This window comes from Ochotona curzoniae, unplaced genomic scaffold (assembly GCF_017591425.1).
Source record: "Ochotona curzoniae isolate NIBS_2020 unplaced genomic scaffold, NIBS_Ocur_1.0 scaffold_1852, whole genome shotgun sequence".
NCBI lineage: Eukaryota > Metazoa > Chordata > Mammalia > Lagomorpha > Ochotonidae > Ochotona > Ochotona curzoniae.
The window spans coordinates 58,306,097-58,882,812 of record NW_024467087.1 but is presented as its reverse complement, the minus strand read 5'-3'; the positions used below and the strand labels follow the sequence as shown (position 1 = coordinate 58,882,812).

The 576,716-nt window shown below is 41.0% G+C and overlaps 4 protein-coding genes and 2 pseudogenes across 10 annotated transcripts in view; 5 read left to right on the top strand and 1 right to left on the bottom strand.

Annotated features, from left to right (window-relative positions):
• Positions 1–141,171: 141,171 nt before the first annotated feature.
• Positions 141,172–245,794, top strand: PHKA1 (phosphorylase kinase regulatory subunit alpha 1). Of its 5 annotated transcripts, XM_040999646.1 has the most exons (33): positions 141,172–141,498; positions 143,063–143,221; positions 152,162–152,209; positions 155,405–155,573; positions 166,736–166,818; positions 169,300–169,380; positions 174,024–174,122; positions 175,894–176,040; positions 176,681–176,734; positions 178,180–178,302; positions 179,249–179,344; positions 180,046–180,153; positions 182,850–182,928; positions 186,522–186,656; positions 193,822–193,931; positions 194,858–195,002; positions 199,123–199,201; positions 202,152–202,318; positions 204,188–204,364; positions 206,283–206,374; positions 207,068–207,207; positions 220,856–221,012; positions 221,469–221,548; positions 223,555–223,633; positions 223,766–223,895; positions 229,189–229,290; positions 230,114–230,229; positions 230,357–230,395; positions 232,458–232,508; positions 239,349–239,519; positions 242,067–242,120; positions 243,899–244,099; positions 245,282–245,794. In XM_040999646.1, the coding sequence occupies exons 1-33, from the start codon at positions 141,421–141,423 to the stop codon at positions 245,453–245,455; spliced, it is 3,723 nt and encodes a 1,240-aa protein (XP_040855580.1). In that variant the 5' UTR covers positions 141,172–141,420; the 3' UTR covers positions 245,456–245,794. The 5 variants fall into 5 exon arrangements, with proteins under 5 accessions (XP_040855580.1, XP_040855583.1, XP_040855581.1 ...); XM_040999649.1 differs by lacking the exon at positions 204,188–204,364; XM_040999647.1 differs by lacking the exon at positions 232,458–232,508.
• Positions 245,795–254,970: 9,176 nt separating this feature from the next.
• Positions 254,971–514,359, top strand: HDAC8 (histone deacetylase 8). Of its 3 annotated transcripts, XM_040999993.1 has the most exons (11): positions 254,971–255,490; positions 256,033–256,085; positions 262,704–262,834; positions 263,529–263,670; positions 343,052–343,164; positions 347,622–347,699; positions 348,238–348,346; positions 371,880–372,052; positions 374,592–374,686; positions 485,881–485,986; positions 513,827–514,359. In XM_040999993.1, exons 1-11 carry the CDS (start codon positions 255,380–255,382, stop codon positions 513,847–513,849), a joined length of 1,134 nt encoding a protein of 377 aa, XP_040855927.1. In that variant the 5' UTR covers positions 254,971–255,379; the 3' UTR covers positions 513,850–514,359. The 3 variants fall into 3 exon arrangements, with proteins under 3 accessions (XP_040855927.1, XP_040855929.1, XP_040855928.1); XM_040999994.1 differs by lacking the exon at positions 254,971–255,490 and having other exon boundaries at positions 256,033–256,089; positions 262,706–262,834; XM_040999995.1 differs by lacking the exons at positions 262,704–262,834; positions 263,529–263,670.
• Positions 317,212–317,387, top strand: LOC121169618 (annotated as a pseudogene).
• On the bottom strand, positions 392,671–393,492 carry LOC121169436 (annotated as a pseudogene).
• A 32,837-nt stretch (positions 514,360–547,196) lies between the features above and the next one.
• CITED1 (Cbp/p300 interacting transactivator with Glu/Asp rich carboxy-terminal domain 1) lies at positions 547,197–550,660 on the top strand. The gene is made up of 3 exons (XM_041000105.1): positions 547,197–547,209; positions 549,383–549,507; positions 550,053–550,660. Exons 1-3 carry the CDS (start codon positions 547,197–547,199, stop codon positions 550,581–550,583), a joined length of 669 nt encoding a protein of 222 aa, XP_040856039.1. The 3' UTR covers positions 550,584–550,660.
• A 24,579-nt stretch (positions 550,661–575,239) lies between these two features.
• Positions 575,240–576,716, top strand: part of RPS4X (ribosomal protein S4 X-linked) — a 4,647-nt gene continuing 3,170 nt past the window's right edge. Inside the window, exons 1-3 of the mRNA XM_040999745.1 lie at positions 575,240–575,324; positions 576,224–576,301; positions 576,639–576,716. The exon at positions 576,639–576,716 is cut by the window's right edge and continues 103 nt beyond it. Of these exons, the coding sequence (XP_040855679.1) occupies positions 575,322–575,324; positions 576,224–576,301; positions 576,639–576,716 (159 nt within the window). The 5' untranslated portion in view covers positions 575,240–575,321. The remainder of the gene's footprint in view (positions 575,325–576,223; positions 576,302–576,638) is intronic.

The window sequence follows — 576,716 nt, the reverse complement described above, 5'->3', positions numbered from 1 at the left end:
TTAAAGGAATACAAATTGGAAATGAGGAATGGAAATTATCTCTACTTGCAGATGGCATGATTCTTTACATAGGAGAACCGAAAGACTCAGTCAAGAGACTATTGGAACTCATAAGAGACTGGCAGAGTAACAGCATACAAAATCAAACCAAAATCGATGCCACCAGTATACACAAATAATTCCGTGGCTGAGAAAGAAATTGTAAGTTCAGTCCCCTTTAAAATAGAGGAAAAGAATCTTAAATACCTAGGAATTAAGCTAACCAAATATGTGAAAGACCTCTTTGATGAAAACTGTAAAACATTTTAAAAGGAAATAGAAAAAGACCTTGAAAAATGGAGAGCCTTACCATGTTCCTGGATTGACAGGATCAACTTAATCAAAATGACCATATTATTATCAAAAGCAATATACAGATTTATCGCAATCCCAATCAAAATCCCAACAACATTCTTCTCAGAAATAGAAAAGATGATACAAAAGTTTATCTGGAATCACAAAAGACCACGAATCATCAAAGCTATCCTGAATAGAAATCAAGCTGGAGGAATCACAATTCCAGACTCAAGACATACTACAGAGCATGCAGACTGTTACCAAAACAGTCTGGTACTGGTACAGAAACAGAGAACATCAGTGGAACAGAATAGAAGCATCAGAAGGGAGCCCACACTAGTCTTTGACAAGAAACCTGAAAACAATCCAGGCAATAATCCCAGATTATTCAACCAATGCTGTTGGGACAACTAGATAGCAACTTGCAGAATTAAAAAGCAAGACCCACACCCGTCACATTATAAGAAAATTAGTTCTAAATGGATCGAGGACCTAAATCTAAACCCAGAAACCATCAAACTACTAAAGGAAAACATAGAAAACACACTCCAAGATATAGGAACAGAGAAAGATTTCTTAGAGAAGACACCAAAAGCAAAGGCAACAAAAGCCAAAATGAACAAATGAGACTACATCAAACTAAAAAGCTTCTGTACAGCAGAGGAAACAATTAACAAAGTGAAGAAGCAACCAACAGAGTGGGAGAAAAGTTTTGCACACTACACAAGTGATAGGGGACTAATATCCAGGATTTATAAAGAGCTTCAGAAATCCTGGGACAGAAAAAAAAAAAAAAAAACAATAACCCTGTAACAAAATGTGCAAAGCAAATGAACAGACACTTTACAAAAGAACAGATTCAAATGGCTAACAGACATATGAAAGGATGCTCAGGCTCCCTAGCCATCAGAGAGATACAAATGAAAACCACCTTGAGGTACCACCTAACTCCGGTGAGACTGGCCTACATTCAGAACTCAGCTAACAACACCTGCTAGCATGGATGTGGGGAGAAAGGCACCCTCCTTCACTGCTGGTGGGAGTGCAGGCTAGTACAACCACTGTAAAAATCAGTATGGAGAGGGCTTGGAGAATTGCAAATAAACCTGCCATATGACCCAGCTATCTTGCTCCTAGGAATATACCCAATAGAAGTGAAATCTGCATATGAGAAGGGGATCTGCAATCCTATATTGACAGCAGCACAATCTACAATAGCAAAGGAATGGAAAAAAATCCAGATGTGCATCCAAACAAGAGTGGTTAAAGAAACAGTGGTACATCTACTCCATGGACTATTATTCAGCTATTAAAAAGAATGAAATTATACCATTTACAAGCAGGTGGTCCCAACTAGAGACCATTATGCTCATTGAAATGAGTCAATCACAAAAGAACAAATACCGTATGTTCTCTCGTATATAAGGAAACCGGCATAGAAAGTGTACCTTCAATAATCCAATTCATTCTGTTTTTTGGTTGATGGGGGGGGGGGGTTGATGTTTTTTTATTTCAGTTTTGTTTATTCCAAATAATTCTTTTTCTCTTGTCGAATTCATCACTGGCTCATGGATTACACGGTGGCATCATTTTTCCCAAGAGACTTTTGTGTTTCCTTTTTGTCACTCATGTGCTGGTTATTCAGTGGCACGTTTTTTCACGGTGCTGTAATTTGTTGTTGATGTTGTTGTTGTTGTTGTTGTTGTGGCTGTTCTAACTCATACCAGTTGTTGACCTGGTTTCATGGCTTCTCACTTATGGTAATGTATAGTGATGGAGTATTGGAGTCTATCATATACAGATGTGGGGGAATAATAGAACGTGCAACCCTGCTTTCAGACAAAAGATAGATTCCAATGAAACCGTTGGACATGTGTAGACAATGGGATGCTGGGCTGTCTTACATTGTACCAACAATGTCGGGGTACACTTAAATAAGAGACTAATAGAATTATGATTCCTTATGAAGGACTACACCATTGTAGTAAAATGGGGGAAATCTGTCGGAGGGTTGGAGTTTGGGGTGGGACTCCTAGCCTATATGAAATTGTATCACATAATTCAGAATTCAAAATAAAAATATATTTTTAAAATGTATAATGAAAAATAAAAAGTAAAAAAAAAAGTGCTGTTCTAAGCTTCTTGGTGATGTCTTATGAAAATCTGGTACAAATACTTTTGGGGTCAGGTCAACTCAGAATATACACATACTAACAAGATAAGAGGAACTTGAAAAGGACATGCCCTGCACAAAACAAAAACGCTGTTTTTTGAGCTATGTATCTTTTCTGAAAGAGAAAGTGGCATCCAACCCCCTTATGCTTTCTGGAGCAAGGAAAATGAACTGGTCTGTTGGAGATTATAGAATCACAAGACGGCTTCATCTTAATTTTCTACAGTAGTTTTCAGGGGTTCAAAACTGAGAGCCAGGACATGTTCCTGTCCTTGATTTTGTTTTCAAGGTAACTGACTTAATAACAGGTATGAGGTAAGCAAACAGTGTTTACTTGCTTAAACGTGCAGTTGCGATGTTGATGCTTCAGGCTGCATTGCTGACTTCTCACTCACCGGTGTCCTAAGATACATTTTGCCTTGTTCCTTATCTCAACCTCTTTTGCAGAGCAGGATGACCTGGTCAGGCTAGATGCAATCTGACTCCCTGGGGAATTCAAGAACCACCAGGAGAAACAAAGAACAGAGAAACCTTAGTGCCACATGTCAAAGATCTGCCGCTTTTCAATGATTTCCTCATCTGATGGGATAAGCACGGAAATCTGGTTTAGTCAGCCATTAGAATGCCCAATTCAATATCCTCTCCTTGGACCTTTTGCACTGCACTGAAATAGATCAGCTTAGCCCTGCAGCACTTCCTTTTAGCTACCCAGTGGCAAGACTTAGCAAGGTTTAATATGCCCAGGAAAATGTATTCTGTTCCTTGCCCACTTCCTCATTTCTTAAAACTCCCCTGCCCCTCAGAATATCCCAAGATAGCAAAATTGTAAAACTCCCAGCCTACTGAAGACCTGGGCTTCTATCTCATGCTTCTTCTGTCTACACAATGGTAGCTGGACACCTCTTTGAATTTATTACAAATAAATTCAATCTGGTTGTAAGTTCACTCCCCATCTCTTTTGTTTCTGTTCCTCTTTCCAAACATTTGGTGCCTTATGTGAGGTGGGGTTCCAGAGATAGGTTGGCCTATTGCCTCAGCAAACCACCTCTACCTCCTGCTGTGTCTCCTTCTTTTAGTCCATTTCTCTTCCTTTTGTGGCAAACAGGGAATGAGTACCAAGGGGTGATCCTTGAATGTCTGATCTTAGTTGACTCTTCTAGCTCAGGGATCCCCCAGCCAAGCTGTCCCACTTTGCTTGACCCTGCCTACATGTTGCATTTTTCTTTCCTATAATCTTTGCTTTTTTTTTTTTTCCCTTTCTAGAAGGAGACTGTAAATGTATGTTACTGGGGCTAACCTGGTGAGGACTATAAACTCCTGGCCAAGGCGACACCAGTGGAATTCAAAACTTCCCAGTTGAATACTGGATACTGACTGCTCAAATGGGATTCCAGTGTCATCTTCCTCTTCTGTCCTTTCTTACCTACAGTCTTTTCTCCTTGTGGAAAGAGATTGTGAATGTGTGTGACTGCATCTCCTCTGGTGAGGACTGAGTTCCTAGGTGAGTCAATGCTTGGGTGAAATTCAAAACTCCCCAGGTGAACCACAGGCACTAACTGCCTGACCAGATGTTCTAGCATCATCATTCTTGTTTCTTGTCTACCATTTCTGACCAAGTGCCTCTCCTTGATGGAGGGAGTGTGACACTCCTAGGCAATCCCTGACAGTAGGCCTCTCCAAAACTCCCCAGATGCATTGAGAACTGCCTTAGTCTGTCACCTTTTAACCCCTCTGTACTTTCTCATTCCCCTATAAATTCACAGAGTCCTTAGCAGATTTCATTGCTGCATACAACACCAGACTAGATTCTCAGACCATCAGATCAGTATGGCTTGTTCCCCGTTAGCACAAGGGCGATGCTCATGACAGGTTTACCTCCCTTTCTGTGGCTTGCGTTGCCTGGTCGGACAGGTTAACCTCCCTTTGTAGGCCCTGGGTGTGGAGTCAGTCTGGCTCACCTCAGAGGTATTGTGCCGGTTCATTCGCCTGGGGCATTTGATTGGTTTTTCCTGTTAGATGGAAATGCTCATCTGTGTGACTTAGAACTGGGATGCCGGTCTAATGCAGGGACTCTTGCTCACTCAGTTGCTTGCTCTCCTCTTAGAGGACTCATGACTTCAGTTCTGTTAGGGTACGTGTTTTCTCAAAGGATTCTTTGTGAAGGAGACCATTTCCCTTAGGTCTTGCTTAATCAATGGGTTCCAGAATTTCATTTTGGTAGGATCCCCTACCCCCACCCCCGTCCCCCACATACAACCTGCTTTAAAAAAAAACTACTTTTAAACTAGGTTTAAAGAAAGAGAGAGAGAGAGAAAAGGCCAGGGTGATTAGTTTATTTTGTGCTGACATTTGGCTGCAATATGAATTGGGAAATGACTCAGAGTGGCCAGAATTTGGCACCTTTGATTTAAAAATTCTCTGTGGTCTTAATAGCTATATACAGAGAAACTATAAATGGTCAGGGGTTTCCTATGCCCAAGCCTTTTTTCTTCTTCTTCCGAGTCAGCTGTTCTCATTCCAACCTTTACCTGGTTGGACTCAGACACCTGTCTTACTTAACAGCCCACCTGGAAAATTCTCCCCCAAGTTTTCTGCCCTTGACCCCACTTCCTTGGACAGGCCCTCCAGACATATTTAGCCTCTATTAACCTCTCACTCAGTTCCCTTCTTCAGTATATAGATGCTTTTCTGCTCTGTAGTCCCTCCTGAGAAACCTGTGTCCAATATACTACCAGTCTTAAATTTTCTAGCTGAGAAAGGCTATAGGAGGATCTCAGGCAAGGTACCAGCTAATTTCTACTTCTGTCACCTTCTTAGGACTCACATGACACAAAACACTCAGGCAATTCCTCTAGCTCAGAAACAATCAATACACTCTCTTTCCTTCCTATGTACTAAGCATGGCCTCCTTTCATTCTTGGGATTCATGTGGTACTTTAGTATTTGGATACCCAACTTCTCTCTTTATTGCTAAAGCTCTCTGTGAAGCTACAAATTGTGATCTGGATAAGTCCCTACAAGTAACTTCCTCTCTAAAGATTCCATTCCAGACCATTAAGAAGGTCCTTTTATAAGTACTGTCCCTGAGCCTTCCTAATCCACATAAGTCATTCTTTTGCTGTATCCACAGCTCTAACAGACAGGTATTTGGCCTTCTAGCTCAAAGGGCAAGGGACTCTACCACTCCTGTGGCTTATTCCTCCAAATAATTAGATAAAGTATATCAGAGCTGGCCCCAGTGTCTGAGGATTCTAGCCACAACTTCCTTTCTCATTCCTGAGGCCCAGAAGCTCACCTGTCTTCTTTTTAATGATACATGTTCTTTTTATTTGAAAGGTCTTCCACATGCTGGTTTATTCTCCAAGTGGCCACATGGCTGGAGCTGAGCCAGTCTGAATCCAGGGGCTAAAAGCTTCTTCTGGGTCTTCATGTGGGTGCAGGATCCCAAGGCTTTGGGCCTTACTCTGCTGCTTTCCCAGGCCATAAGCAGGGAGCTGGATGGGAAGTGGAGCAGCTGGGACACAAACCAGCACCCATATGGGATGCTGGTGCTTGGGGGTGGAGGATTAGCTTGTTGAGCCATGGTGTTCAACACCAAAAGCTCAACTTTTATCAATCTTTACAAATCTTATCCTCTCATGGGTCCTCCTCTGCAAGACCTCCTTGGTCAATAGTCTATTTAGTATGTATCACCCTCTTACATCCACATTCTTTCCACCTTCCTGCCACTGTCATCTTCCATCGCTGTTCTTCTCTCAATCCAACTACTCTTCTCCCTGCTACCCTATCTGACTCAACCAAACCTCATTTCTGTCCCGACCTTCCTTGATTTCTCTCTGACTGAATTTCAGTGCCTCACAGAAACTCATATTCCAGAAGCCTCCAATTGATTCATTGATGGGAGTGCCTCAACACCTCCTTCCCCCTGCCCTTTTGGGCTGGATATGTGATAGTTGAGGGATGCTGTGATGAGGCCTCCTTTTTCCCCACCCCCTTCCCACCCAGATGACCATTGAGGTTAAGCCCTTTCCTTAAGGAACTGCCTCTCAACAGGATGAATTGTTAGCCTTGATCAGAGTTGTAACCCTAGCAAAGAAGAAAAACAGGTAAATATATACATGGATTCCAAATATGCTTACAACGTCATCCACTCCAATGCCCAGATATGGCAAGAAAGGTGCTTTTTGACAGCTTGAGAAACCTCTCTAAATGGCAAGCTGATTATCACCCTTCTTTATGCTGCTTAGCTGCCAACTAAAAGCTGCCATTATTCACTGTAAGGACCACAGGATGGACAAACAGTATTTATCAGAAACTAACAACCAGGCTGACTTGACAGCTAAAGCAGTGATCCATGAGGAAATAGTGCCATTGTCTCTCATCAGTCTAGTTCCAGTATACTCAGATTCAGAAGTTTCTCAACTCCAACAACAAGGCGCCTCTAAGGAGGACTCTTAGTGATTTCTAGATAACAAACTAATACTTCCCTCCAAACTACTTGTCTAAAAATCTCCGCGCTATATTAGTCAAATCCAAATTCTCTTGATTTCCTAAAATCACACTTGTACCTAATTCCAAGTATAGGAGAAACTCTGTGTAGCATATCTTCAATATGTAGCATCTGTTAGAATTAATTCTAACATCAATCTAACCCCAATTCTAATATCAGACCACTCCCATTCCCTATTCACCAGGCCCGTAGATCCCTTCTGGGGAGCGGGCTCGGGCAGATTGACCTCATTCAAATACCTCCACTGTAGCGAATATGTTATGTTCTGGTCATGGCAGATACCTTTTCAGGATGAGAAGAAGCATTCTCTACTAATAAAAGGACTTCCACCATCTCTACTATATTATCAAAATATATTATTCCAAAATTTGGATTACCTGCTACTATTCAGTCACATAATGGGCATAAATTTACCTCTCAAAGTATCCAAATAGTGTCTATATATTTGCACATTTTGTGGCACTTTGACATTCCCTATTGCCACTCTTCTTCAGGAAAAGTAGAATGGGTAAATAGAATTTCAAAACAGACTTTAGGGCTCTGCATGACAGTGTAGTGGCTAAAAGTCCTTGCATTGAACACGCTGATATCTCATATGGGCACTGGTTCTAATCCTGGTAGCACTGCTTCCTGTCCAAATCCCTGCTTGTGGCCTGGGAAAGCAGCGGAGTAAGGCCCAAAGCCTTGGGACCCTGCACTGCGTGAGAGACTTGGAAGAGGCTCCTGGCTCCTGGCTTCAGATTGGCTCAGCTCCACCTGTTGCAGTCGTTTGGGGAGTGAATCATTGGATGGAAAATCTTCCTCTCCGTATATCTGCCTTTCCAATAAAAATAAATGAATCTTTTAAAAAAAAAAAAAAGAAAAAACTTAACCTCTCTGCTCAAGTCCATTTAGACTAGGTAGAGCTCCTCCCCTTTGCCTTGCCAAGGATTAGCCCTCTTCCCCAATGGCTATTAATGCTTAGTCCTATTTGAATTACTATATGAAATTGCTCTCTTTTTATGTAATCATCCTCACTTCCATGATTTTGAGACTATTCTTTCTCTTCTCACATTCCCTCTTCTCAGTGAAATGCATTCTCATTTATAGACTTAAGCAGATACACAGCTCTCAAACCATATTCTTTATCTTCCGCTTTTTCTCCTACTTTCCAACCTAGTGACTGGGTCTATTTTAAACTTAAAATGAGACATATTTAAAACCCATGGAAAGAACCCTGTAAAGTGATATTAACTATTTCTGCTTCTGCTCAACTCATGGAGCATTCCACTGGGCATACTTTACTACATTAAAACTAATTATGCCCTCCTTATATAAGTCTACTCCCACAGGATCACCACTCTCAAGTTGACATGGCTCCCTGGCTCCCTGGTTCCCTGTAATACCAGAAGAAATACCTTTTCATGTGCCTGGCAATTTCTGAGTTCCACTGATTTCTCATAATCATTCTACAAGAGAGCCATTAGTATTTGGCTCCACTAGTCTACTTTCCTGACCTTATCTGAGACTGCTGGCTCCAGGGTGATCTCTGACTTCACTCCTACACAATTATCCTTTTTTTTTTTAATTAACCTTCTGTTTATATTTTCTCCTATAAAACACTGTCACTCTGCTGCTGTTTGCTGCCACAGTCATTGTAGCCCTAATCCTGAGGGTAGGTTTAATAGCAATCAGCACAACTAACTGGAAAATTTCTCTTAGCATTCTCTGTCCTATCTTTACTGTCTGTCTGTTATTTTACTACTGTCTGTTATTTCTAACTTGGTCCCCTTTTGCAGCCTCAATCTCCCTCATGCCTCTCATCCACATGCCTTCCTCAAACCCATACATACCTATCATCAATGTCTCTTCTAGCATATTTTATCAATATAATATTGATGACTCTGCATGGTGGTTCAACTCATTCCTTCCAAAAGTGCTAATAGACAACCCCCCACCCTTCCTCTACTCTGGGGGAGAGGCCCATGGACTTGTTTTTATTATATGGGCCAGAACCTTACTGAGATATCCCAAGGAGACATATCTTTTCTGGGATACAAAGGAAATAGCACCCATAGTAATTGAAATTTCTGTCTCTTATGCCTATTCAAAGCATTTTAGTTAAGGCTATGCTCACCAGCCAAGCTCCTCTGTGCACTAAGCATGCCTCCTCCAATTCTCATAAGGTGGATTCAGTGCACCATAAACTTTGTGACAAGATTATCATTCTTCCAGAGTCTCCTTCTATTTAAGATCTCTACATCTTGTATTATTAAAAGTGGCCACTATGCCCGTTAGTAATTATGTTCCCCCACCAACAGAAGAACTAAATCTGTCACTTTCTGTATGAACAGATGTTTAAGACCATAAACAGGAGCATTATTTCTCTGTGGCAACCATGCATACATGTCTTCCCATTAACTAGACAGGGACTTGTACTCTTGCCCTCCTTTTTCCTCCTTTGTCCTATATCCTAGCCCAATCTCTATTTACCATCCCTCTAATCCACATTCTCAAGAGAGATTATTTTTATTCACTCCCTTGTTAATCTGAATGACTTTTCTAGCAGGAATCAGAACAGAAACTTCCAGAAATCACAGCAGATAAGGCACATCAAATTGAGACCCACTGTCAAGGGAAACCCGAATTAGCTAGCACAGCAACTGTCTCATCTCCAGAGGCAGGTGGATTCATTAGCAGCACTGGTCCTTCAAAACACCGAGGATTAGACCTTCTTACAGCTAAGAGAGGAGGACTCTGTCTTTTTGGGGGTTAAAAAGTGCTATTTTGGCAGTGGTAAAAGAAGGAATTGGATGTATGAAAAACCAAGTGTGAAATGTATTCCCAAAAAACTCCACCTCATTTTGATCATCTTTTACACTATGGGCAATATCTTTATTATCTCCTTTATCCTCATAATCACAGTGCTTGCAAAGTGGAGAAATCCACCATGGGGAGAGGGTTCTGGGAGGGGTGGGGGGAATCCCAGTGCCCATAACACTGTGTAACATAATGCAATGTAATTAATAAAAATAATAATAATAAATTAAATCACAGTGCTTATATTCCAACCATATGTAAATTAATCAGACTTAAAAGTTCTTACAGTAACAAATGACTGATGACTACAATATTTCAAGTCAATACATGGCAACAAGGCCAGACTGCTCTCTGACTCTAGTTAACAAAATCTGGAGTACAGAGATCTCACCCCACATCAATGCCCACTTTCAGCAAGAAGCAGCCAGAAAGAACTCAGCACCCTGACTCATTTGTATGTATACCCAAGAGTCAAGATGGATAGGACAAGGAAAAGAGTTTGTTGCAGGCAGCCATTATAAGTCCTCTTAAAGTAGTCTTCTACCCTGGGACATGTTGCACAGCATTGCAATAAACCAGCCTCACTTTTTACATTTGGCTCTCCAGACGTTAGACTTCTCAAAAAAAGTAAACAAATAATCTCACATTGTTTTGAACTGCATTTTAGTAGATCAGCTTTGCCTTACAGCACTTCCTCCCAACTACTCAGGGGGCAAGACCTACCATGAAAAGCTATTCTAGATCCTGTTAATTCCACATTTCTCTAAACTCTCCTACTCCTCAAAAATCCCAATGTGATAAATTATAAAAGGCCCAATCTAATAAAGGAAATAAAGGAAAGAGCAACCACAATGTGCTTCATTTGGCTGCAGTTTGACAGTAGGCCATCTCTTAGAATATATTGCAAATAAATTCTTTGGCTGTGAGTTCTCACCCATCTCTTCTGTTTCTACACCTCTTTCTTAATAGCAACTTGAACTGGTAGCCGATTATTAAAGGTCCGCAAACACTCTCATTAGGCAGTAGTATTCAAAATGGCATAAAATTCTGCTATCCTCTTATCTATGGACAGATTAAATGTTCTCTTCCACCCACTCACAACAAAACCCTGTCCTCAATCTCTTGTTTTGGTATAAGGACAAGGGACCAAACTGTGTGTCACAAATATACAAAATAATTATAAGTAATCTCTTCCATTATCTTTCTTTAAAAATGTATACAATTGTTATTAACAAGAGGTAGTTATTTTTTCTATTTGAATTTGTTTGTGTCTAGAGAATTCTGCTTTTGGGAATTTGCTTTTTCAAGGTGACTTATTTATTTATGTAATAAAATGAGAGACAAAGGTAGAGAGACACAGAGATTGTCAATTCACTGGTTCAATCCCTAAATACCCGTAGCACCCAGGGCTGGGCCATGCCCAACAGGATCCTGGTGCTCAGTGTGGGTCTCCCACAAGGATAACAGACACCCAAGTTTTATTGTGATCATTTTTCTGCCTCCCCAAGTGCACAATTAGCAAGGAGCTGGATTGATCACCATTGCTGATCTTTTCTCTTTTGAGTTCATTTGAGATAGAGGTGTTGAAATCTAAAATCATAATGCTGATTTATTTATTTCTGTTTGAATATCAACAGCATTTTCTTTGTGTACTTTACACATTTGCTTTGTGTTGTGCATGAAATTAGGATTGCTATGGCTTCTTGCAACATTGGGGTATATAACATTGTGTATGTAATATTTTTGGGGGGTCTGGAAATAATGTCTCCTTAATATAGCTTTACATTTCTGCCTCAGTCATTCTTATTGAGTGATTTTTCATTTCCTGATTTGCAATGAACTTAGAATTTACTTGCTTATTGATAGCTATGGATCACTCTTATAAGTATTTAAAAAGTTCATGAAAAGTGCATGCTATTAAAAATATGAATGACGTTCAATCTTTTCATAGGAAAATTAAATTCATAATTCTACCTTTTAACTAGCCTTTTGGAGAACTATCTGTATTTTGAGTTTTCCTGCATTGCTAATTACTTGTGTTGTAATTACCTTCTCCAAGTCCAAAGTCTGTTTTCCTATAGTAAATGTACACTTCTTTGCTGTATATCTTTAAATGACTTATTCTTTTGAAAAATCAGAACTGCACATATGAGAGGAAGAGAGAGAAGAAAAGAGGGGAAAATGAAAGAGAGAGAGAACTTTGATTCATTGGATCACTTTCCAGATGGCCACAACTGCTGTGGCTGAGCCAGACTGAAGCCAGGAGACAAGAACCTCATCTGTGTCTCTAACAGGATGGCAAGGGCCCATCTTCTGCTGCTTTTCCCAAGTCATTAGCAGGCAGCTAGATTGGTAGTGGAAGAGTTAGAATATATAATGCCAGTGTCCTAGGCAGTGACTTTATTTGCTATGAAATAACACCAACCCACTTCTGTATTTTCACCTTGCACTTAATATTCTATAATCATATTTTAGTCTTTAATTACCCTAAAACTCATTCTGAGAAGTGTAGCTTACTGTTCCCATTTTTCTTTCAATTCACAAACCACTTTTCCCCTTTTTTGAGAGGTCTGCTGACTCTAGTTGTAGTGCCGTGTATATCAAAGCTATCATGTTGGTAGGTGATAGATTCATAAATAGACGAAGAAGCATATTTTAAAACACTATTCCCCAGCTATAGGCAACAGGCTTGATTGCCTTGTAAATAAGGAAGTACTACATGGTTGGACAAAAGCAGCCAGTAACTGCAAGGCATTCTGGGCCTGGATAGTGCCAACTCTGTGTTAATTATACTTGTGTGCCAGTGTAGTTACTGATTTCATTTTTAAAAAAGATTTTGTGGGAAGATGACAGGGCACCTGACATGCCATGATGGGCTATTGCCAACCAGGGCTACCTCACCCGCATTGCTGCCACCACGAGTGTGTTGAGGACCATGTATTACTAGAGGCTGAGGGACTGGGGACAGGTTGGGAAAGGGACCACTGAGGGCTTGTTTGTTTGACATATATCAAACCATTCCCGGGGCTTTTAATGGAGCAGACCACATTCCTGCAGTTAATCAGGGAATCAGAAGGGGAATCTGGAATATATCCATGGGTCAGACCAAAGCACAAGAACTGCATGCAAAGAAACCAAGACTAGAGGCAGTCAGGCCAGTCAACCATGGGCAAATGTTTGGGCTATAGCAACCATTGGCATAAGCAAGAACTAGGGCTTTGGGCGGGCCTGGAAGGGGATACTTGGGACATCCCTACTAAGACTCTAGTTAACAAAACTCAGTGGTACACACGAGAGTCAGGACTGAAAGTAGCCCACACAGGGCTAGGTCACATTCACTGGTACACATGAAAGCTGGGCCTGGTTTCAAGCCAGGGTGACTGGGGTAAAGCAACCACCTTCAAACACAAAAGTTGGAGATAGGGGCATGCTGGGCTGCACTGGGATATGTCACAGCTCTCAACATCAAGAGCTGTGCCTAGGGGTAGGATGAGCTGGGCTAGGCCTTGGTACCTTTTGGTGAGAGTCAGGGTTGGACGTGATCTGGCTGTGTAGACCATGGACCTTGCTGCCAAGAGCTGGGGCTGGAGGAAGGCTGCAGCAACAACCTGCTCTTTTGTGAACTGGGGATAAGAGTGAGATTGATAGTGGTTCCTTGTGGTCATCCATGGTAGGATACAACACAGGCAAGGCACACAATGGCCAAGACTGGGAGTGGGCCAGAACGTGCTAGACCATAGCACCTGCCAGCAAGTGTCATTACTGGGAGTGAGTCCTGTGGTGGGTTACAGCAGCTCCTGGCTTACAAGAGAATTGGTGATGGGCATAGGTCTGGTAGGGGATCTTTGGGGATGCTCCTGCTTGGTTATATACCTGCTGGAACAGAAGAGCCAGGGATGGGAGTAGGATGAGCTTTACTAGGCCATTGTGCCCACCAGTATGTGTGAGAAACAAGACTAGGGGCAGGCTGGGCCAGTATAGGCTGTAGTACCCATCCATGCATATGAATGCTGGATGTTAGGGTAGGCCAGATTGAGCAAGACCTCTGCACCCACAAGCAAGAGCCAGGCATAGGGTTGGGCTACACTAGATGGACCACAGCACACTCCTTAATGCATGAGAACCATAGCAAGAGGCAGGCCTATAAGGGGAGATTGGTAACACCCCTGCTAGGCTGTGGAAAATGCTAGTGCATGTGAGAGCCATGTCTTGGGGTGAGTCAGGCTGAGCAACACCACAGCACATGCTGGCATGTGCGAGAACAGGGGCTTGGGCAGTTGTAGTAAAATTCAGAGGGGTCTCCCGAGGTAGGCCACAGCAACCACCCGTGCACATGACAGCTGGGGCTGGGAGTAGCAAGGGCAGTCTAGGAGCAGCACCCAACAGAATGCATGGAAATTGGGGTTGGGAGCAAGCCAGGTAGGGTTTCTTTGGAATCATTCTGACTAGGCCATAGTGCCCACCAGGGCACATGAGAACTGGGCCTGGGGACAGACTGGGCTGCACTAGGTTACAGCACCCACTTTTTCATATGAGAGCCAATTCTGGGGCAGGACTGACCAGGCAGCTGCACTCCCACTGGTATATGCATTGATTAATGCATGGGAGCGGCCTGAGATCAAGATCTGAAGACCTTCCCAATGAGATTCTTGGTTGAGGCTCCCTAACTAGACTGCTGACCTCAGGGAAAATCACATGCACATGTGGTCTGATCCTGGAGCACATGATACAGACTGGACCAAGAATGTGGTGGGCAGGATGAGGCTGGGCTGCAACCCCCTTTGGTTTGTGTAGAAGACAGGGCTAGAGGCAGAACTGACCAGCAATTACATCCTCCAGCTGATTGGGGCTACGGACTCTGCCAGACCTAAGAGTCAGGTCTGGGATCACCTCAGATGAAATTTCTTTGGAGATCTCCAGAGCTGAATTGCTGAGCTCAAAACTCTAACCATGGAGAGAATTGTGGGTTCCATGGTCTTATGGTACAGTGCATGTGTCTGAGCTGGGCCTCCTTGGTGGCTTAGCAGGAACAGTGGACGGTATGTCTGGATGCACAAGGAGGATGTGGCAGTGCATCAGAGTCTGCAGATGACACCTGGTGCCACAGCAGAAGACTGAGGACAGAACAAATTGATCCACTATCCCAGCCAAGTGTTGGCAGTGAATATCTGGGCAAATGGAGACTCTAAGGTGGATTACACCAACCAGTGGATTCCGGAGAGGTTTCATTGTGCTTGGAGTGGTGAGATTGGCAGTCATTCAGAACTGTTGAACTATCAAAACCTCTTGAGCAGCACCCTCAGAGCATGCCCCACATTGGGGACCCTGAGATGGTTGGGAGGCTGGATGTGGCTTCTCTCCTTATCTGCCTCCTTCCCCCAGATACAAGAAGGAAGGAAGAAAGACTATGTGGAAATGGTCTCACCCACCTTTCATTGGCCTTTGAGCCTTATCACCCTAACCAACTATGCAAAAAAACCATGAAAACTAAAAATAAATATTTTAAAAAAATGGAAGACTGGGCCACCTCAGCTGATGACTCTCATACAAGAGTGGAGGGCATACCCAGATGAACCCAAAGATAAGACAGCCAACTCATTTCAAACAACAAAAGATTTTGAGTACCTCATCAAAAGAAGGAAAGAAGGACAGTGTGAACAACACTTCAGGCCAGGATCTATAACAAACACCTAGATCTGTTGGCACACTGAGTTAGACAAGGACAGGCAACAAGCCTTAGAAAGAATTCCTCACATCTGGTATAACAAAGCCAACAACCTTTCTGAATAATCAAGGCTACTCAAATAAGATTGGAACAATCTTGCCCGTATCAAGGCCTCAAATAACTGTCACCTACCCAGGCCCTGATGTAGTATGATAGCAGGGAGTGGCAAGTTTTCTTCTCTCTTCCCACCCACTAGAGATACTAGAGGGAAAACGGAATCATTTATTCATCCACCTCCTCCTTTCTGGCATTCTCTCCATCCTAAATAGAAGCCCACATGGGTCTGCAACCCCCACACCTTTATAATAAATGTGAAAATAAAAACCAATTCAATAAAAATATAGTAATATTTTAATTAAATATAAAAACACTATTGCTGGTGTATGGGACGTATGATTTTATATCTTGGTGTAATCAATCAGTTCTGCTCTGTGATATTTACTAAAAGACTCCTGGGTTTTCCCCAGACACTTAAGAATTGTGACGGTTTTGCACTTATTTTGTGAAGGTTTTATTCCTTTCCACTATAATTCATCAACTGGTTGCCCTGCAATAATTAATCTTATGATGAGTTGTTGTTACAGTGGGAACAAATCTGAGTTTTCATATTGTGTTTTAGGATATGCAAATTAACTGGGATTGCCAGTACCCTTTATGAATTTGGCATTTGTATTCACATACTCAATTGAACCGAACTATGTTGTTATTATTGCCCTGATGATTTGTTTTCAAGTTATTCTAGCGTAGGACACTGGAGTGACTACTCTCTTTGTGGTATGCATATGCATGAATAATGCATATAAAATTGACACACAGAAATAGATGAAAAGAAATTCAAGGAAGTTTTGACAATAATCTTATAAAATCTCCTGAACCGAGAAATTAGTTACTCAGTAGATTATTACCATGGAATTAACCATTCCTAAGTTAAGGTTATCATTAAACTCTTTCAAAGGGCAGAGGTAGAGACAGAATGAGACACAGAGACACAGATTTCCCAGTCAGTGATTCATTCCCCAAAAGCTGTCCACAGTTATGGCTGGAGCGCACCGAAAGTAGGAGCCACGAGTTCCATCTGGATCATCTGCCTAAGTGGCAGGAGCTCAAGGACTTGAGCCATCCCTTGCTGCTACCCAGAAGTGTATTAATGGGAAGCTGTAATCAAAGAGAAGCAGAGACTGCAACCCAGGCTCTTTTATAAGGAATATGTGCACTGACCAAACTACTAACCCCGATTTTCAGTTTTAATCATACATTTTGCTGGATGAATCAAATGCATTTGAGTCTTCAAATATCACGATGTGACGTTTCTCATTGGGTGTTCATGCTGGGTAGCCTCTTCTAAACCTGTCAACATCTCTCCTTCTCTACTCATGACACTCCTTGTATCTCACAAGATTGTTTCTTTAAGGTCAAACCAAAAGTTTGTGTTTATTTTTTCAAGGCAAAAACATTCAACTTTATCAATCCTATCTGCTCTGTTTATTTTGTTTGCAGTGGCTCCTTTAGTTATCATTCCCTTCAATCTATATTTATTTGGATTTACTTTTCTTTTACATGTCGAATTCTTGAGAGGGATCCTAAGCTTATTAACATTCAGCATTTCTTTGTATCTAATGACTACTTCAAAAAGTTCATGGAAGTGGAATCAAAGGACAAGTTATTTTGCATAAAAATTGTACAAATCAATGCCTTGTATTAATTTTTTTAAAGATTTATTTCATTATTTTTATTGGAAAGGCGGATATACAGACAGGAGAGACAGAGAGGAAGATCTTCCATCTGAAGATTCACTCCCCAAGTGAGCCGCAACGGCCGATGCTATGCCAATCCGAAGCCAGGAGCCTCTTCCGGGTCCCCCATGTGGGTGCAGGGTCCCAAAACTTTGGGCCATCTTGGACTGCTTTCCTGGGCCATAGGCAGGGAGCTGGATGGGAAGCAGGGCTGCCGGGATTAGAACCGGCGCCCATATGGGATTTGGGCATGCAAGGCGAGGACCTTAACCACTGCGCCATTGTGCCAGGCCCAGCCTTGTATTAATTTTTTGAAGGTTCCTCCATATTTGTAGATATCAAAAAATGTACCAGGGCTCAACGCCGTGGCCTAGCAGCTAAAGTCCTTGACTTGCACTCCCAGGATCCCACATGGGCTCTGGTTCTAATCCTAGCTGCCCCGTTTCCCATCCATATCTCTGCTTTTGGCCTGGGAATCACTCAAGGGTGTCCTAAAGTCTTGGGACCTGCACCTGCACAGGAGACCCAGAAGAACTCCTGGCCTGTGACTTCAGATCTGCTCAGCTCCTTCTGTTGAGGCCACTTAGGGAGTGAATCATTGGATGGAAGATCTTCCCCTCTGTCTCTCCTCCTCTGTATATTTCTGCCTTTCCAATTAAAAAACTAGATGTTTTTAAAAATACACCAAAACAACTTACTATATTTCTAGCTACCCATCATTTTTGAAGCACCAAATGTTTTCTAAATAATCACACTACAGTGGAAGCATTCCATGTGGTTTGATATGCGTTCTTTCCATTAGTGTTCAGCTTTAAAATTTTGCAGCTTCAGGGGATTGACTTCATTGCTTCATTGCTTCACTGTGGTGCAGCAAATCAAGCTTCTGCTTGCAAAGCCATCATACCACATCAAAATGCCAATTTGTAACCCAGCTTCTCTGTTTCTGATCTAGCTCCCTGCTGATGTACCTGTGGCAGCAACAAAAATGTTCCAACAAAGGTGTTCCAGGTTTGGGATAGTTGGGCCCCTGTTGTTCATGCAGGCAATCCTCATCCAGGCCTGGTCTTTAGTTTAAGTAATCCTAGGTCTTGAGAATGTTTGGGGGAGTGAACCAGCAAATGAAGATCTCGCTCTCTCTCTCTTTCTCTCTCTTCCTCTTTCTCTTCCCATCCCTCCCTCTCTTCCAGTAAAATAAATATCATTCTTTTAAATTCAGATATGATTTTTTATACCATTTGTCAATCATGTTTTAAACTTTTCAGGTGTGTGTTCAATACCTGATGATCCATTCATGAATTTTGATCCATAAATTGTATTGTGGTCAGAGAATGTACTCTATATCATTTAGCTTTTATGAAATTTCAAGAGTTTTAATCCAATATCCATTATCTGATAAGTGTGCTTTATATTATGTGGTGTGTTTTAAAATGGATGTGTATACTATATTTTTTACATGAGTTTTTAATGATTATTTCATGTTTTTAATCATGGTGCTCTAATCCCCTACCCCTGATCTATCTTATCTGCTTCTTTTGAATAATCACAATGATATACATTTTTAATTTCTCAATCAAGTTCCATCCATTTGTACAGTACATATTTTGACAATCACATCAGTTGTATACAAAGTTCAGTGTTCTAACTGAAGTAAATTAGCCTATCCTGAGTTACCTCTTTTCTCTATTGTGATGCATGATGCCTTAAATTCTCTTTGCTTGAAATCAATAGACCTAAACTAGCATAATACAGGTATGTGTTTTGTCTTATGTCTGTTTTACTTGAATATTTGCAGGGGTCACATTATATTGAAGGTGTGGCATATGTGAAGAGCATACCACTTGATTTCCCTTTTCCTGTCCTGTTATCTTTTTAGAAAGTGCATTAAAGGGCCGGGGCGATGGCACAGTGGCTAACGTCCTAGCCTTTCATGCCCGGGATCCCATATGGGCGCCGGTTCTAGTCCCAGCAGCCCTGCTTCCCATCCAGCTCCCTGTCTATGGCCCGGGAAAGCAGTCCAGAATGGCCCAAGGCTTTGGGACCCTGCACCCATGTGGGAGACCCACAAGAGGCTCCTGGCTTCGGATTGGCTCAGCTTTAGTCATTGCGGCCCCCTGGGGAGTGAATCATCAGACGGAAGATCTTCCTCTCTGTCTCTCCTGTTTGTATATCTGCCTTTCCAATGAAAATATAATAAATCTTTAAAAAAAGAAAAAGAAAGTGCATTACATTCAATGGAATTGTTATCTCATTGCTTTAGATGGGATGTGCAAATGATATTGGGCATTAGCTGTGTTTACTAATGCTGAACTGGTAAATGTTTCAGGTGGGTCCCTCTCTATCTTGCATTGGCTCTTTGTCTCCACATCCTTACTGCTTAGTGGAAGACATACTCCTGTTGTTAGCCCCAGTGTCATGGAGTCCTGACTAGTTGTCTCACCTTAATTATACTTCACAATAAATACCCCTGTTTTTCTCTCTTTGATAGCTTGGGTAAGCCTAACACTTTGAAAACCAAGAAGTGGCAATCCCAGAGCTCTAAACGCTGTTCTTCCGTGCGGCTGCAGTCAAAGTAAGTTGAGGTCATGAATGCAAAAGATATTAAAGTCGGTCAGAAGCATGGAGAACTTATGAAAGAAGAGTCTTGTCAAAGGCAGGGGTGATTCTGGGGTCAACATACCATCAGCTCTGGAGGGGTGGGGACCTTTGGGACAAAGAGTCACTCCGTTGAGTGCTCCTTGGTATCACCTAAAGGCTTTGGAGATCTGGACACTTTGGAAGGGGCTTCTCAGTCTTTGGCTTCCTAACCTCTTCTGACTCTGCCCTCCTCCATGTAGAGACCTCCCATCAGCCCCGAGAGAGGTGACTTCTGCAGGTGTATCTGGCAAGAGAGACAACTCTTAGTCCTTCTCCTGTGGAGACAACTCTGGTGGTTTTACACAACAGGAAAACAGAGCCCTTGGCTTCCAAGTACTGACCATTGCCAGATTTAGCTAACAGAATTCCAGTTCCAGAAGCAGCACCCTATACACTTGACTTCATCAGGACAGGTGTCAGCAGAAATGCAATGAACTGATTGGGGGCTTTTTCAATCGCGGGCTTTAAATCTTCATGACCTCTACAAACATTGGGTCTCTAATTTTCCTGGTTTTGTGATCATTTTGAGATTCAGACACTGCATCATTATGAACAGTTACATTCTGAGTGTCTGTGCTGGTTAATCTTTGGTTATTTTGTCCTAATCAGAAACCTATGATCTATTATTTCAGATGTTGAAGGCTAATTCTAATACTCAATAATTTTCACAAATCGTGACCCTTCAAAGGAATGATAAAGCAAGCTAATTGCTCACCACTTCATGTGTACTTCATCATCTTTCCCCTCTCCACAGACTAAAATGTTGGCTGCAGTCAGAAGCATGGAGTATAAAAGCTACATAGAAATACAAAACGGCAATCATGAGGCATGGCAAATAGAAAAGGCAAAGGCAGCAATCTACTAATAATGGGGAAACACGTTTTGGGGGAAAAAAAAAACAAGGAAAATACATTCATGAAAACACACAGAGTTTTACAGTGATTATACTGTGTTATATTTTTTCTCTCCTCTATTTGCCAGAGTTCCTATAATGTAGCTTCACAATCATTTAATAAGAAACAGAAATAGGGCCTGGCAACATGTCCTAGCGCCTAAAGTCTTTGCCTTGAATGTGTCGGTATCCCATATGGGCGCCGGTTCTATTCCCGGCAGCTCCACTTCCCATCCAGCTCCCTGCCTGTGGCCTGGGAAAGCAGTCCAGGATGGCCCAAAGCCTTGGGACCCTGCACCCATGTGGGATACCCGGAAGAAGTTCCTGGATCCTGGCTTCGACTTTGCCTAGCATGTGCTGTTGCACTCACTTGGGGAGTGAATCATCGGATGGAAGATCTTCTTTCTTGTCTCTCCTCCTCTCTGTATATCTGACTTTCCAATAAATAAATAAATCTTTAAAATGAAAGAAAGAAACAGAAATATAGAAAGAACAGTGTTTCAGAGTACGGGTCATAGATTTTGATTTTAATTATTATCTCTGCCTAGTCTGTTCCACTCCAGTTTCCATTAGTATCTCCATCTGCGTACTGCTAGGGGAAGTTTCTGACAATGCTAAGTGCTTCCCTTGATATTCTCTGTTAATATCTCCTCTACCAATGTGAGGGCTGAAAGAGTCTTTGAGTGATCTCTGCATGTACTTTGATGCGTTGAGCTTCCACAAGCATGATTTTCATAACCTTATGTACATATAGGTGATCTGATACTACACATCCTAATCTAGAAGCAGAAGTTGCTCATCACCAAAGCGCTGATATCCAGTACAACATGAAAAAGTAAAATCTGTTTCCTGATTCCTTCCTTCATGCTGAAGATAAGATGCTGTGAATAGTTGAGGACCAAACCATGGCATTAGAATCCAAGTAGTGCTCCAATAATCGTATCAACATCCTAAGCCCTTATGAAGTGGTGCAGAGTCCATAAAAGACTAGGATCCAAACATAGATTCGATGGAAGTTTCTGTGATCACTTTCAGCCAGATCTCCACACAGTGCAGTGGCATCAGAGAGTAAGAGGTCTCTGAGTTTCTGACTGCCTCCAGGCCCCTTGTGCTGTGTGATGATGGTGGTGGTAAATACATATTACTCGTGGAATATAATCTGGGGATAGATTGGAATAGGAGCCACCAAAGCATTTATTCGACATGTATGAAATGATTTCTGATGGTTTCCACACACCAGGCTTCTGCACCTGCAGGTAATCAGTGGAGTTGAGATGGGGTAGATTAGAAAGTGGTATCTGGAGGGCCTACATGAATCAAGCCAATGCCCCACCTATAGAGAGCACATGAGAGTCAGAGTAGGGAGTAGACTGGATCAGACTAATTTGCAGCACCCAGTGGCACTGAAAGCCCTGTTTGGAGGTGGGTCTGGAAGGATTTCTTTGGAGTCACCCTGAATAGACTACATCATCTGCTTAGGAGTGTTGGAGCTGGGGGCAAGTTGATATAAGCTAGGCCATAGAACCTACAGGCACATATTTTAAAAAAAATTTGGTCTGGGGGGCAGGTCAGGCTAGACCAGGTTGCAACACCTGCCTGAACACAAAAAGGTCATGTCTGGGGACACGCCGGACTAGTCTAGATCAGAGTACCTACTAGTGAAAACCTAGACTGGGGGCAAGTTGGGCAGGCCTAGGTTGCAGCATCCACAGGCATACATAGGATCAAGTTTAGGGACAGGCCTGGTAGGGGATCTCTGAGGATGACTCTGCTACACTAAAGCATCCACATGCAAGATCTAGGACTTAGAGTGACTCAGGCCTGGGGGTAGATGTGGTAGGGGTTATTTGGGGTTCCCCCGAACAGGACATAGCACCTTCCAGTGCACACAAGAACTGGGACTGGAGACAGGCAAGGCCAATTTAAGCCATGCCACCCACTGGCATGCATGAAAGCTGGAGCTGGGAGTGGGCCAGGTAAGGATTCTTTAATATCACCTCAACTAGGCCATAGCACACCCCAGTGTGCATGGGAGCCAGGCCTGCAGGTGGGCTGAGCTGAACTAGCCTGTAGTACCCACTGGTTCATATGAGAGCTGAGGCTAAGGATGGAACTGACCAGACAGCTGTACACACCAGTACACACACTGACTGTTGCAGGGGATGAGCTGAATCTGACCCTGCACTGAGTGGTGCACACTGGAGTCAGGTCTGAAAACCTCCAAGGAAGATTTTGTAGGGGGCTCTACAACTAAACTGCTGTGTTCAAACACCAACTGCAGGGAAAACAACAAGGACATGTCATCTGAACCCAGAGCACATGTTCCAGGACTGGGCCACCTCTGTTGATGACTCCCACTCAAGATTCGAGAACATACCCAAAGGCACACACACACACAAAGCAAGGTAACTAGCTCTTCTAAGTCAACAGAGAATTTCACGTACCTCGTCAAAGATGGAAAGACGGACAAGTTGAACAACATTCCTGGCCAGGCTTTGAAGCACGCACTTAGGTCTGTGGAAACATTGAGGTAGACGCAATCAGCCAACAGGCTTTAGAAAGAATTTTTCACCTCTGGCATAATGACGATGACAGGTTCTCAAAACAATTAAGGTGACTCACATTAGGGACTCTAAGGCGACATTAAACGACCATCTCCATCCCTGAGCAGTGATGTAGTTTGACAGCAAGTAGCATGTGCCCTAGACACAGGAGAAAAGACTGAAACATTTCTCTCACCAACCTTTTCCACCATCATCCTGATCATCTCCAACCTAATCAGAGGCCCACAGGGTCTACAAACCCCTCACCCATGTAATTAGTATAAAAATAAAGTTTTTTAAATTATGGGTTTTTAAAAATATATATATTATATTTATTTTTATTGGAAAGGCAGATATAGAGAGAGGAAGAGAGACAGAGAGGAAGATCTTCCATCCGATGGTTCACTCCCCAAGCAGCCGCAACTGCTGGTGCTGAGACAATCCGGAGCCAGCAACCTCTTCTGGATCTCCCTCACAGGTGCAGGGAGGGTCCCAAAGCCTAGGCCACAAGCAGGGAGCTGGATGGGAAGTGGAGCTGACGGGATTAGAACCGGCGCCCATATGGGATTGCAGCACTTTCAAGGTGAGGACTTTAACCACTACGCTATCATGCTGGGCCCTAAAGAGTGAGGTTTTTTAAACTTTGTGTACAGCTCAACATGATGAGCACTCACTTTCGGAAATCATATATACTCAACACTAGAGATCCTGAGGAGCAGTGGCAATGGCCCCACAGCCATCTGAGGAGTATCACTTCATGTGGTAGCTCCAAGCAAAAGTCCTGCAATTTGTGAGCAAAATTACATGGCTGACTCATTTCATATGAGGAAATCAAGCAGGATGAGGGAGTCAGACTCAGAAGCAATTAACCACACAGTTCTGATGACTTCTGTGGCGTTGAAGAAAGTCTGAGGCCGATCTTCTTGCCTTAGAATAGGGCAGTTAAAATGACAGTTCCAACTATAAAAGGGTGTCATTAAATCACCCAAAATGGTTCCAACCTGCTACCTAATTACGTAGCTCAAGCTTTCTCCGTTGAGAATGTTATATTCTTTTTCAATATGTTCACGTGAGCTTCAGAACGTGGATCTATGCACAGTTCTAGTTTATCATCACTTGTGTTCTGCCACCTATGTTTTCTGTAATAAGCATTTAATTAACTTTTTAAGACAGAGACATTACCCTCTGTTCTAATGCATTAAACAGTCCCCGTGATATCCTATATAACTGATCCTTTTAAAGGAAACAAAGTTGTTAGTTGATTCCCATTGTGTGTATATGTATGCCTGTGTCAAGATGACTCTATATATGACTTTTTATGTCACTCTCACATCACATTCATACATATGGAGAATAAGCACATAAGCACTGTATAAAAATAAGCATATAGGGACAAATATTGTATTTTAACAAATTGAACACATTGCTCTTGATATCATCATCCCATATGGTAGCTGTTCTCCTGATCGAGTCCATGCTAATATATCTGAGAAAGTGTCATAAGATGATCCAAGCACATGGACCCCTGAAACCTGCCTGGTGTCAGAATTCCTAGATGAATTCCTAGATCCTGGGTTTGACCTGGCCCATCCCTGGCCATTACAGCCATGTAGGGAATGAAGCAACAAATGGAATATAGCTTTTTCTGCTTCACCCTCTCTCTCTATCATTGTCCTTTCCAAATAAGTAAAATAAATCACTTGTAAAATACAATTAAAATGTAGATATGAATGAAAAGCAAACTGGTTGACAAAATAAACTAACACAATGTATTTTAAAGATACCACACAAGGGCCTGGCACAATAGCATACTGGTTAAAGTCCTCATCTTGAACGTGCTGGGATACCATATGGGCACCAGTTCTAATCCCAGCGGCTCCTCTTCCCTTCCAGCTCCCTGCTTGTGGCCTAGGAAAGCAGTCGAGGACAGCCTAAAGCTTTGGGACCCTGTACCTGCATGGGAGACCCCCAGAAGAAGCTCCTGGTTCCTGGCTTCAGATTGGCTCAGCTCCAGCTGTTGTGGCCACTTGGGGAGTGAACCATCGGATGGAAGATCTTCCTCTCTGTCTCTCCTCCTCTCTCTATATCTGCCTTTCCAATAAAAATAAATCAATCTTAAAAAAAAATGAGAGAAAGACCACACAAGGAAATTTTAGTATGAGAGTTTCCAGTACTGTAAAAGTACTAGACAACAGAACTGGTTGATCACTTTAAAACAATCGTGACTCTTACAAAATCTGTGACAAACACAAAACTAGGAACAATCCAAACATGGAGTCCAAACATTCCAAATCCACATAGGCAGCTTTTCAAGGCTGGGTTCATATTTTTTTTTACACAAACAACGCAGCAAAGTGCTGTTTCTTCAATCTTGCTTTAAAAAATAAAATGAAGAACCTTCATTAAAAGGATAATTTACTACCAGGATTTATATTCTCATTGTTATCACATATGCTCAGCTAATGTTTCTTGAAGGGAGTTCTTCCAGTATGTGGATCCAATGTAAAACATCAAAAAGGGAAACCAGCAATGTTTATGAGTGGGAATTTATGGAAAAACCAAGGGTCAGTGAGGAAATGAGAATGTGCTCAAAATCTATGAATGACTTCAACAAAATGAAAAACAGAGAGAAATATTGATAACATCCTAAATTGGCATATTGCAGTAACAAGAAAAGTAAGGTGAGGTTATAGTTCATGGACAAGGCCTTGTCCTGTGTGGCAGTGTATGAAGTAGAGCAATCATCAGGGAAAACTACTCTACAGTGTCATTGAAGGCAAAGCACATATACCACACAATGCTGATGATCTAATCCACTCATGTGTCCCACAGTAGCAGGCAGCAGGAAAGAAACAATAGGCCCAAGGATTATGATTCCATCAGTATATAGAGTACACAAATAATTTCAAAAAACCTCAGTATCCATCCATAGTGGGGCAGCTTAAAGGATGATCATTTACAGAATCTGGACAATATTGAACAGCTGTTAGAAACATGAGGTACTTACAAAGAAGGAAACAGAAATTCTTGCAGATTGGGTGCCCTACAATAGCAACACAACACCATGCCCTAACTTGAACGCTGGGAAATATAAACCAGTAACAGAAAAGCTGAAAAAAATGTGAATAAAGGCCACAGTTATTCAGTGGTAACATATGAATATTATTTTTCCAATTTGAGCAAAGGCATCATAGAAGTATGAAATATGAATATGAGAGATGCCGTCTGACCTTGCACTGCATATATCGGAACTGGGCCCCCTCAGTTGCTGATACCTGTGCGGTGGACAGTATACCCAGATCCACACAGGGGACATGACACTCAGCTTATCTAGGCTAGCACAGGACATCAAGTGCCACATCAAAGGGTGGAAAGCAGAACAAGTTGGACAACTCTGGCCCAGACATGCAGCAAGTGTCCAAGTCTGTTGGATGCACTAATGTAAACGTGGCCAACCAGTAGACCTTGGAAAAATTTTCTCACCCCTGATGCAGTGAAGTCCATAAAATCTCAGAACTATCAAAATCACTCAAGTAACACCCTCAGAACATTTTCCCCCACGTTGGGGGTCGCTAAGGTGCCATCAAGTCACGGGTGCTGATGTAGTTTAACAGCAAAGACCTTGCCTTCACCCCTTCCCCCACTGTGGACACAGGAGAAAAAAAACAAAAAAAGATCTGAAGTATTTGTTCCACCCACCTTTCTCCGTACCTTGAAACCCCTTCCCTAATCAGAGGCCCACTCTCGACTATGTAAACAATATAATCAGAGACCAACAACTATGTAAACAACATTTTAAAAAGAAAGAAAATGGAGAAGAGCCCAAATCCTTGGGCCCTGGACCTATGTAGGAGACCAGGAAGAAGCTTTTGGCTCCCGGTTTTGAACCAGCCTATCTATAGCCATTGAGACTATTTGGGGAGTGAACCAATGGATGGAAGATCTTTCCCTCTGCATCTCATTTCTCTCATTCTCTCTCTCTCTTTCTCTCTCCAATAAAAATAAATTAATCTTTTTAAAAAATGTGGATATGAGGCATACTAGGTGAGAATCATATAGAAATTCTCTGTACTAGCCTTCACATCTTTCTATGACTCTGAAAATCTTTAAAATCTGAAAATGTTAAATAGAATAAGATAAATATCTCTGTAATATTAATGATGGCAACTTTTATTCCTTTTTCATATTTTAACATACACACAAACCATGCTGATATTATAAATCACCTGTGGTTAGTGTGGTTGACAATACTGTTTGCATAAGAGTTTTAAAAGCCTACTGAAAGGAGATGACTTGAAATGCCAGACCTCACAACCAACTAAGGAGAAAGTATGCAGCCATGAACTGCAAACAGCTGAGCTCCTTATCCATAAGCTTCTATTTCTACCTGGCTGGTATCCCGGCTTTCCTAGATGGGCTATCATCAAAACACAGCCTAAAAACCTACTTAATCATCAATCTGCTGGACTCATTTTTTTCTAACCTCCACCCCTTCCCTTTCAAAATTTTATTTTTGATGATGTTTAGATAGTTGATCAGGGTGGGAAGAGTCAAGTATCAGGGGAAAGTGGGTAAGACCATTGTTTACATATTTTCTTTTTCTTCTTCCTGTAACTGGGGGAGAAGGGAGATACAATGGGAGAGACCACGCCCAGCTTCCCCAGTACCCAATGTCATCCCAGGGTTGCTGTTGTGGAGCACATTCTGGGGGTTCTGCTCAGGTGGCTTCAATAGTTCTGAGATGCTATTTATATTGCTGCTCTGGGGATGAAGAAATCCTCCCAAGGTCAATTGGCTGACACAGTCTACCTCAGAGTTTCCACTCGCCCAGAAATTTGCTGTCAAGTTCCACTGGGGTAGTTAATCAATTTGTTCTGTCCTCCTTCCTCAGCAAACCAATAAGTTCTGTGGCCCAGCCCAACACTGCCCATTATATGTTTGGCACTCAAGTACACTAGGGGGAGATGAAACCCAGTCAGCACAATTCCCAATAACTCTCACTGAACCAGCCCCAAGCTCTGGTTCCTGTACCTGCCAGCTTGTACACCAGACTGGTCTGGTCTGTCCATATCCCATTTAGTTCTTATATACATCATTGGTTATTGAAGCTTAACTCAGTCCAACTGACTCCACTCTCCAGCTCACACTTGTGCCAGTGGATGCCACCACCAGTCCAGCCAGGCCTGCCCACAGTCCTGGTTCTCATGCTCACCAGTGGAAGTTGCAGCCCATCAGAGAGGCGTCCAAACCTCCACACTGGATCCACTGCATGCCCCAGATCTTGCACTCTCCAGGTGATTCTGCAGTCTAGCTGGACAGGACTTGCTCCTAATCCCAGCACTTGCCACCTGATGTTGCAGCAAAGCCCAACCCACCTGCCCTTACTCCGGCTCATGCCTGTAGTTGTGTTTGTTTGTTTTTTTTTTTTTCAACCTGCACCCCTTCCCTTTACATGCTCGTTTTGCTGGCTTCAAGGGCAAAAAAAAGAGTATATTTTGTATCCAGAAATCACTCTTTCCCCTAAGACTTCCTGTTTCTAGACGTCCTATCAACTTTGTCATATACCAACTTTTAACTCTGGTGAATCAACTGACTGGCACTGGGCACCAAGTGCCTGATTATTTTCCTCAGTAACATATCAACAGTACAATGACACAGTTCTCACAAATATGTTTAAACTCAAAAGGCAAATTGCCCCCATGAAGTATGAGGAAAGGTCCCACTTAATGGACCTGTAAAAAAAAAAACACTGTCAATTTTTTTTTTTGTAATTTGTACTACTTCTTTAAAAATATTTTTATTTGAAATGTAAAACAGCAGGGAAATAAGGGAAGGGGTCTTCCATCCGTGGTTTACTCCCTTAATGAACACTAACAGGCCCAAGCAAGATTCAAGAACTCTACCTGGGTTTCCCAGAAGGACTTAATTGCTTCAGTCATCATCTGCTGCTTCCCACCCACATTAGCAGTAAACTGTCGTAGAAGCTGATCAGCAGTGTTACAAGTGGCAGCTTAACCAGCCGTACAGTAATGCCAGCCTTATACCTGCTGTTTTTGTTACTGAGTTTTGGAAACCACACATAATTTGTTTTTAAGAAGGTCACTACAATCACATTTAATGTGACTTTTCCTCATTTTATCCAGTAACTTCCAACTTTATTTTGTGCAAAGCTTATTTTCCCTTGAATCTAAAGAATAGATGCAAGCTCTGAAATTCTCTCAAATGTGACACTTAGTGTTTCTCCACATATAAATAGATGTGTAAAACCTCAAAAAAAAAAAGTTTTACAAGAAACAAACAAACAAAAGAAACATTATTATGTTGATCCCTGACCACAAAGTTGTTGGTAGATCAAGTGGTCAATGGAAAGTTAGTTAGACCTATCTGTCGTAACTGTTTTCAATGAGAATACACATAGAGAATATCTGTGTCATGAGAAGCTCAGAAAGCAGATGAGAAAAGAAATAATTACATTATTGTTGTTCAGAATATGAGAACAGATCTCACCATTTCCTCCTTGAGCAAGATTCTAAGAATTTGGCAAAAACAGCCCATCCTGACAATCCAGGACACCAGTGGATTTCACTCACACAGGCACATGCAGCTTGCACAAAGGCATTGGCCTGGAATTAGGAGGGCCGGATTATGCCCTCTAATTGCTGCACCCCTATGCTTGCATGCATACTTCTGGTGCAGTTGAGTCATCGCCCCCATGGAACTTAGAAATGTATGGACCCACAGGAAGGGATGGTTAATCTGATAAACAACCTCTTGTCTGTTGAAAGAATTTCTGTGCACATAGTTGGAGTTTTTTCCTTTTCAAGTAATGGACTCTGTTCTTAGACCTATAATTTAAAAATATGACTGCTACTCACTCCTCCCACCACTTCACAGTTCACTGCAATTCTCTCCTTCTCACCCAGGTCAAAGGGAGAAAATGTAGCTCAGCAATTAACTGTGTCCTGTCATAGGGTGCTTAAGAATGTGTCCATCCTTCATACATGTTTTCTGTAGCAATGAGGCATTTTACTGCAAAGGGTCTCTACCTCTGCCCCTAACTATTCCTCCAGCACACTAGATTATTACTGCTCCTTGATCGGAACCCAGGGCCCCAGTTCACTCCCATCACATTTCTAGTACGGTGTGAGTTGTTCATTTCTTCACCCTCATGTACAAGAACTATTCATGATTATTGAATGAGGATAACAATCTTAGCATGGATTTCCACAGGTATTCCCCACCCTACCTTTTTGTGTAACCATAGATATCCAGGTGAACAACAGATAAACACAGCATACACATGAGCCTAGCTGTATATCTTTTGCTGTTTTCTCCTCGGCCCCATTCCCATGCTTTGGCCAGGAATCTTTCAAACAGCCCGTTTCTATGCATCAGAATTTTATCAATCATGCTTGAGTGTATAGTTCCTGAATAACTTTTCTAGAAAGCTACTAATCATGTCTAAGTGCATAATTCCACATTATCTTTCAAAAACAACCAACCTCCTAATCTTTAATGGTAACAGAGGCAGCCACTGAGATTCATGGGACTGTTCTCTCTCATTAACCTACACTGAAAACTCAATACAACAGTATTGGATATTACAGAACAGTGTGATAACATATAAAGTAATATATTCAAAGCAGTCACATTGGGACACCCTATCAAATAGCACAATTAGAACTAGACAAAGACCCGATACGCAGCATGTTCCCCATCTCCTTCCCTGCTCATAAATCAATATCCCAGTGTCCATTTGTTTATTTTCTCAGCCCTTACACATGTATGCTAACACACATTGCTGTTAGCATTACATTGACTGACATGGCACTGTTGTCCATGCTTTCTCTGCCTTACGCATGCATTTGTACTGGGCATTTCTCCAGCAGCAACAGTGGCTCCATAGATGTGAATAGCCCAAATGTTCCATTTTCTTCCATTTTATGAGTGCACATAGGACAACCCTTGCTTGCAGGTTAACTGGCCTTAGGGAAACTCTGAATAGGGTATCAATGACATAATGTCTTCTTGGTATTTCAACTACACAACTTCATCAGTGAAGGCCTGTTGTTCCCTGGAGGATAAGTGCCACATTCTGACTGGAATGACCTGAAACAAAACTAACCAAGATGTTTGTGAAGATAAATATTTTTTTTGTTCAGCTTGTGTGGTATCTTATTCCTTGTCTAAACACATATACATGTGTGCATGTACGTGTGTGTGTATCTGGGGGCTCTCTGGGAAGATTCCATCTTGTTCAGCATAGTATTTTCCCAACATCTAGCACAGACGAAAGCACTGTGAAGTGTGTGCTCAGAGAGGACTTGCTGAAGAGTCTGTAAACTGCTCCTCCCTAAGAACCAGAGCACAGGGTTTTGAGAGAGGATCCCTGCTCCCCAGCAGCCTTAGTCAGAGCCTCAAACACTCCACTAGAGAAGAGAAATGCTGCAAATAGATGTTCCTCACTACAAATGTGGGGGAACCTGGTGATTTTGGCTGACCTTCACATTTGTGAAATTACAGTGGAGCTTTGTAGAAGGATGAATGCTGGGCCTAAGCCAAAGGAGTGAGCACAATGGTGGGTTTTCAGACCCAGAGGGGGGATCATGGATCTTCGTGGAGAACACTAACAAATCACAAATCACAGGACAGCCACATACTTGCAGAAGTGAAGACAGGAGACAGAAGCAGGGGACATATCCCTGGAACCCATGTGGGAACACCAACTCTGCAGGATATGGAGATAAAGGACTCACTCATGCCAATGGCTTGTTGAGCCTCCATGCCTGACTTATGTGTAGACTGACCTTGCCTGTGACTCCAGTGTGAGGACCAACCTCTAGGACTGACTCCTTTCTCTCAGACCAAGGCTGCTGGGGAGCACGGATCCCCCCTGGCTTTTAGGGAGGAGTAGTTTACAGACTCTTCAGCAAGTCCTCCCTGAGCACACACTTCACTGTTGTCATTCACCCGAGGTGTTGGGAATATACCATGCTGAGAATCTATTCATGCTGAGAATCTATACCCTGAAACCCCTAGATATACATTTGGATATGATGTCTCACAACCAAAAATGAATGACCCTCTTTTTCCACTTTACGGAAGGCAGTACCCTCCTTTCTGCTCAGAGGTAAAAGGGGGAAATCATTGGCTTTACCGTCTTATATTCCAGGCCTGGATTCTAAGAGACTGGGTCTCATGGGCAAATGGGTGTTGTTTGTTTGTTTGTTTGTTTAGATCAGGTTCAATTTAGTTTCTCTCTCTACTCCATGACTTACCTAGTAACCATCCCTTTGCACCTGCCATGGCCAGCAATTCCAATAATTAGCACTGTTTCCTTTCTTGTTTGTGTGTGTGTGTGTGCTCTGCAGCTGTTGTGGTTGGCATTAACATAGTCATTACATAGATACATTTTTGTGGATTTTTCTTTGAAACCAGTATTAAACACTTTTGTACCATAGCAGCTTCAGTCCCGTATAACTTACTGATGTCACAGTTTATGTCCTTGCATAGAGTTTCCATTGATGTAGATTTGTAGTTTACAGTTCAAGATTTTGTCATTCAACTTCCATGTACAAAATTAAAATTTTCTGGTGACTACACCTGCCCCTGTATGATTTTTTACTGGATATTTTCAAAAACTTCTGAAGCTTTTTCTGTTCAACATTTGTGCCAGATATTTACCTTTGTTAAGTACAAAATTATACATTCTCACACACTACAGGTTAGTCTTGGATAGAAACCAGCAATAGCAGCTCTTTATGGCCCTGAACTGTTAATGTGAGATACAGTGAAAGAGGAGTCATTTTGGATGATTGTAAGCAGTGGAGCACTGGAACTGGCACTCCTGGAACACTAGAGCTGTTAAGCTCTTAAGGGGAGTCATAAGAGCCAGGAGGTTGAATAGAGATATTATTAAAAATCAAATTATGTCAGGCTAAAGTCTTTGCCTTGCATATGCCAGAATCCCTTATGGGCATCAGGTCCTCACTGGCAGCCCTGCTTCCCACCCAGCTCCCTGCTTGTGGCTTGGGAAAGCAGTCGATGACAGTCCAAGGCCTTGGGACCCTGCACCTGTGTGGGAAACCTGGAGGAGGCTCGTGGCTCCTGGCTTCAGATTGGCTCAGCTCCAGACATTGTGGACACTTTGGGAGTGAATCATCAGATGGAAGATCTTCCTCTCTGTCTCTCCTCCTCTCTGTATATCTGACTTTCCAATAAAAATAAATAAATCTTAAAAAAAACTGAATTATGTCAGCTAACAGTCACATCCACTATGTGGAAAACACATTTGATAAATGCTTGAAATGTCTCAATCTCTAATTATTTTCCTATATTTTACTGTTATATGTAGTCTATGATTTACATTTATTGTACTTGAATGATGGAAATCTGCCATTTCCCAATTTGTGCCCCTATTTTATTTTCAATGCTTATTTTGATTTATTTATTTGAGAGAGTATCAGAGAAAATGAGAGGCAGAGATGGAGATCGAGACAGAGATATTCACTCCTTTGGTTCACTTTCCAAATCTCCAAAATGGCCAGTGTTGGACCAAGCCCAGCTGCGAACATCATCTGACTCTCCTATGTGGGTAGCATGGTCCAAGTACTTGGGCCATCTTCTACTGCCTACTGAAGGACATTTGCTGGGAGGTTCATAAAATTTCCAACAGGTAGGACTCAAAGTGGTTTTCAGATCCAGAATTCTTTGCTTTGAGCAGTGTATTCTCCTATGGAAACAGAACACTGGCCCCTAAGCTCTGCTTCCATTGACATTTCTTTGTTGTCTCAAACTGCAAATGCAGCAGCTTCAGCGTTTCCCCCTGTTCCTTTCCTCCTAATACTCTGTTGTTAAAATCTGGGGGCCTTCCCCATACCCAGGAAATGAAGGAAGTTGTGAGATAAATTTCAACCTTGCTGCATGTCCTGAGTGATTTGTGTGTTTACACCTTAGCCATCAGAGACAGGGTATAAGAATACTGACTCCTAAATGGCTCAAGAAACAAAGGACAAGGTACATTTGGATGTCAGAACCAACAATCACCTTAGATAAAAAAGAGAGAGGGAAAAAAGGAGATTCACAATGTGGAAATGGGTGCATCTCCAGATGTGACCAATTAACTTCTCTGGTTCTCCAGTGGGAGTCTCTGTTGCTCCTCATGTTTGGAACTCCCCCAGAGGACTGAGAAGCAAGGACAGGCTTACAAGCTCTGATTATGAAATATTAGTATGATGAAGACAAAATAAAGGATGTACATGTCTTGGGAAAAATCTCCTGACTTCTGCCATAAAATCTGGGTATTTCGTTTGATGATTTTTATAAGTAATCAATATCTGATTTAGGGTCTGGTGAAGACATGGGAGTTTTACACTATCTTTAGCCAAAAGTGACTTTCACTGTTTCAGTGTGCATCCCCACAGGTACTATGGCAAGGATATGACTTAGTTTGCAAAGGTGCTGTGGAAATCTATGTATTTAACATAGAGTAGGCACAAACTATATCACAGGAAGTAACATTTCCTCATACCACATGAATGCTTAAAAGTAGGAGCTAGCTAGGTGGAACTTGTTGTCTTCTTTGATTCTTGTGGTCCTCATTGATCCCAAGTTCCAATTAAAGTTGGACCTGAAGTAAAATGGCACACCTTTAATCAGGAATGCCTTATAATGATGTTTGGCTTCATTCATATAGAGTGCTGAAAGGAACCACAACCAACACTGACAAACTTAATCATTTTACATAGAAATCTAGAATTCCATCTTGTTTTTAAAATGTGGTAGCAAATTGCTTAAACCAAGAGCAGGTGGTCTGTTACGGAAGAGCATACACTGTCAGCTGTCCATGGCCAACAGGTCCTGCTTCAACATGATCTGTTTGAACCTGTGGTCATTGCCATTCCCAGCCCTTTCAACAACTTAGAAACAAGCAATGCCAGCTAGGTACTCACTCAATCACATGGTAAATAAATGTCCCAACTTTTTTTCTCTACCCTATTACTATCTAGACTTTGAATGAAATCCCACTTGTTGGGGAAAGTGTTATTCATTTAGAATCACGGATTGAACAAGTATGTTACAATCAGGATTGTCTCCACTCTACTGTGGCTATCGAGGACTCACACATCTTGATGGGTTATAAGTAGAAGTGGAACTCATTATCCTCAGAGATCATAATCAGAGGTTACAATTATAGTCATATTATAATTCTAAGTTGTAACTCAGAGGTTATAAACTGCTCAAACAAGCCTAAACACAAAGTAAAGCCAGCATCATGATTCTATGTGGATGAATACAGACGTGAGTATACAGAGTATGTCCATAGTCACAAGAAAAATCAACATATAAACTCATGATAAAATCCAATGACAGGCCTGGCGCGATGGCGCAGTGGTTAAAGGTCCTCGCCTTGCACGTCCGGGAAACCATATGGGCGCCGGTTCTAATCCCGGCAGCCCCACTTCCCATCCAGCTCCCTGCCTGTGGCCCGGGAAAGCAGTCGAGGATGTCCCAAAGCTTTGGGACCCTGCACCCACATGGGAGACCCAGAAGAGGCTCCTGGCTTCGGATTGGCATAGCATCGACCATTGCGCTCACTTGGGGAGTGAATCATCAGACGGAAGATCTTCCTCTCTGTCTCTTCCCTCTGTATATCCACCTTTCCAATAAAAATAAAATAAACCTTTAAAAAAATCCAATGACAGATTCATCTGGTTAGGGCACATAATTTTTAATAAGAGATACACAAAAGATGCAATTATCCAAAAAAGCAAGGGCTGGATATACAAGAATATTCCAACTCAACCACAGACTACCCCACATATTAAAGATTTGCAAGCTTATAAAACACCTGAAGGCTCCATCAGATATAACAAATGATGCTCAGCATTTAGCACTACACAATGTGCTTCTCAAAACAAGATATCAAACAGTCCGTACAGTAGCTATCCTAACTCATAGAGGGATGAAGCCCAGCTGCATCCTCTGGTACACTGCCAACAGGAAACTAGTTGGAGTTGGATGGCTTGGGGAACACATCAGGAACAGGAGGCTGGAGTATTCCATCTCCAGCAGGAGCTGTGGACAGAAAGGGTGGATACAGAGCCAGTTCACATGCATATAACCTCCCAGGCATCCCCTCTTTGTTTTTCAGCCCCATCGTAGATTCATCCCTGTGACAACTGCACAGGCTTTGGAACTCTTCTATTTTACTGTCTCAGTCTCACATGCCTTATCCCATCCACAACAAACACCACAAGCCTTTCTGTCAAACCTGAGGTTTTGAAATACACCTGCTCTAGCTCAGAAATAACCCCTAGCTTCTCCCCAGTTGAAGTCTCTGGTTGGGCATCCCTCTCAGTGATTGATGCCCTGTGCTGCTTGAACTTTTCAATTTCTTCAGATCTATTATTTCACCTAAACCAAGTCCCATTCACAAGGATCATCTGAAGGTACCCAACCCTGATCCCCAGTTTCTCCCTCTCAGAGTTTCTATAGCTCATTTTCTCCAAAACATCATTGTAATTTGATTGCACAACATCATGTGGAAAAGCAGATAAGACTAGAAAGAAAAACCTTAATGTCAGGGACCAAAGCACATTCCAGCCCAAGCCCTCGTCACCTCTCTTTATCCTGCCAAGCCCACAGCAGATCACAGTGGTCTGAGGGAGAACTGCACTGACATCAAGAGCCTGTTTCTCCCACTTGCTAGGCTATATGGCACAGAACAAGTTTCTGCCACTCTCAAAGGCTCAGTTTTCTTGATGTTGGACATGAGTACATGGGACATTCACTATTTAACACAAAATTTAATAGTTGCAGAGTTAATGGGGCAACTCTCAAGTACCATGTCAGGAGTCATTCTGTAGACCCACAGTACCCAGCACTGAGGGAGGTCAACCCACTGATCCTAATTTTCCAGTTAGAACTTGCTAATTGGTGTTAATTCCAGCCCATCCATAGCCCTCTCTCAACTATCCCCACCTCTTTGTGTTTCCTTTCAGGGAGATGGTTACCTGACTGGTTGCAAGGCTGGGCCAGAGGCATGGGTTCAGTTGGAGCTGGGGATGAGTTGCTCAGAGCCAGCAGAGCCTCAGCAGCCTCCAACTTCCGCTGCTGCTCAGAGGCATCAGCCACAGCTTGCTCAGACTCTTTGGGAGCCTAAAAGGAAAGGCCATCAGAAAACAATGCTGGGAAGTCACACTTCCTCCCAATGGGACAAATTTTCCTTCAGCCACATTTTTCTCCGGCCAGCCTCAGTGTGCCTACCCCCCCCCCAAAAAAAAGATTGTCGTTTCTTTTCATCCCTTAAACTCAGCAACTGCCAAGTTTCCCGACCCCACGCCTTCCCCAGGACCTGTGGTTGTTGTGTCATAGGTTGAACGGTGACACAGGGCTGAAGGATCACACTTGTGCATCTGGAAACAAAAAGAGGAGAGACCTGCTGATTAAAATTTCTGGCAGACACTCAGAACCAGTAGACAATGGGGCAGGGGTTTCTCATTGTCTGCATGTGTCAATCCCAAAGGCCCAAGGGAACAACATTGTCATGGCTGTGGCAAGTCTCACTACCTGTTCTGTCTAATTTTGGTCCCACACCAATTTTGCTCCCTCTGGACCTCATAAAAGATCATCATCTTTCATGTGTGATCATGTTTCATTTTGAAAATCCCTGAAGAGAAGTCATTACCCTCTCTGTTCAAGGACAGGTTCTCATATCCATGGTATCTGATGTCCATGAGCCTTGAAGGAGGAGCTTGACTCCACCACAGAAATCGTGATAAAACGGGCCTCTGGGCATTCTCAAGGGCCTAAACGACTCTCACTGTAAGGTTCCTGCTTTGCACCATAAGCCTTCAAGCCTGTTCATCTGATTCACGGCAAATGACTTTTCTGTTGGAGGTCAGCGTTGTGGCAAACCGCTTCTTATTCCTCTTTTTAATGCTCTGCCTGCTACATGGGGCTTGGCACACATAAAGTCCCTGGACCAAGATATCACAAATAGGTAATGGCAAAACTGGGGAATGGGACATCCTTGCACCTTAGTCTGAGATTCTGTCTTTTCCTTGGCCTTGATCTCTTCCTTTTCCTCCTCCATTGTTCTTCCTTCCCTGCTTCCTACTAACTCCTGGCATCAAACACAAGGTTGGGCATAGAACAACAAGCTCATGGCTGGGACTCTACTCACATGCCAGGAAGGAGAAGGAACCCTTGAGGTTGTCCAGAATTAGAAAACACCAATGGTGGTTCTGTAGTCACTGGAGTGCAGACCAGAAATGTAGATCCTAGGGGCTGGGTGAGCAGAAGTACCCCAGAGGGTACCACCTGCAGGACCAGAGCACAAGCTGCAGTTAAATATCAGGGTGTCCAGGACAGAGTGTGTATGCATGTTAGATGGTGAAGACAGGACCCATGATTTGGGAGCTCTGAATACATGCAAGATTTCTTTTGTAATGGAAAATTGGATCCTGGGGAAAAGAAATTTAGCCCAAGTTTACATGGGCAGAATGGGATGGTAGTATTGCAGGTGAAACCCATGCTTTTGGAACACAGTGGAGAGGATGATGCAGGCAGTGGTTGGGTGGGTGCTTCACCTACTGACAAAATATTGTTCTTACCAGATCAGAGATGTGACAAGCATAGACTTGCGTCTGGGGCATGATGATCACATTTCCAGCTGTGAAAGACAGGGACCACTTTGCAGAGCCTCCATATCCCACCAACCACCCCATCAACCTCACATCTCCCTATCCTTTGATAGGGAGAATACAACCCCAAGTTGTGTTCTCATCTCACCGAGAACCTTTTTCTACCACCCCCTCACTCACCAGATCTTTTCTCTCTACAAACATGTGGTTGGCAACTTTGATAACTATTTATATTTAAACAAACTAAAAACCAATAAATTGCCCAAAGACATGCCACAGTGTAGAGACTAGACTAGTGAGCAAACTACTCACATTTCCTCCACTCTTAACTCAGGCCTACTTCCTAGCCAGACACTCACTGTGTCCTCCTACTGCCATGGTCATATTCTGGATGTAGACGGGGGTCCCAAGAATAGCCATGTTCTTGATCAAGATCTAGGTGATTATTCAGCTGTGCCTCCTGCTCTCTCTTCAGTGTAGTTGTTAACAGGCAAGGCCTTGAAGAGTTCCCTAAAGTAAGAGATGAATTCTAAGGTTAGTCACATTTAGAGGAGACCTGAACCCCTACCCTTGTCAGACTCATACTCACAAAAAGATACAATTATAACACTGACCGGCCTGGAAGCAGCAAATTTACTCCTAGCCCATGATATTGATTGTGATGTCATGGTTGTAACAGTGGACACGCAACCTATGTCTCCTCTGGGAACAAGTTCAATACCCCAAGGTGCTCCAGTCTTATGCACTGGGACGTATTTGAACTTGGAGGGGATGCTGGGCACAACAAGTATTTCCTGGGTTTCCATATTTCTAGGATCAGGAGCAAAGGTCAGAAAGGCTGCGTGATTTCCTACTCCCACCATGCTTCCTCTTCCCTTGGAAAACCCATCCAAAGTCGCTGGTCTCTTTTCAGTCCTGCTCACCAACTTTATCAGACCACCCACACACACACATAATTCTTCTCCCATGGCTCTGACCAATCTCTGATCTAACCTCCTTGATCCTGCAATCTGCTTTGGAGGGAGCTACTCTTATTCACACCCCCCTTTCTGAAACATCTAGTTATGAACCCCATTCTATCTGATCTTTGTCTTCCTTGGTCTCACAAAGCTCACCATAAATGAATCCCTTTTAAGACACACACATGCACCCATTGATTGTCCCATTGAACTGCCCAACTTTTGATGGACCACCCTGTACTCTGCCAAATTCAGTGACCCTTCCTGACATCCATGTCAGCAGTTGTCTTCCTAAGCTCCTGCAGTCATGCACTCCTCACACTTGCGTTTATGCTCCTTATACTGGATTATATCAGTCTGAAGTATACCTTATATTCAGCTTCCCACTCATACACCATTCTGATTTTTTTCTTGTACTCCATTTTAATACTGAATACTCTCTTGCTCATCCCCCTTTAAACTTCTTACTTTTTTACATCTCAGAATGTCTTACTGTATTACTGTATTCCCTGACCCTATTTCCATTATGATTTTTGTTTCATCTGCTCCTTCACTGTTTGGATTCTTCAATAAACAAGTATTACTTGCACCACCTAATGAGCCCAGCTCAGCCCTGGCCGCCAGGTGACTATCACCTCAATGCACCAGTTTTCCTCTTGGACCCACACCTCGTTCCAGATATAATCAGTAAAGTTTGCAGAGAGCAGCTCCCACTGCATGCTCCATTCCATTTCCTAAATAATCACACTCTTTCCCTTTTCTACTCATTAAAACTATCAACAGTGACATGAGACTCCTGACAGGGAACAGGAGAGAAGAGTCCTTCCATAAAGCATTCCATATGAGGGTCCTGTGTCGGTTGAGACCTCAGAACAGAGAAGGGGATCCCAATTAAGTGAAGACAGACCAGATGTTAGAGGTCCAGAGAAACACTGGGGGAGGAAGGAGGAATAGGCGTGAAGATGTAGGTTCAAATTCCTGAAGCCAGTCTGTGGTTACTCAGCCTCTGCCAGTTCAGAGTCCATCCGCTCAAAAAGGGGCCAAAGGAGATCCCAAATTCCTGCTGCTCCTTCCTTTGGCTTCCTCTGGATCCCTGTAGTGCCCCTTCATGTTCTTCCCCACACAAGCCAATAAGCTTTAAGGAAATTCTCTTACCCCACTCGGTCGCTGGCGGACAATTCCTTTCCACGTCCACCGCCGCTCGAGCACGGCTGGGCTGTGCCCTCAATCCCTATATGGCGTCCAGCGGTCCCGCCAGTAAATCACGTCAAGTCCCTTCTCTAATTTCTATGTAAATAATCAGCATCAGCACGTGTTCTTGTGGACCGCCCTTATCCCTGTGACGGAGCTTCTCAGGGCAGATTCCATCTCTGATAGGACATTTGTCTACGTCACAAACTTCGGAGTACACATTCTGTGTCTCACGTTCTGAGCTCCCTACTCTATTGTGTACCAGATTTGCCTGTTTCTATGCCAATACCTCACTTTCCTAATTCGTATCATCTAAGCAGGCATCTGGATGATGCAAACAGTGAAGGAGCAGATGAGTGTGTATGTCTCCCTAATCATTGCCAAACTCTTCATTAGAATCATTTGCCTTTGCATTCTGACAACAACAACATACACACACTCGGTCAGCATGTCAAGTTCCCTGATGACCCAGTTGTCACAAATCTCCAAATTGTTTCCCTGACCCTGTGTATCTATCAGTTTACTGAAAACTGGCTCTCTGTAGGTAAGCAGCAATTTGGAATATCTCTACTTTCATGTGAGTCTTCACAGTCAGAATCTCTGCATTTGTATTTATTTCTATCCTTTATGAATTCACATCTTACACACTGGTTTTTGATTTTTCCCACAATACTCTTGTATTTGTTATCTTCTTACAATGAGAATTTATGTAAATCTGATTAATAGTATTGCATTTGCAGTTGCCAGTTGCATGATATCTTCAACTCACCCACCATGATACTCTCTATTAAATCTTCTAAAGTTTGTCTATTCTGGAATGTTCTCTGTAACTTTGAGAAATAGAATATGAAAATATAATTCAACTGAAAATGTTATGGTGCAGACTGTTGTGCCCAAAGCAAGGCCCAGTAAAGACTACAAAAGATGGTTTTTCCAGGTTATTCCTGATTTTAAACAGCATGCTGCCAACATGCAGAGATGAAAATTAAATCTCTGTGGTCTTTTTCTCATCTTTTTTCTTTCCTCTGTCCTTTGTTCCTTCCTTCTTTCTTTCTTTCTTTCTGCCTTTCCTTTCCTTTCCTTTTTTCTTTCTTTTCCTTTCCCTTCCTCTCTCTCCTTGTTGCAACCTAGCAACCATTCCTTACATTCTTGGTTTCAAAAATTTTTCTAACAAATCATGAGTAGCTAGGGCCAGTGCCGCAGCACAACTGGTTAAGCCATTATCGACAGCACTGACATCCCATAGGGACTTTGAGTCCCAGATTTTACACTTCCAATCCAGCTGTCTGCTAATATGCCTGAGAAAGCAGAAGACAGTGCAAGTGCTTGTGTCCCCACACTCATGTGGAAGACCAGGATGAAGCTCCTAATTCTTGGCTTCAGCCTGGCCATCTCTGGCTGTTGTGGCCATTTAGTGAGTGAACCAGCAGATAGAAGACCTCTCTGTATCTCCCTGTTCTCTTTCTATCTCTGTAATTCTGCCTTTCAAATAAATTAATAAGTCTTTATTTTAAAATGCTGGAAAGATGGCTCAGTGGCTAAATCCTTACCTTTCACGTGTCGGGATCCCATATGGGCACTAGCTCCTGTCCCAACAGCTCTGCTTCACATCCAGCTCTCTACTTGTGGTCTGGGAAAGTAAAAGAGGATGGCCCAAAGCCTTGAGACCCTGCACCCGTGTGGAAGACCCAGAGGAAATCCCTGGCTTCAGATCGGCTCAGATTCAGCCATCATCTTTCTCTTTTGTATCTCCTTCTCTCTGTAAAAACTACCTTTGCAATAAAAACAGGTAAATCTTTAAAAATACAAAAAAAAGTGTGGAATTATGTGTTTTTTTTCCCCCTTTGTGAAAATAACCAGCCTTCCTTGCATCATTGCTGCAGCATATGCTAGAGGGCAGGGGTGGGGGCTAAAGACTTGTGCTGGAGGATAGCAGGGTAGAGCAGGCCCGAGAATTCCCACTCATGCTTGAGTTCTAGGCAGGTGGAGGTGGGGCTGTAAGGGGAAGGCCGTTATAGCCTCAGAGTAGCATGCTGAAAGAGTGTACTGGTGGACGGGGTTTGGGGACTTCTTAACATGTTTGAGCCCATGGTGGGCCAAGGAGTAGGGTTATGTGCTGGAGGACTAGATTGTCAGTACCAGTTGAGTGGGCAGAGCTTCAGGCCAGCAAGCTACCCTACCAGAAGACCAGGTTGGGAAACCCATGTGCTCATGGGCACGGGGCTATGGATTGATTAGGGAAGAGGGTATGGGATGTGTGGGAGGAGGGGCTACAAAGAAAGTACATTGCAGGTGAGAAATGACTTCTGTGCTGACAAGACCACTGTATTTGCAGGAAAGAAGGAGGCTGAGACCCAAATGTAACAAGGAGGGAAACTGAAATTCTTTCTTGATCAGACCAATGCACCCACCAATGTGAGAGATCTCAGCTGGGATAGCTAGTATTGAACACTGCCGCACATCAACTACTGATGCACATGAAAGCTAAGGCTGGTTTAGGGCACTACCCAGCAGGAGTAGACCACAGTACCTACCAATGAGTGTTGAAACAGGTGATGAGTCACATTAGGCTGGGTCATGACACTAACCAGCACATAAGAGAACCAGGTCTGGGGACATAAGCTAAAGGAAATATGTAAACTCAGCCTTATGGGACTGCAGTATCTACTGATTTGCTCAGGTCTTTAGGCAGGCTGGGCTGGGCCAATTCATAACATCCACTGGCAGGTGTGAGAATCAGGATGAGGTGCTGAACAGGTCAGGCTGGGACACAGCACCAGCCAGTTCACATTAGCTCTGGGTCTGGGGGCTGTCCAGTCTGTGTTAGATGGCAGCACCTGCCATTGTGAGCTGATACTGGAGACAGACTGGGCTGAGCCAGGTTGCAGTACCTGCCAACAAATGCCAAAGTGAAGCAGGCTATGCCAGGCTGGGCTGTAGCTCCCACCAGCATATGAAAGACACAGAGTGTGGGGGCAAGCCCAGTAGAGAAGCTGTGAGGGCTCACTTGCTAGGCCACTGCTCCTGCTGGTAAATGTGACAGGTACGACTTGAGGAATAGGCTGGGCAGGGGTACAACCTCTCCTTTTGGCCTGCATGTGAACTGGGTTGGGGGAGAGCCAGGCTGAGCTAAGTGACCATAGCCACTGACTGGTACATGCATGAGCCAAGGAAGAGCCAGCTGGCCGGGCTTTGCTGCAGCATCAGCTGGCAAGTGCTGGAATGGTGGGCAAATCCTGAGAGGCTACACCAAAGTACCACCTGGAAACTGCAAGATCTGGGGCTGGGAACAGGCCTAGTAGGGAATTTGTGGGTGCCTGCCTGATAGGTTGCAGCTCACACCAGTGAGCATTTGAACCAGGGTTGGGAGTGGTCCTGGCTGAACAGGCAGTAGCACTTGTCAGCATTAGTGTGGGCTGGATAGTAGGGCCAGTCAGGCTGTGCTAGGTTGCAGCACTCATTGCTGTGTATCAGAACCAAATGGGATGCAAGACAGAATGAGCCAGTTTGTTGCACATACAGGCATGTGCACAAACTTAGGCTGGGGGCAGGCCTGGTAGGTGTTACTGGGCATCTCTCTGACTAGTCTGCAGTTCCTGGTGGTGTGCATGAGGGCTGAGTGTGTGGTGGGCTGGGTTAGGCATCCATTGGACTGCACATGAGACGGGGTGGGACGGAACTGACCAGGCAGCTGCAACCATTGGCAAGTGCATAGGCTGATGTGGATGACAGACTGAGCCAGACCACGCACTGGCTGGTACACACAGGAGTCATGTCTGTGGTCACCTCTGGCAAGGTTTCTTTGGCCAACCCTGCAACTGGACCACTTGACTCAGAACTCCAATCACAGGGAAAATCACAGTATCTGTGGTCTGAACATGGAGTGCATGTGCCAGAACTGGGCCTCTTCAGTTGCTGAAGCTTGTGCACTGGATGGCATGCACATGGGGGATATGGCAGTTCATTGAGGACCACAGAGGACATCTAATGTCATGGAGGGCAGAACAAATTGGACAACTCCCCTTGCCAAGATTTTACATTTGTCATTTTGTTGGTTGGGTAATGATTCTACCTGTTTTGTTGTTGAATTTTATGGTGATGTGTGTTTCATGTCTACTTCTAGTGCAGGACACCCTTCAGAATTTCTTGAAAGACTGGTCTGGTGATGAATTCTCCCAGATTCTGCTTATGGAGAAAATACTTTAGTTATCCTTCATTTATAAAGGATAGCCTAAGTGGGTTTTAACTGAGTGTCTTTCTTTACTGTATCTTCTTGACTGGAAGTTTATTTTTTTTTTTCTTTTAAGAAAAATTCTACTCTCTTTTGCCAAGTAGGTTTCCAATGGAAAGTCTGGTGTTGATTCAACTAATTTTCAACTAATTTTCAACTAATTTTCTTTATATGTAATTTCACACTTTTACTGTCTCAAGGATTTTCTCTTTGTCTTTAACTTTTCATGATTCGACAACAATATGACTTGAAGAGATCTTTTTAAATTGGTTCAATTTGTGATTTATTTGAGTTTCTTGTATCTGGATATCCATGTCTCTTTTAATTCTTGGGAAATTATCAACTATTATTTTATTTAGCAGGTTCTCAGTGCCCTTTTCCTTTTCTTTTACTTCTGGAATACCTATAATGTGAATATTTGATCATTTAATACAACAAGGGACTGACCATCAGTGAAGGTAAAAGGAAACATAAGACCATGAGCGATAAAATAACACTACAGTCATAAAACCTGCAATATGGATCCTTATGTTCAACATAAATACACTGAACACTCTGATATAAGACACATAATGCATAAAATCACATTATTTATATTATTAATGTTTGTATTGTATCTAAGTATATTAAATGCTTAAGCATTACATATATCTTATTTTAGACTATATTATATGGGGAATTTTATAATGCTACATTTGCAGAAAAAAATACGAAGTGGTGATTTTCAAGGGCTGAGATGAGGTGAAACAGAGATATTGGTCCAAGGAAAATTTTGACATGTAAGATGAATGATCTACAGGGACTTTACACACACCATGTTCACCAACATCCTCTGTTTCCCCCCACATTCTGTCCCTTATGATCCCAGTCTGTTTTCTGCTTCTATGTTGTTCTTTAAATCTCCACCTAAAGGCAACATATGCATTCGTTTTCTCTCCGCATTTGACTTACTTCACTTAGTGTAACATTATGCAAATTCCTCTATGTTGTTGCAAATGCAAAATATAAATCTCTTTAAGGCTCTAATCATTTTAAATACCATGCCCAATTTTAGCATCCTTTAGCCTGCTGACAGACACCATATAACTTATTATGCATAATATGTTGTATTTAATGTGCAGTAAATAGCAAGCAAGTATATTTAATTCTATGTTATATACAACATATTAATAAAAGAGCAACATAGAAGCAGAAAACAAACTGGGATCATAAGGGACAGGAATGTGGGAGGAAACAGAAGATGCTGGTAAAAGGGCACATTAGATGCACATATATAGGATGAACAAGTATAAAGTTTTGATGTACATCATGTGTGCTTAAACATATATAATTTTTATTTAAAAAAATAAGACTCTGGATACAAACATGGAAACTTGCAGAGAAAGGAAAGAGAAAGAGGGAAGTGATGGGGGAGGGATTGGAGAGTTTCAGCCATGTCCACGATTTCTGAGCATTTTTTCACCTTTGTTGAGCATGTCTTATGCCCTTCTTCTAGGTACTAGTGATGCATGAACTTGATGAAATGAAACAATAAGCTAGATCTCTTTACTTGTACAGCTTACACTATAGGGCACATTGCCCTAGATTTCGTGATAATGGTAATGGCTATGCTTTGACATCTCTATTACATACTGATCTCACAAGAATGAGAGACTGTGATTTCTTTATACAAACATGGTTGAGTTCCTACTGCATTCCTGGAATCAGGATGGGGCACTGGAGAAGCAAAAGTAGCATGGTGGCCACCTGGAAATGTTACTCAAGGAAAAAAATTGCTGGTGAAACTGAAATGCTAAGACTAAAAAAAAGTCTCTCATATGCTAAAATGCAGTTGTAATTTAATCTGGACAGTAATCTCCATTTTAATCTTAGCAATAACTCTATAGCAAAAATTATCATCACTTCAATTCTACAGATAGAAACATAGATGTTTAAGCACTTAAAGATGAGATTTAAACCCGGGAAAGCTAGTTTTGAATCCCTGAGTTAATTTTGTTTACTATCCTGTGTCTTCCCTTCCTATTGGGTGTTATGGAGCATTGTGATAGCATTTAAGGTAAGATATTCCAAGAATTCACATGGAAAGCTGCTCCACTAGGTAACAGATTCAGATTGGATTAAAGTACATCAAGCAGCATGCATCCCATCCTGTCTACTTCTTATAAATCAGCACTCTACTGCCCAATTGTTTGGGTTCCTTTTCACATCCCCTACGTACATATACTGACACAGCTTGATACATTTTGGGGACAAGCCCAAGCACTGCTGTTGCTTTCACAAGTTGCCTGACACATGCACACACTGTGCATTTCTCTAGCACTGAAATCACAGATATAGACCACCCAAACATCCCATTTTTCTCTCATTCGTGGACACACAGGACAACCCTTGCACTCAGGTTTACAGACTTAAAGATAATTCTAGGTACTTCTACTGCACAAAACTGTTAACAAGTGCCAGCAGCTTAACAGAGGATAAGTACTGCTTCTTGTGAGGGACTTGTAGCATGTGCAAGACCTTGTAAGTGGTTTCCATAGGAGCTTGCGCACTCTTCCTGAAGGTCACACTTGGGATAGCCACTGAGAGCCAGACCTTCATCATCCTATTCTCATTTCCCGTCAGGATAGAATGAGGACATGAATGATAATGTCCTACACTGGCAGTGAAAGTGTTCTCTGTGGCTTTAATGTGAACACGTGGGTAGGTTGTGTAGAAGAGGTGCTCAAGTCTTCTGATGAATGTTCTATTTTCCTCTGATAGTTCAGATACTCAGTCTATGGTATAGGACTCCAGAGCTGAAAGAAGTGTCCAAACTTGGGGCAATTATACTCTCATGCCAAAGCCAAACTGCAGGGACAGGCCATGTGGTAAATAGTCACTGTACCACATTGTCCATCAGGGCTTATCTACAGGAAGTCCATACCCCCAACACAGCTGAGGATAACTCAGAGACATGCAATCCAGGATAACATTACTGCTCCAGCTGAGACTGTCTCTCTGCCCATGCCGTAGTTCCTCTCTCTCTCTCTCATTTACACACACACACACACACACACACACACACACACACACACCACAGCCTGGTAAGAGGGATATGTCTTGTGTTGATCGGAGTGCTAGCAGTCATTACTCACCTCAATGCCTGCTTGCATTGAACGTTAGTTTGTGTTTGCCATCCCCTAAAGACGTCTGTCCTCACCCAATGTGTCCCCACAAACATCTCTCCAGCCTCAGCTGAGCTTAGAGGATTCTCCCAGTTCATGAAGTTCAAAGAGGTTGGCAGAAAACTGATCATACATTCTCTCACTTTACACAATAGACTGGAAGAACCCAATCCTGTCTGTGGTGCACAAGCCATGAAACTCAGCTAAGCAGCCAAGAAGTACCAGGGACAAGAATGATCCTACAGTGGAGTGATCTGAAGTAACCAGAACAAATTTGTCAACAGGACCAAACATGTCAGAGACGATAAAATGCTCTCTGGTTCATCTATGTGGCACAGCTGCTTTTTGTTAGGACCAATGCACAGAAGACAAACATGCTGTTTGAGAAGAGAAATGCCACAGTTTTTTCTCACTGAGAATGCAGAGGCACCTGGCAATTTTGGCTGACATTCACATTTGTGAAATTACAGTGGAACTGTGTAGGAGAAGGATGCATGCTGGGCCTAAGCCAAAGGAGTGAGCACAATGGTGGGTGAGAACACTAACTTCGTGGAGAACACTAACAAATCACAAATCACAGGACAGCCACATACTTGCAGAAGTGAAGACAGGAGACAGAAGCAGGGGGCATATCCCTGGAACCCATGTGGGAACACCAACTCTGCAGGATATGGAGATAAAGGACTCACTCATGCCAATGGCTTGTTGAGCCTCCATGCCTGACTTATGTGTAGACTGACCTTGCCTGTGACTCCAGTGTGAGGACCAACCTCTAGGACTGACTCCTTTCTCTCAGACCAAGGCTGCTGGGGAACACGGATCCCCCCTGGCTTTTAGGGAGGAGTAGTTTACAGACTCTTCAGCAAGTCCTCCCTGAGCACACACTTCACTGTGTTGTCATTCACCCAAGGTGTTGGGGATATACCATGCTGAGCAAGATAAACTGCCTAAAGATACTCCTAGGTGTTCTCAAATGCCAGCATGCTCCTCTTTCTACTTCATTCTCTCTCTTGCTCAGAGGTAAAAGGGGGAAATCACTGTTTTTGTGATCCTACAGTCAGGGCGAGAATTCTACATCAGAATATTGGGGCAACTCACACTACTGAGCTTGGATTGCCCTAACCATATGTGTGCTTGGTTAGAATGATCAATCTCACAGGAAAATTGAAACAGCAACACAGACTGACAAGACCAAGTATCATAAGACATATGGAACAAGGGGAACTCTTCTGCACATCAGGTGTTATGGTTACAGCTTGTCTTTTCTCCTGAACACTCATGCAGATCTTTAAACTGGTTCTTCATGTTAGTGGTTGACACAACAATAGAGACCTATTCAAACTCAGAGTAGGATCTGATGTACTGTCTGCAATTAAGAGCTCTGGTCCCATACAATTTATTGATGTCACAACTACTGTCCTTTCATATTGTACACTCATTAACTGAGATTTGTAGTTTTCAGTTCCAGTTTTTGTCAAATTATATGCACAAAATTACATCTTTCTAGTGACTATGCCTGCCCCCATATTTTTCTTTTTTAAAGATTGTGAAACACTTTTAACTTTTAATCTGCTCAATATTTGTGCCACAGCATTTCATTTGTTAGCAATAATATACATTATAGGCTATTTTTTGACAGAAACTAGCATTAGTAGTTCTTGATGATTCTGAACTGTTAACAGGAACTACAGTGAAGGAGGGATCTTTCTGAGTAGATTTAACATTGTGGAGAGTTGAAGTTATATGAACGATAGACCTCACTGTGTGATGCAAATGGATCACTTCACAAAATCTGCACCTGATTTGCTTTAAAAATATTTCCAGATATTTTAATAATTTTTGATTTGACAAGCAAGATAAGAGCAAGACTAAGAAGAGGGGACAGAAAGATAGAGATGGGGATTCATAGACATACAGAGATCTTCAGTCCTCTGGTTTACTCCTCAAATGACCACAGTGTCTGGCACTGTACCAAGTTGAAGTTATGAGATGAGATCATCACCTGCTTCTCCTACACTGATAGCAGGGACCCTACTAACTCAGGCACATTCCCTGGGAGCTGCATCAGATTTTAGCACCCAACATACAAACTGGGTCTCACATAAGAAATGCTTGGCATTGCATGGGCATTTTCACCCACTGGGCCACAAAGCTGGTTACCCATTTGTGCATTTATGAACATCACTTTGGTTTCTTAAGAGTACGAATTGGCCAACTTACAGCTTTTCATCATACACCCTTTATTCTAATAGGATGTTGTTAAAGCCTTTTCATTCACACTGCTGGCTAAAATTGATTCACTTTGCTTATGGTCAGAGTAGATGGTTTTGCACTGTTTGAATTGATGTGATTCTGTGATGCAATTAAGTCAAAACATTATCCACAGTACTTTGGAGAGACTTTAAATTTGTGAAATGGAGTAGTGCTCTCAAAGCTGAAGTAAGCAAAGAATATTTACAAAGATGCCCTCAAGATAGCCATTCAGAGACTGTTTTGCAAAATAACATAAACAGAGGTATGTATGTATGCAGGTGTGTGTGTGCTTGCATGCACATGTGCTCATGGTACTCTTGGCAGGTCTGTAAAGTCGTGAGGGAAATAGTTCAGGTCTCCAATATGTGAAAAGACACTGGAAAAATGGCCTCTTCCCCCAACCTGCATAAATTTCTTTTGTACTCCCACTTGTCCTGCCACATCCTTTCACCAAAATGTACTTCTTCTGTTATCCAGTCAGTTGGACTATGAGACAATTGTATGTCAGGATCTTAGTTCTTTTCCACGTTCACCTGTCTCCTTCCCATCAGATCACGTGGACTTGCTCATCTGTCAATGGTAGTGGGGCCATCTGGGGGCCTTCCCCATACCCAGGAAATGAAGGGAGTTGTGAGATAAATTTCAACCTTGGTGCATGTCCTAAGCAATTTGTGTGTATACACCTCACCCATCAGAGACAGGGTATAAGAATACTGACTCCTGACTAGGTCTCAGCCCTTACTGAACCATGTGTGAGCTATATGGGGGTATGGAAGAGCTGTGGCTGGATTGAAACTTCCAGCAGTAAGAACCAGTTTGGGTTGAAGGCCAGTCAGAAAAAGCCACTATTCCTGCTAGGACAGGAGTTAAACTGAGTAGGGCTGGCTCATGGACCCACTGTTACGTGCGAAATCTGGCACTGGGAGAGGTTCCGATGGAGGAGCCTGGACAACTTCTGTGGTAGGACACAGTCCCTGCAGGTAAGCGCAAGAAGCACAATAGGGAACAACCCAGAACAGGCAATGGAAATTATCCCACTGGCATACATTTGGCATGGGTTGGAGGCAGACCAGGCTGAACCTGTTCACATCACCCACTGGCGATTCAGAGCACCAGAACTGAGTGTGGGTCGGGCCAGGTTCAGTTGCAACACAAACCAGACCACATTAAGGAATGCCAAGGTGAGATGAGCCATACCAGATGTGGCTGCAGCACCCAAACAGCACATATGAAAATCAGGGGGAGGAGGCAAAGCTGGCAGGGGAATGAGGGCTCCCCTGCTGTACAACTACTTCCATTGGAAAGCATGATTTGGAATGGGGGCAGTTCAGACTAGGCAGGGCTATAACACCTGTGGGCCTCGCGTGAGCTGGATAAGGGAAGGGCCACAGTGGGCTGACTGTTCCTACTGGTGCAAGCAAAAATTAGAGTGGGTGAGGGTTGGCTGGGCTTAGCCACAGCATTAACTGGCAGAGGCTGGCACTGGGAGCTAATTCTGTCAGAACCACCTGGAGAGTCCATAATCTGGGAATGGGTGTGGCCTAGAAGGGAAATAGTGGGCCCCTCCCTCAGGGCTACTACTCTCACTGGACAGCACGAAAACCAGGACAGGGGCTGGGGTGGCTAGACAGAAAGGCACCTGCCAGTAGGTGTATGGGCTGGATAATAGCTTAGTTGGGTTGAACTAGGCCTCAATGCCCATTGACATGTGCGAGAGCTAAATGGGATGTGGGACAGACTGGATAAGCCTGCAGTACATACTGGCAAGCATGGGAACCAGGATAGTGGGCAGAACTGGTGGGGATTATGGGGAGTCGCCCCAACTAGGCTGCAGCTCCAACTGGTTTGCGTGAGGACCAAGTATGAAGTGGGTAGGATCAAGCTGGACTACAACACCTGTTGGTTCACGAGGAAGACAGGGCTGGAAACAGAATGGACCCAGCAATCGCAACGACCAGCATGTGCATAAGCTGATTGGTGTGACGGACGGTGTTGGACCCTGTACTAGTAAACTCACTGAAGAATCAGGTCTGGGATCATCTCAGATGAAGTTTCTTTGGCGATCCCTCCAACTGAACTGCTGATCTTAGAACCCCAACCATGAAGAGACTATGTCAGCCAGCGGACTCTGAATAGATTTCATTGCGATTGGAATGGTGAGACTGGCAGCAATCCAGAACTGATGAACTATCATAACTGCTTGAGCAGGACCCTCGGAGCACACCTCACATAGGGGATCGGGGATGGGTGGGAGGTTGGGTGGGGCTTTTCCCTTTGTTAGTCCCCTAACTCCAGATACAGGGAAAAATTATATTAGTGTGGAAACAATGGTATTACCCACTTTCACCCTATAGCCCTTGACTGTTTGTACCCTAATCAACTAAGATTATTAAAATAAATAATTTTTTTCAGAAAAGAATACTGACTCCTAAATGGCTCAAGAAACAAAGGACAAGGTACATTTGGATGTCAGAACCAACAATCACCTTAGATTTAAAAATAGAGAGAGAAAAAGGAGATTCACAATGTGGAAATGGGTGCATCTCCAGATGTGACTAATTAACTTTTCTGGTTCTCCAGTGGGAGTCTCTGTTGCTCCTCATGTTTGGAACTCCCCCAGAGGACTGAGAAGCAAGGACAGGCTTACAAGCTCTGATTATGAAATATTAGTATGATGAAGACAAAATAAAGGATGTACATGTCTTGGGAAAAATCTCCTGACTTATGTCTGCTGCCCTGAGTTTTGGTTCCTTTATTATTTATTTTGGAAAAATAATAACTATTTAGGGCCTGGCAAAAACAAAGGAATTTTGCCTGAACTTTAACCAACTACTTTCCTGAAACCATGGGTGAAAAGCAATTTTCATTGAGTGTGCATCCTTATAGGTATGATGGCGAGAAAACTTAGTTTACAGATGTGCTAAGAGGCTATATATGCTTAGCATAGAATGAGTAAATACTGTATCAAAGACAGAAGCATTTCCTCATTCTGCATGAATGCTTCAAAATAGAAACTTAAGTTGGATTCATTTACCCATCTTTTACTCTTATGTGTCATAATTGGCCCCAAGGAACCCTACCTTGCACTTCACTTTGGAGGCAACAAAAACCAGCATGCAACTGGCTAGATATGTCTTACACTGGTGTTTAGTTTCTCTCATATACCGTGCTGAAAGAAGAAACCTCTGTCAGTACTGATAAATTGAGTAAATTTACATAAAATCTAATAATTTATCTTCTCATAAAATCTATGCAGTACTAACAACGTATCCGCATTATTATATGAGAGCAATTGGCTTGAAACAAGTAACAGCTGCCCTTTTAAGGAGAGCATACATTTTCAGTGTCTATATGAAGCAGGACCTGCTTCAACATGATCTGCTTGACCCTGTGGTCATCTCCACTCCCAGCTATCTGGACAACTGGAAACAGGCTAGGCCAGTAAAGGATGGCTGTTAATTGCACAGTGAAAAAATGTCTCAACATTGTTCTCTATCCTCTTTTTTATCTAGCCTTGTTTAAAAGATCTTACTTAATGGGAAGATGATATTCATTTTGAATCATGGGTTGAACAAACATGTTACTGTCAGAATGATATCTTTTTCTGGTATGATAAAAAAAAAGACTCATACATCTCTGTGCCTTTATTATCTGCTTTATTATCTGCTCACATGTATAAAACTGGACAAAAAGCCAAAATAATGTTTATAAATCAATGAATATGCAAGGTGTCTCAAAAGGAGGATCCAAATAAGGGAAACAAAGATATATATAGATAGTCTTCAACCTCAACCAGGGAATTGGCCCATTTAATAAAAAGGGTCTGCAATCTTATAAAATATCTGACTTCTCTAAAAAATTATGATCAGTATTTAGCACTAAACATTTTGCAATTTAGAAACAAGATATCAGATAGCCAGTGGTCTACATATGTGCCATCTGCTAGTCTCCTAGCTCAAGAGAGAGATGCAGCCTATATGTCCAATAGACAATGAAATGGATGTGGCTGGCCTGGGGCGCCGAGAAGGCCCCAGAGGCTGGAATGTTCTATCCAAACCATCTGTAAAAATTAAAAAAAAAAAGAAAGAAAGAAAGATGGATTCAGAGACAGGTTGCATCCATAACCCTCCCAAGCTTCCCCGTCTTTGTTTTCCAGCTCCATCAGAAACATGTTAGTGCAAAGACTGCACAAGCCTTAAAACTCCCTTATCTCTGTTTTCCCCATCCCAGTCTTCCCTGCTTGAACCTGTCCACTGCTATCACATTTTTTGGGTCAAGCCCAGTGTGTTGGTCTATGGCACTACCTAGCTCAGAAAAATCCCTGACTCCTCACCGCCTGCAGTCACTGGTCAGGTATTCAACTCCATGATTGTTAACCTGAGCAGACTGCCTCCTTCCTTTCCAGCAGTTCCTTCACACCTGTTACTTCATTCTTACCAGATCCCACCCACCATATTCATCTGAGTGTTCCCATCCCTGCTCCTCAGCTTCCCAAGCTGTTTCTCCTGCTAAGAGCTCCAGGAACCATTTTTTTCTGGAAACATTAAGATTCGATTGCACAACACAGTGTCAGAAGGCAGCCAAGCGCCACATGGAGACTGAAAAGAAAAACCTAAAAGCCAGGGGCCAAAATCACTTCCAGATAAAGTCTTTTGCAATTCTCTATATCCTGCCCAGGCCACAGCAGACCCATTGATCAGGAGAGAGGCCTGCACTGCGATCAAGAGCATGGTTGTCCCACTTGCTGTGCTGCATGGCACAGAACAAGTCTTTGCTACTCTCGGAAGCTCAGTTTTCTTGTTTCTGGATGTGAGGTCATGTGGCCCTTGCCATAGAACATGAAGCTTCATCGTCTCAGAGTTTACTGAGCAATTCTCAAGTATCATATGAGAAATCACATTGAGGAGCCTTGAGGATGCCCAGCATCCTGATTTACCATCTAGAACAAGCCAGTTGACCAATGCTCACTCCAACCCACCCACAGCTCTCTCAACTATCCCCACCTTTGGAGTTCTCTTTCAGGGAGCCTGATTGGTTGCAGGGCTGAGCCTGAGGAATGGGGTCAGGTGGTGCTGATTGGTTGCAGGGCTGAGCCGGAGGAACAGGGTCAGGTGGTGCTGATTGGTTGCAGGGCTGAGCCGGAGGAATGGGGTCAGGTGGTGCTGGGCATGAATATCTCAGAGCCAATAGTGCCTCAGCAGCCTCCAGCTTCCGCTGCCACTCATCAGCATCACAGTCTTTGGGTGCCTGCAAAGGAAAGGCCATCAGAAAACAGTGCTAGAAAGTCATGCTTCCTTCAAACTCATCGTCCCTCCATTCATCGTCCCCAGCAACTCCCCACTCCCACTAAGGCTGTTTTCTATTGCCATCCCTTAAGCTCAGCTTCTGTCAAGTTCTTGGACCCAAGGCTTCCCCCAGAACCTGTGGCTGCAGTGGATGAGGGTCTGGGTTGGCACATGGCTGAAGGATCAGACTCGTACATCTAGAAACAAAGAGATAAGAGGCCAGGGCATTAAACTTCCCACAAACCCATAGGACCAATAAACAGAAAATGGGGCAAGGTTTCTCATTGTCCGCATGTTGCAATCCAAAGGCCTATGGGACAATGTATATGGTCATGGCTTGAATAATCTCTCCTGTTCCATCTTTTGTTTGTTTGTTTGTTCCACACTGTTTTATATATCTATCACAAGATACTAACTACTACTGGTCTCCCTATGAACCTCAACGAAGATGATGGGGGTGGGGGGGAACTGGCCATGCCCAAGGGGAGATATTATTTTAGTCCCTGTTCAAGAATTAGGTTATATCTCCATGTTGTCTGTTACCTATAGTTATTGAAGGAGGAGCTTAGCTCATCCACAGGAATATTGCTAAAATTGGTCCCAGATTTTTCAAAAAGCTTCAGTAGTCCTCGCATCATGGCCCTGTTTTGAAACATTGGACTTCAAGCCTGGCCATTTAATTTGTGGGAAGCAACTACCACTTGTTAAAGGTCGATGATGTTGCAGATTCTTGCTATTCCTCTTTTCAAGACTTTGCATGTGCATTTTTTTTGTCCCAAGAATGCAAGTAGAGAAACAGAGGCTGGAACACATAAAGTCCTTGGCCCAAGGCCTCAAAAACAGGTAATGGTAAAATTGAGGAAAGCCTGTCATTGCAAAATCAGTCTAAGATTATACCTTCTCATTGACCTTCACCTCTTCCTTTGTATCATCTTTTGGCTCCTGCTCCCATGTTTTCTTCTAATAGTAGAACCAAGCACAAAGTTAAGAACGTGATAATGTAAGACATGATTACTTCATGGCATTCCCTCTACTCACGTGGCAGGCAGAAGAGTTGACCCTTGGGGCTGCCCAGAAATAGCAAGAACCAGTGGTGGCTCTGTGGTCACTGGAGCGCAGGTCAGAATTGTAGGTTCTGATGACTGGGACAACAGAAGCACCCCTGTGGGTCTTCCCTGCAGAACCAGAGAGCATAAGCTGCAAGCAGTGTAAGACTGGCCTGGAAAGGATGTGTGTGTATGCTTGTGGATAAACACAGGAGACTCTTAGCTTCAGATCTCTGAAGACCCTTAAACAGCCAGTGTGTCTTGCCTTTACAACAGGGGAAATTTTACCCAAGGTCATATTGTCAGCAGATGTTAGGGTTAAAGGTGGAATCCATGGCTTTGAAACACACAGAAAAAGAATGTGTGGAGTGTATTTATGAAAGCCTTCCCATTGACAACAGACTCTCCTTACCGGATTGGAGATGTAGCAAGGATAGGCCTGCGTCTGGGGCATGATGTTCACATTCCCAGCTGTGAAAGACAAGGGATCATTTAGATGACCCTCTGCTTCCCACCCCTAATACTCTCAACCCCACATCTTCTCTACTACAACCCCAAACTAAGATCCCATTTCACTCAGACTTTTTTTCACCTCCACACCCACCCCCCAGAACTGTTCTTCCTACAAACACTTGGATGGCAACACTGATATATTTTTACACTTGGGCATATTGAAAGCCAACCTATAAATGATTAAATGCTAGATCATTTTTTTATGTGCGTGAGTTGACCAGTGACTGAATTTCCTCTGCCCTCAGACCCACTCCCCACCACTTACTGTTAACTCCTGCTCCCACAGCCAAATTCTTTACTTGGTGGGGAGGCTTGGGAGCAGCAGTCATGCTCTTGATCAATCCGAGAGCCACTTGCTCCTTTATTTCTTTCCCCTGCTCCCTCTTCAGAGTCATAGAAGGTGAAGCCTTGCGGGGTCCCCTAAAGTACAAGATTGCAAGTCTAAGGTTAGTCACATTTAAAGAAGACCTGGCCCTCCCCTTGATAGACACCATACTCACGAGAAGAAGTCACAATTGGGACACTGGCAGGCCTTGAAGAGGCAGTTATGCTCCTGTCCCTTGATTTTGGTAGTGATGCCATGGTTGTGACAGCGGTCACAGTAAACTACAGCTCTTCTGGGGCCAAGTTGAAGCCCCCATGGGGCTCCAGCCACACGCACTGTGGAGCCTTTGATGTTGGAGGGATAGCTGTGCCCGGCAGATATTTCTTGGGGTTCCATGGTTCTAGAGTCAGGAGCAGAGGTCAGAATGGCGACATAATCTCTTTCCCCACCATCCTTGCTCTGCACTTGGAAAACCCTCTTTTCCGGATTTGGTTCCATGATGCTCAGCAATCCTATCACACACACACACACACACACACACACACACACACACACACACCCTTCACTTTTATCAACATGGCTTTATCTAACCTGCCCCCACCCCACAAGCCTCCTTGATCTTGGAGCATCCTCCCCAGGATGCATGCCCTCTTCTACTGGGACTCTTGGCATGAATGCCACACACATACTTGATCTGTTATTCACCCTTCTTCCCTTTAAACCTACCATAAGTGAATCCCCTTTTAGGCACTCAGCTACACTCCTAGACTCCTTCAACAATCACTACTTATTGGATCCACATTCTGATGGATGCCCTGTGCTCGGCTGCCAGACACAATGACCTTTACTGGCATCCACATCGGCAATTGTCTTCCTAAGCTCCTGCACTCATGCACTCCTTACACATGAGTTTATGCACTGGATTTCATTATTCTTAAATATGTCCTGCAATCAGCTTCCCCCCAAAAATCATTCTGATTTTTTTTGCACTTGAATTTAATCATAATTGCAAACTTCCTTTCCACTTTGAAACTACTTACATCCTCACACACCAGATTTTTTTTTTAATTGTGCTCTGGGATCCCTGATCCTACTTCTGTTATTTTCTTTCGCCCTTCAGTAACTCCGTGTATTCCTCACTCAACAAGTGTCTCTAGCAGCAATTAAGAAGTAGGGCTTTGCCCTGGCCACTAGGTGTCTATCTCTTCAGTCTACCGATCCTTTTGTGTGACCCACAATCTACTCTGCTCTCAAACAAGCACCTGTACTGCCCTCACAACCTTACTACTCTAGTGTTTCCCCCTCCACACATAAGTAATGGAGTTTATACTGTCAGCTGTCATTCCCGCTCTCCCTGCCCCCTCCACCACATCTCTTCAGGAAACATAATCTTTTGTTTCTCCCCACCTCAGAACCATTGTCACAGACAGGGCGCTGTTGACAAGGGACTGGGAAGAAGGGTCCTCTCACGGGGGACTACCCACGAGGGCTACTGAAGGGATATGACCTCAGGACAGGGAAATTGATCCCACCGAGTGAATACACGGCAAGAGGTTCAAGATCCAGAGCCAACAAGAAGGGAGCGAACAGACTTGGTGAATGAGGGTGAAATTCCTGACACCACCTTGTTACCCCGCGTCAGGCAGCTTAGTCACTCAGCCCGAACAAAAGGTCCTGAGAGAATCTTCTGTTCCAACTGCCACTCTGGCTTCCTCAGGCCCCCATTCCCACTCTTCCCAAAAGCCAATAAGTGTTGAGCGATGTCTCACCCCACCCTGTGGTTGGCTTCCAATGCATTTCCGGATCCAATGCTCTTCAAACGCTGCCGAGCCACGCCCTTCGCCCCCTTGTGGCCTCTTCCGGTCCCGTGAGCAATTCTTGTGGTACCTCTCTTGCACAGCCTACGCTGCCGTTTTCGGCTCTGAACCATCTTGAGTGAATTTATGTGGAAATCAGCTTAAATTCCTTCGGCGAATTCCGTTGAAACAGTCAGCACATGTTCTTGCGGCCTTCCCACGTTGATATGACAAAGTTTCTTACTCAGGATCAGATTCAGCCCCTGACAGGAAATTTGTTGACATCATAGACATCCAGATCCACAGTTGTATGTCTCACATTCTGAGCCCCCTGGTCTGTTATATACACAGATGTGTCTGTTCTTATGCCAATACTTCACTCTCTTAGTTTGTATCACCTAAGCACACATCTCGACAATCACCTCATTATCACCCAAACGCATCAGCAACGTTATTTGCCTTTTGTGCAGACACACACACACACACACACACACACACACACACACACGATTCTGTATGGAAAGTTCCTTGAAATCCCAGTTGCCATGAATTTCAAATGTGTTTTCTTTGAATCTATGTATCAGCTCGCTGACAACTGGCTCTCTGTAAAATAGCTAGCCATCCAGGTTACCAACTAGTAATGTCTCTCTTTCTTTAGGTTCTCACAGACTCAATCTTTGCATTTTAAGTAACTTTTTGTTTTTTTTTTATTTTAGCTAGAATAATTTTCATGTATTTCATAAGTATAAGATAAGAGCACAAACAAGGACCCAAACCAACAACCAAGTCACAAGATGTCCATTTTATCCCTATATATTTTTTATTGTGTATTAACTATCACATATCAGAGAAAGCAAATGTTATATATCTTTTTTTGGACGGGCTTGCTTAACCATAGTTGTTACTTGTTACATTCATTTTGTTGTAAAACACACACACACACACACACACACTATACAAAGCATTTTTTTATCCAGTCATCAGTTAGTGGACATCTGGATTGATCCCGTATCTTAACTATTGTGACATGAGCTGCAATAAATATAGGAATACAAACAGCTCTTTCATATACTGATTTCATTTCTTTTGTGTATATTCCCAGGAGTGGGATGTCTGGGTCATATGGAAGATAAGCATTTTTTTTTCATGTGTCTGTTGGACATTTGTATTTAATCCTTTATAAAAATGACTGTTTGTGTCCTTTGCCCATTGTTTACATGGAAGCTATGGTCAACATACCCTGATACTGGCACAAAAATAGAAATGCAATCTGACAGAAATAGAATGGAACAGAAACTCCAGAAATTAATCCATTCAGCTACTATCAACTAACATTTGACAAATAGGCTGAAATAAATTCCTGAAGAAAGGACAATCTCTCCCACAAATGGTGCTGGCAAAACTGTATCAACAGCCACAGAAGCATGAAATAAGACCCCTACCTTACACCTTTTACAAACATAAACTCACAAAGGATCAAGGATCTAAATCTATAGCCTGATGCCATCACATTAATAGAGAAAAAAATCACAAAGAAAATTGGCAAGATGTTACTATAGACCAAGTTTTCCTAGAAAAGACCACAGAAGCACAGGAGGTAAAAGCAAAAATGGGACCCAGTGCGATAGCATAGCAGTTAAGGTCCTTGCCTTGAATGCGCCAGGATCCCATGTGGCCCGGGATCCCATATGGGCACCGGTTCTAATCCCCGTGGCCCCTCTTCCCATCCAGCTTCCTGCATGTGGCCCGGGAATGCAGTCGAGGATGGCCCAAGATTTGGGACCCTGCACCCTAGTGGGAGACCCACAGGAGGCTCCTGGCTTTGGATTAGCTCTGCTCCAGCCATTGCGGCCACTTGGGGAGAGAACATCAAATGAAATATCTTCCTCTCTGTCTCTCCTCTCTGTATATCCACCTTTCCAATAAAAAATAAATAAATCTTTAAAAACAAAAAGCAAAAATGAAGAAATGAAATTACGTCAAGCTAAGACACTTATGCATAACAAAGGAAATGCTCAAAAAAGTGAACAGGCAAAAGACAAAATGATAAAGAATACTTCCAAACTGTGCAACTGGCAAAGGTGTAATATCTAGAATCCATAAAGAGGGATTAATGTGAGGAACCTCCAACTGTTATTATCATAACTGCATCCACTAGAATCTCAGGGCCCATGCGTTTCATATAAATCCTCTCCACTCACCTCCAACACATTATTTTCAAATAAATATAAGCAGCCACCTCATTTTATTGGCAAATATTTCAATGCCTAATATATGAGGACAGTTTTCCTCAACTTTTTCACATATGTTATTAAGTGATGATGCAGTGAATATTCTTTTGTTCAGATCTACGTGATTCCATTGTTCCATCTCTCAAATATGTTTTTTAAATAACTGCTTAACCATTTTGGGGTTCCAAATATATCACCTCTATATTTCAGCATATTATTTTCTAAATACTAATATGTACATCCTATGCAACCACAACACTGTTATCACCTTGGAGAACTTTAATAGCAACATGGTAGGTAATACCACCATGTGCAAATACTGCTCATGATTAAACCTCCTCAGTTGTTCCAGCAACATCCTTTTGAAATTGCAGATAGAGCAATAATCCAATCCATTCTAACCCTTTGAATTCAACTTTCATGCGTCTTTTGTGCCCTTTAATCTTAATTCCTCAAAGCACTTGAAAATTTTGACCTTGCAAATGCCAGGATCCCAAATGGGTGTTGGTTCATGTAGAGGCCCAAAGCCTTGGGATCCTGCACCCACGTGGGAGACCTAGAATAAGTTCCTGGTTCCTGGCTGAAGATTGGCTCAGCTCCAACTGTTGCAGCCATTTAGGGAGTGAACCAGCAGATGGAAGATCTGTCTGTCCTTGTCTGTGTAAATCTAATCACCATTTCCAATAAAAATAAATCTTTTAAAAATGTGCTCATCTTTAGTTGATACATGATATTTGTCCTTATTTATGGCATCAGAATCATAAGTCAGCAAAATATACAACATGTGATGATCAAATCATGGTAGTTAGCACTCCCATGTGCTTAAATGCTACCAAATTCATATATTGGGGATCTTCAGTCACTTCTTCTCTAGTGATTTTACACTTAATTGTCAACTAGATGTTCTCTGTACCATACAACACCACAATTACTTCACCGCCTCAAAGTAGGTTTTGGATCTCATTTTCTACCCTCTCACTCACCCCACTCAAAATTCTTATTCCCAGCCTCTAGTGGCCCCTTCTTCCATGTGAATAACATTTTTGGCTTCCACATGCAAAAGATAAAACAGGGTATTTGTCTATGAACACTTGATTACTTCACATAGTGCAATGCACTCCAGTTCTAAATTGCCTTGGAAGAGTATTTTTTATCTGTTTCTATACCATAATGATATTCCATTGAGTGTAGGCACTATGCGTTATATTCCTTCAACCATGGACATTCCAGTTGATTTTTGTCATTGTTACCGTAAATAGTGATGCAACAAACACAGGCATGAGAGTATCTCTCTGATATAATGATTTTATGTCCTTTGGTTAAGTCCTGAGTAGTGGCATTATGGGGTCATTAAGCAATTCTGCTTTTGAATGAGCCTCCATACATATATGATGCCACATATTTACATTCCCAAGAATATGAATAAGAGTTTCCCCTTCTCAGCATCCTCATCCTCATTTACTTTTCTTTTTTTTAAAATTTTTGATAATGATTCTGATTGGGGTGAGAACACAGCTCATTGTGGTTTTGATTTGCATTTCTCTTATAATGACTCATGTTACGCATTTGTTTGGTCATTTACTTCTTTGCCATTTGTATGTCTTATTTGGGGAAATGGCTACTCAGATAACTGAGCATTTATTATTCTTCTTAAGTATTTATTTTATTGAGTTGAACAGAGTCATAACAACAGAGAGAGAAACAGAAACAGAGAGAGATTGAGAGAAGGGAGAGAACATGAATGAACATGCCACTCATCACAGGAACAAATCCAGAGATGCAACATAATTGCTTTTCCTTTTTACTCTGAATACAATCACATAGATAGGGGTATGCTACTGCATTTAGCTAGAGTATCATGTAACAAGCTATGTACATGAACATACATACAAACACATTGAATATGCTGGGATCCCATATAGGCGCCGGTTCTAATCCTGGCAGCTCCACTTCCCATACAGCTCCCTGCTTGTGGCCTGGGAAAGCAGTCGAGGACGGCCCAAAGCTTTGGGACCCTGCACCCGTGTGAGATACCCGGAAGAAGTTCCTGGCTCCTGACTTTCTTTCAGCGCAGCACTGGCCATTGTGGTCACTTGTGGAGTGATTCCTTGGACGGAGAGTCTTGCTCTCTGTCTCTCATCCTCTCTGTGTATCTGACTTTGCAATAAAAATAAATAAATCTTTTTAAAAAAAAACTTTGCTGAGAGAATTTAAAGGAGTATAGAAATGTGAACATGCTATGTAGACAGATCTGTGATGGGCTAAGAAATTTATTCTCCTGTAAGTGGTCCCTAGATTCATCATAATCCTGATTGAAGCAAAAAGGCATTTATCGTATTTACATAGAAATCAAAGATACAGATCAGCCAAAGCTACCTGGAAAAGAACAAAGATGGAGAACTAACATCAACAAACTCCTTGACTTTACACAGTGGCATGGTAACCATGACAGTGTGGCATGGAAATAAGAAGAGACTATGGACCAAAGCTAAAACAGAGAGCTCAGAAACACACATACACATTTTGGTGAAATGATTTTGCAGTAAAGGCTATGAATTCATTTAATTAATGGATAATGAGCTACTGGTGCAAAGAAAGAAGACCCCTGTAAGGGAAAAATGTCATCAAACTCGCATCACACACAAACAGACAGTAAGAAATTTAAAGGCTTTACAAAAAATGAAAGCCTTCAAAGCACACAAGAGAAAATATTTTTTTTGCCTTGAGGTTAGGTAAGGCAGGACAAAAGAAGCATGGACACAATATGAAGGTAATTGATTTTCTGTCATCAAAAATTTTACAAGCATCAGCCTTTCCTCAGAAAAATTGGGGTCCACAGTGCTGGGAGGCACGTTCCTAATGCTATACCAGAAATCCATGACTGACCTACACTGTTCATAACAGCTAGAATGGAGAACAAGGTCCCATCATTCCCAGGTGCAGAAGCTCAAACCATCTTCTTGGGTTCCACATGAGGTGGTCTCCATTTTTTAAACACTCACCTCAGACATATCTCCTCAGTCAAGTCCTCCCTATTTCAACTCCCAAGCCTGGGTTGCTGCCCCTCAGGAACCATTCCATAGCCTGTAAGTTTCCTTCCATCACTTGCAACTGTATTCTGCTTGTCTGCCACACCCTGCCCGCTGAACACCAGCCCTACTGGCAAAAATGGGTGACGTAGCAATGAATTCTCATGGGGGTACAGTCAATGATGGGCTCAAAAGGATCAACCTCATGTCCTCAAGGACCTGTAGAGAGTACTTTCTCCAAAGTATTCCTAACACGAAACCCAAAAGACTCGGGGCAAGGGGAGGGGGAAAACACACCTATTTCTCTTCCCCTCTGGGAATTCTGCTGCCTGCAGGGAGTTTCCTTGACGTCAGTGCTGCAGACACCACAACTGGGCTGATGCACAGGGGACACAAACCAGCAGTATCATTTCAAAACCACGTTTGCACGATGAAGTTTGATAAAGTGTGGCTGGAAGACACAGACCTTTAACGCGTGTTATTCTACTCTCAGCCCAGGCCAGAACCCCTTCCCTAGCTCCCACAGTTTGCATACCCTCTGGGTCCCAAACTGCCCATCCAGCATCCAGCACATGCAACCCCTTTCACAGTCCTGACATTGCACACCACCTTCTGAGACGCAAACCTCTACTGTCAGTCTGGACTCTGGATGCCATCACCTCCCTCACCCTGCCTGCTTTGATGAATCTTTAGGACCCCAACACCTCCCCACATCTTTGAGGGACAAAGTCCTGTGACACAAATTGAAGAGGGGACACACTTAGTCATTCTGATCTGTGGCATCCCCCACCAAATAGCAACTCACCGTCAGTCCAAATACCTCAGCTGTGTGGAGCAGGAAGAAACCTGTCTTGAGTCTGCTGGGAGAGTGAATAGAATGAAGAAAAGAAAAACAGGTTGGATAGTGGGAGTAAGAGACTCCGGAACAGCGGGAAGGTCATATGCCAGAAAAGTATCCATTTGATGAGCTCAAGGTACTGGGCTGCAGAGGGGAGGAAAACTGGGGCTTGGACAGAGAAGGAGGAGCTGTGGAAAGGGTCAGGGCCTGGGGCAGGCCTGTTTACACCCAGCACAGTGAGAAGTTCTCAGCTCTTTTCAAGGAGATTCCAGTGTTTACTCACACCATAGTACATACACTGGAAACTCAATCTTCACTCTGCTCCTTCCACTTGTTGTTGATCTGGTTTCCATCATGGTCCCAAAGTATTTTACAGGGCATTGAGTCAGGTCTGTGGGGCACTGTTGAATTCCCCGTCCCTGGAGCAGTGTCAATATGCAAAACACAGCTATGGCATGAGGTGGTAGATGCTGGGGCAGGGCAGGGTACATTTGTGTGTGGGTCTTGGCTCTAACTTACAGGGTGCAACAGGTTTGAAAAAGGCCCTGAGAATGTGTCAGCTTCCTTTGACACCACACAGCACCTGCCCCGTGGTACAGGCTGACCCAGGGAGCCTTCTTTTCTGGAAGGGTCTTGGAGGAGCTGGCTCCAAAATGTCCTGGCCATTTTAAACAAATGCTGCAGGTGAGAACTCATGGCCAGCCCCTCCCTTTCTCACTGCTGACAGCTAAGCCACCCACCTCAATTGCTGCCATACCAAGAGAATGCCAGGCCAACCCTGAGTGCTACAGGGCTGCCAAGGGCCCACATCCTCCAGTTTCCTTCACAGGGGAGGATCCCGAACATTCAAGAACTTACACAGGAGAACTGCATACTCAGCCACGAAGACAACCACAACCCAATGCTACCCAGGGCCCCCGGGCTGCCCACTGCCTCTTTCACCGGGCCTGAATTAAGTGTGGGCTTTTGCTTTGTGATAAATAAGGTGTCCCTTGACACCTGAGCCCTGTCTCAAGTGAACTGAGTTTGGAGGCTTTGCATTTAAGGGGCTGCAGAGGGAGGGAGCTGGCCTCTTCCTCTGCCCTGTAAATCTATCAAAATGTGCTTGAGGCCTACCTGCTCATCCCTAAGCTGAGGTGGCCATGGAGTATAGTCAAGCAACAGTGGAGTATCCACAGTAGACAGCTCCATCCCCATGTGGCCCTTACAGGCAGAAAGCAGACAGTAATCTCGGCCCATGCAAAGTCTACCTATCTGAAAAACACTAGGCATTGCTTCTACAGAGGCAGAGTTCCAGGTGGAGGAAGAACCAGTGGATTCTAAAGTCTTCAACTCCTGCACTCCAGAAGAGAACTGCTCTTGCAGTCTAGCAAAGCCCCTCTAATAGATGGCCTCAGGGCCAACTACAGCTCCTGTGTTTTCAGAAACATAGAGATCCCTGCCTTCCTAAGGTGGCCTTGGTGCACTCTAACAGAATATCTGCAGATGTCCAGAATGAGATGAGGAGCATGACTGCTCCTTTAGCTCAGAAACCTGGAGGGGCTCTCTCAAATGCTGTAACAGTGAGTTGACAGAACAATGCAAAGATAGTGGATCTGCTTTTCATCAAGGATACCTAAGTAGGACACAGAAAGACACAAACACTCCTTCCCACTATCTCAGGAAGTCCTCAGAAAGAAGAAAGAATTGTTTAAACAAGGCCTGCTGTGGGAATTTACTGTCCTTTACTTGCGCATATGTCCAAGGTCTTTCATCACAAGGTAGAAAAGTTGGGACTGGGCTCAAGTATGCAATGCCTTCTTCCCCATAGCTTCCTTCTTATATCCTGGGAGGACAGCCAAGGTGGGAACCACAGCTGCAGGACAAGTGAGGTGTGACTCATATTGGGAGGAGCTTATTTTCGATTTGGTATTTCCATGGGTTCTTGATGGCCCAGTTACCCTTGAGCTGAGCCTTAAATCTGTGAGGAAGCTCGGAGACTCCTCCCATGAAGCTGGGAACTTATACCTTGAGGTTCAGACAGGTGCAAAAAGGAAAGAAGACCCCACAGTCATAGGGACTCAGGGAGCCTCTTGGGTGTTTGCTGCATCACAGCTGCTGTCAAATCCCTTGAGCTCAATCACTGTACTCAGCTAGAGTGTCAGTCAGAGGTCATATGTGCATATATGTGTGTAGGGGTGTGGGTGTGAGCTATGCCCATGCACATATGCTTGTATATAGCACGCATGTGCTGAAATCAAGTATGCTATGTTAATATCCGGTAGATAAACAAGGAACAGGTGGGTAGCCATGCTGAGAGCCAGTGACAGAGGTGAGAAATCATGGAGTAGGATGCAGCCACAAGGAGCCCTCATCTCTTCCCTATTCCCCTGGCACAGTCCCACCACATCCTGTGTTCCCCAGTGTGACCCTAATATTGCCTAAACCAGATCCAAGCAGATGCTGACTTCCTTCCTACCAGATGCCAATTGATACCACGTGTCAGTGCACAGCATTTTGGTAGCAATACCTCTGCTGCCAATGCAATCACTGGTTGCGATTGATCACCTCAGGCACTCCTGGCCATGATGGACCATGCAAACTTCCAAGCCTCCCTCTTAGCACAGCTCCATGGACTCTGTGGCCTCCTGGCAGGACATGTTTCCTGTATCAGTCCCCTACCCATTCCACCCATACACATGGAGAAGCCACTTACTGTGTCCTTGCCATTAGCATCCTTGCTCTCTCTGTCTGCTGTACCCTAAGCTCTCTGCTTGACCTGCAGCAAGTGCTTCCCCCTCCTAGGTCTCAGTTCACACACCCTGCATGTTTCCTGGGTTTCCAATCAGGCACTTTCTCCCAGCTGTAGAGTTTATCTTGATCTTCTTTCCTCCCAGATTTCCTGGAATCTGGTTGATAAATAAAAATCTTTTATGTTAGAGGTGTACAATATGATGATTTATATATACATTGTGAAATGGTTATCACAATCAAGCCTATTGACACATCTATCACCCCATACTGCAAACCTTTTTTAATAACACTTAAGATTTATTCTTTAGCAAATTCCAAGTATGTTATACAATACTATTAACTATTTATCAGCATGGTATAAATTGTGTATCTGTATTATATGTATCCATTGTTCCATATGCATATTTTAAAATTTAGCCTACAAAATGGGTCATATATTTTATGTTGCATATTGAGGTATAAATGTATACATTACAAGTTGAATGTCTAATCCAAAAATAAAAAAGCAGAAACTTGCCCAACATTCAGGTGATCCTAAAAGTGGAAGACTCTGAGCCTGAGCTCATGTGACTGATCATAAGCAAAATAAGGCAATATCAAAATATCATGTAAGATTCTCTTCATGCTTGTGGCCAGCACCAAGGCATAGTAGGTTAAACTTCCACCTGCAACACCATCATCCCATATGAGCACCACTTGGAGTTTCAACAGCTCTACTTCCCATCCAACTTCCTTCTTGTGGCCTGGGAAAGCAGTGGAGGATGGCCCAAGACCTTGAGCCACTGCACCCATGTGGGAGACCCAGAAAGAAGTCCCAGGCTCCTAGCTTTGGATCAACACAGATCCAGCAATTATAACCACTTGGGGAATAAAATAGCAGGTAAAAGATATCTCTGCCTCTATTTCTTCTCTCTTTAACTCTTGCCTCAAATAAAAATCTTTTTTTTTTTTAAATTTGGGAGCCGTATCAGCACCCCCAGTGGGGGAGAATACCTGGCAGGACTATGCTACCTCAGCCACAGAAACCCACGGACCATACCATGGGTGGGTTGGGGTTGTGATTGCTCCCACAAAGAGAATCTGAGGACATATCAGAATAGGAATCATTGAGGGCTTATTTTGAAAGGTGTGGCATGAGCCAAATCTGGGAGCTGGCTGGGCTGGGCTAGGTTAAAGCCAGGTAAAACTCACAAGAACTGGGTTCCAAGGTGGGTCAGCCTGGGTTAGGCCACAACACCCACTGAGGAGTGCTGGGACAGGGAGCAGACCATGTCGGGCTGGGTTGCAACAACCACCAATGCAAGCAAGATCCACTACTGGAAGTGGGCCTGATAGGAGAACTGGTAGGTGACAACCCTGACCCCCTGCTAAGCTGCAGCTCCTGCTGGTGAGTGCTAGAGCCAGGGCAGGGGGCTGGCCAGGCCAGACAAGCCTGCAGTACTTGTAAGCATGCATGTGGGCGAGGTGTTGGGGCTGCCCAGTTTGGGTTAGGTCATAGCACAATCTAGCATGCATATAGACCATGTTTGGGGGGACAGATTGTGCTAGGTTACTCAATAGCATTCATTGAAGTGTGTGAAAAACAAGACAGGTTGCAGGCCTGGCAAGGCCACAACACCTGCCAATTCACATGAAAGCCAGGATGGGGTCAAGGTAGGCTGGGCTTGACTGCAGCCCCTAACAGCATGTGCAAAAACCTGGGCTGGGGACAGGCATGGTGCCAATTATTTGCGGTCACTCTGACTAGGCCACATCACTCACCAGTGCATGTGAGTGCTCCTCCTAGGGCAGGCTGGGCTGGGCTAGGGTGCAGCACCTGCTGGTCCATGTGAGAGATGGGGCTGGAAACAGGACTGAGCAGACAACTGTATCTATCAGCACGTGTGTTAGCCGGTTCACCAAGCAGATAAAACCTGATCTTGCACTAGCTGGTGCACACAAGAGTCAAATCTGAGGACTTCCCACATGGAGTTTCTTGGGGGCCTCCCAGATAAACCTCTGGACTCAAAATCCAGCCTCAGGGAAAATTACAAGGATATGTGGTCCAACCTTGGAGTACATGTTTCAGGACTGAGCCTGCTAAGGTACTGATACCTGTGAAATAGAAATCATACCCAGGTTCACACTAAAGACAAGACAGCCAGCTCATCTAAGCAAACAAATGACATCAAATACCTCTTTAAAAGATGGAAAGCAGAACAGATTAAGCAACTCTCCTGGCCAGGCTTTGCAGCAAGTCCCTAGATCTGTGGATACACTGAGATAGTCCTGATCAGCCAAAAGACCTTAGATAGATTTTCTCAATTCTTACAATGAAGCTGACAAAGTCTCAGAACTATCAAGACCACTCATGTAACACCCTTGGAATATTCTTCCCCACATCAGGGTCTCTAAGGTGACTTAAAATATCCATCTCCACCTTTAGGTTCTGATGTAGTTTGACAACATGGAGAAGGCTCCTCTTACTTGCATTCTCCCTATGGACACAGGAGGAAAAAACATAACTAAAACATACATCTCAGGTCAGGCATGATAGCCTAGTTGCTAAAGTCCTAGACTTGAAAGTGCCAGTATCCCATATGGGCACCAGTTCATATCCCAGCTGCTCCACTTCCCTTCTAGCTCCCTGCTTGTGGCCTGGCGAAGCAGTAGAAGATACCCCAAAGCCTTGGGACTGTGCAGCCACTTGGCAGAGCCAAAAGAAGCTCCTGGCTCCCAGCTTTGGATTGGCTCAGTTCTGGTTTTTGTGGGTATTTGGGGAGTGAACCAGTGGATGCAAGATCTTCCTGTCTATCCTTCTCTCTGTAAATCTACCTTTCCAATAAAAATAAATAAATCTTTAAAAAATTCATTTCACCCACCTTCCTCCACATCTTAACCCTCCCCACCCTAATCAGAGGCACACATGGGTATGCATCTCTCTCAACTATGTATTCAATATTAAAAAATAAAGCTTAAAAAGGAAAAAACTTTATCTTCTAACTACAAAGGTATACACTCAACACAAATGAATTTCATATTTAGACGTGAAATCTCTGCTCAAGACAGCTCACTATTTACTATTCTGTACAAATATGACCAAATCTGAGAAGTTCTAAAATCTGAAGCCCATTTTGTTTTCACACGAGATATTCAACCTGAATAGCTATATATCAAATGTGTTATTCTAATATAAACATAAATTAATATAATTTAGTACATAAATTAATGTTTTAATATATTGCATATCTATAGAAATGCAAATATGTTACTCAAGCATAACTAATATAAGACACATTTGCAGAAACATAAATCGATGTACATATATATATTGTACCATAGTCACTGTATGGTACGTTAGTTTCTAAGAACATATTTATTTCATAAATGAGAGTTGGATCTTTCAACCAACATTTCCCCATTTCTCCCACCCTGGGGCCCTGAGAACTACTGTTGTATTTGAAATATTTGAGGCTGATTAATTAGTTTTAATATTAATACATCATTATCTATGTGGCCTACAAATTTTCTCTTATTCCATTGGTGGCCCTTTCATTTTGTTGATTGTTCCGCTTTCTTTGAAGGAGCTTTTTAGTTGGAGGTGGCATTGTGTACTTATTTATATTTAATCATCTGTTCTCTTGGCGCCACATTCAAAAATTTACTGTCAATGCTCTATTTCTCCAATCCCTCTCTGATTATGGAAGAAGTCTCAGATTAAGCCAAAAGACATCAAACATGCCTCCTCTAATTGTGATGCCTGATTGTAAAGATATAAAGTCATGCAGCTCAAGAACAGGCTCCTTTCCACGTTGTATAATGGGCTCCCTGAGCATGCAGAACAATTGTGTGCAGGAAGAGGAGACAGGCTGGTTAGTGGTAGGGAAAGGTGCAGGTTATCAGTTTCCCTCCTTGGTTTCATAAAGATGATTGAACCCAAGTTCTGGGCTTTGCTCTTTGGCTAACACACCCATCTCCACTCCTATGCACATCATTCAAACAGTATCTGTGCTTCAGGGATGGCTGATGAGAGTAGAGTGTGCAGAGTCTCAGGAGAGTATTTGAGGTCATAATATTTGCCCTCCAGGGATCTTTAAACACTTGTGATGAACAAAACAGTGTTGAGCAAGGATGCAAGAAGTTAAGTTTGCTTTTCTGCCCCAGCACCCTAAGCTCTCAGGTGCTACATTCCAGTGAATCTTGGGCAATGTGATGACATTTGTCCTCAACTCCACACATTATATAACCATCTGTGTTTCAGAAATGTGTTTGCTTGATTCTCCCATCATCTTACATGGGGTGAATAATGTCATCTTCTTACTGAAGGTACATCAGCAGTCCAGCACAGAGCCAACATCCAGTTCCTGACTGAGCCAAGCAGAGGATCTTTCCATAATAGTCATAGTACTATTGCAATCCAACAGCTGATCTCCCACCTGTGATTCAATGAATCCTAGTCTGCTGTGTGCATCAGGCCATCCTCATAGAGCCTGTATCTCTGTACTCACAGTCCCACACAAAACAATGCTAAGGCCTTAAGGAGGGGTGTCAAGGTTTCCAAGTTAATAGGGATGTTTGGAGACAGTTACCACTATCTCTGAAGTCTTACACAATGCCCATAAGGGAATTATTTTCAACTATTAGACTGATGCTGTAATCCATTGAATAAGATGTTACACCAGCAATACCCCACACCCATTGCTCCTCATGGTCCCTTGAACTATACTGACCTTCAGAGTACTCCTGAGCACAGAAAACTACTGAAGTCCTGCAGAAGATCAAATATAGTGGTAGAATTTTCCTACAAAAATAATGAGGGAGTGGATCATATATGGTTCTTATCAAATCACATCAACCTATCTTCTTACTGTAAGGAGAAAGCTACATCTCATTACCACCATGACTATGCAGTCCATTTATTTGATGAGTGGCCTCCTTCAGACACTTCTAGTCTCAGGCTCAAAGAATAGACAGGCCCACAGTACACCACTTACTCAACCAAAGGTTGAAATTTGAGGGAAAAGTGAGGGGGTGGGGAATGCTAGAATCTAAGAGAAGTTTAACCTAGGATAGTAAAGACAGCACTGCCTTTGGATAGCAGGCTCAAGGAAGAATCTATGAAGAGACAGAAATAACACCTAGGTTTATGGCATGAATGGCCTTTGATCTGGAAGTGCCATTCACTGACACAGAGATCACAGATGGAGAAGGAGAAATCAATGCAATCTTGGAGAATTCAGGAAGGAACTTAACTTCAATACTGTAAAATCCATATGAAACAGTGTTGAAAATTACACAGGAAATATAATTCCACAGCATTTAAGAAACTGATACACATTCCAGCCATTTTGTTTGTGTTTGTGTTACATTCATGATAATTCATTTATGCATTTGTGTATGATGTGGGGCTAGGCTCAAACTTGGTATTCTTTGTCCTGTTAAAACACTGGAATGAAGTATTGGTGTGAAGACAGGAGGTTTCCCCAAACACTGATTGGCTGCTCAAAGCATACAGACATGCTTTGCAAGTACATTCAAGGAACCCTGGTTGTATACACTGTTGAGAATGGTTTTGGAGATTTGGTTTGGTTTGGTTTGTTTAAATTTCTCTGATGATAAGGTGAATGCATACCATGTCTTCCTATTGGCAGGATCCAGAATATTTAGGCACATTGAGGGCAGAATAAAATAAAATATGTGAGCAAATATTGGGGAAATCTGATGTCAAGGAAGATGATGTCCCATATTTCATGTGAAAAGAGAAGCCTGGACTATTTGGGTGGCATTTATAAGACCACTGGGCGCATTATCACTTAGTAAGCATAAGATGATGAGTAGTATCAACAGTGACCATTGCTTTCATAACTCCGTGCTTTCTGCCACTGACTAGATGAGTGAGTAAAATATCAAAATTACATCAATGATCTCACTTTCTCCCAGGACTTAATAGGTGGAATGATTACATTACCATTAACAGCTTTCTTTGGCAGTTGAGAAGCATCTTTATAAATGTTGTCTTTTGGGGGCCTGCTACAGTGACTCAATAGCTAAATCCTTACATTGCAAGCACCAGGATCTCATATGGGTGCTGGCCCATGTTCTAGCTGCTCCACTTACCAATCTAGCTCCCTGCTTGGGGCTTAGGAAAGCAGTAGAACATGGCCCAAAGCCTTGGAACCCTGCACCCATGTGGGAAACCTGGAAGGAGCTCCTGGCTCCTGGCTTTGAATCAGCTCAGCTTTGGCCATTGCAGCTAACTGGAGAATGAATCAGCAGATTGAAGATCTTTCTGTCTCTCCTTCTCTCTGTAAATTTGATCTGCCTTTCCAATAAAAATAAGTAAATCTTTAAGAAAAATGCTATCCCTTGGGGGGGGCGGGCAGAAATCCAGTGTCTGAAAGGATTATATCCTCTGTATCCCAGGAGGGCTGTGAGGATTCAGTGGTATACCCATCAACAGAGCAGATGGTGTTTTGAGAATCCAGAGCCCACATTCAGTAGCTACGTAGAAGTAAAACCTTTAGGGTTAAATTTGGATCATTGTTTGTTCCCAGGCTATGAACCAGCATCCAATTGCTTGCAAATTATGATAACTTTGGCAATTGCTGTCAAGAACTAACACTTAGGAGAACTGTGAGAAATTAAAAGGGTCACAAGATGTCTATCACATCCCCTTCCACTTTATCCCACCTAGGTTTAAAGAATCCAACCCCAAAGTATTTGAAGCATAAGCTAAGAACTGCTCATTTTTTTTTCTAAAGGAGAGTCATCTATTTAGCCAAAGTCACAACTACTGTTCTATCACTGGACACCAGATGCAATGATGCTCTTTAGAGTTCATGCCACGTTATCTTCATCTACTTACGCTATATCGTGTTTCAGAAATTGAGGCCAAACTTGAGCTCATTGTAACTTGCACTTTATTCCCCACTATGAGTAGAAGTAGGGAAAAGTGAAGGGACCTTACATTTCATCCATAAAATTTTATGGGTCCAACCTTGCCATAACTTTGGAGTCTTGCTCACATAGGTTAGGATTTCAGGTTATTTCACAATATGACCTACATATCCTGGGGGCTCTGGCTTCCACATTTGAAAACCGTGATAAAAATCATTAACATTCTGGGGCAGTACAATGGCATGACAGGCTAATTCTATGCCTGCCTGCTCTGGAATCCCAAATGTGTGCTGGTTCGTATCCCAGCTGCTCCACTTATAGATTCAACTCCCTAGTTATGGCCTGGAAAAGAAATGGAATATGGCTCAAGTCCTTCAATTGTTGTGCTCACATGAGAGATCTGGAAGAAACTCCTGGCTCCTAGCTTCAAACCACCCCAGCTCTGGCCATTGCAGCCATTTGGGGAGTAAACCAGGAGATAGAAGCGCTCTCTCTCTCTCTCTCTCTCTCTCTCTCTCTCTCTCTCTTTTTCTCTCCCATCATCTTTTCCTATCTCTCCATAACTCTGACATTCTGAATAAAATAAATAAATCTTCTACCAACAAAAATAAACAAAAGCAAAGCTAAAAACGACAAAAGAAACTTGCAAAGAGGATTGAACAATACAGCCAATACGTACACTCCCAAATGGAATTATCCATAAAGGTAAAAATAACAAACTGAAAACAAACATGAGAGGCTGGAAACAGACACATTTTTCAATTATTACAGACAGAAGAACTTTATTTTAGATATATGAAGAACTCAATTGTGAAAGCTAAAAATGCTCATAGGAAGAAGAAACAATAGAAAAACTGGTAAGTCCATCCTTCTGCCTCAGATCAAAGATGAAAATAGGTGGAAGAGAAAAGGAACCTTAACTCCAGAGGCTCAAATCCCATTGCATATAATGTTAAGGTCCATAGGGAAGGTGTCATTAAGTAGTAGGCTAGGCTTCTACCTGCAGCACTGGCATCCCATATGGGTGTCAGTTCGAATTTTTCCTACCCCACTTCCCATCCAGCTGCCCTCTTATAGCAGGGGAGAACAGCAGAGGCTAGCCCAAGTCCTCGGGACCCTACATCCACATGAGAGATTTGGAAGTTGCTCCTAGTTCCTAGCTTTGAGCTAGCTCAGCTCCAGCCAATGCATCCACTTGGGGAGTGAACTAAATCAGTGGATGGAAGATCTCATTCTCTCTCTCTCACTCTCTCTCTCTCTCTCTCTCTCTCTCTCTCTCTCTCACACACACACACACACACACACACACACGCACACACTAGGAGTCTGAGTTTACGAAAAAAAAGTCACAGGGTTAAAGATCCTTTCTGAGGCAAAGGAAACACCTTTAGGTAGCTTTACGGTCAGGACCCTGGAGAGTTCCACAGGGCTGCGCCTGAGGTTAATTGAGTAAAATGATTCTCAAAATTTACAGCTAAGGGTATATGTGTCACAGTGGATATGTGACCACTTGGGACACCCCCATTCTCTACTGGAGTACCTGAGATGAGCTGCTGCCTCTGCTTATGATCCACCTTCCAACTATCACAAGCCTAGAAGGGCAGCAGAAAATAATCCAAGGACATGGGTCCCTGCCATTAATGTGGTAAACCTAGATCATGTTTCTGACTTCTGGCTTTGATCTGATAGAGCCAGGATTTTGAGGGCATCTTTAGAACAAACCCACTGATACAAGATTTGTGTGTCTGTCTGTGTGTGTGTGTGTGTATCCCTGACTCTCTGTGATTCCCTTTCAAATAGATAAGTAAATCATTAACAGAAGTTACAACTAAAGGTTGTTTAAAACACAGAGATTATTTTTGAAATATTTATTTTATTTATCTGAAAGGCAGAGTTATATCACACAGGAGGGAGAGGCAGAGGGGTCGTCCACCCATTGGTTCCCTTCTGAAATAGCTGCAACAGCCATGGCAAGGCCAGGCCAGAGCCAGGAGCCAGAAACGTCTTCTTGGTCTCCTATATGGATGCAGGATCTCATGCAACAGCTATCATTCACTGTGTTCCCTGGTGATTAGAAGGGAGCCAGGAATGAAGTAGAGCAGCGAAGAGTCTAACAGGCACATATATGGAATGCTAATGACATAGGCAATGCCTTAACCTTCTATGCCACAACACCAGTCCCAAGATGAAGCTGACTGCATCTGTGCTCCCTTATACTGCATGACCCTAGGTTCAATTAATGCATATCAGGGAAACCTGCAGTTTCATTATGACATTCCAGCAAACCTGACTCTGCTCACTGGATAAAAAGTCGCTGCTCCCTGATGTGAGGATGGCACGAATTGTTTAAAGATAAGTAACAAAAACTTAAGTTTGAGCTTTAGCAAAAACTCAACATAAACTTGTACAAATGGTTGTTTCTTTGGGATTTTAGGCTTACAGGGTAATGAATTGGGCCTTCTAAAAATTAAGAATTTGCAGAACATAAAGAACAAGCACTGGAGAAGGTATCCCTGACTACATCAACCTCCACATCACCCTTAAGACAAGTTCCCAGCACATTTACTAGTTCTTCATCTCAGGCTATAAGCTTCCTCTTAGGATTCCAAGTCTCTTGGGAAGGTGTTGTTTATAGAAATAGCAACAAAAGGGCCTAGGGAAGAACAAGTCTAGGGAGAGATCTGAAACTGGGAGAAGCCCAGATTTCTCTGCAACTCACCTGGTTCTCCTAAGACTCTGCCAGCAGAGCCCAGCACAGGAAGTCCCTAACTCATGACCTCATGTATCCCATGGAATCCTGGGAGACCCCAGCCTGCATAAGGTCTTTCAACTTGATGCATACCACCTGGGAATGTGGGGGCAGTGGCCCTGGAGGTTCTTCTTCTCTGTTTCTAAATTTCAGAGGGGTTTTCTACTGCACTATTTTAAGGAATCAGAAAACATAACGCTTTGCTTGAAGCACTTCAGAACTCTGTGCTTCTCAGTGAACTGCTGTGGAGCCACATGAAGCACTTCCAGTTGGACTCTCTCCTTTGCTCCCTAGAGCAGCACTTCCACCCTGGGTGCCTAACCAGTGCTGCATTCTCCATGCAGTGTCAGAGCAGCTCCCTCTCTGGCACGAGCTCTCCCGTGTTTCCTTAGAAATGCAGCCTCAATGCCTCCCATTAGACCCTTGGAACTGCCACACAGAATTCAAAAGCAGAGGACAATAGCAGAATCCTAGAGTTTTCACAGATGATCTGTGACCCAGATCTCACCTGTCTATAAACTGCCTTCTCTGGCTGTCCACTGTGTTCCATAGGAACACTGTGTTTTTCAACTCCAATTCACCAGGACAGTGTAGTAGCTTCATCCTGGGTCATAGCCCTTCTAAAGTTCCACAAGAAGCCCCCTTACATGTAGGTCTGGTCTCATATCCATGGACTCAGGGACACATATTGCTGACAGAAATGGGGAAGGCAGGACCCAGTAAACTTGAATCCTTGACAGACCCATGCTATAAGACTATTGGAAGAGTAGAATAGTCAAAGCTTGTCCGTAGACACTTTTTTTAAAAAATGATTTACTTATTTTCATTGGAAAGATAGATTTACAGAAATATGTTCCATCTGCTGGTTCACTCCCCAAGTGACTGAAACGACCAGAGCTGAGCTGATCCAAAGCCAGGAGCCAGGAGCTTCTTCTGGGTCTCCCACAAAGACACAGGGTCCCAAGGTTCTAGACCATCCCAACTGCTTTCTCAGGCCACAAGAAGGGAGCTGGAGTAGAAGTGGAGTAGCCAGGGCACGAATGAGCTCCCATATGGGATATTAGTACACGCAAGGTGAGGAATTTAGCAAATAGGAAATCATGCTGGACCTGTCCATCAGTACTTTTGCTCTCCCACACCCAAAGAGACTGATGTACTGAGGTTGGTACAGGAATGGATACTCTAGGTAGCTTCCTAAAACAGCTCCAAAGTTCCATACCTTCCACTCAACAGGGTTCCCGTGAAATTCCCATTTTTTAGGATGGGCTAGACCTACATACTCATTTCTTTTTAAAGATATGTCTCTTTATTTGCAGATCATAGTTACAGACAGAGCAAGGTTAACAAATCACGTTCTATGCACTTGTTCACTCCCCAATAGCTGCAAGAGCTGGATAAGATGGGAACCATAGGCCTGAAAGTCCATGCAGGTCTTCCATGTCAGTAGTAGGGACTCAGATACTTTGCCTATCTTCTGCTGCTTCCCCAGGCACACTGGTAGGGCACCAGAGCTCATATGTGATACAGCTATTGCATGCAATGACTTTACCTGTGCGTCACAGTACTTGAAACGGGGCCTGATGCTAACCTACTGCAGGAGGCAAAAGTCATGACTTATTGTTTTTGAGTTTAGGCTGCAGCAATACTCTCACTCCCATCTTACTCATGGTCATGCTCTCACTCTCTGGCTCATATAGCCTGTTTTCCTCATGGAACAGACAAGAGATGGCCATCTTTGTCAACAATCCAAAGGAAACAGAAGCCCTCACGTCAACAACTATTGATGGCCTGAGTCCTGCCAGAGCCACAGGAAAGAGTTTAGAAGTGGAGTCACACCCATACAAGTTTATAGAGGAGTTTAAAGAGTTTAGAAGTGGAGTCACACCCATACAAGTTTATACAGTCCCTATGCTGATATTTTGATTACAGACTTTTGAGGGACTGAGAATTAGAGGACTCACTTAGCCTCCATCCAGGACCCTGACCCACAGATCTCTGTGAAAGTCACTGCTCATAATTAGATGTCACTAGTTTTGAGTGATGTCTTATATAGCAATGGACAATACTCAATACAACAGAAATAATCCATGGAGACTGGGGCTGGGAGCAAGGGAATAAAGATCCACATCTGGGTGGAAGGGCTTCTAAGAAGACAGGTGGTAAAGAGTGTGTCTGTATTTGACTCAGACCCAGAGGAAAGTACTTATTTAGTCACTAATCAATTGTGTGACCTTTGGAAAATCACATCAGTCTCTTAACTCACCAGTCCTTTCTGTAAGATTTCACTAAACCTCAGCTTACAAAACTGCTAAGATGTGTCCACTTATATAACTCTAGTCGCAGAGCATGTGACATTCAGCAGACCATCAGTAAATGCAGCTGTCACTATGGAAATACTTGATCTGAGGCCCTGCAACCTCATTTCTTGAGGGTTCCTGTGACTCAGCATACCACTGCTCAAAAACATCATTACATTACAAGTGAAATATCCCTGCAAAGAGGATACAAACTTTTGCTCCCTTGGAAGGGTAGCCCATCTGAATGGATACTTTTCAAAACTCCTCCAATGCGATGGAGGCATTCCCAGTGTGGTGCAGCTGAGAAGGCATATCCCTCCTGCAAAGGACCACACATCGAGGTTCTTCCCTTCCTCCCTTCCTCTCATGCGTCTTCCTTCCCTCCCTGTCGCCTCCTGCTTTGGTCCCTCCATTGCCTCTCTCATCTCTTGTGACCCAGGTGATTGATTCCAAAATCCTAACACATCCTCTTGCCTCTCTTCACTTGATTCATCCCTCCCAGAAACGCAGCCCTTCCTTACCTGTTTTTCCTACCTTTGTTCTGGACAATCCGTCACCTTGTCTTCACAATGCACTGACATTCAGATCTCCCGGACACAGAGGGCAGGTTCTGGCCACTGTCTTCTAAAGAAAGATGCAGGTCAGCCTCACTCTGAACCCTCCATTGCGCTCTAGAGGAGGAGCACTTGAAAGAGCCAGGATGTACTATAGAACCCGTATAAGGACAGAATCCCAGGACACAAGCACAATAGCCATGTGGACATCCCACAGAACCCCCCAGATCCAAGTGTCATGGTTCTGAAAGAACACCTTTCTCTCTGGAACTTTGCCTTTCAACCCCCAGACATCTCAGCTGAACATCTCAACTCTAATCTGCTCTTATAACATCGTCTTACTGCACAGCATGACTTCATGATTTCCATGCATTCCCAGGCTCAAAGAAAGACTGAATTCTACACTGGCACACATAAATGTCCTCTGAAACCACCATTTTCAGTCAGCTACTCACTTGTCTTTTTTGTTACCTAAATTTTCCACTCCCAGAGATAACCTTCATTCCTCCTGGGTCACCCCGACCCTTGGCCACTGATTTCGTATGCTGTGCACATGAACATACTATCCTTCCTTCACCGTCACTGCACTGGACACACTAAATTATCATCTACATGGATCCCTTGCACTACCGTCCACCCACACTCTCAAATCTAGTTTATGCTGGAACAACAAGTGCCAGACCCAGAGTTTCCCATACAGCATAATTCCAGTAAATGGTTACTTTAAAAATGATTCAGTGCCACAAACACTAAGCTCTATTGTGCCTGCCTCTGATGGGGCAAGGACATGCAGTATCTCTTTTTGTTTCCTCCAACTTGGAGCCCTGACCCTTCCCCTGCCCCAACAGTGGGATCTGCTAGTTCCCAGATTCTGTAGTCATCCTGAGAAGTGCCAAGCCTTCTCTGCATTCCAGAATTGAGCCTTGGCTGTGATAATGTAGGGCACAAAAATATGAAGAACTTTGACTGCTTCTCACTAGGGCAAAGCCTGTGGTATTAGGCTCTGAGAGCCACTTCGGCCTCCTTCATTTATCATAGTCATTGGAGGAAGAAAAGGTCCTTGCCTGAGGTACACCAGCATCCATCCAACCTAGGGGTAATCAGCACAGATAACCTGGCACTAAGCAGGAGAAAACCAAATTATCAAGCTGGGGTACAATGAAGCTGTAGCTCTCGCAAACATTTGTGTGCCAGCTCTCCCACCTCCTCCCCCCCCCACACACACACACACCATTCACACAGGTTAGAAAACAGTTCTAGTCATTCCATCAGCACTGATTATTCACTGCTTCGAACTCCCATGGGCTGCCTCTAGGAAACACCTGTGCTGTTGATGTGGACCTGGCTGTCTGGACCCTCCTCCCTTTGACAGCCTAAGTGCCTGGATGCATGGTCCCTGGGCAATGCTGTGCCACATGCCAAGTCTCCATCTGCCAAGACACTTCCCTGATCCCATCCTCTACTATGTGCCATTGACAGTCATGCCCTCATATTCTACAAAGTTGCCTCCTGCAAAATGAGTGTGCTGGTTGGAGTTCCCCTGACCAGGTGATGGAAAGACACATATGTCTGTCTAACATCTGAGGGCAGACCTCAGAACCTCTATTAGGGTCTGGATACACGCTACAAGTGTTTCAGGGACTGTGGCACTCTGGCCCCAACAGCATCCTCAGACTCAAGGCCTGCAGCAAAGGAAATCATGGTCTCTACAGGACACAACTCTACACCCTGATGTGACCACCTGAAGGTCAACCTTGACTACTACACAGGTGCTGAAAACTCCCTGGGCCTGCTTGTTTGCAGTTCCACAGGGTGAACTCTGCTGCCTGCTGCTCCTCTCCCCCTTCTCCATCTACCTTATATTCACAGACCATTCAGGCATCTGTTCTGGAAGATTCATTGATTCCACTACAACTTCCAGGGCTACTGGGGACCCTGTTGCAGCCAACACGTGCACCCCTATGCTTCCCTCTCTCACTTTTGCTGTGCTTGTATCTCTCCTGTCCTCTCCTCCACAGCCCCTGGAGGCCATGTCTGTGGGAAAGAAAGGCCGACAGAGGGCCAGCCCTGGGCTTTCATATTTAGTGTATCAGAAGCTATGCTTGCCCACTGCTTGACTAATGATTTTACTTCCTTCTGAGCCTGTTAAACCTCAGATGATAACAAAATCCAGAGCAAAATGGCCATGCGAATAGGCTGATTAAAGTCCAGTGGGCAGCAGAAAGACTGGAGGACATTGTCCACCTGAATGCCTTTTACATGACTGTGCTCACAAAGCCAAATCTGTGCTTCTCGGTTTACATTTTGGTCTCTTTCCTCTACTTGGGAGCTTGAATGTTAAGGCATTAGCCCATCACTCCCGAAGTTGCTAGAAGGCTGAGTAAAATTTCTCCCATTATTTCCACCAAATGCTTGTCTTCTAAATTAATAAGATCGCGGGTGATGACTATCAGATCCAAGTCCAATAACATTAGGAAGACATTTTCTTAGTATTTCTTATATATGAGCTTTCAAACTAGCAAACACTTAAGAGACGAACAGCATCAGGAGTGACTGGGGGCAGGGGTGGGCTTGTGGTGCAGCAAGTAAAGCCAGTGTTTAAGGTGCTGGCATCTCATGTCAGAATGCAATTCAATCCCAGCTATTCCACTTCCGATCTAGCTTGCTGCTAATGTATCCAGGAAGGAAGCAAGTGTCCCAAATACATAGGCTGCTGCCATCACATAGAAACTCCAGATGGAGTGCTTGGCTCCTGACTTCAGCCTGGCCCAGCTCCAGCTATTTCAGGAACACTGGGACTAAACCAATGAAAGGAAGGTCTCTGTTTCTGTCCATGCTTCTCTCTTGCTCTGTCCCTCTCTTTCTTTCCCATCCCACAGAATAAATCAATAAAAAGAATCTTAAGAAAAGAGAGCAACTGGGACAACAGTGCATACCATCAGCCTGACAATATCACTTGGTGCTGCCTAATTGGAGTTCATTCGTCTATGGCTACGTAGTGTTCAAACGCATGAGAGGTTACCGGAAACGTTATGGAATCAGTGTATTTCCAAAAAGCTAGGAATTTTGCATCAAGATAAACATAATTCCCAATTCTGTTTTGTTTGTGTATATGTTTAGGAAATGTAGAAATTTTACTCCAAACTCCATATCTGTGTATTGTTACTGGAGAAACACATCCTCTATGAACAAGGGTATCAAAGAAATATTCAACAACTTTAAGCACTGGACAACAACAAAAATGAGGGTCACAATTTTTGAAAACAGTTACAGAATTAGGGCACAATGCACATAACACTATACAGAAGGTAGAAATCATGAGACATGAGATGGATCTCCATTGAGAGATGATAAAATTTCATCCTGACTTAATATACAATGCTACAATTGCCACACTACAGGTGTGGCTGACTTGTATGTTGCCCAAGGGTCTCAATGATCAGAAGTAGGTGTTTCCATATGAGGACATAGATGTGAATGTAAACGTTGTGACTGAGAAATTCTGGAGAAAACAGGAGTTGCTCAAGAACGGCCTGGTGATAGAAGGGGTGAAAATAAAGACCATTATTCCACTGTGTTTTTTGTGTGGTGTGTGGTAAGATTGTGCTCAAGGATTATATGCACAAATAAGACACTAAAATTGCAGAGCACATACTAGTAGATTTTAATAATCCCCGTAGGCTTTAATAAGAAAGAACTGTTATTAGCTGAAGTCACAAAAGTCACTTCTCTCATGGAAGCTCTGAGATACAAAATTGTATTTCACTCCTCCAATTGACCAAATGCTTTCAGCTGCAATGTACCCAGTTGAGTCTCAGATGTGACAGGATCCAGGTGACAATCCTGCAACATTCATTCCAATTGCAAACTCCATATGTTCCCGAATCCCTACATTCCTGTGATGCTGTGGGCTGATAAGGAGAGAGCTTCTTGGTGTGAATCCCATTTTCTGTGCAAGGGTTTTAGTTGCGTTCACTTACAGCACCTCCCTCACTTTCTGTAGAATTGAGTCCAGTCACACCAGTTTCCCAGAGGCCACTCCTTTACTCAAAGAAGACTCAGAAGTAAAAGTCAATGACAGCAGGCTGTTGGCCTCACCCTGAATGAGGCTTTGAGGCAGGAGTACCCCGGACATGTCTGCCAGCCTGGGACTCATTCCACAGAAGAAAGATCTCAGCATTGGTGACTTCATGGGTTTAGGCTTCCATGAAACATATCACAGACAGGGTGACATCAGCAACAGGAATGTAATTCTTGGTTCTATAAACGAGCCAATAGTTTCCGGCAAAGGCTGTCTTTGTGGCTTGCTGTTTTCTCCTTAGATCCTTCCCTGGTTTGTGGGCAGAGAGAAGCAGGCCAACCACCCCTCCAGTGTATCCCTTCACAGAGACACAAATGCCATCCGGTCAGAGCTCCACCCTCATCTATACTGTATTGCCTCCCAAAAGCCCTAGCTCCAAAGACACAGGGTTTTCAAAACTTCCATGGAAAATGTCCACTATGAAAAAAAATATCTCACCATGGATTTCAGTGTCTTCCATACTAAAATGAATTCATCTTTTAGTTTCATTTTTCCAGCAGTCTGAAATATCTCATAGTGTAACTCTGGGAGTTGAAGCCTCACCTTGTCAATCGGTGGGGGTGGAGTGGGGTGAACACAGGAAGATTTCAGTCCATAGTAACTAGCAAAGCTGTTTCTTGCTGACCTTGACTTTCCAGTGCCCTGCTTCCCTGATATCCAAATGTCCTTTCACTATTCCAAATGTTTCTGCCTTGAGAAACCGGCTGATAACCTTGGCCCCTCCTGCAGCCTAAAGCACCCCACTGCCACATCACCATGGAGAGATGCATTCAGTCCCCCGCCTGTGGGCCCTGCCCATAGATGGTACTGCCTTGCAGTACATTGCAGACATCAGGATCTCTGGCCCAGGAATACACGGGAGCATTTTAAAGGGCAAGCCCTTGACTCTATAATGCATTTCTGCCCCTGAGAAAATTCACCCATAACTTCAGCAAAGGGGCTCCGGGCATCTCAGGTGGTAGGGCCAGAAACAATTTATCCGTGCCATTCTGCCATCTGGTGGTAAATCATTACATCTACAAGTGCAAGAAAGGAAAACTTGGAATGGCATCAGGGATACACCACAGAATTGGGGTCTTTGCACCCTGAGAATTCAGGGTTTCTCCACTAGTTGAAATAAGCTTTCTACTTACTAGTGGAATATTCTTGTATGAGGATGGAATTTCTGCATAGAGACGGCAGTAGTTACTGCGGGATGGCGAGAGGATCTTCATTTCTGTATATTTCAAGTGAGCATTTTAAACCTAGCTGTAATCAAGCATTTAGGTAAAGTTGACTAACAAGGTGATGCTAGTTATCTAGCTAGTCTTATATAAAAGCAAGAGATATAACTTCAACTTGTTCACAGGCTCCTGTTCAACTAACTCCCAAGCTTCAGTGGGCTGCATTGAACAAACCCAATTGGGGTGAATTCATGGAAAGAAAAGGGAGACTTTCGGGTCATGAGATCCGTTCACTTCCTGGAAGGATGCCTGGGCATTCAGTCAAATGTGCTGGCAAATCTGCAGCATTGTGACAAGGATTCTCTTACAAGTAAGAGCTCGTGTGAGTGAGCACTAGTTCTTTACCTGTGACTTACACAAGAATTTTCTGAAACTCAGGGCTGTTCAGCAAAAACGCCACCCTCCTCCCATTGCTCCAAGGACTACCCAGGCTTGCTTCCAACACATTTATTGTTGTCAGTCTCACCAAATAGAGCCAGTGGTGGCTTCACTTCCAGGAAAGGGATATTCATGTGAATGCCATCTGTGCTATTAGGGCTCTTGATGCCCTGTTCTTGCACCCTCCCCTGGCCTTACCTCTGTCACTCTGGGTCCAGCTACAACTATGCTGCAGTACCGAGAGCAGAGGTAGTGGCTGTGGTCAAGTTATAGATTCCAGTTAACATATGGTCAGGGCTCAGACACATGATGTTGCATTTTTCCATGGCATAAAGATATGCAGAGCCTTTGACAACCACCCATGGCTCAGAAAAGAATACATCACCCTTGCAACTTCATCCATGAAGTTCGAGTTTTAAATGGGGGACAACCAACAAAGAATAAAATAACAGTAATATCCGCTTGGAATTGGTTGTTAACTGTCACAGTTGGCCTGAAACACAGAGGCATTTTTCACACAAGTCCTTCAGTTTTAAATGTAGAATGTCTGCAGGCAAACTGGGCCTGTGAGTGACCCTAGCATGCACTGAACCACTCACTATCTAGGGAAAGGAGCTAACCCTAGAAGAGATTTCACAATGAGGTTCTCCAGAGCTGTTCTTCTCAATAGGAAGGAGCCAAAGCTTAAGCTTGCTGGGTGGATCAGTGGAAGGGAAAATGATGGACAAAGATGGAGTGGAGACTGGAGTAACGGACTCAGGAAGAGAGGGGCATTCATATGCCAGAGAAGGACCCTCTTGAAGAGCTCAGGGCACTGAACTGCAGTGGGGGGAGGAAAGCTGGAACAGGGACAGAAAAGCAGGGGGCTATGGGTGGGGCCAGGACTGGGGTGGCCCTATTTGCACCCAGCACAGAGAGACCAACATGTCTTGTTCCTCCAGTCACATCAAACAGGCTCGAAGAAGCTTGATCTTAACTCCTGCCATCCAAGTGAGTCCTGTTTCGTTTGTTAGCACGAATGTGTCTGCCCTGGGCTGCTCACTGGGTGTGGGCTGTGCAGGGCACTGGTGGAACCCCTGTGCCTGGAGCGTGTTGAAGATGCACAGCACAGCTGTAGCACGAGCTGGTGGGTGCTGGGAGAGGACAGGGTCCATTAGCATGAGGCAATTGACTCTAATTTCCTGGCTATTAAAGAACCTGAGTGTGTAGCTGTCTCCTCTGGCACCTCAGGACAGTCATCCACTGACACAGGCTGGTCCAGGGAGCCTACTTTCCAAGGACCGTCTTGGAGAAGCTAGTTCCAGAGAGCTCTGGCAGGTTTCACCAAATGCTCTAAATGAGAGTGCACAAGATGCTGCCTCTCGCTGACAGCCCAGTGCACCTGCCTTGCTTCTGTCCTACCAAGGGAGAACCTCCCGCTTGATTCATTCTGCAGGGCTGCCAAGGGCCCATCAGTCACTCTGCTTGGGTTTTCCTCCCCCAAACCCTTCTTTGAGAGAGGACAACAGACTCTCAGAAAGTGTGACTCAGAAGCAACAAACACATACATGAACAATTACCAAGACCCCTCTGCTACCCAGGGCCTCTGCTTACCCTACTTTCTCTATCACTGTGCCTTAAATAAAAATGCAACACTAGACTACTATTGCCGTGTGAAATATGACATGACTGTTCCTACTGACCTGTGCTGAATTGAGAGCTGTTGGCTTTGGAGAAGGGGAAAAGTTGGCCTCACCCAGTGCCCTGTAAGGCTGTCCACCAGCTTCTTGAGGCAGAGCAACAAACACAGCCATGAACAATGATCAAGATCCCTCTGTTACCCAGGACCTCTGCTTACCTACTTTCTGTATCTCTGCACCTTAAATAAAGCTGAAACACTAGAGAGGTGTTTGTTCCTTGGTTGTGGTGGAAATGGACTGTGGCAAATCAGCAGTGTGCTGTTCTGGTCCCTGTGGCTCTTATGTGCAGGAAGAAGGATAAAATCCAATCACTTTTCCTCCAGTCATACATGCAATCTTCCTACTTCAGAAACACCGGGCACATCTTCAAATAAATAGATCTTTAAGCACTTTCGCTGCAATCCTATCAGTGCTTTCACAGCATCTCACAATCTGAAGCCCCTCCCCAAGGCCACCACCACAGGCTAGGGGGACAGCTGTGACTCCAGCAGCCAGAGCTGGTTGAGTGAATCCTTAAGGGTTGCCCAGCACAGCATTCCTCATTGGTGATGAAGGTGCACCACCTGGTGTACACTGCAGGAACTACACAGGATCAAGTACTTCCAGAATCACCAGATTGACTCCTGCATACTTAGTCATCCAAGAGCACCTGCTTTCCAAGAGTTGTTTTTCACACCCAAAATTTCTCTCTCAGCCCTCAAGTGTAACAACTGATGAGCCTGGATCCGACACATGCCCTCAGCCCCAGTGCTCCCAAAAGTCTGCCTCATCCATTCTGCAGAACAAGAAAATGCTCCCAGTGTGCACAATACCCCGCCCCTTGGCGCTGTCACTATCTACACCCAAGTGCTTCTCATCTCATATAACATCTCATTACAACAGGTCCTTGTGGCTCCCGACACCCAACACATACCACTAGACCTTTCTCTTCCAGTTTCCACTAACACTTGGTCCTTATTCTAATTCTAGCAACTAATGCATTAAGGGAAAAAAAGCCATGTGTGGCTGGTTTATTTACATGACACCTTCATTGAGACACCCACTGTGGGGAACTGGTGAGTTCCTGTGTCTGCAGTACCTGGTATATACTACCTGCAGTAAATGTATAGTACCTGAATAGTACCCAACCTCATATACAGCACCTGGCAGTAAATACATGGTGGTTATATAGTACCTAGACTCTCATATAGTACCTGGCAGTAATTGTACAGTACCTTTATATTACCCAGCATCGCATATAGTACCTGGCTAAATGCACAGTATGTGTGCAGTACACAGTTTTGCATTTAGTACCTGACAGTAGATGTACACTACTTGTGTAGTACCCAGCCTTGCATATGGTACCTGGGGGGAGGGGGTAGTGTATAGTGCTTGTGTCTCCAGTACCTGGCATATAGTATCTGGAGGTAAATGTATATAGTTCCTATACAGTACCCAGTCTCACATATTGTGCCAGTAAGTGTATAGCATCCAGCCTCACATATACTACTTGTCAGTAAATTAATGTCTGAATATTAAGTCAGTGAGCAAATATCTAATACTTCAATTTTTCATTTCCCCCTGTATTTTGGAGAGTTAGATGAATGCAGTTAGATATCAGCCATGCTCTAAGTGCAGGAATACCATAAAAAGGAAATGAATGCTGCCACCTACAACTCTATGTGCCAGACTCACCAGTGTTTGATTTCATATGTTTATACTTGGAGGGAATCGCTGTAGTGATCGATTCATTCCACCTTTCAAAGAACAGCCCTTTCCAAAGCTCTAATGCATTTCAGACTCAGTGTTCCTGGCTCACTGTCCGAGCAGCAACTTTTTCCTTTGCAAATGGAAGGACAGTGAAATATGTGACCAAAGTCACCCATAGGGCTAGATATCCAGCTTCAATTCTGAACCAAGTGTCTGTAGGATTTGGGAAGAAAGTTTAGGTATGGCTTTTGTTTCTACTCTGATATCATACAGTTGTCATTTAGTTTCAAATCAGCTGATGCTTATGAAGAATTTGTATTAGAAGAAATGGTATTGAGAGCACACAAAGCCATGCGACATGCTGTTTGAAAGCCAAACCACAGAGAAACAAGTTGAAGTAGAGCACACACTCTGGGCAGGGCGCTCTCCCTAAGCCTACTGCACCACTTCCGCTGCTCCCAAGTCAGAGTCCCTTTGACAACTCGGGAGGCAAGCAAGGAGAAGCTCAGCCTCAGCCCCCCTGGCCCTGGCAATAGCCTTAGACTTGTATGGCCCGTGCTGGTACTGCCGTGGGCACTGGTCACGGCTCTGGCCATGGCTCTAGCCCTGGCACAGGCACTTGCCTTGGTAGTGGTGCTGTGCTTGCTCCAGCCATGGCATAGTCACATCACCAACAGCTGCTACAGCTGAGGCCTCAGGTACTTCTGCCGCTTCTTTCAACACCTCATTTACTGCCATAGGAAGGATCAGCAGTAGGATTCTCTTGGGACACAAACCCGGGGACTTGCAGCTGTCTTGCTTCCTCTGAGGTCCCCACAAGAACACCTAGAACAACTGCGTGTGCACCAGCTCCTTGTGTTGCACACCAGCTTGGTGGATGGCCAGTCTCATCCGCTCCCCACAAAGGAAACAATTTTTAGCCTGATACACACCCAGTGCCCTCAAACCTCCAGGCAAGATTGCCTCCTCTGGGACACAGCTGGCCTGCCTGAAGATAAACTGGGAGTCATCTTCAGGAGTCTAGCCTTTGATGCTCTCTGGCCACCTGCCAGGCCACATACCAGGCAGGTAGGATTCTTCTGGTCAGGTTATGGGAGTGCTCTGTCATATCAGGCGCCTTCACCAAAATTCAAACACTAATGGGGGAAGCCAGAGGCACTCTTGCAAAAGTTAGAGACTTCCGTACCTTGGAGTGACACAACCACAGCATGCCTGCGCTTTGGGTTGGCACAGTCTTCTGACTCTTAACCAGTAAAAACTGCACCAGCTCAGCCACTTTCTAGCTCAAGGGATCTCTGGGTGTGTGCATTATGCATGTTGAGCCCCCAGCACAGAACTCGCGAACCCGAGCCCTCAACAGAACTTTCAGGAGCACAGGAACAAGAGCTCCATGTCTCTGAAACTGTGTTCCCAGGCTCCAGGGAACTCTTGGTGTTCCCCATGCAGGCTTGCCTGCGTGGGATTCCTGAGCAAGGAGGAGAGCAGGAAGCAACAGGGACTCAGAGACCAGCAGACCTCCGGTCACCTCTACCGCGGAAGGTCTCACCTGTGGCTTTAGCCGGTTCAGAAAGCAGGAACTCTGGGTGGAGGTGCGCGACTAGCAGCTTTCCGCAGTCGGAGGAGCGCGCTGTGCGAGGCTGCAAGGACCGTGACGTCGCCAGCGATGCTTCAGCTGCTGCTGGCGAGACCCCGAGCCACGAGCTCCAGAGTCAGGGGCCACCGTCCCGGGGCCCGCGAGGAGAGGGGTGAGCCGGCAGAGGAGGGCGCCGCTGCTGCTTCCCAGGTCTTTCCCGAGCTTTGGGAGAGGGCGGGCGCCGCCTCGCAGTGCCTCTTGTAGTAGGAGTGGTGGCGCAGGCGGGGCTTGGCGGCTGCTGGGACGCTGCTGCCACAGGTGGGACCGCCCCGCAGTCAGCACCCTGAAGCAGGGACAGCAGAGAGGAATTTCCGAAGCTGCTTCGTTTCCCTGGTTCCGGAGGAGAAGGGTCTCCTTGAGACACCCCTCTCATCCCACTGAGGCTTCCCGCAGCTGCAGCTGCTGTGCGTCCCCCGCAGGGAGTATGCCTGAAGGTGCTTTTCTCTGTGCCTGATCCCGGCTCTGCACTTTCGGGAATCTCTTTGGATCCTTTCCTTAGGACGGTACGCGGATCACCTATGGTGGCTGACTTCGAGCCCGTGGTCCTCCCGACACGGAGGAAACACCTGGGGAGTGAGCGAGCTCCCTGGAGAGCTAGGACGAAGTTGCCTCCCTTGGAGATCAGCTGGCATGGGGAGGAAACTGTAGGCGTTCCGGTGTGGTGTTTCTCTACTAGATGGCCCAAAGCCTGTTGTGAACCTGAAACTAGCTTGACCCTTGCAGTGGCACGTTCTTATTACTTCTCCAATCCCCAAGTCACCGGCCCCCTCAGCCCCTACAGAGTACTGCCCCGTTTCACCTCTCATCTGAAATGTTGCGACCTGGCAGCATTCCTGCTCCCAGATCAGCCCCCAGGAAGCCTGTAAAGGACAAGACTTCACCCACCGCAGCCAGTGCTCTCCTCTGTCAGGTGCCGCTCCTCTCACTCCTCCCTTGTGTCTGCTTTTCAGCCTAACCTATCCAGACAGTAGCCAGCGAAACCTCCTTGCACAGAACACAAATATATATCTGTCTGTAGTAATTTTGACTTCTTGCCACTACATTTGCTAAATTACCATATAATATTGATGCTTCTGCTCCAGGACTTTCAAGTTCTTTGCATTGCTCTAAGTAAGTCCCATTGCTTGTGGTCCTATATACAATTCAAAATTGTTTCCATTACCTGTGCAGACCAAATCCCCTCTCATGATCTTTAGTTTTCCTCCAAAATGCTTCAAATACTTTGGAAAATATTGTCATGTACAAGAACTTCAGGATAAAATTGTTCCAAAAGTTTCACCGCTTGAATTATGTAGACCCTGCCTTTAGTGACTTTGGGGTGTTTTGTTTTTCCTAAGTTACTTACTTGAAAGGCTGAGAGTGGACTTACTTGAAAGACCGAGAGTGGAGAGAGGCAGAGATAGAGACAGAGATAAAGATGGAATGAGCGAGCCAGAGAGAGTGAGTGAGAAGGAATCTCCCAACCACTACTTTACTCCCTAAATGCCACAATAGCTGGGGCTAGGGTAAGAACTCCGTCTATTTCTCCCATGTGGTTACTTGAGACTCTAGCAGGTAGCCCATCGCTTGCTGCCTCCCAGACCATATTATGAGGAAACTGGATCGGAACTGAGCAGCCAAGACTTGAACCATGCACTACCCTATGAGATGCAGGCCTCCCAATCCAAAGATTAACTCACTGAGCCACCATGTCCATCTCTGACTACTGTTTTAAGTAAAGTGCTTCAGTAATTTTTGTGGTTTGCTTTATATGGCTATTGTATTGTTACGTTTGTCTAATGAAGTGTTTCTTGTTTTACTTCTGCTCTTATATTGTCTAAAGATTTTATTCCTGGCATGTGGGAATTCTCATGGTTATGTCACATTTTCAATGGATTCTGTTATACTTTTCAGCCAAACACTGATGTTGCCTTTTAAACTATTTTCCTTAAAAGTAAATCTTGAAAAAAAAAACTGTTTTCCTTTCTCTGATTACATTAACTAGGACCATGGTACCATGTTGGCCTTTAACAATGCTGAGAAATTTCTTTCCTTGCTGCTTTTAGAAGAACTCTACTGTTTTTTTGCCTAAGCTTGCTGTTGGTTCTGATTCTAATTGTGGCAGTTACTGATTTGCCTGCACTGGTTTGACATAGCACAGCCAATCTCTGTTAGTTTTCAGTAGAGAACACTGGAGTAACCCCACAAACTCCTGCAAGAAAGTACTTGTCTTCTAGTTGCAGTCTGCAATTGCATATTTTTCACTTTAGGTCACAGGCCAACACACACAAGCTCCAGGCACAGGTCGGGCTGTGCTGGCTGCCTCTCAGAGGCTTGACACATCTGTGTCCCACCACCTTCACCCCTGCAATGGTGGCTCTTGTATTGAGCAGTGAAGGCCTGCCCTTTCTAGCAAGTGTCTATGCCTCTCATAGACAGCATACTCTTTTGGGAGCTATACTCTCTCAGAACTCCTGTTAGCATTGAAGGGAAGGTCGGCTCCACTGTCCCTTTACTGCTTGTTTTTCCTCAGCTTAGAAATAATAACTACTCTTTTGCACTGGCTACTTTGGGAAACCTTAATTTTAATTGCTGCTCCTTTAACAGTAAGCCGCCTTTCACTGCTTAGCTCCTTTTTGCATTTCGTGTTCTCTGCCCAAATAACCAGTTTGGCTTCAACTTCCTTTCAGGACCCTGACTCACAGACTGAGATGTTTTTAATAAACCAAGCATTCTAAGTCTTTTTTTTTTATTCAAATTGGAAATGCATTTTCAATTTTATCAAAGGCTTTTTATCATCCATCAAAATACTTACATAGATTTTCTCCGTAATAGCTTTCTAATTACAATCTAAGGAAAACTACAGAAAGCATGTACAGGAGAAATGCATTAGAATTCCTTGCAAGTTCAGGGAATAATAAAATTTTCTCTAAAACTCTCTTTGATAAATCTTTGGTTGCTGACTCTCCTTTAACTTTGGCAAATACTAGAAAAACCTCTTTATGCTGCTCTCCAAACCCCAACCATTGGCTATGGAGAGGCATTAGCCTGGGAACTGAACTCTGGTAGAATACTCTCCTCCTACTACTACCGTAGAATTTTTTGTTCACAGTATTTTCTGCTCTCCGTATGACAAAATAATTCCAACTCAGAAAAACACAAGCCAAGTCCAACTCTAACCACAGGCAAATCAGAGAGTACTCCTACATGCCAAAGCAAGGGAAAAATCTAAGGATGAAATCTTCCCCTCTTCAGAATAGAGACACCCAGACAATGACTGAGGCTGAAAACAGCTGGCATGGTAGGCACACTTGGAATAAGTGATGCCATCAATGTTTTCTTGTGTTGTCTGCTCACCACATCCAGAAGTAGGCCCATACCCCCTTAGTTTATCCACATCTATTCATACTCACCAGCTCAAAGAAAGCAAGTGGAACTCAGAAAACATGGAAAACACATTCTCTTTAAAACAAATACATTGTTTTTATCCAACAATTTTTTTTAAAAAGACCAACATCAAATTTGGTAAAAAGATTGGCAGTATCTATCAAAATTAAATGTGTGCAGCTGACAGCAAAAAATCACTTACACATGGTCATCCTAGTCTTAGGTACCAGATGAAACACAGGATTCCCAATTAAACTTGAATTGCAAATCAACAGAAAATACTTTCTGAATAATAAGTGTCTCATGAAGTTACTGGAAACATATTAACACAATTAGTAACTGCTGAACAATTATTGATTGTTCAGGTGGAATTTCAATTTCACTGGTATCCTGTATATTTATTGCTAACCCTGGCATTCCTAGTCCTAGATAATCACTCAATTCTGTGCAAGGGGAAATATGCTCATAAATTCTCATTGATGTCTTGCTCATATCAACAAACTGAAATAAGCCAATCCCAAAAGGACAAATATCATATGTTCTTTCTGATAAAAAGTAACCTTGATGCAAAATACCAGATCAATACATACACAGGTAAATATGCATGTACATATAATCATCTAGAGAAACTGTATAATAGAGACTATCATATCCAGATGTGAAGAGACAATGCAGTACACAGCTCTACTTTCAAATCTAAGATGGACTCCCAATTAAACTGTTAAATATATTTTGACAACTGGATGCTGGACTCTGTGCTATTCCCCATACCTACAATATCTGGATACACTTAAATAGCAGAATGATGGACTTAGGATTGTTCAGGAAGGCCTATACCACTGTAATAATATAGGAGAGATCAATGGGGAGGGGAAAATTAGGTAGAGGCAGAGGGAAATCCCAGAGCCTAGGGAACTATATCATAGAATTAATTAATTTTTAAAAATCTAATGTTGGTAGCATTCTTTATACAGTCAACCCATAAAAATATATGCAAAGATTTTTTTAAAAAATCACACAAGCAAAGTGAGATAGACTAGAAACATTCATTAACAGAATGGTTTTTAAAACTACACTATGACTCAGTATTCTGCGTTAAGTTAAAAAGAACAGGACTCATTTATATGTGATGACACTAAGACATCTTTTTTTCAGTCTAAGAATCTGAAACAGTATTTGGAATTTGACATTACTAAGTGAGACAAAGAAAAAGATACTTTGTCTTATTTATAAGAATACATTAGGATAGAGGCATAAAACTAGGTCTAGAATCATAGTCACCAACTTTTTAATAATAGTCCTCTTTGCAGTGGGGTTTCTAATTTTGAGGGATTGGAATATGAGCTTTTTGTTGATTGTTCATCATTTCAAGATTGAACATCCTCTGAACAATTTTAAAGTTACATGAGTCTCCTGAATTCTGGGTTCCTTTTTTGTGGATCTGTTTATCTAGTTCAAAGTTCACATGTGCTCTTTTAATTTTTTCCCATGGATATAATCTATGTGCTGGCGAGTTTCCCTCTGAGTTTCTATTTTTCTAAATTGCCTTAAAAGTAACAGTGGCAGGGGGGCAGATACTGTTGCCTAGTGGCTAAAGTCCTTGCCTTGCACACACCAGTATACCATATGGGCGCCAGTTCTAATCCCAGCAGCCCCATTTCCCATCCAGCTCCTTGTTTGTGGCCTGGGAAAGCAGTCGAGGACGGCTCAAAGCCTTGGGACCCTGCACCTGTGTGGGAAACCCAGAAAAAGCTCCTGGCTCCTGGTTTTGAATCAGCTCAGCTCCGGCCATTGCAGCCACTTGCGGAGTATATCAGTGAATGGAAAATCGTACTCTCTGTCTCTCCTCCTCTCTATATATCTGACTTTCCAATAAAACAAAGTAAATCTGTTTGTTTGTTTGTTTGTTTTTAAGTAAAGTAGAGTCAGTCCATTAGCGTACTAGTTAGGAAACCAGTTGGGAGACACCTGTTTAACACTGCAGTGAATTGTTTACTTACTATATCAACATCTGATTTCAGCTTTCTGCGAAGGGAAATCCTATGAGGCACCTATGATGCCTCAAGGAATAGGGTCCCTAGATCCTGTGTAGGACACTTGATTTGAGTTCCCAGCTTCCAGTTTTGGCCTGACTGTAGATCATTGCAGTATTCGGGAAATTAAAGAATGAAATAGAACTCTATCCTTTTCTCCTTTTTTGTTTTTTACCCCCTTAAAAGAGGCAGTAGTATTCTGTATACTTGTCTTTCAAAAGTAGCAATAAGTACACTGTGTTCAATGCATAGGAAAATTCTCCATTGGCAACTTCTTGTCACCTTGGTCAGGGGAGGAGGTCCCCCATGTACTTACACCCTCATGTGTGCACATCCATCACGCTTTATTCAGTGAGACTTCCATGTGTGTTGGGTTGTCAGTCAATGAGTTGGCCACAGATGATGAAATACTTGACATGAATAAGTCATAATGTAAAAAGATTATAGAAGAAGTAATTATAAATCTGCTAGACTCGCCAATTAGGAGACTCTTAGTTTGGATTTAAACAAGAACCAAGAGTTAAGTTGACATAAAAAAAAAAAAAACCCACAGAAAATTGAGAATCAAAGGGTAGAAAACAAAAAGAATGCTGTATTTCTTTTCTTTTGCTTTTTTAATACTGATAGCATTTTGAATTGAGGTATAAATTATATATACTAAAATGTACCAATCTAAATTGCTCACTTATGCCAAGTGAATTCATGTTTATAGCTCTCGCCCAGATTAGAATAAAGACAACATCAACAACTTCAGACAGAAAGTTCTCTTAGTGTTCCTTTCCAGTCATTTTCCACCCCTCTCCAGAGGTAAACACTTTTCTGATTTTTGTCATCATACTGGTGCTGTGGTTCATCCTCAGAACGTCTGCAACAGCCAGGAGCAGGTAGAAGCCAGGAACCCAGAATTTCATGCGGGTTTCCCACATGAACCGCAAAGGCCCAAGCACTCAGAACAGCTTTCACTGACACACTACCAGGCAGCTGGATCATAGGTGAAGTAGCTGGATTCAAACCAGTGCCAATATGCTGGCCCCAAATCCAAACTTCTAGTACCAAAGAGTCAGCTTATGATGTTCTATGATTTTGCTTTGGAGGACATTATTATCACATTTATGGGCATTTTTATTTAAAGGCTTAATTTGAATTCAAATTTGGTAGACAATGGTATCCAGAATGGACTTAAAGCAGGACAAAATTTCTAATCCATGCAATTTTTTCATTTGTCTTTGTTCCAGTAAGAGCAATGGAGACACCATGAACTTTTGAGAATGGCCTGAAGAACAGCTGCCAAGTATTTGCATTTTAAATGGCATGCTTGGAAGCAGGAATGACATTCTCCCCTTCCAGATGCTTACTAAAGTGGTGGACCCATTTGCACTAAAACACACAGCTAACAATCTTCTTCTTCTTCAAAAAAGTCCCAGCTACTTAAATCTCTAACAGTAAGTAGCACAGTGTTACAGTAGTGCACTTAGTTAGGCCATAAAACTTCAACAGAGGGAATAAAATACAAAGTCTTCAAAATATGCTATATTCCGTGGAAGCGCTTTTTAAGAATTTAATGAAAGGCCCAGCGAGATAGTCTAGTGGCTAAATCCTCGCCTTGCATCTGCTGGGATCCCATATGGCACCGGTTCATGTCCTGGATGTTCCACTTCCCTTCCAGCTTCTTGTTTATGGCCTGGGAAGGTAGTAGAGGATGGCACAAAGCTCTGGGACCCTGCACCTACATGGGAGACCTGGAAAAAGCTCCTAGCATCAGCCACTGTTTCCACCTGGGGAGTAAACCATTAGATAGATCTTTACTTCTGTCTCTACTTCTCTCCATAAAAAAATAAATAAATAAATAAAAAGAAAATAAAAGACTTTCCAATAAAAACAAACAAACCTTTTTTTTTAAAGTTTAGTGAAACACTTACTAGGTTGTTGATTAAGGGGTAGCATTAAATACAATTTAGTAGGCCTTGGGATGGGACAAGTTCCGACCATGGTTGTTGTTACAGAGGCATACGTCAGGCATTCTTTTTATCCTCCGACCACACACAATTCTTTTTTTTTTTTTTTTTTTAAAGATTTATTTTTATTATTTTTTCATTGGAAAGGCGGATATACAGAGAGGAGAGACAGAGAGGAAGATCTTCCGTCCGATGATTCACTCCCCAAGTGAGCGCAACGGGCCGATACTATGCCGATCCGAAGGCAGGAGCCTCTTCAGGGTCTCCCACGCGGGTGCAGGTTCCCAAAGCTTTGGGCCGTCCTCGACTGCTTTCCCAGGCCACAGGCAGGGAGCTGGAAGGGAAGCGGGGCTGCCGGGATTAGAACCGGCGCCCATATGGGATCCCGGGCGTGCTAGGCGAGGACCTTTAACCACTTGCGCCACCGCGCCGGGCCCCACACACAATTCTTAACCAAAAATTGAATCTGCAGTTTTGTGAAATCTTGGGTTTCAATTTTAACTCCCATTTATTGCCCTTCAGTCATAGTTTTGTGAACAATTATTATGTATGTAATAATATATTGCATTAACAGACTAAAGAAGGAAAACTGATTGCCTTAATTGATTGAATAAAACATTTGATAAAACATCCATAAATGAATAAAAGTTAGTAACCTAAAACATAATGGAACTTTCTCAGTACAATAAAGTTGATCTACAAAAAAAGCCACAAGTGCCATATACTTCATGATGAAAAATTTGAATGTTTTCTCTCTAAAACTGGAACAAACTCAAAGATGTCCTCTCTTGGCACTCCAGTTCAACATCATACTGAATATCACAGTGCACTAAGTCAAAAAAATAAATAAATAAATAAAGCTTCACAGCCTGGAAAGCAAGAAACAAAACTGTTGCTTTTCCTTACCCACATAATTATTTTTGTGCAGATTCACAGAAAATTCTCCCTAACATTTTAAAAAGTAATAAAACAGCTTATCAAAGTCACAATGTGTAAAGTCAGCTTCAAAAAAATTATAGTGCTATGTACTAGCAATGTGACAACTAGTACATAGAGCACAAACAAATATAATCTCTGTAGATGAGATTAACATCCTGGGATTGAATTGCTGTTTATAGTCTGTGTCTAAACTCCTGAGTAGCATAGCCTTCTTATTTTATTTTATTTTTGTTTTTCTTTTCTTGTTTCCCTCTACTTGCTTTGCCATGATATCTTTATCAATTAAAATGTTAAACCTCTGACTGTGAAGGGAATGAATATGCCATTATAACAATTTTGAGGGAAAAAATTAAGGGGGGTGATATAAGAAAGGAGGAGGAAAAGAAGTGGACCTCCATGTTGCTAAATATGTGTTATGAAAAACATGAAATATACTCATTTTATATGAATTTTTTAAATAACTTAATTAGAAATAAGATGAGTAACAACACAATAGTATAAAAAGTACATGGTTTTGTATACTCTTAACAAAATATGCACAGAATTGCTGTGCTTAATAACAAAATAAATGTAGTGGCAAGATATGTTTGCATATTTGAAGTTGTAGAATAAGTCAGAAGTAAATTTTCTTCAAATCTACATACAGATGTCATGCCAGAGTTTTTGCAGAAAAGAAAAGCTGATTCAATAAGCCACAAAAACATACAAAAAAACCCCACAGGAAACTACAATGATTTTGTGAAAGAATAATAAGCAGATGATGACACTGCCTGATTTAATGAATTATTATAAAGCCATATTAAACAAGATAATGTGGTTTTAGTAAAGCTACAAACACACAGGTTGGTGGAAAAGAACTAAGAGTCTAGAAATAAACCCATACAAATAAAGCAGATGAGTTTTTGACCAAGATACTAAAGCAATTCAATGAATGAAGAATAGTGTTTTGGCAATGGTGTTGAAACAACTGCATATACATCTGCAAAAAACAATGACCCATGCTTTAATCAAAACAATTCAAAATGCTTCATGGGGGCAAGCTGCTTTGCTTTGAAGCAGCTGCATGCACAAGAGGATAAAGCAAAATATGCCCTCAGTACTTAGACTTCTGCACCTGCAGAGACACACAGATTGAATTCAGCCTGATCAGGCCAGGGTCATTTTAGTCATTTGAGGAGTAAACCAATGGATGGAGGATCTCTCGCTCTCATTTTCTCTCTCATTCATTCTCTCTCTCTTTCTCTATCTATCTATCTCTCTGGGTCTTGTTCCCCACCTGTTTATAATTCTGCCTTTCAAATAAAGCAACCTCTAAAATATTTAATAAAATGCATCATGGAATCTAATACAAGCTCTAAAACTAAAATTCATAGAAGAAAATATTGGGATTGGGACAAAATTTCTGATAATGCATTAAAAATCATTTAAAAATCGAACTTGGTAAATTCGATATTCTCAAAATTAGAAGTATTTGATCTTTTAAATACTCTGTTTTAAAAATAGTGAGGCAAGGGCCCAGCGCAGTGGCCTAGTGGCTAAAGTCCTCGCCTTGAACGCGCCGGGATCCCATATGGGCGCCGGTTCTGATTCCGGCAGCTCCACCTCCCATCCAGCTCCCTGCTTGTGGCCTGGGAAAGCAGTCCAGGACGGCCCAGGCCCTTGGGACCCTGCACCCATGTGGGAGACCCGGAAGAAGTTCCTGGATCCTTGCTTCGGATCAGCATAGCACCGGCCATTGCGCTCACTTGGGGAGTGAATCATCCGACGGAAGATCTTCCTCTCTGTCTCTCCTCTTCTCTGTATATCTGACTTTCCAATAAATAAATAAATCTTTTAAAAAAATAGTGAGGCAAGCTATAAATTAGTGGAAGTATCTGAAAAACATATTTGATGGAGGGTTTTTAGCCAGAATGTACAGATTTCACAACCCTCCTCTCAGAGAAGAAAGCAGAGCAAGATTCCATCCACTGTAGATAAAGCAGGAGAAGAATCTTAGGATTCTGATTTGGAGATCAGAGCCTGGATGGCCAGCATGAGATAAAGTACCTTGATAAAGCACAACTTGTTCCACCAGCCAGTGCTCTCAGCCTGAGCTGCTGGACCTGCCTGGAATCAGGCTAAGGCCTGAGCTGTGGTAGAATGAATTGATCCCAATTGTTGTCACTACCAGCCTCAGGAAAGTCTGGCATGTACCCCCTAGGAACTGGTGGAACCCTATGACTGTGGAACACAGATGTGACCAATCTGGTGACAAAATCAGAGAACTGTGTTTATCAACTTCCTCCAGATTAGATAAATAGAAGGAACCACAGAAATGTATCTCAGGACTTAGTACCAGGCTGGTAAAGCTCAACACTGAAATGACTGACAATCTCCTACATTATTGGGAGACACCTCAGTGACAGCAGGATGGACTTGGGAAAATTCACGAAAGACACCCATTGTAAGACTGGAGGGGAGAACAGAGGGAAAGGGAGGGAATTTTGGGAAGGGGGAAGGGAGACTCCAATGCCAACTAAACTGTATCAAAAAAAAAAAATTGAAAAGAAAAGAAAATCCTCAGTGTTCCCATTCCTAAGCAAGCACTCTGGACTCACCTAAAGCAAGTTCAGATCTCATGGATAAGACTTTTTGGGGCATGTATCACTGCCAGCTTCACTTGAGCCTAACATGTACCTCCAAGATTACACAGGGCCCAACAACTGTGAGAATAGGTGTGAATCGCCTACTTTATGCTTGGATAACTGCATGGGCTGCCTCTAACACCCCTACTATAATCTTGACAAAACAACAAGGATTATTTTAGAACTCAGTACCACGTCAGTACAATTCAACAATGAAAATATACTGATGGTGCTTATCACAAGGACAGTGCCTGTAGAAGCTCTGGATGTGTTTCAGTGCCAAGTGTTGTGCTATGGCCACATTTGATCAGCTCTATATACAAAGCAGCACCCCCAGGAGCTGCCTAGTAAGTGTGGCATTAGGCAGCAAGTCTACCTCAGCAGAAGACAGAAAGGATAGCCACATATTAAACCAGAACACTATAAATATTTCTTCAACACATAGATGATGTCTCTACATAAGTAAAGGTCAAGAAAAAATGTAAGTTGCCTTCAACTGACCATCTAGGAACTGAAGTTTCCAAATGCTCACAATAAGATTTCAAAATAGCTATTCTAAGGAAACTTAATGAACTACCAGAGGACATAAAGAAACAATACAGTTCTCTAACAGAGAGAATTGATAGATAGAATGATAAATCAGAACCAAACAGATCATTCAACTCAAAAGTAAATTAAGTGACTTAAAAGTGCAATAGATATTTCTAGAATGCAGCATGAAGCAAACATAAGGAAGAACCAGAGAGATAAAAACAGGTTTTTTGAAAACAGAGATGAACGGCCTGCACAAAGATAAAAGAATTAGGAAGAATGAAGAAAGTTCTAAGGAAGTTTACTTCAACATTAAAATGGCAAACATTCAAAGCATGGAAATTCAAAAGGGACTTGACAATTCCAAAGTGCTAAAAATCATATTCTAAGAAATAACAGCAAAAAATACCCCCCCAAACCTAAAGAAAGATATAACAACTCAAAAACAGAAAAATCAAAAGTCACCAGTCAGAGTCAATCCAATTGACTCTACCCCAAAACACAGTCCTCTGGGATGGAATATATAGAAGACTCTCAGAACTGCAGTCACATATCAAGGGATCCCAATTTGACAAACAGCAAACTTCACAAAAGAAATCTTTCAAACCAGTAAGTAGTGAGATGAGACTGAGGGAAAAAAGAATGCTGTATCCATAAAAGCTGTTAGACATTAGGAAAAGATGCGGATGTTTCCAGACAAACAAAAACTGAAAAAACCAGTTCTGTCTTACAAGAAATGTTAAAAGGAATTCTTTTGGCTGAAAGAGACAGCGATGAGTAAAAAATATCAGGAGACAGAAAACTCACTGACCAAAGTAACTACAAAAATTCTGAATGCTCAAATATTGTCAACATGACACATCAGCCATTCGTATCTTTATTGTAAGGATTACAAAATGTTAATAACCACATTAAAATGTTTAGCAAGTATATACAAAGACGTAAATTAGAACATCCAAAATTCAGAATGTGGGGAGCAATGGAGTAAGTGCAGAGTACTCGGCTAATTTCTTATCTCTGATTTTTTTTTGTTTCTCTCCCTACCTTAATCAACAAATTTAAAGTTACAATTAAACCAAAAGAAGGTTTTTTGCACTGGGCCCGGAGGCATGGCCTAGCTGCTAAAGTCCTCGCCTTCAAAGCTCCAGGATCCCATGTGGGCGCCAGTTCTAATCTCGGCATCTCCACCTCCCATCCAGCTCCCTGCTTGTGGCCTGGGAAAGCAGTCCAGGACGGCCCAGGCCCTTGGGACCCTGCACCTGCATGGGATACCTGGAAGAGGTTCCTGGTTCCCGGCTTCAGATCATCTCAGCACCGGCCGTTGCACTCACTTGGGGAGTGAATCATCGGACGGAAGATCTTCCTCGCTGTCTCTCCTCCTCTCTGTATATCTGACCTTGTAATAAAAATAAATAAATAAATCTTTTTAAGAAAAGAAGGTTTTTTTTTCAAAGCCATATGGAAGCCACAGAATAAAATAATTAAGCAAATAAAGTTAGGCTACCAGAAAACTCACTTGACTACAACCCAAGATTGCTTGAGAGGGAGAAAAACCTTGTAAGTAAGTATCAAATGGCAGTACCAAGACCTTACCTATCAATAATTAGAATAAATGTAAATAGATTAAATTATTTAAATAAAGAAAATGATTAAATGGATTAAAAAAACCCATAATCTAAATATATGGTACTTATGAGAAAACCACTTTTTTCTAAGGCAACAGAGAAATAGTTAAATTTCACTCTTGAGGGGCCACTGTTGTGACATAGTGAGTTAAACCACCACCTGCAATGCCAGCATCCCATATGGGTAGTAATTGGAATCCCAGATGCCCCACTGGCCGTTGAGAGCATTTGAGAAGTAAACCAGCAAATTAAAGATTCCTCTCTCTCTCTCTCTTCCTCTCTCTCTCTCTCTCTCTCTATATATATATATGTATATATATATATGTAACTCAGCCTTTCAAACTAAAAAAAAAATCTGTTAAAAGTGTACCCCTGATCAGATTTACGTTGAGCCTTCTACACAACATTCCATCCAACACCTGCAGAATATAATTCTTAACACGTATACTTGTCTCCAGGACAGGCCATCTGGTAGTTCACCCAAACTTAACATATTGAGGAGAATTTGAATTATATCAAGTATCTTTTATGATCACAGAGCAATAAAGCTAGAGACAAAAAGACAATCTTAGAAATTACATAAGTATCTGAAAATTAAACAACTTACTCCTGAACAACCAATGAATTAAGGCATAAATTAAAGAGGGAATTTTAAAGTTTCTAAAATCAAACATAAATTGAAATGTACCAAAACTCACATGATGCAGCAAAAGCAGTGTTAATTGGGGTGCCTGTACTAATCATTGCCTAGGTTGAGTGCACTGCCTTAGCTGGAGAGCTATGGCTATTGTGATTTTTTTAATTCTTCATTTTTTATACTAAAACAGAAGAAGTGCAATTTTTCTTTCTAGTAACAGGCACCTGTTCCACTGGCAGTATTATGAAAAAACAACTTAGCACCTTTTACTTAAAACTCCACTATACTTATTATCCACAGACTTCTGCAAAATAGTAACAACTTGTGGAAAATCTAAACCACGTTAATCAAAGCTCCCAGAAATTCTTAAACTTGCAAAAACAAATTATTATCACTGGTTTTGATTATAATACCATCCATCCCCTTCAGGGTCCACATGTTTTGTCCTCCAAAGTTGATATGAGGCTGCCTCACACATTTGAAAATCATTTCCTAGATTCTACCACACCGCAAACTCATGTGTCTGAATCCAAGAGACTATATGAAGCTCTCAGATTGATCACGAACAAAAACACACTTCATTTTCCAAAATCCTACTCAGGCAGCTTCTACATGATATGTAACCTGCAGATTTAGTCTTTTGGAAATGATGTAAGAGAAAAACTTCTCTTGAACCACCAGGAAGAGGACGGCAACAAGGTACTGCTACTTACCAATTAGAAAACTATTCATCATTTTGTCTGGCTTGTTGAAATTCCATTCCAGATGAAGGCTTAAAATGAGCATTCCTAACAGAGCTCTAGAAGTGGCTGATTTCAAAAATGAACAGATTTTGAAACTGTGTCACATAATGCAACATAATTAATAAAAAAAAAGATTTTGCCCGATACCATAGAACATTCCACCTGCTTCATAAGTAGGTAACTTGTGCCCTAAACTGAGAAACAAGATTACTTTTCATTTTCCAGCACTCTTTTATGCCCCATATGATTTAATTCTTTCTACTATGTTTTGACATCTAGACCACTAAAATGATCTTAATATTTTTTATGATTTCCTTCTGCCACTAAAAAAAAAAATTCTGAAAATCTAATACTGTAGCTGTTGTTCTTAACTTTAATTGCTGAATCTACAAGGCACTTCAAAAAATTCATAGAAATGGGATTAATAAATGAGTTCACTTGAGGACACAGAGAAATTTGAAATTAATATGTACTATGTGTCTTCAAAAAGGTAATGCAAAAATAAATATTATGAAAGCATGTGCATGTATTTGAAAACTGCACTAACATAAATGCACCTTTTATTTCATTTTTCATGAACTTTTTCAAGTACTCTATATAATTTCTCATTTCTGCTTATCAGCCAACATTTAATAGCTGTTCCTTTAAGCACTTCAGAATTTGATTTCCTTTTATGGGTCCCTTCCTGCATTTCCTCCCCAACCTTCAGTTTTTAGAAAAATGGACCTTGAATTCACATCAACAAAATGTTTGCACTGAGGTCATTACAACCTTATCTGCAAATCCTACATGCTCAGGAATGGGAATAAATATCTGTTCTACTCAGACACTGCAGCTGCTTTGCAGGAACTATTTGGCTCTAGGAAATGATTTTGCCCACTCCAAGAAATCAAAGACTGGCTTGTCCTTGCTGTGTCAAGTTGTACTCATACTCCTAACACAGCTGTACCCACTGGGATTCCATTTTACGTGGACATCTTGTTTACTCTCCTCTGCCACTTGTGAAATCCAGATAATAGAGATTTTAAAATATTTAAAACTATTACCTCTCCATTTTCCCCTCTGGGAGAAAATAAGTCAGAAACATCCAAAATGAGGTGACCACAGTTACTTGGGATAATTCACAAAAAATAACTGATTTCCTTTTGTTGCATCCTGTGCCTCCTATAATTCCCACATAAAATGATGCAATTGAAGAAGACAGTCCAAAACTTTGCTCTGACCTTGGCAGAGCTATAAAATGACACAACTTCTATTCTGGATGCCTAAAAAAATTATTCTAAGATCATCTGCTGGGTTAACAGGGACAACAACATAGAGCTGCATTTCTCCCTGAGCCACAAAAAAGGAGAATTTGTGTTACGTAAGTACTTTACAGTGCACCACATGTCACAGAATAAGTGGAGCAGCCTATGACATATTAAAAGAAAAAACCACCTGGATCCTAGATCATGTTTGCATTGCCAAGGTATATGATCTATGGCCGCCAGGTTTGAGACCTATTATAAGAATTAATAAGAATATTTCTTCTGATATCTGCAATTGCCCAATAAGTTTGTAGAGATTCTAAAAAATGCTCCTGTGGGGTCAGCATCATAGCTCTACAGGCTAATCTTCCACCCTATGGTATCAAAATCCTGTGTGGGTGCCAATTCATGTCCTGGATGTTTCACTTCTGATCCAACTCTATGCTTTTAGCCAGGAAGGTAGCAGAAGATGGTGCAAGTCCTTGGACCCCTGTATCCATATGGAAACCCAGAAGAGGCTCCCGACTCCTGGCTTTGGATCAGCTCAGCTCTGGCCATTGCAGCCAGTTGGGCAGTGAACCAGCAGACTTTCTCTCTATATCTCTCCTTCTCTCTGTAGATAAAAATAAACCTTTAAAAATGATAAAGTGCTCCAGGACAGCCATTGTCACATCAAAAGTTTCAACACCTCAACTTACAACAGAAAGGACAGGAGAAATTACTTCTAATCTAGTTAGACTGTACTTCTGAACACCCTTCCCAGGCAGTGCTGAAAATCTGAATATCATGTGTTACGGCTTTATTTATCTTTCATCACCTAATAGAGGACCAGAGAGAGGAGAGAGAGAAAGAGAGAGAAGCAGCCCACACACACACACACACACACACATACATCCAGGAACTGGCTTGACATTCACAACCAGGTGTTGCTATCAGGTTTTGATATTCTGAGAAGCTGGCCTGACATGTGCAGCATGGCTGTGATGATTCCTGAAAAAGGTCAACAATTTGCTGTGAACTTTACCATTAGACAAGACCAACATCTGAGTGTCATGAAGTGATGTAAAAGAGGCTCAACCACTGCCTAAAGTCACTTTGCAAAAGTGTCCTCAGGACACTGTGCAAAGCCATCAGAACACACAACACTTGTCTCCTACAGCCAATATTAGTAATTACTGACTCATTACCACTTATACTCTAGGCTTGGATCATTTTTCCCTCATTATGAATAAGATTTATGAAGATGAGCCATAAATCACATCATGGTCCCTGTTCCCTACCAGCATCTAAATTGCAGTAAGGTCTTACTTTTCCCAAATCCTATAATTTTTAATCCCCTGGTATTAGTTGCTCCACAATTCCCCATGGGGTGCATTCTACATTGGCACAATAATACATCAAACCTTTCCCAAGTATAGGTGTGTTCTGGGTGATTGTTGATTCAGGGGCACTGTCACATTGTTTACTTGCCTACTCTCAATCTCCGAAACCCCTATAATTTGCTCTTATTGTCAGAATGCCTGTATTACTTGATTGATTTTTTTATGCCCAGGGACAGTGGTTAATACATGTGTAACAAATAGCTAATGAATGGATATAAATAAAAGTATAGAATGGGGAACAGGAAGGATAATAGGACTCTCCTCCAAACACATCCTCTTCCCCCAAGCTCTTCCCCCCCAATTCCACCACAGGGTGGCACTCAAGAAGAGGGAAATGTGCATGCTGTTTCCTTCCTTCTTTCCTTCCTTCCTTCCTTCCTTCCTCCCTTCCTTCCTTCCTCCTTCCTTGCTTACCTCCTTCCTTCCTTCCTCCATTCCTTCCTTCCTTCCTCCTTTCCTTCCTTCCTTCCTTCCTCCTTCCTTGCTTACCTCCTTCCTTTCTTCTGCCTTTATTCCTTTCCTTTTCTTTTTTGATTATTTGTTTAAAGATTATTTATCTAACTTGAAAGAGTTACTGAGAATAATGAGCCTGGAGCAGTAGCCTATTGGCTAAAGTCTTTGCCTTGAATGCACCTGGATCCCATATGGGCGCCGATTCTATTTCCAGTGGCTCTGCTTCCCATCCAGCTCCCTGTTTGTGGCCTGGAAAGGCAGTCAAGGATGGCCCAAAGCCTTGGGACCCTGCACCTGCATGGGAGACCCAGAAGAAGCTCCTGGCTCCTGGCTCTGGCTTCAGATCAGCTCAACTCTGGCCGTTGCAGCCACTTGAGGAGTGAATCAGGGCAAGCAAGATTTTCTTCTTGTCTCTCCTCTGTATATCTGACTTTCCAATAATAAAACAAAATAAATCTTTTTTTTAAAGGGTTACTGAGAGAGAAAGACAGGGAGAGAGAAAGAACTTCCATCAATTGATTCACTCCCCAAATGGCCACAAGAGCCAGAGCTGAGCTGATTCAAAGTAAGAAGTCAGGAACAAAGAGCTTCCTTCAGGTCTCCCACACAGATGCAGTGACCAAAGGATTTAGGCCATCTTGTGCCTAATCATAAGCAGAGAGCTGGATCAGAAGTGGAACAGCCAGAACTTGAACCATTGCCCATGTGGGATGCCAGCCTTATAGGCATACGATTAGCCTGTGAGCCACCGCACTGGCACCTGCATGTTGTTTTCTAATAAAAGTTCTATACCTCTAGAGTGATTCCTATTTTTTTTTTTTGCTGTCTGCATTTCCCTACAGTTTCCTGTAGGTTCTTGGCATGTTACAAGCCCTTGATCTCAAAGGAGAGGATTGTCTAAAAGGGCAGAGGGTCTCTATTTGAAAGCAACACCACAGCCACTTGGGGAAGGTTCCTATCTACAAGGATCAATTTCGGATCATTTTTGTGCTACCTCACTTAAGCTTGATACAACAATCTTAATAGAACAGGTTTATTAGCTTTATTTGTAAATAAGGAAGCAGGCTTACAAAGGTGAATTCACTTGCCCATCATCACACAGATACTAAGGGGAAATTATGTGAACTGAAATTTGTTACTGGAGCTCTTAACTGTAATGTTTTATTAATTTGAGAAACTAAAACAATATCTCTGGCTCAGGTCTACCCAGTATACAGGTAAGAAAAGAGAATAATTTGGTGGAGAACATTGCAGCAAGGGTGCCTTTGCATGAATTAGGCAGAAATAGAAAATGTTACTTACATATCCTGTATCACCGAAGTGAAAGCAAGAAGATAAGAAGCTGGAGGGATCTTTGAACAACAGTGAAGTACAGAGGAAAGATATTTAAGTATGAAGCAAAAAAGTCATAGCAAATTCAATAGTGGGGTACAGTCAGATATGGAGAAAGAGAAAATCAATCTACATTTGGGGCAATATCTGAGGATGACAGATCTCAAAATATCTATCTCAGAATAAACTGGTAAAGGACTTGAATACCCACCCCTTTATATATATATATAAAAAAAAGATGTACAAGTGACTGAAAAGCGCATCAAAGATACTTAACATCAGTAAAGTATCACTTCGCATGCCCTAGAATGGCTATTATACTACCAAGATAATAAATGTTGGTGAAGTTGCAGAGAAATTGGCAATGTTTTGCACTGACAAAAGCATAAACTTTTCTGTAAAAAACTTCCTGATGATACTCTGTGCCTTGCTCACTGCTTGTGCAGAAGAGAGCAACTGTTCTCCCTAGAAACTTCCAGTGCAAGGTGTAATTCTAGTGATCTCCATATATTTCTAAGACCAAAAAAATGAATACATGTCCATTTTAGTATCAGGAAGATTTAGCATTTTAAAAAATAGTTTGAGAGACTTCCACAATGTTCAATATTTTGGAATAATTTGCAAAGTATTATAGTTAGCTTCTTTTTAAATATGTTGAAGAACTCAGTATGATAGACTAGGAAAGATAACAGGAACATAACAGAAAAATGCAGAGTAACCAAACTCCCAGCAGGAGAGTCTGAGAGAGAAAAGCAGAGCAGTGTAGACAGTGCAAGCATGAAGCAATAAGCAGGGACACTGCTGGAAATTCTGGCGACTGGAGCTTAAGGAAATGCCATCTTCTCTAAGTGAGATGAGAGAAGTCCTGTGGCAGCCCATGTCACTGGTGATATTGCCTGAGGGAGAACCTGTGGACCTTACTGACTAGAGTGAGGCCAGGAGAGCTAAAGAGGTGTTCCTCTAGTCATGTGAATGGAAAACATATTGCTTCCTTCCCATCCCCTCACAAGGACACCAAGCAACTAGCAGAGAAGATGCCCATCATAATAAGACAGATAATGGCTGCTGTGGCTCACATGGGTGCATGAATAGGAGATTCTATTAAAGGGATAAATCTAAGGTCCCCACTGACTTTGAATATACTTGGGGAGGATTGGCAGGGAGTGGGAAACTCACTTAGACCTGTGAGATACTCTCCTTCCCTCACTCTATCAGAGACCTGGACTCTTATTGCCAAGTGGACCACTTACAGGAAGCTGGCTCTGGGAACATCTCAGCTATCTGCAAGAACAAGCCAGAATTCACAGGGCTGAAGGTGAATCCTCTGCTCCATTTGAATATAGGAGTCCTGCATGCTATGGCATTTGGAATTCTATGAATACACAATAGGGCATGGTGGATAGCTGGGTCTCTGGGAAGTCATTGTGTCAGGTTCAGAAGTTCAGTGTTCCCTGGGGTGGGTCATTGCAAAAGATTCCATGCTCACACTAAGGGCTACAAAGACCTTTTGTGATAATATATGTGTCTCTGTGGGTGGGTGTATAGCCACTGTAGGCTCAGTCCAGGCATTGATCACATTGGCAGAGAGGAGGTGAGGCTGAAATCACACTAAGCAATGTGATCCTACCCTCCCCTCTGCTGACAACAGAGATTAACCACACCTAAGTTGACTGTCACCCTGGCCTCTTTCCCTGTCCCTTAGCACTAACCAGAGCTCCCTGGTCCTACCCAGCATATGCATCTGGATATTTACTGAAAGTCCAGATACTCCAATAAGCCAAAAAGGTATATTTTAAAGATCCATCAGAAGAGAAATCCAACTAGTGCTTCCACAAATGCAAAACCCCCACAAATGTATAATATAAGAAACATGAAAAAGGAAGACAATATGATTCACCAAAAGGAAAGCAACAACACTTCAATATTGGTATGTGAAGATGAACAGATTTATGAAATACCTCAAAAAGAAGTCATAGGAATGAACATAAGCTTATTAAAAAACAGAGAAATAAATACATGAGTTTAACAAATCTATGCATGACATGGATGAAAAAATTTTCCGGGAGATACATTGAAGAGAAATCAACTGAAGTGTCAGAAATGAAAATTAAATAGAAAAATAGAAAAATGCAGTGGAAAGTCTTAACAACAGATGTGATGAGACAAGAGAAATACTGTTCAAGATAAGTCTTTGGAAATATCCCAGAGAAAAAAGAACGAGGAGGAAGAGAAGGAGAAGAGGAAGAAGGAGGAGGAAGAGAGAAGGAGAAGGAGAAAACTGAAAACAGTGTTTGAGGTGTATGGGATACTGTCAACTGAGCCAATACAGATGTCTGAGGAGTTCCTGTCAGTGTGGAAATAGAAGATGGATTACAACACCTATTTGGTAAAATAATAACAGAAACCTTCTGTAATTAAGAAAAAGATAGGAAAATTGAAGGACAGGAATCCGGTATAATTACGAAAAGAAACAATCATAAAAGATATTCACCTTCAAACTAACAAAAGTAAAATATTAAGATTCTAAAATGTGCATGAAAGCAACTCCAGATTACTTTCAAAGGACCTCAGATTAAGACAAACATCTCCCCAGGTGTGGGCAATGGCCTAGGTTGCACTGTACCTAGGAAAGCATTACACTGTTGGAAGAAAAGCAGCTAAAAGCTGGCATACATCCTGGATCTGGTTAATGCTAAATTTGCGTATACCAGTGTGACAACATAGTTGCCTATTCTAGTGGTTTTTTGTTTGTTTGTTTGTTTTTCTTTAAGATATGTGGGGGACAGACGCTTGGCACATCAACAGCCAGTGTCTGAGAACCTGCGTGTGAGTATGCATAGGCCCTGGGTAGGCAGGCATGGCACTAGGCTGGAACACCAGGCTTGGGGATCTAGGAGGGGTGTGGGGGTGCGAATTGCTCAGGGAAGTGGGTCTGGAGATGTGTGGGAGGGAGGACTGCTGAGGGAGACCATGACAGGTGAGGAGTGACTTCTGGGAGATTTTCACTGACCTGGCTATTGCACTTGCAGATAAATGAGGATGTTGAGACAGTTAGTTTAGAGGAGAGAAATTGAAGGATCTTTTGGAGCTAAACCAATACACCCACCCACATGGGAGATCTGAGTTGTGATTTTTGGGGATCAACCACCACCTACCAAAGCGCACAAAAACTATGGCTTGGGGGCCTGCCTGGCAGGGCTCGGCCACAGCATCCACAAGTGAGTGTTGGGCAGGGTGTAGACCATGTTAGGCTGGGCCATGACACTAACTAGATCATAACAGAACTGGGTCTGGAGGTAGATTCTATTGGAGATTGTGGGCTCACCCCTGTGTGACTGACACGCCAGCTGATATGATCGAGGGCTGGGGTAGTTATGGGTTGAGCTAGGCCTGACTATGGAACTCAACAACATTCATGGGTACTGGAGTTGGGAACAGAGCAGGGTTGCTCAGACTGTAGCACCCACAAGCACATCCAAGAATTGGGTGTGGGAAAGGCCAGGCTCCAACAGCCACCAACACACACACAAAGACTGACACTGGGGGGCGGGAGTAGAGGAACAGACTACTGGGTAAGGGCCTAGAACCCGCTGTCACATATGAAACTTGTGTCTGGGAGTGTGCCTGGTGGAGGAACTTCGGGAACTTCCCTGGTGGGCCAAAGCTCCCACTGGTGAGTACATGAGTCAGGGCTGGGTGCTGGTCAGGCTGGGCTGTGCTGCTTCACTTGCTGACAGGTGTGTGGGTTAGCTCTGTAGGGGGTGGACCGGGCAAGGCCAGGCCAAATCATAACACATTGGCATGTGCGGGAGCCAGGATGGAGTGTGGGCCATGACAAGCTAGGCTAGCCTATCACTCCTACCAATTTGCATGAAAGCCAAGTTGTAGTGCCCACCAGAAAGAGTTGGGACTGGGAGTGGGCAAGGTCAGGCCAGGCTGCAGCATCTGATGGTAAAGACCAATCTGGATGATGGGTTATTCCAGGCTGGGTTGGAGTAACCACTGGCTGGGAGGGAACTTGATTGGGTAGCTAAAAGGACACTCCCATTGGGTTGCAGTTCCCACTAGTAAGCACGACAACTGGAATGAGGGTAGCAAGCTGGGTTGAACATGGTTGCAGCATCCCTCAGCATTGGTGTGGCGTATGTCTGGGGTATGCTTGAATGGACTAGGCTCCAGCACCCTCTGGTGCTCACAAAAGCCAGGGTAGGTATAGGACAGACTGCGCTAGGTCTCTGCACCTGCTGAATCATTGGAGAGCTGGCTCTAGTGGTGGACCAGGCATGGCTAGGCTGTAGCACCCAACAGTAAGAGCCAGAATGGATGTAGACCAGTTGGGCAAGGCTGCTGTTCCTGCTAGGACAGGAGGTGAGCTATGTCACACTGCGCCAAGGACCTACTGGTGTGTGTGAGATCTGCCACTGGGAGGTGACCTGATCAAGGAGCTTGGAGAACTCTTCTGTCAGAAGGCAGTTCTTGCAAGAACCAAGGCTGGGTACAGCCAGACCAGGTCAGGTTGTAGTACCTGCTGGCATACGTGTGGATCAGGTCTTGGGACGGGCCAGGCTGAGTCAGTTCGTAGCATCTTCTGACAGATGTGAGAACCAGGACAGGTGCAGGACAGGCCAGATTTGTCCATAAAACCAACCAGTTCACATTACGGCCAGGACTGAGGGCTTGCTGGGCTGTGCTAGGTTGTAGCACCTGCCAGCACAAGCTGCAACTGGGGGTAGGACAGGCCAGGCCAGGCTGCAATTCCCACCAGCACACATAAGACCTGGAATTGGGGATAAGCCCAGTAGGGGAACTGCAGGGCTTCCCCTGCTGGCCACTGCTCCTGCTGGTGAGCATGAGAACTGGAACTGGGGCAGACCAGGTTGGGCAGGGCTAAGTTGGGTGAGAGCTAGGCTTGGCTGACCGGTTGTATCCACTATGTATGCATGAGTCAGAGTAGTGGCAGCCTGGTTGGGCTTTGCTGCAGCATCAGATGGAAAGTGCTGGGACTGGGTGGGGGTGGAGGGGAATCCTGTCAGACTAGACTGCAGAACCACCTGGAAAGCGCAAGATCCGGGGCTGGGAGTGGACTCAGTAGGAAAATTGTCAGCACCTTTCTGATGGGCTGCCACTCCCACTGGCAAGCATGAGAACCAGGGCTGGGGGTGGGCCTCACTAGACAGGTGGTGATACCTGCTGCCGTGAATGTGGACTGGATAGTGGGGTTGGTTAAGTTGAGTTAGGCTCCAAGACCCATTGATGCTTATGAGAGCTGAATGGTATGTGGGTTGGACTGGATCAGCCTGCTGCACATACTGGCATGCATAGGAACCAGAACTGAGAGCTGACCTGGTGGTGATTATTGTGGATTGATCTGACTTGGCTGCAGTTCCCACTGATGTATATGAGAGTAGAGTATGTGGTGGGCAAGATTAGGCTGGGCTGCAACATCCACTGGTTTGCGTATGAGATGGGGATGGTGATAGAACTGAAACCACAAGCGTATGTATAGGCTGATATGTGTCATGGACTGAGCTAGCCCCCATACTGGCTGGCACATACTTAAGTGAAGTTGGGGTCACCTCTGGTGAGGTATCTTTGGGGATACTCCAAACCTGCAACTGGATCACCGGACTCAGAACTCCTAAAATGGCGAAAATACAGTACCTGTCATCTGACTGTGGAGTGTATGTGTCAGAACTGGGTCTCCACGATTGCTCAGGCCTGTGCCATGGGCAACATACCCGGATACTTATGGCGGACATGACATCCAGTTCATTGAGGCCTGCAGAAGACATCTAGTACCATGGAGGGCAGAATAGATTGGAGAGCTCTCTTGGATGAGTATCTGGGTGAATCGAGACTCTAAGATGGACTGTGTCAACCAGTGGACCTTGGAAAGATTTCCTCAACCTTGGAGCAATGAAATCAACAACATATTAGAACTATCAAAACCACTTAAGCAGTATTCTTGGAACTTGCGCCACGTCAGGAAACCTGGAATGACATCAGGTGGCCTTTCTCCATTCCCGGGTACTGATATAGCTGGGCTGCTGGGAGTTGCCCTCTCCCCTTCTCTTTGCATTTCCCTGGATACGAGATTTTAAAAGGAGATTGGAGGCAAGTATTACATCCACTTTCCCCCATTCCTTCCTCCCCACCCTAATCGGTGGTCCATATGGGCATACATACCTCTCAACTATATAAATAGCATCAAAATAAAATTAATTTATTTAAAAAACATTAAAGGAAAAAAATTACCAGAAAAAACACTGACATATACTTTCTCATCAGGAATCCTACTGACTTGGAGAGAACTGATATAACCCAAGCCCTAAAAGTAAAAAACAAATAAACAAAAGAACCTGTGTATCCACAATGCTGTATCCAGCAAAGCTCTCATTTATAAATGAAGGTGAAATAAAGATCTTTGAAACAATCAGAAATTGAAAGAAGTTGCCACACTTATGTATCCTTACAAATGATACTTAAGGATATGTAACAAACAGGAACAAAGATACGCAGTCATCATTATCAAAGAATGTGAAAGCAGAAAGTAATCTAGTGGAAGTATAAAAGAAATCCAACCCAAACAACAGGAATATTTTGGGAAAAATGGGAAGACCAAGTCATTACTTATCAAAAATAATCATGAATTTAAATGGCTAATTCTTCAATGAATATATACATACTGACTAAATAGCAAGACTTAAGTATCTATTGCCCACAAGAAACACACATCACGAACAAAGATAATCTAAACTGAAAGTGAAAGGATGCAAAAAGATATTCCCTGCTAAGAGAAAACAAAAATGATTAGGAAGAACCATCCTAATATCAGGCAAAAGAGACTTTAAGACAAAAACTGTTACAAGATATAATGAAGTGCATTTAGTAGTGATTAAGGGATCATTAAGCAGAAAGGTATAACTGCAGAAAATATATATGCATGCAATGTTAGGGTGTTTGGTTACTTAAAGCAAATGTCAATGGATCTGAAGGGAGACACAGACTCCAATATAATAGTAACCAGGGACTTCAACATCCTACTTTAATCAATGAGCAGATCAACTGGACAAAAGTCAACAAAGAAGCAGCAGAGCTAACCTATACTATCAACCAAATGGGCTTAGCTAATATCAGAGTATTTTATCCCACAGCCACAGAGTACATATTGTTTCCATGCATGCATGAAACTTTCTCTAAGACAGACCATATACTAGACTATAAAGCAATCCTCAGAAAATCCAAAAATATTGCAATTATACCACATACTTTTTAATGACCACAATGGAATGATCTGGAAATCAACAATTTGAGAAACTGCACAAAATATGGAAACTGAGCACCATGTTCATGAATTCACAGTGAGTCACAGAAGAAACCAAAATGGAAATCAAAACATTCCTAGAAGTGAATCAAGATGACAACACCTCATACAAAAACTTATGGGATACGGTAAAAGCCATGTTAAAAGGGAAGTTTACATCAGGAAACTGAAAAGGCATCAAGTGAATGATATGGCAGTGCCAGGGCTGAGAAAGAACTTGTAAGATCATTAGTACCGGGCCTGGCAGGGTGGCGCAAGTGGTTAAGGTCCTCGCCTTGCACACCCGGGATCACATATGGGCGCCGGTTCTATCCCGGTAGCCCCGCTTCCCTTCCAGCTCCCTGCCTGTGGCCCGGGAGAGCAGTTGAGGACGGCCCAAAGCTTTGGGACCCTGCACCCGCGTGGGAGACCCAGAAGAGGCTCCTGGCTTCGGATCGGCATAGCATCGGCCGTCGCACTCACTTGGGGAGTGAATCATCGGACAGAAGATCTTCCTCTCTGTCTCTCCTCTCTGTATATCCACCTTTCCAATGAAAAACATAATAAAAATAAATCTTTTTAAAAAAAAAAAAGATCAGTAGCACCATTCACAACAGCTACAACAATTCAAATGCCTGATATAAATTCAATGAAGGATGTGAAAGATTGCCACAATGAGCATTATAAAGAAAAAAATAGAAAACACAAAGAAATGTAAAATTATTCCAAGTGCACACACTGGAAGAATTAACATAATCAAAATGCCCATGCTATCCAAAGCCATTTACAGATTCAGTGCAACCCTAACCAAAACAACAAGGACATTCTTCTTAAGTTTAGAAAAATTACATTAAAATTCATATCAAAACAAACTAGACCCCAAATAGCTAAAAAAAAAAAAAATCTCAAACAACAAATCAAAACAGGTGGCAACGGAACAGAATAGAAACCTCTGAAATTAATCCACATATCTACAACCAATTAACTTTTGACAACAGAGCTAAAATCAATTCCTGGGGAAAGAGCTGTGTCATCACCAAATGATGTTGGGAATATTGAATCTACAGTTGCAGAAGTACGAAACAATATCTCTGTCTTACACCTTACACAAAAATTAACTCACAATGGTCAAGGATCTAAATCTATACTTGACAGAATAAACTACTAGAGGAAAATATTGGGGACACTCTGCAAGACATAGTTTTATCTTGTTGCCTGCTGAGTATTTTTGTGTTCTTGCAATTTTTCCTGAATTTTGTTTTGGGATACAGTTAGGTTTCTTGCAATGTCATCCTTTGGGTTCTGCTTTTAAGTACAGTCATGGTTATTTCAAGGTCCATTATTCTCCACTAGTGCAGTAAAATCATTTTCAGTATTTCATGTCATGCCCAGATATTGAGACTCTTTTCAGTCAGACTTCAGAGAATGGCGAGTGTTCACACAGAACCTAATACTAGTCATTTCAGCCTTTGGGGAGATTCTTTCCCACCTAGGGGGATTTCTTTAAATGTTTGTGTTGGTCAGTACTATGGAGGATATTGAATAACAAACTATTGGGTACTTGTTTCTCATTACTACCATCATGGCAAGTATCTTTGATTAAGTTGTTTTTTATTTCGGGATTTTCTTCTAATTTTATATATGTGGAGTCTGAGGCACATAGAATTTGAGTTACTTGCTCAAGGACACATCTAGCAGGAGAACCAGAACTTGAACCCAGGTGGTTTGACCACAGAGACCAATTACAAACTGTAAGGCATCGTATGCTAGATCACTTGTAGATCCAATCAGGAATCAAGCTGAGTATAAACCTGCGATTCTACATCTCAGCCTCATTAGCCAAACAGCCTATACTATACATTCATGTCCCTCCCTCCAGCCTAAGGGTGAGAAAGTTGAGGTAGCACATGGGAGAAAGGAAAGAAAACCTATAATCCATGTACTCTCGCATATTACTGTTGTCATCTTGGTCCTTTGGCACCTCTGTTTCCCACAATTTTGAGATCATACCCAGTTGGTCTCACCAAATAGATTCCTATGTCATTTTCCTACTATCATAGATTCTGCCAAGGATTCTTGTGAAGAAAATAAGCCTCCAACATATATAAACAGTTTTGCCTGGGGATGACAACCCAGGTTTTATGCTCTTGGGGAAGATTAGAGGCTATTTCTTCTTTGAATGTTCTCCATACAAAAAGAAGACTTTTATTTCTCCACATCAGTATGCACATGCTGTGGTGGGCTATCAGTTCTCAGAAACAGTTTAGCAATTGCATGTCCCCCCAAATGTGCTTGCATTCTGCACCTCCTCCTACATCCAGACAGACACATCCTCTGACTGAGATGTGTCAGCTCTGTCATCTTCTTTGATTTATTTGCTTATCTGTATTCTGTACTTTCTCCCAAACCAGAAAAAAATCTTCTGTAAAGCTTGTGAGGTTCTATCCCTCATGATATCTTCATGGAATATCACATTGTCCATTGAGGTATTGAATTGGGCCAATCTAGTGCATACTCTGGCTTTTGTTTCCAAGGACACGCCACATAAAAATGATCTGTATGTATGGTACTTTGCCAAGACATATCAGAAAGAGTAGATCAAACTCTGCTTATGTTCCTACTTCTGCAAAATATCGCCCTATAGGTGGTCTGACCATCACTTTTGTGGAGGGAATTATGACAACTTTTCACTGAAGTTTACTTTTGTCTCTGTGACTGGCACTTACCTTCAATTATTAAGCTGCCAAAACCATCCAGAACATTGCAGCACAGACTAACTGTAATGAGAGTTTTGTGTTGGGTAACTTGAGACCCACAGATGCCACTTTTTTTTTAAGGGGATGTATAGTAACTGTGTAATGGAGACTATCATATCTAGATGTGAGGATACAATGCAGTATGCATCTCTACTTTCAAATTAAAAATGGATTCCCAATGAAACTGTTAAATATATCTTGACAATAGGATGCTGGAGTCTATGCCATTGTACATGCCTGCAATGATGGGCTTATGCCTGTTTATGAAGAACTATACTACTGTATTAATATAGGAGAAATCAGTGTGTGGGCAGAGAGGATTTGGAGAGGGGAATAAGGGAAATCCCAGAACCTTTGGAACTGTGTCATAAAATACTGTTACTACTACTGCTACTACTACTGCTACTACTACTAATAATAATAATAATATGGAGAAGAAAAAAAGAGAATAAATTTTAAGCCTTAGACCCTCAAAAAAAATAATCGAGACAGTAACATATTGTCATAAAGACAGGTAAGTTGATCATCGAAACAGGAGAGAGTTTTAACAAAACCACACATAATGCACAAATGATTTTAAACAAAACTGGGAAGACAATTTAATGAAGAAAATATAACCTTTTCTACAAATGGTGTTGAAACAATTATCCATCCCCCCAAAGTAAATTTTCATCTAAGTTTCAGTCCACATATAAAAGTTAACTCAAAATGGAGTATAAACCTAAATAAAAGGCCCAAAACTATAATTCTTTTTTTTTTAAAGATTTATTTTTATTTTTATTGGAAAGGTGGATATACAGAGAGGAGAGACAGAGAGGAAGATCTTCCGTCCGATGATTCACTCCCCAAGTGAGCGCGACGGCCGATGCTATGCCGATCCGAAGCCAGGAGCCTCTTCCGGGTCTCCCACGTGGGTGCAGGGTCCCAAAGCTTTGGGCTGTCCTCGATTGCCTTCCCGGGCCACAGGCAGGGAGCTGGAAGGGAAGCGGGGCTGCCGGGATTAGAACCGGTGCCGATATGGGATCCCGGGTGTGCAAGGCGAGGACCTTAACCACTTGCGCCACCCTGCCGGGCCCATAATTCTTTAACAGAAAAGCTTGGGAGATAATTTTGTGAACTCAGCTTAGGCACGGATGTTACAACAAAGGCATGACCCAAAATCTCTTAAACCAACAAATTAGACTTTATCAAAATGTGAAACTTCTACGTTTGAAAAAAAATAGCATTTTTAAGAGCATAAGGCAATCCACAGAGTTCTGGTTTCTTCTCTGAGACTCAGAAAGGTGGAACAAGGTTAAGCATAAAGACAAGGGACAAATATTGCGGGCAGCAGACATGAGGGGGGACATACCACCTATTGAGCATAGAAATTGCCTGAAATTTTAGCCTTTTTTGAAAACAAATCAATATTTAAATTTGAGAGGAAGAAAGAAAAGGAGACAGAGAGGAAGAGTGCAGGGAAGGGAGAGGGAGAGAAATCTCCCATTCACTTGCTCATTCTATCAGATGCACACAATGAAGCTGAAAGCCTGAACTCCATCCAGGTCTCCTACATGGATGTCAGGGACCTAACTACTTAAACCTCACCTATTGCCTTCCAGAAATCTTATCAGCAGAAAGACAGAATCAGAACAGACACAGAATTCAAATCAGACACTCTGATGTAGTGGAATACAGGCATTCCAAGCAGCATCTTAATTGTTATGCCTGACCCAAATTTAGTCTCACACATCTTTGTTGCTTACAAATAAAAACATAAAAACTTCATTGTTCACTGTTGGCTGCTGGTGAGTGCCAGGCCGGGATCACCTTCATGCTCAGAGCCCTGATTCCAGCCACTGCATACACGCGGTAAGCTGTCCCTAGGTGGCTAGTGCGCTATTCGGCACCAGATTCTGGGCTCTGGGGTTTTGGGGTTATGAATTGCTGCTTAGGTACCTCCATGTTGAGCCCACTGTGCTTCTGGGTTTTTGTTTGTTTGGTTGTTTATTTGTTCATTTGTTTGTTTCAAATCAATCCTGAAGACTTCTAATGACAGAGTAACTTTTCCTTTGAAGGTAAGCAAGGGTACTGAGACCTGGTAGGTTGGAGGAGAGTGACCAGATGATCTTTATGGATAAGACTGATATATCAGCCTCCTTTGAGTCCTGTGTAGAACTTGTTATCACTGAACAATGCTGACCACCGAACACCAGTCCATGAAAATGCTAAGGCTCAAAGCTTGTCTAACAGGAGCATATCCTATTACCTTACATAATGATGGATCAAGAGACAGGTCACATCAGGTAGGGACATGACATTAACTAACACACGAGAGAATTATTTCCGGAGGTAGATTCTGTCGGGGATATTTGGGCCAAACCCCGTGGGAATACGAGTCCCACTGGTTAGCTCAAGAGTTGGGGTGGTGATGGACTAAGCTAGGTGTGACCAAGGAGCCTGCCATCACTCACAAGTTAAAGGAATCGATAACAGTCTGGACTATTCAAGGCAGCAGCACCCGAATGTGCATCCTGAATAGGGTGTGGGGTGGGCCGGGCTGCAACGTTCACCAGCCCGTACAAGGCCAGTAGGAAGATTAGGCTATGCTGGACACTGGCTTAACGTCTACTGGCATGTATGAGAACTGGGTCTGGGAGTGGGTCAAGTGGAAGAACTTGGGAAACTCCCCTGGTGGGTCATGGCTCCCAGACCTGGGGGCTAGACAAGCTGGGCAAAGTAGCTCCAATGGCTAGCTAATGTGTGGGTTGATAATGGAACGGGGTGAACCAGGCAGGACTAAGCTAACCTTAGCTCACAAGCAAAATTAGAAATCAGGATGGAGCCTAGCTCACGCCGAGTTAGACTCTTGCACCTACTGCTTTGCATGAACCAAGAAGACTAAGCCACAGCATCTAAGGCAGAGGCCGGGACAGGTGAGGGGCTGTGCCAAGCTGAGTCAGAGCAACCACTGCCATGCGCGCGATCTATGGCTGGGAGCAGGCCTGGTTGGGGAGCCAAGAAGACACCCTAGTTGGGTTGAGGTTCCCACCGAGGAGCAAAGGGGCTGGAATGGGGGCTGCATTCTGAGCTGGATATGGCTGTCATCTCCCTTGGCACAAGTGTGGGCTGGGACTGGACTCACCAAGCTGGGACAGATTCCAACACCATCTTGTGCTCTCGAGGACCAGGGTAGATGTAGGATGGACTAGGCAAGGTCTCAACCCCTACTGAGCCATGTGTGAGCTATATGTGGGTATGGACAAGCCTTGGCTGGGCTGAAACATCTAGCAGTAAGAACCAGATTGGTTTGAAGTCCAGCAGGAAAGGCTAATGTTCCTACTAGAACAGTAGGTGAACTGAGTAGGGCTGGCTCTTAGACCCACCGGTATGCATGAAATCTGGCATTGGGCAAGGTTCTGACGGAGGAGCCTGGGCAACTCCTCTGGCAGGACACAATCCCTGCAGGTAAGCACAAGAAGCATGATAGCAAACAGCCCAGAACAGGCCATGTAAAGTTACCCACTGGCATATATTTGGCACAGGTTGGGGACAAACCAGGCTGAACCAGTTCACATCACCCACTGATGAATATGAGCACCGACCGGAACAGAGTGTGGGTTGAGCTAGGTTCAGTCGTGACAAAAACCATTGCACATTACAGAATGCCAAGGTAAGGTGACCCTTACCGGATGTAGCCCCAGCGCCCAACAGCACACGTGAGAACAAGGGAGGTAGGGAGCAAAGCCATCAGGGGGAATGTGGGCTACCCTGCTGGACAACCACTCCCACTGGAGAGCATGGGTTGGGATGGGGGCAGACCAGGCCAGGGAGGGCTACAACACCCATAGGCCTCATGTGAACTAGATCAGGGAAAAGCCAGCTTGGGCTGACTGTTGCCACTGGTGCAAACAAGAATTAGAGTGGGTGAGGGTTGGTTGACTTTGCCACAGCATCAGCTGGCAGGTGCTGGCACTGGAGGCTAAATCTGTCAAGTTTAATTCCAGAACCACCTGGAGACTGCATAATCCGGGAGTGGGAGTGGCCTAGAAGGGAAATAGTGGGCTCCTCCCTCTTGGATTACCACTCCCACTGGAGAGCACGAAAAACAGGACAGGGACTGGGGTAGCTATACAGAAAGGCAACCAACAGCATGTGTGTGGGCTGGATAGTGGAGCTGGTTGGGTTGAACTAGGCTTCAATACTGATTTACATGTATGAGAGCTGAATGGGATGTGGGACAGACTGGACTAGTCTGCTGCACATACTGGCAAACACAAGAACCAGAGCAGAAGGCGGGCCTGGTGGGGGTTATTGTGGGTTGCTCTGACTAGGCTGCAGCTCCCACTGGTTTATGTGAGGACCGAGTATGTGCTGGGCAAAATCAGGCTGGACTGCAATACCCATTGGTTCCAGTGGAAGACAAGGCTGGAAACAGAACCGATCCAGCAATTGCAACTACCAGCTGATTGGGGCGATGGATTGTACCGGGCCCTGTACTTGCAAGTACACACAAGAATCTGGTCTGGGGTCAACTTAGACAAAGTTTCTTTTGGAATATCCCCAATCGAACTGCTGGACTCAGAACTCATGGTCTGCCATGGAGTGCAAGCGCCAGAACGAAGCCTCCTCAGAGGCCCAGACGGAGCAGTGTAGAGCATAACCAGCTGCACATGGAGGATATGGCAGTCTATCAGAACCTGCAGAGGATACCTGGCATCACAACAGAGGACAGAACAAATCAATCAACTACCCCAGACATGTGTTGGCAGTGAAAAAACTGGGCAAATGGAGACTCTAAGGTGGACTATGTCAGTCAATGGATTCTGCAGCAACTTCATTGTGCTTGGAATGGCAAAATTGGCAGCAATTCATAACTATTGAACTATCAAAACCACTTGAGCAAGACCCTCGGAGCATGCCCTGCACCAGGGACCTGGGATGTGTGGGAGACTGGGTGGGGCTTCTCCCTTTATCTTCCCCTTTATCCCAGGTACAGGAAAAAAAATGATAAGGAAATAATAGTCTTACCCACTTTCTTGTAGCCCTTGAACTTTTGTGCCCTAATTAACTATGTAAAGATTATCAAAGTTAAAGGGGAAAAAAAAAAGTGGTAAAAAAAAAAAAAAAAAGAAAGAAAGAAAAAAGAAGAAGTCAGCCTGATGGGTCCACTCCATCCAAATTCCAACCTCAGGCAACACCACCTGGATGCTTGGTCTGGCCTCAGGACACACGTTATGGGAATGGGCTAACCCCATGACTAACCCTAGTAAAGGAACACAACATGCTGGGGTGCACACAAAAGACAGGACAGCCAGCCTCTCTGATTCAACAGAGGACCTTGAATACCTCACCAGAACATGAACAGAAGAGGTTGAACAACTCTACATGCCAGATTCTCCATGGACATATTGAAACACACATAGATAACCAGCAAGTATGGAAAGCGGTATCTCACACCTGATCCAATGAACCCAACACCATCTTAGAACCGAGACTATTCAAGCAACACCCTCAGGGCATTCATCCCATCAGGGTCCCTGGGACCAAATCAGAGGACCCTGAATTCAGTGATCTGGCAGCAAACAGCAACATAACATCTCCCTCTTCCTGGTCCCCACAGTCACAGGAAGGGGGTTGGGGTCTTTTCCCCCACCTATCTCACTACCATCCATTCCCATCCCACGCAGAGACTTACCAAGGTCTGAAATACCTTGATCTATGTAGCAAGCATTTTAAAATAAGTTCATTTTTTTAATGTATGAAAATATCCAACAGGTTTTTCTCTACCTGTGTCCATTTGAGGCTGTTTTGTCTCAAATACAATAAAATTATTTCAGTGACATATTTAGTTTTCAGTAGAATGGGTTACTATGTAAAGGAGGGAAGACAACAAGGTGCTACTTTTACCAGAACCTCTTTGTGCCTTCTTGGCTTATCTTCATCATCTCAAAGGTGTGTCCCATAACCACTGATGGGCACAAGAGTGGTGCTGAACAGTCCATGCTCTGGCATTGCTCACAGTCCAGTGAGGGAGATAAACACATAATTATATGACAGGGTACCCATAGAACCCAGCAACAGAAATTTTATTTTAAAATAAATATTTTATTTTGTAATAATTTTAGATTCAAGAAAAGTTGCAAAGATTGTCCATAGAACTATCATACATTCTTCACCCAGCTTCAGTCTTCTCTTAATGTCATGGTAGTGTATTTGTTAAAACTAATATCCCATTGCACAGTAGTGAACTTGTAGTAATGAAACCCCAAACGTTATTTGACCCTCACCAACATTTCCATTAAGTCCTTCTCTGTTCTGCAATCTAATCCAAGTTTCCCTATTCAGAATTAGTTGTCTTACTCCTTTTTACCCTGTGATCTGTTACAGCTTCTTGGTCTTCCCAGTTTTATTGGAGCATAATTTAAAATATTATATGAGATATTATTTACATGTAGTATTATATATAGAGAGAATATGTATGATTTGTATATTGAATACCCTTGTGCCTCCTGAGAAAGAACTCCATACAATCTATGAATTGTCCAGGTAAGTAAAAGGAGCCTGACTCTGATCAAGCTTCTAAAAAGAACCACCAACTTTAAGGAAAAACAGCAGAGGGCATATTAAACAATATCACGGGAATGCAATGAACAAAAACTCTAAATGACAAGCAATCTGATATGTTCAACAAATTGCAAAGAGAAATAAAGAGATAAGAGGGAAGCTATCACTTAAAAGACACCTAAGAGGCATATTAATCAAATGCAATAATGCATAGGTGTTGTTTAGTCCTGATCCTGATTATAAAATTCTCTTTCTCATGCATGCACACACACTCAAGTATTTAGGAAATAATTGGGAAATCTAACAAAGATAGGGTATTTTGTAATATTAAAGAATTGAATTTGTAGGCATAACAATAGTTTGACTATTCTTAATTAATTTGATTAAGTTGATAGCCTTTATTTTTATAGGTACAAAATGTTTATAGACACAGAAATATGAAGTATAGAGTTTGCTTCAGAATAAGTGAGAATGTAAGATGAAAGAATATCAAAAAAAGGTAAAAGAATATTGTTATTAATTGGTAATTGCTGAAACTAACTGGTGGTGTTAAATGTGTATATCTATTAGATCACAGAGGGATACAATAATAAAAAGAAATGATCAATAAAACAGAGGTGGTTTGGGAAAAACAAAGTAGAAAAATATCTTAAGTTCATCTTACAAAAAGGAAAGAAGGCAAAAATAAAGTACAGAATGAGGGAAGTGCTCTAGACTTACATGTCTTTATACAATAAGCTTTGATATCCAGGGAAGATGTTGGACATATCTGGAAACATTTAGATTGTCTAGGGGAGAGGTACTACCGATACCTAATTGGTAAAGCCCAGAGACATTGCATTATAGGTAACGCACAACTAACCTCCCACAAACAATATTCATCCTGCCAAAAGTGTCACTAGTGTTGAGATTAAGAAATTTCTGGAGCCAATATAGTGGCATAGCTCGTAAAAGCTGCCACAGGCAATGCCTTCATTTCATATGGGATGCAGTTATGTCTTGCCTGCTCTACTTCCAAATTAGCTCCCTGCTAATGGCTTGGGTAAAGCAGCAGCTTTTTAGACCACTGCCACCCATGTGGTAGATCTGGAAGATACTCAGCCAGGCCCATTCCTAGCTGTTGTGGCCATCTGTGGAGTGAATCAGTAGATGAACTATCTCTCACTTGCTCTCAGTCTTGCTCTTGCATTCTCTCTCCCTCCCTCTTTCTCTTTGTAATCCCTTCACATGAATAAACAAATAAACAAATAACTTAAAGAGAGAGAGAATCTTCTACCTGGGCTAAATGGAAAGCTTCTAGGAAAATATCAGTGAGTAAAACTGATTCAGAGGGCCATCACGATAGCCTGGTGGCTAAAGTCCTCACCTTGCATGCACCAGGATCCCATGTGGGCAATGGTTTGTGTCCTAGCTGATCCCCTTCCCATCTAGCTCCCTGCTTGTGGCCTGTGAAAGCAGTCGAAGACAGCCCAAAGCCTTGGGACCCTGCACCAATGTGGGAGACCTGAAAAAGTTCCTGGCTTTGGATCAGCTCAGCTCCAGCTATCACAGCCACTTGGGGAGTGAACCAGCAATTGGAACCTTTTTGTCTCTGTCCTTGTTTCTGTCTATATTTCTGCCTTTCCAATTAAATAAATAAGTAAATACTTATTCAACAAAAACATGAACATATGAATAATGGAATAAGAATAAACTGGAACAATTTTTACAAATCAAAATGATACAAGATGAATAAGTTGTACAAGGTAAGTTTTACCAATATTCAAGAAACATAATATTTATTTCATCTAAACATTTAGAAACTGCAAACAAGATGAGAAACTCATTTACCAACTAAGCATAAACTCCATATGAAACCAAAGAAAGACATCTTTTTAATTATTATTATTATTACGTTGCATTATGTGACACAGTTTCATAGGCGCTGGGATTCCCCAACCACTCCTCGTGTCCTCCCCCCACGGTGGATTCCTCCACCTTGTTGTAGTATTACAGATCAAATTAAGTTCAGATTCTTTCAAAGAAAGATATCTTAAGGCTACGGAGTAGTGTGATTTAAAAGCAAAAATGCTAAATGTAATGCTAGTAAATTGTGGGCCAGCATTGTGGCACAGTGAGAAAATCTATTACCTGTGATGCCGGCATTCCATATAAACACCGGTTCAAGTCTTGCCTGCTCCATTTCTGATCCAATTCTCTGCTAACATGCCTTGGAAAGTAGCAGAGGATGATCTAAGTTCTTAGGCCTCCTGCCCCCATGTGGAAGTTCCTGGCTCTTGACTTTGGCCTGGCCCAGCCCCATTTAGTGAGTGGACCAATTGATGGAATGTCTCTGTAACTCTACCTTTTCAAATAAGCAAATAGGTGGGGTGTCTGTGGTCAGCACGGCAGTGCGGTGGGCTTGTGGGCATCCGTGGCCATGACACTCTGCCTCAGACCCTCTCCTCAACTGCTGCTCCCCTGCTGGGCCTTGACTCTCTGGAGCCTAGTGTGGGCCTGAAGGGTGCCCAGATGGAGAAGGAAGTACAAGGAATTCATCTCTACACTTAGACCACAATTGTACTGGCAGAAACACTCTAAAAGTAACTATTTGGGAACTCTGGAGTCTATTTTAATACTTGTGTCTTCCGGGAGAAAGCTTGGCTGGTAAATTGAGTTTTCATTGCCATCAATGTCAGCCTTTAGTGAGATGACAGCTACTGGGTCCTCCTCCCTGGCTCTCAGGGGCTTTAAAGCCATCACTACTCATGTTGGTTCCCCTTGTATTCTCTGTAGAGCCAGCGATTTAAGGATTAAAATATCCAAAAGGAACCACTTAGGTGGGGAAAAGTAGAAAGCTCCCAGGTAAAACCAATAAAGTATGCAGGCTGAGAATAGTTCTAAGAATATTTTAAGCTTTCACCTTAAGTTAACCCTGATCTCCAACATGGAGCCCTATACAGAGAGAAAAAAGTTGTGTTTGTGTGTGTGTGTGTGTGTGTGTGTTAAGCAAACCCAAGGAAAGAGAAAACCTTGAGTTCACATATATTGGTAAATTTTTTGTTCTACAATAAAACACGTATAGCAGATTCAAGATTGTTCAAGATTGGACAGGCTCTATTGCCTTGTGTTCTGGTGAGGGCATTCTCATTGTCACAGTCCTCAGGTGGCACGGGGGTGTATCACGTAGCAAAAAATCTCTGTGTGTGTTTGTGTGTGTGTGTGTGTGTGTGTGTGTGTGTGTGTGTGTGTTAAGAAGCCACCAGTAGTGAACTATAGAGATTCCACCCTAAGACCCGGTTACTTCCCCAGAGCCTCATCTCTGAGTGCCGTAATTGGATTATGTTTTCTTTGTACTGGTACCACTAACGTCCAGTTTAGAAGTTTAGACTCCTGCATGACTTCAGGGGCTGAATGGTCTCAGACAATAGCACAAGTTCACCACATTATAAAATTCAGCTGTCCAGTTTTGAACAACAGAATCATAAACCGTGCAAAAATGAATTTTAACCAGCATTGCAGCATGGTGGGTTAACCTGACTTTGCAACACAGACATCCCATTTCTGAGTGTCTTTTGTACTGGTTACTCTGTTTCCAGTTCAGATTCCTGCTAATTCTCCAGAGCTGGCAGCAGAGGATTGCCTCTGCCATCTGTGTGAGAGGTTATGCTGGAGTTCTTGGCTCCTGGCCTTGAGCTGGCCTAGATCTGACTAGTCTAGCCACCTGGAGAGCAACTTAGGAGTGGACCATATCTCTCTGTTTTTCTGGAGCTTCTGGCTCTTTTTCTGTCATTCTACTAAAAAAAGGGGGAGGGCAGGAAGAGTACTGCTCATGCAAAAAAACAAAACAGATCGGGCCCAGCGCAGTGGCCTAGTGGCTAAAGTCCTTACCTTGCATGCTCCAGGATCCCATATGGGCAATGGCTCTTATCCTGGCAGCTCCACTTCCCATCCAGCTCCCTGCTTGTGGCCTGGGAAAGCAATCCAGGATGGCCCAAAGCCTTGGGACCCTGCACCCGTGTGGGATACCCAGAAGAGCTCCTGGCTCCTGGCTTCGGATCGGCACAGCACCGGCCATTGCGCTCACTTGGGGTGTGAATCATCAAATGGAATATCTTCCTCTCTGTCTCTCCTCCTCTCTGTGTATCTGACTTTGTAATAAAAAATAAATAAATCTTTTAAAAAAGAACAAAACAGATCAAGAGAAATGGGCCCTGAGGAAGCCCAGGAACAAAAGGCTTAAAAAAAAAAACTGAAGAAAGATAACATTAGATAAATAAAATATAGGAACAAAATATCATTAAAGAGAGAGAAATTACATAAAGGAGCCAAAGTGAAATTCAGGAGTTAAAAGCTACAACGAGTGTAATGAAACTTCACTGGAGAGGCTCAAAAGATGGGGGCAGCAGAAGAATCAGTGGCCCTGTGGGTATCCCCTGTGGAAGTATCCAAATGCTTGCTCCATTTGGTGCTGTTTTCTTCCTTTGTTCAAGTCTTCCTCATCTAAGCAGCCTGCAAACCATTCTGCCTATTTTCTTAAAAAAATATATATTTATAATAAAAGAATCTGCTACTGTTGCTATCCTTAAAGATCCCCATGGTATCCCTGTCTCCAAAGGTTCAAGTTCATTTTCCTTATTTTACCAAAAACTAACTCATTCTGGCTGTTCTCTGTTCGTTGTTCTGCCTCACCCCAGCCCCTGACGCTATTACCACCTATGTGCAAATGTACAAAGGCCGAGTGCTGCTGAAAGAGAGGCATATCTGAACATCAACATTAGTTTTCTGGGAGTGAATTATGATGTATGGCATTGGTAGGTATGAGGTATATAAATTTTGTATCTAAAATAATAAAACCAGAGGTGGTTGTTGGGGTCTAGTAGGTGAAGTCACCACCTGCAGCCCTTGTTAAAGTACCTCAAAGCAAGGTCTGTCTTCACTTTCTCTCCAGCTTCCTGCTCACATATCCTGGGAAGCAGTGGGTAATGCTCAAATCCGTGGGCCTCTGTCACCCTTGTGGACAATCAGAATGGAGTTGTTGACTACTGAATTCGGCCTGCCCCAGCTCTGGCTGTTGCAAGCATTTGGAATGCCGACTAGTGCAGCGGAGAGGTCTCATTTTGCCTCTTTTACTCTTCCAAGTAGAGGAAAATAAATAATAATTTTAAAAAGCCCAAAGCACCATGTCTATCATTGGAAGTCTAATGTTCAACACCAGTATGCTTGTTATTAGTTACAGTACATACTGTGGTATTTACAATTCTATGATGCAGTAGTTATTACACAATTGTAAGTATTGTAAATTATATAATATAGTAAGTAATATAATAAGAGACATCACACATGAGATATACTAGTCGGACATGTTCAACTCAAATCCCTTGAACCGTTAGATACAATTTCTTTCTTTTTTTTTTTTAGGATTTATTTATTTTTATTGGAAAGCCATATACACAGAGAGGAGGAGAGACAGAGAGAAAGATCTTCCATCCGTTGATTCATTCCCCAAGTGGCCGCAAAGGCCGGTGCTGTGCCAATCCAAGGCAAGGAGCCAGGAACTTCCTCCAGGTCTCCTGCGTGGATGTAGGGCTGTTGTCAATTGCACTCCTAGGCAACAAGCAGGGAGCTGGATGGGAAGTGGAGCTTCTGGGATTAGAACCAGCGCCCATATGGGATCCTGGAACATTCAAGGTGAGGACTTTAGCTGCTAGGCCATCATGCTGGGCCCAGATACAGTTTCTAATTTTCAGAAAATACTGGAGCAGCAGGCTCCATGACTTCTTTTTTTTTTTAAAGATTTATTTTTATTATTTTTTCATTGGAAAGGCGGATATACAGAGAGGAGAGACAGAGAGGAAGATCTTCCGTCCGATGATTCACTCCCCAAGTGAGTGCAACGGCCGATGCTATGCTGATCCGAAGCCAGGAGCCTCTTCTGGGTTTCCCACGCGGGTGCAGGTTCCCAAAGCTTTGGGCCATCCTCAACTGCTCTCCCGGGCCACAGGCAGGGAGCTGGAAGGGAAGCGAGGCTGCCAGGATAGAACCGGCGCCCATATGGGATTTGGGTGTGCAAGGCGAGGACCTTAACCACTTGCGCCACCCTGCCGGGCCCTCCATGACTTCTTGAAGTAACCATTCCAAGCCTGAACTTTCATACTTCAGCCGAGTTGAATTTTGCAATGATTCAGTGTCCTCATGTTTTTCTTAAAGTGCCATATTTTAAGATGTAAGTGACAATACTGGATGCAATGTGTGGTGTGTTAGATTAGAAACTGATTTGGAACTGACAGTTGTAGAAAACCAAAAATTGATTAATAGCATATTTCATTGTATTTAGGTGTTAGATGAGAGCAGATTTTCCTGAAATGATATTGCTGATTTGGGGAACCCATAAGAATTAAAATACTTTGGTGGAAAATTGGAATATGCTATGGGAATTAGATGAGAGAAAGACTTCCTGAATTAAGGAAGTTATTAATTAATTATATGCAGATTACTAAGCTGAGTGACTTGAGTTTGGAAAGCTGTACTCATCGATTATGTACTAATGTATTTACATTGGCTGGTGGGAACATAATGTTTTGTTTTGTTTTGTTTTGTTTTTTAGCTTGTCCGTTTCATTTGTTTTCAAAGCATTTTGTGTGATTATTTAATAAAATTTCCTTTAAAAAAACAAATAAGCAAATAGAATTTATTAAGTGTGGTTTTACTTACAAATAAAAATATAGCTCACCAAAGGAAAGCTATCAACGTAATCACACATAAGTAAAGGAAAAAGACTATATGATTTATTCAATACATGCAGAACAAGAATCCAATAAAATTCAACATTCATTCAGGAAATACTACAATTTAAAACTCCTGTTACAAAAAGAAATTTTTTTGACATTTACTTCCGCTACATTATTTTAGTCAGATCAGATGTTATAAGTTGCTCTGTTCTACTTTTTAGCTACATATTTTGTTATATTTTGACAATCTTTACATAGTTAATTAGGTTAAAAAGGTTCAATGGCTATAGGAAAGTGGGTAAGACTATTATTTCCATATTGTTTCCTTCATGTATCTGAAGCAGGCCGGGGGACAGCTCACCAAGTGCACCGGGATCTGAGCATGAAGGCGCCCTGGCCTAAGGCCCCCCCAGCAGCAAGCAGGCTGCCAGATGTTCCAGCCCCCAGGCCCAAGGTCGTGCCCCTCCCCAATCCCATCCCCCACCCAGTGATGGTGGTGGGTGGGCCCTGTGCCCGCCTGGGCCTCACAGACTTCCCCATTTGGTGCACTCACCCCGACGGGAGCAGCCCCCGGAGCACAGGCAGGCCCAGGGACAGCTCACCAAGTGCATGCGGTGGCTTGACTCTCAGGGATCTCAAAAAAATTCTTTTAATGCAGATTTATAGAGGGAAGGAGAGACAGAAAGATCTCACATTCTCTGATTCATTCTCCAAATGGCCACAATTACTGGAGCTGAGCCGATCCAAAGCCAGGAACTTCTTCCTGGTCTCCCACTGGGTGCAGGGTTTCAAGGCTTGGGGCCATCTTCTGCCACTTGTCCAGGCCATAAGCAGGGGGCTGGATCAGAAGCGGTGCAGCTGGGACATGAATAGTGCCCATATGGCATGCTAGTGCTTCGAGATGGAGGATTAGCTAATTGAACCATTTCACCAGCCCCTCTGTAACTTTTTTAAGTAAAATAAATGATTCTCAAAAAAAAAGTGAAAATGACATTTTAGAAATATTCAGTTATTCATTATTTATGACTTGAAAGGGGTACATAGAGAGAGAGGGAGAGACAGAGAGATTTCTTATCTGGTGGTTCCCTCCCTGAATGGCTACAACATCCAGAGATGGGCTGGTCCAAAACTGGAAGCCAAGAGCTTCTTCCAGGTTTCTCACATGGGTGCAAGTTCCTAAGGCCTTGGGCCATCCTATGCTGCTTTTCCAGGCTATAAGAAGGGAGCTGGATCAGAAGTGCAGCAGCCTGGACTAAAACCAACACCGATATAGGATGCCAGCACCAAAGGTGGAGGATTAGCCTGATATGCCACTGCACCAGCCCCATATTATGTATATTTTAATAGTAAAGCACTGAACCCAGTCCTATTAAAGTCAAAAGCAAGAAATAATAACTACTAACTCCACTCTTTGAGCCACTAAGATTTGAAAGATAAAGATAAAAGTGATACTATTTTCAAATGATACAACTGACAATCTAGAATATCTAAAAACACCACCTTCAAGATACTGAATCTAATGAAAGAATTTAAGAGGTGGTATAAGATAAACACAAAAAAGATTTCCCTTTACATAAGGAGAATCAATTAAAATATAGTAAGAAAAAAATTCATAATAGCAGCAAAAACTACAAAATCGCTAGATATATCTCTAACAAAACCACAAGTCTAGGAGCCAGTATTGTGGCTCATTGACTTAAGCTGCCACTTGTAACAGCAGCATCCTATGTTAGTGCCAATGTGAGTCCCAACTGTTCCACTTCCAATTCAGCTCCCTGTCTATGTATCTGGGAAAGCAGTAGAGAGTGACCAGAGTACCTGTGCTCCTGACACCCACATCAGAGACCTGGATGGAGTTCCTGGCTACTGGCTTCAGCCTAGCCCAGTCCCTGCCTTGTGGCCATTTGGAGAGTGACCCAGTGAATAGAAGACTATCTTCCTCTTTCTGACACTCTGGCCTTTAAATGAATACACCTTAAAAAAAGAAAAAGGTCTTAGGTCCAGTGTGGTAGCCTAGTGACTAAAGTCCTTGCCTTCCACATGGCAAAATCCCATTTGGACACTGGTTCATGTCCCAGATTCTTCACTTCCCTGTCTGTGGCCTGAGAAAGCAGTAGATGATGACCTAAGGCCTTGGGATCCTGCATCCTCATGGGAGACCCGGAAGAACCTCATGGCTACTGGCTTCAGATCAGCTCAGCTCCAGCCATTGTGGCCACTTGGGGAGTGAATCAGCAGATGGAAGATCTTCTTGCCTCTCTTTCTCTCTGTAAATCTGACTTTCCAATAAAAATAAATAAATATATATTTTTAAAGTGTTTTGCAATGTGCCCAGCGCTATAGTGTAGTGGTTAAAGTCCTCGCCTTGCACACGCCGGATCCCATACAGTCGCCGGTTCTAATCCCAGCGGCCCTGCTTCCCATCCAGCTCCCTGCTTGTGGCCTGGGAAAGCAGTCCAGGACGGCCCAAAGCCTTGGGACCCTGCACCCGTGTGGAAGACTCGGAAGAGCTCCTGGCTCCTGGCCTTGGACTGGCTCAGCTCCAGCTGCTGTGGCCACTTTGGGAGTGAACCATCAGATGGAAGATCTTCCTCTCTGACTCACCTCCTCTCTGTATATTTACCTTTCCAATAAAAATAAATAAATCTTAAAAAAATGTTTCACAGAACAAAAACACAAAGTTTAGTGGAAGAAATTTTGTCAGTCAATTCTCCTCAAATCTACCAATTCATACTCAGAGCATGACTAAATAATTCTAAAATTCCAAGGCAAAATTATACTGGTGACATTTTTAAGACAACAGAATATTTCAAATCAGTGGGGAAAATCAGTAGAAAACATTAACATAATTGGTTAAGCACTTCAGAAAAATGTCAACTTTGTATCTAAAATGTTCAAAATCAAAATATTCAAAAATTCAAAAATTCAAAATAACCAAGGGCTACAGACAACAGTGCAACACTAAAAATATGAGAAAATAACAATATATTGATAATCCTGGAAGATTTTAATTTCTTCAGGCTGCTATGAAAAATTACCACAAATGTAGAGGTTTACAACAGAAATTTGTTCACTCTCAATTTTTTGGTCCAACTTATCTGAAGTAAGAATGTCTCCAAGGCGATTCCTACAGAGGCTCTGCAGAAGAATCTGCCGCTTGTCTCACTTCTGGTTTTTGGTGGCTGTTGGCAATTCTTGGCATCCTTGGCTTGTAAATGCATCACTTTCACATCTCTGCTTTCTCCTTTTGTCTTCTCATCTTCTCCTACAGTCACTTGTGATTAAGTTAGGAGCAGAGTAGGAGAACCCCACTGGATCTCATTTGAGCCTGCTCCTTAATTAAATCTGCAAAGAATTTTTCCAAGTAAGATTATTTGTATGGATCCCAGGTGCACATAGCTTTTGAGAAAACCAGGTTTCAATCCACTAACAAAAGCTTTCTTTAGACAAAACATGAAATGATTCATCTGACTGCATTAAAATTAAAAGCTACATTAAAAAGTATAAATATTAATAGACAAATTGTAGAAAAACATTTTTCTTACATTTGTTTTAAAAAAAAAGTTAAAGCATATTTTTAAATCTTATAACTCAAAAGCAAAAAGATGAATGATGCAAAACAAAAATTACTGTCTATGAACTTGTTAATTAGAATAAATGAGATAAACTAAATAAACACAATATAAACACACATAAATTTAAAAACACAGAAAAGATCATCAATAACATTAGTACTCAATAAAATGAAATTAAAAGATATCACTTTGTACCGATAGTTAAAATTGAATTTTAATCATATCAAGTATTAGGATAACAAGAAATGAGAATTCAATAATGCTGTTGGTTAGCACAGATCATTTCAGTGGCTTGTTATCTATTTCAAAAATTTAAATTACTATTTCCAAAACACTTGGATGCATTCACAAGATGACATGTACTGAGGTACTATTTTCAGAAGTCTAATTCATCAATAGAACAGCGCCTACATAACCTGTGATGCGTAAGATAGAACCTCCTAATGCCTACATAATGCTGTAGTATGGAGATCTATGTAATAACAGATCTAGATATGCATGTCCTATGGCTTGAATTAAATAATCTAAAAAAAATGTAGCTACAGTATGTTATTCATAGCAAAGGAAAACACTGCATTGTTTATATAATGACTCAGAATTGTTAGGCTCATGGAAAACAGGGCCAACCTGAGGCATGTTCACTTTCCAGACTGAGGAGGTCTTCCATGGAGTGCCGTGGATGAGGCCGAACAGAACCTTAAGGGGAAAACACACAAATTCTAAGTGGATTGAATTCATAGTAATGAATTAGTGCTGCTGTCTTGGATTTGGTGAGTATCAAATAACATTAAAAGACAAACCAGGGGACATGTATACAGGAATATAAAACAATGCAGTGTTTTCCTTTACTATGAATTACATACTGTAGCTACATTTTTATGTATATAAATTATATATATTCATAGGAAAAAATATATATATTCATAGGAAAAATCTGGAAGTATACTAAGGAGTCCAATAAGAGTGATTACTTTTGGGCAGGTGGGGGTGGGGAGGAAGGGAACTGTGATGAAAGGTGATAAACACAGGTCATTTTAACTTGTCTGTAATATTTTAAACTTTTTCATAGAGAATGTGTTCATATGGTGTCAACATTGTGACACAGTAGGTTAAGTCACTGCTTCCGAAACAGGCATCCCATATCAGCCAGGTGGAGTTAGGGTTGTCTTAAACCCAAATCCCTGTAAAAGCCGCAGAAAATAGCCTAAGTGCTTGCATCCCTGACACGTGCTGGAGAGACTGAGATTCAGACTCCTGGCTTTGGCTTGACCCAACCCCAGACATTGCAGTCATTTGGACAACAAGCCAGCAAATGGAACATCTCTCTTGTGTGCGCTTCCCCAGTGTCTCTCTGCCTTTCAAATAACTAAAAACTTTTTAAAAAGTATTCATATATTACTTGTATTTTTTAACAATCTTAAGAATAAATAGAAAATAGTAGATATTGGTAAGCTATTTTTCAAGAAATGAAATATTAGAATAATTATTACTAATAATTATGAATACTTAAATAGTAGGATCGCTAATAATTATAAAAGAGTAAGATGGAATTAACCTAAATTGGAAAATAATTATAGGTTTTTACAATTTTGGATTTGTAAAATTAACATGATTAAAACTTCTAATAAGGAAGTAGCAAAGTCTTCCAAGATCTTGGGAAATAAAATTTTGAGAGCTAAATGTATAAGCAATTAACCGGAAAGTCACCTGCATGAAACATAATGCCTTTCAGAGTGACAAAATTTGACTGTAACTTGGATGATGATTTTGACATGTCTGAAGAATGTGTGGAAAAGTCAAGGAAGCAGAGATAGGGAGAGTCAGGGAAGCCAACATAGAGAGAGCACATTGCTCCATTACCTAAACGTGTGTGCCTTAATTTCGCCACACTTGAAAGGTGGTTAATAAGAGAATCTACTTTGTAGGATTATTAATACAAAACATAAGAGCATGTGGGACCTAGTGAGGCCTACATATTGTTAAGCAGAGCAAATGTAGTAGCCAGCATAAGTCAAATTATGTCCCCATTTTTTTCTATTTCTCATTGTTGACCAGCATCCTGCCTTTCATACCTCCAGCTCTTATGACAGTCAGCATGAGTCAGCCCCCTGAGTCTGCCCAGTTCTAGGACACTGAGCAGATTAAGTTTCTCAGGCTGCTGGACTGGACAGAGGTTGAGAGCACTAAGGCAATGCCTTCCAGCCAGGCCTCCCAGTCACCAGGCAGCTATCTTTCTCAGTGACACGCCATTCCTGGCATACCGAATCTGGTCATACTTTTAACAATTGAGGTGGAGAAAATAGATAAGTCGGTAGTTTGAACAAGACAAAGACAGAGAAGGCTTCCGAGGCCAGAGGCTGAGGGGGGAACGTCAGGGAGTCTGAAGAGGAGCAGAGATGCCTAAATGTGCTCAAGTGACTACAATGGAAAAATATTTCTTAGAGAACTTTAAGTGTATCACTGTATCTAACTCTATCAGCAACTAAGCTATCCAGGCCGGAGTTCTTCCTTCAGCATCATCGTGATTAGCTATTTGCTAGTCACCTACTAGGTTCCTATCCATATATCAAGTTGAGTAGGGAGAGGGGTGGTATTAGAGGACCCGTGGAATTTTAGGAGGAGACAAATTTTAATTTAAAAAGATATGAAAATGCAAAATCACTGTGGCCTCGGTGAAGTGGCTAAGGGAGGCTTAGACTACAAAAGATCAACTGGCCTAATCAGTTGACTCTCTGAGACAGGCAGCTGATGAACCTTGAGAAACGTAGAGTTTGAATATGTCCAGAGCAAGGAGTGCGATCAGAAGATAGGAAGCAAAGCCACTAAGGCTGAGTGTCCCCATGGGTTGTGGGCTGACTTCTCCTGGAGCCACTGACCAGCATGATTACCAAGATTCTTTTCCACTCACGCTTTATTTTCAGTTCAGTTTTTGTTGCCTCAGCCTTGTGACCTCCGTGCGCAGGAGGAAGCCATCCAAAGCAGTTACAGGATCTGCTCCAGCTCCAGTGCTCCGGTGTCCGCCCCCTGGCGCGGTTCGCTCCCAGCTTAGTCCTCCCTCACAGGCGTGTGCCGCGCCACTGCCTCCACCTTCCTTAATCTGGTCACTCTCCAGTTTTTAAGGAGTAACGGGCCCTAGTCTAACTTGTTCAGTCTGGGTCAGAGTGAGGCGTTTTATCTGGGCTTTTAGTGAAGATTCAAAATCCAGTTCTTTAGACGTCTACCGCCAAGGAACTTTTTCTTTCACTTTTCAAGTTACCTTCGGTTCCTAAAAGTAGTCCCACATGAGAAATCACCAGCAGTGTGCTCAACATCCCATACACCTAGTCAATGTATAAAACAGAAATAGTCAGTGTTTCCAAAATAAACCTCGCTTAGGGTGACACATTCTTCGTAGGGGAGCCGGCTACGAGGCCCCAGGGTGCAGTGCGCAGCTGCCAGGACCCGCCGCGCCTGCCCCGCCTCTCGCTCGCCGGCGGACCAGATTGCGCGCTGGCCAGCGTCTCCCGCAAGGTGGAGGTACCGCCACCACTCGTGCGCTGCCGTCTGCCGCCGGGCGGGAGACTCTGGGCCGCGACTCTATCCACGGGGAGAAAGAAGATGCACGAGCCACGCGCAGACGCGGGACGGGACTGAGGGAGGGGGCGGAGCGAGGACAGCGGCAGCGCCGCGCTGAGGCCCATAGACAGAGAGCGGCTCTGGGCGGCGCGGGCGGCCGGTGCACTCCGGAAGCCGCAGGAACAAGGAGCCGTGCGCAGGACCCACCGGCCACAGGCCCGTGAGGGCTCAGGGCTCCGGCGAGCCTGGCACTCGGGCTGCCCACAGCGAGAGTGCAGCTGAGGTGAAGTTTCCTTCCTTATGGGCCTAGGGCCCCTCAAACACCCACGTCAGTTCTTTTGAGACCTTTAGTAAGGTGCCAGGATGAGGAGCCGGAGTAACTCTGGGGTGCGACTGGACGGCTATGCTCGGCTGGTGCAACAGACCATCCTGTGCCACCAGGTAAGTATAGGGTGTCATCTGCAACCACCTGGGATTTGGGGGTGGGGTCTCATAACCTGGACAGATACCCTGAGTAAACCTCTGTGTGGGGGGGGGGGGGGAAGTAGCAGGTTTGCCTACCCTTGCTGGAACAGGCCTGAAAAAAAACAAAAAAAAAAAAAACCAAAACGGTCTATGTTGAGCCTGGAACACGACCTGGGTGGCACCTTTAGACACAACCCCAGGATCAAGGCTTTGCAGCAGCCCTCATTGCCAGTAACAGTCACAGAGGAACTCCAAGGACAGAGTTTCAAGATGCACTGAGGCTTCACTCTCCGGAACTCCTCTCCCCCAGCTCCTTTGTATGTTATCTCCTTTCCCTCCTCCCAAAGAAAAGACATAGGGAACCTACAGCTATCTTAAGCTAAACTATTGTGAAGGTGGGAGGCACTCTGTGGTTGTTTTTCCCACTCATTGGTAGAACAGTGTTTCCAACTACAAAGTTAACGCTTTAACTACTAAGGGAACTTCTTGTTCTCTTAAGAACAAGCTTGAATGAACTGTTTTAAAAATAATGCACACGTTTCAGAACTGTAGGGCTTCAGCCAGCTTTTTCCCTTAGCCAGCATTAACACTGGCAAAAGGCACAGGATTCCTGCTCTTTTTAATTTTTTTTCTTTTTTCTTTCTTTATTTAAAATTTTTAAAAAATTTTATGGTACAGTTCCATAGGTCTGGGATTTCTCTACCCCCTCCCCAAATTCCCTCTCCATAACTGATTTTTCCCATATTATTGCAATAGTATAGTCCTTCATAAGCAGTCATAAGTCTATCAGTCTGTTATCTTTTAAAATATTTTTAAGATTTATTTATTTTTATTGGAAAGGCAGATTCACAGAGAGAAGAGAAAGATCTTCCATCTGTTTATTCCCCATACTACCACAGTGGTCAAAGCAGAAGCCAAGGATCCAGGAGCTTCCTCCAGGTCTCCCTCGTGGGTGCAGGGTCCCAAGGCTTTGGGCCGTGCTCGACTGCTTTCCCAGGCTACAAGCAAGGAGCTGGAAGGGAAGCTGTACAGCCTGGATATGAACCTGCACCCATATGGGATCCGGCATGTACAAAGCCATGATTTAACCATTGAGCCACTGCACCAAGCTCAAGCTTCCTGGTCTAAGTTGAGTAAATTCTAGGGTTCTAAGGTACAACAGCTATCAGAATTACAGCTAAAAACTCTATTGTGTGTTTGAAATTTGCTGAAGGAATACATGTTAAGTATCCTCACCGCTGAAAAATGTCATTGTGTGAAGTGATGGCTGAGTTCATTAACTTATTGATAATAGTCATTTCACAATGTACACAGATACCAAACATCATTTTGTGGACTTCAACTACTTATGATTTTTGATTATCAATCATACCTCGGGTAAAAGACAATATTTTTCAGCAGTTGAATACATGATGAGGACATTAGAAAATTTAAGAATTGTGAAGTAAAGGAAAGACCACAGTCCCTAAGTAACCTATGTTAATATTAATAGTATCCCATGGTTACCTGCCTGTTCTTTTTATGTTCCTGCATCTTGCAGAATCCAGTGACGGGGTTGCTTCCGGCCAGCTATGACCAGAAAGATGCTTGGGTCCGAGATAACGTGTACAGCATTTTGGCTGTGTGGGGTTTGGGCCTGGCCTACCGGAAGAATGCAGACCGCGATGAGGATAAAGCAAAGGCCTATGAACTGGAGCAGGTATTTAGAGTAAATATATAGAGATTTGGAACTGTATGAGATTTGTGGGAGAAAAGGGTACAAAGACTAAAGGAACTGTTAGCTACAGGAGCTAAGAGAACTGTCTCTTGCCCTCTCCTCCCCTTCCCACACTGGCCTGGAGTGGTGGTCCAGAAGGCCTTTCTGACTTGTTATGAAGTGAGTTTTTGCATTGGAAACTTGAAACTCGCTGATTCAGGGGAATAGGCCACATTCTTTTCCATCACAGTGGGAGATCTTATCCTGCAATATTCCCTAAAAATTATAATCCTCTTTTTAAATAAGAATGTTTTTCAACATCCATTATATTTATTTATGTTGGCAAGAATGTTTGTGGGTGGGTATCTACTAAAATTTTTTTTTAATATTTTTATTGGAAAGTCAGATATACAAAGAGGAAGAGAGACAAAGAGAAAAATCTTCCTTGGCCTGATTAGGTCTCCAGGTGGCTGCAACGGCTAGAGCCTAGCGGATCTGAAGCCAGGAGCCAGGAGCTTCTTCCGGGTCTCCCATGCGGTTGCAGGGTCCCAAGGCTTTTGGGCCATCCTTAACTGCTTTCCCAGAGCACAAGCAAGGGAGCTGGATGGGAAGCGGAGCTGCCAGGATTAGAACAAGCGTCCATATGGGATCGCTGTGCGTTCAAGGCGAGGACTTTAGCCACTAGGCTACCACACCGGGCTGTACTACTTAATTTTTAAAACTGATTGATGGAGCAGGGCTACTTCAGAAAAATTGTAGAAATTGAGTTAAAAGATAAGTTTATTTGGGTACAACTTTATTTAATCTGGGTGTGTTTTTTTATGATAAACATGCTCTGTGTACACTTTGAAGGCTCCCTGTACTGCTATGAGGATTACATGACAATCAACACACGGTCTAGACACAAATAAGGACTAGTTATCTGTGGATTTTTATTGTGTGGTCACTGTTTCAGATCCTGTTGCTCCCCTGCTTCCTCCTCCATGTACAAAATGTGGTCAAAATCAGTAGATTTTTAAAAGCCAATTCATAAAAATGTTCTAGTGCACATGGAACAGTACCTTCTTGAATGACTCAGAAAACAATATTGTTTAAATTTTTTTTATGATTTATTATGTTTTTATTTCAAAGGCAGAGTTACAGAGAGAGAGAGAGAGATCTTTCATTTGCTAGTTAACTCCCCAAGTAACCACAACAGCCAAAGCTTTGGGGGTCTGGAGCCAGGAGCTTCTGCTGAGTCTCCCACATGAGACTTGAGAAGGCAAAGACCTCTGCCATCCTCCATTGCTTTCCTGTGCCATTAGCAGAGAGCTGGATGGGAAGTGGAAAGCCAGGACTTGAACTGGTGCTCATATCAGATGTCAAAGCTGCAAATGCAGACTTGGCTTACTACGCCACAGCACTGGCCCCCTTTAAAAATGTGTTTAGTATAGTGGGGTTTTTTAAAAATGTATTTGAAAGGGAAAGAAAGAGAATAAACATAGAGCACCCATTCACTGTTGCACTTCTTAAATTCCCTCAATGACTAGGACTGGGCCAGGATGAAGAAGGGAGCTGGGGATGCAGTCCATGTCTCCTGCTCTGGGTGGCAGGAATCCAACTATTTGAGCTTTGGCAAATCTGCATTAGCTTGAGACTGGCATTAGGCATTGAGCCAGGATGTGATGCAGATGTCCCAGCTGGCATCTTAACTGCTTGGCCAAATACCTGCCTCCTCTATGGGGCTTTGTTGTAGAAGCACTCTGCTGTCTAAGATATATATGACATTTATTTCAAGGCAATTTGAGTTCCAGTCTTCATTTATAAATGAGAATATTAAGATTTAGTTATTCTTAAAAGTCCCAACATATTACAGAGTTGGAGTTCTTTTTTAAAGATTTATTTATTATTTTTATTGGAAAGTCAAATTTACAGAGGAGAGACAGAGAGGAGAGACAGAAAGAAAAATCTTCCTTCGTCTGGTTCACTCCCCAAGTGGCCACAATGGCTAGAACCTAGCTGATCTGAAGCCAGGAGCCTCCTCCAGGTCTCCCACGTAGGTGCATGGTACCAAGACTTTGGATCTTCCTGGACCTCATTCCCAGGCCACAAGCAGGGAGCTGGAAAGGGAGTGGAACATCCAGGACACGAACCAGCACCCATATGGGATCCCTGTGCATGTAAGGCAAGCACTTTAGTGACTTAGGCTACTGCTCTGGACCCCTGGAGTTCTTAATAATAGAAAATTTTCACTGTGTTGTCTTCAGCATCAGTAGGCATTTGTTATTTTTGAAGCCATTATTGAGAGATGCAAAGGTCCACAAAAAAATTACTGGACTTTTTGTTCTAGCTCAGGATGTACAGCTCCAATACATTTATTTGTACAGGTCTTTTCTAAAACTAATGCTACTATAGAAATTTTGAAGGTATAGAGTACTAAAAGTGACCTGTAATTTGGCCCATCACCAAATCCTACTTTCTGGTTTTAGTGTTTTGTTATTTTAATCTCAGTATTCTGTTTTGTTTTGTTTTGCTAGAAATTAACATCAGTAAAATTGGAATTCTATATCTAGTATAATTGAACCAATTTTTAAAATATTGTTTCGTCTCTTTGTCGACTATTCTGCAAAGTTGACATTATTCCTTATTTGTCCAGGTAAAAAGACCTAAACAGAGGAGGTACAGGGAAGGGGGATTGACAAACATTGAATTGCTAATTCTAAAAATTCACTGTTTCTTCAGTTTTTCAAGTATCCAAAAAATGTTTTTCTATCAGCCCAGTAATGACTGGAAATTTTCAAGGCGTAAATTGTATTTGGAAACATGTTTAAATATGAAAAGTTTCTATGGGAAGTCTAATAATGTCTAAGATATTTCATTATGAATTAAAAGTGGTTTTATTATTGCATCACATTCATTTTTTCTTGAACTTGGGTCATGATTAATTTGAACCAAGAATCCAAAAATCTCTGTAAAAAGCCAGCTCATAAACATTTTTAGTTTGAAAGATTATGTGAAATCTCTGCCTAGTTACTCAGTACTATGGTTGTGCAAAAGCAACCTAAAATAATATATGAACAGTAAGGGTGGTTATGTTCCAATAAAACTTTGTTTACAAAGCTACCAACTATGGGCTGGATTTGACCCTGTTCTAGAAGAGGATTTCTATACTCTGGCTGTACATTGAAATCACTTGGGAAGCTTTTTAAGCCATACCCTTATCCGATCCTAGAACAATTTTAAGGATCCCAGGGCATCAGGATAAAAACAGACAAATACTCAAATGATTTTAATGTGCCACCAAGGGTAATGAGGACTGATTCATATCCAGTAAATGAGTGTAGATTAAATCCAATAAATCCCTATATTAAATTCCCAGCTATTGTTAGCTTTCCATTATTGTGTGGATGGATTTTCACAAAAGATTAATTATTAATCCTTTCTATCTTTCCTCCCAATTCTCATTTTGGTTTCTTTCTGAGAAATAATATCAGAGAATGGAAGGGAATTCTAGATGAAAAAGGGATGAGAAATTAGATAACTGCCAGAACCTAGACTGAGAATATAATTCTGCACAGTATGTTTGTGCAAATATCCCTTTCTCTCCGGCTCACAGATACAGTCTCATGCCCATAAACAATAAATAGGCACACATTTAGAGATACCTCTCTGGCTACTTTAAATTCTACTTCTTCCTCAGTTTTATTCTATTTGTGCAGTCTCTCACCTTTTCTTACGACTTTATTATCTTTGTAAGAGGGTCTTTGAAATCTTCCAAAAATAAAGTTTTGACCTCACTTTAGTTTCAAATGCTAGCTTAATGTTCATTGGTTTTGTCTGCATATCCTGTGTCTGCTCAAACCCCACCTTCCCAACCAAAAAAAAAAAGCAAACTCCCAAACAACAGTTCACCAAAGTATGCCTTTGTTGGTGTCCTCATTCTGCCCGTCACCCGGGAACATTACTTGGAGTATTTCCCATATCCTGTTCTGGGGAACATGAGGCCAAATACAATTGGCTATGTTGAACTCCAAATTTCTTTTACCCATGCCTTCTCAGAACCTTTGATAGACTAATATACATTTTGAATATAGGATGGAGTGGATTTGGGGGCCTAACAGAATTTTTCGAACTACTATTTAAGGTGATTTTTTTTTTTTTACTTTTCCCTCTTGTCTTTTAATTCACACAGATCAAATCCTGTTTATTATAATTTATCTTAAATTCATTCAAGTGAAAGGTCCTCCTTTCTCTTCCTCTCAAACCTAATGTGAACCTTTTATCACCTAACACTGTGTGGAAAATACACTTAGATTCTTAGATTTCATCATTTTCATCCACCACCATCTTTATGTGGTTCATTTCCCTTAAAAGTAAAATCTAGATAGCTTGGATTGATAGGGAAGGCTCTCCAGTTTGGTCTTGGCCTACTTTGCCAAGACAGTATTACACTGCTGCCCTCCATCATACTTTCCCACAGCCTCCACCCCCTTGTAGCTCAGGTAGTACATTCATTATTCCTAGAACAGTTCTTTAACAATAATAATAATAATAAAACCCTGGCATCTGTGTAAATATTTTTCATTGCAGAAACATAGTAATTGTCAATATTTTAGGATCACAATACAGTATGAATAAACTATTACTGTTCCCAATTTACAAGTGAAGGGATTTAAGGGCACACCATTGAAGCTGGAATTTGTTGGTGTCATGTGGGTCTTAGGACTTGAGATTCAGTCATGTTTACATTTTTGTCTCCATAGTTTTAGACATTGCCATGTCCGTCTTCTTACAGGTGGTGTCTTCTCCGTGCCCATTCCCTGCCAATAGAAAGAAGTATCCACTTTTGAAAACTTACCAGTAATCATACTTCATCTATGGTCCCTGACCTCCTCCTTCCAGACCACTAAATTGTACCATGATTGCTTCTTTCTCAGGACTCCTTTCTTAAAATATCTAGGTCATTTGTTGTCTGTGAAATTCTACGTGTTCATTTTTTTTTTTTATTTAACAGTTTGTATAATCGTTATAGGCCAGGTCCTGAAATAAAAATTAAAAAAAAAAAAATTCTAGACAAAATGTTTAGATATAACCTTCAACTTTTTCTTTGGAAAATCTCAAACTTACACAAAATTGTTAGAATAAAATATTCTATCTATAGAATTTAACAATTTTTCTAATTGTTAATTTAATTTTTATTATGTATTTGAGAGATGGAAAGATGAACATGCAGCAACCAGGGTTTGCCAAGCCAGAGTTAGGAACTGGGAATCCTATCCTGCTCTCCCCACGTGGATGACAGGAAACCGGCATTGACTACCCGAGTCTGGCTGAAGGCTGAAGGCTGAAGTCAGGAGCCAAAACCAGTTTTCAAAACCAGGCATTCTAACACGGGAAATGTGGATCTTAACTTAATAAACTGAATACCTGCTCCAGACGGTATTTTATATTTTCACACTTTACCTCCTTACACTCCCATAAATGCATGTGTATGTGTGTGTGTGTGTGTGTATATATATATATATATACCTGCTAGTTAAATGTCAGAGTTACAGAACGAGAGAATCTTCCATTTGCTGCTTCAGTCTCCAAAAGGCTGCAGTGGCCAAGGCTGTGGCAGACAGATGCCTGGAGCTACTTCTGAATCTCTGATGTGGTTGCAAGGGCCCAAGCACTTGAACTCTCTTCTGCTGCTTTCCCAGGCAGATTATCAGAGAGTTGAACTGAAGTACAGTAACTGGGACTCAAACTGGTACCCACATGGGATGCCAGCACTGCAGGTAGAAGTTTAAGCTACTGTGCCACAATGCCCATCCCAATATATGATTTTTTTATATTTGGCCTTTTTGAATTTTTGTTCATGTATTTATTTAAACTTAACATTTATTTTATAACATTTTAAATTTACTTTTTGAGAAGCCAATTGAAAGTTAGTCACAGGGCCTAGTGCTTTGGCATAGGAGACTAATCCTCCACCTGTAGCATGAATATCCCACATAGGTACTGGTTCTGTCCAAGCTGTTCCACTTCCAGTCCAGCTTCCTGATTATTACCTGAGAAAGCCAGTGAAACATGGCAGTAGTCCTTGGGCCCTCGCACCCACATGGGGGACTTGAGGGAGACCTTGAGGAAGTTCCTGGCTCCTGACTTCAGATTGGCTCAGCTTCAGCCACTTAGGCCATTTAGGGAGCGAAGCAGTGGTTTGAAGATCTCTCCCTTTATCTCCTCTCTCTGTAACTCTGTTTTTCACATAAAAATAAATACATTTTAAAAAACACAAAATAAACAGAAAGTTACTTGCATACATGAATTAGGGTTTTTAATATACAACCTGCTAGTTAATTGTCTTAAAGGTCTTTTTCTGAACCTGGTCTCTGCCCCTTTTTCTCAAGGGGTTTATAAGTCTAATGAGGTAGACAAATATATAAGCAGGTAATTACATTGAGCCGAGTACTATAGGTACTGTACATATTAAAGATAATGTTAAGTTCTATAGAAGTACACAGAGGCAGGAATGTCTAGACAGCATTTTGAACACAGCAAAGGTAGTTCTCATAGAGGAGTTGAGTTGTAAAGGATAATTAGGAATTGTTGAATTGACTTGTAATTTGATCTTTGTAAAATATATTTCCTACTCCCTTGTCTTTGTGTTCCACAAAGCCTGGTATATATGGCCGTGTGTAATTATGTAGCCAGCTCACAGGTACAAAGATCATTTCCTCAAAAAGATGAGATAAGGGGTAGGTAGGCATTTGGCCTTAGCAGTTAAAAATACACTTGAGATGTCCAAATCTGAAATTGGAGTGTCTATGTTTGAGTAAGCCTCAAGAGATTGAGTTTCCACCATCTATGTGAGAGACCCAGATCAAGCTCCGAAATTGGCCTGGATCATTTGGGAAGTGAAAGAGTGAAACAACAGACAGCAGTGTATCCTCCCTCTCTCATAAAGCAAAAGAAATAATTTTTTAAAGCAAATTAACCTTAAAAAAGAGGTAGGTAAGAGGTGATGTGTCAGTTTATGTGAGTAGAAGCCCTGCTGTACAAATGTGCATGTATAATTATTGCCATCTAGTGTACTTAATTCAGAAAACAGCTGCTGTGGGAGACAAAGTACAGAGACTTCCTGGCACTCCTACCTCCCCTTCTTTCTTGTTGATTTTATCCTGAACTTGAACACAGAAATGGCTGATGGTGGCCATTCCAGGAGGACAAAAATGGGTGAAAAGCAGGAATCCTCCATCCTCCACTGTGACTGTGACATCACACACTTACTGCTTTGAGAAAATTTAAGTAGGAATAGTGGCAAAAAGAAAAAAAAAAGAATTAATGGGTAAGCAAGAGAGAAAGTGGATAAGGCAGTAAAATAGTAAAGAAGCCTATGAAGTGGGGCAAAGCATGTTACAGAATGGCATAGAAGTTGAGTCCATAGTGATTGATTGGAGGCCTTTTAGATGCTTTAAAGATTAGTTTTTGAGGCCATAGAAAAGACTATTGAAAATTTTGAAAATTTTGCCTCTGCTTCCCCCTCTGATTTGTTGCATGTTAGAGAAGAAAGTATATGATAGAAGACTTTGGGCATGATGTGACACTTATCAGAATTGAATAAATGAAAACTTTGAATAATTTTTGCTAACAAGGTATATATATATATAATATATATATAAACATATGTAATATATATTAAATGGATAGTCTGTTTCATTAAAGTCAAAGTAATGATACAGATTTTTTTTCTTGTAGGGGCTACAATAAAATTCATTACTTTGTAGTAATAGGCTTTAAAATGTGATAAGATCATGCACTGCCCTCTCATCTCTCATACTTTTTCTCTTATTATTATTGCTTCTCCTGTGACCTGTAAGGTAAGGGGGCCATTTATGGATAGAAATTACTTAGGAAACAGGACTCACTTGAGGAAACAATATTTACCTTTCCCTTAGTAAAAGGCTTTATACACTTTGGAGCATACTTTAATAGGAACTTATTCTCATGCCTATTGCTTGTTGCCTACTTTGAATATGCTTTGCCAAAAAAAAAAAAAAAACAGAATGATATAGCACCCAAGTAGATTAGATTAGTGTCCTAAAACGACCTCTGAGCTAGCATTCCTGGGAGTAACATGACTGGATTTCTTCTGAACTGTGAAACTGAAAGCTTTTTCGAAAAGTGTTATCCCAAAACCGTTTGCCTACTTGTGCCACTGTTGATTCTTCCGAGTGTCAGGTGATATATAGTTGTTCATCAGAGTTTAGGGGTGGATGGAAAACAAGCTAATTGAGAAATTTCTAAACCCTAGTGGGGGAAATAGTAGCTGAAGAAGTTTGTGACTTTTCCATGGAAAAGGGGTTGAGTCATGCTAACAATTTCCCTTTACATTTATTCTAAATTGAACTTCAATTCAATGTTTAAGGGAAATATCCAGATAAATATTTCTAGTAACTTTAGTTTTGGCTAGTTTAGAAAAAAAAAAATGTATTCTGGTGAAGACTTACCAGGCCATGGGATATACAAAGGGGACTTCAAAAAGCTAATGGGAAAATGTAATTAGAGGATAAGTTTATGTTGTTGCAAAAATGTAAATAATATGCATAGTCTTTTCATAACATGCATTTTCGTGAACTTTTTGACGATCACTCATATTTCAAAATATCATTGGAGCATTATGATGTTTGAACTGACTTGCCTCTTCTCCAGGAGGGATTTATTCAATAAGATATTTTTACATCAACCTGCCAGCTCATGCATTATTTCTTGTAACTTGATGGAATCACAAACTGTAGCTTTCAATTCCTCTTTTAGCTGCAATCTGTACTGCTGTGTCCCTATAAAGTAAATGCCATGTAAATAGGAACCCAGGATAGAGTTACTTGTTTTCAAAAGGTCATGTACCAACTGCAGTTGCTGAATAAGTGTTCTTGTATCTGGGGATGTTTATAACAGTCTTGTTTCCATTTATTTTTGCAGAGTGTAGTGAAGCTGATGAGGGGACTGTTGCACTGCATGATCAGACAGGTATGACGTTGGTAACAGCTTCTGCTCTGATAAAAACACTTCATTAGTAGCAGCAAGTATTTATAGTTTTCTTGAATTCACAAAAGGTGCACACTCATTTTAAAATATTTGGGTAATTCAGAGGAAAAATCCCACTCATAGTCTCACCACACAATTACTACTGGAATATTTTCTTTCAGTCTGTTTTTCCCAATCTACTAATGATTCTTTACAAGTACTTTTTCATTACTGTTCCTGCAGTTGTGTATATTGAGTAAAAGATGAAAGAAATTTAAAAATCTTCCTCAAAAACCATTAGGGCCACACTAGATCAACTTTCAAATTAAGAATTACTCAGATTTTAAAAGGTAGAGTTAGGGTCGTCAGAAAGTTTGTGGAAAGTGAACTTAAATGATAGTTTTATTTTAGTTCAGATCTTGTTTTACTTCTACAGTGCATATACCATAGATTATCTTAGGAGGTTGACAACACTCCATAATCAAGAACATTAATATCTCTGTAGAGAAACATGCATTTTCATACTAAGTAGAATACATAAAGCCTCTAAATATGCCTTTATCAATTTGTTACCATGAAATGAATTTTGGTGGAAAAATTAATTCATAGAGGAAAAGAAACTTTTCGGTGTGTTTTAGACTTTAGAATTTGTATAAGTGACCTTGGTCTTGTGTTTCCTTATAGTGATTAGTATCATCCTGACCTTGAGTGAACTTGCGCATCCTCTCATTTTTAGGTGGAAAATTTGTACTTCCTAATTGGCAAACTAGGTTCTTTACCTATTTTTCTTCATAGATACATGTTTTTTGTCTATCTAAAAATGTGTATACATTTTGGTTATTAATTCTTTGTCGCAAATATCAGTCTACCACTTATCTTTTATTTGTGATACATTTCATACAAAGTACTTTACCTGAAAATTGTTTTATTCTAGGAGATCTATATTTCATTGTACAAACAGAGAGATAGACAACCAGAGAGATCTTTCATCTGCTGGTTTACTCTGCAAATGCCTACAACAGCCAGGACTGCACCAGAGCCTCCTATGTGGGTGGCAGGAACCCATGTACTTGAGCCATCATTACCTTCTCTCTCCCAGAATGCATGTTAGCAGGAAACAAATTGCCAGGACTCCAGGCAGGCACTCTGTTATGAAATGCAGGCATCCCAGGTGTTCACTTATCAGCTATGCCACACACTCATGCTCTGTCTTAGGAGATCTTAAAGAACATTACACACCTTGAATCTGATTCTATTTTCTATAGCTCAAAATTATGTTTCTATCAGAGGAAGAAATTGAGACCCAGATGGATAAAGTGACTGCCTGCCCATTGGTACTGGCGCACAGCAAGTCTAAAGTAGAAAGAAATCAACCACATTTTTCTTAACTTTATTAGTGTTTGTTGTCTCATATCCTTGTTTTCTCTTTTTGCGACGTTTTTTCTTTTGGTATTTTAGACGTTTGCATTTTCTACCTTGCCAAATCTAAAGTCACTAATTTCATGAACTATCTAAGGAGTAATGATCACTCCCATTTATCATGTAATCAAGTCTAAGTTTTGGGAACTCTTTCAATTTGTCTTCTGACCTCTAGTTTCAGCTTTCTGTGATATCTTTCCTCTGAATCTTTTCACATTCAGTTATCTTTTACTAAACTGTAGCTTTCTCTTTTTTTCCATTTTTTAAATTAGATTTTTGACAATCTTTAATTAGGGTAAAAAGGTTCAAGGGCTACAGGAAAGTGGGTAAGACTATTATTTCCACATTGTTTCCATCATGTATCTGAGGTAAAGGGGGATTTTAAGGGAGAAGCCCCACCCAGTCTCTTACCTATCCCACCCAGGTCCCAGATGTGGAGCATGCTCCGAGGGTCATGCTCAAGTGGTTTTGATAGTTCAACAGTTATGAATTGCTGCCAATCTCATCATTCTAAGCATGATGAGATCGTTGAAGAATCCACTGATTGACATAGTCCATCTTAGAGTCTCTGTTTGCCCAGTTTTTCACTGCCAACATATAGCTGAGGTTGGTTGATTGATTTGTTCTGTCCTCTGTCTTTTCATGGTTAGGGTTCTGAGTCCAGCAGTTTGTTTGGGAAGATCCCAAAAGAAACTTTGTCTGAGGTATTCCCAGACCAGATTCTTGTATGTACTAGGAAATACAGGGCCTGGCACAGTCCATCGCTCCAATCAGCTGGTGGTTGCAATTGCTGGGTCGGTTCTGTTTCCAGTCCTGTCTTCCACTGGAACCAATGGGTGTTGCAGTCCAGCCTGATTCTGCCCAGCACATACTCGGTCCTCACATAAACCAGTGGAAGCTGCAGCCTAGTCGGAGTGACCCACAATAGCCCCCACCAGACCCACCCTTTGTTCTGGTTTGCCAGTGTGTGCAGCAGCCTAGTCCAGTCTGTCCCACATTCCATTCAGCTCTCATACATGTCAATGGACATTGAAGCCTAGTTCAACCCAACAAGCCTGACTATGCAGCCCGCACACATGCTGTTGGTTGCCTTTCTGTCTAGCACCCCCCCCCCAGCCCCAATCCTGGTTTCCGTGCCCTCCATAAGCTGTAGCTTTCTGTACCTGTTTATGTCTGTGATGTGGTGAAGTAACCATCTGAGATATGAAAGACAGGCAATTTAGGGTGCTGCTGGTTCTATTTGATGATTTCTAATCACTTGGGCTACATAGAAAAACCGAGCAAAAGTAGTAACAATTAATTTTAAATATTCACAATTGCCAAAAGGTAGAATTCAATAATACATGTTAGAAAACTACAGAAGAGGGACCTAATCTGTGATGTAGTAGGTAAAGCTGCTGCTGGCATCCTACATGGCTGCCAGTTCGAGTCCAAGCTGTCCCACTTGCAGTCCGGCTCCCTGCCTATGGACTGGAAAAACAGCAGAAGGATGGCCCAAGTTCTTGTGCCCCGTACCCATGTGGGAGATCTGGAAGAATGTCATGGCTTGTGGAAAGAAGCTCCCAGCTCCTGAATTCAGGCTGGTCCAGCTCTAGGTATTGTGCCCATTTGAGGAATGAACCAGTGAATGGCAGCTCTCTCTCTTTCTCTCTCTCTCTCTGTCATTTTCTCTATCTCTGTCTCTGCCTTCCTAGTAAGTAAATTAATAATTAAAAAAAAATTTTTTTACAGATGTATAGCTTGATTTTTCTGTATATCCTTTTCTGTTTTTTCTTTCAGGTGGATAAAGTAGAATCGTTCAAGTATAGTCAGAGTACTAAGGATAGCCTCCATGCCAAGTACAACACCAAAACCTGTGCCACTGTAGTGGGTGATGATCAATGGGGTCATCTGCAGTTGGATGCTACCTCTGTGTACTTGCTGTTCTTAGCACAGATGACTGCCTCAGGTAAGTACATGAGGAGATGTGCCAGCAGCCCCTGAGCACAGAGTGCATGCTCTGACTCGCATCACTTCTCCTGTGGTATCAGCCAGAAAACAAAATAGTTTTAAGTTGCTCAAGGAAGCACATTGCAAATATAACATTGTGTGAGTTTATACAGAGAAAAATCTCTTGGAAATCTGTTTAATATTCTGTTAACACTGAGAAAAAATCTGGGATACTAAATAATATTATTTTAAGTTGAGATCCAGGAAGTCTGGAGATAATCTGATTTAGACAGATATTTGTATTGTTTATTAATCCTCAGATAGCTTAATGGGAAGGAAGCACTTAGGGTTTATTATTTATTCCCACACTGTACACTGACAAGCCTGCAATTAGTAAAAATATGCATTGAATTACCTACTTTATATTACTTTTTGTGAATATATATGTTTTAGTAAGGAAATTAACTTAGGAATCAGAGTCAAAGTGGTTTTCTTATTATTAAATAATATGCAGTTCTCAGGTGGTTTTTACTATTAGCTATAGATACTTTGCCTGAAAAAGGAATATGTAAGGCACAACATTTCTCCTAAATTGAGGTGGATGCAATGAATGTGCTATTAGCTTACCACAACAGTGTGACCTATGGGTTGATTTATCTGTATATCCTTCTTTTAATAATGTAAATTTATGAATTTAATGGAACCTTTGTCAGATCTTCCTGAGGAAGTTAATACATTCTTCACAATACTACATTTTTCTTTCTCTTCCATTTTGATTACAGAGCTCTTTGATGCTAAGGGCATCCAGGCTGGGAATTCTCTCAGAACATTCATCTCATTTTCTTCCATGAATAAATATTTGGTAATAAGCCCTTAATCCTTTCCCCTCTAGAACAGACAGCCCAGAGGCTGAACAACCTTTTAAAATTATGAGCTGCCTACCTATGTATTTCCTCTTTGGCATGGGAAGCATCTCCCCTAATATATTTTTAGATTTTTAGGTATTTAAAAAGAAGGCATCTATTACTTTTTTCTAGTATTATTTCAATATCCATGTTGCAGACTTTTCTCCTACAAAGCAAACAGTATCTAAATATCCATTGTAGTCCCCTCTTTTTTTTAACCCCTTAAGGATGCAGAAATATACTGAAAAGGCTTGTAAAGGACTGAAATGTCCATTCAAGAATCTAGCAGTGCTCTCCAGATTTTTGAATACTTAAAAGTATAAGCCTGGTTAAAAGAACCTTAGAAAAGAGCTGAGTGCAGCTGACAAAATAGTGAGAAGATTATAAATGTTGAAAAAAAAATCTTTTCAGAAAACCAGCCACTAAATCATCTGCAAATTGTCCAAAAGACACACAGAAGGTGAAGAAATACTTATTCTAGCACATTTACCAAATCTTGTTAAGAGCAATGAGGGAGTGTGGCATTTGGTTATGAACCTACACCCTCCCCTATCCCAACACACATAATAGAAGTACTCCTCCAGGTGCTTATGGCCAAGGGCACAAATCTTCCCCCACTAGATCCCAGTTTGGAGCCACTGTATTTCTCACCAGGAGAGCTAGTTCACTATAAGTTTTCATTTTTTGAAATTTTAAATTTTTGTTTCAAAGACATATTTTACAGAGAGAAGGAGAAACAGAGAACTCTTTCATCTGCAGGTTCACTCCCCAGCTGGCCATAATGGCCAGAGCTGAGCTGGCTAGTCCAAAGCCAGGAGCCAGGAACTTCTGGATATCCCGCAGGGGTGTGGGGGCCCAAAGATTTGGACTGTCTTCTGCAAGGCATTAAGTAGGGAATTGAATTGAAAGTGGGATAGCAAGAACTCAAACCAGTGCACATATGGGATGTGATGTCACAGCAGCAGCCCCAAGCCATCATTTTTCATTCTCTCCAGTTTTATTTCGATATTACAGAAAAGTTAATCCATGCAGGAATGGCTAAGAGTTCAGGACTCCCTTCCTCCCTACCTTCAAACCCACCCTCCTAAAGCACACACATACACACACACACACCCCTCTGGAGAAATAACAGGTTTATCCCTGGAAGGGCTTGGTGACAGTACTAGGGCCTGATTGTCCTTGAACCACCTTAGATAGAGGTTTCACACTGTAAGAGACAAACAAATCAGAAGCTGTAAGCTCTGCTTAATTATCAGTTCATAAAGGAGGAGTTAATCTACTATGCTTGCCACCAGCTCTAGAGCAGTGGTACAGAAATTTCCCTTCAGGAAGAGGCAGGCAGAATAAAACTCTCCATAACTTTTCCCAAGAGAATTGACTTTATTTAAAACAGAATGTAGGAAATTTTGAGCCTAGGGACACTTTCAAAAAACAATAAGGATTTTAGTTCTTTTTTTCCTTTAAAATTTTTTATTTTATTTTTGATGCTGTTTACATAGTTGACAAGAATACACACCTATGAAGATCACTCAATTAGAGTGGGGAGGATCCAAGTATTGGGGGGAGATGGATGGGACAAATTCTTCCAATTTTCCCCTTCTTCCCTTTTCTCCTGTATCAAGATGGGAGGCTGCTCCCAGCTGCCAAACTACATCAGTACTTAGGGATGGGGGCGTCCACTTGATGTTATTTTAAAAACCCTGATATGGAGATGAATGTTATTGAGGGTGTTGCTTGAGTGGTTTTGATAGTTTCAAGATGCTGTATGTTTTGCTGCTCTAAGGTTCTAAGCAAATAAGAGGAGGCCAGTAGCCCAGTAAGAACAAGAAGCTAAACTGAAGACAAGCTAGGTGCTTTGATAAAGAAAATCAAAGAAAAATAGCTAAAAAGAGCCCTCCTAATGTTGGTACAAGTCTTAAAATCTTGCCTCAAAAATAATGCAAACAGGAACCTAAATTTAACTGGAGTGAGACTATGGAACAATTTATACCTTAGGGCATTATACAAAGCATAGCCAGATAAGTTGTGGATAAGTGGGAGCAAACAATTGGGAATGAAGCTGACACAGGGAGGAACTTAAGAGAAGGAAGAGGACCTGCTAAAACACTACTTTCCCAGGGTAACAGTGCACCTTATCCAGGTTGCACCTTCAGAACATCAGAAGTTACATCGTGTAGGGAAAAATAAGACTTCAGAAAGAGTTTCATTAAGTCACTAAATGCATGGTCAAACCAAGAGAAGAGGGTATTGGTGTCTAGAGTTCTTGTAACATTTACTTAAAATGTCCAGTTTTCAATAAGACTTTATGAAGCATGCCGAGACAGAAAAATATACAACATATACAAGAAAAAAAAAAAAGCAGGTAACAGAAACTGCCTTTGAAAGGACACTATATTGGACTTAGGACAAAAGAGACTTCAATACAGTTGCCACAGGGGTAGGCAGTGGACTCAGTAGTTAAAATGCCCACATACCATATAAAAAGTGCCTGGTTTTGAGTCCAGTTGTGCTCACAACTCCACCTTCTTGCTTATGAGCACTCTGATAGGCAGCAAGTGGTAACTCCAGTAGTTAGACCCTAACTCTATCCTTCTTCACCCATGTGGGAGACCTGGATTGAGTTCCTAGCTCCTGGCTCTGGCCTGGGTCCAACCTCAGCTATTGCAGGCGTTTGGACAGTGAACCAGTAAACGGGAGTTCTGTCTCTCTTTGTCTCCCCTTCCCTTTCTCTAATTGTACCCTTCAAATAAATCAATCTTTGGGGTGAAAAAAGCTAGGTAGAAATCAATAGAAAATCCTAAACTTTAACTGACTGAACTTAACACACACCTGTCCAAGAATAGTAGAATACATATTCTTCTTAAGTATACGTGGAATATTTTCCAGTATTATAACTTACTTATGATTTGGTATGTCATAAAGTATAATTCCTATAAAAATCTCAGATTTCTCTGCAAGCAAGTTTCTTTGATAAACTGGATCTAAAATTCATATATTTGAAGGACCTAGAATAGCTAAAACAGTCTTAATTCAGAGGACTCACATTTCTAAATTTCAAAATTTAATACAGAACTACAGTTGCCAAACTGTGTGCTAATACCATTAGGATAGGTGTGTAGATCAATGGAACAGAATTGAAAGCCCAGATACAAACAATCACATTTTGTTCAGCTGGTTGTTGACGAGGGTGCCAAGATAATTCAATTCAGCAATAATTGTCTCTTAAAAAAATGGTACAAGAACAACTGGATAGCTGTATGTAAAAGAATGAAACTGGACTTCTTCCTGTTGTAGATATGGAGACGAGCACACTGAGAAGTAAAGATATACTGTAGTATGCATCTGTACTCCTGAATTAAAAGAGAACTCCCAATGAAATTGTTAAATGTATCTTGACAACAAGATGCTGTACTTCATGCCATTGTCTATACTTACAAGATCATGATGTACTTAAACAGTAGAATGTAATTACTATTACTATTGTAATAATATAGTGGAAAACAATGTGGGGCAGGGAGAAGGGGGCTAGAAGGGGAAAACCCTGAGCCTATGGAATTATATCACAGAAAGTAAAAATTTTTAAAAATAAGTGGAGTCCAGCACATTAGCCTAGCAGCTAAATCCTCACATTGTAAGCGCCGGGATCCCATATGTATGCCAGTTTGTGTACCAGATGCTCCACTTCCCATCCGACTCTCTGCTTGTGGCCTGGGAAAGCCATACAGAATGGACCAAAACCTTGAGACCCTGCACCCATGTGGGTTGCCTGGAAGAGGCTCCTGGCTTCAGATCAGCTCAGCTCCAGCTAATGTGACAAATTGGAGAGTGAATCAGCAGATTCATTTTTTGTCTTTCCTTCTCTTTGTTTATCTATCTTTCTAATAACTAAATAAATCATGTAAAAATATAAACACACACACACACACACACACACACACACACTCCACTCCATCCCACCCCACCCCACCCCACCCCCTTTAACCAGGTGCAGAACACCTGCCAGCTACTGGCTGCTTTTCTCTCAGTAGTAACACTTGCCTAGGTACAAGATGACCTAGGCAATTACTTACAGCTGGGGAAGGATATTTTTTTAAGAATCTGGCAGCTTGAATAAAGCTTAAATCAGTAAATAACATCAGAGAACAAATTAAAGTAAAAGAAAAAAACTGCACACCTGTAGCAAAACTAACCAAAAATTGAGTGAATGCACATCTTGGTAGCAAACAACTTTTCATCTTGGGTACATACAAAAGGCATTTTCACCCACTGTTAGGCATGTACAGAACGTTTATTGTGAATGAGTGTTTATCTTTTCATCTCACTTTTGCAGATTCCAACAAAAGTTTATTTACAAAAAAGAAAACTCAAAATAAATCATAGACCTAAATGTAGGAGGAAAAACTATAATATAGTATATTGGTCTTGACAGAATTACCACAGGATGGATGGTTTAAAATAACAGAAATTTATTTTCTCATTTTTCTGGAAGCTGAAAGTCCTTACATAAAGATACTCAAAAACTTAATGGAAATTGAGTTAACAGGTAAATTTATTTCAGTGTAAAAAAAAAACCTTGAAACATTTCCACAATATGCATTTTCCATGAATTCTTTGAAAACTCTCATATATTTTCAAGAGAAATGAACACATGTGTTCATGCAAAAGCTTTTATATAAATGTTCATGGCAGCATTATTTATGATAGCCAAAAAGGAACAATTCAATAAACTGGAGATTGCATAAATAAATATTGATATATTCATACAATAGAATGTTTTTGTCAATCAAAAAATGAAATACTGTTGTACACTACAACACAGGTGAATCTTGAAAATAGTGTACTAAGTGAAAGAACCTTGACATAAAAAGTGGCATGTTGTCTAATTCCCTCTATATTAATGACCGATAAGGCAAATCTACAAAGAATTAGAGGAGTTATTTCTTAAGGCTCAGGGACTAGTATTGAAGGGAAATGTGGAGTAACTGCTAATGTGTATAGGATTTGTTTTTGGAGGTAATAAAAATGTTCTAGAATTGTACACTCAATAGATGTTTTGTGAATTATATATCAATAGGGTCTTTGTAAAAATGAAAGAAAGCAAACCTACTGTTAGTCAGGTGTATGCAAAGCAATCTGAGTGGAGGAGACTACTGAGTTGGCTCTGTTCTTGAAGCCCTGCACACTTGAGAGTACCTTATATATAGCACCATCACCTTTGGCCTAATCCAACCCTACTTCAGTTTATGTGTTCTCAAGTCTGTTCTGACAAGCAGTGCCTTGGCTCTATAGAAGTAACAGGATCCACAGGCCCTGCACTTAGGATCTTGCTTCAAGAGACTGGTCCCTTTCCTGTGGCTAACAGAATTGTTTACAGTCATTTAATAAAATTTTTAATGTCTGCTGTTCGGTATTGCTTAACACCAATCACAATGTTGTTAGATCCTTTAAGGATGTGTGAGTTACTTTTGGAGATGCAAATATAAATAAGATGGTTCTTCCCTTAAAATTCAGGTGCAGGAGTTTTTGAATTATATATTTCTATGAAGTTATTTTTCCTTGCTAGTATTCTAATACATTGAAAACTTTTGATTAATTATGAAATCGAACCTCTCTTTATTGACATTATAGAGAATTTTTTTAGTTTCCCACTGATTTAAAAAACTCAAAGGATAAGAAAACAAAAACAAAAATGCCTCAAGGGATCTTCAAAGAGAATGATTTGGAGATCTGAGAATTCCAATTGTCTTCTGAAAAGCCTTTAGTCCCTACTCACATTTCTTCTTTCTTTTCCACTTATCCTTAGCCTCTAGGGACAATTTTTAAGTTAAATTTATCTATTTTATTGTTTTATGATGCAGTTCCTTAGGCTCTAGGATTTCCCTTCTCCCCTCCCCAAGTTCCCTACCTCCACTACTTATTTCCCCCATATTACAGTAGTATAGTCCTTTATAAAGAGTCATTAAGTCCATCACCTGGCTATTTAAATGTATCCTGACATTGTAGGTATAGACAATGGCAGAGTCCGACATCCTATGGTCAAGATATAGTTAACTGTTTCATTGGCAGTCCATCTTTGATTTGGAAGTAGAGATACATCCTGCATTGTATCTTCATATCTGGATATGGTAGTCACTATTACACAGTTACTGTACATCCCCTTAAATGAGAAACCATAAAACAAAATCAACAGGAAGAAAAAAAGAAAATTTACCACAAGATGAAGTTAAATAACACACTACTGAATGACAAATGTGTCACTGAAGAAATGAAAAAGAAGATCAAAAGCCCTCTTGAAGCTAATAATGCTACCGTATGACCTGTGAGTCAGTAAGGAAATTAATAATAATAATGAAAAAACTTTTTTGAAGAAATGAAGATAAAAAACAAAAATAGCAAAAGCCCTGAGATGTAGCAAAACAATATTGAAAAGAATATTGATTTTGCATTTGCATGAAGGTAGCCTTATATCAGAGAGAACACATATTTGTCCTTTGGGGACTGATTTATTTCACTGAGCATGATGATCTGTAGTTTGAACCATTTTGTTGCCAATGGTAGAATTTCATTCTTTTTAATGGTTGAGTGGTATTGCATGGAGTAGATATACCACAGTTTCTTATCCACTCCTCTTTTGATGGGCATCTGTGTTATTTTCCCTGTCTTTGCTATTGTGGACTGTGCTTCTGTAAATATAGGTTTACAGATCCCTTATTCATATGCAGACTTCATTTCCTTTGGATCAGTTTTCAGTTCTCTTAGTTCTCCTTATTCTAAATGTAGGCTGTGTTAATGCAGTTTTATCTTTTTTTAAAATATGTTATTATATTTTTTACAATGTTTACATAGTTAATTAGGGCAAAAAGGTTCAAGGGCTACAGGAAAGTGGGTAAGACTATTATTTCCATATTGTTTCCTTCATGTTTAAAGGGGGGTATTAAGGGAGAAGGCCCACCCAATTTCCCACCCTCCCACCGAAGGTCCCGGATTTAGGGTATGCTCTGAGGTTCTTGCTCAAGTGGTTTTGATACTTCAACAGTTATGAATCGCTGCAATCTTGCCACTCCAAGCACTATGAGGTCTTTGAAGAATCCGCTGGTTGACATGGTCCATCATAGAGTCTCTGTTTGCCCCGTATTTCACTGCCAACATATAGCTGAGATGGTTGATTGATACCTGTTCTGTCTTCTCTTTTCTTGGTTAGGGTTCTGAGTCCAGCATTTCAATTGGGGAGATCTCCAAAGAAACTTTGTCTGAGGTGTTCGATACAGTTTTATCTTACATATAAAATTATGCATGAACTTCACAGTTAACTTTTTAAATTTTTTGTTTTTAATTTTGAAAGCGTTTTAGAGAGAGGCACACAAAAATGAGAAGAGGAAGTTATGAAGCAGATGCCCAATGTTGCCGCCTCCTCCCCTCTTCTGTATAAGAAGTTAAGGTCATTACTGTTGCAAGAAAGATCACTTGCTGCTGCAGCCACCCTGTGCTGTAGCAGCTATTTTGAAAGAGCCATATATAAGGAGGAGTTTGCAATCTGACTACACTGATATTATATCACTATTTAGCTCCAAAGATGCACAGTTCTGTGATGTAAAATGACTGTTAGCAGATTAATGATACAGATGCAAAAAAGTGAAATAATGAATTAGAAAATTTATTATTAGAAAAATAACAAGAAAAATTAATGGGATAAAATTATTTCATATGAATTTCTGAGAAGAAAAAAATACACAGATTAAACACTCCTAATGTGAATATATGAAATCCAGAACACTCCAAAATCTGAAACTTTTTGAACATAAATGTGATGACACAGTGGAAAATACCTCTCCTGGCCTCATATGGTGACTTTCAGTGTGAAGGCAAGGGTACTAAAAATGTATAAAATTATCTTCAAGCTATGCATATAAAAAATTTAATTTTGTGTTTAAATGTGATTTTCATTCCCAAGATATCTTATTTTATATGTGCACATATTCCAAAATTCAGATTATAGATGGGAAATGCAATTACAATACAAGGGAGCTTCAAAAATCTCATGGAAAACATGCATTATTGTTTAATACCATTTGTCTACAAACTTTTTGGAACCTTGTCATATACCACCTTTTAGGTAAGGTTTATATGTGCATAAAATCTCTTTGAAAGGGTACAAAAGAAATTAGGAAGACTGATTTACTTGGGAGAGGAGATTTGACAGGGGTGGGATGATAATAATTGCAGGTAGAGGGAAGCTTCTCTGTATACATTTTGCTTCTCATACATTAATTATGAAAGAGGATTACTAAGTACTGACTTTACAGGGTGTGTTTGTGCTAAGAATTCTTTCTGAACAGGCATGAGTGTTATCCAGGACATTGATGGTAGAGTTCATTTGAAAGCCGGCATTAAGAAGCATTTGACAACCATTTTACATCATGTTTTTTAAGAATGTCAGAGGATTTTTCCATTTCCAAGCAAGTCCTTTTATTTATTTGTTTGTTTGTTTGTTTGTTTTAAATATTTATTTATATGTTTGAAAGTAAGAGGAAGAGACAGAGAGATCTTCCATCTACTGCTTCACTCCCCAGATGGCTGCAATGGCCAGGGAGAGCCAGGACACAGCAGAGAGCCAAAGGCTTCATCAGGACTCCCACAGGGGTAATAGGTCCAAGTACTTAGGCCATTCTCTGCTGCTTTTCCCAGCCCATTTGTAGGGAGGTGGATGAAAAATGAAGAAGCTAGGACCCAAACTGTCACCCAATTTGGATTCCAGTGATGCAGATGGCTGCTTCACCTATTGCTACAACACCCTCCCCGCTCCCTATTTCCAAGCCCTTGTAAAAGAAGTTTTTCCCCTAAATCTTGCTGCTGTGGATGGGCTCGTTGCTTAGCAAGCTGGAGATTCAGGGCCTTTTCTTCCTGTAGCTCAAGTACATAGCAGGCATATATAATCATGTCCATTTAAACCAAACTATTAAATGTATTAAAGTTTTTGTTCAAGTAGATTTGTCCAGGAGAATATGAAAAGTGTGGAAATTTAGTATCTATACCTAACATGGTCTTCTTTCTATTGTGTGCTTATAGACTGAAAAGAAAAAATAAATTTTTTGATTTTTCAATTCTGAAATGACTTTGTGATTTAAAATCAAAGTAGTTTACACACATAGTAATTTTAAGTGTTGCAAAAAATTTGTAAAAGTTTAGTACTTAATTTATACATATAACAAGAATTTATACATATAAAAGTCTTGGTGCTCATAATTTGATAATTTAAGTAAAATTATATGCAGTGGGTCTTACAATTTTTTGCTTTATTTAATATGATTTTGTTTTTCTTTATAACTTTTTAAATTTGAAATGTAATGTCTGTTTATGTAGCATAGAATAAATACATTTTAGGGGCTGACATGGTTCCAGCATTCCCATATGGGCGACAGTTCAAGTCCTGGCTGCTCCACTTACAATCCAGCTTCCTGGGAATGGCCTGGGAAATCATCAGAGGGTTGCCCAAGTCCTTGGATACCTGTACCCGTATGGGAAACCTGGAAGAAGTTTCTGGCTCCCAGCAGACCAGCCCAGGACTGGCCGTTACCACCATCTGGAGAGTAAATCAGCTGAAACAGAATCTCCCTCTCTGTCTCTCTCTCTTGGTGACCCTTTCAAATAAAATAAATAAGTCTCCTAAAAGAATAAACATATTTAATTTTAAAAAGTACTTTTATGAAAACTAAAGATAGGGCCTGGCATGATAGCCTGGTGGCCAAATCCTCACTTTGCACATGCCAGGATCCCATATGGGCACCAGTTTATGTCCTGGAAGCTCCCTTTCCCTTCCAGCTCTCTGCTTGTGGCCTGGGGAAGCAGTAGAGGATGGCCCAAAGCATTGAGACAATGCAGCCACGTGGGAGACCCGGAAGAAGCTCCTGGCTCCTGGCTCCTGGCTTTGGATTGGCTAAGCCCCGGCCTTTGTGGCCATTTGGGGAATCAGCAGATGGACGATCTTCCTGTTTCTCTCCTTCTCTCTGTAAATCTGCCTTCCCAATAAAATAAAATAAATCTTTAAAACTAAAATAATAATTACAATTTGTTAAAATATGTTAAAATATGTTTGTGCCTTGTTTATTTGGATACTTGTGATTTTGTTTTTATTGTTTAGCAATCAAATTGCCTGCCATTATTCCTAAATGGAAATAGGATTACTTAGAAGTAGTGAAGTCATCTAATCACTACAGCTATCTATAAAACTTGTAGTGATAACTAACCCGTTTTGTATATTTGTTCCCTTTTTCGTCAGGACTCCATATCATCCACAGCCTAGATGAAGTCAATTTCATTCAGAATCTTGTGTTTTATATTGAATCTGCATATAAAACTGCTGTAAGTACTAATTGTGGAATGCATTTAAACATACGATGTTTTTGTTTTTAAAATAGTGTGCATCTTCTTCTTTCACTTAATGATGCCACTCAAATGGACCAATAGAAAAGGATTGTAGCAGAAATTGTCTTCAGCTCCATCTTTTACAACTCTACTAAGCATTTTCCCTATGGAAGTTACAGAAACAGTGGGCTCAAGATGTTGTGATTTCGTGTCTTTCAATTCCTAAGGTATTTTGTAAAATGTGTGCAGCGATCTGGGGCCAAATTTTGATCTTATTTTATTTAAGATCTCAAACAGAAGCAAGAAACAAGGTATCTAGAGCATATTACAGGTTGGTTAGCAACTTAGAAATAAAATATAGTCATGTGTTTAATATTATTCATTGGCATTGATTCAATAACTGTATGAAAAGGCTAGTTATTCTTTTTGCTAATATATGAGATAGATTCCTATCAAATTATCATAATTAATATCTTTGCCGTATGAAATACTATCACAGAACTATATAAGAGTGCTTTTTTTTTTCTTCAGTATAACATGACAGTTTTTGCCATTGTTCTTTGAGGCTGTATTTATAATCTCCAAAACTATATATAACCCAAATATCCATGAACAGATAAATGAATAAATAACTTTCAATATATACATAAAGTTGAAATTTAGTCAGCAATACAAAGGAATACACTCTTGATTCCTACAACAAAACAGATGAATTGTGAAGGAATTACACCTAGTGAAAGAAGCCAAGCAGAAATGTGCATTCAATCTGATTCTGCTAGTGCAAAGTTCTAGAAAATCGGAGGAGGCATTTACCATAGCAGTAAAGATGCTTATCCCATACTGGAGTGCATGGTTCTCTGCATTCGGATCCTTGTCCTGATCCTGGTTCCATTTTCTTGCTCATGTATACCCTGTGTGGCAACAAGTGATAATCCAAGTATTTGGACTGTGACACCCATGTAGGAGCCCCAGATTTTGTTTTGAGCTCCTGCTTTGGTGTAGTCGTCCCTAGCTATTATAGACATTTGAGGAGTGAAATAGTAGATGGGAGTTGTGTCTCTCTCTCAGCCTCTATAATAAGTAAATAATTAAATAACTATGTAGATAAAATTCTGTTCAAAATAGACGAAAAAATTTTCAACATTTATTTTTTCATATCATGTTGTTCCCTTTCCTTCAGGAACTCCAATTGTACATGCATAAGGCTGTAATGACCCACAGCTCCCTGATATATTGCTGTTTTTTTAAAAAAATTATATCTACTGTATGTTTCATTTTGAATAGTTTATTTCATAAATACAGAACCTGTGCTGGTTGAGGCCAAAGCCAGAAGGCAGGAACCTGTAGGTCTCCCATGTGGATAGAGGGACCCAAATACTTGAGTCATCATCTACTTCCTCCCAGGGTGTGGGTTAGCAGGAAGCTGGATTGGAAGTGGAAGCAGGGCTAGAAATAAGCCAGTCTGAGGTCAGTGCAGTGTCTCCACTAGCTAATTGTCCACCTGTAATTGTCATCATCCCATTCGGGTGCCAGTTTGTGTCCCGACTGCTCTACTTCTCTTCCAGCTCCCTGCTGTGGTCTAGACATGAAGTAGGGAATGGCCCAAAACCTCAGGATTTTGTACCCATGTGGGAGACCTGGAAGAGATTCCTGGCTCCAGGCTTTGCTCCAGGCTTCAGATTGGCTCAGCTCATGCATTTGTGGCCACTTGCGTTGTGAACCAGTGGAAGGAGAGTCTTCATTTCTCCTTCTCTCTGTAAATCTGCCTTTCCAATAAAAATAAATAAATCTTAGAAAAGAAAGAAGCTTATTGAAAGATAGTTGTAGGGGCACATACTTCATAAAGCAGTTAAGTTGCCACTTAAGAAATTTACATCCCATATTGGAGTGCCTGGTTTGAGTCTGAGATATTCTACTTCCAAGCCAACTTCCTGCTAATACCTACCCTAGGAGGCGAAAGATGATGGCCCAAATACCTGGGTTCCTAGCATCCACATGAAAAATTGAATTTCAGGCTCCTGGCTTTAGCCTGACCCATCGCTAGCTGTTTGAAGCATTTAGTGAATGAACCAGCAAAAAAAAAATCTCTGTGTGTGTCTCTGTGTCTCTTTAATACACACGCTCTCTCCCCCCCTCTGATTGTGTGTGTGTGTGTGCCTTTAAAATGCAACGAGTTTTGTTTTTGTTTTTGTTTTTGAGGATTTTACTTTAGTGCAATTGATTTTGGAATCCATGCATAGATTTTTTTTCATAATATGTGTTTTCAATGAGTTTTTTTGAAAACACATGATAGAATTTAAAGTTATTTGGAAAGTAGCTTCAGGGACTAAAATTCATTGACATCTACTTTAAAAGCATGTGGGTTATACTTAAAAATGGCAAATTAGCCCCAATTAGTATCTTTTATCAGAGATTATGCATCTAGCGAGTGATTAGTAGTTATGAATTGCTGACAGCATATTGGTTCTTTTGTGCCAGGATTTTGGTATATGGGAACGTGGAGACAAGACCAACCAAGGGATCTCAGAATTGAATGCCAGTTCAGTTGGAATGGCAAAGGTAATTTTTCCTTTCTTGTTTGTATGAGGTAAGGATGTCTGCTGCACCTTTTATAGATTTTAAAAAAAAGACCTTAATGTGAATGTGGAGCACCATTACATTAATTACTTTTTTAAAACTGTAGAATTTTGGATATGTAAATGAAAATCTTAATAAGTTCATATTCAATATACAAGCTTGACATTAGGAAGCCCTTTCTCAGTACTCTACTTTCACTCTTCTCCATCTTCCACACCATCGATGTCTTCCATCATGAACACTTTTCCATTTGCTTCACTTTTTGTTCTGCCAGCTTTTAACACATCTACAAATAGTAAGAAGCTGAAAACTAGGAAAGAGGGAATAGTATCACATATATCCATTATGATTAATATGCATTACTTAATGTCTTCTAAAAAAAGGTAAAGACACAGATTGACTTGGAAAAAGACAATCCAAGTACACTAACAGAATTTTAAATAGCAAGATGATACAGAAATATTTAAAGCAGAAAGATGGGCAAGTAAGACCTTACCAAATACAAATTTAAAAAGAACAGGGCCTGGCATAGTAGCCTATTGACTAAAGTCCTAGCCTTGCATGTGCCAGTATCCTATATGGACACCAGTTTGAATCCCGGTGGTCCTACTTCCCATCCAGCTTCCTCCTTATGGCCTGGGAAAGCAGTAGAAGATAGCCTGAATGCTTCGAACCCTGCACCCATGTGGGATAGCTGGAGGAGGCCCCTGGCCCCAGGTTCTTGACTCCTGTCTTCGGATCAGCTCAGTTCCAGCCATTGTGACCACTTGGGGTGTGAACCAGGGGAAGGAAGATCTTCCTCTCTGTCTCTCCTCCTCTCTGTATATCTGACTTTCCAATAAAAATAAAAAGAGCAGTGATGACTATGTGAATATGAAATGAAGTGGAATTCAAAGTAAAACAGTATATGGAACAAAGAGGACAAGGAGAGCCATAATGGAATTCTGAAAGGCATGACTTACATGTTATGAGCCAAGTCTAGTCTTGAATATAGTTTCAGCTTCTCAGGGAAAAATATATGAGAAAACAAGGTGAGGCAAAACAGTTATAAGGGAAATAAAGGAATAAATTCACAAAAAGCATTATCAAGCTATAAGGGTAGTAAACTAAAAAGATCATAGCAAATTTGAATTATGTAATTAATGCAGTTGAATTAATAAATACATGTAGAACTTTGTATCTACAAAATTTTTATACTCTAGTAAACTTCCAAATATATTTTTAAATAACCAAAGTGGTATAGATATTGTTCTACATTTTTATTATTTGAAAGGCAGATTTTTAACAAAGAAGAGAGGCCTTCTAGTCACTGATTCACTCCCCAAATGGCCACAATGGCCAGAAGCTGAACTGATCCAAAGCTGGGAACCAGGAGCTTCTTCTTGGCCTCCCATGTGGGTATAGGGGCCCAAGACCTTGGGTCAACCTCCACTGCTTTCTCAGGTCATAAGTAGAGAGCTGGGTTGAAAGTGGAATATCCACAATGGGGGGAGGGTTTGGGGAAGGGGGGGGAACCAAGTACCTATAAAACTGTTCACATAATGCAATGTAATTAATAAAAAAAAAGAAGAAGAAAGTGGAATAACTGGAACACAAATCAAAGCCCAAATGGGATAGGAAAATTTCCACTAGTTTATATGTTCCCCATCCATATATGACGAGATATGGAAAATGGGGTTCCCTTTGGTGCAAACCAATTTGACATCAATCCATAATTTGCTCATAAATTGCATTTCCATCAACTTTTTGAAGACCCCCCCCCATAAATCATTTTCCTCAAATCCTTGCTAATTCTGGATATTTAAAGGTTTCAGTTTACTAAAACCGTGGGTTTTTTAATTTTGGTTGTGTTTGATTGTTTGTTTACTTCTTGTTTTGAAATCACATGAGACTTACAAAAAAGTTGTAAGAGGTATGCAAAAATTCCCTACGTTCTCCACCTTTCAACATTTGATTGATCTCTCTTTACAAAACACACACACACACACACACACACGTGCACATGCATACATATTATTTTTTCTGAACCAGCGGAGAATACATTATAGACATGATACTTCTAAATACTTCATTATGAATTTCTCAAAGATGTCCATAACCACATTAAAAATCAGAAAATTGGGTCAGGCTTTTGATCTTCATTCCACATTGGAAATCCTGCATTTGATCCCATACTCTAGCTCTTGACTCTAGCTTCCTGCTGATGCAGATCCTTGAAGGTAGCAATTGTGGCTCAAGTAGTTAAATCCCTGTTGCTCACATGGAAGACCTAGACCGAGTTACTGGCTCCTGGCTTCAGCCAGCCCAGCCGTGGCCATGAAGCCATTTGGAGAGTGAACCTACATTTGGGACTCTCTCTCTCCCCCATTCCCTCTCCCTACCTCTCACATAAATAGGTAATTTTAAAAAAAAAATCAGGAGATGAACACTGACATTATACTCTTACCTCCTTCATAGACTCCATTTAAATTTCTTGAATTGTATCAATAGTGGCATTTATGGTTAAAAAGAAATTGAAGAATCAAATGTTACAGGATGAGATGTTGCATTACATTATGTTGTTTCTTTAGGCTCCTTCCATATGGAACATCTTTGCTTGTCTTTCATGATTTAATATTTTTGAAGAGTGTAGGCCTGTCATTTTATTTTATTGTATTGAAAAGATTTGTTTATTTTATTTGAGAAAAGGAGTTATAGAGAAGGAAGGAGAGATAGAAAGAGATCTTCCATCCACTCGTTCACTCCACAAATGGCTACCATTGCCCAAGCTGAGCTGATCCAAAGAGAGGAGCCAGGAGCTTCTTCTGGATCTCCCAAGTGGCTGCAGGGGCCCACAGGCATTAGCAGGTGCTTTCCAAGGTACATTAACAGCAAACTGGTTGGTAAATGGAGCAACCAGGACCCAGACTGGAACTCGTATGGGTACCCAAACACCAGCCCCATGGGCTATTATTTTATAGAATGCCTCTCAACTTTATTTTACATATTCCTTCATGATTATGTTCAGATTGTTTTTGGCAAAGTTAACGCAGAGATGGTTCTGTGCCCTCAGTCAGTCATCAGGAAGTTCAGGATGTGATTTTCTCTTATTGCTGTTGATGTTATCTTTCATTTCATTAATGTAATATCTGCCTGGTTCTTCTGCTGTAAATGTACTGGTTTTCCCCTTGAACATAGTGACTATTTTATGCCTTGCCAAATTGTACTTACCCTGTACATTTCAGTTTAAGTGTCATTTCTTTAGAAAACTTTACAGATCTACCTCCTACCCTCAAAAATAAGTCGAGTTTTCTTCTGAAGAAGTACAGAGGAAAAAACTAAATACTTGAAATACTCAATTTTGTTAAAAACTTAATGTAAACTAATGCAACAGATGTATGGTCTTTTCTCATATTAGGGAAAAAAATTTAAGATCCTGTGAGGGATTTTTTTTTTCATGAAAGAAGGTATTGCCATTTACCCAGTGATAGTTATATTAGTACAACTTGTTATCCATAGTTACCTTGGTACAACTTACATGAAAAACAATTTTTTCTTGTAAATTTAAAATTAATAATATCATCTGACCCAGTACTTTTGGCCTACTGGTTATGCCAGCTGTTAGAATACCTTGCCCTACATTAGAGTGCTGACTTCCACTATCTGGCACTAATTACATCTCCTGATTTCAACTCCCTACTAATGGAGATCCTGAAAGGCAACTCTTTTCAAGTAAATATTTTATTAAAACCTCAAAACTAAACTTTCCTTGGACAATGCTAATTGAGTACCTACTGTGTGTCATGCTGTAACAGATGTTGGTAACAATACTGTCCTCAACTGCAAGGATTTTCTAATTTCACAGAAAATGTATACCAAAGATCTGTTTCTAATACTAGAAAATTAAACACAAAGAAAGGACAGTATAGTGGAATGGGTTAAACCACTACTTGTGATGCTGGCAACCCATTGCAGAATGTCATTTTGAGTCTCAGCTATTCCACTTTGAATCCAGCTTCTTGCTAGCTCACCCAAGAAGGCAGCAGAGCATGACCCAAGAATTCGAGTCTCTGCCACCCATGTAGAAGACCAGGATTGAACTCTTGACTCCTGGCTTTAGCCTTGCACAGTGCTGACTGTTACTGCCGTTTGGGGAATAAAACAGTGAATGGGACACACTCACTCACACGCTTTCTCTTTCTCTCTTTCCCTCCCTTCCCCTCGCTCCCTCGCCTTTTTCCTCCTTACCTCCCTCTCCTTCTGTCTCTGTCACTCTGCCTTTAAAATAAAGTATTTAAAATTAAAAAACTAAGTTTCTAAGAATTACTAGGTAGTTAAATATACTTTCTTATGTCGGTGTCTTACGTAGAGCTCCCCTGGAAGAATAATTTGCTACAAAGCCATCTACCATGTTAAAATGATTTTTAAAGTGTGATGTTTGACTCAATAGTGCTACACATTTCTCTGGGGTAATATGGAAGACAAAAAAAAAAAGAACAGAAACTTCTGAGAATGAAGAATGCTAATCTATTTTTATTCTGGACATATTAAAAAATGAAATCATATAGATAAGCTACTGGAGAGACAATGGTTTTTTTTCATCAATATAGCACTAATATTAATCTTTTGTTCTTTAATCCTTATAGGCAGCCCTGGAAGCATTAGATGAACTTGACCTGTTTGGTGTGAAAGGTGGGCCCCAGTCAGTTATCCATGTCATGGCTGATGAAGTACAACACTGCCAGGTAAGAGAATCACATTATAACAAATTATACTCTTGCCAGTACTCAGAACACTATGGGTTTTAGATTAAACATAACCAAATGAGATAACCTCATGCGAAATATTTTTATGAAGGATCATGTACTGATATAATCCTAATAAGGCATTGGATATGAAATGTATTATAGTCTTGTTCTCTCACTCAAGATGGCAAAGCAGGAGTAGGGAATGTTTTTTTTTTTTTTTCTACCATGGATCATTTGGATATTTATGATATCATTCACAGGCCATGCAAAATTATCATTTCAAAAATTAACCTGCTATGGATTTATTGAATTTATAATCCCAATTGCAGGTGCCTTGGCAGGACAATGCCAAATGATTTCACAGGCCTTATCTATCCTGTGGCTTGACAGTTCCCCATCCTGTTAATGAAATCTCACTGTAATATGTAAAAATCTCCACTGCTGTCATGTTAAAGGATTATGGTTCTTCCTGAAAATCTTCTCTGCTAAATATACAAAGAAAACAAGCAAAGATAAATTGTTAGTGCTTTTTAAAGTGCCTCTAAAACATTCTGTTGTCCCTGGTTGACTATACGATTAAATATTGGAGATTAGACTGTGAAAGTGAGAAATAGGTACCTATACTTTAGTTTATGACCACTTTGATATTGAAAGATTAAGATTCTTCTCATTGGCTTGATGAATTTTCTCCCTTTTCTCAAACCTGGATTAAACACACACGATATCCTAGTGAGTATCAAATCATCTTCCAGCTTTAGAAACAAAAATTTCTCTAGAAGAATATATGTTGGAGGTAAAGGAACAGAGCTTTCCCCATCCTGATTGTCAGAAGCTGCATTTGCTCTCAACTTTATTCTTTTTTGAAGATTTGTTTTATTTCTTTGAAAGGCAGAGTGAGAGAGAGAGACAAAGACAGAGACAAAGAAAGAATTCACTCACCAAATGGGTGAGGAGCCAGGGCTTGACCAGGCCAAACTCAATCTAGTCTCCCATGTGGGTGGTATGGGTCCACATACTTGGACTGTCTTCTGTTGCTTGCCCAGGTGCATTTCCAGGGTGCTGGATTGGATATGGAGCAACCAGGACCCCAACTAGTGCTAATACAGGATGCCAGCATCACAGGCAGCAGCTTAACCTATTGTACCAAAGTACTGGAACCTTAACTTTATTCTTAAATAGTTGCTAATGGAGTGACAAAATTGTGAATGAGATGATGATGCCAGAATAGTCTTTATCCATAATCAACTGCTTCGGGGGATGATTTACAAAAACAGTTTTTTAAGTTATCACTACTTCATAATGTTTAGGTTTTATTTTCAATGATTATCATTTATAAAACTTTTTAAAATTTTATTTGTTGGGAAACTGAAAGACAGACAGCAAGACAGAACTGCCATCTACTGGTTTAATCTGAATGTTTCCAACAGCTAGGGCTGGGCCTGGATCAGATAAAAGCTGGAATCTTGGAACTCTGTCCGGTTCTGCCACATGGGTAGCAGGAATCAAGTACTTGCGTCATCACTTTCTACTTCAGAGGGTGACATTAGCAGGAAATTAAAATTGAAAGTGGTGCTGGAACCTTCACCCGAGACACTCTGATATGGAATGCAGGTGTCCCAACCTGTAACTTAACCACTAAAGCCAAATGCCCATGTCCACATGAATGTTTTCAAATTAAGGTTATTACTGTTACGATACCAAGGTGTTTAGTAGTGTGCCACATATATCTTTCTGGTTTTTGTTGTTTCTGTTTTTGTTTTTGTTTTAGTCTATCCTTAATTCACTACTGCCCCGGGCCTCAACATCCAAAGAAGTTGATGCTAGTCTACTTTCAGTGGTTTCCTTCCCAGCCTTTGCAGTAGAGGATAGGAAGTTGGTAGAGATCACAAAACAAGAGATCATCACCAAGCTTCAGGTGAGTCTAGATGTGCCTTTCTTTCCCTTAATGCTATGATTTTGAAGGGAAATGAATTCCCTTAGGGACTTTGAGTATGACCTATGTTGGTGACTCAAGAAACATTGATATTTTGAGTTATCTTCAATATGTAGTTTCCATTAAAAAAAAAAAAAAGAAGAAGTTGTTGTTAAAACTTCTGCTGTTAGGAACACTCCTTAAGGGAAGTGCCTGTAACTTATTCCTCACCCCAAATCAATCTCTGCTGTTCAACTGGTTTCAGGATTTTTGTTTCTGTTTTTGGATATCCTGTTTTGTTAAATGATAGGATCGCACATGTAAATGTTGCAAAAGCTGTGTTACTTTTCTTTTGTTTTTTTTTTTTTGTTCCATGTAAATATTTATTAAACAAAGCTAATTGGGCACTGTCCACTAACCTCATGGTAATAAATTATGTAAACTGTGTTTTTTTGTTTTACTTGGACAACATATAGTGGAAATATGCACACAGTCTACATAAATAGGAGTTTGTACTTATTAAGTTTGGTAAACTAAACATTTCCTTCACTTTTGCTCTAACTCAAGCAAAGGCTGTATTTCTGATTAATGATATCATTGTCCCAGTTTACAAACTTCTTGCCTCTCTTCTCTGCATTGCCAGGGTCGTTATGGTTGCTGCCGTTTTCTCCGAGATGGATATAAAACCCCTAAAGAGGTATGATTGTTTTCTCCAAAATGTAACTATTTATAGATTCATTCAGAGAATACACCTCACTGATTGTACTTAAATAAATCACTAAATAGTGTAACAATAACTGATGTGTGTCATATTTGTTGGGCTTAACTGCCAAGTTCTCAGGTTGCAGATATTTCAGGATTAAACAAAAGGTCATGTAGCCCTGCCTCTTCCTGCAGTTTGTTTCAGGAAAGAACTAACAGATGCTAGAGTGAGCAAGTGAAAATATAAGTAGAAACAGAATATTTGCATAGTCTCAAACTACATTGAAATATGTAATGATAACAGTAAGAAAGAATTATTTTTCTGACCTTTTTTTCACTTTGTTAGTTCTAAAGAGTATTTGTTCTTAAAAAGCCAATCTTATTCTGTTAATCAAAAAATCTCCTCAGAAATGTCATCAGAAAAAAAGTATTATTATAGGGAATGAATGGTCAATAAAGAAGCAATTTAATTGGTAATAAGTAAACATTGTTTAAGACTTAGGTTTTCTAATCAAAATCCATTAAGGTTAATTTTTTTTTTTTTACCTTTGAATTGGTTCCCTGCCTCTGCCAGTCTACTAAAATTATGCTGTAAAGCAGGAATGAGGAACTTGTTTTCTGCCAAGAACCGTTGGGTATTTATAACGGCATTTGCAGGCCATACAAAATTGCCAACTTACAAATTAGCCTATTAGAGATTTATTGAATTTCAAGTCCCACATGCAGTTGGCTTGACAGGGGCAGACCAAATGGTTTTATGGGACTATTTTATACACCCTGCAACCTGGACATGCTTCATCCCTGCTAAAACATTATCACAGACTCCTAAATTATCAAACCCATAGTCTTTCTCAATTCTTAGCCTCTTTGTCTTCTCTGTATATTACCCTTACATTTTCTTGAAAATTGTCTACTGCCTTAATTTCCATAATACAACAGTATCCAGATTAATTACTTTCTGCCCTTTCCTCATCCCACTCTGAGAATTTACCAAGATTCCATTCTTGAACACTTCTTTTCATTCATATTATACTCTTTCACAGAGCTCATCTATAAATTGTGCTTTATGTGTCATTGCCGTGAGAACGACACCAGTCTGCCATTTCTAGCTGCCCCCTAAATAAATGGATATTATAGCTTATGGTGTCTTTATCTCCTACTGCTACTTCAAAGGTAGTAAATATAAATGAGTTTTTATTATAAACCAATCTTCATTATCACATACACTCTGGCCATGTCATTATTATCCTAGTTATACTAATTAGAAGTCACCTCAAAGTACTTGCTCAGGAAGGAAAGTACATACACATAATGTCTTCCCTGGTGTCATCTCTGAAACAAGCTATCACTAGTGAAAAGCCATATTTTAGTAACTGAATGAAAGATGAGCATCTAGCCACTGAGAGATAAGACAGACTTTGTTTATTGTGTTTTTACCAGGATCCCAATCGTTTATACTACGAACCAGCTGAGCTGAAGCTATTTGAGAATATTGAGTGTGAATGGCCATTGTTCTGGACTTACTTTATCCTTGATGGTATCTTCAGTGGCAATGCAGAACAGGTAATGAACTGAGGAAGGAGTTTTTGTTTTTTGAGAGTCTATCAGTATGTTCATACATTAATGAACATATTGATTTTTTCATGATACAGTTTCAGAGGCTCTGGTATTTCCCTTCCCCTCTCCCCAAGCCCACTCCCACCCCTCTGACTCCCCTCATGTTATTACAGTAGTATAGTCCTTTATAAACAGTCTGTCATTCTGCTCTTGAAGTAGGTATGGACAATGGCAGAGAGCCCTGCATCCTGACAAGATATATTATCTGTTTCATTGGGAGTCTATCTTTGATTTGGAAGTAGAGAGGCATACTGCATTGTATCTTCACATCTGGGTATTATAAGCTGATGTTTTCTTGTGGAAGTGTGTATTCATGTTCCTGACAGATCACCCGCATGGCTCCATACCCACCAGCCTGTGTGCAAGAGTAAGAGAATAAGATACAGATAAAAAGTAGTGAGAATAAAATAGTGACATTCTTAAGTCAGTAAGTTATACCTAAGGTAGAACATAGTAGCTCAGGTCTTTGGAGGCAGGATGACTTGAGCTAAACTCCGTACTTAATTATGTACTTCTTCTGTGATTGGCATTTTCATAATCTATTTCCCTTAATTTCCCTGAAAAGGGCTTTAATTATACTTACTATATTGCGAATTATCTGAAGCTATTGAGTGTGAATTAGCCATTGTTTTGCATATAGTTTATCCTTAATGAGCCCTTCATGGGTAATCAAGAACAGGTTATGAGGTGAGGTTATTAAAATTAAATAGATTGCAGTGTGTGAAACTGCTAGCATAATATATGACCCATAGGAAGCCTTGAGCAAATGCTTTTTCCCTTCCTTGCCCAGCTTACTTGGTGAATAAGGCTCTCTGCATTAGGATATTCTTTGGTTAAGGCCCGCTCTTAGGTTCCCAAGGAAACTGTTTTTCTGCTTGTCTTTTATCTTCAGGTTCAAGAGTATAGAGAGGCTCTTGAAGCAGTGCTCATCAAGGGTAAAAATGGAGTCCCCCTTCTGCCAGAGCTATACAGTGTTCCTGCTGACAAGGTGAGTTGAACAGTGCCACAATATGGAAGCAACAGAAGCAGAGCAGTACTTTGATCATACTGCCTCATTTGCATCTGATAATTTTTCCTCTTTTTACTTTAATGCTGTTAAGAGTTTTAAGTACAACAGATGATTTTTTTTTAATTCCAAAAATAAAATTTTCAAGCATGATGCAAGGACAAAATGATCAAACCTTACTGTTGAGACTCATGTGGAGATCATTAGGTAGAACTGGAGTGATGATGTTTGTTCTTGTGAGCTCTGGTTTTAGTGTTCTCCATTTTGAGATCAGTAATCTGGGATTGTTTGAGTACAATAGGCTTGGGAAATAAAGTCTATCTTGTCTTCATTTTTTGAAAATGCCTGTTGTGTCTGTTTCTCTTCACCATTGTGAAAAGACCAATAAGCACAGGAGAGATAAGCATAGGAGAGTTTTCCATTCTGAAGGGAGTTGGTAGAATTTCAGAACCTATCTCAGACCTGCCTAATCAGAATGTGCCTTTTAACAAGATCCTCAGGTGATTTATATGCGTATGATAGCTTGAGGAGCACTGTGCCTAGTCTACAGTTACAGTGCTTGATGTTTTAGTGCATTACATATATGACTGTATAGGATATGAATCACAATCCAGACAGCCTTTTTGTCAGTGTTTTGCACTTCCTATTACATCTCAATTAGTCTCTTCTTTCTTTTCTTTTAGGTTGATGAAGAATATCAGAATCCTCACACTGTGGACCGAGTCCCCATGGGGAAGTTGCCTCACATGTGGGGTCAGTCTCTATACATTTTAGGAAGTTTGATGGCAGAGGTAAGGAAACGTCAAGCCTGCCTAATTTTTTCTGCCTTAGTCACCTTAATCACATTTGTGGGGGCCGGTGTGATAGCCTAGTGTCTAAATCATCGCCTTGCATCTGCTGGGATCCCAGATGAGCATTGGTTCGTGTCCTAGCAGCTCTGCTTTCCATCCAGCTCCCTGCTTGTGTCCTGGGAAAACAGTCAAGGATGGCCCAAAGCTTTGGGACCCTGCACCAATGTGGGAGACCCAGAAGAAGCTCCTGACTGCTGGATTGACTCAGCTCTGGCCATTGTGGCCACATGGGGAGTGAACCAGCGGGTAGAAAATCTTTCTGTCTCTCCTTCACTCTGTAAATCTGCCTTTCCAATAAAAAAAATTAAATAAATTGTTTTAAAAAGTCACATTTATGAATGGATGATTAAATCTGTAGGATATCTTTTAGTTTTTCTACTTTGCCTTAATTGTAGTTTTTGCTACAGGTCCTCAGAGTGTAGAGCACAGCTAACTCTCAATAAAAATTTCTTGCCCCTGGCAACCATGTCTCTCATATTGTCGAGGCTCCCTGCTTCAGCACTGTGCTTAGAACTGCTCAGATTTTAGGCCCTGCATCTTTCCGCACAAGCACCTTGTGTGGTAACTAACAAATCCATTTGTGCTTAGAGAGCAACATTTGATTGGATTAAATGCTGCCCTTTCTGGGAGGCATAATGTTTTACCATATAATTGAATTAGTCTGTAATTTTAGGCACCATATCAACTGGTTAGAAACACGATGGATTTTTTTGTTCAGCTGGTTTCAGAGTTTGTTGCTTTTTAATTGACTTTTGGTAAGGAATGAATGTTTCTTGTAACCTGTTCCATTGAGACAAATCTTACTGAAGCAATTTTGACTTTATGTTTAGTTTTCTCTTGTGTGTATGGCATTTTTAAAAAAGTTTTATAGATTTTTATTGAAAAGTCAGATATTCAGAGAGGAGGAAAGACAGAGAGGAAGATCTTCCATCTGATGATTCATTCCTAAAGTAGCCACAACAACTGGAGCTGTACCCATCCAAAGCCAGGAGCCAGGAGCCTCTTCAAAGTCTCCACAAGGTGCAGCGTCCCAAGGCCTTGGGCTGTCCTCGACTGCTTTCCCAGGCCACAAGCAGGGAGCTGGATGGGAAGCGAAGCCACTAGGATTAGAAACAGCACCCATATGGGATCCTGACATGCAAGGCGAAGATTTTACCTGCTAGGCTACTGCGCCAGGCCCAACATTTTGAGCCTATACAGAAGAATCCTTATTCTCAAAAGTTTTCCTGATTTTCCAAAAATTATAATTTCCCTATTTTAGGTTATTTTGATAAAACTAAAACTCATACTCCTTGGAAAGTCTAATGTAAAATTTAGCTATCCTTTTTTTAAACAAACTTATTTATTTGAAAGAGTTACAGAGAGGAAGAGAGAGAAAGAGAGAGAGAGAGAAAATCTTTCATCCAGCAGATGAAAGAGGATCACTGCCTAGATGGCTACAATGTCCAGGCCAACTCAAGGAGCCAGGAACTCCATCCTTAATCTCCCATGAAGGCAGCTACTGGACCAAACACTTGGGCCATCTCCTGCTTCATTTCCCAGACCATTGTCAGAGCTGGTTTGAAGTGTAGCAGCCAATACATGAACTGCCACACATGTAGCATGTTGGCATCCCAAATAGCAGCTTTACCCATTATTTTTCACAATGCCAGCCCATTAACAGGCCTTTCTGATTCAGGCTTTCCTACCTGTTTATGTATGATGTTTTATATTATGGAGTTGATTTTTCTTGTGATTCTCTGTGATCATTGCTGTTTAATTTAGTTAACATTAACATGAATCTAGTAATAAATAAATAAATAAATATCCTTAGTGATATTCTTCACTTAGAATAAATTACATCAATTGGAAAAGATGAGTATTGTTCTTAATTGCAAAGTAGGTGTGTTCATCTCATTTGATAAAGAATAGAAATTTGAATCAAATAACAAGATTTTTAAGAGCAGAAAGCACAGCAAATAAATGACCAAATGAGAAAATATGGAATTAATGGCATAAATTATTGGTGATAAGCATTATGGTCTGATCATCTAATTATATATTTAGTAAATTATTTATATGTATGAATATCAAAGAAGATAGAGTGATCTGGAAACTTTGTGTGCGTTCTTCCCACTTACTTAAAAAGCATTTGTAGCAGCCAGTATAAACTCTTGATAAAATTAATCTAGATGTGAATTCAAGGAGATCAAATATTTCCATTTAGCAAAGATAGTAGTTTTCTTTTATAAATATTTATTCTTATTTGAAAGTCATATTTTACAGAGAGAAAGGTAAGACTTCCATCTGCTGGTTAATTTCCCAAATTACCCCAATAACAAGAGATGAGCCATTCTGAAACTGGGAGCCAGTAACTTCTTCCGAGCCTCTCACAAGGGGCTGAAACCCAAGACCCCGGACCTTCCTCCACTTCTTTCTCAGGCCATAGACAGAGGGTTGAATCAGAAATGGAGAAGCCAGGACACCACAGCCAGAGGATAAGCTTGCTAAGCCACCATGCCAGCCCCCCAAATAATTATCTTCTTTCTATACTTACCTCTCACATGTTATTAGATGTATAGGCATTAAAATGCTGTTTCTGCTTAAACATTACCAGTTTTGGAGAACTTATAATCTGATTTTTGTTTTCTCTTTAGGGATTTTTAGCTCCTGGAGAAATTGATCCCCTAAATCGTAGATTTTCTACAGTACCTAAACCAGATGTTGTGGTTCAAGGTATGTATTCTTATCCACAAAGACAGAAACTTTTCATTAAAGGTCTGGTTAGGAGCAGATGTCTTTGGACCAGTAAATTATGGCTTTATTATTCATCTGGCATTTTGGGTGGTTTCAAGTGTTGTGCAGTGAACTTGATTCAGTTGATTCAGCTTAGTTTCAAATTACTGCTAATTGTAAACATAAATAAGTGGATGATGTGCTTATATGTCAGAGGATGCCAAAATATTTTACATTCTTAAACACTCCTTACTTCTTTTCTTTTAACCACTCCTTATTTCCTAAAAATTCTTATAATATGATGTTTTAATTTCCTGGTTATCTGTGTTTTCTCTCTGATCATTCCTTCTGATCACTTTTTCTGCCGGTATTTCTTTTTTCTCATGCCCACTAAATGACTGTATGAGTTATACTCTTGCAATTATACTCTATATAATTTGCTAATGTCGCTACCTTGTGATACATCTGCTCCCATGGTTTGAAATATTATGTCTTTGAAAAGTCCTTCAAGCCTTTATTTCTGTTTCCTTGCGATTAACTTAAATATTGGAGCACCAACTCTTTGCAAAGCACTGGACTCGGATCTATAAATATATTAAGAATTCTATAAATATATTCAGAATGTATTAGCAAGTCTATTCCCAAAACCTTATCAAACATCACCACTTATGCTTCCTCTTCTATCTCTATTCCATCCTTTACCTATTCCAAGAGAAGCGGATGTTTCCACCTTCTTTTTCTTTTTCAGTGATTTCACCATTAAGCTACTAGGACAGAAAGCTTGAGGTGATTTTTTTATGCTCCATTGGCATCATCCAGTATGATATTGATTCCTAATCAGAAACCCCTTTGTATGTTCTCTGGCTGCTTGACTGTGGGTTGATTCTGTGTGAAAAATAATCCTGTATGTTTTCTAATACCTTTTGTACTTGGCATCATGTGTAGACATAAAGGTAGTTCTTGCTTTTCAATACATGCAGCAAACATATAAGGGTCATCACTCATTTTCTCCCATGAGAAAACTTTCTTTCCATATTTATGCCATATGACTGTACTGAGCTCCTGTTTATCAGTTTCACTCATTGAAGACTTTGAGGCTAGGGTCATAGCCTTAGTCTACCACTCCAAATCCTGCAATAGAGCTGAATTTCAGCACTGATAGAGATGTCACCTAATATTTTAGCCTGAAACTTCTTGGCTATCCTGTGACCTAACTTTACATTAGCCAGTCCCACCAAGGACCAAATTTTAGGGTATTACAACTCAGATATCTCAAATGTCAGTGTTCTACTCTCTGTTCATGGTAATGTACTTTTAACTTTTTTATTTAAATATTTTATTTTTATTTGAAAGGACGGGTTACAGAGAGAAGAAGAGATGGAGAGAGAGAGATCTTCCTTCTGCTGATTCATTCCCCAAGTGGTCACAATGGCCAGAGCTGAGCCAGTCCAAAGCCAGGAACCAGGAACTTTTTACTGGCCTCCCATGTAGGTTCAGGGGCCCAAGGCTGTGGGCCATCCTCTACTGCTATGCCAAGCCATAAGCATTGAGCAGGATCAAAAGTAGAGCTGCCATGTCATGAACTAGTGCCCATTTGGGATGCCAACACCACAAGCAAAAGCTTAGCCTACTGCATCACAGAATTGGCTTCATATTTTGGCTTTCTTTTTCTTCCCATAGCATTTGGCTATTTTCTCTTAGTCTACCCTTTCCTGCCTTATGGTTGCTTATGTAAATATCTCAGCCTTTGATACACCCAACGGAAAAATCATAGCACTAAGATCAGTGTTGTAATATTCATTTTTTGATGCTATTCATGGCCCCCTAGAACTTACTTAGGAAAAAAAAAATCACACAAATGAGCAAAATGGTGGTACTGGAAATTCATGGACTTAAACTCACCTTTGTCCATGGGTTCCCATTTTAGTTTTCATTCTGATCATTCTAATTACAGCAATAGCTTTGAAGCTAGTTTCTCTGTATTCAGTCTAGGCTCACTGCACTCTTATCAATTTATCCTTAATTATCAACTTAAATATGCTCCTTTTAAAATGTGGGTGGGAGCATGTTACTGCTCTCATAATTCTTCAGGGACCCCCTATTACCAGTGTCCTGAATGTGGCTCACAAGGCTCCTGCATCAGGCCCCTAATCCTATCTTCAGCTTCATTTCTCATCATTGCCCCTTCACAGGCCACATTCCTGCTATGAAGAACTTTTTAAATTCCATGAGCTGCCTTATTCTACAGTTCCAACAGCCATTGTACATACTGTTTCTTCTGTATGTAATAATTTCTTTCTTGCTTTTACCATTACCTCCACAAGACTGGTACTCGTCCTGGGTTCCAGCAGAACTTTATATTAAAGTGTCATTTTCCGTATGTGAGGATCATATCTGTCTGTGTATTCCTAGCATTTGTCCATGCCTAGCACATGAAAGGCAATAAATTTTTTTTTCTGAGAATGTTAGAAGACATAAAAGAAACAAAGGCATGAGTTGCTTGGGTTGAAAGTACTGCTGGAACCTGAATGTTGTTCACTTGACTCGCTTTCACTCTCCCTTGCTGTTATTATCCACCTCATTTCTCCCTGTCAAACTCTGAGGCTCAATGGAATATGATTTGGAAATCAGTGTCCACAGGTTAAAAAAATCCTTGAATGACACATATTCTGTCTTTGATGATCTCATCCCTGACTATCTCTCCAGAGTAATTTCTTTTGTCACTGTACAAAGTACTTCATGCTAAATTAATATACATGTATATGAGCCTCCACTTCTTGCATAGCCACACACATTTCTCATGTCCATGCTTTAAGTTCACTCTGGACCCTCTGCCTAGAACAGCTGTCTTCTTCCTTTTTCCTTACTTCTGTTGGGTGACTTTTTCTTTCAACCTTAACTTAGAATCAGCACTTTCATGAAGCCTCTCCTGAAGGCATGCTCCCAATTATAGACTAGACAAGCATTCCATGTGGATGGTCATAATGTTTTATGCAGTGTTTCTGTTTTATAATGGATTAGTTTATATTCAGTTCACATCTGTGTCACCCTGTGTGCTTTGTGAGAGAGAAACTATTTAACTTTGTATCCCTAATGCTTTGTATAGTGCCTTATCCATTTAAGAACTTAGTAAATATTTACCAATGAATGAATGTATAACCAAATGCATTTCCCTGAATTTTTCTTAGCCCAGTGTCATTATCCCTCTGTTCATTTTCCCTATACAGTCTCTTCTTTTATTAGCATGTTTTTAGTTAGATGTAATCAAGATTTTAAGATGAACTCTTAATGGATGTTTTTCTGTCAATGAAGCTTGAAGTCTCAGATACAGAATGTGATAATCTCTCAGAACCCATGAAGTACAATCTGATGTTCTAGTAATGCAATTTTTTTTTCCTTTTCCACTAATATTGTAGAGTGCAAGTGTAGAAAGTACCTACTTTATCGAAGTTCCTTAACTATGAGTTTTCCCCTCGTTTTTCTTTTCAAGTAAATTTCTTTTAAATGAGTTTTACTTATTTATAAATATTTATATTTTGATTCCCTAGTGAAATAAAACTTTATCTTGACCTTATCTACTTTCTTTACTGTAGTCTCCATTCTAGCCGAAACAGAAGAAATTAAGGCCATTTTGAAGGACAAAGGAATTGATGTGGAGACCATTGCTGAGGTGTACCCCATCAGAGTACAGCCAGCCCGTATTCTCAGCCACATTTATTCCAGCCTTGGTGAGCATTACTCAGTAGAAGCTGTTTTCCTGCCTGTTTTTTTTTTTCCCTTCTCTTTGATCCTTTGTTTCTTTATTAGCTGGCTCTGAAAAAGACTTTAAAGTTTCTGAACTCTAAATTTTTAACCCCATGTGTCCTAAGCAGCCTTGTTAATTTTAAATGTGTTTGATGAATGCTTTGCTACATAGGGCATGATTATTATCAGATATCATCATATCTTTCATTCCAGGTGCTTACTTAACTAACACATTCTACCATTTCTTTAAATCTGTATTTCTCCTTCAAATACGTGGTAATTTCACCAAGACTGGTAGCCCAGGCTCTTGTTTTTAAGTCTTTTATATTTTGTCAAAGAATATATTTGTTGATACTATTTTAAAAACTCTTTAACTTGATAATTAATCTACTGGTTATCTTTATATATTTCTGCTTCATATTTTATTTATTAGTTTTGAAATAATGTACTTTTAATTTAATTAGTACTTGTTTTATTTGATTTTATATTAGATTCCGTGATAGACTTTTAATATTAGATGAATTGCAACAAGAAAGATGCAAAATTTCTAAACTGCTTTTGTGGCAGGCTGAATAATGAAATATATTCAGTTCCCAGTCTCTGATCTCATATAACCATATATGGCAAAGGAACTCTGCAAGTATAATGCAGGTAGAGTTTGAGATAAGGGGCTAATGTTGTAGCATACCACCACCTACAAAGCCTATATCTCATACAGAGAATTAATGTCCTTTTTACTCCACTTCCAACCCAACTAATATCCTGGAAAAAGCAGCGGAAGATGACCCATGTGTTTGGGCCTCCCTATCCATTTCCAAACTCCTGGCTTCTGCTGGTCTTAATAGCCATGGCTGTTGCAGCCATTTTGTCAGTGGACCAGTGGATTAAAGATGTGTGTGTGTGTGTGTGTGTGTGTGTGTGTGTGTGTGTGTCTTGCTCCTCTCTGTGTAATGCTGACTTGCAAATAAATAAGTCTTTACCAAAAAAAAAGAGTCTGAGACTAAATTACCCAGGCAGACCCTAAATATAATCACAAGTATTCTTAGGAAATGGAGACTAGATTATAGAAGTTAAATATTTCAAGACAGAAATAATAGCTCTTTAGGACTCAGAGAGTAGTTTTCTGTGGTGCTGAATAGTGGTCCCCAGGGACATCCAAGATTTAACCTTTTGAACCTATGAGCATAAGATTACATGTAACTGTGAGCCAAATATTTCCAAGGAATAATCGCAGTTTCTTCCCTGTAACCTCCAAAAAGAACCAATCATACTGATTCTTGATTTTGATTTCCTTTAAAAGTCACTTTAAATTTATGACCTCTAGAACAGCATAAGCAATAGATTTTCTCTCATATATTTTTAAGTTGCTAAAATGTGTGGCAATTTTTTACAGCACAAATAGGAAGGCAGTGCAGATTTTAGATCTCAGAAGTAGTGCGCTATTGCAACAACTATCTAGAAATGTGGAAGTGGCTTTGGTATTGCATAATGAATAGCGAGCGGAAGAATTTTGAGTTATATGATTAAAAAGAGGTCTACTTAGGCAAACCATCAGTTGATTATTTCAGATAGTTAGCTGAGGAGATTTTGAAGGAAAGTGTTGAGTTCATGGAGTTTGTTTGTTTTTTGCTGCCAAGAGTATTATGCACTATCAAAGAAATAAATTGGTGGAAAACTGTTTAAAACAGGAACTGGGACTTGATTCTCAGTCAATCCTAATTATACTCAATGTTAACATTAGAAGATTTATTATCAAGAGGACGGGGATTAGCAGTATCAAAGTAACAGAGAGAGGTTAGCTATCTATCCCATGGATCCCTTCAATCATCTCAGCAGAATCTAGAAATAGAGAATGAATTTCCCAGGAATGACTGTGAATTCCCATGATGTTTAAGCAAGAGCCACAGATTTTTTTTTTTTGAAAATGGCAAAAAAGTTGAGCATCTTTCATTTGAAAATGTGAAATTCTCCAAAATGTGGAAATTTTGAGTGTCACACCAGCACTCAGAAAAGTTTCAGATTTCAGAATTTAGATTAAGCAAGCTCAACCAGTAAATTGAGTGCAGATATTCCAGAATCAGACAAACTCTGAAAACTGAAACACTTCTAATTCTAAACATTTTAGATAAAGAGTATTCAACCTATACCAACAGAAACACTGTCAGTTTGGACTGAAAGAAACAAGATGAAAGAGATCTTTTGGACTTCCCTAAGTTCTAATTAGAAAACAGCAAACACATGCTACGCCTCAGGGAAAAGGGTTGATGACTCCAAGGGAAAAGTCTCAGGCCCAGAGAAGTTGGAGCCGTAGGCTCTCAGAGTATATCCCTAAACTACACAGGATTATTACTAAGCCTTGAAACCTAATGAAGTTTATCCAGTTGGATTTTAAAATTCCATGGAACTTTTAACTCTTATCTTGCTTCCATTTTCTTCCTTTTCACAAGGGAACTGATCACCTCTTCCTATTCTCCCTCCCACTGTTGTCCCTAACTTCTGGTAACCACTACAGTACTTTTAAAATTTTTTGATTGATTGATTAAGAAATTTGAAAAACAGAGTTACAGAGAGAGGGAGAGACAGAGAAAGATCTTCCATCTACTGGTTCACTCCTCAAATGGCTGTAATAGCCAGAACTGGGCTGATCCAAAGCCAGGAGCTTCTTCCATGTCTTCCACAGGATGAAGGGACCCAAGTACTTGGGACGTCCTCCTCTGCTTTCTTAGCCGTTAGCAGGGAGCTGGATTAGAAGAGGAGCAGCTGGAACTGAAACTAACATCCATAAAGGATTACAGTGTCACAAGCAGCAGCTTACTTGCTTGCCACAGCGCCAGCACCTGGTAACCACTATTAAACTATCAACTTCTCTAAAATCACCTTTTTAATTTTAGTATATTTATTTTTATTTTTAATTAATGGGTTAACAGATTAGATATAATTCTAAGAACACAATGAAATTTCCCTCCTCCTCCCTTCCCTGTATCTTTTTTGTAACTATCAAGAAAATATACTCTAGATTTACACCACAGTAAAAGACCTAATATTTCACAGACTGGTAAGTTTAACAAGTAAAAAGCAAGATCTTAGCTTAATGGGAACACACACAGTGGCTATAAAGAATAATTGAATAGAAGATGACTATTTCTTCCAAATAAAGTAAATTGTATAAAGTAATTACATATCTTTAAAACTGTAGAATATAATCATCCTTAACATTGAAAACTACTTTTTGAGATGTCATTATTAATAAGATAATGTGGTATTTACCTTTCTGCACTTATTTCACTGAAAATAATTACCTCTGATTTTGTATTTTCATAAACAACAAAATTTCATGTTATTTATGGTTGAACAGTATTCCATTGTGGCCACAAATGTATGAAAAAAAATATTTAACATTACTAGTCATTAGGAAGGTGCAAGTCAAAACCACAATAAGAGGGCATCTCAACCCAGTTAGAATGTAAAAATCCAAAAGTCAAAAATAACAAATACTGGCAGGGATATGAACAGAGAGGATATCTTATGCACTGTTCTTACAGCAATTATGGATAACAGTATGGATGTTCCTCTGAAAACAAAAAATAGAACTATCATGAACTAGCAATTCCACTTCTGAGACTAAGATAAGCAGGATATGAGAAGCCAAAATCCTGGAAGGAAGCGAGCCTCAAAAAAGTAAATTCATCATTCTCTGTGCACTTTCCCTTTGAGTCTTTTACTGATTTTAAGCTTTTCTTACATGGGGTGAGGAGTTCAGAAACTAAACATAAAATATCACTGTGCTAAAAAGACAAAAAATTGTATTTCAAGAACTTCCTATTGTGGAAGAGGTTTAAATCGCTAACAGACTTACGAAAAATGCTCAGGTTCCCTAGCGATAAGGGAAATACAAATAAAAAACACATTAAGGTTCCACTTAACTCCAGTAAGAATGGCCTGCGTTTAGAATTCTTTGAATAACACTTGCTGGCAAGGATGTTTGGGTGAAAGGTACCCTATTCCACTGTTAGAGTAAAGGCTCATGCAGCTGCTATGGAAGACAGTATGGGATGTGCTAAGACAACTGAAAATTGATCTACTATATAACTCAGATATCCCACTCCCAGGATATCCAAAAGAAATGATACCTACATATGAGAAAGCAACCTTTATCCCTATATTCATTGCAGCACAATCCACAATAACAAAGACATGTAAACAACATAGATTCCCATTGAAAGAGGATTTGATGAAGAAGCAACAGTACATATGTTCTTTCTGATACAAAGCAACCTTCATACAAATTACAAAACAAAAAGATATTTAGGTACACAAGTTCACATGTATATTCTCTCATTAATGAATAGTGTAATGGAGACTATGAAAAACAGAAAAGAAGACCCCCAATAAACTACTAATATACCTTGACAACCATTGCTTACAGCTATAATATAATGACACATGTGAAGAGCAGAATGTTAGAGTCATGACTATAGTTGAAGGACTGTGTACAATCAGGGCACATTTGGGACGGGAAAAGGGGCAGGCCAGAAATGGAGGGGAAGAGGGAAGGCCTGTGCCTACAAAACTGTATAATGGAAGAGGGAAAAAAAAGAAAGGAAGGAAGGAAAGAATGAATGAATGAATGAAAGAGAAAGAAAAAAGGAAGAAAGAAAGAAAAGGAAAGGAAAGGAAAGGAAAGGAAAGGAAAGGAAAGGAGGAAGGAAGGGAGGGAGGGAGAGAGAAAGGAAGGAAGGAAGGAAGAAAGAGAGAGAGAGAGAGAGAGAAAGAAAGAGAGAAAGAAAGAAAAGTAATCATAACCCTTAAGTTGAATCCCCCTGAATAATAGACTACTTTCTATCAGGAAAGAAAAACCACAAATAAACCAGTTCTTAGAAAGACTTAGACACAAACCTCACTATGGAGATACAATTAAATCATCTCTGGAAGAAAGTGATGATCATCCAGAGTCTCTATAATTACTGTAGACTGAATTGAGTGTTAAAAATGTTTTAATGCTATAAAATGAAAAAATAAAACCAAAGGAAAGATGCAATCACAACAGGCTACTGTTTCAACATAGTATTAGAAGTTCTAGCTGGAACATTTAACCAAGAATACCAAAGACACTTAAGTAGGAAAAATTAAAGTGATCTCCATTCACAGAGAACATAATCTTTTGTATATACTAACAGTGAATAATCCTAAAAGGAAATTAAGAAAATAATTTTATTTGCAATAGCATCAGAAAAAACATACTTAATAAATTGAACCAAACAGGTGAAAGAGTTGTTCACAGAAAATGGAAAAACATTGCTGAAATAAATTAAAGGCATAAATGGAAAAATACGCCAAGTTTATAGGTTAGAAACTATAATATTGCATAGATGTGGATACTGCCCAAAGCTATCACAATATTCAAGGAAAACCTTATGCTATTAACCAAGTGTTTTCTTAACTGAAAATTTCATTCTAAAATTCATATGAAATCTCCAGGGACCATGAATAGCAAAACTAATCTTGAAAACATAATAAAATTGGAAGACTTTCACTATGATTTCAAAGTGTGCTACATGGCCAAGTAACCACTCAAGGATACTGCTGGTGTAAAGACAGATAAATGAAACAATGGAATTGAATGGAGAGCCCAGAAATAACTCCTCATATATACTGTGAAATAATTTTCAACAAATGTACCAAAACCATTCAATAAGGAAGGGACAGATTTTTTTTCAACAAATGATGCTGGGAAAATAACATATGTACTTTTCAAATAGCCAAAAGATAGAAATAACCTAAATGCCTATCAGCAGATGGATGAATATGTAAAATGTGGTGTGTATATATAGGATTAAACATTATCTTGCTTTCACTGCTGGGAAATGTCTGGCTTGCAGGTCTTATTAGGCCCACAAAATCTTTTGATCTGACCCTGCCAAGCCAACCAATTGCAGGTGGGACTTAAAGTTATAGCAAGCTAATTTTTAAGTTGGTAATTTTGTATGACCCATGAACAATGTTATAAATAGCCAAATGGCCCTTGGCAAAAAAAAAAAAAAAAAAGTTTTTCCCCACAACCTCAATGAAGCTAAAAGATACTATGCTAATTGAAATCAGCCAAAACAAAATGACAAATGCTGTATGATTCCAAGTATATCAAGTATCTAGAGTAATTACATTCATAAAGACACAAAGTGGAATGGTAGTTGTCAGAGGCTGTGGAAAACAGAGGAAGGTACTGTTTAATAAGGCAGAGTTCCAGTTTGAGAAGATGAGAAGCTCCTAAAAATCACTAATGGTGTTATTTGCACAGTGATATGGATGTACTTACTGCCACTAAACTATACAATTATTACATTATGCATAATTAAATAAAATAATGAAATTTATCATGTTTATTATAAATGGTTGTATTAGTGATTAAATTATTGATGGTTGAATAAGAATTAAATTATTAATAATAACCATTATTAAAATGGAGGTTATGTTATGTATATTTTACTGTGATTTTTAAAAGAAACAAAAGAAGAAAGAACAATGGATGAACCTGATTGTAACATTCATCTCAGGTAAAGTGTGTACTTTACTGTGTAGGCTCTGGAATACAGCCAAGGCACTGACAGTTCTCTGGTTCTGGTCCCGTAAGAGTGAAACAACACTAAAAATGTACCATTTTTGGATCAGTATAGCACTTAAGATGATGGAGAGACAAAAGCAAAATCCCCAAGGGGGGAAAAATGTTCTAGTAAAAAACGGAAAAATGGCAAAGGAGCAGTAGTTCTCTCAGTCCTGACATAAAGGGATAATCAACATGTGTTTGAGGAAACAATTTCAGAGCAGTATGTATAGTGTTGCCTTATGCTATAAAATATCAGTATGTGTAAATAAATTATTTCTACTGCAAGAGGATTTTATTTGATAGCTGCCTTTTGGAAGAAAAAAAGAAATTCAACTAAATTTAACGTAGATGTCACTTAAAAGATTAGGTTTCAGTGTCAGAATGCTGAAGTGTAGAAAAAAAAAAAGACATCTTAAACTCAAGGCAATAAAGTGAGTGTGTGTGCCTATTTGTATAAATATACATCGTGTGTGTATCTATATGTAAAATATTTGCTCTTTTGGTTTAAGTGCTAGAAATATATTGACCGCTTTCCTATTTTGTGTCAGGATGCAATAGTAGAATGAAGCTCAGTGGACGACCCTACAGACACATGGGAGTGCTTGGAACTTCAAAGCTCTATGACATTCGGAAAACCATCTTTACTTTCACTCCACAGGTGAATGAAATAAACCAATGTGCAAATGAATGAAAATTAAGGAGGAACGTTGCAGAAATAAAGCATATACTGTAGTCTGAACGATATATAAGACTTCCAGAGACAGCCATGCACGTATGAAGTTGACCAGTAAATGTTTATTGAGTTGAACTGAATTGAACTTGCAGCACAGACTGAATGTCAAGTGATTTTGGCTACCAACAGCAGACCCGGCTGTTGCAAAAGCACTAGGATGTTACAAGTGTTATAACATCGATGAAAGTTCCCCTTACTTTTAAGAGTTAAAATAAGATGCATTTGTCCTTTATGAGTAAAATATGGTTTCTTTTATTCAGCTGCTGAATTGTGTGTTCTTTATTTGGGGGAGGGGACTGTTTTACATACCTAAGAATCTTCAGTAACCTTACCAAAAATATCCAGACTTCAAGCTGTGTTTATATACATTGTTCGCCTGATCTCTAGCTAGCCCAGTAATGCATGTGTGTATGTGGCTGAGAAACTGTTTTCTGGAAGGAAAGCTTAAATTCCCTGTTTGTTATTATGCATCTGGAGTAGTGCAGCTGAAGGTAATATAAATGGAGTATTAATGAACCACAGACTCTATTTCTCACTTAGCCATTTGCAAGCCCTATAATTTTTTTCAATCCATATATTTTGTCTTAGCTGTATTTTTCCTTTATTAAAAGGAGAAAAGTCCTCAGTAGGTGTACTTGAAGATACTTGGTAATGGTAAACCATGGCACAGTAAAAATGTCAGCAACTTGGTGTATGTACCACTTAATCACCAAATACTTAGGAAAGTGTTAGCAGTCACATTTTGAGGGTATTTCTAGCTCTTGGACACCTTTATGAACCAGTGTTTTAAAATACTATTTGACAGTTATGTGAATTAATTATTCTGAACAATTATTTTTCTTTTTTATCAGTTTATAGACCAGCAACAGTTCTACTTGGCACTGGACAACAAGATGATAGTGGAAATGCTTAGAACAGACCTCTCCTACCTCTGTAGCCGCTGGAGGATGACAGGTCAACCCACCATCACCTTCCCCATCTCACAGACCATGCTAGGTAAGGGTTATTTGAGACAAGGAATGCAGGTATGTTTTGTAAGTAGATCATGGTTAACTGCTTATCATCTTACAGTTGCCGGAGACCTGTTTCTTGTGACTCTTCTTGCAGCGGTGCTTGTTAGCTCGTCTTTTGTGCCAGGTGCTTTGATAAGCACAGGGACACATGGGGTGATGATGGCAGATGAGACTTCTGCTCTTATAGAACTTAGGTTTTAGGAGACCAAGATAGATGATAAATATATAACAAATAAATCAATGAAGAAGTATGTTTCATTTAGTCTGAAAACGATTATTTTTTTAAATGTGTCCAAGAATAACTTGGCTGGTAACTCTTCAGAGAATTGGTTTCCAGGTCAATTCGCAGAAACTTTTATTCTTATAATTTCGAAGGACAGTACTACTATATGTTGTATCTTTCTTACCCTGGTGGAGTATCAAAATTTCATAGATAAGTTCCCAGGCTTCCCTTTCCAAAACCTGTCTAACTGAAGTGGTACAAGTAGGGAAAAAAAGTGAAAAGGACCTTTGGTTTATTTTTCTTTCTTTTATTGTAATTTTTTTCTTTTGGGCAGTTTTTCCTGACATTGCTCACTTGAACTGGACTTTATTGTTCTTTCAGTTCCTGGAGGACCAGAGCCAGTACTGAAGCAACTGCTTCTTTTTTTGTCTCTGCTGTTGCTTCCAAAAGCCTGTTTGTACTGCCAAGTTACATAGAATTCTTGTTCATTAAAGAAGCACAGGTCATTCAAACACCATACAAACTGATGAGAATTTTGGTCACATCTCAAAGTGCTTCAGGTTATTGCAATGGACAAATTGGTGAACTCTTTCCTCTTTATTTAAAACAAATTAGCAAATACCCAATTTAATAACTACTGTATTCCCAGAATTGTCCTCATAAAAGGGGCAACCATTATACACAATAATAGCAGAAAACTGCTCAAGGCAGTAAAATACAAAACCATTAGATTAGTACTTTACAGTTAAACAGATAACTGAAGTGGAACTTGTCAAGTGAACACTTGAATGAGTGGTATGGAGATAGCAGAAGGAAAGAAGGTAAGGTGCTTTCAGTGAGGGAGGAAATATCATCAGACGTAGAGGCAGGAATGAGCTTAGTTTATGGGGTGCCAGCAAGAGAATAACCTGAATAAAATGGGTTTTGTTTGCAGAAAGAATACTTTTAAAAAAGATTTATTTGCAGGGTACAGTTACAGAGAGAGGCTGAGAGTGATGCTACATCCACTGGTTCATTCCCCAAGTGAACACAGCAACTACAGCTGGTCCAGGTCATATCTAAGATAATTCCATCCACATCTCCCATGTGGGGAACAGAAGCCCAAACATGTAGGCTATTTACCAGTGCTTTCCCAGATATATTAACAGGGAACTAAATTGGAAGCAGAGCAGTTGGGTCTCAAGCCAACAATGCCAAATCTCTGAGACCACAATGCTGGCCTCAGAGGAGTAACATTTAGTCAACATTTGATGACTAAAGCAAAAAATCATTAACACTGTTTGGTGTAGTCCTAGAAATATGTATTTAAGACAGCTGTATTACAAATGAAGAAGATAAAGGACTTCAAAGATTGGTTTTTGTTGTTAACGATTTTTTTTTAATTTTTACTGGAAAGGCAGATTTACAGAGAGAAGGAGAGACAGACAGAAAGATCTTCTACCTGTTGGTTCACTCCCCATGTGGCCACAATGGCCAGAGCTGAGCCAATCCAAAGTCAGCAGTCAGGAGCTTCTTCTGGGTTTCCCACGTGTGTGCAGGGTCCCAAGGCTTTGGGCCGTCCTCGACTGCTTTCCCTGGCCACAAGCAGGGAGCTGAAAGGGAAGTGGAACAGCCAAGATGTGAACCAGCATCCTGGCTCATGCAAAGTGAGGATTTCAGCCACCAGGCTACCACACCAGACCCAGGACTTCAAAGATTTCTACACAATGTTTTAGTTGGCTTAATATTGATACTAGTAGATGGTGAGGTATGCATCATGTATGTCTTTATACATAATACAATAGCTAGAGAACAACTAACGAATCCATAGGTGTTATAGGCAAAATTGCCATGCATATGGTCTGGCATTGTGACTTAGTTTAGATGCCCTTTGTGATGCCTGCATTCTGTACTTGAGTGCCACTTGGAGTCCTGCCAGCTGCTCTACTTTTCAATCCAGTTTTCTGATAGAATAATCAAGACAGAGGTAACAAGAGGAAAACAGTAGATAAATTACCAGACAACTCTTAACTTGTCAATCATTGCATCAGGTTTAAATAACCTAAAAACACCAGTTAAGACAAATTCAGAGTGAATAAAAAAACTAAATTGTTGCTTCAATTATAGCAATACAGATAGACAGACATTAAAATGAGGGAAAATGTTTTATAGCATTTAACATTCATTTTTAAAAGACAGATGTGGCTTTGGCCTGAGTCCCCAGCATTGGATCCGGCCTGGCAGGGGCACCCCGAACATCTGCCACACTGCAGGGAGCTGCAAACCGCCCCCAACCCCAAGGATGAAGTTTATTTAGAGATCTCTCCAACTGAACTGCTAATCTCAGAACCCCATCCATGAAGAGACTGTGTCAGCCAGTGGATTCTGAATAGGTTTCATTGCGATTGCAACGATGAGATTGGCAGCAATTCAGAACTGTTGAACTATCAAAACTGCTTGAGCAGGACCCTCAGTGCACCTCACATAGGGGACCTGCGATGGGTGGGAGGCTGGGTGGGGCTTTTCCCTTTGTTTCTCCCCTGACCCCAGATACAGGGAAAAAATGATATTGTTGTGGAAACAATGATATTACCCACTTTCCTATAGCCCTTGACCCTTTGTACCCTAATCAACTATGTAAGATTATTTAAAAAAATAAATTTAAAAAAATAAAAGTAAAAGACAGACGTGGATGAGGTCACATTGAAATCTGATATAGATTTGAAAGTAAAGGAAAATCCAGATAATAAAAACATTAGAATTGAGAAAGGAGCTCCAACAACAAGCTTTAAAAATCATGCAGAAGGTACCAATGTTGTGGTGTAGTGGATTAATCTGCTGCCTGCATCTCATATGGCACTGGTCCAAGTTCAGGTTACCTCACTTGTAATTTGGCTAGCTCCCTGCTTATCTGCTAAGGAAAGCAGTGTTGGATGATCCGAGTCCTTGGGTTTCTGCCCCAACATGGAAAAAATGGAAGAAGCTGTTGGCTCCTGGCTTCTGCCTGGCCCAGCCCCAGCCGTTCTGGCCATTGCACTGGGCCCAGTATAAAGATTCTTAAAAATCAATTATAAAAAGATAAACTACATAACCAAACATTAGAAAGACATGACCAGGCAGTCCATACGTTCTCCTAACGCTAAAGCTGAAACAATGTCTTCTTGTTTTATCTTATCAGATTTGTAATATTATTCTTAGAAATGTGGAGAAACAGTTGTTTTCCATACTGTGGGTGGAAATAACGATTGGAACAACTTTCTCAGAAGATATCTTGGCAATCCCCATAATATTTTTAGTAAATATTTCCTTTGCCCTGACATTTCTAAATGTAAGAATTTAACCTAGGGATATATTAGAATAAATGCATTCAAGATGTAGGTGCGTTGATCATCACTACAGTGCTGATTATAATGTAAAAACAGTCTGTTTTCTAGAGAAAGCCAGATCAGGTAAGAAAATGTATAATAGGATCCATGTCAGATAGAATCAGGTGGTTAGTAAATTTGGGAATATTTGTATGCCTATATACATAAGTAAACTAAAGCTCATTATATGATTTATGGAATATTGGGCATGGCGCTTCACACAGAACATTGAAAAATTCGTTTCTATTGTTATTGTCAACATTCACCAAGTATTTTCCATAGGTCAGTATGCTAAGCAAGTCCTTATGATAAGTAAGATAATATCTTTGAGAAACTGTCTATTGGTCATCGTTCCCTGTCATTTGCCTAGTCTTTAATGTTGTTGATTCTCAGTTGAATTGTGGAAATGCAGGGTGATCAATGAAGAGTGCCTTGTTTGAACCATTACCTCTGGGATGTTGATTTGAAGTTACCGGGTTGCCCTTACTTCAAAGGTAAAACCACAAAAATTGATTTAAGTTTCTCTTCATTTCAAGATGAAGATGGAACCAGCTTGAATTCAAGTATCTTGGCAGCACTACGAAAAATGCAGGATGGCTATTTTGGTGGGGCAAGGTAAGTGACCTTTTAGTGAAATGAAACTTGGGAGGTTGGTATAGTAATAACAGGTTTCTGATGCTTTTCCGTGTGTCTTCAATAACAGAATCCAACATCCTCAGTATAGCTATTATTTGATAGGCTTGGTCAATGAATTTAATGTAATAGTGGAAAGTTGGAAATTTACCTATGCCAGTTCTCAGGAGACGAGGAAGTGTATTCATTCAAAAACAAAAGGAAATTACCAAATGCTTTTCTTTACATTTTTCCCTAGAAATTTGTAATATTACTGAGCACTCATGCTTTCACAAGATTCACCTGTTATTAACATTTTGTCCACTGTGTGTCGCCCTCTCCCATGCTTCCCTCTCTTGCTTTCTTTTCCATAGTGAAAGGTTTTTGGCATTGATCCAAAAATACTTGTGCATGGTCTGATTTTTTTTTTCCAAAAGATTTATTTATTTAAAGGCAAGTTAGAGATTGATCAAGATCTTCTTTCCACTGATTCACTCCCCCACATGGCACCAACTGTCAGGCCTGGGCCAAGAGGAAGTCAGAAGGGAGAAATCCTTCCTGGTCTCCCAAATGGATGGTAGGGGCATTGCACTGTTATCTGATATTTTCCGGGGTACATGAGCAAGAGACTGGATTGGAAGTTGATCATTTAGGACTTGAACTGGTGTACATGTGTAGGATGTCAGGTTAACAGGAAGCACCACAAGGCCAGCGCTCCTATGAAATGTCATTTTATATAACCGTTTTCACACATTTATGTCTGATGGTGGGGTCCCCATGTACTGTGTTCTGTGGCCATCACACTGGGGATCACTTCCTGAGGTGCTACTGGGGCCTCCCAGCCAGCAAACCTGGAGTTCAGAGACTTTCCCTCCCTTCCAGAAGGAGACCTGGGTTTTTGAATGGACAGTTTCATTTCCAAGGACTAACAACACTATTTGGGACTAGAGCTGAGAGGGGAGGGTCCTGAGCCTGGGCGGACTGCTGCTATGAAGGAATCACTCGTGTCTGGGTTTTTCCTGCAAAGTGTTAGGCATCAACAAAAGCAGCAAAACTAATCTCATCACTCAGAATCAACCAGAAACAAAGATAGTTGAAAACACTGTTCATGGAAAAGTGCTGACCCCCTAGAAAAGGACAGTGGGAGGTGGCTGGGGTGCTGACCTGGATGAGTGGTCTCCTTTCCCACTCTGAATTTACAGTGCTACCACGTGTGTGTGTGTGTGTGTGTGTGTGTGTAAAAGAAAACACAACACAAAATTATAAGTATTCCCTGCTGTCCTTCTCAGTGCATCAAGTCAGGTGGTACATTAGATTAGCTTGCCACATTGCTAGTGAAGTCAACCTTGATCACTTGATTGAGTGATGTCTGTTAGGTTTCTCCATATCCTTTCCCCAACACCAGCAGTCTGAATTGATTATCACCATCGGGGTTATAAAACGGTGTTTTTGTGTTTTCTATCACTCTGTGTACATTTATTAGTTGAAATTGTTACGTTAAAAGGAGCTTTCCTCTCTCGCCTATTATCTGTAGTTTACTATTAGCATAGATTCACAAATTCTTTATTCAATGTTCGGAATCTCCAGGGTGTGACAACTGGCAGCCCCTTCAAGCTAGATTTCTCGGAAAATGTGTACTATTGACGTTCCCTTAAGATTTTATAGTCGTCCTCATTAAAGGAAGATATGTTTTATAGTCTACTATAAATTATAAAATTTTCAAGTACCCTCTTTTATGTTCAAGTGGTTTTTTCCGCAGTTTTTTTAATGATGCGATAGATTTATGATGACTCATTCGTCCTCTCGGCTTCTGTAGTAGCCAATGTAAAATTTAACCAGATGTTTGGCAGTTTAGCAACATGGCATGAGAGTGCTTCGAAAAGTTCGTGGTGGCCAGTCAGGAGCAGAGAGGTGGTTAAAATGGTTGCAGTGCCACTTTGGCAGTTGCACTGCATATGAGAATGCTGAGTTTGATTCCCAGCTCCACTCCTGACTCCATCTTGCTGCTATTGCACACCTTGGAAGGCAGCAATGATGATTCAAGTAGTGGAGTCTCTGCCATCCATATAGGCGATGTGGATGGAATCCCCAGGTCCTGGCTTCTGCCTGGCCCAGCCTTAGCTATTCCTAGGCCTTTGGGAAGTGAACCAGTGAATAACCTTTTTTTCACTCTCTCTTTTGCTGTTTTCTCCCTCTGTATCTCAAATAAATAAAGTCTAAAAAAAGTGTAAGTTTGTGGAACATATAATTAAAAGATGGGCTTATTTTGATGGCAAAAAAATGAAATGTATTTCTATGAAGTTTTGAATTGCCTTTTTATGTCGGTGAAAGAGACAAAATTGTTCTGGCAATAGATTATGAACCTGTAATTGTACTCTGTATTAACACAATCCCCTATCCATTTAAGCTGAACATTATGCCTAGCAGTTCTATACCATTTTACTTTTCTAAAATTTGTACTAATGTATCAACATTAATAATACATAAACAAACCATACCATATGCCCTTTTACCAATAAGGTTGTGTTGTTTTAAAAGAATCTATCCTGGTCCATACCCTGGCCCATTGCTGTGGTAGAGTAGGTAAAGCTGCTGCCAGTAGTGCCAATATCTCATATAGATACTGGTGGGAGTCCCAACTGTTCCACTTCCAATCTAGCTCCCTGTTAATGTGCCTGGTGAAGTAGCAGAAGCTAGCTCAAGTGCTTGAACCCCTGCCCCATGTAGGAGACCAGGTTAAAGCTTCTGATTCCTGGCTTTAGATTGGCCCAGCTCCAACCATTACTGCCACTTGAGGAGTGTTCTCTGTCTCTCTCTTTCTCAATCTCTCTCTCCCTCTCTTTCTCCCTCTCTCTTCTTTCTCTCTCTCTCTCTTTTTGCAACTGTACCTTTCAAACTAATAAATAATTTAAACATCTGATTTTCTGATTTCTATCTACGTTCTAAATTTCAGGATCCAAACAGGTAAATTATCAGAATTTTTGACAACATCTTGCTGTACACACTTGAGCTTCATGGACCCCGGACCTGAGGGTAACCTATACAGTGAAGATTATGATGACAACTGTGATGAGCTGGAATCAGGTGACTGGATGGAAGATTACAATCCAACCAGTACTGGTAAGACAGGTTCGTAAGCACTATCCTGCCTAGACAAGAATACACATGTCTAGCATAGTCCTGAATAGCTGATGCTACCAGCAGTCTCACTTCTCACTCCTGTTTAATACACTTAGATTTCTACTTTTGTTTGGCCTCATCCTTCTACTTACCTTTAGTTTTTAGTCTAATATCCCTGTGGTAACTGTGGAACATGGTGTTGGACTGTCCGTTACTAAAACTGGGAGAATTGGTTTCCTAGGCATGTGAAGTGGCTGATCATTTTTGTATTGGAAGAAGCAGTGGTGACTGAGAGACATTTATTCAATTATGAAATAGGAAAATTATACATATACGGTATTACCTTTTTGATATCAAAAAACATTAAAATATTAACTTTGTAAGAGTGTGGACTATTGAAGGAGCACATGAGAGTCTCCAGAGAGGCCTGTGTGCTAGTCGGTATGCTTGTTTGAGCACAGCATTTACTCACCAAGTCCCACATCTTTCACTCGGCATTTATTTTGATAAGATCTAAAGCTAGTTTGGATTTCTTTGTTGGAAAAGTACATCAAAAGAAAGATTGTTTAATTGTCTTTAATAATAATCAACAATCTGTGTTGGCATACAACACTTGAAACTTGCTTTCTGAAATATAACTTTTTAGTGCTATTTATCACTACATTTGGTACTGTAATAGTCTGAGTCACTTTCCCGTTCTTGGTTTACTCATGAGTGGTCTCACAATGAGTGTGCTTATTGCTTGGCAGCCGTTCTCTAGCTAGAGAGTTTCCCCTCTACGTATTACATAACCCACCACCCATGGAGACTGTACTCAACTCAAGGATAAAGTATTTGTCACTGAGAAGTCACTGAATATGAGTTCTATTCTTAAAGCTCTGCTAGTTCCCATTAGTAATATCAGAGCACAAAAAAAAATATGAAAAGATCCCTGAAGATCATCCAAATGCTAGATGATTCATACCTGACTGAGCAGACTTCAGCATTGATAAAGACAGCTTTTTCTTGTGTAAAATATGTGGATATCCATAAATAGGCTGAAATATTAAGTATTCACAGGGTATGTGTATGTTTTTGTTTCCAGTATCCACTTTCAGAGATAATAATTTAAAAGTTGTGTGGGGAATAGAAAGCCAAAAACCATAGAGACGTATATATCTTCTTCACCATTGAAGCCTCAGCTCCTAGTACACTACCTGGTAATAGTAACCAATAAATATTTGGTGAATAAAGAAATGAGATGACTAAAAGGGCTAGTGTTTGATCAGTATTCCTTTCTATACCAAAGCCATGTGAAGATTGTTTTTTCACTGGTTATTGTAATTGTGAAAAATGAAATTTATTTAATAGGGAAACCAAATGTTTGGTGGAAGATATTTGTCTTCATTTAACCCTTTCTCACTCACGTCTCCTCATGTTATTGGAGCTTGAAGGGCCTTGTTCTCCTTCTCGACCTCCTGCAGAGGTCACCTCCACTGCCACCTCCACTACTGCCACCACCACCACACACATCACACAAATGTGCATACACACACACACACACACACGCATACAAACACTCACACGATCTATGAGATGCTTGTTGCACCTTTCCTGGAGAAAGTTCATTCTGCTTTCAGGAACCCTAACATTGCTTCAGCAAAACCGGAAAAACAGGTGGGTTCTGGAAAATAGACATATTTTCTAAATCATGAAACTGTGAAGTTGTAGAATGCTCACAAGCCTTTTTTCTCCCTGCCAAAAGCAACCCACTTCCAAGAGCTGTGTAGTGGGTACAGGAGCAAATCATTCTCTCTACTGGGGTATTGTGAAATATCTAAAATATTTATGTTTTTCCTCTTCCCCTCCCCTCCCCCACTAACTTTGCAGCTCGCTGTGCTGATGAAGTTACTCGTTATTTAGATCACCTTTTGGCACACACTGGTCCCCATCCTAAACTATCACCTGCCTCACAGAAGGGAGGGCTAAATCGGTTCCGAGCCGCTGTGCAAACAACCTGCGACTTAATGTCCTTGGTGACCAAGGCCAAGGAGCTGCATGTACAGAGTGAGTAATGCCATGACTCACTAGAGTCAGGCACAGGATGACGTGAAGACCAGGATGGGGGTGGGCACTGATGACAATGTAAGCAGTAACTTTGTTTTGTTCACTGCTTTATCTCCAACATCTCAGCACTTAAAACATGTTAGACACTCAGTATCTGTATAATTAATGAATTATATATAGTTTTCCTGCAGGTAGTGTTGTTGTGTGGCTTAACCAGTAACACAGTAAGAGAAGGCAGACCAAGGCACATGGAGAATCTTCACTTTTAATATCATGGGGGGGGAGGTGGCATACAAAAAGGGACCTTTTATTTGTAAAAATTACTCCTTTGACAATACTTCTGTTTAATGAGGAAGCACTGTAGAGCTTCCACAAGCTGATCATACAACTGAAAGAGAGATATAGTCTCACTTTAGTAAATCGTGTTTGATTCCTTTGAGCTAGCTGTTAATTTAAAAAACAGATTTGTTTATTTGTCTGAATGGAAGAGTGAACAAAGGAATAGGTGTGTGTGTGTGTATGTGTGAGAGAGAGAGAGGGAGGGAGGGAGGGAGAGAGAGAGAGAGAGAGAGAGAGAGAGAGAGAGAGAGAGAGAGAGAGAGAAAGCCAGGGAGAGAGAGAGAGGGACATATTTCATCCTCTGGTTCTCTTCCCAAAGAGCTGCAGTGGCTAGAGCTCAGGTGGTACAAAGTCAGGAGCTTGGAGCTGCATCTGGGTCTTTCACATTGAAGACATAAGCTCAGGGTACTTGGTACATCTTCTGCTACCTTGCTGGATACATTGGAAATGCTGGATTCAAATCAGAAGTGAGCATCCAGGATTTAAACCAGCACTCTGATATGTGATACCAGGGCCAGAGCACCACACCACCAGCCCCCAGCTATAAATTTTCCAGTTACTGTTCCAAAAATGTAGAGTCACAATTTTGCCAATATCCTCCCCTGACTGCTACCTCATCCAGTAGTATTTTCAATGGAGGGTACCTCCTTTGTCAGGAGTAGTCATGCTTCCTAAGAAAGTTCAGTGTGGCTATGGTAACTGCATATGAAGGGAGAGAAGGGCACCTTGGCCATGGAAACGACGGGAATATTAACATTTGACAGATAATGAGAATGATTGAGATGCATGCCCCTGCTGCCTTAAACTTTATTGATCATTACTAACCAAAGATATTAAACATGAACATTGGGGAATCACTAAACATTTTAACAAGGAAATATTCAACTTACTCCTGGGATATGCTTTCAGGGAAAAACGCTTTTGTGGAGAGATGAGCTTTATTTGTTACACTTCTTGATTAAAAATCAAGCAACCTCCCAGCCCTGCTATTTACTTGCTGGAACAGTTTATTTGAGCTCTGTATCTCTGTTTCTGTATCTGTAAATAGGGAAAATGACTAGTCTCTTCCTAGCTTATGGTAAGTATTTCAATAATAGACAAAGTAAAAAAAAAAAATCATAGCAATATCTCAAAGTTGGTCAGCCACTAAATTTTTTTTCATTTCATAGACAGGATCATTCGTCCACATATTCTCAGGGAAATCCAACTGCTAGAAACCAGATATCCTCCTTAGAAAGCTAGAAAATATAAAACATTAAGGAAGGTCCTTCTATTATGTATGATAGTCTATCAATAGATCAGTGATAGCACCATTCTACTATTATATGAGTAAATATAATCTCTTATATGTCCAGAATTATGCTATAATTCTAGAAAATCAATTCAAATTATATTTATAATGTGGACATTATTTAAATTACCTAATACTCATTTCTTTTTGTTGATATTTCCAAGATTGGAGAAAGCTATCATTCATGTTCAATAAAGAATTGACCCATTTATGACCTTATTGTTGGGATCAACCATGCATTTGTCTCATAATTATTTAACCTTTCCAATAAATGTCAACCTCTTGCAGATGTTCACATGTATCTTCCTACAAAGATATTTCAGGGTTCTCGACCTTCACTCAACTTACTTGACTCATCTCCTCCCCCACAGGAGGGCCAGGTAAACTTGCACATTGATATTTCCATCAGATTTTTGCAAAACCACTTGCTTTGTAGAAAGTAGTGTGACTCCTTATTAGTAAGTCTGGGTAGAGAAAATACTATCCTGGTGAAGATACATGTCCTTCTCAGTTCACATTTAAAATGAGCAAGTTTTTCTTCTTTTTTTTTTTTTTTCTAAGATTGATTGGGTTGGAAGGGCAACAAGTATTGATGGGAGTGTTGATGGAGAGAGAGAGATTTTCCAACTATTGATTCATGTCCTAAATGGCTCCAACACTCAGGGTTGGTGGGCTAGAGCTAGTAGCCAAAAACTCCATCATTGTCTCCCACATGAATGGCAGGGGCTAAAACTTGGGGCCATCCCCCACTGCCTTTCCACACAGATCAGCAAAGAAAAGAAGAGCCGGATATGAGATGGAAAAGCTAGGACTTGAATTGGTACTCTGATATGGGATGCCAGTGTCACAAGTTGAGGCTTAACCGGCTGTGCCAGAATGCCAGCCCCAGACAAATTTTTGCAATCAAACTTTAAGAAAAGTACATTACAGCATTGTACATGCTGAAGGTTTCATTGATATTGAGAAAATTTTTATGGAAAAAGTTTGGGTGTGAAAATATGGCTCATTCCAGGAATTGATTGAAGTTGAGCCCTGATTGACCTAATTCTTTTTTATCGTTTCTCAAATTAAAGGTGCCAGCTGTTCATGTAGAGATCCATCTTCCTAGAGACCAGTCTGGGGAGGTGGACTTCCAAGCACTGGTCTTACAGCTGAAGGAGACCTCAAGCTTACAGGAGCAAGCTGATATCCTCTACATGCTGTATACTATGAAGTAAGTGATGACGATTATTAATTTACTTTAATTTTCACATAGAAAGGAAATATAGCATAGTAAATGGAACAGAGCTTTGTAGTGTCATGCTTCTGGATTTGAATATAGGTAAGCAATCTACACACTAAGATTTTTAAAGCCGTCACTGTCATCATTTGTAAAATTTGAATTATACCCGTTTCAATAACTGGTAAGAATTGTTATCATTATGATGGTTATTATTTAGCCTCCATTTTTATATTATCTATAGAGAAATTCTTAACTCAAAAGAAGAAAACTTTTTGGGGCTTATAAAGAAGCTAACAAATGTGAGTGTTTTCTGTGTGTCAGAAACTACCCAATATGCTTTGTATCCAGGTATCTCAGATGTAATATGTGCAAATTGGAGTTTCTCCTTACACCCACTTACACCTTCTCTTTTTATATTGGGGTCACCATAAAGGAGTAGAACAGGATCCCTGTCCCTAAATTTAATTTGGATATTGAGGCTGATGATGCCACACATGTGCCAAGACAGAGTGTAATGTTTTTTACTCACAAATTAAGCTTTCTCGAAGGAACTGATTCCAAAGTTGCTCTCCAAAAGTGTTTGAGAGGTCAAAGAAAGGTGACGGGAATTTGAATTTTGTTATAATCAGAGTGAGACTGCCATTAGTATTCTCACTGGCACCAAAAAAAGGAGCGTATGAACTTGTCTGTCACTTTCCCAGATACAGGGGTAAAAGGAAAGAGGAGTAGTAGCACTCGAAATCAGTCAGATGTCAAAATTGGAATCACACTTAAATTCCCCATCTCCATTGAGATACTTACCTAAGCATCAAGCTCTTACACATGTCTGGTTCATCACCAACTCTTGCCAGCCTTTCCCTTAAATACTTTTTTTTTTTTTTTTTGTATTTTTACTATTGATCCCTTTATTCAAGCCAGCTGTCTCACCAGGACTAATGCTACTGCGTCCGAACAATCGTTCTGCCTCAATCATATCTCCCTCTAGTACCTCATCCACAGAAGAAAGAGTAGACTTTATTTATTTGTGTATTTTTACTTTTTATGATAGATATTTTCAAACTTAACAAAAAGTGAAAATAGTAGTATAACGACATCCTTTTGGACTCCAATTACCAAGTGCAACAGTAACAATTTCCCTTGATATCCAGGAGGAACTAGTTCCAGGACTCCCTGCAGATATTAAAATTTACCAATACTCAACTTGCTTATACAAAAATGGTATAATATTTGCATATAACTAACCTCATGTATACTTTTTTTTAAGATTTATTCATTTATTGGAAAGTCAGATATGCAGAGAGAAGGAGAGACAGAGAGATGATCTTCCCTCCGATGATTCACTCCCCAAGTGAGCGCAATGGCCGGTTCTGTGCCGATCTGAAGTCAGAAGCCAGGAACTTCTTCCAGGTATCCCACGTGGGTGCAGGGTCCCAAGGCTTTGGGCCATCCTCCACTGCTTTCCCAGGCCATAAGCAGGGGGCTGGATGGGAAGTGGAGCTGCCGGGATTAGAACCGGCGCCCATATGGGATCCCAGCGTGTTCAAGGGGAGGACTTTAGCCACTAGGCCACGCTGCCAGGCCCTCATGTATATTTCAAATCACATCTAGATTATCTATCAAATGTAATTACTATATAAATAGTTGTGCTATATTTGTAGGGGATAATGGTGAAAAGTCTGTACATGTTCAGAAAAGATACATGTTTTAGTACAGAGGGCTGACATTATTAACTCATGGCTACTCATGTTATATCAACCTTGACACCATTTTCCCCCTATATTATTTTGGAAAATATACCATATATTTTATCATTTTACTCTAACATTTCAGTATTATTTCTAAAAGATAAAAAGTTTCTTAAAAAATGGCTACAATGGGATTTCTGCTTCTGGATAAGTTGAAGTAGATGCATTTCTCCTGGTTTCTTCTGCCAACTGTAGGAGGATAGCATTTGTATAACAGTAATAACAAGACAGAGGTGTAGAGAATAAGGCAGACCAGATAAGGACCTCGGCATCCAAGGAAAAACATGACAATGATGTCCCACAGTTTTCTTTCTTGCCTCATATGCCCAGTATTGAGTCCTGAAGAAACCAACAGATTAAAACTGTGAGTTCAGACAGTACAAGTCCCAAGGGGAAAAACCTGGTTCTCTAGATTAAACAAAAGTTCACTCTAGAAAGACAGACAACTTTGAGACAATAATCGCTCCAACCAGAAATCATAGAGAAAACTGTGGTCTCACCCCTAGTAACAAAGGCTAAGTGGAAAGTCCAGACTTTGGTCCTGCACAGTTATAAACAAGACAGGCACTGCTCTGTGTTTCTACTGCCCCCACGTGTTAATGACGGCCAAGTAGCAGTCTTGGACTTTAATATTCTCTGACTTGAAAGAGGCCTCCATGCTAAAGTGTCAGTAGAGACCACGTGGACTGTCTGACCTTCCGCCCCCACCCAATGGCAAGGGGTACCCTGGCCCTTTTCTGCTACATGGCATCAGAGGTAGCCTAATGCAGTCAGGACTTATACTACAACTCAATGATCAATGTAATAGCAGTGAAGGCCACAGAAGGAACTGAATTTCCACTCCTGCTCAGTGAAGGCTAAATGAAGGAACTAAACTTATTTTCACTATACAATTAGGCAGCATTCTGTTTTCCCTAATAATGCAGTGTCAGAAAAGACTGATTAAAACAAGGTTTTAAAAAGATCCAAATTCTTGTCACACCAAGGACCCAGAACATCTCAGCTTAAATGAAAAAGAAAAAAGTAACAGATAGCAACATTAAAATGATAAAGCTGTTGGAATTATCTTTAAAAAAAAAAAAAAGGTCATAAAAATGCTTTACCAAGGGCCCAGTGCCGTAGCCTAATAGCTAAAGTCCTCACCTTGCATGCTCCAGAATCCCATATGGGTGCTGGTCCTAATCCCAACAGCCCTGCTGCCCATCCAGCTCCCTGCTCATGACCTGGAAAAGCAGTGGGGGACGGCCTAAAGCCTTGGGACCCTACACCCACGTGGGAGACGTGGAAGAAGCTCCTGTTCCTGGCTTCAGATTGGCACAGCTCCAACCATTGTGGTCACTTGGGGAGTGAATCAACAGATGGATGATCTTCTTCTCTGTCTCTCCTCCTCTCTATATATCTGACTTTCCAATAAAAATAAATGAATCTTTAAAAGAATACTTTACCAAAAATGCTTTAACAACCAAGTGTGAACCCTTTGAACCAAATAGAACGCATGAAGAGGAGCCCAATAGAAAACTTAGGAATGAAAAATACAATAACCAGAATAAAACAGCAAAATATAGAGGACAGAGATAGAAACAGTGACTTAAAGACAGAACACTGGAGACTATGCAATCTGAACAACAGATACTTAGACAAAAAAAAAAAATGACCTGAGCCTCAAGGACATGTAGAACCATAAAATATAGCTGGAACTGCATTATTACATATTAAAATATAAATCATTTGCTAATGTCATCAAGTATCTGGTCAGTGTTCAGATTTCTGTATCTCATAAACGTGTGCTTTACAGTTGATTCAATTCAAGATGCAATGAAGGTCCAGATGTTGTACTTGATTGTTTTATGTCCTCAGAGATTTTAACATTTAAGTTTTCTTTTGCTCTTTTTTTTCTTAGACTATTTATTGAGAAAATGGATTGTGTGTCCTTTAGCATTTTCCACATTTTTTTGTTTTGCCAGTTGCATACCTGTGATGTTGTTGAAGCATGTTCTGCTCCCTTTGGTGTTACCTGGAAGATGATAGTTACATCTGTGGGATTGACAGACTGATAGTTACAGCTATAGGATTAACAGACTTGGATTTAATTTCTTTTTAGGCAAGGCGACTACCTGGGTGATACTCTGTACTTCCTTTAATGTCACTCCAGGAGGCAAACAATACATGATAGATGCTCTCTTTGTCATGTTAAAAATTGATCAAGTGTTTTTAGTCTGTTCTTGCTGCTGTGAAGTTCCTTGTTAGTTTTTCTCCTAAATGAGTTTAGTTGTCAGTGGTCATTGCCAAGTTTCATTATTTAATCAGGGGTTGTCAAATCCTGGTTTGGTTTTCTAGTTCTATTCAGTGTTACTTAAAAAAAAAAGATCTAAAGATCGTAATTATAATTTTTATTCTGCTTATACAGATGAACAAGGAATAAATGTAAAAGTTGAAATAAATGTAGAACTTGCAATTCTTCACAGTGGCTTCTTTGAAGTAGAGGGAAAAGTTCTAAAACCTCAATATGGTCTGTAATGGCAAGTTCCTGCTTACCCTGCAGACACCATTCTGTGCTCTGTAATTGATGTTCCAGCAACGTGGAAGTGTTGATAGTTTTCCAGCAACACTGTGCTGTTTCTCATTTCCCTGCTTTTGCTCATGTTATTCTTTGCATGAAGCTCTTTTCTAAATTCTCTTGTTTACCAGACTAACTTTGTACTCATCCAGTAGGATTCACCCCATGCTATATCCTCCATGTAGTCAGCTCTGAAATTGTTCCCCCCCTACCCATTGTTCCATTGGTATCCTTTATAATGAACTGTACAAACCACTAATATGTATACAAGGGTACACCAAGATTTTATGGACAAATGGGATTAAAAGATAAATTTATTTTGAAATCCATGGATAGTAAGGTTCTTCAAAAAGTTAATGGAAATGAGTATTATGAAACAAAAATGTGCATGGATTGCATGAAAAAAAATATTTGCACCAAAACTTTTTAATTCTACTTTTCATTAACTTTTTCAAGTATTCTTACATTTTTGTGCTATAGTTTATGTATATATCTCAGCCCACTAGACCATACTTCTCAAGATCAGTGATATGATTCATTTATCTTTACAGTCTCAGAAACCAGGTGATTGCCTTATGCTGTTTTCTCAGTATAGACTGGCCAAATGAGTCATTGTCTTCACTTAACCTTTGTACTTTTCCTATGGGATAGATTGACACCTGTACTTTGTAAACATGACGAAGCTGGGTAAGAGAAGTTAAACAGCTTACTCAAGATCGTATACCTAAGGAAAGGGAAAGATTGAAAAACTTGGTCTCTGACTCCAAAAGCCATGCTGTTTCTATTAGACACTGCAGTTTAATGACTGCAGTTACAGGTCTTTCTGTTAACTTAAAAGTTCCCCAATGTCAAAGTAAAATTTTTATACATCCAGTTGTTTTAAAAATAACCTGCACTTTTAAGTGGTTATCATCTTGTGATGCTCATTGTTAATATGGCAGAAGGGTTGTTTTGCTCACCTTAGGGAATGCTGTTTCTTATTTCAATTTGCAGTGTTTTTTGTTTGTTTCAAATCCAATTATTTTTGCTGTGATTTTTAACTTTTCTCACTTCCTATTACAAGTCCTTGTAATTCATTAATAGATCATTCATAAGCAACATTTTGATTGTAAGCACCTCATGCTATAAATGTCCCTTTCAACATTGTTTCTGCTGTAACTCATGATGCTTTGCTTTGTTTTGTTTTGTTTGGATTTTTTTGTTGTTTTTGTTTTTATTGGAAAGTCAGATATATAGAGAGGAGGAGAGACAGAGAGGAAAATCTTCCATCTGTTGACTCACTGCCCAAGCAGCCGCAACAGCCAGAGCTGTGCTGATCTGAAGCCAGGAGCCAGGAGCCTCTTCCAGGTCTCCCACGTGGGTGCAGGGTCCCAAGGCTTTCAGCTGCCCTCAACTGCTTTCCCAGGCCATAAGCAGGGAGCTGGATGGGAAGCGGGGCCATTGGGGTTAGAACCAGCGCCCATATGGGATCCCAGAGCGTGCAAGGTGAGGACTTTAGCTGGTAGCCTACTGTGCCAGGCCAGTGTTTGTGTTTTTATTGTCATTTCTTCAGCGCCACATGAGTCATGCAGTAGCATCAATTTCTATAAGAAGGTATTTTATTTTCTTTTTCCTCACTTTAGCAATGCATTGGTCATTCTGTAGCATGTTTTTTAACTTCATGTTGATGTAAATTTTCTGGTTTTTTCCCTGTTGTGGACTATGTTTTCTGGCTCTATGTTTAAGGAGATGTATAATACAAGTGTAGCATTGACTGTCATGTCCAGATGTGGAGACATAGTACAGTATGCATCTCTGCATCCAGACCAAACATGGACTCCCAGTGAAACCATTGAACATATCCTGACAGTAGGATGCTGGACTCTCTGACATTGCCCATGCCTACAATGTCAGGAAACACTTTAGTAGCAGAATGATGGACTTACAACTGTTTATGAAAGACTACCCATTGTGATAATAGAGGGAATATCAGTGAGGGGAGAGTACTTGGGGAGGGGGACGGGAAATCCCAGAGCCTATAGAACTGTATCATAAAATGATAATAATTTTTTAAAATAGAATAAATAAAGAGCCTGAACCCCCAGAGGTTTCGCCATTTAGGATATGCCTGCTTTGTATACGTCTCAAAGTACCATACCACATTCACACCAATAGGTATAAGCCCCACCACATGAAGCACCAAATCACTGTGCCCTTCAGAGATCTATAACCCAGACATTCCCTGTGTTTCTGCTGAGGGACATCACCTAGATGTGTAACACCCTTTTCCTCCCCCTCTTGAAGTTCCCTTACCTCTCTTCCCTCCTTAGTGACAGAACCTGTTCCTGACATCTCAGGGCAAGCTCATAATGTGAAGGACTTCTCTTGTTGCGGCCCTGTCCAGGTCTAACCACAAGCTTATGTTTGTTATTCCCAAAACAAAGAGGTATTGGGTATTATTATTTTGATATCTCTATTTCCTTTTTATTTTGTGGTAGTACATCTTTAACAATAATCTTTTGAAAGCTGATGATGTGTCAACACATACTGAATTTTGAATAATGAAAAATAGAGAAGATGAAAGGAGTGCTGGGATAAGGACAAAATGATGGTAGTTTGGATGGAAATTGAAGCTTTTGAAGGGTGGTTGAGATAGGCAGATAACAGATATATGATGTAACAGGATCACACTGTCCCACCAATTCAGGTACATGACTGACTGTCTTTTGCTTCTTTTTTTTTTATTATTACATTTTTGACAATCTAGTTAATCAGGGCAAAAAGGTTCAGGGCTATAGGAAAGTGGGTAAGACTATTATTTCCATATTGTTTCCTTCATGTTTAAAGGGGGGTATTAAGGGAGAAGGCCCACCCAATTTCCCACCCTCCCCAGGACCTGGATGTAGGGCATGCTCCGAGGTTCTTGCTCAAGTGGTTTTGATACTTCAACACTTATGAATCTTGCCACTTGCTGCCAATCTTGCCACTCCAAGCACAATGAGATCTTTGAAGAATCCACTGATTGACATAATCCATCATAGAGTCTCTGTTTGCCCCATATTTCACTGCCAACATATAGCTGAGATGGTTGATTCACCTGTCTTCTCTCTTTTCTTGGTTAGGGTTCTGAGTGCAGCATTTTGATTGGGGAAGTCTCCAAAAAAACTTTGTCTGAGGTGTTCTCAAACCAGATTCTTGTATGTACTAGCAAGTACAGGGCCCAGCACAGTCCATCGCCCTGATCAGCTGGTGGTTGCAATCGCTGGGTTGGTTCTGTTCTCAGTCCCGACTTCCATTGGAACCAATGGATGTTGCAGTCCAGCCTGGTTCTGCCCAGCACATACTTGGCCCTTGCATAAACAAGTGGGAGCTGCAGCCTAGTTGGAGCGACCCGCAATAACCCCCACCAGGCCCATCCCCTACCCTGGTTTGCCAGGATGTGTAGCAGTAGTCCAGTCTGTCCCACACCCCATTCCACCCCAACCATTGTCCTAGTTTTCATGCCCTCCCGTGGAAGTGGTAACCCAAGAGGGATGAGCCCACTATTTCCCTCCCAGGCCTCTCTCACTCCTGGATTATGTTCTCTCCAGGTAGCTCTCTGGTTTGACTTGACAGAAGTAGGCCCCAGTGCCAGCTTCTGCCAGCTGATGCTGTGGCTAAGCCCAGACAACCCTCACCCACTCTAATTTTGTTTGCACCAGTAGGAATAATCGGCCCAGCCTGGCTTTTCCCTGATCTTGTCCACCTAAGGAATACAGATGTTGTAGCCCTGCTTAGTCTGGTCTGCCCCCATCCCAGCCTACGCTCTCCAGCGGGAGTAGCTGTCCAGCAAAGGAACCATCCCTTATTCCCCTGCCAGCTCTGCCCCCTCCTTTCCTGGTTCTCACACGTGCTGGTTGGGCGCTGCAGTCACATCCAGTACAGGCAGCCTCACATTAGCATTCTGTATTGTGCACTAGTTTTTGTTGCGACCAAACCTGGCTCAACCCACACTGTTCTGGTGCTTGGATTTGCCAGTGGATGATGTGAACAGATTCAGCCTGGTCTTCCCCCGACCCATGCCAAATGTATGCCAGTGGGTAACTTTCCATGACCTGTTCTGGGCTGTTTCCTATCATGTTTCTTGCGCTTACCTGCCAGGACTGTGTCCTGCCAAAGGAGTTGCCCAGGCTCCTCCATCAGAACCTCTCCCAATGCCAGATTTTGCGTATAGCAGTGAGCCAACCCTACTCAGTCCACCTCCTGTCATAACAGGAACTGTGGCTTTTCCTGACTGGCCTTCAACCCAAACTGGTTCTTTCTGCTAGATGTTTCAGCCCAGCCATGGCTCGTCCGTACCCATATATAGCTCACACACGGCTCAGTAGCAATTGAGACCTTGTCTAGTCCATTCCACATCTACCCTAATCCTCCAGGACACCAGAGGGTGTTGGAGTCTGGCCTGGCTCGGTGCATCCAATCCCAGTCCACACTTGTGCCAAGGGAGACTACAACCATTTCCAGATCAGAACACAGCCCCCATTCCAGGCCACGCGCCCCTTGGTGGGAACCTCAACCCAGCTATGGTTGTCCCCTTAGCTCCCTAACCAGGCCTGCTCCCTGCCATAGATCACACGCATGGCAGTGGTTGCTCTGACTCAGCTTGGCTCAGCCCCTCACCTGTCCCAGCCTCTGCCTTAGACACTGTGGCTTAGCGTTCCTGGCTCATGCAGAGCAGTAGGTGCAAGAGCCTACTCGGCATGACTTGTGCTCCCTCTTTGTCTCTAGTTTCGCTTGTGGGCTAAGGTTTGCTCAGTCCTGCCTGGTCCACCCTGTTCCATTACCAATTGACACATTTGCCAGCTGTTGGAGCTACTTTGACCAGCTTGTCTGACCCCCAGGTCTGGACCACATGTTCATCAGCGGAAGTTCTGACTCGCCAAGGGAGTTTCCAAAGTTCCTCCACTTAATCCACTCCCAGACCCAGTTCTCATACATGCCATTGGGTTTAGGCCAGGTTCCAGCGAACTCTGACCTTCCATTTGGCCTTGTATGAGCTGGTGAACATTGCAGCCCGGCCCACCCCCCACCCTAATCAGAATGTACCTTTGGATGCTGCTGTCCTGACCAGTCCAGACTGTTGGGGGTTCCTTTACCTGTGATTGATGGCAGGCTCCTTGGTCACACTTAGTTTAGTCCATCACCACCCAAACTCTTGAGCTAACCAGTGGGGCTAGAATCTTAATAGGGTTTGGCCCACACATCCCCCCACAGAATCTACCCCCAGATATGGTTCTTGAGTGCTAGTTAATGTAATGGCCCTGCCTAATGTGACCCTTCTCCTGATCCATCATCATGTCAGGTACCAGGATATGATTCTGCAGGACAAGCCCTGAGCCATAGCTTTTGCATGGACTGTTATTTGGTGGTCTGCATTGTTCAGTGATTACAAGTTTCTCAAGGGAAGAGTTACTGTCATTGGGAATCTTTATGAATGCTTCACGTCCTAGAAGCACAATGGGTTCAACCTGGAGCTATCTAAGCAGTGATTCAAAGAACCAAAACCCCAGAGCTCCCGGCCGGGTGGCCAGCAAGTGGAGCCTGGCGCCAAATGGTACACTGGCCGCCCAGGGACAGCTCACCACGTGTACATGGTGGCTGGCGTCTGGGATCCAGGCATGAGACGCCCCGTCCTGACACCCACCAGCAGGGAAGTTTAAACTCCCAGGCCCAAGGTCGCGCCCCTCCCCAATCCCATTCACCACCCAATGAGGGCATCAGGTGGGTCCCGGACTTGCCCAGTCACCGAGGCCTCCCCCCTCGGTGTACTCACCCCGAAGGGAGCAGCATCTGGAGCCCAGGCAGGCCTGGGGACAGCTCACCACATGCACATGGTGGCTGGTGTCTGGGATCCAGGCATGAGGCACTCCGTCCCAAGACCCACCTGCCTTTTGCTTCCAACAACATGACTTTTCTTCACCTAATACTATACATACTGACTTTATCATAGCCTATGAATAACTGTAATCCCCCTAAAACTAGTATTCTATGTAGTACCAAACCACATTATATAGATGGTATATGGTGTGCTATGTGTTTTTTTAATGTACTTGAAATTCTACCCAGTATCTCTGAGGCATTTAAGAGTAGAAGAATGAAAGATTTATTTATTTATTTATTTATTTATTTATTTATTTATATTGCCCATATAAGTAAATAGACATATATGTGGATACATTTGCCTTTTTACCTGAATGGTAGCATAGTATATATACTGATCTATATTTTACATTTTGAACTAAAATCCTGAACATTATATAGATCACTATATATGTGTTCCAGTTACCTGTTGCTTCATAAGAAATCACCCCAAAGCTCAGTGGCTTAGAATAACTTTTAATTTTGCTTAATTATCTTTCATACTTCTGAGTTTGGCCTGGGTACAGCTGAAAATATGTTGCTTATGGCTACTCATTCAGTTTTGATCAGACAGTGTCTGGTCCTGGAGTCATCACAAGCCTTGCTCACTCCTGTATCTGGGAATTGAAACTGTATGGTTCATAGAACCTCATTCCTATAGCTGAAACAGTTACAAATGACTCCTCCCTCTCCCCACAGCCATGTATAGAGAGACTTTTTCCACATGTGAGAGTATAACAATGGCTAAGTTCTAAGAATAAATGTCCCAGGAAAGGAACAGGTTATGGGCATGCGTGTCTGGGTATTTGGGGAGAACATGCACACCCTGTCTTTTTAATGGAAGAATTATGAAAGTCACGATGAAAAAAGAGCTTTGGATGGAGCTGGTGTGGTGTGCCGGCATCCCATATGGTCATCAGTTCATGTCCCAGCTGCTCCAATTCTGACCAAGCTCCCTGCTTATGACTCAGGGAAACAGTGGACAATGACTGAAATTCTTGGGCCCCTGAATCCACATGGGAGATCTAGAAGAAGTACCTAGAACTCAGCTTCAAACATTGTGGTCATTTGGGGAGTGAACCAGTGGATGGAAGATCTTTCACTCTCTGAATTCTGTAAAAATATGCCTTTCAAATTTTAAGAGTGTTAGATAATTACTGTAGACATTTGGGAAAACACTATCTACCATACTCTAGGCACAGCTTGATATTTGTATAGCATTACATTATTTGAATATCATATTTAACCACTTTCCTATTAACAGATACTTGAATTTTTCCTAATCATGAACTGTCATAAGTAATACTATATGATACATCATTTCACATCTCTAGAAGAAATTCATCCCATAGATAAATTTGACTGGGAATTGATATATTAAAGCATGTATGATATAAGTACACAACACACTGAGTGTTTTTTTCCCTCCCCTACATTGATTTTTAATACATTTGCGGTGTTCTGCATCCTTCACTATTATCCATTTTACAACATCTCCATTACCCCCAAAAAGAAACCCACTCTCTTTATGCATCAACTCCCAATTCCTTCATCCCTCCAGCCTTCTTCAGTACTAATCAACTTTCTGTCTCTACAGATTTGTTTGTTTTAGACATCTTGTATTAATGGGGTCACTTTGAATTGGCATAATATATTGTTTTATTGATTTATTTTTCCATTGTTTTATTTTCAGGGTTTAGAAATTGTTGATATTTTTCCATGGGGTAAACATTATATGCATACACATGATCATTTTCATGAGTCCCACATTTTCTATATTAATGTTTTCTTTTCTAATCTTTATTTATTTATTCAAGAAACAAAAAAAGAGAGAGAGAGAGAGAGAGAGAAAGGATAGACAGAAAGAGAAAGCTTCCATTCACTAATTCACTTCCCAAGTGCCTAGAAACCCAGGAATGGGTCCAAGTCCAGGATCAGAAACTCAATTCATGTCTCCCATGTGGATAGCAGAAGCCCAGTTATTTCAGCCATGCCTGCTGAGCCACTGCACCAAAATGCCCTTCCAAGCATAGTATTTTCAAGTTTAGTCTGTGTGGTAACATGCATCAGTACTTCATTTATTTAACTGTCAAGTGTTATTACCTATATATTTATACCACATTTTATTTATCCATTTTCAGTTGATTGATATTTGAGTTTTTTTTTAGCACTTTGTGGCTATTTTGTGTGATTCTATCTAAACATTAGTGTACAAATTAATGTGAATTTTTTTTTTCATTTCTCTTGAGCATGAAGCTAGCAATAGAAGCTGTCAGAACTCTTTCAGAATAGAGCTTTCAGAACTATCAGATTGTTTTCCACTGTTTTAATAGCATATGCAACAATATTATTGAACATTAATAGTTTGATAAAATTCTATTTTTATATTATTTTAATAAATATGTTTGTAAATAGACCACCAGAAGGAATATCTCAATTTTTACCCCTACTGGTAATATAGTGATAGTGCTTGTTGTCCAAACCCTCAATCAATGCAGTTCAATCCAACTGGGATTCTCTCTGATTGCCTATTCTATAGCTTCCCATATCTGTTTTCATTGTTAAAGGTCCTCTTGTTCCAAAGTTACAGGCTAATTGTCACAGTTTTTTTTTTCTTAGTAACTTTATGTGTTTTATGCATTTGGAATTAGGGCACGTACAGTGTAAGGCACAGATCTACCTTTTTTTCAGGTGGCTGTTGAAACCACAGAACCACAGGAAAGGCAAGGGGCAGAGACAGAAAAATCTACCATTTGCCCATTCCTCAAATGGCCAGGGGTAATACTGAAGCAGGTGCCCAGAGCTTTCTCCGGGTCTCCAGATGTGTACAAGGCCCAAAACCTTGGGCCATTTTTTGCTGCTTTCCAAGGCGATGAACAGGGAACTGGATCAGAAGTGCAACATCTGGGATACAAACTGCACCCCTGTGGGATGTTGATGCAAGCAGCAGTTTTACCTGATATGCCTGAATTGTGGCTCTTCTTCTTGATTGACTTTTAATCATTTTATAAATAATCTTTCATCATATATTAAATTCTCAGAACCCTTCATATACTTTTTTATAACATGTAGCTGAACTTGTGCTATAATGCATATAATCACGTTTATATAATCTTTAAAAATAAGCACGCATTCTCCTATTTTCTTCATTGGTTTATGAAATGTAACACACTTTCTACAGAACAGTAGTTAAGTCTTTAACTATAGCTGGATGGAGCATGTGGGAAGTATAAAAGGATCCATGTTTTCAAAGTACAACTGAAACTAGGCTTTGTCTTGTCTAGGCATTTATTTGGCTTGCGGAGTTGAGTGTTAACTTGTGATTGTACAAAGATTCTTTTTAAAAATTAACTTCCTGATGAGAAAATCCTATCAAAAATACTTAGATCCATTATAAGATTGAAAGAGAAGATTGTTGCCTGACGCTTTACTGGATGTAGTTCTGTTTTTAAAATTCCAGAGGACCTGACTGGGATACTGAATTGTATGATGAAGGAAGTGCCACAGTCAGAGAGCTTCTTACTGAGCTATATGGCAAAGTTGGAAAAATTCGTCACTGGGGCTTGATACGATACATCTCTGCGATCTTAAGAAAGAGGGTGGAAGCACTTGATGAGGTACTGAAAATTGTCAAATTTATTCTAAATCTAACTAGAGATGCTCTATAAAAATTGATTTCCATATTTTTTTTCTGACAACCACAGCCTCTACTCTGTTGAGATATTGACTTTCTCATGTGAAGTTTCTGACATTTGAATTTGCTTGTAAATATTAAATATATGTTACTGAACTGTAAGACTTATAGACATAGAGGTTTTATTCACGATAATAATTTTAGATCTTAAGAATAAATGTACATGAGACTAAAGGTTCCTGCCTTCTAGGCAATGAAAAAACTCATTGTCCCTTCCTAGAAACCATTCTTCTCTGACCTTCATTGTATTTCCTGAGGAAGAGAATCTGGTGTTTCCTTTAGTTAAGGGAAAATAAAGGTTCCTAGGAGGTGAAGAGAAATGTTCATGGAAATGTGAGTTGTTATACAAATAATGTTACATTATGTCACTTCTGCATAGGCCTGCACAGACCTTCTGTCACATCAGAAACATTTGACAGTGGGGCTCCCTCCAGAACCTCGAGAAAAGACCATCTCTGCGTAAGTGTGGCACTTGTTTGGGTTTTGTCAAGCTTCTCAGAATGTCTAAATGGCTGTGTAGACTTGCCATCATCCTGATGCCTTAATCTGCCTCTTGGGGAGAATGTTGATAATGATAGCATGAGTGAATCAAACAGGAAATTAAAACTCTATTTTTTATTTGTTTGTTTTGAGATTTTTTTTTCTTTTTTGGTTGATTTTTTATTGCCTTTCCCAACTCAGCTATCTCAAAAACAAAACAAAACAAAAAACCCAGAACACCATGAATTACACCTGCAAATATTCACCATCTTGAGAGAGAAAGGGGCAAGAAAGTGTACAACTGGAACATAGGGCTGATTATGAATCTCCATAGCACTCAAGAAGGGATAAGAGTACAAATCATAGTGAAAGGAAAAGAATGGGTACATGCAAGTATAGTGAAGTAACACCCTTGCAAAAACATTATCATCAGATCATTACTGCCATAGCTTCTAATAGGAAAATGTGCCCTCAGATAGGCTTGGGCTGGAGCTGGTGGGGAGTTGAGTTGCAGGCTGGAATAGAACATTACGTACCCATGAATCTTTCTTTTGCCTCTAGCCATGCCAGTAAAACTCATGTGCACTAAACCTGTTTAATTTCATGTCATGCCAGTGCCAAAATTTAAATCTGCAAGCTGACTATACTTGCATTTCCAAGAAGTATTTTTAGAGGGAGTCTGACTTCATAAGTGATCTGAAAAATCTGTTTTTCTACTAGGAAGTAGTTTGAAGCATGATATCCTCCCTGCCTGCCAGTTCTAATTCTGTAGCCAGTATAGTGAAAAATTTATTTTGTAAACAAAACACGTTCTAGATATAGAGTTAAATCACGAAAAACAAATGAGGGAGAACCAAGGTGTACCTTTGCTGATGCTTGCATGCCACTTCCTTCCTTGTTTACATCCTTGATTTGCATTGGTTCCAAGATCCAGTTGGAATTCCTATATTAAAGCTTAGACAGACATGTCTTGGAACATTTGTCACAGGTTCCATGTGTAAGTCCAAGAAAAGTTTCAGGAAAATCGTCCTAACCTTTGTGTGAGTTTGTTTAGGTTGCCATAACAAACTATCACAGACCAGATGATTTAAACAACAGAAATTCTCTCCTCATAGTTCTAGAGGCTACAAGCTCAAGTCAGGATGTCAACAGAGTTACTTCTTTCTAAAAGCTGTGAGTGGCATAGTTCCATGCTGCCTCCCTCTTTTATTTGTACATGGCCAACTCCTAGTATGTCTCCTCACATTTCTTCCCTCTGTGTATGTCTGTTTTCAAATTCTCCCTTTTCATAGGAACACCAATTATATTGGAATAGGGCCAATCCTGATGACTTCATTTTAACTTAATAACTTAATAAAGACCCCCCATTTCCAAATAAGGTCACATAGTAACATACTAACCATTAGCCTTTCAATATATTTAGCATGATCTGAGGGCTTTGTGTCAATCAATGAGAGTCAGAAGTGTAGAACAAGTGCCTAGCTGTGTGTGTGTGTGTTTTGTGTGCATTTAATAATACTAATTATCATCATAATTTTTTTAAAAAATCAGCATAACACTTAAGTGATGCAATTCTGAAGTCATAAAATGGCTTCCCAAACGCAGTTTATTACATTGTACACGTGAAAGTTGTCTTTTAAAGAAAGGCTAATTTTTGAACGAACCATGACAAAAAATGGTTTAAAAAAAACATGGGATGAAAAGACACCACAGAGTGTATTTTAAGTAAAATTCTTACAGAGGGAGAAAATCTAGATTTAGACAGGATGGAACTCTCCTGAGTTAAGTGATTGGAGCCAAACTGATACATGGAGGCAATGACTGGGCTCTACAGACAGAAAAAAATCAAAACAGCACTGGTAATAAAAAGCTGTTGACTCAGTGACAGACTTTAGAAGAGCTTTTCATTTCAATATATTAGGTGTCAGTGGTTGCATAGTTGCTTTTTTTTTTTTTTTGTCTTCCTTCACTGTCTTCTTCCTCAGACCTCTGCCTTATGAGACACTCACTCAGCTCATAGATGAAGCCAGTGAAGGTGACATGAATATTTCAATCCTTACACAGGTGAGCAGAATTATAAACTCTAACCTAATGGTTGATATTTTAATGTTTGTTTGATCTGGCAATTTACAGACAATAAGATAGGTACTGTAAAACCAGCACCATAATGTTTGTTTATATCCATTGCTTGAACAGGAAATAATGGTATATCTAGCCATGTATATGAGAACTCAGCCTGGCCTCTTTGCTGAAATGTTCCGACTTCGAATTGGCCTGATCATACAAGTTATGGCAACAGAACTGGCCCACTCCCTTCGATGCTCAGGTACGCAATTTCCTAACTATTTTAGATGAAATTCAATTTAATGAAGGTCTGTGGAATGTGAGATCAGGGGAGAAAGAAAAATAACACATTACATACAAAGCTCAGACATTGGGTGTGGCAATCTTGTTTTCATGTTAATCAGTTACTTCTGTCAGTTACTGACAGAATGAGTTTTTATATTAGTCCTGCTATTTCCAAATGCCACCTCTTGGGGGCTCTGCATTCCCTATTTTTCCTAACTCTTCTGCTAGCTTCATTTCTCCTAATTCAAGTGTCCTGACTGATTCAGCAAAGCTTCTGTACAAAGATTGATTCACTGTATCAGTGGATCATAGTGTCGGTGTGCTATCAAAAAGCAGTATTTTACTAAAGTTTATCTGACATGACTCTTTGAAGCTGATTTTAGGTCTGTTTGGCAAGATAACAGTTGTAGAAGAATAGTTGAGGCCTTTGAAATCTGTAAGAGGTGGTGATATTTGTTTTATTTCAACAGTAATACAAAATAATTGAAGCAGTGATGACACCAAAAACTAAAATGCTTACAAAACTCAATTCTAACCACCTTTTCAGTTAAATTTTCCTCAAAAAGACTTCCAACTGAACTATTAGCAACTAATTATTTTACTGACTTGAGTTAAAACCAAATATTTAGGTAACTCTTTAGAGGAAGATAGCTAGCAATTATTATATAGCTACAACATGCCAGACACTGTATGCCATTTGGCTTTCATGTTTAGAAGAGGCATTGTCTTGAACCTTTGCAACAACCCTTTAATACTGCTATTGTTACAACACTTAGCTTAGTGTGGCTTAAGTAGTTTCCAAATACATGAACAAATATATGGATTTGAGTCCTTTGGGGGACTTTTTGAATAATTAATTTAAAAACTATTTATTTTTTATTTTAAATGCAGAATTACAAAAAGAGGAGAAAAGATAGAATCTCGCATCACTTGTTCATTTTTCAAATAAGCGTAATACCCAGGGCTGGACCAGGCTGAAGCCAGGAGTTTCTTTCAGGTCTCCCATGTGGTTGCAGGGACCCAAGCACTTGTGCCATCTTCCACTGATTTCCCAGGTGCATTAGCTGAGATCTGGGCTCGAAGTGGTGCAGCCAATACTCAAACCAGCACCCATATGGGATACAAGTGTAACAAGCATCTGCTACACTACCATACTGGCTTCCATTAGTTTTCCCCCTATTTCCTCTTCGTGTTTTTTAGTTTTGAGGTAACATTTAACATTATGTTACAATAAAAAAAAAAAAACCTTAGTGTTTCACCAAATAACAGATTTAACAATTAAAAAGTTTGAAATAAGACCTACCCACATGGTCGCCTAGTGGTTAAAGTCCTCACCCTGAATGCGCCGGGATCCCATATCAGCGCTGGTTCATGTCCTGGCAGCCCCGCTTCCCATCCAGCTCCCTGCTTGTGGCCTGGGAAAGCGGTCGAGGACGGCCCAGTGCTTTGGGACCCTGCACCCGTGTGGGAGACCTGGAGGAGGATCCTGGCTCCTGGCTCTGGATTGGCACAATTCTGGCCGATGCAGTCACTTGGGGAGTGAATCAGTGGACGGAAGATCTTCCTCTCTGTCTCGCCTGCTCTCTATATATCTGACTTTCCAATAGAAAAAAAAAATAAATCTTTAAAAAAAAAAACCCTAGTTTAGTGGGAATGTAGGCATTACATCAACACTTTGGAGAAGGTATTGTCTCATTTTAGCAGCAAGGAGAAAATCTCAGAGAGGGTGAATAACTTGTGCAAAATAACACAGCTAGTAAATAATGGAATTTGTTTCCAAATGTATCGAATATAAAATGATTTCTAGTTAAGTACTTCATTAAACAGAGTGTAGATACTTCAAAAACATCACAGAAAATGGCATTAAAAGGTATGTTTTGAGTGGCATTTGGACAAATAGTTTGGGTGTTGATTAAGATATGCTGGTCCCCATTGCTGGAATATACACAAAAGAAATGAAACAGCATATGAAAGGGTTACTTATATCCCATTGGCTTTTTTTTTTTTAAGATTTATTTATTTTTACTGGAAAGGCAGATTTACAGAGAGGAGGAGAGAGAGGAACATCTTCCACCTGATAATTAACTCCCCAAGTGGCTGCAATTGCCAGAGCTGGGCCAATCCAGAGCCAGGAGCCAGGAGCTTCCTACAGATCTCCTATGCAGGTGCAGGGTCCCAAGGCTTTGGACATCCTTTGCTGCTTTCCCAGGCCATAAGCAGAGAGCTGGATGGGAAATGGGGCTGCTGCAATTAAAACTGGAGTCCATATGGGATCCTGGCTTGTGCAAGGCCAGAACTTTAGCTGCTAGGCTACTGTGCTGGGCCCTACCCCATTGTTTATAACAGCTGAATTCACAACAGCTAAGATATGAAATCAACCCATAAATCCATCAATTGATGGATAAAGAAAATGTGTATATATACACACAGTGGAATACTACTTAATCATCAAAAATAATAAAATCTGTCTTTTGCAACAGAATGGGTAAAACTAGAGACCATTATGCTTAGTGAAAGAATCCAGATCCAAAAAAGACAAATATCACATTTTTTCTTATTTGTGGTAGATAATGTACAGACTACCAAAAAAGCCTTGCTTGCTCTTTATATACACACATAATCACACACACATGCACATATATATATTAGGGACCAGCATTGTAGTGTATCATGTTAAGTTGTTTATTGTAATGCCACATTTGATATAGGTACTTATTCAAGTCCCAGCTGTTCCACTTTGGGTTCAGGTCCCTACTAATGGCCTGGGAGAAGGAATGAAGGGTGGCCCAAGTGCTTGGGCTCCTATAACTACATGGGAGACATAGAAGAAACTCCTGGCTTCAGGATGGCCCAGACCTGGCCATTTGTGGGATTAAACCAGCAGATGAAAGATTCTCTCTCTCTCTCTCTCTCTCTCTCTCTCTCTCTCTCTCTCTTTGTCTCTGTAACTCTGCTTTTCAAATAATAATAATAAATCTTAATATATTATGTGTATATGTATATATGAGTGAAATTGACACCTTGGAGTTTGATCCTTATTTATTATCCTCACCTTCACTCCTGCTGAACAGTAGTCTATATTCTACTTCTAACATGTTGACCTATTTAGTGGAACATTGGCCCTGTGATGACAAAATGAAATGAAAATATGATGCAAGTTTAAAAAATGGAAAGGAAAGGAAGAAGGAGGAGTGGAGGGAAATACTATGTTCTAGAATTGTACTTATGAGCTACTTTAAAAAGTAATTAAAATTTTAAAAAGATATTCTGGTCCAATATTAGAGTAACTTGGTTCAAGGCTCTGTTCCTGGTTCTGGCTTCCTGCTAATGTAGACCCTTTGAGGTAGTGATGATGGCCAGATGATTGGGTTCCTGCCACCCAAATGGGAGACCTGAATTGAGTTCCAGGCTCCCAGATTTTCTCCCTGCTCTTGCTATTTTGGTTATTTGGAGAATAAATGACAGATGACAGCACTGTTTCTCTGTCTCTTTCTGTCATATATTTTAAAAATAAATAAATAAAACTGTGGATCCCACGTGGTAGCCTAGTAACTAAAGTCTTCAGCTTGCAAGTGCCAGTCTGTCACATAGGCACCTGTTCATGTCCCGGGTGCTCCACTTCCCACCCAGCTCTCTGCCTGTGGCCTGGAAAAGCAGTGGATGATGGCCCAAAGCTGTGGGATCCTGCACCCACATGGGAGGCCCTGAAGAACCGGAAGAGCTCCTGGCTTTGGATCAGCTCAGCTTCGGCTGTTGTAGCCACCTGGGGAGTGAAGAGTGGATGGAAGATCTTTCTCTTTGTCTCTCCTCTCTATAAAATCTCACTTTCTACTAACAATAAATAAATCTCTTTTTAAAACTGTGTATTTATTTTGCAGAATTTTTTGAAACCCATGTGTATGAGAGATATTTTAAAAGTTCATGAAAATACATGTTATGAAAAAAATACATAAATTTCAAAATATTTTCGCCAAATTTATCTTTTGATCTAATTTCCTTGAACTTTTTAAAATACTATTTTATTATAGAGTCTTCTTTAACTGGGCAACCAAGGTATTATTGAAAGATGTTATGGTTGTTTAATAAACTCCCAGTCTTCACTTCTCCTTAATTATCTGTTATGGACATCTTTCCTGTGGATTTATCAAAATTGTGGATCTTTATTTCTCAAGAAATAGTCAAAATCCCTGGATCTGATATTCAAGACCCTCAAAATGTGACCGCAGCCTACTGCTTAAAAAATACTTCTACTAATTTTATCCATCCCTACCCTTAGAAATTGACTCCTCCTCCTAATTTCAAAGACCTTTTTGCCCCTCTCTCACTTGAAACATAGTATATGCAACATTTGATTGTTTATCTTTTTACATGTTCCCAGATAAGCAGCCTCTCAAGATTACATACCCTGTCACATCATTTTTATGCCAATATTGCTCTCAGTGTTTCAGGTTAGTGAACAAATTCAAGATATTCACCCAATATTCTCAATCATTTCACAGGTTTATATATGTTTTCTTTAAAGATTTATATATTTATTTACTTACTTACTTACCTACTTACTTGCTTGTGTATTGCAAAGGCAGATTTACAGAAAGAAGGAGAGACACAGAGAATGATCTTGCATCCACTGGTTCACTCCCCAGGTGGCCGTAACAGCCAGACCTGAGATGATCTGAAGGCAAGAGCCAGGAGCTCTTCTGGGTCTTCCACATGGGTGTAGGGTCCCAAGGCTCTGGACCATCCTCTGCTGCTTTTCCAGACCACACACAGGCAGGCAGCTGGAAGGGAACTGGAACAGCCAGGACATGAACAAGCACCCATTTATGATCCTGGCACTTGCCAGGTGACGATTTCACCACTGGGCCACTGGGCCAGATCCCCATATATGTTTTCTTTAAGTCTCCATAGTTTTGGAGTGACAAGTTTCACTTATTTTAGTCCATTTGCAAATATACACCCATTGCTTATCCTTTAATAGCCTACAGTTCCAACATTCTTTTATTCTTGTCACCTGCTGCTGAGTGCCCTAATGTTGTGAAATGAGAGAGAAGAAATCAATGACCTAGCTAATCCACAAACTGTATAGGCAGTCCTTAAACAATTAGTAATCTTTTGCTGTATGAATAACTATTGGTATAATGATAGAAAGTTATTACTTTGTTCTAATTAAATGACTCAGAAATGCTAAGCAAGAAAGGAAGTAGAGAAAAATAGGGAGGATATGGTGAACAAAGTAGAAATTCTTCTGTCTTAATGTTTCTACCACATAGCTGAGGAAGCCACGGAGGGCCTGATGAATCTCAGTCCTTCAGCCATGAAGAATCTCCTACACCACATTCTCAGTGGCAAGGAATTTGGAGTGGAACGAAGTGGTAAGATCAAATCATGACATTTTGTTTCAGATTACTTGCTTTAAGTGACTCATTGCTTTTTAAATTTTTTTTTTTCAGTAAGAGGAATCTTACCTCAAATCAGTAGAAATCCATTGGATACACCAATCAAATGCAAAGTATATTCTGGATCAAGATTTGGAAAGCACTATATGTCTCATCTTTTTTCTTAAATAATGTACAGATTTAGCATCCCTAATCTGAAAAGCAAAAATCTAAAATGCTCCAAAATCCAAAATTTTGAGTATTGACATGCATCTGATCTCTTATGACAAATCAATGTAAAAATTTAAGTGAATTAAAAGTAATGTATAAAATTGCCTTCAGGCAGTGTGTATAAAACAAGGAATTTTGTGTTAGATTTGGTTCCCATCTCCAAAATTTCTCTCTCTCGTGGTTTTGGCGGTGTTATTTGCTGTTGTGTCTCTCAAGCAACAGAGCGCATGAAGAGATCTTATTTCTCATTCTCAGCTTTCAAAATTAGCATAATGAGATGTGTGTGATCAAATGGATAGATGCCAGATCCTAGAGTGATAAGGAAAAAATTAAAAGGTTAGAAAGCAGTGATGCTGGATCTGGAGATTGAGCTAAAATGCAGGTTCTAATACAGTAGGTTTGGGTTGGGATCTCAGATTCTACTAACAAGTTTCTTCTGACAGTGATGCTGCTGGTAGGTAAGTGGACTATGGTGAGGTCTTACTAGCAGATTTTTTAATTTTGTTAAAAACTAAAATACAAATATATCTTAGTCCCTTAACATGGTAGAGAATAACTTGAATTGGCCACTATGTCTTCAATCTCTCAGTTCGTCCCACTGACTCAAATGTCAGTCCTGCAATTTCCATTCATGAGATTGGTGCTGTTGGAGCAACCAAAACGGAACGAACTGGGATCATGCAGTTAAAAAGTGAGATAAAGCAGGTAAGATACTATTTCATGAGTTAGTTGGAATATTGTCATATTTGAGAACATTCTTTTTAGAGTGAGTCTTTGTTGAAATCACTTATTTTGTTTCATTTGAGTTTAATTTAAGGCATTTATTTTTCAGGTGGATTTTCGTAGACTGTCTGTCTCAACTGAGAGTCAGGTGAAATAGCTAGGGACCCTTGGACATAGTTTAACTTGCCTTTAATTCTATGTAGCATGCATGAGCTCTTCGCCTTTTTACAAAAAAGATAACATACAATGCAACAGCTTGTTTGAATCTCAATTGTAACAATCATCTTATGACTTTCCTCTTTCTGAACCAAGCTATTTTGCTAATTTTAGGAAGAATATAACTTGCATCTGTTATCAAAATATATATGTGTGTATATAGATCTATGTGTATACATATTCCTTTTTTAGAACTGATATGTAATTTTGTATTAATTCTCCCTATAAAACTAAACTTAGACTTGTAAGTTTTAAGAACAAGTACTAAAAAAAAGGAAATCTTTGTAAATCTTTGTTCAGGTGTTTTTCCTCAATTTAACTCTTAGTTTCACCATTAGAGGTTTATGAAAAGGCATTGTAGACACATAGAAAAGCATTTACTTCAGTCTGACAGTTGTTGGAATTCACCAACCAACATATTGCCCTCTCTTACTTTTCCTTGTAGATAAGACTCCGTGAGTTGTTGCACTACACACACATTAAAAAAAACAAGTTTCCCTAGCTTCCTTTAAACTTCTGGAAAATAATATAATTTCAATGTCTCTAAAGTTGAAAAGGTACTAATTTGGTCACTGAAAGATCTCAAACAAAAAGCTTAAAATTACTTCCCTTGCTTCTAGAATATTGATAGCTTGTGATATTAAAATACATCTATAAGAAGAATGTGAACTGGAGGCTTTGTTTTTTAGAGAAATCAGAAATTATTTTGGCAAAGAATGAGTCAGTGCGTAAAGTTTAGTTTGGAATAAACTTCATTTGGGTGTACTTACTAAATACTTTTTACAGCATTTGTATTTGAGCAAGGGCAAGAACAGAATGGAATAAGAAAGGACCTTGAGTTGAAAAATAAGTATTCCCTTTCCAATTATTCCCAGATAAAATGAATAATCTGAACATTTTCCAATTTTAAAGGTAAAAGAATTACATTTTTAGTATTGAAAAAATTGACATTGGTATGCAATCCTTTTTTAGATCTAGAGTGATTAAACTTTTTGTAGTTGTTTATAGTCATACTGTGTTACTTACAAGTTCATTATATATTTAGAACTGGAAGTTTATGTCCCAAGCTAGATTAATATGATATTAAGATTTGACCTGTTCAATTATATCATTTAAGTTTTTTTCTACACATTCACTACTTGCAGGTCTTCAGGGAAAGTCTTTAAGGGGCTATAATTTAGAGAATTAAGAGCCCTAAATTATCATTACTTTCTTCTCAGTATTAATTTTTGTTGCTACTTGCATGCTGATAGTTTATGTTGCTCTAATTTCTTTTCCACCCCTCACCAATGCCCTCTTTTCTGATTATGGGGGAGAAATTAAGATGATTTTCTTAAGTTAATTCTTTATCGTGTCTTTTTTTTTTTTTTTTTTTTTTTTTTATTGTTGCTTACACTGTATTATGTAGTACAGTTTTATAGGCGCTGGGGACTCCCCCCACCCCTCCCCATACCCCTCCCCCCATGGTGGATTCCTCCACCTGTTGCATAACCATAGTTCAAGTTCAGTTGAGATTCATTGCTTGAAAACACATGCCTAGCATAAAGTTCAGCGTCTTATTGTCCAGATAAGTTCAGTGGCCTCTTGGGGAGACCTTCTATGGTCTGAAGATAGGTCTAACAGAGTAAAGATCCGTAGTAAGGATAGGGAAGTCTAGTCCATGGGCCATATAAAGCCTATGAAGTCAGTTGATCTAGTGCTGCCAAAGCAACTGCAGGTCAGAATCAAAATTTTATAGTAGGTTGAATTTTTTTTTTTTGCCTTCAAATGATGTTATAAATATCCAAATGGCCTTGACAGAAAAAAATATATATTTTTTTAAAAGGTTTCCCAGCTCCTGTTACAGGAAGGCTGTTTCATCAGCTTTTTACTAATAATCCTGCTGGCTGGTTGCTTAGTCTGTACTTTTGCTCTACTTATAACTTTTTAAAATATAAGTAATTATTTCTTTGCCTTATCCCTTTAAAATTTTCTTTCTTTTTTTTTTTCCATAGCCCAATGGTGGTCATCCACTGGGAGTAGATTTGATGTCACCATCTTTTCTGGTAACTGCTGCTATCTTTTATTAATGCCATTTACAAGTGCTCTAAATATACTGTTATATAACTCAAGACATACATTGGTTGAGTGAAAAATCAAGAACTAAAATAACTATAAAGTAACTTCAGGGTGGGGTTGAAATATTTCCATTTCTTTTCTAGTAAGGCAGGGAAGGGAGTTCTACTTCATCTTCTTTTCCATTTCAGAAAAACAAAACTTAGTTTAAGGAACAGTTGTTCAGTATGTGTTCATTCATTCATTCCTTCAACTGAGAGAATTTACTATATTCCTGCAATGCACCAAACATTGTGCTAGACAGTGTAAGTATCACCTAGGAACTTCAAATGCAAATCAGAAGTACTGCAGGTGATACCTAGCAAGCTGTGTTTTAGTTACCTCTTTAAATAATTCTGTTGTGATTATTGATTCACTTAGTAATTATCATTTGAGTGCCAGTGTTATGCCAGGTACTATAGCTACAACAGTGAATAAAGCAGATATGTTCTGTGCCCTCATTAAGCTTTTAGTTTAGGAATACTGTTCTTTAAGTACATTTCTTCTATTTGAATCAGTGATTCATAATGGCCTATGATTGCAGATCTCTTAAACTGAAGAGATCTAGGACAAATGACGACTAAACAAAAAATACAAAAATTATTGAAGATAACATTGGTGTTTTCATTAACCATAATTAGATACCCTGTAATGAATTAATAAAACTTGTTGAACTGTGTCAGATCCGTGTTGATAGGATAATAACACACAGAAGAAAATTTAACCTATAAACTCAAAACTATTAATATTTTGTTTTGCAAAAATCCTGATGATACAATATCAGACATATACCCTTTTGAGTTTGACCCCAATCTGAACAGCCTACATTCTTGATGGTAGAGAGCAACAATGAAGATGGATTACATAGCAACCCATCTACTTGACTGATCATTATGATAATCACTTACCAATAGAAATATTTGGGAGTACATTCTTCTTTTGCATAGCAATAGCTGGTGATTTAGACTGGTAACATCCCAAATTAAACTTGGAAAAGCTTTTTTTCTCAGAGGATATTTCCCCTTCTTTTTTTTCAAAAATGTATTTTTATTTGAAAAGCAGAGCTACAGTAAGAAGGAGAGTTAGAGAAGGTCTTCTATTCTCTGGTTCACTCCCCAACAGCCAGAGTTGAGCTGATCCAAAGCCATGAGCCAGGTACCTCTTCTGGGTCTCCCAAGTGGATGCAGTGTCCCAAAGACTCAGACCACCCTCTGCTCCTTTCCCAGGCCATAAGCAGACATTTTTCTATTTTATATTTCTTTTTGAATCTATGTTTTCTCCATTGTATTTCTTTACTTGGTGTAAATTTTCAGTGTTCATGAATCAAAACTTCATGCTTTGTATTGCTGAATAATAATAGTCCATTACATTGATGCATGTTTTATTTATCCATTCATCAATTGATAGGCATCTTGAGTTTTATTTTTCCACTTTTTTGGATCTTATCTTGGTATAAACCTTCATGTATAGCTTTCTGTAAGGATATATACTTTAATTTCCCTTGGATATGTACCTGGGGGTAGAAATGCTCACTCATATGCTAGGTAACTATGTTTAGCATCCTGAAAAACTGCAAAAAGTTTCTAGAGATGTCATTTTGCATTCCTACAGCAATGTATGAAGGTTTCAATTTCTTTACATCCTTACCAACCCTTATAATTGTCTTTGTCATGTATTTGAAAGACACAAATTGGGATCTGGTTCACTCTCCCCAAATACCTGCACCAAACAGGCAGGGCCAGGCTGAACCCAGGAGCCCAGAACTCCTCCTGCTCTCCCACATGAGTAGCAGGGGCCCAAGTTGCTGCCTCCCGGGGTGCACATTAACAAGAAGCTGGCTTGGAAGCAGAGGATATGGGCCTTAAACCAAGCTATCAAAATAGGATATGAGCATCGCAAGTGGCATTTTAACTATTGTGTCAAATGCTTGCTTCTGTCTTTTTTGATTTGTTGCTCATGTTTTTGGTTTCATATCTAAGAAGACTTTAAACAAAACACACATATTTCATGCTGTTTTTGTTCTACCACTTTTATAGTTTTAGAAGTCTATATCGCTTCTTGGCCTTTTGGGTCAGGTAGTTCTTTAAGCTCTATTAGCTCTTTAAGTCTATAGTTGTGATTACATTGCTGTTGTATCCAAGGCCACTCTTATGTTCAGTGATTCACTCAGAGAACTCATAGATCTCAGCATATAGTTGTATGTACAGTTACAATTTACTAAAAGCCCTCATTCAATCCAGGATTCCAGGTATCAGTCATGAGTCAACCTTGTAAGCAGGGCCTTTCAGGATTAGCAGTCCTGAAGAGTGATCTGTTTCGGTTCAGTTTTTGTGTGTAGTGTAAGGTTGATGGTCCAACTTAACTGTTTTCTTTTTTATTAATAAAACAGACATGTAACAATTTACAGTTAGTTGTGGGAGTAACACAAAACTGATCAAGCGAAGCAATTAGCTTTTTCCTTTCTTCACATTTTCCTTGTGTTTATAGAGTTGCAGCTTCTCTATTCTAGTTCTTGATGCCATGTATAATATGAATTATAACCACCCTACTGTACTGTAGAATATTAGAACTTACTACTTGTATCTTACTTAGCTTCTTCTAGTCTATGACTGCTTCTGTTACTTCTTCTAATTGACCATGTTTTCCCAACTTCCTTCTCCCACAATCCCAGCCTGCAGTAATCACTGTCTTCAGTTCAGACTAAAATGTCCACACATGCAAAAGAACACATAGTCTTTCAGTGTCTGGCTTATTTCACTTAACATGCTGAAATAGCATCCTTTATGCAAATATACATCTCACATTTTATTTATCCATTCATTCACTACATTAATTTCCTATCTTGACTAAACAACTACATTAATTTCATATCTTGACTATTGTGATTAGTTCTACAATGAACACGGGAGTGCAGACATCTATTTGACATACTGATTTCCCTTCCTTTAGATATATACTGAAAAGTGAGAAATAAATCATTGTGATAGATCTATTTTTAGTTTGTAAGGAATGTCCATACTGTTCTTCATAATTGCTATGAGGTTCCCTATTCTCCACATTCTCTCCAACATTTTTTTTAATATTTTGTATGGTAGCTGGTCTAACTGGAGTGAAATGATAGCTATTTTATTATGGTTTCACTTTGTGTTTTCTTGATGACTAGTGATCCTTAGCAATTTTTTAATGATTGTTGGCCATTTGTATTTATTCTTTTGGGGAAAAACGGTTATTCAGATCCTTTACCCATTTCTTTCTTTTGTTGTTGTTGTTGTTGCTTGCTTGTTTGTTTGCATTTTGGTTTCCTTACTTTTCTTTTCTTTTCTTTTTAAGAACAGAGGGAGAGAGAGAGATTGATCTTTCAGCCACCGGTTCACTTCCCAAATTGCCATACTGGCTGGGACTGGGCCAACCAGGCATCAGGACCTTCTTATATTATACGATTTCTTTCTGTTTTTAAAAAAATTACATTTATTTATTTTTAAAGATTTGTTTATTTTTATTGGAATAGCAGACAAGATTCACTGAGAGAAGGAGAGACAGGAAGATCTTCCGTCCACTGGCACACTCCCCAGGTGGTTGCAACAGCCAGAGCTGATCCAATCCAAAGCCTGGAGCCAGGAGACTCCTCAAGGTCTCCTACATGGGTGCAAGCTGTCCTCCACTGTCTTCTCAAGCTACAAGCAGGGAGCTGGATGGGAAATGGAGTTGTAGGACATGAACCAGCACCCACATGGGTTCCAAGCACTTGCAAATCAAAGATTTAGCCACTGAACCATCGCATCAGGCCCAAATTAATTTATTTATATGCAGGACAGAATTACAGAGAGAGGGACGCAGGGAGAGAGATCATTTATCTGTTGGTTCACTCTCCAAATGGCTATAATGCCTGAAGTTGGGTTGATCCAGAGCTAAGAAGCTTTTGTCTGCCACATGGGTTCAGGGGTCCAAGCACATAGGCCATCTCCTATGTGGCTTCCAAGAACATAAGCAGGGAGCAGGATTGGAAGTGAGGCACCTGGAACTCAAATTGAAGACCATATGGGACACCAGCACCACAGCCAATGACTTTACCATAGTACCTACTCCATGATTTTTTTTTTTTTCTGTTTTTAAGACTGAATGCTATTCCATTACATATAAGTATATATCTGTTGGCCATTTCAATATCATCTTTGGTGAAATGTCTATTTAAATATAATTTGGTTGTTACTGGTCCTGTATTTTCTAACTTTATTCACTTATGACTTTTTAGTGAATTCCATAGAATTTTCTGTACACAAGATCATGTCATCTTCAGATATAGTCTTACTTTTTCCTTTCCCATCTGGATATCCTTTCTTGCTTTAATTGCCTTAGCCAGATCCTCCAGTATAAAGTTACATTGAAGTAGGGCCAGGTGCAGTAGCCTAGTGTCTAGTAAAGTCCTTGCCTTGCAAGCACCAGGATCCCATATGGGCACCAGTTCTAATCCTAGCTGCTTTACTTCCCATCCATTTCCCTGCCAGTGTCCTGCGAAAGCAGTAGAGAATGGCCCAAGACCTTGGACCTGACCCTGCACATGCGTGGGAGAACTGGAAGAAGTTCCTGGCGTCAGGCTTTGGATCAGCTTAGCCCCAGCCATTGCAGCCACTTAGGTAGTAAACCAGCAGACAGAAGATATTTTTCTCTGTATCTCTGACTTTCCAATTTTAAAAAAAAGTTATATTGAAGTAGTGAGAGTGGGTATCCTTCTCATGTTTTGACACTAGGAGAGTGTCAGGCTCTGGCTATTTGTTTTTATAGCTGTGAGTTCGTGAAGGAAAAAAGTCTAACCTTTAATTATATTGGCATAATTCCTTTTTATTCCTAATTTGTTGAGTTGGGGTTTTTGTTTTGTTTTTAAAGCCAGAAGACATGTGTTTAGTTAAAATTGGGTTTTTTTTTTTCTGCATCTGTTAAGATGATGTGGATTCTATCCATTGTAATATTGCTATTACATATAAAATTCATATTCAAATATCAAAACAACTTGAATAAACCCCACTTCCTCATGTTGTATAATCCCTTTTGTCACTGAATTCAGTTTACTGGATTTCCCTGAGATGTTTTTGTCTGTTTAACTATCAGGAACAATTTTAAAAAGTGTTCTTTTCTCTATTTTTGCGGGGGGAAAGGATGGGGGAATGGGAGGAGGGTACTGAGAATTTGTCAAGAACCAAAATCAGTATTAATTCATCTTCAAATATTTTGTATAATTAACTAGCAAGATCATCTGTACCTAGATTTTTCTTTGTAGAAAATTTTCTACTAATTCAATAATTTTAATTGTTACAAGTCTACTCAGATTCTCTGTTTCCTTTTTAATCATATTGGATAATTTGTGTCTTTCTAGGAATGTGTCCATTTTAACTAAGTTACATAATTTGTTAGCACATGATTGCTTGATAGTATATCCTTATATTTCTTATTATATCTGTAAGATCGGAATTCATGTGCCTAATTTTGTTTCTGTTTATTGTTAGCCCATCTAACTAAATACTTTCCCATTTTCTTCAGATTTTCAAAAAAAAATTTTTTTTGGTTTAATTGATTTTCTGCACTATTTTTTTGTTCTCTATTTACTTCTTTCTATTCCAATCTTTATTATTTTCCTCCATTTGTTCTTTTTTCATTATCATAAAATAAAGGATTTTTTTTTTTTTTTTGGAAAGGCAGATTTAGAGAGAGACAAAGAGAAAAATCCTCTATCTGCTGATTCACTCCCCAAATGGCCTTGGCAGGGCTCGAGCTGACCCAAAGCCAGAAGCCAGGAGCTTTTTCCAGGTCCTCACATGGATGCAGAATCCCAAGGCTTTAGGCCATCCTCTGCTGCTTTCCCAGACCACAAGCAGGGAGCTGGATGGGAAGTGGAACAGCCGGAACATGAACCGGTGCCCATATGGGATGCTTGCGCATGCAAGGCGAGTACCTTAGCCACTAGGCTACAGTGCCAGGCCCAAGACTTATTTATTTTAAAGGCAAAACATTAGAGAGATAATTGCAAAGAGAAAAATTTGTCAATCTGCTAGTTCACTCCCCACATGTTCATAATGGCTGAGGCAGGCTCGGGCAAAAGCCAGGAGCCTAGAACTACATGTTTGACAAAATTCCAAATTCTTGGGCAATCTTCTACTGTTTTTCTAGATACATTAGCAGGGAGCTGGATCAGAAATGAACCAACTGGCCTGGTCTTGAACCCTACATAGGATTAACCCCCTCCTCCACAATGCCATAGCCAATACTGAAATGTATAACAAATTTGTCTTTTAGCTGTATTCTATAAGTTTTGATATGTTGTAATTTCATTTTCATTAGTGTCAGTATTTTTAATTTTTTCTCCAGTGCATTGGTTATTTAAGAGAATATTCAATTTCCACATATGAGTGGTTTTAAATTTCCTTCTGTTACTTATTTCTAATTTAATTATGCTGTGGTTAAAGACATACTTTGTGTGATTTCAGTTCTTTTAAATTTATTAAAGCTAATGTTTTGCCACCTATGAGAGCAATAAACTAAGCCAAAGACCATGTAGAATTTTAGCAGCTATAATCAGATAATGAAAGTTAGGTATCAGCGAATTATCTGAAAGGTTTATATCAGTTTGCAACAGTACCAGTATACTTCAGTCGGCTACCCTTCTTGCAAGCTTTCTGTCTTGACTGTTTCACTTGATATGTATTGTATAATCCTGTAGTGTATTTATTGTTCACTGTGATATAATACTTCATCAGAGAAACAAAGACTTACATTCTTTTCTCTATACTTCTCCCAAGTCACCCGGAACCTCCATGACTACAAGTAGTGGATCTCTTCCTAGTCTACCTGACCAACAGACATCTAAAGATAGCCGTCAAGGTCAATGGCAACGGCGAAGAAGGCTGGATGGAGCACTAAATAGAGTCCCAATTGGATTTTATCAGAAAGTGTGGAAAGTTTTACAGAAAGTAAATATAACTCGTTGTGAATGTCTGTTTGTTTTTCCTTCTGAAGTCCTCGGTCTGTTTCAGTGAATAGATGATGAAATTGTGTGTCACATACTGCATTAAAAACTAGAAGAAAACTAAATGGAACAAATGATTTGTCACTTTAGCATTATTAGCAGTTTAGTCTCTTTCCACTGTTTTTGCTGTAGTGCTGTTTCTAAATTAGATATTTTATTTTTTTCCCTTGAATACTTTTTTGGTACTAACATTTTTTTTAATTTTATATATTTTTATTATTATTATTTTATGATACAGCTCCATAGGTCCTAGGATTTCCCTTATCCCCTCTCCAATTCCCTCATCCTCACTGAGTTACCCTATATCTTTACTATAGTATAGTTCTTCATACGCAGTCATGTCCATCATTGCAGGAATGGACAATGGCAGAGAGTCCAGCATCCTATTGACAAGATACAGTAAACAATTTCATTGGGAGTCCATCTCTGTCTGGAAGTAAAGATGCATAGTGCATTGTATCCTCAAGTCTGGATATGATAGTCTCCACTACACAGTTACTATACATCCCTTTAAATGAAAAGCCACAATGCAAAATCAATAATAGGAAGAAAGATAGAAATTTACTATGCCATAAAGTTAAATAACATGCTGCTAGATATGATAGTCTCCATTACACAGTTACTCCCAGTAAAATAACAATAGAAGACTAAATCAATGAACAACCCATTGTTAAAATGACAGGATCAAATTGCCACCCATTCATATTAACACTGAATGTAAATGGCTTAAACTCATCAATCAAAGGTCATAGTTAGTAGACTGGATTAAAAAACGAAACCCATCTACTTGTTGCCTACAGGAGACACATTTCACCAACAAAAACCGGTGGAAACTATGTCTCATCGATTTTGATTTTTTTGTTTTTGTTAGTTTCATCTCTTCAAAGCAGTTTCTTCTGATTAAATTCTTCAGTGACTCATAGATCATAGAGTAGCATCATTATCTTTAAGAAGGTTCTTGAGTGTCATTTCTTCAGCGATACATTAGTCATTCAGTAGCATTTATTTAACTTCATGGTGTTGTTAATTTATTTTTTTCCTTCCTGTTGTTGATTTTGTTTAGTGGCTTTTCATTGAATTAAATATTTTAAATCACCACTTCTCTACTTTGGGCCATAGTTAGACACTATGGAACATTATGATACATCTGTTGCTAATCAAATGAATTGGGGTACTAAAGTGCTAGCTTCCTTTATAGCCACTGGCGTTTGTATGTTTTGTGATAGAATCAAAACCTAGACTTGACATCCCAATTTAAGAGGCAAAATACACACCCTCTGGGGTTTTTTGTTGTATTCCTTTCAGAGTGTAACACTAGTCATTTTGCATGTACATTTAAATATTAATACTTTTCTGTGCAGAATGTTGCTTGGTATATGTATTATGCAATGAAAAATGTCTAGGAAAGTCAGTAAACCTATTACATTGGACTCCTTATCTGTGATTGTTATAACATATAGTGTTCGATTTACTGAGAATCTAAGAAGTCATAAACTCCGAATGCTTGTTTTTTTTGTTTTTTTTTTTTTTTGGATGCTTCTTTACGATTACACTGATAGCAAATAGGAACCTTAAAATTTCATTCGTTTGCATAGTATTTGTTGAACATCTGTGTACCAGGCACTCTACTCATTTCTCATTCAGCAAAGACCAAAACAGACAATAGTCTCTGTCTTTGTGGAACTTGCATTTTACCAGGAAGAAGCAAACAATAAATAACAAACACACAAAATAGGTAATACATAGAAAGGTTTTTAAAGGTGATAAACACTATGGAGAAAAAATAGAGGAGTATAAAGGTATGTATGGGGGAATTGAATGCTTAAATAGAAACTGTGGTAATACACAGGTTTGAAAGTGTATACCTTGAGCATTTCCTGCAGCCTAAAATATTTCTGAAGGCACGATTGTACTGGAATCCAACATAATGTCCTCCCAGGTATCTCTGAACATTTCCAGGTTGTCAGTGCCAGCAGGAAGATCTGGCCTAACCTGTTCCACACCCCCCAAGTAAAGGATGAACCTTGTGTCTCCAATGCTCCAACCTTGCATCTTGGCACTTAAAGATCATGTCCCCATGGCAAGAATATATGGCCTCTTGACAGCTGGCTGGCTTGTGATTGGTCAGCCTATACCCTGTGAAGTATAGCTAGAAATATGGGTCTCCGGATCAAACCCGTATGGTGCGATGACCACTGCTTGTAAGGCCTGTACCCTATGTTGAAGTACTGGACCTACCTTCTTGCTAACATACCTACAAAGCAAGTACTTGGGTCCCTGTCACTCATGTAGGAAGCCCAGACTGAATTCCTAGCTCCTAACCTTGACTTGGCATGGCAGTTGTGTCCATTTGAGGAGTGAGCAGATGAAAGATATTTCCCTATCCCTCTCCTTCTGTCATCCTGCTTTTCATATAAAATAAATAAACCTTTAAAAAAAAGAAATAAATACATATCTGCTGTACAGGTCACCATATTTTTCTGCCTTGCAGTGTCATGGACTTTCTGTGGAAGGTTTTGTTCTTCCCTCTTCAACCACTAGAGAGGTAAGAGTCTGTGTCCTTCACATTTATGTGACTGATTGCTCACTTGACCAAAATATTTCAGCAATCACTTTTCAAAGTAACAGACCTATGCCTTTATAAGTCGACTGAATATTAAATGCATTTGAAGAAAGGAAAGAATTTGTTAAATTGAATCTAAATACCATATAATAATTATGTATCCCATTAACTACGCAAGTATGGCTTCTTTTAATGACCGATTAAATTCATCTGACTTATGTGAATGTTCAAGAGGGCAGAAAGGATAGAAATCTGAGAATCAATGGCTTCTCTTGTTCCTTCCCCATCCTTATCATTACCACCTCTTTTTTAGGGTGCTTATAGAGCATTATAGCATAAAGCAGTGACCCTCATCTCTCACTGTACAAACTGAGCAAATTGGACTCCCCTAGCCAACTTAGTGGATTAGAATTTTTCAGGGATGGGGCCTGAGGATCTGTAGGTTAAAGAAAAAAGTCTATAGGACAATTCTGATACACCACCGCCATTGGAAAACACTATTGCAAACCACAGATATAGATTATTAGAAGCCTTCATATTCTTTTTGTGGGAAAAAAAGTGGTTTTTTTGGTCCAAATCCACCATCTTCCCTATTTGTGTTCTCTTTGTCTTTAAATAAAGTTGGAATTTTAACAAATTTATAATGCACTCATACCTAAATAGCACCTTTAAAAATCTTTAAAGTGCTCTCTCATTATTTATTTTGATCTTCAACACAAGTGTGTGAGATAACTAAAGAATGAATGATCTCCTTCAATTTACAGATAGAGGGTACACCATTGTGGCACAGAGGGTTAAGCCTCTGCTTGTGACTCCGGCACCCCACATTTGTGTAGGTTCCAGTCCTAGCTGCTTCATTTCTGATCCAGCTCATTGTCAAAGTGCATAGGAAAGCAAAAGTTGGTCCATGCACTCTTGTGGGAGACCTGGATGTACCTCTTGGTTCTTAGCTTCAGCCTGTCCAATCCCAGCCATTGTGGTCATCTGGAGAGTGAAGCAGTAAATGAAAGATCTCTTTCTCTCTCTCTCTCTCTCTCTCTCTCTCTCTCTCTCTCTCTCTCTCGCCTTCTCTTTCTCTCTCTCCTCATTTCCCTCACTCTTTATGTAACTCTGCTTTTCAAATAAATAAAAATAAGGGGGAAATTTTAGAGACTTTTCAAAATCAAATAACTAGCAAATGGCATCCCAAGTCCACATCACTGCTCAGAGCACATACTCATTACAACTTCACCAATGATTATTCCTCCATCCCTTCACCCTATAATGACATCACAGGTCCTAAGATCTATTTTATTTTAATAGTACTTAGATGTTTTATGTAATTCTAATAGTCATGTATGTACAATTTTAAGTTCTAATTAATTTTCCCTTTCCCTTTATTCTTTAAATGATTCCATAAAAACTCATCTGGTTGCTAATGCTGTGCTATGATGTTATTTATATAAACATTCCTATGTTTAGGTTACTTCTAGTTTTACATGTATGACTAATGTACAGAGTGGAGGTTTTATTCCCCATTCTTTGAATTACCTCCTTAGAATGAACTGCCAGAAATAGGATTATGGATTACAGAGCACTGACACTTTTATAACTCTTGTTCTGCACTACCAGATTGTCTTTCAAAGAGACTGAACCAGTTTACTCAGTTAAAGGGGGCTGAAGCACTGCCTGCAGCTGTTGTGTTGTTTACTGCCATTCAAAACAGGTGAGCGACGCCTCCTGGATGATGGACTCTCAGTATGCTATTTTCTCTCTCACAGATGACTCCAGGAGAGATTAAATTCTCTGTTCATGTGGAATCTGTCCTGAATCGTGTGCCTCAGCCAGAGTACCGCCAGCTTCTGGTTGAAGCCATCCTTGTTCTCACCATGCTGGCAGATATTGAAATTCATAGCATTGGAAGCATCATCGCTGTGGAAAAAATAGTGCATATTGCCAATGACCTGTTCCTTCAAGAACAGGTAGATAAACCTATTTTTCCCCTCAAAGAAAATTGTTTGACAGTAACCTGTACTTCAGAACCCTTCATAAAGACTATGTCACTTTCCTGTCCCTCTATCATAGCTCTTTTCTGGATCTCTTTTATAGGATCTGCAGCAATGAAGTAGGCTGCAGGATGACTTCTGTCTTTTATCATATATTCTGTGGTTTGTGTTAGATGCTTAAGTTGCCTGGAACTTATGTATTACTATTTTCCCTGAAAGCTTTGAGGCATTCATAACATATTCCAGTTTTCTGATCACAATGCTTTTTATGGTGCTGAGAAATTGATAGGAGACTATTTGTTAGCATATCCTGACTATTAAGGGGGAAAAAAAAGATACTTGAGTTGCTTTACTTTTACTTTTGCTACTTCCCTAATGAAAGCTATAGAAAACTTCTATTTCTGCATTTGTCTTATTTTAAAATAAAACTTCTGATAAATTAATCCTATTAAAAATACAAGTATTGAGAAAAAGTATTCCAAGTTTTGCCCAGAATGAGCAAGAATGCAAAAGGAGGACATCACTGTTGTCAGTAGGAAAATCTCCAAATCCTACTGTGAGGTGAAAGAGAAGTATCCAGAATTTCCTGGACAGTCCTGATTTAAAGTATTCTGTATTCCTGTCAATACCTGTATCAGAAAAAAAGTGTGATCCCTCTCAGGCATAGACTCTAGCCTTAGAAAGATTATGGGCTGCGCATGAAGTTGACTTAGAAAGAAATCATGGTCAAACACCAGATGAATTAATACATACAAGCTGAAATCAATAGTACTAGACAGAGTCAGGCCAAATCCTACTGTTATGATATATGTTTCCTACTGTTATGATCCATGTTATCATTTGCCTCTTAACAGACACAATTCATTTAAGTATTACTGTATAATTTACTTTCAAAAATGTATTGTAATGAGAAAAAATGTGAAGCAATAACATGATAGTAATTATCGTGATTTAGAGATCTAGTGAAATCATATGTGTGGAAACTCATTTTCAGTTTTGCATGCGTAATCTTGACCCTTTTCTGGCTAGGCAAGCTAGGCACTAATTAATTGGTTTGGAGAGAAGGCTCTTAGTTATACTGATTAGGACTTAACTTAGTGAGATCAGTAATTTTTCCTTTCCTCTTTGTTCTCCCCCTTCCTTAAAAAATACAAACAGAAAACCCTTGGCGCAGATGATATCATGTTGGCAAAGGATCCCGCATCTGGCATCTGTACTCTTCTGTATGACAGTGCACCCAGTGGCAGGTTTGGCACCATGACCTACCTCTCCAAGGCAGCCGCCACCTACGTGCAAGAATTCCTGCCCCATAGCATCTGTGCCATGCAATGAAGGCCTTGGGTCCTGGCTTTTGAAAGAGCCTTAGAAAGTTGTTGTTGATTGTGCATGGACATGAAATGTTACCACCTAATCACTCCCACTCTGCCTCTTTCCTCTATCCCATTCCTCCTGAGAAGAGAGAACGTCTCCAGTAAGCTAACTGCTTTATAAGAAGTGAACACTACTCTAAGAGCTCTCTTCCAATGTGTGGATGTTCAACCATGCCTATCTTAGCAGCTTGACTTCTCTCATGGTTCATAAAAGTTTGCATGTGTTTTTATTCTCTAGACCTGTTACCAACTTAGTTTTCTAACTCCTGTTTGGGGAGCAGGTATTAATAATAATTTATTCTAAAAGTTTGGTTTCTTTTCCTTGTTGTGGTTTTATTGTGTGTATGTGTGGTAGAGGTTGTGGGACATAATTTGAGAAAACACTATGTGGTTGAATTTTATGAGGCCATAATTGAGAAATATCTATCCTAAGTGCCTTTGTCAGGTGAGGGGGGAAGGGGTCCTTGTTCTCTCATAGGCTGACTCACATTGACTGGCAAATTGTTGCTGCTACGATTATTGCCTCTGTATCTGTACACGTAACGCTGAGTCCTACTATATAGTAAACTACCAAACGCAAATGTATCATGCATGTATAAGGATTTTTGTATTAACAGTTGAAATCACATTTCATGAAGATCTTTGATACTCAGAGATATCTTTACAACAGGAAAAACAGAATAACCCAGAGAAGCAGAGACAGGTGCCTGATTGCATAGAGGAAGGGAAAGGAGAACAGCTGTAACAGTATCTTACACATGGATATCAGTGAGGGGCTAGTTCTCTGATGAAAACTTTGATCATCTAAGTCTTACCTCTGAAGAGTGCACCAGCACACAGCAGAGAACAACTGAGGCCCCTGTCTTTAGCAAAGGAAATCCAGTAGTCCAGTCTATTGCTGCTCTCCTGAGAACTCTGTTGGTATTATTGGACTCTGTCTCATCCACCTGCTTGCTTTCTACCACAGCCAAAAACCTCCCCAACTCCTTGCTTTCTCTCTAGTGTTCATACCCCTATATATCATAGTAGCACTAGACATATATCTGTTTTGTGTGTCTGTGATAGATGGGACATTTTCTGAATGTAAGTAATTTTGATACATCTGCATATCTTGTATGTCTACATTTGATGGGCCAGGTCAGCATGTAAATATGAATTATGTCTGTGAGGAGGGTATTGTGACTGTGGTCTCCAGCTGAGAAGCAGTAGGCAACAGAGGAATCCCTTCTAATCTTCCCTGGACATGTGGAAGTATAGCCTTCCTTGACAGGTGCTTCTCCTAGATTTGCTTCTGTCAGTTGGTGGCAGATTTCCCTGTTTGCATTAAGGTGACTTCCTAATTCAGTCCCCGTGTTTCCCTCAGATTTTAAGAGTTTTCTCCAAGAAGACAAATGGAGAGGGTGGGGATGGGAAATTCTCTAGCAGGTCCAGTGACAGTCCTGTGAGTATACCGAATAAGTGAGCAGAGTACGCTTGTCAAAAGCAAATGGTGGGAACAAAGACAGAGTGGCCCACCTTTTCAGGACCTCTCCCAGAGCAAACAGAATCACATAGGAAGTCCTTTTTTTTTAATTAAATGACCTTCTGATCACTCCTAAATAACATTTACAGCCTCTTTGGAAACTCTCTTTTCACTGGCAACAAGTATAGTCCAAGAGGAGGAAGCACATTTGCAGTGGCCACCAGCCAGTGCTATCATTCCTGCTGGCAGTAGTGGCCTGAACTGACACCGATGGCTGCATTTCTCTGAGTTCACTCAATGTCTGTCATGATGATCACCACACAGTGCTATTTTACATTTAAAATGACATTTTACAAAGCTCTACTGTTGTTTGTTCACTTTGAGCATGTACTACTAAAAAAAGATGTTAGGCTTTTTTTGCAAAAAACAATGTCTTCAAAATAGAATAAAGAATATGAATTTCTAACTAAATCAAGTTTGGTGCCAGTGTACAAAATTTTGTATACATTTTTGTCATTAGAGTTTATTCCATGGCTTCATTTTGCATATACTGTTTAACTACATGATATAATAGGTGCTCATTGTTTAAGTCACAAGTTGTACATATATCACATACTATGCACATGATATGTTAGATAATATTTTGAAAGGCAAGGTTCAGAGCTGTGTGTGCCCAAATGCGATTCACTAAATTCAAATGGACCTATTTGACGTCTTCAGGGAAATTGTTCTGATGCATCAATAAAACCCTTTCACACAGTATTTTTTTTTTCTGAAGGATTTATTTATTTTTATGGGGAAGGCGGATTTACAGAGAGAACGAGAGACAGAGAGAAAGATCTTCCAGCAGCTGGTTCACTCCCCAGATGGGCACAACAAGAGCTAAGCCAATCCAAAGTCAGGAGCCAGAAGCTTCTTCTGGGTCTGCTATGCGAATGCAGGGACCCAAGACTTTGAGCCATCCTCCACTGCTTTCCTAGGCTATGAGCAGGGATCTGCGTCAGAACCATAGCATCCACAACATGAACCTGTGCCTATATTGGATTGTAGCACTTAAAGGGAAAGTATTAGACAATTGAGCCATTGTGCTGCCATCTCCCCCAACACACACATTGCCCTCCCTCCCTGCCCCCTAGCATTGCAACTGTGTACAAATAGTACTTTTACACTACTGGGGGTACTGAGAAGCAGTTTATTCTCCTAAGTACTTCTAATTATTTGGCAGAATCTTGTTTATGTTAATTAGTCTTTCCCATAACAAGAGTTTCTCCAGCAAGGAACAGTATCCCTGCAGTTTCACTCTGGTTAATTAGTTTTGACAGTATTCCAGAAATTTTGTGCAATTGGCAGGCAAAATGTGTGAAGTCACCATTCACAAAACTTCTACCATTCCTTTTTTTTTTAATTAAAAAAAGTTTTTTTGAAAGATTTATTTATTTATTGGAAAGTCAGATATATAGAGAGGAGGAGAGACACAGAGGAAGAACGTCCATCCGATGATTCACTCCCCAAGTGAGCGCAATGGCTGATGCTATGCTGATCCAAAGCCAGGATCCAGGAACTTCCTCCAGGTCTCCCACACGGGTGCAGGGTCCCAAAGCCCTGGGCCATCCTGGACTGCTTTCCCAGGCCACAGACAGGGAGCTGGATGGGAAGTGGAGCTGCTGGGATTAGAACTGGTGCCCATATGGGATCCCGGCATGTTCAAGGCGAGGACTTTAGCTGGGCCCTATCATTCCTTTTTGTACCTACCAAATACCTGATCTCTGTACTAAAGCCCTGGGACAAATACAATATTTTTCACCTTTAGTCCACATTTCCATTTTAATGTTAATGATCCAGGTCTTGATTTATCCGTGATTGTCAACATTTCCAACAGTTTTCTGACATAAATAAATAAATATTAGTAGCACTCTTTGTGACCCTTAGAAATACCCCAAACTTGAATGCTATGATCACCTTATATTTAACAGACATCTGTTTTCCTTTAAGGCCTAAAAGCTTAGGACTTACTTTCAAACCACTAACTAGTCTTTCAATAGAGGTACAGAAGTATGGATAACAGTGGGAGGAGACATTTTAGGGAAAAATAGGGAATAATTGGTATTATGGTTCATAAAACAAATAACCAGGGTTGATGCCATGGGATAGTAGCTAAGCCGCCACCTGTGATATCAGCATCCCATATGGGCACCATTTAAAGTCCCAGGTCCTCCACTTTGGTCCAGCTCCCTGCCAATAGCCTGGGAGAACAGCAGAGGAGGATAGCTCAATTCCTTGGGCCCCAGCACCCACATGGGAGTCCTCGAAGAAGCTGCTAGATCCTACCTTCAGATTGGCTGTACTTCAGTCATTGTGGCTGTTTGGGGAGTGGATCAGGGAATGGAAGACCAATTTATACAACTCTGCCTTTCAAATAAAGATAAAAACTAAATTTTAATTAACATATAGGTAATATCTTGGTATTTACCAAATACCAGATGTTATTATATGGGCACTTGGCACAGGGCATCTAATCTTCACAATTGCCACATAAGGCTATTATGGTTGGCATCCCCGTCTTTCAAGTAGGGTAGTGAGACACTAAAAGTTCCGGCAAATGATCTGATGTTAATCAGGTAATAACGGATACAACTGGGATTTGAACCCATATCATCTGACCCTAGAATTCACATTCTTTTTCTAAGATTTATTTACTTGAAAGGGGGAGTGGTATAGGCACAGAGAGGCAAAAAGAGGTATCTTCTTCTGCTGGCTCACTCCTCAGATGGCTACAACAACCAACTCTCAGTCAGTTCAAAGCAAGGAATCAGGAACCTCTACTTGGTCTCCCATTTGGTTGGTAAGAATCCAATCACTTGGGTCATTTTTCACTCCCTTCCCAAACACATTCATGTGAAGCTGGATCAGAAGCAAAGCTGCTGGAACTCCAACTGGCACTCTGACATGAGATGCTGGAAATGGCAAGCAATGATTTAACCCAGTGTTCCACATGTCAGCTCAATGAAATTCACATGTTTAACAAATACACTCTCTGAGGAAAAGAAATTAGGTGGCAGTGTGAAAACAAGTATCATTTGCATACAGCCGAAGTATTAGTGAACAATATATATAATGAGTAATAGGCAAAAGGGTAGTGCCCTTTTAATGCATTTGCTTTGCTTTTTACCTGCTTCTGCAAGCAACTGAAAGCAGGGCTGAGCACAGCAATATGTATGTAAATATGAACGTTACATGTGAGAGAGTTGTGATTGTGCTCTCCAACTGACTTATAAAGGTAGTAGAGGAACATACGCAGCCCAACTTGGCCTTCCTAGTTCAAATATTACAGTTAAGCAATAATTATTGGGCAAAGTGAGTCTAATAAATTAACCAGGGTCACCATCCTCACAGGTTTTGGAGCCAAAATTCAACTTACTTCCTGTGGCGTTGAGTCTTAGAACAACAAATCCAGTGCCTTGGGAATGGCTTTCCCAATTTCAGAACCATTTGGTATCAGTCATGTGAAAAACTGAGGATAGGAACCTGAAGCATGAATTGTGCTTTGCCTCAATCATGACCAAGTGTGTAGATGCCCTTTGAGATTTGTTATTTGAAAAACAAGATGCCAAACCAAACTAGTGTGCAGCAATTCATCTTTCTCCATACTTGAATCACCTCTCCAGATTGGGTGCCATACTAGGATACTGTTTCCAGTTTATAAATAATTTCCATGTGTTGCAGGGTTCAGCTATCTGTAACAACAGATATGTGAAATAAATTTGAAAGAACAGCTAAAACAATCTCTTTTCATGCCATATGATTGAAGTCCAAGATTTAAGGTATTAGTTGTCTGAACTGCTTCAGGGCCTTCTTTCTCCTACCTATCTATGAAGGCTCTTGGCTAGTTCTATTTGTTCTTTACATTTCTAGCCTATTGTGATCTTACCTTTAAAGGAAATCCCATAGCTGCCCCCACGCCATTAGACTCTTTCTCCTCTTTCTATAAAATGTGTCCATTCTCATTTGTCCTACAGAGCCCTTCTGGACTCTAAGGTCCCTTCAGGCTGTCACTAATTAGCCCTTTCCTTTCATAGTCACGCTTAACTGTGTTAGACTCACTTCTTAACCTCTCTCTCTCTCTCTCTCTCTTTAAAGATTTATTTATTTTTATTACAAAGAGATATACAGAGGGGAGGAGAGACAGAGAGGAAGAACGTCCATCCGATGATTCACTCCCCAAGTGACCACAACGGCTGGTGCTGTGCTGATCCAAAGCCAGGATCCAGGAACTTCCTCCAGGTCTCCCACATGGGTGCAGGGTCCCAAAGCCCTGGGCCATCCTGGACTGCTTTCCCAGGCCACAGGCTGGATGGGAAGTGGAGTTGCCGGGATTAGAACCGGTGCCCATATGGGATCCTGGCATGTTCAAGGCGAGGACTTTAGCCGCTAGGCCACGCCACCGGGCCCTTATCCTCTCTTGATAGGGCTTCCTCCCTTAGATCCTTATTCCTCCAAAAGGCATCTTTGGGTTACTGACCCTTTTGTAATACCTGACACTGTTAGTAGATCCTCCTTATTGAAACTCTTCTGCTTGGATTCCTATCAAATTGTACTACATTTGTTCTAACCCACTGTTTCTCCTCTCTTCCTTTCTGGCATCTTTGTCTTCTCCTAACCCCCACAAAAAGGCATTTCAACAGATTGCGCTCTTCCAAATTCAAAGACTTCACAGCAGTATGGAGAAAGTTCTGGTCTTTTTTTTTTTTTTTTTTTTTTTGTAAGAAAAAATGAAGTACTTTCTGGTGGCTTCACAGAGAATGGAATATGGGGAAACAAGAGTGGATGTAGGGCCCGGTGTGGTGGCCTTGCACCTAAAGTCCCTGCCTTGAACACGCCAGGATCCCATTTGGGTGCCAGTTCTAATCTCGGTGGCCTAGCTTCCCATCCAGCTCCCTGCTTGTGGCCTTCTGGGAAGGCAGTTGAGGACAGCCCAAAGCCTTGGGACCCTGCACGCACATGGGAGACCTGGAAGAAGTTCCTAGCTCCTGGTTTCAAATTGGCATAGCTCCAGCCATTGAGGTCACTTGGGGAGTGAATCATCTGATAGAAGATCTTCCTCTCTGTATATCTGACTTTGTCATTAAAATAAATAAATCTTTTTTAAAAAGAGTGGAAGCAGAGACCAGGTAGATACTATAGAAAGTCCTAGAGAAAAGTAAAAGCACAGAGGGAAAGAAGTGGGTATATTTAAGGCTTATTTTGGAGGTGGGACTGAAGGAAACAGCTGATGCATTGGATGTGTAGAAAAAGGATGGAACACAATTAACTTTGGGCAACTGGATGATATCTTTACTGAACTATAAAAGATGAAAAATATTTGGCTAGGGAAATCATGAGTTTGTTTTTCAAAATGCTAGGTGGGAGATGCCTGTTAGCCACTCCAGTGAAGTCATTTTTGTCTCAGCCACTGTTATGACTCCAGCTGTCTCTTCTTCATATGGAAAACATGTGTACATATATGACTGAAAATTCATAACTCATGCACTTATGAAGAGCAGCCCTTTTTTTGATAAGATTTCTATGCCCACTCTACTCTGTGAATGTCTTGGCTGCCCTCTTTCTTATATTGGGAATACTAGCCTTCCAGACTTTAAATTAGGAAGTTTTTAGCAACTCTTCCCACTTCCTCCCTTCTCATCAATATCCAAATAGTAAGAAAATCTAATTAGACCCACCATGTACATTATTTATACTTCTCTGCTCCCATTTCCCCCACTCAAATTTATCATCATCACTTGTTAGCTGGACCCTTGTGGGACTCTCACCCCTCTAGTCATTCAATGACTACCCTTTCTTATATACTGCTGCTGTCCCCTCACTTCCCACAGAAGGAAGTCTGTTCTCAGGCCGTAGGCAGGGAGCTTGATTGGAAGTGGAGCAGCCAGGACTTAAACAGGTGCCTATACAGGATGCTGCCACTGCAGGAGGAAGATTAGCATGCTACTCCACTTGTGCCAGCCCCTAATACCATTTTAAATGATGCTCAGTAAGAATCCTAGTTACCATTTATTAGATACCAGTTGTAGAGTACTTAATATTTATTAAGTAAGCTAAACATGCTACAGTCATTAGCTGACTCAACAGCACATGTGGGTTCTGGTGTGTTTGTCTTATCATTGTTACAAAAATGTGGATTCCTCGAGAGCAGAAATCAGATATAATTCACCTTTATTTAAATCCTCAGCTGTGCTGTATGTTGAGTTTCTGTTGGAGAAATGATGAATGACTGCAGAACTTTGAACTAGTTGCTGTTGGAAAAATCTTAAATAAATAAATTAGAGCATGCACTCTAGTTAGAGAATACATCACAAAAAGGAAGGTTTCCAGAATCTTGAGGGACTGTGAAATGTAGGGTTACATGTAACAAAGTTCTCCTGAAGGAATCCTAGAGAAAGGGAAAGTTCAGTGGCCTAAGTATCGTGCAGAGTGATTCTGACTTCCTGCTTTTCTGCTTCAGTGTGTGACCTCAAGCAGTCATTTTCTCTTTCTAAATTGTATATGTAAAACAGGCGTATCACAGCCTCCTCCTTAGGGCTGCTGCAAATAAGAAATGAGAGTTTATCCACAGTTCATCTCACAGTACTCAATAAATGTCTAGAGAATTAAAAACAACAACAACAACAAAACACACAGCCAGGGCCCAGTGCTAAGCCCTAGTGGCTAAGATCCTCACCTTGCATGTGACAGATCCCATATGGGTGACAGTTTATATCCCAGTTGCTCCACTTCCCTTCCAGTCCTGTGTTTGTGGTCTGGGAGAATAGTCCAGGATAGCCCCAAAAGCCTTGGAATCCTACACCCACATGGGAGACCAGAGGAGGCTCCTGCCTCCTGCCTCCTGCCTCCTGGCTTCGGATCAGCTGCCTGGCTTCGGATCTCTACCATTGTGGCTACTTGGAGAGTGAACCAGTGGATGGAGTATGTCTCCCCTTACCTCTGTAAATCTGACATTTTTTAATTGGAAAGTCAGATATACAGAGAGGAAGATCTTCTATCCGATGATTCACTCCCCCAAGTAGCCACAATGGCTAGAGCTGAGCTGATCCAAAGCCACGAGCCAGGAACCTCTTCTGGGTCTCCCATGTGAGGTACAAGGTCCCAAGGCTTTGGGCCATCCTCAGCTGCTTTCCCAGACCACAACAAGGCAGCTAGGTGGGAAGTGGAGCAGCTGGAATATGAACTAGTACCCATATGGGAGACTGGCAGACACAAGGTAAGGATTTAGCCATTGAGTCATAGCACCAGGTCCCAAGCTAAATTCTAAAGGTGAGGATGTTGTGCTGTTTCAATGATGATCGTAAGTCAGTTCAGATTGATGTGAAAATTGGGGACCCGAGTATTGGTAAGCTTATAACAGATCTTAGGGGAATCCAAGAACCTGCAAAGATGCTGAGCATCTTGGAAAATGTATCAGGATAGATTGAACTGCTTTCAGCAAGCCCAAAATATTTCCCTATCCTTTATGTAGTTGTAGAAGCAAAAGGAGGGAGGGGGGAGAAGCTGAAGCTTCCAAACAGCACACATATACCTGCCTGCATCCTTCCTGTCACCTGAATGTCCCCAAAGTACATCACTGCTCTAAGCAATCTCTGTAGTATCAGTCGGGGGTCGGGGCGGGGCCAACTGCTCTCTGATTTACCAGAGCAAATTAATTGAAATTGTTAACTCTTAGATGGTGATGAAAAACGATTAACTGAAGTCGCATCGCAGAATTGACTGTGCAAACTTTCTGAACCATTTGTCACCACCGCCTGGCACCTCTAATCTTTGGACTGGCGATGCAACCGGGTAGTGGGGAGCGCTCTGCGGCAATATTGAAACCGCTTTTAGATATTTCAGTGACTACAGGCGCAGATAAAAATAATTCATAGAAGAGTTAACCACTGCACTTCTTTTTACATTTCTCCCTTCCTCTCCATCGTATTTTGGCGCTAAAACTTAAAATCGCGGCTTTTTTTTTTTTTTTTTTTTTCGGGATAAGTCCCCATTCTTCCGCTGCTCCAACCCCTGGAAACTACATTTCCCAGCATGCCTGCAAGCTAATCTGACTTCATTTTAAATGGCCCCGTAAGGCAACAAGGATGGTTCCTTTTGACCCGACTTGTTTGTGCTGTAAAAGAGCTGTCCTACCTGACAGCTGTTTGGCGTTTATAATTGCCGACCCTGTTTCTCTGAACTGTGGTCACCAAATGAAGGGATTGCGGCCTGAAAAGGCCCACCCCTTGCCGCCCCTGTGTGGGGCTTGGGGACAGTGTCGCCGGCGGTCTCAAGAATAGGAGGGAACATTGACCAGGGAGCACCGCTGCGGCCGTTAAGAGGAGCAGGAACCACAGCCCGGGCTGAGTCCGAAAAAAGCCGGATCCGGACGGCTGCCAGTGGAAGATGGAGGAAGCGGAGGAGCCGCCAGAGGGTGGGCAGTCTCTGCCCCCGGTTTACATTTACAGTCCCGAGTATGTCAGTATTTGCGACTCTCTGGCCAAAGTCCCCAAACGGGTAAGAGAAGTCGGATGCAAGACCGTGGGCTTTTGAAAAAGGTAGGGGGTGCGGGGCGGTGGATCCTGGAGGAAGCGAGGAGAATGCTGGGCTGCGGGAAAGCTTCTAAAGAAATGCGAGAAGCTTTATCAGATACCTAAATGTGTGTTAGGAGGAAGTGTTGCCTGCCCGGTTAGAGCTGTGGGTCTCTGCGGGACGTCCTGTGGCCGGGTGGGGGTGGGGCGAGCTGGGGGGCGGCGGGCGGGAGGGGATGGCACCCAGGGGATGGGGTTTCTACCACGAGGGCATCTCTGCAGTGCTGCGAGAGAGAAGCGACAGTAGAGAAGGGGTCCATCAGCTGGATAAGGTTCAGTTGCTTCTGTCTCAGTGGTTTGGAGACTTTGTATCTGTATTAAGTGTATTGTAGCTGTGAAGTAACAGAAGGGAAGAGAGCCGCAACAAAGTTAATTAGTTTCTTGGCTCAGCGTGGAGACGTTGATGGAATTTCGCGGAATCACTTCTAAGACTCTATTTTCTGCTTTATTTTGTGCTGCTGTTTGCAGGCCAGTATGGTTCATTCACTGATCGAAGCATATGCCCTGCATAAGCAAATGAGGTGAGTTCTCTCCCCGCCACCCCCTCTCCCTTTCCACCCAAGCAGGGTACTCCCAGCCTTAGGATCCTGCTGCATCCAGAGGCTAATTAAGGAGAAAATGGTTCCTTCCTTTCTTTTCCTTTTTCTTCTTCTTCTTTTTTTTTTTTTTTTTTTTTTTTTTAGCTTTTTACAAACAATATTTACAGTGTATGTAACGTCAGGAATGCTCCCTGAAGAATTTTTTTTTTAAGTTAAAAAAAACAACAGAACACATGCATGGAGCAGTTAAGCTCTTTTACTAATAGAACTTTCCTGCTGGGACCGGGGAGACATATTTAAAATAATCCCTTAAAGCAATAATTCCTTAAAAAGATTTTTCACGTGAGTACCTTTGGATACTAAAGCCTGTCTTGGTTGAGTGAACACTAGGTCTAGCAGATTAGCCATTTCCTGAGTGCCTGGGTCGGTGGCCAGGTCCCCATCCCACTTCCTCGCTAATGCAGACTCTGATATTTGGAAAATCTTAGTTACCACCAATCATGGAAAGCATATGGTTTTTGTCTTGTGATCACTCACATACAGCATTTTTAAATGTCTGAGCAAAATTGATGCTACTAGATTTGAAGATTATTTATAGCTCTTGTCTATACTCCTGAGAAGCAGTGGTTCTCCTTTCAACTGCTCATTGAATTCTTTTTTTAGTGGATGGTTAAGCTTATGGTTATAGAATATAATCATTGTATATCATTGTAAAAATTAAAACAAAAAATAAGAAAAGGAGGATGAAGAAGGGTGGGGAGAGAAATGTCATGTTCTAAAGACTTTATTTTATGAAATGTATTCCATATATATATAGAGAGAGAGAGAGAGGGAGAGAGAGAGAGAGAACAAAAAAACACAAAATAATTAGAAAGAAAGTAAATCTGGGACTAGTGTTTTGGTATAGTGGATTAAGCCACCACCTGTAATACTGGCTTATAATGCTGGATCTAGTCCCAGAAGTTCCACTTCTCATCCAGCCTACTGCTAAGGCACCCAGGAAGGTAAAAGTTAATAGCCAAAGTACTTAGGTCCCTGCCACCCATGTGGAAGATCCAAATGGAGTATGTGGCTCCTGATTTAGGCCTGGCTCAGCTCCAGCCATTTCAAACATTTGGGGAATAGATCAGTGGCTGGAAGATCATCTCACTGTCATTCATTCTCTCCCTCTCCCTCCCTAATTCACTCCCACCCTCTCTGTTGCTGTCTTTCAAATAAATCTTTTTAAATTAATAAATAAATAAAACCTGTTCTATAAAAAGGTGTTCAGCTGAAAGGTGTTCTGTTTTTCTGAGCCTAATTTGAGGGTGTAAGCTCAACTTAAGACTTTTAGACATCCCACCACCATTACTATCACCAAACGTTGATGAGTGAGCCTGGACACAAGATCAAAGCAAGTTGCTGAATCACAGTCAGAACTCAAGAAAGAACTAAGTACTTCTATAAAACATGAGTTTGCTGTTTGTTGCCACTTCTCTATTTGGTGGCACTATAAATGCTCCATGTAGGAGTACTTGTGACATTTTCTCAAGGAATAGGTGGATACTTCCACAGCTTTGTTTCTCAGAATATAGTGGAATATGGTTTTTGGATTATCACCTTCTTTAGAAATGTTCTTAAATTATTTTTTGACCAATATGATAAAACACAACTACATGTCTTCTATTAAAATTATTTAGTAATTCAAAAATATTTTATGACAAGCCATCACAGTACAACAAAGCTGCTTGATTTTCTTTAAGTACCAAAGCTTTCAGTACGTATTTTTTTAAACTTTAACAGTTACTATAAAGGATAAAAAAATTGGATTTAAAAATAGAGAAATATAAGGATTTACAGGGAAGATGGAGTGAGAGATATATTGGAAGTCAATTTATTACTCTTATACTTTTTGTTTTATGAATTTTAAAATAATAATAAAAATTAACATTAAATTGTAGGACACTAGAAGAGGCAGCTTTTGGGAGTTGGAAGCGATGTTACAAGAAATAAAATTTGGGGGTCGGCACCTTGGCACAATAGGTTAAGCCTCTGCCTGTAGCACCATCAGCCCATGTGGACACTGGTTTGAGTCCTAGCTGTTCCACATCTGGTCCAGCTCCCTGCAACGTAGCTCAGATAGCAGGGGAAGAAACCAAAGTGCTTGGATCCCTGCACTCATTAGGACACCTGGAAGAAGCTCCTCACTCATGGCTGCAGACTGGCCCAGCTCTTGCCATTGTGGCCACTTGAAAAACGAACCATTGTGGCATCTTTCTTCCTTCTTTTTTCCTCCTCTCTCTGTAAATCTGCCTTTCAAATAAGCCTTTTAAAAACATATATATAAAATTTTATTTAAGTGCTTATTTTCCACTTCTAATAGTTTAGACGTCATCTCTCTGTTATTTTTTAAAGTTTGTTTACCTAAGGAGTTACAGAGATAGATGGGGCAGGGGAAAGAGAGCATCTTCCATCTGCTGATTCACTCTGTAGATGGCTGCAGTGGCCAGGGTCAATCTAGACTGAAGTCGGGAGCTGCCAGCTTCATCCTGGTCTCCCAAATGGGTGGCAGGGGCCCAAACACTTGGGCTAGCATCTGCTTTCCTTCAGGCCATTAGGAGGGAACTAGATCCGAAGTAGAGCAGCCAGGATGTAAATTGGTTGCTTTATAGGATGCCAGCACTGCAGGTGGCAGTCCTATGTGCTATGCAATGTTATAGGCCCCTAGGTGTGTGTGTGTGTGTTTTAAGATTTAATTAATTTGTTATTGGAAGAGCAGATTTACAGAGCGAAGGAGAGACAGAAAGAATGATCTTCCATCTGCTGGTTCAATCCCAAAATGACCATAATGACTGGAACTGAGGCAGTCTGAAACCAGGAGCCAGGAGACTGTTCTGGGTCTCCCATGCAGGTGCTGGATCCCCAGGTCTTTGGGCAATCCTCTATTGCTTTCCCAGGCCAAAGCAGGGAAGTGGAGCAGGTGGGACACAAACCTGGCACCCATATGGGATGCTGGTGCTTGCAGGTAGTATTAGCCAATTGAGCTATTGCACTGGCAGCTAGATATGTTTTCTTAAAGATGTTATAAGAATCTGGGCCCGGCACTAATGTAGTGGCTAAAGTCTTAGCTTTGAACACGCTGGGATCCCACATGGGTGCCAGTTCTAATCCCAGCGGCCCCGCTTCCCATCCAGCTTCCTGCCTGTGGCCTGGGAATGCAGTCAAGGACGGCCCAAAGCTTTGGGACCCTGTACCGGCGTGGGAGACCTGGAAGAGGCTCCTGGTTTTGGATTGGCTCAGCTCCAGTCGTTGCGACCACTTGGGGGAGTGAATCAGTGAATGGAAGATCTTCCTCTCTGTCTCCCTCTCTGTATATCTGACTTTGTAATAAAAAATAAATAAATCTTAAAAAAAGAAGTTATCAGAATCCATAAATTTTGGCTAGAGATTGAGTTTGTGAGGTTAGATCACAGATTGTCTTCTGGTCACAGCAGTAGCTTGTATGGTCACAGCTATGTTCCTATTCAGTGAGCTTACACACACACAACAGCTGCCTGTCCATGGCCTAGAGTGCTGCTTCAACTTGAACGTCACATACAAAATATCTCATTAGAATACACTGTCAAGGAGCTGGTGTTGTGTCTCATGTGAATACCCATTCTCGTTCTGGCTCTTCCACTTCTGATCCAGCTTCCTACTAATTCACCTGGGAAAGTAGCAAAAGATGGCTTCCATACTGGTGTCCCAGGCCCCCATGTGGGAGACCTAGATGGAGGTCCAGATTCCTAACTTTGTCCTGGCCCAACTCTGGCCATTGTGGCCTTTTGCAGGACTGAACCAGTGGTGGATAAGAAGATATCTCCATCTCTCCCTCTCTCTATAACTCCACCTTTCAAATAATGAAGTTTTTAGAAAAGCATAATTTGAGCCTGGCACACTGGCCCAGTGGCTAAATCCTCACCTTGCACACACCAGGATCCCATATGGGTGCTGGTTTGTGTCCTGGTAGCTCCACTTCTCATCCAGCTCCCTGCTTGTGGCCTGGGAAAGCAATCAAGGATGGTCCAAAGCCTTGGGACCCTGTACCCATGTGGGAGACCCAGAGGAAGCTCCTGGCTTTGGATTAACTCAGCTCCAGCCATTGCAGCTACTTAGGATGTGAGCCAGCAGATGAAAGATCTTTCTCTTGTCTCCTTGTTCCTGTAAATCTGCCTTTCCAATAAAAATAAATAAATAAATCTCTGCGGGGGAGCATAGTTTATTATTAAAAAAGACATCATAAGAATTAAAAACTTTTGAGCATTCATTGTCCTATTTAAAAGCCATTCTGGAGAACAGTGTTTTTGAACAGCCCAATTTAACCATACTTCTTTATACCAGTATCAGAGAACTTATATTGTCCACTATTTGACCCACCCTAATTTAATGTTAAAAGTATTTGGAAGAACCATGATTGTGGATATAAATACTCAAGTGCACCTCAGTTGCCATGAAGTTCAGTTTTGTAGTTGAAGCATTTTGCACAAAAGCTACATCTTAACACTGAGAGAATAATTGTTAACTGTCCAGTACCAGATGGGCCAATCTCCAGTGGCAGTGGACTTCCAGTTGGTTAATTTGCTCCCTCTCCCATATTTTGCAGGCAGGGGCAGGCGGAAGTCCCGTCAGCACCTTCACCGTGTCCTCTCCCTCACTGTATCTAACTTAGAAACCTTTTTCAGTTTATTGACTATGCAACATTCATTATTTTGTGTTCTGGTAGCTTTGGTTTAATGTGCCACTGCTTTGTCTCTCTGTTACACATACCCTTGTTTTGATTTATTTGCAGTATATGCTGTGCCATTTTGATTTTTTGTTTGTATGAATAAATTTGTAACACTCAAGCACTTGAGGTGAGAGTTGTTTAAAATCACACCATTATTTGATCCAGTTTCACCTCAGCTGTGTTGTATCTGGACATTTTAGATGTTTATCAAAGGTCTTTTCTGGGGAAGAAAGGAAATAATAAATGTGTGACATTTATAAATAATGCTGGCTTTGAACAAACTTCTGAAAATTTAGTTGTTAAAATTTTGGATCAACTAAAAACATGATTTTTGACATCTGAATGCCTTGGTTCTCAATATTATCAATCTTTATTGAATATTTCTTATTAAAATATATAGGTTTTAAGACTTTTTCTGAAAATATTATGCAATTTTTTTAGTGCTAGTGGACGAGAGTGTTGCTTGTGTGTTACTATACAGCTGACGTGTTTTTCTCTATTAATTCTAGTAGTCTCATGCTATGTATTCACCGTAATCAACCTATTGCCTATGAGAAACATGTAAAATAGTCTATTTGCAGCCATTGTTACAAGTTTACAATGTATTTTTTAATCTTGTTTTATATCTATGTTGTATAACATTCAAAATAGATTTTTTTCATGAATGAGAAAAGGATGTAAAATGCAAAATCCACAATTTTGATAACTGAAAATCACCAATTATTTTGCAGTACTTTATTATCTTGGGTACCTTTTCTTTCTTCTAATGAATGAAAGCATTAGACCCTTTTGGATTTTAGTTGAGAATTTACATAGCTTGCATTTTAATTCTTTCATTCTTTGCTATTTCTATTAGCCCATAATATTATTTTAATAAATGTTGTAATACCAACCTAAAAAAAAAAGCCATCCTGGTAATACAAACTGATTTCGTTAAGTGTGGAGGGGACAATGCTATGCATTTCTAACAAGCTCAGAGGGGCTTCTGCTGCTCCAAAGAGCATCCCTCAAGTAACATGTGATAGAGAAAGGTAGTGGAGCCAATGGATCAGGAAAGGAAACTGGACTTAGGCAGGTAGGGATTAGTGTTGGTAAATCCCATTGTTAGCTCATTCTGTTCTCTGATTGAAAGGTTCTGAGTGAATCTCAGTTGAGACCATTTTTCCTGTTCTCTGCTTTCACTCAGAATCAGGTGTGAGGGACCCCAGTCCAAAACCTTTTACCTTTTGAGGTAATTTGGTAACTAATGCTAGTTGGTATTATCTGCAAAGCATTTCTGTGGATGTTATTCTAAGCCCCATGAGATTCTCCATCACAGATGAGGATACTAAGTTAAAGAACCGTCAGCTTATTTAAAATTATAGAGCCAGGAAGTAGAGTTATGACAGGAACAGTGTACTCTTTTCTAAACCTGAGCTACAAATTTAGAATACATGGTAACATAATCATCTATTAAAGTCAAGATGTAGGTGAAAAAGACAGTATAGCCCAACTAGCAACTGATTCAGATGAAAATATTTCTGCCTCCTGGTTAGAATGCAAGTTATAACTCAGAGTGAAGTTTTATTTTTGAAATTTGATTCAATCTATATTTAACCTAAAATATGGAAATACTCACTTATTTAATTTTACCAGGCTATAGCTCCAAGAGGAAAAAAAAAATCTATTTGCCCTGTGTTAATGGAGTCATCACTGTGGCTATAAAGGCTATTCAGTGCAGTGGAGGAATAGTTTGTTATCTTAGCCCACTGCAACCAGAAGCTAGGCACTGTGTTTTCTGTTGAAACTGCTGCCTCCTGTTTCCAGTAGCTGGGTCTGAGTCACCCACTTTTCTTTCTTGTCTATGTTATTATTAGAGTAGTGAAGCCCAAAGTAGCCTCCATGGAGGAGATGGCCTCTTTCCACACTGACGCGTATCTGCAGCATCTCCAAGAGGTCAGCGAAGAAGGTGATGATGATCATCCAGACTCGACAGAATATGGACTAGGTAAAGTCATTACCAGGAAGTAGTGGGAATGCAACAGCCTTGACTGTCTACTTCGGATAGTACTACTTACTCTTTTTTTTTTTAGTGTGCATGATAGTTTTAGTACTTTTAAGTAACAAATGATGTGTTAATATTAATCTCTTAGTTTAGCCACATAAAACTCACTGACCAAGCTAATCATTTCGTTTGAATGAAACTAAAAACTGGGTCAGACCGAAGAAAGATGTTTCAATCGCTGAGGCCACAGTGCAATTGCTCAGATCTAGTCTGGCTGAAGAAATGCTGACTTAAATTTCCTGTGACATTATATTTTTGTTTAAGTGCAGATTTATGTTCTGGCTGTTTCCCACCTTCTCCCTCATTATAAGAGCTTCATTTAAAAAAAAAAAAGAAAGCCATAGTGGCCAGTAGGATATGCTACCGAAACAGCATGGTTCAGCAGGTAAAGACACTTGGGTCCTGGGCCTGGCTGTGTGTAACACTAACCAAAATTATCGCCACCCAGACTTTGGCTTCTCCTATCTGTAGGCTGTGACTCCCTTCCCCAGCATTGGTGATCTGTTTGTCTCAGATGAAGCTGGTGTTGGTTAGCACAGGATCTTTTTAGTAGAGTGTATTGTTGTTCCATCTTAACCCACTTCTCCATTTTTCTCCAGTTCATCTGTTAACAGGCTCTTCTGGTTTTTACCCAAAGGTTATGACTGCCCAGCCACTGAAGGGATATTTGACTATGCTGCAGCTGTAGCCGGGGCTACCATCACAGCGGCCCAATGCCTGATTGATGGAATGTGCAAAGTAGCAATCAACTGGTCTGGAGGGTGGCATCATGCAAAGAAGTAAGAAAACTGACATTTCTGCTTTCTGACTTCTTCAGTTAACTATCTAAGCTCTTATGCTTATTGTATTGGCATATGTGTATACTGAACTTTACCAGCATTCTCAAGAGATGTAGTAGAAATAGAAAAAGATGACTTGGTATGATGGGAGGCAAGGTAGTGAAAGTCAGGACACCTGGGATCTATGCCAGGCTTAGCTGGAAACATGACTGCCTTGGACAGATTCACCTCCCCAGGCCTCCATTTCTCCATCAGTAAATAAAGGCAGGGCAACAAATAAAAGTAAACGGTCTCCAAAATTCTTTTGAATTTTTGAGACATTATCTTGTCTTTAAGGGACTTATAACTAACTCTAACAGAGTTAAGAATGATGCCAACTAGGGCACCAGTGCAATAAGTATGAGCTGAAGACACATTGCAATAAGGAGAAGTTAATCTTGGAAACCTTGGGAGAGGTGAATTTTAGAGCTAATTCCTGAAAGAAGTGCCACACAGACTTTTGAATAGGTGGAGAATTAATGAGAACAGTCTTAAAACAAAATAAAAGGTTGTAGAATCCAGAAAGGCGTGTGCTGCTACCTCCAAGGAAAGTGGCAACATTACAGAGTTGATATGTCTCTAAGGGGAAAAAAAAGAAAGGTTTATGAAATGAGTCTGAGGTTCCGTTTGGGGTTAGAGGAAAAGTGCTTTCAACAGCAATACCCTGACAAATACGGCTGGCCCTTCATTCAGCTTTTGTATCTTGTTAGATATGTCTGTAGTTTTGAATGTATGTTGGAGGAAAAGGGTTTTCAAAACTGAAGTTACCAGTCTGCTGCAGCATTCACAGATAGTGCTGCAATCCACCTGGAGGTTATCCTCCGTGTTCTTGAGTCTAAGAAAATATCATTTCTTTTTTTTTTCAGAATAAACTCACCATAATTTCAGCATATGCTGGTTAAAATAATAAGAAATTGATAGATTTAATAATCAAGCAAATCCTTGAAAAACTGTAGAATCTACTACTGGAGTTACAGAGCAAGACCCAATGTTTAGTAGTAATCTCTGTAAGGTGTCAAAAACAGAACAAGCCTTCCTTTTTTTAGGGGGTGGGGTGGGCATTTAGGGAAGGTGGAGAGAAAGGGGGTGGGGTGTGTGTGTGTGTGTGTGTGCGTGTGCGTGTGTGTGTGTTTAAAGTTTAGGGGCAGGCATTTAACCTAACGGTTAGGACACCACTGTCCCACTTTGGAGTGCCGGGGTCCCAGTCTCAGCTTTGGCTCTTGATTCTGCTACCTTGCTGATGCAATCCCTTGCAGGCAGTAGTGATGACAAACAGTAGGGTTCCTGCCTCCTGTGTGGGGTACCTGCATTGAGTTAGTTTCCTGTTCATGGGAATTTGGGAAGTGAACCAGCAAATGGGAGCATGCTCTCTCTGCCTCTCAAATATAGAACTATTTTCGAGTTCTAAACAAAGGCAGAGATCCCTAAAAGGAAAAAAAAAAATGACCCTTTTTCCTTCAAGCTACAGAATCAAAGAAGAAAACTAGTTCTGTCCAAATCAAAGGTTTATATGTCCTCTTGGGCTTGACAAGTTGGGAAGTAAAGTAATGTGGTTTCATAGAAAAGACCTGCTCCTAAAGAGTCATATCTGGTTTCTCAATTGTTTAGCTTCCCTGCAGAACCCCTGCCAGAGCCTGTTTCGGTTTCCAGTGGCTTACTCAAACACCTGCCATATCTTATTACTGTCTTGTTGCCAAAGGAAGCACACTCTATCTTGAGCCAGCCATGGCTGTCTGGGCTGTGTGTGGGTGCCGACATACCGAAATCATGATCTTAACTGTTTCTGGCAGCTTTCAGCAGATCTTGCCTGGAAACAGACATGCCTGTGGTGAATATCAATTACAGAATGTTTCTAGAGATTGCCCCAATTCAGGTAGGCACTTGGCCTACAAACTTACATCCAGCCAGCATTTTCATATTTATAGTCACAATATTTATTTAAATCTTCCTCTCAAAGACATTGACAGTTCCATATATGCCATTTATGCATTGAACAGATATTGATTAAACACCTACTCTATGTGAAGCATGCTTATCATCACTAAGCAGAGATATAGTAGTTGAAACAAGGCGTATTTTTTCCCCTATTATCAAGTTTTTAAAAATCCACACTTTGAAATACCCAGGTGTTGGCCAGGTCTCAACAAAATTGGTATAAACCTTTGAAAAAACTTTGTGTGAAACAGAAGAAAAATACATTTAGACCTTCTGACTCTGTAACAATACTCTTAACAAAGAGTAAAAGAAAATAAACCTATGCTGCCCTTAAGAAAATATCTTCTGGGCCGCTGTTGTGGTATAACAGGCTAAGCCACTGCCTGTGACACCAGGATCCTACAAGGGCACTGATTCAAGGCCCAGATGTTCCAGTCCCAATCCAACTCCCTGCTAATGCTCCTTGGGAAGCAGTAGAGGACGACCCAAGTGTTTAGCCCACTGCACCCACTTGGGAGACCTGGAAGAAGCTCCTGGCCTTGGCCATTGCAGCCATTTGAGTGGTAAACCAACAGATGGAAGATCTCTCTCTAGCTCTTTCTCTGTAACCCTGCCTTTCAAATCAATAAAATAACTTTTTTTTTAGTATTGGAAGCTAAAGGGTGATTTTCAAAAGGAGATTGTAAAAAGAATTACTGAAGGAATGACAGATCAATGCTGTTAGATATTAAACAAAACTAAAAGAACCAAAACTCTGGTGCCACTACATAATACTACATAGATAATGTTACAGTACACCTCCCCCAACAGACCAATTTTCTAATATGCTTATATATGAATTTAATATAAAAGATACAGTGCAAATGAGTGGAGTCTGGGAAATGAAGCAATAGATGAGGAACGTGGTCTCTGCCTCTCATACAAATATCTTAATAAATGATACCGTGAAAACTTGTACCATGTATGTCCTCATCTCCTATAGTAAACTAAAATAAGTGGCAGCTAGATTAAAGGCTTAAATACAAAACAGCAAATTATAATGAAATGTTTATCATACCTTTTGTTACTGTAAGTTTTTTTTTGGCTGTAATTGATTTTTTTAATCAAAATGTTTCATGACATGTTTCCTTAGGCTCAGGGATTCCCCTTTGCACCTTCCCCATCCACCTATGCATTCCCCTTATCTCAATAGTATAGTCCTTCTACAACAGTTACAAATCTATCATTTTTCTATTTAAGTGTATCATGGCATTGCAGGTATAGACAATAGTAGGAAGTCCAGCATTCTGTTGTGAAGATATATTTAACAGTTTCATTGGGAATCCATTCTTTATTCAGAATTAGAGATGCATAACATATCTGCAGTGTATCTTCACTACTTGCCTCCATTTATACAGTTCCTCTAGATAAAAATATGTATATACATGATTATCTATATATCCATTGGTCTTGTATTTTGCATGAAGGTTGCTGTATATCAGAGAGAACATATAATATTTGTCCTTTTTGGATTTGCTTATTTCATTGAGCAAAATGGTTTCCTAGTTGGATCCATTTTGTTGCAAGTGGGTAGAATTTTATTGTTTTTAATTGCTGAGTAGTATTCCATGGAGTGAATGTACCAGTTTCTTTATCCATTCCCCTTTCTTTGGGCTTCTGGGTTGTTTCCATGTCTTCACTATTGTAGATTGCTATAAATATAAGATTATAGAACCCTTTCTCATATGTAGATTTTATTTCCCTTGCATATATTCCCTGGAATGGGATAGCTGGGTCATATGGTAGATCAATTTTCAGTTTTTTTAGCACTCTCCATACTGGCTTCTATCTTGTGACTTACATCTATCGAGATGATTATATGGTTTTTAGTTTTCAGTTCGTTGCTGTGTTATATCACATTTATTCATTTTGCATGTGTTGAACCATCCCTGCATTCCAGGGATAAAAACCACCTGGCCCAGGTGAGTCATCTGTCTGATGTGTTGTTGGATTTTGTTGGCTAGTATTATGTTGAGGATTTTTCCATCTATGTTCATCAGGGTTATCAGTCTGTAGTTCTCTTTTTCTGTTTTATCTCTATCTGGCTTTGGTATTAATGAGATATACTCCTCATAGAATAGTTTGGAAGGATTGCCTCCCTTTTTATTATTTTGAATAGCTTTTGGAGGATTGGTATGTTTTTCTTGAAACATTTGGTAGAATTCAGCAGTGAAGCCATCCAGTTAGGGCTTTTCTTTGTTGGGAGGGATTTAGTTGCTGATTCAATCTCAGTCCATGTTATAGGTCTGTTTAGATTATTAATTGCCTCATGATTCAGTTCTGGTAGATTGTATATATCCAAAAATCTATCCATCTCTTCCAGATTTTCTGATTTGTTGGGTATAGTTGCTTGTAATAGTTCCTGATTATACCATGTATGTCCAAGATACCCATCTTATATTTACTTTGTTGTGTCTGATTCTATTGATTTTTATCTCTCTCTCTCTTTTATTAGTTGGGTTAGTATGGAATCTATTTTGTTAATTTTCTCAAAGAACTAGCTCTGATTCATTGGCCTTATGTTTTCTTTTGGACTCTATTTGGTTAATTCCCTTCCTTATTTTGATTATTTCTTTTTCTGTTAATCTTGAGATTGTTTTGCTGTTGCTTTTCTAGCTCCTTCAGGCATATGGTTAGCCTGCTTACTTGGTACTTTTCTAATTTCTTGACATAGCGTTGATTGAAATGAACTTTCCTGTTTAACACTGCCCTGACTCAGTCTCACAGGTTTTGATACGTCGTGTTGATACCTTCATTCATTTCAAGCATTTTAAAAAATTTTCCTCTATAATCAGTTGTTCATTTAGCAGCATATTAGTCAGTCTCCAATTATTTGCGTATTTTCTGAGGTATTTTGACATGGCGGTCTCCAGTTTCACTCCATGGTGGTCTGAGAAGATATATGGTATCTGGGTATCTGGTCACCATAGCACCACTCTGCTGTTTCTGCCGCTTCCCCAGGTCTCCAGGTATCCATCTGCCATCAGCCTCTCGGCTGCTATTTCCCAGGATCACACCTTCACCGCTTCACCTCAGCTAACCATCCTTCGTTTAAATCTGCCTCCCCCCTACCGCATCCACCATCTTGAAAAACACTTAGCAATCTGATTAAGAAGAGTTTTCTTAGGTTAATGTTAAAAAAAAATCACAGATTAAAAGATCAACAAATCTATATAGATATTTCAAAACCATGTAACTCAAAGGTTTTCTGATCACTTAATAAAATCTAAACACTGGAAAAATTAAGTTACATAAATATGATAAGCTGTGATGAGTTTATATTATCTAAATGCAGAATAATGTGCAAGGAAAATATGCTGGCATTGTGGTATAGTGGGAAAAGCCACCCTCATCCCACAGGGGCACTGGTTTGAATGTTGGCTGTTCCACTTCTTATCCCTGCTAATGTGCCTGGGAAAACATTGCAAGATGAGTCAAATAAGTTTGCCCCTATACCTTTGAGTGTCATTTGAGAAAAGCTATGGCTTCTGGCTTCAGCCTGGCTCAGCCACAACCACTGTGGCCATTTGGGGAGTGAACCAGCAGATGGAAAAATGTCTCCTTCTCTCTGTAATTCTGCATTGCAAGTCAGTAAATAAATAAATCACTCCTTTTAAAGTGAAACAAGTATAGACAAAGTATGTTAATAGATAATTTGCAGATGTATTTCGGTACAACTGGAAAACATGGGAAAATGTTCATCACCACTAATTAAGGAAATGAAAGTTAAAAGAACCTACAAGCTTTGTTTCTGTTTCACATTTAACAAGATTGATGTACTCTAGTCATCATCCACTACCTTCCCAGCACGTTAGCAGAAAGCTGGATCAGAAGCAAAAAAGCCAGGACTTGAACCAGTACTCCAACTTCGGGCAGAGTCCTCGGACGCTGTGTTTTTATCCACTGTGCCACAGCACTGGCCATAGTTTTTTTTTATTTAAGATACCATTCACCACCATGAGCTAGCTCACATTTCACAGACTGCCTATTCTATAGTATTTAGTGTGTTATCTTGGGTTGACTCCAAGTAACTGCATGTTCAACAGCTTTTCAGCTCTTTGCTAACCACACTTTGGTATAAACCAGAAAGGAAAGCAGATTATCTTACATATTTAACATTGTATTCTTTCTAAAATTTTGACATGTAACTTATCTACATGAATAGCTCCAACATAAGAGAGTCTCATACATGTCACATACATCTCGTGGAATGTGTACTGTATGGAAATAAAACAGAAAAAAGTGTCAAAAATAAACTTATGTTTTAATTCCAAAAAAAAAAAAAACAAGATTGATGAAGTTGGCATTTGGTGAGTGTGATTTGTTTCAGCTTCTTAAGAGAGCATTTCGAAAGCCCACGTATTGTAGTGTCCTTTAACCTAGTAATTCTACTTCTAGAAAAGCTTCCTAAGAAAATAATTCAAATATGAAGAAAAACTTTTTAGGAAACTATCATTGTTATTTATAAAAGTAAAGATTGAATTGAATTCCCAGCAACACGGGAATGATGAATCTACTACAATGGAATTTATGCTGTTTTAATTGCTGCAGATGGCATTATGTTACTTTTATATTAGTTTAAAGGTGATGGGATAGCTCAGAAAGATGATGTGTGTTAATAAAAAAGCAGATCTTTAAATTACATTTTAATTATGACTGTGTAAACCACACACATAGGAGCAAAAAAAGACCAAAGGAATAATGGTAAGCCATCTTAGGGTGGCAGAATTATTTATGATGTAAAAGATTTTTTTTCTATGGAGTTGCTATAATAATATTACTTTTGCATCTAAAATATTACCAAATATTTCAATAATATTTACAGCAACAAAAGATAATATTTAAATAATATTTGCAACAAAAGACTAAAATGTGTAACTATTTGAGTTAATTTTTTAAAATAGTATTATTTTTAAAATAATAGTGGCGTTGTGGTTCACTGGGTTAAGTTGTTGCTTGCTATGCCAGGATTCTGTATCTGAGCACCCGTTTCATTTTCTGCTCCATTTTCTCAGTCCACTACCCTGCTTATGTTCTTGGGACGCCAACAAAAGGTAATTGTAGTACCTGAGCCCCTACTACGTATGTGGGCTGCCAGATAGAGTTCTTGCCTCCTGACGTAAGCCTGGCCCAGCCCTGGCTGCTGCAGCCATTTGGAAATGAATTAGCGGATGGAAAAATCTCTTCTCCCACCTCTCTCTGTCATTCTCCATTTTAAAATAGATAAATAATCCTTTTAGAAATGTTAATACTCAATAAACTGACAAAAAAGTCAAAAGGAAGTTCAAAAAAGAGGAAATAAATAATAAATGGACATAAAATATTTAGCATTACTTGTAACTAAAGAAACTGAAACATCTTATATAATTTTGCTACTACCACATTTGAGCCAAAGGAGGGAAAATTTTTTAACTGATAATAGTTATTACTCTTGGTAATCTATCCTAAGGAAATAAACCAATCCGAAGTGTGGTACATGATGTACGTGAAAATGGTATATTCTGTCTTGCTTATAACAGTCAAGAAAGAGGCTAATGAGATTCCTAAATATTCAGCAATGATTAGATATTATGCTGTGACTTATCTACTTAATGAAGAGGGATGAAGGAGGTTCTTGTTATTCAAGCACAGTTGGTACCAGATAAAAAGCCACTTAGTGAATCATTGAGAAGAGGAACCAAAACTTTACAGTAAATAATAGAAGGGGCAGGATTTTAGGATACTAGCTTAAACAGCTGAATGCTATTAAAATATGTTCATTTTGTCTCATTTAATAAATTGGAGTGTTTTATATAACTGCCATAATTACAGCCAACAGAATGTATCAAGGTTTGGTTATTTTTTATTTGGAGCCCAATTTTTCAAACAAAGATGCATGATGTTTCAAGATGGGACATTTTATTTCCTGCAATTTTTTTTTCAGCTTTTTTATTGAGAGGGTTGACTTTGCCAAAACATTCAAATGTTTCATCAGCTTTCCCAAAGGCTTCTCCTCAATCACATGATATTCAAATCATCCTCTTTTGAACAACTTTGAAAACTCATTATCCATATCTATATTTTCCCTCTTTAATTGTGAACTGGTCTACCAGCACTTCCTTGTCGGTTTTGTGTGCTGCCTTCATAATATCCTTGTTCTTTTTATCAAACTGGTAATCTCATCCACTTTGTGACTCATTTGCACTGAATTGCTAGTTGATGTAACTGACAAGCTGTAAGAGAGAAAAAGGATTGAACAGATGATGTTTAAAGGACTGGATCCTTTGAGTGGAAACCTGTATAAGTGGTCAATTCATTAGCAAAGCATTTTCATATTATGACAGCATTTATATTCCTAGGAAGCCTCAAAACCTTGGTCCTGCTGGTGCTAAGAGAGTAAAATTTTCACTAATGGGAACTCTATATCAGAAAAAGTCCAGTGTAGCATGTTTAAAAATCAAAGAAGATTTCTTGAAACTTATTCTGGGTTGTATTATGTATGTTTGTGTATACTAGATTATGATGTAAAATGATAAGCTACTGTAGAACTGTGAACTTTAAAGACATAGATATAAATGCAAGTCGTTTCAGTTACTAGTTTTGTGTTTAACCAGGGGAATATTCCAGAAACAATCTACTCAGATGATATAAGTGTGAAAGTTGGGGGGCACTTTCAATTTTGTCATTAATGCCGGGATCATGGGATCCTATGTGCAAGTGGCTGAGTCAAGGTTGAAGTATGAGGGGACCTTGTGTACCAACTTAGGCTGCTTGGACTTGATTGTGACAGTGGTTCTTAAACAGTTTTCGTCACTGACCCCTCTGACGAAAGCTAATTTTTATTGTCCCTAGGAAATATATAAACACACAGTTTTCCTTATATTTCAGTAAGTCTAATGACCTCCTAATGCCCATGTATAAACTTCCAGTTTTAAAACTTGAATTATAAAAAGGGGGTGGGGAAGCATTGTGATGCACTGGATTAGGCTGGCACCTGCAGTATGACATCCCATATTAGCATCACTCTGAGTTCCGGCTGCTCTATTTCTGATCCAGTTCCTTGCTAATGTACCTGAAAAAGCAGCAGAAGATGGCCTGAATACTGGAACCCCTGTGTCCATGTGGCAGGCCCAGATGGAGTTCCAGGAACCTGGCTTCAGCCTGTCCCAATTTCAGCTATTGTGAACACTTGGAGAAAAACCAGCAGATGGAAGCACTTGCTTATTCTCTTTCTCTACCACCCTCTTTCCGTCCTTCCCTTCCTTCCTCTCTCCCTGTCTCTCTGCATTTCTAATATATATAAATAAATCTTTTTAAGAAAAAGTTCTACTTCTGGGGGGCAGGTCTTGTGGCATGACAGGTCAAATCACCACTTGGCCACTGAGTGTTTAGTTCGAGTTCCAGTTTCTCTGTGCTTCCAGTGCAGTTTCCTGCTGATATGTCTAGGAGATAACAAATGACTTCTCAAATACTTTGATTCCTGCCAGGTTGCATTCCTGACTCCTGAGCTTTGGCCTGACCCAGCCCTAGGCATGTGGGGAGTGAACCACAGGCTGGAAGATGGAAGAGATCTCTTCCTCTTATCCCTCCCACCACTTCTCTCTCAAATCTCTGTCATTCTTCCTTTCAAATAAATAAATCATCTCTAAAAAAGAGGGAGGTGGGGGATGGCATTGTGGCATAGCAAGTAAAGCCACTGACTGAAACATAAGATCCCAATATGAGCAATATTTTGTGCGCTGGCTACTCTACTCTGATCCAAATTACTGCTAATGTGCTTGAGAAAGCATTGGGGAGTTACCAAAATATTTGGGCCCCTGTCACCCACTTTGCACATCAGGAAGAAGCTCCTGGCACCTGGGTTCTGGCTCCAGATTGGTCCAGCACTGGCTGTTAAAGCTGTCAGAGCCATGAACCAGTGGATGGTTTCTGTGTGTAGCTCTTTCAGATAAGTGAAGACATCTTAAAGAATTTTCAGCCAGAAGGAAGTAACACACTCAGATTTGCATTTTGGGAATATGACTCTAACAAATAGATCAGGGGGAGAGAGACTATCAATAGAGAAATGTCTCAACCTTACTGTGATTCTCAGCAGGAATACTGGTCACAGTGATTAACACAGAAAATAGAATAAATTCATTAGCCAGTAGTAGTAGAATTGATAGGAATGGATAGCAATTAGGTATAAGTGATAAGAAAGGGGTGGTCTACTTGTATAACTGAGTGAACTGTCTTACCATTAACCAAGAAGTATAGTGTGTGAGGTTTGATGTGTTTGTGAACACCTAATTGAATAGATCTATTAAGATAGAGAAATTGAGTCCAGTTCATGGCCTCTCTTGTCTAAAGTGCACACATGAAATAACTAAAGATCTTAATAAAATGCAGAAATTGATACGAGGTCTGGGATGGTATCTGTGAATCTGCATTTGTAACATGCTCCCAATTGAAGCTCTATGCTGCCACTCTGTGGACTCTACATGGAACAACAAGAGACTGCTGCTTTGGATAATTTTTACGTTTCTGTAGTTGACAGCTTTATAGTTGCTAACTAAAACTAGGGAAACAGATAATTCATCTAAAAAGAAAGTATAGACTAATAAGGGAAAGCAAATAGTGAGCCTTGTGGAATGCCAACTTTTTAAATATTCATTTGAGACGTAGAGAAACAAAGAAACAGAGCTCCCATCTGCTGATCCATTCATTCATTCCTACAGTGGACAGAGCTAAGCCACATCAAAACTAAGAGCAGGGAGCTCCATCCACATCTCCCACATAGATGGTGGGGACCCGTCCTCTTGAGCTATCACTGCTGCCTCCCAGGGTGCACATTAGCAGGAAACTGAAATGGAGATTAGAGCAGGGCTTGAATCCAGACACGGTATGATATGAGACACGGGCATCTCAACCAGTCTCATAGCCACTAGGCCAAATGCCTGTCCCCTGGAACACCATTGTTTAGAGAGCAAGTGGGAAAAGGAAAAACCTATAGAGCTATTGTGAAACAGAATGATTAAACTGAGGGTATCAATTCTTGGTTTTTTACCTATGATCAAGTGTAAACTGAGGGTAGACTCAAGAAGACCAGTGTAAATACAAGTATCTGCTGTTGGATAGCATGTATTCTCAACAGGGACAATACTGCCACAAGGAAGCAAGAATTGTTCTTAAAAGGCAAAGGGTGAAAATCCTGTTATAGTGGTTTACGGTCTTCCACAGGATCACTGCACATAAACAGATGTACACTATGGCTGTGATAATCCAAAGTCCATAGGAGGGAATCATTAAGAGAAGATGTCCCGTCCTTGGGTGGAGGAGAGGCATAAGTGTGAACAACTGGTTGAGAAATGATGTTTTGGAGAAATAAAGTTTATCGGTTGGGAGATCATGCTGAAGACTTCAAAGGTGAAGAAGGAGTATTCCAGGGAGAGAGATGGGAGGGAGGGGTTGGTATTTCAGAAGGCCACAGCAGCATTTGGAAAAACAGAGCTATGTAAAATTTAAAGCAGATACAAAATAATCAATGTTAAGTAAGAAGAACAAGTTTAAAACCAAGGTAAAATAAAAGGCAGAACAATCTAAAATAGCTTGGTGGATTTGAGGAGCTACATGTAGTTCAGTATTACTAGATGGTAAATGACATAAATTAGAAAATAACAGGAGATAAGGTAAAAACAGGAAATGGATCATAAAGAGCTTCAGGATTATCAGAATCAATTGAAAAGAGTGAATTTCTGCATCTTTCAGAAGTTTGATCCAGTGGGCTGGGGGTAGTACATAGGAACCTGCACTTTCAAACTACAGGGGTCATTCTCATGTATACAGAGAAGCTGCTGAGGGAAATGGGGAGCCACAGAAAAAGTGATTAGACATGTTATAGATGGTGGGCTGCTGGAGATAGGGAGATTGGGGTATCGGCAGGCCCACTGAAAACTGATGAGGGTCTGCTCTAAGATGGAACAGTGCCATTGGGGGTTTGAAAATGATGAAGTGTATTGATTTGAAACAGCTTTACAAGATAAAATCCAGTATTAATGATTGAATAGATGTGGGAAGAGATGAAAGATAAGGAAGATGGGTTTGGTTTGACTTGAGTGGGGTCCTAAATAAGATAACAAATGTGTGCAGAGAAAAGTGCTACTTTATGTGCATTTTTATTATGCATCACAATACTAAGGGGGCATGTATTAACTGCTATCTCTGTGCTACACAAGGAAATTAAATGGTTTACTCAAGGTTAGCAAGAGGCCAAGTTGGAATTCAAGCCCAAGCAATTTGATTCTTCCACCTTGGTACGCAGCTGCTGTACTGTTACCCCAGTGAGCAATAATGGGTTGTAGTATGTAGCAAATTAATTACCAGAGAAATTGGTTATTCAAATTTGGAGATGAAAGTAGAAGCTGTGACTGGAGACAAACGTGTTGCCAGACAAAGAGTACATCAAAAGTTCATAGAAAGTGAAATTAAGGCCCCAGCACAGTAGCCTAGAGGCTAAAGTCCTCACCTTGCATGTGCCAGTATCCCATAGAGGCACCAGTTTGTGTCCCGGTTGCTCCACTTCCCATCCAACTCCCTGCTTGTGGCCTGGGAAAGCAGCTGAGGATGGCCCAAAGCCTTGGGACCCTGCACCCATGTGGGATACCTGAAGGAGGCTCCTGACACCTGACTTAGAATTGACTTGGCTCCGGCCATTGCAACCACTTGGGAAGTCAATTAGCAAACCAAGGATTTTTTTGTCTCTCCTTCTGTCTGCATATCTGCCTTTCCAATAAAAATAAATAAATTTTAGAAAAGAAAGTGAAATTACAGGACTGACATTGTGGCACAACAGAATAAGCCTCCACTTACAATGCTGGCATCCCATTATTATCTCTGGTTTGAGACCCAGCTATACTTGGTTTCCAAACCAGCTCTCTGCTATTGCACCTGTGAAACTTGGGCCCCTACCATCCTCATGGAAGATCCTGGTGAAATTCCAAGCTGCTGGCTTTGACCTGGCCCATCCCTGGCCATTGTGACCATTTAGCAAGTGAACCAGCAGGTGGAAGATCTGTCCCTCCCTCTCTATAACACTGTCTTTCAAATTAATAAATATAAAAAAGAAAATGGAATTAGATAGTCCATTGTCATGTAAAAAGCTTTGAAATCCATTTATGCAATGGGGTCTGCAAAACCTTAATGAGAATGCACATGATGAAAAATATACATGGATTTCAAAATTTCTGTGCTAAAAAATAAGCTTATCTTTCTTATTTTTTAAGATTTATTTACTTTTACTGGAAGAGCAAATATACAGAGAAAGATCTTTAATCCACTGATTCATTCCACAAGTGGCTGCAATGGCCGGAGATAAGATGGATGGGAAGTGGAGCAGCTGGAACACAAACTGGCACCCATATGGGATTTCAGTATGTGCAAGGCAAGGACATTAGCCACTAGGCTTTCTGTGCCTGGCCCAGCTTATGTTTTAGTTCAACTTTTCCACGGAGTTTCTGAAGTCCCCTTGTACATCAAGTGATGGTGCCAACCATGGCATTGGATAAGATTACTTAGGGGGGAAAGTAAAGAGCAGAAAAACAAAGGAGATCTCAGAATCCCAACAAACACCAACTTATACCAAGCAGGTAGAAGAGGCACCATTCAGTTCAGCTGCAAAGCAGCAATCAAAGCCAGTCAAATCAGCATGATAGAAGGAGATCATAGACTTCCAAGAGCACAGATAATGTTACAGAAGAAAGGTGTTCCACCTGTGTCATAGGCTGTGGAAGTGTCCATCTAAATAGACACCTAAGTGTTATTCATATTTGGCAATTATTAATGACCTTGGTTAGAGAACTTTCTGGGGAGTAGGTATACACCCCAAACCATTGAGTGATGAGTAAGAGCTAAGGAGAAAGGGAGGAAGTTAAAGGTACTCTTTCTGTCTAGAAGTTTGAATGAGGAAAGTGGGGAGTCTAGAAGTTTGAATGAGGAAAGTGAAAGAGGGGAGTGGCAAAGTTTAAAGAAAGAATTGAGTGGTTCGTTGGCCTTGTTTTGTGATAATAAGGACATTTGTTGAGTGAAAAAGAATTACGGAAAATATGAGCTTTGTAAGAAATGGAGCCAAGTCTCTGAGGAGGCAGGAGAGAATGTAGTGAATGGATCTCAGAGGGAAACCACCTTGTGTGCATGAAGGATGGGTTTAACAGTGTGGTGAGTTGCCTGCTGTAAACTGAGTGCCCAATGACCTCTGTTTCTCTGTGAGATAGCTCTTGTCCGCTTATGTCTTTGTCACAGAGCTCTTTGAATCCTTTGAGTCTCTCTTTTGTAATCAGCTCTTAAGAACTCATCATGGTGACATCTAGTGGTCCCATAAACAGAACTCAGCCAGTTCATGTAGATGCCTTCTAGATTAAAACTCAGCACAGAAAAATGATGGTTAACCTCCAGAATGTGTCTGTATCACATCTTGTTTGTGTGCTTTAGTCAGTCCTCATCCTCCGCCAACCTCTTCTGATGTCTCTTCGTTCTGCATCTCAGCTCCTGATGTTTTCCTTTATCTCATTCTGATAATTAATTAAGACCACATCTCTAGCTCAACTACATCCTTCTTCCTCCCATAATTCTGTTATCTTCTCTCTTGTCCCATAACATTTCAGCCTTCCACCTGGTAATACAAAGACAAGGCCAGCTGGATCCCTTTTGTCCTACTTCCCTGCAAGGAAGAGGGAGAGATAATTTTGAAGTGCTGTTTGTTCCTGGAACTTCCACCAGCGGGGAGTGAACGGTATAACCATAAATCTCTATGCCATGTGTCTTGGCAGGCTCTACAAGAACAATATAGAAGAACATATCCTACTCTTAATTTTTGCCTATTTGGCAGCTATGGTCACAGCTGCTCTAGTTAAAATCCCAAGAGTTCCACCTCCTTATGCATCTGATAGACTGAATGGTTACAATATTGTGCTACAGCTCTAATTCCCCAAAGGGCTATATGCATGTTGTATCATGCTTACCAGGCAGAAAAACTTCCTCCTCTACTCACGCTAACCCAGCCCCAACCTTTACAAACCAATAGATAAATGTCTGAAAATAAAGGCCTGCATTCGGTGTCATCCGCATCACCTAGCTGCCAGGATGAGCCCCTCCTTCATTCAGGGAAGACATGTCCTTGTCACTTGCTACTCACACCTATTCCTTGCTGGCACCTGCAGAACAGCCAAAGTCAACAGATCTCCATCACAGTAGCCCAGGTCATTCTGATGATATACATGTCCAACCAATAAGGCACTAGTCCCTCCTTTAGAAAATAGCAGCCAATCTTGGGCCCAGTGCAATAGTCTAGTGGCTCAAGTCCTCAACTTGCATGTACTGGAATCCCATGTGGGCACCAGTTTATTGCAGCTGCTCCTTTCCCATCCAGCTCCCTGCTTGTGGCCTGGGAAAGTAGTCCAGGACAGCCCAAGGCCTAGGGACCCACGTGAGAGACCCAGAAGAAGCTTCTGCCTCCTGGCTTTGGATCAGCTTAGCTCCAGCCATTGCGTACACATGGGGAATGATTCAATGGATGGAAGATTTTTCTCTGTATCTCTTCTCTCTGTAAATCTGACTTTCCACTAAAAATAAATATATCTTTAAAAAAAAAAAAACGAAAGAAAATGGCCCATCTGGTTGTTAGAATGGGAACCAACAGTCATGCTTTGCCTAAACATGCACTCCGAACATTCCTGTTCAGCCATCCTCTGCTGAATACTCCAACTTATATCCAAGAGTCCAATAAAGATACCAGGAGATGGAGGGACTGTCCGTAATTAACAAGGGTGACTGTAGAGCAGCTATGCTAACTAGAATTCACTCTACTACTGAAGGAACAGATGTCCTTGGAGTCCAAAGTCAGGACTTATAATAAGAGAAACTTTTGGACAGCAGCTTGGAGTAGGTTTCTTCAGCTCCTCCATCTCAACCACACTGGGCTTGAGATTCTTTCTGAAAGTAAAAAGGAATTCTTCCTTATCTTCTTATTCCATCCTCGGTGTCACTACTATACAGAATTCTTCCTAATAATGTGGTACCTCTTAAATTGTGTGAACAAAGCCCTGGCATTCACAGAGCTATACCTTACAAGCACCTACAACCTCATCTAGAATATGAAAGGTAGTGATGGGAATATTCCTATGCAGTACTCCTGCCTTCTTCCACGAAATGAAATCTTGCATCTCCTAGAGCAGGTGCAATTAGCTAGGCAATATTGTGATTAATTAACTTAATATGGCAACAAAATCTCCTAACTAGGTGGTAATGGAGTGATAGCTGTGGCCAAGTCCCAAGGTGTGGAAAGTGTGTTATCTGATTTACAGTCTGTCCTACTGGATAGTGCCGAGTAAGAGGTAAGCCTTTCTGAAATAAAATCCCTTAGGGTGACTGAAGGAAGGCATCCTTGGTACCACCAGCAATTCAACTACCACCTTTTGCATTTTGCTACCCCAATGCCCATCTTCCTTAAGAGAAATTAATTTAGATTATAGCTACAAAAACGACCTGCTAGTAGATTATGACCTTGTTTGTCTCTACCCTAGACCTGGCCTGCACCATTGACTAATGCCCTTCAACATCCAATAGTTGGCGTGAAAGAGGGGAGGACCTTAGTACTTTGATCTCTGGCCCTGCGCTCATTTCTCCAAGAATTTGATCATAAGGTCGGTCAGTTACCCCAAGCAAAAATAAGAGCCCTTAAGGATAAAAGCTGCTTTTAAGATAGCACTTCCTTTAAGAGGGACAGACAGCTTGTTATCATGAGTTCCAACCATTAGAGCCTGGAACCACCAGGGCAGGTTTGCACCTATCCTTTCAAAGTTCAGAATATCAAGGACCAGTGGAAATTGTTCTAGCCTGAAACATGACAGCCATTCTCCCCAGCCTGAACACAGGTAACATATAGACACATATGTAGAACATAAAGGTCCAGGTGCATCTTAGAGTAGTCTGGAGGTTTATATTTCAAGGTGACGCATTTCGTTAGGATCAGGAATTATCTGTGTGTATGGAGCCTGCTCCAACTGGCCAAGTACAATCTGTTCAAGCCTTGCATATGATCTTATGGAGTATATTCCATAGTGTGTCTGCAGACCATCTGCATCTTAATCCAAAAATGAAAATTCCTAAATCAAAGCCCAAAAATGAATATATATATATATACACACACACACCCCATGTATATATCTTTATTTGAAAGACAAAGTAACAAAGACAAAGATATCTTCCACATAACTAATTCACTCCCCAAATGCCTACAACAACCAGGGCTGGGCAAGCTAAAGCCAGGAGCCAGGAACTCCATCCGGTTTCCCATATTGGTGGCAAGAGCCCAGGTACTCAGATCATTTTCTGCTTTTAGCCAGACACATTAGCAGGATCAGAAACAGAGAACTTGCTATGCTATACAACCCACCCTGAATATTCATTTTTAAACCTGTGGCACCTCAAGTAATTTTGATGTACATCACAATTTCATAATTCTTGGGCTATTGAGTTTTCTATTTACCCTACATCTGACCTGACCTTGTATGCCTCTGTGATCCCTACGAGCTGAGGCAATGATAAACCAAGGTAATGAGCCCTGGGGACATTGAACAAATGAACTTCATTGCAGCTTTCATTCTTCCCACCTTTAAATTGGTGGTGGATCCATCTTCCACTGGTGGTCCAATCCATACTAGCCGTTGGTGCCTTGTTCATCTAAAGGCTCTTTTTTCATAAGCTCCACAGCCATCTGCTCTCCAGACACAGTATATGGATTAACCAGGTACTGAGGGCCAGAATAACATGGTTGTTCCTGCTCTTCCTCAGAATTCATTTATAACAACTCTCTGCACTCTTCCATTCTGACCTCTTCCTTTCATGGCATCATTCATTTCCTGCTAGTATTGTCCAGATTAAGTGCTAAGAGGCTGAGAACTCCAGAGTCTGGTCAATAGCTGGGCTACCCAAGTATGAACTACCCAAGGGAGTGTTCACCTAGCCTTTACCATGTAACACAGCATAGAGGTTAATGAGTTAAAACTGTCGGCACTATCACTCTCTGTGTGCCCTGAGTAACTTATATAAACTTCCTTTTACTCAATTTCTTCATCTATAAAATGGGAATAAAATCATATATACCTCACAAAGCAGTTGTGTTATATGAGCTAATATGTGTAAATTGCAAAGAAAAGTGCCTGGCATATACTGAGTAGCAAAACATGTTTGCTGTGAAGTTGTAAATGAACTATATTAATTGGATCATTCAGACTTGAGATGGCAGTTAAGATTTCCTTTTGACATAGGCCCATTTGCCCAGGCCATAAATTGAAGGAACTTTTATCTAAAAATGAATTGTAGTTGTCCATGCCTAGACATCCTACATCAACAGCTTTTTGAACTTAATGCCCGTCTTCCTCCCCAAGGATCCCTCATCCAATCTTTCGCTATTCCCTGGTGTACTGAATTCACCTACCTTGTACCCTGCAATTAGCTTCAGCTACCTGAGGCTGATAGACCAGTTATATCATGAAAGTGGAGCTGGGTTTCTAGCAAGTCATGGTTGGTGCACTGCCTGATTCCCTGGGAAGGTTGTTGATCAAGAAACAGTTCGGTGGACCACCCAAAGGGACCTTGATCTCATAATCCTGTTACACATTTGCTTTCTCAGCTCCAGTTCAGCATTCTCTCTTAAATGTGATTCTAGTGTTCACTTTCAAATCTAGGTACTTGGAGTGGGAATAAATCATTTTCTTACTTAAACCCTATCCCTTACCTCTACTCTCACCTCCTGGCCGTAGATCACATGAGCTACTATATCCATTCTCACTGATGAAGAGGAAAAATATAAGGCGCTTATACTCAATAACCAGGGAAGGGATTGTTAAAGTAGAAGCTAGATAGTAACAGCATATATGAAAAGGACAGCATTTGAGAGTGAGGTTGAAGGCATTATTGATAGAACTTGGTGATCAGATATTTGGGAAGAGATATACCTGGCATAAATAGGTAGAAATATTGTTACTAAAGCTGGAGGTGTTACACACATACACACAGGGATACCAAAGAATATGTGACAGAGAAACTGGAGACTAAGTGAACATGAAAGCCCTGCCTCTGGAATATGGATCACTTGGTGGGTGTCTGGCATCCTGCAGTGTGATGTCCAAAGCCAAATTCCTAGTCTCTTCCTTTCATGTGGCATCCCCATTCTAGTTGTTCAAATCAAGCATGTTGGCATTATCCTCGTCTCCTTTCAACACTTCACATTCTGTCTTTAAAGGAGGAAAGAACATTCTGTCTTAAAAAGATGAAAGAAAAATTCCATCTTCAGATTGTACCCAGAATCTGACTACCTCTCACTACCTCCAATAAGGCAACATTAGGCAGAGCATTTGTCCTCTCGGATTATTACAGATGCCTCCAAGCCAGTGCCATTGCTTCTAGCCTTATTCCTCTTAGGTTTGTTCTTGCACACCAGAGTAACTCTTTGAGGATATAAGTTAGGACTTGACCTGTGGCATGGTGATCAATCAACACTTGGCATGCCCACTTCTCATATCGGAGGGCCTGGAATTGAGTCCCACCCCTTCTTTACATCAAGCTTCCTGCTAATAATGTAGATAGCCTGGGAAGCAGCTGTTGATGGTCCAAAGTCCTTGGTTTCTTGCCACCCACATGGGAGACCCGGATCAAGCTCCTGTCTCCCAACATTGTCCTGGTCCAGACCCCAAGTGTTACGGGCATAGAAGACTTTCTCTCCCTCCCTCTCTCTGTCCCTCTCACATACTCTGCTGTCAAATACAAGTAAGGTTTTACAAAATTTTGCACAAATCAGGTCAATCACTCCTCTGCATTGGTTCCCTCACCAGACTTTATATTTACGCCCCTCAAAACAGCCTCCTGTTACCCTCTGTTTTACTCTTCTCCATACACAAAATTAGCTAATTTACTTGTTAATTACATTTTATTTTCTGTGTCAGTCAACCCTCCCCTTAACTCCCTGCAGGGATATAAACTTCATCAAGATAGGGATTTCTGTTTGTTTTGTTCACGCTACATCTTCACTGTTTTGAACTCTATTTGGCATTTAATAAAACATCCATACAGATTCGTGAAGGAATGAATCAATGTGTAAGTCTGAGATGATGGGCAGGACAGAGATGAGTGGGAAACACTGATTCCCACTGCTTTGGAGGAGTATCCCTCATGGTACTGAAAGTTGTCAAAATGTTTGGGAAATAAAGACTATGGTTACTAAATTGGAAATTAGTTAATGTCTTAAGACAGGCCCCCCTAATGAATACTTATTGAATGAATCAATAGTGGTATCTCATCTGACACCATAAAATTATAAGAACTGAGGAAGGCAGAAAGGGAAGTAGTTTTACATAGTAGTCCAAGAGTAGAATACTCACAAAGTCAGATAAGCACAGTAGGTATACCAGAGTTCTGGCAATATTGAACATCACCAGACTGTGGAGCTGTTATGTAAGCATGGAGCTTTTACCAAAGGACCACTAGAGGGCGTGCAAGGTTAAATCAAGAATGTTCTCTGCTTAATGAAATTCTATTAACGTCATTCACATTTCTATTTATTGATCTGATGTTCATCTAAACTGTTTTCATCGGTGCAGAGTGTTCTCCTGAGATAATTTCTTTCATCAACCCAGTATATAGTTCATAATAAGTCTTCAAGAAATATTTATCATTTGAATGAAAGTGATCATTTAGAATCAACACATTTTCACTTTGAAATCAGTATTACTAATTAACTGTGGTCGGTATTTCCATTAAAAAAAAAAAAACATCCCTCAGAGTTTATAGCCTGGCTGAAAAATATAACACTCGTGACCCTTGGTGTTTAAACAATCTTTAGGGCAAATGGGAAAGAGTCAGAATTTATGTGCTTTATTAATATATATTTTGATGTCAGACCATAATGTATATTACAGTGCCTAAGCCTGGAGTCACTAGCCTGGGGCAGACCTGCGCTCCCATCCCAATTCCTGCCTACCTGCTTCAGGAAGAGATGGCAGCTGATGAAGGGCTGTGCGTTCCCTGGGCTTGCTAACGCCTCTGGAGTTGTTAGCAGTACTTCTGCACTTGGAGATTTCATTGCTTGCAAATCCTGCTGTCCACAGTGTGCTTCAGATATAGCTGTTGGGAATGAAGACTGTTAAACGGGCTTTGCTTATTGTCTTCGTAGTTCATACTTCCATCAAAATTCTCCAAAGGAATTTCGAGTCTGTGTTTGTAGCTTTCAGGGATGGATTCCTGGGCGGGGGGTGGGGTTGGACTCCTTCTCCTATTGTCATTTAATGGCTGAAGTGTCTGTCTGCCCTTGATCCAGGTCCATAATTTAGGCTCTCAATATTAGGAATTTTTCATTGATGGAATCATTTGAAAAGGTCTTAGAGATAAACCCCTTTTGAAAATGTAGTGTTTTGTTTTTAGAGCAAATTTTCAGAAAAATTGAGTATAGATTAAGGAGTTGTCATATACCCTACACAGATTTATAAGTGTCTTATGATACATGTTATAGTTAATGAATTAATACTGATAGATGATTATTAAGCACAATCCATGGTTTATTCAAACTTATAATTTTTGCCAAATATCCTTTTTTCTTTTCTGGTACCTAATTCCTTTTTTTGTGTGTCAGTTTTATTTTTATTTTTTTATTTTTATTTTATTTTGACAATCTTTACATAGTTAATTAAGGTAAAAAGATTCAAGGGCTACAGGAAAGTGGATAAGACTAATATTTTTTCCATATTGTTTCCTTCATGTTTAAAGGGGGGTATTAAGGGAGAAAGCCCACCCAATTTCCCACCCTCCCCAGGTCCCGGATGTAGGGCATGCTCTGAGGATCTTGCTCAAGTGGTTTTGATATTTCAACAGTTATGAATCGCTGACAATCTTGCCACTCCAAGCACTCTGAGGTCTTTGAAAAATCCACTGATTGACAGAGTCCATCATAGCTGAGATGGTTGGTTGACCTGTTCTGTCCTCTGTCTTTTCATGGTTAGGGTTCTGAGTCCAGCATTTAGATTAGGAAGATCTCCAAAGAAACTTTGTCTGAGGTATTTTCAAACCAGATTCTTGTATGTGCTAGCAAGTACAGGGCCCGGCACAGTCCATCGCCCTGATCAGCTGGTAGTTGTAATTGCTGGGTTGGTTCTGTTCTCAGTCCCGACTTCCATTGGAACCAAAGGATGTTGCAGTTCAGCCTGGTTCTGCCCAGCACATACTTGGCCCTCACATAAACCAGTGGGAGCTGCAGCCTAGTTGGAGCGACCCGCAATAACCCCCACCAGGCCCGCCCCCTACCCTGGTTTGCCAGTATGTGTAGCAGTAATCCAGTCTGTCCCACACCCCATTCCACCCCAGCCACTCTCTTAGTTTTATGTCCTCCCGTGGAAGTGGTAACCCAAGAGGGATGAACCCACTCTTTTCCTCCCAGGCCTCTCTCACTCCCAGATTATGCACTCTCCAGATAGTTCTGTGGTTTGACTTGACAGAAGTAGGCCCCAGTACCAGCCTCTGCCAGCTGATGCTGTGGCTAAGCCCAGACAACCCTCACCCATTCTAATTTTGTTTGCACCAGTAGGAATAATCGGCCCAGCCTGGCTTTTCCCTGATCTAGTCCACATGAGGTGCACAGATGTTGTAGCCCTGCCTAGTCTGGTCTGCCCCCATCCCAGCCCATGCTCTCCTGCGGGAGTAGCTGTCCAGCAAAGGAACCCTCCCTTATTCCCATGCCGGTGCTGCCCCCTCCCTTCCTTGTTCTCACGCTGGTTGGGCGCTGCAGTCCCTTCTGGTATGGGCAATCTCACCTTGGCATTCCGTATTGGGCACTAGTCTTTGTTGCGACCAAACCTGGCTCAACCCACACTGGTGCTTGGATTTGCCAGTGGATGATGTGAACAGATTCAGCCTGGTCTTCCCCCAACCCCTGCCAATTGTATGCTAGTGGGTAACTTTCCATGGCTTGTTCTGGGCTGTTTCCTATCATGTTTCTTGCACTTACCTGCCGGGTCTGTGTCCTGCCAGAGGAGTTGCCCAGGCTCCTCCATCAGAACCTCTCCCAATGCCAGGTTTCACGCTTTCTGGTACCCAATTCCTTATACTCTGTTTAATTTAGGACATAGCATCTCCTTAAATTCCTCTTGACATTTCTTTTTTGAAAAGATTTATTTTTATTGGAAAGTCAGATTTTTTAGAGAGAGAAGGAGAAACAGAAAGATCCTGTCTGCTGATTCACCCGCGCCCCCTAGTGGCCACAACAACCAGATCCAATCTGAATCCAGGAACTTCCTCTATCTAGGTCTCCCATGTGGGTGCAGGGTCCCAAGGCTTTGGGCCGTCCTCGACTGCTTTCCCAGGCCACAAGCAGGGAGCTGGACGGGAAGTGGGACAGTCGGAACAAGAAACCGTGCCCACATGGGATCCCAGCACATGCAAGGGGAGCCTCTAGGCTACTGCACCAGGCCTTCCTCTTGACATGCCTTATACTTATTGGATTTTTTTCTCTCTTTATTTATTTTAACTTTATTTATTTATTTATTTTTAAATTTATTTAATTACATTGCATTATGTGACACAGTTTTATAGGTACTGGGATATTCCCCCTACCCCTCCCCAAACCCTCCTCCCATGGTGGATTCCTCCACCTTGTTGCATTACCACAGTTCAAGTTCAGTTGAGATTCTTTTGTTGCGAGCATCTACAAAGCATAAAGTCCAGCATCTAATTGTCCAGATAAGTTCAACAGTTTCTTGGGGAGACCATCTCTGGACTGAAGATACAGCCAGCAGAGTATCATCCCGATCAATTAAAAACCCAGACATAACATCAGCAATAATTTATAATGTTATGGAATTAATTGACATAGTATTGAGTAGCCAACATGTAAAAAAAAAAAGGGAAAAAGTGCAAGTTTTTTACCACATCCTGTGACTCCTTCATTGACATTTCAATTTTAGTTTATACACGACCGGGTTCTATACTATTTATTTATTTGTCTTTGGTTTAGAAAGGCAGATTTACAGAAAGAAGGAGAGACAAAGATTTTCCATCCACTTGCTCACTCTCCAAATGGCCGTAGTGGCCAGTATTTAGCTGATCTAAAGCTGTGAGCCATGAGCCTCTTCCAGGTCTTCTACATGTGTGCATGGTCGCAAGGACTTGGGTCATCTTCTACTGCTTTCCCACAAGGAGGGAGCTGGATGGGAAGTGGGACAGCCAGAATAACTACTGGTGCCCACAGGGAATGGCAGCACTTGTAAATGGAGGAAAAGCCAGTTGAGCCATTGCACAATGGCTTCCTGTGACTTGCTGTTTTTTATTTTTTTAAGATAAATTTATTTGGGGGCACTGCATAATAATACAGTAGCTAAATCCTTGCCTTGCATATTGCTGGGATCCCACGTGAGTGCTGGTTTGAGTTCTAGATACTCCATTTCCCATGGGAAGTACCTCCCGCATGGGAGACCTGGAAGAAGCTCCTGGCTCCCGGCTTTGGATAAGCTCAGCTCTTTCTGTTGCAGCCACTTGGGGAGTGAACCAGCAGAGGGAGGATCTTTCTTTCTATAAATGTGCCTTCCCAATAAAAATTTTTAAAATAAAAAGATCCTGGTTCTTACCTAATCTTAAAAAAAAAAAGATTATTTTTATTGGATAGGCAGATTTACAGACAGAGAGACAGAAAGATCTTCCCTCCACTGTTTCACTCCACAAATGGCTGCAACAATCAGAGCAGAGCTGATCTGAAGCCAGAAGCCAGTAGCTTCTTATGGTATCTTATGTGGATGTGGGATCCCAAGGGTTTGAGCCTTCCTCAGCTGCTTTCCCAGGCCACAAGCTGGTAGCTGAATGGGAAGTGGAGCTGCTGGGATTAGAACTGGCACCAAAATGCTGGTGCTTGGAGATGGAAGAGAAACTTTATTGAGCTTTCACACTGGCCCACAGACTTCTTGGTTTTTTGTTTTTCATTTTCTTATAATCCTCATAGCTTTGAAAAGTACTGATTGTAATATTATGTATTAGGGTGTTTTTGCCTACTGCATGTTCACTGTGGTTAATGAAATCTTTTTTAAATACTATGAGAAATACAACCCATTTTATTTCTTTTCAATATCTATTTTTTAGCTGTTTGAGAACATGACCTTTTGTTTTCTCAGAGAAGCAGAAAGAAATAGAACAAGAGCTCCCATCTGCTGATTAACCCCTCTTCCCCAAATGCCCACAAAAGATTGAGCTGAGCTAGGCCAAAGTCAGGAGTCTGGAACTCAATCTGGGTCTCCCAGCTGGGTGACTGGGATCTGGCTACTTGAGCCATCATCTGCATGGATGCACAGTGACAGGAAGCAGAAGCTGGGAGTGGAGCTGGGGCTCCAGCCCAGGCACTGTGATATGAAATACCAACATCTCAACTGTAAACTTAACCTTAGGCTAACCGCCCACCTCTACACATAGCCAAGGTCACAAATAATTCATGCAGTTGATCCTTGCTAAGAGGAGGGCAGTGTCCATAGCAATTGGTGAGTTTTTCTAAGATAGGATATACTTCAGAGAAACCCTTCTTATTTGGTGTGCAGTCACCAAAACCATGCTTGTATTGTCTTTTCTCAAGAAACTTCAGTGGAATTCACAAGTACAAAAAGTATGTGTCTAGGACTAAGTGATCTTTTACTTTCTGTATATTCTAATGCATGAACTGTAGCAAAAGTCCTAATTGTTCACTTTCTGTATCTAAATGTAAGAATTGCAAATTCTGTGGTATAAAAGAATAAGTTGGATAGAGCAACATGTTGTCCTATTAATGTAATTTTTCATCCCGGTCTGTCTTCCATAGAAACTATTATCACCAAGACAGAAACTCAGCTATATTTTCTTTTCAGCAATTTTTAAGCATTTAATCTGACAATTCACATAGATTCTTATGAAACTGATACTTTTAAATGTTGTTGGGATGCTGCTAACCTGTGTTCAGCTCTTAGCTGGTCTGTGTGAGAATGCAGTTGCTTTTCATTCTGAGAATCTTTGTTTTCTGTGTCTTTTATACACTATCTCTGGAATTTAGTAAAAATGGCTGTTAAAACTCTTCTTGAGACTGGGGACAGATTGACGGAAGACATACATTGAGAGGAGTTTACATCACTAATCTTACCTGATGTACTTAATATATTGGTAATAATAAAACTCACAGAGTAGACTGAACAAGTGGTAATAGTGGACTTTATTTCAGACAACTAAAAAAACCTCTCTGTGAGGTTATTGTAAATGTTATTAAGCTCTTATTAATGTCTTTACTAGGGATCCCTACCTGTGAATTTACTTTAGGATGATATACATATATACATAGACTCAGTAAAGAAGGTACCCCAATTAACTTTGGAGACTTTTGTTTGTCCTTTAAGGCTTTGCTTTTTAAATAATAACTGTTTACTGAAGAACATTCTCAGAAACACATGAATGCTCTAGGAAAAATATTAGAGGTAGTTGGAGTTCATGTCATTCACATGAAATAAAAGTTAATGATTAGGAATTAAGTCTGTAATTATGGAACTTTTCGAACTGTTCAGGTAAATAAAGAGTCTTTCCACTTTATTAGATGGCAGTTTTGGAATAGATTCAATGTTGAATGCAGGTCATTGTACCAAATGATTTAGCTGTGTTATATATTAAAATGCATTTTAATTTATGATGAAAGGTTTGTTTTCTTTCAAGCAATATCTGCACCTGGCTAATACAGGCAGTTAAAATATAGTACTATATGGTCAAATCTGTGATTTTTAGTCCTAGTACAACAAAGTTTTTACCTAATCTAATGCTGCTAATAATTACATGACTTTCCCTAGCTAGCCATCTCTTTAAAAGAGAGGCCACGTGGGAGGACATAGATGCATAGGTGTAGTTATATATCATGTTTGAAAAACAGCCCCAAAGCCCCCTTTCTCTCCGGGACAGATCATTGTGTCAGATCCACTAGTTTGTCATACTGTGTTGTCCTGAGTATCCTAAAATGCAAAACTATGTCCAGTGTCTCCTCCCATTTTATATTCTATTAGCTCAAGATTTTCATTCCATTGAGCACCAGACTGTAGGATATATTTTTGGAAGCGAGTGTAGGTGTACCAAAGCCAAAAAAGGTTGGGAACAACTGTAGACAAACTGATCTCACTGTTCCTAGAGCTGCCAGCTCTAGGCACAGAGCCCTTAAGGTGGACTATAAATGTCGAGTGGGCGGTTAAAAGAAAACCCATTATGTGGGACTAATTTCTGATTTCCCACAATCAGGTGCATGTATTTTGTGTGCATGCATATTTTGTGTGGAGAGAAGCAGGTGTGTACAGAGCTGATTTATTTAGCTGTATTAAAATCAGAATTGTGCCTAATGAAAGAAAATTCTGAGGTGGATAATTAGAATAGCTAATACTTTGTATTTTGTTATAAATGCTTCTAAAATGATCATGATAACATTTCTGGGAAGGAGAGAAATAACATTAAGGACTTTGCAATAAGGTGAAAAACTGAAACAAAGAGACCTGGGTCTCCTGCTTTTCACCCAGTTTCTCTCCTTGGTACATATGTGTCTCTAAGAGATCTTGCTGGACATTACTGTAATCAAACAACAGAAGGATTTTTTTTTTCATTCTCCCTCTTTGATGGAATAAACAATGCAGTTATAAACATATAAACTTGATCTGTAAAAGTTATTGGGCAGGTTCTCACGAGAGAATTATGCATGTGACAGCAGTGTGACACTGGGCCACAGGAACAGTGGACAGGGTGTTAGGAAAGGGAACACAGAAGATACTATAACAAAATTTGGACATTGGATATGGAAGCATCTAATTGAATGATATGTCACCCACTCATAAGCTATAATAACCCAAGCTAGGACTTGTTAGCTCATTTTCCATTCTGGATCGTTGTATCTACACAAAAGAAAAGAAAGCAAACGTGTTCTAATAGTGATTTTAGCACTGTCTTAGAGAATAAATGCAGGTGTGTTCCAGTTTCTGAAAATTCAGGAAATAGGAGTGTGTGCATTGCCAGATTGATAAATACAGGGGTATTGGTTATTTATGCTATAAAAGGAGTCTTTGCTATGGCAGAATTCACCTGATTTTTCTTAAAAATTCATTTCTCTGGTGATTTCAAGATTTGATTTACAAAGGTAATTATTGCATGGCTGTTCAGGAATGTAGTAGTACAATATTTGCTTTGGTATTCCTATTTGTAACATATAGATTGCACTTTACAATATAAAGTATAGGCACTAAGTTAAAGAACAGATTTCAGTGAGTTTCATTTTCCTGCTATTTTGTAGCACCATAAGAGCTGTATAGTTTTTACATGTAAGGCAAAGCATAAAAACAGGATTATGAGTTCTGTGCAGAGAGAAAGAGAAGCACAAGGCCATTGAGAGGATTAGAAATGGATGGGCAAGAGATACAAAAAGCGAAAGAACACTGAAGATTTAGCCATTTCTGATTTCTGGGAAAGCCATCTTACTTTCCAGTCTCTGATGCACGCCTGTCACCTCTGACCAATCAGTTGAATTTTTCCCCCTGCTGATCTCTTGTAACCATTCCAGCTCTTAAACACAGAAATTACCTATAATGGTACAAATAGCATCATTTAATGAAGCAACAATAAAAGCACCAATGCCACATTCCCGGAACAGCTTAAGAGGTTTGATCAGCAAGTACTGAAAATAAGAGAAAAAAATGTACCTTGTTTGAAAGTAAGAATGCGACTGATTGAGTAAGCACAATCCTGGTTCATAAAGGTTACCAGCTTGGGTGGGGGTGCTCTTAAAGGCAAAAGGTACAGCTAGAAAAAGGCCCCTGTCCGGACCTGCCGACGTCCATGGCAATTTACAAAAGTTCCAACAACTGTATCTGTAGAAAATGGTAGACAGAATTATAAATGTAAAAAGGAAAATGGAGTGGGAAGTATCACTATACTCCTAAATCTGTATTGTAAACTACATGAAACTTCTTCGCCTTCTATACATGATTTTTAGAAGCATTTCAGTGATTATAGCTAATCGCTCTAAAACACCCTGGAAGTATGCAGTGGATGTTTCTTGAACGGCTGTCTTCTCCCAGCAGAAAAAGCATCCTTCCTTCTTGATCCTTTCATGTAATAGCATTTGTCAGGTTCTAGAACTTCCATTCCCACCTCTATGAGGACAGGTCCCTTGGAAAATGTGCATTTTAAGAATCCTGACTTTTTTCCATTGATTTAAATCATCTTTAATTGCTCTTAATGATGTTTTATAATTTTAATATCCAAGTCTTATACTTTTTAAAAAGATTTATTGGAAAGTGAGATATACAGAGAGGAGGAGAGACAGAGAGGAAGATCTTCAGTCTGCTTATTTACTCCACAAATGGCTGCAATGGCCGGAGCTGTGTCTATCCGAAGCTAGGAGCCCGGAGCCTCTTTTGGGTCTCCCACGCAGATGCAGGGTCCCAAGGCATTGGGCCGTCCTCGACTTGTTTCCCAGGCCACAGGCAGGGAACTGGATGGGAAGTGGGGCAACCTGGACATGAACTGGCACCTATATGGGATCCTGGCGCATGCAAGGCAAGAACTTTAGCCACTAGGCTACTGTGCTGGGCACATGTACTTTTCTTTTTATTTTTTTAAATTTATTTTTTATTGATTACATTGCATTATGTGACACAGTTTTATAGGCTCTGGAATTCTCCCCTTCCCTCCCCAAAACCCCTCCCCCCCCCATGGTGGATTCTTGTTGCATTACTACAGTTCAGATTTAGTTGAGATTCTTTTCTTGCAAGCATCTACAAAGCATAGAGTCCAGCATCTTATTGTCCAGATAAGTTCAGCAGTTTCTTGGGGAGACAGTCTCTGGTCTGAAGGTAGAGCCAACAGAGTATCATCCCGATCAAAAACCCCAACATTACATCAGTAGCAATTTATAATGTAATGGAATTAGTTGACATGGTATTGTGTAACCAGCATGTTAAAAGAGAGAGAGAGAGGGAAAAAAAAAGTGCAAGTTCTGAACCACATCCTATGACTTCTACATTGACATGACAATTATTTGTTTATATACAGTTGGATTCTATACACCTTAAAATGGCTATAGATTACTATGCAGCTGTCTCATGTCTATTTTAATTTTAGTATTTAGCAGTTCATAGCGTTGAAGCATGATTTTGCAGAACCTGGCTGTTTTTCAGGTAGTCTAACTCTATAACTCTAACAAGACATGTGTCAACAGTTTAGGTGAACAGTTTTAGGAGGGGTGTGCAGAGAAATCTTCAATACCCTAGTGAGGAGTAACTAATCTTTGTTTCCCACCCAGTGAGTTATAAGTGCATCCTCACTGCCCGTTTCCTGTTTCTAAGCTTTCCTTGTTGTTCTATATCTATTCTAGGGTTTTTTGTTTGTTTGTTTGTTTGTTTGTTTTGGGGGGGGTTCTGGAGCAATCCTGATGGTCATTACGAGAGAGGGTGGGGACCCAAAGTTGGAACCAGGCAAGAACCAGAGAAAGCTCCTCTCCCTAGTCCCGAACGAAGTTTACTGTTCTGTTTCTACAGACCACTCAGTGCTCCTGGTTGTCGTTCCGATGACCTTGGATCCTGCAAGGCGGGATATGGGCTTCTTCCATCCCATGCAGGAGATCCAAATGGAGATTGGTGACCTCAGAGTTCTTGGCCTCCGAAGGCACTCCAATTCCCCATGGTCTCCTTGGAGCTCGTACTGATAGTCCTTGGTGAGGATCTAAGGAGTCTTCAGGGTTGGGATACAAACCTCCTCCTGTCTGCCTGCTCCACTCTGGGGTCCCCCCACTCCCCCGCTCTGTGCATATGACCTCCTGTTAAGAGGTTGTTGGGATTGCTCCTGATTCCCCCATATGCCTTTGTAGTTTTGCTACTGTCTATTGCTGATTTGAGTCTGTTGTCTATGAGTTACCAGTTATGATCCTGATAGGTTATACTTCCCATCTTCCTCACACCTTCTTGGGTGATGTAAGATTTCTCTGCTCACATGTACTTTTCTTAAATTTATTCTAAAGTGTTTTATACTTACACTATGAGGAGAATTTTTGGCATGTTAATTGCTGCCAAAACAGGACCATTGAGTTTTGTGTTTTGATCTAGTGTCTGTCTTGATAAATTCATTTTTATGCTGATAATTTTAAGTGAAATCCTTAGGATTTTCCATATTATAAATCATGTTATCAGAAGAAGGAGATCATTATACTACTTCCTTTCCAATCTGAATGCCTTTCTAAATTTCTCTTGCTTAATTTGCATGGATAGAACCATTAAGTACAATGTTGAATAGCGGTGAGAGAATGAGAATCCCTGTCTGTTCCTGATCTTACGGGCAAAGCATGCAATCTATCACTGGTGTGATGTTAGCTGTGAATTTCTTCTTCTTCTTTTTTTAAAGATGTATTTATTTTATTGGGAAGTCAGAGAGAGAGAAGTAGATACCGAGAGAAAGAGCCTCCATCTGCTGGTTCACTCCCCAAATGGCCACAATGGCCACTGCAGAGCCAGTCTGAAGCCATGAGATTCTTCCAGGTCTCTCACATGGGTGTAGGGCCCCAAAGCTTTGGACCGTCCTCTACCACCCTCCCAGGCCACAAGCAGGGAGCTGGATTGGGAAGTGGAGCAACTGGAACATGAATCAGCACCCACGTGGGATCCCAGCACTTGCAAGGCGAGGATTTTAGCTCGTAGGCTAATGTGCCGGCCCAGCAGTGAATTTCCATAGGTAGCCTCATCTGACTGAGGAAGTGCCCTTGTCCTAGTATCTGCTTGATTAAAAGGTATTGGATTTTGCCGAATGCTTTTTCTGAATCTAGTAAGATAATTATGTGGTTTTTATTTTTTTTCCTATTGATAGGGTACATTACATTAATTTACAAATGATAAACCCAACTCGCATTCCTGGGATAAATTCCTTTGGAGATTGTTCCCAATTCTTTTGATGTATTTGCTGCATTATTTTCTAGTTTGTTGTTGACAGCTTTGTATCTATATTCATAAGGAACATTGGTGTGCAGTGGTTTGGTGATGTTTTTGTCTGGCTTGACTGTCAAATTAGTAATATTGACTAAGAATCAATTGGAAAGTGTTGCCCACTATTTCCCCTTCTGAGAAATATTTGTATTATTTCTTTTTTGAATGTTCGGTAAAATTCACCAGTGAAACCATCTGGGCCTAAGCTTTCTTGTGGAAATCTAAATGATAATCCCAAAATTCATATGAAAATGCAAGGGACCCAGAATATTTGAAACTATCCTGAAAAAGAGCAAAGTTGAAAAGCTCACACCTCCTCATTTCAAGAATTACTGGAATGTTATAGTAATCAAAATAATCTATTACCAGCACAAAGCTACACATATAGATCCACGCGATAAAAGTGAAAATTGAGAAATAAACATATATCCCATGGTCAATTGATTTTAGACAAGAGACAACTCATGGGGAAAGAATGATCTCTTTAACAGATGGAGCTGGGATAATTGAATAACCACATGCCAAAAAAAAAAAAAAATGAAGTTGAACTCTTACTTCAACACTAAGTAAAAATTACTGCAAAGATTTAGATGTAAGAGATAAATTATAAGACTCTTTGAAGATAACTTAAGGGTAAACCTTCATGGGGTTTTTACTCCCCTGAAGCCCCCTATGACTGGAGCCCTCTTTATTTCATTCCTTAAAAAAAAAAAAACATGCTTTGCAAATGGGGAAAAAAAAGAACAAAAAAGTAAACCTTCATGACTTTGTATTAGTGGTTTCTTTGACATGGTCTCAAAAGCGTAAATATTTTAAAAAATTGGAATTCATCAAAATTAAAATTTTCAACCATAAGAGGCATCTTCAAGTAAGTACAAGACAACCCACAGAGTGGTAGAAAATATTTGCATACTGTTTATCTCTTAAGGACCTTGTGTAAAACTGTTTATTGCCATTTGTCGTTACGGAAGCACAAATCAAATTCACAGGAGATAGCATTTAACTTGCACTAGGGTAGTATAATAAAGATGGACATTAGCAAGTGTTCAAAAGGATATGGAGAAATTAGAACCTTCATACATTGCTGGCAAACATCTGAACTTGTACACACACTTTGGAGAACAGTTTGATAGTTCTTCAGGAGTCCAACCACATGACCCAGAACTTCTACTCCTATGGGTACATAATATGTCCAAGAAAATCTAAGCTTGTTTGCCAGTTTTTACTGCAGCTTTATACATAGTAACCCAAAGGTGGAAACAACCCAAGTGTGCATTCTCTGATGACTAGATAAACAAAATGTGATTTATTCATGCAATATAGTATTGTCTCACAATAGAATGCCACGTGGATGAACCTTGAAAATACTATAATAAGTTAAGAAATCTAGTCACAACAAATGCAGATTGTGTATTTCATTTGTGTGAAATATCCAAAACATACATCTACAGAGATAGAATGGAATTTTATGGTTTCCAGGACTTGGGTGGTGGGAGGGTAGAAATGAGGAACAGTAACTGCTACTGAGCACAATATTTCTTTGGGGAATAATAAAAATATTCTGATATTGGTGGTGATGATAAATAAAGCTATTTTTTAATTAGAAGGAAATAAAAATGATTGGATCTTGTAGTAGATTCATTATGCATTTTAGCAAGGGAAAATGAGAAGTTGCTTCAGGAATTCCTTTAAGCTTAACCACTTTTCTGAAAACCAAATGTGATTCTTTTTTTTTTTTTTTTACTTTTTTAAAATCATCCAAATGTTATATCGTAATTTCTCAGTTAAAAATCCTCATGCAGTATAAATCTTCTATTCAGGGATGCTATCAAATGAAGTAGAATCAAATCAATTTTTTATCCTTCACCTGCCAAAACAAACAAACCAGACACTCCCAAATCTAGCTTTAAAAGTCTGGCACTTACCTCTCTAGCCCCATCACCAGCCATTCCCTTCTCTGCTTTTCACAACTCTTCTGAGTTTTCTGTGTTTTTCCTGTGTCTAGATTGCATTACACACCTCTTCCTCTCCTGGAAAACTGCTTCTCCTTCAAGGCACAGTTTAATTGTCACTTTCTTGGTGTTCTTCCTGGCTCGATAGGCAGAATTAATTCCTCTTGCTTCTGTCTTAATAGTATTTGTTTTTGCTGGAGGCATATCACGTTATATTATACTGTGGGTGTTTAACAATTTTTGTCCACTGCTTTTAGATCTATTGAACATACCTAGTATAAACCTGGCCTGTGATAAGATGCCAGTCAGGACATAGATGCTTACAGTAAGCTAGCTGCTGGTGGTCTGCAAAAAGAAACACAAGCTCACACTCTTCTGTGCTTCCTCTACCTAGATGCTTGCCTACAATAAGGAAGAGGAGTCTTCAAAAGTGTGTGGAAATTGTGTATTATGGAAAAAATTATGCATGGATTTCAAAATTTCTTCTACCAAAATAATCTTCCATCTTTTCATGAAGCTTCTGAAGTAACCTCACATTTCCTGAGCCCCTCTGAATATGTCTAATGTCATGGGAGATATACATATCTAAAATGATCCCTGCATTTATCTAAAGCATAAAATTTAAGAGATAAAACTCAAAAGTGGAGTTGGCATTATGTTACAGCTGGTTAAGCTGTTCCTTTAATGCTAGCACTCCATATCAGAGCACCAACTGACTCCTGAGTGCTTCACTTCTGATCCAGCTTCCTGCTAATGTGCTTGGGGAAGCACACATGGGAGATTCCAATGGAGTTCCAGACTCCTGCCTGCAACCTGACCCAGCATTGGCTATTTCAACCATTTGGAGGATAAGCCTGCAGATGAAAGATTCTCCCCCTCTCTGTGTGTCACTCTGCCTTTAAAATAAATAGATATTTTTAAAATCTAAGACTCAGGTGTATGCTGTAACTAAAAAGCAACATAAAATAGTATATAATACAATGTACAATCATTTAAATCGGATTAGAAAGGCATTAAGAATTCAGTGGAAAGAAATCAACAACACATCTTATTCCCACATCCCAGATATTGGAGCTGCATGACACAGTATTTCAGGCAAGTGAGAGCTCTAGAAATGCTGCCCCATGGCTCTCCTCCAAGTCACATACCCTCCCTCCTTCACCCTCTTAGATTTGCAGAATGACAGCAGGAAGCTAAAAACTCTCAGCACAGTGGTGGACAAGGAACAAAATGCACTCTTAATCCCTACTCCTTGGGGCATTTCTCTAGACTCTGAGCTCTCTTCTGCTGGTTAAGGAATAACTGCATATTTCTCTCTTTCAGGGAACTTTAAAAAATCTCCTTATTCATTAATATTTATTGAGTCCTACATTAAAATTCTGATGGCACTATAAAAATTACCCCAAAAGCAATAGCTTGAAACAGCAGCAATTTGTTCTCTTACATTTATGGAGGTCAGTCAGTTGTCTGAGTGTTACAAAGCCAAAATTAAGGTCTAGGCAAGGCTACATTCCTTCTGGAAGCTGTAGGGAGAAATCTTGGTAACTTTCTTTTCCAGTGACTGCAGCTACATAGAACTTCAACAAGTTCGTGGAAAATGAAATTAAATGATGACTTGTTTGAGTGAAAAAGTTGTAAGATTCTTACATGCTGGGATTTTTTTAAAATACACATCATGAAGATGTGTATCATGTGTATCAAGAAGATGTGTATTATGAAGAGACTGTGTGTGGAATTCAAGAAAAGATTTGCACCAAAACCAAATAACTTTTTTTCAGCTTTTAACAGTTATTTGTTTGTGGGGCCATATCTGTGGTGCCAGGCTGTTCCACATTCAATCCAGTTCCTTGCTAATGCACCTGAGAAAGCAGAAGATGCTCCAAGTTCATGGACCTCTGCACTCACTTCGCTGACCCAGAAGACCAACCCAGCTCTGGCCATTGCTGCCATTTGGGGAGTGAATCAGGAGACAGAAGATCCATCTCTTTCTAACTATCCCTTTTAAATAAACCTTTAAAACAAAATATTTGGGCCCCATGTGGTAGCCTAGTTGCTGAAGTCCTCTCCTTGCATGCAATGGGATCCTGTATGGGCACTGGTTCATATCCTGGTTGCCCCACTTCTCTTCTGGCTCCTGCCTTCAGATCAGCTTAGCTCTGGTTGTTGCAGCCACTTAGGGGATGAACCAGCAGACGGAAGATCTTTCTATATCTTTCTATCTCTTCTCTCTGTAAATCTGACTTTCCAATAAAAGATAATTTTTTTATAAAGCAAGTTATTATTTATTTATTTGAGAGGCAACCAGCAAGAGTGGATTTCATCACTTTGTTCATGCCCCAAGTGCTGTGTGAGAATGGCAGGGACCAATTTTTTCAGCCATCACTGCTGCCTGCAGGAATCTGCATTATGAGGCTGGATGCAGGAATCAAATCAAGGTGATGCAATTCAATAACAAGGAATGAAATCCTGGCTGAAGTCACAGGGAGTTTGCCACACCCATATCCTTGCCACCAGTGCTTATCCTGTACTGGGGGCAGCTGCATGGAGGCAGTGCAGGCCAGAGCCATGGGCCTTAGACTGCCTACATTTCTTGGCCACAGTAGCAGCATAGCTCCTCAGGGCTTCGAACTCCTGAACACACAAGTCCATACTCAGGTGACAACCACACTGATGGAGACCTGTACACACCTACCATGTACCATTGTCTTGGTCCCACAGGCCACCAGGTGCTCAGGGAAGGCATAGAGGCGGCTCCACACATGGCGCCACACTGGTCCCTTCGCCGACTTGAGCACCTCTTTCTGATATCTGTGGGCTCCCAATTACCTTTTAATTGCATTTTCATATTTTTTAGAAAGTTTTGTGTATTTATTTATTTATTTTGCCAGATCATATTTGTAAAGAGGAGAGAGAGAAAGGTCTTTCATCTGCTGTTTCACTCCCCAAATGGTCCCAATGGTGGGAGCTGAGCCGATCTGAAGCCTGGAGCTGGGAGCTTCTTCCAATTCTGCCAGGCAGGTGCAGGGTATCAAGGCATTGGGCCATCATCTACTGCTTTCCTAGGCCATAAGCAAGGAGCTGGATAGGAAGCAGAGCAACTAGGACACAAATCGGCACCCAAGTGGGATCCTGGGGCTTGCAAGTTAAGGATTTAGCCATTGAGCTATCTTGCCAGACCTACATTTTCACATTAAAAAAAATACCCTTATGTATTCCTTATCTGTGCTCCTTTCCTCCCACTTCTTGCTTCCATCACAAGGCTTCCTTCTCTTCCAAAGGAAATCTTCCCCCTGCCTCCCCTCCAAAGACACTTAGGATTATACTTTGGCCCACCCAGATAATGCAGGCTAATGTCCCTATCCCAAAATCCTTAGTTGAATCATACCTGCAAAGCCCCTTTTGCCATATGACATAGGTTCGAGGGACCAAGATATGGAGATCTCTGGGAAAGGCTGTCATTCAGCTTTTCTCAGGTACTTACTAGTAGCAGACATTGTACTATACTTCCCACCTGGGGACAAGTATTGTATTTATAGCTTCTTTTCCATGCTCTGCTGTTACCTGGCAGACAAGGTCCAAGCAAGCATGTAGCAGGGGCCTTCAAGAATTGGGGAAACTGAATTAAAAGATATATTTATTCTGGTGCAAAAATATTTTTGAAGCCTGTGCAGAGCTTTTTTATAATATGCTTTTTCCATGATTTTTAACACTTCCTCATATATGACAGATATCAGCTGAATAATTAATGATAGGAGACACTCTGTCACACAGTAGAATTTCAATTAACTTCATTCAACAAATTATTGGAGCAGGAAATGGGAGGGATTTAGGTATCCAGATACTTAGATACAATTCAAAAAGCCAGTTGTTGAGTTCCTTCTGTATGCCAGCTATCTTGCTAGTTATTAAAAACTGAGACATGGGTAAAGCAGTCCTGCCTCTGAAGGAGAAATAGCAAACAATTACGTATGCTTAGGATAGCTAAGAATGGTCTCACTAGTGAAGAAGCATTTCCTAGTCCACAAGCACCTCTGAGAGGAGCAGGTTAATGGATGCCCCATCCAGAAGGAATCCCAAAGTTTAGCCAGCATCAGCACCATCCATCCAACCATTTTCTACCTTATGTACTGTTGACACTCTCTCTCCAATACCACTGCTGAGCACTCTCCAGCTTCTTGCTCACCCCTTATCATAGGGAGCTGAAGTCTCTTTCAAAGTTAACACAATTCTAGCTTCCATCAGACTGAAATACTGCCACTGCTCTTCCTAGCTCTTCTGCCTTCTGCAGCCCCATAGAACAGTCTACTTTTTCAACCCTGTGACAGCCATCCAACTCTTTCTAGCCCTAAGTCTTCACATTCATCCCTATATATACTCAATAAAAATATTTCTGGTGTGGCTAACACCATTCATTCTAGGGTCTTGAAATACAGATGAGTAGACAAAGTTTTGTCCTCTAGGAGTTCCTAGACCACATGTCAATCCAATGTAGTCAGTTTTCTAGAAGAGTTACAAAGTGATGTCAGAGCCAGAGGAGGAGACCAACCAGGTACATATGCATAGGGTTATGAGGTCAGGAAAATAGCATTTCAGCTTGATCTCATTCAAATATTATTCACTATTTCTTCAGTATCTTCTATATGTCAGTTACTTTGCTAGGCTCTAGAGAGGCAATTATGACCTAGGATTTATGGAACAAACAGTGACAGGCAAAGAGAATAACATTTGCAAAAGCTTGATGGCCTTCACCTAGTTAACCATTTGATTCACTCATTGAGTTTTTACTATGTTACTGTGTGCCATGAAGTGATTCTGGATGCTGGTGACAGAGCCAACCCACACAGATACTATTCCTGGCTTCCAAAAGCTTGTAGTCAACTGGAAAAGACTGACAAGTAACTTGGTGTCCTAACATAATGTGGCTGATGGCTATAACCAACCAGCAAAGGGTGCTAGGAAAGTACATAAGTGAAGACCTTAAACCCTGTGGGATTCTGAGGAGGTGCTGTGTTCAGAGTGACTTTTGTGAAGCATTAAGGATGTTTTGGTGCTTGAGCTGAATCTTAAAGGAGAAAGCCAACACCAGCCAGGCAATTGTCAGAACAAAGGATAAGGCAAAGGTAAGTGAATGGGCCAAGAGAGGACAGCATGCGAGTACAAGACTTGTGTTGTCAAGAGGTCAATATGACTTAGTCAGAAAGTTTGTACAGTTAGTGGCAGAAGATAAGGCTGGGAACTCAGGTGAGGACCAAGTCCTTAAGGACCTTGGTTGCCGTACTTAGGTCTTTGGGCTTTATCCTGAAGGCAGTGGGAAGCCAGAAAAGATCATTAAGCAGGGAAGTGACACAATCAGATGTTTCTTTGACAAAAATAGCTCTGGCAGCAGTGTGGAGGATGAAATCCAGGGGGTGAGACTAGAGGCAGGAAGACTGGTACAGTCAGTCAGGGGGGCGATAATGAGGACAGTGGCAGAGGAAATAGGGAAGGAGGGGCCAGAGGGAGGCCTTATGAGGTAGAATTATCAGGGAGAGGAAGGCAAGGTAATAAAAATTCATCCTAAGGTTGCCAGTCTGAAAAATTCTGGTAGGAAGACAACAGGAAGTGAGAGATTCAGGGGGTGATGATGAAGTCACTGTTGATCATGGTGTCATTGAGGTAGCTGAGAAGCAGAAATCTGCAATTGGTTGGAAAAGGGACATGGAGTAGGGTGGTCTGAGCATGACTGAGGATGGCATGTGGAAATAAGTTCTAATTCAACAGATATTTGTTGAGTGCTTCAGATTTGTTATACACTAGAGGAAACTGTGAGGTCCCTGAAGTTAGAAAGATGACTAAGACAGTTTCTGCCCTCCAAGAGCCCAGCCTAGCCTGGAAAACAGATACAGAAACAATGAATAATCAGGCAGCAAAGAAGTACAGCAGTAGAGGTATGTATGGTGGTTTTTCTTGAACATTAACCTAACTTGAGGGGGAAGAGGGAAGGCCTTCTGGATTAGTGCTGTCTCAACTGAATCTTGAAGAAGAAACCAGTTAACCATGTAAAAAGGAGAGGGAAGAACATTGCAGGTGGAGTACAGCAAAAACAGAATCAGGAATTACTTGAGACATGGAATTAACTTTTCAGATTCATTAGAGTCCAAAACATGCATGAAGCTAGAGGACCTAAAGGGAGGAACTGGAAGGAAATACCTGCTGTGTTTGGGTGACTTGGAATGTAAGCAGTTGGGAGCTATTGAAACTTTTAAACAAGAGCTACAGAGCTACATATAAATGGACCAGTCTGATGGTTTTGTGTTCACTTCCAAGAACATAAACTATGTGAACAGAAGGATTTTGTCTCACTGCCTAGAATAGAGAACACATGGTAAACACTCACTAGATGTTTGTTGAAGGGAACAATTAATGGAGAGATTTGTGTGAGGACCAACGATGCTATGACACTAAGTCAAGATACAGATGCTGAAGGTCCAGCCTTTTGTCGGCAGTGGAAGGTACAAAGAAGGTGTTGAAGTCAACAACTGTGTGCCACACTTCTGTCTGGTAGATGGTGATACCTGTGATTTTTTTTTAATCCTCCTTTCAATTTATCACACAATGTGCTATGTCCTGGAGATTGCTATATACCAGGAATGCAAAGAGAATGAAGTTGATATGACCTGCCTTTAAGAAACTCTCGGTCCACTTTCAGAAACAGACTAATCTATGAAATAATAAGAATGTTGTGTGCCATAAGTTATTATATAGATATTATACATATAGGTATTATATATCATAGTTATTATATGTCAGTGCTATGAGAGAATTCAGAATTGGTACCCACACTATGTAGGCAATAGCTAATCCTCATGGAAGAGTGGGCAAAGGCTTTGTGGTAGTGGCATTTGAGCTGGCTTATCAGACATAGTAAACATAGTTGCTAGTAGAGCAGGGAGAGCCTGGCATGCTAGGGTAAAGAATTGTGTACAGAGATGTAGAATTGTGAAAAGGCAAATGAGAACAGGGATGGCAAGAAATTCTCATGTTTTGTGCTAATTCCATGTGATTGATAGTAGCTACCAATTTCCGTGTGTCACCATCTACTTAGACACACAGGTTTCCTTTATCTCTAAATCCTGCTGGCTCTACCTCAGTGGTTCTTGATTCCAACTTTTTCTCTGTGCCTCCGACTGCCATTGTCATACCAGGACCTCATCAGGGCTGTGTTAAGAAAGATTCTGAGGCCTCTTCTGGGCCTGATGGGAAAGAATAACATAATCAAAGAGTAATGTCGGCCATGGGTGTCGAAGTCAGGAATGGCAACATGCGAGCAGCAGGAGTTGATAGCTTAAAGACTGATTTTGAAGTGCTTATGGGTTAGAGACATCCAGCTATAAGTAGATAGACTCCTCAGAACATAGGCCAGTGATAAATAAATAGATTTTTGAAGTTACCTGTATATAAATCAGATATGAGCAAACTTTTTCTGTAATGTTCCAAGTGGTATTTTAGACTTTGCAGGCCATAATGTCTCTGACACAGGTTTCAGCTTTACTGTGCTAGCATCAAAATGGCCATAGGCAATATTTAAATGAATGGGTATAGCTATGTCTTAATAAAACTTTATTTTCAGAAACATGTTAGACCAGATTTGGCCTGTGTGCTATAGTTTGCCTACTTGCAATGCAAATGTTTTATAACAGTTATGGGATTTAACATATTATGCTTATTATCGGACAGGACTTGAGTTTGGGTTCCAGCTCATGCATACGAAAATTGTAACTAGACCTTGGAAAAGCCAGTACAACTTTCCTAACTCCATTTCCTCATCTGTGGATTATAGAATTGCTGTAAGGAATAACTGAGGTATTCTGTGAAAGCATTAATTATAGTACCTGCCACATTACTACTGGGATTGTTAGCAATGTCACAGATTTTAATTAAGATCAGAAGAATGATCAGATCACTAAGGAAAAGTTGGTAGAGCAGGAAGGAAACAACCTCAAAATTTAAGGGTTAAATAGGAAGAAACTAGAGAAGGAAACACTATAATAGGTGGACAAGAAACAAGTAGTATGTGGGAATTAAAGGAAAAATGTTTTTTAAAAAGCTAAGGTCTTCCATGTTAGAAAAATGGGCAAAGGACATAAAAAGACAGATATCAAAAGACTTACAGATGAAATGAATGCAAAACTTCAATGAGACAGGAGAAATAAGTTCTGTATGGCACAGTAGTATTATTACAGTTTATAATGCCTAAAATATAATGGATTAAGAACTAAAAGAAACAGAGTCCAAATATAAAGAAATGACAAGGAAATGGAAATGCTAACGATCATGATTTGATCATTACATGTTGGGTACATATTATTAGTTAAATACCACACTGTATCATAAATATAGTTATTACATTTTAATTAAAATTTTTAAATGTAAAACACACATACTATTTATAAATAGTAAACACATAAAATATTCAGTGTCACTGGCAACCAAGAAATGAAAATGAAACCATGTGTTTCTAGTGCTTGTCTGTAAGACTGGCAAAGATAGAAAGATTGACACAATATGACCAAAGCTTAAGGGGAAAAAGACATTCTTGTGTGTTTGTTAACAGAAACTCTTGTGTGTTTGTTGGTGGGAATATAAATTTTTTTTTTAGATTTTCCAGAGGACAATTTAGAATATGTATCAAAATAATGAAAAAAGTCTATTCTGTAAGTTAATGCTATCCTAGGAATTTTCCCCAAAGGAGACAGAAAATTATGCAGATATAGTTTTATATCTTTAAGATTTATTTATTTATTTCAAAGTCAGAGATATGGAAAAAGAGAAGGATGGACAGAGAGAAAGAGAGAGAGAGAGAGAGAGAGCGCTTCCATCTGCTGGTTCACTTCCCAGATAGCCATACCAGCCAAGACTGAGCCAGGAGCTTCGTCTGAATCTCCCATGTGGTTGCAGAGGCCCAAGCAATTGAGCTATTTTCTGCTGCTTTTCCCATGACATTAGCAAGAAGCTGGATCAGAAGGAGAGCAGCCAGGACCCAAACCAGCACCTATATGGGATGCCAGCCTTGCAGATGATAGTTTTACTCCCTGTTTTACAATACTGGCCCCACAAATGTATTTCCAGCATACATATATTGATATTACTCTCAGGATCAAGATAGAAAACTCAAACTAAAATATTCAACAATAGGAAAGTTAAAATGACAGACAGTGGAATATTCTGCTGTCATTAAAAATAATAACACAGCGATACATTTATGGATGTGGAAAGATGTGGACATTTGGGGAAGATGATCAAATGGCATGGCCTCCATCAAATGAAACTATGATTCTTAGCAAAGAGACTGCTTGTTTTTATTTTGTTTTCTGGGTAGTGAGATTTTAAGTAGTTTCATTTTTCTCTTAGTTTGAATAGTTGAATTTTGTTTTTTAACTGAGCACCTGTCGTTTTATAGAAGCAGTAGCTAGTGCTATGCTGGTAAATAAGCTCTCTGAAAAAGCCAAGCTCAATATAGAGCAATTGCAAATTTGGATGATATAAATCCTCCCAAGGGCTTGCAAAATTCTTAAATATTCAACACTCTGCTCTCACTAGCCGGCTCTGCTGTACCACTTCCAATAACTTTAAAACTAAAGAAAAAACCAGTGTATGTTTACCAGTGTCAAATGTTGATCAAATGACATGAAGAATAAAAATTGCCTGTCACTAGTGGGCCTGGTTACAGTCAGTTGTGGAGTAAATGGGAAATAAAGAAGTAGAGCAAGCCAGACATTTTATAATTAATGAAAGGACAGTTGCTTATGGAGATGCAGAATCAAGGGAAGTTTTGAGTTGGTTGGTGGGAAGAAATACTATAATAAAGTTTTGATTTATTACTTTTGAGTAGAGTTACATGCACACAAAGGTTCTGCAAACAACGTGTAATATTGGGGTTATTACTTAATTTCTATGTGATGGTCTTTCAAAATGTTTATGGAGAATGGACTAAAAAATGTAAGTTTATTTTGGCACAAAAAGTTATGAAATCCATGCACACGGTGGGGGGGGGGATCTTCATAAAGTTTAGAGAAATGTATATTCTGAAAAAAACTATGTATGAGTTTAAAATATTTTTTCACCCAAACTGACTTATCCTTACTTCCATTTTCCACAAACTTTTTGGAATACCATTGTATATAAGGAATCTGAGGCTCAGAAAATGAAGTTGCTTCCCTCTGGTATCACAGAGGGTGGGATATATTTGTGTATTCCTGTTGGGTTTCACCCACTGAGAATACTGAGAGAGGTAAAATGTGACCAATAATGTGTATGCCCCCATCCTTTTCCCACCTGATTCTCCTCTCCTGTGGTTCTAGGTTTTTGATTTGTTTTTTTGTTTGCTTTTTTTTTTCCCCTGTGCTGGTCCTCCTAATGCCATGGCAAGCCATGAATTTTGATGTGGATTGTTTATCCCTGATGGCATGAGAACCAAAGAAGACCTAGCGTGGGGTGGGGGGAAGCATGGTTATTAGAGACAATGAAGTTCAGTATGTTGTATACTGATCTGTAGAATTTAACAACTAAGAGATTATTAGGATATTTTCACTGATGTAAAAACACCAGATTGAGTGAGCAAATGAACAAAGAAGAAATAAAGGCAGGAACAAGATGGCGATAAATTAGGAAAGAAAGATTTATAACTGATTACTAGTAAAATACGTATAATTTTAAAAGCTTTTTACTGCTCAGTTTATCTCAAATTTGGCCAGTAAAAATTCCCTTTAATCCAGTTCCTTTATGTTTTTTTTTATTTTTAAAATTATTATTTCTTACTTCTTTATTATTATCATTTCATGATATAGTTCCATAGGCCCTGGGATTTCCTTTCCCCCCTCCCTAACCTCTCTTCCCCCTCCACTAAATTACCCATTATTATTACTGTAGTATAGTTCTTCATAAATAGTCATATGTCCATCATTGTGGAGATGGACAATGGCAGAGAGTCCAGCATCCTATTGTCAAGATACAGTAAACAGTTTCATTGTAAGTCCATCTTTGTCTGGAAGTAGAGATGCACACTACATTGTATTCTTATATCTGGATATGATAGTCTCTGTTACACAGTTACTGTACATCCCCTTAAATGAAAAGTCACAAAACAAAATCAACAATGGGAAGAAAAAAAAAATTTAACAAAACCATGAAGTTAAATAACATGCTACTGAATGACTAATGTGTTGCTGAAGAAATGAAAAACAAAATCAAGAACCTTCTTGAAGAAAATGATGCTACTGTATGATCTATGAGTCAGTGAAGAATTTAATGAGAGCTTTGAAGAGATAAAACAAAAAATAAATATATAAAATCCATGACATATAGATGTGTCTCCTGTAGGCAATAAATAGATGAGTTTTGTTTTTTTTTTAATCCAGTCTACTAATCTATGACATTTGATTTGTGAGTTTAAGCCATTTACATTCAGGGTTGATATGAATGGGTGGTAATTTGGTCCTGTCATTCTAGGAATGGGTTGTTCATTAGTTTAGTCTCCTGTTGTCATTTTACTGGGATGTTCTTCACATTTGCCTTTGGTTTTGGTAGGTCCTATTCCTCTTCTCTGTCAAGAGAACATCTTGAAGTATCATTTATAGGGCAGGTTTGGAAGAGACATATTCTTTTAACTTTTCTTTAGTGTGGAAGAATTTTATATTATTTTCAAAGACAAAGGAAAGCTTTATTGGATGTATTATCCTGGGCCGACATTTTTTTGCTTTTAGAATTTGGAATATGTTGCTCCACTCTCTTCTGACCTGTACAGTTTCCTGTGAGAGATCTCCTGTGAATCTGATTGCTATTCGTTTATATGTCAGTTGATTTTTTTCACATACACATTTAAGGATCTTTTCCTTATGTTTGATTGAAGAGAGCATGATTATCATGTGTTGTGGTGAAATCACTTTTGGTCAAATCTGTTGGGAGTTCTGTGCCCCTCCTGGATGTTGTTTCCCAATTCTTTCTCCAGATTAGGGAATTTTTCCCTTCAGATGGTTATAGAGACATCTGCTGGGCCCTGTCTTGCAGCGGGAAATTCCTTGCGGCCTTGCCTGCAATGGAACAGTTCTCTTCACACCTTTGTGTCCTCCACACCCACTGCATGGACCCCAGCATCTTTCAATTCTTGAATACTTTTTAAAGCTTGACCCAGCTCTGCTTTCAGCTTTTTGTTTGCTTCCCCCGGTGACAAGAAATATCTTCCAATTCTGAGATTCTTTCTTCTGCTTGCTTCATTCTATTTTGGAGACTCTCCACTGTACTTTTAATTTGCTCCACTGAATTCTTAATTTCTGATAGATCAGCTTTCATTTGATTCATTTCCGATGTGACATATTCCTTAAATTCCTTGAATGCTTGCTTTATGTGCTTCTCATTGTTGATAAGAAGTTTTATAATGAGTTTTCTGAATTCTGTGTGCCCCATTTTCTCGATGTTTTCCTCAGTTAACTCTGAGGTTGGCATAGGGTTTTGTTCCTTTGCAGAGGAGTCTTCAGTAATATTCATTTTGCCTCTGTGTCTTCTTTTGCTCTTGGTCATTGTACTTCTGGTTATCAGGTTCTTCTCCTTGGGGCAGGTTTCTAAGCTGTGTTACCCATGAGTCTACAGTTTGATTTTGCTTATTGCAGTTGGTACAGGGCACTTTGTTTGCAGTCGCTTGTGCTACTACCTTCAGCAAGTTCCAGGTCTGGATTTTTATGTTAGATTTCCACCATGGTCTTCATAGCCCTAGCTCCTGGCTCACCACTCTTCACTTCCTGTTATACTGTGCTGAGGTTACACTGTTGTCTGTACAATCTTTCTCCCACTTTCAGTTGGAGCAGATCCCAGGATTAGAGAGACACCAGGTGTCCAATATAGCTAGGTTGTTGGTGGTGCTAATCTTGCACGAACCTGTTGGCCATTAGGTCTGATGGCAACACAGACCTATTTTGACCCATATAATGCCGGATTCAGATTTATTTACCTATAGAACCATTGCAATGCACTGAGCTCAGTGAGTTCACTCTCAGCTCAGCACATATGCAGTTCACTGTTGTCCCCTGCAGTCTTAAATTCTTTGCCACACTATAAGAAATGCTGCTTGATGTGCCACTACTAGAGTTCTTGATCTGCTGGCTGTCACGTGTGAGGGCTACCTTGACCTATCTTGGGTGGAACCTGTAGGATGCCATGTTGTTGCAGGTCATTGTGCAAGAAATGAGTTCACTGCCAGCTCAGTGCATGCACAGTACTATCCCATAGTTTTTCTCCCTACACAAAATGGCATCTGATTCAACTCTAGGGCTGACAAATCCACCCTATTCCCTCACCACCAATCTGGGACCTTCAGCTCTCTCTGCTCCTGGTCTAACCTAAGAGACCAGTAGGATGAACAGTTCTTTCGGTTCACCTTCTGAGCTTCCAGTGAACGTCCCTTCCTACCTTGTTACTGTTGGAGTTCAAATGGCTGCTCACTGAATGCTGCTGGGGTATCAGTTACTGCAACACCACACTGTTGTGTCTGCTGCTTTCCTGTGTCTGTCAGTCTCCAGGTACCCCTATGCTGCCATTCTGTCTTCTGCTATTTCCTGGAATGTGCCCTCTCTGGTTCACACTGGCTAATGTTTCTCTGTCTGTTTAAACATGTCCTTACCCTATTCTGCCATCTTGGTTTTTAAAATTATTATTTATGATACTTTTCCATAGGCTCTGGGATTTCCCCCCATACCTGGTTTCCCCTAATATATTATCACATTGCATAGCCCTTCATAAACATTCGTAAGTCCATCTTTCCACTATTAAATATATCCTGACATTGTAGGTATGGATGATGGCAGAGTCCAGGATCCTATTGTCAAGATATATTTAACCATTTCATTGGGAGTCCATCTTTGATTTGGAAGTAGAGATGCATCCTGTACTGCATCCTCACATCCAGATGTACAAAGCCATAGATCAAAGTTGACAACAGGACAAATGATAGAAAACTTACAACAAGAAGAAGCTAAGTAACATGCTACAGAATGACCTATATGTTGCTAAAGCAATGAAAAAGAAAAAAATCATAATTATAAACCTTCTTGAAGCAACTGATGCTACTGTATGACCTATGTGTCACTGAAATTAATAAAAAAAAAAACTGTTTTTGCAGAAATGACAACAAATACAAAAATATCAGTGCCCATGAGATTAGAAAAACAATATTGAAAGAGACATTTGTAACATCAGGTGCTTACAAATAATCAAAATGTCTCATATAAATTATCTATTAATGCATCTCAAGGACTTATTGAAAGAAGAAAAAATCACCAGGAAGCACAAAAAGTAAAATTCACAACAAAAATAAGACAGGGGGCTAATATCCAGGATATAAAAAAAAATCCAGAAAAACAATAACAATAAACCAAACAAAGCAGTTAAAAATGGGGGAAGGAAATGAGCAGACACTTTTTAAGGGAACAAATGAAACTGGCTAGCAGATATATGAAATAAATGCTCAAGTTCCCTAGTAATAGAGGAAATTCACATAGAAACAACACTGAAGTTCCACTTACCCCCAGTGAGAATGGCCCACATACAGAAAATGACCAACAGTACCTGCTGGTGAGGATGTTGTGGGAAAAGGTACCCTACTCCACTCCTAGTGAGACTGTAGATTGGTGCAGCCACTATGGAAGTCAGTATGGAGAATACTCAGGAAACTGAAAATTCAACTACCATATAACCCAGAAATCCTTCTCCTGGGAATATATCCAAAAGATCTGATACATACACATAAGAAAGCAATATGAACCACTATATTCATTGTAACCCAATCATCAATCATAAAAACATGGGAAAAGCCTATATGCCCATTGAAAGAAGCCTGTATTAAAGAAACTATGGCATATCTATTCTATGGAATACATTTTAAAAAATGAAATTCTATCATTTGCAACCAAATTGGTCCAACTGGAGATTATTATGTTAAGGGAAATGAGCCAATCCCAAAAGGACAAATATGATATGTTTGCTCTAATATAAGACAACTTCCATCAAAAATATAAAACAAAACAGTGAAGATGAATACACATGTTTAACCTCACAAATTAAAAATGTAATAGAGAGCAGAGTACTGTGAGTCAAAGAAAATCAACATATTACATCTCTACTATGGAATAAAAGTATACTTACAATGAAACTTCTAAATATATCTTGGCAGCAATATATTAGACTTTCTACCATTGCCTATACCAACAGTGTCAGGACCCATGTAACGAGCAGAAAAATGGAGTCATCTGTTTTCATCTCTAATTTTAATTAGTTATTCCCTCATGCTGCTTTTTGTTAATATGGCTAAAAGTTTGCTTTGCTCATCTTTTTAGAAAATGGCTCTTGTTTCAATTTGTAGTTTTTTAGTTTCAAATCCTATGTGTTTTTTACATGATCCCATCTATCTTAGCATTTTTGCTTTCTTATTAGCACAGTTTCCCAAGTTCTCTAAACTTTCCCTGCTGTAGCCTTGTAATAAGCCATTTCCCTCAAAAGCTCTGTCTCTTTCAGTAGGAACTGGCATTTCAGAACCACAGTCTAGGTATGAGATGAGCTCATTGCTACTGACACTCATTTTCTGTGAACCAAGCTAAGAGATACAGAAAAAGTTACTAGAAATTATGAAAATATTGATGGAAATTGATTGTAGGAAATAATCCAAATCCATAGTAATACTCTGAGGGGTGGGAGAGACCTTCTTCAGAACAGAATGCTACCTAATAAATGTACAAAAGATAAAATGCAAGTCACAATTTTGGCAGTACTAAGTGTAATTGTTTTTGGCAAACATCACCAGTTGAATACTAATGGCATTGAGCAAAAGGTTCTTGGGGAACAAGCTATTCACCCATTCTCAAATTATCAAATTATCTGTAATCTCAGATTACAGATTATTTTCTAATTACAAAGAGGGAAATGTACATTTACAGTGGAAAAATCTGGCAATTACTAGGCTAAACAAGTGACTAAACTCAGCATTGGCAATAGCGAGAAAACTTGACATTGAGCCTCCTGATGTGATATAATAAGAAGTAGAGAAGATCATTTATGAAATATTCTTACAGAAAATTCTTCTTATGAATCTATATATGAAGAAGCAATGAGATAAACCTAGAGTGGAGACATCCAACAAGTCAACCAGCTTGAACTCTTCAAATAGCCATCATCCTGAGAAAACGAATTAAAGTAAAGGACTTGTTCTGGATTTAGAAAACAATGAACTCTAGCAATCAAATGCAAGGTGTCAACCTTGAATGCATCTTGAATTGGGGGGCAGAATCATAAGCAGCTATTAAAAACATTCTTGGAATGATTTTGGAAATTTGATTATATAGTGTGTGTGTGTATGTGAATATTATTGAGCTGGTATGATTCTTTCTGGTGTGATAATGCAGAAGTCTTCTTTTTCTTAGGACATGTATGACAGATTATTTCAGAGGGTGGGGAGAGAGTGATCATACCAAAAGGGAAATTAAGAAACATTGGTGAATCTAGGCAAATAGTATATGACTATTTGTACTATTCTTTCAACTCTTCCATAGGTTTAAACGTTTTCAAAATAAAAAGGGTTTGGGGGAAAGTTCTTAAGGCCAATGAAGATATAAGATTTAGGAAATAGTGCTGTGGTGGTTAGATATATACTCACAAAAAAAGAGGAAATCAGATTCTTACCTCCCAGCATAAAAATCTAATACTTTTCAAGAAAATGGAGAAGAATACCTTTGAGACCTTGACTAGGCAAAGATTTATTGTCTCTAACAATAAAACAGTGATCCACAACATAAAAATTTTACACATTAGACAATGTCAAAGTTTAAAACTTGCAGTTCAAAAGACACTGTTAAGAAAGTGAAAAGACATCACAAAGACTAGGAAAAATCACATATATGATAAAGGCTTTTTGTTTAGAATACAACAAAAACAGGTCAGTAAAAATGTAGATAACTCAATTTTCGAATGGACAGAAAGCTTCAATAGACATTTCAAAGTAAATATATGAATTATTAATAATCACACAAAATGCTCAATATCATTAATTATTAGTGAAAATGCAAGTTACAGTTTCCATATGAAACCTGTGAATATCTTTTAGGTTGACTGTATTTAGGACAAAAGAGTAGGCAATAAGTATTGGCAAGGATACTTAGAAACAAGGACCTTTATACAATTGCGTGTAGGAATGTACAATGGTCCAAAAAGACAAATTTATCATCTATTCCAGCAAATCTAAGTATCTTTTTAATAGAAACAAAAACATGCATGTGCGTGAAGAACCTGTGCATGAATGTGCCTAGTAACTCTGTTCATTCTAGCCACAAGTAAAACAACCAAAATGTCCATCAACTACTACATGGATAAATAAAGTGTGGTAGAGTCATACAATATAATGCTGCTCAGGGATAAAAAAGGAATGAAATACTAATACATGCTTCAGTATGAATAAGTCTCAACAATACGATGTTTCGCAAATACTTCCCTAGATATTTACCCAATTAAGTTGAAAGCATTGTCCATACAAAAGCCTACACACAAATGTTTATAGCTCCCTTATTCATAATTGCCAAGATCTGGAAGCAACCAAGATGTCCGTCAATAAGTGAATAGACAAAATTGTGGTTTAAGCTATACAAAAGAATGTTGTTTAGTAATTTTAAAATGAGATGTCAGAGCATGAAAAGACAGGATGCAAACTTAAATGCATATTGCTAAGTAAGATAAGCCAATCAGAAAGGGCAATGTACTGTATAATTCCAACTATATGTGTAAAACTATATATATAAAACTATAGACAGTAAAAAGATAAGGGGCTTGGAGAGGTAAGGAAAGGCAAGGAAAGGAGGGGTGAATAGGTGAAGTATAAGAGATTTCTAGGGCAATGAAACTGCTCCTTATAATTCTGTAATGATAGATACATGACATCACAAATGCATCTTAACTCATGGAACTGTTTAGCACTAGGAGTGAGCTGTGATGTAAACCATGGTCTGTAGTTCATAATAATGTTATCAGCATTATAACAGATATTCTGTAGTCATTCTAGATATTAATATGAAAACCTGTGCAGGAGAAAGGTTATGAGGAACTCTGTCCTGTCTGCTTATTTCTCTATAAATGAATCTTGAAAATTCATTAATTTGAAAAAAAAAAACATGCTAAGTAAAAGAAGCCAGATAGAAAAGATCACTTTATATAATTCCGCTTAATATGAAATCCTCAGAAAGGTAAATTTACACAAACAGAAAATAGATTAGAAGTTGCCAGGGCAAGGAAGAGACGGCCACAGTTACACCCCCCCCCCCCACAGCAGACCCCTGTTCTGCATTGTCAGCAGTAGGGAGGGAGGGAAGTGGGATTCCTGAGGGCCTCTTGGCATCATGTGCACTTTGTGCATGTACTGGTAACCTCATCATTAGATCTGTGCTTGAAGATCAGAGAAGGGAAGCCAGAATCCTCTCCAAAAGTAGCATTGGATTGTTTGGGAAGTTATTGCAGGAATGGGTTATTACAAGTTCATGCAGTGATTAAGAGATGGGCCAGTAGGGGCCAGGCATGATAGTCTAGTGGCTAAAGTTCTCGCGTGGCATATGCTGGGATCCCATCTGGGCGCCGGTTCTAATCCTACCAGCTCCGCTTCCCATCCAGTTCCCTGTTTGTGGCCTAGGAAAGCAGTCATGGATGGCCCGAAGATTTGGGTTCCTGCATCCGCATGGGAGACCTAGATGAAGCTTCTGACTCTTGCAATAAAAATGAATAAATCTTAAAAAAAAAAAGTTGCCAGAGCCTGGAATTAGAAACAGAGATTACTGAAAATCAATATAAGGGATCTTATCAAAGCAATGAAAATTATATACTTCATATGAATGAATTTTATGGTAAATAAATTATACCTCAGTAAAGCTGTTAAGATGCATTTGATGTTGCATTTTTTTTTTTACAGATATAGTTATTTGAAAGTCTGACTTAGAGAGTGAGACAAGGAGAGATCTTCCATCCATTGATTCACTCTCCAAGTGGCCCGAACAGCCAGGGCTGAACCAGGCTGAAGCCAAGAGCTTCATCTGGGTCTCTGATGAGGTTGGCAGGGGCTCAAGCACTTGTGCCATCTTCTGCTGTTTTTTTCCAGTCCACTATCAGGGAGCTGGATCAGAAGTAGAGCAGCCAGGACACAAACTGGCACTCATGTGGCAAGCTGGCTTGACCAATGCCATGACACTAGTCTCTGTGCATTTTTAAACAAATGCACTACACAGTTATTATAATTGGGAATTATATACAAAGGTATGATGAAGTCCTCTGTTTATGGATCAGAAAAATTAGCATTGTTAAGTAGGCAACACTCCCAAATTGATCTATGGGTTTGATACAGTCTTTGTCGATACCCAGGTGGCATTTTGCAGCTGATACAAAGAGTCATACAGAAATCCAAGAGACCCAGGACATCTAAAACATTTCAAAGAAGAAAACATTTGAAGAACTCGCAGTATAATTAAAACAGTATGGTCCTAGTGTAAGGATCAACTTACAGAGCAATAAAATAGAGTTTAAAGTCCAGAAGCTTTGCGCAGTGGCAGTATCATAGCCAATGAGGTTTATCCGAGGCGCAATTATTGCTAATTGAAAGCTTTCCCCAATACCCCACTGTGACGACTTGAAATATAGTTGGCATTGGCAAAAAAAAAAAAAATCCAGAAATAAATCTTCATTTCTCTGAGGTAGCCAACTTATTTTTCAAAACAGGTACTAAACAGTTCAACAGGGGAAGAATAGTTTTTTTAAAGATTGATTTATTTTTATTGCAAAGTCAGATATATAGAGAGGAGGAAAGAGAGGAAGATCTGTCCAATGATTCACTCCCCAAGCTGCCGCAACAGCCCCAGCTTTGCTGATCCAAAGCCAGGAGCCTGGAGTGTCTTCCAGGTCTCTCCCAGGCTAGTGCAGGGTCCCAAAGCCTTGAACCATCCTCCACTGCCTTTCCAGGCCACAAGCAGGGAGCTAGATGGGAAACCAGGGCTACAGGGATTACAACCGGCACCCATATGGGATCCTGGTGATGCAAGGCAACGCAAAGACTTAATCTACTAGGCTACCATGCCGGGCCCAGAACATTTTTTTTTAATTAAATAAATTATTTCTTTTTTTTTTTTACTTTTTCCATTTTTTAAATTATATTTTTGACAATCTTTACATAATTAATTAGGGCAAAAAGGTTCAAGGCTACAAGAAAGTGGGTAAGACTATTATTTACATATTGTTTCCTTCATGTATCTGAGGTAAAGGAGAATTTTAAGGGAGAAGCCCCACCTACTCTCCCACCCTCCCCAGGTCCCTGATGTGGGGCATGCTCTGAGATTCTTGCTCAAGTGGTTTCGATAGTTCACCACTTATGAATTGCTGCAGGTCTCATCACTCCAAGCAAGGTGAAGTCATTGAGGAATCCACTGACTGACATAGTCCATCATAGAGTCTCCGTTTGTCCAGTTTTTCACTGCCAACATATAGCTGAGGTGGTTGATTGGCTTGTTCTGTCCTCTGTCTTTTTATGGTTAGAGTTCTGAGTCCGGCAGTTCTATTGGGGACATCCCCAAAGAGACTTTGTCTGAAGTGTTCCCAGACCAAATTCTTGTATGTGCTAGCAAGTACAGGGCCCAGCATAGTCCATCGCTCCAATCAACTGGTGATTACAATTGCTGGGTTCATTGTGTTTCCAGCCCTGACTTCCACTGGAGCCAATGGTTGCTGCAGCCCAGCCTGGTTCTGCCCAGCACGCACTCAGCTCTCACATAAGCCAGTGGGAACTGCAGCCTAGTCAGAGCGACCCACAATAACCCCCACCAGACCCGCCCCCTACACTGGTTAGCCAGTATGTGTAGCAGACTAGTTCAGTCTGTCCCACATCCCATTCATCTCTCATACCTGTCAATGGGTATTAAAGCCTAGTTCCATCTAACCAGCTCAACTATCCAGCCCTCACGGATGTTGTTGAGTGCCTCTCTGTCTAGCCACCCCAGCCCCTGTCCTAGTTTTCATGCCCTCCAGTAGGAGTGGTAATCCAAGAGGGAGGAGCCCACTATTTCCCTCCCAGTCCACTCCCACTCCCGAATTATGCACTCTCCAGGTGGTTCTGTGGTTTAATTTGACAGAATTAGCCTCCAGTGTCAGCTTCTGCCAGCTGATGCTGCAGCTAAGCCCAGAGAGAATAGAATAGAACTGGGCCAGGTCAAAGCTGGGAACTCAGTCCAGGTTTCCCACATGAGTGACAGGAATTCAAAGTATTTGAGCTATCACCACTACTTTCAAGTGTCTACATTAGAAGGAAGCTGAAGTCAGGAGCCAGAGCCAGGCATTGAACCCAGGTACTCAGGTATGCAACATGGACAATACTTTTATAAAGATTGTTTTATTTGAAAGGTATATTTTGCATAGAGAGAGGAGAAATAGAATTCTGGAACCCAGTGCCAAATAAACTGTATCAAAAAACAATTTTAAAAAACACAGTAATTATAACCAATAAAAATGTGTCACCTAAAACATTTAAATGTTATTTCTAAAAATAAAAGAAATAGAATTCTTCTGGTTTACTCCCCAAATGGCTATAATGGCTGGAGCTGGACCAGTCCAAATATGAGAGCTTCTTCTGTTCTCCCATATGGGTGCAGAGACCCAAGGATTTGTGCCCTCTCCCAATGCTTTCCCAGGCCATAAGCAGAGAGCTGGATCAGAACTGAAGCATCCAGAACACAAATAGGTGCCATTACGGAGTGCTAGTACCACAGGGCAGTAAATTAGCTTGCTGTGCCATTTCCCTACACACAAACACACACACACTTTCTCTCTCTTTCTTAACATGTCTTAACTGTTAGGCCAAATGCTCACCCTAGGAATCATTTAATCTTAACAAATGATGTTAGGCCAACTGGATATGAAAGGATAAAGTTGTATTTATTTTTTAAAGATTTTTTTTAGGATTTATTTATTTTAATTGCAAAGTCAGATACACAGAGAGGAGGAGAGACAGAGAGGAAGATCTTCCGTCCAATGATTCACTCCCCAAGTGAGCACAACAGCCAGTGCTGCACCGATCCGAAGCCAGGAACCAGGAACTTCCTCCAGGTCTCCCACACAGGTGCAGGGTCCCAAGGCTTTGGGCTGTTCTTGATTGCTTTCCCAGGCCACAAGCAGGGAGCTGGATGGGAAGTGGAGCTGTCAGGATTAGAACCGGCCCCTATATGGGATCCTGGCGCTTTCAAGGCGAGGACTTTAGCCACTAGGCCACTGTGCCGAGCCCCAGATTTATTTATTTTTGTTGGGAAGGCAGATCAGATCTGTAGAGAATGGGAGAAGCAGAGAAAAAGATCTTCCATCTGCTGGTTAAGCAAGGAGCTAGATGGGAAGTAGGACAGCAGGGATACAAACTGGTGCACATGTGGAATCCTGGTTCTTGCCAAGTGAGGATTTAGCCATTGAGCCATCATGTCAGGCCCATAAAGTTAGATCTACCTCATACCGTACTTAAAAAGTAAATCCAGGCCCAATGTTTTGGGACTCTGCACCTGCGTGGGAGACCCAGAAGAAGCTCCAGGCTCCTGGCTTCAGATTTGACTCAGCTCCACCCATTGCGGCTGCTTGGGGAATGAACCATCAGACTAAGATCTTCCTCTTTGTCTCTCCTCTTCTCTGTTTATCTGACTTTCTAATGAAAATAAATAAATCTTTTTAAAAAATAAATCCAGGGCCCGGCGCGGTGGCGCAAGTGGTTAAAGGTCCTTGCCTTGCACGCCCGGGATCCCATATGGGCGCCGGTTCTAATCCCGGCAGCCCCGCTTCCCTTCCAGCTCCCTGCCTGTGGCCTGGGAAAGCAGTCGAGGACAGCCCAAAGCTTTGGGAACCTGCACCTGCGTGGGAGACCCAGAAGAGGCTCCTGGCTTCGGATCGGCATAGTATTGGCCCGTTGCGCTCACTTGGGGAGTGAATCATTGGACGGAAGATCTTCCTCTCTGTCTCTCCTCTCTGTATATCCGCCTTTCCAATGAAAAAATAATAAAAATAAATCTTTTAAAAAATAAATAAATAAATAAATAAATAAATAAATCCAAATGAGTCATTGACCTAAATCTCTAAGAGCTGAAACTATAGGATTCTTAGAAGCATAGGAATAAAACTTAGGAGTAATCTCCAAGACTTTGAGTTTGGCAAAATCTTCTTAGATATGTCACCAAAAGCACAAAGTACAAAGGAAAAAATATGTATGTGTATTTATTGGACTTCTTCAAAATTCAAAACATCTGGGCTTCAAAAAACACCATCAAAAAACTGAAAAGACAACCAAGTTAATGGAGGCAGCATCTGCTAATCCTGAATCTAATAAGATAGAATATGTACAAAATTCTTGAAATTCAATAATAAAAAGACCAGTAATTAAGATTAGGGAAGAGATTTGAATAGACATCTGTCCAAAGATTTATAAATGATCAATAATGCCTTGAAAAGGTACTCAACATCATTAGTCCTGAGGGAATGGTAAATTAAAAGCACATTGGTGTCCACCTTCATACTCACTAGGATGGCTAGAATTTAAAAGACCAACAGTAACAAATATAGATGAGTACGTGGAGAAATTGGAAGTTTCATACATTGTTGATGGATTTAGAAGCCACTTTTGAAAAGAATTGGAAGTACTCCAAAAACAGACTGTTAAACTACAGTGTGCAGTTATTATCCACTTGATGTTTCTGAGGTACAGAAAGAAAGCCAATGTGATTGGAGCAAAGTGAGCAATGGAGACAGTGGCACAAGAGGACAGAAATTTGCCAGAGGCCATATCATGCAAGGTCTTGAAAACCATAGTCTAGCTTCAGGTCTTATTTTAAATATGATGTAATTTTGAAAAGGGAATATCTTCAGTCTTAGTAAATTTGTAATACCCACTCTATGTAACAAGAAAGAGACAGAGATAAATCAAATAATTAGTGAGCGTCCTTGAAGGCTCACTCATGCGGGAACCATAAATGTTTAATAGTGTGTGTCTAAAGTTATATGGGTTTTTTTTCCAGTTGCACTGTGGAACCTGGGAAAATCATTGGACAGATAATAAAGCTGGGATCTGAGGTCAGATGCTAAAAGGAAACTGGCTAAGGTAGTTTACCATGGCAAACTGATTCGAAGATACTCAGGTTCTGACAGAGAAAAACAGAACTTTCCAGAGCCCTTAAGAAAGGAAATGCTCTATTTCTGCCTTTTGCCTTCTTTTACTGCTTTTTGTGAGCAATTACAAGCAATTAATTTAATGAAAAGAACATTAAGCGTCAGGAGACTTAAGCAGGAGCTTCAGCTCTCCCAGGGACTGTGACACCTAGGGTAAACTGCCAAAGCTCATGGCTGTAAGAAAGCAACAGAAATCATCTTTCTGGCCACTTACTAAGTCATACCAAGAAATTAGCTTTCTGCCATTAAATAAAACTCTTCAACCTTTAAACAGCAGTTCTGTCTTCCAAACTTTGTCTAACCAAGTTTCTTCTGATGTAGTTTAGTCCTTTCTGCCTTGAGCTAATGGTCATTTCTACAGATCCCTTTGTACAATAAGAGTGTATATTGGATCCTAGCCCTCCTCTCCTCAAAATATTATAACAGATTCCCATCTCACTGGGAAGAAAATGTGAATTCCGATCCCCTGGGATTTGGCACTGTCAGACCTCTCCTTCCACCACTCTCTGTTTCCCTTGCTCTGCCCAGGAGACATTTGCAGTGCTGGTCCCTCTAACTGGAAGACATCTCCATCTGAGTATGAGTGAATTTTTTTCCACTTCTCAGATTACCTCCTCAGATTCATCTTTCCTGATTATAACATTACTGCATACTATTTTTAATATTACTTGTCACAACATGCTATCTAAATATTAAACTTATCATCTTGCCACACATCTTCTCCTAAACTATAAGATCCCTGAGAATAAGGTGTCAGTTATAGTGTTCATAATTTTTACCAGAATATGGAACAGCGGGTAGTCAATACACATTTGTATGTTGAAGAAGGAAAGGAGGAGGGAGCTCTTTTATTACTTGGATCTCACTGCTAAATAAGCCCAGTTTGCCCTGATGAATCCTCAAATGTGGTTTATATATATGGTGGGAAACTGTTATTCAGCATTACGAAAAGAGGCCAACACTGTTATTTATTTACAGTGTGGCTAAACCTGTTGGACATTATGATAAGTGAAATACAAAAGACAAATACACTTTATCTCAGTCTTATTTGAGATCTAAAAAGACAAACTTAAGAATACGACAAGAGTTATGAGGGAGTACAGGATGCAATGGGTAAATGTTGGTCAAGGGACATTAAGTTTCAGCGATAAAAGACAACTAAGTTCTGGAGATCTAATGTACCCTGTGGTAATTGTGGTTAACAATACTTCATTGTATGCTTGAAATTTGTTAAGGGAGTATATCTTAACTGTTCTCATTATAAAAAGAAGTGGTAATTATCTGAAGTAATGGGTGTATTCATCAACTTGATTATGGTGATTATTTCACAATGCATATATATTTCAACTCACCAAATGATACAGCTTGACTGTATGTCAAATACACCTCAATTTAAAGAAAGATTATTTCTCAGGCCCTCAAGCTATTTGCACCGCACTCTCCCAGGCTATCCTAAAAGCAGAATAAAATTTCAATCTTTAGGCTGGTCATGATTATCTGAGGAAGGATTATCACACTGTACACTTTCAGAGTTAAAAAAAAAAAAAACTACATCTGTTCTAACCCCTACATATGGAAATGTTTTCCACAGCAACTAACCCAGAAATTCCTAAGAGGGACCACCACAGCAACCACAGAAAGCAAAGAGGTGGCTTTTAAATACACAGGGTTCCGAACCCTAGATTTCCTCTTCCTACTCACTTTTCCTCTCTTCCTTTAACAAAAGCAGTGCTGATTTTGTTACCTGTGTTGGGACTCCACATAATATTTCATTTAAAAACAATGTTCTGCTTCTTCAGAAAAGCTTGGAAAACTACTGTGCCTGAATGTACTTAGTGACCAGGAATTCATTCCTCATATTTCTTCATATTCTTTGTAAATGTCTTCACCATTTTGATAACAGTACTGACAGCAATCACTATTTATGCATACACCTGTCACAACAAAGATGAACACACCACCAAACTGTTCTTTCTATGCTTAAAGCCTATGCATCAATCTCAGGCATTACCCTTAAGTTGAAGAAGCTGTTTATTTCATGCATTCATCTTGATGTGGAGCATCCAAGATTGTACAGGCCACTAGCACTCTATTGCTTTGCTGCCATACTCAGACCACAACAAACATGACGTTCCATCATATCTTATACTCTCCTGATTTGTTTCATATCAATGAATTACCTATTGTGTTTCAATATTAAGTTTCACCCTAATGATATCTATCTACTTCGCCCATTGATTCAAGTAATTTCAAACAACACTGCCACATGTGGCTTTATTTTTAGACATATTTAATGAAAAGCTCCCTGTTTTATCACATTTAAAAAAAAAGATGAGAAGATTTGCTCTAAACCCAGGACTAGCATCTACATAAATCATGATTTGTTTCTGTATTTGGGAGCAGAGGAAGCACATATTTGGAAATTAACTAGGAGCCTTTAAAGTTTTCTGATTCAGGTACTGACTAGTCCATATTTTAGTGTTGTGTGCTAATGTTTTTCTTGTTTATCAGCTTTGAATTTGTGAATCTGGTTATTTCCTCTTTTACTCAAATAATGTGAATCCTTTTCTCTGTTCTTTAGATATTCTACCATTCCTGTAAATTATTTTAAATTAAAAAAAAAAAAATCTTTGAAGCCCACAAAGATCCCAAGCACTGTGCTAGATATTAAAGGTACAAAGATGAGTATGATGCAAGGCTAGCAGTGAGCCTAGTAGAAGAGCTTGGGGAACTGCCCTGCTAGGCTACAGCTCCCACTGATCTGCTCAACAGCGGCAGCTGGAAGCAGGCCAGGCCAGACGGGGGATGCAGCACCCATTGGCATATGTGTGAGCCGGGTTTGGGGGGCAGGCTTAGCTGGACCAGCCCACAGCATACACTGGCATGACCAAGAACCAGGGCAGGGTGCTGGGCAGGCAGTGTTGAATCACAACACTTGCCAGTTCACATGAGGGCTGGGAGTAGGCCAGGGCTGGGCTAGGCTCCTGCACCCACCAGCAACAGTTGGGGCCGAGGACAGGCAGGGCTGAATTAGGCTGGAGCACCTGCTGGCAAATGCCAAGACTGGGGGGTGCAGGCCATCTGAGGTAGTGCCACAACCCTTGCTAGCACACACAAGAGCCAGGGTTGGGAGCGCAGGCTTGACAGAGGAACTTTGGGAACTACCTTGCTGGACCACTACCTCTGCTTAGTGAGTTGGGATGGCGAGCAGACCAGTCTGTACACAGATCAGGCTGGGCTACATTGCTGTACCCACTGGCTCCCAGCTTCTGCCTGGACCAACCCTGACATGTGCAGGCATTTGGGGAGTAGAGTGAGCCAGCATGTGGTTTCTTTCTCTCTCTCTCTCCCCACCTTACTCTTCCCTCATTTTCAAAGATTTTAAAAAATTTGTGAAAGAGAAACCTAATCAATTTTGGCGATTAAGTTAGTAAGCATCTTTATAGGATCATGGGATGATTATGTTCATTTTTTAAAGATTTATTTGAAAGGTCGAGTGAGAGAGAGAGAGAGAGAATATCTCCACCTGCTGGTTCATTTCCCAAATAGCTGCAAAATGAGTAGTGTTAAATGTGTGAGCCAGGAGATAATGGAAGGAATATAGGACTACTAGAGGCTCTGCAGCATTCAGCCAATCCCTCTTGAGTACCTGAGGTATAAGTGTTTTGTTTCTCATCTGTAAAAGAGAAAGATTCTTCTCTTCCCTACTTCATGTGGATCTAATGAGAATACATAAGATCCTGAGTCCTCTGAGCCTTTGAGAAGATTCCAGGTTACGGCTAGATGGTGGAAAGCTGAAGCAAGCATGGTCTGATACAACTGAACACTTACACATGTGTGTCCTGTGCATTTTTAAAAATTTTACGTCTTCTTGTTATTGTTATTATTATCATCATTTAATGATACAGTTCCATAGACCCTGGGATTTCCCTTATCCCCTCCCCAATTCCCTCATCCTCACTGAGTTCCCCTATATTATTACTATATATAGTGTAGTTCTTCATAAACAGTCATATGTCCATCCTTGCAGGCATGGACAATGGCAGAAAGTCCAGAATCCTATTGTCAAGATATAGTAAACAGTTTCATTGTAAGTCCATCTTTGTCTGAAAGTAGAGATGCACACTACATTGTATCCTCACGTCTGGACATGTTAGTCTCCATTTCACAGTTACTGTACATCCCCTTAAATGAAAAGTCACAAAACAAAATCAACAATGGGAAGAAAAAAAAATTTAACAAAACCATGAAGTTAAATAACATGCTACTGAATGACCAATGTGTTGCTGAAGAAATGAAAAACAAAATCAAGAACCTTCTTGAAGAAAATGATGCTACTGTATGATCTATGAGTCAGTGAAGAATTTAATGAGGAGTGTTTTGAAGAAGAAACTAACAAAAAATTCAAAATTTATGAGACGTAGTTTCTGCTGATCTTTGTTGGTGAAAAGTGTCTCCTGTAGGCAATAAATAGATGAGTTTTGTTTTTCTGATCCAGTCTACTAATCTATGACATTTGATTTGTGAGTTTAAGCCATTTACATTCAGGGTTGATATGAATGGGTGGTAATTTGGTCCTGTCATTTTAGCAATGGGTTGTTCATTGGTTTAGTCTTCTGTTGTCATTTTGCTGCGATGTTCTTCGCATTTGCCTTTGGTTTTGGTAGGTGCTATTCCTCTTCTCTGTCAAGAGAACATCAGTGTGTATTAGTCTTGTCTTGCAGCTTGATGAAGCTTAGTCATAAACTCCCCAAAAGATAAGTTCTGGTATATTTTATATTGTCCACTGACCTTACCACAAAGGCAGAACATGGAGTGGGACCTTGGCACCTACCTTCTGGTTGATTACACACAGTTTCCCGTGTAGGCAAACTGTTGGAGACTGAGGCATCATGAGAAAGCTACAGTGTTATTGGTACCTACTGATAATGTTATGTTTCAGGGCTGCTTCTCTAGGAGTGACCAAAAATACCAAGCATCATTCAGCCACACCTTTGAATACCAAGAAAGCCTCCTTTCCCTCCCACCTTTGTCATGACACCCCAGTACCGATATGAAGTAATGCATGAAATTTGCCTTTCTCTAAAATAGAAATTATTGGCATTTAGGTTCAAAATCTAGCCATGAAAGATGTTGAGTAGAATATAAACATATTAATATTTTGAAGAATTTTTTTGGAATTTAGCTAATCGGGTTTTTTTTTTTTTTTACAGAAAATGTCTAGAAAGAATGCTGAAAACTTGAAACTCTGCATGCCTAATATTATAATTGATGTAGCTATAATGTGACAGTTTTCTAGATGTGTTACATCAATATTATGTTGTCAAACTTTGTAGATGGGCTTAATATTATGGCCAAAAGGATATATATCTGAGGAGCATCCATACCTTTTCCCTTTATGTCAAAAATTAGCTTACAGTTCCATCAACTAAAGCCAGAGCATCTTAAAGAATGATCTGCATTTCAAAAGCCAGCGCTGCTCTCTCCCTTGACTTGGCAGAGACTGTGATCAGCTCACTGAACACAGTGGCATTTCCTATCCACACCTGATACAAACCCCAGCCAACTTAACAGTCTCTTACGTAGGTTGGGGATGCAAGCACATAAAATCTTTGGCTCTTGAGACACTCATCTTATGTGCCAGGACCAGGTGCGGAAATACAAATACAAATGTATTAAACCTGGAACAGCTGCCTTACCAGTGCTTTTATGTTTTCTCTGTTTAACTAGAAAGGTTTAACAGGCATCAATTATACTTAAAATGGTATTCTTTTTATTTAGGGAGAGAGTGCATTCAATTCCTCTACCCAGTATTGATGTCTAAACCATTGAGGTTTTTTTTTAAGTTAATTAAATGAAAATTTAAAATAAAGTGGGTTTTGCTTGTTTTATTGACCAGGACACTCAAAGAATGGAGTATTCTGGTTAATTGAAGTTTCTGGTTCAGTGAACAGTTGCACCAGACAATTTTTTATTTGTTTTATCTGTGTTCTTTAACCTCTTCTAAAAATGTACCTAAACAATTATGCCTTAGTGAGCACAGCAGACTGGGTCTGATTGAATCTTGCTGCTGTCTCAAAGAGTTTCACAGTATTTCTGCACCCTAGATTCTGTTGGATAAGATCATTGGAGGTAGAGAGGATATTGACTGAATCTAGGCTGACTGGATCTGGGATAAACACTGAGAAATTGCCTTTGGAAATCTTTTATTTTTATTTACCTCTTTCCCTAAATGCAGAATACATAAAACAAAAATTCACTAGCCAAGTGAAGACTTCGATTTGCTAACCTACATTTGACTGAATAAAAACATTTTTTGGAGCAGGAAAATTCTAGCTATGTCATCTGAGAAAAATGTGCTAAAGGAGCTTAGAGCCAGAAAAATGAGACCTGCACATCCAAAGGAAACAACCAGTGAATTTAGTTCATCATGACCTGTCTATTCAATTTGTTCCCTAGCTGAATTAATCTTACAGCAATTTATAGGGACTTGCTCACCACTTTGACTCTTCTGTAGCACGAATGTAAAGTTCTGCTTATGAATTATGTGACATGCTTGGCGGTAAACAGAATTGCATTGTACTTTTTCCATCCATTTACCTTGAATGGTATAATTATCCAAAGAGAAATATGGCCAAGGATTCTAAAAGCAGCCTTTCTGGCACTTTTCATGGTAATATATTCACAGTCAGTTTTCCTGATAAATTTTCAAGTAAATATCACTTGTTTCTACTCTCCCAAGTCTTCATTTGCCTTAATTGTGACTGCTCATCATGCCAGGTAGGGTGGAGAGGGTGAGAACTGCAGGTTTATATTGCTGCCACATTTAATTTACTTCCTAGGTAGCATTTTTGGTAGTTTTATCAGTTAATGAATTTGTTTCTATTAACAACTAGGGCCTTCTTGACCTAATCGTTTTCGCACATATTCCCATAGAAATTCTAAATCTGTAGATGCTAGGTCAGTAGCTAAATTGGGTTTATAGAGGAAAGGACTACTGTGATGCCAATTTGTGTGAAATTTGGCCCAGGGTCATTTACTTGCCCTTTGGGGAGATTTCAAAAACCTGTTTATTCCAAATCCAAACAACCTGAAAGCCAGAATGATTGAAAAAAGGGTAGGTTGGTATAAGAAATATCTGGAGATACAGTTGCTACTAAAAGGACATCTGATTAGTCATCTTAGTAACCAAAAATCTTTTGAATACAAATACTGAAAACATAACAAAGAGAATAGAGACAAAAAGAAACAGGAAGGTAGCAAATGCGGAAAAGACCAGTGAAGACACAACAGAAACCCTAGAAAAATGCTTAATTTTGCCAGTGGTAAAAAGGGGAGGAGATGTGGAAGAAATTACAAGAAGGAAAAAAGCAATAGATGTAGGTATAACAGTACCAAAATTGCTTAGCACAGTGTTTAAGCTTGTGAACTTAGTACCGAAGCTGCTTAAATTCTAATTCAAATACCTTCCCATTCATCTTTTCTTCCAGCCCCCAGCAACTCTCTGCCTCTATGAGTTTCACTATTTTAAATTCCCTATATAAGCAGTTTCACACAATATCTGCCTTTCTGTCCATGGCTTATTTCACTTAATATATTGTCCTTTAGGTTCATCCATGTTGTTGCAAATAACAGGATTTCCTTCTTTCCAAAGACTGCAAAATATCACTTTCTATACATAAACCACATTTTGTTAACCATAGATGGACATTCAGAAATCTATACAACATAGTGCCAATAGTTAACAATAGTGCATTATATATTTCAAAATTTCCTAAACTAGTAGAGCATATGTTGAGTATTATCATAAATACTAAATAAGCTATCATTTTGGTGAAAAATTAAGCAAGAATTATGTTTCATAAAATGTGGAGGAGTGGCATTGTGGTGTAATGGTTCAAGGTGCCATTTGTGATACTGGATACCCTGTAAGTGCAAACTCCCTAATAATGGTTCATCCTTGAGCCCCCCAAACCATGTATGAGACCAGGATAAAGCTCCTGGCTTCAGCCTGGCTCAACCTTGCCCAACCTTGGCCATTGCAAAAGTGAGTGAATGAGCAAATGAAAGATCTCTCTCTCTCTCTGTCTCTCTGAAACTCTGCCTTTCAAATAAATAAATAATCCTTTAATATGTGGATAAAGCATCATTTAAAAATCATGCATAGATTTCAAAATTTTGCCACAAAAAAATAAATGTATACTTTTAATTCTGTTTTCCATGAACTGTTTAAAGGCCATTTAACAGCGTATGGGGGAAAATCCTTTTAGAAATGATGGATAGGTATATGGCATAGATTACAGTAATGATTACATTGGTGTATAATGATATCCAAATTGATCAAATTTTATACATAAAAGCTGTATACACTATAGCTTTTTTATGTCAGTTATACCTTACCAACATTCAAATTCAAGTTCATCCACTTCCTAGCTGTGTGATTTTGGATAAATTACTTGATTTCTTTGTGATTTCTTTTTCTCATGTGTTACATGGGAATCCCAGTAGCTACCGCATATGATTCTTGTGAAAATTGGTTGAGTGCACATATTGAAGCACCTAGTATATAGTTCCTAGCACAGGGTAATCACTCAGTAACTATCAGCTATTATCTTTTATCACATGCCAACAAAGAAGAGTCAAACCATGCTACTAACTTGTTCTTGAAATATGTATAATGAAAGTAAATAAGAGGTATGCTAATAGTAAAAGAGGAAATAGGTATCTGAGCAAGTCTTACAAAGGTCCAACTAGGAAAATATTATTGAGATTTATAAGGCTAACCCTTGACACTAGGACTTCGATACTAGGACTAGAATTAAAAAAAAAAAAAAGACAAGAGACTTCAAAAGGTTTGTCATTAACAATGAAGCTCCTGACTGTATGCACGTGCACATGCCTTCCTGTTACTTGAATGTCTTCATGTCTTAATCCTAGAGTCTTTGACTTTTAGTCGACGTGGGAACAGCAAATGTCCAAGAGCAATTGCAGTTGACTGAGTTCTGTACATTTTTTTAAGATTAAATTTGTAGTATATAATTGAACAGAAGCTAGATCTATCTGGTAAGAAAACAGAAGCAAAACAATTGCCTAGCCACCAAGCTGAAAACACATTCCCCCAAGTTTTCAGAAAAATGGATACTGAAAGTAGGCTCTCCCTTAAACACATTTGTGTTGACAGTATGAAAGGCAAAATGTACTAGACAATTAGGGAAGTGATTGCATGCACACAGGCTATCACCATGGGAACAGTCTCATTAATGAGGAATATTTCAAAGAAAAGGAAGGGAACTTGAGGTATAAAATGGCAGGTAAACAAGAGAGTCATTCACAAGTTTTATGGGAGTCATGAGGCAGGATGGAGATGGATCTCATCTTAGAATAATGTGCCAGAGTAAGATGAACCTTTGTGGTCAGTCTTGTGAGGGAAACAGAGTAGAAGAAATTTCTTAACCTTGACTCTTTTCTAAGGTGTGCAGAACCCAGGTAAATCTTAGAACTGTCATTCTTTTTATTAGACAGATGTCTTTCATCACTGTGCAACTCAGTGGTGAACTTAATTTTCCTGGATGGGGGAAAGCAGAGGTCTAAGCAATAACCTTTTGCAAGCTTTTGGTGGTGGTATTCCTATAAAACCAAGTGAGCTATATAGTGGCAAAGGTCATTTGTTTTAGGGTCTTGGAGACCAGACATCCTAAGAGAAAGATGGCTGAAGGCAATAGAAAGGAAAGAAAAAGAAAAGGAAAAAGAAAAAGAAAAAGAAAAAGAAAACAAATGTGAATGTAGAAACCTAGAGTAGGGGTGAACACTTAGCCTAGTAGGTAAGATACTGTGGTAAGGAGACCTGCTCAAAGTGAATACAAAGAGCCTGTGCTCAAAAACCACTTCTGGATCCTGATTGCAGCTTCCTGCTCATGCGCACAGTGGGAGGCACTGGTGATTGCTCAAGTAGTTGGATTCCTGCCAACCAAGCCATAGACCTGGATTAAGTCAATTCCTGGTTTTAGCCCCTTGGCTGTTGTTGGCATTTGGGGGTTAAATCAGTCTATATGTCTGTCTCTCTCTCTCAAACAAACAAACCAAAAAAAGTAATAGTAAAAAGCCAAGCCAAGAAAGAATCCTTAAACATATAACCACCCTCAGGGGTTGACACTGTGACAAAATAGGTAAAGCCACTACCTGCAGAGCAGGCATCCCTTTTGTGCTTGGGCATGGGAAACCTGGAAAAAGCTCTTGGCTTTAAATCAGCCCAGCTCCAGCCACCACAGCCATATGTGGACTGAACCAGCAGATGGAAGCTCGCTCACATGAGCTCTGTCTACCTCTGCCTGTCAAATAAATAAACCTTAAAACAAAAGAGATAACCAGCCCAATGTTCTCTTTAATTATTGGTAGAAGGAAAACTTTCTATTTTGCAATGTTTCTCACAGAGTTAAAACCTGGATGCTATTGGCAATGTTGTTTGTCCACAGTGTTTTTAGAAATTCTTTATTTTTCATAATACAGTTCCTTAGGCTCAGGAATTTTCTCCTTCTACCTTCCCCCACTCCCTCCCCCCACTGTTTTCCAACTATAATTGTAACAATAGTTTATTCCCTCAACAGCAGTCACAAGTCCATCATTCTGCTATTTAAGTGTATGCTGTCTACAGTCTTGGTTTTCTCTCCTATAAGGATATGCACCACCAAAGTATTTCGCTAGACTTGCGTAGTGGTCTAGACAACGTCTTGTACAATGAGAATTCCAGTCGTGCATGAGCTGCTGTGGTGCTGTATTCTTCTAGTTTATGTCAAGTTGTTGAGCTTTAGCCTGCAGGATTGTTTCAGAGCCTAGAGAAGAGGGAAAGCTGCAAGATACCCTACAGTCCTGATAGGGAGTTTAGCAATCAGGTTCCAGTTCTCACTGATTCTAAATCAGGTAGGAGGAAGAAAAAAAAACCTGTAAAGTTAGTTTAAAAAATAGTTGCTATGTATTGAAGAATGGAAACATTGAAAATTTAGTAAAGATTTACAGTTTAGCAAGATAGCAGGGTTCAGTTTGGTTTTAAGTTGGTACCCAAACTGATTTTACCACAAAAGGGATGGAAGTCAGTTATCTCTGGGAAGATATTTGCATACCCATCAGTAATCTACAGTTTATAAAGAGATAAAAACCTGCTCAGAGACAATGAACAAGGCCAGGCTCTGATAACCATGAATGGGATGCTGTAAATGAACAATTTCTGTTGGCACACAAAATCTCTCTATGGTCACCCCTTTTGATCAAAGATAACCTTTAAAAAAAAAAAGATTTATCTATTTTTCTTGGAAGGCCAGATTTACAGAGAGGAGGAGAGAAGGAGAGAAAGATCTTGGTTCACGCCCCAAGTGGCCACAACAGGTGGTGCTGAGCGAATCTGAAGCCAGGAGCCCTTAGTGTCTTCCGACTCTCCCACACAGGTGCAGGGTCCCAAGGCTTTGGGCCATCCTCTAGTGCTTTCCCAGGCTACAAGCAAGGAGTTGGAAGGGAAGTGGAGCAGCCAGGATACAAATATAGGATCCCAGCGCATGCAAGGTGAGGACTTTACGCACTAGGCTTTGCACCAGGCCCCAAAGATAACATTTTTTAGAAATTTTCTTATTTTTTATTTGATAGGTGGAGTTACAGAGAAAGGAGAGTGTAGGAGATATTCCTTCTGGTGGTCCATTCCTTAAATGGTCACAATGGCTGAAGCTGGGCTTGTCCAAAACCTGGAGCTGGGAGCTTCTTCCAGGGCTTCCACATGAGCACAAGCATTTTGGCCATCCACTACTGCTTCCCCAGGTCATTGGTAGGGAGCTGGATCAGAAATAGAGCATCTGGACTCCAACTGGCACCAAGATAGGATGCCAGCATTGTAGGGGGGTGCTTAACTTGCTAAGCTACTGTAACACTGGCCCTAACAAATATAACCTTGAAGAAACATTATTCCTGAGGGCGGGCACTGAGCTACAACGAATTAAGCTACTGCTTCAGACAGCAATATCTGATATGGCTAATTCAAGTTCTAGCTACTCCACTCTGGGGCAGCTTTCTGCTAATGTATCTTGAGAGGCAACTAATGGTGGCCCAATTTAGCAGGGTCCCTGCCTCCTATTTGGAAGACCCTGATGGTGTTCCAGGCTCCTGACTTCAGTCTGGCTCAGGTCTGGCAGTTGAAGGCATTTGGGATATAATCCAATAGATGGAAGATTTCTGTCACCCTCTTTCTATGTCACTCTGCCTTCCAAATAAATTAATTAAATAATTTTAAGAAAAAAAATTATTATTGAACACATAATAAGGCTGGTTTCACAAAAAGGAAAACAGAAAAATTGCAATGTCTGAAAATGTAAAACTTTTGTATAGCAAAGGACATTATCAAGAAAGTGGGAGGACAACCATATTTTCAAAATACACTAAATAAGGATCTGATATTTAGAATACAAATAACGTTTACAACTCAACTGCAGAAAAGAACCAAATGGCATAATTTTTAAGTGGGCAAAGGACTTGAATAGACATTTCTTCAAAGAAATGGTCAACAAGCACATTGTTAGTCATCAGGAAAATGCAAATGAAATCCATAATGAGATACCACTTCCTGCATACTAGGATTGCTAGCTGTATTACATACCTGCACACAAAACGAAAACAATTGCTGGTGATGATGTGAAAAAATTGGAGCCTTTGTACCTTGCTGGCAGGAATATAAAATGATAGTAGCCACTGTGGAAAACAGTTCTATTGTTCCTCAAAAGTTAAACAGAGTTAGGAATGACTCCATTTCTAAGTAATTGTATCTATACTACATTTCTAAGTAATTGTATCTAGAAGAATTGCAAACAGACAACTACTTACACACAGATGTTCATGATAGCACTATTCACAATAGCCAAAAGGAGAAAAGAATGAATAAACAAAATGTGTATCCGTGTGTGAAAGAGAAAGGATGAAGTACTAATATATGCTACAACATGAATGAACCTCAGAAACATGTTATGTGAAAGAGTTCATGCACAAAAGGTCACATATTATATGATCCCACCTGTAGTAAACATACAAATAGGTGAATCCATAAAGACAGAACAGAGATTGATGGTTATCAGGAAATGAGGGAGAAGAAGGTGTAAGGAATGTTTATTTAATAAGTATGTGATTTTCTGAGGTGATGAAAATGCATTGGAATTAGATTTGTTAATGTTGCACATTATTGTGAATATACTAAAAATGCCGCTGAATCATACACATTAAAATGGTTGATTTTATAATATGTGACTTTTGAATCAGTGAAAATACTTCAGAATAGAAATCAAGTCTCATTAGTTTAGCCTGATTATTTTCATAGCCATGGCAAGAATGGTGATTTACCATATAGACCATAGGTTGTTTTCCTGGAAGTTTTCATGAGAAATCTCCATTTGGAATTTTAAACAGCTATTAAAGCTTAGAAGCCAAGCTAAGAATACTTTACCTCTGGTACATATAAATTTTGGAGAACTGCTCTCTTTTGGAGATTCCCAAACTATCTGTTTCCTGGATCTGCAAGGAAGGAAACTTCCTTATATACTTGCCAGGCTGGGAGTGCCCTGAGTCTGGTGGCAACCTTAGTTTGCCCAAGAGGGCTTTGGGAGCACTCTTCTGTAGAATCAGCCTTACTTTCTCAAAAGTCTCTAATTAAATCTGATTCATTGCGCACCATTAGAAAATATGTTTTAGCAAGCTGACAGAGCTCTATCTTTATATTTTTTCAGAAAAGGAGACGGGGGACAGCCAAGGTCTGTCACGGTTTTCTTTGTGCTCATTCCAGCCCCCACAGATTGTCAGCTGTAGGTGAAACTCCTAGTGAAAAAAGAGGGGAGCCCTATGCTAGGAGTCTCCATAAACATGTACTGTAATTCTTTGTACATAGAAAAATTACTGTAAAAGTAAAGTTTAACTTTACTCTTCCAAAAAAAGAAAAAAGAAGAAGAAGAAAGAAAGAAAATATGTTTTAGGAAAGGTCTTGGTAATAGACAAGGTATCAAGTATAGACAGATTTTTATTCTACCTATACAGATCATTGTAGTGCTGTGAAAATAAGAGTGCTCTACAAAGGATTCTAAATCCCACAGAGCTCAAGTAGGGGCAATAATATTTCCATTTGCAAATGTTTTATTTCTACTTATGAAAGCGTCATCTACTAAATAGATGGGATTTATAGATAGTGTAAGAGAGAAGATAGATGAGTTCCTTACATAGCCAGGATTAGAGTATTACAGCATCAGCAATATTCCAAACAAAACCAATAATCACTCCTCATCAGTCTATTCAGATCTATGTAACTAGGGTTTTTTTTTTTTTTTTAGGATTCATTTATTTTTATTGGAAAATCAGACTCACGTAGAGGAGAGACAGAGAGAGAAAGATCTATTTCACTCCCAAGAAGTCAATCCAAAGCCAGGAGCCAGGAACTTCTTCCAGGTCTCTCACATGGGTGCAGGATCCCATGGCTTTGGGTCATCTTCTACTACCTTCCCAGGCCACAAGCAAGGAGGTGGAAGGGAAGCTGAGCAGCTGGGACACGACCCGGCACCCTTATGGGATCCTGGCACATCCAAGGTGAGGATTTTAGCTGCTCAGCTATCATGTCAGGTCCCTGTAACTAGTTCTTGTTCCACTCAAGCTTACATTAGTTATCTTAGTAACTTAACTTCTTCTCAACTAGTTTTTAAAACCTGACTCAGTTCACTGCTGTGGTCTCAGAGTTTTTTCAGTTATCCAAGCAGCAGCCTATATGTAAAAGTACCTGTTATAGTCCCTTTCTAGAAAGTCCTTTGCTGAAGATGAAGCCCTCTAGCTTGTGGATGGACTCTAAGTACCTTCAGGGAAGCATCAGAGTAAAACATAAAAAGCTATCTGTGGATGACCAAAGACTTACAAAAGCTATGGCTTCCTTATTACAAATTATTTTCAAAGGTGAAAATCTGAGAATTCATTACAAGAATAATAATGCAACTGATAAGGAAATGTAGTTGTTTCTGTGGCATTCAAAACAAGTTAAAAGCCAATCCCCCCAAAATTTCAGGCAAAATATCTATAAACATGATGATTAACCCTATTTTGAAAAAAAAGAAAAGATATATCTAACTTAAGAAAATGTATGGGGCCCGGCGCGGTGGCGCAAGTGGTTAAAGGTCCTCGCCTTGCACGCCCGGGATCCCATATGGGCGCCGGTTCTAATCCCGGCAGCCCCGCTTCCCTTCCAGCTCCCTGCCTGTGGCCTGGGAAAGCAGTCGAGGACGGCCCAAGGCTTTGGGACCCTGCACCCGTGTGGGAGACCCAGATGAGGCTCCTGGCTTCGGATCGGCATAGTATCGGCCCGTTGCGCTCACTTGGGGAGTGAATCATCGGACGGAAGATCTTCCTCTCTGTCTCTCCTCTCTGTATATCCGCCTTTCCAATGAAAAAATAATAAAAATAAATCTTTAAAAAAAAAAAAAAGAAAATGTATGAACATAACCTTCTTAGAGAAAAAATACTCACATATAACATATACTGATCCTGACAATTATATACTGTGAGTATAACAAGCATGTAGTTAGAAATTTCCAAAACTATATCAAGTAGTACATTCAGTGATTCAGAATAGGCCTTAAACATCTATTAATAAAATTTGCACTGGGCCTGGCACGGTAGCATAGCAGTTAAAGTCCTTGCCTTGCATGTGCCAGGATCCCTTTTGGGCACCAGTTCTAATCCCGGCAGCCCCGCTTCCCATCCAGCTCCCTGCTTGTGGCCTGGGAAAGCAGTCAAGGATGTCCCAAAGCTTTGGGACCCTGCACTTGGTGGGAGACCCAGAGGAAGTTCCTGGCTCCTGGCTTCAGATTGGCTCAACTCCAGCCATTGTGGTCACTTGGGGAGTGAACCATTGGATGGAAGATCTTCCTCTCTGTCTCTCCTCCTCTCTGTATATCTGACTTTCCAATAAAAATAAATAAATCTTTAAAAAAATAAAATAAAATTTGTACTAGTAAGTGACATGAATCTCCAGTTGAAAACTAATGAGCAGGAACTTAACTAGATTGAACATAAAGCAGCAAAGTTAAGACTATGTTAACTTTAAGAAAAACTGTAGCTATGGCCTAAAAAACATTGCTGTAGTTTCTAGTATCAGAGAAAGCAGCACAAGGACTCTGACAATTAGAAACCTATCAGGACCAGGGAGAGCCTTGATGCATTTGTAAGAACTTCCTATATAGCATACAATTTCCAAACTACTTATACAAATGTTAGGAACATTTTACCTCTATCAGTTTAACCTAGGGAGGGCAGAGCATCTCTTCTGACTTGACAACTCTTCCTGTGTAATTCATGAATACTAGCATATCAGTTATTAATTACTGCTAGCACCTTCCTTTTTACAAGTCAAAGAACAAACCCTTTGTGATTTTCCATGGGCCTTCTGAGACTTGATTAAGATGGAATGAAGGGTTATTGAAAAACAATACTTGGCTCTCTTTTACCAAAGGAATGATAAAAGATTTCCAAAGTAAACATTGGAAGTAACATGACTGTTAAAGAAAAAAAAAAAAACTTTAGTTCTTTCTTAAGTCAGAAGGTTTTGCTTTCTTAAACAACCAAGGACATAGCAAAGTCAACATAACCCATTGAAGATACTCTGGTAAGACACATGCTCTATGTTACATAAAAAGATTACTTAGAAGATAAATCAAGTCTTTACAACCTATCATCAAGAACAGATCAATAGTTCAAACACTTTTTTTCATTTTGACAGAGAAAATCAAATTCTTGTTTTACATCAGTATATCTGATACTAAAGTTTTTTCACTTTTGGCTAAAATCAAGTAAAGTTCTTTTTGAAAATTTTTGTGAATGAACTCATCAAACCTTAGATTTGACCTCAAGAAATGAAATTTGTTTTTTTGTGAACATTCTGTAACTTTTTATACCCATATACAGCCTTCATATTTCAACTTCTCTTATGTGGAAAAAAAAAAAAACCCAATCAAACAAACAAACAAAAAAAAACCACCATTGGGGCAGTCATTTAGACAACCAAATAGAATACCTGCAATAGAATGTTCAAAGGATCTGGGGCTCAAGTTCCAGCTCCTGCTAATGCAGACCCTGGCATCCATGTGGAAATCTCAATTGAATTCCTGGTTACTTGGTCAGCTTGTCCCAGCGTAGTCACTGCATATATTTCGGGAGTGAACCAGTGGATGATCAGGGCTGTTTGTATGCCTCATAAATAAGTGCATTTTGAAAATAATAACATTCATTCACATACATATGGGGCATAAAAATAATAAGCAAAAGCATATAATCCCAAAGATCTCTGTAGTCATTAATGTTTCAGTTTTCTACTTAGAAATGATCTAGGTAACTAATGAATATTTATTAATTCAATTTCTATCAACCCTAAGTTTTCAGTTACCTAAGGACCTTATGTATTATCAAGCTGAGGTACTACAAGACATAACTCTTGTTAAAATAAAGCTTGTCAAGACTCAAATTAGCTAAATATATGTACGTTTTTCATAATCAAACATTTTAGATGTTATCTCATTATAGCAGTAAAACTGTATACATAAGTGCCATAAAAATCTACCCCTAAATCACATCTCTCACTGGCAAATCAAAAAAGATATAGTTGGCTTTAAGAAGTCAAAATTACTGAATTAAACTTATCTGCTGAAGATTTACCTAAATTACATTAACTTGATATTTGACAACATTTGGGAATGTGTTATAGAAATACTTTTTTAGCACAGTGAGAACCTTGAAAGTATCACTTCTGGGAGATTTTACTGATATTCTTTATATCTAAATGTTTATGTATTTCAGTAAACCAATGAGAATGTAGCTGCTTTAATTTAAGAAATTTTGTGTTCCAAAATACCATCCAGCAGTGAAAATATCAGTTACACAATGAAACATAAAAGCCTATCTAAATCATAGACATTCTCATCATTATTACTCAGGCTCCTGACATAAGGAGGACACTTACTAGGAACACTCTAAAGAAAAGGAAGGGGACCTGAGTTCAATAGAAGCAGGTAAATAAGGGAGTCATCCTGGAGTCATATGGGATTCATGAGGATGGATGGGGACAAGTCTCACCTTAGAATATGCCAGAGCCATTAACTGTGTCTGGGAACATAAAAGGGTAGGGGTTTCTTAACACAGCTCTCCAGAAGCACAAAGGTTCAGCTTAAGTTCAATACTGTCAATGAGATGAGTATACTTTGTGGGTTTTGTGAACAGTCTCTATTTTCTCCTTTATATGCTATTATATTTCTGATTGCCCTTCTGTTTTTATTTTGTTTTGTCTGTACTTAAGACTTAGCCTTCCTACCTTAATTGTGGATTCACTGAGGGAAGGAACTACGTCCTATATTGATTTGTATTCCTCCTCCGCCCCATCTCCCTTCTCCTTTTGCCTAGTACTTAGTGTTCTGTTCCATCTATCCAAAGGTTATTGATGTTCAGTAGGAAGACAGATTATCTCTTGCTTGATATGCTAAGACAGTAGATTTATAAAACCTAAGTTTAATGTAATTGGAAAATAGCATTTGCATCCAAGAATTTCCAAAGTGATGTACTTACTTCTTAGAATTCACAGATGGACAAATACTTTAATTGGTTTCTTCCTGGTTACATACCTAAGGCCAAGCTCTTCTGCTGTATGATTGCTGAGTTCACGTTAATGAAGCAAAGTTGACGTATCACGATATTTTTACCAACTTCCTGCCCACCAGCGTACCTGCCTAATTGATTCAGTCTGAGAACAAGGGCATTGTTGAGAATATGAAACACTATGAAAGAGATTTCATGAAGATGCTTATGCATTGTGTAAACACTAGAAAGTTTCATAGATTCATAGTACTAAAGATACAATTTCTATGATGTTATGTTGGGGCTTTTAATTGATCGGGATGATACTCTGCCGGCTCTACCTTCAGACCAGAGAAGGTCTCCCCAACAAGCTGTTGAACTTATCTGGACAATAAGATGCTGGACTCTATGCTTGGTATATGCTTGCAATGAAAGAATCTTGACTGAATTTGAAATGTAATACAGCAACAAGGTGGAGGAATCCACCATGGGGGGAGGGTTTGGGGAAGGGGTGGGGAGAATCCCAGTACCCATAACACTGTGTCACATAATGCAATGTAATTAATTAAAAAAAGATACAATTTCTATCGTTGTTCAAGCCTAGAATCCTGTTTCAGAAATTATCAGGTGGAAAACAGGCAAAATGGACCAGCTATTTGGAGTGTCTGTGGAAGCAGAAGGACCTGAAGCATTTAGAATGAGACCTTAGGGGCTGGTTCTGCAGCGTAGCCATTTAATACTCCACCTGTGACATCAGCAACCCTGGTATGTGCCAGATTGAGTCCTGGCTTCCCCACTTCCAATCCAGCTCCCTAAGAATGACGCAGGAAAGCAGCGGAGGATGGTCCAAGTCCTTGGGACCCTGCACACAAGTGGGAGATGAGGTGGAAGCTCCTGGCTTCCTGCTTCAGATTGATCCAGCTCTGGTGTTATGGCCACTTGGGCAATGAACCAGAAGATTTCTCTGTCTTCTCTTCTCTCTGTAATTCTACCTTACCAATTAAAATAAAATATCTTTTTTAATGCAAACTTTTTTAAAAAAAATGAGAACATAAAATACATTATAATCTTGATGATGAATAATATGCTTTTAAAGCTAATCAGCAAGGCTTAATGGAAATGTAATAAAAGAGTGGGTTATAGTTGACAGTAGGTAAAAGTGATACAATATCATCAATATCAAGAAGGTTTAAGGACACCAGTGAAGTCCATGAAAACAAATTTTCTGAAGAAAACAAAGTAGACAAGGCTGCTTCAGGGACCCTGCTTGGTGATGCCTCAAGTTAACCTGGTTTTTTTTGTTTGTTTGTTTGTTTTTTGTTTTGTTTTGTTTTTTTTTTTTTTTTTTTTGCCATACTGACATCCCATTCCAGAGCACCAGGCCAAATTTTGGCTACTCCACTTTCTATCCAGCTTCTTGTTAATACAACTAGGAAAACAGCAGAGGATGTCCCAAGTGCCACCCATGTAGAAAACCAGGATAGAGTTCCTGGCTCCTGGCTTTAACCTGCCCTGAATCTGGCTGTAGCAAGTATTTAGGGAGTGAACCAAATGAAAAATTCTCTCTCTCTCTCTCTCTCTCTCTCCCACTCTCTCTCTCCATCTTTCACATAAATAATCTTAACAAATACAAACTGTTGTTTCATTCTGCACTTTAATGATTACATTTACAGGGCCTGACATGGGAGCCTAGCAACTAAAGTTCTTGTCTGCTATGCACCAGGGACCCATATAGGTCCCCGCTTCCCATCCAGTTCCCTGCTTGTGGCCTGGGAAAGCAGTCAAGGACGGCCCAAAGCCTTGGGACCCTGTACCCGTGTGGGAAACCTGGAAGACACTCAGGGCTCCTGGTTTCAGACTCGCTCAGCTCTGGCCGTAGTGGCTGCTTGGGAACTGAATTGTTGGGCGGAGGATCTTCTCTGTCTCTCCTCCTCTCTGTTTATCTGACTTTAAAATAAAAACAAATAAATCTTTTTTAAAAAATTACATTTACAGAAAAAGCATTCACTGCCTCAGAAGTTATGTGCTTGTTTTATGAGCAAGTTATGTGCTAAGGCTTTATGAGCAACAAGTATGGAAACTAATTTGAGAACAAATAAACAAAATACGCCAAGTCACAGGGTCAATACCGAGAATTCGGTCTCTAACATCTTTCCTACTAGGCTGGAGAAGACTCTTGAAGGCCTTTCCAGCTTCCAGCTTTCTTAAATTCTTGCAATAATCTGTATTTATCACAATGACCACCAAGGTAACACAGATTTTTTAAGTGATTCCTAAATAATCAGGCGAAGGATCTATCTTGCCCAACGTGGTTACAATGTTCTAATGCTTTGAAAATATAGAATATTGAATGGAAAATGTTACTAATCAACCTGAATATGTACTTTACCAAAAATACTTCATTGCTTTATCGTTCTGAATCATTTAATATGTGATCTTTATAGGTAGATTTTTATTTTTCTCAAAAGATTGGGGGGATTTCAAGGACTAGATCTCAGGGGTAACATCCTTGGCTGTAAATACTCCCTTGGATTGCTTTCTGGCTGTTGGCTGTAGCAACTTGTTTTCTTGCAGAGATGAAGCATCTGGTTTTTGTTATCTCAATGATGCTGTCCTGGGAATATTACGATTGCGACGGAAATTTGACCGTATTCTCTATGTGGATTTGGATCTACACCATGGCGATGGTAAGCCCTCCAGTTTCAAAGATGTTTTACTGCTAGGACAGCAGGTTTTGATAAGTAATGCTACTTCTAGGCAACCAGTAAAAGGAGAAATGCCTATTGCAATTGAAATTTTCCTAATTGAAAATTCTTGAAATAGATAATGTAGAGATTCCTCTAACTGATGCAATTCATGCTTGGCTGCACAAGCTGGCTCCTATCATTTCCCCTCCTCTTCTCTTATGAAAAACCATTAGAGTCTTAAGAGATAGAACTTTTACCTACTATTTGTTCCTGCTCAGGATCTTCCCCAGTTCATATCTGCTGGTTGTACGGGAAATCTCTGGTTTGAGTTAATAGTCTTATCTATTCTCATGAATGCTTCTCCCAAGATAGAGTAGGTGTATGAAGTACTAACATACTGAATTTTTCACCAGTAAGCTACCAACTCAAGTAGTAACTGGAATCTGTGCCACTTTCTCTGTATTATTACAATATTCAATCCTACACAAACCCAGGATATCTTTCCTAACTTTTCATAACACAATCTCATAACCATTTGTCTTAACCATTAATCATTTCCTGATGAACTCTGCTGAAAGAACATATCTAATTCTCCCATGTGCTTTCCATGTTGAATGCAGGACTTCAGTGACTGTTGTTACATTCTGTTCCTTTAGGCAATGCTTCCTATGCCACCTGGTATTTTCACTTATTTACCCAGTCAATTCTTAGTTGAGGATATCTCCACCTTCTCTACATCAGCTGCTTCCCTGTTTATAGGACTTTTTTTGAAGGCAAATCAACATAATCAAGGCATAAGCAAGGAAAGAGCGATATCTTTCTGAGGCTAGAATTAGTTCTACCAAAACAGTGACAGAAGAGAGAAATTTAGGTCAGAACCATTCCAGGGAGCTTCATTTACATGGATGTTACCATGAGGTGGTGACATAAAATAAAATGGAACCTGGAGAAAAGAGGGTGGTTAAAACTACCAATGTACAATTTGGTAACTATGTTCCCTGAATTTCTGAATACTCTGCCAGTATAAAATACAGTCCTGCTCAGATGCTCCTTATTGCCCCAAACAAGGGGTTGTATTTGACTCATGGCTTATTTTTTTATGACCAATGAGCTCAGAATGACTTTTCTATTTCTAAAGGGTTGTAAAGGGTTCTATTTCTAAGAGGTGGTATGTATGTATATGTATATATAAAATTTTAGGTTTTATAATATGTATGTGTATATGTGTGTATGTATATATATACAGACACACACTTCTCTCTCTCTCTGTAACTAGTTTGGAACGCCTAAGAGGTAGCTAATTTGCTAGTCCCTGGCCTAGAGCAATGGTCTCAAGCTTGAATATACATTACACCTGAGAAACTTCATTTGAAAAAGATCATAGGGTTTCAACTATCAATTCAGATCTGTTAGATCAGATATGGAACTGTTCAACAGACCAGATCTGTTGGATCAGGTATGAATTGACAGTTTAGAAACACCTCAGGCTTTGTGCTGGGTGCATGTTGGAAAGCAGTCATTTCCAAAGGAAAATTCTCTTTGACTTTGATCCTGTCTTTCTATGCCTTTCTCAGACAAGCCTCAACTCTTCTTTTGGTCTCATTGCTTGCTGCCAGGTTACCGATTGAATGAACACATCTCACCCTTGCTGAAATGTGTCACTATTCCCACTTCCCTGATTTTGCCTCCCTTCCCCCTTAGTTTTGCTTTCTCATCTCTTTTTGCATTTCCAGTTTCTACCCATTCATTCAAGTTCCAATTGCAGCACATTGGCCCTGACCACTGTAGCTCATATCTTCTTCTTTCTCAGGTGCTATATTTTTTATATTGCTGATCTGAGATTTCATTGTATACTGTCGTCTAATGTTAGATATTTTTTATCTGTCTATATTTTCTCTTCCTGTAGAAATTTTAAGTTCCTCCGAGAGTAATGTTGTTTACTTCTTTTTGTCTTGTAGAATGCCATGAACCAAGAGTAACATGTATATAGTAGGGTTTCAATAAAATGTTTGTTAAATGAATGAATGACTATAAAGTTCAGATGATTAGTGTCAGAGTTCAAGAATAGAATCAACTCTGTTGAACCATATAAGAATGAATAAGACTGTCACCTGAAACCATTTCTTTCCATTTGCAATGTTATTTCTACACCATTTAGAGTTTCCTGTCTTAGCCAACTTTTATGGTGTGTTTCATTTCACTTTATTTCCCCTCTTCAGCACCTCCCTTCCAATGACCCCTGCCCCACCCCCCAAATTCTTACACGTTTGGTTTATTTTAAACCCCCCACGATTCCACAGCTAGCATCCTGTGGTGGCTTCACTAGCTTTCTCCCTGGCCTCACTTTCTTTCATTGGCCCAAGCATTCTCCTCTGTCACAGCAAGTCCATGTCCTCAACTTATTTGCCTACCTCCTCTTTTCAAGGATGATTTCATAACCATGCAAATGTTATCTCCCACAATAAGAAATATGAAAGGCTGTTAAGCACATGATAATGTACCTACCAGACTAATAAAAAGAAATCCAAATGAGAAAAACTATTATTTCTACCTAAGATTAAGAAGAAGAATATCCCATGATCATGAAAGTGTGAGAAACAGGAACTCTCACATGGGAATGGTCGAAATGTACATTGGTATAATATTTCTGGATGTATGATACATCACCAGGAGTTTCCTGTTTACGCTTCCATTTCTGAGTTGAAATGCTATTTTCATTTATTTTGTTTTTATTTTGCTTACTTTGTGCTTTGTACCTGGAGCCTTTAACCGGTTTTAACCTCCTTCCTAGGGTAAAGCATAAGGCTTGGGAAATTCAAACATACCTGTTATATACAAATAAAGTCAGTATTTTTTTAAGGTCTCTACTACCCTTTACTAAAGACAAAAAACAGTAAGTAAACACTGAGACAAATTCTTTGAAATGTGAAAGGATAGTACCTGAACTTGCTAATAATCCTTTCATTGATGAACTGCTCATCTGAAGGTGCGATGGTTGTGCACATATGCGGTTCCTAGACGAAAGGGGTAGGCAGTGTGTTTATCAGTAGCAGCAATTGTTTGTGGTGTGTGTGGTGGGGCACTTTAAATCCTGGCATGTATCTTCCAGGCCTCTAGGCAATTTTTAGCCTGTTTAAATGCAAAGGAGATACCTGTCTAATAAAGTTCCCTCCCACCTCCTATCCTTTTCCAGGTCTTAAGGGCTACATTATAAAACTGCTATTAATAAGGCAGGTGTTGTGGCACTGTGGGTTGAACTGCTACTTATGATGCTGGTATCCCATACAGGCACTGGGTTCAAGTCCTGGCTGCTCCACTTCCAATCCTGCTCCCTGCTAATGTACCTGGGAAACTTGTCCCCTGCACCTACCCACATGGGATCCCTGCTCCTGGCTTCAACCTAATCCAATTCCAGCCATTATAGCTGTTTGAGGAGTAAACAGATGATGAAACATCTATCTCTACTTCACTCTCTGTAATTCTGGCTTTCTAATAAGATATTAAAAAAAAAAAAAACTTCTACTAATGAATAAGACTTCCCAGTTTTAACCAGAAAATTGTACTTTTTTTTTTTTAAAGATTTATTTTTATTATTTTTTCATTGGAAAGGCGGATATACAGAGAGGAGAGACAGAGAGGAAGATCTTCCGTCCGATGATTCACTCCCCAAGTGAGCGCAACGGGCCAATACTATGCCGATCTGAAGCCAGGAGCCTCATCTGGGTCTCCCACGTGGGTGCAGGTTCCCAAAGCTTTGGGCCATCCTCGACTGCTTTCCCAGGCCACAGGCAGGGAGCTGGAAGGGAAGCGGGGCTGCCGGGATTAGAACCGGCGCCCATATGGGATCCTGGGCGTGCAAGGCAAGGACCTTTAACCACTTGCGCCACCGCCCCGGGCCCGAGAAAATTGTACTTTATATTGCACCATATACAGGGGACTTTGAGTGACCTGTATTTATAACCAAACTGCATCAGTGAGAGACACTTTATAATTAAATTTCTCTATACAATTCCTAATGTTTGTATTGGTTGCACTTTTCAAAAGATTTTCACATTATACTTCTTTGGAAACTTAAAACATAAAACATCCAAGATACTGCCAATTTCTTCTATTCAGTTCTGTTGACAAGGCCTCAGTTTTGAGCTTTTACTGTTCTCTAGCTTTTAGAAGTTGTCAAAGAGGACCCAGACAGCCCCTCACTTCGAAAGGGGACGTCCAGTTATAGCTTTCTGTGAATATGAAGAGGTATTGTCAAACTTCATTCAAGGCCAAAGTTCTCCTTCATCCTGTAATTACAGAGATCAGAGATGAGAGGTTTCTGTTACTTTATTCCTTGGCAAGTTCCTCCCTTTGTTATCGCTGCCTTCTCATCTCCCCTTCTTCCCAAGCATTTTCAGATTTTAAAAACATGAGTTCCGTATGTGAAATGATGTGTCTGACATTTCTTCCTCTGGTAGGTGTGGAAGATGCCTTCAGTTTCACCTCCAAAGTCATGACTGTGTCGCTGCACAAATTCTCCCCAGGATTTTTTCCAGGCAAGTTATCTGTGTAATGTGTAATAAATGAATACCCCAATTTTTCTGTGCATTTCTTCTATGTTATATTTCATGCTATTAATACCTGGTTGGTGCTATTCTAAGCAAAATTTTTACACAAGCCACCTAAGGTGACAACGACAAGAATAACAGCACTGTTTCTTTTTCCCAGATGATTTCTGTAGATTATCAATAAATCTCTTACACTCAGCCTACTATCAAATACCATGTACAACTCCCCAAATCCTAATAAATACAGTGACATATTGATAATTTATCAATCTAAGAAGTATGGGAAGTTAAGCAAAGAAATTAACTTCTTATCTCTTATTTTTCCTTATGGCTTTCCTGCGTCCCCAGCATTGTTGGTAATACTTACCTGTCCAAATTATGTTGCTCAATCTCTTCCCTAAAAATTGTCACAAATTCAGGATTGCTCTCCTTATTGATCTTTCTGCTCAAGTTCCTGTTAGAATCCTTTAAATTTTCTAATTATCATGATTTCAATAACTGATCACTGTACTCCTTTCTTTTACAGGAACAGGTGATATGTCTGATGTTGGCCTAGGAAAGGGACGGTACTATAGTGTAAATGTACCCATTCAGGATGGCATACAGGATGAGAAGTATTACCACATCTGTGAAAGGTATGACAGTAACACTGAGCCAGTAGCAAATGGACTACATTTCAATAGGATTCAGTGGTCCCCAATCTTACAGAATCCTTATTCTCAAAGAACAGCTTGTAAAGGAAAACTACCATATACCAAGATAGCTTTTATGCACTACTCATTATACTTAGCTTATCAGGTAGTCATTCTCTGTTGGAGACAGCCAGGCTGCAGGTTGGATCTTACCTGCTACATATTATTGACTAAAGCCATCTTAAGAGCGGAACCTTTAGACCTGTCCTGGAAAATTTTCTAGCTAAAGAAATTTGTGTGTGTGTTGTTTCTTGTTTTTGTTTTGTTTTTTTATCCTGACAGTCTGCATTTCAGCTTTTCATTGTGGAGACCTCTGTTCTTTGTGTTCTAGCATTGTGCTAAAATTTGAGTCAGAAACCTATTCTTTACACTATGGGGTTTATTTTTTGGTTAAAGAATTATTTGGGGGCCAGCAATGTGTCCTTGTAAGTTAAAGCTTCTTCTGCCTTCAGCACCAGCATCCAACATGGCTCCGGTTCAAGTCCTGGATGCTCCACTTCTGATCCAGTGCCCTGTTAATGCCCCGGCTAAGCAAATAGAAGATAGCCCAAGTTCTTGGGTCTCTGCACCCATATGGGGGCCCTGGAAGAAGCTGCTAACTCCTGGATTTGGACCAGCCCAGCTCTGACTGTTGTAGTCATCTGGAAAATGAACCAATGGATGGAAGATTTCTCCTGTCTCTCTCTGTCTCTCCCTCTCTCTCCCTTCCTCCCTCCCTCCTTCTCACTCGGTAATTTCACCTTTCAAATAAAAAAATTCTTTTAAAAATATTCATTTTTATTTGAAAGGCAGAGTTACAACAGTGAGAGAAAAAGAGACAGAGAGACATCTTTCATCCTCTGATTCACTCCCCCCAAACAACTGCAATGCTCAGAGCCAGACCAGTCTGAAGCCAGGAGCCAGGAGCTTCTTCCATAGGGTTTCCTACAGCCCTTTCCTATATCTTCATTGAAAGATCAGCATCCATCATCCTGTGAATCTTGTTGGTAATATCTGGACCCCTCAGAATAGATCACCTTCCATGTATCCCTGTGGAAGTTCGTTAGTCAGTCATACAGTCTCCTAAGATTAGCCTGTATCATTTGTCAGCTTGACATTTCACTGCCTGGAAAAGCTATGTATTATCTACAGACTTGAGGTTTTCCTAGTACTCTGCCCCAAAGAAGTCTTCTACTTAACCTTCATTCAGAAAAATGTCTTTTTCTCCCTTATGTTGTCTCTGTTCCCTCCTATAAACCAGCTCCTCGTACATGATAAAAAAAAAAAATTAAACCTCATGTTAATTCATGTTTTAAAATAACTTTATCAGCCTTAATTAGGAGCATTTTAAAAATAAGTTCAGCCCAAGGGAAAGATCTGTAGAGGATTACACATGATTTCCCTTTACTAGAAACCATTTGCCACCCACACCGTGGTAGATTGATGGATTTTGTGTACAGGAGGCTAGCATTTGTTAAAGATTCTTTCAGCTTGTTTCCCAAAGATCCAGACCTTCAGCAGTTTATAGTTCCCAGGGCCCCTTTTGCCTATGGAGCCACACCAGCAATCCACCAATGATTATCCACAGTAACAGGTTCCAGGCTTTTCATTAAGAGTGCAGTATATTTTTCCTTTGATTTCCTTAGAAGTTAAATCTGGTCAGAGCATTCAGTATATGAAGCAACTTCTGATTCCAAGGATGCCAGGAAGGCTGGCTCGTCCAAACATCTCTCCCATCTGTTGGACTACCACCTGAAGTTCCTTTAACAGAGAACATGATTTTAGTCTACAATTAGAAATATACCTTAAAATGAAATTTTGGTACAACTGTTCTCCTCACCCCCACAGAGCCTTTCTTGACAACAGATTTTGACAGGGCTAGCGCATTAACTCCCTGAGTATGGGATGGAACAGTAGCAAAAAAGTGACACAAAAAATCTTGGCTACTACATAGTTTTGCAGGTCAGCCCTGCCACTGTGTCACTCAGTCCCAGTTATTATGCTCTGAATACTTGGGGCAGGCAGCTTGGAACCACAGCTTCGCACATTTGCCATTATTACCTCTGACTCATCTGTGTCCCTTAAAAGATGTATTGGACACTGAATTGGTTTCTTTTTTTAAAAAAGAATCATTCAGTGTATCTACTGTCTCTTTCTCATCCGTTTTGTTCAATGATCCTACTGGTTCTATGGTTCACCCCTTATTAGTGATATACAAAGGACATCTTGCTGTTGACTCACAAGATGCTCTAATTTCTGTTTACCACCAATTTCTAGTTGCTTCTCTCCATTTGGAATTCACTGTTTTTCCTTTTCCCCTCCGTCCCTCAGCCCTGCTTCCTTCTTTCCCTCCTTTCTTCTTTCCTTTTTTCTTTCTCTCCTTTTCTTCCCTTCCTCCCTCCCACTCTTCTTTCCTTTTTTAAATAAGGAGGAGTATCTTTTTCTTTGCTAAATCCTTTTTTATTTTGTCAGCTACTCTGGAAGGAGCTTTATAATTTCGCCTTAATGCTTGTGCTTACTGCCTCCCCTCCCTTATGAGAAAATTTGAGTTTCCTTTTTGTAATAAGTGGATAAGGAATTTTCACATGAACATTTTCTACCACCAAAAGACCTTGGGTACTCTACTATGTGAGTGATATTTTCACAGATCTCCTATGTCACTCAACTCACTGTCTCCGCAAGCTTTCCCTAATTTCAATGGGATACACTAGAATTGATATTACAAGTGGAACCCTGTTGTCATTAGCAAACAGGAACATCAACATTGCACCTATAAGCACAGCCCCCACTACAATTGGAAGCTTATCAGCCCAGTATGGAGATGATTGAGACATGCTATATTCTTGAATTAGGTGAAAGCCCACCAACTTCACCCACCCACCTCTGTGTCTCCCTCCCCCACATATCCATAAAGTTGGGTGGTTAAAGGAAGCTATTCTGCCAAAGAGAGCATTCATGCCAAAGTTTTGTCCTCTAAAAAGAAATGCCAGCGTTCTTCAAAAAGTCATAGAAAATGAATATTATGGAAAAAAACTACATGGATTTCAAAGATTTTATACTGTAATATATTTGTGTTTTAATCCTGTTTTCTACCACCTTTCTGACATACCCTTGTACTGTTTTGCTTATGTTTAGCTTGTTTACTTTCTAGCTATATTCAAATGCAGTGTTTTATCTGTTATCTGAAACACTATGATGATGACACAGGAGCATTTACAGTTAATGACTGTGATACTACAAGAGAATAAAAAGTACTTCTTTGCTATTGGTTCCAGGGAAGTTTTAATACATATTAGGACTCCACCCTGAAATCTCAAACCTTGACTACCTTGACTACTTGTCACTGCAGTTTAAATGAAGAGATTCAAAGTGATAGTTATACTTTTTTAATAAAAGATTTACTTGTTTTTATTGGAAAGTCAGATATACAGAGAGCAAGAGAGCGAGAGAGAGAAAGAGAGAGAGATCTTTTATCCACTGGTTCATTCCCCCAAGTGACCACAATGGCTGGAGCTGAGCCCATCTGAAGCCAGGAGCCTGGAGCCTCTTCCAGGTCTCCCACATGGGTGCAGGGTCCCAAGGCGTTGGGTCATTCTTGGCTGCTTTCCTAGGCCACAAGCAGGGAGCTGGATGGAAAGTAGCTGTCAGGATTAGAATTGGCAGCCATATGGGATCCCAGCACGTAGAAGGCAATGACTTTGGCAGGGCCCACTTTTTAATTAATTATTTATGTTCACGGAAAAGGCAGATCAGACTTACAGAGAGAAGGAGAGAGAGAGAAATATCTGTCTACTTGTTCACACCCCAGATGACCACAATGGCCAGAACTAAGCAGTTCTAAAATCGACAGTCTATTGTTTCCCAAAAGCTTGCATTTTTAGTAAAATTCAGCTGTTCAACTTTGTAAGATATACATACAGAAACTGCATGAGTATTTCACCAAAAGGAACACACATTGGTAACAGACTTTTCCCAGTGAATAGTACTTGTCAAAAACTTCAACTAAAGTTCTCATTCAGTCTTTGTATCCACATATGCAGAACTTCAATAGTAAGAGCTATCAGTTCAACAAGAGAATAAACTTTATTCTGCTGATTTAGGGTTCATAATGGTTGTTGTCGAAATAAGAATTACCCTGTACTTGATCATTGGCTTGTTTACTTAAGTCCTATGGTTTAGACTGTATAGCTGAAGATTTAAAGAAATGTGTTTTCCCATGAGCAAGTTGATCTAAAGAAAAATTCCTCAGAGACCACAGCAATAGAAATAAAACAGTATTTTAACCACCTTCATTACAAAAATATTATGCTTATATTTTCAGTAATTTTTATAGCATGTCAGCTGCTTTTTGCATCATTAATTCTAGTATTAATTGGCTAGCCACCCAGTCACATACCTGGAAAGAACTTTTGATTAGGACAACAGCAGGTTTATTAAGGATTAGCTCATTAAAACCTTAGTTTTTATTCCTGGGCAGAATCTTTTTGTCCATCTATATAGAGGTCCTCACACATGTGAAAAACAAAGAGTAGGGGAAAAGCCCATTGCTAATGCTTAATAGAGTATCCCTTCAGACTTTTTAAACAGAAAAATTTTTCTTAGACTGACATCTGAAATATGAGCTTTGAAAAAGTTTGTGGAAAATGGAATTAAGAGGTAATACAAAATTTCCATGAAATCTCTGAGGTCTTCTACGAATCAATGATATCTTCCTGTTCTACAAATCAGCATAGAAAAAGTTCCTGCGGAGGTAGAGCCAAGAGTTACCTCTCTGAGGCCACTCTGACATTCCTACAAAAGAACTGAGCATGTGAAGACACTTTTTGGGGTTTTAAAAGCATTGACTAACAAGAAGAAAGAGGGTGGAGGGATGAACCACCCAAGTGCATAATTTGCCATGTGCCCAGGGCTGTGCTTAATATATGATTTTTTTTTTCTCTATTCAGCTTAAATGTGTACCTTTAAATGTAAGTAAATGATTTTCTCACTCGGGGAAAATAAAAGAGTATCTGTTTCACAACAGGCACAGTACTAGGCATTGATGAGAGTAAACAAGACAAATGAGACTCGTGTACCTTGGAGTTTAGTCTCGAAGGAGCACTTCTCCATATCAGGAATTACACTATACTTAGCTTCATTTATCATTGCAACCTACAAAGTAAACATCATCGTCTTCACTTTACAATGAAAAAAACTGCAGAAAAGATTGACTTTTTTAAGGTCACATCGCTCATAAGTGGAGAAGCTAGAGTCTGAACCCACATCTGTCAGCCTCTTAACCATTGTCCCCAAAGTGTCACATGGAAAGATGAAATTTAATTATTACAAACAAAGAAAAAAATAACATCCCCAAGACTTCTTGGGAAATTATATCTCAGGGGATTGCAGAAAACCGCTTAAAGCAGAGACCCCATTTGGCTGTGTGTAAATGAGCTCCATGATGTATAGTATACTCAAACCATTGTATGTGTTTATGAAAGTACAACCTAGATTATTGCCGAGACGAATCCCTTAATCCTGAAGATTTAATTGTCATTTTATGGATGGAGAACGAGGATAAACACTGCCAAAATTTACTCAGAAGGTTTTAAATTTCTAATTAAGGTTTAGAAACATGAAAATTCTGTAAGTCCTCTTTTTCTTTCATTTTCATTGGAGAAAATCCTGGCCTCCTACCTGCAGGTAAACAATGTCACTTGTCTTTCTGCAGTGGTCGTCTCATGGAGTTAATCCTTCTCAGGAGATTTGTTTTTAATTATTGCTTAAATTTTTAAACACTATACATTTCTTCACCTATAGGCAGAATTTGTACCACTTCTTGGTTCTGGCAGAAGGCCATGCCTGTGGATAGGGTTGAGGTTCTGAATCCACAGTGTAAGCTTTTCAACCATCACCAAGTGAATAAAAGGAGAACTAAGGGACATCAAAAGGACATTTAAGGGAAATGTTTCCTTTCACTGTTGACTTTTAATGTTAATATCTAAAGAAGAGATGTTTTAATGATGATGCACTTTTCTTTTATTATAGTGACAAGTGATCTAGAATTTTATCTTCCACTTGTAATTCCAGCCTCCTTATTCAATTTTAGAAGCAGGTAGATTGGTGAAAGAACACCCGACAAGTATAATTCAGTCCTTTGGGCTCGGTGATATGGCAAAAGCCATCTAGATACACATAATTGCATATAAATATTTTAAGCAATATAAAATGTTTTAAGTTCTTAAAGTTGATGAGAAGTGGTGAACTCTAGAAATTTCCGTTTTGAGAACAAATAATTACAGACCCATGCTTCGATATTCATCATCATTTTCATTACATTATGAGAGCTGGTGAGATTCTTTATAAAATGATTATACCTCTCTTTATCAGATCACTTACAATAATAAAGGCCCAATAATAAAGGCAATTGAAGCTGTTAATTCTTTTTATAAGCCTTGTACCTTGAACTCAGCACTCCATAAATAAGGTATTTGTGTTAAATGCTTTTGTTCTATGTGGTAAACCTCCATCCTGACTCTCGGTATGGCACATACAAAATTGCCTATTGTTTCTGGAAAATGGATGACTCAGACACTAATTAAGTTCACTGTTACTGTTAGCCACAGGTGGAAATGAGGCCAAAGTAGGCTGTTCATTTATTCTTCTCAGTTTGATATGTCTTTTTAAATACTACATTCAAAAGGCATTAAATGCCTCTGAATGTGGGATAATTTAGAGGGTAGCAGATAGCGCACTTCATTATCTGAGCTTTCCTGAACCTTGGGTCAGTGAGCTCATGCACCTTTCCCCATGATGTGTTTAGGGTTTCAATAGAGAACTTGTTTTTTGCCCTCACCTACTCCTGAGGGCTTTAAATCCAGGTGGTTACAGGGATAGTTCTCCTATTCTGCTTCTTTCAACCAGTGGCTTTCCTGAATGGCACCAGGTAGCTCTGAAACCACAACAGCCACCTGCCCCAAACGAACACACCTTAGGTGGTAGATTTATTATTATTATTTAGTCAAGAACAGTATTCTGGATTTCTGTGGGTTTGTTCTGTCACTCTGACATGCATCTTTTCAGCTCTTTTTTTTTTTTTTTTTTTGAAGATTTTGCTTTACTTGAAGTCAGAGAGAAAAAAACTTCTACTCACCGTTTCATTTGCCAAATGGCTGTAGCAGCCAGGACTGGGTTGGGTTGAAGGCAGGAGCTTTATCCTAGATGGGTGCAGATGACAAAGTAAGGCCCAGCCACTCAGCACTGCTTTCCCAGGCATATTATCAAGGAGCTGGATCCAGAAGAGAAGCAATGGGACTATAGTGCCCATATGGGATGACAGCATCGCAAGCATCAACTTAACCTGCTATGCCAAAATGCTGGCCTCCCAGCCCTCTCTTTTTAGAAAATATTTATTTATTTATTTATTTATTTATTTATTTAAAAGGCAGAGAGGAAGAAATGAATAGAAAGGTCTTTTCTCTGCTGGTTCAATTCCTAAATGACCACAAGGGTCAGCACCAAGCTCGATGAAAGCTATGAGCCAGAAACTCCTTCTGGGTCTCTCGCTTATATCATCCTCCTCTGCTCTCCCAGGCCCAATTAGCAGGGTGCAGCCAGCACTCTGATATGGAATGCGAGCATCCCAAACAGCAGCTTAACCTGCAGCAGCACAGCACCATCCCCTCCTGCTCTCTTAATGCTGACTGATCCCTGCCCCTGGAGAAAGTGATTCAATTTCCTTGGCAGCAATTTAGCAGGTTCTGATGCGAGAGCATGTACTGAAACTATCCAGAGGCAGGAAGACCTCATTCATTCATGAATGGAAATATTGGGAATTATGGCCTTTAGTGTAAGGCTGCACTAAAAAGAATCCCAAACTTGCCTAACTGTAGTTGATATAATGTTTTCACATCCAAGTTTCTATTATTGCCCTCAGTTGCTCTCCACCACATGCCTCCCCCCTCCTCGCCTCCCCAGCCTTCCTCCTGCTCTCATACCTTTTCGTTGCAGCTGTATCCCTTTGGTCTAATCCAGAAAATCTACTCTTTAGGCTCTGCTCTAACAAGTTATGCCTTTGAATGATGCATCTGTCATTGCCATACAACCTATCAGCTGCTAGGACTGATGAGCTGCCTCGCTGTGTTCTGTTGACATAGGCTGTACAGAGACTGAGTTAAAGCTGGTCTCTACCACCTAATGGTAAAGCTTGTTGCTGAGTCTGGCTGGACTTGGTGTGCACTGTTAACCTCTTGTGCTACCAGAAAAGAGCCATACCCATTGGTACTTAGAGACTAAAGAAAAGCACTCTTCCCAAAGCAGTCATATCAAATAACCAGCCAACAAATTAACAAGTGGGAGGACATGTGCATGCCAGGGATGACGTGGTATCTTTGCTTTGGGAATATGCAGGTGCACTTGAGCAGTGATCTAGAGGCGAAGGGGCTCATGAGCATCAGCTGCACACAGGAGCATCGTGAGGAGGGAAAGCAGGGCAGTGGCAATGGAGGAGAGGAACAACCATTTTAAATATATTAGAAGTGAAGTCGAAAAATATCTGTCCTCACTAACTCAGCCTAATCAGATGAAAGCCAGTCTGATCATGGCATATTTTTAAATGCATTTTTATTGCTTCTAAGCACTGGACAGGCTAGTAATTCAAACTAGAATAACAACATAGTACAGCACCTCAGGGAAGGGGCTGTAAGAATCATTTGTAATTAGCATATCAGTTATTTGTATGTAAGTGGGTGTACACAAAGTGCATAAAAAGTTTATTCTTCTAAGTAGGACAAACATTCCCCAGTGCAATCCTGTTTACACTATTAATTTGCTTAGCCAGCCCTTTTTGTGCCAAGATAGATGTATGTAAGAAATGCTTATTTCCTCAGGGAAGAATGAATCGCTTCCCTGTGTTTAGTCCAGTAACTAAGAAGCGGAGCGCCACTTGATTGGTTTGGGATTTCCAGGATATGGAGTTTTGAATATGCATACAGACTGGAGAGATTTCATAGGGAGAAGATCTGGCAGTCATTGCCAGAGACCCAGTTTCCCCATCTGGATTTCATTGAAGTGATCTGGATTTCATCAAGCAACAGGACACTGATCCTAAATGATCCACCAGACACTCTAACATAGGCATGTTTAAAATACATCCTGCCCCAGAAAAATAACTGTTAAAATATGATGAGTTGGAGTAACTCTGTGTTCAGTACTTAAAAGTAATAAAAATGCATTTCTTTTTAACTCCCACAAAAACCATGCAATATCAAGTTAATGATGAAAATCAATCCCCAAACTCTTTCTTGCACACCTCATTGTGTGACAGCATTGCAGAGATTTCCAATCATCTGGGAAAGGGTATTATATTTTGATGATCTGCACCAGGTGCTAACTATATGGCAGGATTTCGGCTTTGAATCTCAGGGAGGCCCTCCTGGGTAAAGAAGGGTGAGGGAAGGGCTAGGGGCATGTTTATTGTTAACAAATCATTATTGTCCACCCAAGTTTGAAAAGCAGAGCAATCGAATTGAGAAAGAAGAGATATCAGTTATGCAGGCAAAGTAGAAAATATGATTAGGAAATGAGAAACAGAGACATAGCCCTGTATTTCTACCCATATGTATTAAACTCTGCTCTAGATACATTGTGAATTCTTCAAACCTCAGAGAGTAAAAACCCAGAGCAGAGAGCATAAGAACAAGCAGTAAATATACACAAATGTTGTAACTACAGGTTGGAGTGACTCCAACTCTCTCCTTACCCCCAAGGGCATCACTATCCGGGGTCTGCAAAGGCCAAATAGCTGTTTGGCTTCCAATCTGATTTTTTTTTTTTTGCCTAAGAAATTAGAGAAGTTGGTTTCAATTTTAATAATATATTCTCCCAACCTCTATATAACAGAAAGGCACTTGTGTTCCTTCCCCTTTCTTAAAGTGAATTTTGTGTTTGGTGAAAGGTAATAGATTGGCAGCACTGGAAAATGAATTACTGTATTCCCAGAACAGGTATAACCAGGCAGTGACACTATGAAATTTCTCTCTGCCTTTGGGGACCATTAGAGCACTATTCAGGAAGTCCCTGCTATGGTGTGCTGTGCTGAACTCAACAGTATTCTAGTGGGCTGAAAGAATTAACATAGCACTTGAAGGGCATGACTTAAGGCCATTCATTTATTCATTCAACATTATAGAGTGCTTGCTATGTGCCTGGTGCTGGAAGAAGACTTTCACAAATGTTATATCATTTAATTCCCACAATAACCCTGAGAGGGAGAGAATGTTATTCTTGTGTTATAAAGAAGGAAGCTGAGGTGTAGAGAAGTGAGGTGATTTGCCCAGGTTGCCAGGCAAACGCTGAATCCAAATTTGGCAGATTCCAGATGCAATATTCTGCCTGAATTGGGTGCTGTGGACGCTGCAAAGGGGAATGATGCAACTTGGACTCAAATGATGTGATACAAAACAGAATGCAATCTGCTCTATGAGCGATCCTGATGGTTGCAGAACAGTGACTGACCTCAGATCAAATAAAGGATCCTTAGCACATATAGCCTTAGGATTCACTTATATTCTTCAAGTCTTCTTCCATTCCTAGCTCTCCAAACCAGCCTGTCTGTCCACCCCGCCCCCTGCTCAGAAAATGTACACTTTAATTGCTGGGCCCTCTGGCCTTTCAGAATGAAGTGAGCCAAAGAGCATTGGGATTTAGTGACGAGAGCATTGGATTCAAATTAGAATTAGTGTTCTAATTCTAGCTCTGACGATTCACTCCAGGCCACTGGTAAGGTCCTTTAGTTCTGGATGACTCACTTTCCCTTGTGTGAATGAAAATGGTTTACTTCCAAGAGGTATAGCGAGAGATAAGCAATAATATGCTAAAAATAGTGCAAAGCCCTTGCTGTTGCCAAGGTGACACATAATTGATGAATAGAATTACTTACTACAAGATGTGGTAGAAAAAGATGCCAATTAGAATCCATATTTCTATATAATGAACTCTTCTATGAGCATAAAGGCATCCCTTTAAAATGTGAAGAATGTGCATCTTGAAAAGTAAAACAGTGAAACGGATGGGAGGTTGTTTGGTGACTGGTTGGTTGACTTGGGGGTTTGAGGTTTCTTTTTTACTTTATGGGTTTGGGTTTTTTGTTTTATGTATTTTGGCTGTCCATGAAACTGGTTCAGCTTGTCTGATGCAAAAAGCAGAAAAAGAAATGTATAGGAAATTAAATGTCTTCTGGGTATGTCCAAGAGGTACCTATGGCCCTCAACAAAATGACACATCATCCTCACAGCAGGGAGGCCCCCTCCAATTCCCTGCATCCCTGAGCCATTAGTAATACACATTCAGGAATCACTGAGGCATTTACCATATGCTGAGTCCCCTGGCAGGGTGGGTTGTTGTAGAATGAGTCAGCAGTACCTGAGCTGAGCTGAGATAAGATTGAGGGAATTTGGAGAAAGCATACCTAGAAAAAGTTGAACTGGGACTGATTAGTAATACTTTGGGCCCTTAACACTATCTCCTTCTGAATCCCATCAAATGCAATAATTTTAAAATTTAGATCTTAGAAAGGGTATTGCTGCTAACAGTCACTTTTCTCAGACTGATTTGGGGAGCTCGAAGCATTAGTAACCAATTTCTCTCTTTTCTCCCTCCGCATCCTACCCTTCCAGGCTTTTCAACTTTAAATTTCTCGTTCCTTTTACCTCTACTGAGAGAATTGCTAGAGGGGGCTGAGAATGCCCAGTTGGCAAACAGGATGAAGACAGGGCTAATCTAGGCTGGACTCCAAGCTGCCAAGTAAGGGGAGCACCTAACTGGCAGCAAGTTCTGGTCAGAGACTTTCTAGACTTGCACCAAAGAAGGGTATAGCTGTAACTGCATGGCTCTGACATCTCATTACCCCCAAATGAATCTTTTAGCCTGTTAATTATTGGAAAAACAAAACATATTCATCCCATAGATATTAGAGATATTAGTAGAAACTGCAATTCTCCATGATGCAATAAAAGATAATTCTCTAATTTTATTCTTAAATAATCTTTTAAAAAAAATTATTTGGAAGGCAGATGTACAGAGGGAAGAGTAGACAGAGACAGAAGGAGAGAGAGACATCTTCCATCCACTGGTTCACTTCCCAAATGGCCACAATAGCCAGAGCTGCACAGATCTGAAGCCAGGAGTTGCATCCAGATCTCCCACATGGATACAGGGGAGCAGGACGTGGACCATACTCCACTGCATTCCCAGGTCGCAAGCAGGAATCTGGATGGCTGAAGTGGGGCAACCAAGACTGGAAACAGGACCCACATGGGATGCTGGTGCTACAAGTGAAGGATTAGCTTGCTAAGCTACCACACTGGAACCTCCCCCAAAGCAAAGCCTGTAAAAACAGCTGCCACCACTTCTCATTTGCAGAGCCTTGTCTAAAAACCAACCCCACTGAGTACTGAGGGTTCAGGTTTTTCATCAAGAAAACTGTATTTCAAATTCATATGTTGTGTATTTACAAAGTTACTAAGGTAGCTTAATGAAATGCCTATCTTCCCCTTCCTGTTGGGTCAGAGATTTTATATTTAAAAAAAACTTAAAATTAATAGTTTGCAAACAGTGCTGGTACACTATTTAGGGAAATGTTCCCCAAAGCAGCCTAGAGTGATATTTCATTCATTTATTCATTTAATAGCTATTTATTGAATGTCTCCTCTGCATAAAGGATTGATTTTACCCTCAAGGAAGTTGGTGGAAATTTAGAAAAGATAAGATAGTAGAGACTGATTTTCATGCTTCACACATGTGAATAAAATGAAACCTAGGAAGTTATAATGACCAGAAGGCAAAGTGCTGTGGGCATGCAAAGGAAGAAAATAGTTCAGAAAAAGCCTTTTGGGAGAAGGTAAAATGTGATCTGGGTTCTAAAGGGTGAACTAATTATGATATCTTTACAAAATGTATGAATGTGTATGTATATTTATAAAATCTGGGTCAAGTTTGAATGCACAGCAATGGCAGGGAAGGATGTTTTAAGATGGTACAGCAAGATCAAAGCCAGAAGAGACTGCACTATGTAGGAAGAACAGCAGTGCTTTAGTTTGGCTGGACTATAAAGTACATGCGAAAGACAAGCTGCAAAGACGATTGGAAAAGTGAGTGGAAACCACATCAAGGAAGAACTCAAATCCTTAACTATGAAAATGTCTACCATATTCTCTAAGTCCCGAGAAGCCACTGTATATTTTGGAATGAGTGAAGAAAAAGATCAGAGCTCTCCTAGAGTTAACATTTGAAAAATAGTAATACTGCAGCTGCTACTGCTGCTGCTATTATCTGAAAAAAAAGGTAGGTGAAGTGGCTGGCACAGGCGGATGCATAGTAGTAGCTCAGCAGGTTAGGTGGGCAAGCATTATAGTCTTGGAGCATGAACTGTAGTGTTAAGATGCTGGGAGGGAAATGAGCTCTGTCACTTGACGGCTGTGTGATCCTGTACAGATTTCTTAATCTCACCATGCTACAATCTCCCCATCTGTAAAATACAGTTAATGATAAACTGTATCTTACACATCGTCTTAAGTGTTAGAGGAGCTAATACAGGGACTGGCATTTGGCTTAGCAGTTAAAGGCACCCCTTGGGGTATCCACATCCCTTAAGGAGTACCTAACTTTGAGTCTTGGCTTTGCTTCCCATTCTAACTTCCTTCCTTCACTGTGAGGCAACAGATGATAATTAAAATACTTCAGTCCCTGCCACAATATGGAAGACTTACATTGAGTTCCACATTCCTGGCTTTGGCCTTGCCCAGCCAGATGGGAGTTTTCTTTAACTCTTTCCCTCTCTCTTTCACCCACCCTCCTTTTCACCCTTTGTAGATAGAGTTCTTTCTTTTTCTCTGCCTTTCAAATAAATAACTTTTAAAGAATTAGCTGATATATATGAAGTTCATAGAAGAGTACTGTCTTGAACAAAATGCTTGATAAATATTAACCACTATTGTTATCATCTTTGATGGAATTTTATATTGTGTTTTAAAAAAAATAGTTATGTTGTTGAGAGTTTACAAGGGTGATACATAAGAAAAACTTGGTTTTAGGAAGACACAGGTGAGTGAGATGAACAAGGAAGAATATTTTTGAAAAACAAAGTTTCAGAGTCACATCATGAAGAAATTTCCATCTTAGCCCAGGAATTACAAGTGTTATCTAAAGGCAGTAGAGGGATAGTGAAGATTTATAAGTGAGGAAGTGACTTGATCAAGACTATCCCTAAGGAAAATTAATCTGATGGGAATATGTGTGATGGATTAAAGAGGAAAGAAATTTGAAGCAGGAAAACTAATTAGGCAGTCATCTGTGTAATCCATGAAGAGTCTCATTATGAGTAAGATTAGAGTTCTGTAGTGGGAGTGTAGAAGAGGGAATGAGAAAAAGCTTGGTGTAGAGCTGGTCATGGAAGATTAGCAGGGCAAGGGAGGAATCAGAAAGAACTTCATAGTTTGAAACATGGGTGACTCACATTAACAGAGATAGGGATAGAAGAGGTGAGATTATAGCTTCGGCATGCTCAAAATGAAGATGTAAATTACAACTACCTTCTACATTATTTGACAGACTGATTCTAAAATTAAATTGCAGTTCAACCCAGAACAGCTAACTCTCCCTTCCAAACTTCCGAACTGACTGCAAAGCTACTGTAATCAAGACAGTGTGGCATGGGGAGAGAAGGAGATCAGTGGAATGGAGATCAGGGTCCAGGAATAGACCCCACACTTACAGCTAATATACTTTACAGAAAGGGGTTGAGACCATTTAACAGAGAAAGGACAAGGTTTTCAACATGTGATGCTGGAACAACTGGATGCAAAAGGGTGAAACTGGCCCCTTTCCTCACATTGTATGCAAAAATGGTCTCAGATCAAAAATCTACAAGTAAAAGCCATAAAACCTTTAGAAGAAAACATAGATGTGGGGCTTGCATAGTGGGATAGTAGGGCAAACCTCTACCTGTGGTGCCGGCATCCCATATGGATGCCAGTTTGAGTCCCAGATGCTCTAACTTTCAATTACGGCCTGGGATAACAGTGAAGCATGGTCCAACTGATCCAAGTGCTTGGGCTCAGGCACCCGCATGGGAAACCTGGAAGAAGTTCTAAGATCCCGGCTTTGGATTGGCTCAGCTCCAGTCATGATGGGCATTTGGAGAGTGAAGCAGTGGATGAAAAATCTCTGTCTCTCCCCCACCTCGTCCCTCTAACCCTCCTCCCCTCCTTCTCTCTGTAACTCTGCCTTTCCAGTAAAAATTAAATGTTTTTTTTTTTTCATGGTACTGTAATTTGTTGTTGTTGTTGTTGTGGCTGTTCTAACTCATACCAGTTGTTGACTTTGTTTCATGGCTTCTCACTTATGGTAATGTATAGTGATGGAGTACTGGGGTCTATCATATACAGACATGGGGTATAATGGAACATGCATCCCTGAATCCAGACGAAAGATGGATTCCCAATGAAACTGTTGGACATGTATAGACAATGGGATGCTGGACTGTCTGACATTGTCTGTACCAACAATGTTGGGGTACATTTAAACAAGAGACTGATAGAATTATGATTCCTTATGAAGGACTACACTATTGTAACAAAATGGGAAAAATCTGACAGGGATGGGAGTGTGGGGGGAATCCCAGCCTATACAAAATTGTACTGCATAATTCAAAATTCAAAATAAAAATATATTTAAAAAATAAAATATAATGAAAGAAAACATAGTTGTAAAATTTAGATAAAACAGCAGAAATATAAACAACAAAAGAAAAAAGAACAGATAGACTTTGTTGAAATTGAAAATGTTGATATTTCAAAAAATACCATACATAAAATACAAAGATAATACATAGAATGAACTCTTATAACTCAATGTGTGAAAAACAACCCAGTTTTTGAAATGGGATTTAAAATAGACATTGCTTTAAAGATGATATACAAATGGCCACAAAAGCACATGAAAAGAGAGTCAGCTTCATTAGTCATCAGGGAAATGCAAGTCAAAACTACAAACAAAAAACAATACAGTGATATTGCTTTGCACCCACTAGGATGACTATGATTAATTAAAAACAAAACAGAAAATAATTGTTGGCAAAGAAATGGAAAATTTTGAAGCTTCAAGCATTGCTGGTGAAAATGTAAAATGGTGCAGCCACTGCAGAAAAACATTCTGCCAATTCTTTAGAAAATTAAATGTAGAGTTAGCTTAATCTAGCAATTCTACTCCTAGGAATATGTACCCAAGAAAATTGAGAACATGTCCACACAAAAATTTGCATGTGAATTTCAATATCAGTGTTGTTCACATCAACTCCAAAGTGGAAATAAGCCAAACATCAATGACTGAGTAAACAAATCATGGTCTAATGCGCAATGGAGCATTATTCAGCCCTAAAAAAGAGGCACTGATACATGCTACAACATGGATTAATCTTGAAAGCTTCATACTAAGTAAAAGAAGTCAGGCAAAAAGACCACATATTATAATTCCACTGTTTGAAAGGTCAAAACTAGACAAATTGATAGACACACCAATTAGATAAGTGGTTGCCAGGGGCCAGGTATTGAAGAGCGGTATAAATGGGAAGTGACTACTAATGGGTACAGAGTTTCATTGGGGAGTGATGAATATTTTCTAGAATTAGAGATGATGGCTGTTTGATGATGATAGCTCTGTGGCTATAGCAAAGACTATTGAAGTCTGCACTTTAAATGGAGGGATTATGTGTTATGTATCAATAGTTATTCTAATTTTTTTTTTTTTACTGGAGCTGCACCCACTGATGATTTTTGAAGAATGACCAACTGCCATTTGCTTCTAAGAAGATAAAAAGGATAATGGAGAAGGGGTTTTAGGCTGTGGTGGCTCCACCTTAAGAGAGTAGTTTCAGGGCAGCATTAAGATCAAAACTGAATTGCAAGAAAAATGTATATGTGCCATGGTTAGCAGTGCCAAAGAGAGGGAGTTGTGCAACTTGTCACTCGAAGGAACTGAATGGGTAGAAAGACAGAGAATACTCATGTGGGAGACCAGGATTGAGTTCAAGGATGCTGGATTCAGTCTGGCCTAATCCAAGATGCTGCAGGTATCTGAGGAGTGAGTCATGAAATCGAAGAACTTTCCCATTCTTTCCCTCTGGCTCTTTGCCTTTCACATATAATGAAAATAACTAAAATTCTTTTAATTTCATGGAAAATTGAAAGATAAGTTTCTTTTGTTGCAAACGTTTTTGAAATCCATGCTTATGGGTGGTTTTCAAAAACTTCATGAAAAAAAACATGTTTTTGTTTTAAAGTCTTAGGTGCCATGATGGCACAATTGAGTGCTAGCCTTCCAGCTTCAGACTCAGCTCTGGCCATTGTGGCCATTTGGGGAGAGATCCAGCATGTGGAGAACCTCTGTCTCTGTAACTGTGACTTTCATGTAAAAATAAATAACGCTGTAAAAATAAGTCTGTATATGGTCTTCAAAAATTTTGGCACTAAGGTGAAATTAGATTTTTTTTTAATCTTTTTAAAGATTTATATAGGGCCCGGTGGCGTGGCCTAGTGGCTAAAGTCCTCCCCTTGAACACGCCGGGATCCCATATGGGTGCCAGTTCTAATCCCGGCAGCTCTACTTCCCATCCAACTCCCTGCTTGTGGCCTGGGAAAGCAGTGGAGGATGCCCCAAAGCCTTGGGACCCTGCACCCACGTGGGATACCTAGAAGAAGTTCCAGGCTTCTGGCTTCGGATCAGCACAGAACCGGCCATTGCGCTCACTTGGGGAGTGAATCATCGGAGGGAAGATCTTCCTCTCTGTCTCTCCTCCTCTCTGTATATCTGACTTTCCAATAAATAAATAAACAAATCTTTTAAAAAAAGATTTATATATTTTTATTGCAAAGTCAGATATACAGAGGAGGAGAGACAGAGAGGAAGATCTTTTATCTGATGATTCACTCCCCAAGTGACCACAATGGCTGGTGCTGCACCAATCCGCAGCCAGAAGCCAGGAACCTCTTCTGGCTCTCCCATACAGGTGCAGGAACCCAAGGCTTTGGGCTGTCCTTGACTGCTTTCCCAGGCCACAAGCAGGGAACTGGATGGGAAGTGGAGCTGCTGGGATTAGAACTGGCACCCATATGGAATGCGGACTCATTCAAAGCGAGAACTTTAGATGCTGGGCCTGAAATTAGATTTTAATTCCACTCTTCCATGAACTTTCTTTGAAGTACATTTGTATTCGGCAAAATGTGTCATAAAGCAAGTCAAAGATAGGCCAGTGGGCTTTGAAAATGGAGTTGAGGGGACTAGGGAATGGGAGTTAATTGAAACTAAAGACCAAGTGCAGTAATAGTCATGGAAAGACAAAATATATATATATAGACAAAGGGACTGGCACTGTGGGTTAGTAGGCTAAGCCTCCACCTGTAGCATGGGCATAGGTTTGTGTCCCCAATGCTTCACTTCTGATCCTGATCCTTGCTTATGATTTGGGAAAGCAGTGGTGGGAGACTCAAGTACTTGAACCCTTGCACTCACATAGGAGACCAGGAAGAAGTTTATGGCTCCTGGCTTCAGATATGCTTAGCTCTGGCCATTGTGGCCATTTTGGAAGTGAAACAGCAGTTGGAAGATCTCTCTCTTTCTTTTTCTCCCCCATTGTCATTCTCTTTGTAACTCTGCTTCTATAATACAAATTTTAGAAATTAATATTTGGGGGCTGGTACCTTGGCTTAGCAAGCTAATCATCTACCCTATGGGTGCCAGTTCATTTCCTGACCTCTCAACTTCTGATCCAGCTCTCTTTTTATGGCCTGAGAGAATAGCAAAAAATGACTGGACCCTTGAGACCTTGCACCCATGTTGGAGACCCAAAGGAGGTTCCTGGCTCAAGATCTGTTGACCTTCGGCCAATGTTTCCATTTGAAGAATGAGCCAGCAGAAGGAAGACCTTCTCTGTCTCACCTTCTCTCTGCAATTCTGCCTTTAAAAAAAAAATAAACAAATCTCTAAAAAAATTTTTTTAAGAAAACTGTAGACAGCGAAGTGTAATTCAGAGTTCAGGGTCCCAGAAATAAAACAATGCCAAATGTTCTTTCCACAAAAATGTGATCAGGCCTCAGAATGACTAAAATGACATATAGTTGAACATCACTATTATAGATAAATTGAAGAAACTGTGATGTCAGAGAATTAGAGGAAATAGTGGATCTCCTTTGTTTAGTACAGCAAATCCAAACTAGTGTCTGGTATATAGTAGGCATTCGAATAATAAATATTTGTTGGATGGGTGATGAATGACTCAACTGAGGCATTTATCACAGCTTTTTGAATTTTTTCCCCTGTTTTCTTCCTCTATTGGACCACAGATCCTTAGTTCTTTCTTATTTCTGTGTCTCTAGTGTCCAGCATAGGGACATATTTGTGCTTGAATCAGGGTCTGAGTGAGTGAATGACTACTGAACTGCAGAGAATGAGGATAATTAAAAAAAGGGGAGGGGGACTGAAAAATTATGAACTGGTCTCTAAAATCCCCAAGGCAGATCAGTGCATTCATTCTAGGCCTATAAATAACAACTTGTAGAGTATTTGTGTAGTATAAATAAATGACAGAGCACCCAGCATTGTGTCACCACCTGCAATACCAATATCCCATATGGGTACTGATTCAAGCTCCAGCTGCTCCACTTCTGGCTCAACTTCCCTGATAGTGTGCCTGAGAGAGAGCAGCTGGAGATGGGCCAAGCGTTTGGACCTCTGCTCCCACATAAGAGACAGGGTAAAGCTCCTGCCTTCAGCCTGGCCAAGTCTCTCTCTCTCTCTTTCTCTCTCCTCTCTCTGTAACTCTTCATTTCAAATAAATACTTTTAAAAAAGTAAATGACATTGACTTCAAAAGAGGAGAGGAAAGAATAGTGGAGTTGGAAGTGATCATAGGCAAAGCAATATTCCAGTTTTCCTTTTGCCCTCCTGGGATTTGAGAACCAGGCATGGTGTCTTCTCTCTTTTGATCTTTCATCCCTACTCTGTCACCTAACACTCTCAATTTTTTCAAACCTACCTTACCTTGTTTCCTGTTGTTCTCATGCCTAAAATGCTTTGAATGACACTTTTACCAGCCCTTTTGCCTCCAGACTTCATTGCTTTGGTTCTACATGCAACAGTGAAAAAGCACAGCTCCTAAGCATAATTCTCAGCAATATCAGTACTTATCTCCTGCTTCTCCAATGGTTCCCATTTGGCTGTCAAATCAGATAAAAGCCTCATTCTTGAGTTGAAGAATATGTACCATCTAGCCCTCTGTAAACTATCTTCACTTCCAGTTGCTTCGAATTTGCTCTATGTACAAATACCCTGCCCTTCTCAAACCTTCTAATTACCTTTTCTCTATCTATCCAGAGCCCTCTTCATCAGAACTCCTTAACCGCTTTTCTTCTCTGCACTGCTATTCTAGTAACATATACCTCCCTTTATACTTCCCTCTGTCCTAATTACCAAGAACTCATCATTAAAGATATATGCTTTTTTTGTAGTGTCACTATGTATTATACCATCAATTATACACTGGAAATATATCTCTAATCTGTCACTTCTTTCCATTCCTGCTGTCACTGGTATGGATGCATACAAAAGCTCTGAATTATCCTCAGTGTATTCTACACTGGAGCCCCAATATCTTTAAAATGGGAACATAATCATGTCTACACCACATGTGTATACACACACATATACATACACACAGTGTTTAGAGATTTTGTATCTTTGGGGTAGAAATTCAAATGCGTTACTTCTTTAGCTTCATCCCATTACTCCAAGTTTCAAGCCAGCATGTCCTACACATGCACTTATGTCTCAGATCATATAGTCCCTTTCCTGCAACCCTTCCCCCAACCACTACCGCCTCCAACTCCACTGGGTTTATCCCAGAAGACAATAAATTTATCCTGTAAGTTACGAAACTTCGTTACGAAATAATCAGATTCATAGGAGATTGCAAAAAAATGTGCAGCTTCTCCAGCCTCCCACAATGTTGACATCTTGCAAAATTATAAGACAGCATCAGAGTCAAGATTGATTGCATTGGTGCAATCAATAGAGCTTATTGAGATTTCACCAGTTACACTTATCTGTGTGTTCACATGTGTGTGTGACTCTGCAGTTTTATCACTTGTAGCCCTGCATAAGCACAACTATAATCAACATGCAGAACTGTAGCATTACCACAAGGCTCCCTCATGCCACCCATTTTTAGCTAGCTACATCCAGTCCTAACCCTTGTCAACTGTTATCCATCTGTATAGTAATTATTTCACGCATTTTACATAAATGAAATAACATAGATTATATTGACTTTATTTACCCAGTACAATTTCCTTGAGGGCCTGGAGTGGTCTTGAGATACATCCATTTTTAGCCATATCAGTAGTTAGTTCCTTCTCATTGAAGAGCAGTATCCCAATGATATAGCTGTACCAGGTTTTTTTTTTTTCAACCATTTATACCTGTTGTTTCCAGTTTGGTGGCTATTACAAATAAAACTACTGAGAGAACATTTATGTAGAAGTTACTTCATGAAAATAAGTCTCTTGAAAAAACTGCCCAGGAGAACAATTGCTGGCCTGTATGTAAAGTCTATTTTTAGTTTTGGCAGGAACTGCTAAACTATTTTCCAGAATGGCTATACCATTTGCCACCAGCAAGATTCTGTGCATTCTAGTTTCTCTGTATCCTCACCAGGAATTGTTATCACCGTTTTCATTTTTAGTCATCTTGAGAATCGATTCATTGTTCTCACTTTTTAGGACCTCTGTCAAGGATTAACTCTGCAAATCCTTTGCTAACCTTTAGAAAAGCTGATTCCCCCTCCTCTGCACCATTTCTGATGTTTCATTTCTCATTTGTGTTTCCATTGTTCATTGACATAGTCTGCATCTTCCCCTCTATTCAGGGCTATGTGGGAATAGGGATTGTGCTGCATTCATCTTTGTTTTTGCAGCATCTGGTACAGTGAGATGCTGAGCACATACGGGGCACTCAGTAAACATGTGTGAAGAAAGAGGAAGACTGAATGAAAAGAGCATCAGTCTTGCTTGCTCCCTCTCTTCACCTTAAACTAAAAATCTTTTCATAACAGACATCACATCTCGCTTAGTGTCTCCCCTCGGCAGTTAATAGGGTGCTCTGAATGTGTAGATGCTCAATAAATGTCCTCTCATCTCTTCAGTTGCCTTATCTTCCCTCTGCAACCAGGAGATAAGCACATGAAACAGAAAGTAGATCCAAGGATTTTTATATATTAAGAATTACATGTCATGATTTTTATAATAGTCCTAAAATCTTTACAATCACTCAGTATTTGTATAGATGAGAAATCAAAAGCAAACAGCCCTTTGAGTCGAAGAATGCCTCTATGGCTGAGCACTATTCAATGGTTTCAATACCTGGGATATGTATGAATTAGGGAGGGCAGCATTTTATATCCTTGAATTCCTTTTGCAGTGTCAGAAGGATCTGGGCTTTTTCTAGTTCTGCTGCACTGGTGTAATTTGACACATTGATTATGAAGGGGTCATTAACCTCAACATTTTCGATCACTTTTTGACTCTGTATTTTCTCAACTCTGAAGTATGTTAATTTGCACTTGTTTATATGTCTCTGTAAGAGTTATGTAGGTCCTTGGGGACTGGTATATGTTTTGTCTGGAAAGTAGATTGTAAGCCCCTTGAGAGCAGGGACCTTATAACTCCTAGGAATGCATTCTGGACATTGTCAGTATTCAGTCAATGATAATATTGAAGTCTGACTAAGGTCATCTGTCAAATTGATATAAATTGTCATTTATAAGGCTTCCAACTATTGAAAAAAGCACTTAGGTTGATTTGATAGCATTGAGTGATTTTACCCAAAATTATGTTCAGTATTACTCACTGTAATTTTGAGTCAGTTGTGACAGTTCCCTTTCCTTTAATACTTTAGTTACCTATGCATTGGAGAGGATTGCATTTTATAACCCTCATAATAAAGGGTAATCTGATAACATGTGTGCTTTCAAAGCATATGCTTCTCACTGCCATCTCCTACTGATAACTAGCTGATAAACTCCAAGTATTGTCACAGTCTTTACAGCTCTTCAGTGTTTATGACTTATTTCCCCAGTTTTAAAAATGGAGTATGTGTATATATACAGTACTCCATGGCTGTTGACACTATGATGATATGAGTATGTCAGGGAAGTGTGAGTTGTAAAAGAGAAGAGCAAATTTGTTTATTGGTGAGGGAAATTTTTAGGCCAAGTTTATTTATATATAGTATACATACAGTTTAATGCACCCTTTTGGAATGGAAAGTGTGAAGAAATTGAGACAATGTAAATTTTATTACTTAGCTATTTTCTGATTCAGCTTTACCTCCAACAAACCCTACTATCCACTATGGCTGGACCAAAATGATCAATCTTTTTTCTGACACTTTGTATCTTTTCTCTTTGCCTTCAGTGTACTAAAGGAAGCATACCAAGCCTTTAACCCTAAAGCAGTGGTCTTACAGCTGGGAGCTGATACAATAGCTGGGGACCCCATGTGCTCCTTTAACATGACTCCAGTGGGAATTGGCAAGTGTCTCAAGTATGTCCTTCAGTGGCAATTGGCAACACTCATTTTGGGAGGAGGTGAGTACAAGGAAAAGTCACCAAGATAATCCATTAAACTACCTGCAATTTTTGGCTATTGATGGCTTAGAAAAATCTGGCTTCTTTAGATTGTATAAGGCCAACCTGCTCATGTCCCAGAATCTGAGTCAATAAAAGCTGCCAACACCACAGTTCAGCATGAGGAAGTGCTCTGACATACTTCATCAGTTTGACATGTACTTTGACCTCTTGGGACTCTGAAGTCTCAATTCTTGAAGCAAAGGTCCTTTGCTTACAGGATACCTACAATCTTAAGAACAGGGAATGCTAGCCCTGGTAGACATTGGTCCATCTGCTCTCAGTGTAGTTTTAGAATATCAGCTGTTAGTAATAGTTGTCTTTTGGAAGTATACCACTTAAATTCTATCTTTGCTCTTCATATAAATAGTAAACACATGAATTAATTAAATATTTAAGCCTAATTCAAGGATCATTCATACTCCCACACCTAAAAGCATGAATTTGTGACACTCAAACAAAACTGAGAGATCTCTTTGGCATTCTTACCATTGGTGTGTACTGTTATTTGTGTAACTTATCCAAGAGAAAAGCTGGATTTATTCAATAGAAGCACTTAATTTGAGAAAAGGAGCTTTCACAGCCTCAACCACCTTTGAAGCTGCCTTGCTTAGATTCTTCTAACTAGCTGGCTCACTGGATCATTATGTTAACATAACACAATCAATTGGATTATGATTAAAGTTCATGTATTATGGTAGAAATAATAGTTTGCTAACCTGTTATAAAAGCCAAATTAGAGGAAATCATAGGGAGGCCTTATGTAGATGAATGAGCATTCAGCACAAACATACAAGCCTAGTCTTCCTGACACACACCCTCAAATTCAAACCCTAGATAGATTAAACTTAAAGGCACTTACAGGAGACAACTTATGAAACACTGGTAAGAAATATATTAACTTCAGCCCTAGAAAAAGGTAAAATTGATAAGCATTACATGGCATATTGCTTTTCTTGACAGCGCTAAGAGCGGTGATTATGATACTGTTACAGGTAGGGAGGAAAAAGATGTTTCTACAACAAGTATCTGCTGAATGTTATTTCCCATGCTGTAGCATTTATTCCAAGAGCCTGTTAGCGTTTTCTAAAGTCTTTTCGCCTTCATAGCCCTAGGTTTTGCCTTTTGAATTAAACTCACATAAGATATATATGTTTTCCTGGAGGTGCTTGTGCATAAATGGGACATTTTCAAATCAAATCAAGTATATGTGTATATGCTTATACTTGCTTACTACTTAAGCAAAATCTAAAGTGACTTTGGTTTTAAATGAAACAATTATTCCAAATAATTCTATTTTATAAATTCCATGCAAAGGAATTAAAGTAAAACCTATACTATTTAACTAAAACTCTTAACCCCTATTAACACATAATTAATAAAGATAATACACATCCCTATGTTCAATGGACTTTACTGGGGCCAGAAGACATGCTTTGGAAGCTCAACATCTCTGACCTTTCTTATAGTAGAAAGGTATAAGAAAGGGTTGATTGTATGTCCCAGTTTATCCATGTTACCCCAGTGTAATGATTAACACTCTCCTCTTTTACTCTTAAAAAGTATACCATTTGGGGTGGGAGTTTGAGGGGGAATCCCAGCCTATACAGAAATGTACCACATAATTCAAAATTCAAAATAAAATTTTTTTTAAAAGTATACCATTTGGACAATGATTTATATAGTCATCCTACCTAAAATAAACCAGATTTTATTTCCCTTAGGCTGCACTGGGGTTAAGAAATTCCATTCTACCCTTACCCTCTTGGGATTTAGCTAACAGCCAATGTTCTAATGCTTGCATGGCAGAACACATCTATTCAGCACAAAAATATGCTGATTATTAGCCAGTGTAATATGGCTGCTGGGTGACTGTGACAGGACCTGATGAGATAGGTCAGAGCATCAATCAACGATGATCTCTTCCTCATCTCGCTGTCTTTGATCTTTGCCACCAAGGCCTATGTTTTGTGGCAAAAAGGAATGCTAATATTAAAAGAAGGAAGTCTGTGTCTGTCATCATTTTCCTTTTCTCTTTCCTGGATGATTTCAGAGCCAGTCTTCTGATGGCTTTAAAATACAAATCACACCCAACAGTCACTTGATAGAATTGTTGCTAAAGTCATCACAGAAACCATCACCCTGGGTAGGCTACCTCAGGAGATCCAAGTTCCAGTGATCTCAGTCTTGCCAATGTCTCTCAATGGAATTGAGTAGCATAGGTTCCTCAGGTGTGTAATTGTTAGCAGATGAGAGCCTGTTTAATATTTGTTGGCTTTGGACTGTCCAGTTCCACAATGCATGAACTAATTGGCCCACCAAAGTCAGCCTAGTAGATTGTTTAAAAATGTCAGAAGGGATGGTTGGGTGAAATTCTGCAAGTTAGAGTTGTCTTTTTAGCCCTTTCATTAAAACATTTTTCTTTCCTTCCTTCCTCCCTTCCCTCTTCTGCTGTTTTGTGACTATTCTTTCCTAACTTCACAATTCTTGGTGGAGACAGGAGGCTATAACCTTGCCAACACGGCTCGTTGCTGGACATACTTGACCGGGGTCATCCTAGGGAAAACACTATCCTCTGAGATCCCAGATCATGAGGTAAGTAAGGCTCTGACAAGTCCTCTCTTCTTTAAGGGGAAGAGCTGAGTCATTCCACCTAATCAAAATCACGTCCTCACCACTCAATACCGTTTTGTTGAGAGACACTTCAGCAACAATAACACACTGTCTTGGCAGAATAGTGGACTCTTGTTCCAAAATATCCAAGACCTTCTGCCTTTTTTTACAGGAGATCTCAAAGGCCAACCAACTTTAATTTCTCAATTAATTACAGAGACTGTGGGAAGGGGTCACCTGTTCACACAAAGAACTCTTTGGATATGTACATATTTTCATCCCATACCCCCCCCCAAAAGTGAAGGAGCTCTTTTTGAAACATGAAGTCCCTATAGGTAGCATGTAGCCCATGCTGTAAGGTGGTAGTCCTGATCTCTCATTTTCTTTGACGTAAAATGTAAGAAACATATGATCATTTCAGAGACAGGTGTTACGTCTTTCCAACTAAAAGTGACACACAGAGGTTGAGGCAATGCCATTCAGAATCTGAAGCACATCATTCGAGACCTTGCCATGTTTTTTACTCATGCAAGATGAGCTTCCTGTTCTCTAAAGCTGATATATGTGTTTTTGTTTTCCCAAAGTAAACTAACAGAAAGCTATGCGCGACCTTTGAGTATAGTGATAAGTAGCCCAAAGGTGTACCTTCTGTTCCTACCCACCCTTGACAGGAAGCTGGTTATCACAGATCAGGATGTGTAGCTACAGGCCTTTGACTGTGTGACTTCAAATAACAAACTGGTACTTGCAGCCCCACCTTCTCAAGCTGTTTCCCAAGGATTAGGGATGGAACTTTGGTTATCATGTTATGATTTCTGCCAGAGGGAGAAGCGGTGTACTTGAGAGAATTAGGCTTTTTAAAGCTACTATTACTTTTTAAAAATTAGAAACAACTTAAACTAATTTCCTCCCAATTTTCTCCTAACCATGGGTGAGGTATAATATGTATCTCAGAAAAACCATTCAGTATGTCTAGAATACAAATAGAAGGCACACTATAATTTTAGACAATTTGATGGTGTCAGGGTTAATAGAAGTCTCTTTTCTTGACTTGACTTACCTTTATTCAGTATTTGGCGGCTTAATGAAATATAAAGGTAAGTGCTGCGAACAAAAGTAATCGATGTTATTGCTGTGGGAATATCTCAGCTTGCATTGTAATTTAAAGCACTGGGACTTTCAAAACTGATCAGGTTATGTCAGAAAGGAATTTCAAGTCACAGAAGCCTGAAATGAGTGTAAATGTTCTATTCCTAAGATGTAAAAACTAATATAAAGATTTACCTGTGTTAAAATATTGATGAAATTTTAATAAAGTAAATACTGCTCTGGTATGTGGGTGAGCCCTGTCCCTGAATGAAAGCGGGTTTAGTTTTGTAGGTCGGGTTATTCGATGTTTATACTAAAATAGTCTGAAAGATTCAATGAGATGCAATGTATGTCAAGCACTTAACACCAAACCTGGCACCCATTAGGGGACTTTGGAAGTATAATTTCTCCCCTTCCTCTTGCATACTTCTCACTTACAGTCAGACATTTATGAGTGTGTCATTCATAAATTTGTGCAAGCCCTTTGTGAATCCCTGCTGTCATATCTTTGTGGTATAAAGATGTGAGTCATCCAAGAAAATCAAAGAAGAAAATTGAAATGACAGTCTTCCAGGTACATAACATAACATTTTAATGAAAATTACCAAAAATAGGCTACCTAGCATAAAGGCATATGTAAATTCCGTGGCAACAATACACAGTTGCACACAAATATCCTTTTGGCCCTTTTAGATCAGATCAACAAATGGTAGATCAAAAAGTATTTACTGAGCATGCATTGTGTGCCAGGTACCATGCGAGGTGTTTTGGAAGGTGCAAAGACAAGAAGAGCTCATCTCTACCTCAGGCAGCTGGGGAGGGAGGGTGGTGTCAGTGCTGGAGAGCTACGCAGGTACACATAGAATACCAAGCAGAATAATAACTGTAAGACAGCAGGAACAGACTGTAGAGATGTGCCTCAAATATAAAGGGGATACAAAGAGGTTCACAAAATACCTTGTCATTCAGGAACAGGAAATAGAATGGGAAAATCTAGTTGTTGAAAAGGTCAAGATGCAGCAGCCCACAGCAGCCAGGATAACCTCTCTCTGTCTCCACTTTCAGTCATAAGCTTTTGTTCTTCCATCTCCGAGGATGATAATCCTCTTCCTCCGGATGCCCAGTCCCCACTTCTCTACTGTCTTGCTGGGTTCAGCTTCAAAACCTCTGACTTTGGAAAAACACTCACTGAAATACACCCAGGCCCCTTGAGCTCCTTCTTCACATTTATTTATTGGGCACTTACAACTTGTCAAACCCTATTCAGACCTGAAGTCAGAAATACAAAGACAAATAAGATAAGCCTGGTGACCTAAAAATTCTCCACATTTAATAAAAGTGATAAAACAATGTGCTCAAATTCAGGACAGATGGGGGTACAGGAGAAATGTTTCAGCAAGACTTTGAGCTGAACCTTAGAGGTTGATTGGGAATTTGCTAGATAAAAATAAAGGAGGAAGGCATTCTAGGCAAAGGGAACAGAGATGGTAAAAGATGCCTCATGAGACCAGTAAGAAGTTTCCTATTTGTAGAACATAGGGTGTATGAGAGTGTAGGAAGGATTAAAGCTTGAGTGGAAAATGGGGGCAGATTTTGAAAATCCTTAAATGCTGTACTGAAGAGCTTATACTTTTTTCTATGAAAACAGATGAGCTTTGGTTTGAGAAAACTCAGTTGGTAGAGTGTGGAAAAGTATTTATACGGGAAGAAGAGCAGACTTGTTAAGAGTTTCAAGTATGTATTCCCATAGCACATCTAATTTGTAACATTCATTTGATTATCTGTATTTTGGTTCTTTGCAAGGTCACTTGGTAGTTAGGACAGAATTTAGCACTTACCTGGTTGGTGTTCATTCACTAAATTCAGAGCAACTGAATAAATGAGTGACTATCAAGTGTCCCTACATCCATACTGAAAAACTCATTTTATTATGGAAGAATTAAAAATCTAATATAGCCTTTCTCTAGAACACAATTTAACCTGACTAGCAACTTCCTATTCTTTGCAAGAAGTACCCTTATGTATTCTGGGTATAGGAAACAGGTGTACCCATGGGAAGAAGCCCAGCATAAATATTACAAGTGATTCATGGTAGGCCTTCAAGCATACCCCTCATGAGATACAAAACCAGCCTTGTCATAAAGCCCATGATGCCATGAAATCAGTGATTGGGGAGTTAGTCTCAGTCTAGCAACTGGGGTGTCTGGTTGATCAACCAAACATGGAATAAGGAAGCAGTTCCTGCCAGTGATGAATTCTGAGTCCTGCTGGGAAAATTGAGAGGAATGGAGCCTCTGTGTAAAATTCGCTCACGTATCTCTTTCGTAGGGAAAATCCAAAGATAATGTGGGCCTGGTAAAAAGAAAAATTACATGAATAGTTTGGTAAGTCACCTAGATAATTCTTTGTAAGAATGTTCTGGGGACTGGTGTTGTGGCAGAGCCGATTAAAACACCACCTGTGACACCAGGATGCTGGTTGGAGCCCTGGGTACTCTGCTTATAACCCAGCTTCCTGTTAATGCACCTGGGAAGGCAGTGAGTAATGTTTCCATTGTTTGTGTCCCGGCCACCTATATGGGAAACCTGGATAGAGTTCCCAGCTTCTGGCTTGAGCCTGGCCCAAACCTGGCTGTTGTGGTCATGTAGGGAGTAAAGTAAACCAGCAGATAAAAGGGCTTTGTCTCTTTCTCTTCCTCCTTCCCTAACTTTTAAATAAATAAATCTTTTTAAGCAATATTCTGTAATCCCATAATACTATTTAGAATCTAGGATATAGTAAATCAAATGCACACACAAACACACACTCACAAGGGCACATCAAAACTACATGGAAAATGAAATTGAACGATAAGTATGTTTTAATACAAAAATTCTGAAAGCCATGCAAAGTTTTTCCTAATACATATTTCCCATAAACTTTTTGAAAATTTCTCATATATGTTTCTATGTGTCTGTGTTTGTGTATACATGTGCATGTGTCAGGCTACTTTTTAGGAACTTTTGATGAACCGATTAAATAAACTGTACTTCATATATGATATTCATATTACAGACTAGGCATTAATAAGAATTAAGTCTATGTACAAATATGTTACTAATCTAAAACAGTCTTGTAGTGCAATCTGCATAATTTACTGAATCTATAAATTGATCTATGAAGCAATAACATCTTAATAATGTTTCAATTAAGAATTTGCTGTATCTTTCCATTGCGTCTTCTTTAATTTCAAATTTGAATTTATGCTCTGCAGTGAACAGATTTTACACAAATTTTGTCAAAGCTGTTCCTAAGTATTTCGTGATTTTGATGTTGTTGTAAATGCCATTATTATTTTGGTTTCCAATCGTATACAGCCAGAATACAAATGCAATAGAGTTTGTCGATCTTGAATACTCTAAACTTAATAAACTCACTTAACTCTAGGAATCTCATTACAGATTATTTAACATGTTCCATGTATATCAACATGTCTTAAATATAAACATGTATATAAATAGTTGCTTTTTCCTATATCATCTTCATGCCATTTTTTTCTTTTTATTTTTTGCACTAGTTGGACCCTCCAGTGCATGTTGAGTGCAACTAGAGAATGAACATCTTTGTCCTAGTTTCATTCCTGGAGTAAAGCTAAGCACTTATCTTTCACTGTAAAGTGTGATGTAAATTTTTTTTCTCTAAGAATGTCCTTTATTAGGTTGAAAAAGTCCCTTTCTATTCGTAATTTCCTGAGGTTTTTTTTCTCGCAGATGAGTATTGAGTTTTGTCAAAGGCCTTTTCCTTATCTATTGAAATGATCATATGGTATTATCCTTCATTCATTAGTACAGTAAGTCACACTGACTTTTTTGATGGTAAACTGACTTTGCCTTCCTAGTATAAACCCTGCTTAGTCATGTTGTTATTATCCATCTCATATGATTCAGTTGGTTGTCATTTGTTAAGGGTTTTTGCGTCTATATTGACAAGGGCTGTCGGTACGTGTTTTTGTAGTGTGTCTGATTTTGATATCAGGACAATGCTAGTCTTATAAAATTACATGGAAAGTGTCACCTCCTCTTCTGTTTTCTGAAAAAGATAACATAGAGTTGATACTATGTTGTCCCAAAATGTTTAATAGAATTCACCAGTGAAAGCATTTGATCCTGAGGTTTTCTTAGTGGGAATTCAATTTCTTTACTCTTTTGATCCTGTGTTGAGAATTTATCTTTCAAGAAATTTACCCATTTAGTTATGATATTCTGTTATTGTTTTCAGTGTCTGTAGGGTCTTTAATGATGTCTGCTCTTTCATTCATAACATTAGTGATTTATTTATGCTTGATAATTTTACTACTGCTTTATCGATTTTCCTTAAGAATTTTTAAGAGAAACAGTTTGTAGTTTCATTGACTCTTTTCCTTTTTTCAATTTCTGCTCATACTTTTACTATTTTCTTCCTTTTGCTTATTTATATTTTTTACTTTTTTTAGATTTCTATGATGGAAATTTTGTTCATTTATGTTTTTACAATATGTATTTATTTGTGAAAGGTAGACAAGTCTGGTACCATGGTTCTGCCTCTCAAATAAATAAATAAATAAATAAATAAATAAATAAATAACAGCTCTTTAACAAAAAAAAAAAAGAAAGAAAGAAAGGCAGAGTTTCAAAGGAGGTGGGAAGACATGAACAAGAGGAAATCTTTCCATCTGTTTTTCCATTCCCCAGTGACAGCAATGCCCAGGGCTGGGCCAGGCCACACCCAGGAACCAGATCTGGGTCTCTCAAGTGGATACAGGTTCCCAAATACTTAGACCATCCTCTGCTGCTTTCCCAGCATATTGAGCAGGGAGCTGTATCAGAATTGGAGCAGCCATGACTCAAACTCATAGCCATAAGGAATGTTTGACACTGTCGGCAGTGTCATGGGCACCAGCCCATGTTTACTGACTTTTAATTTTCCTTCTCTAAGCAGTTTTGTACTCCACCTAAGCACTGTGTCATCTAGGTATCACAAATTTTGGTATGTTGTTTTCATTTTCATTTGGCTCAAAATGTTTTGTGTGTGTGTTTTTGTTTTTGTTTTTTTATGGATAGGGTGATTTAGTGTATGGTTTGTTTTAAATAAATTTCCAAATATTTACAAATATTTAAGGATATTTTCTAGCTTTTTATTTTAGTTCAATTGTGTTGTGCTCAAAAAAATATTTTGCATGATTTCAGTCTTTTGTATAATTATTGAAAAAATTTAGGGCCCAGCATATGCTCTATCTTGGTGAATGTTCTATGTGCAACTTGCAAAGAATGTGTATCCTACTGTTACTGGGTGGCATTTTTTATCATTATTAATTAGTTCACCTTAAAGATATTCTTTCTGTCTTCTGTATTTTTTATCTGCTTGCTCTCAATTATTGAGTTAAAATTTCAGCAATAATTTTGGATTTAACCATTTTTTCCTTATATTCATGCCAATTTTGGCTCATATATTTTTGAAAGCTTTTATTAGACATATACACTCTTAGTTTTAAGTCTTCCTGATGAATTGATCTTTTGTTATTAGAAAATATCTGTCTCTGATAATATTCTACTTTAAAGTCTACTTTGATTTTAATATTGCCACATCTGTTTCATTGTGGTTATTGTTTGTGTAGTGTATTTTGTTTGCTCCTTTTACTTTCAGCGTGTTATTGTCTTCATCATCAAATGTATCCCCTAGAAAGCATAGTATTGCATTAAGTTCTTTTCTGGAGATTAATGATCTCTTTTTAGTTGGAGTGCTCTCACCGTCTGTGTTTTAGAAATGATATATTTTTATATATTTGGGATAAATCCCATCCTCCTGTTTGTTTCTTATATGACCAATATGGTGTTTTCATATTTTATCTCTTCCTGCCTTCTGTTGAATTAAATAATGAGGGCGGTTCATTTTATTTTCCTACCTGGTTATTTTCTGTATCTCTTCATTTTGAGGTTTTCTTGATGTTCTGGAGCTTGTGGTAGGGTTTTTTTATATAATCTTTAAACTTTTGGAAAAAAAGTTTTTTATTGGTTTTGTTATTTCATAACACTTCCATAGGCTCTGGAATTTCCCTTCCCTCTCTTCTGAATCCTCTCCCCACACACTGATTGCCCTTGTACTAGTATAGTTCTTCATAAAGTCATAAGTCTATCATAGTGGGCATGGACAGTGGCAGAGAATCTAGCATCCAATTGTTTTTTTTTGTTTGTTTGTTTGCTAAAGATTTTATTTTTATTTTTATTGGAAAGGCGGATATACAGAGAGGAGAGACAGAGAGGAAGATCGTCCGTCCAATGATTCACTCCCCAAGTGAGCGCAACGGCCAATGCTATGCCTATCCGAAGCCAGGAGCCTCTTCCGGGTCTCCCACGCGGGTGCAACTGGCGCCCATATGGGATCCTGGGCGTGCAAGGCGAGGACCTTAACCACTTGCGCCACCGCGCCGGGCCCTCTAGCATCCAGTTGTTAAGGTATAGTTAACAGTTCCATTAGGAGTCCATCTTGGATTTGGAAGTAGAGATATATACTGCATTGTATCCTCACATCTGGATATGATAGTCTCTGCTACACAGTTACTATACATCCCCTTAAATGAAAAGACACAAAACAAACTCAACATCCAGGAGAAAAAAGAAACTAACAACACCATGAAGTTAAATAACATGCTACTGAATGACTAATGTGTCACTGAAGAAAAAAAAATCAAGAACCTTCTTGAAGAAAATGATGCTACTGTATGATCTATGAGTCAGTGAAGAATTTAATGAGAAAAAAATGGTTTTGTAGAATTAAAATAAAAACAAAAAAAATCAAAATCCATGAAATATAATTTCCGCTGACCTTTGTTGGTGAGATGTGTCTGCTGTAGGCAACAGATAGATGGGATTTGTTTATTTTTAATCCAGTCTACTAATCTATGACATTTGATTAATGGGTTTAAGCCATTTACATTCAGCGTTAATATGAATGGGTGGTAATTTAGTCCTGTCATTTTAGGAATGAGTTGTGCATTGATTCAGTCTTCTGTTGTCATTTTACTGGGATGTTCTTCACCTTTGCCTTTGGTTTGGGTAGGTGCTATTCCTCTTCTCTGTCAAGAGAACATCTTGAAGTATCATTTGTAGGGCAGGTTTGGAAGAGGCATATTCTAGCTTTTCTTTACTGTGGAAGAATTTTATTTCATTTTCAAAGGCAAAGGAAAGCTTTGCTGGGTATGTTATCCTGGGCTGACATTTTTTGCTATTAGAATCTGGAATATGTTGCTCTATTCTCTTCTTGCCTGTAGAGTTTCCTGTGAGAGATCTCCTGTGAATCTGATTGCCAGTCTTCCATGTTGATTTTTTTTGTCACGTACACATTTAAGGATATTTTCCTTATGTGTGATTGAAGAGAGCTTGATTATCATGTTTTGTGGTACAGATTGCTTTTGGTCAACCCTGTTGGAAATTTTGTGCCCCTCCTGGATGTTGTTTTCCAATTCTTTCTCTAGATTAGCAAAGTTTTCCTTTATTTTTTCATTGAATAATTTTTAAGCCCAATTTCTCTTTCTGTGACTTCTGGAACTCTTACTTTTTTTCCCTATAACTCTGATATTTGTCCTTTTAACAGTGTCTCTTAATTCTTAAATCGTTTCTTTAGCTTGACCCAGCTCTGCTTCCAGCTTTCTGACTATTTTCCCATTGTGACTAAAAATATCTTACAATTCTGAGAATCTCTCTTCTTCCTCATTCATTTTCTTATTGAGGCTTTCCATTGAATTTTTAATTTGCTGTATTGCATACTTCATTTCCAATAATTCTGCTTGATTTTGTTTCAGTGTTGCTATTTTCTATGTGACATGTGCTTCTCGTTGTTGATAAGAAGCTTTAAAATGAGTTTTCTAAATTCTGTGTCCCCCATTTTCTCAATGTATTCCTCAGTCAACTCTGAGGTTGGCAAAGGGTTTTTGCTCCTTTGCAAGTCTTCGGTAATATTCGTTTTGCCTATGTCTCTTCTTCTGCTCTTGGTTATTGTACTTCTGGTTAGCAGAGGCTTCTCCTTAGGGCAGGTTTCTAAGTTGTGTCACCCACAGGTCTACAGTGTGATTTTACTTATTGCTGTTGGTACCCAGCTCTTTGCTTGCAGCCAGTTGTGCCACTCCCTCCAGTAGGTACCAGGTCTGGGTTCTTATGTTAGACTTCCACCATGGTCTCCACAGCCCCAGCTCTTGGCTCACCAGTCTCCACCTCCTGTGATACCATGCTGAGGTTGCATGATTGTCTATACACTTCTCCCACATCTGGTTTGAGCAGTTCCCACAATTAGGGAGACACCATGTGTCCTAAATATCTAGGTCGCTGGTAGTACTGATCTTGTCAGAACCTGCTGGCTGTTTACTCCCAGCTCAGTGCATGTGCAGCTCACTGTTGTACCTCCAGGTTTTGCCACACTGTACAAAATGACACCTTATGTGCCACTGGTAGAGTTCTAGATCTGCTGGCCATTAGGTCTGGGGGCTACCAAGACCTGTTTTGGGTGGAACCTATAAGGTGCCACATTGGTGCAATGCACTGAACCAGAAATGAGTTTGCTCCCAGCTTAGTGCATTCACAGTCCTATCTCACACCCTTTACCCCCCTACACAACATGGCTACTGATGCAGCTGTGTTGGGAGTCTGGGCTGTGAAATCCACCCTATTCCTGCACCACATGTTTAGCATCCGCTGCTCTGTCTCTTCTCCTGGTCAAATCAAACAAGTCAGCATGACTGACAGTTCTTTGCCTGGGTTCATTTCCTGATCTCCTGGTGAATTCCTCCTCCCACCTGGCTGCTGGTGGAGCTCTGGCTGCCAGTAGAGCTCAGATGGCTGCACACTGAGTGTGACTGAGGTATCTCATCACTACAATACCACACCACTGTCTCTGCTGCTTTCCCATGTCCATCGGTCTCCAGGTGTCCCTCTGCCGTTAGCCTGTCCTCTCCTATTTGCTGAAATGTGCCCTCTCTGCTTCACCCTAATGATCCACTCTCTGTTTGAACATGTCCATAACGTATTCCACTGTCATGATTCTCCCCTATGGTGTACTTTCTTTAAAAACTATTTATTTATGTATTTATTTGTTTATTTGTTTAATTTAGAGTTAAGGAAAGGGAGAAATAGAGGGATATCTTCCATCTACGGGTTCTCTCCCCAGATGGCAGAAATAGCCAATGGTAGGCCAGGTGGAAGCCAGGAGCTTAGAGCTCCATCCAGGTCTTCGGCATGGGTGACAGGAGCCAAAGCACTTGTTTCATTTCTGCACCTTGTTTCAGGACATTAGCAGGAAACAGGATCAGAAGTAAAACAGTTGAGATTCAAGCCAGTGCTACATGGGATGCTGATGTCACAGGCAGCAACTTTATCCACTGTATCATAATATGTGCCCCTACAATATGCTTTTAGCTTCTTAGTCTACTTTCAAGTAGTATTCCATTAGTTTATAGCATTGTTCTTCAATTTTCCCCTTATTATCACATTTCAATTTTGCATGCATTCAATCCCCTTGATACATTCTTCCTGTTTGTATTTTAAACAATTATATTCTTTAATTTTTAAAATAATTCACTTAAAATATATCACTATGTATTCAGTATGTCCACTATGTATTAGCACAAATAATATAATGAAAATTAACTGTTTTCTAAGACAAAAAGAAATTTCATGAGGGAAAATGCTATATTATATGCTATTATACACTTCTGCTTGTTTGATAGTCCTGCATTTATTTCTTCAGTAATACCAACCAGTTTTGCTTACCATTTCTTTTGTGTCTCTGCTCAAATACTAAAAGGCTGCTCCAGCATATACTCTGAGATTCAAACAAGTGATTCAGTACTGTGAATATTTTAGCATCACTTGTGTTGCCAACCATTCACACACAAAAAAACGACTTCGTGCAGATACTGCTTAACTACAAGCAAAACAACAAATTTGGTCATATTTGTAGATTTGTCTATGAGAGCACAATTCTGCAAACGTGAAGTAACTAAGACTTCATGTTTATAGCTAAATGTTTAGGTAAAAAAGTTACTCTACCATTGTGAAAAGGCAATGCCATCAGTTATTGGAGACTAGCTTTTCATTGAGTAGGCAGTGAGTGATGTTAACTGTCCAAGGCTTTATTGGTCTCTGAGCTGTCATGTGCAGGCCTCCAGCCAGTGCAGTATAATAACTTACCCCTTCAGTGGCTTTTTCACTTCAAGTTTGAAAAGCAGTAATAAACAATTTTTGATTTTCAATGAGCTCATCATGTCTGCACTTAAAATATTCAATTTCTTTTCCTCTATGAATGAAGTCTGAAAGAGATGGTGCAACTTAAATGATGAATTCATTTGAAACTATTTGGGAATGTTCTGTTATATAAGACACTATCAAGTAAAATAATAACATATATAAAATGAGTTTAATTATATTTTCATTTCTTGTTTATATTTTTATTCAGTTTCTTAGAAGTAAATCCATTCTCTCTGTGAGTTAGAACCCTCACTGATACTTGAGTTTCATCTTTTTTGGCTTCTATACACATAGATGTTGCACCTCTGGTTTGAGTAAACAAGGGCTTCTTATCTCCCTGTGTTAAAGCCAACAATCCACATTCTTATTGTATTTCTGTCTAGGTGGCAATGAAACCCTTGGATTTCAAAATAATGATTTATTAAGTAGCAAAATTGCAAAGATTAAAGACAGCTTTCTGTGCTCCACTTGTTCAGAGTCAAGAAGTCTGAGTACTGGTAAGGATGCCAGGACTTAAGAAATAAATGAGAAGTTAAAGGAAAAGAATTGAGAGGAAGACCCATAGCCATGTCAGCAAGGGGTCTTGTAAGAGGGGCAAATGCTGTATGGGCTCCATCAGGGTATATAGAGAGGCTAGGCAACTACTACATCAGCCAAGGAATGCAGTACACTGGCTTGACTGTACCAGCTCTGAGTAGCTCTGCATCACAACCCTTAAACCTCCAGTTGGGCTGTACTACTTTTTGGCCAAAGTGTTCTCTACCACCTGGCTGACATAGTGCCTTGTGCCTTCTTGACACTACACCTACACCATGCCTGTTGCTTCCAACATAGCTATAAATTGTCTTTTAAGTAAAATTAATAGATGGAGGACCTGTCGCAATGGCTCGGTGACCAGGTCCTTACCTTGTAGGTACCAGAATTCTGTGTGGATGCTGGTTTGTATCCTGGCTGCACCATTTCCCATCTGGCTCCCTGTCTGTGGCTAAGGAAAGCAGTGGAGGACAGCCCAGGACATTGGGACCCTGCACCCATGAAGGAGACACTTCCTGGCTCCTTGCTTCGGATTGGCTCAACTCTGACTATTGGGTCCATTTGGGAAGTGAACCAGTGGGTAGAAGATCTTTTTTTCTCATTCTCTCTATAAATCTGCCTTTCCAATAAACATAAATAAATCTTTTTTTAAAAAAAAGTTAAAGAATGAAGAAGAAAATATCTTATGTATTTGCTCTTCCCAGTATTCTTCAATCCTTGGTGCAGATAAAGTTTCTGTTTGGTACAAGTTGCATTCTGGCTTTAAAAAAAAAAAACCCTCTATTCATTTTCCTACAATGAAGATCTATTAGCAACAAATTGCTTCAGCTTTTGTTTGTCTGAAAAGTCTTCATTTTATCTTAATAGTTTATATTCTACAAATACTTTATAAAGGTTTTGATTACTGTTATCATTTTATATATAAAGTACATTAATAAAACATTCATAGCAAGATGTACTGATGAAATTATACCTATTAACATTTTCATGTCCTTATTTCTTGATGTTTGGATCTTTGAGCTCCTTTAAAAGATTCTGATTGGATATAGAGTTATATGTAGATTAATAATTTTTTTGTTCTGCACTTTAAAAATGTCATCCCACTGTCTTCTTGCTTGCATATTTCCTCAGAAGAGTCTATGATCAACCTTTATCTGTGTTCCTGTGTATCAATTATTCTGTTTTTTCTTTGTAATTAATTTTCAGAAGCTTGATTATAATATACTTTTGTGTTCTTTTCTTTGTATCTATCTTGTTTGGAGTTCATTGAGCTTCCAGGGTTTGTAGGTACATGGTTGATTTTTTTAAAAAGAAAATTTAGAAATATTCTTGCCATTATTTCTTTTATTCCTGATTTTCTTCTCTACCTCCAGTACTGCAGCTAAACCTGGTTTAACCAGTTCTATCAGCCCTTGGGTTACTGTGACCTTTTCTGTTTGTTCCCATCTTTTATTTTCTCTGTGATTCATTCTCAGGAGTTTCTGTTGCTTTTTGTCCATGTTCATTGGTCTTGTCTTCTGTGCTGTAACTGCCATGAATGCCATTCAGTAAAATTTTAATTTCAAATTTTGTATTTTCATGTCTAGAAATTCTGTTTCCCTCCTCATTGAAGTATTATTTATATCCATGAGCATATACAATTATAATCACTGGCTTATCCTCCTTAGTTAATTTCATCACTTTCTCATTTGGATGTCTATTCCTGCTGACTAATTCTTCTCCAGGTTATAAATCACTTTTTTGCTCCTTTCTCTATATTTCTAGGGTTTTTTTTTTTTTGGATATCAGATGGGAATTTACATTATTGAGTGCTGAATTTTCTGTATTGGTTTCAGCAAGAGTATACTTTTTTCTGGTAGGTAGTTAAGTTCCTAAGTATCAGTTTGCTGTTTTCAAAGCTGAGTTTTAAGCTCATTTAGAGTAGGTCCTGAGTAGACTTTCCTCTAAGGCTGGTTTATCTCAGTTTGAAGACTGTTGCTCTAAAGTCCCTACTGATACTCAAGTGTGTATTTAGCACAGTCTTGCCACTTGGGCCAGGTGTGGATTCCAGGGATAGTTCATCTTATAACCTCTTGGTAATTATTTTCTTTGTGATTTTCTGTACTGTCCTTATTAAGTTTTACTTTATACATGTTCAAATGAATATTCATGAAAAGACTGAAATGGGCTTCTATGGCATTTTTGACTTAGTTCCATCTCCACAGTTTGTAACCACCCTGGCCTTTATGAACTCCAAACTCTGTATTTTTCCAGGTATTGCTGGATTTCCACTTCATTCACCATAGTCCAAGGATTACTTCTAGCCAGAAGGTCGACTGTCCCAGGCTACAAGCAGGGAAGTGGATGGGAAGCGGGGCTGACAGGATTAGAACAAGTGCCCATATGGGATCCTAGTCTGTCTAAAGCAAGGACTTTAGCTGCTAGGCTACCACGCTAGGCCCAAGACCACTGATTTTTATGTGTTGCTTTTCTTTTTTTTCACATTTTACATTTTATTATTATTATCATTTTATGATACAGTTACATAGGCTCCTGGGATTTCCCTTATCCCCTTCCTAATTTTCCCCCTCCCCCTACCTAGTTCCTCTATATCATTACTAAAGTATAGTTCTTCATACACAGGCATATGTCGATCATTGCAGGCATGGACAATGGCAGAGAGTCCAGCATCCTACTGTCAAGATATAGTAAACAGCTTCAGTGTAAGTCTGTCTTTGGAAGTACAGATGCATACTACATTGTATCCTCACATCTGGATATGTTAATCTCCATTTCACAGTTACTGTACATCCCCTTAAATGAAAAGTCATAATACAAAATCAACAATAGAAAGAAAAATAAATATTCACAATGCCACGAAGTTAAATGACGTTATTAGATATGACAGTCTCCATTGCACAGCTACTATACATCCCCTTAAATGAAAAGACACAAAACAAACTCAACTTCCAGGAGAAAAAAGAAACTAACAACACCATGAAGTTAAATAACATGCTACTGAATGACTAACGTGTCTCTGAAGAAATGAAAAAGCAAATCAAGAACCTTCTTGAAGAAAATGATGCTACTGTTTGATCTATGAGTCAGTGAAGAATTTTATCAGATGAAACTGCTTTGAAGAGACAAAACTAACAAAAAAATTAGAAATTTATGAAATGTAGTTTCTGCTGATCTTTGTTGGTGAAATGTGTCTCCTGTAGGAAACAAATAGATGGGTTTTGTTTTTAAATCCACTCTACTAGTCTGTGACGTTTGATTGAGATTAAGCCATTTACATTCACAGTTAATAAGAAGAGCTGGTAATTTGGTCCTGTCATTTTAGGAATGGGTTGCTCATTAGTTTAGTCTTCTGTTGTCATTTTGCTGGGATGTTCTTCCCCTTTGCATTTGGTTTTGTTTGGCGTTATTCCTCTTCTCTGTCAAGAGAACATCTTGAAGTATCATTTGTAGGGCAGGTTTGGAAGAGACATATTCTTTTAACTTTTCTTTACTGTGGAAGAATTTTATTTCATTTTCAAAGGCAAAGGAAAGCTTTGCTGGGTATGTTATCCTGGGCTGACATTTTTTGCTATTAGAATCTGGAATATGTTGCTCTATTCTCTTCTTGCCTGTAGAGTTTCCTGTGAGACATCTCCCGTGAGTTTAATTGGCATTCCTTTATATGTCAGTTGATTTTTTTTTTAAAGATTTATTTTTATTATTTTTTCATTGGAAAGGCAGATATACAGAGAGGAGAGACAGAGAGGAAGATCTTCCGTCCAATGATTCACTCCCCAAGTGAGCGCAACGGGCCGATACTATGCCGATCTGAAGCCAGGAGCCTCTTCCGGGTCTCCCACACGGGTGCAGGTTCCCAAAGCTTTGGGCCGTCCTCGACTGCTTTCCCAGGCCACAGGCAGGGAGCTGGAAGGGAAGCGGGGCTGCCGGGATTAGAACCGGCGCCCATATGGGATCCCGGGCGTGCAAGGCGAGGACCTTTAACCACTTGCGCCATTGCGCCAGGCCCCAGTTGATTTTTTTGTCACGTACACATTTAAGGATCTTTTGCTTATGTTCAATTGAAGAGAGCTTGATTATCATATGTCTTGGTGAAGATCACTTTTGATCAAGCCTGTTGGGAATTTTGTGCCCCTCCTGGATGTTGTTTCCCAATTCTTTCTCCAGATTGGGGAAATCTTCCCCATTTCTTCATTAACTATATTTGTAAACTCAACTTCTCTTTCTGCACCTTCTAGGACTTCCATTACTCTTATATTTGGCCTTTTAATAGTGTCTTTCAATTCTTGAATACTTTTTTTGGCCTCATCCAGCTCTGCTTCCAGCTTTTTGTTTGCTTCCCCCTGGTGACAGGAAATATCTTCCAATTCAGAGATTCTTTCTTCTGCTTGCTTCATTCTATTTTGGAGACTCTCCACTGTACTTTTAATTTGCTCTACTGTGTTCTTAATTTCTGATATATCAGCCTTGATTTGCTTTTTTGCTGCTATTTCCTGTTTAATATTCCTTAAATTCTTTGAACTCTTGCATGAGCTTCTCATTTTTGACCAGAATCTTTAAAATGAGTTTTCTGAATTCTGTGTCCCCCATTTTCACAATGTTTTCCTCAGTTAACTCTGAGGTTGGCAAAGGCTTTTGCTCCTTTACAGGGGAGTTTTCAGGAATATCCATTTTGCCTATGTGTCTTCTGCTCTTGATCATTGTACTTCTGGGGCTTCTTCTTGGGGCAGGTTTCTAAACTGTGTCACCCACAGGTCTACAGTGTGATTTTACTTATTGCTGTTGGTACCCAGCTCTTTGCTTGCAGCCAATTGTGCCACTCCCTCCAGCAAGTTCCAGGTTTGGGTTCTTATGTTAGATTTCCACCATGGTCTCCACAGCCCCAGCTCTTGGCTCACCAGTCTCCACCTCCTGTGATATCATTGCTGAGGTTACTCTGTTGTCTCTGCAGCCTTTCTCCCACTTCCGGTTGGAGCAGGTCCCACGATTGCGGAGACACCGTGTTTCCGAAATAACTAGGTTGTTGGTGGTGCTGATCTTGTCAGAACCTGTTGTCCGTTAGGTCTGGTGCAATATGGACCCATACGATGTCACAGTCAGTATTATTTTCCTGTGGGACGTGTGCAATCCACTGAACTCAGTGAGTTCTTGCGAGCTCAGCACATGCACAGTTCACTGTTGTCCCCTGTAGTCCTAAAGCCATTGCCACAATGTGCAAAATGGTGCCTTACACACCACCACTACAGTTCTTGATCTGCTGACCATCAGGTCTGAGTGCTACCTGCACCTATCTTGGGTGGAACCATGGAACACTGCATGTTGCTGCAGTTCACTGTCAGAAAAGAGTTCACTCCCAGCTCAGAGCATGCTCCGTCCTTTCCCTTGCCTTTGCCTCCTTACACAAAATGGCACCCAATTCAGCTCTAGGGGGCTGACTGCGCTGTGAAATCCACCCTGTTCTCGCACTGCGCATCTGAGATTTGCTGCTCTGTCTCTGCTCCTGGTCAAATCACAGACCATCAAAATGGACAGTTCTTTGTCTGGGTTCACTTCTGGAGCTTTTGGTGACTGTCCCTTCCCACCTGGTTGCTGGTGGAGTTCCAGCTGCTGGTGGAGTTCAAATCACCATTAGTTGAATGCTGCTGGGTTATCAGTCACTGCAACACCACACCATTGTTTTTGCTGCTTTCCTGTATCTGTCAGTCTCCAGGTACCCCTCTGCTATTGTTCTGTCCTCTCCTATTTCCTGTGATGTGTCTTCCCTGCTTCATCCTGATTAAGTGTTTCTCCGTCTGTTTAAATGTGTTTTTTTTATCCTATTCCGCTTCATCCCGATTCTCCTCCCCTATATTATTACAATAGAATAGTCCTTCAGCAACAGTCACAAGTCCAACATTCTGCTATTTTAGTGTATCATGTCATTGTAGGTATAGACAGTCTTTCCCATATATATCAAACTCTTAAATCCACACTCACAATGGGCTATTTAAATAAAAATGAAGCTTCCTGTTGAATGTTAAGCCTTAAAACATTATAAATTGATGGTGACATAAGGGGAACATTTTGAACATGCATCATAAGAAAAAAAAGCCTTTATTTCCTACCTTTTGGAAGTAGATGCATCTTTTTAGATAGCATCGAGGCAAAGCAAGCAACCTGCATCTTTCCGATGGCCCTGGGCTCTTTGCCATAGTCCACTTAGAGCAAAATGATTCTCCTGTTTCCCAGCATGAGTTCTATGAACTCCAAGAAGGAGCCATATTTTTCCCAACCCCTCACACAAATCTTGACTGTATCATGAGCCATTCACTGTTTCCCATAAGAATAATATCCTTGAGAACTGATTAACATGTGAGGAAGTCAGCTTCAGCAGACCATATGTAGACCAAGGCTATAGCCACTTCGCTTATGTGGCCGCCTTGCCCACTCCCCTCATGATCCACCACCTCGAGGGGGATGATGGGCACATGATGCTTGTTTTCCTGACAGTCGTGGATGGTAAATATCTTGGGTTTTCCAACCAGGTTTTGGCACTTGTCTCCTTTGAACAAGCCAGTTAATGTCTGGGTTTCAGTTTTGGCATCATAGGCATAAATATGATTTCCTTCATCATGCCTCAGGAAGACCCATAAGAAGCAGTTGGCATCTATGTGGCTATAGGTTGACATCTCATGAATTTTGAGTAGTAATTCTGCTTTAAGATCATTAAAGCTCTTCACTTCAAATCCTAGATCTGAAAACCTGCAAATAAGACTGTCCCAGTCTGCTTTGATGCACCATCTTTCTGGCAGCAGTAAGTGCCAGAAGAACCTCTCATGACTGAAGATAAAAGTGATTCCTCTCCTCTTGTCCATTTTGTACTCTTCTACCAGGTCAAAACACTTTCCTTTTATACAAGGCATCTGTTTCCATCATATTCTGCTTCCCATCTGTAAGCTGAACCCCATGGAACCCCAAGGCCAAGCTCATCACTGACCAGCACAGGGTCATACACTGGGTTCAGTTTCATTCCCTGAATCCCAAGGCACACTGATTCCACCCTGGCCAAGTGGCTTCCCTTTCATACCATCTTTGGAAAAAAAAAAGTTTTTCATACCATTTTTCTTTCAAGTTCCAGATATCATTTATATTGTATACAAGCTATGGTAAATCGTGTTTCTATTCCATTCTGCCTATATTTCAATTAACTGGTGTGATTAAACCACTTACTGTAATGATGGATGTTAAGGCATAAATGTGCTATTTTATTGTTTATTCCATCTATTTTATTTGCCTGCCTTCTTACTGAGTTGACGACATTTTTCAAAATTTCCATTTTTTTAATCTACAGTATGTTTTTTTTTGTTTGTATATCAGTTTGCATAGGCTTTTTAGTTCTTGCTTTAGTTAATAAATTATATATAGGTAACTTACCAAAATCTACTAGTGTCAACATTTCATGAACTTTACCATCCTTTATGTTCTTTTACCCTCTAACCTTTATGTCTTTAAATTTTCTTCTACATACTTTTGAGAACCACAATGGTTAGTGTTATAGCTTTGTTTCTGACACCAAACATAGTTTAGAAGACTCAAGAGGATAAAAAAATCTATTGTATATACTCATATTTTTATTCTTCTTCTTTCTTTCCTTCTTTTATGATAGATCTGCTGACAAGTTCTCTTTGTTTTACTTCATCAAAATGTTTATTAGTTTTCCTTTCACTCCTAAAGGAAATTTTCAGGAAGAATCCCAAATTGGCAGTCTTCTCTTTCTGCACTTAAAGTCTCTTCCTTCTGGCCCTCCATGGTTTCAAATGGGCAACACAGTGTCATTCAAATTATTAGCCCTATGCGAGTAATGTACTATTTTTCTCTTAGCGCTTTCTTCGTCTTTATTTTCCAGACACTTGATTATTACATATCTTGAAGTTAACTTCTTTGGACTTTTTATACTTAGGGTTCGTTCAGCTTCCTGATCTTGTAGGATTGTATTTTTCACTAAACTTAAAGTTTCAGGCATTTCTTTGAATATTGGTTCAATGCCACCTTCTTTCATTCTCTTTCTGGAATCTGATGACATAGTTGTTCCTTTGGTTTTGTGCCAAAGGGCCCAGAGTCTGTTAGGTTTTTTCCAGTGTTTTTTTTTTTTTTCTGTTTCTCAGATTGGAATATTTCTGTTGTTCAGTCTTCAAGTTCACTGCTTTGCTTCTCTGTCATCTCTAAACACCATTTAATTATTCAGTAAGGTTTTTATTTTGGTTGCTGTGGCTTTTTTTGGTTTGAAAATGTCCATTTGGTTCATTTTTATGTTTTCTATGTTTTTGCTGATACTTTCTCTTTTTTCATTTTTCCTAGGGTACTTTCTATTGCTGTTTAAGATATTTTATGGTAGCTGCCTTAAAGTCCTTGTCAGATAATTCCAGCTTATGTGTCATCTTAGTGCTAACATTGGTTGATTGTCTTTCTTCATTCAAATTGAAGTTTTCTGGATCCTTGTCTTAATGAGTAAATCTTTGATAAGACCTTTAGATTTTCAACAGTCTAGGCTCTGATCTTTGGGCTAATAAGCCTGTATCTTTCTGCTTAAACCCTACTACATATCACATGAAACACAAGTAAATGTGACTCTCCCTCAGTCTGATTCCCTTCATTCAGGGGTTGAATTTCTTCTATTTCTGTTTGGTTTTGAATGTTCTCCAATACCACCAAACAGTTTATTCTAAGGCTTGGTCTGATTGATTCTTCAATCAAAATTGAAGTTAATTACATCATTACCAGAAGCCACAAGTCAAGACTAAATTTTCACTGAGTGGATGACTTTTTTCAATGTGAATAAACTTGTATAAATAAAACTTAAATTAAATATATTTATCAGGCAGACCTACTTTCAATGACAATCTCTGCAGAGAAACCATAGTAATATGTACTAGTCAAGTCAAACCAATTATTTAACAAGCCTCAATTTCCTCAACTATAAAGATTAGGACAAGGTTTAAATGTTTCAAATAATGTGCTTAGGACAGTGGCTGTCATATAATAAGAAGTAAATAAATAGTAGATATTTTCAGTAAATAATGGGAAAATGCCTCATATCCAGGGACTTATTTGTTCTTAGTCCCTCAATGCTAAGACTTTGGTACTCAGAAAGTGTTGCAGAGTACAATAGAGATCACACCAGACAAAAATGTGAGATGTTAAGAGGAGTATTTATTGCCCAACCTTCGCAATAGCAGCTCCCTCTGCACTCCAGGACCCACTGGCAGAAGTGAGGGGTTTTTAAGCTCTCATCCTCTGATCAGATTGAAAGCCTTACAGGGTAAGTTTCATGCATTCATTTAACTAAGTGTCAGGAGAAGAGAGTGAGCTGCTGGAGCCCAAAGTTTCCCTATAGTTAATTAACCTAAAGTGGCACAGTAGAAGGCAGGAAGAGGCAGGTGCACGTAACCTCCCGAGACATTTCTGTGCTGTCAATTAACTTGAATGGTGTGAAAATCAAGAGGGGCAGGACACGCACCAGTCAGAAGGGGTGAACCTGTGCAAGGAGCCTCCTGGTTTCACAGGTTCATTGAAGTTGAATGGCCCAAGAGGAGGTAGGAAGGGCAGGACACAGAATATCCGTTTCCGAGCTATCCCTGCTTGCGGTTAACAGCCAAGCGAGTGCTAGCTATCAGCTGGCTGCACACTATCACAAAAGTACCTAACTAATAAAGAAATTGAACATGGTACTTTACTGAGTGCTAATTAGATTTAGCCTGACAGAACTTGACAACACTGACAGCTCATAGGATGAAGCACTAGCCACTTGTCTAAATGAAATATTATCATCTTGTGAGTAGAAGTGAGTATGAATGAAAACAAATACTGGAAATTGTATATCTGAAACATAGATAAGGTTATTAGAACTTGCATTCTGTAAACTATCCTTTTTATTGTATAAAAGCTTGATATAAGTGGGATTTAATCACTGTTTAAATGAGAAGCTAACATGTATTAAATACTAACTATTTGAGGTATATGTGCTAAATCCTTTACATACATTATCTCATAGATGTCTCTCAGCAACCCTGGAAGTTAGGCATAATTCCACATTTGCCAATGAAAAAAAATCTTTGGATATAACTTGCTTACAACCAACTAGGAAAATAGCGAAACCAGAATTCAAATCTAAATCTATTCTATTTCTGGACTTTCTTTTTCCTAATGCCAATGACAGGACCCAGAATTTAAGTGTAAGGAATGCATGGGAGAAAATAAGTTAAACTTCTCCTACAGGCCTGAAAACATGCCAACCTGCATTGTTACATTTAGTTTTCAAAACATAACTTTATTCAGTCCTCAAATGAAGCCTCTGAGAAAGAAGTGAATTCACATTTGTTGAGCATCTGCTATATAGCTAATGTTTCAGTAGGGCTGATAGAAATTATGTCACCTGGTCTTCAAACAGCCCTATGAAACCCATATTACTCTGACAAGTTAGAAGATAGTGAGCCCAGCATGGTAGCCTAGCAGCTAAAGTCCTCACCTTGCACACGCTGGGATCCCATATCGGTGCCAGTTCTAATCCCGGCAGCCCCACTTCCCATCCAGCTGCCTGTTTGTAGCCTGGGAAAGCAGTCGGGGACAGCCCAAAGCCTTGGGGCTCTGCACCCATGTGAGAGTCCTGGAGGAAGCTCGGGATTCCTGGCTTCAGATCGGCATAGCACTGGCCGTTGTGGTCACTTGGGGAGGGAATCATCGGATGGAAGATCTTCTTCTCTATCTCTCCTCCTCTCTGTAATATCTGACTTTCTAATAAAAATAAAATAAATCTTTAAAAAAAAAAAAAAGAAAAGGAAAAAACCTGGCAGGGCACTCCCGGGGTGGGGAAAAACATAAGGAGATGCTGAGCAGACCCAGCACGGTAGCCTAGAGGCTAATGTCCTTGCCTTGAACATGCCAGAATCCCATACGGGCACCTGTTAGTATCCCAGCTGCTCCAGTTCCCTTCCAGCTTTTTACTGTGGCCTGGAAAAGCAATAGAGAATGGCCCAAAGCCTTGGGACCCTGCACCCCTGTGGGAGTCCCAAGAAGAAGCTCCTGGCTTTGGATCAGGTCAGCTCTGGCTGGCCGTTGTAACCACTTGGGGAGTGAACAGCATACAGAAAATCTTTCTCTCTGTCTCTAATTCTCTCTGTAAATCCAACTTTCCAATAAAAATAAATAAATCTTTAAAAAGAAAAATTGAAGGAGATACTGAGCTGAGCTTTCACCACACTTATCTGCCTCTCTGGGCAGCTCTAAGAGACAACCCTCCAACATATATCTTTGTAAACATTTTGTGAAACATGCAATCCACTTCTATATAAACAGTTTGGGGTACAGTTTCAGAGCATTCAGCAATTTCCTGAAGCACATCAATGGACTCTTTGTTTAAAATGAAGCCTGCTCTTAACAATAGAAGTCAATCTTACAAAACAAGAGAGCTTATTAATTCTTCATTATTGAGCTTTCAAATCATCTAGAAAGCTAACACCTATGTTTGACCATTCTGTTATGATTCACAAAATAGATAGGACCTCACTTTTTTTTTCTCTTTTCACTTTTCAGCCCCAACACTATTGGCTTTGTGATAGTTGACATCTTCTGTGTGTGCTAAGCATTGATGCACAGGGACATTCTTGCCTCCATGCAATAGATTCTAGTAGCATACTCCCTGCCCACCCCACCAGACTGGACAATCAAGAATGTCTCCAGACATTCCCAAATGTCCTAATGACAGAGATAAATTGCCCTCTCTAGAGAATTATTGGTTTCTGGTGGTTAAAATAGTCACTGTTTGAGTTATAAGCGTACAGGACCTAAGAACCAGCCTTTTTTTAAGTATTTCTTTTTCTTGCTCAAGATCTCCTACAAGTCTGTTCAGCTTATTGAAATAGATGGATTATCTCAAAAATTAAATTGCTAAATCTGGAATGTTTTTCTTACCTAAAAGTTTTAAAAGAACATTTATATAACCTCTCTGATCTATTGCTTGTTTGAGTTAGTAATCCACTTGGTTATTCAGTGACTGTTGAATGCTACCAATGTGCCAGACAATGCCCAGTGCTAGGACTAAAATGATGAGCAATCTAAATGTGGTCCCTGTGTTGTGGAACTTAAAATCTAGTGAGTAAGGTGAATTTTTAAAAATTGGTAATTGGTGCAAAAAAAAAATGCTACAAACTCAAAAGCATGATGAAAGAAGCATGTACAATGCAGAAAAAGAAACTAATACAGAAATTTGGATAGAGTCAATAGGAAAGAATCTTCTCTGAAGATTCATCTAAGGCCAGAACTTGAAAAGTGAGAGTCAGGTGAAACACACACACACACACACACACACACACATACACACACACAACCAAAGACAAATGTTCCAGACCCAAGAAGTGACTGTGTACATACAAAGGTGTTGAGGCATGAAACAGGAGCTTGATATACTCTGTTTACTAAAAGATAGCCACTATGGCTAGAGCTATTGAGGAACGGGAAAAAACTTATGAAATGGAATAGGCAGGAACCAGACTCCGCAAGACACTGTAGGTCATGCTGAAGAGTTCAATCACATTCTCGTTAGAGTGGGAAGCCACTGAAGGCTTATAGTGTAAGCATCATAATTTCGTGTACATTTTAAAACTACTCTGGCTGTTGTGTGGAGGGGTTAGGAAGGTAGGAATGGACGCATGGAAACCAACTGGCAGATGGTAGTAATGACAGTGGAGATGGAAAGAATGATATCCTGGGAAAATAGGATATATATACATACTGATAAACTAGATATGAATGGTTTGATGTTCTGACTTGAATAATTTAATTAGATGGACAATGGAGTGATTTATTGAAGTTATGTCACCCGGTCTTCTAATAGCTCAATGAAACCCATATTATCCCAACAATTTATAAAATGCTAGGCTGAGCTTTTTGCCACTAAATCATGTGATGCATTTAGGGAACTCTAAGTGATTCAGTATTATTAGAACAGAAACTTGGAGGCATGGAATGCTAGGAAATGAGATTTGATTTACAATATTGACATAAGCTAATAATTATTAAGCAGTTGAAATCCAGGAACTGTAGTAAGTACCTTATGTGGGTATCTCACTAAATCCTCATAATTTCAGTGCACCTCTAGAAACTTTGAGGGCTAGTGGGTACTTTGCCCAGATTATCCACTCCCAAAGCTTTGATTCAAGCCAGGCAGTTTAAATCCAGAATTCAAGTTCTTAGCTACATAAAATTTTAGGTGTTGTTCTAAAGAACTGCAATGTACCTGTTAACAGTACTGAGTCATGGAAGGGCAGTGATATGTTCAGATCTGTGTCTCAGGATGACTCAGGATGATTTAAGAAAAGCCAGGCTGGAGGCTATTGCAATATGTCAGGCAAATGACGAAGAGTTTGAAGTAGGGATGCAAGCAAGGGAAAGATTTAAGAAATGTTTACGAAGTTGAATTAATACAGCTTGGTGATTGATTGGATTCTGGAGGCAAAGGAGAGGGAGAAATCTGTGATGTCACCATGTTTTCTGGTTTGGGTAGCTATATGATGTTACTAAATAACAAATATAGAAGAAGCAGCACTAAAAGCAAGCCATTTTTTTTACATTGCATACTAGGTGCCAATGAAACACCCAATTGAATCCATCTAAGGTGCAATATGAAAGTGTAAAGTTCAGGGGATAAGTCATAACTGGATATAGATCTGAGTCCTAAGAGCAAGTAAAAAGCAGTTACCCAGTGAAGTGTGTGAGAGGGAGCCTATAAGCCAAAGAAGGAATGTTGAAAACTCAATGTTTAAGAAAACAGAAAAATGATCTCCCAAAGGAAATTGAAAAACCAAAAACAAAAACATGTTCACAAAGATAAACAATATAACAGTCATTAAAATCATAGAATCTGGACTCCGTCTACGTGAATTTATATCACCTGGGCTCTGTCACTTATCAGTTAAATAACATTGGGAAAGTTAAATCGCCTAAGTCACAACTACTTGAGAATTCAATATATATGTAATACCTGGAAAGTCCTTAAATATTAAGGCACCATATGTGCCAGATAAACATCAAGTTTTAGTTAATTTTTATTGAAATAATACCAGATTAGGAATAAGAAGTCAAAAGATGGAGAAAATACTGAGCTGTATCACCTATCCCAAGTGCTCTGATCAGCTATGAACCTGCAAGTATGGGGTTAGATTTGGTAATGTGAAAGTTACTGATATCCTTGGTGAAGGAGCGGAGGCCTGACAACAATAAATTGAGGGGTCAATAGAAAATAGAGAAAATAGCAACAACAGCAGTTTTTCACGAAGTTTTCTATTAAGAAATTGCAAGAACCAACGCAGCAGCACAATAGCATGCAGACTAATCCCCTACCTGCTATGCTAGCATCCCATGTGGGCACTGGTTCATGTCTCAACAGCTCCACTCCTGATCCAGCTTCCTGCTTGGAAAGCAGTGGTGCCTTGGCCTCTGGTGCATGATCCAGAAAAAGCTTCTGACTTCTACCTTCAGTTCAGCCCAGTTCTGGCTGTTTGGCTGTTGCAGCCATTTGAGGAATGGAAGATTTCTCTCTCTCTCTCTCTCTCTCTCTCTCTCTCTCTCTCTCTCTCTCTCTCTCTCTCTCTGTCTCTGTCTTCTCTCCCTTCTCTTCCCTCCCTCACTCCCTTCTCTTCACCACCACCCCCTGCTTCTCTCCCTCTCTAACTCTGACTTTCAAGTAAAAATAAATAAATCTAAAGAAAAATAAAATGAAAAGAAACTCAAAATGGGGTTTACCCTGGTAGCTAAGATACCCTGTACCACACTGCAATGCCTAAATTCAGTCCTCACCTCTGGCTTCTGACTCTACCTTCATGCTAAAGCAATTACTGGAGGGCAACAGAAATGGTTCCAGTAATTTAGTTCTGGTCACCCTCCTGGGAGACCTGGATTGAGTTTTTTGCACCTGGCTTCAGGCTCAGCCCAGCTCCAGTCATTACAGGCATTTAGGGAGTGAACTAGTGAATGAAATAACTATCTGTCTGCCCCTGGAAAAAAATAAAGATTTTGAAAAGTAAAGAAGAAATCACTGTCAGATGAAAAAAAATATATATATATGTACAAGAATTCTCAGCTTTGTTTATGATAGCAAAATAAGAATGAAACTGTTCTAAAATATACCAAAGTGAGGGAATGAAGAGGTAAATAAGAGAACAGAAAAAAGTGTTAAATGTCAGAGCAATACTGAAGAACAGTGAGAGATGAAGCCTAGCAGAGACAAATGGAAACGCAGTGAAAAAGCGTGGAAAATGCAATGTAAATTTGTAAAGCATAGGTTTGTATTTTCAGTTGTGCAGTGTTAAAATTTTCTCTGTGGTGACAGAACAGGGAAAGTAAATTGTGGGGCATGGGGCAGAGGATACAGTGGTTTTTCCAGGCAGATGAAACAAAACAAAGAAGTTAGGGTTGGTGTCTGAAGAAGGTTCAAGTTATATCATAACTGGGTATCTTAACTGGATATGAGTCCAAAAGAGGGCAGATAAATGGAAAAAACAGGCCTCGGGGAACTGGAATATCTCTGAGGTCAGAGAGAGAGAGGATGATAGAGTAAAGACACTAGAGAATTGGTAGAATGCGAACTTGAACTGTAGGATAATGGAGGCAGTATGGTAGAAAGGGCACAGACTTTTGAAATTAGAAAGACCTTAATTTGAGTTGCAGCTATGTTATTAAATAGTAATGTGACTTTAGGCAACTTCCTGGAAGTCTGTAAACTTCAACTTTCTCATCTGTAAAGTAAGTATAATGACAGTGAACTCACAGAAAAACTGGCACATGATTCTGCTTCAATACCTGCTAGTTCCCTTCTTTCCCACATACTGTAAAACCTTCTTTCCTGAGAATACTGAGATAAAGTCCAAATCACTTCCTTTTAGGGACTCATAGTTTAGCAGAAATGACACAAATACAAGTAAATAGATAGCAATACAAGGTTAACCAATTACCATTTGAGTTGCTAAGTACTATAATAGCAGTGTGTACTGTGAGAACCCATTTGAACGCGTGACTGGAAGTGAGCAACAGTGCAAGAAGGCCTTGCTGTAAAGCTCTTTGTAACCTAAGTTTTAGTTTCTAATGTTGAAAGAAAGTAGTAGGAAATGGGAAGATGAGTTTTAAGTGGAGCGGAGGCAGAAAAGTTATTCTAATTTTTTTATACAATGTTCCAAGGAACCATAGTTCAAGAGCAGTTCTTTGTTTTAAGGAAAATGGCTTGAAGTTTGTTAACTGAGTAGTGCATTTAAGGTCACCAAGAGGAAAGGAAATAATCAAGTGTTCAAGATTGCACAGAGAAGGCAAAAGGAAGTAAAATCCAGAACCCAAGGAAGGGATTTCCCCCTAGACAGGATGCAAAATAACCCTTTCTCTAAAATGAGAGAAATGGTGCTGTGGGCATTGGGGAGTGAACCAACAGGAGATATATCCATCCCCCCTCTCTTTCTCTCTCTCACACATTCACACTATTATGTCACTCTGTCTTTAAGAAAATATTTATTTTTATTGAAAAGTGAGATTCACAGAGAAAAATCTGTTGGCTGGTTCACTCCCCAAGTGGCTGCAATGGCCAGAGCTGAGTCAAACTGAAGCCAGGAGCCAGGAGCCAGGAGCTTCCTTCAGGTCTCCCACACAAGAGCTTCCTTCAGATTTTCCTTGCATGGTCCTAAGGCTTTGGACCATCCTCTGCTGCTTTTCCAGGCCACAAGCAGGGGGCTGGATGGGAAGTGGATGGGAAGTGGAGCTGCCAGGATTAGAACCTGTGCCCCATATGGGATACTGGCACATACAAGGCGAGGACTTTACCCTCTAGGCTACCATCACAGACTGTCAAATAAATCTTTTAAAAATAATAAAAAGAGGGGGCAAAAGAAAAGATGAAAAATAGTCATAGGTAATTTCTATCTGAAAGGTAGAAAAGAAATCAGTTTTTAGAAATTGCATTCTATTCATATGAAATTTTTCTTGATTTGTATAAACCAAGAGTATTTCCTTAATATGTTCACAACAAATGAATACAGCCTGTTTGAAGAGCTAATTTCTACAACTTATGCAGCTACCAACTATTGGTGAAATGAAAACAACATAAAGAAAGACCAATCAAGCCCTCATTTTGGCACCTGGGAAAAGGGAGCACTGATGGGCTTTGGGAGGCAATTTTGACAGGGAACAGCAACCTCCTGCCGCATGCTTTCACCTTCAGTTCTTAATGGGTAGTTCAGTTCTTAATTGGGTAGTAGACAAGGCCCTATTGCTCACTCCAATCTTCTTTTTGCCTCAGTCCACATACACACATGCCCTGTGAAGCATTTGTTTTCAGCTTAAACTTTGCAGACTTCTGAATAGGAGAATGGGCAGCCCACACAGCAGCCGTACGAGTTGAAAGGACCCCAAAGCATTTGACTACATTATTTTCTATGCTGACCTTTGCAGCCAGCATCTTGCCTTTGTGAGACAATATCCCACAGTCACTTCTCACTAGTATGAGAAGGCAGAACACCTTCAGCACTGACAGTTTCTGACCTTGGTGTGGAGGCGGCATCTCTGGCCAGCACAGCTAAGACTGTAACAGGAGGGGCTAGGTGCAGGTCGTGGGTGTTCACCAGCTGATTTACACCTAGAATTTCTCCAAATAAAAAGCAAAGGAATTAATTACAAGCCATGTTAGAGACTTTCATTTGTCTGCTGATTCCCTGCTTCAGCTGCAGGTGCATACCAAAGCTACAAAATATCTGCCCCAATGGAAACTGGACTCTGTTTTGGCTTTTAATGTAGAATATGCCTATGTTTCACACATTGGCCTTATAGACGTCTGGGCATAATTTTGTAACCAGGAAAGAACTGTCCAGGAAGAAAGAGTATCCCTGTGTGAAGCTAGGGTTTCTTCCGAGGTGAGAATGAACATAGTGCCTCCTTAGAAAGGGATGGCAAAGGAACTAGGGATCAGACAGGTGAGGAAACTGCCTCATTAAAGGAAATGATCAAACCTCACTGAAAAAAAGCAAATAGGAGAATCAAGATGGCAGAGTAGGGTAAGGACGCGTTTAAACAGACAGAGAAACATTTAATCAGAATGAAGCAGAGAGGACATATTTCAAGAAATAAGAAAGGACAGAACAACAGCAGAAGGGTACCTGGAGACTGACAGACACAGGAAAGCAGCGGGCACAGCAGCGTGGTGTTGCAGTGACGGATACTTCAGCATGGCGATCTTATCACCACCAGCAGCTGGAACTCCACCAGCAACCAGGTGGGAAGGGACTTTCACTGAGAGCTTGGGAGGTAAATCCAAAGAACTGTCCATCCTGCTGTTCCGTTTGATTTGACCAGGAGCAGAGACAGAGCAGCAAATCTCAGATGCCCAGTGCGAGAACAGGGTGGATTTCACAGCCCAGTCTGCCCCCTAGAGCTGAATTGGGTGCCGTTTTGCATAAGAAGGAAAGGGCAAAGGAAAGGACAGAGCTCACTCTGAGCTGGGAGTGAGCTCATTTGTGACTCAGCGAACTGCAATGATGTGGCATTCTACAGGTTCCATCCAGGGCAGGTCTAGGTAGCCTTCCGATCTGATGGCCAGCAGATCAAGAACTGTAGTGGTGGTGTGTCAGGCACCATTTTGTGCACTGTGGCAATGGCTTTGGGACTGCAGGGGACAACAGTACTGTGCATGTGCTGAGCTGACAAAAACTCACTGAGGTCCCGCAGGAAAATAATACTGACTGTGGCATCGTACCGGTCAAAATAGGTCCATATGGCCATAAGACCTAACGTCCCACAGGTTCCGACAAGATCAGCAGCACCAACACCCTAGTTATTTAGGACACATGGTGTCTCCCTAATCATGGGACCTGTTCCAACCAGAAGTGGGAGAAAGGCTGCAGAGCCAACAGTGTAACCTCAGCAATGATATCACAGGAGGTGGAGAGTGGTGAGCCAAGAGCTGGGGCTGTGGAGACCATGGTGGAAGTCTAACATAAGAACCCAGACCTGGTACCTACTGGAGGGAGTGGCACAACTGGCTGCAAGCAAAGAGCTGGGTACCAACAGCAATAAGTAAAATCACACTGTAGACCTGTGGGTGACACAGTTTAGAAACCTACCACAAGAAGAAGACTCTGCTAACCAGAAGTACAGTGATCAGAAGCAAAAGAAGAGACAGAGGCACAATGAATATTACTGAAAACTCCCCTCAAAGGAGCAAAAGCCTTTGCCAACCTCAGAGTTGACTGAGGAAAACATTGAGAAAATGGAGGACACAGAATCCATAAGACTCATTTTAAAGATTCTGGTCAAAAATGAGAAGCTCATGCAAGAGTTCAAAGAATTTAAGGAAGCAGTAAAGCAAATCAAGGTTGGAATATCAGAAATTAAGAACACAGTAGAGCAAATTAAAAGTACAGTGGAGAGTCTCCAAAATAGAATGAAGCAAGCAGAAGAAAGAATCTCTGAATTGGAAGATATTTCCTGTCACCAGGGGGAAGCAAACAAAAAGCTGGAAGCAGAGCTGGATGAGGCCAAAAAAAGTATTCAAGAATTGAAAGACACTATTAAAAGGCCAAATATAAGAGTAATGGGAGTCCTGGAAGGTGCAGAAAGAGAAGCTGAGTTTGCAAATGTATTTAATGAAATAACCAAGCAAAATTTCCCCAATCTGGGGAAAGATTTGGGAAACAACATCCAGGAGGGGCACAAAACTCCCAACAGGCTTGACCAAAAGTGATCTTCACCAAGACACATGATCATCAAGTTCTCTTCAATTGAACATAAGCAAAAGATCCTTAAATGTGCACATGAAAAAAATCAACTGACACATAAAGGAATGCCAATTAAGCTCACAGGAGATCTCTCACAGGAAACTCTACAGGCAAGAAGAAAATGGAGTGACATATTCCAGATTCTAAAAGCAAAAAATTGTTGGCCTAGGGTAACATACCCAGCAAAGCTTTCCTTTGCCTTTGAAAATGAAATGAAATTCTTCCACAGTAAAGAAAAGTTAAAAGAATATGCCTCTTTCAAACCTGCCCTACAAATAATACTTCAAGATGTTCTCTTGACAGAGAAGAGGAATAGCACCTACCAAAAACAAAGGCAAATGTGAAGAACATCCCAGCAAAATGACAACAGAAGACTAAACTAATGAACAACTCATTCCTAAAATGACAGGACTAAAGTACCACCCATGTATATTTAACTCTGAATTTAAATGGCTTAAGCGCAATCAAACATCATAGATTAGTAGACTGGATTAAAAAGCAAAACATCTGTTTATTGTCTGTAGGAGACACACTTCAAAGATCAGCAGAAACTATATCACATGGGTTTTGTTGTTTTCTGTTGGTTTCACCTCTTCAAAACACTTTCTTTTGATTAAATTCTTTTTTTATTGTTTAATAACATTGTATTATATGATACAGTTTTATAGGCACTGGGATTTCCCCCACCCCTCCCACAACCCTCCCCCCATGGTGGATTCCTCCACCTTGCTGCATAACCACAGTTCAAGTTTAGTTGAGATTCCTTCATGCAAGCATATACCTAGCATAGAGTCCAGGATCTTATTGTCCAGATAAGTTCAACGGCTTCTTGGGGAGACCTTCTCTGATCTGAAGGTAGAGCTAACAGAGTAAAATGTCGGTCAGTTAAAAGCCCCAACAAAACATTCTTTTGATTAAATTCTTCAATGACTCGTAGATCATGCAGTGGCATCATTTTCTTCAAGAAGGTTCTTGATTTTCATTTCTTCAGCTACACGTTAGTCATTTAATAGCAAGTTGTTTAACTTCTTGGTGTTGTTAGTTTCTTTTTTCTCCTGGATGTTGAGTTTGTTTTGTGGCTCTTCATTTAAGGGGATGTATAGTAGCTGTGTAATGGAGACTGTCATATCTAATAACATGTCATTTAACTTCATGGCATTGTAAATTTCTATTTTCTTTTATTGTTGATTTTGAATCATGACTTTTCATTTAAAAGAATGTACAGTAGATGTGAAATGGAGACTAACATCCAAATGTGAGGATGCAGTGTGGTATGCATTTCTGTTTCAAGACAAAGATGGACTTACAATGAAACCGTTTACTATATCTTGACAATAGGATTCTGGACTCTCTGCCATTGTCCATGCCTGCAATGATGGACATATGACTTAGTATGAAGAAGTATATGTTAGTAATGATATAAAGGAACTAGTTGGGGCGGGGAAATTGAGGAGGGGATACGGGAATATGGAACTGTATCATAACATGATAGCAATAATAATAAAATGTAAAAAAACAAAACAAAACAAAACAAATAATGAAAGGAAATGAACCTGAGCCTTGCTCCATGCCAGGTGCTTTGCTGTATGTATTCACAGGCATTATTTCATGTAGCCCTTGCAATTGTGTTAAGCATGTATTGACATTTATAGAGGGGAAAGCTGTCAAAGAGTTTAAATGGTGGAGCAAGGTCCCATGGATACTGAATAGCAGACAGGACGGAGGAAAGGCCTTGCGCCTCCAAGGAGACCACAGTTACTCCATTTTGAAAGTGGAGAATTGCTTTCCTTTAAAATTCAATGTATCAAAGAACAGACCTTTTCTATTCTTAAAGTAGTCTGAAACTAGGAGACTAATCACCTTTTTAAAAAGTAATTAACATTCTTTGGTCACTTTGACTACTCCCTTCTTGTTTCTGTGTTCATCCACAAATCCTCCCGGCTAATCTTCCAGACCACTCATTTCCCTAATTAGCACACATCCTCTGTTCTTTCTGCTCATTTGTTAGTTCATTAGTTTAAGCAACAATCATTTATTAAGTGACTACTATGTGTCAGCATTCTGCAGGCGTTTAAAAAGCAGAGGGCTAGTTCCCAGCCTGGAAAGATTCATAATCTACAAGGAAGCCACAGATGTGGGATCATTGGTTAAATCTTATTAGAGAGGGCACGAGCAGCCCAGGGTTTTATAGGCCTGAGCTTATGTAGTTATGCAGGCAAAGACAGAGCAAAGGCAGAAGCTTTTTAAGTTAACCAAAAACAACAACAGCAACAACACTGGATTATGAGTATAAAATTAGGAGCAAGTGAGTATTTGTGATGAGAAAAAAATTGCAACAATTAGTGGTCTTAAAAAGCTGAAATAAAAAACTGAAAATTACTACAAATATCACCAAATCTGAAACAGTTCACCAAATCTGATTTAAATGTATGAGGCATCTATACTACTTTCTGTTACTTTTTGGTTGAGTTTGCTTTCATCACCTTGTTTATTGGACAGTGTCATTTGTAATGCCATTATAATGTCATTTTCTTTACAAAGACTAGAAGGATAATTTAGTGGACTCCCATGTTAGTCTGATTTCCACTGCTAGAAGAGAAAGCTAGAGACAAGGTAATTTATACACAATAAGAGTGCATTTAGTTCATGCTCTGGAGGCGGGAAAGTCCAACAGCATAATGCTAGCATCCCCTGAGGGCCTTAGTGCTCCATCCTAATGTGGCACTAGGGGAAGCAAAGCACACACGAGACAGAGTGAGGAGAATCAGCACTAACTCCTCCTTTTGATCAGGAGTCCACTCGTGCAATAACTAATCCACTCATGAGGGCAGAGCCCTCATTACCTAAATTACCTGTGCAAGGTCTCACCTCTTACTACTGTTACCATGTCAGTTACATTTCAGCTTTGGAGGGAACGTTCATACCATAGCAACCTTTTAGCTTCTTTTATCAAAATGAGTTGTTTGCTTGTTTGTTTGTTTAATGATTGCTAGATGGTATGCTAGTCTGCTCAGTCTGCCTAGAAAGAATTCCACAAGATGGCTGGCTTAAACAACAGAAATTTATTTCTCACAGTTCTAGAAGCTGGAAGTCTTAGATCAGGGTCGACGGGATTTAGTTTTTGATGAGGGCTCTCTTTCTTTGCCCTATGTCCACACATGCTCTTTCCTCTTAGTATGCACAAAGAGGGAGAAAAGATTTTTTGCACTTCCTGTTCCAATAAAGCCATCAATCCTATTAGATTAAGAACCTACCCTTGTGATCTCATTTAACCTTAACTAACTCCTAAAAGCCTCATCTCTAAATACGGTCACATTAGAAGTTACACTTTAAACATATGAATGGGGAGAGCCCCATTCATACATACATTCAACATACAAATTTTGGGGCAACACAATTTACGTGGTGGCAGATGGGGTACATAAACCTTATGACTGCAAATAAAGCCATACTGTTTGTGATAGTGCTGGAAGGTCTGGGCTCTGAAAATCCCATTTTGCATGATTCCCAGGGAAACATTGTGGTGTACATAATATGGTATATATTATAGAACATATAAGATATTATGTATATGTGACCATTATCAGTATGTCTTTAAAGGGGAAAATTAATGTTTGGATTAGGCATTAAAAGCCAAATCCTTTAGAAAAAAAAAAATTTAAAACCCTTCACTTACAATTTGAATGTGATAATTGACTCCTGGCTTTGGATTGGCTACGCTGCCACTTGGGGAGTGAACCAGTAGACAGAAGATCTTTCTGTCTCTCCTTCTGTCTGTAGATCTAACTTTGCAATAAAAATAAATATTTAAAATAAAAACTGGATCTAATAGCTATATATCCTGCCCCAAAACAATAGTATACACATTCTTCTCAGTTACACTTCAGATGTCCTCCAGGATAAAGCATATATTACACCAAAAACAATTCTCAATAAATTTTAAAAGATTGAAATTGTACAGCTTTATCTCTAAAGCCAAAAATCACCAGAAAGAGAAGAAGAAAACTCACAATCCTGAGAAATTCAAAAAACACCCTCTCAACAAACCAATGAGTCAAATAAGCAATCACCAAGGAAATTAGAAAATACCTAGAGGAGAATGAAAATGGAAACACAACATTATCAAAACCTAATTTCTGTAGTAGGAGACCTACAAATTTCCTGCATTAAGAAGAAAAGTCTCACAACAATAATGTACCTTTGTACTTTGAGAAACTAGAACAAGAAGGAAAAATCTGAACTACAAATAGCAGAAGGAAGGAAGTAACAAAAGATGAGAATGTAGAAACAGGAAATAGATGCCAGAAGAAAATAGTTAACAGAACCAAAATTGGTCTCTGGAAAAACATAAGCAAAATTGATCAATGTAAAATTTATTCATTTTTCTTAGAAAGTCAGATTTACAGTGAGGAGACACAGAGAGAAAAATCCATCTGCTGACTCACCCCCTGAGTGGCTGCAATAGGCAGAGATGTGCCAGTCTGAAGCCAGGAGCCAGAAACCTCTCCTGAGACCCCCACGCGGGTACAGGGTCCAAAGGCTCTGGACCATCAGCTACTGGTTTCCCAGGCCACAAACAGGGAGCTGTAAGGGAAGTGGAGCAGCCAGAACACAAAAACTGGCACCCATATGAGATCCCAGCATGTCCAAGGCAAGTATTCCGACACTAGACCATCAAGTGGGGCCCAAAATTGATAAATCTTGAACTAGACTGATATAAAAATGCAAGTCACGAAATCAAAAATTAAATTGGAGACATTATTTACTGACCTTGTAGTGATATAAAGAATTATAACAGAATGCCATTAATTGAATATTAATAGATTAGATAGCCTAGGTGAAATTGGCAAATCCCTAGGTTGAAGAAAAATATAAACTCTCAGTAGATGTATACAAATAAAAATATTCAGTCATTGATGAAAACCTTACAGCAAGGAAAAGTCTAGGCCCAGATGGTTCACTGGTGCATTCTAGAATAATCAACTGATTTAACTGAAAATGAATCAACAGGTTGCATATAAGAGCTAAAAATATTAATATTTTACATGAAGCATGATGCCTAAATTGGCATGATATTACATTACTAAATGAATTGAATATGACACCAGAAGCACAAGCAACCAAGAAAAAAGCCAACCTACAGAAAGGATGAAAATATTGTCATATCAAATCTGACAAGGGTTTACTATGCATAAAATACAAAGAGCTCCCACAGGTCAATAACAAAAAGATTAACCACCCATTTTTAAAAACTATCCAAAGAATTGAATAGACATAAAAAAGATGCTAAATATCATTAGTTATCAGGGAAACAACCACAGTGAGACACCACTTTGCAACTGCTACAATAGCTGTAATCAAAGAGTAGAAATTATTACCAGAAGTGGGAAAGCTGAGTCAGAAAGTCAACACATTCTTAGTTTTTTGAAGAATTTTCATATGGTTTTCCATAATGGTAGTGCTAATTTGCAATCCTCTGGCAGTATTGGGGTACCCTTTTCTTCATAATTTCACCAGCATTTCTTTTAGTATTTTTTTAAAGACTTTTTAAAAATTTTTATTGGAAAGTCAAATATACAGTGGGGAAGATCTTCTGTCTGCTGATTGACTCCCTAAGTAGCCTGCAATGGCCAGAGTTGAGCCAATCCAAAGTGAGGAGCCAGGAGCTTCTTGCAGGTCTCTCACACGAGTGTAGAGGCCCAAGATCATGGGCCATCCTCAACTGCTTTCCCAGGGAGCTGGATGGGAAGTAGGGGCCGTTGGGATACAAACCAGCACCCATATAGGATCCTGGCACATCTAAAGAGAGGACTTTAGCTGCTAGGCTACCTCCCAGGGCCCAATTTTTATTAATATCTACTCTAACTTTGAGAGAAAGGATACTTCATTGTGTTTTTCATTTGCATTTCCCTGGTGACTAATGATCCTAGACTTTTTTTTCTTGAGTCTTTTGGCCCTTTATAAAAAAACATTGTCTGCAAATATTTTCTCCCATTCTGTCAGTTGTATTTTCTCTTTGTTAATTGATTCCTTTGCTGTGCAGAAGCTTCTTAGCTTGATGTAATCCCATTTGTCTATTTTTGCTTTTATTGCCTGAGTCTTATCTAGAAAAGTGTTTGCCTAGTCCAATATTTTGCAGTGTTTTTCCTAATGTTTTCCTCTAATAGGCTAATACTTTTGTATCTTAAGTTTTGATCATTCATCCATTTTGAGAAGATTTTTTAAAATATTTCTTTGTTTATTTGAAAGTCAGAGTTATAGAAAGAGAAGGGAAGATTGATAGAGTTCTTTCATCCAGTGGTTCACTACCCAGATGACCAGAATGATTAGAACTAGGCCAGGCTGAAGCCAAGAGCCAGGTGCTCCTTCTGGGTTTCCAATGCAGTTGTCAGGGGGCACACATACTTGGACCATCTTCTGGTACTTTTCCTAGGCCATTAACAGGAAACTGGATCCGAAATGGAACAGCCAGGACACAACCAGTATCCATATGGGATTTCAGCACTGGAGGCAGCAACTTTACCCAGTATGTTACAGTGCCAGCCCCATTTGAGTTGATTTCTGTGTAAAGTATAGAGTATGACTATCGTTTCAGACTTCTGCATGTTGAAATGTAATTTTTCCACCATTTGTTGAAGAGACCAGCCTTTTCCCAGGGAATGTTTCATGTTTGTCAAAATCTGCATATGAAACAGATACTATGTTTATGTTTATACTATATTTATAGCAGCCCAGTTCACAATTGCAAAGATTTGGACACAGTGTAGATGTCTATCAACTGATAATTTTTAAAGTGGTATATATACATATTGGAATGTTGCTTGACTATTAACAAGAATGAAAACCTGACATTAGTGACAGAATAAATAAAATGAGACATTATGCTAAGTGAAATAAGCCAGACACAGAAAGACAAATATCACATTTTTTTCTTCTATGTGGAAGTTAATATATATACAGAGAGTATTCTAAAATGTAGAAAATAACACATGTTAATAAGAATATGGAGAAATTAGAACCATGTTACATTGTTGGTGGAAATGTAAGTTATATAATCCGTGTGGAAAGCATTTTGGCAGTTCCTCAAAATGCTATTCAATACCCGATGACCCAGAAACACCAAGGATTACAAACAGGGACTCAAGGGCCAATATTCATAGCACCATTATTCACAATAGCAGAAAAAGAAAACAATTGTAATGGCTATCAATACATGAATGGATAAACCAAGTAGTGTACATACATAACAATGAAATACTATTGGGATGTGGAAAGTGATGAAGTTCTGCAATAGAATATGCCTTGAAAACATGCCAAGTGAAATAAGCCAGACATCTAAGAACAAGTAATATATGATTCCACTTCTATGAAGCATCTGCAATAGGTAAATCCATGGAGACAAAAAAAAAAAAATAGAACACAGGTTATCAGGAGCTAGAGAAGGTGGGATTGGAGCAGAATTGCCTAACAGATACAGAATTTGTGTGTAAGAGAATAAAAAGAAGTGTTATAATAAATAGTGGTGGTAGTTGCACAGTGCTTTGAATATAATTGATGCCACTGCTTTGTGCACTTAACATGACTAAATGGCACATTCTATGTTTCTTGTATTTCATACAATAATATAAAAATAAGTAAAACTTTAAAGACTGTGTACATCAAATAACTTTTTAAAAAAATTTATTTCAAATGATGTCTACCTAGTTGATTGGGATGGGAAGGATCTAGAGTTAGGGAGAAGTGGGTGTGATCATTGTTTCCAAGCTTTCCATTTCTTCTTCCCATTTCTGAGGGGGAGGAGAGACAGGGGGATATGCCATACCCAGTCTCCCAACCATCCCGGTACCTGAGGATGGGGAAGAACCAGCCAATATCAACCCAGGGTCACAATGGCGCATGTTCCGAAGCTTCTGTCCAGGTGGCTTCAATTATATTGCTGTTCCACATGGGTGAGCCCACATAATCCCCTGCATATTCTACCCCTAGACCTGACTCACTCACGTATTTGTCAATTTCATGGACTAGCCTCACAGAACCTATTCCCTTTTTTGACCCTCTGGTGGGTTCCCTGTTGTAGTCCTTCAAATAGAGTAGCCTTGTCCATGGAAGTTCCAGAGAAGTCATTCCTTACCTGGACCTGAACCCCAAGGTGCTTGCTCATCCCCGCCTGTGCCATCTCTCAGACACCCTGTAAACCCACACCCCCAAGATCCCAGAACACATTGCCAGGTGGCCTTCAGGCTATGCCTGGGCACCACTGGTGTCCTGGCCACCAGGCCCAGGTCCCCCCAGCAACCACCATGCTGCTAGGAGGTCCATACACCCGAGCCCCAAAGTAAAACTCACCTGGGAATCTGCCACCAAGATGGCGGTGGTGGGCAGAGCCAGGGACTTGCTCCTGCTGAGAGCTGCCCAAGATTCCTTCACAGTGTAATCATGGTGGAGGGAGAAATCTCTCAGGCATAGACAAGCCCAGGACGTGCCCACCACCTGGCAGTGGTGCCCCAAGCATTGAGCCCGCCAAGAACCACAGCACTGCTAGAAGGTCTGTATATCCAAGCCCATCAAATAACTTAAAAGATTGATTTATTATTATTTGAAAGATAGATTAACAGAGAGAAGGACACACAGAGAGATCTTCCATCCACTGGTTAACTCGCCAAATGCTCAATAGCTGGAGCTAGGCCAGTTCGAAAGCCAGGAGTCAGGACCTTCTTCCAGTTCTCCCTTGTGAGTACAGGGTCACAAGGATTTGGGTCATCTTTCACTGCTTTCCTAGACACATTAGCCGGGATCTAGATTAGAAATGGAGCATCAGGCCCAGTGTGGTAGCACAACAACTAAATTCCTTGCCATGCATGTGCCGGGATCCTATATGGGCACTGGTTCTAATCCCGGTGGCCCCACTTCCCTTGCTTGTGGCCTGGAAAAGCAGTAGAGGATGGGCCAAAGCTTTGGGACCCTGTACCCGTGTGGGAGACCCAGAAGAGGCTCCTGGATCCTGGCTTCAGATTGGCTCAGCTCAGGCCATTGTGGCTGCTTGGGAGTGAATCATCAGATTGAGGATCTTCCTCTCTGTATACCTGACTTTGCAATAAAAATAAATAAATCTTTTTTTAAAAAATGGAGCATCTAGGACTCAAACTGATGTCCATATGAAAGGCTAGCACTGCAGCCTGAGGCTTAACCTACTATGCCATAGTACCGGCTCCCAAGCAAATAAATTTTAAAGAAAATAATACAGGGTATAACTAGAATCAAACAGAAAGTAACTAATAAAAATAATCTCCAAACAGTTGGAAAGTAAGGACAACCCATGCAAACAATCCATAGGTCAAAGAAGAAATCTCAAAAACATTTCAGAAATACATTAAGCTGAATTCAAACAATATAGAACAAATAAAATTTGTGGAACACAGCTAAAATAGGGTTATGAAGGAATTTTGTAAGATGAGGTTCCTAATTTTAAGAAGAGAATAATCTCAAATCAGTAATTTAAGCTGCCACCGTAACAAGCTAGAGAAAGTTTAAAAGAAATCCAAATCAAGTGAAGGAAGAAAATAATAAAGAGTAAAAATTAATGAAATTGAAAATTGAATAAAAATTGAGAAACTCAGTGAGACAAAAAGATAGCCCTGAAAAGTCAATAAATTTGCCAAATTTCTAGCAAGACTGGCAAATCAAAAAACAGGGGGCACAAATTTTAAGCATCAGGAATCAAATATAAGTCATTACAGCTCTTGCAGATATCAAAAGAATGTTCGTGGCATACAAAAAAACCCTCTATATGTATAAACTTGGCAGTTTGGTTTAAATGGACTAATTCTCCCAAAACCACATATGACTACAACTCAGCAACGTGAAATAATTTCAATAGCCCTGTAGCTGTTAAGGAAATTGAATTTGTAATCTAAGAACTCTCCAAGCCTAGATGGTTTCTATCAAATATTTAAAGATGAATTCACAATAATTCTATATAATCTTCCAGAAAATCAAAGAGAAAGAAACTCCCAACTCAATTTCTGAAGCAGGTATTATCCTGATACCAAAGCTGAAGATAGTACAAAAAAGAAAAACACTATCTCTGTGCTCAGCCTTGCACATATAAAAGACACAATTGGCAACAGCTCAGAAGCATACAAAACAGAAAGGAAGAAACAAAATTTTCTCTGTATGACTGTATATGTAGAAAATCTCAAGGAATCTATAAAAACCTTTTAGATTTCGTAAATGAGGTTAGCAAGATCATAGGATACAATGTGAGCTTTTAAAATTTTTTCAAAATACTATTAGTGAAATATTTTTATGTATTTTCAGTGAACACATTAAAAAAACAATTGAAAAATACAATTATAATTGGTTTTTGAAAAGTGAGCTACTTTGGTGGAACTCTCAGAAAACACACACTGACTAGACTTGTATGCTGAAAATATGCTGAAAACTACAGACTGCTGATGAAAAGAATAAAAGATCTAATTACATGGAGAGACATACTGTGTTTATGGATTGAAATTTAGCGTAATAAACATGTCAATTCTCTCCAAATTTATATACAGTTCTAACACAATTGCTATCAAAATCCCAGCATGATTTTTTGAAGATATAGACAAGATAATAGTAAAATTAATGTGTGAAAACAAAGGAATATGAATAAAACAGTTTTGTAAACTAAGAATAAAGTAGAAAGAATTACTCTACCAATTGCAGCCTTAATAGATAGCTACAGTAATCAAAACTGTGAGATATTGGCAAAGGAATAGGCCCATCAAAGGAAAAGAGATCCCAGAAATAGACCCACACAACACAGCCAACTGATTTTTGATGAAGATCCAAAAGCAATTCAGTCACAGAAAGACAGCCTTTTCAATAAATAGTGCTAGAGCAGTTGGACATCCATCAACAAATTGGTAAATTTCATTTAGCAGTAAGTGGAAATGCATAGTGCTGGTCTTGCAGTTTCTCTGTAGATTTGAACGTTTACAAAATAAAAAAGAATCAGGGAAGGGACACATACAATATGTTGCAATTATAGTAATCTGCAGTGGAAGACATCACCATGAGTTAACCATACAATAGCCTTATATCCTCTAAGGGTATTTCCCCCAGGGTCAAAGAACCCAGGAACCTGGAACATTTAAGTCAAAAAGTTACTCGGAAAGCATGCAGTCAGAGTAAAAGCAGTGGAATGGTGAAATCCATGCATAGAGAAGTCTGCTTCATAATTGAGTTTGCCTAGTAAGGGGTTATAGTGTTTGTGTCCATCATAGGCATGATCTGTCCAGCTCCATCCGCTCTCCAACTGCTGCGCAAGTGGACAGACCACATCCCCCATCCTCCTCACCCTTACACACTGTTGGTGGTGGGAGGTGCTGGACAAAGAGTAACATATGTTTACTATCTAAGTTTTTTTTTTCCAAATAACTCACAGGCCCCCATTCTGTAACACATTATTCTTCACACAGTTTACAATAAAGCTGATTAGATTGCAGCTTTATTCAAGTACATCCAGTTCTTCAGATTTGCCTTGATCACCTTGATTGCACTTGGATATTTCCCAAGCCTCCATCGGCAGCACATCTACAAACATGTATTTCTGACATCTCCCTTGCACGATAATTCTAAGCCTGCCTCCGAATTCTGGCATCACCTTACTGCAGCCTAGATTCTAACTACCTTTGTTTCTTTGGTTTGAATTATTTTGCCAAGGTCCCATCACAGACAGTTTTTCAATATACTGACAACATTATTGCCTGTTTGTTATCTTTAACACTGCTCTATAAAAGTATTTTTACAAGCAGTATGAGTTTAAGAATATGTAATAGACAAAATAATAAAATGCATGTGTGTGTGTGCACATACATGCACACTATGCAAGTTAGAAGTATGGAACAAATATAAGGGATTATTACTGATGTCACTTAATGGGTAAAGCAGTGGCCCCCCCATGGGCCAGACATCTTAAGAAGATTTCCCAAGTCAACCTATCCTGTAGTTCTGCCATTACACGTTTCTCTCTCATTTTCAGTCTCATCAGGAGGGAGAAGGAGTCTCTGAGGAGTGGTGAATCTATGCACAAAAGTCTCAGAAACAGAATTTATAAAGCAGACTTCAAGATGGGCACTTATATTTGGCAAGACGAGGCACCTGTCATCTGGTATAAGGCCCTAGCAGTTGGCAGGTTAGTTCAACCAAGGAACCAGTTACAGACCGTAAGGCTCCTTGGTGAACACATAATTACAGCAAAAGGACTTGGATATTCTCCAGAGATTTTTTTTTTTCAATCAAATGTAGGAACCAATAAATAGTCCTTCTCCATACTAGAAACAGTTCTGCCTAAAGAAGCAAAGACTCAATAATCTAGAAATAGACCACAGTCTCCATGGTCATTCCTGGAGACATACTGATAGATTTTTCTGTTCTCCAACCATCTCACTTCACTAATCACCTAAAACATTTGTCTTTACATCATTACCTCAAGACGGGATACAATTTCCCACATTACAATTTATCTCAACCTTATCAGTAACATTTTTGGTGGCTGTTTCTTGACACTCTAATATCTTTAATTCCCCAATATGCAGTTGGTTGCCATGACAGGCAGGAGCCATTGTCAATCACTTCAAAATTTTCTCAACTTTGTGTTTAGCTCTGTGGTATGTTGGGTAAAGCTGCTACCTGTAGCACCAGCATCTCATATGGGTGCTGGTTTGAGTCCCAGCTGCTGCAGTTCCAACCCAGCTCCTTCCTTAAGGCCTGGGAAAACAACAGAGGATGTTTCAAGAACTTGGGCCTATATTACCACATTGGAGACCCAGAAGAAGCTTCTGGATTCAGTCCAGCCCAACCCTGACTGTTGGAGCCATTTGAGGAGTGAACCAGCAAATGGAAGATCTCTTTCTCTCTGTCCCTCTCTCTATAATTCTGCCTTTCAAATGAAAAATCTTACAATACACACACAATTTGCTCACACAGCACTTCCATAAGGAAACATGCTTCATTTCTTAAATATCTTCATCATACATTTCACCAATCTCATAAATAGCCAAAATACTTTGTAGTCCTTTTAGCATATCCCAAAACCAGTATATTGCTTTCGTGCAGAACTGTGGATGCTGGCTGAAGGCAGAAATGAACACTTGCAAATATGTCACTAGTTCTTGAGGAACTAAGAATCAACAGTGCTAAATTTCAAATGGAGAAGCAGGCTTTTGGCATTATGACAGTCATGTCATACATCAGAATGCCTAGATTTAATTCCTGGATCTAGCTCCTGATTCCAATTTCCTGCTAATAAGACCCTAGGAGGCAGCAGTAATAGCTGAAATGATATAGTGTGTGCCTCTCACAGGAGCCGTCCACATGGGAGACCCAGATTGAACTCTGGGCTTCCATCTGCCTGTTTCCCCTATCCCTGGACATTATACTCATTTAGGGAGTAAACCAGCAAATGGGAGCTTGCAAGTTCGTTCACACTCTCTCCCCTCAGTTAAATAGAAATTTAAGCACAACCAAAAGAATTTCAAAAGGAGATAAAAAGAAACTCTGAAGCTTAGAAGGAGAAATTATTTGATAAATGAGCATGTGTGTGTGTGTGTGTGTGTGTACACACAAGACCTGCGTAGTGTACATAAACAGTAGACTCTCAATTGCTATTTGTAAAATACCATAAAGTAATTGTCTAAAAGCTCTCAAAGTTGATTTCCTTTAAACACAATGCCTCAGAACTCATCTTTGAAAATATTTTGCTTTCTATCATATTCTTACAACACATTTTGTGGAGACACGCAGAAGGGACTGTCTGTGCTTGTATTTCATTGTGCTCTGGAGTTTGTTGACTTCAGGGTCAGAGTAAATTTCCTTGAAGCCTTCCTTAAACCCCTTCCTCTGAGCCCCCAGAGCCCTTTCTTTGATTAAATTCTGTCTTTTATTATCATTTGTACAACCTTATCTCCTATTTCTGCTTTCTTGAATATAAACTCTTGAAAAGTGAATTTATTCATCTCCATATCCCCCACAGAGCATGCCCAGCATAGTGCCTGGCAATGTAATAAGCACTCCACAAACTTCTGGTGAATTGGACTGAATTCCATTAGGCTGCAATTATGCGATTCTCCCTGATTTGGAGCCTGAGACCTCTGGCTACTATCTGCAATTCCTGTTCATATTTTACACTTTAAGCTGAATGAAACTAGATATGCTCTTTTTGAAATTCAATGGAGCTCTTTTCTATGCTCGTCCTTTTCCTTTACTCCCTCCTTTTTGGTGGACGCTACTTTCTTTGCCCAGTTCCTTCAGATTTTCACAGGTGCTTATTGACTCCTCACTGTGTGCACGACGCTAGAGAGACAACAGTACCCACATGCTCCCTACCTCTTAGAATTTATACTCTAATGTGAGAGCAGCAATAAACACACAGTAAAATTGAGTGTGATGACTGTTAAACGGAAAATAAATAGATGATACAGAGGTTAAGAATGAGGTCTCTGAAGGAGGGGGTCAAATTTATGTCAGAAATACAAAAGACTGGAGACCCTTGCCAGATAAAGGACTGCATTCCAGGCAGAGGGATCAGGATGTGAAAATATAAGGGAAAAATGGTAGTGTGGGGTGTGTGTTGAGTCTGACACCAGTTAAGATGCCTGCATTCCACATCAGAGGATCTGGGTTAGATACCAACCTCTGGCTCCTGCTACTATAGGCCCTGGGAGACGTCAGGTGATGGATCAAGTGGCTGGGCCCCTGCCAGCTACGTGCAAGACTTGGATTGGAGTCCTGGCTACCAGCTTTGGTCCCAGTCTAGCCCCAGCTGCTGTGAGCATTTGAGGAGTGAACCAGTGGATGGCAGTGTTTCTCTCTCCCTCCCTCCTTCCCTCTCTGCCTCCCTCTCTCTTTCTCTCCCTCTCTACCTTCCTCCCTCTATCCCTCTGTCTCTCTCACCCCTCAAATAAATATGTAATTTTCTTGAATGCCAGTGAAACTAGGATGTATTGCATGAGAGAATTCTCTGGGCACTCAGAGGAGGGGTGGGATGAGGACAGAGAAGCAGGCAGGTGCCTTGTCATTTGGAAGTCTAATAGGTCAGAAGGAGCATAGATCTAACTCTCAGTGCAGTGATACCCCAAAAGTTTTAAGCAGAGAAATAACATAATCCAATTGTGATTTTCAAAAGGCAATACTAACTGTTGTACGGGAGATCAGAGTGTTCTGGCCAAGGAAGGATGTACAGAGACCACTGTAGAGGCTAGTGCAGCTGAAACTGCTGAGGGCCTGGACTGTGGTTGTGACAGTGAAGATGAAGAGGTGACTCAAGAAATATTCTTGAGGCACAATTGACATATTTCCTGAGGATTTGAGTATGCAGCCATTTAGCTTAGCAAAGAGAGACATAGAGAATCCACAATGATAAGAGGTTATGTTTTTGGTACTGTAATTGGTCTCCTTTCTTGCACCTGTTCTTCATTTCCTTCATCAATTCTCACTGCTTTTGTGTATTCTCCTACAGAGTCACCCAGTAAAGCCAACCTTTCTCTGTGCCTTTCTAAATCTCCCACTTCCACTTACCACGCCCAGTATGCTCTGGGTTTTTTGTAATCACCTTCTGGCTGGCCCTGCAGCCTCCTACCAGCCTCACAGTTGAGGTCATTTCTAGTGGACTCATTTCGATCATATCTCCAGTAGCCCTCCAGCAACTCCCTACCCATTCCAGTGGAAATCTACACTTTGGGCAGTGGCTTCACAGCACTTCCTCAGTTAGCCTCACCCAACCCTTCCTGTTTGCTCTTGTGTTCCCTCATAACCTAGTGGACACCTCCAATTTTTATGTTTGCAATTCAGTGAAGTCACAGCCACCCTTCCACAAAGACTGGCACCTGTGCATGAGATTCTGTCTCTTTTGATCCTCCTTCTTGACTGCCACAGTTAGGTATCTGTTCGGAATCAATTCCTTCATTGTTTCAGCAAGTTTTCAATAACTCCTTAAAACTGGACATTGTACTACCTACTGGGGATAAGAAAAAATCAGTAAAACATGGTTCCTACCCTCATGCAACTTACAGTCGCATTATATTAAGTGTTACGTGAAGTATATATGCAAAATAATGGAGGCACAAGTAAAATAGCAACAAATGCTATTGAGAGAGTCAAGAAACACTTTGCAAAGAAGAGTGTCATTTGAATGGACTGAGAGTTGTGCAAGTTTTCCCAGTTGAAGACAGGAATAAGGATATTCCTGAAGGACAAAACCTGTTATTGTGTGAAGATATTGCTAATGTGTATTGGTTTTTCAGGGACCTGTGATTGGGCACAATATGCTTAGATTATAGTGAGAAGTTTGGTGTGAATGAAACATGAATCAGAGAAGCATAGAGAAATGCGGCTAAAGAAACAGATTGGGACACGTTTCTAAATGTCAGCACAGATTTTTGCTTTTAATTGTTTACACTTTAATTTTGAATATTGAATAGATTCGGTGTGATTTATAGATACAATTTCTAAAGACTGAGGTTTTAGTCCCAACTGTAGATTGTGATTCCAGCTTCGTGCTTATGCAAATCCAGGAGACTGCAAGTGATGGTTCAAGCTACTGGGTTCCTACCACCCACCAGGGAGACCTGGACTGATTTTCTGACCCCCAGCTTTAGCCTGGTATGTGCATGCATTTGGGGAGTAGAATGAACCAGAAGATGGTCTCTCTCATTCTCCCTTTCTCTTCATTCTCAAATTTTGTAAAACTTTATGAAAGAGAACCTGGATCAATTTTGGTACTATAGCACTACAGTTCAGTTGGTAGGCAGGTTTATAGAATCCTGGGAATGATTATGTTTATTTTTAAAGATTTATTTAATTTTATTTAAAAGGCAGAGTTACAGAGAGAGTCAGAGAGAGATCTTCCTTTATTAGTTCCTTCCCCCAAACGACTGAGTAGGCCAGAGCTGAACAGGTCTGAAGTCAGGGGCCTGGAGCTTCTTCCAGGTCTCAAATAGGGGTGCAAGCGCCAAAGGACTTGGATCCTCCACTTCTCCCTTCCAATGCCACCAGCGGGAAGTTGGATCAGATTTGGAGCCACTGGGATTCAAACTGGCACTCATATAGGATGTTGGCACCACCAGTGGTGGCTTAGCTTGCTATACCACAGCACCAGTCCCATGGAGATGATTATGATAGTTCACAAAGACATGAGAACTTGAACCAAGATGAAGATGCAAAAATGATGTCTCTAAAGTAACACAGACTTGGGAGTCTGGTTAGACATGATGGAGCAAGAGAAACAACCAGGAGATGATTTCTAGATTTGTAAATTGGGATACCATTAGCTAGGATCAGAAAAAGGAAGACAGGAGATTGTGCTTATTTGGAGTTAATTTGGGTTGGACTCACCAGTATATGAAGGCACATCAAAAAGTTCATGAAAATGGAATTAAAAGATTTTATTATAGTGCAAAAACTGAAATTCATGGAGTTTTTTTCTTAATACACGTTTTTCATGAACTTTTCAAGCTCCCCCTCATACAAATAGAACAGTCCAGAAAGCAAATAAATGCCAATATATGTTGCTTAGCATAAAGTTAATTCACCATTCAGTATCTAGAAATTCATGCATTCTTTTATAGCTGTATCTCTTCCTCTATATTCGCTGTGTTAGGCCAGTTGTACTCTTATATTCCTTAAAAATCAGGGCCCCTCATCAATACCAATCTGAAGTACTGGCAGTGGCCTTCAAAGTCCTCTGTGATCTATCACCTGTCACTTATATAACTTCATTTCCTCCTGCTATGTCCCCCATCACATTGGCCTATCTTCTAGCATTGTAGCACAGCAAGTTAAGCTACTTCTTGTGGCACTAGTATCCAACTTTGGAATGCCGCTTTGAGTCCTAGCTGCATTGCTTCTAATCCAGCTCTCTGCTAATGTGCCTGAGAAAGCAGCACAAGATGGCCCAAGGCTTTGGTTGCCTGTACCAATGTGGGAGACCAGGAAGGGGTTCCTGGCCCCTGGCTTTGACCTAACCCAACCCCAGCCATTATGGCCATTTGCAGAGTGAACCAACAAATAGAATCAGTCAGTCAATATCTCTCTGTCTCTCTCTCTTTCTCTCTTCCTCCCCACCCCACAAGCAAATATGCTTTAGAAAAAAATGTTTTTGCTCCATAATTTCACATGAGGAAGCTCCCTCACTTCATTCCAATCATTGTTTAATTGCCTATACCTTAATGAGACTTAGCATGATGACCATGTTTAGCATTATAGCTGCCCAGTCTCCCTTTCCTAGCCCCAATCAATCAGTTTTTCTTTTTCCCCATCTTCTAAGGAACTATAATATACTTATTTAATTATTTAATTATCTAATGCATTACTTAATAGATTTGTTATTTACCAATTTTGTTCCTCTAAAAGGATAAGATTCTTGAGGGCAGGAATTCTTCTCTTGTATTCACTGATATTCGTTAACCATGTAGACCAGTTCTTGGAGCAGGCTAATCACTTAGTACAGTAGTGCTTATCTTATCTATGAAGGATACATTCCAAGCCCCCCTAGTGGATGCCTGAAACCAAGGAGAATGTTGCATTGTATGCATGCTGTTTTCCTTGCATATACATGTCTGTGATAAAGCTTATTTTATACATGAGACATAGCAACAAATTAACAGTAATAATTAGCAGTAAAATAGAAAAAAGTTCTAATATGTTATAATAAAATTATGTGAATATGATATATCTTTCTCAGTAGTCTTAATTTCTCATTGTGCTGTAATAACATCTTTTGGATGACAGATTACCTTGAGTAAGTGAAGGCACGGATAAAGAGGGACTGCTACATATGCTGAAAAAATGAATGAAAGTATAGGTTCCACATCATTTGCCTTCTAACATTTTGACTTTGGACCTCTGAGCCAAGCAAAAATATAAAAAGAAATGTGGATATATATATATTCACACACACACACACTAACTTGGTGGCTTTGGACAGCCACAGTATTATTATTTTATTGCCAATACCTGTTTATTCCAGACATCTCAATTGTGTTTCTGCATAATGCATATATGAGGAATACAATAACATATTTCAATTATTTTATGTCCTATTTATTCACTGACTGGGACCAAGGCTTACATATACTGTTGTTGACATACCATATTTCATAAGCTTTCAAGAAATAGTCACTGCTACATTTTAATACCTGTGAAATCAAAACATAACTTACAGTAGCTAATATTTAATAGGGACTAATTTTTCCCTAGTGGTTCTTGACATCACACACCTTAGATTTGCTGAAATGCTCTCACTACACTCAGCCTATACATTTTCTGTCCCATCTGTCTGCTTACTGTCTTCTGCTGTCCTTGCAGGCACCCAGAACAAGTCTTAGAAAATCCTGAATATGATATGTGCACACAATGTCCAAATCTACCTGTTCCCACACTTTACCTTTCCCATTGTTCAAATGGAACAATCAGCCTGTATCCCACCTTACTGCCAACTGTTCTTAACTTGCTATAGAAAACATTGCTGCCTCATCTATTTTTTTAAATTATTTTATTTTTTATTTTATGATACAATTTCATAGGCTCTTGGGTTTTTGTTACCCCCTTCCCAAATTCCTCCTCACCACCACCACTGATTTCCCCTTATATTAGTACAACAGTATAGGTTTTCACAAACAGTCATATATCATGATACACTTAAATAGCAGAATGATGGACTTAGGACTGCACAGTATTTTTTTTTAAAAGAATTTTTTGGTGTTTGAAAATCAGAGTTACAGAGAAAGAGGGAGAGACAGACAGAGGTGGGCCTTCTATCTGCTAGTTCACACCCAGATGGCTATAACAATCAGAGCTTGTTCAGGCCAAAGCCAAGAGCCAGGAGCTTCTTCCGGGTCTTCCACATGGGTGGCAGGGGTCCAAAGATTTGAGCCATACTCTGCTGCTTTCCCAGATAGATAAGCAGGGAGTTGGATGGAAGCAGAGCAGCTGGGATATGAACCAGAATTCATATGAGATGTTATAATCACAGTGTTATAAAGACAGTGGCTTTACCCACTACAGCACAGTTCCAGTCCCAGCACAAGTTTTCAGTATATTGAAACAGTCTTTTTGGTCTGGCACTTTGTATGGTCAATATTAGCTGTTTATTACTATTGTAAGGAATTATCATTAATTTAGTATCTTAGAGAAAGACAAATGTAATCGCATGCAGTTCTGGAGGTCAGAAATCTAAAGTTGGTTTAGAGTAGTACTATTCTTCTGGAGACGTTAGGGGGAAAATCTGGCTCCTGGATTTTCTCAGTTTCTCCTGCAGTCATTGGCTCTTGGCTCCTTCCTCCATCTTCAAAGTACATCATTCACACCTCTAATTCTGTCATCACATCACCAGGGAGCTAATGGCTGTCTCTCTGCTTCCTTATTTCCCCCATGAGAACCCTTGTGATTCCATTGATAGAATCCAGGATAATCCCAGCTCTAGATCCAGGACTTAGTCAAATCTAGAAAGTCTTTTTTGCCACATAAAATAGCATATTTACAAGTTCTGGGGATTACGACTCGGATATCTTTAGGGAACCATTTTCCTGTCCACCACAAGATCCTTGTTGAATGCAGACTTAGGTCACAAATTATAAAAATACATTCAGTGGTGTGCTATCTCTTAAAACTGCCACATGCCCGGGTACATATGTAGTTTCAGATGTTCTAAAACAACATTGTCCATTAAAATTTCTTGTGATGATGGAAATGTGTATCTACACTTTCCAATACAGTAGCCACTAGTTACAAGTGGCTTTTGAGGACTTAAATTATTGGTAGTGAAACTAAATAACTTATTTTTTATTTTAATTAATTTAAATTTAAACCTAATAGCCACATGTGGTTAGTGGTTAATGGTTACTAGATGAGACAGTACAGGCCTCAGGCTAGGGAGAAGGGACAGATGGCAAGGGAAATTTTTTGTCTTGGCTTTAACTTTAGGTTAGAATTAAAAGCAAACAAACAAACAAAAAAATCTCTGAGATTTTGTGGCACCAGCCTTCAACGAAGTTTGCAGCTTGAATATACATTCTGTGAATTGTACAAAAAGCCACAAGCCAAGAATTTTAATTTAAATTGGATCTAAGTCTGTAACGCCTCAATAGCAAGGAAAATCAAATAGAAATCTTTCATGGAAGAATGCACCCATACCCCTAGACCTCATGGAAATCCCACAGAGTGTTGACAAACATTATTGCACAATCAAAAATCACAATTCACATAAGAAAACCAGCTGCCAGGAAGGAGAAGCCAACAGGGAAAAAAGACAAAATGTAAACAGTCCCACAAAGATTTTAGATGTTGAAAATTTTTGTACACATTATATGAAAGACTTATGTTAAGTAAAGAAATAGGAGTGCAAAACAAAGAGAAAATACTATCAAAAATTACCTAAGATATTAAAGAACTAAATAGAAATGAGAAAAAAAGTTGACATTAAAAACATCAACAAGAGTTTATACATCATTTGAAAAGAATGTAGTAAACTGGAAGATAGGTCTGGAAAAAAAAAATCACAGATTACTGCACAGAAAATCTGTAATATAAAAACACAGAAAAAGTGTTTACAAAACATAAATAGAGCAAGAATGTCCAACGTTTATCTCCTTAAGGTTCTAGAAAGAAATAAAAAGAAGAAATATTGAAGTAAATCATGGCTAAAAAAAATTTCTAGGATTTTCCAAAAACAACAATTTGAAGCCTAAGAAATCTCAGGTAAGGTAAATTAAAAAGAAATTAACATCTACACAACATAATAAATCACGGAACAACAGAGACAAAACAAGCTAAAAAGAAGACAGATCATGAACAAAAGAAAAAAAGAATTAGACTGATAGCTTACTTGTTAAGAACCAACAATGAAAATCAGATTACAATATGATGTTGAAAATACTGAAAGAAAATCATTTTCATCTCAGAATTGTATGTTCTGTTAAATTGTCTTTAGCGAATAAATGCAAAATGCGAAAAGCATTTTGATATGAAAATATTCATAGTCAAAGAGTTTAGCATTAATACTTCTTCACTAAGTAAAGAAAATTATCCAACTGAAAACAAGTTCTGAGATACAAGCAAGAACTTTTAGTAGGAAAATGTTAAATGTGTGAGTAATAGTATTAGTTTTTAATTTATGGTATTAGAAGAAGACAAACAAAAACACAGAATTGTAAGGCAACACAATAGCAACTCATGTTGTTAAGAATTATAGTCAAAGCATTCTAAGGTCTCCATGTTGTTTGAGAAGAGGGCAACTGTATTAACTCTAAACTTTTTAAAATTAAATAAGCATGTTAAAATTTCAAGGGTAGCCACTAAAAGAATATAATAAAGAATGAATGTCTTCCAAACTAATAGAATGGGGAAATGGAATGAGGAAAACTAAACCTCAGTTAATTCAAAAGATGTCAACATAGTAGCAGAAAGTACCACATAGGGAAACACAGCATAATGGAATACATACCACAAAATAAGACTATATAAATAAATCCAAATACAAAGTGTATTCTTTAAAATAAGCTTTTGGAAACTTAACAACAGTTTTAAATAACCCTTTGGTTGACAAAGAAATTCCAGTGGGAATTAGGAAATACTTAGAAATCAACTTGAATATCCACCTAAAGTCGGACTCAGAGAAATGCCTATAGCCTTACATTATTATGCTAAAAAAGAAAAAAAACTGAAAAAAATTTCAGATAGATAATAGACAATAGAATAAATTCAAGAAAATATGAGGGAGTAAATAATAGACATGAACAAAAACTAATGAAATACAAAATAAAGATAAATACAGAAGATCAATTAATTAACAGTTGATTAGCTAACAAACCTGAGGAAATATTGATCAGTAAAATAAGGACCAAAATGCACTATTAGAAAAGAGGGGTATTCCCATGCGTTTAATGGGTTAAAATTCAGCAAGAATACTTTTTAAAAATCACTTTCATAATCAGTATTTTATGTAGTGTAGATCAATGGACAAATTTCTAGAAAAAGTCAACCACCAAAACTGATTCAAGAAAAATAGAAAGCATATATAGTTACATTGACTGCTTAAGAAATTCAGTCTGTAATTTAAAATAAATGTTCAATTTCAGTTTTAAAAATTTAAGTAAATTCTAGAAGGAGAATTGTTTTAGCAAATAGTCGTGGAATAATTAATTCCAATCTTAGAATAGTTCTCCCAAAAAGGAGATGGGAAAAGTGGAATATCTCTCAGCCCATTCTAGGGGACAAGTATAATCCATACAAGGACAGTACTGGGAATGTGTCAGGCTTATCGCATAAAGATAGTGTCTCTGGAACAGAACAAATTAGAGGAAGAGCAATAGGTGATTGAAGTTGAAGATTTAATGAACTAGTTGTACAGTCTTGTAGATCATTTAAAAACTTTAGTTTTTTTACCCTGGGGTGGGGAGGGAAATGGAAGTCATTAGAAAGTTTTGAGTAGGCTGAAAACATGATAAAACTTCCATTTATGTGATCATTCTGGTTACCATTTTAGAATAAACTTTCAGGAGGACATGTATGAAGCCAGGGAGTCCAGTTAGGGGGCTGGTTGAGTAATTCATGTAAAAGATGAAGGTGGGTTAAGGACTGTCAGAATGGTGGAGTAAGGACCTCTGAAAACCTACTTCGAAACAACAATACTCCTGTGGTTAGTGATAATTACTTTTTAAAAAATCATTTAAAGGCTTTGGAAAGTATCCTAAGGGCATACAGCAAATGGAGAAACATCCATTCAAAAAAAAAAAATCTACTAAATCTCACAAAGAACAATGAGAGTCTGTGGTATTTGAGCCATGACCCATTCTCTTACCACAACTTCCCCAACTGTTTTACAGAAATGCTATGCTGAATACACTACTCTGAGCAAGGATAACCAAGAAACCGGGAGCTCATTCTTCGCCCAGTTCCCAGTCAAGGGTTATGATTTCATCCAGGGTGGGGCAGCCTGTTAGTGTTTCCCATCCCTGTCAGCCCTGTGTTAATAAGTTCTATTCCAAGTAGAAATAGCCAAGAGGATCAGAGCTGTCTTCTCTCTACCTCTCACTTCTGTAACAGAAGGTCTACCCCAGGCACAATACACTGAGAATACTGGGGCATCGGCTTCCACCCAGCTCACTCATATTGCCAGGGTTTTATAGGAGGAGCAGCTTAAAAGGACTAGGACTGCCACCACCCTCTAGTGCCCCTGCTTGAGGACAACACATCACTCATGGAAAGTTGCTGTTCCCGGCAACACAGGAGTATTGCTCAGGAGAGAAAGGCTAGTCATGATGCCGAAAAACTCCTAGATCTGCCTGAAGAAACTAAAATTTAGAGCAAAATAGAAATTTTGATGGAGGAAAATGGAAACTTTGGTGGAGGAAAATAGAGAATGTTCATTGGTAGCTTGGTGATACAAGTAAGACAGCAGAGCAGCTAAAAGTTTACCATAGAGACCAGAGATGGAGGGAAGGAGGTATGTGACAACTAAGAAGAGGTCTCCTGGATGGGCTGAATCTGCTCAGAGGCCAATCAGAGTGAGTTGAGGGGCAGGCTTCAAAGCATTTCCTGAACCACACATTGACACATCACTACAGGCCAACAGTCTCAATGGGACAAGGAGCTTCAAAATGCAACATCTGACTAAACCTGACTGAATAGGCTACTCTGGCCCAGAAATGACCCAAGGAATCCAGGATTAAAACTAAAATCATGCTTATCCCCCGTAGTCTAGAAAACTGTGGCTCATGCATCTGGCTCTGCCCTCTCAAGAGCCAACTGAGGGGAAACATCCAAACCACTGGTTTCTTATTGAAACAAGAGGAAAATATAAATTCCAAATTGTGACAGCAACTTCCAAGCCACAAACATCCAATGCTAATATGTAAAAATCTAACTGGCTGAGGAGGTTCACATAAGCTTTTACAAGTAACTTGTGCCAACCCAGGAAGGACCCCCTAAGTAGCCAGGCTTAAAGCAGAAAACTGGGGCTGAGGGAATATAAGTAGGGTCATCAGTGGTTTCACACTGGAAGGGGAAAAGCTCCACAACATAAGTTCAATCAAACAACTCAATAAATTACCAGTTAACCACCATACCATTAGGATGGGAATGGTGGAAAATCACCAACCAGAGTGCATTTATTGTCTAAAATATCCAAGTTTCAGTATGGGGATTCCTTTGAAAACTACAAATAGAACCACCATTGGATATATTGAGTATGTATCCAAAAGACATGAAATCATTGTATCAAAGAGGTGCTTGTACCACCATATTTATTGCAACACTGTTCATACCAACAGAATATGAAATCAATCCATGTGTCTGTCATCATATGCATGGATTTAAAAAAGTAGAATATGTACATGGTGGAATACTATGTAGTCATAAAAATATGAAATCCTATCATTCACAGTTTAATGGATGGAACCAGAGACATCATATTCAGTGAAATATGTCAGACACAGAAACAAATATTGCATGTTCTTCCCTCATATGTGAAAGCTAAATAAGCCTAAACCTGAACACAGAATTTTGATTACTAGAGTCTGGGATGGGTGGGAGGAATGAAGAAAGTTTGGATTACCAAAATAGGGAAAGTTGAATGTAATCCAATAATTGCAACACATATATTATTTATACTAATGTGAGATACAAATAACAGAAACTAGGGGTTAGTGTTGTGACAATGTGGTTTCAGACACTGCTCGCAATGTTCACATCCTGTATCAAAGTTTGAATCTAAGCTGCTCCAATTTCAATTCAGTTTCCTGTTAATGTACCCATGTAGGTACAGGATAGCTCAAATCCCTGAACCCCTATTACCTATGGATGGTACCCAGATTCATTTTCTAGCTTCTGGCTTCTGGCTTCAGCCTAGCCCAGCCTGAGCTATTGCAAATATTGGGGGAGTGAACCCCTAGAAAGAAGCTATTTCTCTCCCCTTTCCCCATCTCCCCATTTGCCTATCTCCCTCCCTTTCCCTACTCCGCCTCTCTCACCCTCTCTTTCTCTCTCTCTCTTGCTCTGTCATTAAGTAAATAAATTTTTCAAGTTGGGTGTGGTCTAGATATTATGATAGAAAATAATAATAAAATGGAAAGCTAAGTATATGGTTAAATCTGTACTGCTTCACAATTATTGCTTTATAAATTTAAAACTGTCCCGAAATGAAAGTTCTTCAGAATAAAATATCAAATCTTCAACCACAAATTGTGATATGCAGAGCAAAACATAAAGTATGATTCATACAGAGAAGACCTCCATATATACATATATATATGTATATATATATGTATATATATACACACACACACACATATATATGACTGTTTCTGAAGGGACCAGAAGGCAGACTTAGCAGAAAAAGATTTCATGTTAGTTATTGCAAGTATGCTCAAAGAACTAAGGATAACTGTGCTTAAAGAAATAAAGAAAAGGGTCCAGTGTGGTACCCTAGTGGCTAAAAGTCCTCCACTTGCATGTGCCAGCATCCCGTATGGGTGCCGATTCAGGTTCCAAGTGTTCCACTTCCCATCCAGCTACCTGCTTGTGGTTTGGGAAAACAGTGGAGGATAGGCCCAAGGCTTTGGGACCCTGCACCCATATGGGAGACCTAGAAGAAGCTCCTGGCTCCTGGCTTCAGAACAGCTCGGCTCTGGCCATTTTAGCCACTTGATAAGTAAACCAGCAGACGGAATCTCTTTCTCACTGTCTCTCTTTCTCTCTGTAAATCTAACCTCCTAATAAAAATAAATATGCCTTTTAAAAAGAAGAACTAAAGGGAGGTATGATGGCAATGTCTCGACCAATACAGAATACAGAATAGCAGTAAAGAGTTGAAAACTGAACCCCCCTCAAAAAAAATAGCTATTTTTGAATTGAAAAGTACAATAACCAAAAAGAAAAATTCACTACAGAAGATTCAATAGCAGATTTCAGTTGGCAGAAGAATTAGCCAATTTTTAAAAGATCTGTCAAATGAGATTATGCAATCTGAAAAACAGAATGAAAACAAATCTTGAAGATGAAGAAAGCCTTAGAAAAAAGTGAGACACAATTTAGTGCATCAACATATGCAACACTGAACTAGATGAAGCACATCAGTGTATGCATAATGGAAGTACTAGAAAGAGCATAAAAACACAGAAAAAGATACTCAAAGAAATAATTGTTGAAAACCACTCAAATCTAATGAAAAACACCTAGCTACAAACCAAAAAGTTCAGTTTCAAGTAGGATAAACTTAGAGGAACACCCAGAGACAAAATGATAAAATGCTGAATGACAAACTGAAGAGACTGTCCCAGAGTCAGCAAGAGAAAGTAAAAAGATTTATCACAGAGCCAGCACATTCTATCTGGGTACCAGTTCGAATCTTGTCAGCTCCGCTTCCAGTCCTGCCCAGCTAGGCAACAGATGATGGCCCGATTGCTTTGGGCCCCTGCTCCCAACATGAGGGACCTAGAAGAAGCTCCTGATTCCTGGCTTCAGCCAGGCCCTCACCCAGCCGTTGCCGCCATATGGGGCGTGAACCAGAAGATGGAAGGCCTTTCTGTGTCTCTCTCTTTTCCTCTCTCTTTGTAACTCTGCCTTTGAAATAAATAAAGCAACCTTTAAAAAAAAATCTCCCATATAAGCAAAACGCAGTAACAATTGATTTCTCATTGGAAGCAATAGTGGTGAGAAGCCAGTGTAATTTGACATAAAGTACTGGAAAGTTTAAAAGGCACCAAAAATTATGTATCCAGGAAGCCATTTTTTGAAAATATAAGCAAAATAAAGACATTCTCACATTTTTTTTAAAGGTGAAAGAATTAATTGGTGACCTACCTTCATTAAAAGAAATGCATGAAGTTCTTCAGATTGAAAGCAAGGGCTGCCAGAGATGATCTGAATCTACAGCTGAAACAAAGAACATTGGTCAAATATAATTGAGTGGTTATTTAGAAAACATAGTATAATTGCATATTTCTTCCCCTTTTCTCTCTTGGTTGATTGAAAGAACATTTGCATAAAACAATATGTTTATGACTGTGTTACTAGGTCTGTAAACATATAGAACTATTATATATTTGATAATAACTGCAAAGGAGGGAATGGGAACGAAATTATATTGCAATGAAAAAATAACACCAGATGGTAACTCAAAGCTACAGGAAGAAATAAGGAGAATCAGATGAATAATAAGCATATTAGTACCGCAAACACTAAAAAACATTTATTCATTCTCATTCTTCTGTCAGCATTTGTAAAAGAGATGAAATTTTAGAAAGTAATAATCACAAAAATAAAAATAGATAAAACATATGATTGTCTAACATTATCAATATTTTAATCCATTTTCTGTTGCTATAGCAATATACCTGGGCTGGGTATTTATAAAGAAATGATTTAACTGGTTTAGAGGCTCAAACTTCTAAATCAGGCAGCCTTGTCTATTTGGGCTCTGCTAAGCTCATTTAACAGATAAAAAGGAATTATAAGAAAATGCTGTGAGCAATTACATATGAGCAAATTCTGCAACCTAGATAAAATGGAGAAATTAATTCCTAGAAAGGCACAAAATACCAAAACTCAAGAATAAATAGAAAAAATGACTAGACATGTAACTTAATAGATTGGATTAGTTACAAAAATCCTCCCACCACGAAAGGCCAAAAACCACATGGTTTCAACTGATGAAGTCTATCAAACATTTAATGAATCAAAAGTATTCCTTCCAAATTCTTCCAAGAAAAAAATTGGAAGATTAAGGAAGAAGCACTTTCTAATATTTCTTTTTTCAGGATTTATTTTATTCTTATTGGAAAGTCAGATATACAGAGAGGAGGAGAGACAGAGAGGAAAGTCTTCCATCTGTTGATTCACTCCCCAAGCAGCTGCAATAGCCAGAGCTTCTCTGATCCGAAGTCAAGAGCCTGGAGCCTCTTCTGGGTTTCCCACATGGATACAGGGTTCCAAGGCTTTGGACCATCCTTGACTGCTTTCCCAGGACACAGGCAGGGAGCTGGATGGGAAGTGGAGCTGCCGGGATTAGAACTGGTGCCATATGGATCCCAGTGTGTGCAAGGCAAGGACTTTAGCCATTAGGCTACCACACTGGGCCCTCTTTCAACCATTTCTATGAGACCGTTATTACTGACATATTTCAAAACAGGTTACAGTGCTACAATAACTAGAACAGTGGTAGTGAGACAAGGGCAGACATAAACCAGTATAATAGAACTGAGTCTGGAAAAAAGCCATTGTGTTTATGATCATTTGTTTATTAAGAAGGGTGTTAACACAATTCAGTAATGAAAGAATGGCTTTTTCATAAATGGTGTTGAGATAAGTGGTTATCCAAATACAAAAAAAAATGAAGTTGGATGTCAAAATGTAATAAATGTGTAAGTGCTGAAGCTATAAGACTCTTGGAATAACATATAGATATAAGGCCCAGCACATTGGCTCAATGACTAAATCCTCACCTTGCAAGCACCAGCTTCCCATAAGGGCACCAGTTCGTGTCCCAGCTACTCCACTTCCCATCCAGCTCCATGCTTATGGCTTGGAAAAGCAGTAGGGGATGGCCCAAAGTCTTGGGAACCTGCATACATGTGGGAGACCTGGAAGAAGCTCCTGGCTCCTTGCTTCGGATTGGCTCAGCTCCGGCCATTGCAGCCATTTGGGGAGTGAACCAGAGGATGAAGAGATTTCTGTCTCTCCTCACCTCTCCTCTCCTCTCTTCTCCTCTCCTCTCCTCTCTTCTCCTCTTCTCTCCTCTTTTCTCCTCTCCTCTCCTCTCCATAAATCTAATTTACAATGAAAAAATATAAATTTTTTAGAAAAGTGTAAATGTTCATAATTTTGTATTAGATAATGGATTTTTGTGTAATACGAAAAATACAAAAAAAATAGGAAAATTGGACTCTATCAAAACAAAAAAAAATTTCTACAGCAAATGGTATCTATAAAAAAGTGGAGTGCAGATATTTGCAAATCCTATGTTTATAGCTTAATAATAATAGAGACTGCAATTTTTCAAATAGCAGAGAATCTGAATGCACATTTATTCAAAGATATGCTAGTGGCCAACAAGGACATGAACAGATATTGAACACTGTTAGTCACTAAGTAGATGAAAAATAAAACCACAGTCAAATGCCACTTCACATCCAGTAGGTTGGCTACAGTCAAAATGACAGTATAAGTGTTAGCAAAAATGTGAAGAAACAGAGAATCAAGATGGTGGAATAGGGTAAGGACACATTTAAACAGAGAAGCATTAGCCAGTATGAAGCAGAGAGGGCACATTCCAGGAAATAGGAGAGAACAGAAGGACAGCAGAGGGGCATCTGGAGACTAACAGACATAGGGAAGCAGTGGACACAACCGTGTAGTATTGTGGTGACCAATATCCCATCAGCATTCAGTAAGCAGCCATCTGAACTCCACTGGCAGCCAGAACTCCGCCAGCAACAAGATGGGAGGGGGCATTCACTGGGATCCCAGGAGGTGAACCCTACAAAGAACTGCCTGTCCTGCTGATTTGTTTGATTTGACCAGGAGCAGGGTCAGAGCTGCAGGTCCCAGACAGGCAATGCAAGGAACAGGGTAGATTACACAGCCCAGTCCACCTGCTAGAGCTGAATCAGGTGCCATTTTGTATAGGGAACCAAAGGCTATGGACAGGACTGCACATGCACGAAGCTGGGAGTAAACTGATTTCTAGATCAGTGCATTGCACTAGTGTGACATCCTGCAGGTTCCACCCAAGACAGGTCTGAGTAGCACACAGACCTAATGGCCAGCAGATCCACAACTCTACCAATGCCACATCAGGAACCATTTTGTACAGTATGGCAAACACTGTGAGAGTGGAGGGACAACAGTGAGCTGTTCATGCAATGAGCTGGGAGCAAACTCACTGAGCTCAGTGCAGTGCACTGGTCCCACAGGGAAAATAATATCAACTTCGGCATCCTATGGGTCAAAATAGATCCATGTGACATACTTCCCCAGGAGACAAGGGCAACATTAACATATCAATTCCCCACCTGAAGCATCAGCCCAATTCTGTCTCTGGCCATTGCCAAGGGGGAGGGCTTCAGACTGGCCTCTTTATCATTAGAAAGCAACCAAGGAAGTTGGCCAGTGACACCTTTCTGGCCTTTTGTCCCAAGGCCAAGTACCATGGAAACCAGGAATTCTCTTTTGTTTGTGCAGAAACATCTTTGTGGGGAACCTTTAAAAGATGCTTTCCCCACCATTGATATGGGTCTGCTTTTTCACTTGTCCTCCTGCCACTATGGAAGAGGACTAGGGTCTTTTCCCTTTTCCTCCTGCCACTATGGCAGGGGGTAAGGGCCCTTTCTGTCTCAGAGCCCCCTCCCATAAGTAGGACAGGAGTCTCCTTTCTCAACTTTTCCAATAAATCTTACTTTAAAACTAAAAAAATAGATCCAGACCTAATGGTCAACAGGTTCGTGCAAGATTAGGACCAACAACCTAGTTATATAAGACACCTGGTATCTCCCTAATTGTGGGAACTGCTCTAACAGAAACTGGGAGGAAGGTTGTACAGACAACAGTGTAACCTGAGCACGGCATCACAGGAGGTGGAGACTGGTGAGCCAGGAGCTGGGGCTGTGGAGACCATGGTGGAAGTCTAACATAAGAACCCAGACCTGCTGGAGGGAGTGGCACAATTGGCTGCAAGCAAAGAGTTGTGTACCAACAGCAATAAGTAAAATCGAACTGTAGACCTGTGGGTGACACAAATTAAAAACCTACCCCAAGGAGAAGAATCTGATAACCAGAGGCAAAATTACCAAGAGCAAAAGAGGAGACAAAGACACAATGAATATTACTGAAAACCCCCCTCAAAGGAGCAAAAGCCTTTGCCAACCTCAGAGTTAACTGAGGAAAACGTCGAGAAAATGGGGCACACAGAATTCAGAAAACTCATTATAAAACTTCTTATCAACAAGAAGCACTTAATACAGGAGTTCAAGAAATTTAAGGAACATGTCACACGGGAAATGAATCAAATGAAAGCTGATCTATCAGAAATGAAGAATAGAGTGGAGCAAATTAAAAGTACAGTGGAGAGTCTCCAAAATAGAAAGAAGCAAGCAGAAGAAAGAATCTCAGAATTGGAAGATATTTCCTATCACCAGGGGGAAACAAAAGACAAGTTGGAAGCAGAGCTGGATGAGGCCAAAAAAAGTATTCAAGAATTGAAAGACACTATTAAAAGGCTAAATATAAGAGTTATGGAAGTCCAAGAAGGTGCAGAAAGAGAAGCTGAGTTTGCAAATGTATTTAATGAAATGAGAGAAAATTTCCCCAATCTGGAGAAAGAATTGGGAAACAACATCCAGGAGGGGCACAAAATTCCCAACAGGGTTGACCAAAAGCGATCTTCACCAAGACACATGATCATCAAGTTCTCTTCAATTGAACATAAGCAAAAGATCCTTAAATGTGCACGTGAAAAAAATCAACTGACATATAAAGGAATGCCAATTAAACTCACAGGAGATCTCTCACAGGAAACTCTACAGGCAAGAAGAAAATGGAGCACATATTCCAAATTCTAAAAGAAAAAAATTGTCGGCCTAGGATAACATACCCAGCAAAGCTTTCCTTTGCCTTTGAAAATGAAATGAAATTCTTCCACAGTAAAGAAAAGCTAGAATATGCCTCTTTCAAACCTGCCCTACAAATGATACTTCAAGATGTTCTCTTGACAGAGAAGAGGAATAGCACCTGACAAAATCAAAGGCAAATGTGAAGGTCATCCAAGTAAAATAACAGAAGACCAAATCAATGAACAACCCCTTCCTACAATGACAGGAACAAATTATTACCCATTCATATTAACCCTGAATGTAAATGGCTTAAACTCACAAATCAAACATCATAGATTAGTAGACTGGATTAAAAAACCCATCTATTTGTTGCCGAAGAAGACACATCTCACCAACAAAACTTAGCAGAAACTATATCTCATGGGTTTTGATTTTTTTTTGTTTTATCTCTTCAAAACTCTTTCCCATTAAATTCTTCAGTGACTCATAAATCATACAGTAGCATCATTTTCTTCAAGAAAGTTTTGATTTTCTTTTTCATTTCTTTGGTGACACATTAGTCATTCAGTAGCATGTTATTTAACTTCATGGCATTTTTAATTTCTTCTTTTCTCCCGGTTGTTGATTTTGTTTTGTGGCTTTTCATTTAAGGGGATGTATAGTAACTGTGTAATGGAAACTATCATATCCAGTAGCATGTTATTTAACTTACTGTTGTTGTAAATTTCTATTTTTTTCTTCCTGTTGTTGATTTTGTATTGTGGCTTTTCATTTAAGAGGATGTATAGTAACTGTGAAACGGAGACTATCATATCCAGAGTGAGGATACAATGCAGTATGCATCTCTACTACCAGACTAAAGATGCACACCCAATGAAACTCTTTACTATATGTTGACAATAGGATTCTGGACTCTTTGCCATTGTGCATGTCCACAATGATGGACATTTGACTGTTTATGAAGAACTATACTATATATAGTAATAATATAGGGGAACTCAGGAAGGGGGGGGAACTTGGAGAGTGGGTAAGGGAAATCTCAGGGCATATGTAACTGTATCATAAAATGATAATAATAATAACAATAATTATAAAAAACAGCAAAGAAACAGAACCCTCGTGCACTGCCAAAGATGTGGAAAAATGGAACCTTCACACAATACAGATGAGAATGCCAAAGTATAGCTGCTATTCAAAATGGTCTGAAAGTCCTTCAGAAGGTTAAATATAATACAGCAATTCCACTCCAAGGTATATGTCCAATGAAAACACACAAGAGTACTTTTAAATAATTCATGGCAGTTGGAATAAAAAATAAATTTATTTTAGTGTAAAATTTTTAATATCCATGCATACCCTGGATCGTCAAAAAATCTGTAATGTGCCCTGTGAGTAAACTGCATGAATTTCAAAATTTTGTATTCCAAATAATCTTATTATCTAATTCCATTTTCCAAAAATTTATTGAAGTACCTTCATATAGCCACACAAAATATTTTACACAAATGTTCATAGCAGGATTATTCATATTAGCTAAAAAATGGAAGTAATGCAAACATCCATCAACTGATCAATGTGTAAATAAAATGTGATACCTCATATAACATAATATTATTTGGCAGTAAAGAGGAGTGAGGTCCTAAGGAATACATACTGTATGATTCTTCTCATATGATATGTCCAGAATAGATAAATCTTTTGAGACAGAAAGCAGATTAGTGGTTGCTTAGTGCAACAATGGGAGGAGTGGGGAATAGCAAGTGGCTGCCAAAGAATATTGGCTTTCTTTAAGGGAAACCAAAATATTCCAAGATTATATTGCAGTAATAGTTACATAATCCTGTATATATACTGCTAGAGCTTAAATTATGCACTCTGAATTGGTGAATTATATGGTATATATAATTCTCAAATGATTTTTAGTAAACTGATGGGCTCTTGAACTAGGACGATATCAATATAAATTGTGAGAACTGACCAGAATATGTATATATTTTGAAGGTAAAATGAGTAGATTTTCTGGTGTATTGTATGTGGGATGAGGGAACACAAGGTCTCAAAGATCGAATGAGCAACTGAGAGAAAACTGTAGGAGGCACAGTTTCAGATGATAAAGAGTTCAGCTTGGATATGCTGAGTTGGAGATGTCAGGTAGGTAGAAGGAAAAAATATAGCTATCTTGGTCCTGAAAATGAGTTGGAATTGCTTTGCAAATCTGAGAGCTAACATATGGGCAGGCTTTAAAACTATGAGGTAGATGATATTAGCAAAGGAGTACCTACACTTATCAGAGAATATGTCCAAGAACGGGGACATCCAGCATTCAGCATTAAAACATCATCCAGCATTAACATATCAGGGAAGTGAGGAGGAAAATCAACAAAGTGTACCGTACTGAACGCCAAGTGAAGAAAGTGTTTCAAGGAGGAGGGAAGACCAATGATGTCATGTGCTGCTGAGAAATCCAATAAGATGAAAACTGATACTTGACCAGTGTCATGGGTGGCCTTGCCAAGAGCAGTTTTGATGAATCTTAGTGGAAATGTCTGAATCTTATACATTTAAGAGAGGATATAAGGAGATAAGTCTCATTTGTATATAGCACCAGCAAGAATTCAAAAGGCAATTTCTGGAAAGATATTGCAGCAATAAAAATGTAAAGTGTCTAAGAACAAACCTAAGAAACGACATACCAGAGATCCTTGATATGAAATTATAAACTTTATTGAAAGCTAGATCATGTTCATAGGTATGAAGACTCAATTTTGTAATGATATCCTTTACAGTTAACTCAATATAGTCATTATAATTCCAATCAGAATCTCGTGAATTTTTTCCATGGGATTTGATATGATGGCTCCAAAATTTTTATGCAACTACAAAAAGTATATAGCTAAAGCATTCTTAGGCAACAACAATATAAAAAGGTTTCTTATATGAGAGTTATAGTACTTAAAACAATGTAATATTAATGTAAGAATAAACAAATAGACTAATGGAGCAGAATAGAAAACCACAAAATAGACATACTTGGAAATTTCATGGATGGCAAGAAGTACTAGAAATCAGCAAGCAAAAAATTAATTTTTGAATAAATAATGTTGAGAACATTGGTTATATCTATGAAGAAAAACATTAAATTCCTGCCTCACAGTGAACATAGTATTAAATTCTACATATATTAACTATTTTAAATGGGGGGGAGAGGGTGCCAGTGCTGTAGTAAGGTGACTTAATCTGCGGCCCGCAGCACTGGCATCCCACGTGGCCTCCAGTTTAAGTCCTGATTCTTCCACTTTCAATCTAGCTCCCTGCTAAAGTGCCTGGGAAAGCAGCAGTAGACAGCCCAAGTCTGTCCCTGGGTCCCTCCTACTCGCATGGGAGCTCCTGGCTCCCAGCTTTGGCCATTTGGCCATTGTGGCCATTTGTGAAGTGAACCAGTAGATGGATGACCTCTCTCTCAGTCTCTCCTTCTCAGTTTCTGTAACTCTGCCTTTCAAATACATAAATAATTTTTTAAAAGTAATTTAAATTTTTAGAAAAGTACATGGGGTCAACATCATAGCACAGCAAACTAAGCTGTTTCTTGTGATGTCAGCATCCCACTTCAGAGCTCTGATTCGAGCCCCCATAGCTCCACTTCAGATCCCACTCCCTGCTGTTGTACCTGAGAAAACAGTGCATGGTGACCCAAGTGCTTGGGTCCCTGCCACCTGTGTGGGAAACCATGATGAAGTTCGTGCCTTCTGGCTTCAGCCTGGTTCAGCCGTGGCTGTTATGCTCATTTAGGAGTGAGTCATACATGGAAGATCAGTGGTACTGGTCACATTTTGTAATGAGGGGTAATGGAAGAATCACGGGTGCTTATTTTGTTATCCTTCATAGCTTTTATTTTTTAAGATTTATTTATTAGCAAGAGGAAGAGACTGAGGGGAGGAGATTCTCCACTGTATTTCACTCCCCAAGTGGCTGCAATGACCTTAACTGGTCTAGGCAAATGCCAAGAGAAAACTGAATCTGCATCTGGGCCTCTACCTGGATCTCTGACACAGGATGCAAGTATGGCAAGCAGCAGCTAAACCTGCTGTGCCACAGCAGCTAAATCCACTGTGCCATAGTGCTGGCTCCCCTAACTTGGGTGATTGTTTTGGTCTTTTTTTTTAAAGATTTATTTATTTTTATTGGAATGCCAGATATACAGAGAGGAGGAGAGACAGAGAGGAAGATCTTCCATCTGATGATTCACTCCCCAAGTGAGTGCAATGGCCAGTGCTGTACTGATCTGAAGCCAGGAGCCAGGAATTTCCTCCAGGTCTCCCATGTAGGTGCAGGGTCCCAAGGCTTTGGGCCGTTCTGGACTGCTTTCCCAGGCCACAAGCAGGGAGCTGGATGGGAAGTGGAACTGCCAGGATTAGAACTGGTGCCCATATGGGATCCTGGCATGTTCAAGGTGAGGACATTAGGTGCTAGGCCATGGCATCAGGCCCAGTTGATTGTTTGATTTGACAGAGTTACAGAGACAGAGAAGTTTTCCATCTGCTGGTTCAGTCCGCTGAGAGCCGCAACAGCCAGGGCTGGGTCAGGATGAATCCAGGAGTCAGGAGCTTCTTCCAAGTCTTCCTCACGAATGCCAGGGGTCCAACCACTTGGTCAGCCTTCGACTACTTTTCCCAAGCCATTTGCAGGGAGCTGGATCAGAGGTGAAGCAGCCAGGACTCGATAGGAGGCAACAGCTTCACGTGCTGTGCCACAATGCCAGCCCTCCCCTAACTTTACATACACGCATGATTTACAAATAGTAAGCATTTTGTATGTATTCAATATATCATATTTGTAAATGAAGAATGGAGGGGGAATTCTCACCTGTGGGACTTTCAAAACAGAACTTGGGGCAGAAACAAAAATCTGCTCTCTTAGCAGTTTTCAAGTATGTAGTGCCTTATTATAACCCGCAGTCACCGTGCTGTGCCGTAGGTCTCCAGAACTTACTGCTGCTAACTGAAGCACTTTACCTTTGACCAACAGCTCCCTACCCTCCTCCCAGTCCTAAAGGATATGCCATTCAGTCTGATTTAGTCATTCTGGTGTATGTGTACAGCGGCCTACCACTTTGTACAACACAAATATGTACCATTTTAATTTGTCAATTTAAATAATTCTTTTCTAACAGCAAAGAAAAAAAAAGATGTAAGCAGCTGCATCCTTTGGCAGCAGCAGCGCTGCCTTTGGAGGCCCCTACTTTGCTGGCTTCCCCTAGCCTGCAACATGGCTTTTCCCCAGCTGGGTCAGGAGTACAAGAATAAGCACACCCTCTCTTATGATCAAGGGTGTGCTCAGTCATTGAGCTTGCCAGCATTGTCATGGGATAGCAATTGAACTAGCCAGGAGTAAGATGATCAGGCTTTGTGGTGGTGGGTTCTTAGGGGTCTCGGAAGGAGGTGGGTGGGAGGGTGGACAGAAACCACTGTGCAGTAGAAGAGAGAAGTATATTCTTTCTAACAGTATTTCTACTAAGCCCATGTGACCCTGGGCAATTGACTTTTCTGTCAAAAGCTCAAATGTCTCTCCAGGCCTCTTTGGGATTTAACTAGAATATCCTTTAAAGTCCCTTCTAGCCAAGAATTGTGAACACCCACAGATTCTGACTCTAAGAGAAAACAGTTTGCTTATTTACACTTCTAGGCTCTGGGTTGATGAGTAATTAAGTTGATCTCTATTGATCAGAGCTGTTGAAAGGATTGCTGAGTTAGTTCCTTGGAAAATCAAGAAAAACAAATCCACGTGCAACTATGAATGGCCATTCTTCACGAAACAGCCCCCATTTACACAGTTAGCCTTGACACTATAAAAAACGAGTATAAGCAAAACTGTCCTCCAAGCCGGTGCAGCCTGTCCCTCCTCCAGACCGCCTGCATGACAGTGGTCCCATCTCTCCAAGGACAGCTGTCCTGACAGGGTCTCCCTCCACTGCACATTTTGAAAGAAGAAGAAGAAGAAAAAAAAAAAGAAACAACTTTGTATCCTTTTCCCTACACAGCCGCCCTTACCTCAGCACTTTTCCTGGGCCTTCCAACAATAACAATAGCCACCACAAGGACCATAAATGTGCTTGATGAGCTTTCCTGTTTGGCAGGCAAACCAAGGGTTAAATTAAAGGGACAGCTGTCTACACAGCTGGCTACAGGGGAAAGAGCAAGGCAGCATGTGTGCCAATTGCTTCTCAGTTTTATTCCTCCCTAGTTTTTGTTTCCTTGCCATCCCTCTGGCCAGGGATGTTCAGCTGCAAAACACTCCAGAGCTCCTGGCAAGTTTCAAGCCGTGAGCTGAGGCTGAGGTAAGCGAACTTCCTCAAGTCATAACCATCTGAGATAAAAGAGTTTTAAGGCATTTCTGTCTCCTTAAATATTTAAAAACACGATTTAAGATGAACACTTATTCATTGCGAATTAGGCTGGCTTCATCATCATACATGGAATACATAAATTATATTATCCCACTATACCATACCATCAAAACCATTTTAAATGCACAACAAAGCTAATCACCAAGCTACATAAAATTAAATAAATCCCTTCTCAAAGATGTTTAAGCCTCAAATCCAGAACTAGAAAAGAAATCTAAAGTGCACAATCCACTTATGCATCGCTCACAGATACTCACCCCCTCCTTCGAAGTTTGCAGGTTCCGTTAAAGCAATCTCGGCTCGCAGCACTTTTCTTTCCCCTCAACTGTAGTTGTTTTGTTTTCCTCAGCAACACTTTTGAGGAACTCCCTTTCTAAAGGGAAGAGGGACTATGTGTTACTCTGGGTGAGTCACTGTTCTGTAGTCAATGCTGATGAGAATCTCAAAGATGAACAAAGATTGCCAAGGATGGCTGCCGTCCAGTACCCAACTGCTCACAGAATTCAGCCCCCACCCCTCCTCTCCATTTTAGGGTGAAAATAGTCAGGGGCCAGAAGAGGAGGGGATTTATGAGAATAAATAAGAGACTGTCTTACAGCCAAAGCAACATTCAGATTCTCAGCTGGCAGAGGAATTCTTGAGCCTGATCAGTAGTGAAAGCATGAGCAAGCTGCTAAATGGAATGCAGAGAGAACCCTGCGCTTAATCTCCGTTCCAGGCAGTCTACAGAGCAGTCTCAGAGCAGTACTATTCCTGGAAGGCGAAGTGCTTACCCACACGCAGCCCCGCCTCCGGCGTGAGAAACTCAGGGCCTCCATGCCGGTGCCAACACCCTGGCTCTTATTTCCGACGTCCAGTTGCTTTGGTGAAATAGGAATGTGTACACTGCCTATCCATGAAAGGGCAACTCTGAAAGCGATTTATAAACTGTAAAGTACTAGGGCACTTCAGGTGGCCCTGTCACTCACCCATTTATGTTGTATACTGCACTCCTTCAGTTGTCTTTTCTCATTATTGGACAAAAACCACAGAATTCTGTGGTGAGAGGTCAGGCCCTGCGCATAATCAATCATGCACAAGTCCCACAGCATAGAAGCATAAATCGACCTTAATTCTGGATTTCCCCATCTGCACATGGAGAGCATCTGCCAGTCAACGACCTCACAAAGACGTCATAGAATGGTCAAGAAATGGCCCTAAGAAAGCTCTTGCTAGGGAGCAGGCGAGGGCTGGGGCTTGGGGGGCTGGGGGCGGCTAGCTTTAAAGCCTTGGGAAGGAAAAACTGTCAATCCCAAAATGCGATTATTATTTCTGCAGTGAAGTAAAAGCCCTTGTGTTTATGTAGCCTTTGATTCTGATGTCAAATACCTGATGACTGCTCCCAAGCAAGAAGGCAGTGGTGCTAGAGTCGCTGTAGCCAGTAGTGGGGGCCCTGCCCAGAGTGACTGGGCGGTAAGATCAAAGAGCCAGGCCCCATCCAGTTTGTAGGATGGGTCGCCCTTGGGCTGATTCAAGGACTTCTACCTCTGGCCAGCACTTCACTCAGGCTTTGCTTGGTACAGGAACTTGAAATCATAATAAAATTAGATTTTTTTTTTTTTTTTTTTGCCAAAGAAGAACCGCACCATTCCATTAATGTGTCCCTCTGCCTATTGTTTACTTTGAATGTGTATTTATGGCACTTTCCAGAATACAGGAAGCCCTCCATAGAAACAAACAGAGCTCTAATACCAGGGCATGGGAAGGGGAGCATTAAATTCCTTCCCTCCCCACCCGCCTTTTCCCAGAGCCCATCCAGCTGACAGGTGCCAGAAGGGAAGAAATGTTAGCAAATGTTGGTTTCCAGCCCCAAAGAAGCTGTCACAAAAGGGAGACAGAACAAGGCAGCTCATAAAATCCTTCAACTGAGGGATGTAGCGAGACCTATCTAATTACACAAGATTAGAAACGGTTTAACTTGTTGAGAATGTGCTACATGTGGAATGAAAGAAAATGACACCTCTGGCACCCTGTAATGATACTGTATTGGGAGGAAAGCACAAAGGGTCTGTTCACGCTATCAGTAACACCAGTTTTTCTCATCCAACATTTTCGCCACATCTGGTTTTAATATGGTGGTCTAAGTGAAGCAAGTTAACTTTCCCCCACCCGGCTCTGGCTCTCCTTTCCTTTTTTCACCATTCAGTTCCATGTGTGCTGGCGGTGTCCTTCTCTCACCCATCCCTCCCTGAGCTAACAGAGCTCAAAGAAGATTTTGCTGAGAAACTTCGCTTATCTCTAGACCCTTGAGTGTTTTATTGTTCAAATAGCACTAACAGTGATTTAGGGAGCAAGGCTAGTCTTTGTCTCGGCAAAACTCAGCGGATTTTAGCATTGTGCTACCTAATTTATTATTAAACTACCAACACTGAGTAACTCCCTAAGTAATCAGTGAGTCACAAAATGTCTTGGTTTTCCAAAATTAGGAAAGATCATTTCAAATACTCTCATCTGGAATGCCTAGGGAACCTGATATCTACTTAACTGGTTTCTAGCTAATGTATGATTAGCCATTTTGTGCCTGGCTTGACTGGGGAGGAAAAGAAGTTCTTGACGATTATGTTCTAAAAGGCTACAAGATAGGTATATTTCCCCTAAAGGTAGAGCTTTCAGACTACAAAATGAGTTCCTTTCTACACACCTGTTCTCAGAACAGAAAAAAAAAAATCTTTTACCCCTCCACCCCATTCCCAGAGAAAAGAAAAATGTGAGTTTGAAAATCGCTGTGATTAAAAGCCAAAGTTTGGCACCTTTTTTAAACCATTTTCATATCTGTAACTCGAAGCTGATAGGGATGGTCTCCTGATTACAAAGTACATTTTTAGTTGTGTTCAATCTTTCTTTGTAGAATCTCTTTCTGTGTTCTCAGTTCTCTCTGGAGTAAAGATTGCAGTTGGAAGAAGGGCAGGAATGGTCTCCACTTCTCTGAAAGGTGTGAAATCTTTCCGGTGGCCTCTGGGATATTCTTTGCCCTCAAAGCAAATTCTACAGGACACTTTGGTTGCAAGTGCCTTAGGTCTAAGAAGTGAGTGCTGATGGAACATTTCATGCCTTCTACAAAGCTGGCAGGGGTGATGGTTTAGGTAGAGTGCAACATTCAATACCTGGACCATCACAAGAATGTCTGTCTGTGGAGTGCTGGTGCCTGCTGTTGTGGCCTCGGGGAGGAACTAGCATATGTTGCTATCTGTGACTTTGATCTAAGAGAAGCACTATGCTTACTATGTTCAAAGTCAACAAATCTTTATTGAGTATGTATTATATGCAAAGCTTTATTAGATTTCCATGAAGCTCTTTATAATGTATAAGTGGATTTCTCTCCCAAAGTGGTGAGAGAATTTCAGCAATCATTTGCTGATTGATTATCGCCATATCCAAGCATTGTTTGGGAGATGCCGTGGTGAATCAGAAGAGCTCAGAGTAAAGTCTACAAAAGAGATAATTACAATAGTGTAGCACAGTAGAGGGCACTTGCAAAGTGCCTGCTGAGTATATAGAAGGAAATGATTAATTCACTCAGGGGGTATCAGAAGGGGTCACAAAGGAGATGATATTTCAGCTGTATATTAAAGGGTGGGTAGGATTTCACCCACCAGAGGTGGCGGGGGGGGGGGCGGGGGAGAGAATTCCAAGCAGAGGGAACAGCATGTGAAAAAGCTTATTAAACCATTTAAAGTTCTTTCTGGGTGTCACTTGAGGTGAAAACCAGTTGTATTAATGTTAAGTTTGGATTTCTTTCTCGTGATTGCATTGCCGTCTTTACATGCAGGACATGATATTTTAAGGCAACAATAAGAAACGACCTGTTAGATTTGAAAGTTCTCCTTATTAAGCTGTGATGCTTATCTAGTGTCTTCCACATAGCAGGCCCTCAATAAATGCTTGCTGAATGATGAGTCCCATATCTCTTTCCATTTATAAATTACTGCTCTGTCAAGGATCAGCTTACAAAGCAAAACTTCTGCCTGCGAGTTTGGAATGGGTGTTTGCAGTTCTGCTCTCTGTCACCCCAGCCTCCTTGGCTCTTGAGAAGAGTAACTCTACTGCTGGGACTTAAGTGTGTTTATGAGATGCAGGGGAAATGCCCTCACTTTGACTCCTTCTCTACTTGAAGAGCCTCTTTAGAATTGGAATCCAAAAAAAAAGTGCCGTTTCGATGAGAGTGGCTTCCTGTTGATGGCATAGTGGTTGGTAACAGCTTTAGTGATACTAGCTAATGTGGGTAGGTACACCTCGCATTTTAAATTTTATAGTAGAACCTAAACATGATTGACCAAGCACTTTATAGGACAATAATAAAGATATGAGTTGTCTGTGCCAAACGGCCTTGACAGCAAAATGCAGTGCTGGCTTATTCTTTTTCTAAAAGAAAGAGGAGATAAATTTTTATTATTTTTATAAATTATGCAATTACCTTTAGGGTAGTAATAAATTTTTACCTTGAAATCACCAGGGATTATATGACAGAGAATGCAGTTAGACATAAGCCATTTGTAAATTACATGCAAGTACACTTGTAACCCTTTTATTGGGTATCTGGATCCAGTCTTTGGGAAAATTCCCATCAGGGAATCTTGTTTCATTGTGACTCTAAAACATATCAAAAATAAACTTCTTTCCATTCCAAACCTTAGCAGCTGTGTGACTGTCTCCTTCAGGGCTAACCTCTATAGCTACACCTTTGTCATGGCTACAGTACTAAGTCACAGAAATAATATCTTTCAGCCTTATAGCCGCATTGAGTAAATTCATTCCACAAAGTCACATTGAGGGCCTGTTTGAGCCAGTTACAGTGGTAGGTTCCATGAATACAAAAGTAAATAAAACAATGACCTGCCTGCTCCTCACTTCCCTACTCCCGCCAATGGGACACTCAGTCTAGTGAAACAGTCCATAATTCCTTTTGGGCCATGGTCCCTTGTAAAAATGTTGCTTTCTGGCACTATGCTACTTAAATATTAGGATGATACCTTCCTGTTTTCCCAATGAATGATAAACACTTTTGTCCCCAGCACATGGAGTCTTGCTAACTCCAGTTTAGCAGATTATTCTTTCTAGATGTTAAACTTTGTCTGCTCTTGGCACCTGTGGCATGGTAGAAAGAGCATGTGTTTTTGAACCAAACCACCTGGGATTCCAATCCTTGCACTGGCTATGATGTGACCTTGGGTACTTGGCCCAGTCTCTCAGAAGCTCAATTTTCTCCTTCCTAAAATGGTGATCCTCGCTTCCACTTTGCATGGTCACTGTGAAAGCTGAAAATGCATGAGTCTACAAAGCACCGCGGGAGAGGTCACTGCTTCAAAAACAGTGAGAACTGTATGTGGAAGCACATCTTTGTAACTCAGAAGCCTGGGCTCTCTGCTTGCTCCCAAGGGCCCTGAAAGTACTGCAGTATATTTAAGCCTTACCAAAACTCCATAAGATAGGGAAGCAGCAGCACAGCCGAAGAAACAAATGGATGAAGAGGGAGAAATATGCTAATTTGTGTAGAGACACTTAGGACATTTGTGACAAAGCTGACACCAACTTCACTGGCTCAATATCCTTTTCTAACTGTGAATGCTCAGCAGGTTGACCTGTGCAATAGCATTCAGTCCCTCTACAAGCATTTATTGACCACCACTGTGTGCCCAGCTTGGTTGTAGCTATTTCTGGTTATTTAAAAAGCTTACACCATGACTGTTAGGAACTTACAACCTAGTCGAAAGCTAGGATGCTGTTAATTAAATAGTACATAAATATTACTAATATAACTAAAACCCGGTGTATTACTCAACAAAATACTTAAACTTAATGGCTTCAACAATAGAACTTTATCATCTTACAATTCTGGACACTGTGAGTCCAAGATCAAGGTCCCTGCATGCTTATTTCTGCTGAGAACTCTCTGGCTCACAGACTGCCTTTCCTCAGTGTGTGCACAGAGAATGAGCACAAATGATCACTCTTGTTGCTCTTATAAGGATATTAGTTTAACACTACCCTCACCCTTATGAGCTCATTTAATGTTAGTTACTTCCTAACCCCAATTACAGCCAATCTGTAAGTTAAGTCTTCAATGTGCATAATTTAAGGAAACACAATTCAGCCCATATCAGTGTGTGCGTTTGTATGTGTGTCTAATCATTATGACATTTGTGTAAACAAAGGTTTAGAAAAAGGTACAACTGGCACTAGAAAACTCAGTGAGAGATTTTGTAGCCCTAGAGAGTTCAGACACATTTTGAGATAGAACCAATAAGACTTGATGGCGTAGGCGTAGGGATGAAGGAGAGGGACATATAAACAAGGACATCTGGGTTCTTTTAGGGGGCAGCTTAGTGAATGATTGACTCATAAAGGGAACTTTGGAGGTGGAATTTATGGGGTATAGGTGGAAATATCAGGGAAACTCAAATGGTCTCCCTCCAACTTTCCCTCCACAATCCATCCTTCAGATCAATTATTTTCAAACAACATAATTAATCATATTATGACTCTGCTTCAAACACACACACACACACACAACTTGCCAGAACTCACAACTCCAAAATTCTTGCCAGAGAATATAGGATTCTGGAAGACAGGGCCCTGATCTATTATGCCCACTGTATTAACCCTATCCTTGCTAGGAACTTTGACCTAGACAGTCCTATCAGGAATGTGTCGTTCCTTCCGCTTGGCTGCCTGGTGAAATCCTATTCTTCCTTCAAACTCCAACTCCCATGAAATCTGTCTCTGAAGTCCTCCTTGGTCACAGGATTCTCTTTCAGCCTAGAGTACCTGACACATCTATGGCACTATGTATCAGTTTACTATTCTGTCTTCCCACCTAAAGTAAATGCAGGAGTGAAACATGCCTGATACTTCCCTTCTGCCGAAGTTCCTACCACAGTGTCTGAAAACAAGGAGATACTCAGAAAGACTGAAAATAGCGATAGTAAACATTCAGTGATTGCCGTGTGCCTGTCTTGGTTCTAAGGGCCTTTGATGCATTTACTCATCTGGGTTCTCATAACAAGGTTGTTATTACCCCCATTTCACAGATGGCTTGCCCAAGCTGACAGAAAAAAAAAAAAATAAGTGGCAGAATCCTGATTCAGACCCAGGCAGTCTGGCTCTGGAGTCAGAGCTGGTCACCAACACTCTGCCCTGCCTCTCAGTACTGGTTGTTGCTTTTCCACCCTACTGTTTCTGTGTCTGTTATTTACTTGGATCCTGGGAACTGCTTTGATGAAGACACCAGGGAGTAGGGGAATTACTCTACTACAACCACAGGCGACAGCAGGAAAAAAAAGCTCCAGAATCGCCCCTGCCCCCGTCATCCATCTCTCTTCTTCTTCTAGCCTGCTTCCTAAGCACCAGAGACCTGCTTCCTTCTGCAGGGAGAGAAGCAGCCTCAGGAAGAAGCCAAAGGATCCCCATCTCCCCTCTAATTCTCACTTTTCCTTTTTTGGCCACCAGCGCCTCCCTGTCCCTACCTTCCGGAGCCTAGGAATTAGGCTTAGCTAACTCCTGTGAATTCTGTTTCACACACTGGCTCAAACTTAGTGTGTGCCCTGCAATGGCCCCAACCAGGCCTAGCTCATTGTGCTCTACCTGTTATTTTGCTCTGTCTTCTGTTGGGGAGTGAAGGAGGTTTGTTTATTTGTTTTGTTTTGATTCTATCAAAATAGGGGTCCCTGCTCTTTTACTCTGAAACAGAACTAGCTCAGTTCCAGTGCAGAGCCCTCACCATCAACCCCAGGCTAGTATGGCAAGTAGAAAGAGAGGGTGGCAGTTGTAGCAACAGCTGCACAGTTGTGCTCATTTCTCCACTTCGCATTCTCTCAGCATTTAGGGACTTGGCTCTGTGCTGTCTCATTTACTGTTTGAAAAATGTTTAGAAAACTAGGGTGATCCAAGGTAAAAGCATGATTCCCAGACCCTGATGACACCCCAGGTTTGGACTCCAGCTCCACCACTTACCAACTACATGACCAAGGGAAGTAATTCCACCTCTGTGTCTTGATTTCCTCATCTGTATAATGAGACTGACATAGTGCCTTCCTCATACAGTACTTGTAAGGATTTAAGGAGTCAACCCACATGAAACACTCAAAGTTGTGCCTGGGTGCGTACTATCGCTTGGTGAACATCAGTTTATATTGTTTTACAAATACAGTATAGTAGCAGAGAAGAGTATCACTCACCTACTCCCACCATCCAAAGAGAAAGGTATTCAGATTTTATTTAAACATTAAGGGTTTTTATTGTTACTGCTTTAAGAGATAAATTGACGATCCTGTAAATCTCATTCCGAGTTATGCTCCTATCGAAAGGCCACAAAGGCATCAATCGTAATGAATTTGATTTGGATCTTTCCAATCTATCCTCACAGTGATCAAAAACAAGATTTGGATCTTGCAGGGTAGGATGAGGTTTGTTATTTTCTAAAATGAGTGTAAATGGCACCACACTATGTGTATCACTTTGTAACCTCTTTTCGTTTTTTAGTATTGTTTTGGAGATCTTTCCATATTATAGATCTAGTTCAGTGCAGTAACTGCTCTATAATACCTCCAGCATATGACTATTCTGCATTCTGTTTATCCATGTCTTTATAGATTTTTGCATGGATTCAGATTTTTAAGGCTAGTACAGTCCATAACAGTGAGCACCGGTGATATAACCACTACCTAAGTACAAGTGCAAGTTTCTGTAGAACGTAAACTAGCAAAGGAATTGCTGGGCCAAAAGGTCTGTACCTTCTCAATTTTACCAGATACTGTGGAGCTGACAGAAGCAGGGAATACATTGGATAACAACTTAACTTGGGGTCTGATCTAGGCTCAGATGCAAGCAGAATCCGCAATTTTTGTACCTCAGTTTCCCTCTCTGTAAAATGGACAGAACAGTGTATCCTTTGTTGCACTATTGCATGGATTAAATGGCATTTAAGCTAACTTTAGTGGCAGAAACATGGCAAGCGATTATTCTTTTAAGTTATGTTTTGTAATTCATTTCCCTCTCAAATATGAGTAGACCTATTGTAACATATATGAATAGGAGAACTACCAGCAAGAATTTTATCAACATGTTAACCAGTACTGGAATTTTAGATCTTGCAGGATAGGATCCTATATGAGTAACTTTGAGTAACTATATGAGTAACTTTTTTCCTTCATGTATTTTTTATTCCCTCCAAGTCTTCCACAACTGAAATGTATTACCTTGTAATTAAAAAGCAAAAACAACAGCATGTGTGTCATGGCATAGTAGGTTAACTTGCCACTTGGGCACCACATCCTAGAGTGCCTGATTCAAGTCTTAGCTAGTCCAGACTTGCAATTCGGCTTCCTGCAAATGTTCCTAGGAGGCAGAATATGATGTCACAAGTTATTTTGGTTCCAGCCAACCACATGGGAGACTAGAATGGAGTTCCTGACTCCTGGCTTTGACCTAGCCCAGCTCACCTATGGTAGCCATTTGAGGAGTAAACCAGCAAATGAATGATCTCTCTCTCACTCTGTATTTCAAATAAATTAATTAAATTTTTACTTAATTACATTGCATTATGTAACACAGTTTCATAGGCTCTGGGATTCCCCCCACCCCTCCCCAAGCCCTGCCCCTCTGGTGGATTCCTCCACCTTATTGCAGTATTACAGTTCAAATTCAGTCAAGATTCTTTCATTGCAAGCATGTACCATGCATAGAGTCCAGCATCTTATTGTCCAGATAAATTCAACGGTTTCTTGGGGAGACCATCTCTGGTCTGAAGGTAGAGCTGGCAGAATATCATCCTTATCAATTAAAAGCCCCAACACAACATCAACAACAATTTACAACATTATGGAATTAATTGACATGGTATTGAGTGACCAATATGTTAAAAAAAATGCAAGTTCTTTACCACATCCTGTGACTACTTCATTGACATTTCCATTTTAGTTTCTACATAGAACTGGCTGCTGTACCCCTTAAAAAGGCTATAGGGTACTATTCAGCTGTCTCGTGTCTATTTTCATTTTAGTATTTAGCAGTTTATAGTGTTGAAGCATAATTTTGCTGAACTTGGCAGATTTTAGGATAGTCTAAACTGGCTTATAACTCTAACAAGGCATATGTCAACAGTTGCAGTGCAGAACAGTTTTAGGAGGGGTGTGCAGAGAAATCTTTAATACCCTAGTGAGGAGTAACTAATCTTTGTGTTCTACCTAGTAAGGTACATGTGAATCCATGCTGTCCGTTTCCTGTCTGGTTCTTAGCTTTCCTTGTTGTTCTCTGCCTATCTATTCTAAATTTTTTTTGTTCGCTTTTTTTTTTTGGCGGGGGGGGGGGGGGGCCTCCGGAGCGACCGTGATGGTCATTGCAAGAGAGGGTGGGAATCCAAAGTTGAAACTAAGTAAGGACCAGAGAAAGCTCCTCTCCCTAGTCACGGAGGAAGTTTACTGTTCTTCTGTTTCTATGGACCACTCAGGGCTTCTGGCTTTGTTCTGATGACCTTGGATCCTGCGAAGAAGGATTTGGGTTTCTTGCATCCCATGTGGTAGCTCCAAACGAGTGTGGATGACCTCAGAGTTCTTGGTCTCCGAAGGCACTCCAATTCCCCGTGGTCTCCTTGGCTGTTGGGATGTAGTCCTTGGTGCCTGTACTGATACTCCTTGGTGAGGATCTGGGAGTCTTCAGGGTTGGGATACAAGCTTTCTCCTGTCCACCTGCTCCACTCTGGGGTCCTCCCCTGCTCCGAACACATGACCTCCTGTTAAAAGGTTGTCAGGATCGCTCCTGATTTGAATTGATATTTTTAAATAAGATAAAAGTAAATGAAATTCTTAATGAAAAAGAAAGTAAAAGAAGTAAGATTTTTCTAAATATAAGAGTTTTCCTTCCAGTGAACAAGGGTACTGCAAAAATGTAAACAAGGTCTGAAGAAATAATTTTATAAGTTTGGAGATGATCTAAATGTTTACCAATTGAGGATTGGCTAAGTGTAATACATTGTGAAAGGATCTCTAAAATAATGAGGTTAAATGAAAAGGACTACAGGACACTGTTGAGAGTATGTTAACATATTGTGATAAAATTACAGTTTTATGCTTGCATATGCAGTTTAACCCTCAAAAGAGTTACAAAAACAAAGGGAACTGGGTGTCTAGGACACATCAAGGACTTATACTTTTACTAAATATCCTTTTCTGCCCTTGAAATATTTCACTGTGTGCATATATTACTTGCTGAAACTTTTAAAATAATTTTTGCTACTTTACTTGAATGGCCTTTTTGTAGTTATTGTCAACACTTCAACGGCCATGAATATAGCTTCCAAAGTTAGGGGAAGCAGGCTTGATCAGAGCCCTGATTTGCCATGGCGTTTGGCTCTGCATCTGTGCTCCTACCACCTATGCTGCCCCCTGGTCCCAACACGAAATTTATTCAAAGTGAAACATGAACAAAAGAGTGGAAAGTGATTCAGGAAATTGTAACTACCTGGGTGGGTATAAGTGAATGATTCCTTGTGTGCACCTGCAAACCATTGTATGGAAATGGTAAGGTGGAAAATGATCAGAAATGCAGCTGGAGAGTTGTGCTGGGCTGGGCTATGGAGCCAGTATTTTATCAGCCATGATAAGGAGCTTAGAATGCCTATCGAAGATTGGATGTCATTAAAGGGATTTCAGTAAAGCAATGACAAGATCCAATTTGAATTTTTGAGAGTTTACTCATAAACGAGGAATGGGAGAGGGACATGACTAGAGATTGGAAGAGCAATTCAAAAGCTCTTAAGGGATGATGAAGGCCTGAATTAAAACTCTGAGCTAGAGTTTGGGCCCAGGCCTGCCTGATTCTAAAGATCAGACATTATTTCTCCATTCAACACATTGCCTGAAGAAATGAATGAATTCTTTTGTACCAACATTCACCAGCCTGACACTATAAGTATTGTTGATAATTCAGAAGGCACTTTATGAATACAGAGGGTTTCAGTATCAATGATAAGGGCATCATGATCCTAAGATCCTAGTAGAAATGGCAGAGTTTATTCATGTTATATTTCCGGTACCTAGTACAGAGAATATTTTCCATGAATGAATGGATGGATGGATGGATGCCAGAGGACTGTAACAGTAGACCAGTTAGACCCTCTTGATCTTTCAGCTTTCCTAGTATCAGCTTGCATGCTTTTCTTTCTCCTGCTAGTAGAAATAGAATAGCAAGATGGAATATTCATTCATAGGAGCTTTTTTAGAGATGGAAGAAATAGTTTAATAGTCCTTTAAATGTTTTTAAAACAGCTTTATCAAGATACAATTTTCATCTAATTCACACATTTAAAAAGCACAATTCACTAGTTTTTAGTATAATCACAACATTATACAACCATTTCCACTGTTTCTGGTACATTATCAGTACCACCAGAAGAAATCCCATACTCCCAAGCAGTCCATTTCCTCTCCCCCATACGTCTAGGAATAACTCATCTACTTTCTGTCTGTATTGATGTGCCTGTTGTGCACAATTTATATGAACAGAATCTTACAATATGTGTGTGATCTTTTGTCACTAACCTCTTTTGCTTAACATGATGCTTTCAAGGGTCATCAGTGGTGCAGTGTATATCAGTATTTTCATTCTTTTTATTACTCTTCTAAGGAGCTTTCAGAGCCAACAATCTGCAGTTTAGGTTATCACAACATTTCCTATGTGTTGGACATCCAAAGGAAATCCTCCTGATACTGAGGAGAAGCCAGCATGAATACAACTCAGAATGAATAAGATTACAGCCATCCTCATCTTTGGCAGTGGCACAATTGTGCTGAGCCAAAGATCTGTCTTAACAGGGTGGCAGGCCCAAATTATATGTTGTGACCTCATGGTCTAGTCTAGGAAGAGCTTGTGGGTGCTGGTACAATGGGCTGAGGTAAGGACCTCAGAGCATGTGGCAGAGCTTGGGTGCAATTCCTCATCTTCAGACATGTGAGAAAAGTATGTCGGGGATCTCCTGGTTCCATTTGTTCTATTTGCCAGTAGGCAGAGTACATTGTACTGTGCAGACAGGTTAGACAGTTTATTGTAGGCTGATGAAAGCAGATTAAAAAACCATCAACTTGGTGGGAAACTAGCTCAGAATCCAATCCAAATGTCAGATGAAATATTTACACAGCCAGGAGATAAACCAAGGGAAACAGTGTGCCCTTTGTGTGTGTCTCTGAGTGTGCAGGCACACACTGGGCTGCTGACCATTTGTCAACTTCCAAGATTTATTCTGCTGCTTCTGGCAAGGGACAGCCTAATGATTTAATAGCTTGTCAACACCTACACAGAGAAACAAGGACTGGCACTTCCTCGTTTCTTATTTTCTTTGCTTTAAATAGGAATTCCTATTCTAAGTCACTGGAACCTGGAAATCAGACTGTCAGGTTTCTCTTGACTTGAGTGCACAGTTCTTGAATCTGAGCATGATGAATGTTATAACTTTCCTGTTATACAAACACAGGGTTGCTACCCTTTCAGAAGAACCCATTGAGTTCATGTCCTAAAGCTTGAGTGTTTGCTTCAGACCGTTGCCGTGAGCCAATTTCAAATGGAGTGAAACTGTTTTGTTTCTGTCCCATGAACCTCTTGAGTTGAATGCCTGCTTGAGCAATCCAGTGCCTGGTTGCCACATTTACATTTGAGATGGAGAAGTTGTTTAAGGGGTTTTGGGAGAGAAGAAGACTGGATTTCTTGTGCAGAGTATTATTCTCCGGGTATCCTTGGGCACTTGTAAGTTCCCTGAAAGCAAAGATCATGTCGTCTTCAGCTCAGAAGACCTCATCTTACCAAGTACACTATCTGTCACAAGCTTATACACTTTCAATTTAACCATGATTTATGAAGAGAATGACAGCGTAACTCTAGTAGTACATTTTATATTCAAATAGTATCTTGGTTACACTGGACTTTCATACCAAAGAGAGGCAGTATAGGAACATTGTACAAAGGTGTAGTCCTTAAACTTTAATATGCATCTGATTTCCCAAGGACTTGTTAAATGGAAATTTTGATTCAATAAGTGCAGGCTAGAGCCTGAGATTGTGACTTTCTTGCAAACTTTTGGGTTTTGTAGTGCTACCTGCCAGGGAACATATTTTGAGTAGCAAGGGTCTAGAGTTATGCTGTTAATATGGTAACTACTAACCATTTGCCATATTTGTCTCAACCACTTAACTTGATAGCCAGACAATATTTAAAGGAATGACCATGGTTATGTTTCAGTAAAACATTATTTAGGGAACCATGTAGAAATGATAGTTTTAAAAACAACCAACGGGGAGCAAGGAAAGTGTAACTGTCTTTTTGGAACTGGACCTGCAGAATGCATAAAATCTATTCCCTTTACATTAATTTAAAAAAATTAAAACCAACGAACATGGTAAAAGCCAGCAGCCTGCCACTCAGAGGAAGCAGAATAACGTTAGAGTTGCTTCAAAGCCTTATTCCTAAAGATTTATTATTTGGCTTGTATGATGATTTTTTGGAAGACTCCACTTGCAAGGCTGTCTTCCGTTAGACTTGATTCAAGACCACACTGAGTATAGAAAACTTTTTCCTTAGGTCATTTGTCAAAAACAATTAGAGGCAAATGATTAACTTCACAGATACCTAGGGCGGTAGATAACAGTGGGGCAAACATTAAACTAACCAAAAAGCGTAAAAGTCAATGCAAGGAAATGAGATGCCTATAGGGGCTTTAAAAAGCACCAACATATTACTGGGCATCTAGAAAGCTATGCATATGTTCCAGGTTGTTTGCCTCTCCAAAGCATGATCAGAAAAGAGCTGGAAAAGGCCTACTTTATCATCTCTGGCTGACCTTCAAGCTCTGCACAACTGAATTGCTAATGCAGAGTTATCAACTGCCGAGCTTAACATTGGGGACATGACACCAACACACACCAAGTATCTTTGTAAAGACTGGGAGACTTACAGTTCTGGGAATTAAGGAAATCTGTCCATTCATTACCTGATCGCTAAGCTATCCAAACAAAGACTTCAGTCACCAGGCATGACCAAGAATATAGACTTGGTTTGTAAAAGTCACTAAACAAATCAACACCACCAGTAATAACAACATAGTATGGAAAAGGACAGAATTTTATTGCCAGATTTATCATAATATATCATTTAAAATGCTGAGTTTTCAACAAAAATTATAAGATATGCAAAGAAGCAACAATGAAAGATCAATATATAAGAAAATTAATCAGCTTGAACTTCATCCGATAATATCCAAATGTTGGAATTAACTGGACAAAGACTCCTAAGTCAGTTAATTTAAATGTGTACAAAAATAAAGAAAAGCATGAGAAAAAAAAATCTCACCAAGTAAGAATGTCAATAAATAGAAATTATTTTTTTGAAGAACCAAATAGAAAATCTGTAGTTGAAAAGTAGAGTGTGTGCAATAAAGTCATGAGAGGGATTGAACAGCAGATTTGAGCAGGGAGAAGAAAGAATCAGAAAGCTTCAAGAGAAATCAGTTGTTATTCCACCTAAAAAGTATAAACATAGAACAATGAATAAAAATTAATAAAGCATAAGAGATCTATATGTTAAACACACCAACATACAAATCACACAAAGGGAGAAAATGGGACAGAACAAATATGTGAATGTATAGTAGCCGAAGAGTTTCTAAATTTGACTTGTACATGTGTATAAAACATATATATATGATACATTTTCCAAGAAGTTCAATATACTCCAAATAGGGACAACTCAAAGATGTCTGCGCTAAGACACACTGGAAACCACCAAAGCCAAAAATGGAGAGAGAACCTGCAAACATCCAGAGAACAACTGATTGCATGCAAAAAAACCCTCAAGAGCAAGGGAGACAAGAAAGCAACATATTCAAAATGCAGAAAGAAGCCAAAAGCTGCTTACCAAGAAGTAGATATATGGTAAAACTCTTAATCAAAAATAAAGGTGGACATTTGACTCAGTAGTTAAGATACTTTTCAGACATCCACATCCCAGAATGGACTGCCTGAGTTAAAGTTCCAGCTCCACTCTCAATTTCCACCTTCTGCTAAATGTGCACTCTTGCAGGCAGCAAATGCTAATGTCAAAAAATAGCTACATCCTGCTGCTCATATGGGAGACCCAGCTTGAGTTCCAGGCTCCTGGCTTTGGTCTGAATCAGCCTGGACTGTTGCAGACATTTGCAGAGTGAACCAGAAGATGGAAGGTCTGTCTCTTTGCCTTTCAAATAGAGAAATAAATGTTATTAAAATTCAATAGAAATTAAGATATTGCAGAAGCAGACTACAAGGAAGGCTGAATACAAAAGTACATAGTGTGTGTGTGTGTGTGTGTGTGTGTGTGTGTATTTGTATTGTGGCCCTTCAAGTTTGGAATGTCTTGAAGCATATTGGTGAAAGAAAATGGGAACTTGATTTAATAAAATAACTTTCCTCATTATAAAAAAGAAAAAGTACATGGGAAAATATGTTTTTACTTATGAAAAATGTACATTTTACTTATGAAAGTAAAAACATTTTCCCTCTAACTTCTTTTTCTACATTCTTATATAAATATATATATTAAATATTTATCTGAAAACTAGTGTTACAGAGACAGATTGTCCATCTGCTAGTTCATTCCCCACATTCATTCCCCAAATGGGCACAGCTGCTGGAGCTGCTGGAGCTGGACCAGGCCAAAGCCAGGAGCCAGGAGCTTCTTCCAGGTCTCCTACATGGGTGCCTAAGTGCTTGGGCCATCCATCTTCCATTTCCTTCTAAGGCACAATAGCAAGAGCTAGATCCGAAGTGTAGCACCCAGGACTCGAAATGGTACCCGTATGAGATGCCAGCAGTGAAGGTGGAAGCATTACCAGCTCTGACACAGCATGGCCCCAACATTCACATATAATTTTAAGTTAACAAAAATATACATAAACTGTTGCACTAGAAGTTATCTTAAAGGGAAGGCAATAATGGAAGAGCAAAAATGCTTAAGAGCTATAGGGAGATGGGGAAGAAGGTGGCATCCATAGACCATGCTTTATCAGTAATTACATATAAGTGAATAAAAACTACAACTAAATTAGAGATTGATAAAATGGGCTTTTAAAATATAATCCAACTATACAATGCTAAGACAAATATTTTAAATTCAAACCTGTACATTAAAGGTAAAAGGATGGTAGAAAATATATCATGCAAATAGTAAAAAAAAAAAAAAGAGAGAGAGAGAAGGGAGAGATGGAGTGGCTGTAGTAATAAAATTATAATATACATGAACCTAGCAGTAGTAGAACACCAAAATACAGGAAGCAAAACTAAATAACCAAAAAGAGAAATAATTCAACAAGTAGTAGTTGTAAATATTAAGACCCTTCATTCAATAATAGATAAAAAACAATCAACAACAAAATAGAAGATTTGAACAATATAAGCCAAACACATTTGTCTTATATTTATAAGAAACATTTTCTTTAAAAAAATTTTTTTTTTAGTTTTCATTGGAAAGGCAGATTTACAGAAAAGGAGATAAGGAAAGATCTTCCATCCGCTGGTCCACTCCCTGAATGGTCACAACAGCCAGAGTTGAGCCAATCTGAAGCCTTGGAGCAAGGCGGGTGCAGGGTCCCAAGCATTTGGGCCATCCTCCACTACTTTCCCATTCCACAGCAGGAAAGCTAGATGGGAAGTGGAGCAGCCACAACACAAACCAGCATGCATATATGATACCAGAGCTTGGAGGTTGAGGATTAGCCAGTTGAACCATTGCACCAGTCCCTATAGAAAACATTTTCTTAAATAAACCACAAAGCATTTATGAAGTTAAAAGGACTAAAGTTGTACAAAAGTACTTTTGACTTAAATTATATGGAAATGAATGAAATTAGAAGTCAATAAAAGACAAACCCAAAAGCACCTATGGGCAACCTCTATAAAGAAGCCTTTTTTATTATGAAATTGTGCCTTTTATTAGTTATTAAAGATTCTGACCAAAAAAAAAAGGAAATTCAAGGAATTAACAAATACATAGGAAGCAAATAGAACCACCCCTAAATAGCACATGGGTTAAAAAAAAATCTTTGAAGTGAATAGGGGAAAAGCATAATGACTCAACTAGCTAATCCTTCACCTGTAAATGCTGGATTGGAATTTTATATGAGCACTGGTTCAGCACTGGTTTGTGTCCCGGCTGCTTCACTTCCCATCCAGCTCCCTGCTTGTGGCCTGGGAAAGCAGTAGATTACGGCGCTAAACCTTAGCACCCTCAACCGCCATGGAAGACCTGCAAGAAGCTCCTGTCTCCTGGCTTTGAATCAGTTCAGCTATGACCATTGCCGTTTAGGAGTGAACCAGCAGATGGAAGATCTTTCTGTCTCGCCTTCTCTCTTTATGATCTGCTTTTCCAATAAAGATAAATAAATTTAAATGAGAAATGAATAGAAACAAAACATGCCAAAATATATGGCATGCAATGAATGCATTCTTATAAGGAATTTTGTGCTGCAGTGCCTGTTTTAAAAAGTAACCAAAACTCAAAAACCTAACTTTCTGTATTAAGAAAGTATAAAAGAAAGCTAAGACTACCTTTTTAAAGATTGATTTGTTTTTATTTGAAAGAATTACAGAGAGAGAGAGATTCCATACACTGGTTAACTCCCCAAATGTTTGCAACAAGCCAGGTCAGAAGCCTGGAGCCTGGAGCTTCTTTTGGGTCTCCCTCCTGAGTACAGAAGCCCAAGCACTTGGGGCATCCTCTTCTGCTTTCCCAGAGACATTAGCCACAAGCAGGGAGCTGGAGGGGAAGCAGGGCCACTGGGATGAGAACCGGTGTCCATATAGGATCCTGGCACATGCAAGATGAGGACTTTAGCCGCTAGGCTACTGCGCTGGGAAGATTAGCATTTTGATTAGTAGATTTCATAAAGAAGACTGGCCTTCTCAATGTATGTGGGCATCATTTCAATCTGTAGAGGGACTGCATCACCAAGAAGGTGAAGAAATGACTCTCTCTCTCTCCCTCCCTCTCTCTCTCTCTCTCCCTCCCTCCCTCCCTCCCCCTCTCTCCTGTATCTCTTTCCTTTCCTTTCCCCTCCACCTCTTTTCCTCATTCTCACAACCCCTCTCTGCTTGATCACTTGACCTGAAAGATCCTGCCCGCAGGTAACAATCTTCTCAAAATCCAACTACCAATTCAGCATAATCCCTATTAAAATCCCAGTTAATTTTTCCTTTTTTTTTTCTTTAACTGGGGAGTGGGGGCAGAAATTAACAAAGTACTACAAAACTTCATATGAAATAGAAGAGCAAAATTGGAACACTCATATTTCAAAATTTACTAAAAAGCTACAGTAATCAAGATAGTGTAGGGGCCCGGTGGTGTGGCCTAGCAGCTAAAGTCCTAACTTTGAACCCGCCCTGGGATCCCATATGGGCGCCGGTTCTAATCCCGGCAGCTCCACTTCCCATCCAGCTCCCTGCTTGTGGCCTGGGAAAGCAGTTGAGGACGACCCAAAGCCTTGGGACCCTGCACCCGTGTGGGATGCCTGGAAGAAGTTCCTGGTTCCTGGCTTCGGATCGACATACCATCGACCATTGCGCTCACTTGTGGAGTGAATCATCGGACGGAAGATCTTCCTCTCTGTCTCTCTGTATATCTGACTTTCCAATAAATAAATAAATCTTTAAAAAAAAAAAAAGATAGTGTAGCACTAGCATAGAGAGAGAGGTCTCTAGAATAGAGCCCAGAAATAAGTCAACATATCTCTAGCCAATGATTTTTCTCACCAGAATGCCAAGACAGTTTATGGGGGAGGAATTGTTTTATTTTGTTTTGTTTTGTTTCCAAAAATACTGGTAGGAAAACTGGAAATCTGAATGCAGAAGAGTGAAGTTGAACCCCTACCTCATACCATATACAAAAATTAATTCAAAATGGATAAAAGACCTAAATGTGAGAGCTAAAACTCTTAGAAGAAAACGAAGATATAAAGCTTTCTCACCCTAGCTAGTTTCTTTGATGTGACACAAAACACCAAGCTAATAAAGAAAAAAAAAAAAAACAGATAAATTGAACTTCGTCAAACTTGAAAACCTTTATGGTCACAAGACACTCTCAAGAAAATGAAAAGAACCTGCAGAATGGAAGAAAATGTCAGCAAATCTTATATATACGGATCCTGTATCCAGATGTATTTTAAAATCTCTAATAAAAATGAATAGAGTTTTCTTTAATGATCTAAAATTCGCCATAAATATATAATGACATCATTAACCATTAGGATAGTGCAAGTCAGAACCACAACGAGAGACTATTATGATACCTACATGCCTTACCTACGACAATGACAGTGTTTTAAAAAAATGGATAATAGCAAGGGTTGGCAAGGATGTTGAGAAATTGGAACCCTCATGTGTTGATGGCTGGGATAGAAAAGGGTGAAGCCACTTTGGAAAACCATTCTGGTAATTCCATAAAAATGCTAACTAGAAAAAAAAATTTTTTTCCAATAAAAATTAATGACCCCCAAATTTTCCTATTTAATCTCATATGTCCACACAAAACTTGTACACAGATTTTTGTAGCGACATTATTTGTAATAACTAGAAGTCTATACATGCTCAGCAGACACAGCTTTTCCCCAGTACAAGTATTTCTGATCCACGATTAGTTGAATCATGGCTGTACAAGCCAAGGATATAAAGGGTAGACTTATGTGTATGTATAAATATATACAAGTGTATATATGTGTACTCACAGAAAAAGAATGAAGTGCTACACATGTTACAACATGGATGAACCATGAAAATGCTGTGGCAAATGAAAGAAAAAGACAAAGGGCCAATAGTATATTATCCCATTTTTATAAAATGTTAACAATATGCAAATCCTTAGAGACAGAAAGCAGATTAGTGTTTTCCAGAGGCTGGGACAAGGGGAAATCAATGCTTAATGGCTATGGGTCTCCTTCTGGAATGATGAAGATGTTTTGGAATTGGTTAGTGGTTGCACAGCTTTGTAAATATACTACTTGTGCGTGTACTAAGCATATACTCTAAAAGGATAAACTTTATCTTTTTAAAGATTTGTTTATTCTTATTGGAAAGGCAGATTTACAGAGGGAAGGAGAAAGATCTTCTATCTGCTGCTTCACTCCCCAAGTAGCCACAACAATCAGACCTAAGCCAATCAAAGCCAGTAGGCTGACGTTTCTTCTGAGCCTCCCACGTGGGTGCAGACTCCCAAGATTTTGGGGCATCCTCTGCTGCTTTTCCAGGCTACAAAGCAGGGAGCTGGATGGGAACTGGAAGCAGGACATGAATCAGCGCCCATATGCGATCCCAGCGCTTGAAGGGGAAGGATTAGCTAATTGAGCCTTTGCGCTAAACCAAGTAAATTATGTCTTAAGCAGGGGGGAAAGCAGAGGAACAAATCTGGCCATGAGCGGTAGTCTACTGAGCCCTGGTTTGGAAGAGGTCCATGGAGTCACACAGACCAGAAACAGAATCTAACTTGCTAAAATTCTGTGACATTGGACAAATTACTTAACAGCTTTAAACCTTGCTTTTGTTTTGTGTATTGGGGATATAAACAGTGCCTCTCTTATTGTGTCCTCTCCTGTTTTGTAAGGATAAAATTGGGTGAAATATAAATTCCACAAAAATATTCTATCTCCAGGGCCTAGACCTGGTAAGTGCTCAGTGTACATGATGAATAAATAAGCATATAACACAGTTCCTAGGTCATGGTAATAATAGAAAACCTTTACTTAGCACATACCAGGCACTAATGTAAGTACTTCATGAAACTTTATCTCTTTTAGTACATGGTATTATCATCACCCTCACCTTCCAGATGAAAAAAAGAAAAGCACAGATAGTATAAGTAACTTGTCCCAAATCACACAGGTAGCAAAGGACAGAGCTGAAAATAAAAACCAGACAACTGGGCTTGAAACTCTGAAACACATGTTGAATGTGAAATATTGGTATTGTATTCATCATCCTCGAGTTAGAATATATTCAAGGATACTGATCCCATTTCTCCCTGCAATGCAATGAACGTACACTGGTGGTACTATAACCTGGCTTGGTCCGGGCTGCTCCCAGCCTTGGCTCTTGTGTGTTCTGGTGAATGTTGTGGCCCAGCCTGCTCCACACCCTATTCTTGGGTGCATTTATGGATGCTACAGCCTGGACCAGCCCAGCCTGTTCCCAACCCCGGTACCCATTAGTACTGGGGGAAGAAAGGGTTCCATGTCATACCTAGCTCAGCACATCACTACCCCCAGCTCTTGAGCAACCCAGCAGATATTAGAGTTCCACAAGAGTGATCCCACATACCCCCCAACAAAATCTGCCCCCGGAACTAGTTCTCTCATATGCTGGTTACTGTTAGCCAGTCTAATATTACCCATGCCCTGTTCCAACACTCATTGGTGGGTACTGTGATCTAGGCCTGCCAGGTAGGCCTCCAGCCCCAGCTTTAATGTGTGCCAGTGGGTGGTGATCAGTGGTGGTTGATGCTAACTAGCCCAGCTTAGATCTGTCACATGGGCGGGTACATTGCTCTGATCCAGAAAGGTCCTCCAGCTTCCCCCCTCCAAACTGCTCAGTCTAAGCTCCCTCGATTAGCTGCAAGTACTTGTTGGTTGAAGTCCCCCAGAAGTCATGCCTCATCTGTCACATACTCCCTCAGTGGTCCTCCCTCCCATACATCCCCATACCCCCTTCCCTAAGCAATCCATACTCCTTGTGCTGGAAGCACATGGATTCCCCAGGCCAGTATTCCCAAACCCAGTCTTCTGGTGGAGTGGCATGCTGGCCTGGAGCTGTGCACCCTGACCAGGGACCCAAGCATGTAGACAGGGTAGATAGGTCCTCAGACCCAGTCCTCTGGCATGTGTCCTAGCTTTCCACCCACCCAAGATTCAAGAATGTTCAAAGTTCCCCAAGCCTGGTCCACCAGCACACCATACCAGCATGCTAACCTAGAGTTCTCCCCTCCCATCCCATGCCATCTGAGATCAGACACATGCAGAAATCCCCAGGCTTGCTCTGCCTGGGCACAAGCCCCTAGGTCCCTACACACCCTGCCGTTGCCATTCCCCAGGCCCCCATGAGCCTGCCCATGCTAGTAGAAGCCAGGTGCTGACACTGGCCTGATATGGAAACTTTCAAACATTCATGAAACAGAACAGTATAAAGAATCCCAAGGTACCCATCAGTCAGGCTCAACACTTACCAATGTGCCTCCATCATTATTTCTACAACCTCCCCCCAATTTGTTTCCAAGGAATTTTAAAGCTAGTCGCAGTTACCATACCCAGCTGATGGTCTGTAAATATTTCAGTGTGTATATCTAACAGATGAGGATCTTTGCTTAACATAACCATAACACCATTATCATATTCAACAAAATCAATAATCTCTTCACATCGTGTAATACCAGTCTCTGGGAAAATGTACCATTTTGTCACTATATATTAGGTGGATTTGTTTAAATCAAGATCTAAACAAGGTCTGTAATTAGATGTGTAATTTTTAGGTTTAAGGCTACATGGTAGAATTTCAAGTCTTCATGGAAAAATGGGAGCTAATCAGCAGGAAGCCCCTCTGTACATCCCAAATTCCCTGACCCTCAGAGTTTCAGGATGGCCTCCTTCTGACTAGAGAAATGAGCTAAGCAGTCCAGCCTCAGGCCCTTCATCAGATCTTTTTTCTATTCCCCAACAAGGGGTCAAGGCATGGTAGGGTAGGGAGAGGAAAGAAACCAAAGAAAAGCCTGCCAACAAAATTTCTGCTTTGCTTCTGTCCACACACCCCCAAATTCCACCCCCCTCCTGGCTGACCTCAGAAATATTTGGTTCAGCTGTGTAAAAGTAATTGTAATTACAGTCATTCCTGGGAGCTGCTTACCATTATGCCTAATTACAGTACAGCACAATAATCATTATGTGTATCATTAAAGATGTGTCAGATTGACTTTGTCACGAGTTTTATTTGATTTCAATACTAAACTGCTCCAGGAGGCACAGCTTTCAGAGCTTGTTGCTCCTGGTCCCTACTGGGGAGCAGAAGATCAGCTGTAGGGAAACCCCCAGCTGAGTGCCCCATCCCATCTCATTCTGTCCCACCCTCATCTTAGCCTGCTCTGTCCCTTTTCATCCATCAGCTGGCATGGTGCATTGGCTCTGTTGCAGCCCAAGCTGAAGATGCCTGCCTGTCCTTCCTTTTCATGGGCTGCACATCTGGGCTTGAGGCTGAGTGATTCACACTTACAAACACAATCAACCGAACAACAAACCCTGCAGGCTCAGCTTCCATCAGCCACTGCTTCCCTCGTCCATAGGGATCTCAGTCAAGCTTCCTATTGACTCGATGCATGCAACATCATCATCATTCTCTCCATGGAGGGGGAGGGGAAATGTGAAATTAGCTAATATGTCCAAAGTCATTGAGTTCATCATTAGGAGAGTCGGGCACTGCACATGCTGAGCGGGGCTTCCATGGGAGCAGTGCCCATGTCAGGCTCTATCCGTTAGGCATTCCTCTCTGGTAACATGCATTTTCCATTTTCAAACATACTAAATGATGCTTTCTATGCTACTGGGCAACTTCCTAAGAAGCAAGCACAGGAGAATTCTGCAGGCAAGGGGTGTGGATATTGTGAGCGGCAATGCTTTGGCAGCTCAGAGAGCTTGCAACAAGAGGCCACACCAGGCCTTCCCTCACGGGTGCAGTTTCAACGCCTCTACCAAGTAGACTCCTTGCTTTTTACTAGTTCCAAGGTAGTCACTAGTCAGTTCAACCAGTATTGAAGAAGTGGTTGTGGCATATCAAATCATTGCCAATTGGACTTTCCCTTTGAATCTTATGCTGACCCAATCAATGAATTAAGACCCACATGATAACCACTATACTGTGGAAACCAGGTATTTGTTCAATTGCTTATTCATTTGGCCAGTCTTTGTGCCCTGCCTTATGCTACGTAAGCATCTTTGTACTGTGTGGTTCTTGCTTCCAAAAGCTTCACTCACAGGCTGCTGAGGACGAAGGGCATGTAAATGAATATATCAGAATGGGCTCAAGGACCATAAAAGGACTGGTGGAGACACAGGGGAGGGAACAAGAACTCTGCTGTTGGGGAGTGAGCAAAGACTTCAAAGAGGTTACATTTGAGCTGGGGCTTGAAAGATGAGTAGGAAGGCTGAGAAGGGAGGGCTGAATATTCCCTACAAAGGCAATGGCGAACGGAAAGGCAAGAGGTGTGACAGAGCGTGAAGGAACCCAGGATTCTTTTGCAGATGTAGAATAAATGAGTTTCCACTAATGTATCTCATGGCCTTAATAATTTAAGGTCAGATTTTAAAGTGGACCATCACCCCCCATTTACTGATCTTCCATGACCCTTGCTTCTCTGCCCTATTTCCGTACCAGGTTTTCAGCCTTCCTGCAGGTCCTCAGAACTTAGCCCAAATGCTGATGCTGAACTATGTCGTGTTTTGTTCATTCTGAATTTTGTACCCATCACACAGGCCCACTGAATGGCATAGCTGCATATTATGCCAAGCTTTGTGGAACTACCAAAGGGGGACTTTTTGCCCTCACATCAAACCCAAGGAAGCAGAACCTGCTGTGGGGAAGGATGGTGCAGGAATCCATGAGGGCACCTGCACCCCACGCGCTAGGCTTTTGCTGCCCCACGTCTGTTCTGAACCAAGCAGAGTGTTTGTTTAGCTGCTGGCTGCTGTCTTCATTAGAGGGACATTAAAACACTGTTGGCTTGAGTGTGGCAAGGTGATGAATCATTCTTGTGTAGACTGTTAAATAAACTGTTAGGGGACAAGCTTAAGTGTGCCTTTGCTAATCACTCAGTGGGTGTGAGCCTCATCCAGAACCTCTGACAGCCATAGGTTTTTGTAATGTAAATGGACTACCCTTCATTTGTCTAGCCTTCAGAGCTTTCCTCAAAATGCTCCCCTTTGATCCTCATAAACAACCCTTTAAGGTTGATGAAGCAGAGATTCATTTGCCCATTTTATCAATCCCAAGACTGCACCTTGAAGGGCTGATAGATTCCAACTGGTCCAGTGTTGCTGGAAACCAGCCTCCTGACTGCAGCACTGAGGCCTTTCCAATGGCCTCTTTTCCCCCCTTGGTGGGCGGGCAGCCATAGGAAATGGTGATAGAAGCACCAAGTCTCCAACTGTGGACCAGGTGCCCTGTGATGTTCCCAATCCATCCGCCTTAAGGAGTACCTCCGGATGTTTGCCATGTTTGCACCAAGCCAACACAGTAAAGAGTGATTTAAAAAACAACCCTGGAGAGCACATACCCCTCCAAGGTATAAGTCATTCACTCCCTTCTTACCAGCAGGATCGGGTTCAACCTGCATAAATCTACTTTAGTGTATTTTAATTGCTTGTAAACTAAGTGTTTCCTGGATATGCCACTGACCATGAATAATTAGAGTCATTTCAGTGACTGAGTTTTCAAAAGTGAATGGGAGAATAGACAAAAAAGTGCGACTCAGAATCAAATCATTTGTTAAAACAGGAGTGAGAACGTTGCCTCAGCTTTCTCCAGTTTGCTTAGTCTTTTTCTTTTTTTCTGTTTTTCTCATGATGTCACTAGAACTGCTATTTTCCAGCTATTCTGGCTGCCCCTCATTTTTTATGCATCTCTTTTGCTAAGTAATGCCAGCTGCTGACAACAACCAGGCCCGATGGCCACATGTCAGAGTCATTCATTCACCCATCAATGTTGCACCACATGCCTACTGTGGGCCAGGCCCATAACAGTTCCCAAGGAGAGAGAAAAGGATGGAACCCAGTTCCCAGCCTTGAGGAGAACACTGCATAGTGGGGGAGAGAGGCACATAAACAAATAATTATAGCAGAATGTGATAAGTGCTAGGATAGAGAGGTTGGCAGCGAGCTGTGGGAACACAGTGGAGGAATGGAGGAACGTCCTCCATCTAGGGGAGCTAGGAATGATGTAGCAGCAGAGGCAACATGTAGCAAGCGCTCAAAGCAAGTAGAAGAGTTGAGCAGATAAGGAGGAATAGGGAGAGACAATGTGGCTCAATGTAGCTATAGTTTCAGGACGATAGCCCAGGCTGTGCCATGAGATAATGTGGCAGCGGGCTGGGTCCCACTGAAGGCCTTTGCATGTCCTGCTTTTGAGTTTGGACTTCATCCTGCAGTCAGTGGGAAGCCAACCACGGTTTTTAAGCAGGAGGAATGACTTGATCAGATCTGAATTTCTGATGGAAATCTCCCAGGAGGGAGATGACACAGGGAAATCAGTCAGAGGCTGACTCAAGAGAGCACAGGTGGGTTTTGCTTTGTCTTTCCTCTGGGCTATAGGAACTCCTTGCCTACATCTCTGTTACGGCACGTCTCAGCATTACAATTGCCTATTGGCAATTATAAGTCTCTCCATACATTCCCTAGGGCCAGGACCAAGTCTCATTCATATCTTCCAGGCCACATAGGAGTTTTCAGGAAACAGTGTTGCATGAATGAGTGAACAAATAAATCAGTAGGTCCGAACTGCAACTCCAATTGGCCCCCAAGTAACCACTCTCTAATGGATATATCAAAAATCCTACTTTACTGGAGTAGTACACCCACCCATAGCTTTCTCTCTCCTCTCTGCCAAGCCCATTGCTCTGTCATCATCTGGAAAGAAGGATGTGTCATTTGGAGACCAGAAGGTTGCTTACAGCACTGTGCTGGTTTTATTCTATTATTTGTCTCTATTAATTTTTGATGATTTGTTTAGAATGTATCTTTGTTGTCCTTGTTCTGCTTCTTCTGCCATTCTTACCTTCTCTCCCTTCCTGTTACTCATCCTTCAAGGCCATTTTGCCTCTCAGCTCCTCCACAAATTTTAACTATCGCCACTCCCACACTCAGAATTAATTCCCACTGCACGATTCCCACCGCCCTAGAGAAATGATTCACCTCAGACATTCTTCTCATTGTCCTTACTCCATACCTGTCTGCATTCCTCACTAGACTATAAGCTCTTCAAGGCCAGAGATCGTTTCTGCTGCATCATTGTCTCCCCAGCGCCTACCACACTGAATCCTATTCCAGCAGATAACCAATGAGTGCTTCAAATAATGCCCAAAGTAGACTGCTTGCTATCAGGCTTCCCTGAGAGATAATGCCAGTCTTGGGAGTAACCTATGCCTTTTTCTATTTTCTTGTACATAGTTAGATATGGTTTTTGTTTGTTTGACAAATAGTGAGGAAAAAAATCATTAGTCATCAAACAATGGGAGTATCTTGGAGATAGAGATGCCTGAACCATATCATTTTGGGTATTTTGAAAGCACAAAGCCTAGCACCTCTAAACAAAGCACGGACACACTAATCCATTCAGGGTCATAAGTTCAGCTCTATGCTGAGAAGCTTACTGTGTAGTGGGATTCACTCTACGGTGCTGAGTGACGAAGGGGGAAGATGTACCATTCTGTTGGGCAATACTTGCACTGAATCGGCTCAGTTTGGAACACATTAAGCATCAAGTACCAAGAATTCAAGTTTTCCAGGTGGTAATGTCCAGCAGATAATTACAAATGCAAGTCAGAAACTGGCCAAATACTGACTTAGCCCGGAGATTTAGGGTCTCTGTACAAATGTGATTAAAACATCAAAAGACCATGTATACTCCTGCAGAAAGAGAAAAAAAAGACAATGAAGGTACACTCTGAGGGTACTCGGCGTTCAAAGACAGAGGAGGGAAGAGAATCCAGACAAGGAAACTGAGAAGAACAAGTAATAAGGGCTCATGCTGTACACTACAGTGTCAAAAAGAAGGAGTTAGTCACATGTGTTAGTAACATGTGTTAGGGAGAGAGCAAATAGAATAACTGAAAAGAAGGGATTAGGTAGAAAATTAGGAAGTCACTCTTGTTCTGCTAAAATAGGAATAGCAGGTATATGGCACATCTCACCCAGTCCCCAACCCTGCTTTCCTCGTATACTTGCGTGGATGTTCCATTGCTCATCGCACATTTTCCAATTAGACACAGCCTCAGAATCCTACTGTAATCCAGCACCCCGAGCAGATCCTACCAGTCAGAGTTGCCAGTAAAGTTGAAATCTCTTTGCCATCCCTCTTCTGAAAAAAATGGTTCCATGAAGGTGTGAGGAAGAAGCCAGACTGAAACAGGTTCGAGGTGAAAAAAGAAATTTTTTCGAACTTCAGCAGGGAAAGGATGGATAGAGAGCAGTTGTTTGGCATAAGCCTAAGGAGGAAGCCAAGATCCTTACTCCAGTAGAATCAGATTTCAAAATCATGTCAGTATCTATCTAACAAGCCAGGTAAAGCAATGACCTTATATTCTCACTTCCTCCATTCCCACCCCTGACTTCAGGAAAATTTGATGTAAAAAATCTTCACGTGCAGTTGTGTTTCCAAAATATTAATGTATTAATAACATTTAAAAATTTAAAATGGATAAGTATTAACAGACACAAGGTATAACCAAAGTGGGTCCTGCACACATTAATGAAGGAGGAATTCGCTGTAATGGTGCAAATGTGAGCATCAGCACTGATGTGAGAAAGGTATGAGTCCTGGCCAGGGCCCCTTCCCCCAAACCTCTGAAACCACACCCTAAAGGAAGACCCCTAGGGAAGTGGTTAGCCATCCTGCCCTTGTCTCTCCTGCCTCCTCTTTAGGTCTCCTGCCTCCCTTCCCCAATGGAAACCCCTCATTTTTGTCTCATCTCCTTTCCACTGTCACTTCTTTGCTCCATCACTCCTCCTTGCATCCATTTTTCTCAGTCCTTTTGATATCCTTCTCAATCTTCTCTTTCTAGCTTTCTAGCTTTCTAGCTGGAGACACTTCAGAATTCACCCTCATTCGTCTATAAAATAGACATCTATAAAAAGGCACATTTTTATTGCCATGCATTGCATTTGGATCTCCCTTTCTTTGTATGCTTGATAAAGCACAAAAAGGATGGTAATGGCGAGCATTCAATAATATTTGCTGAACATTTTACTGGGAGCCAGGCACTGTTCGAAGTGCTTTCCATGAACTAAGTCATTTATTGCCACAACAAGCTTTCATGGTAGATTCTGTTCCATTTTACAAAGAAGAAAGCCAAGGGACAGAACAGTTAAGTAACTTGCCTAAGCTCACACAGCTAGTGAATGGTCAAGAAAAGATGTAAGGCTCATCCTGTGGGTTTTCAGAAATCTCAACCATTAAGCTTAAAAACTCAAAGCTGTAGATTCAAATTCCTATCTGTTAGGGTATATATGAGGGTACTTCAAAGGGTCTGAAGAAAATTGAATTAAAAGGTACATTGGAACAAGCAATTGGCCCAGTGGTTAAGATGCTGATTAAGACACTCACATCCCACATCAGAGCGCCTGGGTTCAATATCCAGCTGTGACACCTGACTCCAACTTCCTGTTATTGCAGTCTCTGGGAAACAGTGATAATGGCCCAAGTGATTGATTTCTTGCCACCCATGTGGGAGGCCTGGATTGCTTTTCTGGCTCCTAACTTTGAACTGGCCCAGCCCAGACCATCAGGGACATTTTGAGAGTGACCTGTGAATAATAATTCTGTCTGTGTGTCTGTATCTGTCTCCCTGCCTCTCAAATTTAAAATGAAAATGTCAAGTATATTCCTGTGAAAAAATTTTGACATCATGCATAGGTTTTTCATAATATACATTTCCATGAACTTTTGGAAGAACCTTCTCTGCTGTCATAGTGTCAGCATTAGAGCCTTGGATAAGTCATGGAACTTACCCAGGGCCCGACACCTGCGAAGGCATAAATGTAATTTAACCAAATACCACACAGTTTAGCTTGGATTTATTCCTCTGCCTTTCCAGTAATTATATCTTTGTCTCTACTTAGGCTGTCATCTCCTTGAGAACAACCACCAGACCTTTTTTTGTGTGCTCAACTTCTCCCTAAAGCCTAAAGGACACTCAGCACCTGATAAGGCACATGTGCATGAACACACACACACATACACACATGCACATGCATGTGTTTATACACACTCGCACACACTACTATGATTTAACTAAACTAAAGGAACCTTTCTCTTTTTTAAAAGATTTATTTATTTTTACTGGAAAGTCAGATTTAGAGAGAAGGAAAGACAAGAAAGAAGGAAAGACATCTGCTGGTCCACTCCCCAAGTGGCTACAACTGCCAGAGCTGAGCTGACCCAAAGCCAGGAGCCAGGAGCCTCCTCCAGGTCTCCCACATGGGTGCAGGGTCACAAGGCCTTGGGTCATCCTCAATTGCTTTCCCAGGCCACAATCAAGGAGCTGGATAGGAAGTGGAGCAGCCAGGACACAAACCAGCACCCAGATGAGATCCCTGAGCATGCAAGGTGAGGACTTTAGCCATTAGACTATTACACTGGGCCCTAAAAGAATTTTTCAATGTGTTGATATGCAAAAGGGCTATATATGTTTTTTTTTTATTGTTAGTAACATTGTATTATGTGAAACAGTTTTATAGGTACTGGGATTTCCCCCCACCCCTCCCACAACCCTCCATCCATGGTGGATTCCTCCACCTTGCTGCATAACCACAGTTCAAGTTCAGTTGAGATTCCTTCGTTGCAAGCATATACCCAGCATAGAGTCCAGCATCCTATTGTCCAGACAAGTAAAGGGCTATATATTTGAGGAATCATCCAGAAGTTCCTGGAGATTGGCATTAAAAGTTTATTTTGATGCAAAAAACATTTTGAAATCTGTGCTATTTTTTGATGCCACATGTTTATCAATAATCTTAGAAGGTCCTCCATATGTTTGCATTTCTACTTTTTTTTGCGCGAAAATAAGTTTCTCTTTTATTCTTTCATGAACTCTTTGAAGTCTCCATATATGTGCTTGCCAAGCTTCTCAGTACTAACGTTAGCTAATGAAATAAGGCTAGTCAACGCTGAGCATATTCTTTGCTTAAATGCAATAGGTGGTGAAGTAACACAACATTTCCCAGGTTTCCCTGATTATTTTGTCTAGTAAACTATTGTCTATACCAATAGTTAAAACACCATTATAACATCTAAATAAGAAAATTATTTATGTGTCATAGTCGTTTAAGTCCACAATTCATGGCACCCCTGTGCTCTGATATAGACGCCTTACTCTCCAGCAATTCTTAAAGACTGACTATGTCCAGAAGGTGAGATGAATACTGCAGGTAGGATGAGATAGGGCACAGGGTTTCCATCACAGCAATTACGAATTCACTTTTCTTCTGTCTTCATATCCACCTCCACAGGTAACATCTTATCTCTTATCTGTAATAGCCCGCATCTCCCTGACTTCTTGGCCCTGCTCTGGACACTCCACTTCTGGTTCCCATTCTCCTGGCCTGCTAGCGATTGCCTTTGATGTACTGCTTCCTGCCAGTTCAATCTAACAACTAATGGAGTTATTATTTTTGTTTGTGTTTTAAAGCCCTAGCAATAAAATTTACTCCCAATAATACCACTGCAATTTTTATGTCCTTAAAATGTACCATCAATGACATATGTAATAACCAAATTTCCTGTAAGCAGAGATGTTTTCTGGGAAAAAGAGGGCTTTTGTTTGTTTGTTTCCATCATGCTTGGGCCCAGCTCCTTTGATACAGTAATTGGTAATACAGGAAAGGTTGAGAATCATCCTACAAGCCCATGTTATGGTTCAAAGTTCTGAGGCTTTGTTATTCTGATTCCAGTGTGTTCTAGTCACAGGGTGAGTCAGGACAAGAAAATTCTTCCTAGCCAGGACCTAAATTACAATCATCAGTGTAACTTCCTCGGCTAAAACTGAGTAAAGCCTCAGGGGTCTGTAAGAGTGATTGACACTGACCATGAGTTTCTCTAATATAATCAAAAATAATTTTTAGAAAAGAATGGATTATGAGTTAGCAATTATTAAAAATTGACATCTACGTAGAGAATTATATAGAAAGAAAGCTGAGCAGAAATAGTGTCACTGTATCCCAAAGGACTAAGCAGTTCCTTTAGCTGTAGCAACACTAACAGCATGGGTAACATTAAGCATATTCCTTTTTCAAAGATTTATTTTTATTTATTTGAAGGGCTCAGTTAGAGACAGAAAGAGAAAATGAAATATCTGCCATGCACTGGTTCACTCTTCAGGTGACTGCAATGGCCAGCACTGGGCCGAGCTGAAGCCAGGAGTTACATCCAGATCTCCCACATTGGTGCAGGGGCCCAAGGACTTGGATCATCCTCCAGTGCTTTCCCAAGCCATTAGCTTGGAGCTGGATTGGAAGTGTGGCAGCAGAATTTGAACCAGTGTTCATATGGGATGCTGGCACTGCAGGAGGTGGCTTTATTCACTATGCTACAAAGCCAGCTCCAAGCATTTTCTTATGCTATTTTTCATCCCTTTGGCTCCAGATGATTTCATTCTTTCTTCTCTGATTGCTGTATTTCATTCTACTCACTGGAGCTGTTCATGTCCCAGCTACCTTCTAAATGTAGACCTTCTTCCAATTTTTCATCTTAGTCCTGAGCTATGACTACACTCCCAAATACCACCATCGTGTGTCAGCTGACTGTTAGAGTGACCCAGATGCTCTACTGTCATCTCCAATCCACCTGATGGGTTCTGTTAATAGGATGACTAGTACCCAAGGCTATCATCTCCCTTTCTCTAGAATTGTGGTTCCTGCTAATATTGCCTTAGACACTGTCAATGACACTGAGACTCAGTCACTCACCCAGACTCATAAGCTAGGAGTCAATTTTGATTTCCCACTCTGTCTTTTCCTCTACAACCAGGCAATTGCCAATTCCTGCTGAGTCTCCCTTCACCATATACATTTCTTCTCCACTCCATCCCCACAAATTGACCTTAGTCCAAACCTTTCTTGTCTTCCCATTGAACCACTGCAGTCAATTCCGCACTAGTCACCTGACTTTTCTGTGGTTCCTAGTTATCAAGTTAGGCATAGCTCCAGTCCTGTCCCCTGCTGCAGTACCCGGCATATCAAATCCTGCCTCCTCAACCTGACAGTCATGACTTTCCATGCTCTCCATTTCAACCTTAGCCAACTTCCTGTACCCACCAAATTTCCCTACTATATGTGAATCTCCTCAAATTCTTAGTCACACTCTATGTCATTCCTTCAACAAACATGAATTATTATCACACCTAGCTTTTTCTAGGCTCTGTGCAAGATGTGATTAATCTAAAAAGAAATAAAACAATAAACAATATTCTTCTCTCTTAGATTGGCTAATGGATTTGAATGTCAGATGTAACTAACTTGAAATCACTGTCATGCTGGTCCCGAGTCTCATGTGATGGAATCTTTCCACTCTGCCTGGAAATATACTTTGGACTCCCCTCATCTTGAAGCAATTGCTTTTCCTCAGCCCCATCCTAAATCAAATTCCTATAAAAAAGAGTATATACTCATTATCATTCTCACCCCCACTTCTTCCCATCCAATTCCTTTTTGTGTTTAATTATAGAAAGAGGGAGGGAGGGAGCAAAGAGAGAGAGATAAGAGAGTTCTTCCACCTTCTGGTTCATTCTGCAAATGACCACAATGACCAGGCTAAAGCCAGGAGCCTAGAACACCATCCAGGTCTCCCTCCTTATCTTATGCTGCTTTTACAGGCACATTAACAGCGAGCTGGATAGGATGTGGAGCAACGGGGACTAGAATCAGCACTCACATGGGATGCCAATGTTGTAGGCTGTAGCTTAACTCCTTGTGCCAAAACACTGTCCATCCCAACCATCAACGGTAGCCTACTCCAGTCAGCCAGCTAGTCACTCCTCTGCCCACTTTCTTGACCAATGTGCAAACATCTCTTCCAGTGGACAAGTCAGAAGATGCTTTCAGCCCTTTCCTTAAATAGTTCAAGTTGTTGGACCCAGCACGATGATGCTGGGATCCCCTGTGGGTGCCAGTTCATGTCCCAACTGCTCCACCTCCCATGCAGCTCCCTGCTTGTGGCCTGGGAAAGCAATGGAGGTTGGCCCAAAGCTTTGAGATCCTGAACCTGCATGGGTGACCTGGAGGAGATTCCTGGCTCCTGACTTCAGATCAGCTCAGCGCCAGCCATTGCAGCCATGTGAGGGGTGGACCAGTGGATGGAGAATCTTTCTGTCTCTCCTTCTCTCTGTAAAATCTGCCCTTTCCAATAAAAACAAATAAGCCTTTTTTTAATATTCAAGTTGTTTCCAGATCTGTTTTTACATCCTCTATCCATCTCTAAAGTGCTTCTTTACCCCATGATTCTTTTCCTACCTCTCTTCTCTTCCTACTTCACAGTAAGCTCCTGCCCATGGCAGACTCATCCAATTTCCTGACTTTATGTCGTTAGTAACTCCATAACTGTCACATGCTTTGTGTCATTGAGCAAGTCTCTGCTTCACTGAGCCTACTCTATCACACAGACCACTGTGTGGTCAACATCCTGACCCTCACCATACCCCAAGTGGAACTCCCCTTCCCACGTACCTACCTTCCCCCAAGCCTTCTCTTGCTCACATTTCTCATTCTGTAAAGCTCCTCCCATAGAGCCAGATATCCTTGACTCTCTCTTGTTCCTTACGTCCCACAGCCAGGTCACTGCTTAGTCCCATTGATGTTATCTTTAAAGTTTTTCTAGCTTCCCACAACTGTCCTTCTTCAGGCCCTGTTATCACTCCCTTAGTGCTACAGCATCAGCCTTCTATCTGGTGTGCCTGCTTACGTCACTTCTTCAAAGGTCAGTACCTTCTCCAGACTAACAAACAAGCCTTCCAAAATGCACAGGTAACCCAATCACTACCTTATTTAAAAATTTTCCATCTCTTCCCAAGTTCCCACTCACCTCTGCCACAGATAGTTACCACCTCCTAGATGGCACTGTTTTGGGAACTAGCAGTATGATAGGAAACAATGTTTTGCCCTCATGGAGTGTCTAATTTGTGACAAGGCCAAATGTCATAGCACCAACCATGAAAGTCATGAAATGTACATCTGCATCCCCAGGCTGCATCCTGCTCTTCCTTAGGCCCTGTGCCCTCTAACCATGTCTAATTCTAATATGGGCCATCTGTTTCACACTCCCTGCCTTTGCCCAGACTCTTGGGATTGCCTCCCTCCCCCTCGCCATACCCACTCTACAATCACTTCCTCTAGTGTAGTTGATAGACTCCTTTAGCTGATGCTGCTATCTTGAATGCCCTGGGTTCAAATCTCAGGCATGCACATACTGTGTGATTTCTGTCAAGTTTGCTGACTGTTCTTTGCTTCTGATCTCAAAGTAAAAACAGTAATATTTTATACCATATATTAGTCATGATCATTAAGTTAGTTAATGCTTAAAAATTTAGACACATAATTAGCCTAACAGAGATGTTAGTTGTATTATTATTATTATTATTATTATTATTATTATACCATTCTTCACCCTGCTAAATAATAGTCTCTCCTATTAAACGTGTCTTAATATCTTTGGACTAGAATGAGTAGCCTAATTTGGCATACAAGAGGCAAAAGGGAAAGGACTGGCGAATTTGGGTTTGTGGTTTTGTTCCTGTGACCAAATAGGATTGTAATGGAATAGCACTCTTGATGTTGCTTCTAAGTATCTTTTTGAGCAGACTTCTAGTTGTCATTTTCATTATGTGAATAAGAGCTGGAGCCTTAAGTTGGGCTAAACTGAACTATAGCTGAGCTATTTACATGCACCAGGTTCATTTGCATATCTTTCTCCATTGCCTCTTGGGTGGAGAAGAGACTGATACCCTAAAAAAAAAAAATCATTACTTTGAGTTCCCATCCCTATGCCTCACCTCATACTTTCCATTTGCCCCTTTCACAGTACCATATTCCCCTCAAAAATGTATAAACTGAAGCCAGGAGGCAAAAGAAAAGAATGCTGAGGGAAAAGAGGGAAGGGGTGGAGAAGGGTTAGCACCTCCCTCCTTCCTTTGCGGAGATCAAAGCCAGGGCTTCCCCTTGAAGGCCGGCTGGCTCTTTCATTCCCTGCTCCACCTGTCTGGGAATGGGATTGCTACTTGCCCATTTCCTTTCCTCTTTGGGGCTGGAGGGCAGTTTCAGGGTGGGGCCTCGAGCTATTTCCAGTGCTAGCCAAATCCCGGCACTCCAGCATCACTTTTGCCTTGTGTGATCATATTTCTTTCCACTTTACCAGTAAGCAACAAGTGGCAGGACCATAAGACAGGAAACTCCATGAGAAGTCAGTTTCTCCACAGGACCTAAGTAGAGCTAGTGACTTAAGGCATTGTCTGGTAGGGCTGCAGGAACAGGCCCATCCTTCTACAAAGTTTCAAGTGTTTTGCCTAGTATTTTTCAGGATAGAGACTAGGCTCCCTTAGGTGAGCAGCCTTTGTCCCAGAGGAAGGAAATTCAATCATCAAAAGCCCACCATGTACCAGACTGTGCTAGGCCCCTTTAAAACTATTATCTCATTGCTTCCTAACAATGCAACCAGAGTGGCATCTGTCATCTCTTTAGTCAAAATGACGAAAGCAAAGATTAAGCATTTTACCCAAAGCGCACAACCTAAATCCAGGCACTAAAATCCAGTTTCCAACTCTAAAGCAAGTATCCTTTCCGTGTCATCCTGCTGCCTCAAGAGTCTAAAAGGGTCGCTAATGCTGTGGGTTGACTCTTTGATTACTCAATACAATTAACTGAACAGCTAGCTAAAGCCTTGGTGAATCAATTCAATTTAACATACATTTAAAGAAAACCCGTGATAACTTAAGCTTAACTCTTCAGGGCATGCAAAGAGAACATGCCAGAATTTTGTGACTTTGCAGCATTCACAGCCAGTAGGAAAGATTTAAGGAGCACAAAAATAAAAGTAAAGTATAACACAAAAACAAAGAAATACCCTGACAGAGCTAGAAAGGGGAAACGGTAACATCTTTGCCTGAGATAAAGCCTAGGACTACTGCATACCAACTGCTACTCCCAGTGCTCAGCAACCCCTCCCAAGGCCAAGGCCAGCTAGTTGCAGTGTGGGACCGGCTCACAACTCAGGGACTTGGTGTGGAACCATCTAGGCTACAAAACAGAGGAAGTAAGCAAGACCTGGAAGCCAGGTTTATTGGCAAGGTAGGGGAAGAGGTTTAGGAGCCCAGAATTAGCTATTATGTGCAGCCAGCCTGCTTCAGCAAAGAATGGGGTTGTTTACAACTTTGCCCACTGTGTGGCTCAATTAGTTAAAGTCACGTGCTATGAAACCAAGCCAAGAGACCTAATCTCAGGAGAGCCAAGTTCTGTCACGTGGTGAGGAGTTCTGGCCTCAGCTGACCATCTTACATCTGTGTGCACTTGATCAAAGAGAGACTAAAGTAGGTGAGGTCAGATAACCACATAGTAGGTACTCACAAGTGAGGACGTGCTGTTCCAAACCCCCAGCCCGAAGCAAACAACTCATGTCACATCTTGCTGACAGAGGATCAGCAGCGTCATCTTCACTTATGGAGACAGAACATTCCTTACCTCTGTACCTCGGTGGCCACACCAGTCTCTGATTTTTATAGCACTTTGATGCCAGGGGCTTGGGTCTCCCTGAGGGGCAGCTTTCCCTGCAGCTGCCTTTTTTCTGTTTTGCTCCATACGCCGGTCTTTCCATACCCATGCAATGAGCGTAGCACTTGACACCCTCTGAAGAAGAGGCCGCCTAAGGAGAGCGTGCCACACCTGTTTGAAGCCTTCTCTTCCAGAGCCAAGCCCATGAGGTACTCAGGCTTGGACTGAGGGGCCTTCTCTGTCTAAAAATACAAGCTTCTCAGGTTTCTCCCACCATGATTGGGGCAGTGGCTAGTTTTTGGATGTGTCCCCCAGGTAACCCCTCCATATGTTCCATAAATGGGTTTGGTAAAGATGATCTCTACCCAAGGCCTGTTCCATCTCCAGACCTCAGGCCTCAGGCATCAGAGAGTAATAACTCCAACACAAAGGTCTTGGGCTCCTTTCTCTTCCCAAGTCAGTGTACACACACACACATGACATTAGAAGTACTGGCACAACTTCGGGCATTTTCCTTTTAACTACATGTGCAGAAATTTTCTATCATGGATATGCAAAAGCCATTAACACACTCCCATGGCTTCCACAGGGACACCATGAGAAGCCCTAGCAATTGTTCCACAACCTCTCCCTTGGTGCCAGATGTATATGACTCGTACCAAGGGTAATCTGGTGACAATAGCCACAACCATAGATTATGTTTAAGGAACTCTTTGAATGGCATCAAAGTCATGACACATATCAAGATCCCTGTTTTCATGCCCTCTGTACCACTTTTTTTCATGGAATTTGAATTTCCCTACTTCCCTTTCCACCTAACAATATCACTATTGAAAGCACATAATGTTAAGTACCATATGCTCCCTCTCCAGAGAGTGTGCACAAATACTATTTCTGTTAAAAACTAAACAGAAATAGTAGCTTTGCATATTTCCCATTCAAAGACTTATCCCAATTGAATGATTCCCTTTGTCATGGAGTGTTTTTCCCCAAGCAGGCCCTAACAGAGAAGCTGAATCAGATATTATGACTTGCCGAAGGTCACAAGGAGTCATCTAGCTAGCTAGAAATAGAATCCTCAAGCTTTATTTTTGACTCCATGATTTTAAAAACAAATCAACTCTACTATAGGGAAAGAAAAATCAAAGTAGAGAAACTAAACTCGTTTACCATGAGAAGGAGCAGGGAATTCAAGGCAACCAAAACTAACCTGCAGCTGCCAAAATCTGTGAGCACCTAAGAAATGCAGAAGCCACAGAGCTGCCTGCCCTCAGGCTGTTGGTAATGGGGTGGGGGGTGGGGGGGGCGGGTGGTATGTGGGTACTGTAGAAAAGGAAATATCCATTCAATGCTCAGTGTGCTTGGGAACACCTAGAGGACCCAGAGGAAATCACATCCACCTTCCTAGCCCCTGCTTCACTGGCACAGTGACCTGCATGTGCTAAGCAGACAAGCACTGACTATCTGAACAAGGGTCATAAGAGAGGCACCCACAGAATGCTCTGGGGGTTGGTAGAGAATGAGGGCCAGCTTTGTGAAGGAGTTGACATTTGAGCTGCGCCTGGAAAGACAATTTCACAGGCATCAGGACTTGGGGCTGGGCAAAGGCAGACTCTAGGAAAAAGCAGTGGCAAAGGTTCTAAGGGAAGACCCAGCATGATAAGACCTGGGAGCACCCACAGCAGTCCAACATGGCTGGCGAGTGGGGATGGTGCAGCCTGAGCTAAGGATGGAGATAAAGTGAAACTCTGAGCAGGGGGCTCCCTGAGCAGTGAGCTACAGAAACCAGCTGCTGAGCAGCACTGAAGGTAGGAGCAAGGAGAATGACGCCACCAGGATGGGGCTTCCTGCCCCATCATCCTGCTCTACCCCACTAGGCCTCCCCTGCCTGGTCAGTCGTGGTGAGTTTCTATTCATTGTCCTGTTTGTATGTGGTTGGGTTCAGAGGTTTTATGTGGTTTCATTTGTTTTCTGGCCTTGCCCTTTTCCTTACAGTTTTTCACAGCATATGGTCCTGATTATGTGCTGGAAATCACGCCAAGCTGCCGGCCAGACCGCAATGAGCCCCACCGAATCCAGCAAATCCTCAACTACATCAAAGGTGAGCACCACCCCTTACGTCCTGCCCTTCTGGGCCCACCATGTTTGGAGTGGCCCATCAGTGGGAGCTTCCTCCAAAACCATTTGTCTTTTGGGTGGTGAATCAGTTCACGGACTTGGAAGACAAAGTTTCTTCATAGTTTGCTTGACAGCTTGTAGTTGGAATTCTGCCACTGGCCACTCTGGTTGGGATAGTCATTTGGTCAGCTGATGTCACCTTTAGAAAGACAAAAAAAATTCAGCTTTAGGCACTGTGAGGAGAAAATCACACCTGAAGTCTGCTCTGAGACCTTTTTCTTCAAAATACCAAGAAGAAAAGCTTCTTCAGAATGATGACATTTCCATCCAGACCTGGGGGTGGGGATGGAGAAGGTTGGGGGAGGGGCTCACAGACATCTTCTGTGGTGGCTGCATCTCTTAGTCCTCTGCTGCCTGGATAGACTAGTAGAACCACAGTGGGGACTGATGTCCCAGGATGGGTTGCCCCGAGTCTTGCTCAGAGTTCTGGAATGGGGCTGTGCTCCGTAATTCCTCCCTTCCCTGAGGCTATCCTAGAATCAACCCAGCCAGGGATGGAGGAGAAATGGCAGGCATCAGTCAGGCCAGTGACCTGTTAACCACACTCTGCTAGCTGTTAGGGAGCACCGTCCTCCCATCCCACCCCAGCTACTACTTTACAACTCACTTCATCTACCACTCATTGTAAGTATTTTAGGCACCCATTTCCCTGTTTCACAGTGTGTGTGGGGTGGAGTGGGGTGGGGTGTGTGTGTATGTGTGTGTGTGTGTATTTTTACGTTTTGGGGGATAGTCCTAATAATCTGCAGAGTTAAGAGACCAAGCATATCAGAATATACATCCTGGAGAATAAAATTCCTCTATTCATTTGTAAAGTGGCCAAGATAGCACCAGTTTTCCTACCTTTGACTGCCTCATTGAAATGTCAACTGACAAAACAAGGGAGGCCACTTCTGTGTTACAGTCAGCCTGAGAGAGCACACTGTATCCAGAGGGTCTTGCCTGAAGGTTATATGAAGGTCCGTATCTTTGAGTAGAGTCCAATCCATGCCAATGGCAAAGTCTGTAGGCCAGGAATCCATGTCCTGGGCTCCACTGATGAAGGAAAATTTTCTAAGCCAGTAAGCTCAAGGCTCTTTAGTTAGACACATAGCAATGCAAATTGCCCCCACTAAAGTGTCCCATAGCCTTCTCCTGACCCTGTAGTTTTCAGCTGCCTCCCATTAGCATCTCAGTAGCCATGGACCTCACAAACTTGTAGCAAATCTTTTCCCCTGTCCAACCTTTAAGACCTTCACAATCCTTCTGTTCCTATCCCTTCTTCAGTTCTTCCCACTGTGCTATGGCCCTGATGAACTGGCAAACCCACCCTCACTCTCCCTGCTCCTCTCCAATCTAGGACATGTTTCCTGGTTCCCTCAACACTGATCCTGGGCCAACTTTCTAACTTCTGTCCCCTCAACCTGGTCACGTACCTTCATCTGGGCTCTAAGTCCTGCTAAAACACAGACATAGAACTAGAAGCAGAGCATCTGCTTACGCACGCCTCCACACGTACAGTTAGGTCTTGGATTGCCTGCACGTATATCTAAGCACATGGCTCCAGAAAGTATGACTTCTTGCTATAGAGGAAATGGAAATGACAAATAAAAGACAACATAAAGAAGGGAAAAATAGAGAATGCTAGGAAAGGTAAGAAAACTAAAAGAGAAGTAATTTTTAAAAAATTGTTAGAGGTAAAAGACTGGTTAAAAACAATGGTAGTAAAAGATCTGAGAGGACATAGGAATTACATGAACATCAAGATTTTTTTTTTAATCCTAACAGGTTGAATCAGTATTCTGATGGTAACCCATGTACTTAATCTAGAAGAAAACATGTGGACCAGGAATTGGGTCCACAAAAACAACCAAATCTGCACAATCTAAGAAGGCACAGCTTAGCAGCATTTCGTCTGAGAGATAGGGACTGGAGTTGACACAGAGCTCAGAATGAGTCACCAGGGCAAGGTGGCCTCCAGAGATGCTGATGCAGTATCAGCCTCACTTTTTAAAAGGGCTCTAGACAAATAGAAGCATGTTCCAGAAGGTCAGTCAGGCTCAAGAGAGGATTGGAGCCCAGGCTCCAAGAGGTCTGTTTGAAGGCCTTAGGGCTTAACGTGCGCTCTACTTCATATTTTGGAAAGGCTGTCACAGAGCAGACAGCATAGATAGGGACTTGTGAAACTAGACCCATGGGCGGAGGTTACAAAAACACAAATTTTTATGCTTCAAAAGGAAAAATTTTCTTACAGTTAGAGCTGCTTGGTGTGGAACAGGCTGCCTAGGAAAGAATGAGGACTCTGTCACTAAAGCTACATGAAGGGACTTGAAATGTTCACAGAAGACCTTATGAAAGATTCTAGATATTCTTTGCTCCCAAATAAGCTTCCTATTAATTCCATTTTCCACAAACTTTTTGAAGTCTCCTTGTATGTTACAGTAACATTGCAAAGAGCAGAGTGAGTGTGCAGGGGCTGGTGGATGAGTCACGGTTGGTGAGTGGAGGATATAAGGCTGTATACAGAAAAGAAGTAGATGAAGAAGAGCCAGGGAGACTGGACAGCAAGTAGACCATCTATAAGATGCCAGGCATGTTCAAATGGTCTGTTTTCCCACCTCTTTCATGTTGAGAAAGTTGTGTTCTACCTATGCAAATTAGGCGAAGTCCAGAATCACAGAGAAACCTAGAAGAAAGAAGACTAGAAGGAAGTCCAAAACGCTGCTAAAGAAAATGACCAGGCTAACCTGTTGTGCTGATACAGTGCCCCTCCAGCCTGGTGACTCATGCTGCCATCAGATAGTATGTTGCCATGACAATGGTCAGTGTGAAGAGGCTGTGGAATTTTTTACATTCTGAAAGCTTTTCCTGAGCGCTGTCTACAAGACTATCATTTGTTTTTGCATTTAAAAAGCCTCATCATCGATGCTAGCTATTTCTTCCTGTGCCTCCCATCCCCACCCCAGCCCACTTACCACAAAAAGAGCCAAATGAGGGGCACTGAATGACGTGGAGAGGTGAGAGCATAGTGAGGGAGTGGACAGACTGCCTCTCTGAGTGAAAGTCTCACCAGTGTAGTTGAATTTGTTTAGCCTTTGGGGTTTTTTTCTCTTCCATGCCACATTCCTCAGAAGCACAGATGAGATTTTCACCTATTGGAAATCAAACTTGCTTCAAAGTTCACCTCATAGAGATACATTCCGTATGCACAAGATGACTCAATAGACAGGGAAATTGGGACCTCGCTTTATCCCAGCTTTACTACCCATTAGTCTTTCCAAGAAAGAGGCAAAAAAAAAAAAAAAAAAGAAAAATAATACCATTGGAGAGTCCATTCAAGCCATTGACTTCATACAGAAAAAAAGCTCTGCTTTGCTCCCATAAATCGCTTTTTCATGCCAGTAAGCTCTTAAAGCTATGTGTCATTGTTCACAAGGAAGTACGGATTGGAACAGATTTCTGACTGCTGCTGTAAAATTATCCCCACACTGTGGTGCCCAGGTTCAGCTCAGGAATCAGCTCAGAGTGAACCTTGCAGAATTGGAATAGTGCTGCTGGGCCTGGTTCCTAGGGGCCAGGCACCCTAAGCCATGCTAGCTGTGCAAGGGGAGATGGGGGTAGAGGTGGGAGGTTCATTAACCTCTGAAACTGATGACATTTACATCAAGTAGGGGGCCCCTAAAGGGCTTGAGCTTGATGTTGCTGAGGCCCACCCCTGGGTGGGAGAGGAGCGTGAGTTGTGTGTGTCTGCTAGCCTCCTAACTGCAGGTTTCAACATTTGCTCTGACTGCCCAGAACTATACCCCAAGTCTGTTAGGGATAAAAATAAAAGAAAAGCAAAGAAATAAAAGAATGGCATCAAAAAGTGTGGAGGGAGAGTGGAAACAAAAGCTTGCACTGCACAGCCACCCTTTCTGACCTCTAAATGGCAACCTTTACAATGCGGTATTGGGAGATGGGCCGCTGACCTAATGCAGGTGTAGGAATGGACAGCACAAGTGAAACGAGAAGAATACCTTATCTCGAAGACCAGAAAACTGAGGCTCAGAGAGGGCAAGTGACTTAACCAAAGTCATCTTTCATTCATTCAGTAAACAATTACTAAATGTCTATTAGGTGTTACCCACGTGTGGTAATGGTAACAAGAGATAGAGCAAACTTGGCCTTGATGATGCCCCTCCTCTCCTTTACAGTATCACCCTGTCAGATCTGCTCAGACCACCACCCCTACCCCCAGCCCCGGCTACTTTTTCCAGTCACACCTAGTAAGCCTCTCCTCCCTTGCACCACACACCCAGCTCCTTCCATATGACGTCTGCAAAATCTGAAACGTCCTATCTCCCTGGGAACAACAAGAAGGCAGCCACAGGTAACCCTTGAAATACTTGTCACTAACCTAGGCTTTTTAGCTTTCCCTAACCGCCCCACCCATGCTGTGCCCTCATGGCCCCCACCGTATACTGTGATCTAAAGCCTTTGGTTCCATTTCAAGCCACATAAAAAAAGGACAAGGGAAGGACAGAAGGAGAAGCAGCCTCATCTCCCAGTTCTCACTGCCTGAAGTATGCTGGGACTCCAGTCTGGTATTTACAGTTCTATAACCTCAAGCTGAGACCCTTGGCACATCTACCAGTGATAGTATTCTTAGGAAAACTCTTATGTGGGTGGCTATATGTAGCACCTCCTCTGGCAGCCTGAAGTCTGGGATTGACATAACAGGACTGGCAATTGAGGCTTCAAGTCTGGGCATGTTAGGAGGAGTGTCAGCTACAGCTCTGAGTTTGAAGCAAAGCTCCTGCCCAGTAGGACTCTACACCATGGAAATTTAGCTTCCTCCCACATCTCCTCTTCCTTCCTGAGAAGTCTGGATATATTAAAAAGTGGGGTTGACCCCAATGACAGATGGACTGTTTGCTTTAGGACTCCTTGGGAGGACCCAGGGGCCGGGGGTGGGGGGAGGCAGGGTCCTGGAGGATGCCCTGAGTCAATTTGCATAACTGTGGGTTAGGCAGTCTGTGACACACATCCCGTCCCTCTGCTTCCTGTCCCCATCCTCTCTTCCCCTCCATCTTCCTGTGGTTCTTTCAAGGAGCCTGTTGCTAAACAGGTCCCTCCCTTTCTTGTTTCACTAGTGTATAAGAAATGCAAAGATACATTGTTGCTGACAGTATTTCAAAAAATTAGTAGAAAATCTAAAAACAACTTTTTCATGAAAATGCATCTTCCATGAACATTTTGGAGACAGACTTGGCCAGGCATGCATTTCAAAAAAAAAAAAATGCACCAAAATAAAATTGCCCTTATAAATCATTTATGTATTACTTATTTAAATGGCAGAGAGAGAAACAAAGGAAACTCCCTCCACTGATTCACTCCCCTAATTACCAGTATTGGCCAGAGCCAAAGCCAGAAGCCATGAATTCAGTCCAGGGCTCCCACAAGGGTAGCAGGAACCCAGTCACGCCACTACTGCCTCCCAAGGTTTACACCAGCAGAAAGCTGGAGTCAAGACCCAGACTTAGGCGTAGGATTCAAGAAGTACTCTGAATATGTCGACATCCCAGTTGGCTTCTTAATCACTGGGCCAAATGCCGACTACTAAACTTACCTTTTATTTCCATTCCCCATGAACATTTTTCTAATTATGAAAATATTATGCTGAAAACTTTACAAATTCTATACTAAAAATGAAGACTGGCCCCCAAAGTTACAGCAGCCTAAATGGTAGTTTTTTAATAGACCATGAAAATACTTGACAAGTGACTTTTAAAGATTTGGAATTTCTACCTAAATCCACAAGACAGAAACTCCCGTTATTGGACGTATACAGCACAAATTTTGTCCTGGGGCCTTTACATACATGATTTCCATTTAATTCTTACAATTTTCTTATGAGGTGGGAGACAGATGCTCAAAGACAATGTGTAATATGCCCACAATCATTTAATATGTAAGTAGCGTAACTCAGGATTTAAACCCAGGCCTGGAATCCATCCTAACGTTGGCAACATTGCTTTTTCAAGCCTACTCATCATCTTCCATCTGCTTTCATTCAATCAACCCCTAGGAAACCTTTCCTACTATCAACAGGCTCCCAAAGTGAGGTTCACAGCCAGTTCAGTTTTAAGAGATTTGATGATGTCTCCACTTTAAAACCCAGCTCAACCAATTCATATTTTTGAACCTCTCTTGCACTTGATGCTGAGACATATGAGAGACGTTTAAGATATGATCTCTGCTTCTGATAAGCCATTGATCTAGGTAGAGAGATAAAACTAAACTCCTTGGACAGATCAGGGTATAATGAGAGCTGATACTACACAGAAAAGCTGGGGCCCAAGGCTTTGGGGAGACTACTTTCAGAAGGCTGGAAAACGTGAATGAGTTGGAGTGGGAATATGTTCATAAGCAAAGGAAATTCAGACAGATTGGGGTAGGCACAGCATGTGGATTGCCTTGAATTTCAGGCCAGGTGGTTTGTATCAGATACAGTGAGGTAGGAGCCATTCTTGTTTCTGGAGTTAGGATAGATCCTGCTGGCATAGTACAAGGGTGAGCCTGCAAAGGGCCTATATTGGAACAGTGATAGTAAAATAGGGAAGAGTAGCTGAGAGTTAGGAGGAGACTGTCACCAGCACATAGGAGTAGGTTGGCTTTTCCTTATAGAGGATCAAGAAAAAAAGAAGCAAAGATGTCTCTAAAGGCTTGCAGTGTAATATCAACTAGAATGGAAAGCTACTGGGGGAAAGGCAGGGTTTTGTAGAAGCATATACTTGATGTGTTTTGTTTTTGTATATTGAATTTGAAGCATGATAGTAAATTCACACAGTACAGATACATGGAAAAATTAACTAGAGCCAATTAAAAAAAAACATTTTAATGTGAATTTGATAACAGATTAAAAATATGCTTATGGTAACAATGTTAAGTGAAAAGCCAGAATATAAAATTGCTTAATAGCATATAGTTTCAACTTTGTAAATATATGTGATATGTGTGAGTAAATGTGTGGGTATGTACAAATACTAGAAGGAAACGCTAATAGTAGTTATCCTTGGTGACACTTTACCAAAGTAGTTTAACAGTAATTATCTAGGACAGTAATTATGAGTAATTTCTATTTATTAATTATTATATTTCTGTATTTTTCAAACTTTCTAAAATGGACATGCATTACTTTTGCAGTCAGTCAATACATGCTTGCTTGTTTTTCAAGAAGAAAAAATAATCTTATGTCAAACCTTATTGTCCCAGATTTTGGTTTATAAAATCAAGTCATCTGGAGCCAGCACAATGGCAAGAGCAGGCTAATTCTTCACCTGTGGTACCAATATCCCACATGGACACTGGTTCGTGTCACGACTGCTCCACTTCTAATCCAGCTCCCTGCTGATAATCTGGGAAAGCAGCAGAGGATGGCTGAAGTCCTTGGGCCCATGCACATATATGGGAGTCCCAGAAGATGCTCCTGGCTCCCAGCTCTGGACGTTGTGACAATTTAGAGAATGAACCAGCAGGTGGAAGAACTTTCTCTCTCTTTCTGACTTTCAAATAAAATAGATCTTTTTTAAAAAATCAAATCATCACACATGCAAGTATCTAGATAAACAAAGGACTAGAGAATGTATTTGTTTTACATGTCTCAGATGGCATGCCCCTTTTTAGGTACTTCTAGGAATTATACAGTGTTTTCATTTGTCTTGAAAAGTAGAACATCTCGTGGCTCACAATGGAAAGCCTCTTGCATCTGGAAGATGAGCAGAAGTCCCAAGTAAATCCCCACCAGAACTACCTGCATTTTTTAAATTTCCATTCATTATAAGGCAGCTGTCACAGTCTGAGTTTTCTCTTCAACTGCGTTAATTTATGTATCTATTCCATGATAACTTTAACTACTGGAGCTATACAATACACCTTAAAATCAAATAGAGTGATTCTCTCATTTTTTTTTAACATTTATGTTTCTTTATTGGAAAGTAAGATATACAGAGAGGACAAGAGATAGAGAGGAAAATCTTCAATCCAATGATTCACTCCCCATGTGGTTGCAACACCTGGAGCCAAGCCAATTTGAAGCCAAGAGCCAGGAGCCTCTTCCAGGTCTCCCACACAGTGCAGGACTCAACTGCTTTCCCAGGCCACAAGCAGGGAGCTGGATGGGAAGCAGGGCCGCCAGGATTAGAACAGGCACCCATATGGGATACCGATTCGTGCAAGGCGAGGACTTTAGCCACTAGGCTATTACATTGGGCCTGTTTTTTTCTCTTTTTTTAAGAAAGAAGATTTGTGTATTTATATTTAAAAGGCAGATTTGCAAAGAGAAGGAGAAAGAGAGAGTTATCTTACATCTGCTGGTTCAGTCCCTAAAACCAGAGCCAATCCAAAGCCAAAGCCAGGTGTAGGCACCCAAGGACTTGAGCCATCCTCTGCTGCTTTGCCAGAACATGAGCAATAAAATGGATCAGAAGTGGAGCAGCCAGGACATGAACCAACACCCATATAGGATACCGACACTTGCAGGTGGAGAATTAGCCTGTTGAGCCACTATACCAGCCTTGAGTGATTCTTTTTCTTTCTTGCTTTTTTTTTTTTTTTTGAAATTGTTTTACCTATACTAACTAGTTCCAGTGTCTTGCCATTTAAAGTTTGGAATAATCACGCCTTTATCTGTAAAAACCTTGATATGATTTAGATAGGAATTGTGTTAAACCTAAATATCAGTTTGGAGAGAGCTGGAATCATGTGTTGAGTCTTCCAATCTATGAATATGGTAGGCCTCCATATTTTAGATTTTCTTTTAGTTCATCAGCATTTAATAATTTTCATGTACAGAGTTAGAAAAATTCCTATACTTCTCTTTATTTTTTAAGAGACCGTGAATGGAATTATAAATTTGAATTCCCTTGTTTTTATTATTGATACATAATAACACAACTTAGTTTATAAATAGATTTTATTTCCTGTGATGTTTTTGGATCTATTTATCAGTTCTAGGTGCTTTTTTTTCCTTTAGTTCTCCCTGAGCTCTAAGCTTCTTAATTTTTTAAACATTTATGAGAATTTATTTCTTTTCATTCTATTTGAAAGGCACGGAGAAGGAGACAAACATATATCTTCCAACTACTAGTACATGCCCCAAATGTCTGCAGCAGCCAGACCCAGCCCAGACTAAAGCCAGAAGCCTGAAACTCAATCGGAGTCTCCCATGTAAATGACATGGATCCAACTCTCCCATGGCATAGATTAGTACAAAACTGAAATCAATCCAGGACTCCAACTAAGGCATTCTCATATACAATATGAGAGTGCCAAACAGGAACTTAACTGCTGTGTCAAATGCCTGCTCTGTATACTTTTTATTTCCTTTATCTTGTCTTATTGCACTTGGACCTTCAGCACAATGTTAAATAAGAGTGGTGAAAGCAGGCATCTTTGTCTTAGAGGGAAAACATCTAATTTTTAATCATTAAGTATGATGTTAAGTGTAAATTTTTTAGATGTATGTTTTTATAGATTCCCCTTATCACCCTAAGCAGTGCGTCTTCAATAATACTACTTTACTGAGACTTTTCATCATGAGCGGATGTGAAATTTTGTTAAATGCTATTTCTGCACTTCTATATGTTACTGAATTCTATTTACTAGTATTTTTGTTAAAGTTTTTACATCTAAAAGTGTGAGAGATATTAGTCTGTAATTGTTTTCCTTTGTGTGATTGTTGGGTTTGTTTGTTTGTTTTGTTTTTTTTACTCAGGGCAATTCTTGTCCTATAAAATGAATTCAGAAGTATTTCTTCTACAAGTTTCTGACAACAGATAATATACAATTGATGTTAATTCTGTTTGATTATAATTCTCCACTGAAACCATCTAGGCTTGAAATTTCTTTTCCAGTTTTATATTTTCTGTGTTAGATATTGTTGTAGTCAGAAAATTCCCTCTGTATCATTTCAAGTCTTTTCAATTTGTAGAGATTTGTTTTATGGCCCAGATAGAGCTTATGATATGTGCTCTGTAAGTGCTTGAAAAGAATGTATATTCTGTTGTTTTATAAACATCATTTAGGCCTGTTTTTGATAATACTGCTGAGTTCTTGTATATCCTTGGTCATTTTATCCAGTAGTTCAATCAGTTGCTACAAAAGCTGAGTTGGAGTTTCAGGCTATAATTTTATATATATATTCATATTCATGTTTCTCTATCCATAAAGCTCTGTCGATGTTTGCTTCATGTGTTTTGAAGCTCTGTTTGATGCATATGCATCTGAGGCTTCATGGTAGATTGACACTTTAACTACTATATAATCTCTCTCTGTGTAAATAGGAATTTTATTTGCTCTGAAGTCTACTTTATCTGATAGCAACATAGCCAAGGGATATATCTTATTATATTCTTTGGTTTTCAATGTTTAAATATTTGAGGTGAGTTTATTAGTTATCATTCTATAGCTACTCTACTAGTCCTTATCTTTTAAGTGTGTTTAGATCACTTAGGTTGCATCTAATATTGAGTCATGGAGGTTTAATCCTGCTATATCATTTTTTGTTTTCTGTTCTTTTACTCTGTTCTTTGTTTCTGTTTTCTTCCTTATCATTTTCTGTGATTGGCTTGTACTTTTGTTCAAATTTCATTTTGATTTTGCAATAGTGTTTTTGATTGCATTTCTTTGTGTTGGATTTTTTTGTCTTTGCCTTTAGATATATGTCACACATACATGATTTATCGCAGTCTACTAATGTCAGTGTTTTACCAGTGGTAGTGAAGTATGGAAACCCTATAGTCCCTTTTGCCTCCCCCATTTATAAATGCACCTGTTTTAAATATTTCATCTACATACATTCAGAGCCACATCAGACAATGTTTTGATTTTTGCTTTAATTTTCTCCCAGAATTTAGAAAAATCATGAAAAGGGAAATATATCTGCCCATATTTATATTCCATTTATTGTTCAGTTTCCTTTCTCATAATCCAGTAGTATTTATTATTTCTTTTCCATTGCAAGAACTTCCATCAGCTAGTCTACAACACCAGCCCCTGATTATGATTTCATACATTTCTTTGAGTTTATCATATCTGAGTTTCAGTTAGAAATCTCAATTTTTTAGTTTTATGGATTTTGCTAAAAATTGGGAATTTTTTTTTTTTAGTTTTATTTTTATTACAAAGTCGGATATACAGAGAGGAGGACAGAGAGGAAGATCTTCTGTCCGATGATTCACTCCCCAAGTGACCACAACAGCTGGTGCTGAGCCAATCCGAAGCCAGGAACCAGGAACCTCTTCCAGGTCTCCCAAGGCTTTGAGCTGTCCTCAACTGCTTTCCCAGGCCACAAGCAGGGAGTTGGATGGGAAGCAGGGCCACCAGGATTAGAACCGGCACCCATATGGGATTCTGGCGCTTTCAAGGCAAGGACTTTAACCACTAGGTCACCACGCCAAGCCCTAAAATTGGGAAATTTTTAGCAGTTAATTATTAAAATATTTTTTACTCCTATCTTTTTCCTCTTCTGGGATTTTGGTGACATTAATATTAGATTTTTTTGTTTTGTTTTACTCCCGCATAGACTCAAAATTGCTGCTCAGTTTTTCCATTTTCTCTCTTATTCAAATTAGGTAATTTATATTGTTTTGCCTTCCACTTTACTTATTATTCTTCTGCACCCTCCATTCTGCTATTGAGATTTTTATTTCAGTCATTGTGCTTCCCAGTTCCAAAATTTCCATTTAGGTTTCTTTATTGCATCTAGTCTTTGCCACAACTTTTTAATTTTTATCTCTTTCAACCATGTTTGTAATTGCTGGGTTAAACTTCTCAGATATTTCCAGTATCTGTATCATCTGTATGTTGCAATGTGTTGATTGTCTTTTTCTTATTTAAGTTGGCAATTTACAGATTTTAGAATGATGAGGAATTTGTGTATATGGTGTTATGGAACCCTAGATCTTATATTCTCTCTTTGTTTTTTAAGATTTATTTTATTTTTTTATTGGAATGCCAGATATACGGAGAGAGGGAGAGACAGAGAGAAAGATCTTCCATCTGCTGGTTCACTTCCCAAGTGGCCACTATAGCCTAAGCTGATCCAAAGCCAGGAGCCAGGAGCTTCTTTCGAGTGTCCCATGCGGGTGCCGGGTCCCAAGGCTTTGGCCATCCTCTAATGCTTTTCCAGCCTCCAAGCGCAGAGCTGGATGGGAAGTGGAGCAGCCAGGACATGAACCAGTGCCCATATGAGATCCTAACAGATGCAAGGTGAGGATTTAGCCACTAGGCTGTTGCATTGGGCCTTAGATCTTATATTCTCTTTTAGAAGCTTTTGTCTGAGTCCATGCCTGTCAGGGGTGGGAGGCACTACCCTCCCCCATTAGAAATAAAAGTCTAGGTTCTCTACTCAGCCACCATTGACACCATTGGGGAAAAATGGGTGCCTCATTATTGCTGGGTAGTAATAGAAATTCAGGCTGCCTGCTAGACTTCCACTGATACCACACTGGCCAGGATTTGGAGTGGCACCTCTTTACTGCTCCCCATGTGATCTCCCTTGACATAGCAGTGAGTGGAACTCCTTGCCACTGAGCAGAGATAAGAAGTGTTGGTTTTTTACTTTACTATCTCTGACACCACCACCCTAGTAAGTGAGAAGGGAGCCTGTTATTGCTAGGCTAATTTTCTTTTTCAATGTTTCATTCGTTCAACACGTATGTATTTGGTATCAATAAATACCAATGCTGGCAATACAGATGAAATAGGACATGTAAGGACTTTATCCATCCTGAAACTTGCATTTTATTGTAAAAGGAAAATGGAAATAAGCAAATATTTAATATTGGTTACTGATAAGTTCGGGGGGGGGCAGGACCAAATTAGAAAGAGTACCCAAAAAAGTCCTCTGAGGAGGTAACATTTGGGCATAGAGCTTAACAAAGCAAGTGAAGGAGCTTTACAAAAATTAGGATGAAGAACATTCTAGATAGGAAGAACAGGATTAAAGGCTCTAAGGCAAAAATGGATTTAGTATATTGACTATATATGTAACAATAAGACATGTAACGATCAACTCAAACTCTGACTTCATAGATATTACCACCTAGAATGAGGCTGTAATTTTTAACATGATTTTTAAAGATGCATTTATTTATTTGAAATGAAGAGTTGTAGAGCAGGTACAGGGAGTGAGGGCAGAGAGAAAGGGGGGGTGGTATTCCATCAACCGGTACACTCCCCAAACTGCTGCAATAGCTGTGGCTAGGCTGGCCTGAAACCAGGAAACAGGAGTTTCTTCCAATCTCCCATGTGGGTGCAGGAGCCCAAGGACTTGGGCCATCTTCTCTTGCTTCCCAGGTGCATTAGCAGGGAACTAGATCAGAGATTCAGCAGCCAGGACTTGAACCAGTGCCCATGTGGGATGCTGGGATCACAGGTGGCAGCTTTACCCACTGTCTTACAATCCTGGCCCCGAGGCTGCTGTGATTTTTATTTCTTTTTCATTTTTAATTTAATTTCTATTTTCTTTTTAATATTGTCTACATAGTTGAGAGGGGTGAACATCCTGTGGGCCTCCAACCAGAGCAGGGAGGATCAAAGTAGGAAGAAAGATGGGTAGAACAGAATTTGTTTCTCCTGTGTCCACTGAGAGGAAAGGGGAGGGAGCTGCTCTTTGCTGTCAAACTACATCTTCACCCATATATGGGGACAGTCCTTTGACACCTTAGAGACCACGATGTGGGGAAGAGTGTTTTAAGAGCACCACCTGAGTGATCTTGATAGTTCCAAGACATTATTAGCTTCATTGCACCAGCGTTTTAAAAAAATCTAATTTTTTCAAGGTCTGTTGGTTGACCAAGTTCATCTTAATGCATCCACAGACCCAGACACTTGCTGCAAAGCTTGGCCAAGAGAGTTATCCAATCTGTTTTACTTTCCTTTCTCATACAAAGGAGTTGACATCCCCTGCTGACCTAAATAAGCTGACTGTCATGCCCCATGTGCATCTGGACATGCTATCCACTGCAAGGCTTCAGCAATTGAGAAGACCCAGTCTTAACACATGCACTCCAAGGTCAGACCATATAATTTGTAATTTTCCCTGTAGCCAAGATTTGAGTTCAGAGGCCAAGTTGGGGTTTCCCCCAAGAAACATCACCTGGGGCGACCTCAAACTTGACTCTCATGTATGTCAACCATTACAGTATCAGGTTCAGTCCATTACCTATACCACCCAACACACATATCAGTAGATGCAGCTAGCTGCCTGGTCAGTTCTACCCCATCTCTCATGCAACATAATGGGTGCTGTGGACCAGCCCAGCCCAGCCCTCCACAGGCCCAGTCCCCATATCCACCAGCAGGTGCCACAGCCTAGTTGTGCTGAACCCCATAAACCCCACCAGACCTACCCCCAGCCCTGGTGTTTGCACACGCCAGCCTCTGCTATAAGCTAGCCTGGCCCAGCTCACATCCCACACAGCTCTTGTGCACATCCATGATTGCTGCAGGTTAACTCAGCCCAAACCACCTCCAGACCTGGCCCATTTATATGCCAACAGGTGCTACACCATCTTTTCCAGCCTGGCCTGCCCCCAACCCTGGTTCTCATGCTCACCAGCAGGAGCTACAGCCAAGCAGGTGAGTGCCCACAGTTGTCCTACCATGCCTGCTCACAGCCCTGCCAAAGGGTACTGTGGCCCAGTCTGAGATGGCCCACCCTGAGTCTCAACATTTACTGACAGTTGCTGCAGCCTGGCTCAACCCGGCTCACCCCCAGTCCCAGCTCTCACTGGTGAATGTGGCAGAGGCTGTGATTTTAAAATAATAATAATAATAACTCCAAATCAAAAATAAAATCATTTTTAAAATAAAATAACTCCTAATAAGAAAAGTTTCCACATAAGCAGTATTTCTGTAGTATGGCAAAACTGTTGACAGTACTGAAGCTTAAGAAGCAAATCTCTCTGGAGTCAATAGTATTATTAACCCCAATTAATAGATGAGAGAACTGAAGTGTGAAGAATTAATTAGCTTCTACAAAATCATGTAATATAAATGGGGGAGCTTAGATTCCACATGAGAAACGTGAGAGCCATTCCTAAATCTTAGAAAAAGGAAGAAACTTTTCTTTTCCATGGTAGAGCTGCTGATTGTAGCATACAGAAAACTAAGAACATTTAAAAAAGAATTTAGAGGCCTCCAATGTGTTTAAGTAAGCATTTTGTCGTTAGCTCAGAATACATGCCTAAAGCCACTGTATATCTTTCCCCTCCAACTTTTCACTCTAAAATGACCAAAGGACAAAAGGAAGGTAATAAATTATTAGAGAAAATAAAGGATTCTTGAACTCCTAATTGTTGACACCTTTCTAAGTCTGGAGGCCCTTTAACCAAGTTGGGTTCAGCAGCTGTGTGAAGTGCAGCTACCAAATGCAGTGGGGCTGAGGGTACTTTTGTGTCCCTGGCCTTGCAATTGAGATGTGGCTGCTGTAAGGTTCCCAACACCAAGTGCCACAGAAAGCTGGAAAGACTTCCTGACCAATGGACTCCTTTGCTATACCTGTATGGAAGTATCCCAAAGCCATGGTCAGAACTCCAAGGAGCTCACAACTCTTTTGAAAAGAGGAAGCATCTTTATAGGCTCCTGGTTTGCCCACATCCTTCTGCCTCTTTGCAGCTCCAAGCATATTTTGGAGGGAGATTTCATAAAGATTTCTAAATTGAGTTAGAATTTCAAGTCTATTGTGACATGCAAATTAGTGCTGCTTGCCCGTTGGCAGCAATGCAGCTAAAGTGCCTAGAGACGGGCCATAAAATGAAAACATCAAAGTGATTAAATGTACCCGAAGAGCATAATTGAGTGCATGAATAAGAGAAAATAAAACAAATTGATTTTCTCCAGTGCCAGAAATACAGAATAATTGAGAACAAAATAATAGACTTTGAAGTAATCAAAGTGAGGAATGCACCATAGTGACACAGAAACAGCCAGTTGTGGGAGAGATTTATTGTGTTTCTGTTATCATTTTTACAACTTTAATTTCATTAGCTAATAAATACAAATCAATTGAAAAATCAGTCAACCAGAGAGAAGGCAGTCCCAGGCCAAGATTTTTATTCACATCTCTAAAACAGGCTGAAGTAGTAATCCTTAATCTACTCTCATAGGCACACATTCCCCTCACGAGCTGGAAAAGAAGTTCCAGGAGGCATCTCTGCTTAGGAGGTGGCAACATTGTGTTCTGCCAGTCACTTTCCACATAGAAGCTTCTGATTCAACTCTCAAGAGGGTCACTTTTATACCCCACCAAGATTTCCACCAGACAGCATTTTAGTTCATGCAGATGACATTTTCATGACATTGACCAGCACCCACAGTCTTACAGCAGGTTGCTCAAAATTCACTTGGTGGTAGTGGTGGAGAAAAAGGCACCTGCCACTCTCACAGTACTGCTGAGCATCTGTGACTCTCACTACTTCCATGACTACTTACACACACACACACACACACACAGAGTGAAATCTGCTCCTTTGGCTCCTAGCCTGGAGGTCATCATGGAATGGGAGTGAGGCCATGAAAGACCTTGTGTTGACTAACAGTAGAGCTGCAGATACAAAACCTTGCTGAGACCAGGTATGGAAGATTCCGGAGAAAATATGAAACTGCTGCAAAACTATTTTTTGATGGCTTCTCTGAGGAACAAAAAAAAAAAAAAACCTGCTACCCAATTCCTCAGCTAGACTCAGTGGTCTTTTCTTCAGGATTCACAATGATGGCTGATGTGGACCAAACTGGCTTTTCCCTTCACAGGCCCTTGGCAGTGGTTGACACTTCCAGATGTTCATGACGCACCCTACCTTCAGGACTGCACAGTTAGTGGTCTTGCTATTGGCTCCAGTAAAGGTCTTAAGGACCATTGGGACTGTAAACCAGAGTTTGCAGGGCTGAGACTGGCACCACTTGTTGGCTCAATAGATTGGCATGGCTCATAGATTGTGCTTGCCAGGCAGTTTGTCCTAGAGAATTTATTTTCCAGGAAGCACCTAGATACTGAAGGGAATCTCTCTGTCTAGTGGCATCTAACGTCTAATAATCGTAGTGTGTTGTGAGGTGAACAGAGGATGTTAACATTAAACTCTTTGGTGTAAGGCAACAAGAGTTTGTCCCCAGTTCAAGCTGAAAATCCCAGCTTCCATTTCCCACTAGTGTTTGGGTGGAGCAAAACAGCAAATGGCTTTCAAAACTCTGAAGCATTATACAGATGTAAGGCTGTATTATTTTTCCTACCACTGCTATTCCCATTATCCTGCATTTCTCAACCCAGATTTTTGTCTAAAAAAGAAATGTGGAGAAGGCACATATACCAAAGAACTTGGGCGCTGGGAGTCCAAGATGACTGGAAGGCAGTACCCAGCCCAGCAAATAGACAACTGCTGAGGCCCAGCTCCACAAGCTGGCTGGAAGGCAAACAGCCCACTGCCGTGATGTCACCTCTACAATTACTTGTACCCATCCCTCCACATGGAGCCAGCAGATTTAGGCACAGGAGGGGAGAAAAAATGAATCATAAGCTATTTTAGAAATTGCTTCAATTCCGTTTGAGAATGCAGTAGTGCCTTGCAAGCTAAGACCAGAACACCCTAACCATCAGGATAATAGCCTTTAAGTGCTGATATCCTGTAAATGCCAGAAGCCTGGTGAGATTAATCCACAGTCTCAGGTTCTAATTCAGGTCAAAGGCAGACAAGTGGTAATCGGAGGTTGTACTTAACAGTCACTGAAAAGCTCTCTGATGACAGGAAGGGTCGACATTCCAAGTCAAGCACTGTAGTTGACAATTAAGAGCTAAAAATTAAATCAGCATCCATATCAATACATGCCCAGTGCTTCATAGAAATCCTTTGTACTACCATTGCTCCCAGATGGAAAGTGAGACTCTCAAATCTGACCATGATGGGCCAGGAGCTATAAGGCTTGCTGGCACCCTACCTCCTGCTAAATCCCCTCCTTCCTTAAAATCTTTCAGAGACTTTAAAATAAGGCCATGCATGACCTTGATCTGGCCTCTGGCCACCTCCCCAGCCTCACTGCCCACCCTTCTCTGACCTTACCCTGCATTCTGCCATAAAAACTTTACAGTTGCCTTTGTATATCATGTTCTATTCTTGTTGCCTGGAACATTCTTCCCCCCTTTGTCCTTCAAGATACCACCTGCTCCATGAAACCACTTATTCACTCTTTTTCTTCTCTCAGCCTACTGATATTTTATTACTTTGTTGCTATGAGCTATCATATTTGTCTCCATGTATATCTTCCCCAGTACACTGTGAGTTCCTGGAAGACCAGAGGGTTGTCTTGTTCTCTGTGACCTCAGCATCCAGCACAAGGATTAGGCCACTATGCAAGACTTATGAGTAGACAGAGAAATGGGGCAGATTAGGCTGAGCAAGCTGGATGGAGGTTGTAGGTGCTCGTTCAAGATTCTCAGATCCTGGAAGCTGATGGCGGCAGAGTAGCCTGGGCCTCGGCTGCCCAAGAGCAATCTCTACAATACTAATTCTCAAAGTGTTCCTGTTAATCTATATGAGAAATGACTTAAGGTGACACAAACATTTTTCATGTGAAAAGTCATAGCAGTTTTAAAGTATGCTTTAAAATATAATAAACATGTTAAGTTTGTGCTATTATTGCTGCTGCTTCTTAGGATAGATGAAATCAAACTAGATTTGAAAAGTGAGTTACTGACTATCAATATAGTAGTAGATATGACAACATTCCTGAAAATGGTACTCATCTGACAATAATTTTTGGAAACACTTTTCAGCAGTCCTAAATCCACTTTGCTCTTTCTCTGTGGTGCCACCAACCCAATGGTTCTGGGTTCACTCCAGCAGTCCTCCAAATTGCTATGCTGCTGACAGTCTTCAGAATCCATTCACATCCTAGCCTGGTAGCATTGATCCTTCTTTTGTTAGCATGTGTTTGTCCAATTTAACCACATTTGTAAGGTCCTTAGAGTGATGACCAGAGAGAGAGAGAGAGAGTAATGATCAAACTATAATTGAATGGGAGAGCATTTGATCAGTTATGGTCACTATTGACAGTGCTGTTAGCAAAAGAATAATAAATAAGACAGACAAGGTCTCTGCTGTCAGAGATTGGTGTTTTTAGTATGCTAAGTGCATTGAAGACAATAAAACTGTGTCATGTGATGGAAAAGGAATGGCTACTTAGCTTGAGTTGTCCTAAGGCCTCTCCGAGGTGACTTCTGAGTTGAGATTGTTGACTCAAGCTGACAAAGGTGATAACAAGAGTCAGAAAGAGAAATATTCAGAGCCAGAGTATTCCAGGTAGAAAGAAGCAACTGCAGGAGGGAAAACTCTAAGAGCAAAAAGTGATCCATATGTTTAAGGCACACAGAGAAGATCCATGTGACCAGAACCAAGTGAGCAAGGAGGGCAGTGATAGGAGACAGAGACAAGGAACTAGATACTGCTGTTGACAAACTTGCATTTTATCCAGTGTGTGACCTAGAAGCTGTTACTGAGTATTGAATATAGGAATGATACTGTCTGACCTATATTAGCAAAATACTCTATTTTGCATGTAGAGAATACAGCAAAGGGGAAAGGGAAGCAGGGAGACCAGGTTTGAGACTGCATCACCTATACAAACAAAAATAATGGCTTAGAATAAAGTTACAAAAATGAGGAATGGAGCAAGTGGCCATATTTGGAATAATTTTGAAATAGAATCGACAAAACTTGATGATGGCTTGAAGAGAAAGGTTTTAAACAGATCAAAGAGGAAAGATGGCCCCTTACTCAATGTCATGAAGAGGGGAAAAAGCACAAGGGGACACTATACCTGCATGGTCTCATGTAGTCACCACTAATCACATGTGCCCGTTCAAAGTAATTAAAATTAAATAACATAAAAAAATTCAGTACTCAGTAGCCACGTGTGAGTAGTAGCTACCATATTGGGCAGCGCAGATGTGAGATATTTTCATCATATCAGAAAATTCTATTGGGCAATGCTTTACATTAAAACAAGTGGAGGCAAAGAGAATAAAGAGACAAGCCTCAGAATAGGAACGAGTTTTCAAAATTCATACTGAATCAATGACTTATTTCCAAAATATACAAATAATTCTTAAAATACAATAAGCAATCAAACAACCCAATTTGAAAATGGGCAAAAGATATGAGAAGACAGCTCACCCAAGAAGATATACAGATAGAAAGAGGCTCAATATTTTGTATCACTAAACAATTACAAATTAAAACAATGAGATGCCACTACACCCCTAATAGCATGGCAAAAAATCCAAGACACTTGACATACCAAGTGCTACTGAGGATGGAGAGTTAGAGAAAGTCTCATTCATTGCTGGAGGTAATACAAAACACTACAGCCACATGGGAAGACATATCTACTGTTTATTCCAAAGCTTAATGCTTACCATATGATCCAGCCATCACTCTCCTTGTTATTTACAAGTTGGGAACTTATGTCCATACAAAACATGGTTGTTTATAGCAGCTTTATTCATCATTGCCAAAACATGAAAGCAAGCAACATGACTTTAGTAGGTTAATGGACATACTGTGGTACATCCAGATGATGGAATATTACTCAGCACTATAAAGCCACAAAAAGACATGGAGAAACCTTATACACGTACTGCTCAGTGAAAAAAAAAAATCTGAAAAGGTTACCTACGGTATGATTCCAGCCATATGACATTCAGGAAAAGGCAGAACTGCAGCAACAGTACAAGATGAGTGCTTGCCAGCTTCCAAGGAAGGAAGGGAGGGAGGGAGGGCTGAATCAGTGGCACAGAGGGGGGTTTTGAGGGCAGTGAAACTATCCTGCATCATTCTTTAATGGTGAATGCTTGATACGGTATACTTTTCTAAACTCATAGAATTCTACAGCTCCAAGAAGGGTGAACCCTAATGTAAACTGCAAACTTTAGTTAATGCATCCGTATCAATTCGTTCATCAACTATAGGAAACAGTGTATTCATGCAAGATGTCCGTAATAAAGGAAACTTCCTGCAGGGGGAGAAAAAGGGAATCAATGAGAGGTTTCTGTTACTTAAAAAAAAAAAAAAAAAAAAAAAAAAAAAACACTTTTTTCACTTTTTTCTAAACTGCTCTACAAATAAAGTCTACTAATTAGTATTTTTTTTAAAAAAGTACTGAAGAGGATGCTCACCAGTACCTAGCCAAGTACCCAGGTCTCCAGAGTCACAATTCAGTACTTCCCCTTGTACATAAAAGCTGGAGTGACAATAGAATTTATTGTTCAAACCAAATATATGAGGATGAAATAGAGTGTCATGGGTATAAATCAAGACTGTTTCACATATAATCACAAATTATAAACTGGGAAACCATGAGCCACATCTTATTCTCCAAATTTGTTTCCTTTGGCCACTCATATTGATGTCCTACACAACATGCTTTGAAAATTTCATTCAGTTGCCCACACTGAATTCTGTGGAAACTTTGTGTAAAAGTCTGAATCTCGGACTTCTCTTGGAAAATGGAAAGCTTCGGTCACACTGGGCGCACATGCCTGCACAACAGTGAATGGCCAGAGCTGAGTAGCAGCTGCCTGCTACATGAGCATGTCCCCTCCTGTTTGTCATGGACCATACCACTTCTTTTTGTATCTCTTGCTTTAAGCCAAATCTGAGTTTCCATTAACCCATATACTTACTCTACTTTGGATTTTTTTTTTTAAGATTAATTTTTATTGGAAAGACAGATCTACAGATAGATGGAGACACAGAAAAAAAAAAAATGATCTTCCATCCACTGGTTCACTCCCCAAGGACCACAACAGCTAGAGCTGAGCCAGAAGTCAGAAACCTCTTCTGGGTCTCCCACATGGGTAAAGAATCCCAAAACTCTGGACCATTCTCTGCAGCTTTCCCAGGCCATAAGCAGGAAGCTAGATGGGAAGTGCAATAGCTAGGACTAAAACCAGCCCCCATATGGGATGCTGGGGCTTGTAAAAGAAGTATTAGCCAATTGAGCCATCATGCCAGCTTAACTGATTTTATTTTGTTTTGCTGGGTTTTTTGGTTGTTTTTTTTGTTTGTTTGTTGTTGTTGTTTGTTGTTTGTTTTGTAGTAGAGTTGAGAAAAAGGAAACTTTCTCATATTCCTGTCTTTATTTGAAATAGGAACATGAAGAAAGGATCAAGAGGCCTTCATAGTTCTTATTCCCAGTCTGTTTTGCTCACATCCAGTATGACACTTCCAAAAATTCATGGAAAGTGAAATTTAAACACTTAAGTTTATTTTTATACAAAACACTTTGAAATACATGTAAACAATTCTCTCATAATGCACATTTTCCATGAAATTTGAAAGATCCCTCATATATTCTTGGACTCTCTAGGCGTTTAAGTTTCCCCCTACTAGTGTGAACTCTGCATCTTTTTAGGCCCTGGCCCATGCTGGCCTTTAGAATTTTCTCAGGCTGCCACCCACCATTGGAAAAGCTGGACATGAGGAGAAAAACAATGGGTATTATTTAAGCTTGCATTTTTATTGTTACCCAAATTCAACATTGCTCATCATCAACTTTTAGTGGAAATTATTGCTGTTGTGTTTCTTAATTGCCTCCAAATGGAACTGAAGAGTGAGATGCAGCAGCAGAGAATACAGTGCCCACCTTTCCTCTCTGTGAACATGTACTGTTGGAACACTTTGAAATGGAATTCGGTTCACTCCTGCCTGTAGTCATACTCCAAACTCCCAGCCCTGCTTCCGCATGGAAGAACCCTCGCTTCAGCACCAGGAGCCCCAATGGGTTGCCCTCAGCAGGAGCAACAGTGAGCACTGTCACATGCAGACAGTAACGCAGACACGGGACCTGTCTCAGCTAAGAAGTTAGACTAAAAACATAGGGAGTGGAAGCTCCTGAAACCTTTTGGAGCAAAAGAGGGATGCACTCGCAGCTGGAAATTATGTGCAAGAGAGTTCTGGAGGCAAGAGCATCAGAGGAGAAGCTGCTGCAGTGATTTAAGTAATTCAAGGTCCAACTAAGCTGAAGAGGGCAGAATGGAAAGAAGAGAATCGGTTAGAAAGACATATTGAGGTGAGGCTTGACAACTCAAAGTATGGAGGGAATATGAAGAGATTAAAAAAACCAAACAAACAAACAAGCAAAGGTTGCCCAGAGTCTTTGAGCTTAGGGATTTAGAATAGCAGAATTATGAATCAAAAAGAGAGAGAGAGAGAGAGAAAACATTGATAAATTGAACTTCATGAAATTAACTTTTGCTTTGTAGAAGTCTCTATTAGCATGATGAAAAGATGCTACATACTGAAATAAAGTATTTGAAAATCATGCATCTGACAATAGATTTATATCTAAAATATATAAAGAATTCTCTTAACCCAATGTTAAAAATAAAGCAAAAAATACAGTAAGCATGTGAAAAGATAGTCACCCTCATTAGCCATGAAGAAAATGCAAATTGAGATCACAGTAATCCCACTACACACCTATTAGAATCACCAAAGCAAAATAGATAGATAGATAGATAGATAGATAGATAGATAGATAGATAGATAGATAGTTTAACACCAGAGCACAGTGGTTCAACTAGCTTACCCTCCCTTCCCATGAAGCACTGGCATCCTTTATAAGTACCAGTTCATGTCCTGGCTGCTCCACATCCCATCCAGCTCCCTGCTTGTGGCCTGGAAAAGCAGAAAATGGCCCAAAAGCATTCAAACCCTGCACCCACATGGGGAGACTTGGAAGAAGCTCCTGGCTCCTGGCTCACTTCCAGCCATCACGGTCACTTGGGGAGTGGACCAGTGAGTGGAAGATCTTTCTGTCTCTCCTCTCTGTAAATCTGTCTCTCCAATAAAAATAAGCAAATCTGGGCCCGGCGGTGTGGCCAAGTGGCTAAAGTCCTTGCCTTGAACGCGCTTGGATCCCATATGGGCACCGGTTCTAATCCCGGTAGGCCCCACTTCCCATGCAGCTCCCTGCTTGTGACCTGGAAAAGCAGTCAAGGACGGCCCAAAGCCTTGGGACCCTGCACCTACATGGGAGAACCAGAAGAGGTTCCTGGTTCCTGGTTTCGGGTCGGCATAGCATCGGCCGTTGCGGTCACTTGGGGAGTGAATCATCAGACGGAAGATCTTCCTCTCTGTCTCTCCTCCTCTCTGTATATCTGACTTTGTAATAAAAATAAATAAATCTTTTAAAAAAATAAGTAAATCTTTTTTTAAAAATCAAATGCTGGCAAAGGTGTCCAGAAGCCTTATTACTCACTCATACATTGTGGGTGGGAGTGTAAAATGATACAGTTACTCTGGAAAACAATTTAGCACCTTCCTATAAACTAAACATAGAACTACCATGCAGCCTAGAAAATGCACTCTTGGGCATTTATTTATCCCCCCTAAAAAATGAAAACTGTGGGCCCAGCATGGTGGCCTAGCAGCTAAAGTCCTTGTCTTGCAAGCACCAGGATCCCATATGGGCGCCGGTTCTAATCCTAGCATCCCCACTTCCCATCCAGTCCCCTGCTTGTGGCCTGGGAAGGCAATCAAGGATAGCCCAAATCGTTGGGACCCTGCACCCATGTGGGAGACTGGAAAAAGCTCCTGGCTCCTGGCTTCGGTCGGCCATTGGGTCACTTGGGAGTGAATCATTCAACGGAGGATCTTGTCTCTGTCTCTCTGTCTCTCCTTCTCTCTCTTCATATATATATATATCTACAGATATAGATATATATATATTTATATATATAGATATATATATTTAGATATATATCTGACTGCAATAAATTTTTTAAAATCTTTTAAAACAATGAAAACTGTGTTCAATCAAAAACCTATACAGGTTGATGGACATTTGGTTTAACGGTTAAGATGCTTGCGCCCCACATTGGAGTGCCTGAGTTCGACACCATGCTCCTTCCTCTGACTCCAGTATCTGGCAAATGTGTACCCTTGAAGGCAGCTGTGAAATTCCCAACACCCACATGGGAGACCTGGATTGAGTACCCAGCAACCAAGCTTCAGCTTCTACCCAACCTAGGCTATAACTCAAACATCTGGGGAGTGAACCAGTGGATGCGAGTTCATACTGTCTCTCTCTCCACATATGTGTGTGTACATACTTCTGAAATAAGTTTTTTAAACCTGTACATAAATGTTCATATAAACTTTATTCATAATACCCCCCCAACTGAAAACCAGTCAAATGTCTTCTAATAGAGTGAAAAACACAAACTGTGACCCATCCCTACCATGAAATAGTAGTCAACATGGAAAAGCAACACACGTGGCATATGCCACAACTTGAATGGATCTTGAAAACAATTTGATGAATGAAAAAATGCCAATTCCAGAAGTTTATATATGAAAGGATAATTTTAAAGTCCACACATACTTTTTTCAAAATATGTATTATCCATGAACTTTATGAATACCTCTTATACAACATTATTTCATTTCTAAGATGTCCTTAAAATGACAAAATAAGAGATGAAGAACAGATAAATGGTTGTCAGGACAACGGTGAGGGAAGTGGGGTGAGAGTGACTATAAACAGGTAACAGGAAAGAAATGTTTGTGGTGAGCTGGTGATGAAATACTTCTGTATCTTGAGTGTGAAAGACATTATAGGAATCTATACTTATGAGGAAAACCTCACATAGAAATTATTAAATCCAAGTACAATCTGTGAGTTCACCAATGTCAGTTCTCTGGTTTGGATAATGATTAGCCATTACTTAAAATGCAAGAATTTAGGGAAATCTGATGAAGGATATATGGGACCTCCTGTGCTGCTTTTTTTTTTTTATAACTTCCTGGGAATCTATAATTACTTTAAAATTAAAAACTAAGTACAACAAGAGGAATGAATAGTTGATATATGCAAAAAAAAGTGTATCAACCTCAAAGGCGTTATGCTGAGTAAAAAAAAATGAATCTGAAAGGTTACATACTGTCTGCTTATATTTATATGACATTCTCAAAAAGACAACACTTCAGTGTTGGAGATCAGATCAATGTTTGCCAGGTGCTACCAGAGGGAGGAAGCCGTGACTGCAAAGGAAATATACAAAGGGATTTGGGAAATTCTGTGTCATGAATCTATGTATATGTTTAAAAATCATAAATCTGCACATACAAAACAATGTCAATTTGGGGTCCAGCCTTGTGGTGTAGCTCATTAAGCCACCACTTGTGATGCCAGTGTCTTATATTATGGTGCCAGTTCAAGTCCTGGTGGCTCCATTTCTTTTTTTGTTGTTGTTGTTTTTTGTTTGTTTGTTAAAGATTTATTTTTATTATGTTTTTATTGGAAAGGCGGATAGACAGAGAGGAAGATTTTCCGTCCAATGATTCACTCCCCAAGTGAGCGCTCAACGGCCGATGCTATGCCGATCCGAGGCCAGGAGCCTCTTCCGGGTCTCCCACGCGGGTGCAGGGTCCCAAAGCTTTGGGCCGTCATCCACTGCTTTCCCGGGCCACAGGCAGGGAGCTGGAAGGGAAGCGGGGCTGCCGGGATTAGAACCGGCGCCCATATGGGATCCCGGGAGTGCAAGGTGAGGACCTTAACCACTTGCGCCACCGTGCCGGGCCCGGTGGCTCCATTTCTAACCGAGCTCCCTGTTAATGTACCTGGGAAAGCAGAGGATGATGGGGCAAGTACTTGGGCCCCTGCTACCCACATAGGAGACCTGGATGGAGTTTCAGGCTCCTGGCTTTGGCCTGGCCCAGCTCTGGCGTTGCACCCATTTCAAGAGTGAACCAGCAGATGGAAGATCACTCTTTCTCCATCAGCCCCTCTGTGTTTGTGTCACTCTGATTTTCAAGTAATTTTTTAAAGTCAAGTTTACTGTAGATTGATTTCAAAATTAAAAATTAGATATTAACAAGTGACTTGTTTCTTCTTTCCTTCATTTCTTTGATCCATCTGTTCATTCAGGCATTTACTGAGCACCTATTATGTGAGACCTATGTGTGAGTTTATTTTAGAGATCAACTGAAAGCCCAATAGCCCAGGTCCCTGCCTTCAGGGAACATTCTTCCTATGTTAGAAAAGTGATCGGTAGGTTCAGAGACCAGTGTTTGTACCTGGGGAAGTAGGGCAAGGAGAAGATTATAGAGAGACCAAGTGAATTAACTTTCCATTTACAGAGCTTAGACCTATATGATTACAAATGATCACTTTGCCCCTAAAGATACTTGGGCCTAAAGGAGGGGGAAATTCCCAATCCATACTTCACAGGTATTCCCAACAGAACCTGCTGAGAGGGTTGTGCCACAATGCAGCAGGCAATGGAAGATTGGAGGTGGAGATAGATTTTATGCAATTGGTGAAGTATAAACTCTGAAAAGTCTTACATGATTCTGTGTGCTGTGTGTGTGTGTGTGTGTGTGTGTGTGTGTGTGTGTGTGTGTGTAGCTCATGACTCTGGATTGGCCACTGAGCTAGGCTCAACTAGATGATTCATCTGGTTCTTGCTGGATTCAGCCAGCACCCTCGTTCAGCTGGCATCAAAGGCCTCACTCACATGTCCCTAGTTGGTACATGGTTGCTGGAGTAACGGGTATCTGGGTCCTTTGCCTCATCATCCAGTAGGCTTAACATGAATATGTTAATATGGGGATGGAGGTCATGGGTTTACCAAAAACAGCAAGAGAACAAGTCCCAAAATACAAGTGTTTAAAAAAAATTTTTTTGGCTGGGGTATGATTCACATACATTACCTGAATTTGAATCTTGTTTCTCCCCCTGTTTGCAGGGAATCTGAAGCATGTGGTCTAGTTGACAAAGAGAGATCGGGTTTCCAGCACTGAGAAGCAGTGCCTATAATGAAGACAGCGTGTTTATGTGAACGGTTTGTGGAATTTGTGACTGCAGGGGAAATTTGGAAGAAATTACTTCCTGAAAATTTCCAAGGGCACCAAGTAGCAGCTGGCCTCCTGGGGTGAGGAGGCATGCACCCCAGGGTATTCAACTATACCTAAGGGAAAAGGGAAAGATGAAATGTTTAAAGTGTTTATTTTAAAATACACATATAAATGCAGTTTTTAACCATTGAAAATTATTTTTAAGTGATTTGGGGAAGGGTTATTTTTATTAAAGAGAAGAAGCTGGAAAGAATGGATTACATTTTTATCAAGAGTTTGTGGAACAGGGAGCAACTGGGAGGTACCGTTTGAGTCTCAGAACCATCTAGTGGGAGCCCTAGAAGAGAGGAACAATCTGATTAGCAAACTGAGAAGTGTCCTTTTAGGTTATGTATCTATTTTGTTTTTAATAAAATCTGTGAAACTTAGCGTCTTTGTCTCATTGTTCCTCATTGTACTCTGCCATGATAAGAACACACAGTTCTGAACTTGATATGTCGCTGAAGCATCGAGAAAAATGCCACTGCTTCCATACTGTTCTCTAGCCAGCCTGGAACACTGACCCTGAGTGCTAAACTGCATTGGAGAACAAATATGTTTCCAGCACAAGTCCAAGCAACAGAAGGCCAATCTCTGTTGTGCCAGGGCCCATATGTAGGGAAGAAAGCATAGGTGCTATAACTGTGGACAGTGTCTTGCCTGGTACCCTAGGAAAGAGATGCTCCAGTTCAGAAAGGGATTTAGACATGGAAATGGCAGGTTGACACATCAGACCTAAGGGACACTTTCCTATCAAGTGTATAGATGGACAGCACAGGAAAAGAGGATGACAATACGGAAAAACGGAACTGGAGTATAACAACAGGAAAAGGCAGAGCCAACCAAACATGATTTTATAATTCGATTTAATAAATTTTCATGAAGTTCCTCCAATTGCCAGGATTCTGTTGGTGGACAAGGGCACAACCTCATCCAGGCACCTAGAAATTCCCAAAGCAAGGGAGGAGGGAAAATTCAGATTGCAACATGTTTTAAACTACATGGACCCAGAGCTCGGGGAATACTGAAGAGGGAGCAACTTGCCCTGCCCAAAGACATCCCATATCATGATGATATTTGAGTTGGGCCTTGCAGGGTCAGTTGTACTTCTCAAGGCCTCCACGTGAGGAAAGGCATTCCACAGAAGGGAGTGGAAAAAGTCTCAGATGTGTCCTTTTATTAAACAGCATCAGGATGCCTGGTAGGCTGTCAGCCTCTAAATGCCCACTCTAATTATACACTCTTGACTTAAAGGGAGATTTGTTCATGCCAAAAAAGATAGGGGGAGTTCAAAAGAAAGTGTGAAGACACTGAATGGGGGCAGTTACTGAAGATTCAGAAAGTTCTGGAAGATTCAGAAACCTGGCAAATAGGAACTCTTACATTGTCAGCCCCACCTGAGCCCATCCACCAAGGTTTTCAGTCTCAAAGTCTTTGTCCAGTTTCCACTCCCTTATCGCAATCATCTCAAAGGTCCTCCTCACCCCCAAAGTCATCACGCAAATCCCTGTGAGGGCCCCAGCCCTGACAGGCAGCCATCTGGTAAAGAGAAATGATTAACTGGTGCTCCAGTTTTCCTTCAAATAGGAATGGAAGTTGGTGAGGACTTGTTGCCTAGCAGAGAAAAGTGACAGAAGGCACCTGGCGGGGGGTGACGAGGGGGGCCCCTTTACCACTAAGCAGCCCATGACACCTTTTCCTGACCAAGGCAGCGCTGCCTTTCTGAGCCTTTGGGATTCCTTTTCATTTGAGTCTGGTAGGAAATGCTAGGCTATACATTTTTTTTTTTATTATTTAGAAATTAAAATTGAAACACTGTAAAGGAATCGGATGTTTGACAGAGCGGTAAAGATAACACTTGCGTAACCTACATCCCATTTCATAGTGCCTGGGTTTGAGTCCTATCTCTGCTTCAAAATCTAACCTCTTGCTAATGTGCATTCTGAGAAGCAACAGATGATGGCTCAAGTGGTTGTGTTTCTACCACCCACGTAGGAGACCCAGGCGAATTTCCAGGCTCTTGGCTTCAGCTTGGCTCAGTCTTGACTGTTGTGGGCATTTGGTGAGTGAACAAGAAGACGAAAGATCTCTCTCTTTCCCCTTCTCTCCCTCCCTCCCTCCTTCTCTTTCAAATAAATAATTTTTTTAAAGTACCCGAAGGGCATCCACAAAAGCAGCAAGGCATATTAAAAGTTGCTCTACCCGGAATTATCCTGAGTGGATGGCAGGAGAGGGGATGACTAAAAGGAAATTCATCAAAATATTAACCAACATGGGCTCTTGGGAGCAAGGAGAGTATAAAGATGGTTTTTCTTTTTTTCCTTCTGCTTTTCAATATTTTCTAAATTTTCTTGAGTGATCATGTTTTATAATGGGAAAACAAGGTAGGTAAACTTAAAAGAACTGAACTGTGGGAAAAATTAGAGATCAAAGACACCCACTGAGGAAGAGTGTGTGCTCAGGCCTGGGGCTGTTCTAACTGCCCAGGAAGTTCTGAGTTGACCTGGGAGTCTGGTTCATTGGACCAGAGAGGGTCTTTTTAGGCATATCGGCTTGAGGGCAGGACAAATTTGTACTCAGTGTGAGCGAGTCTTCCCTTCGGAACAAACCCCCTGCCCCCCACCCCCTACCCCTGGTGCTTGCAAAGGACCAGCCATGGTGACCATAATCCCGACAGCATGCTAGCAATGACACATGACCTGTTTTACAGATCAGTTTGGCTTGCATCATATCACTACCCCAAATCAATGAACATGGTCATCCTCACTTTATAGATTAAGAAATCCTGGCTCCAAACAATGAAGTGATTTGCCAGGTTGTAAGTGGCAGAAGCCAGGAACAAACTGAGCTAGAACCCACAAGTTCACTTACTTTTCCATTGCTCCCACTCTGGTACCACTGGAATATTTGTAAACTGTGACTTTGGAATAAACAACCTTCTTACTGCTTCCAAAGTCCAAGCTGGACCAAGTCACTCGCAGCTCCCTCCCCATGCAACATTAACTAGCTGTGTGCTTTTCAGCAAGTCCCTTGCTCTTTCTGGATCTGATTTGGGTTGGTGGGTGCAGTGGCTCAACTAGTTAATCCTCCACCTTTAAGTGCCAGGATCCCATATGAATGCCAATTTGTGTCCCCGCTGCTCCATTTCCCATCCAGCTCCCTGCTTGTGGCCTGGGAAAGCAGCAGAGGGTGGCCCAAAGCCTTGGGACCCTGCACCAGCCTGGGAGACCTGGGATAAAATCCTAACTCCTGGCTTCGGATAGGCTCAACTCTGGCTGTTATGACCACTTGCAGAGTAAACCAGCAGATGGAAAATCTTTCTGTCTCTTTTTCTCTCTCTAGATTTGTCTTTGCAATAAAAATAAATATTTAAATAAAAGGGAGACTAATCATTCTTGTACTTCATGGGCTATTGGGATGGTGGCTGAATTATCAAAGATGGAAATGCCTTGTAAGGAGTGTTTAGCATTATACAGGAGGGCTGTTGTGAGAATGAATCAGAAAGGGCCTCTCTGTGAAGAATCTGTGTTTCCAGGCTCCCACAAGGGCCTAAGAGAGAAGGAGGGAGAAGCGTAGCCCAGGTCTTCAACACAAGGGTTAAGAAAATAACCATTGAATATATGTGTGTGTGACAGAGAGAGAGATATGCACATATTTGCATAAAACATCTTTGGAAAAATACACAAGAAACTGGGACATCTCAGTGGCCTCCGGGCAAGGGGACCAGGTGGCAAGTGGGAGGGGCGTGAGGAAGGCTGATCCTCTGATCCTTTCAGTGCCTTTTGATTTTTGAACCATGTGAATGTGAATGCATTATTACCTGTTTTTTTTTAAAGCAAATAAAATTGTGTGTGTTTTTTTAAAAATCAACCAAAAAGTCCCAAGGCTGTTTACTTTTGGGGAGGGTAAATCTGCTTCTGTTGCATTCGTTGTAAGCTGTCACAGAAATTGTAGTATATTTCCAGTTCTACATTTCAGACTCTAAGGCAGAAAGACTTCCTTATTTTTTAAAAAAAAAATCAAATAATCTCACAACAAAAAAAAAAGGACAAACAAAACGCAAGAGCAGGAGGAAGAAGAGGAGGAAGTTAAAGCAGAGGAAAGAGAGAACACAAATATCTATATTTTGACATCTCTGAGTTCCTACAACAGAAAGTTGCCACAGTAACTCCTCGTCTGCTTTTGCTAGGGGCAAGCACTAAACGTGCTCTGCACTGGGCTGGAAACTGATCAACAGCAGTGCCTCCAGGTACAGCATCAGCCCTCCAGCTCCCTCTGCCTGGGAGGGGCCATCAGTCACCAGCTGTCCCTGATCACAGCCCAGTACTTCACTCACTGCACCTTGGCTTCCTCCTCTGAAATGGGGACCTAGCTCATGGAGCCCTCTCATGGGGTGGTTGAAAAGGGCTGAAGAGCTAATGAAGCAAAGCACACAGGACAGCCGCACCAGATGTTATTGGGAAACACTCTTCCTGCCCCAGGTGTGAACCTCAGTTGGGTAGGGAACTTCCCTGAGACTCCCTGGCTGCAGGAATTAGAGAAATAATTAGCAAATTCATGTGGCTGTGTTTCTACATTTGGGGGGCACAAGGAGCTATAACTATCATCATATTTTCAACACTCAAAGAGCAGTTGAGATTCCAAACAAGATAAGATCTATAGGATAAATGAAGATTCCAAGAACAAGGGCCCTCAGCTCATAGTCTCTGCCCATGCTGGTCATGGTCGTTCTGCTTAGGGTGTCTTGTGATGTCAAACGCAGTCTGGCTGCTCCAACTAAAGTAGCTGCCTCACCCATTCTATTCTAAAATAACATTTATCATCATCTTAAAAAAATTTTTTTTTTTTACTGGGGATAGTCTGGTGGCATAGCAGGCTAACTCTATCCCACCTGCAGTGCTGGCATCCCTTATGGGCCCTGGTTTAAGTCCCAGCTGCTCCACTTCACTTCTAGCTCCCTACTTGTGACCTGAGAAAGCACTAGAGGATGGCCCAAAGCCTTGAGACCCTGAAACCCACATGGGAGACCCCTAAGAAACTCTTGGCTCCTGGCTTCAGATTGGCCCACCTCCACCTGCTGCTGTTGCGGCCATCTGGGGAGTGAACTATTGGATGGAAAATCTCTGTTTCCTCTCTGTAAAATCTGCCTTCGCATCAGCTCAGCTTGAGTGGCTGCAGCCATCTGGAAAGTGAATCAGCAGATCAAAGATTTTTCTGTCTCCCCTTATCTCTGTAAATCTGCCTTTCCAATTAAAAAAATAATAATAATAAATCTTCAAAAGAAATAAAAGAAAGTATTGAGATGCCAGTACTCTGGTACTGGTATAGCGTGCTAAGCCTCTGCTGGTGTGAGTCCTGGCTACTCTGATTCAGCTTCCTGATAATGGCCTGAGAAAAGTAGCAGAGATGGCCCAAGTGCTTGGACCCCTGAGTCCCCATGAGGGAGATCCAGAAGAAGCTCCCAATTCCCAGCTTCAGCTTGACCCAGCACTGGCAACTGCAGGTGTTCACCAACAGATGGAAAAAAAATGTCTTGCTCTTCTCTTCCTCTATCTCTCTGAAACTCTGACTTCCAAATAAATAAAATCAAGTGGTCCCAACCAGACACCATTATGCTCAGTGAAACAAGTTAATCCCAAAAAGACAAAAATCATATATTCTCTCTGATATAAAGCAACCTTCATGCAAAATACAAGATCAAGAATTCTTTCGATACTGTTTATGCTACATCTCAGGGAAGTTGATTTTTTTTTATTTTCATTCATTTAAAACCTTTTCTTGTTTCCTCACTGACTCATAGTCATACAATAGCATCACTTGCTTCAGGAAGGTCTTTGGTTTTTTTTTTGTTTTGTTTTGTTTTTCCATTTCTTCAGTGACACAATGGTCATTCTAACATGTAATTTAACTTCATGTTGTAAATTCTCTATTTTTCTCTCTGTTGTTGATTTCATTTTATGGCTTTTCGTTAAGCGGGATGTGTAGTAGCTGTGTAGTAGAAGCTATCACATACATATGTGAAGATACAATGCAGTATGCATCTCTAGTTCCAAATCAAAGATGAAACTATTGAATGTATCTTGACAATAGGATGCTGGACTCTCTGCCATTGTCCATGGTTACAATATCAGGATACACTTAAACATCAGAATGATGAACTTATGACTGATTGTGAAGGACTATAGTATTTTAATGATATGGGGGAGTTTAGGGAAAGGGGAAAGGAAATCCCATTGCCTGTGAAACTGTAACATGGAATAATAAAATTATTTTTTTTAAAGATATTGCCCTCGGCATGATGGCCTGTGGCTCATGTGCCAGGATCCATATGGGCAGCACCAGTTTATGTCCCGGCTGCTCCACTTCCCTTCCAGCTCCCTACTTGTGGCCTGGGAAAGCAGTTGAGGATGGCCCAAGGGCTTGGATCCTGCACCCAGGTGGGAGACACAGACAAAGTTCCTGGCTCCTGGCTTTGGAATGGCTCAGCTCCAGCCGTCATGGCCACTTGAGGAGTGAACCAGCAGACAGAAGATCTTTCTGTATCTCCTTGTTTTTGTAAATCTGCATTTCCTAGAAAGATAAATCTTTTTTACAAAAAGAAGTTACTGATAATTTTGCTAAGTAAAATAACAACATCATGGTTGTATATATAGTTTATACCATAATTGATTACAAAGGGAATTATGTAAAGACACAGTAATAAATCTAGAATTTGTATTGAAATACTCCAAAAAGGAAAATTCTTTGTGTGTGGAGGGAAATAAATGAAACAAAGTTCAAATTGTGTTGTTCAGTCTGTGGTACATAGTGGCAACCATGGGAACCAGGGTAAGGGGCAGGCTGGGTGAAAGTCATGGGGAGTCGCCCCAACTAGGCTGCAGCTCCCACTGCTTAGAGTGATGACCAAGTGTGAAGTGGGCAAAATTGGGCTGGATTGCAACAACCATTGGTTCGTGTGCAAGACAGGGCTGGAAGCAGAACTGACCCAGCAATTGCAGCGACCAGCATGTGCATAAGCTGAGTGGGGCGATGGACTGTACCAGACCCTGTACTGGCAAGCACACACAAGAATCAGGTCTGGGATCACCTCAGATGAAGTTTCTTTGGAGATCCCTCAACTGAACTGCTGATCTCAGAACCTCAACCATGAAGAGACTGTCAGCCAGTCAATTCTGAGTAGATTTCATCATGCTTGGAGCGGCGAGATTGGCAGCAATTCAGAACTGCTTGAGCAGGACCCTCGGAGCATGCCCCACGTCGAGGACCTGGAATGGGTGGGAGGCTGGCTGGGGCTTCTCCCTTTGTTTCTCCCCTTACCCCAGATACAGGGGGAAAAAATTATATTGGTGTGGAAACAATGGTCTTATGCACTTTCCTATAACCCTTGACCCTTTGTGCCCTAACCAACTATGTAAGATTATCAAAATTTAAAAATATATATTAAAAAATTGTGTTGTTCATTGTTCAAGTTGGCTGGATATATATTTGATTATACTAATCCCTTTGCTTATGTGTGTTCTTAAGGTTCCATAGTGAAAGCTTTAATGAGTGGCAGAAAGTAAGGTTAGCAGGGATAACATCACAAAGGGTTTTCTGTGGCATGTACAGGAGGCTGGCCTTGATCCTCAGGTAATTGGCCATCAAAGAATTTTGAGCCATGATAGTCTGATCAGATTTGCATTTGAAAAGCTCACTCTGGGGGCTGACAGCCTAGTATAGTAGGCGAAGCCTCTGCCTGCAGTGTTGGCACCCCATATGGGTATCCCTTCCTGTCCCAGCTTAAGATCGCTCAAGTCCTTGGACCCCTGGAAGACCTGGAGTACATGGAAGAAGCTCCTGGCTCCTGACTCTGGATCTGCTCAGCTCTGGCCATTGCAGCCATGTGGGGAGTGAACCAGCAGACAAAAGATCACTCTTTCTCTCCTCTCTCTCTCCCCCTCCCTCCCCTCTCTGTAACTCTGCCTTTCAAACAAGAAAATAAAATAGAAAAGATCTTTCTGGATGTTGTGTGGACAACAGAAATGAGGAGCCTGAAGAAGTTAGCCGAAGTTTTGCTTCTAAGAAGTCTCTGCTTACTGCAGAGTCCATGCACCTTCCTCCCTGGGCCCGCAGTATTTTCTTGTTCTTCTCCACTTATTTAGAGAGTATGCACACTGACAGTTTTGCTTATTTTTTTTTTAAAGAGAGGGGAAATCTTCCATTTGCTGGTTCGTTCCCCAAATGCCTATACCAACCAGGAGCCACAAACTCCACTCAAGTCTCCCACATAGTTGTCACAGACTCAAGTGCTTAAGCTATCACCTGCTGCCTCGCAGGCCATGCTTTAGCAGGGAGTTGAATCACAAATAGAGGCAAGACTTGACTCTAGGCTCTCCAGTATGAAACTGATTTCTCAAGTAGCAGTTCAACCCACTTTGCTGCAATCCTGCTTCTCGAATTTTTCCCCATTATATGCCAAAGGCAAAAGCATTTGAACAGCACAGTTAATGGTTCCCTCGCATCCATATATGATAACCACCATCAGTGATAACCTCTGAGCAATGTTGTGCATGTCTTTCCAGACTTTTCTCATTAACCCTTGAATATTATTTAGCACTTACTACATGCCAAGCATGCACCAAGCACTGAGATTAAATCTGTGTAGCAAACACATAAGCTCTGTCTACATAGAGCTGACATACTATATGTACATTTCTACATTTCCATGAACAAAATTATGCTCTTCTTATAGCCTGATTTTTCTTAATTACAACCATAGAGCTGCCTTATCAATTGTTCACTATTACACAGCACAGATCTACCAAAAGTCAAGTACACTTGATAAAATGGTTTCAACCCCAGCTATAGGCAACTGCCTTGATTGCATCATATCTAGGTAAGTGTGACACTGCTGGGAGAAAAACAGCTAACAGCTGGCAGACATCTTGGGCCTGGTTAATGCCAAATTTGTGTTAACTATACCAGTGTGCCAACAATTTGACTATTCTACCATTTATTTGTTTATTTTTTTTAAATATATGGGGGGCAGACACTGCCATACCAGCAAACAGGGTCTGGGAATCTACTGTGAGTGGACCCTGGGTAAGCAGGCAGGACCCCTGGCTGGCACAGCACACCTCCACAAGACCAGGCTTGGAGATTTGTGCACACGCATGCATGGCGGGGTGGGGGGGTCTGGATTACTCAGGAAAGTAGGTCTGGAAATGTGTGGGAGGGAGGAGTGCTGAGGGAGAGAGATTTGTGAAGAGGAGCTTCTGGCAGACTTCCACCAACCAGGCTCCTGCACTTGCAGATAGATGAGGGGGTGGAGAGTGGCTGGTTTAGAGGAGGGAACCCAGAGGACCCTTTGGGGCTAAGCCAATACACCCGCCCACACGGGAGATGTGAGCTTGGATTGTTGATATTAATCACTGCCTACCGGTACACACAAAAGCCATGGCTGAGGAGCCTGCCTGGCAGGGCTTGACCACAGTACTCGCAAGTGAGTGTTGGAGCAGGCTGTGGACCATGGTAGACTGGGCCATGACCAGATCATAAGAGAACTGGGTCTGGAGATAGATTCTGTGGGGGATCATGGGACTACCATACCAGCTAGTTTGCTCAAGGACTGGGGATAATGATGAGACAAGGTAGGCATGACCATAGAACCCACCAACAACCATGGGCTGGGAACAGGCCAAGCTGAGCTAGGGTATAGCACTCACAGGTTCTCCCAAGAATTGGGTGTGGGGAAGGCCAGGCTATAACATCTACCCACACACATAAAGGCTGATGTGGAGCGGGGGAAGACTATGCTTGGTAAGGGCGTAGCACCCATTGGCACATTTGGGATCTGGGTCTGGGAGCAGGACTGATGGGAGAACTTGGGGAACTCACCTGGTGGACTCTCACTCCTGCTGGTGAGCACGTTAAGTCTGGGCTGGGTGCTGGTCATGCCAGGCAGGGTTGCCTCACTTGTTGGCAGATGTGTGGGTTAGCTCCGGAGGGGCAGTCTGGATAGGGCCAGACAAAACCATAGCATACTGCCATGTGAGGGAGCCAGGATGGGGTGCGAGCCATGCCATGCTAGGCTAGGCTAGGCTAAGCTATCACTCCTACTGGTTTGCATGAAAGGCAGGGTTGGGGGGGCAGACTGGGCAGGGTCAGGCTGCAGCTTCTGGTGGCAAAGGCCAAGTTGGGAGATGGGGTATGCTGGGTTGGGTCAGAGTAACCACAAGCACATGCAAGATCTGTGGCTGGGAACAAGCCTTATGGGGAGCTAAGGGGAGACCCTGACTATAGTTCCCAATGGTGAGCACAAGAGCCAGAATGAGAGCAGCAATCTGAGTTGGACATGACTTCAGCATCCCTCAGCATGGGTGTGGACTGGGTCTGGTATGTACCAGACTGGACTAGCTCCAGCACCTGCTGGTGCTCACAAGCACCAGAGTGACTATAGCACAGACTGGGCTAGGTCTCTACCCCCATTGAAGCATGTGAGAGCTGGGTCTAGGAGTGGACCAGGCGTAGCTGGGCTGTAGCACCCGACAGCATGAGCTGGAATGGGTGTGGGACAGTTGGGCAAGGCCACCATCCCTGTCAGGACAAGAAATGGGCCAAGAACCCGTCGGAGTGCATGAGATCTGCCACTGGGAGATGACTTGATAGAAAAGCCTGGGGAACTCCTTTGCAAGGATGCAGTCCCTGAGGTGAGCTCTCAAGAACCAAGACTGGGAGCAGCCCAGACCAAGCCAGATTATAGTACCAGCTAGCACATGTGTGGGTCAGGTCTGGGGACAGGCCAGGCTGGGCTGCCACTGGCAAATGTGAGATCCAAGCCAGAGTTCAGGATAGGTCAGGTTTGACCACAACAGCCAGTTCACGTAAGGGCAGGGACTGGGGGGCTGGCTGGGTTAGACTAGGCTGTAGCACCTGCCAGCATGAACTGGAACTGGGGTAGACCAGGCCAAGCCAGGCTGCAGCACCCACTGGTGGATACTGAGCTGAGGCGAGTCATGCCAGTCTGGGACTCAACTCCCACCAGCACACATAAGATCCAGGATTGCAGGAGTGGGTGGTAAGCCCAGTAGGGGAGCTGCTGGGTCACTGCTCCCACTGGTAGTATGAGAGCTGGGAATGGGGGTAGACCAGGCTGGACAGGCCTATCATACATGTTGGTCTGCATGTGAGCAGGGTTGGGGTAGAGCCAGCCTCAGTTAGGCAACCATATCTACTTGTGCATGCATAAGCCAGAGTAAGTGTAGGCTGGTTGGGCTTTGCCACAGCATCAGCTAGTAGAAGCTGAGACTGGAGGCAAGACTTGTCAGGCTAGACTACAGAACCACCTGGAAAGTGCAAGATCGGGAGCTTGGAATGGGCCTGGTAAGGAAATTGTGGGCACCCCTCTGATGGGTTGCAGTTCCCACCAGTGAGCATAAAAACCAGGGCTTGGAGTGGACCTGACTGGATAGTGGTGGCACCTACCAGTTTGAATGTTGGCTGGATAATGGGGTTGGTGGGGGTGAGCTAAGATCCAATGCCCATTGATGTTTGTGAGGACTGAATGGGATGCAGGACAGACTGAACCAGTCTATTATACATACTGGTATGCAGGAATCATGGCTGCGGGTAAGCCTAGTAGGAGCTGTTGGGGTTGCTCCGACTAGGCTACATTTCCCGCTAGTGTACATGAGGGCCAAGTGTATGGTGGGCAGGGTTAGGTTGGGCCACAGCATCCACTGGTTCATGTATGAGATGGAAATGGAGACAGAAGTGACCAGGTTGCTGTGATCAGCAGGACTGATGGGGGTAATGGACTAAGCTGGACCCCACACTGGCTGCCACACACATAGAGTCAAATTGAGGTCATCTCTGGTGAGGTTTCTTTGGGGACCCACCCCAAATGGACCAGTGGACTCAAAACTCCAACCACAGTGAAAATCACAGGATCTGTGGTCTGATTGTGGAGTGTATGTGTCAGAACCGGGCCTCCTCAGTTGCTGAAGATGGTGCAGGGGATGGCATGTCCAGATACACATAGGGGACATGACAACTAGTTCACTGAGGCCTGCAGAGGACATCTAGTACCATGGAGGGCAGAACAAATTGGAAAGCTCTCCCAGTCAAGTTTTGGCAGTGGGTGAATCAAGGTTCTAAGGTGGGCTGTGTCAGCCAATGAACCCTGGAAGGATTTCCGCAACCTTGGAGCAACAAAATCAACTACATCTCATAATTCTTGAAACCACTTAGGGAGTACCCTCAAAGCATGCTCCACATCAGAGACCTTGGGATGACATCGGGTGACTGCCCCCCCTCCCAGGTACTAATGCACTTTGGCTGCTAAGAGTGGCCCTCGTCCCTTCTCTCCCCACTTCCCGCAGATACAAGAACAAAAAATGAGATTGGAGGGAGTTGCTTGATCTACTTTTCCCCATCCCTCAACCCTCTCACACTAATCAGTGGTCCACATGGGCATGAATCCCTCTCAACTATGTAAACATCATCAAAAATAAAATGAAATTACTATTTAAAAAAATTTTTTTAAAGATTTATTTATTTATTGGAAAGTCACATATACAGAGAGGAGGAGAGACAGAGAGGAAGAGCATCTGTCCGATGATTCACTCCCCAAGTGAGCGCAACAGCCAGTGCTATGCTGATCCAAAGCCAGGATCCAGGAACTTCTTCTGGGTCTCCCACATGGGTGCAGGGTCCCAAGGCTTTGGGCCGTCATCCACTGCTTTCCCGGGCAACAAGCAGGGAGCTGGATGGGAAGTGGAGCTGCCGGGATTAGAACCGGCACCCATATGGGATCCTGGCGCGTTCAAGGTGAAGACTTTAGCCGCTAGGCCACGCCACTGGGCCCTATTTTTTAAATTTTTAAAAATAAAAATGATAATCTATTACACAGATACTATAGTGCAGTATATATATATATATATATATATATATATATATATATATAACATGTATACAAAGGAGTGAACCAGCAGATAGTAGTTATATAGTATAGTGACTGTGTAATAGAGACTATCTTATAGAGATGTGAGGATACAATGCAATATGCATCTCTACTTCCAGATCGAAGTCAGACTGAAGTGCCTTCAATGTCAGGATACAGTTAAATAGTAGAATGATAGACTTATGACTATTTGTGAAGAGCTATACTATTGTAATAATATAGGGGAATCAGTTGCAGGGGGATTTAGGGAAGGGGTAAGGGAAATCACAGAGCCTATAGAACTGCTTCATGAAATCATTTTTAAGATGAAAAATAAATAAATAAATAGTTTCACTGGGACAGTCATTTGGTTAAACTGGTCTTGCCATCATCATTCCATATCTGAGTGCCTGGGTTGGAGTGCTGTTTCTGCTTCCAATTCCAGCTTGCTGCTAATGTACCCTGGGATATAGCAAGTGATGGGCAAGTAATTGGGTCCCTGCCACCCACATGGGAAGCCTGGATGGAGTTCCTGATTCCCAGCTTCAGCCTGATTCAGCCCTGGTTGCAGTTAGTTTAGGAGTGAACCAGTTTAGGAGTGAACCAGCAAATGGTAATCCCTCTTTCCCTCTCTCTCTTCCTCTCTCTCTCTTTTCATCTCTGCATCTGAAATACATTTTAAATGTTTTAGAACTATATTCCCTTAATAAACAATGAATTAAAAGGGTGACATTACATGGACCCTCTAACATTTGTTATTGATGATGATGATGATGATGATAATTTTTCATGATAGTTTTGTAGTTCTAGGGATTCCCCTTTTCCCTCCCCCTTCTCTCTCCCACTGTTTTCTCCCATTTGTATTAACTGCATTATGGCATTGTAGGTTTAGACAAAGGTAGAAAATCTAGTATTGCATTGTCATGGTATATTGAACTGTTTCACTAGGAGTTCTTTTTTTCAGAAGCAGAGATGCATACCCAACATAGCTTTACTTCCCAGCTAGTCTCTCAATTATACAATTTATCTATGAGAAAATATGTGTATATTTGTTCACCTATATATATATTTGTTTTATATTTTGCCTGAAAGTTATTTTATATCAGAGAGAACACACGGAACATACGGTGCTTGTCCTTTTGGGATTGGCTTGGTTCACTGAGCATAATGGTATTCAGTTGAGACCATCTTCTTGCAAATGATAGGCAACTGAAAATGGATCTGCTGTATGACCCAGATAGCCCACACACAGGAACATATCCAAATGAAGTGAAATCTGTATATGAGAAAGCAACCTGCAATCCTATATTTATTGCAGCACAATCCACAATGGCAAATACATGGAAACAACCCAAATGCCCATCAAGAGAGAAATGGATAAAGAAACTATGATATATCTACTCCATGGAATAATACAAAACCACTAAAAAGAATGAGATTCTACTCAAACATTTGTTTAACCTGTCCCCTATTACTTATTCAAAAATTTCTTATTTTTCCTCAAAAGTTGAAAATCAACAAAAAAGTCAACACTAGAGCTAATAAGTTATTCCAGTTGCAGAATACAATACTAGAAACCAAAAAATAACTATTTATTTGTAAGATTTTATCTATTTTTATTGAAAAGAGAGATTTATAGAGTTAAGAGACATAGAAAGTTCTTCCATCCACTGGTTCATTCTCCAAGTGACTGCAACAGCCAGAGCTGAGCTGATCCAAAGCTTGGAGCCAGGAGCTTCTTCCAATTCTCCCACTTGGGATTAGAATCCCAAGGCTTTGGGCCATCCTCTGCTGCTTTCCCAGGCCACAATCAGGGAGCTAGATGGGAAGTGGAGTAGCTGGAATACAAACCGACACCCATATGGGATCCAGGCATTGGAAGGAAGAGAATTAACCAATGAAGCAACTGCATTGGCCCAGTCAACTACGTTCCTATGCACCAGCAATGAACAATCAGGGGAAAAGTTAAGAAAACAATTCTACTTAAAATTGCTAAAAAAAAAAAAATACTTAAGAATAAACAACCAAAGAGACAAAAGGCTCATACACTAAAAAACAAAAAATATTCCTTAAAGAAATCAAAGATACAAATAAATGGAAAGACATACCGTGTTCATGGGTTGGAGAACTTAATGTCATAATGGTATCAATATTACTCAAATGAATGTATAGATTTAACACAATTCCTATCAAAATCCCAATAATTGTTTCACATAAACAAATATTCTGTTCTGAAACTCACGTAGAAATCAAGGGGATCCCATTGCTGGCTGAAAGCCAAAAAGTTGGGACTAATCCTCTACCTACGAAGTGTCAGGATCCTATATGTACCCCAGTTCATTCTTGGCTGCCCCACCTCCCATCCAGCACCTTGCTAAGGAAAGCAGTGGAAGATGGCCCAAAGCCTTGGGACCCTGCACCTGGAAGAGGCTCCTGGAAGAGGCTCCTGCCTCCTGGCTTTGGATTGGCTCAGTTCTGGTCATTGAGGCCATTTGGGGAATGAACCACTGATTGGAAGACACCTCTCTCTCTCTCTCTCTCTCTCTCTCTCTCTCTCTCTCTTTCCCCCTTTAGAAAGCAAGGAAGAAAGGAAGGAAGGAAGCCAAAAAATTCTGAAAAGGAATCGTAGAGTGGGAAGACACAATTCATGCTTTCAAAATTGACCACAAAGCTACAATAACCAAAACAATATATACTAGCATAATACAGACTTAAAGGTACATAGCACAGAATTAAGCGTACAGAAATAAATCACTATAGCTATGATAAATTGATTTGGGACAGAGATGCCAAGTACATTCACTAGGAAAAGAACACTCTTCAACAAACGGTAATGAGACAACTGGATGTCTATGTGTAAAATAGTGAAGCTGGACTTCTGTGTCATGCCACGTGCGAAAATGAATTCAAGGGGTCTTTCCTCTCTTGGAGCCCCCCTCCTGGTACTGGGTAGAAGGTTTCTGTCTTTAATATCTTTAATAAGTCTTGCTTGGCTTACTGAAAAAAATGAATTCAAAATGGATGTAAATGTAAGAGTTTAAATTATAAATTAGGAAAAGAAAGCAGGAATAAACTTCATCACCTAGGATTTGCAATAGATTTCTAAATATAAGTAAAGGAAAAAAAAAAAACCCCAAGCAACAAAAGGAAAGATAAATCAGACATCATCAAAATTAGAAACTTTTTTTTTTTTGCTGCGAAGAATATTACCAAGAAAGTGGAAAGTGGAGGCATGGGTGCAAGTTTGGCGTAGCAGCTAAGCTGCCACTTAGGATGCCAGCATGCTACCTCAAAATACCTGGATTCAAGTCCCAGTTCTACTTTCTTTTCAGCTTTCTGCCCAATATTTTTTTTTTAAGATTTATTTTTATTATTTTTTCATTGGAAAGGCGGATATACAGAGAGGAGAGACAGAGAGGAAGATCTTCCGTCCGATGATTCACTCCCCAAGTGAGCGCAACGGGCCGATACTATGCCGATCCGAAGCCAGGAGCCTCTTCCGGGTCTCCCACGCGGGTGCAGGGTCCCAAAGCTTTGGGCTGTCCTCGACTGCTTTCCCAGGCCACAGGCAGGGAGCTGGAAGGGAAGCGGGGCTGCCGGGATTAGAACCGGCGCCCATATGGGATCCCGGGCGTGCAAGGCGAGGACCTTTAACCACTTGCGCCACCGCGCCGGGCCCTCTGCCCAATATTTTTAAAATTTATTTTGATTGCAAAGTCAGACATATAAAAAGGAGGAGAGATAGAGAGAAAGATCTTCCGTCCAATGATTCACTCTCCAAGTGACCACAACTGCCGGTACTGCGCCAATCCAAAGCCAGGAGCCAGGAGCTCTTCCAGGTCTCCCACCACACGGGTGCAGGATCCCAAGGCATTGGGCTGTCCTCGACTGCTTTCCCAGGTCATAAGCAGGGAGCTGGATGGGAAGTGAGCTGCTGGGATTAGAACTGGCACCCATATGGGAACCTGGCGCATTCAAGGTGAGTACTTAGCCACTAGGCCACCACACCGGGCCCAGCTTTCTGCTAAATATTAACCCTGGGAGGGAATGATTTAAATACTTGGGTCCTTGCCACTCACCTGGGAGTCTCAAACGGAGTTCTGGTCTCCTGGCTTCCGTGAGCATTTGGGGCATGATCCATCAGATAGAATATCTCTTACATGTATCTCTGTCTCTGTTTTTCCCTCTTTGCCTTAAAAAAGGGGGGAAAAAATAAAATAAAAATTAATCAGAAAGTGGAAAGACAATCTCCAGAATGTAAAAAAATATTTATAAATCATTGTCTTATAAAGATCCAGTATCCAGAATGTAAAAAGCTCAAAAGCTAAAGAAAAGCAAGACATTAAAAAATGGGCAAAGAATTTGATTAGATGTATACCCAAAGAAATACAAGTGGCAAAAAGCACGTAAAAAGATGTCCAGCATCATTGTAGGAGTTCCTGCGTGAGCGTCGCAGCTTGGGTGCTGGTGTTACATGAGAAATGGCAGGAGTCTGTTGCTATAGTTCCTCAAGTTTGTGGAGAGATGCCACAGATTCTTCTTCTCCCCAGGTCCATCAAAGACAGTACAATTCCCATCCTACAGCTCTTTTGCGTTGCATCTCTCTCAGTTCACTGAGTGCTGCCGCCTTCTGGGTCCCAGCTTCTCTTCTTGGCTGATTCTATAAAGGAGTGCTGCCTCCAGCTAGTGCTTCTACTAGCAATGGCAAAGAATGAGGCACACAGACAGGGAAGGAGTGAGCAAAGATGTCAGGGAGCTGGGAGGGACAGCCCCGCAAAGGCTGGCTGCCCTGGAGGGCTGTTTGCCTTGAGCTGACTTGCAAGATGCCTTGCTCAGATCTTTATGCATGTCTTAAGCAGGAAGCTCTCCCTAATTGATTTGCGTGTGTGTGTGTGTGTGTGTGTGTGCAGATGAGACATACAACATAAATCAATCAGGGAGCTGAAAGTATATGCCAATAAGATACACTACATGAACCGATCCGGGAACGGACGATGGAGTAGCCTGTTTTGCACAGAAGTGTGCAAAGTACTCAACCAGGTCCCTTTGCAGACTCAATAACCTCAAGGATTACATTTTATGTTTCTCCTGTCTCTCCCTCCCTCAGTGTTCCTGGAGAGTAATGTCATGTTTTTTTTTTTTCTTTTCTATATTTTTGCTTTTTTTTCCCAGGAGCTGCTGGAGTCCCTATCAACATCATTAGTCACCACAGAAACACAAGTCAAAACCAGAGTAAGTCTACAGCTTATTCCTGTTTTGACAGTCACAATTTTTAGAAAAGGGAAAATAAAAAGTATTGATGAAGATGTGGAGGCATTGGAACTCTTGGACATTAATGTGGGATTGTAAAATGGTGCAACCACCATGGAAAACAGTTCAGAATTGTACCACATAATTCAGGATTATAAATATATATATATATATATTTTAAAGGTAGTCCCAAACTCTTTTTTTTAAAGATTTATTCATTTTTATTACAAAGTCAGATATACAGAGAGGAGGAGAGACAGAAAGGAAGATCTTCCGTCTGATGATTCACTCCCAAGTGACCACAACGGCCTGTACTGCACCGATCCGAAGCCAGGATCCAGGAACCTCTTCCAGGTCTCCCACATGGCCTTGGGCCGTCCTCGACTGCCTTCCCAGGCTGGATGGGAAGTGGAGCAGCGGGATTAGAAGCGGCACCCATATGGGATCCCTGGTGCATTCAAGGCGAGGACTTTAGCCGCTAGGCCACGCCGCTGGGCCCAAAAAATATGTTTTTAAAAAGTGCCTCAAAAAGCTAAACAGAATATCCATATGATCCAACAATTGCACTCATAACTATGTTGTGTAAAACAAATGAGGGTGGATACCCAATCAAATATTTGTACATGAATGTTCATAACAGCACTATTCACAATAGCCAAAAGATACTCAAATGCCAGAATAATTAAACGCCCATCAATGGATGAATAGATACACCAGCTGTAGCATGGCTATATTATGGAATATTATTCAGCCATAAAAAGGGGGAAAGCCCTGATCCTTGCTGCAATACTCAAAATCATGCTAAGTGAAAGAAACCAGACATGAAAGACTACATATCATATGGTTTTGTATAGACAAAATGTCCGTGAAGACTGAGACAGCCGATTCGTTTCTCACCAGGGCCTGGGCAGAAAAGGAAATGGGGAGTAATTGCCTAATGGAGACAGGTTTCATTTAGGAATAAGAGTAATAGTTTGGAAGTAGATAGTGGTGTTGATTACACAGCGCTATAAGTGAATAAAATTCCCCTGATTTGAGAACTTTGTGAATTTCATCTTTTAAAAAATCCATACCACATTGCAACAAAGAACACTTCGCTTATATTCTTGTACATTTGTTGTATTTTTGCTTTATGACAAATTTGTAGAAGTGAAACTGCTGATTCAAAGGGCATGTGCATCACAGCACAAGCAAAATGGATGCTTACTCCTGGAAGTGTTGTCCTACTAGCAGCATGTGAGTGTGCCTGCTCCCACACCTTCGCTACATCTCTGCCTTCCTAAAAGATACAAATTATTGTGTTTTTCATTTCTTTGCTTCTACTAGTTAGATTGAGCATGTGCTTAAAATAATTTATTACTTAACAATCTATCTCTTCCTATATACTCAAAATCTTCCCCCCATCTTCAGGCCCAGCATTCATAATAGGCACATAGTAGGGCCACAGTAAATTCTGGGAGGAGTTAAAGTGCCTAGCACTAATGAGGAAACCCCTCTGGTTCTCCCAGGAGCTCAGGCTAGCTCCCAACCATTTTAACCTATCTTCCCTCTAAAATCCCCTAAATGCCTTTTGAAGTGCACTGGTGAGTGTGGAAAAGTAGGAAGGACTAGGTCATACGGATCGCCAAGAGGGCTTTGGCTTTTACCCTGAGTGGGATGGAGGCCATTGCAGGCTTCTGAGCAGGGGAGGACAGGCTCTCCCAGGTGCAGTATACAGAATGTGAGACTGCAAAGGGCCAGGGACTAAAGATTGTTGGAGCAGTCAGGAGGTTTACTGATGCAGCAAGGGTAGGAGAAGAGAGTTGCTGGACCCAGAGTGGTAACTATGGGAGGAATAGGGGTAGCTTGGATTACAACTACATTCTAGAAAGCTGACAGAATTTTGTCATTGCTTGGAGGTGAGACGAAAGAGAAAGATGAAGTCAGGGTTTTGAGTCTAAAAAATGTAGTGCCTTTAACTGAGCCCCAGGCTGCTGTTGGGGGAGTAGGGAGATCAGGAGCCTTGTGTCATCAGATTCTGAGAAGAGGCCTGGGAGCTCTCCAGAAAGCCCAAGGCCCATTTGCTTGCAACTGGTGGGGGTGGATGGTAGAGAGAGAAGGTCAAGGTAACGAGCATGCTTTAGTGAATAACGGACTCGTACCAGGCTCCAGGAAAACCTACCTGCCCACATCACCTTCAGTGACCACAATAGCCAAGATGAATTTCCTTTTTTTAAAGAAGTTCTTTATTTTTATTGGAAAAACAGATCCGATTTTTGACAGAGAAAAGGAGAGACACTGGGCCCAGCAGCCATGGCCTAGTGGCTAAAGTCCTCATCCTGAACACACCAGGGATCCCATATGGGTGCCAGTTCTAATCCCAGCAGCCCCACTTCCCATCCAGCTCCCTGCTTGTGGCCTGGGACAGCAGTTGAGGACTGCCCAATGCTTTGGGATCCTGCACCCGTGTGGTGGGAGACCTGGAGGAAGTTCCTGGCTCCTGGCTTTGGATTGGCGCAACACTGGCCATTGTGGTCACTTGGGGAGTGAATCGTCAGACGGAAGATCTTCCTTTCTGTCTCTCCTCCTCTCTGTATATCTGACTTTGTAATAAAAATAAATAAATCTTAAAAAAAAAGAAAAGAAAGAAAGAAAAGGAGAGACACAGAGAAAGATCCTCCATCCACCGGTTCACTCTCCAAATGGTCACAATGGCTAAAGTTGATCCAAAGCCTGGAGCTTCTTCCAGGTTTCCCACATGCGTGCAGGGTCCCAAGGCTTTGGGCTGTCCTCGACTGCTTTCCCAGGCCACAAACAGGGAGCTGGATGGGAGGTGGATCAGCCTGGATACAAACTGGCACCCACACAGTATCCTACCACTTGCAACTTAAGGATTTAGCTGTTGAGCCATCGTGCAGGGCCCAAGATGAATTTCTTAGCATGGCATCCAAGCTTGGCACCTGTTATCTCAGGACCCCCAAGTCTGTGCTGCTCTTCTGGCTCCCATCAGCACCTTCACCTCTACTATGCCTCAAGCCCTGGGAAGACTGAGCCTGAGCTCAGATGCCACCTCCTCCTATCTCCCGCTATATTTTGTTAATCTCTGGTTTTCTATCTCTCCCACTGTATTGAGAACTCCCTGAGGCCAGATGTGGTGCCTTGGTCCCCTCTGAGGCCTTGGGGACCCATGCACGGCCAAGTAGGAGCTCAGTCCACATTTGTAGCCTGCATGAAAACCAGCAGAGGCACAACAGCCAGTCCCAAGCCCACCCCAGTGGGTCAGGAGGCCTGATTTCCACAAAGCCTTATGTGACAATGAGGAAAACAGGGCCAAGGAGGTGAAGTCAGGCTTGGAACTGGACTCAGATGGGAAGGCTGACTCCATCCCCCATGCAGCAGGGAATAGGGGTCAGGGAAGAATAATTATTCACATGTGTACAGCCTTTGAGAGCTGATAGCAACAGACATTAGCTCATTCGATCCTGGCACATTCTCACGAAGTAGGTAGTCTTCTTTTCTCCCACCTTACACCTAAGGAAACTGAAGCCCAAAGAACCAATGTCACAGGCCAAAGTCACAGCTAGGAAATGACAGTATCAAGACTTGAACCAGGATCAGTGTGACAACAGAGCCCCATGATCTCCTTATGAGGCTAGGCTGCGCCTGTAGCTAGTGGGCAGGTAACTACTCAGGTCTGACAGCCGTTGTCCGCTCCCTACCTGCTCCCACTGGAAGCTCCTGCCAAGGACAGAAGCATGAATTGGCATCTGCAAAGCCTGGAAAGTCAGTCTGGGATTCAAGCCTGGCAGGGACTCATCCACATCCCAGACCCCCAGAGTGGCCCTTGGGAGAGGCCTGATGAAAATGGGAGAGTTCCTCAGAGAGAGCCCATGGGTCCCTCTTCTGAGGAGGAGGAGCTGCGAGAGGCCAGGCTCCGGAGGACTGCCCAGGGTCTGCGCTGCTTCTACGGCAGCTTCCTCCTTCCTTGCTGTGTTCCCCAGCTGCGAGTCGCTTGGGGGGGGGGGGGGCGGGAACATGCCTTTTTTTCTAGTTGGGCACAGGGCCCGGACAGTTCTTGGCTGGCAGCAGCTGGGCCCTCGCACCTGTCGATCTAGCTCCCCTGTTTCACAAACATACTCCCCCACTGAGCTCAGCGCTGCATCCAGATGGCTGGTCACTTAGGCCTTCACCCACTTTGGGCCTTTTACTTCCTCATTTGATTTCTTTTCCTTGCCTTGTTTTCTTCCCAGATTCCTGTATCTTGTTTCTCTCTCTCTCTCTCTCTCTCTCTCTCTCTCTCTCTCTCTCTCTCTCTTTCTCTCTTTCTCATCCCCCCCCCCATTCTAGCCAGGTGCCAATACAGTGCTCACTTCCTCCTCTGTGAGAGGTTCCAATGGAGTCATCTCTTTAGTTTCTACCAATGCTGACATCCCGTGGGGGGGGGGGATGAGAAACTGCGGGGGAGTGGGGGAAGACAAATGAAGATAAAGGGAGATTAAAATAGGAAGAACTGGATTCAAATTGCTACTTGTTAGCTGTGTGACTTCAGCAAGATTCCCTCACCTCTCTGAGGCTCTTTCATTTGTCTGCAAAAGAAGATTCCTAATAATTGCAACAACCTTACAAGAAGCAAGGAGGAGACATGAGAGTCATCCTTTCTCATGAAAAGGAAAGGCATTTAACAGGCAGGTCCAAATGGGTGCAATTTAGGAGACAGGAAGGTCCAGTGATCCACTAACAGAGGTTCTGGGGCCAGCCTTCCTGGCTTAACTCTCAGCCCCAAACGTAAAGAACATATAGCTTGAGAGAGAGAACTTAGCATCTCTGTGCCTCAATTTCCCTTTCAGTAAAATGGGGATGAGTGGTAATAGTGGTATGGTCTTAGGCAGCTAGGGTCACAAAATCAGAAGCCACGTTTCCCCTGCCTGTGAAATTCTTTTTGCCCACCTGTATGTCAAAGGATGTGTACCCATCATGACCTAGGACCTGGGGAAAGGGCAATGTTGGGTTATTGTGGGACCACTCTTCTCTCAAGCCCCTAAGGGCTTGTACTGGGGAGGGGCTTGTTCTCTTGGCTGCGTGCTTCTTCCGCTGGAGCGTTCAGTCTCTCTTCTCTCTAGAGCTCCAGCTTTTGGTCTCTCTTTTACTACTTGCTTTCTTGCTTCCCATCTTGCACTTCCCTTACAAAGGCATAGGCCCTAGGGCAAGGCTTGTGCAAAGCCTAGAGGAGGCAGCACTTGTTTTTTTCCATCCAGAGACTATGCCTTTCTGAAATTAGTACAAGGAATTTGTGTGAGCTAGCTGAGGCATTACCTCTGTTCTAGCTAAGCCTGTGGTCTTGTCCCCACAGCTGACATTAGAGTCTGCGTCCCGACCCTTCAGATCCTCTGTCAGGGATGGGGGACCTCCCCTCCACCAAAGGCCATTTGATTATCTGTAGCATCATTTGTGGACCATAAAAATTATCAACTTAAAAATCAGCCTGTTTTGCTGCCGTGAATTTTGAGTCTAGCTTGTATTTAACAGGGCAGGGCCAGACCAAATGACCCACAGGCTGGACATTCACTACTTCTGCTAGATCCTCAAACCATCTTCAGTTCTAACTGCTGCTCCCCAAAGGGACAAGCCCCAGTGACTGTTGGACCCACAGAAATATTCCCGGTCCCTCAGGTCATGCACATGAAGCGAGTCCCAACCACATTGCACAGGCATATTTGTCTAAGCTGACCTCCAAGCCTCAAAGTTCAAGGCCAAGAAAGGCATTTGGGAGTGGGGAGAAGATCCAAAGGAAACTCCTCCACATCAACAGAGACTCTGATTAGGGGAAAGTTGGGGTCCATAGCTGAGTGGAAGTGTGAGGGCTCAGGTGAGATGCATTGGAAAGCCAGGAGAACTCCAGGACAAAAGAAAGGCAAGCACGGAGAACCTGTGTGGAGATGACACAGAGGGCACAGGGCTGCCACATCACCTCAAGACTTATAAGCAAGGGGGGGGGGCAGTGTTGGCCACGCTATCACAGGAAGCAGAGCCAGACTCAAATGGTCTCTCCTTTTTAAGGGCAGAGTATGCTGGGAGATGCTGAGCAATCGCAAAACAGCAGATGACGGAAAAGGGATCGCAAACAAAACCCCAAAGGCTTGTGTTCTACAAGCTGAAATAACACCAGGGAAAGCCTGGTATGCTTGGGGTCTAGTCAGAATGTATTTAGAAGAGCGAGATGAAGCCCCTGTCATTTTCTATCATGGTGAAATTTATGGACTAGTACTCCCCTCACACTGCCCTAAAGGGATTTGGAACACGCATCCATGCTGGTGCTGGGCTGGAGGGCCAGGGGGCTGCCATACAATGTCAGCATCCCTGGAACCCTTAGGAGAAAGGCCATCTCTGTGCCGGTGGAGAGCGGCAGGGGAAAGTTCCCCACAGTTTGGCTGAAAGTCATCCTGCCGATTGCTCTTTTTGACACAACCTCACACTTTCTTTCCAGTCCTATATTCCTGGCTGTGTGCAAGCTATTTCCACTTGGATGTTCTGCCAACAGCTTAAACTAAACATGCTTAAAGCAGAGTTTCTCTTCCCCTACAATGCCTCACACCTTCCCAAGGCCTCCAGCTCCGCTGCTGCAGACACCCCAACAGCCCAAGGCCTGGCCCACCTGGCCACCTCTTGCTCCCCCCTCCACCAGCACCTCTCTCCCTACTTGTCTTTAAACTCTGGGCTTTTTCCTGGGGGAACATGATTGAGAACCATCTTCGCCACTCCTCCACCACTGGTGCCCACCTTGACTAAATTCTTCCCTCAGGCCTTGACCGTGGCCATGAATGTATTCTGGCCATGCATATTGACCATAGACTGCGCTGAGTGGGATGGACACCAGAGAGAAAATCAACACAATTGAAGCATGAGCAGGTAGCCCAGCCAGGAAAGGAAGGCCCCTAGGAGAGAGTCAGCTGTTGTTGTGAAGACCGGCTCGACAGCTTATTAGCTGTGTGATTTGGGGCTTGGTTATTTCACCTCTCTGTGCCTCCAAGCCCGTGCTCTTCTATCTAAAATGGGTATAACAGCGTTAACTTCCTAGGATTCCAGTCGGGTTGAATGCTAGAAGGCAGAGCAGGCAAGAAGCATTCGTGGAAATGACATCCCCCGAAAGCTAGAGTGAGTAGAGCCATGAAGGTGGTGCCTGAGGACGCTTGGGACCTAGTGGCCGCAGCTGTTTGTGCATCTGCGGTTTTCCCGTTGTGCATAAATAACAGGAAATCAAGGAAGGAATCCATTCAATTGGACGTTGCAACTCTTGACCCTTTGCAAACTTTCCCCCACCCCCTGTGTAAACAGGCAAGCAAGGCTAGAATCTTCCAAGTGATGGGAGTGCCGGAGAAGGCCCTGTTATCTGCCTGTTCCCTACACAGTTTTCTATTTCTCAAGGCCCTTTCCCCTAGTGACTGATCTCATTCCTCCTTGTCTCAGTCTTTTTTTTAAACTTCCTTTTTTTTTTTTTTTTTTAACACAGGAGCAACAGCGAATGCCTGTCCAAGTCCGCTGGCCTGGGTCGGAGGAATGCGGCCGCTCCCTCCACGCAGGGCGGCCAGGACCAGGCGCTCACTCCGGCTGGCAGCAGCAGGCGCAGAGCTGGGAGGCTCCAGCACCTTGCTTTGAGGGGCTGGAAAGCACTACAGACGTTAGCTCATCACTCCCTGGCAGGGGCTGAGCGGTCTGCTATTCTCACTAGCCTCTTCCAGATGGGGAAACGGAGGCACAGGCATGCGTGAAGTGGTGGCATGAGAAGAACTCGGGTCAAACTCACTGCCTCTCCACTGAGGTGGGGAAGCTAGGGCAAGGGATTTCACATTTTTGAATCTCCGTTTTCTATAAAACAGAGATAATCAACTCCACAGGGTTGGCACATGATTTAAAAATAGAGTGCACGTGGCAAATACTTTCATTTTTAATTGACATAATCTTTGCACTGATGGGACACAGTAATCCAATACATGCAGAAGACGCTTTTTTTAAGATTTATTTATTTTTATTACAAAATCAGATATACAGAAAGGAGGAGAGATAGAGAGGAAGATCTTCCGTCCGATGATTCACTCCACAAGTGACCTCAACGGCCCGGTGCTATGCTGATCCGAAGCCAGGAGCCAGGAAATTCTTCCAGGTCTCCCACACGGATGCAGGGTCCTAAGGCTTTGGGCAGTCCTTGACTGCTTTCCCAGGCCACAAGCAGGGAGCTGGATGGGAAATGGAGCTGCTGGGATTGGAACCGGCGCCCATATAGGATCCCTGGCACATTCAAAGAGGGTACTTTAGCCTCTAGGCCACACCACCGGGCCCCAGAAAATGCTTTTAAAAAAAATATTTATTGTGGAAGTTTTCAAACACAGATATGAATAGTGAAAACATTGCCACCTTTGACACATACCCATTAGCAGTAATTATCATCTTATTTAATCTACATTCCCAACCATCGATATCTCCCACTCCCATTGGAATACTTTAAAGCCAATCCAAGACTTGTTCCTTTCTCCCACAAATACTTCAGTACTAAGCTAGTTTATACCATTTTTTCATAATTAAAAAAGAATATACAATGAATTAAAAATGGAAAATTAAGAAATTATGTACAAAGGAGAAAACAAAATTCAGCCATAACCCTCCCCTCCCCCTGGGGGGCAACCACGTCTTGGATGAGTCTGTTATTATTTTTCTATGCACATACTCATTTTTAACAAAATGGAATCACATTGTATGTGCTATTTTGGGGCATCATTTTGTTTTAATTGTAAAAATAATAAAAATTGCATTGTAGAAAAAATAAAGAGGGGGAAATTACCCATAATCTCTAACCACTTAGTAGAAAATTTAATATTTTAGTATGCTTCCTTCTCATTTTTTCCATTTACATTCATACTTTCACACAAGTGAGATTCTGATTATGTACTTTTCAAATTATGAATCTGTTTTAATTGCAAGAAAATAATGCAATCATATTGCAGAAAAACAAAGTAAAAGGAAAGAAAAATATCATCCACAATCCCATTATTCAATTATAGTTGTTAACATTTTAGTATATTTGCTTCTAGTGTTTTTTCTATGCACATATAATTTAGGAATTATTTATTTATTTGAAAGGCAGAGTTAGAGAGGGAGAGACAGAGAGAGAAACAGAGAATCTTCCATTTGTTGATTTACTCTCCAAATAGACACAAACTGCTGGAGCTAGGCTGATCTGAACAAGGAGATAGGAGCTTCTTCCTGGTCTCTCACAAGGGTTCAAGGACTCAAGGACTTGGGCCATCCTCCTTTGCTTTCCCGTGCACTTTAGCAGGACGCTAGATCAAATAAGCCAGGACTTGACCTGGTGTACACATGAGGTCCTAGTTTGGCACATAGTGGCATAACCTGCTATTCCAGCCCTACAATATAATTTCATCAAAAGTTGGAGGGCCTGGCGTGGTGGCCTAGTGGCTAAAGTCCTCACCTTGAACACACAGTGATCCCATATGGGCACCGGACCGGTTCTAATCCCAGCAGCTCCACTTCCCATCCAGCTCCCTGCTTGTGGCCTGGGAAAGCAGTCAAGGACGGCCCAAAGCCTTGGGACCCTGCACCTGTGTGGGATACCAGGAAAAAATTCCTGGCTTCGGATCGGCATAGCATTGGCTGTTGCGCTCACTTGTGGAGTGAATCATCGGATGGAAGATCTTCCTCTCTATCTCTCCTCCTCTCTGTATATCTGACTTAGCAATAAAAATGAAATAAATCTTTTTAAAAAATTGGAAACTGCTCTTTAAGCAGCATATAAGCTCTAAATTTATATTTGTTTATAAGAATGATATATTCGTAATCATAATCATAGCATGGACAAAGGAAAAAAAATCACTCATAATCCCACTACCCCGTTGGTATTGTCTTGTGTTCTCCTGACCATTTTTCTATGGGCATGGTAACATTTTTGTACAGTGTGTGCCCTCTGCAACTCGGTATCATATTTATGCAATTTTCTGCCCAGTATTTTTAAGTCAGCATTTTATTGTGAACACTCTCCCATGAAGAAAAGTTTTTGAAGCAAGGTTTTATTTGTTTTTGAAGCAAGGTTTTATTTGTTTATTTCCAATGTCTTTGTGTCAAGGTAACAAGGCATGCTGCCTTATCATGGACATTTAGATTGTTTTTCATCTTTAACTGTTACAAACAATTCTGCTTGAAACGCCCTTCAATTGAAATTTGTGTTTTCCACCATACAGGCTGGTCTGTATAAAGTGATCATCTTTTTATTCATGCCAAATTTGTTTCTGCCGTATGGGCCCGGCAGCCCTTGGCTCTGGAGAGTGGCATTTTGAGAAACAAACTGAATTTGTCTCTGCTTTGCTCCCTTTCCTGAGTTTCTAGATCTCCTTTGTCTTCTCTCTGGCTGATGTTTAATTTAATCAGTCACTAAGTGTTAACTGCACCCGAGTGTGTGAACTTAGCAAGGAGTGAAGGCACAAAAAAACAAATCACAAGGTGTGGTATTATAATAATAGTATTCGTTGGCCACTTATATGCAGCTTACACAAACTATGGTAAGTCAGTCTTTCTGATGCTTATGAAAACCCAACAGAATAGAAACCTTTATTATCCCATTTAACAGATGGGAACATCGAGTCTCAAAAAGTGAAGTCAGCTTAAAATCACACAACTAGCAAGTGGCAGGGCATTTATTGAACCCCCCCCCCACTGACCCCTGAACCTCCCAGGCAGTGGGGTTGTAAGGAGGTGGGTGGGTGGATGGGGGGAGGGGTCTCCAGGTTGTGTGAACTTGGACTCTGAAATTGTTTCAGCTAGGGCTGAACTCTAGCTCCTGGGCTGTCCTTCAAGTTAAATGAAATGATCAATGGGAACGGGGCAGCCCCAACGCAGGAGCACAAAAGGTTCTTACTGGGTGATCATCCCTGTCCTGTCCTTGCTCCGCAAGCTGATAGTCTAGTTGCCAAGTTAGAGATGAGTTCAGATGAGAGCGCCATGCTCTGCAGGAGCCGCCTGGGAAGTCAGCGAGCCGGGGCAGATTTGCCAACAAATGCAAATGTCTCCTTTGCTCCCTCTCAGCCTCTACAACTGACCTCCTCTCCCAGCTCCCCCCATAAAGTAAGGGGATGGCTTTCGGGCTCCCAAATGGAGTGCCTCAAGCCCCTTCTCTTTCTTGGTCCCCAGGCAGTAGAGATGACAGGAAGTCACCCGTGGAGAGGCTCTTTCTGGCACGTGGGCAAAGAGAAAATGTGGCTTGGAGGGCGCTGCTTTTTCTGCCCTTCAATGGTCCGGATGGGGGAGGGGGCTGGCTGTTGAGCAACTGCTCCGGAGACACTCCAGAAGCCGAAATGAACATATGCCTCTTTCTAACAATTGGCCTGGGAGCCATCCAATAGATGGAGGGCGGATCCGCACCTCTTGGATCCGGAGTCTGCAGCGGAGACGCAGACGGTGTTTCCAGACCAGCTCCCGAGTGGTGACTGGGGGGGGGGGGGGAGGATAGGTCAGGGGTCCAAATCAGCAGCGCGCAAGTCAAAAGGCGCTCCTTCGTCACCGCTTGGATTTCATGGGAATATATACATATATATTTTTCATCCTAGGCAAGCGTCGTGAGGGCTTGAAGGTGTTTTGAGCAAGCAAAGTCTTGGGGGGGGGGGGTTAGGTCCGGACACATCCCGTAGCCTTTAATCAGAGGGAAACTGAGCACGACCCACAGTCCTTGGCCCAAACAAGGAAGCAAACGTGCTTAGTAGGACGTATTACAGATGTTGTTGGAGGAATGGAGAGAATGCAAGGCAGCCTTCCGGACTGCGGCTTGGGTTTACCTGGCACTCGGAGCACTTGCCCTCCCTCTCCCCGCCTTCCTCCGGATGCCAACGAAGAGCCTTCACGTGGCCCTCGGTTTGCTCCCCATCTTCAAGTCAGTAAACCCCACAGTCTATCAACAAAAAGAACTTTGTTAGAAGAGTAAAGACAGGACACTCGGGACACACACACACACACACACACACCCCGAAAAGAAAAAGACCTTCAGGTCTTCAAATCTAATTAAGAAGACAAAACACACACACAGTGAAAAGGACTTCTTGACTCCTCCACCCCTTTCTCTTAACTTCGGGATTTAAGAACACGTTTTGTAAACGGTGTAAAGGGACTAGCTGTTGCCGAAACACAGCGAAAAGCGGGAGTGTGGTACAGAGGTAATCCCAACGGCCCTCCTGTGAGAGGGAAGTGGAGGTTGTTGGCTACAAAGACCAGGAACTGGGATTAAGCGAAGACTTCAGACCCCTTTCCAGTAAGCATTTGTAAAATGACATCGCAAGGCAACAAAAATTCACATGCAAAAACTCATTGCTAGATGGAAATGATGATCTACTCATGATGAAATAACCTGATTTCAGGGGAAGGCACTGCATCCTGGAGCAAGCTCTTATCCTGATGCCCATTCTTGGCTTTTGGACGAGCGTCGTGAGGCGCACCTGGCCCCGCCGGCCGGTACAGCAGCATTTCTCTCGTCGCATCCCGCCAGCCTCCTTCTACCCGGGACTACCACAAAACAAATTCTTGAACCCAACTCCAGCTTAGGCCTTCCAGGGAAGTCGTCATTGCCATCTAAGCCCTCCCAGAGACAAAATCTGCGACTTTCAGGGAAAGGGGGCCTCGATCGTCAGCTCTTCAGCGGGGCAGACGGTGTAGCTCGAGGGGGGCAGACGCGTTTCCATAAATCCCTGCAGAAAACAGCATGCATCCCCACCTCGGGGGGTCCTACCCTGAACCAATATGCACCCCTCCCATCCTGAACCTCTGAAGTCCGCTCTGGCCACCCGTTAGATTTAGGTCAGAAAACAGACACGAACAGCTCTCCCTCGTCTCAGTGAAATTACTAAATGGAATTTATTGGGCAAGTCCATGCAGGGCAGTGGGGAGAACCCATGTCCCGGATCCGGATCCCGTCAACTTTAAAAGCACAGGCACCGGCCAGGACTCCCAGCGAAGGATGCCCGGGGCGTGGGTCCTTCAGCTCCACCCAAGGAACTGCAACCCGTCTCCAGGGCTGCCTTGGCGACGGGGCCACGCGAACTCCGTTCCCCAGCCGGCCCTTCGCTTTCACACGATCCGCGGTGACTGCACCAGCTCGAGCGCCTTTAAAGGGCCACACACGCCTGCCGCCGCTATAAAATGTTCCCAGCGGCACAGCTGCAGGAGGAGCGCCGCTGAGCTGCCGAAAGCAGGCTCGCTCCGCCCGGCTGCCTTCCCGCAGCCCGCCGCTCAAGGGCTCTTCCCAGCGCAGGCGAAGAGGGCAGAGGAAGGCACAGCACCCTCTCGGACTCTCGGTGAGTATCCAGTTCAGATTTTGCCACCAACTCGCCCACGAGCCAGGACATGTGCTAATAATGCCCTAAGCCGGTTATAAAGACGTGGAAATTGGGGGAGAAAAAAAAGGGGGGTATGGGGGGGGTCTGTCCTTACTGGGATTCCTAGCCGAGGCCAGTCTGCTGCCGTGTGCGTGTGCATCAGGGCTCTCTGGGCGACAATGGGGGCTTGAGAGCCGGAGCCCTGCTCCGGGGAAGGGAGCGCGGTGACCGCCACCGCCCCGGAGTCCGGCGCCGAAGCTGCGGGCGGGCGGGCGGGCACCGGCGCGGGCTGGAGCTGCCTGGCGCGCCACGGTGCGGTGCGGCGGCGCGGCGCGGCGGTGCGGGCTTTTCCCAGGCGCCCTGGGGTCGGGTAGCCACCCGCGCGGCTGCGGGCACTCAGCGGCTACCGGCTCGCGGCGACAGAGGCGTGCGTGTGCGCCACGGGCCGGGGGCTCCGCCGCTTTGCCCGCGACTTAACAGGGCTCTGCGCTTCCCTCTCTTCAGGGCAAGCGGCTTCGCCAAAAGGTAAACCGGGCCGCCGGGCTGGGCGCTGGATTGGGCGGCGGGGCCGAGGACTCACGCGGAGCAGGCGATCGCCGGCCCCGGCCAGGGGGGGTTTGAGGAGACTTGTTTTGTGTTGGAAAGCTCTTCTGCTGCGAGCGGAGGGGACGACGCCGCCGGCGCGCCCGCCCGGCCGCCCGCCCGTCAGCCGGCCCGGGCGAGCGCCCACTCCTCCCGCGGATCCCGCAGCACCTTTTCCGCCTGCGCCCGCGTTTTCTCCGGCTTGGCTTCTGTGGACTTTACTAATCGTCCAGACCGCATCTGGACGCTCCGGCTGAGGGGGCTGCACAAAGCTTAGGTTTCCTTCAGGGGCTCAAGGCGAGAGGGGGCTTTTCGGGCCGAGTTGAGCGGAATAGCGGGATGGAAGTTAGCGAAATTTAGGCAACTTGCCTTCGCTGCCCGGTGGACCTCCGCGCTCTCCGCCCTCCCCCCACGCGCGCACACACACGCCCCCCCACATACACACCCCCACACACCCCTCTCCCTATAAATGACGGCGGTCAGGCAGCCAGCGGAGTCCTGCCTCACCGAGCGTCGGACTTGGGAGTCAGACCTGGCTGCGAATCCCTGCTCTACCACTTTCTAGCGCTGTGACCTTGGGCAAGTTACCGGACCTCTCCGAACCTCTCTCACTCTTTTTGGTTAGAGGGGCTACTGCGTTGACGGTCGGCGGCTTAGCTGGGGGGCGGCTGGGGTAGGGAGTGGGGGGCCGGCACAAGCGGCGGCCGCGTCGGGGCACTCCGCTGGCGCTCAGTAAGTGTTGGAGAGGCGCGGGAGTGGCGGCCGCCGGCGCTGGAGTGCGCCCCCGCGCGCGAAAACGCCACGGGTCCCTAAACTCGCCGCTGGAGGCCGAGAACCCCGCTCCCCTTCCCGCCTGTGCAAGTCTCTACTATCCGTCTCTGCCACGGCACTCGCGGGAACGGACGCTCAGGGTTCTGGTGGCCTGGGTGTTCGCTCTCACCGTGCGGGGATGCTCCCCGCAGCCGCCAGCTTTGGCGGCTCCATCTGGGATGCTGCGAGGAGGGCAGCCGAGCTCTCCGCAAACAACGGGCCTTTAGTTTTCAGGTGGCGAAACTGAACGCGCCCAAGCCAAGCCGCAGTGCTGTTTGGATTTTTAAATTTCTCCTTCTGAGTGAGAAAATAATCGAGATGGAGCCATCCGGTTGGTGCCATTTTAACTTTTGATTCCCCCAACAGGTTAAACACGGGGCCCCACCTCCCACCCCACCTGCCTCTCCCAAGTCTTTTTTTCCTCTCCCCTTCCCACCCTCATCTAGGCGGGAGGGGGCTGCCCGCCCAGGGGAATGCCTGAAGCGAAGGACGGGCGGCGGGACTGGGAGCCTGGTGGCTGGGGGCCGCGAGGCACCAGCCGGCTAGAAAGCACTTGTTGCTATGGGTTTCCCAGCCGCCTCTCGAAGCCGCGCCGCAGTGGTCGCCTCGCGGCTTGGAGAGAGGACTTGGACGTTTCCGCGCTGCAGAGTTTTGCCCTCCAATGGACTGGGGTGGCGGAGGGAGTGGTGGGGAAAGACAGAATGGGAGAGCTGGGCCAGGGATAGCGATCGAAGTGCCGCTGGCTTCCTCTGACCGGTGTCAGCAACACTTAACCGAGCGCCTGTGGAGCACAAACCCGAGGGTCAGAGCCCACTGCGGGACGCTGATGGAAAGCAACCGAACTGGAAGGAGGCTGGGTCCTGCCTAGGGGAGCTCACAGCCTGAAAGGGGAGAAGTACTAAAGTAGTATTCGCTGCGAAATGACATCAGGACAGACTTTTTTTTTCCCCCAAGGCTCTCCCCGTCCCGCCCTCCCCCCCCCCCACACACACATTTCTTTATCTCCTCTTCCTCTGTTGTTGCTATTGCTGCGGTTGTTGTGGTGGTGGTGGTGACGTTTTGTGCGTTTGGGGACAGCACGGGGTAAAGGAAAAGGCTGGATAGAAACTGGAAAAGATGGGCAAGCCCTCCGCTCCCCCTGACATGTTTCTTAGAACGTGAAAATTGCCTGCTGCTGGAGGCACTAGGACTATTGACGGACCACACGACCTTGGAGGAGGGGGTTTACTCCGGGGATGGACTCCAATGGGGGGAGGGATGTAGGGGGACAGCTACTGATTTTTCCCCTCCTCTTTTTCTCTCTTCCTTCCTTCCCTCCTTCTTTATTGCCTTCTTCCCCTACTCCCCAAGAAAGCGGTGCAATGACGACAGAAAACTAATGAGTGAGAACTTTGTAGAAGTGTGGAATCAGATTCTTAATGACCAGACAGGAAGGAGGTTAGTGTCACAGAGAATTCTAGATTAGAGATGTTTTAGGGTTCTCAAGATTCTTAAATATATATTCTTACGTATCAAGGGGTATATATTATGAACATGAAATGCTACATCTTCAGTTGATCGTGAAAGCTAGAATACATGATGCTTTGAAATATGTATGTATATATATGTATAGGCTTCTAGGAAAACAACTTGAACATTTTTGTATTATTGCTTATTACATTCTGGTTTTGTATATTCTTTTGCTTTCATTCATTTAAATGAGAAGTCATTTAAAGTATGATGGCTTGGCCAATGGTCAAGTGAAGCATGTGGGCACAGGAGTGCTGAATCCTGCTCCTAGAACCTCTGCTACCTGACTGGAAAACCACTAGATTTCTGCACCTTCATGTCCTTGCAGGAAGAGTTGGTCCCACCTGTTCCTCGTGATGGATGTGGCTGGGCTCTGGGAAAGTGTAACAAGAGGACAGGGCTGGAGAGATGGGAGAAAAGGAAACATTTCTAGCTGGGTTTTTTTTTTTTTTTTTTTTTTTTTTTTTTTTGGCACCGGCTGCTTCAGTATCCCCACACCTCCCTATTCAACAGGGTTCTCGAGCTCTGGGACCTTTACTTTGGAGACTTGTTCCTTCCCTGTGTGCCACCAGCAGATTTCCAGGTCTTCCATGCTCTAACTTGCTTTTCATATAGCCCAGCAGAGGCCAGAGCTCTCCAGTGCAGAGGCTCGTGGCCCACTGAGACAGGGACATTCCTGCCCTTGGAAGCAGAAGGTCACCAATTCACCCCTAACTCAGGAGTCTGAGTCCCTTGCAAGAGGAAACAGCCATGTCTATCCCCTTGGGTAGATTGCCGCCTGGACAGCACCTGGCCATATCTAGCCCCTTGCCTGCTTCAGGCCAAAGCCCAGTTTGCTGGGCTCCCCCTTGATCCAGCGGTCTCTGATTTGGGGTTTAAGCCCCATCACCATCCTTGTCCCAGGCTCCATGGGATTGCCCTGCCTGGGGCTTTGCCAGCGCTTCTTTGGTCCTTGAAACCTTTCATCCTTATCACTTCTTCTCCCTCACATACAGCACAACAGCTCCAGCTGGCAGCAGCAACCCAGGCCAGTTTATCTGACTTCTGCCAAGGCTCTGAAATGCCAACTATGTCAAGGCCTGCGCTTGATGTCCAGGGTGGCGCCTCACCTGCAAAGGAGGTAAGTTTTGCTGTTTTATGGATGGAAACATCGAGGCCTGGAAAGTACATTGGAATCACATGCTAGGCCCTGTGAGATGTGGCATCTAGCCGCCCTGAGCAGAGAGGAGACAGCTTATCTCTGAGAACAATGAGAATGGCTGCTGCCTAAAGCTGATCAGATGGAGCCGGCTAACCATGTTTAAAAGCTGGCTGGGATAGCAGGAGAGCTGTAGAATTAAGATCACTGCGTTGAAGAAACTAATGTGGGGTTGAGGAGATGCCCATTGTGGAGTGGTGAGGCAGAGAGGGTAGGGAGGAGGGGTGAAGGCAGTAAACCCACTTTAATTTGATGAGCACTCCAGGACCAGGATGAAGGCTGAACTTTGCTCGGAGCTGTGGTAGCCAGAGGAAACTTGAGCTGGAGCCTAGCTTTCCAGTGGGTCCTCTTGCTACCACTTCACCTTTAGCTCCATACAGCATGCCCATAGGAGCTTCTGCGTCTGCTGAATGGGGAAGGGCAAGCCAGGAGCAAGGGACCCTATGCTCTGCCTCTCTGTCTTCTAGGATGCCAACCCTGAGATGAGCTCGCTGGCCTACTCTGAGCTGGGAGTGAAGGATCGCAAAGCAGTGGCCATTCTGCACTACCCCGGGGGGACCTCCAATGGCACCAAGGCCAGTGGGGCTTCTGCTGGTTCTTCTGGGTCTCCGCCTCCAGCAGGCTCTCCTGCTGCTGCCCCACCCACTAAGCCCCCACCCTTTAATGTGCACCCTGCCCCTCACCTGCTGGCCAGTATGCAGCTGCAGAAACTTAATAGCCAGTATCATGGGGTGGCTGCCACCACCCCGAGCCAGTCTGGAGAGGCAGGGGCCCTGCAAAACTGGGGCTGTGAGGCTCAGGTGGGAGGAGCAGAGTCACTCCCCGCTCCTGCTGCTGGGGCCCAGAATCCTGCAATCATTGATTCTGACCCGGTGGATGAGGAGGTGCTGATGTCGCTGGTGGTGGAACTGGGACTGGACCGGGCCAATGAGCTTCCGGAGCTGTGGCTGGGGCAGAATGAGTTTGACTTCACTGCGGACTTTCCGACTGGTTGCTGATGCCAAGTGCCCCCTAATGATGGAGGAATAAAGCCACCGATTCTGTTGTAAATAAAAATAAAAGTTACTTGCAAAGATATGCGCCCGACTGGAGGTGTTCTTGGCTGGGGCCTAATGGTTGTTCTTTAAACAGGCCCAAGGACCATAGTGGGTGGTGATTGCACATGGCTAGATGAAGGGAAGCTGAAAGGGATGGGAGAAGTGGGGAGGCTACAGGGCTCCTCCCTGAATTCGTGTTGTCACCACCATTGCCCTGCTGCTGCCCTTTCACTGGGAGTCCAAGTACCTAGCCTCATTCCTCTAAGGGCTCAGGGATCCTGTCCTCTCTGAGGTTGGACACAGACTGGGTGAAAGAGACTGATAACAGTCTTTGGCAAATTCCTTGTCATTTGCACATCCAAGTCTAAAGGCACAACCCTGGCCACGTGGCGCACACTTCCCCAACTTTAAAAGCTATCCCTATTCGTTCCCTAGCCCCTATCCAATGAACCCATTAAAGCAATTATTTTGCTGTCTTGCCTATTGTACAATAGATAGAATCTAAGAATTTTATCTCCTGGGAACTCATATTTCTGGGAAGTTGCAAAAGCTGAAGATAGAGTAGGCCAGGTGTCTTCTTTAGGCCCTTCACACAGCTGTTCAGCCTCTCTCCCTCCAAGTCTGAGACAGGATGAGCTGACCTGAGTGTTCCCTAAACTTCTGCCTTCCCGGCCCACCCTGTGTGGGGACAGCCTGTTTCTTTGGGCTGCCTCTTCATCTTACAGATACAGATCAGAATTCAGCTTGACGAGTTCAAGGTTTGGAGATAGAGTCCTTGCCCTTATTTTATGTGGCCTCAAAAGCATGCCAAGTGACAAGACGGCAGCAGCACTGCCTTGGCTCCTGGCTTTATGAAGCCTTCAGGCAGCCTTGTCTTCATACTGACACAACTCCAGGACCTGGACACCCCTCTGCCCACATTCCAGTGTCTCGGACATTGTTCCTGGAACACCGTGGAAACCACTCTGTCCAGCCTCTCAGGACTAGCATGAGGCCTAGCCTGCCCCAGAGTGAACACTTTCGAAGGAGCTAAAGGAGCCCACAAGCAAAAGGAGTGCTTTGTTGGATTCCACACCACCTGAGGCCTGCAGCTGTTCTGGGGCGGGCACTCAGCTGGACACTGGGAACATGAATTAATTTGTACCTATTTGGGGGTTCCCTGTCTCACAAAGAGAAAGATAGATACAAACAAATTGTAGCAAAACTGTACTTCCTAGAACACAGGGGAAGGTGCTATTCAGTCCCAGAAAAGGAAACAGCACCATCTGCCTGGGAAGTCTGGGGGAAGGCTTCCTGCTATTAGACTGACTCATTTGTTTGTTTTTGTATCTCATAAGCAATAAATATAATGTCTCTATAAAAAGTAGACTTTTGACAGATAAAGCTAAAAGTCGATTTGGCCAATTCTCTCCCTTGGTTGCTTCGGGCCCTCCAAAGATGTACCAATTATTAGAAATCTCCCATTCAGTTCTTCACTACCAAATGCCCAGAATGTCTGCACTTGGCCTAGGCAATGCCAGAAGCCAGGAGCTCAATCCAGGTCTCCCACGTAGGTGACAGAGACCCAAGGGTGTGAGCCATCACCTGCTTCCCAGGGTCTACATTAGCAGGAAACTGGGATCAGGCGATGCAGCTAGGCATCAAATTCAGATACTCAGATATGGCGTGAGGTTGTCTTAATCACTATGTCAGATGTCCATCCTATTCATCTGTCATGCATCCTTGCTGGGCCTTGCTTTTTGCATATGGAAAGAAATGGGTTTGGGGGTGGGAATAATGGATTTAATTATTTGTGATTAGTTAATAGCCTGAAAACAACCCATAGGCTTCATATTTAACAAATAAATAATTTGCCTATTTTGGTAGAATTATATATATCATTTCCTTATGAGGAAAGCAAGGAATTGGGTTTTTAAATCAAACTTGAGTCAGCCAAGAGAAGAGCGAAGGGGCAAGCTGGTACAAGTTCACGGGGCCGGTAAGGCTGCATGAGGCTGAAGGTGACTGCAGCAGGCAGAGTACTCACACCACGTGGGAAGCAGCATGTCCTTTTCGAGTTGGCAGTCCTGGTGGCTTGGGGAGAATCTTTGGCTCAGACTTTTATGTGGTTCTGAAGCAGGAAGTTCTCCCTGATTGGTTAATGTGTATGCTGATGAAACATGGTATGTGAATCAATCAGGAAACTGCCATTGGGTAGTCAGTTTTGCACAGATGTGTGCAGGGTGTTCAGTTAGGCCCATTTGGCAGATTCATCAACATCTAAAGATTACTCCCACCTCCTGCTTCCTCAGGGCTCCTGAAGAATTGCCTCATGTGTTTTTTCTTTCTTCTTCTGCTGCTTTTTCTTCTTCTTTCTTTTTCAAGGGGCTTCAAATTCCATCAGTATGTACGGTGGGGTGGGCCCTCAGAGGTGGAATCTGAAGCAGAATGGAAGGACGGGAAGAGATAAGACTCTGAAACACTAAAAGGTCTTAGAGTCCCTCCCTTGCTGAGATCTTCAAAGGTACAATTGGTTGCCCAAAGCTGATCAGTGGGTTGGACCGTGGTTCCCAGCTTGCGGCCCTGACCTGTGTGAGAGCTCTGGAGCCCCCAATGATGGTAGCAGCTCCTGGGAAGGGGATAGGCCCAAGCCAAGAACCAGTATTTTTATAAGGTGGAGGGACTGCTTGGGAACTCAAGAAGGTGACAGGTGCAGCTGGTAGACAGTTTGTGTCAGGGAATAGTCTGGGCATTCTTAATGGATTGGGGTTCTCCAGAGAAAGAATCAACAGGATATATAGGTGTGTGTGTGTACATAAATAGGGCATTCCTCAGAATCCAGAAAGTATTAATTTTAGCACATAACAAACTCTTTTTTTTTTTTAAACTAATGGCATCTTTTTGAGGTCCTACTGGGAGATAGGCCAGGAACTAGAGCCTTCATGTCCATAGGTTATTTTTTTAAAGATTTATTTTTATTATTATTTTTTTTTTTTATTGGAAAGGCAGATATACAGAGAGGAGAGACAGAGAGGAAAATCTTCCGTCCGATGATTCACTCCCCAAGTGACCGCAACGGCCGGTGCTATGCTGATCCGAAGCCAGGAGACTCTTTCGGGTATCCCACACAGATGCAGGGTCCCAAAGCTTTGGGCCATCCTTGACTGTTTTCTTGGGCCACAGGCAAGGAGCTGGAAGGGAAGTGGGGCGGCCGGGATAGAACCGGCGCCCATATGGGATCCCGGGCATGCAAGGCGAGGACTTAACCACTTGCGCCACTGCGCCGGGCCCAACAAACTCTTTAGATGCCCAAATCCCTTATGTAAAATAGCATAGTATTTGCATATAACATGCTTATAATTAAAACATCTCCAGATTACTTGTAATACCTGATAGAGAATAAATTACTTTATACCATATGCTTAGGGAATAATGACAAGAAATGTTTAGTAGAATGTCTTTGTCCAAATATTTCTGATCCACAGTTAGTTGAATTTACAGATGCTGAGGGCTAACTGTTTCTATTAAGTAGGGATTGGGGCCGCTGTTTGGTATAGGCGTTCTGGTGCAACTTGGGATGTGCACCCTTCCTACCAGAGTGTCGTAATTCAAGTCCTGGTTCAATTCTTGACTCCAACTCCAGCTAATGTCCATCCTGGAAGGAACAGGTGGTGGCTAAGGTATTTGGATTCCATGTGGGGGACCTGGTTGAGCTTCTAATTCTTTTTTTTTTTTTTTTCATTTTTTCTTTATTTTTGACAATCTTTACATAGTTAATTATGACACAAAGGTTCAAGGGCTACAAGAAAGTGGGTAAAAGTATTCTTTCCACGTTGTTTTTTTCCCTGTATCTGGGGTAAAGAGGAAGATAAAAGGAGAAGCCCCACCCAGTCTCCCACCCACCCCAGGTCTCTGATGTGGGGCATGCTCCGAGGGTCTTGCTCAAGTGGTTTTGATAGTTCAACGGTTCTGAATTGCTGCCAATCACACCATTCCAAGCACGATGAAGTCACTGCAGAATGAGTTCCTCATTCTTGGCTTCATTCTGGTCCAGTGCTGGCTTTTGTAAGAGTAAAATCAGCATTTGGGAGTAAAATCATTTGGAGAGTAAAATCAGCAGATGGGAACTCTCTCTCTCCCAAGTAAATAAAATTAACAAAATAATTTAACTTACAAATAAAATAATGTATCCCGGTCTATCAAAGTTAGAAAACCAGGGCAAATGGGTGCTATAATTCAGTCTGAAGCCAATAACCTGAGAAATGGCCAAGGGGCAGAAAATGACAGATGCACAGCTGAAACAGAAACAAATTCACTCTTCTTCTGCCTTTTTGTACTTTTCGGGCCCTCAGAATATTACACGGTGAACATTCACATTGAGAAAGGTGATCTTCATTACTCATTCCTCTAAGTCATGAGCGAATCCCTTGTGCAAACACCTTCTTGTACCTGGAAGTGACATCTCACCAGCTACCCCTAAATTTGTTTTTGTTTGTTTGTTTGTTTGTTTGTTTTACAAAGCATAGAGTCTAGCATCTTATTGTCCAGATAAGTTCAACAGTTTCTTAGGGAGAACATCTCTGGTCTGAAGGTAGGGCCGGCAGAGTATCATCCCAATCAATTAAAAGCCCCGACATTACATCAGTAACAATTTATAACGTAATTGCTAACCCTAAATTTGACTTGCAACTCTAGAAAAGGTGCTCTGAACAGGGAAAACAGGAACCTTGGCATGGCAACCCTGCCTCCAGGTGCTGGCAGCCAGAAATGAAGCTGCTCTCCAGGAAGCTCAGAAGTGGGCATCTTCCAGGGAGAGCCAGACTCTGCTCAGGGGAGGAGGCAGAGGGCAAAGGACAAGAAAAGAAAAGGAAAGAGAGGGAGTGTGGAAACACAGCACATGCGGGAGGAAAAGCAGGTGGGTCTCCATCCTAGCCTGGTCAGCTCATGTTTACAGGCACATTTGCTTATTAGATCATCAAAAGGTTCCTGAGAAACTCCAAGGCCTGCCCAGGGATAGACTCTGAGGATAGGGGATGGGGAGCAGGGTTGGAGGTGAGGCTCCCAGATGTAACACTGCTTACCTGCAAAGGAGTTTACAGCTGGGAACAGAAGGGGATATGTAACCAACAGCGCCTCCTAGAGTCCAGTCCCTAGGGTTGAACTTGAGCCTCTGCTGCCGCGGGCATGTCAGTAGTAAGACAGGCATAAGCTTGAAGGGTGAATTGAAACTTAATAATACCGCAGTCCTTTCTGGTAAGGAATTGGAGAGAGGGCAAGGCTTCCAGGCACAGGGAGAGACTGGTGCACAACTAAAAAGATAAACCGAGGGCCGTGTGTAAACCAAAACAAAACATTGAAAAGCCTGTATCTTTCTCAGGGAAGTAAATCTAGCTGCTTGACCTCCTTGGATGGTAAACTACTGAGAGAAGGTAAGATGGAAACCTGCAATCCTTCCTACTTTATTCCACAAATCAGGGAGAACATATGCACTAAGCACCTACTGTGTGCTGGGCACAAAACTAAACATGGAAATATGTGCTAAATATTACTGCTGTCATAGTGCTCCAAGTTGAGCAAAGGAGACAGACAGAAGTTCAATAATCATATAGATAATTAAAATTGCAGATCAAGAGAAGTTATAGGAGAAAAAGATACAGGGTGTTATGAAAGAGTGTAGTGCGAGGCTTACTATCAATTGTGGTACTGGGGAAGGCCTCTGGAGAGTTTGAATAAAGGAGTATTGTGGTCAGAGCTTGCCTGAGGAAGATTAATCAGGCATTTGTGTGCATGGCAAATTGGAATTACAGTGATGTTAGAAAGCTGTTAAGGTGTCCAGATATGAATAATGAAGACAGGAAATTAGTTCATGATAAAAAGATAACATTTCAATGAAGAATTGTTATTGAATGGATATAGCATTTCAGTTTTGCGGGGCAAAAAATATTTCCAGAATTTGATGTACCATGTGAATACACATAACACCATTGAACTGTTCATGTAACAGCAATTAAGATGGAAAATTTGATGTTATGTGGTTTTGGGGGCCACAGTTTGAAATGTTTAAAAAGAAGTAATATTTCAAAGTAGTGAAGAAATGATGATTCAGTAAATGCTTTGGGGCAAGTGAATACACTACCTCACAACAAAATGAATTCCGGATGGAACAATGATCAAAAAAAAAAAAAAAAAAAGTGGGCCCGGGGCGGTGGCGCAGTGGTTAAGGTCCTCGCCTTGCACGCCCAGAATCCCATATGGGCGCCGGTTCTAATCCCGGCAGCCCCGCTTCCCATCCAGCTCCCTGCTTGTGGCCCGAGAAAGCAGTCAAGGACGGCCCAAAACTTGGGGACCCTGCACCCGCGTGGGAGACCCGGAAGAGTCTCCTGGCTTTGGACCAGCATAGCATTGGCCATTGCGCTCACTTGGGGAGTGAATCATCAGAGGGAAGATCTCCCTCTCTGTCTCTCCTCTCTGTATATCTGCCTTTCCAATAAACAAAATAATAAAAATAAATCTTTAAAAAAAAAAAAGTAAAGCCATAAAAAAAACTAGAAGAAAAAGTAGAGAACTTAAAATCCTGAAATGGGAACACCTTTAGAAGAATAATACAAAACCCACAAGCTATGAAGAAGATTAATGTATGAGAACTTAACTGCATTTACAAAATTGCATAGCAAAAACAAAAAACAAACAAACAAAACCAACTACCAAAAATACAAAGTTAAAAGATAAAGAATAAATTGGGGGAAAATATCTGCAACTTGTAGTGAATATGAGAAAAGCTCTAGTGAATCAAAGACTACCAGTCTAATGAAAACATGAGCAAATAATACCAACAAATGGATCACAGAAAAGCAAACAGAAAAATTAAATTACTTCAAAACTTATCAAAAAATATATGGAGGTAAGCATTTGGCACAGTGGTTAAGACAGCATTTGTAAAGACACAGTGCCTGGCTCCACTTCCAATTACAGCTTCCTGCTATTGTACATTCCATGAAGTAATAGCTTAAGTACTTAAACCCTATGCCATTTATGTGGGAGATCTGTATTGAGTTCCTGGCTCCTGGCGCACCACCTGACCCAGTTGTGGAAGCCACAGGTACTTGAAGAAGGAACCACCAGAGAGAAGATACTCATTCATATTCATTCATTCTCTCTCTCTCTCTCTCTCTCTCTCTCTCTCTCTCTCTCTGGGCCTTTCAAATATATATACATGAATTATATATATATATACACATGAATATATATATATTAATATGTTTAAAACTTGACTCACACCAAAAGAAATGCAATTGAAAACTACACTAGGAGCTTCTGATTCCAAGACAAGAACCCTTTTCCACATTTCTCTCCATCAACTGCAACCCTACATCCTGGAAATTATTCAAATGGTAACGAGAAAAAGACTGAACACAGGAAAGAAGGTGAGATATAGCTAGGAACTTTAGGACTTGAAAAAGGCCAATGTGGAGAGTTTTATCAGTTCTCCTTTTCTCTCCCATATATTCCTAATTACTAAAAGAGGCATGCAATCTGAAGGCAAGTCAGAAGACTGGAAAAGAAGTCCAACAGATCTGGGAGGACCTAAGCTCTCTCTCATGGCCAAAGCCTCAGAAAATGGCCTACTTTGACCTGTAGCAACAGAGCTCAGGATTGTCTCAGTCACTGTTCCAGAACTGGGGCACTTGCACAAACCCACATGGGCATGAGCAGTGGCCCCTGGAAAGCCTTGCTCTCCAGGTCTTCCACCCAGCGACACCGTGGAACCGTAGCTTCCCACCACAGAAGATCACATAGCAGAAAAACAGATAGTGCAGAGAAAGGAGGGGGCCTTCTGCCCATGTAGACAACATCAGCAAGGATTGAGCAGGAGCCCCAAGGACAACAGAAGAAGGAAGCAGAATAAATTAGCATTACAAAAACTCTGAAAGCTAAAACTGTCATTAGAACTGAACCCCGCAAAAGTAGACCAGAACCTGCATGCTAAACTGAAACACGATGACTTCCAGATAGAATAGAAGATGTAAATGGGATCAAGAGTCTCCTAACATAATTAAAGTGTCCAGAATACTAATCAAAAATCATTCATCATAACAAGAGCCAGGAAAATCACAATTTGAATGCGAAAAGATAATCAACTTACACCAATACCAAGAGGAATCAGATGTTGGAATTATCGAACAAGGATTTTAAAGCTTCTCGACAATCAATTACAAATTCTCTTTGGAGTAAATGGAAAATTGAAAATCTCAGCAAAGAGGCAAAAGTTTTATATAAAAAACTAAATGCAAATAAAACAATTTTAACAATCAAAATAAAATGAATGCATTGGGTGGACTCCACAATAGAGTGGAAATGACAGGATAAAAATAGCAAACTTGAAGGCAGACCAACAGAGTTTACTCCATTTGAACTCACTTAAACACCAGTACTCTGTTATAAATTATGCATTTATATGGTAACACCTACAACAACTACTAATGAAACTATACAAAGCAATATCCAGAATCATTATATAAACAAGTGCAAATGGAACCCTAAAATATACTGAAGTAACTCACAGGAAGTTGAACAGAAACAAACAAAAGAATGGGAAACAGAAAAAATAAGACAAATAATAAATTACAGACTTAAAACTCTGATTTTGACTTAAATGGGCAAACTATAACCAATTAAAAGAGACAAACAGTGACTTTTTAAAATCACAGGGGAAGGCATTTAGCTTACCAGTTAAGATGCCTGCCTTCCACATCAGAGTGTCTGAATTCTATTCTGGGCTCTGGCTCCTGATTCTAATCTCCTGCTAATGCAGATCCTGGGAGGCCAGGATAATGGCTCAAATAATTGGGCTCATGCCCAGGAAATAGGATGGCCCAAGTCCAGCCTTGGCCGTTGCAAGCATACAGCAGTGAACTGGCAGATAGGAGGTTTCTCTCTCTCTCTCTCTCTCTCTCTCTCTCTCTCTCTCTCTCTCCCCCCAAATAAATAAATAAATAAATACAATTTTTACAAAAATCACCACTGGGGCCAAGATTGTGGTGTAACAAGTAGAGCTGTTTGTATCCTAACTGCTCCCCTCCTTTTTCCTCCCTGCGAACACAGGAGAAACAAAGGAAAAAAAAAAAAAGAACTGAAACATTGTGCCACCCACTTTCCTCCAAAATTCACCCTCCTCACCCTAATCAGAGGCCCACATGTGTGTACATCCCTGTCAACTATGTAAATAATATTTAAAATAAAATACATTTATTAAAAGACTACTTATTTATTTGAAAGTTACAGAAAGAGAGAACAGAGAGAAATCTTCCATCTGCTGTTTCACCCCTAAAATGGCCACAATGGTCAGAGCTGAGCTAAGTTGAAGCTAAGAGCCTGGAGTTTCTTTCAGGTCTCCCACGTGGGTGCAGGGGCCAAGCACTTGGGTCATTTTCTGCTGCTTTTCCAGGCACATTAACAGGGATCTGGAGCAGAAGTGGAGCAGCTGAGACCTGAATAGGAATCCATATGATGCCAGTGCTACAGGCACTGGCCTAACCCATTGTGTCACAACACAGGACCTTTGCTCCACTTCTGATCCAGCTCCCTGCTAATGACCTAGGAAAGGAGCTGAAGATGGAAGATGGGGCTCCTGCATCCAAGTGGAAGACCCAGAAGAAGCTCCCAGCACCTGGCTTCAGCCTGGCTAACTTGTGCCATTACAGCCATCTGGGGAGTGAACAAGCAGATGGCAAATTCTCTCTCTCTACACTGAGGTAGTGAACCAATAGTTGGACTCACTCCCTCTGTGTGTGTGTCCCTTGTCACTATGCCTTTCACATAAATGAAAAACAAATAAATACAAATTTAAAACTCATATCCTTCACAATAAATGTTATACCTTTGGGTTAAAAAGTACAATTCAACCATGTGATATCCACAAAAAACTCACTTCAAACAAAGCAATCCAGGTAAGCTGAAAACCCATGGATGGAAAAAAGATATATTAGATAATTTTTAAGGCAGCAACATCTATATGAACATCAAATCAAAGTAGATTTCAGAATAACAAGTAGTGTTAGGGACAAAAGCAACATGGCACATTGCTGAAAGGATCAAACGAGACATAGAAATCCTAAATGTGTACGCATCAACTACCAGAGCTTCTAAACATAAGCAGAAGCTGAGAGGTTAACAACCAAATAGTTAGGTCCACAATTAGCTGGAGAGTCCCACATCCTATCTCAGGAACTGTTAGAATAACTAGACAAATTCATAAAACAAATAAAACTCAACAAGATCATCAGTTGAGAAGATCTAATTGACATTTACAGCACACTCATCCAGCAATGCAAGAATATGTATTCAAGTGCTCATGGAACTTTGATTGAGAAAGACCATACAGTGAGTCTTAAATAAAACTGAATAGGTGTGGGCCCGGCACTGTGGCGCAGTGGTTAAGGTCCTCGCCTAGCACGCCCGGGATCCCATATGGGTGCTGGTTCTAATCCCGGCAGCCCCGCTTCCCTTCCAGCTCCCTGCTTGTGGCCTGGGAAAGCAGTTGAGGATGGCCCAAAGCTTTGGGACCCTGCACCTGCGTGGGAGACCCGGAAGAGGCTCCTGGCTTCGGATTGGCATAGCATCGGTCGTTGCGCTCACTTGGGGAGTGAATCATCGGGCAGAAGATCTCCCTCTCTGTCTCTCCTCTCTGTATATCCGCCTTTCCAATAAAAATAAAATAAATCTTAAAAGAAAACTGATTAGGTGTGAAGAGAACTTAAATCAAAAAGTGTTTTCTAACTATAATGGAATCAAACTAGAAAGGAGTAGCATAAAGATAAGTCTGGAAATACTTGGAAAATGAATGCCATACTTCTGAGTAAAGCATGGGTCAAGAAGGAAGTCTCAAAAGAAGTGTCTAAAAGATTTATTGAGGGAAGGATGAAGGAAATATCATATATTCTTAGAATTGTATATGTGAACTATATTGAATCTATTAAAAAATCTCTGGGGTTCTGGATCTATATGAGGGCCAGTTCAAGTTCCAGTTATTCCGCATTGGATCCAGCCCCCTGTTAATGCACCTGGAAAAGCAGTTGAGAATGGCCCAAGCGCTTGAGCTCTTGCACCCAACACGGCAGCCCTGGGAGAAGCACTTGGCTCCTTGCTTTTGACTGGCTCAGCCCAAGTCATTGCATTCCATTTATCCATTTGGAGAACGGACCTACAGCTGGAAGATTCTCTCTCTCCTCTATAACTCTGTGTGTATGTATATATATAAAGATTTATGTATTTGAATGGCAGAGTCACAGAGAGAGACAAAAAGAGAGATCTTCTATCTGCTCTACTACTGATTCAGCTCGGTGTTAGTGACCCGGGACAGCATCAGAGGATGGCTCAAGTACTTGGATAATTGCATCTATGTGAGATTCCTGGGAGAAGCTCCTGGTTCCTGGTTCCTGACTCATGGTTTTGCACTGGCTCAGTTCCAGTTGTGTGGCCATTTGGATACTGAATTAGTAGCTGAATGATTCTCTCTCTCTCTCTCTCTCTGTAACTCTGCCTTTCAAATAATTAAGTAAATGTTTTTAAAAATATAACAAGGGAATACTACAATCTTGTACTCATAAATTCAGCAATTTTAGAGGAAATGGATCAATTCTTCAAAACCCAGAAATTTCACCAATATGAAACAGATAATCTGAATTATCCAAAGTTTTATTAAAGAAATTGAATTTAAATAATAAAGTAGCTACCAAGAAAGAAAGCTTTAAGTCTAGATTTTTCTCACTATGTGAAATATCCATATGAAAACCCTATGAAATAACCAAAGAAGGATTAACACCAATTTTACATAAAATAAGAAGAAACATTTCTCAACATTTCCTATGCCGGAAGCAGACAGAGACTACAGACAAAAGAAGAAAATTACAGACAAATATCTCTCTCAAACTTAGGTGCAAAATATCTAAATAAAAATTGAGCAAATCTGGGCCTGGCATACTGGCTCAGTGGCTAAATCTCAGTGGCATGATCCGGGATCCCATATGGGCACTGGCTCTTATCCCAGCGGCCCCACTTCCCATCCAGCTCCCTGCTTGTGGCCTGGGAAAACTGTCAAGGATGGCACAAAGCCTTGGGACCCTGCACCTGCGTGGGAAATCTGGAAGAAGCTCCTGGCTCCTGGCTTCAGGTAGTCTCAGCTCCCAACATTGCAGCCATTTGGGGAGTGAACCAGCAGATGGAAACTCATGCTCTCTGTATCTCTTTCTCTCTGTAAGTCTGACTTTCAAATAAAAAATAAATGAATAAATCTTGAAAAAATTGAGCAAATTCAAATACAACATCACAAAAAGGACTAAAGAATCAAGATGGCAGAATAGGGTAAGGACACGTTTAAACGGGCAGAGAAGCATTTAATCAGAATGAAGCAGAGAGGACATATTTCAGGAAATAGGAAAGGACAGAACAACAGCAGAGGGGTACCTGGAGACTGACAGACACAGGAAAGCAGCAGGCACAGCAGTGTGGTGTTGCAGTGACTGATACTCCAGCACGACGATCTGAACTCCAACAGCAGCCGGAACTCCACCAGCAACCAGGTGGGAAGGGACTTTCACTGGGAGCTTGGGAGGTAAATCCAGACAAAGAACTGTCCATCCTGCTGTTCCGTTTGATTTGACCAGGAGCAGAGACAGAGCAGTAAATCTCAGGCAGTACGAGAACAAAGTGAATTTCATAGCCAGGTCAGCCCCCTAGAGCTGAATTGGGCGTCAATTTGCGTAAGGAAGGAAGGGCAAAGGAAAGGACAGAGCATGCTCTGAGCGGGGAGTGAGCTCATATCTGACTGCAACGACGTGGCATTCTACGGGTTCCATCCGGGACAGGTCTGAGTAACCTTCGGATCTGACGGACAGCAGATCAAGAACTGTAGTGGTAGCACGTCAGGCGCCATTTTGCGCACTGTGGCAATAGCTCTGTGACTGCAGGGGACAACAGTGAACTGCGCATGTGCTGAGCTCGTGAGAACTCGCTGAGGTCCCGCAGGATAATAATACCGACTGTGGCATCGTACCTGTCAAAATAGGTACATGTGGCACCCAGACCTAACGTCCAACAGGTTCCAACAAGATCAGCGCCACCAACAACCTAACTAGATAGGACACCTGGTGTCTCTAATTCTGGAAACTACTTCAACCAGAAGAGGAAGAAAGGTTGCAGAGACAATGGTACAGCCTCAGCACGGTATCACTGGAGGTGGAAAGTGGTGAGCCAAGAGCTGGGGCTGTGGAGACCACGGTGGATATCTGACATAAGAATCCAGGGCTGGAACTCGCTGGAGGTTGTGGCACAAGTGGCTGCAAGCAAAAAGTTGTGTGCCAACTACAACAAGTAAAATAGCATTGTAGACCTGTGGATGACACAGCTTAGAAACCTGCCACAAGGAGAAGACTCTGCTAACCAGAAGTACAGTGACCAGAAGCAAAAGAAGAGACAAAGGCACAATTAGTATTACTGAAAACTCCCCTCAAAGGAGCAAAAGCCTTTGCCAACCTCAGAGTTAACTGAGGAAGACATCGAGAAAATGGGGGACACAGAATCCATAAGACTCATTTTAAAGATTCTGGTCAAAAATGAGAAGCTCATGCAAGAGTTCAAAGAATTTAAGGAAGCAGTAAAGCAAATCAAGGCTGGAATATCAGAAATTAAGAACACAGTAGAGCAAATTAAAAGTACAGTGGAGAGTCTCCAAAATAGAATGAAGCAAGCAGAAGAAAGAATCTCTGAATTGGAAGATATTTCCTGTCACCAGGGGGAAGCAAACAAAAAGCTGGAAGCAGAGCTGGATCAAGCCAAAAAAAGTATTCAAGAATTGAAAGACACTATTAAGAGGCCAAATATAAGAGTTATGGGAGTCCCGGAAAGTGCAGAAAGAGAAGCTGAGTTTGCAAATGAATTTAATGAAATAATCAAGGAAAATTTCCCCAATCTGGAGAAAGAATTGGGAAACAAGATCCAGGAGGGACACAGAACTCCCAACAGGCTTAATCAAAAGCGATCTTCACCAAGACATATGGTAATCAAGCTCTCTTTAATTGAACATAAGCAAAAGATCCTTAAATGTGCACATGAAAAAAATCAACTGTATATAAAGGAATGCCAATTAAGCTCACAGGAGATCTCTCACAAGGAAACTCTACAGGCAAGAAGAGAATGGAGTGACATATTCCAGATTCTAAAAGAAAAAAATTGTCGGCCTAGGATAACATACCCAGCAAAGCTTTCTTTTGTCTTTGAAAATGAAATGAAATTCTTCCACAGTAAAGAAAAGTTAAAAGAATTTGCCTCTTTCAAACCTGCCCTACAAATGATACTTCAAGATGTTCTCTTGACAGAGAAGAGGAATAGCATCAAACAAAACCAAAGGCAAATGGGAAGAACATCCCAGCAAAATGACAACAGAAGACTAAATCAATGAACAACCCATTGCTAAAATGACAGGATCAAAGTACCACCTATGTATATTTAACTCTGAATGTAAATTGCTTAAGCTCAATCAAACATCATAGATTAGTAGACTGGATTAAAAACAAAACCCATCTGTTTATTGTCTGTAGGAGACACACTCCAACAAAGATCAGTGGAAACTATATCACTTGGGTTTTGTTGTTTTCTGTTGGTTTCATCTCTTCGAAACACTTTCTTCTGATTAAATCATTCAATGACTCGTAGATCATGCAGTGGCATCATTTTCTTCAAGAAGGTTCTTGATTTTCACTTCTTCAGCTACACGTTAGTCATTTAATAGCATGTTGTTTAACTTCTTGGTGTTATTAATTTCTTTTTTCTCTCGGATGTTGAGTTTGTTTTGTAGCTCTTTATTTAAGGGAATGTATAGTAGCTGTGTAATGGAGACTGTCATATCTAGTAACATGTCATTTAACTTCATGGCATTGTAAATTTCTATTTTTGTTTCTATTGTTGATTTTGTATCATGACTTTTCATTTAAAGGAATGTACGGTAGTTATGTAATGGAGACTAACATTCATATGTGAGGATGCAGTGTGGTATGCATTTCTGTTTCAAGACAAAGATGGACTTACAGTGAAACTGTTTATATTATATTTTGACAATAGGATTCTGGACTCTCTGCCATTGTCCATGCCCGCAAAGATGGAAATATGACTGAGTATAAAAAACTAAATGTTTGTAATGATATAAAGGAACTAGGTGGGGGGAGGAATTGGGGAGGGGATAAGGGAATATGGAACTGTATCATAAAATGGTAGCAATAATAATAAAATGTGAAAAAGAATAAAAAATAAAAACGACTAGTATATCTTGATCAAGTGTATATTCTTTGTATGCAGGGTTGGTTCAACATTCAAACCTTTGTGAAGACAGAGAGGTGGTCACAATATCGCTCTCTGCTTTTCAACATTTCCTATGACTTTTAGAGATGACAGAAATAAAAACTCTGGGGCCCGGCGCGGTGGCGCAGTGGTTAAGGTCCTCGCCTTGCACGCCTGGGATCCCATATGGGTGCCAGTTCTATCCCGGCAGCCCCGCTTCCCATCCAGCTCCCTGCCTGTGGCCTGGGAAAGCAGTCGAGGACGGCCCAAAGCTTTGGGACCCTGCACCCACGTGGGAGACCCGGAAGAGGCTCCTGGCTTTGGACCAGCATAGCATTGGCCATTGCGCTCACTTGGGGAGTGAATCATCGGACGGAAGATCTTCCTCTCTGTCTCTCCTCTCTGTGTATCCGCCTTTCCAATAAAAATAAATAAATCTTGAAAAAAAAAAAAGAAAGAAAGAAAAACTCTGAAATTGCTCAACTTCCTTTGTATCAAAGAAACAAAGCCGTGTCATGGCAGGTTTATGTTAATAAGCCACATTTTTTGTGTGTTTTGACTTAGTGTTTTGTCTGTCACAATTTCTGCAATATTATGATCATGATCTACAGGATATATATCTTGGTTGTTTTATATAAATTTTTTTTTAATATTGTTTACATAGTTGAGAGGGATGCACACCCACATAGGTCTCTGATTAGGGTAGGGAAAGTCACCTGCAGAAGAAAGGTGAGTGAGACACGAGTTTCCATTTTTTTCCTGTAACTTTTTAAGATTTTATTTTTATTGGAAAGGCAGATATACAGAGAGGAGAGACAGAGAGGAAGATCTTCTGTCCAATGATTCACTCCCCAGGCGGCTGCAGCGGCTGGAGCTGAGCCAATCCGAAGCCAGGAGCCTCTTCCGGGTCTCCCACGTGGGTGCAGGGTCCCAAAGCTTTGGACCATCCTCAACTGTTTTCACAGGCCACAGGCAGGGAGCTGGATGGGAAGTGGGGCTGCTGGGATTAGAACCGGCGCCCATATGGGATCCCGGGCATGCAAGGCGAGGACCTTAACCACTGCGCCATTGCGCCGGGCCCAACCTATAACTTTTTTTTTTTTTTTTAAAGATTTATTTTTATTATTTTTTCATTGGAAAGGCGGATATACAGAGAGGAGAGACAGAGAGGAAGATCTTCCGTCCGATGATTCACTCCCCAAGTGAGCGCAACGGGCCGATACTATGCCGATCCGAAGCCAGGAGCCTCTTCCGGGTCTCCCACGCGGGTGCAGGTTCCCAAAGCTTTGGGCCGTCCTCGACTGCTTTCCCAGGCCACAAGCAGGGAGCTGGAAGGGAAGCGGGGCTGCCGGGATTAGAACCGGCGCCCATATGGGATCCCGGGCATGCAAGGCGAGGACCTTAACCACTGCGCCATTGCGCCGGGCCCAACCTATAACTTTTAAACCGCTTTCATACTCCATGGCTTTTTCTTTTAAAGAAAAGATTCATTTATTACTATTGGAAAGGCAGATCCGATTTACAGGGAGGAAAACAAAGCAAATGATCTTCCTTCTGCTAGTTTACTCCCCAAATGGCCACAACAGCCGGAACCTTGCCGATCTGAAGCTGGGAGCTTCTTCCGGGTCTCCCACACGAGTGCAGGGTCCCAAGGCTTTGGGCCGGCCTCGATTGCTTTCCCAGGCCACAGGCAGGGAGCTGGATGGGAAGCGGGGCTGCCAGGACATGAACCGGCGCCCATATGAGATGTTGGTGGCTAGACGTGGAGGATTAGCCAGTTGAACTATCACACAAGGCCCTGATAGTTCCTTTTTCTTAAAATTTCATTAATCTTGACTTAATTTTAAAAGTAAAGAGACAGAGATATCCCATCCACTGATTTCATTCGCAAAATGCCTGTAATAGCTAAGGTTTGGCTGGACTAAAACGAGGAAGCCAGTACTCAATCAGGGTCTCTCATGTGAGTGGCAGACACACAATTACTTCGGTCATCCACCTTGCATTCACAGGAAGCAGAAAGCTGGAGGACAGCAGCGAACAAGGTAGATAAACTCTTTACTCTCAGAGACCTGATCTTCCACTGACTAAGAAGCAAAGAACACGCACAAATCCATACAGTAGCAGAGGTTGTATCATGAGGGAAAGCAAAGAGAGGTGAAAGAGAAAAAGCACATAGTGTTTAGCACAGTAATAAGATGTAGTAAGTACTCAGAACATTGTATTGTTATACATTGTTTTCAATAGTCGCCCCCAAAATGCAACCTTTAAAAGTCTAAGTGTTGGTGAGGGCAAAGGAAAACCAGTGCTCCCATACATTGCTGGTGGGAGTGCTATTTATACAGCCTTCTTTGGAGATCATTCTTTCTTTAAAGATTTACTTTTATTGGAAAGGCACATATACTGAGAGAAGGAGATACAGAGAGAAAAATCTTCTGTCCGATGATTCACTTCCCAAGTGACCACAATGGCTGGAGCTGAGCCGACCCAAAGCCAGGAGCCAGGAGCTTCTTCTGGGTCTCCCACGCGGGTGCAGGGTCCCAAGGCTTTGGGCCGTCCTTGACTGCTTTCCCAGGCCACAGTCAGGGAGCTGGATGGGAAGTAGAGCAGCTAGGATTAGAAGCGGCACCCATAACAGATCCCAGTGTGTGCAAGGTGAGGACTTTAGCCACTAGTCTACTGCGCCTGTCTCTGTAGATCAATTTTAAGATCAAAATTGCCTATGCCCTATGAGCCAGCAGACTGAACTCTGAAGCCTATTTTGGGTTGAAATCCGGGCCCTGCCGTTAACTAGCTGTATGACCTTTGACAAATCATTTCACTTGTCTGTGCCTCAGTTTCTTTATCTGTAAGCAAGAATCATAATATGAAATTGCTCTAAGAATCAAATTAGGCAAAATAAAGAAAACATCGAGGACAGCACTTCTCAAGTGTCTACCTAGGGAAACATTGTATGTGTGTCCCAAAATCACAGCCAGGAGTGAGCAGGACCGAGCTGGAGTGCTAATTTAGTCATTGAATCATCACTATTTTCTTGTTTTTTTTTTCCCCTATTTTTTTATCACTATTTTCTGTTGATATCTCGTCACTGATCTTTACAAAAAGTCAAGGAGTAAACATAGTGGTTCCTCAGCATTGTGAGACATTGCTTCCAAGAACCACCTACAGGCACCAAAATCCAAATATGTTCGAGTCCCCATGTAAAACGGTGTTCACATACAATCTACACAACCCTCCCATGTTTAGATCATCTCAGCATTACTGATAATAATATACTTTAACTGCTATGTGAAGAGCTGCTTCTTAGGGAATAATGACAGGGAAAAAATAATCAGTACATGATCAGTACAGATACAGGCTATTTCGTCCTCAAATGTGGAAGGCCAGCTGTATTGTGTTCTTTATGTTCAATCATAAGATACCCATGGAAATGTGAAGCCATGGGCCCGGAGTAATAGCATAATGGTGAAAGTCCTCGCATTGCATGCCGGAATCCCATATGGGCGCCGGTTCCAATCCCGGCAGCTCCACTTCCCATCTGGCTCCCTGCCTGTGGCCTGGGAAAGCAATCGAGGACGGCCCAAAGCCTTGGGACCCTGCACCCGTGTGGGATACCCAGAAGAAGTTCCTGGATCCTGGCTTCAGATCGGCATAGCATCGGCTGTTGCGCTCACTTGGGGAGTGAATCATTGGACGGAAGATTTTCCTCTCTATCTCTCCTCCTCTCTGTATATCTGACTTTCCAATAAAAAAGAAAAAAAAAGGAAAGAAAGAAATGTGAAGCCACTTGTTAACGGTCACAAGTGTCAGACTCAAACTGTGCTCTTTCCACTCTGCCTCACCGTGTTCTGGCAATTTGAGGTATGGAAGAGCACTCTGTATTAGTTCATTGACAGGCGACAGTAAGTTGACCAGGGACTATGCAGTCCTAAACAGCAATCTCTCTCTCTGTCTCTCTTTCTCTCTCTCTCTCTCTCTCTGTATTTAATTGAGGAGGGATACACAGAAAGAATTGTAGTCTACTGAATCACTCCCTAAAACACAACCCCACAAGGACTAGACAGAACTGGGTGAGACCAAAGCAAGAGCTGTGTGTCAAAAACTGAACCCAGGAGTCCGACACGATAGTGTAATGGCTTAAGTCCTCGCCTTGAACGCGCTTGGATCCCATATGGGCGCTGATTCTAAACCTGACAGCTCCACTTCCCATCCAGCTCCCTGCTTGGGGCCTGGGAAAGCAGTCGAGGCCGGCCCAAAACCTTGGGACTCTGCACCCATGTGGGAGACCTGGAAGAATTTCCTGGATCCTGGCTTCGGATCGGTGCAGCACTGGCCATTGCACTCACTTAGGGAGTAAATCATCGGACAGAAGATCTTTGTCTCTCCTCTCTGTATATCTGACTTTGTAATAAAAATAAAATAAATCTTTAAAAAAAAACTCAGTCCAGGTCTCCCACACGAATGGTGAGAAGCCAACCACTTGAGCCATGGCTGCTGCCTCCAAGGAGGAAGCTGGAGTTAGGACCTAGAGCTAGATTTCAGACTCGGTACTCCAATAGAAGAGACAAGCATCCTGACCAACATCTTTACCGCTAGGTCAAACAACTACTCTTGAACAGCTATTCTTTAAGATGAGAAGTTGGTGAGAAGTTGGGGTTTGGACTGCTCCACCCATGACATAGCTTATTACCAAAGAGCAAAGATACTAAGCACATATAGCTCACTTCTCTCCTTACCTGAAATTTGTGTCCCATTCCCACACTTAAGGAAACACAACTATGGATGTTAGCATTTCATTTTATATAAAGCAAAGCAATTTTTTTTAAGCAAAGCATCTCTTGACAAGAGAAAGGCCAATCAATGTGTTGAAGTGAGGACATTCAGTAAATTACGTTTAGAGGCCAAAACAGAATTGCTTCCTATTTATTTTATCTATCTGTATCAACCCCAGGTGGATAAAGAATTAAATATATGTTATTACATAGAATTGTGTACCTAGTAGATCAGTGAGCTGACAGTAGCTGTCTAAGCTTCGAAGTGATAAGAAGAAATTGCAAGAGAACAGATCAGCCGATTTGGCTGTATAGTCTCAAAGCTTGTACACTGAAAAATGAAACCAAAAGGAAAATAAATAATCGGTGAGAATATTTGCTTCAGGTATGATAAAGAATTAACTTTTATATTTTATAAAGCGCTTGTATTAATCCATCCAGACTGCATGAACGGTCAGAGATACTTTGATACAAGACAAAATGGAGTGACTAAACAAGTATATGGAAAATCTTACTTTTTCTGGTGCAAATCTAAACAAATTACAACCTTACTTTTTCTAGTGCAAATCTAAACAAATTACAACAACAAGCATTAAAAATAATTAATTACCTGGCTAGGACCAGCAAAGAACCTCTGAGAAAGATTTTTACGATTACCCTCACACGTCTCTAAAAGCATTCAGGCCCTTTCTAATGGTTGTTGCTGACCATTCCCATGCACTAAGCTCAGATGTCTCATTTCTTCCAAGTCTGAGTCTCCAGCCCAGATTAGCCACCTGAGCTCAGAACTGAGTCTCAAAGACAAGCTGATGTTCCCTCCACCACCTGTCTCATCTCAGACTAACCGCATCTTTCCAAGCATGCTCCACTGCCTCCTCCTTGATCCAGTAAGTACACCATTGAGTCCCCAGGTCAGAAGCCTGAACATGATCTTAATCACCTCCCTGTCCTTCACACCTGCATATTCACCATCTCCCAGTGACAGCCTGCCCAGTAGTGACTTTTGAATCTACACTCTCCTCTCCAATATCACCGTCACAGATGTGGGACTCACTTTTCCGTTTCTTGCTTGTTCCGTTGAAGTGCTCCTGACCCATGTCCTCCAAGCCGCTCGCAGTTCCCTCAAATCATTCTACAGGCAGCAGAGTTATCTTTCTAAAGCACAATGCTCTCATGCTGCCCTCCTCAACATCTTGTAATGACTCTCCATTATCTACTTACACTCGGGATCCTGCTGCATCCAAACCCACCTGGCCACCAGCTCTCTTCCTCCCAGCTTTTCCATCTTCCCAGCCTGCCTCTGCCATTATAATTCTAGTTCCTGGAAACCAAGAACTACATCTTAATCATCTCTGCTTCCCCAGTTCATAATGTAGAGCTTGACACAGAGTAGGCACTTAATCAATGCTGCTTGAAGGAATCATTTTATTCTAAGAAAACCATTCAGCTGAAGGAAAAAAACTAAATGAAGGAAGCTGTTCTCTACAGCACCATTCATAATAAAGAAGAAGGGCAGAAAACAGAATGTCCAACAATAGAGAACTTTTATTAATTATGGGGCATCCACTTAATGGAATATGATGCGGCTGTTAAAACAGTAATTATGAAGATTATGTAGAAACTCAGAAAAGTGTTTCTAATATAATAAAAGCAGAATACTAAATGGCCGTATGCTAGGACTAAAATTATGTAAAAGTATGCATGCACACAAGCCGATCAGAATGAGAACAGGAACAGGAACAAATGAATACAGATGATGTGTTTAGGGTGTTTGGGGAGGTACTGTTTGCAATTTACTTAGCTCTTACCAAATTCTCTTTACTGTTGTTAGAATTCCATTTGCTCATAAATACAAACGGAGAGAGAAAAAAAAAACATATACTAAAAAAAGTGCTTTGGTTCCCTCAAGTTTTTTGACAAGCCACGGTGTAAAAAGGAGCAAATCCTTGACCTGGGAGGCAAGAAACCAGCGATTCCTCCACATCCCAAAGTCCCCTGCCAGGCTGGGTGAACTTGATGAAGTGAGATCAGCAACTGTAACCAGCCATTTCTTCTACCCTGGATATCCCCCTGACCATTCTTCAGTCCCACATAAACTGCCTCGCCATTCCTGACAGCTGCACCACCCTGTCTCTTCCCAGTCTCCAGTCAGGAACTCTCAGAACCACCCTTCCATTATCTCATCACCTTCCCTCTCTAACCCCCAACTCTAATTAGTCGTTATGGACCTCGTGCATGCGGTTAGCCTAGCAGCTAAAGTCCTCTCTGTGAATGTGCCAGGATCCCATATGGACGCCGGTTCTAATCCCAGCAACTCCACTTCCCATCCAGCTCCCTGCCTGTGGCCTGGGAAAGCAGTCGAGGACGGCCCAAAGCCTTGGGACCCTGCACCTGCATGGGAGACCTGGGGGAAGTTCCTGGCTCCTGGCTTCAGATCTGCTCAGCTCTGGCTGTTGCAGCAGTTTGGGGAGTGAACCATCGGGTAGAAGATCTTTCTCTCTGTCTCTCCTCCTCTCTGTATATCTGACTTTCCAATAAAAAATCTAACTAATCATTCCTTTTCAATAATCAATTACAAAATACTTCATTATGGATCATGCCCTAGTTTTGGAGAAGGTCCCTGACCTTCTAGCAAGTACCAATTGAGAAAAGATAATTATTTTCCCCCCTCTCTGCATACTTCTCAGGGGAGACATGGGTGCAGAAAGAGGCCTGTGAAACCAAACTTCATTGAGGCAACTACTTTATTACATGGTTGGGAGAAATTCAGGTTCCAGGGGTAGGCTCTCAAGGATAGCATAGTAGGACCTGGCACAGTGAATAGGAAATAATTTATTAATTCAACAAATATTTAATAACTGGTGGACAAGGTACCAGATTCTCAGATGACAAGGAACCTTCCCAGACGAAGTAGGGCATGCTCTGTGCTGGAGGTGTTTCACCCAGTGGATGCTGGACAGGTCAATTAGGCATTCCTATCTAAAATGTGCTAGGTAAGTGCTGTCACCAGATCTGAACAGAGGACCCCCAAACAGGAAGAATGGCGGTTTTTGTTTTGTTTTGTTTTTTGTCTGAGGGGACCAGAAGCTCACACAGCCCGAAAGACTCAAGCTGTACAAGTTTCCAGGGCTTAGAAGTGGAATTAGAAAGTGCCTGGGAAAGGGGTTGGGCTATTCACAGCAGTTCCAAATGGATGAATCCACAGTCTTAAAAAAAAAACACAGCTTCCTAGGAACAGTAATACCTCGAATACTTCATCTTTGAGGTCTGGAACGGATTGAGAGCATAACAGGCTCCTTTACTTAGGAGGTGACAGGTGACTGGCCAGCAAAACTGTGTGATAAAGCCAAGCAAAGCTCACATCTGCTTCTTCAGGGCAGGACCTGGAGAGTCAAGGGCAATTTCAAAACAGGGAAATGGGCCCAGCGTGGTAACCTAGCAGCTAAAGTCCTCGCCTCGCACGTGCAGGGATCCCATATGGACGATGGTTCATATCCTGGCAGCCCTGCTTCCCATCCAGCTTCCTGCTTGTGGCCTGGGAAGGCAATTGAGGACGGCCCAAAGCTTTGGGACCCTGCACCTGTATGGGAAACCTGGAAGAAGCTCCAGGCTCCTGGCTTCGGATTGGCTCAGCTCTGGCCATTGCAGCCACTTGGGGAGTGAAGCATCAGACAGAGGATCTTCCTCTCTGTCTCTCCTCCTCTCTTTATACCTGCCTTTCCAATTAAAAACAAAAAGCGAAAAAACAGGGAAATGCCATGATAATATATAAATATCTGTGTGTGATCCTAAACATGAAATGTTTGTATATACTAGAGAGGTAGAGAGACAGACAGATTCCCATACACTGGTTCTCTCATCCACATACCCAGGATTGAGCCAGAGAGAAGTATGGAGCCAGGAGCTCAGTCTGGGTCTCTCCGGGGCGTGGTAGGGACTCAGCTGCTTAAACCCATCACCTGCTGTCTCCCAGGGAACCATGAACAGGAAATTGGAATCTGAAGTGCAGCCAGACTCCAGGAGCTGAAGCCAGAACCCAAACCCAAAGCCAGGTACTTGAATAGCTAGGCTACACGCCTGCCTCCAGGACTAGATTTTCAAATACCCAGACGGGCTGTTGTGGCCTCTCTTGCCTGAGACTCTATGCCAAATGTGTCGTTCAGAAGGAGCAGGAGCTGAGAGGCAGTATAAAGCAGCAAGAAATGGGGAAAACGCTGGCTTTTAATATGGGTAGGTTGGTGTGTAAGCCAGAACCTGGAGCAAGGGGCAAATGATTATATAACCAATACAGTACATTTGCGCTCCTAGAAGACAGGGATCTCATCTAGCCCATCTGAGACTCCCAGCTTCCAGCACAGATTCAAAGAAAACTGGCTGTTGTCAGCCAAAGTAGGAGGAGCGAGGGCGAGAAAAGAGGAGGGGCGAACTGCTATCTTTCCGCAGCCGTTTCCCAGCTCGAGGTCTCTGACCTCCCACCAGCAGGTGGCAAGATGGAGTCCAGGATCACCAGAAAAGGACGGTCGTGGGCGGAGCTTTCCAAAACTCCGGCGCGCGCAGCCTCCGAGCCTAATTTCTTTGCTTGCCGGAAGAAGGCTGGCCTCTTTCCGTTTGCAGCGCAGCCATGGTAAGGCTGGGGCTTCTGGAGCTCCCGGGACGCATCGTCCTCCATCCTTTATGGGCATGGGCGATCCGGGTCATCGGAGTTCCTGTAGTGGATGGTCTGGTGGAGACCAAAGGAGCGGAGCCTCCAGGGGTGGTGGGGAGGTCTCCAGTGCGCGGGCGAAGAGTGATCCGGGATCGGGACTGTAAGGCCTTGGTCTCTGATGATCCGGCCTCGTATTCTCCAGTGCCGAGAGAAACTGCCTTATTTTGGGGCTGGGCGTGGACGGAGAGTCCGGGCTTACGGGCGGGCTGAAGAGTGTGCTGCGTACGCTTGGCGGGCAAGAGTTTTCTTTGTCATTTTATTTTTTGGGGGGGCACGGCCTTTATGTGAGAGCAGTATTAAAGAAACCTTCTTCCGTTTTTGAAAGTAAGATCTGGCGTTAGCCATTTGCTTGCGTATATGAGGCGGGAGCAGCACACGTGATTGCCCGGAGATAACATTTAGTCTGGAGCACGCGAAAACCGGCTGGTGCTAATTGCAAAGAATGCCAGGTAGCACAGATGCGGGCTCTATCTTTTTGTAGTCTGCAGGTGTCTGCTACGATTCCTGACCCCTTCACCTGCCGGGTTACCGACTTGTTACACAGTAACAAGGAAGTTAGCTCACACGGTTCTGAAATAAGGCACAGTAACATTGTCTATCCGGAGAAGGCTGGCTGCAGTTACATATGGTTAGCACTTGTTAGATACCATGTTGCTGCTTTCCCCCCTCCCCCGCTGTGCTTTTAACCTTGTTGCTTTTCTACTGAGGAGGAAGTTGGCGGTTTGGGAAGGTTACTCGCTGGATTTTATTTTTTTTTTTTAAGAACTGTTCTTGGTGAAAGCACATGTAACAGCATGGTGGTCTGAACTTCATTTCAGGCTCGTGGTCCCAAGAAGCACCTTAAGCGCGTAGCAGCTCCAAAGCATTGGATGCTGGATAAATTGACCGGAGTTTTTGTAAGTATCTAGGGGTCTTGTTTTACGCAGTTGCTCACGTGTCGGTTGTACTTTTGTCCAGTAGCAAGGGTACTGTCTATTCCTGGCTTTCTAAGTCCTCTATTTTCTTTCTTTTTTTTTTTTTGTAAAGTCCTCTATTTTCTAGCTACATATCACACTTAACGTGAACAAAGATCTTAAATGTTACCACGGGCCTTTTGGGAGGGGGGAATGCGGTCCACTGAATACTCAAGTGGTGGGCCAAAGGACAGTCCGGAAGTGTGCTGTCTGGACCAGGTGGCAGCTTTTGGTGCATAAATGAATTCCAACATGAAAACCATGGTTTGTACTTTTCCAGGCTCCTCGCCCATCCACCGGTCCCCACAAGCTGAGGGAATGTCTCCCTCTCATCATTTTCCTAAGGAACAGGCTTAAG

Coding starts and splice junctions, on each gene's coding strand:
- HDAC8 (XM_040999993.1), top strand. CDS start 255,380: ATGGAGGAAGCGGAGGAGCCGCCAGAGGGTGGGCAGTCTCTGCCCCCG. Junction 262,835..263,528: donor CTCGACAGAATATGGACTAG/GTAAAGTCATTA, acceptor TTTTACCCAAAG/GTTATGACTGCCCAGCCACT. Junction 347,700..348,237: donor CTCCCCAGGATTTTTTCCAG/GCAAGTTATCTG, acceptor TTTCTTTTACAG/GAACAGGTGATATGTCTGAT.
- PHKA1 (XM_040999646.1), top strand. CDS start 141,421: ATGAGGAGCCGGAGTAACTCTGGGGTGCGACTGGACGGCTATGCTCGG. Junction 176,735..178,179: donor GATATAAAACCCCTAAAGAG/GTATGATTGTTT, acceptor TGTTTTTACCAG/GATCCCAATCGTTTATACTA. Junction 244,100..245,281: donor ACCTGTTCCTTCAAGAACAG/GTAGATAAACCT, acceptor AAATACAAACAG/AAAACCCTTGGCGCAGATGA.
- CITED1 (XM_041000105.1), top strand. Junction 549,508..550,052: donor GCGCCTCACCTGCAAAGGAG/GTAAGTTTTGCT, acceptor TCTGTCTTCTAG/GATGCCAACCCTGAGATGAG.